At 41.9% G+C, this 576,716-nt stretch overlaps 6 protein-coding genes, 1 long non-coding RNA gene, 3 other non-coding genes and 2 pseudogenes across 47 annotated transcripts in view; 6 read left to right on the top strand and 6 right to left on the bottom strand.

The window, feature by feature from the left end:
• Positions 1 to 39,038, bottom strand: part of PLA2G4A (phospholipase A2 group IVA) — a gene marked incomplete in the record, with an annotated part of 115,264 nt that extends 76,226 nt beyond the window's left edge. Inside the window, 2 exon segments of the mRNA NM_001082072.1 lie at positions 22,653 to 22,734; positions 39,000 to 39,038. Of these exon segments, the coding sequence (NP_001075541.1) occupies positions 22,653 to 22,734; positions 39,000 to 39,032 (115 nt within the window).
• A 125,705-nt stretch (positions 39,039 to 164,743) lies between these two features.
• Positions 164,744 to 166,167, top strand: LOC100350517 (ribosome biogenesis protein NSA2 homolog; annotated as a pseudogene).
• Positions 166,168 to 190,614: 24,447 nt separating this feature from the next.
• On the top strand, positions 190,615 to 197,419 carry PTGS2 (prostaglandin-endoperoxide synthase 2). The gene is given in 10 exon segments (NM_001082388.1): positions 190,615 to 190,713; positions 191,313 to 191,429; positions 191,540 to 191,683; positions 192,281 to 192,424; positions 192,817 to 192,998; positions 193,749 to 193,832; positions 193,961 to 194,207; positions 194,491 to 194,777; positions 195,278 to 195,425; positions 195,562 to 197,419. Coding segments are annotated over 10 exon segments (1,815 nt in total). The 5' UTR covers positions 190,615 to 190,661; the 3' UTR covers positions 195,972 to 197,419.
• On the bottom strand, positions 194,676 to 427,539 carry LOC103351062 (uncharacterized). 11 transcript variants are annotated; one of them, XR_011381817.1, is made up of 7 exons: positions 427,405 to 427,539; positions 426,069 to 426,203; positions 425,236 to 425,316; positions 425,004 to 425,090; positions 383,139 to 383,199; positions 376,902 to 376,979; positions 194,676 to 194,790 (listed from the first exon to the last, which is right to left on the bottom strand). It is a non-coding gene; the product is annotated as an uncharacterized lncRNA (long non-coding RNA). The 11 variants fall into 11 exon arrangements; XR_011381816.1 differs by lacking the exon at positions 194,676 to 194,790 and adding an exon at positions 291,216 to 291,350; XR_011381819.1 differs by lacking the exon at positions 383,139 to 383,199.
• LOC127483490 (mortality factor 4-like protein 1 pseudogene) lies at positions 304,904 to 329,974 on the top strand (annotated as a pseudogene).
• LOC127483665 (U6 spliceosomal RNA) lies at positions 321,784 to 321,890 on the top strand. Its single transcript, XR_007910086.1, has one exon. It is a non-coding gene; the product is annotated as a U6 spliceosomal RNA (small nuclear RNA).
• PDC (phosducin) lies at positions 398,629 to 415,846 on the top strand. Of its 2 annotated transcripts, none has more exons than XM_017347892.3 (4): positions 398,629 to 398,767; positions 410,707 to 410,791; positions 412,088 to 412,239; positions 414,929 to 415,846. In XM_017347892.3, the coding sequence occupies exons 2-4, from the start codon at positions 410,731 to 410,733 to the stop codon at positions 415,451 to 415,453; spliced, it is 738 nt and encodes a 245-aa protein (XP_017203381.1). In that variant the 5' UTR covers positions 398,629 to 398,767; positions 410,707 to 410,730; the 3' UTR covers positions 415,454 to 415,846. The 2 variants fall into 2 exon arrangements, with proteins under 2 accessions (XP_017203381.1, XP_069912354.1); XM_070056253.1 differs by lacking the exon at positions 398,629 to 398,767 and adding an exon at positions 406,879 to 407,141.
• A 12,838-nt stretch (positions 427,540 to 440,377) lies between the features above and the next one.
• ODR4 (odr-4 GPCR localization factor homolog) lies at positions 440,378 to 486,253 on the bottom strand. 5 transcript variants are annotated; one of them, XM_051821051.2, is made up of 14 exons: positions 486,114 to 486,253; positions 483,859 to 483,979; positions 476,148 to 476,282; positions 471,888 to 471,983; positions 469,435 to 469,541; positions 468,427 to 468,463; positions 467,512 to 467,652; positions 466,759 to 466,854; positions 465,964 to 466,032; positions 456,059 to 456,187; positions 455,471 to 455,559; positions 452,755 to 452,942; positions 444,591 to 444,695; positions 440,378 to 443,233 (listed from the first exon to the last, which is right to left on the bottom strand). In XM_051821051.2, the coding sequence occupies exons 2-14, from the start codon at positions 483,955 to 483,957 to the stop codon at positions 443,166 to 443,168; spliced, it is 1,359 nt and encodes a 452-aa protein (XP_051677011.1). In that variant the 5' UTR covers positions 483,958 to 483,979; positions 486,114 to 486,253; the 3' UTR covers positions 440,378 to 443,165. The 5 variants fall into 5 exon arrangements, with proteins under 5 accessions (XP_051677011.1, XP_069912351.1, XP_069912350.1 ...); XM_070056250.1 differs by lacking the exon at positions 486,114 to 486,253 and adding an exon at positions 485,756 to 485,806; XM_070056249.1 differs by lacking the exon at positions 486,114 to 486,253 and adding an exon at positions 485,752 to 485,805.
• LOC127483631 (small nucleolar RNA SNORA26) lies at positions 473,378 to 473,496 on the bottom strand. Its single transcript, XR_007910069.1, has one exon. It is a non-coding gene; the product is annotated as a small nucleolar RNA SNORA26 (small nucleolar RNA).
• LOC127483629 (small nucleolar RNA SNORA48) lies at positions 476,606 to 476,749 on the bottom strand. The gene has a single exon (XR_007910067.1). It is a non-coding gene; the product is annotated as a small nucleolar RNA SNORA48 (small nucleolar RNA).
• Positions 486,254 to 486,335: 82 nt separating the features above from the next.
• Positions 486,336 to 552,399, top strand: TPR (translocated promoter region, nuclear basket protein). 9 transcript variants are annotated; one of them, XR_011381812.1, is made up of 53 exons: positions 486,337 to 486,487; positions 486,783 to 487,076; positions 487,831 to 487,935; positions 489,138 to 489,211; positions 493,742 to 493,838; positions 494,921 to 495,024; positions 495,988 to 496,152; positions 496,605 to 496,697; positions 497,087 to 497,167; positions 497,247 to 497,334; positions 499,025 to 499,165; positions 499,375 to 499,466; positions 499,721 to 499,918; positions 502,572 to 502,679; positions 503,497 to 503,723; positions 504,326 to 504,489; positions 504,939 to 505,072; positions 505,150 to 505,298; positions 506,201 to 506,363; positions 508,248 to 508,382; positions 509,837 to 509,977; positions 510,857 to 511,022; positions 513,432 to 513,598; positions 514,830 to 514,982; positions 515,385 to 515,501; positions 518,003 to 518,206; positions 518,309 to 518,493; positions 518,917 to 519,064; positions 520,862 to 520,999; positions 521,084 to 521,215; positions 522,298 to 522,428; positions 523,308 to 523,518; positions 525,690 to 525,833; positions 526,141 to 526,339; positions 527,818 to 528,023; positions 528,226 to 528,287; positions 529,524 to 529,732; positions 531,600 to 531,872; positions 532,492 to 532,640; positions 533,125 to 533,208; positions 535,711 to 535,911; positions 536,586 to 536,717; positions 536,943 to 537,033; positions 539,481 to 539,662; positions 541,188 to 541,256; positions 541,368 to 541,462; positions 543,205 to 543,311; positions 545,211 to 545,306; positions 545,408 to 545,564; positions 547,221 to 547,339; positions 549,026 to 549,121; positions 549,996 to 550,142; positions 552,043 to 552,399. XR_011381812.1 is itself a non-coding variant. In XM_070056234.1 (52 exons), exons 1-52 carry the CDS (start codon positions 486,418 to 486,420, stop codon positions 550,049 to 550,051), a joined length of 7,296 nt encoding a protein of 2,431 aa, XP_069912335.1. In that variant the 5' UTR covers positions 486,337 to 486,417; the 3' UTR covers positions 550,052 to 550,193. The 9 variants fall into 9 exon arrangements, 6 of the variants coding, with proteins under 6 accessions (XP_069912337.1, XP_069912335.1, XP_069912332.1 ...); XM_070056234.1 differs by lacking the exon at positions 552,043 to 552,399 and having other exon boundaries at positions 510,857 to 511,016; positions 549,996 to 550,193; XM_070056231.1 differs by lacking the exon at positions 552,043 to 552,399 and having other exon boundaries at positions 541,371 to 541,462; positions 549,996 to 550,193.
• Positions 550,146 to 565,756, bottom strand: PRG4 (proteoglycan 4). 15 transcript variants are annotated; one of them, XM_051820388.2, is made up of 13 exons: positions 565,693 to 565,756; positions 565,061 to 565,161; positions 562,622 to 562,744; positions 561,340 to 561,459; positions 559,246 to 559,395; positions 558,607 to 558,729; positions 554,378 to 557,245; positions 553,755 to 553,838; positions 552,842 to 552,978; positions 552,433 to 552,589; positions 551,599 to 551,790; positions 551,051 to 551,176; positions 550,146 to 550,344 (listed from the first exon to the last, which is right to left on the bottom strand). In XM_051820388.2, exons 2-13 carry the CDS (start codon positions 565,134 to 565,136, stop codon positions 550,247 to 550,249), a joined length of 4,254 nt encoding a protein of 1,417 aa, XP_051676348.1. In that variant the 5' UTR covers positions 565,137 to 565,161; positions 565,693 to 565,756; the 3' UTR covers positions 550,146 to 550,246. The 15 variants fall into 15 exon arrangements, with proteins under 15 accessions (XP_051676348.1, XP_069912338.1, XP_051676346.1 ...); XM_070056237.1 differs by having other exon boundaries at positions 553,755 to 553,832; XM_051820386.2 differs by lacking the exon at positions 565,693 to 565,756 and adding an exon at positions 565,477 to 565,597.
• Positions 565,757 to 576,716: the final 10,960 nt, after the last annotated feature.

Genomic DNA, 576,716 nt, shown 5'->3' with positions numbered 1-576,716 from the left:
GACAAATATCATATGTTCTCCCTGGTTGGTGACAACTAACCAAGCACCAAAAAGGAAACTTGTTGAAGTGAAAGGGACACTATGAGAAATAGTGACTTGATCAGCCCTTGTCCTGACTGTTGATGTACAATTTAATTCTTTATCCCTTTTAGTATTTTTTTGTTCTAGTTAATACTATCGATTGAACTCTTTAATTAACACACATTTATTCTTAGGTGTTGAAACTTAACTGAAAAGTGATCCCTGTTAAACATAAGAGTGGGAATAAGAGAGGGAGGAGATGTACAGTTTGGGACATGCTCAATTGGACTTGCCCCAAACGGTAGAGTTAGAAACGTGCCAGGGGATTCCAATACAATCCCATCAAGGTGGCATATACCAATGCCATCTCACTAGTCCTGGTGATCAACTTCAGTTCACAATTGATCATAATGATAGCATTAAGAGTCAAAGGGATCACACAAACAAGACTGGTGTCTGCTAATACTAACTGAGAGAATAAAAAAGAGAGAACTGATCCAACATGGGAAGCAGGATACACAGCAGACTCATAGAATGGCAGATGTCCTAAACAGCACTCGCCTCAGCATCGGCCCTTAAGGCATTCGGATATGGCTGAAGAACCCATGAGAGTATTTTAGGCATGGAAAGCCAAGACACTCATAATTTTTCAACTTCTTGATTATCATTTCATCAAAGGTAATACCTATTATCTTATGCTCATCTGTCCTGTTAAGAAATCTTCTCTCAGACTTGTGTTTTTTTCAAATGTCTTTTTTTTTTTTTTTGACAGGCAGAGTGGACAGTGAGAGAGAGACAGAGAGAAAGGTCTTCCTTTGCTGTTGGTTCACACCCCCCATGGCCACTGCGGCTGTTGCACAGTGCTGATCCAGAGCCAGGAGCCAGGTGCTTCCTCTTGGTCTCCCATGTGGGTGCAGAGCCCAAGCACTTGGGCCATCCTCCACTGCACTCCCTGGCCACAGCAGAGAGCTGGCCTGGAAGAGGAGCAACCGGGACAGAATCCGGTGCCCCAACTGGGACTAGAACCTGGTGTGCCAGTGCCACAGGCGGAGGATTAGCCTATTGAGCCATGGCGCCGGCCTCAAATGTGTCTTTTAAGATCTTTGCTTTTCCAGGGCTGCTGCCATCCCATAGCAGCTAATGCTGCCATCGAGATGCTGGCATCCCATATCGGCACTGGGCCATGTCCTGGCTCTCCAGTACATCCAATACATACAATCCAGCTCCCTGGTAAAGTGCATGGGAAAGCAGCAGAAGATGGTCCATGTACTTGGGCCCCTGCACCCATGTGGGAGACATAGAAGAAGCTCCTGGCTTCAGCCTGTCTAGTGCTGGCCATTGTGACTATCTAGGGAGTGAACCAGCAAACGGAGAGCACTCTCTCTCTCTCTGTGTAACTCTGCCTTCCAAATAAATAAATATTTTAAAAAGATTTTTCTGTTTTCATTTTCAGCAGCTTTACTATAATACACCCAATACTAGAACTTGCACTTTATCCTTGGGGCATAGCATCCACTGGCAGAGTCACATGTCACGTAACTGCTTCAGCGCACCCACACAGAAACACAAAGTGTAAAGTACTGCTTGACTACTAGTTATACCGTTAATGCACATAGTACAATACATTAAGAACAGAGATCCTACATGGGGAGTAAGTGCACAGTGACTCCTGTTGTTGACTTAACAATTTGACACTCTTGTTTATGACGTCAGTAATCACCCTAGGCTCTTGTCATGAGCTGCCAAGGCTATGGAAGCCTCTTGAGTTCACTGACTCTGATCTTATTTAGACAAGGCCATGGTCAAAGTGGAAGTTCTCTCCTCCCTTCAGAGAAAGGTATCTCCTTTGATGGCCCGTTCTTTCCACCAGGATCTTAGAGATTTTTCATTTAGGTGTTGTTGTTGTTTTTTTTGTTTGTTTGTTTGTTTCAGTTTTTTTTTTTTTTTTTTTTTTTTTTTTTTTTGCCAGAGTGTCTTGGCTTTCCATGCTGTTTAGGATATCTGCCATTCTATGAGTCTGCTGTGTATCCTGCTTCCCATGTTGGATCAGTTCTCTCTCTTTTTTATTCTATCAGTTAGTATTAGCAGACACTAGTCTTGTTTGTGTGATCCCTTTGACTCTTAATGCTATCATTATGATCAATTGTGAACTGAAGTTGATCACTTGGACTAGTGAGATGGCATTGGTACATGCCACCTTGATGAGAGTGAATTGGAATCCCCTGGCACGTTTCTAACTCTACCATTTGGGGCAAGTCAGATTGAGCATGTCCCAAACTGTACATCTCTTCCCTCACTTATTCCCACTCTTATATTTAACAGGGATCACTTTTCAGTTAAGTTTCAACACCTAAGAATAAATGTGTGTTAATTAAAGAGTTCAATCGATAGTATTAACTAGAACAAAAAAATACTAAAAGGGATAAAGAATTAAATTGTACATCAACAGTCAGGACAAGGGCTGATCAAGTCACTATTTCTCATAGTGTCCCTTTCACTTCAACAAGTTTCCTTTTTGGTGCTTGGTTAGTTGTCACCAACCAGGGAGAACATATGATATTTGTCCCTCTGGGACTGGCTCATTTCACTCAGCGTGATGTTTTCCAGATTCCTCCCTGTTGTTGCAAATGACCGGATTTCATTGTTTTTGACTGCTGTATAGTATTCTATAGAGTACATGTCCCATAATTTCTTTATCCAGTCTACTGTTGATGGGCATTTAGGTTGATTCCAAGTCTTAGCTATTGTGAATTGAGCTGCAATAAACATTAAGGTGTAGACAGCTTTTTTGTTTGCCAATTTAATTTCCTTTGGGTAAATCCCAAGGAGTGGGATGGCTGGTAGGGCTATATTCAGCTCTCTGAGGAGTCTCCAAACTGGCTTCCACAGTGGCTTTACCAGTTTGCATTCCCACCAACCAGTTACTGTATTTTTTATTTCTAAATTTGCCATTTTATTCTTTCATATACATGAAGTTACCTGGAAAAATTCTCTTTTGCCATCTATTTTCTGGAACATATTACTGTTGTTTATTTTAAAGATCATATTTAAAACTTGTAGATATATTTCTTTTTCCTGATTTTCATTTTTGGTAAGCCTGTCAGTTCTTTATTGAATTACAGACCTTTTTATGAAGAACTCTAGACAAACTAGATCTATTTTCTGACTGGTAGAAAGAGTAAGAGAAACGCCTCCTATATAATACATTAATTTAAATTCATTTAAATCAAGGAATAGCTTACTCTGCTTCTTGTTTATTCCCATTCTGAGGTTCCCAACTGAGTGCAGGGTGTTTATCAGGCTTGTTCGCACTGGGCAGTTCTGGTCTCCTTATTTTTTCTCTTATCACTGTTCTGTTTTTCAGGCATTTAATGTTTGCTTCTCAGTCAGTTGCCCTCTGCACAGATTAAAAATTTGGCTGCTGCCTCACAATGACGTGATAGGCCTACTTCACTTTCCCTCTCTCAGGGAGCTGGGTCTCCCAACTTCATCTCACTTGATCTTGAAATCCAGTTTTTATTCAGTCCTCTGGGATCGCCAAAGCTCTGCTAGGTTCTCTGCCTGTTCACTGCTTGGCTACTTCCCAATTCCCAATCAGCACCCACTTTCCCAGATGCTGGCATTGAAGGGAAGGCAACGTGGCTTGTGGAATACTCAGAGTATTTCAATGACTTCTTTTCTTTGAGGTCTTGGTTCCCTCAAGTCTCATTTTACTCCGTGGCTTTCAAACCTTTTTAGACTTTTTAAATTAATTTAACATGCATATTGAAGCTGCTCTTAGAAGAAATGAACATTCTCCATTAGTTACTTTAGCACAGACTGATAACCTTTTAGTTCTTAACTTGACAAAAAGCATACTAATTCCTCCTCTTTTTTTTTCTTTTTCAGATGGCTGCTCAAACTTTTATCACTTTTCAGATCATCTGCCCTACTCACTACTCCCCATGTGAGGGATTAAGTCAGACTTACACTTCCCCTGGAAAATAAAAGGGTACTAGGAGTTGTAATCTTTCAGTTCCCCTCCCCACAACTCGAAAAATATACTTATCATTTCAAGATGCACCTATTCATATTAATTTCTCCCTTTGTATTTAAAAAAATTTTAGCGGCCGGTGTTGTAGCATAGTGGGTAAAGTCACCGCCTACAACATTGGCATCCCACATGGACACCAGTTTAGAGTCTTGGCTGCTCCACTTCTGATCCAGCTCTCTGCTATGGCCTGGGAAAGTAGTGGAAGATGGCCCAAGTCCTTGAGTCCCTGCACCAACGTAGGAGACCCAGAGGAGGCTCCTGGCTCCTGGCTTTGGACAGCTCCAGCTATTACAGCTATTTGGGGAATGAACAAGTGGATGAAGGATCCCCTCCCCTCCACTCCCCTCCCCCCCTCTCTCTCTGACAGCTCCAGCTATTGCAGCTATTTGGGGAATAAACAAGTGGATGAAGGATTGAATCCTCCCCTCCCCTCCCCTCCCTCTCTTTCTCTCTCTCTCTCTTTCTCTCTCTCTCTCTCTCCCCCTGTGTGTGTGTGTTTCTCTTCCTCTCTTTCTCTATAAACCATGATTTTCAAATAAATAAATATATCATTTTAAAAAGTAAAATGAATAAAAAAGTTTCACAAAAAATATCCATATACTGTTTTCTGAATTCCATGCCATTCCACTCATACGTATCTCAGGTATTAACCCAGCTCTATATTTAATCTGGAAATACTGGTCTTCCCCTAGCTACCTCTTTTCAACCTATAAATCATAATCTATAATCTATAATCATCCTTTAAAACATGAACAAAATTTCACTAATTCTGTAAGTTACTCAAGACCGTTTTTTGCCTCAATAAAGTATTTTGGAAAGATAAGTGCTTTGGAAATATAAGTATTGCTTATGCATTTTACACTATTTATATTCCATATATTTTGTATTATTACTGTCTTAAATCCCTTTATTCCATACATTTCCAGACTCTGTGCTTTGTCTTCTTGCACCTCCCTAATCAGTCTGCTCTCCCTTCCATGACCTCAGTGTGGATGCTGTTCTCAATAGTTACTTTATTTAGCATAAATGCAGTGTCTCTGGTTAAAGTTTCTCCTTTGGTGCCTCACAGATCCTCACCTCGTGACTTCCTACCTCCCCTCTAAGTACTTCCTCTTTGTATCTCTCACGAGTTTTTATGTCTTCCTCAGAATCCTTCAAAAGGAAATGAGTCCTTTACAAATTCTATTGCTCATGGAGTCAGACAATTTGTAAAGGGATTTTCACAGTCCCCGGCTGCAGGGCACACCTCAATCCTGGGGCCTAGTTGATTTCAGATCCATCAATGTCAACCATCTCCAGCGTTTAAATGACAGCCTCACACATTCCTTCATTTCCTCAAGGCTGACAGGAGGAGGAAGGATAAACACGACAGATATCAGGTCCTTGATCGCATGGTCATATATAATCCAGCACTAATATGTGTTGAAAGGCTCTCATCTTTTTTAATCATTGTGGATCAGTTTTGAGTCTCTGTGAACTCTCCCTTAGCTGTGGTTTTCACGTAAATATCCTTGTCCCCCAAGATCACATCTGTGAGACCTACCTCTATTCTGAGATCTTACATTTGCCCTTAAATGCCTTGAAAATACTTCAAACTCATTATGAACAGAACAAGTTTATTTTCTTACAACCTTTCTTGCCCTAAATTCAAGACAAAACAAAACAAAGCAACATAAAATGAAAAAAAAAAACTGAAAGCAAAAACTGACTATTTTTCCTGAATTCTTGTTTATTTCATGGTAGCTTTCAGACCTAGAAACCCGAGGGCCATTCTCTTTTCCTCATGTCTACTACATCCCATGTGTCTCCAAGTCTCAGTATTTTTCAATGTTAAAATACTGACTCCTTCCCTGGGCTAGCAACATCACGCCTGGTCACTGCTTTCCACACCAATTCACTGTGCAGTCAGGCCTGTGATGGGTCGGAAGACCCCAAAACGCGCCCTTCCAAACCCCAGCTCCCCTTCTGGTCAGTGACCCTCCTCCCCAGATTGTGGAACATTCTGCGAGCCAACGTTGGAATCTACACATTTCTCAAATTCCACACAGGCACACTGCTGGCAGAAACATCTGTCCAACAGAACACTGCTGTACTTTCACACGTGCATAGCGTTACGTTTCCTCTAATGCTGATAGCAGAAAGTCGTTCCCGATGTCCTTGTCCTAAGAACATCCGAGATAAAAATCCAAAGACTGCACAACGGAGGGATAAGGGGAATGAAATGTCCTCTGCACTGTTGCTTATCTAGTCCACCCTCCCTAGTCAGTCGGCCGTTCCATTCTCCCATTGGGAAATACCAGCAACGCAGCCACGCCCCCAGGAGGCTCCATGTGTGAACCTCCGCCCAGAGGACAGATGACCACAGAAAGCTCCAACTTGCTGCTGCAGGGGGACTGCTGAGATCCCAGCACTGGGTGGATAAACAAGCTCAGAGTCAGTCAGTGAGCGGGAGGAGGTCATACAGCTGCAGGATTTCACCCACCCTTGCTGAAGAGAGCCCTTTGCTCCGTCCAATCCATACAAATGAATGACTCCATATGAATGAATGGATGGCTCCCGCCTGGTTTTGTCTCCATTAAATTGTATGCTGCAAAATGACAGGGACCATATCCCTACTATCCACTGCCACACCAGGGACACAATAGATGGTGCTAAGGGCCTGGAGGGTGGACTAATCCTGAGACACCCTGTGCAAGCGGTGACCTTGACTGCCGGCACAGACTCTCCCTTCCTATCTTCTTGCTGCTCAGTAACAGGTCTCAGTCGTCCTGCTGTTTCGTGGCCGTGCTCACTTACTTGTATTTCAACATGGTCAGTCCTTTCTTCTAAGTGCACTTGTATTTAACCTTTGTTTCCAAGTACTGAATGCAAAGAACCAAAGGAATCCTGGAAGCTCAGCTTACCTCCCCTTAAACACAATTCCAGCCGGCGCCACCGCTCACTAGGCTAATCCTCCGCCTTGCAGCGCTGGCACTCCGGGTTCTAGTCCCGGTCGGGGCGCCGGATTCTGTCCCAGTTGCCCCTCTTCCAGGCCAGCTCTCTGCTGTGGCCCGGGAGTGCAGTGGAGGATGGCCCAAGTTCTTGGGCCCTGCACCCCATAGGAGACCAGGAGAAGCACCTGGCTCCTGCCTTCGGATCAGCGCGGTGCACCGGTGGCCGTTGGAGGGTGAACCAACGGCAAAGGAAGACCTTTCTCTCTGTCTCTCTCTCTCACTGTCCACTCTGCCTGTAAAAAAAAAAAAAAACCACAATTCCAGAGACTCAGCAGAAAGTCAGGCGACGTGTTGACAAGGAACAGCCATTCACCTTCCAGAAAGGGCTCCAAACTGGAACTGCTGTGTCTGTGGCAGCTGAAAAGCCACCCTCGAGACTGCCGGAAGTGCTGCAGCTAGCAGGTCAGTGCAGCAGCCACGTGGCTCTGTAGACACAACAGGGAAAGAGCAAAGCCCAAGAGGAAATGCAACACGGTGCAGCAACTCAGGTAGGCAAGAGCCTCTTCCTCTCACTCGAAATCAACAGCAGCTTCATTGATCCTATTCTGAAATCCTTATCAAGCAGAGCCTCCAATTTGAACTTCATCTTTTATTTTCATTGTTCATATAGCCTCAAAGTGAAAACAGTGCTTTCTATTATCACGTTTCCTTCTGTAAAAGGAAGTGAAACTATCAGAAAGTACCATCAACCAAATAACCAGAAGACAGTTCAACAGCTTCCACTCTCAATTGACAGGGGACATATCGTGCTAACAACTGATACCGTCATCTTTCCTGCTGTCCATAAATCACTCCAAGGCAAAGCCCCTGCGCAGGAACACATCGGACAAGTGTCAGTTCTAGTCCCAGACACAACAGCTGGGAGAGTCTGAGTACTCACCATCTTTAACTAATGTCTTCATCTGCAAAATTAAAATAAAATCAGCACATATGCATAGCATCACTGAAATGAATAAATGAAGCATAAGTAAAATCCTAGTAACTCTGCTTGGTATTTTTGTTTACTTAAACACAATAGGCACACTTCGTCACAATATCACTTAATCTCATAAGAAAAACTAGACGGAAAATACGATTAATCCTCCATTTAACAGATGATGAAACTGAGACATATCATAGCCAAGTAACTTGCCAAAATTCACATGGTTAAATTCATAGTGGAAGAAGATTTGAATCCAATGGAGCCCATTCCAGAGTCCTCGCTGTAAGCACTAAGCCATGTGTATTAACTCATTTTCTGTTGCTATACCACACCACAGCTTCTATAGAGAAGAGATTTATCTAGCTCACAGTTTTGGAGACTGAAGGTCCAAACAGCATGATTCTGTCCCAAAGTCACATCACACCATGGGGGATGGCACCACGCATCACAGCAGGAGCTCATGCAAGTGGGAGAGGTCACATGGCAAGACAGGAAGCCAGAGCACAAGAGGGCCAGACTCACTCTTCTACAACACCCCTTCCGGGGGACCACCGGGATCCCAACAAGAACATCCGTTTCTTCCAAGGACAGCGCCTCCAGTGACCCAGGCACCTGTGCTCGGCTCTGCCTCTTATGGGTCCCCCAACTTTCTAGTCACCAGATGGGGGCCCTCGCTTCCAAACACTGACACTCCAGGGACAAACCACACCCACAGCACCATGCTTCCTCTTCAGTAGGAAACACACAGCCAACAACACTACCTACCATAGTATTATATTTATTTTTCTTCTACTTCTTCAAGACACTATGTACTAAGTGCATAGCACATGATGAATATTCAGCATTTCTTCAAGAGGTACTAATAAGAAAGGCTTGTAGGGATAGGCACAGGGAGATACACACACACACACACACACACACACACACACACACATATATATATATAATTTATTTGAAAGGCAAAAGTATAGAGACAGAGGGAGAAAGAGAGAGAGAAAGATCTTCCATGTGCTGGGTCGCTCCCCAAATGGCTGCAACGGCCAGGGCTGGGCCAGGCATGATTATCCCAGGAGTCCAGAGCTCCATCCAGGTCTTTCACAGGAGTGGGAAGAACTCAAGTACTTGGGCCACCCCCCTCTGCTTTCCCGGGCCATTAGCAGGGAGCTGGATCAGAAGTGGCAGCACGGACCCCAGGGTTATATTTCTTTAATCTCGAAGTTGTATTTCATTATGTAACTGTAGATTTGAATTATCTTTAACATTACAAAAAAGTAATCTTTTCTGGAACTTCATGTAAAATGTTTCATATAAACATGTCATTATGTAGCGGCAGATATTTGATATAGCAATTGGCAAGCTGCAAGGGATGCCTGTATCTCATACTGGAGTGCCTGGGTTCAAGTCCTGACTCCAATCCCAATCCCAGCTCGCTGCTAGTGCTCACAATGGCAGGCAGCAGGTGATGACTCAAGCAGCTAGGACCCTGTCAGTCACTCAAGTGGGAGACCTGGACTGAGCTTCTTGCTCCTTGCTTTGACGCCACCCAGCTCCAGACGTTGTAAGCATTTGGGGATAGAACTAGCAGATGGAAGCTCTCCATCTCCTTATCTAGCCAGCTAGCTAGCTGTCGCCAGGTCTCTGTATCTCTGTCCCTGTCTTTCAAATAAATGAAATGAATAAATTTTACATGAAATTAGTAGAAGATTTTATTTGGGGAGTGGTGCATTTGGCACAGTAGCTGAGACACTGCTTGGGGTACCCACATCATCATCCTCCCAGAGCAGCCCAAGTTTGAGTCCTGGCTCCATTCCTTACTTTAGCTCCCTGCCAATGCTGACCCTGGGAAGCAGCGTGATGGCTCAAGTTCCTGTCACCCTCATGGGAGTCCTGGCTCCAGTCTGTCCTCGCCTGACCACTGGCAACTGAAGGCGTATGAGGAGTGAACCACCAGATGTTAGCACTCTCATTCTCTTCCTCTCTCCCAATCTCTTTCTCCCTGTATCTCTTTCTCTCTCTTACGTAACAAAATTAGGTAATTAAGTCTTTCCTTCACATGGTAGAACACTGACATGCTAAAATGAAAAGTAGTTGAAGATGAAGAAGTTCATGTATGAAACATGTATGATAAGGAACTAGATGAGGAGGACAAATCTCTGAGAGGGCTTGGGAAAAATAACATAGAACACGGGGTTGCATACCTGTTGTTACTGGAGCACACTCTTCATTCCATGGGACCCTACTCTTGGCAAGTTTACTATACAATATAGTTCTGTTTATTCTATTGGTTATACTCGAAAATAATCAATGAAATGGGAACATCACAGAACAGTACTAATCACTACATTCATCAAGCCTAAAACATATATTTACATATGAATATACACAAATTTTAAAATCTAAGGTAATTGAAATAGAGAGGAAAAAAGATCATTTGTCAACTTTATAAACTGCACGGTGTTCTAAGTGGATGAACTGTGGGGCTTCCAACACACTGTATTTCTCCATTACACAGAAAACACAAGATAAGAGATATGGAGCAGACATGTGTTACGGAACACTTTACTCATCCTGAAATTATTTCCCATGAAAAGACCATTGGGAAATAATTTCATCAGACTTAGAATTTTTTAAATCTAGATTAGATGCTCAAAAACATTCCAAAATTATTAGTAAACTAAAATTTGTGTCCAATAAAAACCCTAAGACTGATACTAGTTTCAGTCAGAAAAAAAATACTGTAATGAAGCAAGTAGCTATAGGACAGTAACAATGTCATTTACAAAAAAAATAAGATTTGAAACTCCGTAATTAACCTAAGATTAACTGAATTAATCCAAAGGTATTACAAAGTTTTATGTACACGGAACCTTAGAGAAGTTCTGGTTAACTGTAGATAGAAATAACAGAGGCACTTGTAATCTACCAAAAAACTGAAGAATAAATTTATTTCTGAATTCTTTTCTTAGTAAGGAAATAAAGAAAGCAATATGTAAGAACAAGAAAACAGCTACACATTTCTGTATTCTACTCATTAATTCATTATTTCTTGAGCTCTCACTACAGTGCCAGGCTTGGGGCTAACCACTAGCTCTTCAGGAAATGGGTAAAAACCAGGCCCCAGTTTTACAAGTACATGATGACACTCCAAGGTGGCAGTGAATGGAAACCGGGACACCTGCCAGAGGAGCACAGAAGCAAACTGTCCTTAAGCAGTTTCAGAAATCTTACCAACGGGAGCACCATAATACCACCAGCTTCTCGCCAGCACAGAAAGAAGGACTCAACAACCTGCTCAACGCAGAAATTCAGAATGACAGTGTCTTGTCTCCAAGGTGATAAACAGAATCATTCCAGGACACAGATTACCCCAAAAAAAGTATTCCTTGAATCATACAAAGATGTTGCTTAAGAAATAAATGTTGGGGCCGGCGCTGTGGCACAGCAGTTTAGTTAAAGCCCTGGCCTGAAGCGCCGGCATCCCATATGGGCTGCCCGGCTGCTCCTCTTCTGATCCAGCTCTCTGCTATGGCCTGGGAAAGCAGTGGAAGATGGCCCAAGTGCTTGGGCCCCTGCACCCATGTGGGAGACCTGGAAGAAGCTCCTGGCTCCTGGCTTCAGATCAGCACAGCACCAGCCGTTGCAGCCATCTGGGGAGTGAACCAGTGGATGGAAGACATCTCTCTCTGTCTCTCTCTCTCTCTCTCTCTGTAACTCTGCCTTTCAAATAAATAAAATAAATCTTTTTTTAAAAAAAGAAAGAAATGTTTTTTTTCCTTGATGGGTGAAATCATGTTCCCAAGAACTGGTACTGTTGATTGAGCACTTACTATCTATCAGGTACATGAAGGAGCATCAAAAGTTCATGGAAAATTTGCATTACTGTTTACTTCCATCTATGCAGGAACTACTTAAAGCTGTCCCTTGTAAATTCATCACATGTAGCAACTCTGGATTCTGCCCAAGCACACAGAGTGCAGAGGAGGCTGCCTTTGTAGACCATGGCGTTCTGCCTCCCTGAAGCTTCTGACCACTGTGCAAGGCAAGAAGGGCTCCAGGCTGAGGGCATGTGCTGTCCCTGGTGACTTCTCTATGTCACTCAAGCACTAAACGACGCTCCTCTGCACACAGACCCAACGGCCGCCTCTCATCCCAAGGCTTACAGAGACTGGAAGCTGAAGCTCCCTTCCCCAGGGAATTATCAAGTGTTTCTGTTGAGAGCCAGGTCCTCTGAAGAAGATTAAAATGGGGAGCAATCCTGGGAGAACGCAAGCTACCTTCCCCAAACTCTTCAGAACTGGGATTTTCATGAGTTTCTACAAGTATGGGGAACCCAGTCTTCCTGTCCTTGGTACACGGCAGGGAAATACCTAAAGGATGGCTTTGGAGTATGGACTTCAAGCACTGTCACCTGAGAATGGTGACAGGATGACTGGGATGAGGTGTGTCCTCTCTCGGGAAGACCGGATTACTCTGGGAGGCATTTCAGTATCTGTCAAGGTGGAAGGCCAGGACCCACGACAACAACACTTAACAGAAGGCTGGACAGCAATGGCGGCCCTTGCCAAGACTTCAAGTGGGTCCCACTCCTAACTTGCAGGCAAATCAAAATGCCTGGAATTCCTATAGCACCTGACAAAAGGGAGGTCACCCACACTCCTCCCATCTGGTCCAGGGAGTAGGGGTGCAGAGTCAAAATTCTTTGATGTAGAAAACTCACACAAGGTGAGGTTTCACAGCCCTGAGCATAAACATGGAGAGGACCCACACCAAAATACTGTGTTGACTTTTAGAGTAAAAGCCCCATGGGGCTACAAAGACATACAAGGGTACCACAAAAAGTTCATGGAAAACACATATTAAAAAACTAGGGGCCGGTGCTGTGGCATAACGGGTAAAGCCACTGCCTGTCGTGCTGACATCCCATATGGGCACCGCGGTTCAAGTCCTGGCTGCTCCGCTTCCAATCCAGCTCTCTTTTAGGCCTAGGAAAGCAGAAGATGGCCCGAGTCCTTGGGCCCCTGCACCTGTGTGGGAGACCAGGAAGAAGCTCCTGGCTTCAGATCAGCGCAGCTCTGGCTGTTGAGGCCAATTGGAGAGTGAACCAGCAGATGGAAGACCTATCTCTTTCTCTCTCTCTCTCTCTCTCTCTCTCTCTCTCTGCCTCTCCTTCTGTGTGTAACACTTTCAAATAAATAAATCTTTAAAAACATAAACAAAAACTATGCATGGATTTCAAAACTTCTGCACCAAAATAAACTTGTCTTTTAATTCTATTTTCCATGAAATTGTGAAGTATCTACATATAAAGCTACACAGCAAAAATCAAATATTTCTTACAAACGTTAGTATTCAGCTACTATTTTTTATTTATTTATTTTTTATTTAGTAAATATAAATTTTCAAAGTACAGTTTAATGGATTACAATGGCTCCCCCCCATAGTTTCCCTCCCACTCACACCCCTCCCATCTCCTGCTCCCTCTCCCATTCCATTTACATCAAGATTCATTTTCAATTCTCTTTATATACAGAAGATCAATTCAGTATATATTAAGTAAAGATTTCATCAGTTTGCACCCACACAGAAACACAAAGTGTAAAATACTGTTTCATTATTAGTTATAGCATTACCTCACATTGGACAACATACTAAGGACAGAGATCCTGCATGAGGAGTAAGTGCACAGTGACTCCTGTTGTTGACTTAACAATTTGACACTCTTGTTTATGGTGTCAGTAATCTCCCTAGGCTCTAGTCATGAGTTGCCAAGGCTATGGAAGCCTTTTGAATTCGCCGACTTTGATCTTATTCTGACAGGGTCATAGTCAAAGTGGAAATTCTCTCCTCCCTTCAGAGAAAGGTACCTCCTTCTTTGATGGACCCGTTCTTTCCACTGGGATCTCACTCTCAGAGATCTTCCATTTAGGTCTGCTTTTTTTTTTTTCCAGAGTGTCTTGGCTTTCCATGCCTAAAATACTCTCATGGGCTCTTCAGCCAGATCCGAATGCCTTAAGGGCTGATTCTGAGGCCAGAGTGCTATTTAGGACATCTGCCACTCTATGAGTCTACTGTGTATCCCGCTTCCCATGATGGATTGTTCTCTCCCTTTTTGATTCTATCAGCTAGTATTAGCAGACACTAGACTTATTTGTGTGATCCCTTTGACTCTTAGACCTAACAGTGTGATCAATTGTGAACTGAAGTTGATCACTTGGACTAGTGAGATGGCATTGGTACATGCCACCTTGATGGGATTGTATTGGGATCCCCTGGCATGATTCTAACTCCACCATTTGGGGCAAGTCCAATTGAGCATGTCCCAAATTGTACATCTCCTCCCTCTCTTATTCCCACTCTTATATTTAACAGATAAAGGGTTGATAACCAGAATCTACAGAGAAATCAAGAAACTCCACACCATCAAAACAAACAACCCACTTAAGAGATGGGCCAAGGAACTCAATAGACATTTTTCAAAAGAGGAAATCCAAATGGCCAACAGGCACATGAAAAAATGTTCAAGATCACTAGCAATCAGGGAAATGCAAATCAAAACCACAATGAGGTTTCACCTCACCCCGGTTAGAATGGCTCACATTCAGAAATCTACCAACAACAGATGCTGGCGAGGATGTGGGGAAAAAGGGACACTAACCCACTGTTGGTGGGAATGCAAATTGGTTAAGCCACTAGGGAAGTGAGTCTGGAGATTCCTCAGAAACCTGATTATAACCCTACCGTTCAACCCAGCCATCCCACTCCTTGGAATTTACCCAAAGGAAATTAAATTGGGAAACAAAAAAGCTATTTGCACATTAATGTTTATTGCAGCTCAATTCACAATAGCTAAGACCTGGAACCAACCTAAATGCCCATCAACAGTAGACTACATAAAGAAATTATGGGACATGTACTCTATAGAATATTATACAGCAGTCAAAAACAATGAAATCCAGTCATTTGCAACAAGATGGAGGAATCTGGAAAACATCATGCTGAGTGAATTAAGCCAGTCCCAAAGGGACAAATACCATATGTTCTCCCTGATCGGCGACAACTAACTGAGCACCAAAGGGGATACCTGTTGAAGTGAAATGGACACTATGAGAAACAGTGACTTGATCAGCTCTTGTCCTGACTGTTGATGTACAATGTAATACTTTATCCATTTTAGTATTTTCTCTTTGCTTTGTTCTAGTACTATTGGTTGAACTCTGTGATTAACACACAATTATTCTTAGGTGTTCAAATTTTAACTGAAAAGTATTCAGTTACTATTTTAAATATGGACATGCAGCCAAAGCCGACTTGTAATGGAACCTGTAGTCATCTTACGTTCAACACACACCCCTCATGTCCCAAAGCCCACATCAGAGTGCACAGCTCCCTGAAACTGAAGCTACATGTGTTCCTTCTCTCCACAAGGCTCTGAGGTGGTAAAACCCCATTTCTTCAGGAACTCCCACAAGAAGGCACATGGCCTAAAATGCTGTAAAAGTGTCCGGGGAGGGGCTGTGTCACAGCAGTCAACAGACCACTTGGATTCAAGTCCTGGCTCCGCTTCTGCTTCCAGCTTCCTGCTAGGGCACACCGGGAGGCAACAGGTGATGGCTCAAGTACTTGGGTCCCTGCCACCTACTCAGGCAACTCAGACTGAGTTCTGGGTTCCTGGCTTTGGCCAGGTCTAGCTCCAGCTGTTGCAAGCATTTGGAAGTGAAGTGAGCCAGCAGATGGAAGATCTCTGTCTCTCTCTTTTTCCCTCTCTGCCTTTCAAATAAATATACTAAAAATAAAAAATAAAAATAAAAAGTGTTTCACTCCGTTTGAATCACCCTGGTTTTGTACTTACATTCTCTGCCAACATGTGAAAGGGGATGTTTTTAACAGCAATACAGAGTAACCTGAACTTCCTGCCGGCCACGTGCCTCTGTTACCTCACAGGCCCGTCACTTCTTGCAGTGAAGAATGAAATAGTATGCCACAAGTTGCAGTGATTAAAAGCAAAGTTAAGAGTTACATGGAGTCACACACTCCATGTACCAAATATCATCTAATCACAAGTTAAGCTGAGGGGAGCATTAAGCCATATTAAAATACTTACAGAAGATATCTTCATGTACATGAGGAAAACAGCTATCTGTGGAACATGTGTGTATATGGATCAGTCCATACACTTGAGCATTTGACTTTACCTAAGCACTGTGGTCTTTGAACAATAAAACATACATGTTCTTTTTCCATTGCTGGAAGTCTAGTATGATCATGGTTCTAGTATAAAAGAATTTCAGGGACCAGCATAGTTAAGCTAGTTAACAGCTGCCGTTTGCAAAACCAGCACCCCATATCAGAGCACTCTGTTCCAGCTCTCTGCTAACGTGCCTAGGAAAGCACTGGATGATGGCTCTTTGGGCCCCTGCCACCCACATGACAGACGCAGATGGAGTTCCAGGCTCCTGACTTCAGCCCGAACCAGCTCCAGCCACTGGAGACATCCGAGGAGTGAACCAGTAGCTGGAAGAAGATCTCTCCATTTCTGTATCTCTCTATCACTCTGCCTTTCAAAACAGAAAATAAATCCTTTTTTAAAAAAAGAATTTCAGAATTATAAAATGTAATTGTAGTTCAGATCTGAAATGTTTTATTTCTATCACACACCTAATGATCATGGGGTGAGTCATTAATCACATATATTTATTAGAATTTTAAAAATAGTAAGTGTTAAGGATTTTACAGTGATCTCATTTTAAAAAGTAAAATCAGAAAAACATTAAAAACCTGAAGACAGGTATTGTATTTTGAAACATTTAAAGTATCTGCTCTGCTCACAAGCCCTGTGGACCTCAGGGAAGCAAACAGAAACCCAGACATTGCCTGGACCCACATGTGCCTGAACCCAGCAGCGGTCCACAGATGAGCGAGGCCTGCAAGGCTTATAGGTTACAGATGCAGAGTGCTCCCCTACACCTACTGAGCCGAATCTGCATTTGAATATTTAAAAAAAGCCAGATCCGGGCCGGCGCCATGGCTCAATAGGCTAATCCTCTGCCTTGCGGCGCTGGCACACCGGGTTCTAGTCCTGGTCGGGGAGCCAGATTCTGTCCTGGTTGCCCCTCTTCCAGGCCAGCTCTCTGCTGTGGCCAGGGAGTGCAGTGGAGGATGGCCCAGGTGCTTGGGCCCTGCACCCCATGGGAGACCAGGAGAAGCAGCTGGCTCCCGGCTTTGGATCAGTGCGATGCGCCAGCCGCAGCAGCCATTGGAGGGTGAACCAACGGCAAAAGGAAGACCTTTCTCTCTCTCTCTCTCCCTCACACTATCCACTCTGCCTGTCAAAAAAAAAAAAAAAAAAAGAAAAACCAGATCCACCCACAATCCTACAACTACCCTCAGAAGCACTAACATGCACCATGATAATTCTACAAGGATGAAGAGTCCAGTGTCCTATGAAGGCACCAAAAAAGAAACCTCAGTACATAGCCACAGTTAGGTATGAAAGATCTCCAATGCCTGTATACATTTTTTAAAAAGATTTATTTATTTATTTGACAGGTAGAGTTTTAGATAGTGAGAGAGAGAGAGACAGAGAATAAGGTCTTCCTTCTGTTGGTTCACTCCCCAAATGGCCACAAGGGCTGGAGCTGCGCCAATCCGAAGCCAGGAGCCAGGTGCTTCTTCCTGGTCTCCCATGTAGGTGCAGGGCCCTTGGGACTTGGGTCATCCTCTACTGCTTTCCCAGGCCATAGCAGAGAGCTGGATTGGAAGAGGAGCAGCCAGGACTGGAACCAGTGGCCATATGGGATGCTGGCACTACAGGCGGAGGATTAACCTACTGCACCACAGTGCCAGCCCCAACATTTGTATACATTTTATCATTTAAAGATCTCTTTACCAACATTCTTTACCAGATTTCATCTTTGAAAATGAAGCATGCCCTGGCTTGCTGCGCCGGTATCCCATATGGGTGCCGGTTCGAGTCCTGGCTGCTCCTCTTCCGATACAGCTCTCTGCTGTGGCCTGGGAAGGCGGTAGAGGATGGTCCAAGTCTTTGGGCCCCTGCACCCACGTGGGAGACCTGGAGGAGGCTCCTGGCTCCTGGCTCCTGGCTCCGGATCAGCGCAACTCTGGCCGTTGTGGCCATCTGGGGAGTGAACCAGCGGATGGAAGACCTCTCTGTCTCTACCTCTCTCTGTAACTCTCTTTCAAATAAATAAAATAAATCATTATAAAAAATAAAATGAAGCATGGCTCTGTCAGTTCTGAATTATGATACCAGCTGCCATCATCACACACGATGGGTGTTTTACTGACACTCTATCAAAGGAGCAGAAATCCAGTGAGGCCGCCATGGCGGCGTGTGAGTTGCTTCCTTTGGTTATAAAGTGAGATTTGTGGCCATAGTTGTGGGACTCCTGACACCGAGGCATAAGGAACACTCCACCCTGACAAGTCAGTGTCATGGAGGCCATCCTCAAACACGGTTCTTGTGTTAGAAGTGGAAAGGGACAACGGAGGACACACAGTTCAACATCCATGCTTCCAATGCTTAGCACCAGACATAAAGTGGATCCATTCTCCCTCCCTCCCTCCCTCGCTCGCTCTCTCTCTCTCTCTCTGTCTCTCTCTCTCTCTCTGTCTCTCTCTCTCTCTCTGTCTCTCTCTCTCTCTCTCTGTCTCTCTCTCTCTCTGTCTCTCTCTCTCTCTCTCCACTCACTCTGCCTTTCAAGTCAATAAAGTAAAATGGGGACAGTGTTGTGATGCAGCCAATCAAACTGCCACGTGCGATGCCAGCATCCCCATCAGAGTGCCAGTTTGAGTCCCACTGCTTTGCTTCCAACCCAGCTCCCTGCTAACATGCCTGGGAAAGCAGCAGAAGACGGCCCAAGTACTTGGGTCCCTGCCACCCAAGTGGAAGACCCAGATGGAGTTCTGAGCTCCAGGTTTCACCCTGACCAACCCCTAGCCATTGGGAGGTAATAAAGCAGATGGAAGTCTCTCTGTCTCCCCCTCTCTCTGTCATTCTGCTTTCCAAATAAATATTTTTTAAAAGAAGCAACTAAAGGGGCTGGCACTGGGGTGTAGCAGGTTAAGCCGCTGTCTGCAGTGCCAGATCCCATATGGGCACTGGTTTGAGTCCTGGTTGCTCCACTTCCAATTCATCTCCCGCTAATGCACCTGGGAAAGCAGCAGCAGATGGCCCAAGTGCTCAGGCTCCTGCCATTCACACAGGAGACCCAGATGAAGCTCCTGGCTCCTGGCTTCTACCGGACCCAGCCCTGACTGTTGCAGCCGTTTGGAGATTGAGCCAGGGGATGAAAAATCCCTTTCTCCCTCTCTCTCTCTCTCTGTAACTCTATCTTTCAAATAAACAAATCTTTAAAGGAGAGAGAGAGAGAGAGAGAGAAGTTGCCACGCCACCTGTTATATGTCACATCTATGAGGACTTCCTGTAACTTTACAAGTGGGCATTCTATGAATATCATCAAATTAATGCAAGCAGCTAAAGAGTGCAGCACTGACCCTGACTCTCCTCATGTGAACCACCAGCATAAGAAAGTGCAGCAAGGTCGGCCTGGGGCCCCGAGTACAGACGACACACTGAGTGGCACCGAGCTCAGCTGCACACCTAGGAAAGACTGGCAGCCACCTCGTCTTACTGGGCCACAGCCCTCGGCGAACACCTGGTGAGACTTGGTGAATAAAACGTCAGCTCTAACCTCGAAAGACATCCACGGGGTCCCACTGATTTCAACAACACGGAAGGCCATTTCTAAATGTTACTGGCCAGGATAGGAGGATTTATCAAGGGTAAACATTAAAAGCAAGTTTAACCCTAGCACTATCTTAAAAAAAAAAAAAAAAAAAAAACCTGACCCTATCCTTTCCCAGGAATTAGCTGCTTGACTTGTGTGGCTCCTTGGGAAAGTCCCCACTGTGCTCTTGTTTACCGTTACAGACATTTGTAAATAAATGCACATACTAGCCTGCTCTTCACAGATCCTGCAACACTTTCTATAGGCTTAGTAGCTCTTTAAAGAACGGTTATAGACAAATGTCCCAAACTGGGCTTACTGGGTAACCACTGACTGTTACTAACACTAAACTGCGCAGCTCAAATTCACCAAGCAATAGCATCAAATCTCCTCTCAGGACACTGACGGCCAAAGCCTCGGTCCTTCCTCGTTAGAGCTCCCTGTAACTTCTCAGAAGCAACGTGGCTGTCACCGGCAAGTCCTCACCCAGTTAGACGAGCCTTGCCACTAATCTCTTCTCCAAAACTCCCCTTCGCTTCTTGCTGGCTGCCTGCAAGAACTCACACAGCTGATGTAACAGACTGGCAACAGCTTCCTTCACTCCAGAATGGCATGCAACGACCCAATTAAACAAGAGTAAATCACAAATTCTGCACAAACTACTTTAGCAGGAGCGGCGTTACAGGCCCGTTCCCCTGCAGCGGTCAGCAGCCAGCCCGCAGCGGCTCTTGGTTCTACGGATGCTTCGTTAGAAAGAGAGCTCAGAGGTCTAACACGCCGGTGTTGTGCCCTGTTCTGCGTGACGAATGGCTCTCTCGGGCTCGGTTTTCCAGCATCCTGCCAGTGTTGACTCAGGTTGGAGATGGTCCTTGCAGCTCGTGCTCTGCCCTGCGCTACATGTGATACATCACCTGAAGCCCCCAGCGAAAGCTGCTAGAGAATCTGATTCACCCCCATGGAAAGAGACCCTCGGAGCACCTTGCACCTGCTCTGAGGCTCATCTCCAGCGTCACACCCCTGGTCTCTGGGACAGAAAAGAGCCGCCGCTGCTTTGTCTAAGAGATAACAACCACCCTGGCAAAGGCAAATTAGGCCTGTCTTTTGCAAGCCTGATGAGCTGCTGGCACGGTGGTAGCAGAATGAACAAGGGCGCTTCTAACATGCCACTTTTCAGCAGTAGGGTCTGTGTCTTTTCTGTAAGTTCAAGGGGACACTACTCCTAATACAGGATTTCAGATGTGCCGCTCTTTCAAAGGGGCCTTCATCCAGTCAGCTCGTATGTACAATGAAGACAATGCAAGGAATCCTAAAACCGAAAATGAGAGTAACCTAGGAAAAGGATCGGCAAAGGAGGGGTCAGATCCGAGACAAAGCTCAGAATACAAAGCTTTGATCCGGACGCCCCCAAGGCAACTGCCAGTGCACCCTTCTCTCTCTCTCATGAAAGCCACTGTTCATCCAAACGCATGCCACTAGATGCCACCTCTCATTTCTCCCCTCACCTGTGCTATTCCCCACCTTCCTGGACACTGCAGTCCTGGATGGCTTGGGCAGACCTCACCTTCTCTCTTGAATGTCTCCCTGTCTGTGGGCCTTTCATTGCCATTTCAACAAGCTCAAGTCCCTCCTATTCTCTGGAAACAAAATAAAAATATTCTGTACACCCCTCCCCCTAAATATATTAAACACACTACAGCCAAAATATTTTTAAATTAAAAAAATCAGTCACACCACCTGCTGGCTAGATGCTGCCAATCGGGTCTCAGTGCTAGACCTTGTCCTACTGGGGCCTGTCACCCTGTTATGTCCCAAGCCTGCACCTGGGCTGTGTCTTCACCAGCAATACTGGGCCGGTTACTTCCTACAAGTTCTCTGCCCTTCCTCCAGCTCTGAATGGACCCTTTCCACTGCCTGGGAAGTCTTGCTCTCATTACAGCAGGGAAACCTCCCTGAGTCCCTGACCGATCAATGACAATCTTGTTCTTCCTCCAAACCTTGTTCTGAAAGTTGAATTGCCTGTTTCCATATTTTGGCCATAGTCTAAAGGTTCACCAAATTCATCACCATAATCTTTGGACTTCCACATACATGAATCCCAGCCAGCTGAATAAGATGAACAAGGAATACTTGTTTTAAAGCATGAAGAACACTGTCGACAAGTCAAGTCAACAGTATGCTCTGCCGGTGCCGTGGCTCACTTGGCTAATCCTCTGCCTACGGTGCCGGCACCACGGGTTCTAGTCCCGGTCGGGGCGCCAGATTCTGTCCTGGTTGTCCCTCTTCCAGGCCAGCTCTCTGCTGTGGCCCAGGAGTGCAGTGGAGGATGGCCCAAGTGCTTGGGCCCTGCACCCACACGGGAGACCAGGAGGAAGCACCTGGCTCCTGGCTTTGGATTGGCGCAGCGCGCCAGCCATAGCGGCCATTGTGAGGTGAATCAACGGAAGGAAGACCTTTTTCTCTGTCTCTCTCTCACTAACTCTGCCTGTCAAAAAAGAAAAAAAGGATTCTCAGGCTGGGGTTCACAGCATCTCGGCTGCCAGTCGTAGACAAGTTTCTATAGCTGTGTCCCGCATCATCTACACATTCCGAGGCATGAGAACAAGAGGAACTGCAGCTTTTTAATCCTGTATGTACCACAGCTTCCAGCTTGCTGAGGTCTGGACTCAGCACTCTTCCCAAAATAGAACTAAACAGAATCTCCTTGAACTGCAAAGATCTACACGTCACAGGAGAGTCATAAGACGTGACTGCAAGTGTGCGCAGCTCACGTACGGCCAGGGCAAACGCCGTGCTGACAGAAAGCTGCATCAGAACACTGCGCAGAGAGCCATCACTCAAAGATCTACACAAAGGCAACCACAGCTGAGGAGGGCACAGCTCCTGCTGTCCGGGAACTCAAGCCCCTGAAGCAAACGGCAAAGCAAGCAGGCACTTACGCATGTCACCGAAGGCCCCCTTTGTCACTTTGGTGGCACGTAACACCACTACCGTGAACTTGTGGGAATACTGGTGCTCCACCTGCAAACAAATGACAGTCGATTTAAAACAAGCTCTGGCTTCCTTCGGAATAACTTAAAAAGTTGTCGTTGAAAATCCGCAGCACACAGACCAGAAACATGCTTTGATCCTATGGCTGGCCCCTCTTTTGCTTTCCCTTCTCTCCCACCAGGGAGTCATGGAGAAGTCCGGATCCCACTTCAAACTGTCAGGACAGCTCGACTGTTGGCCCTTCTGTGCTGTCAGGCTTGCCCAGGGCTTGGGAACAGATGGAAAGGAGCACCACAGGCATCCCAGGAGCACAATCAGGCTTTGTGCTGGGGTGCCTGGCTCAGGGCAAGACGGCCTCATTTAGGTTTGTTTGTCTTTGTTGTTGCTGTTGAATGGAATCCATTATAAACCATGAGTAGCGATGTTACAAGTCTCTGTTGGCCCAATAGGTGCATGCCATAATAAATATTAACAGGTAGAAGGCTTTTTTAAACACCTCACCTAAGTGGAAATTAGTTATCAGACAACCTTACTCACTGAAACAGAAAGGGGAAGCCGGAACTCACAGTTCTCAGAGCAACTGGAGAGGTGGCGAAGTCCTGAAGGCGCAAGTGTTTTCTGTCTTAATCTTGGGGAAGCCTGCCTCACCGAATTTGAAGAGGCTGCTTAACTGGTTAAAAAGTTCATAACTGATTCTAAAAGTGACTAACATACTTTCAACAGTGAGAAGAAATTCAGCAAGTGTAGAAAGCAAAGACCAACTCATGAGCACCAGCGGTCGCGGGACATCAGGGCCACGCTGCACAGCTCTGAGGAGTTCACGACACACAGGGCGGTCAGTGTTCAGACACACAGCACAGCGCAGGTATGAGGAGGTGAAGCCACGCACGAGGGACGTGACCTTGTTCAAAGAGGCAGAGAAGCCTGACAATCTCTCAAGATGGTGCTTAGTCAACTCTATTTTCAAAGAGGAGTATCTTCAACGCCGAAAAGTTCTGATTAGCCCAGGTATTGCTCTACATACAGGGAAATATCAATTATAAAGAAAATAGAAATGTTCTAAAATGTGAGTCAAGAAAAAGTATCAAGAGACATTTGAAAGATCTGGAATGGAAGGAAAACGAAAATACAACTTATGAAAACGTGTAGGATGAAGTGAAAGAGGCGCTCAGTGGGAAATGCATAGCACTGAACACACTATTACAAATGAAGAAATATCTAAAAGCAATAAACTAAGCTTCTACTCCAGGAAACTAGAAACAGAAATCCAACTGAATTCAAAGTAAGCAGAATAAAAAGTGGTAAAAACTAGAGAAGAACTGAACAAAATCCAAAAATAGAGAAAATTAATGAAACCACATTTATTTGGAAAGATCAACAAAATTGATAACCCTACCCAGGCTAAGAAAAATACAGAGAGGACACAAATTAATATTAGAAATGAAAGAACAGATCTTATTACACACCTCATAGATATTAAAGGGCTAATAAAAGGAATATTATGTATGAACAACTCTATGCCTACAAATTTGATTACCAAGAAGAAATGGCCTAGTTCTTTGAAAGAGACAATTTATCAAAACTCACCAGAAGATATGGACTATCTGAATGGCCCATTACCTACTACTACTCAATAAACACTAACAAATTGAGTCCCACAGTATATAAAGGGAATGATGAACCATGACCAAGTGGGATTTGTTCCAGCTATGTTTGAAAATCAGTTACTATAATCCATCATATTTACAGACTCAAGAAGAAAAAAAAAAAAACAGCATATTACCATCTCCATAGTTGCATAAAAAGCATTTGAAAAATTAAATACACATTGATAATGAATTTTCAGCAAGCTATGAATATACAGGAAAGTTCTCAAATTGAAAAATATCACCACAAAGTCAACAGCCAATAAAACACTTAATTGAGAGACTTAGAAGACTTGGCACAAAAATCACAAAGCAAAGCTACCCCCTTTCTCCTCATTCCTTTTCAACATTGAATTAGAAGCCCTAGCTGATGCAAGAACAAAAAAAAAAAATGAATAAAGTATAATAAGAAGAAATAAAACCCTTTGTTTACAGATGACAAGATTATCTATGTATAAAAACCAATAAAATTGATTTTTAAAAATTGGAACTAATAGATAAATCATATAAAAGTCAATTGTTTTCCCATATACCAGTAATAAACAACTGGAGTTTGAAATTATAGGGCCAGCGTTGTGGCATAGTGGGTTAAGCTTCTGCCTGTGACACCAGCATTCCATATGGGTGCCGATTTGAGAACTGGCTGCTGCACTTTTGATACAGCTCCCTGCTAATGCACCTGGGAAAGCAGCATAGGACAGCCCAATTTCTTGGGTCCCTGCACCCATGGGGAAGACCTGGAAGCAGCTCTGGGTTCCTGGCTTTGGCCTGGCCTAACCCCAGCTGTTGCGACCATTTGGGGAGTAAACCAACAAATGGAAGATCTCTGTCCCCTTCTCTAACTCTAACTTTCAAATAATTTTTTTTTTTTTAAATCTTTTTTTTTTCTTTTTGACAGGCAGAGTGGACAGTGAGAGAGAGAGAGGCAGAGAGAAAGGTCTTCCTTTGCCTTTGGTTCACCCTCCAATGGCTGTTGCAGCCGGCGCACCGCGCTGATCCGAAGCCAGGAGCCAGGTGCTTCTCCTGGTCTCCCATGGGCCATTCTCCACTGCACTCCCGGGCCATAGCAGAGAGCTGGCCTGGAAGAGGGGCAACTGGGACAGAATCCGGCACCCCAACGGGGACTAGAACCCGGTGTGCTGGCGCCGCAGGCGGAGGATTAGCCTAGTGAGCCGCAGCGCCGGCCTAAAAAATCTTTTTTAAAAAAATTAAGGACACAACATCATTTACATTAGCATCTCCAGAAATGAAATACTTAGTTTGAATTTAGAGAAGTATATACAAGATCTATATAAGGAAAACTACAAAACTCAGGAAAGAACTCAAAGAACTAAATAAATTGAATGATATTCCATATTCACAGACAAGAAGATTCAATACAGTCAAGAATATCCTTTGAAGACCTTCCTCTCTGTCTCTCTCTCTCTCTCACTGTCCACTCTGCCTGTCAAAAAAAAAAAAAAAAAAAAAAGATTGATTTATTTATTTGAAAGTCAGAGTTACACAGAGAGAGGAGAGGCAGACAGAGAGAGAGGCCTTCCATCTGTTGGTTCACTCCCAGATGGCTGCAATGGCCAGAGCTGCGCCGATCCGAAGCCAGGAGAAAGGAGCTTCTTCTGGGTCTCCCATGCAGGTGCAGGGGCCCAACAACTTGGGCCATTGTCCACTGCCTTCCTGGGCCATAGTAGAGAGCTGGATGAGAAGAGGAGCAGGCAGGACTAGAACCGGCATCCATTTGGGATGCTGGCGCTTCATGCCAGGGCTTTAACCCATTGTGCCACAGCACTGTGTCACCATGTCATTTGTTCTTGACTTGATCTATTTAACACTGTACCAGTCAAAATTACAGTAACCTATTTTGTAAATATGATAAACTGATTTGAATACTTACAGGGTGAGGCCAAGAATAGTGAGTGCAATGTTGAGAGACAGTAACAAAGCTGGAGATCGGACACTATCTGATTCAAGACAATATAAACTGCAGTAACCAAGCAGTGTGATATTGCTGAAAAACAGGCAAACAGACTAATGGAAGAGAAGACAGAGTCCAGAAGTGGACATACATGGTTAACTGCTCTCTGCCAAAGAAACGAGGACAGTTTTATAACGGGAAGAAACCGTTTTCTTTAAAGGGATGCTATAGCAGTTGTACGGAACATTTAAAAAAAAATGAATCCAGAGAAATGGTAAGGATGCTTGAAATACAATGAGAAAATATCCTTGAAAACCCAATTTTAGGTTTAATTTCTTCCACTGAAGAGACTTGCTAAGTAGTAATTATTATATATAACAATGATTCCCTCCCCAATATATATAGATCTATATCCTAAAACATCTAAAAGTATATGAATTTTCAAATATTCTAGAATACTTAAAACTGCATGGATTTACAAATGCCTAAAAACTCTCCTGTAACATCAAATTGTGAGACATGCTTTTATCTATTATTTAATAGATTATTAATATTATTAATAGATTATTTAATAGATTTTTGAAATTGCTACAAATATATTCATATGTCAAGTGTTTATTAATAATAAACAGTAATAGGACTCAACAATTATGAACTCTACACTACACATACTACTAGATACCAAGTTTCATTTAATCTTTTAAACAGTGCTGTAACATTGGTATCATTATTTACATTTATAGATGATTAAAGTGAGAATCTGAGAAATTAAATTTCCAATAACTGACAGATTTTAAATAGCCAACTTTATTATAATCCAATGCCTTTACTCTTTCTACATTCTTTTACTTACATAAATAATACCAAAACCAATAACTTTAATAGTAATAAAGTTTGTTTCCACTTATTAAATATAAATGGTCATAATGTAATTTATCTGTAATATCTGTAATTGATCTAAAGACCTAGTAATTGAATTATTTCCTATAAATAAATATTTATATAATATAATATTTAATATATAAATAAATTATTTCCTATAAATCTATTTCCTATAAAGCTTTTGCTTTCATCAGCCTCAATTCTACCCTCTTAACTATATTAAATGAAGTACTCATACTGTTCACAGAAAATATGGACAAACTGATCTCTTTCTTGATTTTTATAAGATGATTTTAGAAACACTGTGAGGTTTCAGATCACCTAAAAACTATTTTCAAAACACAAGTGTCAACATGTATACCTATCTCTTTCTAAGAGCTATAAAGATTAACAAGGGATTGTCTTTAAAGTACAATGTGCCTTCCTGGACAAAGTTTTCAGTTTCAACCAATGATTATCCAGATAGTCTCTTTGAGACTCCCTTGCCATGTTTCCTAAGGCTCATAGAATTTCAAACTTGTCCAGACAGGGCTAGGTTCTGACTTGGATAGAGAGCTTTTGGCTACAGTTCAGGGATGGTGCCAGAGAAATAGTATGTGTGAATCCACAGCCAGTGTTCCCCAGGGGCAAATAATGACTCAGGACGATGACAGTCAGTGGTTGGCAGAGAGCGATGCCGTATTTCAATTGAGATGTCAATTCTAAGCTCAATCCACCGACTTAGTCACCGAGAGTAAATTTTTCCTTCAAGTCTTGGATTATCTTACTTTGAATGTCATTCTTCACCCATCATCTTCTCCATGGTGAAAATTAAGACCCTCATTTCTTTTCACATTTATAATTTCTCCATCACAAGGAAACAGCTACTGTATAAAATTCATCCTGGAGAGTTATATTTATATCTGTAACTAAGATGATTGGGTACCGTAAAAAAGCACCAGTCCATTTGTACCAAGCCAATTGGATGATTTTATCAATTTGCCTAAAAGTCTATTGTTACAAGAACCAATAAAGAATTATAAGATAAATCTTATGGAAGAGAAGGTAGAGTCTACCTGAAAATGCTATTTTTTTCATCTGCTTAACTACCATTGCCTAATTTTAACCCAAACTAAAACTAAAGACTATCAGTATAATAAAGATTACAAAATCCTATTACCGAACCCAGAGATTACGATCATCAAAATCAACAAGAGGCAACTTCAAACAATCTCAGAAATGTTTTAAAACTATAGTTCCATTGATGTCAAATATAAACAGTGATGCCTTTTGTGATTAGGTACTTATTTTCAGCTTCATTTCCTAGTGTGGAATTCCATTCTAATACAATTCAGAGCACAGACGCTGCGCTAAGAGTCACCCACATTTTTCAAAGAATAATCAACAGTATCTAGTCTTACTAGTATTTAGTTAGAGTCTACAACGCTGTCTCACTTGCATTAAGAATTCTCAGTCATGGGTTGGCTATGTACACAAATGAATGCTGGAAACACCTAATTTGGCAACAGTTTGTTGGCTCTAGCAGACCTCACTATAATCAGAAATAGGACGTGAGATTCTTCTCCTCTCTGAGCAATGATGTTGCCACTTAGAGGTATATGAGATTAAATTTGGTAATGTATCTGTAAAAATGAAAGTAAACACAGAATATATTCTCATTGCAGCAAGATTTTTAAGTCCTATTTTGATGAAGATTACAGAGACTGCTCTTGTAGGGAAAACTAGTACAAGAAAATATTTGATGTAGACAGCTTGGGTCTAAAATCTTCCTTTACTTATCTAAGACAGCTTGAGTTTACAGTGACTATTGTATCTCCAAGGTACTTAAAATGAAACTGTCACCCAAACTTGGTGCACTTAAAATGGAAATGCAACAGAGATTCCAACCCTGTGGGAATTAAACAGCTGCAACTTCACAGAAAGACATCTCAAGCCCAGCCTTTCTAAGCTGAATACTCCTGAAGACATCTTCACTCTCCCGGGGGCAGCGATGGGTGAGGGGAGGGCTGGGGAGGACAGGCACACCCTCACATTCCTGGGGGAGCCCACCAGACACATCAGGAAAACTCATCCCACACAGTCTCCAAGACACTTTGCAGGCAGTCATATTTGTTTGGCTTAGAATTCCTGGCCCAAGTGACATGCCACGTCCCTTCAGAGATATGACTGCACACTGATGATTCTCAGAGGTAAACCCTAACACTAGCAGAGCCAACTGTTAGTAAAACGGTGACATCTCAAGCCCCAGATGGCATCTTCGGCTCTGGGCCTGTTGCCATTTTGTACAATAAGCTTCGAACCTAAGCCCAGCCTGGCTTACTAGAAGTCAGGTGACCAAATGGCCCAGCCCAGCCGTAAGCGTTAGCTCCACCCCTACCCTAACAGGATTCACTGCTCCCACCTCCTTGCCTCTGCGAGGCTATAGAAGACCTGTTCTCTCAGCACAGGGAGGCAGCCTGTTGGGTTCTGCGCACCCCTCCCTCCCCTGGCAATAAACCTGCGACCTTACTCTGGTGTTTGATGTGTTTTGTGGTGGCCTTTCACCAACACATTCTTTTTTTTTTTTTTTTTTTTTTTTTATTTTGACAGGCAGAGTGGACAGTGAGAGAGAGAGACAGAGAGAAAGGTCTTCCTTTGCCGTTGGTTCACCCTCCAATGGCCGCCGCGGCCGGCGCGCTGCGGCCGGCGCAGCGCACTGATCCGATGGCAGGAGCCAGGATCCAGGTGCTTTTCCTGGTCTCCCATGGGGTGCAGGGCCCAAGCACCTGGGCCATCCTCCACTGCACTCCCTGGCCACAGCAGAGGGCTGGCCTGGAAGAGGGGCAACCGGGACAGAATCCGGCGCCCCGACCGGGACTAGAACCCGGTGTGCCGGCGCCGCTAGGCGGAGGATTAGCCTAGTGAGCCGCGGCGCCGGCCTCACCAACACATTCTAAACCATGTCTACTCTAAGCCTTAAGTCCTAGTTTCCCAGTTTTCTGCCTTGGTGTTCTCATCTGTAAGATGGTAATCATAGTATTACCAATGTCACAGGATTTTTCTACAATTAAATTACTATCTATAAAGTACTAAGATGGAGCCAGCACTGTGGTGTAGAGGGTAAAGCTGCCTCCTGCAACGCAGACAGGTGGGTGCTGCTGTGAGTCCCGCCTGTTCTACTTCTGTTCCAGCTCCCTGCTAATGCACCTGGGAAAGCAGAGGAGCATGGCCCAAGTGCTTGGGCCCCTGGAAGAAGCTCCTGGATCCTGGCTTCGGACCTGCCCACTACAGCCAATTGCAGCCATTTGGAAGATACCTCTCTCTCCCCCTCCCTGCCTCCCTCCCTCTCGCTCTCTCTCTGTACTCTTTCAAATAAATAAAATAAATCTTAAAAGCAAACTATGAAGTTTTTAGTATTTCACGATCGTAATTGTTTCTATTATTATGGTAATGTGAAGTGAAATGAGACTTTCTTACCCTCATCACTCAGCATTTGATGGGAGGAGGCCTTCTTTCACTAATTAGTGAGCAGCACAGACTCACAATCCACACGGGGAAAGAACTTGGCATTGAAACTGTCTTAAGAACCAACACTGCAGCCCTGCACAGAGGATCACGAGGACCCTCAGTATAAATCACGATTCCAAACATTAGAATTTCACATAGGGAAATCTTGACTGCCAAGTTTGGGGGACAATTTTCCCCTAAGTGAAAATCTTATAAAATGGGACAACTATCTATCTTGTTGAGATTATCTGGGGATACACTTGACTGAATGTAGAAGTAGTCAGAAATTTCACAATGTGGTAATAGCAGATAAAAAATCTGAATGACCACCTCCCACTGAAAATAGTTTTTAAAAAAACTGATAACGGTTTTAAAAAAATGAAGAAAAACATTCCTGAAAATAGCAAAGACATAACAAGACAGGAAAGCTTGAACTACCAGGACAGAGGCAAAGCTCAAGGTGCACACAGCAACCCAAGGTGGTGGGCTTGGCTTTGCCCTGGGGGTACCTGCTGACCTGGAAGTAGGAAGACTGAAGGATTGGGGCTCAGGAGGGATTCTGAGAGTTTTAGGATAAAGACTCCATTGACCGGCACTGCTGGCGCCAGTGGGAAGCTTCCCAGGCTGCACCAAGACCAAAGGAAGAGCGGTCCTTCCTGGCTCCAGAGTCCAGGCTGCCCAGAAAACCACCAACCTGAAGCCAGGCTTACATGTACGCCTCGGACCCCGCCAGAAGCAGGTGAAGCTCCCTTCAAGGACTGAGTCAGTGGAGAATTTGCCATTTTATCGTTCAATGCACAATCAAAAGCTGCTGGGAAAGTGAGGAGGCAGGAGACCAAGATTACAAACCTGCATGATCCATTAACAGGCACAAAATCCGGCCAGACCATAAAACAGCTATGCCACGTGTCCTATGCTCAAGGATGTAAAAGTCAAACTGAAACATACACAGAACCGAAAACCGTAAAAATTGGATGAGAGAGTTTTTTCTTGTAAGGAGCCAAACAGAAACTTGTGAACAGAAAGATAAAAATTTGATGATCTTCTAGACTTCTGATCAGTGTTCTGTGGTCGCGAAGCAGAAACAAACACACTGCCTTGAATCCGTGGGCTTCAGCCTCCAGAAAGGGGCTGTGGCGGGGCATGGCCGCTATGAGGGAGAAGTCAGTGCTGATCTTCCCTGGCATTGAACGGGCTGCGTGGCGCCCAGGTGAAGCGCTGTTTCTAGGTGTGCCAGTGAGCATGAGATCGGCCTGTGAGCCAGCGGCCTCACTGAGGGAGACCACCCAGCGTGCTTGGGCACCTCTAATCCGAGCAGAGCAAAAGGCTGGTGGAGGAAGGAGCTCATCCTCTTCCTCCCACCTCACCACTCGGCCTTACACTAATGCCACGGGCTCCCCTGGTTCCGAGGCCATCAGATTAGGAGTAAATTACAACACCTGATTGCTCTCCTGGGTCTCTGGGTTGAGAAGCCACTTCCTAGGACTTCTGTCTCCATAATCATGGGGGCTAATCCTGATAATTACCTAGTTAATACCTCCTATTGCTTCTGTTTCGCTAGAGGACCCAGTCACTTCCTCCTCCTCACCTACGCTAGATCTGGTAGTGTTCACCAAGACAAAATGAACTACGTGCCTCAGCACTCGCACGCTTGTGTGCAGCGCTGTGCTTCTGGAGTAGTTTCATTCTTCTGACTTCCCAGTGGCAGCATCTCACCTTCCAGCTTCCCTGGAAATTTGTTAGCTGGTTAAGTTTCAAAAGAATCCTTTGTGCACATAATAATTTACTATTTATAGGAAGCAGACACACCAGGAACTATTCATACATTTTTCCAGAAGGGGCCGCGTCCGAGTGCTCATGAGCACGTAACTGGTAAGATGAGAATCTCCGCTGGAACACTAGCTCTTTGACTGCTTACCCGGTGGGTTTTTTTCCCCCCTTATGTTACTGTAATAATCTAGAATGAAACCTTTCTACAATTTTTGGTAAAATTTCCTGCCATCCTAAAATGACATTTTCTAAATATCATCTGGACTTTGGCAGGCAGTCAGGCTAGGACACCTGTGTGGTTGACTGTCTCTGTCTCTGGGGTGTGTGTGTGTGTGTTTAGTGGGGATGGCATCTATGGCTCACAGGTGCTAAAAAGAGAGGTGAGTTTTTTTGTTCCAGGGATATTTTCAGAGTAAAAAGAGGAAATTTCTATAAATGTTTTATACCTGACCTCTCCTTGTATCCTTGTAAGCTGATGCCTCTTTGATCTTTAAAAAAAAAAAAAAAAAAAACTCAATTCCAAAGGTGCAGATATCCTTAAGGTTGCAAAGCACAACTCCTGACACAGGAAACTCAAATGCCATCATACACAGATCAGTCCTCTTCCCACCACCTTTTTAGGAGCCAGCACTGGTGGGAACAGGAGAGCTGGCCGGCTACAAACTGCTGCACCGGCCCACAGGACTCTCCAACTCGTCCGTGCATCACAGCTGTGCCGAAAAGGAGTGGAGTTCTCTGTGCCTGGAGAAAGCCAAAACCAGACTGGCCCGTCGGGCACCAACTGCTCCTCGCTGGTTAGCTGGTGCGATTCCCTTCATCTCTCCTTTGCGCCGACGCTCTGCGTGGACTGTGCTCACTCATGAATTTTGAAAAGTATATTTCTATGAAAACCAGAGCCGGAGTCTTGTCTCACATTAACAGACATCTAAGCATGCACACAGTTTTATACTGTTTATATAAATATATATATATTTATATATATATACACACAGACAACGGAAACAAAGAAGAACGGACAAAACTGCTCTTGGGATCCTCATCATTTTAAAGGGCTATGAGTCGAAAGACTAATTATTGTCTAGCTCTGATGTTGGAGAAAGTAAAGTGTGATACAGATGCGTGGGATTTTTTGCATGTTTCATCATAGGAAGATGTCACACAGGTAATTACTATAGTCCAAATATCTTGCTGTAGTTAACAAAATTTGTAAGCAAAGGTGCAAGGATACAGCTTTGAAACAGTCACATGTAGTTGGATTCTAAAATAGATTCTGATTCCTAAATATTATTTTCAATATAAAATTCTTGTTAAAAGAAGAAACTGAGTGGCCAGTTCCCAAGGTCAAGAGAGGTGTGGGGCTCCCACAGCGATCAGCAGTGAGGCCTGGTCAGGTTAGAAGAGAGGCAGCCGCCAAGAGTTCAGCGTTCCTGGGAATGTGCTATACCCTAGCCGTGCTGAACTTCTTCAGTTTCCTAAATCAACTCTCTCCCCAGACTACTTCAAGTAGGCCTTCTTTCCAACCAGAAAAGGTATTTTTCTTCCTTTTTTCCTGATTGACCCTTACCCAACCTCTAGATCTATGTTTATACGTGACTTCCTCTGGGAACCTTCCCAGAAAGATGTTATTAATTATTCCTGTTGTATACCCCAGAGTAGTCTTCACTGTCTCACCAGAGCCCCTAGTGCACACTGTGGTGACTAGAAATCAGTCGCTCACCTCTGCTGCTAGAGGTAGGCTTAGCCACCTGAAGGGCCGTATTGGATTCCCAACCGCATCTCCAGGGCCGAGCAACAGGAAGTGGCCCACAGCAGGCATCAGATCAATGGTGATAAAAACTCAATTTTTTTTTTTTTTTTGACAGGCAGAGTTAGACAGCGAGAAAGAGAGACAGAGAAAAAAGTCTTCCTTTTCCGTTGGTTCACCCCCCAAATGGCTGCTATGGCCAGCGCTGATCCAAAGCCAGGAGCCAGGTGCTTCCTCCTGGTCTCCCATGCAGGTACAGGGCCCAAGCACTTGGGCCATCCTCCACTGCACTCCTGGGCCACAGCAGAGAGCTGGCCTGGAAGAGGAGCAACCGGGACAGAACTGGTGCCCCAACCAGGACTAGAACCTGGGGTGCCAGCGCCGCAGGCGGAGGATTAGCCTAGTAAGCCGCAGCGCCGGCAGATAAAAACTCAATTAAAAGGGCTGGTGTTGTGCCATCATGAGTAAAGCCGCAGCCTGCAACGCCAGCATCCCATATGGGAACAATTCAAGTCCCAGCTGCTCCAGTTCCCACTCAGCTTACTGTTACTGCACCTGGGAAAGCAGTGGAGGCTGGCTCAAGTGCTTGGGCTCCACACCCACATGGGAGACCAGGACGAGGCTCCTGGCTCCTGGTTTGGGACTGGCCCAGATATAGCCATTGCAGCCACTTGGGGAGTGAACCAGCAAATAGAAGACCTCCCTCTCCCTCCCTCCCTCTGTCCCTCCCTCTCTCCCTCCCTCCCTCCTCCTCCTTCTTCTTCTCTCTCTCTCTCTCTCTCCCTCCCTCCCTCCCTCCCCCTCCTCCCCCTCCTCCCCCTCCCCCTCCCCCTCCTCCTTCTTCTTCTTCTTCTCTCTCTCTCTCTCTAACTCTGCCTTTCAAATAAATATTTTTTAAAAAAGAACTCAATAAAAAGTAGAGTTAGATTTACAGATAGAATTAATTGCTGGTGGTTTTTGTCTCTAGTTCAGGCTTACAGACCTTAGCTTATCTTCCTCCTTCCTTCCCAGTTTCAAATGCAAGTTCCCTAATACAGTGTGAGAACAAACATGCTGATTAAATTCTCTGAGTTAGAAAAGCTGCTTATCTCGCTGGAGGGAATAAAGTAAGAAATAAAACTTTAATCTGTACATGAGATACAGAAACTCTTCACTAATGAAGAAGTAATTTAAAAGAATCTAACTTCATTTAATTCATCCACAGAAATTAATGATTGTGAGAGGAGAGTAGGAGGCTATTTCTGAAATACGCTATTTCCAGCATTCATGGACAGAAAGCGTGGAGTAGGTGTTGGGCACAGTGGTTAGGGCAACTCTCGGGATGCCCACATTCCTTATTACAGCCCAGATCTGAATCCCGATTCCATTCCTGATCCTAGTTCCTGCTAATAATCATCTGAGAGAGAGCAAATAATGGCTCAAATAGTTGGATACCTGCCACCTAGATGGAAAACCCTGAGTTCCTAGCACCAGGCTTTGTGCTGGCCCACATCAGCCTTTTGGGCATCTGGAAAGTGAACCAGTGAGTGGCAGATCTCTATCTATCTCTGTCTCTGTCTCTCTCCCTCTCCGTCTCTCTTTCAAATAAACAATAAAAATAAAGGTTTGATTATATGCTTTTGAAAAAACTCATTCTTTTACATAAAGAAAATATAAATTGAAACTAAATGGATGTATACACTAACTAAAGAAACTGGAAGGGTTACATTAATAAAGAACCAAGTAAAATTTAAAATAAAATCATTATTAGAGATACCTATGGACCTATTCAAATGATAAAATAGCAGTTCAACGGACATTTTACAATTCAGAAGTTGTATACACCTAGTAACATATCCTCAAAATTCATAAAACTAAAATTGGATATAGAATATATTTTTACATTTTAAGCATTTAACAAAATAGACAAAATTCTAGGTTATAACCACGTATGAACGTAACACAAACAACAAAAAAATTGTATGTTCTGAACACAGTAGAATTAGATATCGATATCAATATCAAAGACAAATTAAAAATCTGTCAAGTGCTTGAATATTAAGAAACACATGACTTGGTAATCAGTGTGTCACAGAATAAATTACAATGAAAGTTAGAAAATATTTTAATTCAGTAACTATGAAAAAAGTGACATTTCCAAACTTAGGGGATATACTTTAAGTAGATGGTCTACAATCAGTAAAGCCAGAAAGAAAAATATTTAAATACTAAAAAGGAAGAAATAAAACTGGCATTATCACCACTATATTCCTAAAGCTGTACATATGAAATCTGTATTCATTAAATTTCTTTAAAAAAAAAAAACAAAACTGGCAGAAATATCTACGCTGAAAATCCAAAAGAATCTACAGAGAAACTTTTAGAATTAATATCCAGTTGGGACACTAGACTTAACAAAAATCAATAGAATTTCCACATAAATGCAACAACAAAGCAGAAAAATGAAATTGATAAATACCTTTATAGTTACGTTAAGACACTAAATGTCAAGAAATCCATCTAAAGATTTCTTACTAACAACTACCACACACTACTGAGAGAATTAAATATTAATTAAACAACATGGAGTTTTGGATTCAATTCATGGATTGTTAATAAGTTGGAAAAACCAATATTGTTATCATGTCATCTCTCCCCTAACCCACCTATAAAATCACTACAGTCCCAGTGACATTGGTCATGTAGATGTACATGTAAACTGACAAACTGATTACAAAATTCAAGTAGAAAGGCAAAGGAGTAAAAATAATTGAGATCATCTTGAAGAAAAATGTGAAGGATTTACACTACCACATAAACAGTTTAAAGCTGCAGAAGAGATCAAAATGGGGTAAACAGAGACTAACAGAACAATTAGGACAGACAGAAATCAAGTCGCACGTATACAGTTGCCTGATTTACATAAATGAGCACTGCCACTCGGCAGGGAGACGATGTCACCGTAGACCAGATAAATAACTTGTGGTGTGGTAGGGTAATGAAATCCTGCACGACAACGTTGAAGTGTGGACTTCTGCTACTCACATCAACCGAGTGAACCTCACAGACACAAGGCTGAAGGCAGGTGTTTATCTGGTCAAAATCAAGCAAAAATTAACCTACAACAGAGGTCAAGTAGTGGTGACCTTTGTGGGGAGAGGGAGGTTACTGACTGAGAAAGACAGGAATTACTGTATTTCCATCTGGATGATGGTCTCATGAGTGGAACACCTGTGTAAAAACCCAAACTTAACAATGAAGATTTCTGCATTTCACATAGGTCACCCCTCAGTTCAAAAGAGAGATGGGCTATGGTGATTAAGATTCCACTTGAGATGCCCACGTCCCAGTCTGAGGTGCCTAGTGATTCCTGGCTTCACTTCTGATTCTAGCTCCTTACTAACATGCACCATGAGAAGTAGCGGGTGATGGCTTAGGTGGTCAGGACCCTCCCACAAAGATGGAAGACCCAGACTGAGTTCCTGGTTCCTGACCTTGGCTTGGCCCAGCCTCAGCTGTTACAGGCTGTTGGAAAGTGAACCAGAGGATAGGAGCTAGTGCTCATTCTTTCTTTCTTTTCTCTTCTCTTTCTTTCTTTTCTTTTCTTTTCTTTTATTTCTTTCTTTTCTTTCTTTCTTTTTCTTTCTCCCCCTTCCCCTTCCTCTCCCCCTCCCCCCCCCAAACAGAAGAAGAAGAACCAGAGAAACATGAGAAGTGTTTTAGAGAGAGGGGAATAATCAGCAAAGCAGAAAGAGGAAACAAGACAACCAGCTGGATTTAGCAGCCAGGAAGACACAGATACATCTTTGGAAGGACTGGGTCCACTTTTCAATGATTCAAGTTGTGAATGAAAAAAAAAAGCACAAAAAAGAACTGAAGTATATTAAACCTGCCATCTTAGCAGGGCAAATCAAATGAGGTTGAACAAAACGGGATTTTACTTTAAGTTAAATGGTACTGTGGGTTATTTCTTAATATCTATTTAAGCAACTTCCAATCCATATAAACCTAATTGAGTCTCAAGCGTTGAACTGAGCAAGGAAATCTCTCCTCTGTTACTCACTTATTTTTAAGGAGCAGAGAGACAGAAAGTCACAGAGAGAGCACTCCCATCTCCTGGGTAACTCCCTACATGCCTGCTACAACCTGGGATCTCAATCCAGGTCTCCCACATCAGTGGCAGAAACCCAACTACTTGAGGCATCACCTGCCTCCCAGAGTCTGTGTTAGCAAGAAGTTTGACTCAGAAGCCAGAGCCGGGCATTTAATCCCAGTACTCCAATGTGGTGTCTTACCTCAGCATCTTAGCTGCTATGCTAAATACCCACCCCCTTCTGTTTTTTATTAGAAGAGAAATGTGTACTTCCAATGAAGTTTGGAAAATGACATAGTAACATCTGAATTACTCAACTCTTTACCAAAAACAAACCACCTGTAGAAAAATCTGTTTAAAAACTGAAAAGGAAAAATTTACAGAATTAATTACCTTTGAAATAAATGCCAAAATGTAACTCTGAATTCAGAAATTCTTTTATCTCTTCTTCTCCAAGTCATGTGAAGGGTCTAACTATGCAGGCTGAAAACTGCTAAGTGATAACTACATATTTTATTGTCCCATAAAAGTTCAGTATTGCTACAGTTGTTCTGCTATTTTTTTTCCTTTTCAAGTTGCTCTTTTCTGGAAACTTACAGTAATAAAAAGAAGAGATGAGCCAGTTTTATTTATTGTAACCTATCTAGACCACATTAAGGTCATATGAGTTTATGAACAAATCCAGGGGTTGTCACAGAGCTTTACCAGCAAAACCAACAATACCGGTCACAAAAATATGTCTGTCCCCTCCCAGAGAGAACATATAAACAGTAAATGACTTACTATAATGTGCTGATAAGGATCTATAAATGACATTTTGGTTTCAATTACAGGAAATCTTTCCACACTTCAAAGTTCTTCTCTGGCACTCGAGCTTCTTTAAAACCTACAAAATAAACAGTCATATTGTTAAGTTTCCTCTTGGATGCAGTTCCAACACTTAAGTGATGACAAGTAGGTACCTTGGGAAGCAAAAGAACACCCAAGGGACCAGATGGATTGCGTTCCCTAATTGTGTATATGAATGAATGTGCACATAAACGGGGAAAGAGAAACTCATTTTGACAGCACTGTTTAATTTCTATATTTATTCTGTGAGTAATTATTAGGAAACCAGGGTTTGCTTTTTCATATGCCAAGTATTTTATGAAAAACTCATTGAAGTTACAGAAAGTCAAAAGAATTTTTTTCATTGTTTATAATTAAAAAGCCACATGTCTTTGCTTGTTTCTTCAGTTGGTCAGCATTACACAAATTCACAATAAGAAAGGATGACTTTTTTCACCTGGACTGTTTGTTAGGAATTTTAAAAATGTATTCATGTTAAATTGAAACTTTAGTACTGCCATTTTAAAGAAATATTTGTTCATTCTAAGGTGTCAGTTTAGTCTGGAAGCAGTTAAAATATTTTAATAAAAAATATTCTGTATAGCTTTTTAGCCTCACAATTATGTTACATTATTCAAATTAAAACTAGTCAATGAACATTTGTATTATTCCATCACAGACCCTTTTTAAATTTTATAAAATCACACACATATCTCAGCATCCTGTACTCGTAACTAATTTGGAACATCTTTTCAAATATCATTATTATTTGTTTAGTTGTAAATTTTAAAAATGTTTTTAGTCCAAAATAAATCAAATTTGTTTTCATTTTTAGATAATTTTTTAAACATCACCAAAACTCATTTCCTTTATCATTTATTAATGTGAAAAATGTGAAGCAATATTATAAAAGTAAAAAATCACCCACCATCCCCTATTTAAAATTTATAGAAAATGAGAATTTGTCTTGTCTTCATTCTAGCCCATCCAATCAAAATATCACCAGGGTGGAAGAGGGACCTTGCTTTTCATGTTAAAAAATTGTTTATGTTAATCAATTACTTCTTATTTTTATCTTTATCATTTTCATCAAGCTAACACTGTGTACAGCATTTTAAATAATTTTTTATCAAGATGAGGTCAAACCATCATTCTGATTTTATCAGGATAAATTACTATAATCTCTGTTTTGAATTTGTCCATTTTAAAACTCATAGAAAATTTAATAGTAACATCAGCCAATCAGCAACTGCCTCAGTCCTACAAGTCGATTATCTGCTCCTCCAAAACCCATGCTGGAGTTCAACCGTCAGTGTCACAGTGCTAGGAGCTGCGGCCTTTCAGAGAGGGAGAAGGCCAGGAGAGCTCCACCCTCAGGCGTGGGGCTAATGACTTAACGAAAGCACTCGAGGAAGTGGGGCCTTCCCCCAGACCCTCTCACTGCCTTCTGCCGAGTGAGGATCCAGCCTTCTCTCCTCTGAAGGGCACACGGCTTGACCTCTGAGCATCTCAGCCTGAGAGCAGTAGAACTTGCTGTGGTGAAAGTCTCCAGTCAGAAAGGAAACTTGAAACCTCCTCCCCTGTACAAATGTATGTTTCGTGAGTTTCTACTCCTTTGGTGGGAAGTCTGAAATCCTTTAACGTGGTCTACAACTATGGCTTTCACATCTATTTACTGCAAACCAAAGCAGGAAGACCTTCATATTTCACAATGTAATACGAAGACACTTACACACATGTGCAGAAATAAAATATGGACGAGCATTGGATGTGAAACTCTAAGAACAATGTACCCAATTTGTGTTCTATTTCATTTGTTTAAATGGTGGTAGTAGCTCACTGAACTGACTTCACCACTCACTAACGTCCTTTAAAAACTACAAAGACTTCAAAGTTGGATCTCATCCCTTTTTCCAGCCCCACGGCTCCCATGCTACAGCCACAGTGGATTTTCTTTACTTTCTCCAAATGTGCCAGGCTCCAACAGACTCAGGGCTGTAGCCCAACTCTTCCATTCATCCATGTATTCAGCAAACATTTAAGCCCTAACTCTCACTGCCAAGCATTGTTTCAGGAACTGGAGAGGCAGAAGTGATGAATTAGCATCCCCTTCCATCCTGGAGCTTGCATTTCTAGAGGGTAGTCACAAAACAAGTAATCCAAGAACAAAGAACTAGAGAGTCACAAAATGATGGAAACAACAACAAATAACCTAAATCTGGGCTCTAGAAAGCCACAGAGGGAAAGCAGGGATATGGTTAGGGGTGCTGGAGCACCAAGTTCTGGGCAGGCAGTTTGAAGAAGTGAAAGAAGACATGTGGCTGGTGAATGATGACCAAAAGCAAGCTTATGATGAGGTCGGAAGCATAGGCAGGGGCAGGCCTTGGAGGGCCTTGGAGGCAACCACTGTTCACCTCGCTACATCAGCCTATTCGTGAATTGGCTTAAATCCAAACTGAAGTGCTCTCCATTTCAGAGTGTGTTCTGGGCACCTGTTCCAGATCTCTGCACCCTGGACTCCTGCTTCAAGCCTGTGTTCCACTTTCACAAGTCACCTTTTCTCAAAGATCCAAGGATGCATAAGGTCAGGGACCCAATTCATCTCGTCGATAGAGTTCACAGTGCACAGCACCTGCCTAAACTATCTTAAGATCGGGATAAAATTCTGTGCTGTGTGTGGGTACACGGATGGTATTCTCACGGCAAGGCCAGGTTATGCAAGAAGGGAATTCACAGCATAATCTTTTCATTCTTAACTATCCTGAAGGTCAAAGGATATTAACTATCAATCTCTACTATTAAGGAAAAAAAAAAAGCAGAACAAGTGAAGTTCCAATGGGGTGGGATTAAGTCTGAAAACACTTCAAGGAAATCAGTTGCTAGGGCCCGAAGTTTGTTGTCAGCAACTTCAGTTCTTCTGCTCACTCCTGGCCATTCCATTATAACCACCTGTTGACCACCTAAGTAACTGGACTTCACTGTAACCTAAAGCCAGACTTGGAGGGAAACCGCTCTGGTATGAAAACCCAAGGTGAGAATATGCTAAGATATTTCTGATGTGACTTTCCAGGTCTGACTCTGTGTGTGTGTGTGCGCGCACCAGGTTATTAGGTACAAGATAGCTAGATACTAAACAAACATGACTCATGGCATTTAATCTTTTAGTCATTCTTTTGTTCTTTAATGCCATGCAGCGCTAACTCTTCTCCTGCCTCGGAACTTCTCTGCTAACTCTTGGATCTCATTTAAGAAAAAAACAGACTTTGGAGCTGGACACACCAGCTGCACTTAGCATTGCAGTCTCTCTTCTCCCCAGGCTGGAGCCAGCTGCAGGCAGGGCAGGGTGAGCTCATAGACTTCCTCCCTCGTCTCTGCCCAGTCTAACCCTTCCAAGCGCGATAAATCCGGTTTTTCGCTGCTCATGGTTGGAGAACAGGAAGGGAAAGAGATTCAGGGTCCAAGAAAGTAATCACTTCCAGGCACTGCTTTAAGTTGGCTTAGTTTTCTCCAGTACATGGTAGAGTTCTTCTTGTATGGATTCTTCTGAAACAATCTACGGTTGAGATCTCTTCCTTGTGTGCCCTGACTTATGCAAACTCAACTTTGCTCTAGCTGAGGACTTGTGTTTTCTTTGACATCCCCAATGCATCTCATGGTCCACTTCCAGGATTCTTTTTCTGAGGTCCTTTCACTCCACTGTATATCTTGAGTAGGACTTAGGACTCCTTTCCAGCATTCTCCTGAGTCTATGGAGAATACTCATGTTTTCCTTCTCCCAGCAGACTCTGAGAATGCAATTCTTTCCAAAATGAAACTCTCTATCTACTACATGTGTCTCTTTACAATTCTCAAGCAAAACCAGACATCAGCGGACCCTAGCAGACACACATTGAATCCTGATGAGCTGTGGGCAGTCTCCTTAAAGGCCCTTCTTTCAAATGGGAGGTTAGCAGGTGCATTCCTCCCTACATTTCTCCCCAAGGGCAGAGGGATTGTACTCACTGTAGAGCTCTCCAGAACAAATAAACAACATTCAAAAACTCTTCCAAAGTTCTCCCTCGCTATCTGCTACCTCAGTCCTTTAATACTTGTGAAGTTGTCAAGTTTTAGATTCATATAATTTTCTAGTTCATCTGCTCGTTACAAAATATAAAGGGTAGGCTGCTTCACAGTGCATTATAGTATTTTATATATTTAGAGTGTTGGCAAAAGCTTCCATTTTAAGGTTAAATACACAGGTGGACCAACTCCCAAAATGGCAGAGCAGGGGACCTGGAAAATCTTCTCTCCAAAAAGCACTGAAGAAACCAGGAAGAATTATCACAAACAACTAACTCTGGAGACCGACCAGGGGACATACAACAAATGGAAAGCATCTATTTCTTTAAATCTATTAAATCTCAACAGCAATCGGAATCTGGGGGTTACTCCCACCCTGTTCTAATTCCACAGCTCAGAAACTCTAACACGAAGGCAGGTCAGCCTAAGAATTCGTAGCTCAGTCCCTTTGTTGGTGGTACTGGGGTGGGGGTGTGGGGCAGGGAGGACGGAACTGTATTTGGAGCAGGCATAGACAACTCCATGTCCAGAGTATTGTCCAAAACAACACAGGAGAACACTTATTCTGCAGAGTTGAAAATAAAGTGAACGGACATCTTTAACAAACAAACAAACAAACAAGACCACAGAGATCACAGCACCAAATAATCAGGGAAGTCTAACGCTGTCTGGTTGGGACCAGCAACAGAACAGGAGATCGGCCAGCAATGTAACACGGAGCTCCGAAGAGAGAGACGAGCTAAGAGAGCCTTGCTGAGACCCAACTTATCCCTAGACAGCTAGAAAGCTGTGCGTATGCAAACAAATACAAGGTCTGGGGAACACAGAAAATGAAAACAGCACGGGAAAGTCAAACTCCCTGAACTCCAAAGCATTCCCTAAGCCTCAGCCAGATCAAATGGCAGAGGAAAATGCATACTCACTCAAGATGTTTAAGCCGGTCTTCAGCCACTCAGTGACTGACAGCTAAGCTGTACTGATCTGGAGGGGACCTTAAGAAAGCAGACCTAAAAACAAAAACAAAACAAGAATTAGGGGACAAACTCTAGGCTCAGCAGTTAAGATGTTGCTCAGGACATCACATGTTGGACTGCCGGGGTTCAAGTCCGGACTCCATTTCTTTTCTTTTTTTTTTTTTTTTTTTAAGATTTATTTATTTATTTGAAAAGCAGAGTTAAAGAGGCAGAGGCAGAGAGAGCGAGAGCATGAACAAGAGGCCTTCCATCCACTTGTTCACTCCCCAAATGGTTGCAAAGGCTGGAACTGGGCCGATCTGAAGCCTGGAGCCTGGAGCTCATTCCAGTTCTCCCATGGGAATGCAGGGGCCCAAGCACTTCGGTCATCTCCACCACCTTCCCAGGCACATTGTCAGGGAGCTGGATCAGAAGTGAAACAGCCAGGACTCCAACCAGAGCCTAACTGGGATACTGGCGGAGCAGGCAGCGGCTTTATCCACTACACCACAGCGCCAGCCCCGGAACTCCATTTCTGATTCCTGCTTCCTGCTAATGTGCACCTAGGGAGGCAGCCCGTGACGGCCCAAGTACTTGAGTCTCTGACACCATGTGGGACACCCGGATGGAGTTTCTGGCTCCTGGCTTCAGCCTCGCCAAGCCTCAGCTATTGTGAGCATTTGGGGAGTGAACCAGCAAACAGAAGATCTCTGCCTGATTGTCTCTCTCTGAGCTTTTGAATAAATATTATAGCATAAATTTTTAGATAAAAATAAGAACCTTTTTTTTTTTTTTGGACAGGCAGAGTGGACAGTGAGAGAGAGAGACAGACAGACAGAAAGGTCTTCCTTTACCGTTGGTTCACCCTCCAATGGCCACTGTGGCTGGCATGCTGCAGCCGCACACCCCGCTGATCCGAAGCCAGGAGCCAGGTGCTTCTCCTGGTCTCCCATGGGGTGCAGGGCCCAAGCACCTGGGCCATCCTCCACTGCACTCCTGGGGCACAGCAGAGAGCTGGCCTGGAAGAGGGGCAACCAGGACAGAATCTGGTGCCCCGACTGGGACTAGAACCTGGTGTGCCGGCGCCACAGGCAGAGGATTAGCCTATTGAGCCACGGCGCTGGCCAGTAAGAGCCTTTTAAAAAAAGATTTATTTTATTTATTTGAAAAAGTTACAGAGAGAGGTAGACACAGAGAGAGAAAAAGAGAAAGAGGTCTTCCACCCACTGGTTCACTCCCCAGATGGCCGCAGTGGCCAGAGCTGAGCTGATCTGAAGCCAGGAGCTTCTTCTGGGTCTCTCACATGGGTGCATGGATCCAAGGACTTGGGCCATCTTCTACTGCTATCCCAGGCCATAGCAGAGAGCTGGATAGGAAGTGGAGCAGCTGGAATGTGAACCAGAGCCCATACGGGATGCCAGTGCTGCAGGCCAGGGCTTTAACCCACTGTGCCACAGTGCCGGCTCCAAAAATAAGAACTTTAAAAGAGGGAAATTGAGCAAATATATCAGAAACTGAGCACTTTAAAAGAGTCCTTAGAACAAGCTGAGGAAGTTACTAAAACAAACTGAGCAGGAATCTTTCCAGGAAAAGGATCGAAATCCAAAGCCACCACAACATAATCTACAGCATAATCTACAAGTTAAGATATCACTTAAAACTTACAATTTTTATTTTTTTAAAGAATTTTTTATTTATTTGAAAGAGTTACAGAGAGGACGGACAGAGATCTTCCATTGGCTGGTTCACTCCCCAGAAGGCTGCAATGGCCAGAACTGGGACAGGCCAAAGCCAGGAGCTTCTTCCAGGTCTCCCATGTGGGTAGCAGGGGCCCAAGCACTAGGGCCATCTTTTGCTGCTTTTAACAGACCATTAACAGGGAGCCGGATCAGAAGCAGACGAACCAAGACACAAACCAGCATCTATATGGGATGCTGGCATTGCAGGTAGAGGCCTAACCTACTACGCCAATTTACAACTTTTGAAAACAGCAGGGGCCGGTGCTGTGGCATAACGGGTAAAGCCACTACCTGCAGCACCAGCATCCCATATGGCTGCTGGTTCTATTCCTGGCTGCTACACTTCCAATCCAGCTCTCTGCTATGGCCTGGGATAGCAGTAGAAGATGGCCCAAGTCCTTGGGCCTCTGCACCCACATGGGAGACCCAGAAGAAGCTCCTGGCTCCTGGCTTCTGATCAGCGTAGCTCTGGCCATTGCGGCCATCTGGGGAGTGAACCAGTGGATGGAAGACCTCTCTCTGTGTCTCTGTCTCTGCCTCTATGTAACTGTGCCTTCAAAATAAAAAATATATATATATTTAAAAACAGCAACAATAACAGGAAAGGATGAGCCACACACAGGGAAACACAGTTAATACTGACTGTCTCTGGGGAAGTCCACATTGTGAACTGAGATGACAAATGTTTCACACCATCTGATACACACATGTCAGAAAACCTAAAGTAAACCATGCTTAGAAAGCTAAAAGAAATATAAGGAATACCAACAAACAGATACAGACATTAGGAAAGAAAGAACCAAATGGAAACTCTGGAGTTAAAAATGCAATAACTGAAATTTGAAAATTTACAAGAGGGAACCTGAGTTAAACTGACAGAATCACTGAACTTAAACATATAAAAATGGAAATTAATTAATTAATTAATTAATGGAACTCAACGAAAAAAACCAACCATTCCAAGTGGGATATACATAAAACAATCCGCACATGGACATAACATAACCAATCTTTGGATAGTCAATGAGAAAAAGAAGGGGCCAGTGTTGCGGCGCAGCAAGTAAAGCCACCACTTGCAACATTGGCATCCCATATGGGCACCTGTGTTTAAGTCCTAGCTGCTCCACTTCTGAGCCAGCTCCCTGCGAATGGCCTCGGGAAACCAGCGGAAGATGGCCCACGTGTTTGGGCCCCTGCCACCCATGTGGGAGACCTAGGTGACGCTGCTTTGGCCTGGCCCAGTGCTGGCCATTTTGGCCATCTGGGGAGTGAACCAGCAGATGGAAGATCTCTTTCTGTCTCTCCCTCTCTGTCTGAAACTCTGACTTTCAAATCAATAAAAAAAAAAATATAAAAAGAGAGAGAGGAAAATTTTGGAGCAGCAAAAGGAAAATGGCTCTTCAAATACAAAGCAATCAAAATAACTTTAACAGATGACTTCTCAACAGAACCAATGGAGACCTGAGGGCAGTGGGATGACACATTCAAAGTGTTCAGAAAACAAAAATGTAACCCAAGAACACTAGATCAGCAAAACCACCCTTCAGAACTGAAGGAGAAACACATTCCCACACCAATAAAAAACAGAGAATCTATTACTAGGACACGAGCATTACAAAAATTAGTAAACAAATTCTTCATGCTGAAAGAAGTGCCATTAGACAGTAATTCAAATCCACACAGAGACACAGGGTACCAGCAACATTAAGAATATGGACAACCGTAAAAGATAGGAAAAACATTTTTCTCAACTTCAGTTTCATATATATACACACCACACACATATATACATATATGAAATATATTGAATTTAAATATATATGAAAGTTAATATATAATATATAGAATAAGATAAAAAAGGAAAAGAGAGAACTACATTAGACCCAGGAAATGATACCAGATAGTCACTGACTGAATCCATAGAAAGAAATGAAGACTACCAGAAACAGCAAACACGTAGGTTAACCTAAAATATCCTATAGTTTTTCCTCTTCTCTTAAATTCTCTAAAAGACACAGAATCTATAAAGTAATGATATACAACACTATATGATTGGGTTTATAACGTGTATGATCTATACAGCAACAACAGTACAAAGGAATGAGGAGCGGATGCAAATCCATGCAGTTTCTCTATTTTACAGGCATCGTTATCCATACCAAGTAGATTCTAACAAATTAAAGTGCATATCTCCTTACAGAGCAGCCACTAAGAAAGCAACTCAAAAATACAGTTAAAATATCAAAAAAGGAACTTAAACAAACCACCAGAAATCACCTTCCTAATTCAAGAAACGGAAGAAAAGAAATGAGACCCATAAAACAGAGAACAAGATGGCAGATGGCAGTGCAGCCATGTCTCTAATAACATTAAATACGACAGGACGGGGTGGACATTCAGCACGGCAGTGAAGACACCGCTTGGGACACCAGCATCCCACATCAGCGCCTGGGTTTGAGTTCCAGCTCTCTTCCCACTAGGGCACAACCTGGAAGACAGTGATGGCTCAGACACTTGGTACCTGCTGTCCATGTGGGATGCCTGGATTGTCTGGGGCTTCTGGCTTCATCCTAAGTATGATCCAGCTGCTACGGGTATTTAGGGAGTAAACCAGTGGATGAAAGATTTTTTTTTTTTTTGTCTCTCCGACTCTCTCTCTGTCCCTCTTTCAAATGAATAAAAAAAGTTTTAAATGTGAGTGGATTTAACCCTCCAATGACATAGTTGTCAGCCTGGATTAAATCTCCCGCATCAAAAACTGTGGAAAAATCCAGATAAGATCTGTAGTTTACTTAGTAGCATTATACCAAGGTCAGTTTCCTGGTTTTGATAATGTACTTTGGTTATGTAAGATTTTATGTTGGAGAAAGCTAAAAGAAGCATATATGAGAACTCTGTGTAATGCTTTTCACACAATCTATTAAATTCTTTTAAAATTAAAAAGATTTTTTAGGGCCAGCATTGAGGCATAGCAGATAAAGTCACCATCTGCAACACCAGCGTCCCATATGTGCTATTGTTCATGTCCTGGCTGCTCCACTTCAGACCCAGCTCCCCGCTAACAGCCTGGAAAAGCAGCAGCAGATGGCCAAAGTGCTTGGGCCCCACACCCAAGCTCCTGGCTCCTGGCTGCAATCTGACCCAGTGCTGAAGTTGGGGGGCCATCTGGGGAACGAAGGAGGGGATGAAGATCGGTCTCTCCCTCTCCTTCCTCTTTTCTCTCTGTAACTCTTTCAAATAAATAAATACTTTTTTTTTTGAAAGGCAGAGCTAGAGATAGAGAGAGAGATCTTCCATCCACTGGTTCACTCTCCAAATGGCCACAAAGGCCAGAGCTGAGCCAGACGGAAGGCAGAAGCCAGGAGCTTCTTTGGGGTCTCCCACAGGGTGCAGGGACACAAGCACTTGGGGCATCCTCTGCTGCTTCTCCCAGGCAAATCAACAGGGAGCTGCATCAGAAGGGGTGCAGCCGGGACTTGAACCAGCACCCAAACGGGATGCCAATACCACAGGTGGCAGCTTAACCTGCTACGCCACAGTGCAGGCCCCAGAAGTGTTTTTTTATAAAAAGTTTTAAAAAAAGAATCAAATACATGTGCATAGGTCTTACTGCTCTGTACAATTTTCTCTCCAGCATTAGGGGCACACGGTCAGCATTGGGTCACCTTCCTGGGGGCAGACTGTGGTCAGACAGCGAGGGCACTGCCAGCGGCAGCGACAGTCACTCCTCCGCCCCCCAGCTGTGAGCAGCGGCGGCGGCAGCGGCTATTCTAGGTTTCTGTGGCGTAAGGCCAGGCCAACTTCCCCCCCACTAACGCCCACGCTTAACTCAGTCCTGGAAACCTTATTCAAATCAGGTTGCACAACCACTATAATGAATGTTCATGAAACAGCAGGGCCTTTGGGTTTTTTTGTCTCTTAGAACTAAGCTAAATCACCAGTCTTGGTGAGTACACATGGTCTTTTAAGTGTGAAGTAAGAGATATGAAACCTATACTTTCTTTTTTCTTCCTTTGTTTTTCTTTCCCCCGTCCTGTAAATAGAATCTTCCTGAACACAAGAGAGAGGGGGATCTGGACTCACTTCCCATCACACACTTGCTGGTGCACCACAACTGCTGGCTTCCAATGAGTGCGGGCCACGCGCGGGCTCTCCCAGCTCTGTCACGCAGGCAGGGCCAGAGGACTTCCCAGGAAACGTGAGACAGCCTTTGGCCACCTCCCTCTGTACCATGGGTCATGGCCAGAGGAGAGAACTGTTATGGAGGCCTCGAGGAAGGGGTGGGGGCGTGGACGGTGCTTTTCTGCCTCGCTCCATTCACTGTGTTGAGAGAGGAGGCTCAGCAGTGCAGCCCTGGCAGCTTCTCACCGGCAGCCAGGCCCAGCGCCAAGCCTGCCTCCTCCCTCCCCAGCTGCGGGATCCTCATCCTCACTTTCCCCACCCATAACACGGGGAAAGGGTGCCTACAGTGCACACAGACGCCGGGAGGGGAGTGGACGCCAGTCGCCAAGCATAGCACCTGGCAGGTCAGGAGTACATGGAATCAGCATGCGTCTGTGGTGCTGTTTATGAAACGTGCTATTCCCAAGCCACCTCTGCCCTGAGGCTCATTTGGCTCTGTGGAGACCTCGAAGTAAAGCAGTACTGTACACTTCTTCAAACTCCACAACGAGTTTTTAATAGAAATTAAGGAATGCTGTTCTGAACCCATTACAATGTTTAAACTTTCAAACACTGGGGATTGACCTTGTGCTAAAGCTTCTTCCATGATACTGGCTATAAAAAGACGTCTTAACAGCGAAAAGGACAGGGGCGGGCCATGGCATAGCTGGTAAAGCCACCAGCTGTGGTCAGCATCCCAATTCTCATCCAGCTCCCTGCTAACGCTCCTGGGAAAGCAGCAGAAGATGGTCCAAGTGCTTGGGCCCCTGCATCCACGTGGGAGACGTGGAAGAAGCTCCTGGCTGCAGATCAGGCCAGCTCCTGCCATTGTGGCCATTTGGAGAGTGAACCGGTGGATGGCATATCTCTCTCTTTTCTCTCTCCAACTGTTCCTTTCAAATAATAAATCTTAAAAAAAAAAAAAAGCCACAGGACAGTGTATTATTGTCTTTCCACTATCACCATTCTTATCTGATAATTACTATGGCTGAAACTTTAATTTCTTAACTGTCTTTGCCAGTGCTTTTGTTTTTTTAAACCTAGACTAAGCAAACTTTGACATCACCACAGGCACGGGGCAATGAAGAGATGACAGCAGCTGAGAGGATAAATGAGCTGTTGTGAATCTAAAATGTCTCTCCAACCTCACGCTGTTTAGTACAGAAAATTTATTAGGAGAACCTCCCTGCTCCCCAGGACAGGTGAGAACAAGTCCCAGGTACCACGGCAGGTGGTCAGTCCTTGGCTCCATCTCTTAAACCAGAACCCAACCGGCACCCAACAGGGCAGACTCCGCGGCTCCTCCCACGGTGGGGCTCCTACTGCCCCCTCTCACATCACGCTTCGCTCACTCACTGCTCTCCTTCTCCAGCTCTGAAACTGCTCCCTAAGCTCTGAAACTTGTATTATGGAAAGCCCATCATTTAAACAGACAAGTGCGCACGGCACACCTACCAGAGACTCGGTGACGGGAGAGGGTGAAGGGCTTCAAATAGGAAAGGCCTCACAGAAATGATAGCTAACTGGGCTGGCATTTGACAACACGACAGGGCTTAGATGTATGAGGGTCTTCAAGAAGTCTGTGGGAAATGCATTGTCTGAGAAAACCACGCATGGATTTCAAAAAGGATTTGCACCTTAAATAAGCTTACCTTCTAATTTCATTTCCCATGACCTTCTGAGGTATTCGAGTAGAAGGGGAAATGGAGGCACTTCCTCTGAGGACACGCACGCGCATCAGAGAGGCTCCGTCCCACCTCAGGCGCTCTCTCTTCCCCAAACCTTCTCCCAAGGACCCTGTCTGCCCATAACTCAGGACTCTGCAGCAAGCCGTGCCTCCACCTGGCTTCCAGGCTGGGAGCCTGTGTTTCTCCTCTGTACTTCCTGCCCAAGCTTATACACCAAACACCATCGCACAGGTGCACGGCTCCTGAACGGTGGGCAACGCGAGGCAAGTTCCGCCTCCCTCTCCCTGCCTTGCTCTCGGGCCAAGAGTGATCACTCAACTCCCACGGACAGAGGATGAACGAGCACACGTGGGACCTGGCACGACACGCCGGAGGAACGTGGTCAGATCACAAACAAGGTCTGTGCTGAGAAACAGAGGAAGCAGGGTCGGTTCACAGAACCCAGAGAGAAACTGGAAGACATCTTAGCAACAGCTCAGCAGGATACTTCACGCCTGTTAAAACTTCCCCGGTGAGGGAACCCAAAGATGGAAGACCTTTCTCTCTACCTCTCAAATAAATAAAAAATAAAAAAACAACTTTCCAGGGCCGGCGCTGTGGCGCAGCGAGTTAACGCCCTGGCCTGACGCGCTAGCATCCCACATGGATGCCGGTTCGAGACTTGGCTGCTCCACTTTTGATCCAGCTCTCTGCTGTGGCCTAGGAAAGCAGTAGATGGCCCAAGTCTTTGGGCCCCTGAACCCGAGTGGGAGACCCGGAAGAAGCTCCTGGCTCCTGACTTTAGATCAGCGCAGCTCCGGCCGTTGCAGCCAATTGAAGAGTGAACTATCGGATGGAAGATCGATCTCTCTCTCTCTCTCTCTCTCTCTCTGCCTCTCCTCTCTCTGTGTAACTCTGACTTTCAAATAAATAAATCTTTAAAAAAAAAAAAACTTCCCAAGTGCAGTCATTCTGTTAAGTGATTTATATATACACACATATACATATACCATCTCTTAATTTTCATAACAAGGTTATGATCATTACTGCCATTTTTGAGATTGCTTTCAAAAGCAATTTCTGATTAAGAACTCGAAGGATGGCAGCTCCACACCACGCCCTGCAGGACAGCTCTGTGTCAGGAGGGCTGAGGACATTCCCAGGCCCTCTGTGCAGAGCTGCTGGAGCTGGAATCCTGACCTGTGCCACTCACACCAATTCTCTCTCTTTGTATGTCATCCTGCCACTCTCCCAGAGAGCCCAAACACAGACGGAGGCCCTGAGCCGTTTACCCAGTCAGCAACAGAGTGATCGTAGAGCCTTCCCAGGGGGACAGGGGGACACATGCGGCACTCTGGACCTCAACAAAATGCCGCAGGATGGGCAGCTTACAAACAAGCTTGCTTTCACCCAGTTCTGGGAGTGGAAGTCCAACACCAAGTTTTGGGTTTGTTTGAGGCCTCTCTTCTCGGCTTGCAGAGGGCCACACTCTCACTGTCTCTCCACAGGTGCTTTCTCCGTGCAGGTGGGTTCCCAAAATATTTCCTCTCCTAAGGAGGAGGCCTTTCCCACCGGATGAGGGCCCAGCCAGCTGGCCTTGCTTTAATGTAGTCAGCTTGGAAAGGGTCTCATCTCCAAAGACGGCTGCTTCTGGAGGTACTGGGGGTTAGGACGCCCATGGATGAACTGGGAAGGGACAGGATTCAGTGTGTGAGTGACATAATTCCACAGCACAAATGCAGCAGGTAAACCAGGCAGCATAAAACCGCGGCTGGAGCAGGTGGCGCTTGGGGAGCAAGGGGAATGGCCCACAGGACGGGACACCCAGCTGAGCAGTGCTGTGGCGGGCACGGAGTTTCAGAGCCCTCAGGCAGACAGGCAGACAGGCAGAGACACACACACACACATACACACACACAGTCCACATGAAGAAAACCGACTACCTAACACAGCTTCTGGTTCCACTTGATATCTGGGAAGCTCAAGTCCAGGTGAGCGTGCCTACTTCAGCAGGAAACTGGCCAGTCCAGTTCCATACACCGCATTACAAACACGGCAGGAATGTCTCCCCACTCCCAGGCCAGTTTTCGGGTTTTCTTTCCTAGGCATTCCTGGTTTGCCAGCATTTTCCATTGTTTCAGCTCTCTGGAGAGGGAAGCAGGTGACCACTCTGGCTATACTTTAAGGTACTTTAAGGTCACCAAAGACTGGACTTGGAGGAAGCACAGGAGGCCTGCAAAGAGTGCATAAAAAATATGTCCTAAGAAAAAGCTACACTTGCATTTCAAAAAAAAAAATACGCTGGCCAGCAGCACAGCTCACTAGGCTAATCCTTTGCCTGCGGCGCCGTACACCGGGTTCTAGTCCCGGTCGGGGCGCCGGATTCTGTCCCGGTTGCCCCTCTTCCAGGCCAGCTCTCTGCTGTGGCCCGGGAGTGCAGCGGAGGATGGCCCAGGTGCTTGGGCCCTGCACCCCATGGGAGACCAGGAGAAGCACCTGGCTCCTGCCATCGGATCAGCGCGATGCGCCGGTCGCAGCGGCCATTGGAGGGTGAACTAACGGCAAAGGAAGACCTTTCTCTCTGTCTCTCTCTCTCACTGTCCACTCTGCCTGTCAAAAAAAAAACCAAACAAACAAACAAACAAAAAACCGCTAAAATAGACGACTTTTAACTCCACGTCTCCAGGAATGTTTGGAAGTATCCTCATATTCATTATCACCGCGTGGCAGGTACTTCACTACGCAAATGTGTAAGCTGAAGTCTGCAGACGTCAGCAAGCCTAGCGAGGTTTCCGCAGGGAATCAACTGAACACAAGCCCTCACTTTGAACCAAGTGCTCTTCCTTTACACACTGCCAGCACCTCCTCTCTCACCACTCACATGCAGGTGAAAAAAGAAACAGAATGGAAATAAAGAGGGCATATATAAACTGTAGTGTGACCAAAGCTCATGCTACCAAATTATTGTTTGATGTATTATAGGCTCAAATCGTGGATTTCCCCTTACGACTGATCAAACAGCCCTTAGAGTCACTTTCATCCTTTCTACTTTTCTCAGCTTCAGCATGGTTGTGAGTCCTTTACTTACACATCTTAGAATATCAAAAAAAAAAAAAAAAACCCTCTTCCCACACAGACCATTTTGGAATCCTTTCAGACTGACAGGTGTCAATAAAGAACACTGTTTTGCCTCCTTGCACAAGAAACTGGTCGTGGTGACGCGCTCAGTGCTAGCACGCCTCACCCGGCTCTGGCCACGTGGCACCAAACGCTCAGAAAAGTGTGCACTGAGAAGGCTTCACGTTCTGCAGCTTTCTCTCTCCAGGCCGGAAGTGTTGCAAACACACTCCCCCGGGGAGCATCAGTGTGGCTGAGGGCTCCACGCCCTCTCTAACTGCTGCCTTTTCCCCTGACTTACTCAAGAAGCCCCTGCAGGGAAAGCCCTAGTTCTCCCCAGGGTGAACAGTCATGGAAGACCTCCAGGGAGACCAGCCCGCTGGCTTCACTGCACGCGCGAGTCACTTCATCAGTGGCTCAGTCACCCAGTCTTGCTTTGCCTTTTTTTCTTTTTTAAAGGTTTTATTTATTTATTTGAGAGGTAGAGTCATAGACAGTGAGAGCAAGAGGCGGAGAAAGGTTTTCCGTCCGCTGGTTCACTCCCCAAACGGTTGCAATGGCCAGAGCTACACTGATCCGAAGCCAGGAGCTTCTTCCAGGTCTCCCATGTGGGTGCAGGGGCCAAAGCACTTGGGCCATCCATCTTCCACTGCTTCCCCAGGCCATAGCAGAGAGCTGGATTGGAAGAGGAGCAGCCGGGACTAGAACTGGCACCCATATGGGATGCCGGCACCGCAGGCGGAGGATTAACCTAGTGCGCCACAGCGGCAGCCCCTTGCCTTGCTTTTAACTATCATGGGAACTCATGCAGACAGCTGGTGAGGTTGGTCTTGCAGATAAAAATATAGATTGAGGTTGACTATCACCTTTAAGAGGAGCAAATGGACAAAAATATAGCAGGAATTGAGGAAGCGCCAAGGATCTGTGCATCTACCCGTACCAGGCATTAACTGTGAAATCAAGCCACTAAACACGAGGAGCTGTGCATCCACCCAGCCCAGGCAGTACTGTGAAATCAAGCCACTAAACACGAGGGGCTGTGCATCCACCCATCTCAGGCATTAACTGTGAAATCAAGCCACTAAACTTGAGACCTGCACTGGACAAGTCTGAGATTGCGTAAATGTGATAGGAACTCCAGCTCACCATTCTTTTCTAAGGCTGTAATAAGTCTCAGAAATGGGCTTCCAGATGCCAGGAAGGCAGACTGACCTTTGCGAGGGAATGAGAAACAAATCTTTTGCAGGATTAACAGCTCTATAGACGGCAAAGGTAAAGCATGCATTTGGGGTTCTTAAACTTCTTTGCGCCAGAGAGCCGTCTGGCAGTCTGAGGACCCAATGACACAGGGTGACATTTTAAAAATCACCACATAAGGGCCAACGCAGCAGCTCAATAGGCTAATCCTCTGCCTGCAGCGCCGGCATCCCGGGTTCTAGTCCCGGTCGGGGCGCCGGATTCTGTCCCAGTTGCCCCTTTTCCAGGCCAGCTCTCTGCTGTGGCCAGGGAGTGCAGTGGAGGATGGCCCAAGTGCTTGGGCCCTGCACCCCATGGGAGACCAGGAGAAGCACCTGGCTCCTGGCTTTGGATCAGTGCAGCAGCTGGCCATGGCATGCCGGCCGTAGTGGCCATTTTGGGGGTAAACCAACAGAAGGAAGACTTTTCTCTCTGTCTCTCTCACTGTCCACTCTGCCTGTCAAAAGAAAACAATCACCACATAAAACAGCAGATCATAAACGAAGGGAATCAAGAGGAGCTCCTGGGCCACGGCAGACCACAGACGCGAGGTCGCGTTTATGCCTGCCTGGAACCCTTGCAGCTGGTTGCCCCTGTCTGTGACATTTCCAAAGTTTGATATATAAGTTTTCTCCAGACAGAAAGACACTAGGTAGAATGATAGAAAACGGCCTTCTTTTTGCAATGCCAACCGCTGCTAGCACCGTACAGAACAAGTGGCACATCCCGTATTTCAGGTGCTGTGCGTGATCCACACGGATGGAAGAGAACCACAGCCGGTCATCTGTACACACTGGCACACACTGCCCCCACCGCCGGTCACCAAGATGGAGCCCCGCTTCCAGGACGGTTAGCACAGCCTGTGGACCTTCCAGCCGGGCATCTGCTGATGACATATAATGACTCAGGGTTTTGGGGTTTTTTTTTTTTTTGCCCTTAAATACGCAATGAACAGAAACACTGGACTCTCCCCTCCATTTTGCAGATGAGGAACTGGCCAGGAGGAAGTCAGACAACGGCAGCGAAACCACAGCCTGACACATGCCGCAGAGCCAGGAGTCCAGAGCACAGTTTCCCATCTCATGAGGTGGGGGAAGAACGGGGAGCGGGGCAGAGCCGAGGCAGCCTCGGCACGCCTGCGCAAGGGGCTCGTGCCCCTCCCCACCTCGAGGCCCAGCCTGGCCCACCGGACTCCCTGCTTCCTTCCATGGGGCAGCCTGGCTCTCCCGACAGGACTGAGAAATGGACTTCCCAGGAAATGTGAGGGTCAGTATCCCTATAAATTTAGTCCGTCAAACACAATATGGCGGCCAGGTGTTGTCGAAAGCTCTAAGGATGGAAAAGCAAGGAGAGTGCCTTTCGACACAAAGGCAGGGTTTCTCTCCAGCTGGGGAAAGCGCATCAGGGAGCAGGCGCAGCCAGGGGCTGGAACTCCCCTGCACCCTCCATACGAGGATCTGGGATCTAACAGGAGTAGGAACGCTGATTGGGTTTTGCTCTGGTTGGCGGCTGCCTGCTCCTGCTAATGTTTTAGACATCTCCACACACGGCAGCTCCAATGGCTAGAGCCCTCCGTCAGGCAGTTCTCCGTACCCCCAGGAACCCAGGGAGCTTGACGAGGCCTTGGGAGGTGGGGAGCAGAGCCCAGATTCAGTGAAGGCCTGGGGGGGGGGAGAGGCAGGCTGTGAAACCTCCCCAACTGCAGATGACAACAGCAACTACCCCACCACCCAGGGTATGAAGAAAAAACTCCCAGGACACGGCTCCAGCAACAGGGAACGGCTCCGAGACGCACCGAGCTGTAGAACCAGGCCCAGCCACCAGGGTGGGGTCGGGGGGGGGGGGGGGGTGAACCCACCAAGAGTTTGGAAAGCACACAGGCTCTATTCCTGCCCAGCAGGCCTGGAAATCACCTCCAGCAGTCACCAATCACCCTCCATACGAGGATCTGGGCTCTAACAGGAGCAGGAACGCTGATTCGGTTTTGTTTTGTTTAATTTTTGCTTGGTGCTGTGGTTCATTTTTAAGGATTTCCAGCCTTTCTTCTTCCTTGAAGAACCCAATCATCTGGCTTCCCTGCTCCTGGCTGGAGAAAAACCACATAACCTGGCACACGGTGCCACTGCAGGCTCAGGTCTTCAAACCCCAAGGGCCCCTCTCCATGGCAGGGCGGGCTTCTTTCTAGGAGTCTCCAGGGCACTGGCACTCCCACTGAAGGAAGTAACTTTGTTTCCCCTCGTCTTGCACCACCCCACCCCACACTTGGCATGACCTCTGCTTCCCCTGCTGAGAAAACAGAAAGCAGCAGAGGGGAGGTTCTCCCCACTTCCAGTCTGCAGGTGCCGGGAGTGCCTCCCATTACAGAGCTGGCCCCACACCTGGTCTCTGCGTGCACAATCCCTCTCTCCTCCTCAAGGACTTTGCTCCCACCACCCTGTCTGTCCTGCAGCATCAAACTTCACTTTCAACCCATCTCTCCATCCAGTCTGGGGTCTCTGATGCGGACACCAGATACCAGAAGGTCCTGGTCTCCCACATCTGCTGGCCTCCCTCCTTCAGCTCAGTTCCCTTGCCCCGCTTTTACTATACCTAACACACTAAAAGCAGGGAGTGCTACAGCTACCCTTGGGGTCCCTGAACACAGACTCATGAGGTCATTTATCTCCCCCTGGATGACATCTTGTGGAGTTTCTTTTCCAGGAACCCCAGGCCCCAGCAAGAAGTCACTACCACTTCACTGACTGCAGCCCAGTCATGCATCATTACAATTCCCAAAGAACACGACATCCCTGCCCAAAGGGGACCAGGAGCACTGCAGATCAACCAGACGGACACAGCTGACCATGCGCCGCCCGGCCCCAGCTTCAGAGCGTAGGATCCCTTACTGCACCCCTCCAGGAGCCCAGGAAGGAAGCGGTACCTGTCAGGCTCCTTGCTCCATGATTTGCAACAAACTCCCACCTTCTCCGCCCACCTCAGACACGGGGACTGGCTTGCCTGCATCAGGTAAGCAGATGCAATCTGGGGGTTCTATAGAGGCTCCTCCCCCCAAGATCTGGGGGCATCTAGGACAGACCCTCTACCCCTGCTAGGTCTCCATTCTTCAGTTGTGTTTCGTCGTCAGAGTTCTCTAAGGGCTCAAATGCTCACCCTGCTTCCATGTGCCGGCCACCCCAGCACCCGATTCCCTCCCACCCCACCTCCACTCCTCATGCCCGCCCTCACTCCCACGCCAGCTCCACTGCCTCCTGACATCAGACCACCCTCCGCTCAAACCGCTGCTTCCAAGATCATCAGTGACGGCCAAGTTTCCAAGAGCGGCGGTCACTTTCCCGCCTACATCGTTCTCCAGCTCCGGGCTTCCTCTGAAGCCGTCTCCCCCCTGACTCCGTGGCATCTCCCTAATCCCCAGTTCTCCATCAAATAAGTCTCACTGGCTTCTCCAAGGCTCTTCCACCACTGCTGCTCTCCACGTGCAGCCCCCTCCTCACCCCTCTGGGGGTGCACCCCATCTTCCACTTTCCCATGCTCTATCATCTAAAGCTCTCTATCATCAAAGCTCATTTGCTTCTCTTCTATCACTTGTTACCTGTTTGTTCACACAGTCTCTCTCCTCCAAGGGCAAATGAACTACACCTTTTTTATTCACCCAGGTTTGCCCTAAGTGTAGCACAGTGCCTCGCATCTTACTAAATACTAATTAAAACGTACTGGATTGCTGAAGAAATGAATGAACAAAGTCCATTTTGTTTGAGCCAGTAGGTAAAAATCCTTATGTGAAAAAGAAGAGTATCATAGGCTAATCCTCCACCTGCAGCACCAGCACCCCGGGTTCTGTCTGGTTGCTCTTCTTCCAGTCCAGCTCTCTGCTGTGGCCCGGGAAGGCAGTGGAGGATGGCCCAAGTGCTTGGGCCCTGCACCCCATGGGAGTCCAGGAGGAAGCTCCTGGCTCCTGGCGGCCATTTTGGGGGTGAACCAACAGAAGGAAGACCTTTCTCTCTGTCTCTCTCTCTCTCTCACTGTCTAACTCTGCCTGTCAAAAAAAGAAGAGCATCAAAGACTATCAAAATTGCTTCACCCAATATCTGGTCTTTTTTCTGAGTCCTCAAAAAACACAGTCTTCTACTACTTTTCAAAGCAAACCATATACATATATTTTAAAATGCCATATTGAAATTATTTTTCTCACTGAAAATTATGATTTATATAAGAGCATTATTTTTACTGTGATGATGAAAAGTGCAGAAATCTTTAAGAAATGTTTAACTTATCTTTTAGATTGACAAGTTGGCTTGGTTTGTTAATATATAATAATCTTAATTATATTATTATGATTATAATTGTTAATAGTTTATAATAATCTTAATTATCATATTAATATTGTGCTAATATGTAATTTAAAATAATTTGATATTTATTAGTACATATTACTTAAAGTATTAAGAATAGAATAATTAATTTCTAGTTAACACAAATTGCCCTATATTGGTTATCAATATGTATTAATACCAATTAACATACATTGATATACAAGGGAGTAATAGGTAAGGTTTTTTTTTTTTTTTTTTTTGACAGGCAGAGTGGACAGTGAGAGAGAGAGACAGAGAGAAAGGTCTTCCTTTTGCCGTTGGTTCATCCTCCAATGGCCACCACGGCTGGTGCACTGCGCTGATCTGATGGCAGGAGCCAGGTGCTTCTCCTGGTCTCCCATGGGGTACAGGGCCCAAGGACTTGGGTCATCCTCCACTGTACTCCCTGGTCACAGCAGAGAGCTGGCCTGGAAGAGGGGCAACCAGGACAGAATCCGGCGCTCCGACCGGGACTAGAACCCGGTGTGCCAGGGCCGCAAGGCGGAGGATTAGCCTAGTGAGCCGCGGCACCTGCTAGGTAAGGTATTAACTAACCACCAATTTATCAATCTAAACCATAGTTTAAGCAGACAGTAAAAGCCTCTGGAAGCAGCAAGTGAGTTTTAGAAAACTCACTCTTGTATTGGTTTTCATTCACAAGAGCAGCACTGCATCCAGTGATAAAGATGACAGGAAATCCCACGTAAATATCATGAGCACTTATGTATCTCAAACACGACCCTCTAGCTGTCACCAGGGACAACCACCAAGAGACAGGGTATCGCTAAGCACCTGTGCAATCAAGTGTGAAAACAGCCAAATCTGCTAACATGGGTGAGTGGAATTCTCAGATCTGCAGGGACCCTTCAAGGCTTCCCTCAAAGCACCCTTACCATAGTGCACTGGAGCACTGGCCTCAGGCTACAGAGAGGTCCCCGCTACCTGTCAGATCCAAGTTCATGACCTCAGCTAACTTTAAATTCACCTGCCTCCCCTTCATGACAGTTGAATGAAAAGGCAGTTGATACCTGCTTGAAGTCTGTAGGAGCCACAAGTGACTGACAATATTCGGAGATCACAATTATAGACACAGAAGCCCATGCAGGAGGAGCCCAAAAGGACACTCATCCTTAGCACCCTTCCCAGACTGCTTTTCTATGACTTCTTACGTAATCACTCTTAATTCCTAAATTCCTATTCTCTATATGCATAAGGTCACATCAAACACATGTCTTAAAAGTCCTCAAGGGCTGGCGCCGTGGCATAGTAGGCTAAGTCTCCACCCGCAGCACCTGCATCCCATATGGGTGCCAGTTCCTATCCCAGCTTCTCTTCTTCCAATCCAGCTCTCTGCTATGGCCTAGGAAAGCAGTGGAAGATGGCCCAAGTGCTTGGGCCCCAGCACCCACATGGAAGATCTAGAAGAAGCTCCTGGCTCCTGGCTTCGGATTGGCCCAGCTCTGGCTGTTGTGGCCATTTGGGGAGTGAACCAACAGATGGAAGATCCTTCTCTTCCTCTATCTGTAACTCTACCTCTCAAATAAACAAAATATTAAAAAAAAAAAAAGTGCTGGGTCGGCACTGTGGTGTAGCAGGTAAAGCCGCTGCCTGCAGTGCCAGCATCCCACATGGGCACTGGTTTGAGTCCTGGCTGCTCTACTTCTGATCCAGCTCTTGCTATGGCCTGGGAAAGCAGTGGAAGATGGCGCAAGTGCTTGGGCCCCAGACCCATGTGGGAGACCTAGAGGAGGCTTCTGGCTCCTGGATTCGGATCGGTGCAGCTCCAGCCATTGTGGCCAAATGGGGAGTGAAACAGCGGATGGAAGACCTCTCTCTCTCTCTCTCTCTCTCTGCCTCTCCTCTGTGTGTGTAACTCTGACTTTCAAATAAATAAATAAATCTTAAAAAAAAAAAAGTGCTCCAAAAGAATTGCTTTTTTGCTTCAATGAGTAAAACATCAGAGCCTGACCTCCACCCTACACTCCGCCGGGCAAAGACTGCCCTGTGAACCATGGGCCCAAGAACTCAGCAGGACGGCTCTTTACACCTGGGCTGGCCCTCCTGCGTTCTGACCACGCGCTGCACTAAGCTTGCTTATCACGTTGAAGCTGTGGGCACAAAACCACGAGGCAAATAGGAAACGAGACAACTTACCAACTGAAACTAGGAAGCCACTTGCTGACCTAACCTAGCAGCCAAACCTGTTCTAGTATATTCCATTGATTATAAAGGCATACACACACATACTAAGCCATCTTTAGAGCTAAAGATTTTTATTCCTCCTGAGGAGTATCTGGTTAAGCTACTGGATTGTTTGGAAAAGTAAAATAATAACTTTCTTTTTCCTACAGTAATATATCCATGGTCAAGGCAGCCACTTTTTTGCCAACTGCTGGGTTTAATAACAGTCAGAAAGCAACACAGGTACTGTTGCTTAGACTTAAGATATTCTAAGAAATGTATCTATTTTCCAAGCAAAACCTAGGATGAGAGCAGTACTTAATGTGTCCATTTTCTTTTTTTATAAAATGTCATATTTTATTTTCTTAAAACAGTACACGGCTATATAAAACAATTCCAAAGAAGCAAAATTATAAATCATACATTACTTATTCCAATTATTCTTAAGTGTTTGTGCCACTTCCTCTATTATGTCAATCAGTAACCAAGTTAAAAGGACAGACAATTGAGTTATTAGCGCACTGGGGCCATGCACTTACTAGCCCTTCACTCATAGTTTTGTTTTTGTTTTAAGATTTATTTATTTATTTGAGAGTTAGAGTTACAGAGAGAGGGGGAGAGACAGAGAGAGATCTTCCATCTAATGGTTCACTCCCCAAAGGGTGGCAACAGCCAGAACTGGACCTATCTGAAGCCAGGAGCTTCCTCCAGGTCTCCCACGTCAGTGCAGGGGCCCAAGCCCCTGGGCCATCTTCCACTGCTTTCTCAGGCCATAGCAGAGAGCTGGATTGGAAGAGGAGCAATTGGGACTAGAACTAGCATCCATATGGGATACAGGTACTGCAGGCAGAGGCTTACCTACTATGCCACAGTGCTGGCCCCAAATGTATAGTTTTTCTGATGTTCAACCCAATAGGAAATCGTTACTAACTTCTAAAACACACATCAAAACTGAGCAAATAATCAGTTTAAACATACAAAAGGCACTAAAATGAAAATTCCAAGGCTTGAACATGAAAGCAGCCATTCGACCTGCCAACACCTCGTTTTCAGCTCTGTAACATGCAGATAGTACAGGTTGGCCTTTGTGGCTCAGTGGGTTGAGCTGCCGCTTACAGTACCAGCATCCCATATAGCTGCCGGTTTGAGTCCCAGATGTTCCACTTCTAATCCAGCTCCCTGCTAATTTGCCTGGGGAAGCAGCAGAAGATGGCCCAGGTGCCTGGGCCCCTGCACTCACGTGGGAGACCCAGAAGAAGCTCCTGGCTCCTTGCTCCTGGCGCCTGGCTCAGCCCTGGCCATTGCAGCCATCTGGGGAGTGAACCAGCAGATGGAAGACCTCTTTCTCTGTCTCCCCTCTCTCTCTGCCTTTCAGATACATAAATAAAGCTTTTTAAAAAACTGTAGAGGGCCGGCACTGTGGCTCACTTGGTTAATCCTCTGCCTGTGGCGCCAGCATCCCATGTGGGCACTGGGTTCTAGTCCCGGTTGCTCCTCTTCCAGTCCAGCTCTCTGCCGCGGCCCGGGAGTGCAGTGGAGGATGGCCCAAATGCTTGGGCCCCTACACCCATGTGGGATACCAGGAAGAGGCTCCTGGCTTCGGATCAGTGCAGTGTCAGCCATAGCACCCATTTTGGGGGTGAACCAACAGAAGGAAGACCTTTCTCTCTGTCTCTCTCTCACTGTCTAACTCTGTCAAAAAATAAAAACTGTAGATAGTGACACGTTTTTGCTATCTCATATAGTTATTGTTGGAATGAATAGAATCTAAAGTGGTTTATTTATAAATCATAAAATGCTACCTACATGAGAGATCATTGGGCCCTGATGTTTTTCTAAAATAGTCAGAAAACAGTTTGTAAATCAGAGAACAGCAAAATGGAAAACCAGGCAAGTACAAGCTGCGTGCTCCAAAGGCAGGAGCTCTGCACCGTCCAGGACGTGGAGGTGCACACACCACGGGCAGCCGTCGGTTTCTAACTCAGCACACTGCTGCTGCCTAGGTTTCTCTGCAGACTCCAGAGGTCAAGCAAATGAGGAAGGCCAAGGAAAGGAAGTGGCTGACTCACAACGCAAGGCCCATGATCGCTGACCCAGAGGTGTTAAACGCTGAGATGGTCACTCGGAGCGATGGGGCCATCACAAGCCGTCCGAAGCGTTGCGTAAGTGGCTATCTTGGAGGTGCAGCTTCGGGAAACTGCTCACAAGCAGCACCCAGCTACCTATGACGTAGGGGAGCGGCACACTGTATTTGCAGAGTGTTCTAGACCAAGAACCACAGAGAATCCAAAACGGAGACTCGGAACATAGCAACTCATAACAACATAACAAGGGCAGCAAAAACATGCCACGGCCGTTTTAGTCTCAGGGAGGCGTGGATACAAGAGAGCGGAATAATATCCACGGCGTGCACTGTCAGCTCTGCGAAGAGCTCCAGAATCCGCCTTCCTGTGCCCGCCGTGTTTGTGGCCCTGATGGTCCAGAAGTAGAAGAGGAAGAGTGGCCCAGAACTTGAGCTTGTTTTCCCTGTCCTGGTTACTGCCGCACACGGACCGCACGCTTCACAGTTCTTTGTATAGACCCGAAACCTTAGTCCTCACTCAATCTCCTCTACTTTCAAAGGAGCCAGTATAGACACTCCACAACCCAATCAAAAACAAGCATTCTATCAGACGTAAGATGATTCACTAATTAACCACTTGATTTATTTTTTTTTTTTTTTGACAGGCAGAGTGGACAGTGAGAGAGAGAGAGAGAGAAAGGTCTTCCCTTTCTGTTGGTTCACCCCTCGATGGCCGCTGCAGCCGGCGTACCATGCTGATCCAAAGCCAGGAGCCAGGTGCCAGGTGCTTCCTCCTGGGCTCCCATGCGGGTGCAGTCCTTGGGCCATCCTTCACTTCACTCCCGGGCCACAGCGGAGAGCTGCACAGGAAGAGGAACAACCAGGACAGAATCTGGTGTGCCGGCGCCGCAGGCAGAGGGTTAGCCTATTGAGCCGCGGCGCCAGCCAACCACTTGATATTTTCATAAAACTTCGAGTTCTGGGGCTGGTGCTGTGGCATAGCACATAAAGCTGCTACCTGCAGTGCTGGCACCCCACATGCACGCCGGTTCGGGTTCCGGCTGCTCCACTTCCGATGGCCTGGAAAAGTTGTAGAGGATGGCCCAAGTGCTTAGGCTCCTGCACCCACAGGGGAGACCTGGAAGAAACTCCTGGCTCCTGGCTTCGGATTGGTGCAGTTCTGGCCATTGTGGCCATCTGGGGGAGTGAACCAGCGGATGGAAGACTCCTCTCTCACTCCGCTTCTGTATCTCTGTAACTCTGCCTTTCAAACAAACAAATACATCTTTAAAAAAAAAGAAAAAAGAAAACCTTTGAGTTCTAAGAAATGCCACGTGACAGGAAGCATCTTTGCGGATTTCTGAGCTTCCCAAAGGCAGTTCCAATTTGTGTGTGTTGGAAAGGCACAGGTGCAGCATGCTGCGCAGGGCTCCGGAGCTGGGACAAGGTCTGTGAGAGGGTCTCTGATCAAGACAGAGAGAGGGAGAGAGAGAGAGAGAGAGGAGAGAGAAAAGGAAGGATCGTACCCAACTAAAACCGTAAAACTGGCAAGCAAGACTGATAAGTCAAAGGCACGCTAGAAGAAAAGGAACCACTTCTAATTCTGTCTTCCTCTTTTTTTATTCCTCGAACTTTTTTTGAGTATGTAAATGATTTGGTTTGATGACTTCGCTCTTTAAGTAGCAGCACTGGAAAGATTAAGATGCATTAAAAAAAAAACAGAGTTATTTGTGTGACATGAACTGTAGTTAGTGCTAAGAAATCTAATTCATAAGTTTCCTTTTTCCTAATTAAACACAAAAACACTTTGCAAAATCAACTTATGCATTCAGCGGAAGCAGTCTCTCCTCCTGTAATAGATGCTCCCACTCCAGGCAGTGTCTGAAAAGGCTTTGAGCACAGGCAGCTTGAAAACTTCCCTGCACATTTCACAGTGATCGCCCAGGTTACAGACTGAGCTCTTCCGAGTTCAGACAAGAGCAGACCCTTGCTGCAGGAGCCACGTGACTGCACACCTCTGGGGAGTCCCTGCAAAGCTCACCAGGGTTTACCTCGCCTAGGCTGCCTGGGAACCTCGGTGGGCTGCAGCGCCTAACCCCGCCCATAGCAACCCCAGCAGCAGAACTTCGGAGCCCCCGCCCACGAAGGGCCCGCCCCCCGCCCAGGACACCTGCCTCTGCAGCCCAGATCCTGCGTGAACAGCCTGTCCCGTTCACCTGTGTGCGCCCAAAACCACAGACGCGCAGGCTGAAGGGGCCGCAAGGTGTAGCACAGTGAGCTGCGGGAAGCCCTTGGCATTTCAGGACCAAACGCCTTGGAGCTTTTTGTGTTTGTTTTTTCCTAATTCTGCAATACAATCACTGAAACAGGTTATTGACGCTCAAAACGAGACTGCAAGTGGTGGAACTTTGTTGTTTTTTTATGGCTGAAGTATCGCCCATTGTGTAATGTAACTTTAAAATCTCCAAAACCGAAAAGAAGGGAGGGAGGGGATTTAAGCCTGTTCTCAGAACTGTTAAGCACAAAGCACGTGGACTCTGTTAACTAATTAAAGGCACTTAAGATAAACTGACAGCATCCCTGGCGGACTCTCCCGGGTCCCAGTGCGCACTTGGCCTCCCGCGCGCGGACTGCCCCGGCCCCGCACCCTGCGCCCACCGACCCTCAGCGCCCGCCGCCCGCGACGACGGGCCCCCGGCCGCGTGCTGCTCGCAGGGGCGCGGCGCCCCCGGCTGTGGGAACCCCGCCCCGCCGCGCCCGACCCCCGCCTGGCGCGCTCGCGCGGGCCGCAGGCGCAGCCCGTCCCCGCCCGCCGTCTCCCGTGGAGCTTCCTCCCCGCGCGCTCCCCCGGACCTCCGCAGCGGGAGGGCGCCGGTGCGGCTGGCGGCCCCGACTTACAGCGGTCTCCGCGCTCCCGGGCCTCGGGCTCCGGCCCGGGCCCCTGGGCTCGGACTTAAGGACGGCGTCGCCCCGCCCCCGGTGGGCGGGGCCCGGGCGTGGGTGGGGCTCGGGCGTGGGCGGGGCCCGGGCGTGGGTGGGGCCCGGGCGTGGGCGGGGCTCCCGGGCTGCGGGCTCCTTAAGGTAGAACTCGCGTTTCAGACGTGCGGGTCTCTGCTGTGGAACCAGGGACAACAGAACCATGTGTCTGCGACTTCTTAAATACTCAGTTTCCTTTTGCTTTCTCCCAGTAAACTGAGAACAAAGCCGAAAAGGCAGTCAATAACCTACAGCCCTTTATAACAAACAAGTCAGAATATAAAATATGCACAGTAAAGATGAATAGACGACCACTGGGGAAAAAAAAAAAAAAAAAAACCAAGTGTGTTCAAATCTTTTTTTTCCAAACGTAAAACACCTGGGTTGACACTCGTTTTTAAATGTAAAATTAAAAGCCCGAGGAGCAGGTTTGACCTGGCTCTGCAATGACTCCCCACCCCCGGCTTGGGCCTGGTGTGTATGTCTTGGCTGCTGAGTTATATGGGATGAGAGCATTCTCTGTGTGTCTGTACCTCTCTTTCTTTTTATTTTTTTTATTTTTTTTTTTTTTTGACAGGTGGAGTGGACAGTGAGAGAGAGAGAGAGACAGAGAGAAAGGTCTTCCTTTTGCCATTGGTTCACCCTCCAATGGCCACCGCGGCCAGCGCACCGCGCTGATCCGGAGGTGGGAGCCAGGTGCTTCTCCTGGTTTCCCATGGGGTGCAGGGCCCAAGCACTTGGGCCATCCTCCACTGCACTCCCTGGCCACAGCAGAGGGCTGGCCTGGAAAAGGGGCAACCGGGACAGAATCCGGCACCCTGACTGGGACTAGAACCGGGTGTGCCGGTGCCGCAGGTGGAGGATTAGCCTATTGAGCTGCAGTGCTGGCCTTGTACCTCTCTTTCTATCTGTGCCTCTCTCTGTACCTCTGTCTGTCCTGCACCTTTCAAAAATAATTTAAAAATTAAAAGCATATCAAAGAATATATATATTAAGATTTTAGATTAGAGAGGGGAGATCAAATCAGACTTGCAATGTGAATTCAGATTGATCCAAATTCCATAAACACAGATTCATGTCTTTAAATATCGACGTGTTCGTGCAATTTATTTTTCAGACATGGCATCTCTGTTTTTTCTTTAATCAAATACTGCACACATTGTCCTGTCTTACAATACTTAGAAAGAAATCATTAAATCTTCTGCATTCTCTGCTTCTAGTAGCCTAAGATCCAACTCCTTTTGGTTTCTCCCATAAATGCAACCTTTCTCTCTTTCTTAGCAATGGCCAGGAGTAGCTAATAGATTTTTCATTTTCAAAGAAGACCCTGAGTTTTCTGAAAAGTGTGTGCTAGCTCAAGAAGCAGAGAATAAGTTGCTATGTTTCGCCTTTCCCCCCGTAAACTTGGTAAAGAACGCACGTGTGCTGCAGGGCATGCTCATCTGGAGACTCTGAAGAAAGGCCGCCTGGAAGAGCTGGTCAGCTGGGTGACACAGCGTTAGGGCTCACAATGTGATAGTCCTCAGAAGAACCTTCAGCGTTGCCCTAGTGGCTTACAGAACCTCTGCTTCAAGTTCCAGGCTCACTGAGGGGCCCTGCCTTTCAGGCAGCTATCATCTGTGGGATCAGGCAGATCAGGAGAGCCCTGGCCACTGGGCCTGTCCACCAGTGCAGGTGGCTCATCTGGGGCCCTCGCCAGGGACCTGTCCACCAGGGCAGGTGGCTCCTCTGGGACTCTCGCCACGGGGCCTGTCCACCAGGGCAGGTGGCTCATCTGGGGCCCTGGCCACGGGGCCCGTCCACCAGGGCAGGTGGCTCATCTGGCGCCCTCGCCACGGGGCCCGTCCACAGGGCAGGTGGGTCTTCAGGTGGAACACCTGATGTTCTCATGACAACCTTTCCTTCCTCTGTGTGCAGGGCTTTCTGTTCTCCTTTGTGCTACTCCACTTCACTCTCCTGTCCTCTACAGAAAAGTGATGTTTGCTCCATGAGCTTGGACATGGGGAATGAGACACTAGATGAGGATTAAATCCCTGCGTCCAATGAAAATGATTAGCCAGCGTGGGGTGGTAAGAGAGTTGGGCAGAGAAGTCTCATCCAGATTGCAGGTGGACTCAGAATGGCTACCACTCAACTAACTGGTTACAATCATGTGTCCTGTCCCACTGCTATGCTTGGGTCTTCTGGTGCAGCCATATTCACAGTCAGATTTTAAGTTGATAAACGTGCGAGTTATCCATGCCTAAGAATGCAACTGACATAAGTCATTCTTCTCTTTATATATAAGCAAAATCCATCAGGTTAGTAAGTGGCCAAAGCAACAGGAATTGAAGTAACCCTCTGATTTATCTTTGGCATCTGCTAATTGATCCCAGCCTTTCACTCAAACGAACACACAGATTCTCCTTGCACCCCTTCCTCCGTACTCCACTGAAACACTCCTATTCATCCTGCATGACCACCTTGTCTGGAAATTGCCCCTCACACTGCCCTCATTCCGTTTGAGTCAGAGCACTCACTACAGCATGGATCATATATCCCCCTTGACTATATGAAAGATGTCATGTTCCAAGAGGGAAGGAGACAAGGCCTTCTTTGCAACCGAAGTCCATAACACATCAGGAGCTCAGTGGGTCGGTGTTGTATTTATAGTCCATGATCTTGAGGTCAAAGAGATCCTAAACCTGACACCCAAGGAGCACTCTGCTTATCACTGCCACCTCTGTCATGATATTTCATGTCTCCCTACACATCAATAGATTCCTGGAAGTATGAAACTCAACCAGAGGAAAGGGTGAAATGGACCCTAAATAAGCTATTTCATCATGAATCTAAAAGTTAGATGCAATGATGAAAGAATAGCTTTTGAAAGACATTATTTATTACCAATAAAAACTATATTTTAATAGCTCAAAATTCTACTAGTAGCTACTTATACATGTGCTCCAACCTTTTGACCTGAAAAGCAGAAAAAATAATTTTCGTATTCTTGTTAATTGAACATATTGGGTATACTACTACTGCTTTATAAAACATTCTTCCTCACTTTTTACACATCAGGTTAAGCTGCTGCCTGCCGTTGCTGGCATCCCATATGAGCATGGTCCAAGTCCCAGCCGCTCCACTTCTGATCCAGCTCCCAGATAAAGTGCCTGGGAAAGCAGCAGGAGACGGCCCAAGTGCTTGGGCTCCTGCACTCATGTGGGAGACTGTGAAGAAATTCCTGGCTCCTGGCTTCAGCCTGGCCCAGCCCTGGCCATTGCAGCCATTTGGGGAGTGAACCAGCAGATAGAAAATCTCTTTATTGCTCTCTTTACTCTCTCTCTCTGTGTAACTCTGCCTTCCAAATAAATAAATAATAAAAGACAAACAGGGGTCAGTGCTGTGGCATAGCCGGTAAGGCCACTGCCTGCAGTGCTGGCATCCCATATGGGTGCTGATTCAAGTCCCAGCTGCTCCACTTCCAATCCAGCTCTTTGCTGTGTCCTGGGGAAGCAGTAGAAGATGGCCCAGGTCCTTGGGCCCCTGCACCCACATGGGAGATGCAGAAGAAACTCCTGGCCCCTGGCTTTGGATTGGCTCAGCTCCGGCTGTTGCAGCCAACTGGGGAGTGAACCAGTGGATGGAAGACCTCTCTCTCTCTCTCTCTCTCTGCCTTTCCTTCTCTCTCTGTGTAACTCTTTCAAATAAATAAACTTATAAAAGAGAGAGAGAGACAAAGCCCTGGTGATAATCACTGTTCCTCCTGCAGAGAGAGCAAAAGCTGTTTTTTCTATGGTCTCCATCACCAACATCTATGTTACATCTTTACTTGAAATCCTGACTTATGTAAGCACACGTATTAGTAATGCAGTAGTTTGCACCATCCCAGAGCCCACAATTTTTCCAGTATATCCTACTTCTTACTGTCAGTTTTGTTTGACCATCTTCTCAGTTTCTTCCCAAGTCAGCCAAATCCTTGGTTATTTGACATCAGTAGTAGAGAAGCTACTAGTAGAAAACCGCACCTTCGTCTGTTCTCATTTAGAGAACCAACAGCCATGGTCTTGTCCCTTCCTCCCCCAGTGCTCAGCTCCTGCACTCACCTTCCGGTTTCTGGCATCAAATTTTTCTACCTTCATTTTTCTTTTCATTTTACTGTCAGAATATTGGTTTGTACTCTTGCCTAACTCTCACTTTCATATACATACAACCACACGACCCTGTTCTCATTTCTTCAGGTCAACTGAGGCTACTCTGCCAGATGCATCTCCCTCCCATATGACTCACATCAGGCTGCTGCCAAGCCCACACCATCCACTTTTCTTTGTGTCCCATTGCATGTGCTGCTATACTTTAGAAATATCTTTTTCTTTTGCAGATATAGAAATAAAAATCAAATCACAATTCCTTCCGATTTTATCACAAATTACAAACTTATGTTGAACAAATGGAAAGATTCAAACTGGCAAAAGTAAATGAGACTTAATACACAGTACAAACAAAGTTTTGACAAAGTCAGTTCATCCTAATTTATTTTACCTATGCTAGCAATAATTTTGCAGGTTGTTTTCTGAGCCCCGAAATGCCTCTAAATTTGGTAAAGTGAGTGCATGTCTGGTTTAGTAATTCTGTAAGAACGGGCATGGGCTCAGTTACTCAGCTCAGAGACTGACTGGCAGGCATTTTACAGGGTTTTAAATACTTGTGCTCTTGGAATTTAAAAGTGATGACGACAGTGGGAGAGGCTGAGTCTGTGTCCTTTGCTCTGAGATAATCCTGGGTAGTAGGAATAACTGCTAAGTGAGTTTCCTGCGTTGAAGTGGCTGGACTCTGATAGATGCCAGTACAAGGATTTAAGAGAACGTTTGGTAGTCTAGGACTTAGATGTTAACAGCATTCTTATGTTTATGAAACCAATGACTAAGAATCTTCAAAACATCTTTGCTACTTGATTTTGCAAATACTTTGTCAGGCCCAAAAATTCCTCTTTGTAAAGGTTGTCTGCCTTCATTCTCTATATATGTATCATCTTTCTCTGATGGGAAATGGGACAAGAACAAGGCAAGTAGCTCTTAAACTTCACCCCAACAACAAAGCTAGTCACCTACCAGAATTTAATTTCGTTAGACTTATGCCCTGGCTTTAAATTCCATACGTTTACTTTCCAGGCTGAAGTAAAACTTGAGATAATTTACAACCACTGAATTCCTAAAGATGCTATGAAAACAAACAACTCCATTCACTATAATCCAAATCCTTCCAAATTAGCAAAATGATGCAGATGTTTCATTCATATAGCTAGAACCATTAAGGAAAATATTGATGGCACAACAAATTTAAACATTTCTTTTTTATTTCTTAATAAATACCTACTATAATGTTCAAATTCCGTCTGTCAACTCTCCTGAGCCAAGGATACCCAGAAAGCTAGGTAAAACATCATTTCTGGGTGTGTCTGTGAAGGTGTTAACCAAAGAGATTAGCATCGTAATCAACAGAGTAAGCACACAAGAGCCACTGCACCCATGTGGGTGGACCAGCATCACCCAGTTCCCTGAGGGCCTAAACAGAACAGGCATGTGGTTATGTGGCTCAGCACTGGAGACAGAGCGGGCAGGATAGGCAAGGTCCATGAGTCCATGGAACTCACATCCTAAAGGGCAGAGGATGCATGGAACAAGCTAAGTCATGACTTTTTTTTTAAAAGATTGATTTATTTATGTGAAAGGCAGAGATACAGAGAGCAAAGGCAGAGAGCAGAGGCAGAAAGAGAGAGAGAGAGAGAGAGAGAGAGAGAAGAGAGAGAGAGAGAGAGAAAGTCTTCCATCCACTGGTTCACTCCCCAGACGGCTGCCACTGCTGGAGCTGAGCTCATCCGAAGCCAGGAGCCAGGAGCCTCCTCTAGGTCTCCCACGCAGGTGCAGGGGCCCAAGCACTTGGGCCATCCTCCACTTCCTTCCCAGGCACATTTGCAGGGAGCTGGATGAGAAGTGGGAGCAGCTGGGTCTCGAACTGGTGCCCACATGGGATGCTGGCTGGGCAGGCAGAGGCTTAACCTGCTATGCCACAATGCCAGCCCCTACATAGTATTTTACATCTAAATTTTTCCTATATACAGCTTATTAAAAATATCTTTTGGTGCCACTAAGATATATTACATTACATACATACATATATATATTACAATATACCTTATAATAATATTACAAGGTATGAGTATGCTGTAGTTTTTAAAAATAACGTTTTACATGTCATAGTGTTTCCAAGTTTTCCAACATTATTAACAAACTTTGACAACATATTTTTGAAATTAAAATCGCAGTCCAAACGCACAGTTCGTCTGAGAGGAGGTTTTAATGTGAGACAATGAGAACAGAAGCCATCATGCATCCCATCGGGCAGAGTATGATCAGGCGGGCGATGGAGAGAACCCCGGATGAGCACAGGAACGCAGGTGAAAGGGAGGCTTGACTGCCCTGAGCAGACTGCAGAGGGCCAGCATGGGTGCTATCTCGTTCGACCACGCTGCAGCACGGGCTCATCCACATTCTCACCCACTGTGAGAGCCTGCATCCAATCCCAAGTCTTCCTCACTTCAAAGCTGTCAAAAAAGACAGTTTCAGGGGCCGGGTTGTGGCACAGCTGGTTAAGCCACCACCGCCTGCGTCACAGGCATCCCGTGTGGGCTCTGGTTTGTATCCTGGCTGCTCTGCTTCATTCCAGCTCCCTGCTAATACAGTTGAGAAAGCAGTGGAAGACGGCCCAAGTGTGGGGGTCCATGCACCCATGTGAGAGCCCCGGAAGAAGCTCCTAGCTCCTGGCTTCAGATAGGCTCATCTCCGGCTGTTGCAGCCATTTGGAGGTGTGAACCAGCAGATGGCAGATATCTGTGAGTCTCCTCTCTCTGTAACTCACCTTCTAATAAATAAATAAATCTTAAAAAGACAGCCGTTTGTTCAGTTTCAGCTGACTTCACCATTTTACACAAGCCACACTTAACCGAATGGCAGTAGTATTCAGTCTGCTCTAACATATGTAGCAAATGGTAACCTCTTCCTGATGTGCTGGTGCCTGCCTCACTCTGTTCCAGGTCACAGTAAACCCACACACCTCCTCAAGCCAGCTCTGTCTAGAGGTGGGTGCAACACTTGCCTGATGCCAACGTTCCAGCTTCTACCAGAAGAACCAGTTAGCAAAAGAGTTGTTAAATCACTCAACACCTGTTCTCATCACCTATTACTTCCCTTCACTCTTATCTGAAAAAACAAAATTGAAGTGTCCACTGTGTGCAACCAATGTTATCGGAGATGATCCTTTATCTTAATTTTCTAAATAGCTTCTGTTATATCTCTGAATGTCACGGCCATTCAGAGCCCAGTGTTGGTGCTTTTAAACAGGGAACTGAGGTCCCTGTCCAAATCCTTGTAAGGGCCTGAATACCACTTGGCAGTGACGGGTAAATAAAATTGGGCTCAACTCTTTGTAGCTGAGGGTTTCATCTCCAAAAGTACTTGTCTTTAAAGAAAACTACCTCCCCACCCAGAGTGGTGATAGCCTCAAAGCTCAGTCCAGTTGGTCCAGTGGGCTGGATAGGGCAGCCTGAAGGTCCAAGGACAGCCCGAATGCCACCGTTGTCGTTGTGAGGGAGGAAGTGTGTTCTGGGTTCTCTGAAAGCATAGTTGGGTACATTAAAGCACCAGGAGCGAAGGAGTGAAGGAGTTCTGAGGAATGGCCAACTTCACAGCGACGGCTCATGCCCACGATGCCCACACCGTCAGGATCTACAGTCAGCTCTCGGAGGGCAGGGGCCATCGACTTTGTATTCTGTTGCATGTCAATGCTTACATGATGTCGCATATGTTGATAAGTGGTGTTCAAACATGAATTCCCTCTATTTAGTCTTGTTAAACCTCTTTCTCTTGACTTTCTTTTTCATTCTGGCTGTTACAGTCAACAACTCATCTCAAATAACTGAAACCACAAGATGATGAATGGGTATCCAACTTCCAAGGCGCTATAGCTCTGCATTTGTATGCAATAATAATAACGTGTTTCATCGAATGTTTCTCCTTTATGCTGCCAGACGATGCTCCCTAATTCTGAATCTCTGAGCATGAGACGTGATGCCTGAAGTTTGTTCTTAATTAATATGAACTGAGATGTTGCTACGGCCACTTGACTTCAGCCACCAGGCGAAGATGAGAAAGCTATGAAGGAGAAGAAAGGAAACAGGTCGGCACAGGTAGAGGAAGAGATTTCTATAACAATTATTATTACTGTTGTTATAAGTCTATATCAGAAAACACGTTTCTTACAAGCTAACTTCCTTTTATCTTCCTTACAGCAAGTTCTTTTTTATTTTATTTTATTTTTTTTTTTTTGACAGGCAGAGTGGACAGTGAGAGAGAGAGACAGAGAGAAAGGTCTTCCTTTGCTGTTGGTTCAACCTCCAATGGCCGCCACGGCCAGCGTACCGCGCTGATCGGATGGCAGGAGCCAGGTGTTTATCCTGGTCTCCCATGGGGTGCAGGGCCCAATTACTTGGGCCATCCTCCACTGCACTCCCTGGCCACAGCAGAGAACTGGCCTGGAAGAGGAGCAACCGGGACAGACTCCGGCGCCCCGACCGGGACTAGAACTGGGTGTGCCGGCGCCACAAGGCGGAGGATTAGCCTAGTGAGCTCCTTACAGCAAGTTCTAAGCTGAATTCTAACCTTGCCCAATTTGTCTGGGACTGAATCCCCACAACTGTGCCGCTTCCCTCTGGCCTCCTCCCCTCAAAGCTGGCTCTCTCCTGTCTCCAAGAACATCGTCCCATCCCAAACCCTGCTCCCAGGCTCCTGGCCTGTCGGACTGGCTTAGCCACTGCTCCTTGCCTATTTCTTCCAGACCACTCTGGCCTCCCAGGGTTTGGAATTTGGTCTCCTGGGAACAGCTCCACCAGACTATGATGGTCCCAGCCACACATCCTTGGGTGCGTGACGTCAGGTCTCAGTTTAAAAGTCAGATCTTCAGAGAGGGCTTCCCTCCCAACCACCCTTCCCCACCCCTAATTGCAAACAGTGACTCAATGTCTTTCTCTTCCCTGCTATTCACCTTCCTTTCCTTTCCTGCAATTCTTATAAGGTGATTTTCTCATTTGCTTTCTATCTGTTCATTTCTGATTCCTCTCACTAGAATTTAAGTGCCGTAACGTTCAAGGCTTCATGTTTGGTGCTACATGGCGTCCACAGTGCCTGGAACATTTCTTGGAACATAATAACAATCAGTGAACGTTGAATGAATGAATGAGTGCGGGATTATCTCTGCCTCGTGACCATAGACCCCTGCTCCCCACACACGCATAAATACTAGGCTCCTGTGTTCACTACACTGCAAGCGATAAAATCTTGACATCTGCTCACTGGCTGCCACACAAGTCCCTGAAGCCTCTTACGCATGTATTCACGGCACCAATTATCTGCCTATCCCAACTTTAATTCTCATCTACTAGTCAGCAATCTGACTCCCCTACCTCAGTAAATAACTTCTCATTGTCATCCTTCAACCAAACTCACTTTTTAAAAAAGATTTATTAATTTTTTTGAAAGGCAGAGTTACAGAGAGGCAGAGAGAGAGAGGTCTTCCATCTGCTGGTTTACTCCCCAAATGGCCGCAATGGCTGGAGCTGTGCCGATCTGAAGCCAGGAGCCAGGAGCTTCTTCAGGGTCTCCCATGCAGGTGCAGGGGCTCAGAGACTTGAGCCATCTTCTACTGCTTTCCCAGACCATAGTAGAGAGCTGGATCAGAAGTTGAGCAGCTGGGACTCAAACTGGCCCCCATATGGGATGCTAGCACTGTAGGCAGTAGCTTTACCCACTACACCACTGTGCCAGCCCCAACCAAATTGACTTAACACAGGACATTACCTAGACTATAGGATTAGAATTTATTTCCATCATTATCTTAAGATCCTGGTTAAAATTCCACTATTCTTAAAGTCTCTAATTACCTTCAAATAAGAATCTCCTGTAATCAGGTCCTTCATAAATTTACTCAAGTTGTACCAGAATTACAAGTTTAACAGTGTTGACTTTAAGGTTTTATGATACTGGGGGCCGGCGCTGTGGTGCAGCGGGTTAACACCCTGGCCTGAAGCGTCAGCATCCCATATGGGCACCGGTTCTAGTCCCGGCTGCTCCTCTTCCAATCCAGCTCTCTGCTATGGCCTAGGAAAGCAGCAGAAGATGGCCCAAGTCCTTGGGCCCCTGCACCCGCATGGGAGACCTGGAAGAAGCTCCTGGATCCTGGCTTCGGATTGGCGCAGCTCCTGCCATTGCAGCCAATTGGGGAGTGAACCAGTGGATGGAAGACCTCTCTCTCTCCCCCCTCTCTGCCTCTCCTCTCTCTGTGTAACTCTGACTTTCAAATAAATAAATAAATAAATCTTAAAAAAAAGGTTTTATGATACTGAATGTGTGTATTTATTCTCTCCAGTTACACTACAACATTTTTTATGTTTTTTTTTTTGATTTTTTAACTTTTATTTAATGAATATAAATTTCCAAAGTACAGCTTATGGATTACAATGGCTTCCCCCCTATAACTTCCCTCCCACCCGCAACCCTTCCCTTTCCTGCTCCCTCTCCCCTTCCATTCACATCAAGATTCATTTTCAATTCTCTTTATATACAGAAGATCAGTTTAACATATATTAAGTAAAGATTTCAACAGTTTGCACCCACATAGAAACACAAAGTGAAAAATACTGTTTGAGTACTAGTTATAGCATTAAATCACAATGTACAGCACACTAAGGACAGAGATCCTACATGAGGAGTAAGTGCACAGTGACTCCTGTTGTTGACTTAACAAATTGACACTCTTGTTTATGGCATCAGTAATCACCCTAGGCTCTTCTCATGAGTTGCCAAGGCTATGGAAGCCTTTTGAGTTCACCGACTCTGATCACACTTAGACAAAGTCATAGTCAAAGTGGAAGTTCTCTCCTCTCTTCAGAGAAAGGTACCTCCTTTGATGACCTGTTCTTTCCACTGGGATCTCACTCGCGGAGATCTTTCATTTAGGTTTTGTGGATTTTTTTTTTTTTTTTTTTTTTTTTTTTTGCCATAGTGTCTTGGCTTTCCATGCCTGAAATACTCTCATGGGCCTTTCAGCCGGATCCGCATGCCTTAAGGGCTGATTCTGAGGCCAGAGTGCTGTTTAGGACATCTGCCATTCTATGGGTCTGCTGTGTATCTCACTTCCCATGTTGGATCGTTCTCTCCCTTTTTTATTCTATCAGCTAGTATTTGCAGACACTAGTCTTGTTTATGTGATCCCTTTGGCTCTTAGTCCTATCGTTATGATCAACTACAACATTTTTTAACCACAGGTGTTGCTTCTTTTATATCCTAATATTCATTTACCAACATACTTCATGAATTCTCAAGAGATAAAAAGCAAGAAATGTCAAATAAAATTGTACCTTAATTATTACTGATATTTTGGGTTTTTAAATTTTTTTTATTTTTATTTTTTTTGACATGCAGAGTAGACAGTGAGAGAGAGAGACAGAGAGAAAGGCCTTCCTTTTCCGTTGTTTCACCCCCCAATGGCCACTGCAGCCAGCGTGTTGCAGTCAGCACCCTGCGCTGATCTGAAGCCAGGAGCCAGGTGCCTCTCCTGGTCTCCCATGCGGGTGCAGGGCCCAAGCACTTAGGCCATCCTCCACTGCACACCCAGGCCACAGCAGAGAGCTGGGCTGGAAGAGGGGCAACAGGGACAGAATCCGGCACCCCTACCAGGACTAGAACCTGGGGTGCTGGCGCCGCAGGCAGAGGATTAGCCTATTGAGCCGTGGTGCCGGCCTATTACTGATATTTTGCAATTTTGCCGCTTGTAACTATTCAGCATGGATGAATTTCACCACATTCCTAACGTGTTGGTGTATCACCACAGCTCCATCTCTCCACCTTACTGGACCAAGGACTCCTGGAGGACAAACTGTTGTCTCACTCAGCTTACAAATCCCTAAAAGCTAGCGTGCAGCTTGGCACGTCACACACTTTGCTGAAGACCGACATAAATGAGCCATGTTTCCAACAGTGCTGTGGAGCATGGTGCAGGTCTTCCACTCCATCCACAGCTTGGAATGTGGAGCTAAGGGCTGCCTCTACTGCTCTGGCCCCAAGTCACTGTCGCACTTGCTCAACGGGTCAGGGGCAGAAGGCTTTGTCGGCCCTGGGCTTCATGTCAACAAATAAAGGGTCCGACATTCTTCTTAACCTGCTTTCACGGAATATCCACTCTTCCCTCAATGAGAAGAAAACTAGATTTATGATATTTTAGGTGCTTTTTCAACTTAAGCAGTTTAAAGCCATGCAATCTATTTTCTATATTTTGTAGGAAGGCAAAAAGAAGAATAGGTTATATGTTTGTGACAAAGAGGAAAAGAGAAGTGAAAAGTAACCTGCTTACTGAGCAGGACATCAGATCAGCCTGGGCGTAGGAACAAAGGAGCAGGGTTATCCAAGGAAGGACTCACTTCCATCCTAAGAAGCAGAAGACAGGAGCTAGGTGAAGCTCAAAGTCAGAGAAGGGTTAGTCATTTCCTTACTTGAGGCCCAGTCAGCAAACAAACTAGGGCTTGTGATACTTCCCCAGACCCGGTTCCAGAGCCGGAAGCAGAACCACGCACCACCGCACACAGGGGTCAGGCAGGAGCAGGTGTGCTGCCTGGAGAAGGGCAGTGGGAAGGAGCCGGGCAGGCACCATCCTCTTGGGTGCAGGCGCCTGAGAGTTCATCATACGCCTTTGAGGCCCCTGTCTGCGGGGACTGCTGCCCTCTCTCTCACATGCACACACAAGCACGGTGCTGTGGTCCTTCTCTTGCCGGTCTCTTTCAGCCCATTCCAGAACAGGCTATATGTGTTCATTGGATCATCGCTGTGTGCTGGCTCAAGTCCGCATTTCGTTACTGGGAATTTCATCGCATTTCTTATAATTCTGGTGGCACTGTAAGGGACTCATCTCACCCTTGTTTCCTTGTAGTCCCACAACATTTCATAGAAGCTACTGATCCTTCAGCTGGCTGAATCTTAGGAGCTTAGATATGTAGATGACTTCAGCTTTAATCTTTTTAAGAAGTTATTTTGTGTAAGAGGCAAGCTACCTTCCCAGAAGTTAGCTAAACTACTTTTCTATTATAGTTTCATTTTTTCATGTTGATTCATACTAAGTCTGCTCTTTTTGGATTCGCTCCTTCCCTGAAAAAATTTGACCTCCTTCTCAATTGAAAAGCTATGAATGATTTATCATGGAATGTTTTAAAAATTCCTGTGGTTCAAGGAATTTCAGTAGTAAGACTGTTTTCCTAAGTATGAGACAATCCCTCACTGAAAGTAGCATTAGTCTCCCTGTTGCTAACCTCTCCATCCTGTATCATCTTTCCTTAGCAAAACAAGTGAAAATTACTGTGGGATACCACAGCCCTCCCGGCTTTTCTTTTGTGAAAACGTATTTCCACATCCAACAAGGTTTATTCAAATCTTTATCATACACTAGTTACCCAGGGCTATTCAAAAGTAAAGAGCTACTCAATACTTCCCTTTCAATAGCTCATAAACTAATTTGAGATATAAAAATACATACACACATGAAACTATGAAACAACAATAATAAGCATTCTAATGAAGCTTGATGCTAAATTTTAAAATGCCAACTTGACCAGGCTAAGGGACAACCAGATAGATGGAAAAATTGTTTCTGGGTGTGTTTGTAAGTGAGTTTCTGGAAGAGACTAGCACCGGAATCAGTCGACTGCGTAAACAGGATCTTCTGAGCCATTGTGGTGAGCACCATCCAATCCACTGAGGGACTGGATCAAACAAAAGGTAGATGGGGATTTGCTCTCCCTCCTGTCCTGGGACACCATCTTCTCCTGTCCTGGGACATCAGAACTCATAGGTCTTAGGCTTGAGACCTTGACCTGGGACTTAAGTAACTAGCTCCTCTGCTACTCAGGCTTTGGGCCTGGAATGAATTGTTCCACTGTCTCCCCCGATTCTCCAGCTTGAAGGTAGAAATCTGTGGAACTCTTGTCCTCCATAATCACATCAGCTAGTTTCTATTTAAAAAAAAAAATCTCTTCTTACAGAAAACTCCATCAACACCTATATATCCTACAGGTCTTATTTCTCTGGAGAACTCTGAGTAGCACATGAAGCTTTCCCAATTGTAAGACATTCTCTTAGGACTACTTTATCTTGCCATGATCCTGTGAGATGCATGTTATTAGCATATATCCATTTACAAATGAGAAAACCAAATACCAAAAGATGTTAAAACTTGTCCAAATTCCCTTAATCATAAATGGACTTATGAGCTTAAAAATCAGTCCTCTAACCCACAGGCTACTGCTTCTCTAACTGCCTCTCAACAATAAGCAATGATGTGTCCATGTCACCTAGCACGAGGATTTGAGGTAAGAACACACATATGGTGTTAGAATGGTGCAGAACACAGAGAAAGCACTCCAATCATATTGCTGACGGATATTTTTATTTCTACGTGTTCTATAAAAAAAAAAGAGAACATTTCAAGGAAAAGTCAGGACACGAGCTAGGAATGAGGATGGGAAGTTGTGACTGGAAAAGAGAGATGGCATGCTGCTGTATAGGCGTCAACACATCCCATGCAGAACCGGGACAGTGTTGCAGATGAGCTGTGGGGACAAATAAGAATGCTGAGCGCCCCTGAATGCTGGGCTGGGAACTCGAAAGGGAATGAGAGCCTCGGCAGGGTTTCATTCCTGCAAGTGGCTGCACCAAACCAATGCTGTAGAGGACTTTAGCACCTGGAAGCAGAGAGGCAGCTTCAAAGCTGTTACAGAGATCTTGTCTGGATGACAGGAGGGTGGTAGGGACAGAGGAAAAGAACAAATAAGAACTGTCAAAGGAGCAAGCTGCACAATTTGGCAATAGACCAAAAAAAAAAAAAATGGAGCTCTCTAGCTCTGGACAAGACACTTATGCATAGAGAGAGAGACAGCAGTGGAGTTACTCTGGGTTGGAGAGCAGAGAAGGAGCCCACTACTGGGTTCCTAAGAAGGCTAGCAGTTGTGGACATGGTCGTAGGCACATTTTATTTGATTTTTCAAACCTGACTTGAGTGGCATTATTGGATGACTTTGCAAACCACTTTCTTGTCTAGCTGAATAGAAGATGACTGGATTTTCATATTGTTTCTGTATTCTGTCTACTGCAATATATTCTTTTGGTTAAAGTCTGTTTTTATATGTGATTCACAAATCCAACCTCACATAGATTCGTCACTGGAAAAAGAGGAGTCTTTTAATACTCTTTTTAAGAAAAGTACTGGAATTCTTTCATACCACACCAAAAATCAAGAGTGTGATTTGAAATGTGGAATCTAATATCAAATATCAATAAATATTTTGTATTTTTTAATGTTAGGATCAATTGCCTATCTTGTGAAAAAGTCCTTTATCCATCCTCAATTTTGTAGCATAATAAGTCCATCACTTAGGGAAAAAATTCTTTTAAGATTTGTTTTATTTATTTGAAAGGCAGAGTTAAAGAGTCAGAGGGGAAGAGGGAGATAAAGAGAGAGAGAGAGAGAGAGAGAGAGAGGTTTCCCATCCACTGGTTCCCTCCCCAAATGGCCACAATGGCCAGTTCTGTGCCAGGCCAAAACTAGGAGGCTGGAACTTCGTCTGGGTCTCCCATATGGGTAGCAAAGGTCCAAGCACTTGGGCCATCTTCTGATTTCTCAGGTGCATTATTAGGGAGCTGGATCAGAAGAAGAACAGCTGGGATTTGAAATAGTGCCCATAGAGGATGCTGGCATAGGAGGCTACCACTTAACCCACTGCACCACCACGCCAGCCCCTGGAAAAAAGTTGCCTCATTGAGTTGTGCAGCTCCTCTCAACACTGAAATGTCTTGTTACAGAAAATGAAACATCACATGTGTTAAGATCACACCAGTGTCATCAGAGCAGCCTTTAAGTGTTGGGAAGCTGTCAAGATCACAGTGGTAGATGCGAGTCTCCCTAAATTCTACTTCTCAGGCAAGCGTTTGGCCTCCATGACCCACACCAGAGTTGCTGGGTTTGATCCCTGGCTCCAGCTCCTGATTCCAGCTGGAGGCAGCAGTCAGTGACGGTTCCGGTGCTTGGGTTCCTGCCATCCACGCGGAATACTCAGACTGAATTCCCAACTCTGAGCTTCATCAACCAGCCATTGTGGGCATGGGTGGTGCTGGGGTCGGGGGCGGGATGTGAACCAGTGAGTAGAGCTCTCTCTGCCTCTCAAGTAAATAAGATTAAGATGATAAACTTTAAAAATTCAACTTTTCAAGTGAAATATCAAATGTTGCTGGTAACCGATATTGCTTCTGTTGTCCTTGGGGAGACAGGCTTGCAGCAACCATTTCTGAGACAAGGTCTGCCAGACTAATGTCACCGTGGTTTGTCAGGCAGTTGGACTTTCCATTAAAAATGGTATTTCACGAGAAATGAAGGTGGTTTGGTTCAAGTTCACGCAGGACACTGCTGGCCTCCAGTGGGCAGCAGGGGTGTTTTCTGACATTTTTCTCCCCTCTTTTTTCTTTTATTTTTTTTTTTATTTGACAGATAGAGTTAGACAGTGAGAGAGAGAGAGAGAGAGAGACAGAGAGAAAGGTCTTCCTTCCGTTGGTTCACTCCCCAAATGGCCGCTATGGCCGGGGCTGCGCCAATCCAAAGCCAGGAGCCAGGTGCTTCCTCCCTGTCTCCCATGTGGGTGCAGGGGCCCAAGCACCTGGGCCATCTGCCACTGCCTTCCCTGGCCACATCAGAGAGCTGGACTGGAAGAGGAGCAACTGGGACTAGAACCTGGCACCCATATGGGGATGCTGGCACCGCAGGCGGAGGATTAACCAAGTGAGCCACAGCGCCAGCCCCCTCTTTACTTATTTTATATAGAATAGTAAAATTACGTGTGTGCAGGAGCTGAGATTTAATATAAATTACTGGTGTTTTATTTTTTACCACTTTTCAATGGCAATCTCAGGTGAAAATTGTTTTGATTTCTTTAAAGTAAGATGGCATGGGGGCTGGCATTGTGACATAGTAGGCTAAGCTTCTGCCTGCGGTGCTGGCACCCACATGGGCACTGGTTCGTGTCCTGGCTGCTCCTCTTCTGATCCAGCTCTCTGCTATGGCCTGGGAAGGCAGAGGAAGATGGTTCAAGTGTTTGGGTCCTTGCACCTCAGTGGGAGACCTGAGGGAAGCTCCTGGCTCCAGATTGGCTCAGCTCAAGCTGTTGTGACCATTTGGGGAGTAAACCAGCAGATGGAAGACCTTTCTCTCTGTCTCTCCCTCTCTCTGTTAGCTCTACCTCTCAAATAAATAAATACAATCTTTAAAAAAGAAAACAGATGGCATGGTGGTAGAGAATACTAAGACTATTAATTTGAGTGCCAGTGCTCACAAGGGTGTTTCACAAAGTTGTGGGAAAACAGAATTTAAAGCTAAGCTTATTTTGATGCAAAAAATTCAAAATACCTGCATTTCATACATGCATTTTCTATGTGTACTATGACTAGCAAGGGTTACATACTCAACACTAAGTAAACAGCGCTTCAGTGTTATCAGGAAAAAAGTCTGTTTTGTGGGTCTGTTTTCTGGGGTCCCTGGATCACGTTCCAGGAGCTGTTGTTCTGGAACATTCTGACAACGACAGCCGTTCACGGGTCTTTGCTATGCACCAGCTACTGTGCCGAGCACTCTGCTGCTTTAGATCTGAGACGTGTGCATGCGCTGAGTGGGGGCAGAGAAGCTGGAGGACAGACTGCAATGGGAGAGCTCTTGTCAACGTGCCATGCGGGATGAATGCTCTCAGTCACTTGCGGTCTGAAACATACTTTTCAAAAAAACAGAGTTAAGTTTCCTCAGTTCTTAGCACAAATTTGTTGGTTTTTTTTTTAAGATTTATTTTAGAGAGGAGAGAGAGAGAGCTTCCATCCAGTGGTTCACTCCCCAAGTAACCGCAACAGCTAGGGCTAGGCCAAACTGAAGCCAGGAGCCAGGAACTTCATCCAGGTCTCCCATGTGGTTGCAGGGACCAAGCACTTGGGCCATCTTCTGCTGCTTTCCCAGGCCACAGCAGAGAGCTGGATCAGAAGTGGAGCAGCTGGGACTGGAACAGGCACACGTATGGCATGCTGGCATTTCAGTAGGTGGCTTTACCTGCTATGCCACAATGCTAGCTCCTAACACAAATTTCTCTAAATGGCCAAGGAATTAGCCAATATTTTTAGCAAACATTATGCCTACTTGGTATTATGGAAATTTTAGGAAGATGAAGTTCCTATTTCAAGAGGATTGTATGTGCTTACAATCACGTTTAGCTCCAACTTCATCATTTTCTTTAAATGTTGCCTAAGGCAAATCACTAACTTTTGGGGACTTTAAAGAACTAATGGTTCCCACAAATAGAATCATCTGGGCCTGTCTGTGACTTGGAATCTGGACCAACTCTTCCTGGACTCAGAGAGAAAGAAGTTTGATAATCCCAACCCCCCAAAAGTGCCAACTCATTTCCTGTCCAAACCCAAAATGAGCGCCTGTGTGATTATTAATTCCCTTCGGGGAAAAAACCCCACCTTCCTGTGACCCCAACCTCACAATCACTGAATAGTCAATATCAGAAGTTTTTCCAAAGTTCATGTGATTCATCCTTATCTATCATTACCTCCTGGTTCTGGGAGAATTCTTAACACATAGTGGGCAGTTGATAACATCTCCTGAATAATGGAAACAGTAAATGAAAAGAATAAAAGAACTAATGGAAGAATCTAAAAAGACAGAAAATGATCTCATGTCTGTGCCCTTTAGAAAAACCCAGAGTTGGCTCAAATTCTAAACTAAGAGTCATTCAGAAGTGAAATTAGGTTCCCCTGTGGAAATGGCGAGTGGTGCTTTGGAGTCCACCTTAAGGCGCTAGACAACAGGAAAGACTCTTGCATCCTATAGAGATGTCAGTATGTGCCAACCATCACAAACCTGGATAAACAATAAACAACCAACAAACAAATGAACAAAGAGCCAACACTAAAAAATAGCATCCCTAAATTTAGCATGTATCATCTGGACCCTCTTGTTTATTAAACTTTGTTTCTGTGTCTGTAAAAATTAGCCTAATACAATGGACCCAAATAATTTAGGGTATTCCATAATAGCAAATTCCTGGCTAGAACTGGTAAAACTACCAGACAGTTTGGGTGCTACAGAAGCTAACAGTAAAGGACTCCATGAGCCATGTTCTTGAACCAAAGGTTTCTTGCAGTTTTCAAGTTTGACTGTAGTCCAGGGCAAGGGAGCATAGCAAGTCTCAGAGGTCCTGAAACTCAGCCCTGAGATTCCACCTGCCAGTCAGTGTTGAAGGATAAGCATATGGTATTCTCTTGCAGGTCAGCAGGGGGTGTCACATCACCAGCCTTCTTCCCATCACCCTACAAGCTCCTATAGTTGCCGGAGAGCATTCACATAAAACTCACCCATGTAGTGACTCTTCTCCCTGAAATTTCGTTAAGGCTTTGTTTAGATTTTCAGGACTATATTCTCACAAGTCTGTAGAAAATTAATCTATTGCCATATAGATGCATTTAAAATCCATAGCTTGTATTTTACAAAAGGTGCTTATCTATTATCACTTTTAAAAAAAAAAATCAGCCTACTTTTATGTGTGATTGAATCATGTTTCTCAAAAAGAACAAAAAAAGAAGAATCAGCTCAGGAAAAATGGAATTTCTCACATAACAAGGAGCATTACAGAGTGTAATTACATAGGAAACAAAGAAAAAATGACTCTGTTATGAGCAATTAGGCAAGAGTTTTCTCTATGAGGTTCAAATCCTGCGTTAGGAGATACGGTTTACACCCTGTGTGCAGTTGCACCCTGGCCTGACATGTTGAGAGCAGTTAAATGTGCACATGATCACAGCACATCACACCAAGACTGTCTGGTGCTGAGACAAGGAGCAGGAAACAGTAGCCTATGGAAGAATTTTCTCTTTTAACTTTTAAAAAGAAGAAAGAAACTTCAGAAAGAATTTAAAATGATTGGCTGGAGTGTTGACATACAAGAGAACACCCTGAAGTTTGTTTGTTTGTTTTTTAAGCTTAAAAAAAGGGAGAACAATGGGGAGCAAGCCTGCGCTCTCTGCAGATCTTGCACACCAGTGAAAAGTAAGGACTGGGCTCACACATTCTGTGTCTGTCGTGGAGCCTGGGAACTGCACACTTGTGCTTACCTACCGCTAGCGTCTCCCTCAGGAGCGCAACTCAGTGGATTTTAGCAACGCGTGTGTTGAAGAGGAGATAGAAGGTAAGTGAAGTTACATAACATCTTCTGCATTACCAAGTAAACATGGCTCTGACCCAGGGACAACCTAGGTGGACGGAGGCCTGCCTGCCGCGGAGCAGTTCTCATCGGGCCGGTTACCAGTGGCTCTCAAGTGGGCTCAGGGGAGAGCAAGGCAGTTCATCAACTTTTGAGTAAACATTAACATTTCCAGCGGAAAGGAAACCATAACTATTGAACTTTCCTTTGTTTCTAAACTAACTTCGTATCCAATGATTCACCTAGGCACACACAGCCTAAATTGATGCCTTTGATCCAGCCAACATGGAAAAGCCCTGAAAGACAACAGTGCTTGATGGTGTTTCAATGACAAGTGGATTCATTAAATACCCTCTAAGACAGCTTACACAGTGAGCCTAGGCACAGGGCAATTTCAAAGCACTTCCATTACACTAAAATTCTCCACTGTTACGTGGATTCAATATGAATATGTTTTCTTTAAACTGCAGGGTGTTGAGGCATGTAAATATTCAAAGAGACAGTGGGATGGATGACCTTGGGTGCCCTTGAGAAAATAACTACGTAATAACCGTGTCTGCCTTGAAACTGCAGTTTCAATAGTATTTACAGCATAGTTCATTAGGTTTCTGAATACCCTGTTCAGCTATTTCAAAGCTTGTTGGTGGTTAAAGAGTAACGACAGGACCATTTCCCTTTTCCCCAAGGGAGTTGTTTGAATGGCAACATCCTGTTACGGGGATGGAAGACTTTGACACTGGCTGAATAGGAAAGCCTCCTCACAGGCACTGCTATGTAGCAGCTCCATTGCTCCGAAGGGGGTCTCCAATATGTTTTCCAAAATGCTCAGGTTTATAGATGATTTTGAAAAACATCTGCCTTATTAGTTTCCAGTACCCCTAATGCACCCGGATATCAGTGCATTCTGATACTTTCAGTTTAATATTGTCTTCGAGGGATCAGATCCAAACTCACATTTTTCTTCTAGAAAATTATGACAACCAGCCACAGGAGCTCAGACGCTCGTTTTCAGGATCGCAGCCTCTCCTGCATTAAGATCCCCTCTTCTCCAGCAGCAAGCACTCCTCCTCTGGTGCCCACTGGATCACACTGCCTAATACCATGACAGAAAAAGAAACAATAGGCCTGGAAGGAAGTATAGGCAGGCACTCTTCACAACAACCCTTAGCTCCTACGAACAAGCAGTTTAGAACACAGGTGGCTCCTTCTCTGAAAGCAAGAGTGGGCAATGGAAAGCAGAATGGAAAGGAGGCAGGACACAAGGCATCGGACTGCAGAGAAGGACGTGTGGGCAATGCTTTCGTCTCCTCCACCTGCCCTGCAATCCCCCTGCCTCCACAGAGTTCAGAGAGCAGGGATTCAAATCTGCCCTCAGTAAAAACACACAACACCCCTTCATCTGTGCCTCTTTGAATCATCATGCTGTCTGTGCTGCAGCACAGTGTAGAGAGCGGTTAGGAGCTAGACCAGCTGATGGAACAAGGAATAAAAGAAAATGAATCTTATCCAATAACATTAAAGAAGTAGAATCTATAGGGCTTGGCCACTGACTATGATCAATGGGCAGGAGAGAGAACTCTGGAATAATGCCTGAGTTTCCAGCTGCATTTGGTTTCTACATACCTCAGTACCTGAGTTATAGTGAGTATTAAGTACATGTTTTGATTAAATAGATGGATGAGCAGATGGATAGTGGATAAGGATCAGTTATGGTGCCTTCCCAGACATAATGAGAAAAGGAAAAAGGACCCGTTCTGGTGGGAAGTACAGCAACGGAAATTTCTAATTTACACTAAGCCTCCATTACCTTATAAAAGTCATTACTGACCTATAAAAAAAATACAACATTGACAATGAACTCGTCAGGTCAAACTCTTATGACTTCTTGAAATCACTGAGTTCAGGGATGGAAAAATAAAAGTGTGGTGTTCAGTCAGCATTCCCACTGCTTGGAAAACTCCGTTGTGGCATGCAGAATACCACGGTACCAGGAATTGTTCATCTTTTAAAAATATAGACCGTCATTTGCTCTGCCTCCTTTTGTGACTCACACTACGAGATGATACACATTCACATCATTACTCAGCAAGAAAAATCTGCACGACCCCGAGGCCTGAGCTCTCACTCTCCCCACTAAGCCACAGTCGCCATGCCTGCAGGCACTTGGTCACCACCGGTGGGTGAAGCGCAGGGTGGGCATGGCTGCCTCCTGGGGTGCTGGGGTCAGGAGTGCAGGTGCAGAGGGATTTGTCAAGCACCTCCAGCAACAGACAAGAAGCAGCCAGCACAGAGCAGCAGCCTTTAGCACCAGGCCGGCGCCTGGACAGCACTGCCTCTCTCCCCCTTGCCGTGCGGGACCCCCACAGCAGCCGCATCTTCCTGTGGGGTGCAAGGGCTGCCTTGGAAACGTCCCTCGGTGAGGACAGCTCAGCCTAATGTGGCCAGGGGCACAGGCCTCACACCCCCCAGCTCTGCCAGGAGGATCAGTCCACAGGGCTGGGAGATACCCCTGAGGGTGCGTAGGGAATCCTGTCTCCCAGGTCAAGCCTCTTGGCCATTTGCTGTATGGAAAATTCTTCTCCTAAAGAGGAGCATAAAAAATCACCATTAGCTGCTATCAGAGACAAGAGAAGCCTGATTTTCAGGATCCGGCAGGTTGTGAGGGTGAGAACAGGGCCTCCGCACAGGGAGGGCCCTGGGTATCAGCAGGGGGACACCCAGACATTTGCTTAATTTTTCTTGACTAAAACATAAAAAAGACAAAGTGAAAAATGCTTCTGTCTGATATCCTTTTCTTGGAGTACTTAACATTTTGCTATCTAAAAAAATAAACTCCTCTTGGGTTTAGTAAGAAGGGAGTCTTTCATAATCTTTGGCCAATATTCGTCTAAAAAGCAGATTTGGAATTCATCACAAGTTTAAGTGTTCTTTTGCTCTCCTGGGCCAAGGAAAGAATCAGAAAAGAATACATCATCAGTATCCTCGGAGTTTTGCAACTAAGTTCATATAGGTGATTTTTTTTTTTTTTTTGGTACAGTGAGAGACAGAGAGAAAGGTCTTCCTTTTCCATTGGTTCACCCCCCAAATGGCCGCCACTGCCGGCATGCTGCACCAATCTGAAGCCAGGAGCCAGGTGCTTCCTCCTGGTCTCCCATGCGGGTGTAAGGCCCAAGCATTTGGGCCATCCTCCACTGCACTCTCAGGCCACAGCAGAGAGCTCGACTGGAAGAGGAGCAACCGGGACAGAACCCGGCGCCCTGACCGGGACTAGAACCTGGGGTGCCAGCGCCGCAGGTGGAGGGAGGATTAGCCTAGTAAGCTGTGGCACCGGCGCAGGTAATTTTATTTTTTTATTTTTATTTTTATTTATTTTATTTTATTTTTTTGACAGGCAGAGTGGACAGTGAGAGAGAGGGACAGAGAGAAAGGTCTTCCTTTTCCATTGGTTCACCCTCCAATGGCCGCCGTGGCCAGCGCGCTGTGGCTGGCGCACCGTGCTGATCCGAAGCCAAGAGCCAGGTACTTCTCCTGGTCTCCCATGGGGTGCAGGGCCCAAGCACCTGGGCCATCCTCCACTGCCTTCCCTGGCCACAGCAGAGAGCTGGCCTGGAAGAGGGGCAACCAGGACAGAATCCGGCACCCCGACCGGGACTAGAACCCGGTGTGCTGGTGCCGCAGGCAGAGGATTAGCCTAGTGAGCCAGGGCACTGGCCTGAGGTAATTTTATTTGATGCACTTCTTGCCCATGTTTTGATGGCAATGACTTCCTCTCTATCCAGGATGTTATTATATCAGAACAGTAAAAGAAAAAAAAAATCAACTGGATTCAATTTATTGGTTACTGATCCCTGATGTGTTTGTATTTAATTTTAAACTTGGACATCTAAAGTGTTTCTTTTGTTGCACAAGCCATGTTACATAACTTTCTCATTTATTTATATTCCTTTTTATTTTATTGCTTGTTCAACATTAAGCTTATTCATACTCAAGAAGGGCATCCAAGAAGTCAGTTGCGATAAGCAACAATTTTAATGCTTTATGCCATGTCAACTTTTCTATTAAGATATAACCATTTGGCAGTTATTACTCAAAACAAATGTTCACGGTTATCTCAGTTGAAAGATGGAAATATATGTGCAGGGTCTTCAAAAATTTATGGAAAAATATGTTATCTTTTTAAAAAAAGATTTATTTATTTATTTATTTATTTATTTGAAAGAGTTACACAGAGAAAGGAGAGGTAGAGAGAGAGAGTGAGAGAGAGGTCTTTCATCCGCTGGTTCACTCTCCAATTGGCCACAATGGCCAGAGCTCTGCCGATCTGAAGCCAGGAGCCAGGAGCTTCTTCCGGGTTTCCCATACAGGTGCAGGGGCCCAGGGATCTAGTCCATCTTCTACACAGGACACAGCAGAGAGTTAGATCAGAAGTGGAGCCGCTGGAACGAGAACTGGTGCCCGTATGGGATCCGCGTTGCAGGCGGTGGCTTCACCCGCTATGCCACAGTGCCAACCCCATATGTTACCTTTTAATTCCACTTTCCATGAACTTTTTAAAGTGCTCTCACATAAATATTTTGTAGGGTTCAATACGCTTTACTTTTGTAAAGTTTAATTAATCACCTTACAACTTGTAAAAACAATATGTTTAACAAACACTGCTTAAATAAAGTAACTTGATTGTTTTCAAGGCCTGAAGTACTCCAGCCACAACTTAAGCATAAAATATCTTTGCAAATTTCTAAAACACCAAAGTCAGTCCAACAGGACTCTAAGTAGAGTCCATTCTCTGCTGTTTCTAAACTGACCTGGACAGAGATAACATCTGCTTTAAACCAGAGCTACCAGGAAAGCAGTCCTAAGAAGGAAAAGTAAGATACAGTAAGTATCTTGTCGAAATTCCACTGCAATAAATCTGTACATCTATTTATCTCCCATCAAGATAATGTCAGGTAAAATACTACCAGAAAAAAACTCCAAGTGGATAAAATCTGATGTGGCATCACCAAGAAAAGCAAGAAAGATAATTTTTAAATTGAATTCATTAAGTGTGATACAACATTTTCAAACTGAGTCAGGTTGGAGTGAGTGATAGAAATCCAGGAATGCGGACGTCATAACTTCTAAAGCCACCACGGAGCAGAAGCACAGTGTCCAGATGGGGCCGGGTACTCAGCAGCAGCATCTTTTGTGCGTGGGAGGGAGGGCGGTGCAGAGGCCTCAGAGCAATGCCTTTGTCGTGGGGGCTGTACCTGCAGAGAACATGCTTTGACAGCTGACAGATTTGAAGATACGTTGAGTAACTGAGTAACGTATGACACGGCGATACACATTATAAGCAATATGTATCATTTCATAATATTGGTAATCACAAATTCCTTGCAATTAAAAAAAACATTCCTTATGGGTGGGAGGGACGGTATGGGGGGGAAGCCATTGTAATCCATAAGTCGTACTTTGGAAATTTATATTCATTAAATAAAAGTTAAAAAAAAACATTCCTTATTAACCCCATTTTATACAATATACATATGGAATGTCCTCAAGTGTTAGAAACTAATTAGATAACACCCTTGCCACATTGTAACATGAAGACACATCAGGAAAGATAGTTCATTATGTTTTACAAAGGGAAAGCTAGGCTATGGATAAAACGTATTTCACACAGGACTTTTTCTAAGCAGGGGGTAAATCTAGGAAGAAAAATTAGCAAGAGTATCTGACTGGACAAATAATTTGGCTGTCATGATTTTAAGAGTAGAATTGGATGAGAAACGAGAAAAGAAGAGGAAAGAAGAAAGGAAAGAAGGGAAGTAGAACAACCCAGGAAAAAACTGAGGAAATTAAACAAAAAACAGGGCCATCGTTTACCAAGCTTAGGATACTATGAATACACAAACATGCATTACTTCCTCAGTGGTTAAGGGTAGACTTAGAGAGTCGAAAGGGATGAGGTGTCCCTGAACCATCCAGCTCAGTAATCACTGGCAGTATTTCCCATCAGTTTAATTATTTAACAGTATTATAATCCACAACCTCAGTTTAGTATCTCTTACTTACTTCACTCCTATTTCATCTTTGTTGTAACAGTTGAACAGGTTTCTCATGTCACGATGGCAGAGCTGAATCAACAGCCAAACTGTACAATATCTCATTAGCTTACATGAGATTTTCATCATTATCCAGTCAGGTGCGGAAGAAGAAACAATGGGTTGGATCTCAAGTTCTCCAACTGTGACTTCCCCTCATAATAAACAATCTATGCAAAAAAATGCCCCATGTTTTTTAAAATGGAAAATATATGTTGCCCCACATTGTCTACAAAGGTCATGTGTGAGAAATATTTGTGCAGAATGTATCAGTTTGTTTTGTCAGCCTGGTTCACAGTGAGACCCACCTTAAACTGAAGTCTGTCAATGACAAAACCCATGGGAAGTGTTTCTAGATGAAAACATCCCAGCCTGGTCCAGAGCGTGAGGGCCTGCCAAGTGTGTCTGAGTGCCCTGGGCCTCTCCCTCCTGCTCCTCAACCCTGGGGCTCTGTTTTTCAGCCCACTTTCCTCTTCATTTCAAGATAACTCTTTTCACCATCTTGTGGTCAAATTCCCCTGTTGGGCAGTTATCTAATCCTTGTAGTCATACTGTATATATGGGATTGGGCTTTTATCAATTAACATGCATAGAAGTATTTGCAACAAAAATATAAACGCTGGTGTAAAGAAATGAAATAATAATGGTGAAAATTTCGGTAAAGTTTAGGTAAAAGGGTTTGGGGACCATACAGAGCCCTGGGCAGAGTGGAAGTGATGGCTCGTGTGGACCGTGGCACAGAGATGATTACTCTGTATGGACATAGCTTCCAGCAGTCTCTTAGCTGCTTCAAAATAAAGTTCTGGCAATTGAGGAAGTGTGGGCAGTATACAATAAAAGAAGCCTTCCCAAACAGCGATACCGAAGTTCAGCAGAGCACTGTGCTAGTACGGTGGCCTGAATCAAAGCTTTGGCTCCTGAGACTGGCTCTGGGCTGCGTCCAGCTGCCAGGCACTGTCAGGAATTCCATTGGTAAATCCAAATGTTATCATTTAAAATGAGGTACGATTTCCTACCCAAACTCCCACGGGGGCTTTCGGCTGATAAAGAATCATTGGAAAGGGATTACTTCTTGTCTCAAGAGACTTAGAAGCTAACAAATATGAACAAGGTAAGTAAATATTTACCGATGTTTTGGAAACCAGGAAGCAAGATGAGACCATGGAGTGGGCAGCCTCAGCCTGACGCTAATAAGACTATTACAGTTTCTGACTTCCATGAGCTACTGGATTTTCTGTTTGTTTGTTTGTTTTACTTAATTTGAGGCATTTCAACTTTTTTGCTCAAGGACGTTTCCTACCTAGGAGTATATAGTCCTCATAGTAAATAACAACATTTGCTACTTTATGAAGTTTATAGAATTCTGAAAAGTCTTGTAAAACACAAATCCATAGAAATACAAGTCACTCAAGCACAAACTCTTCCATAACTAAAGCTCTGACTATGCATAAAAACGCTCCATGAGCAGAGAGAGAGGGAACTGGCAGGTGGAGAACAGAAGTCAAAGGAATCATTTAACACAGCGACTGACTGACAAAAGACAGGCATGTTTGGTGCGACTTTATGAAGGGATTGGATATCAGTTTGGGGTGCTCTTATTTTATTCTTTTTTTTTTTTTTTTTTTTTTTTTTTTTTTTTGACAGGCAGAGTTAGACAATGAGAGAGAGACAGAGAGAAAGGTCTTCCTTCCGTTGGTTCACCCCTCAAGTGGCCACTACGGCCGGCGTGCTGTGCGGATCTGAAGCCAGGAGCCAGGTGCCTCCTCCTGGTCTCCCATGGGGTGCAGGGGCTCAAGCACTTGGGCCATCCTCCACTGCACTCCCGGGCCACAGCAGAGAGCTGGCCTGGAAGAGGGGCAACCGAGACAGAATCCGGCGCCCCGACTGGGACTAGAACCTGGCGTGCCGGCGCCGCAGGCAGAGGATTAGGCTAGTGAACCATGGCACCGGCCAGGCCCTTATTTTATTCTTATACCCTCAGGGAAAATTCCAGGAAATGTATTTGTTTTGTAAATGATTATAGGTATTCTCGTGTTTAGGTTTGATAGGGAAATCTGAAATAAGAGCAGGGTTGCCCCCCCCTTATGGAAGCAAGTAGGCTAAAAACCTTTCCTTCCCACTGACCTTTCAAGTTGTTAAAAACTCCAGATTTGAGATCCAGGCACCCTCCTCCCCACCTGACATCTGCACTTCCGTCTTAAAGGTACCCCGGGTTCAATGTGACCAACAGTAATTCCTGACCTTAGACTTAGAGAGGTGTCACCTCTTTCAGTGAATGTCATATGTGCAGGGACTTCAAAAAGTTCATGGAGAAAAGGAATTAAAAGCTGAATTTTGAAACAAAAATGTTTTGAAATGCATTCATAGTGTTTCACAATATGCATGTTCCACAAATTTTTGGAGGTCCCTCATATGCATGGATTTCAAAACTTTTTGTATCAGAAAAAACTTACCTCTCAACCCCACTTTTCCACAGACTGTTTTTGCAAGGCCCTCGTGTAGTTGACTGCTGTCCTCAGCATTTTATCCCTCACCTGGGGCTTGACATCATCTCTTAACTACCGTTTAAATCTGTCCCTCTGTCTTTCTGTTCATTGTCTCTACACTAATTCTATTAACAAGGTCTTTACAGGAACCTCCTAATTTTTTTAACCTAGAAAACTTTTATTTAAAGTATACAATTTTCATGCATTTTGTATGTATGAATTTAGGAACACAGCGATACTTCCTACCCTACCCCGCCTCGCACCCATACTCCCACCTTTATTCCTCCTCCCTCTCCTAGTCTCATTCTTATTTTTTGCAAAGATCTATTATCAGTTAACTTTATACTCCTTTTTTAAAAAAATTTTTATTTATTTGACAGAGTTAGACAGTGAGAGAGAGAGAGACAGAAAGGTCTTCCTTCTGTTGGTTCACCCCACAAATGGCTGCTACGGCCGGAGCTATGCCGATCCAAAGCCAGGAGCCAGGTGCCTCCTCCTGGTCTCCCATGCGGGTGCAGGGGCCCAGGCACTTGGGCCGTCCTCCACTGCCTTCCTGGGCCACAGCAGAAAGCCGGACTTGAAGAAGAGCAACTGGGACTAGAACCCGGTGCCCATATGGGATGCCGGTGCCGCAGGTGGAGGATTAATCAAGTGAGCCACAGCACTGGCCCCAGTTAACTTTATACTCTTAAGATTAACCCTACACTAAGAATTCAACAAAAAGTATGAAGAAAAAAAAATTAACCACTGTTCCTCAACAGTCAAGACAGGGGCTGTTCAAAATCATTGCATCTCAAAGTGTCAATTTCACTTCTATAAATTATCTTTTAGGGACTCTATCAGTTACCACAGATCAGGGAGAATATATGGTATTTGTCTTTTGGGGACTGGCTTATTTCACTAAGTGTAATGGATTCCAGTTGCATCCATTTTGTTACAAACGACAGGATTTCATTTTTTTTTTACCACTGCATAATATTCCATAGTGTATATACACCATAACTTCTTTATCCAGTCTTCAGTTGCTGGACATCTGGGTTGATTCCACAGCGTAGCTATTGTGAATGCAGCTGCACAAACACGGGGTACAGACCACTCTTTCACGTGCTGACTTCATTTCCTTTGGGTAAATTCCCAGGAGTGGGAAGGCTGGGTCAGATGGCAGGTCTGTATTCCGATTTCTGAGTAGCCACCTAGTGCGATTTCCCTTTCTGTCCCTTGTTCACTACAACCAGTCCTCCCTCGCTGCAGCCTCTGTGAGCTGCCTAAAATACAAGGCTATACAAGGCTCAGACTCCTACTTCTCTTCTAAAAATCTTTCAGAGGCAGCGCATTGCTCTTCAGAGAATTGCTCTTCCCTGCCTGCTGCTTTCTTCTCTGACTCTTTCTTCAAGTTCACTGACTTGTTTAGATTTGAAACACACAAATCTAATGCTGTAGGGCATTCCCCTGACTGTTTCCTCTGCCTCAGGACACGTCTCCCATGCCCTATCACCTAGTAACTTTTGCTTTTCCTTCAAATTGTCCGAATATCTCTTCTTGGGGAAATCTTACCCTGATCTGACAAACTGGGTCAGATCCCCAGGTCTTAAACGGCACTTATCACTAGTTCCTCTCTGTGTGCTTGGGCGCTGTCTACCTCCCATGCAAAGCTTCCTGACAGTTACTGTGGAACTGTGAAAAGATGTCTAAGTGAATGGGTGGATGGATGACTGCAAGAAGGAACACTGTCTTCAGATACCACGTAACCAACTGTCACTACATGGACCATTACACCACTTGTAGAAGACATTTACCATTTAGCAAGGTAGAATAACAGGGAAGGGGTATTTTACCATTTAACATTTACCAAGGTAGAGTGGTAACAGGAGAGGAACCACATTGCCTGAGGACTAGTAAAGAGGTCTTTCCAGAAGTAGCACCATTTTGAAAGGCAGAAATGTATAAACTCAGTCGAAGACAAAGTAACAATATGCACAATCTACCTCACCTTTTTAATTGCAGCTACAGCAATTCTTTCAGGAGTCACACATATTTCACAGCTGTTATTTATAGCGTACATATGGAGAATGCCATCCAGAAAGTGATGATTCTGAGTTTAGACAACATTTGAAACACAATGTGTTTATTTTAAATCAGGTATCTTGGGGACTTGTGTCCAGAATTTAAGGGGGGTTCCAAAAATTTCACTGAAAAATGGATACATTGAAAAGCTATGCTTGTATTTCAAAATTTTTTCACAAAAATTTATGTTTTCATTCTATCTTCACAAATCTTTGAAATACTTTCATATGTGAAGAACTCTCATAATTCAATAACAAAAAGTCAAACAACCAGTCTAAAAATAAAGGATTTGAATAGACTTGTAATATAAAGAAAATATACAAAGAGCCGAGAAGCTCATAAAAAAAGGCTCAAAATCATTAGTCACTAGGGAAATGCAAATCAAAATGACAATGAGATGTTAGTTCACAATCAACAGGATGACTCTAATTAAAATGATAAACAATAGCAAACATTGGCAAAAATGTGAAGGAATGGTACACTTACATACAGTTAGTGGGAATATAAAATGGCCGGCGCCGCAGCTCACTAGGCTAATCCTCCACCTTGCGGCGCCGGCACACCGGGTTCTAGTCCCGGTCAGGGCGCTGGATTCTGTCCCGGTTGCCCCTCTTCCAGGCCAGCTCTCTGCTGTGGCCCGGGGAAGGCAGTGGAGGATGGCCCAAGTGCTTGGGCCCTGCACCCCATGGGAGACCAGGAGAAGCACCTGGCGCCTGCCATCGGATCAGTGCGGTGCGCCAGCCGCAGCGCGCCAGCCGTGGCGGTCATTGGAGGGTGAACCAACAGCAAAGGAAGACCTTTCTCTCTGTCTCTCTCTCACTGTCCACTCTGCCTGTCAAAATAAATAAATAAAATAAAATAAAATAAAATAAAATGATGCAGTCACTGTGGAGAACAGTTGGGCATTTTTTTTTAAATTATTAATCATAAGTTATTGTATGACCCTGCAATTTTACTTCTGTGTATCTACCCAAGAGAAAGAAAAATGTGTTCACAAAAAGACTTGTAGACAAGTGTTCACAGTGCATTATTCCCAGTTACAGTCAAATAGAGACAATACCAACGCCCATCAATTGACAGGTAAAGAACACATGGACCATGTCAGCAGGATGGAGAGTTACATGGCAATAAAAAGAAATGGAGTATCAGAAGATACTATATCACAGATGAATCCTGAAAATACTATGTTAAGTTAAATAAGCCAGTCATAGCCCTGGCTGTTGCAGCCATTTTGGAAGTGAACCAGCGGATGAAGACTGATTCTCTCTCTCTCTCTCTCTCTCTCTCTCTCTCTCTCCCTCTCTCTCTAACTCTTCATTTCAAATAAATAAATCTTAAAAAAATCTAGTCACAGAAGGCCATGTATTTTATAATTCCATTGATATGAAATATCTAGAATAGGTAAATCCATAGAGACTTAATTAATTAGCAGTAGCCAGAGGCAGCAGAGAGAAAAAAAAATGACTATAATGGCTGCTCGAAATGTTCTCCTGTTGGACTATAATCGTGGTTTCACATTTCTAAGAATACCTTAAAAAGCAGTGAAGTCCATTTTAAAGGGACAATTTTACGGTACATGAATTATATCTTAATAAAACTGTTATAAAAATAAATACAATGAATTAGTAAGTGCAATGCAAAAATACATACCAAATGCAGGAGTGGCTACGGACTTGGAAAAGGAGTGGAGCAGGAAGACTTCACAAGCCAGTGAATGTTAAATTGAGAATTACTCGTCTTTACCTCAACCTTATCTGTCAGCGTACTGAGTCAGTTCCATCAGGCTTTAGCTGCCCAGAAACATTAATATTTTACAAATAATCATTATATTATGATTATGAATGGAAAACGTGTTCCAGAACATATAAATCCCAAGAGATTAAGCTTCAGGCAAGTCCAGATCGACAATAAAGGTCATAAGTGCAGTTCAGCTACACTTGAGTTCATTCAAGTATGTATTTTCTCTGTTCTTCAACGACTCAGCAAGTCGAGAAGAGAAGAACTCCTCAAAAAATGCTTTTTTCTCACGGCATACTGCGTGAGGAGGTGTTAGAATCCACTTATCTAGTTGTTCAGTGTGTTACCAAAATAGTCCAGGCCTGCAAATATTTGCTAACACATTCAAAACCCAAACACTATTAAGATGGGAAGGACCTCCTGAAACTGTTGGAATTCTTAGCACTTTGCTTTCACATTCAAGCTTCTCCAGTAAGAAAAAGTAGAGCATCCTGTTCATCAGGTATGGACCCAGGAATCAGAACAAGAAACTTGAAAATCCCTTTTCTTCTCTCTATAAAATACATTTATGTAAAATGAAAACCAAAATTTTGTGCTGTAAATCTCAGAGTTCATAGACACCGGTAGCCTAGGATACAGTTCCCATGGTACTTCTGGTTACTTATTAGTGCTGTTCAGTCAATTTCATACAACGAGTAAACAGTAACACGGAAAACAGAATGCAAAACACAATAGGATCCTGGACATGGAATTTTCGTTGTAGCCTAGGAAACTAAAAGCTTGCCAATCACTTCTCCTGTCTGCCCCTGCATCAAAGAGAAAGTGACAAGAATGAATTGTTGCTTTAAAAAAAAGTATTTCACCATTGATTATACTTACGTCCATGACCTTAAACATTCTAGCAAAAGAACTACCACGTCAAAGACCACTTTGACCACAAAAGAGTAGCGATCTATGGACCGAGAAGAAATGTATCTTAGCAATAAAGACTCAGTCCCTGGGGAAATCCTGTTTGGTAATATCCTCACAGTGTGCTGCGTCACCTGTGCTAACAGACGAGCAGAGTCAGAAAGCAATGTGCACAGAGCAGTGATCTCCACATTTCCTCTGACTTGCTAACGGAGCCCGTGGGAGCAGACCACCTCCATCATTCCCTGCTGTGCTGGCTGAGAGTGGAAAACCTTAAGATCTTGAAAGGTTTAGGATGGAGGGGACAAGAAAATGCCTTTAAGACAACCTGTGCCTCTCTGGTAGAAAAAAAAAAAAACAAATATCTTGTATTGATAATATTAATTCTTCATTAAAATTTATTGTACCATTGAAGAGAATTTTATACCTGCGAATCAAAGTATGCCATTGAGGCAGAACAATGTTCTCAATACATTACATCCCCAAATGCAGTAAGTCACACCACTAAGAGGGAGGGTGTATGTGCTACAGTGAGTATGCATGTCAAAGACAACACACGCAGCTGCTCTCAGGAATTTGTCCTAGGTAGTGGACTACTGGTCATTTTTATTTGATTGTACTAATTTTCCAAAAGGAAATTCTATTTTTTATTTAAACAAGAGCATTTTAAAAATGAAAGAGAGTGGACCAGTGTCAAATGCATAAAAGTAGTCCAAGTTTTTCTGATCTGAAAAGATTCATCAACTTTGGTGGAAGTCACCTGTCTGACTCTATAGCAAGAACAGTTTCAGCAGAGGGTCTGAAGCTGTCAGCTTATAATGGGTGGCACAGAGAAACTTGTTTTAATTGGCTGTTAAGGATATGAAAAATACATGAATATGAATGATGTGCGAATGACAAGGCGGGATGGAACCTCATTTTGTTTAGATTGACAGCAATGTCAGTGTTCATAGCTGAAGGGGAAGAAAGAAGTTGAAAACAGATAGGTGGTTGATTGACGAAGGACTGGGACACAGGCAGAGGCTTGGTCTGATACGCAGCAGAGGGTGTGCAGAAGATAAGGGAGGCATTCTTGAAGGGCCTTTCACACCAGCACGTAGCAAGGCCAGTGCCCCAGATGCGCCGGGGAGGGAAAGACGAGACTAGTTCCAGCGTGCTTATCTGTTCCTTTCCTGAAAGCAGAAATAGGGTTTCCCGAAAGACATGAGTTGCTACAGAGATGAGAGCAAACTGCACGTTGCTTTCTTACCTGAGTGACTGCTCTGCTCTAGTTGCTGGTTGTAATTACCCTGGAGGTCACGAAAACTAAAATCGAAGGCTTTAAAAGATAAGCGTATCTTTAGAAGATAAAGTGGGAGTGCTTCCTTCCCCTCGCCCCACAATGGAAACGGGCATCACCTGAGGTGATCATTCTGTCTAATTCCCTTTAGGTTTTCCTTCCAAGGGCAGCCATCGAAAATGTCTTCCAAATAAGAGCTGATTTGGTGTCATTCTGCTTGAAGCTGTGACTGGAGACACGGAACCTTGTGGAGAGAAATCAGGACTTGAGAGACACTGCGTATTAGGTGCTGGACGCAGTGCAATGGCCTCTAAGGTTAGTTTCTTATTTGTGATGAAATTGGAATGGAAGAGAGAAGGTTACTTATTAAGGCTCCCGTGGCCAACACGTGTAAGCACTGGGATTTCACTCTAGGTCTCGTGCAGTCTGGCTCAGATCTGAACTTGTGGGGGACACCTGGGTTGTCAATACAGAGCTCATTCCCCTGAGCTCAGGGAGCCAGCCGAAGAATCCTTAGAGGATGGGCACGAAGAACGGCGGCCCAGTGGCCACGCGGTGGAGGGACGGGCTTCCTGCGCAGATGGTCCTGGGTCTTCAGGCTGGCACACACACTGTCTCTGTGGCCTCAGTAACTCACAAGCTTTCTGGCCCTCAGTGCCCTCACCTGAAGGATGTGGGGGGGGGGGGGGGTTAAGGGCCTGAAAGATTCCTTTCCAGCTCCAAAGTGCAGAGGCCGTTGCAGTGGGTCTGCTCTGGGGGGCTCAGCCTGTTTCCCAGTACATCGTGCGGTTCCTAAGCTTCCGTGGGGTACAGGGCTTATCCACCAAGCCCAGCAAACAAGACAGGGCAAGACGCAGTCTGTCAGGTCAGGGTTCTGGCTGCTACCAGCCTTAAATAAACAGCAAGAAATACCTAACAACCACTTCTGGCTGTCTACTCGGGCGCTAGCCTGGGCTCCCCTTTCATAGGGAGGAGTTTTCATTGCATGGTCTTTCATCGCGTCCTGTTTGTGGCAATTCTCTGATGGGGCTGTAATGTCAAGAGCGTCTTTAAATGTTAAAGTTCTAATTTATAAGCCGTAAGTTATAAGATACGTACTAAGGTAGGCCCTGCGTTTGGAAGCACAAGCTTTAAAGAAAGAAAGCATTGTGGACTTTAGACCAGCATAGACACAGACACTGAACCAGAGATCACTGTGCCTGGGAAAGCCTGCGGTGCCATTGTGCACACTCATGTGTGGCGAGGGAGGCCACGCGTGCCCGCACACCTACAGCAGCTCCTCAGGGCACTTCCAGATGATCTGCAGCACAAGAAGTCTTGTCCTAGAAACGCCACCTGGGGCAGGATTGCCGAAGAGGAGAAGCGGGAGGAAGAGACGGCATGAAAGTACGAAGTACTCATGGGGACTGCCCCTCTGCCCACTCAGCAACAGGCCTGGGCCTACAGAGGGCTTAGCAAGTTCCCCGAACACTGGGGAAGCAGAATCTGCTCCCAACACAGAGACCATTTCTCTTTGTTCTCCAAAACATGAAGTATTTCCTTTCTCTTTTTCAAATGCGCTGCCCAAATATTTCCTCCTCTCCCCAAGTAGTTTTATTGCAAATCCCCTTGCAAGCCAATAATGATTTTTTAACCTCTATATTTGTTGCTAATTCTGAATGATATAATGGAGTCCTTTCAAATAAGATTCTTTTGTGAATACATCTATAACACACGCATATCATTCAGGTTATGCCAAAAGCAGTGGTGTGTTTTGCTCCTTCTTAAACTGAGCATAGGAGCTACTGGATGCTGTGTGCGTTACAGAAGACAAGATCCTGACATGTTTGGCTGCTTATTTTTAGAAATTCACATGATAAACACTATAGAGCAGGAAGACTGTAAATCGCCTCATATATTTATTCAGATCCTGATGGCTAGCTAGCCAGCCAGAATTCCTGTCTTGAACTGTGGCCTGGTACATTTGGATATGAGCTGCAGCAGGATGTGACATCCTTTGAATGTCTGGGGACTGCCATCCTAGCCACATCCTTGAGTGAGGCAGATAGCAAGTAATGAGCCCACCTCTGTAGGGAGAAAATGACCCTGAAATAGAGAGAAGGTAGTTCAAGGGTGAGCAGTAACGAAATGGACTACAGCAGCAGCTGTGGCGAACACTGCCATTCCCACAGCCAGCAGCACGCACAGAGCTAGACATCTGTGGGGTGAGGTGCCCTGGGAGGATCAGCGAGGGAGACTGAGGCATGCTGGTCCCTTTGTCAGGTGCAGGCAGAAGGAATCAGGACTGGAAGGGAAACTGCAAAGACCACAAGAGATTCTCAGCTATGAAGTGATTTCACTACCTGGGGGTTGTTGGAATCCGGAAGTGCAATGGGGCCACAGCACAGAAAGTGCGACAGCAGAGAGGGTGAGGTGAGGAGGCCGCCTCTTCAGTCACTCCTGCCTGCTGTGGGAAGGAATTGGGGGTTTGCGTGCTTTCATTTGTGTGGAGCAGAGGCCTGGAACGCCAGACAGGGTAGAACAGAGAACACAGAATCAGAGAGCAAGTCACCAAGAGAAACGTAGCACAAGAATCACCTCTGCCCAGACTCTATCTCTAATAGTCTCTTTTTTTAAAAAACTTGTTTCACTGTTTAAACAATGTCTTAAATTGGACGGATGTTTTTTCTGGGTATCTACTTTTTTATTTTTATTTATTTTTTAAAGATTTATTTGTTTATTTGAAAGTCACAGTTACACAGAGAGAGGAGAGGCAGAGAGAGAGAGGGAGGTCTTCCATCTGATGGTTCACTCCCCAATTGGCCGCATCAGCCAGAGCTATGCAGATCCGAAGCCAGGAGCCAGGAGCCTCCTTCGGGTCTCCCACATGGGTGCAGAGGCCCAAGCAACTGGGCCATCTTCTCACTGCCCTCCCAGGCCACAGCAGAGAGCCGGACTGGAAGAGGAGCAGCCAAGACTCGAACCGGCGCCCATATGGGATATCGGCGCCTCAGGCCAGGGCTTCAACCCGCTGCACCATAGCACCAGCCCCCGAGTATCTGCTTTTATAAAGGCCAAAGTATCTAATAGATTTGAGCTCCATGTCGTCTGAAAAGAAGCAGCACTTTCTTTAGAATAATAAGAAAAGAGTGCTATGCACCTCCTCCTTTTACGCTTTGCAAGAGAAGTGCAGTGATGTCATGGCAAACTGTGGTGAGCTCAGAGGTGGACATTCAGTCAACTACAATGCTAAGGACGCTGCTGGCTCTTCACACACTTATTCCACCCACCCATGCAAAAAAACTTACTGAGTGCATACTGTGTGCCCTGCACTCTTCTAGATGTGTGGGACACAGGAGTGAGCAAAGTAATCCCTGCTCTCAGGGAGCCTTCATTTGAGTGGGGAAGTTAGAAAATAACCGTGGATATAGTAGGCATTTTTTCAATACATAGAAGATAATTAGTGCCATGGGAAAAAGTGTAAACCTGAGTGGATACGGATGATCAAGGGTGAGAGGTGGAGGGCTGGGATCCTCAGGATCTCCGGGATAATCTCAAGGATACTCATGGGCAAAGCTTTGGGGAAAGGTTAAAAGAGCTAGGGGGTTAGCTAGCCAAGCAGACTTCTAGCAGGGCAAGGCTAGTTTGCTCAAGGAACAGAGCAGAGGCCTGTGTGACTGAAGTGGTGGGGGCAGGGGGATGGGAAGAAGGAGGGAGGAAAAAGAAGTTTTAAAAGTAATCTACACAATAAAGATGTAATTTATATTGACCTAAATCTCTGGATGGATCACTCCACTAAAGTAGCAAGTTGACATAAATAGACATGCATTTTATAAGCTAATGCTCCAGATAAATGTAGCATTGGCTCAAATAGAACCCCCAAATTTATGTTTTAAGATGGAAAGCTATTTGGGAAAGGGAGAAGGAAAATACGTTTAGCTGTCATTGGTGGCTTAATTCAATTACACAGCAGAAACTAGCTGAATCACTTGAGCTCCCATTTATCCGTCACTGGTGAAGCCCTGGTTCCCAATGTGATGCACTGCAGACAGGATTTGTGGGAGGCAATCGGGTTTAGAGTAGTTCCGAGCAGGGGCCTTTAGGATGGGGTTAGTCCCCTTAAGAGAGGAAGACTCAAGAGTTTCCTTTGGGGTCAGCACTGTGGCAGAATAGGCTAAGCCTGTGGCACTGACACTTCATGTGGGCACTGGTTCGAGTCCTGGCTGCTCCACTTTTGATCCAGCTCCTTACCAAAGGCCTGGGAGAGCAGTGGAAGAGGATGGCCCAAGTGCTTGGGCCTCTGGCACCTGTGAGGGAGACTCAGAAGAAGCTCCTGGCTCCTGGCTTCAGTCACCCAAATGGACTAAGACACTGCAAATCCTGAACTTGCACCCTGCTCTATCCTCCATCCACACACTTGCTTTTGACTTTCTTTTTTTCAACTTTAATCCATTTCTCCTTTTGAAGTTTTCACTCCCTGGTCCCAAGGACAGAAGATGGCACAAAGAAAATCAGTGAGACTCAGAGAGCATTCAGCAGGTAAAATAAAATTCAATTGTCCCTCTACTTGGAGACCTAGACATCATGAGATACCTTTGTTTTGGCTCCCCCATTCAACTATCTTTCCTTTATTCTTACTACCCTTTTCTCTCTCTCTCCCTCCCCCCTCTTCTCTCTTTCTCTAATTTATTTGCCAGACAAAGTTACAAAGGGAGGTAGACACACACAGAGAGAGAGAGAGAGAGAGAGAGAGGGAGAGAGAGAGAGAGGTCTTCCATCTGCTGGTTCACTCTCTAAAGGGCGGAACAGCCGGGACTGTGTGGATCCAAAGCCAGGAACCAGGAGCTTCCTCAGGGTCTCCCACGCGGGCCCAAGGGCCCAAGGACTTGAGCCATCTTCCACCCACACCACAGCAGAGAGCTGGATCGGAAGTGGAGCAGCCGGGACTCGAACTGGTGCCCACGTGGGATACTAGCGCTGCAGGCCAGGGCCTTAACCTGCTGCATCATAGCATCACTCCCCCCCTTTTTAATTGACAAGTAAAATCATATTTTATTGTGTACAACATGACATTTTGATAGACATATGGGGCGTGAAATGGCTCAATTAAACTAACATCTTCATTATCTCATTACTTATCATTTATTTTTATGACCAGAACACTAAAATTCACTTCTCTTAAAACTTTCAAGCATACAATTAATTGTTATTAACTTCAGTCAACACGGTGCACAATGGATCTCTTGAACTTCGTCTTCCTGCCCAACTGAGATTCTCACCAACTTCCCCCCAGTTTCCCCACTTCCCAATCTCTGATGGTCACTGTTCTACTCTCTGTGTCTATGAGTCTGATTTCTTTTGACTCCACACACAGGATCACTGTAGTATTTATCTTCGTGTGCCTGGCTTATTTCACTTACATAATGCCCGCCAGTTTCATTCCTATTGTTGTAAATGACAAGACTTCTGTTTTTAAAAAGTTGAATACTATTTCACTGTGTATAGCATTGGATCAACTGACCTCAGACCAAAATATCTGAAAAAAGAATGTGCCTGTAGTAAATATGCACAAATATTTTCCTCAGACCTAAACAACATAGTATAACAACCTATTGTTATTCAAGTAAATCATCTATAAGTTATATTGAGATAATTTAAAGTATATCTGAGGGTGTGTAACTGTTGTATACAAATAGTGTACCATTTTATATAAGGGACTTGAACATTCACAGGTTTTGAGATCTGGCACCTCCAGGAACCAATCCCCTGTGGAAGCCAAGAAACAACTTTATTTAGTACATTCTCTGTATCCACTAATCCACAGATGAACACGTCAATTGTTTCCATGTCTTGGCTACTGTGAATAACGATGCATTAAAAATTGGAAAAGATGTCTCTTCTACATACTGATTTCATGTCTTTTGGATATATATACCCAGGAGTGCAAATGCTGGGTGAGAAGCAACTGGATTATCAGTGATACCCGAGGCAGAATCCATAACTAATACATTTGATCCATAACTTACTAATTCATTGATGAGGCAAAGATAACTGCTCTGTGTTCACCAGGTTGTTACATTCTACAAATACTTAGACATTAATGCAAACATTCAGGTCCAACATCCTTGATGGCCACAGTGTAGAAGCCGTGAGTTTGTTACAACCCTTTGCTTCTGGTACTCTGGATTTTAGTTTTATTTGTTCCAAGCATAGTTATTTACAAAAAACATGTGTACATGCATGTAGGTATATGTGAGTGTTATTGCATTCTGTGCCACGCTTTGCATTATTTATTTGTAATGGAGAAGGCTCCCCATTAGATCAGTTTGTCACAACATCAGAAGCAGAAGCACAGCAGGACTCTTAGCCATGTTTCCTTGAAGAGTCTATCTGACATCCAGATGGAACTATTCAATGGTTTCTGGGCTTGAAGTTTGGAAGTCGGGCCTGGGATGGATACACGGATTTGGAATAAAAATAGTGGGCTCACCTGGGTTGACCACACAAGGTAAGAAGATAAAAAATAATGGGACAGAGCCGGCGCCATGGCGCACTAGACTAATCCTCCACCTGCGGTGCCAGCATCCCATTTGGGTGCCTGGTTCTAGTCCCCATTGCCCTCTTCCAGTCCAGCTCTCTGCTGTGGCCCAGGAGGGCAGTGGAGGATGGCCCAAATGCTTGAACCTCTGTACCCAAATGGGAGACCAGGAAGAAGCACCTGGCTTCTGGCTTCGGATCAGCGCAGTGCCAGCTGTGATGGCCATTTGGGGAGTGAACCAATGGAAGGAAGACCTTTCTCTCTGTCTCTCTCTCTGTAACTCTACCTGTCAAAAAAATCAATAAAGTCTATTAAAAAATTAAAAATAATGGGACTTGGAGAAAAAACGCTAACACTTAATGAGTAGGAAAATGAGTAATAGTTAAGCAGAGTTACAAAGAACAGAGTATGCATTAATGCCGGAAGAAGAGTCTGTCATCAGTAAATATCAGTTTCAAATGTAAAGTCAAGCTCTCCAGCTTGCAACATAAGACATTTGGACATAAGGTCCTTGGCAGTGGGATTAATGTTGCCAGAGACGGTAACTCAAATACCTAATGCCTTAGATGTCATCATTGCCACGTGGTTTCCATGATGACTGGTGGCTCTCATAGTGACTTCAGAGGTGGCCAGGCCATTCTGTTGGAGGTTGACTGTACTATTCACTCTCAGTCCAACAGAATAGGGAATGACCCCACTTCCCTCATTCTTAGTTTGGGGATTTGAGAGCAATCTGAATGAGCAGACAGCTACAGCTGGTGCTGCTGTCCTAACAGATTGTCCAACAGACCTAGGTCCATTGGAGTACACTGTTGCACCTGCAATGCTGTCTCTCACCATTCTTGGATGGTCCAGACACAAACGCATTGGATCAATTTTACTATTTCAGGGCAGAGAGGGTCAAGAAGTAGCAATATTACCAGTAGTATCAGGAGTTGCTAACAGAGCAGGCAGGGCTGAGATGAACTGTCTGGTTATACTAACTGAAGGTTATTGTCGTGTTACTGAACACGGTTCCAGCCAAAAGATAAGGAGAAGACAGACTGCAACATGTGGAAGAATAAAGAAAAGTGGAGGAAATGTAAGAAACATGGAGATATTTCCGTTTAAATAAGTTTGAGAAGGGGAAAGAAGAAACCAGCTGACAGCCAGAGGAGGAAGTAAGGTCAAGGAAATGTTTTTCTCTTTCATATTTGATAAGTAAGAAACTTTAATATCTTAGCAACCATGGGTAAAAGTCAAAAAAGGGCGGGGGGGAATACAGTGGAAAGGAGGGCAAGCAGATGGGAAAGAATGCCAAGGGAAGCCAAGAATAGTAAGAGGACAACTTTGGGAGAACCTCAAAATGTCGTCTGGTCAACCCTCTCTTCTTCCAAGGAAAACAAACCAAATTTTTAGTAAGAGAAATTTCAGAGCCACTTTGCTAAACAGTCAGGTGGCTTTCATTTCTTACCAAATAGAGTTTCCTATGTTTCCCTTTGATATTATTTTTGTAACAAGTAATCCATTAATAATGTATTTTTTTGTTTTTGTTAGCAGAAAACCCACAAATTTCCTGTTTTGAAGAATTCACTTTAGAATCCTAAATACTTATAATCACTTTCTTTATATCTGATATGTTTCTCTCATGTAAAACTTTTGTTTTAAAAATAGCTCATAATTCAAAATAAGATAAATTTGTGTGTATATATATATATAAAATCAGTGTTGAAGATGAAACAGAATATTAAATGTTAAACAAACTGAGTTTATCTTTTAAAACCACTTTGGAATTAGTTGAATCATTGTATTTCCAAAAATTGAAATGTTAAAATGTCAAATGAATTCTCAATTATTCACACAGTTTGAAATAGATGTAGGTCAGGAATTCAAAAGGGTAAAGTCATTGTGCATGTAAGACCCATCTGTTTTTGAAAAGATGTAATGGAATGCACATTTGTATAAGGGAGATTCTGATGCTTGAGGGAAATTAAGAATTTCCCCCACAAAAAAAAAGAATTCACCTTCAAAGACCAATCTCCTCAGTTCGATGATTCCAGTCTCAGTAGGATGCAGAGTGCTTCCTTTTTTCAGAGAGGCAACTAGTTTGCTAGTTTATACTGATAACTAAGGCAGGCAGTTGCATTAGCTATAAAGGGAGCTGGCTTGATATCTAAGAAGTGCTTCATTTTGCCATGAAAACATTGATCTAAATAAGCATAGAAAGTAACAACATTGGTAAGAATTTTTTGGCCCCAGTAAGAGTTAATGTTATAGGCGTATTTGATCTTTACAATCTCTCTGCAGACTTTTTTACATTCTCACCGGGCCCAAGGCGTCCATCTATTATTGCGTTACCAATGCACATGCAAAGTTCCTGGGAAGCATGTTTTTATATATCCATGAAAAGAGTTTCAGGCAGATATTCTGAGCACACAGGAAAAATACCCGATCTAGACGTGGAGGGCTGTGAGGGCTTCTGGAAGAAGCGAGCTGTCAAATGGGATGGGGAGGGAGTATTGTCTTTCAAGGAGTGTTGGCCGTGGTTGTGGTGGTGCTGGGATTCTATCATTGAGAGCATCTGACGTGTGAGGATGAGACAGGGCTTGCAAGCCCAGGGCCCCTTCGCATGTTTCTGTATTGTACACAAGTTGTAATTAAATAAATCTTTCCTCTGTGGGGGGTTAGGTAGTTCTTGGGCCAACTGTCTCTAGACAACAAGCAAAAGTGTTGGTTTATTCCAGTGCACCATACATTTTTCATTGTGATGTGAAGAAAAAAGTGCTACTATGGAGTACATAAAGTAGCTGACATGGCTACAACATTGAGCCAAATTTGGTCAGTAAGTAAAAATGAAGATGTGTGCACAGGCAGCCATGGGAGGATCATGAAGGGCTCTGCCAATGACTGTAAAGACATGGTAAGCCATTTAACGGATTTTGGCAGAAAACTGACTCAGAGAGATCTTCACACTTGGAGAACTTCTATGGGAGCAGTGGACGATCGACTGGAAGGGGCCAACCACAGGGCAGGGGAGGCCAAGCCACTGTGTTACTGCAGTCATTCGGAAGAATAGTGAGAAAGTTAGTGGTAAGTGTGCACCACCCCTTGAACGTTAAGGGGATAGAACACGGAATCTGGTAACTAAAAATCCTGAAGGGGAGGGAGAACTGGGGGTCTGGAATGAATTGCAGGTATTTGTTTCTAACCAATAATAATAATTGATCTTCACCAAAGCCTGTTTTCAGAATTTCATCCATGTGTCTGGAACTCTTTTTAAGGATTATATCAATTTCCTTAATCCTAACATGTTCCTATCAGATAGCTACTGTGTTAAACCCATGTTCAGATGGAAAAAAACAGGCCAAGGGCAAACTGAATAAAAGAGAAGACCCTGGAGCTGGGCCCAAAAAGGCCCATTCTCTTCACACTACATTATAGTGTCGGCCCTTGGTATCTGCAGCCTCCCTATCCACAGATTCAAACAACAGTGAATTGAAAAAAGTGTCTGAACTGAATGTGTGCCCAGTGTTTTCTTGTTGGTGATTACCCCCTAAACAATACAACTTAACAACAATTTATATGGTGTTTTCATTGTATTTGATATGCTGAGTAATCTAGAGATGATTTAAAATGCACAGAGCATGGGCGTAACATGCCAATATTACACCATCCTACAGAAGGGACTTGAGCATCTGCAGGGGTTTTGGAACCAGTCCCTCATGGAAGCCATCTACTGAGAGGAAGAACACAGAAAATGGAGCTGGTTTTAGTATATAGCTGATGAATTCAATCTTGGACATTTCTAAGGACTGAATTATGCCCTTACCCCAAATCCACATACTTAAGTCCTAACCCTCAATGTGACTATTATCAGATAGAAGGTCTTCAAGGAGGTAAAGTTAAGTGATGTCATAGGGTGGGGCCCTAAACCCGTAGGACTATTGCCTTAGAAGAGGAGAAAGATATCTCTTGTCCTCCCTCCCACTTCCTCTCTCTCTCTCTCTCTCTCTCTGCCACATGAAGTCACAGTGAAAAGGCACGTCTGTAATCCAGGAAAGGAGCCCTCACCAGAATCTGGCCATGCTCAGACCCTGATCTCAAATTCCCAGCTTCCAGAACAATAAGAAAATAAATTTTGATTATTCGAGCCATCCAGTCTATGGTATTTTGCTATGGCAGCCTAAACAGGCAAAGACAGACATATAGCTGTGAAAAATAAACTGGAGATATATGCGTGAATCTATTACTGAACACAGTCATTGGAATAAGGACACAGATTTGAGAGCTCTTACCATATAGGTATAAAATTGAACCACGGATTTTAGTTTGAATGGGAAATCTAGATAATAAAGGGAAGCTGGCTGAAAAGAAAGCCCACTGAAACATCTAAATTTAAAAGTTTGACAAGCAACACAAACTAACAAAAATGACCAAGAGGTGAAGTAAGGAAAGGCAGAGACACAACGAAACAAAATTGTACCACCACAGACACCAAGGAAATGCGGTTTCCAGAGGAAGGATCCATGGCAAAGGTTAAATTCTACAGAGTGATAAAAAGCGTCCATTAGAATTCACCGTAAGCAGTCATTAGTGAGGAGTCTTAGTGAGAGGAATGGGTTTATAAAAGCAGAAACTGTATATAGAAAAGTAAGGAGTCTGTGGGTAGTGGGAAAGTGAGGGCAGGTAACTTCCCATCAGGGAAGTCCATGACAGTCAACTGTGGAGAATGTGGGGTCGATGGGGTTTTCATTGTTGTTCGTAAGGTTTAAGCAAGCTTACTGCAGATGGGAGGGGGCAAACACAGAAGGTGAATCTGAGGCCACAGAAGTGAAATGTCCTCAATACTGCGAGGACAAGCTGGACAGAAATGCAGAGCTCAGGTCGAGGTGGAGGAGAGAGCACCTGGCTTCATCTCAAGAGGAGAAAGACAGCAAGAGTCAGTCACTAGATCAGGAGACGGATGCTGGCAGGGCTCTTTTTGGACATGGCACATTTTCTCAATTAGTAAGGTGTTCTATGCATAAGAGGAAGTTGGGAAGACATTGGTAAGTTACCTTGTTTGTAAAAGGTCTAGGGTAGAAGCTTTGGAGAAGGAAAGAGTGTGCACAGGAAGAAATGTGAGGGAATGCTGAGCAGAACTCTGGGGTTCTGTCCTGGTTGTCAGTCACAAAAACAAACCAAATACACAAAAACATGAAAAGTGCTAACGCTCTCTCTAAGGACGCGTATCAACACTGGGCTAGTGCTGGAAATGCTGGATCCCTCGTTTCCGGGGCTTTACAAGCACTCGTGACAATAAACTGGACTCCAGATGGGTGATCGGTGAGAGCAATGACGCGAGTGGTGAGCGGGAGTCACAGCTGGAGGGCAGAGCTGCGCACGACGGAATAAACCGATAGGGAAAGATACAGGGGAAGTGTTCTGGAACTCCAAGTCCTTGTGAGGTCATAAGGCAGATGGTGAGGGTATAACTAAGAGACTGGGCCGGAGAGCAGATTGAGTTTAGGTTTCAGGTACAGTCACGCTGGATGGTGACGGTCTCCAGAGTGTGGCCACTGGAAATGGAAATGAGAGTTTTCACAAAAGAAATAAGGAAGTGAAAGAGCTTATGAATAAGCAAAAATCCTTTTAATAGGCAGTCAGAACGGATCTGGAGCTCAACTCTCAGGTCAACCTAGCCCTGTTCTATTGAAGCATGCGTAATACGGAGAGAAATAAACCATTGTCCTCTAACACAATAGGAGGTAGCCTCAGAAGGAAATTTCAAAACCAGGACACCTGGATCCACGCCCTGGAAACACCTTGGTGATGTATCTATAATTTCCACGTCCCTGCCACTTTTAACTCCTGCCAAACACAACCTTGCCTCTGCACGGCGACAATTTTTCACCTGCAGTCTGGGAGTGCTTTGACGAAGATGCACTGATAGGTCTGCAAGTCTTTGCACCTCCACTGAGTGAGAGCCCAGCCTGCTGACCAACGACACAGAATGATGAGATACTGATGCCAGGGCGGTTCTCCCTGTTCTTGAAACATCAGCTTCCAGCAGTGTTGTAACCCAGTCACAGGCAGCCATAGTTCCAAAGCTTCCTTTTATGAGTGTGGAATGTCATTCAAAGAAGCATTTTAATCATTTTAATGTCAACCAAAATAGAAAATTTAGAATCAAACTTTGGAAAATATATGGAGGAGAAACTGATTCTACATTTCAGTTGTGAATGTGGCTTCATGAACCGTTCTGCCACGATTTCCAAGGGAAAGAAAGGTCATTTGACTGGTCTTTCCCAGTCCTGAAGCCACTGTTTCCCTCTGCTCCTCCTGGAACATGCCCTTCCTGCCTGGGAGCCCTCAGCACCTCCCGTATCACGTATGAAGGCTCTCCCCTCTAGAATTTCCACAAGGATCTTCCCTTCTCCCTATGTGTGAAGTTTAGGTTTTGGGGGCTGCTTGTCATGAGCAGGTTTCCTAAATACCATCCTGTGTACTTCTTCTTCTTTTTTTTTTTTTTTTTTTTTTTTTGACAGGCAGAGTGGATAGTGAGAGAGAGAGACAGAGAGAAAGGTCTTCCTTTTGCCGTTGGTTCACCCTCCAATGGCCGCCACAGCTGGCGCGCTGTGGCTGGCGCACCGCGCTGATCTGAAGGCAGGAGCCAGGTGCTTCTCCTGGTCTCCCATGGGGTGCAGGGCCCAAGCACTTGGGCCATCCTCCACTGCTCTCCCGGGCCACAGCAGAGAGCTGGCCTGGAAGAGGGGCAACCGGGAAAGAATCCAGAGCCCCGACCGGGACTAGAACCCAGGGTGCTGGCGCTGCTAGGTGGAGGATTAGCCTATTGAGCTGTGGCGCTGGCCAATCCTGTGTACTTCTAGGACAACTGTCTTCTCTAACATTTCACGTCATCCACGTAAGTCCTCCCTTCTTCATAAAGTCTTCTGTGGCCTTTCTCACCTGCAGAGAATCCTTACCCCTGTACCCGAGGTAGCCAGAAGAGGTCACAGTCAGGCAGTGCATATACAGCCTATGTGATAAAGCATAGGAGCATCTGCCTGCTTCCAGATTCTGAGCTTTGCTAGGCTGCCTCTTCAGAGCAGAACGGACAAGGCTGAGCCCAAGAGCAAACATTCACGAGTGCTGACTGTACGCCAGGCATTGCATTAAATACTTTACACAGGCATTTGGTTTTATAATCAATCCATCAGCTAGACACTGCTATTATCCTATTTTATGAAGAAACTGAATGATGAGGCTATTTAACAACTTGCCCAGCACCCCCCATAACTCCTCTTCATTCAGAGCTCAGGGTCTGGAAAATCATCTACCAGGAAAACCTCATTTTTAAAAGACTTTTACAGGCAGAGACAGAGCACTGCCATCTGCTGGCTCACCCCCCAGTTGGCCACCTCAGCTGGAGTCAGAAAATCGATCTGGACCTCCTCCGTGGGCGGCAGTGACCCAACTGTTTGAGCCAGCACCATTGCCTCCCTGGGGACACATTAGCAGGAAGTTGGGAGTGGAGCCGGGACTCCAACCCAGCCCATCTGATACGGGATGTGGGCAACCCAATCAGCATTTTAACCACTAGGCCAAACTCCCGCCCCCAGAAAGGTTAATTCCTAACATCATTATCCTGAGATTTATCCTTAAAAGTGGCCGTCTACTGATTATTAAGAGAGATGTGGGAAGTTTAGAACAGTAATGCAGCCATACTTTAATGTTTCAAAGTCACTGAAGGTCTCTGATTAATTAAAATGCCTCTGTCTGCCCCACCAGCATCCCATATGGGTGCCCCTCTTCTGATCCAGCTCTATGCTAATGGCCTGGGAGAGCAGTGGAAGATGGCCCAAGTGCTTGGGTCCCTGCATCTGTGTGGGAAACCTGGAAGAAGCTCCTGGCTCCTGGCTTCAGATTGGCCCGCCTCCTGCAGTTGCTGCCATTTGAGGAGTGAACCAGCAGATGGAAGACCTTTCGTTCTGTCTCTCCTTCTCTCTGTCTGTAACTCTCTCAAATAAATAAATAAAATCATTTAAAAAAAACCCTCTAGATGACTTAATATCTAATATGATGCAAATTCTACATAAATAGTTGCCATACAGTATTGTTTAGGGAAACATGACAAGAAAAAATAGTCTGAATATGTCCAGGACAGACACAATTTAGTTTTTCTGAATATTGTCTCTCTGTGACTGGTAGAATCAGGGCTGTGGAATCCACAGATATGGAGGGTCACCTGCACTGAAAAACCTAGGAGGCAGGTAGAGCAAGAGGAGCTCCGGTCAGGCACCCAGACCACTGGACAGTGAGGGGCTGCTGCCACTGGGTGGTGTCCCGCCCCTTTTCACAGGATCCAGTGGTTTGGGGGACACAGTGCCAGAGGGACTTCGAGTGCCTGGCCCAGGAAGGGGGGATGTTGCTGGGGCTGGGGTCTCTGTGTGCAAGGTCCCCCTGGACACTTGCGCCAGCACCCACCAAGCTGTTGGTTGGAGAGGGAGACAGTGGCACAGACAGGTGCAGACTTGTCCCAGGCACTCTGGGGTCTTGGTTCTGCAGTTCCAGGCTCCACACAGTTCCAAGAGTGTCCAGCATTCAGGGTCTTGTTCACAGCAACTGAGCTGTGGGGAATGATTTAGGGGGAGCTTTCTACCTCTGCAAAGCTCAGGTAGTCTTTATGGGTCAGGGCATCAGCCTGGAGGCAGACAGACCCATTTTACAGATGGGAATCCAAGGAGCACAGACACCAAGGTGTTTGCAGGTCGCTCACATGAACCATTCCAAGGAGAATCTTCCAGACCTTACTGATCCCAGCGGGTGAGGATGAGGATGCCTGCGCTTTTAGCGTGCACTGTTCTATGGGCAATTACTGCAAATTCTGCGACTTCTGGGGCTGCAAGTCCCTGCAGGAGATTCGGGCAGCCATGGCTGGGGCATCTGAGGATGGATGAAGGGGCACCAAGTGTTGTGGGCCATCTCCTTGGCATGGGAGGCAGCTCCAACGGAGGCATGCGGGTTGGGAGGGGAGGATGAAGCTGACGCTCTGGGTGACTCTGGGCTGTTTCCTTTTGTTTCTCCAGTTGTGCATGGAAAGGGTGGACAGGAGGGTCAGCCCTGTGTGGGCCCCAAGGATGGCTCCAGACATGACGCTGCGGTGAGTGGAGTGGGGGTGAGACGGGGGTGAGACTGGCATGTGAACAAGTTGCAGACCTGGATGGCAAGGGCAGTGGCACAGGTCTGTGCCAGGTACCGCAGGGGCCCAGAGCCAGACCAAGCCTCTCAGTGGTGGAGGGTGTGGGAGGAGATCTGTGTTCCGAATCTCGTGACGTCCCCAACCAGGCAGACCCGGGGCTGCTCCGAGGGTGTCTGCTGAGTTTGTGTTGAGTGAAGACGCCCTCCGCTGCTCATCCTGTCTCCAGCGCTGCCCAGTGTTGCCTCAGGGACAGATGGAGAGTCTGAGCTTCTGATCGCCACAGCTCCACTTGTCCACCTCCGCTGACAGCCTTTCTGGACTTATCTCTGCCTTCAGGAGAAAGCACAGATTCCACAGCAGATAGACTGCGTGACCTGATTCTTCGGGCAAGACCAGGGTTTCCACATCTCAGCACCAAGGGCTTCCCCGCAAGGCTGTCCCAGCACACAGCCTCCCTCATGGCAACCAAAAATGCCTCCAGATCCCTCCAATGTCCCCTGCTTGAGAGCCTCGGGACCAGAGGAGGACCCACCACTCCACACCTCGGTCACTTCCAATAGTGGCCTCACTCCCTCACTCCCAGCAGCCTTTGTGTGTGTCCTCCCCTCTTCGCTAGGTCAAGCCTTTCTAGTTCTACAGATCTTAGATGTCTGCCCCACAGCCCCACTGCATTTCCTTGTCCCAGGCCTGCCCACTCCAGAACACCACTGTCTGGGGACTCTTCTGTCTGTGTCCCCAGGAGGGCACAGCCAGGACTTCCTGATCACCTCCATGTCACCAGCACTCCCTCACTCAGCCAGGCACAGAGCAGGTGCACAGGTTGTGGGACGAATGGTCTTGAACAGGCCAGGCTGTGCTGGAGTTCTCTTACGCCAGTGCTGGAATAAGCTGCCTCCCAGCCCCTTCGGAAATGTACCTGATAATTATGTGTGAGGTTGGGTGTGTGGGCCCAAGAGCAGGAACAGTGTCTTAGGACTGAGTCCGTGGCCACCAGCCCCTGCCCACAAAGCACCAGGTGGCGGGAGGAGCCAGTGCAAAGGCCCTGAGGTGGGAGATGTCTGGAGCAGGAGAGTGAAAGCAGAGAGGCAGAGAGGAGCGCAATCATGCCAAGTCCCGGGAGAAGAGGACTGTACCTTCACTCCCAGTGAAGGGGACACCATAGGAGGAGCACCCCTCCGCCCAGGGATAGCAGATAATGCCAGTTCCCCCCAGTTGTTAGAACAGAGCTCAGTGGCTTTCGGCTCGTCTGCGGAGTTGTGCAGAGCAGCCGTGACCACAGGCACATCAGGAAACACACCTGCCCCTCAGAAAGCTCCCTGGCTCCCTCCTGCAGTCACAGGCACTTTCCTCCCCCCCCCCCCCAGACCACCACTGGGGCACTGTCTGTTGCTACGGTTTCTCCCTTTCTAAACACTCCTTATAAATGGAACCACACACACACACACACATGAACCTATCCTCCAGTGGCGAATCTCAAAAACAAACAACGATGTAACTCTCAATGACAGTGGTGGTGTCTTGTAAGCTTGGTTTGTAAACTGAGGCACGGAGAGGCCAATGAGTCACTGCAGTCATCAAATGAGTCAGTCACCCTAAGCAAGAAAAAGAGAGGACGTGACATCGGGACTTCAAAACTCACTCTGCGTGGCCTCTGACAGCTTAAACTTTTCACCCTATTAAAGCTCTCTCCAATGAAAACAGCCTAAGGTAGGAAATCCCAATGTTTGTAGACTGGAAAAGAACGCCTTGTCTGTTTGTGTTTGATAACATTGTCATAGTTACTGAAGGATCAGCTCATGTTTCTGGAATTCTGCAGGGTTCCCCGTGGAAGGAAGGCTATTTGTGTGCACAACCGCCCAGCCCAGTGCTTTCCTCAAAGTCGGCTTGCTATGGAATTACGTAAGTCAGTGAGATCTTGATATCCAAGCCCGTCCTAATTCATTTTAAATGTGGTTACATGTGAATGAATAATATTGAGCAGCCATTTTCCTACCTATAAGATGTTTTACAGCAAAGGTGGGTATGGGGCTGGTGTTTTGACACAGCAGTTAAGTTGCCATTTTCAATAGCAGCATCCCTTATCAGAGGGCCACTCTGAGTCCTGACTGCTCTGCTTCCAATCCAGCTGTTTGCAAAGCTGTCTGGGAAGGAAGCAGAAGGTGGCCCAAGTGCATGGGTCCCTTGCTGCCCGAGGCAGAGACCTGAACGGAGTTCCTAGCTACTGGCTTTGGCCTGGTTAGAGCTGGCTGTTGAAGCCATCTGGGGAGTGAACCAGCAGATGGAAGATCAGTCACTCTCTGCCTCTCCCTCTCTCTGCGTCACTCTGCCTACTTACACACCACTCATTTCCTTTGTCAATATTTCTGCTTGTCTTGTAGACATGATGTCCAGAGCAGTAAGAAACGCAGTGATGGCTGATATGACTGGCTGAATGGGTAGCCCTTGTTTCCAGATACAACTATTGTATAATTCTCAACTTGAATCTGTAGCAGGGAAGAAATAAGATGGAAAATGTCAATCCTTTACTTAGCTAACTGATTCATCTGTCTTCACTCTTCCACTTGTGTTTCTTGGTTGCTACACAGTTTTACAAGGTAGTACAAGGCAAACTTTCAAAACTGGTGTGTAGGGTCTATTTTCAGACAACTCATAGAATGGTCCTGGTGAATTAATCTCACAGCCAGAGGGAGACAACACACACATTAACTGTCAAGTCCTGTAAGAATCTTGAAAAAACAGGAGAGGAATAACTATGAGCCGTAGTTAAAGAAATACTCATGGAGGACACTGCTCACCACATTTTAGCATAGTGGAGAAATGAAATTTGTTTATGCAGAAGTATCTGCTGCCAGTCCAAAGCCAAGAGCAAATGTGGCCCAGAAAGAACATGCCAGAAAAGGGTAGACAGGACATAGGATACAGTTTGTCCTTTGAGTTATATGAATTTTCATATTTGAGTAAAATGAGAATATCATGACCTGAGCATGTTTGCAAATTTTACATGTTCCACTCAAATTGCCTCTAGCATTGTGTGATCTGGAGATAAATCCTTTTCTCTTAAGATACTGAACACCAGATCAGTGATGCATCCCCAAGGGAGTGGGGTGCACAGGTCGTTTTGGAAGCATACAAAGTAAAAGTAGGATCATCTGTAGGGTGTTTGGTAAGCAAAAATGGAGACTAATGTCTAGTATTTAATTGGCAAAGTTTAAGTATCTTATTTAAAAAAAAGATTTATTTATTTCCTTGAAAGACAGAGAGAGATCTTCCAGCCACTGGTTCACTCCCCAGTGACAGCGATAGTCTGTGCCGGACCAAGCCAAAGCCAGGAGTCAGAAACTCCAACTGGATCTCACACGTGGATGACAGCACCCCAAGCACTCGGTCCATCTTCTGCTGCCTTCCCAGACCATTAGCAGAGAGCTGTATCAGAAGTGGAGCAGCCAGGATTTGAAGTGGCACCCACGCAGGGTGCCAGCATCACCAGTATGGAACGCCACTGCACCACAATGCCAGCCCCTAAGTATCTTACTAATAGCAATACAAATCACCCCAACAATGGTCATATACTACAGGTTTTCAGTTTTCTTCTTGGTTACCTGGGACACTACCAAAACCACGGAAGCTCACAACAGAGGTAAACTCATTTGTTCACACTGAAGATGTACTTTCCCACTATCCAGAGCTCCCCTTTCCAATGGCATTGTCTATTTCCCACTAGTGGCAGGACAGTGTATCCTCTGAGGCAGAGGGACTTGTCATCAGATAAAACCACGCTGAAATCCCACTCCTAAAATTGCCGGCTGAGTCTCCTATGTGCAACTCATTTTATCACTATGAGTCTCAGTTTCTTCATTAGTGAAATGGGAAACTGAGAGTTGCTAGAAAAAAATAAATTAAGCTTTTCAAAGCACAATGGTAGGGACTGGCTTTTGGTAAATATGTAACATCATGGTCCAAATATCTATTTTTTTTTTTTTTTGACAGGCAGAGTGGATAGTGAGAGAGAGAGACAGAGAGAAAGGTTTTCCTTTTGCCATTGGTTCACCCTCCAATGGCCGCCGCGGCTGGTGCACCGCGCTGATCCAAAGGCAGGAGCCAGGTGCTTCTCCAGGTCTCCCATGGGGTGCAGGGCCCAAGCACCTGGGCCATCCTCCACTGCACTCCCGGGCCACAGCAGAGAGCTGGCCTGGAAGAGGGGCAACTGGGACAGAATCCGGCGCCCCGACCAGGACTAGAACCCGGTGTGCCGGCGCCGCTAGGTGGAGGATTAGCCTAGTGAGCTGTGGCGCTGGCCCAAATATCTATATATATTTTTGACAGGCAGAGTTAGACAGTGAGAGAGAGAGACAGAGAGAAAGGTCTTCCTGTCATTGGTTTACTCCCCAAATGCCCGCTATGGCCAGCGCTGCGCCGATCCGAAGCCAGGAGCCAGGTGCCTCCTCCTGGTCTCCCATGCGGGTGCAGTCCTTGGGCCATCCTTCACTGCACTCCCGGGCCACAGCAGAGAGCTGGACTGGAAGAGGAGCAACCGGGACAGAACCAGCGCCCCAACCGGGACTAGAAATTGGGGTACTGGTGCCACAGGTGGAGGATTAGCCTAGTGAGCCACGGCACCAGCCCCAAATATCTATTAAAATTAATAATCAGAATTCTAATGAGAATAGATACAGCAAAATGGACTGAAGAATGTTCCCAGGTCAGAGCATTCTTCCTTTTTAACTATAGAAAATATGCTCTTCTAAATGACTGGAACATTTATATCCACCAGATAGTTGGCCCTTACTGTCTTACTGTCTTTTTTCAGCGGTATAGGAGCAGAAACAGTGACACAACCTTACACTTTACTGTCCTTTTTAAAGCAGTCATTAAACTACAGGATGCACCACAGTACAGTCAGGTTATCTTGTGGGACCAGCTTTGTAGGGCAGCAGGGTAAGCCACTGCTTACAATGCCATATCAAAACACAGCTTCGATGTCTTTCCAGTTAAAAGTGTCTGGGTGACTTTGTCTGGTTGTCAGATGTGGGCAGAAATTCCATGTGCTGTTTTCTTCCCATTATCCAGTGGGACACCAGCACCCAGGAAAATCTTTGAGGGCCACACTTCGAGGGAAGCAGAGTGCGACAGACCTGTGACTGGAATGACAGCGTGCAGCAGAACCCTACCCCTGCCACAGACGAGCCTCTACACCAGCAAGAAACAAAAGCCTCGTAAGTCTATGAGATTTCAGGGTTTATGTTTTATAGCCTCCACCCTCCTTCTCTGATACAGAAGTTGTATTACACATGAGGTGCTGTCGTTCAGGAGAAAATCCAGCTACGTGGTATGAGCCGGAGGTCAGGCATGCAAGCATTTGGTAAAGACATTGTCTGTGATAAAGGTCTAAGGAGGCCTTGGAACTAGGGTGGAGGTCGGATCACAGGATGTTGAAAGTGTGTTGGCCATTCATGGCCGTATACAGCTTGTTATTAAAAGGAAAATAAACTTGGGCAAGCGGTAGCTGTTTGGCCAGCAGATAGGAGGGGAATGAGCACGCCATTATGCGGGAACTCCAAGGGCTGGAAAACCGGGTGTTTCCAGAACCCAGAGAGTAGGAAATCACTGTGGAAGGTTTCTCTACTACAGAGGTAAAGTCAGACTCAGCCCTTGTTTTAAATCCAACAAGACAAAACAAAAGGATCTTGGTGTTTTCTTGAGTGCGGCTGTTAAGCTGGGGCTGTTAGCAGAGATAAGTTTATCAGTTCTGATGAGGGGCAGCTTCTGGCCAGTGGTACTGCTGGGAAGCCACAGGTTTGGAAATTCACCTTGCTAAAGACCGCATAGCAAGAGTCACATGCCCACCGTAAAAACACTTTCCCCAGCTCAACGCCTAGGACAAGCTCCAGGTATTTGTGGTTGCCCCACATAGGGGTGACTACAGATGTGTGAAGGGACTCATCTTCTGGGTAAAGGGAAAGCTGGAATGGACAGATTGAACAGGGGCGGAAAACACACACTTTATTAACGTGCAGGGAGGCAATCGCAAAGTCGTGGCCCACTGGCCCACGGCAATTCAGAGGAGGAGAGAAGGGGAGGTGTACATCCTTGTGATGGGTCATCGTCTGTGTTTCTGGGAAAATGAGCAGACCCCGAGGCAGACTTTATCTTCCACATGAGCTGGAAACAATGACCAAGGCCATCCAGATGTGGCTACATACCTCAATCTTCTTTTCTGGGATAAGGAGGCTGTGGGGGTGGGGTGGGGGGGTGGAAGGCATCAGGTTCCCTCTGTTGTCTTCTGGTGAGGGAATTGAAGAGCACCTGTCCCCTGGCCTTTGGGGGATCACTTTCTAGGCCCCAACACCTCAACAGCCCTCTCAGAGGTGGCCAAGGAGAAGGAACAAGGAACGACTTGCAGCAAGGCAGAGCCCGCGAACAATGGACAAGAGCCTGCCCCAGATGCGTAAAATTGACATCTGAACAAGGAAATCCCCGACACGCAGGGGTACGGGACTCCACCGTGCGTGCCCTGCAGGGTGTCACAGTTTTCACAGACTTCCCTTCCCTCCTTTACTGAGTGGAAACGTTTACTGCTGGTTATACTTCCCCTGATCCACCGCTGCTCGCAGGGCGGAGAGAATGGCACAGATAACTTGTTTTTTTTTCAGTCTACAGACCACCAGAACGTAAGGACAAGCACCTAGACCAGATGTGAGGGAATAAGTATTGCACAGAGGTATGGGGTTCAGATCGGCCTGAATGGCATGTCTTTTAAAAACTTGGAGACAATTGCATCAAAGTGCAATATATGTTCAATAAAATGTACCCACGTAAAGCACACAGCTGAGTGATTTCTGACAGATGTGGATCTATTTGGGAAACCACAGTCAGCACGAAGATACGGAATGTTTCCATCGTGACAAAACCTCTCGTGCCCGTTGGAAGTCAGTATGTCTGTCCACCACCAGCTCCAGCAAACGCTGATCTATTCTGTTATTTTAGACTAATTTTCAATTTTTAGAATTTAACATAAAGTGAGTGCGTATATGCACACTTTTCTGTCTGTATTCTTTCTCTGAGTACAGTTATTTTGAGGTTCAGTCACGTTGTTGAATGCATCAGTGACTCATTGATTTCCAGGACTATATCAGTGTGTGAAAATCCCATATTTCATTCATCTACTCACCTGCAGGTGATAGGGTTATCTCAAGTTCTGGAGACTGTGACTCGTGCCATGACCATTCATGTGCTAGTAACTGTGTGGACGCTATTTTCCTTTTCCTTAGGTAAACACCTAGGAACAGATTGGCAGGGTACGTCACAATGTTGAATATTGTTTTAAATTATTTTAAACAGAATGCCTTCAAAGCTATTAATTGGACTTACTATTCAAAATAAGAATTTTACAACATGTTTACATAGTTGGAGCCAAGAATAAGTATTTTAGTAACGAATAGCTGCATTTTTATATGTTAATGTAATGCATGTTGTGGTCTGTTTTAAAGTTTTGCCATCCTTGTGAAACTATAAATCTTAAATGGTTTTATTTGCTATTATATAAACAACACTACACAAAGTTAATACATTTTTTTCCTAAATGGTACAAATTTATAAACTGTCATTTTTCACTTAGTTTTTGTAAATACTACACTACAAAATCAATTCTGAGGAAACTTTATGATATTTGAATTTCTACAGTAATCTTTCAAACTAAAAACCAAACATTTGAGATACTTAGTATCTATTTGGAACAAAAGTTTTTGTAACTAATTTGTTTCTTTTTTTTTTTTTAATAACGACAACCCAAAAGCAAAAAAAAAAAAAAAATCTTCAAGAAATTGCAAGACAGTTGTTCAAAGAAGGTGTACCACTTTTCATTCGTATCAGCAGCATGTAAGAGTGTTCCAGTCGATCCACGTTTTTGCCAACATCTGGTATTCTCAGGTTTTTTATTACGTTTTCTAGAAGCTTTAATATCTTTCTTGAAGTGACAAATGGCAAGTTGTATTTCGTTATGATGCATGATGTAATCTTTTGATAGATGTATATACTGTAGAATAACTAAACCAAGTTAATTATGTATCATTATCTCACATCCTTATCATTTTTGTGATAAGAACATTTAAAATCTATTATTTAAGCAATTTTCAAATACATGAGAAGGATTTTCAAAAAGTTCATGGCAAATGCACACTATGAAAAAAGTGCATGGATTCAAAAATGTGTTTGCACCAAAATATACTTCTCTTTTAATTTCATTTTCCACAAACTTTTGGAGCCCCTTTGAACTACACGTTATTGCTAGTTGTAGTCACCATGCTGAACAACACATCTCCAGAACTTTGCCTTAGGTCTGTCTGAAACTTCGTACCCTTAACAAACATACACCCTTTGCCCCAAGCCCCTCCCTGGTAATAGCCATTCTGCTCAGCTTCTGTGAGTTTGATGTGTTTTAGATTTCACGTAGAAGTGAATTAGTATTTGTCTTTCTTTATGCATTTTATTTCACTTGGCACAGTTTCTTCCCGGCTCCCACTGTGGTGTCACCATGACAGGATTTTCTTCCTTCCCATGGCTGAGTAGTATTTCATTGTGTGTAGGTATTACCTTTTCTTTATCCATCCATCCGTTAATGAAGACTTAGGTTGACTCCCTTATCTTTTTTTTTTTTAACTTTTATTTAATGAATATAAATTTCCAAAGTACGACTTATGGATTACAATGGCTTCCCCCCCATACCGTCCCTCCCACCCACAACCCTCCCCTTTCCCACTCCCTCTCCCCTTCCATTCACATCAAGATTCATTTTCGATTATCTTAATATACAGAAGATCAGCTTAGTATACATTAAGTAAGGATTTCAACAGTTTGCTCCCACACAGAAACAAAAAGTGAAAAATAATAGATGATTTTTTTAAATGATGATGAAATCAGATCAGACCTATTGTCATGTTTAATCCCAGTGAGAGTCAAGTTGGGAATTGATAATTTCTTTTTTTTTTTTTTACAGAAGATCAGTTTAGTATGCATTAAGTGAAGATTTCAACAGTTTGCACCCCCATAGAAACACAAAGTGAAATATATTATTTGAGTACTCGTTATAGCATTAAATCACAATGTACAGCACATTAAGGACAGAGATCCTACATGAGGAGTAAGTGCACAGTGACTCCTGTTGTTGACTTTACCAATTGACACTCCTGTCTATGGCATCAGTAATCTCCCTATGCTCCAGTCATGAGTTTCCAAGGCTATGGAAGCCCTCTGAGTTCTCTGACTCTTATCTTGTTTAGACAAGGTCATAGTCAAAGTGGAGGTTCTCTCCTCCCTTCAGAGAAAGGCACCTCCTTCTTTGAAGACCTGTTCTTTCCACTGGGATCTCACTCACAGAGATCTTTTTGCCAGAGTGTCTTGGCTTTCCATGCCTGAAATACTCTCATGGGCTTTTCAGCCAGATCCGAATGCCTTTAGGGCTGATTCTGAGGCCAGAGTGCTATTTAGGACATCTGCCATTCTATGAGTCTGCTGAGTATCTCGCTTCCCATGTTGGATCACTCTCCCCTTTATTTATTCTATCGGTTAGTGTTAGCAGGTACTAGACTTGTTTATGTGCTCCCTTTGACTCTTAGTCCTTTCATTATGATCAATTGTGAACTGAAATTGATCACTTGGACTAGTGAGATGGCATTGGTACATGCCACCTTGATGGGATTGAATTGGAATCCCCTGGTATGTTTCTAACTCTACCATTTGGGGCAAGTCAGCTTGAGCATGTCCCAAATTATACATCTCTTCCCTCTCTTATTCCCACTCTTATGTTTAACAGGGATCACATTTCAGTTAATTTTCAACGCTTAAGAATAACTGTGTGATAATTACAGAATTAAACCAGTCATATTAAGTAGAACAGACAAAAAAATACTAAGAGGGATAATGTATTAAGTTGTTCATTAACAGTCAGGGCTATGCTGATCAAGTCACTGTTTCTCATAGTGTCCATTTCACTTCAGGAGGTTTCCTTTTTGGTGTTCAGTCAGTTGTCACCGATCAGGGAGAACATATGGTATTTGTCCCTTTGGGACTGGCTTACTTCACTCAGCATGATGTGTTCCAGATTCCTCCATTTTGTTGCAAATGACTGGATTTCGTTGTTTCTTACTGCGGTATAGTATTCTAAAGAGTACATATCCCATAATTTCTTTATCCAGTCTACCGTTGATGGGCATTTAGGTTGGTTCCAGGTCTTGGCTATTGTGAATTGTGCTGCAATAAACATTAGGGTGCAGACCGCTTTTTTGTTTGCCAATTTAAACTCCTTTGGGTAAATTCCAAGGAGTGGGATGGCTGGGTCGAATGGTAGGGTTATCTTCAGGTTTCTGAGGAATCTCCAGACTGATTTCCATAGTGGCTTGACCAGTTTGCATTCCCACCAACAGTGGGTTAGTGTCCCTTTTTCCCCACATCCTCGCCAGCATCTGTTGTTGGTAGATTTCTGTATGTGAGCCATTCTAACCGGGGTGAGGTGAAACCTCATTGTGGTTTTGATTTGCATTTCCCTGATTGCTAGTGACCTTGTGATTCCCTTATCTTAGCTACTATGATTAAGGCTGCAATGAACCTGGGAGTGCTAATATCTCGTCTACAAACAGATCTCATTTCTTTTGGGTAGATACCAGAAGTGGAATGGCTGGATCACATGATAGTTTTATTTTTAACTTTTTGAGGAACTTCCACACTGGTTTCCACAATGGCCATGCCATTTCCTTTCCCACCAACAGTGTGCAAGAGCTCCCTTGGTATGAAGTGGTATCTACTGTGGTTTTAATTTGCATTTCCCTAATGATTAGTGACATTGAACACCTCTGCATTTATCCACTAGCCTTTTGTATGTCTTCTTCTGAGAAGTATCTATTCAGGTCCTTTGCCCACTTTTAAATTGGATTACTAGTTTTTAGCCTTCTAAATTTCACCGAATATAAAATGGGTGTAGTAGGACCTCATTGTGATTTTAATTTGAAAATCCCATATGGTCTTTTATGTGCTTGAGGACTATTTATATTTTTGTGAGGTGTCTGTTTAACATTTTATTAATATTTTAAGGGGGGCATTTGTTTTGTTTTCAGTTGCAAATGTTCTTTAAAAACAGATTTATTGGGGCCAGCGCTGTAGCACAGTGGGTTAAAGCCGCGGCCTGCAGTACCCAACATCCATATGGGCACAGGTTCCTGTCCCAGCTGCTCCGCCTCTGATCCAGCTCTCTGCTATGGCCTGAGACAGCAGTAGAAGATGGCCCAAGTCCTTGGCCCCTGTGCCCCCGTGGGAGACCCGAAGAAGCTCCTGGCTCCTGGCTTCAGATTGGCGCAGCTCCAGCCCTTGTGGCCATTTGGGGAGTGAACCAACAGAAAGAAGACCTTATTCTCTGTCTCTCTCTCTCTCATTAATTATATTGGTTGTGGTTAACACAAAGGAAGTTCAAAAAGTTCATGGATGTCACTGGCATTGTGGCACAGTGGGTTAAGTCACCACCTGCAATGCCAGCGTGCCACCTGGGCACCAGATTGAGTTCCAGTTGCTCCACTTCTGATCCAGCTCCCTGCTGGGTCAGGGCCTAGGAAAGCAGTGGGTGACAGTCCAAGTACTTAGACCCAGAGGGAGCCCCAGGCTCCTGGCTTCAGCCTGGCCCAGCCTTGGCCATTTCAGCCACTTGGGGAGTGAACCAGCAGATAGAAGAGATCACTCGTTCTCTCTCTCAGTCTCTGTCTCCCTCTCTCTCTGTGAATCTGCCTTCCAAACATATCTTTTTTAGAAGTTCATGGTAAAAGCGTATTATGAGAAAGCTGTGCATAAATTTCTAAATTTTTGCATAAAAATAAACATCTTTTAATTCCATTTTCCACCACATTTTCATGGTACCCTTGTATTTTAGGTAAGAATATGACAAAATTGAGATCATCCCACAACAGCACCCTGGGAAATAGGACCATGTCTGTTCCACGTGCTGAGGATGCAAACTTTTCACCCAGACAAGGACTGATGATGAAAAACCAAAAGGCTGGCATGTGCTCCTGCAGGTAGCGATCTGTATCCTATTTTCCCCCAAAGCACTTGACCCCTAGAGACTGATTTGATTCAGCCCAGGGGATGCATTGCCAGAGATGGGAGAGGCATGAGAACAGCAAGCTACAGGCTAGGGGTTTCTTCCCTGCCGAGTTTCCCCGAGGTGGCTGCATTCCCTCGTGAAAGCCACTGCCTCCGTGAGCGGACTTCTGTGCATAGCTCTCCCTCTCTGTCTGACATTCTTCCAAACTTTTGCTCTCCCTTCAGGCCTAAAGATCTAAAGTCTTCTCTGAGTAGGGCATTCGCTTTTTTTTTTTTTTTTTTTTTTTTTGCTTTTTCTGAAATATCATTTACATGCTTGTAAACAGTTTTTTTATTAAGCTCCCCTTAAATTTCTCACTAGAGAGCAGGCGGATGCGTGATTTAGGGTGGTGCGACCCCAGCAGCAGCTCCTCCACGCAGGTCAGCTCACAGGTGTCGCGCTGTATGCGGTGTTTGGAACTGTGTGCCTTGCATGCTTGAGGCAGGAAGCCCTCCCATCTCCCATTTGCTGGGCCTGGAGCCAGGATTTCACTGTTTCCTTTCCTGTAAGACAGTAAAGAATTCCAAGCTAAGAGACACACGAGTGAGCTGGTCAGCGTTCTCAGCTGTGTTGAGTGGACCCAAGGAGAGAGGGCTCTTCAGAGATTCTGAGCACAGGCTGTATTCGCAGGGTGCCCACCGCCGTCAGCTCCCAGGAGGCTCCATGGGACGTGACCTCGGTCATGGAGGCCTTCCAACATGCACGATTCAGTGCATTGAGCTTTGGCTGGTTTTGTCACTGACACAAATGTTAGGAGTGTCAATAATCTTGTTAGGAGCTTATTTAACACAAATTTAATTATCTAAACAAAATCACATAATTAACCAGAAAACAAGCAAAAACAAATTCCAAAAGGTGACAGGGCTACGACTTGACGTTCTGTCACTTACCTGACACCCAAACACCAACAAGGCTGGGGTGGAGAAGCCCTGCACATCTGGAGGTGTCCGTCTACACTGCCGACGTTATCCCAGCCTCTACAACCGTACATGGCTATAATTATCATTTATCGAGCAGCTATCACATGCCAGCTGCCGAGCATCCCAGCTGGCATAGCTCATTTAAATCTCAGAACCAGAAGGTAGCATGGTTCATCATCCTTCCTGCACTACCTAAGTGGAAGAATTCAGATCTGAGCCAGGGGCCTAACCTCAGCGCCTGTGCTCCTCCCCACGGCAGCAAGCTGCCTCTGTCACGTGGGCAACGAGGCCATGGCGTCATGATCTCCAAGGCCTCCTTCAGCTCCAAGTTGCTAAGCTTTCACGTCTGTCTCGTGCCCTACACTGAGGGTGCACGCACTTCCTCATGACATTGAAAGTGCCCCCGTTTCTCGCACCACTGCCACGTGCATTGCATGAGTCCATGGGCTCCGATTCTTGCCCTCTCTCCTTGGGTCCACTCAACACACTGCACAGTCATTTTAACCACTGCTACTGGACTGTGACGCTCCTGTGATCGTGGGGTGTCTTCATTATCTGGATCTCACTTCAGAAAATGCCCTTAGACATTCACTTCCAACTCAGCCTGAAACACTGGCCACTCACAGTTAGACCTGTCGTGATAACAAATTTCCACTGGAGCCTGCAGGTCCACTGCGTCCGTGATGACACACACGCCAGTCACACTTAGTCAGTATCAAGTGTATTTCCTTCGGATCATGCAAATCTTTCCTATTTTTTCCATCTCTTCTTCTTACATCCTTCTTCCACTAATTGATCAGATCCGTTCTTCCACAATTTCCTTATCCCAACCTTCCACAGCAACCCATAAAATCCTCAGCTCAGGTTGGATAACTCCCAGCTTCTCAATCTCAGCCCAGTGACTGCATTTTTGAGGAGATAGTCTTTGACTCAAAACTATAAATACACTGTAAAAAGCAGTTGCGGGAAATCAGCATAGCTGGCATTCAGGTTAAAGCTTGGTGGACTATTTTACAATCAATGCAAGTACCCTTTAGGTCCTGGATTAAAAACAACCAGCCAGAGATGAAAGAGAACTCAAATGCTCCTCTGTCTTTAATTGAACCAGCATTTACACAACTGTCCCAGCTAAAATAGCACTCTGGACCTCCGTGCTTCCTGGAAAATACAAAAAGCAGCCAAATCTTTAGTCTGATCATAGTTGAGATAAAGAAAGCATGTTTTAAATGTGAACAGATGGACCCATTTTTTTAAAGGGTTATGAAAAAACAGTTACCATGAATTCCAGAATGATTGGTTTACATTCATTCTTCTAGTTTCTTTAGATGTGTGGCCAATGATGCTGCACACATTGTCCAGCTCTGGCAGAGTGAGTGCAGCACATGCTGCGGTTCAAAATAAAGGGCACAAGGTGATGGCTTCTTGCTGAGGCCTTTCTGTGTTTTGACCATCCACTGAAGCAGTTTAAAAAAAATTGTTCCTTCAGGGCTATCAGGAAGTGTAAGGTTTTAACTAACATTCTTCATCTATTTATGTCTTAGCTTATTTGGAGTGTAAATTGTTTGAGAAGTAATCTAACTTCATTTTACTAAAAAACAATTTTGATATCCAGAACTTGACCTCACCTACTGGATTATCCTCCAAAGAATAGTTCAAATTGTAGGTTTCAATATTTAATAACACATTGACCCACCACGCTAATGAGCAAATCACTTGGGGCACTTACTGTATGTCAGGGATTATGATAGAACCTAGGAATGCAGCAGTGAATAAACCAGGATGCTGGGGTCAGGTTGGGAGAGACCAATCCACACTTAATTAGCCACTTTGCACTGAGTGTACAGTAACAATGGATGAACAGAATGATGATGGGTGGATAAGTCACAGTTACTACTTTAGGTAGGTGACAGGACAGAGTAGAGAAAGTTACACTCGGTGTTAAAAAGTTTTGGGTAAATTTTGAAGGATAAACTTCTCCAGTTGGACACAGTGGGTAAGAGCATTCAAGACAGAGAAAACCCCATGTGTCTTGTGAAAATCAACAGCCCTTTGAAACAAGACTTCTTGATTCATTCAATTGGTTCTTTGCAGAAAATGTAACCAAGAGTGTAGGATTTGGGCAAGAGTAGGGCAGAGGAATGGGGACAGACAATCTGGAACAGTTTTCTCGTCAGAGCTTGTTTTTCAGAGGATATTCCAGGAAGACTTATCTTACAACACCGGACTCAAGAAAGGCTAGATTTTCACACATAAGGAAAGCTGCAAGAAGCCCAATGTGACTCAGATTTTTATACTATTTATTTATTTATTTTCATCGTATTTGAAAAGCAGAGAGACAAAGAGATGGACATAGAGAGATTTTCTATCTGCTTGTTCACTCCCCAAATGCTGCCAACAACTGGAGTTGGCCTGGGCTGAAGGTAGGAGCCCAGAACTCCATCCAGGGCTCCATCATGTGAGGCAGGGACCTAAGCACTTGAGTTATCTCCCTCTGCCTCCTAGGGTGAATGTCATCAGGAAACTGGCTCCGAAGCAGAGGAGCTGGGACTCTGGGCTCTCCAACACAGAATGCAAGCATCGCAAAGGGCAACTTAACTGCTGAGTCAAATGCTGGCCCTTGAGTCAGACTTTTGAACATATAATATATAAAGATATATGTTACATTTCTCTCTGTCTCTCTCTCTCACTGTCCACTCTGCCTGTCAATAAATAAATAAATAAATAAATAAAGATATATGTTGCTTGAGCAGAAATAGCCTTCCCACTTCCACTTATTGACATGCTAGACATTCCCCTAACCCTTCCTTAAAAAGCTCTGGGGATGTGCTTTCTAAGGGATGTGATTATTTGGTGACATTCCAAGCTACAGGACACCTTATGTCCATTATTACATGGAACTACACATTTTAATAATTGTTCTTGCAGTCTAGTTCTGCGGAATCAAGGTAGAAAGGATTCAAGGGAATGGGAAAGCAAATGCTCGCTTGTCTTTAAAATTACTACATTTGATAGAAATCAAAATTAGCTGGGACTAGGTTCTCCTTTAACCTAGAGCTACAACTTTTGACTTCTGTCCAACTAAGTACTTTTGCCTCTGTAGGCTGCTTCCTCCATAAAATCACACTGAAATTTGTATTTTACCATTGTATTGGTAAAGCCCAATATGCTGGTGTTTTTTATTTCTAATTTTTTCTATGATTTTAAAGAACCTGAAAACCTTTTCGTGGGCCCCTAAGCACTGTGGCTACTGTGCCTGCTGGATTAATGGCCCTTGGAAGCCCTCCCTTGTTCCAGTCTTGGTTGCTAGAGAATACTCCTACAACTTCCCCAAATCACAGAGGACTTCAGGGACACTCAGTGGTGAGCCCCAGATCCTCCCCTGGGAATTGAAGGCTTCACTGTGTCCTGTTTTGCCTGATAATCTAATCTGACTGCCAAAGGCACCTTTCACTTGGGTCAGCCCAGTGCCTCAGTTCAATGGTGTACACTGGAATAACCTAGGTAGGTTTTCTTTTTTAATTCTGATTCTAAAACCAATCACTAAGAATCTCTGAGTGTCAGATCCAAACATCAGTGCTTGGTAAAGCTGGTCAGGGGATTACAATTTGCAGCCACCTTGAGAACCAGTGCTCTAAGCAACAAAAATGGATAATAATTTTCCTATAACGTGCTGTGAAGCATAGCAGATGGACACACACACACACTTATTTATTTGAGAGCAGCAAGACAGACAGAGATAATGTCCAGTAGGGGCAGGGCCAAGCCACACCTGGGAACCTGAATGTTATCCAGGTCTCACACATGATGACAGAAACCCAATCACTTAAGCCATCATCTAATACGTCCAGGGGTTTGCATTGGCAGGAAGTTGGAATTGGGAGTTGGAAAGGGGCATCCTTGTCTGGTGTCCTAACCACTAGGTGAAACCCCCACTCTGTGTACAGTGTATCACATTGCTTCGTAATAACTTGCTTATATATGAATCGCTTTACCACATGGAAAACTTGAAGCATCATTTCTCAATCATGTTTTGTTTGACACCCTCCACCACCACCTAGTTCAATGACTAGCATCAAGTCGACCCTGAATAAATGTTTTTATTGAGTGAGTCAATGAATTGCTACGTGCTCTTAAACTTTTACTTTCCAGCTTCTCTTTATCTTCTTCATTGTCTTACTTCAGGGTTCTCACCCATGCCTGCACATTAAAATCACCTGGGGAGCTTTATAAAAAATAGTCTGGGCCCCACCCCAGACCAATTAAATCAGAATTTCTGAGGGTGGGGCCCAGGAAGTTTTTAAAAGATCCTTGGGCAATTCCAGCGCATAGTCTGGGCTGGGAGTCATTGACTAAATTTTACTCATTCTTTAAGACCCTCTTGAACGTCTGATTTTTTCCTCCCAGGAAATTTTTTCTTAGACTATCTCGTATCCATCTTTCAATTTCTTAAACTCTGGTTGTTCTTAAGAGAGAGTTATGAAATTTCCATTTCAGATATGCTCTTGTTTCATCTCTGTGTATAGCTGCAATTTGAGGAGTTTGCTTTCTTCATGTAGAAGAGAGCCAGCCTGGCCCTCCAACCCAATACTTAGTGACTGTATTTAGAGACTTACTTAGGCAGGGTTTTATACTGGAAAATTATGTTTCTAAAGCCAGGCTGGACATACTATTCAGTAGATCTTAGGCAAGTGATAAATCACTTAAAACATTTAGTATGTGGTAGTCTATCGGTTTTTTCAACTAGTCCCTAGTTTTACAAGTTTTGATTTAGACTAGAACTTGAGTTTGACACCACACATGATGACCAGCCCTGTGTAAAGGCATAATTCAACAGACTCATCAAAAAAAAGTCAACAGCTCAATTTCAGTTTATGAGAGAACAAGGCAAGTAGACTCAAAATTCACATTACATTGTTGTCCTCTACGTTTCTCGTAACCGGTATTTTCCCAGGAGAAGTAAACGTGGTGCAAGAATTTGGGAGGCTCCTGTTAGCACTCACCTTGGGCATGTGAACACCTGATTATTTTCATGGCCAGATCAGAGGATGCCATAACGCTTATTAAAAATGCTGATTTTTTATTAGTCAGCATTACTGGGCTGCTGAGTGGCATGAATTTGGTAACTTAGCAGTTAATAAACATACATTTATTGTTGACTATGACCTATTCTGGCGCAGTATTTTATACATATTTTTAGCTACATACTTTTGGGGGGACTCTAGCATTTTGAAATTTCCTCTCCCTATCTTTTTTTTTCCAAATTTGTCTATGAGAAATCTACAAAAACAAATTTCAGGAAAAAAAATCAATATAATGTGGATGTCATCACTGTAATCCATCACACAAAGCAGGATTTTATTCTGGAGAACTGATTTCTACTTCGTGGCAAGTTTTACTCTCAGCAGTAAAAACCGTAGAACAGCGCCACTTAGTTGGATCTTCAAGGCTGTCTTGCTGAGCAAGGTGCATTGCTGTCTTGTAGGAGCTCCTTCTCGCCAGTGGCTGGCACCAGGGTTCTGCATTTTGGGGTGAGTTTAGCCACCAGGTCATCAAGGATAGCCAGGAACGCGTTGTAGACCTGTATTACCTCTTTACAGTGTGCCTGCAGTGGATCCCTCCAGGCACAATTGACTAATTTAGCTCTCGGCAATGCTTTGCAACATTCCCTTTCCCCAACTTTTCGATTAATTGCTGCTCTCATCTGCATATCTTTGGTCAGCTTGCTAATGACCATCACTACCGGGCAAGGGCAAGGAATTTCCTTTCCAGACACAAAGTGACCCTTGTGCCGACAACTACTGCGCTGTTCGGCTACCTGAATTTCTCCTCTTCTTATTTTTTAATGTTGAAATAAATATCTTAACAAGTAGGTTGGATGATTCCCCAAGCCAGGAAAGATGCATGTGCCTCATCTGTATGAGACAGGCAAAATGTAGACAAAATACATACAGAGATCCGAGCAGTCTGCAAGTAACGAACAGACAGTAGTCAATGCTTGAAGGGAAAGAATTCACACATTTATAATTGCACAATGGGAATGCAAAATCTAATTAGCATCAGAAAACCTTACTTTCCTGAAAATCTTGGTATTTAAAGTCATCAAGATTGTGACTTTTATAGACCTCTGTAAAGTTCAGATGTTCTTACCAGCACTAAAGGAACTATTATTTTTCAAGAAGAACTTAGCCATTTATTTTATACCTGTTTTCCATCCATAAACATTGTTCTTAAAGTTAGCTTAATCTTGATAAGTATAAATTTGTGGAAGTAGTTGATGAACATCTGCTTGGGGGAAAAATCTGCTTTGTAACAAATATTTGTAAAACACTCAAGCCCACACAGACATACCTAGACAGGAACAAACACACTGGAAGGAGGGGTTCTGGTTTATATTCTGAGGTCCAAGTGGAAAAATGATTATGTGATAAAAAGCCTGATTTGGCACTAAGTGTGCAGAAATGATTGAATGGAAATACTAATTCAAATGCCTTGTGTTAAGTTAAATATTTAGGATCTGATATCTTTGCAAACCCACAATTTTATACACTAAGGCAAATAATAAAAACATAGAGTTTCCTACTGAGTCATTTGTTTCAATTCCTTTGAAAGAGACTAACAATGGATGGTTTTGTTCATATGGCAACAATTTAGCTATCGTTTTTGTTGGTATCTTGCAGGTTACGTGACAAAATTAGTCAAAAAGGAATAAGAAAATCCAATTCCTTCCTCAGATCTGGAAGAGGTTCCCACATGTGCTCCACATTTTTATAGCATCTTAACACACGAGGTCTCGATTTTCCTTTCAGTGACCTATGAGATATGTGTTGTTTTCCTCATTTACTAGAAGTAAGCAATACCCAGAAAGTTTTCATGACTTTGCCAGGTCTCTTCAACCTTTAAATTCGATGGCAAGCAATGCTTTGCTGTATACAGGGCTGCTTTCTAACAGAGAGATGGAGGCAACAATTAACTGCTCTGTCAGAAGAGAGAACAACCAAAGTGTGCTCACTTCACTGCAGTATCAAACGTCCCACTTCTGAAATACCCTGGATGAGTGAAGCCGTCCTCAAGCTTCCCAAGCCATCGCAGGAAATCCTGGCTGCCCCCCCGAGCAAGCAAGCAATGGCCCTGGTTTTCTCCCTGCTACTGTCTGGATGACCCCAGTAACGAGGGCTGACCCATGCAAGCTCACTGCCAGCTAGTCCCATCCCTCTTGGGAACTGGCACGAAGCTGGCAGTATCTCTTCACAAAGTGGGTTCTAGTAAGTGTTGGTTCCTAAAACATCATGGGGGTTGTAAATGTTAATACACTTCCTACAAGGGAAGTAGAAGTGGAAAGTTTTATTTGTCCAACACTTTATCACTCTACTTGGTTAGCATGGACAATTACCCCGGCTCCCTGAGGCACGTATTCCTTGAGTGTTTGGAAGTTAATGAATATAAATAATAGCAAGCCAGCAATTTTCAAAACCATAAGAAATTGTTCCTTTGAAAGTTCATGTAAATGGAAAAAATTAAAAAGGACTGACGTAGCCAAAAAAAACAGCAACAAAACTTATTAACTATGAGCACAATTGAGGATCAAAACCTTATTAACTTGTACCATCCTAGGACGCTGTAGATCTTTTCAATCAATTTAGAGATGGAGCTTTATAAAATGTTAGCATTGAGCAATTGTTTCTATTTATTCTATATAAAAGTCACTATAAAACAGAGTAAAGTTAATGCCTATTGACAGGATAAAGTTCACTGCGATCAGTAATTTTTCTGAATGATACTGCATTGAGAATTACAAGCTCGTGCAGCAAAGGGAATAACAGAAAAGTGAATAAAGAAAAGATCATCGTTTCCCTCTTCTCTCTTCACCACTGGCTTAACACTGCTCAAGGGTGATTCAAAAAGCTCAGAGAAAACAGTTACAATACGTTTTATTTAGTCAAGACCTTTTGGATTTCATGCATATGAAGGGGTCATCAAAAACTCTTGGGAAGTACATATTATGAAAAACTATGTGTGGGTTTCAAAATGTCTACCTTGCACCAACATAAATTTATTTTTCAATTCCATTTTGCCCAGGACTTTGTGAAGCACTCTCACATTAAGAATTAACATGTCAAAATAGCAGAGATATTCAAATAATATGTTAACCCAGGATCTTATGAATGCCTGAATAGCCCCTAGGGAAATGGCAGTCATTAACTAAATATAAAAAATCAAACAAGAAAGAAAGAAAGAAAGAGAGAAAAAGGGAGGAAGGAAGGGAAGGTGGGAGGAAAGGAAATATCATTATATTCTTAGAATCCTATCTATGAACTACATTCAATCTGTTGTCTTCATATGAATAACACAACAAATTAAAAAATAAATTCAAAAATCTGGAATGGTGAAAATGACTATTGTAAAATTTTTAAATTTGCTGATTATTGAAGTTCCCTTGCTGAAATATGTGGACCAGATTTTTATATTAGTTATTTGCTACCAAGAAACCAGAGTTTAAATTATGATTACTGCAAAAAACAAGATTATAAAGGAATGTAATATTCAAACAAATATCTGTGCAAAGCTGTAGAAGACATCAATACAGAATTTAGTGGCTGCAGGTATTTTTTAACAAAATCTTTTTTATTTTAGAAGAGCCTTAGATTTACTTAAAAGATACAATTTTTCTGCACTATGAATGTAATTCACAGCCCTCCCATACTCTGTTTTTTGGAACCAAGTTGCTAAGTGTAGTGCAGAAGAGTTTGAGTTCAGGAAACGTTTGCCCAGCTGTCCTGGAGTAAAGGTGGTCAACAGAAATCAAGTTATTGATGCTTGTCCCCAGTTTTGAAGTTGGGATCCACTTCTAGTCTGATGTGATGTTCCTTTATTGGAAGCCTGCTACTGGAGAGGGAAGGATGGATTCCAGAGAGGAGAAGGGAGTGGAAAGAAGGGAGAGGGGAAAAAGAACGTGGGGAACAAGGGTAAGATAATGGTCTAACGGACCTCGGTATTTTCACTAGTACAGAGCGTGTTTAAACTGGAAATGGGAATGTGTTTTCAAGTGAAGTCAGAGGCAATGTATCAGCTGATTAAAAAGAAAAAAACCTTGAGGTTACTGTGTGAATTACTACACAAATTTATTAGTCTCCAGTACTATTTTAGAAGCCACAGTAGTACTTTGAAAGAAGCAGTATCTTAGGTAGCATTTTATTTTCTTTACAACTTGAGTACTCATTTATTTCCTCACTCATTCAACTCACGTTTGCTAAAACTTAGCACACATTGGGCATTTTGCTGAGCATGCAGCATAGAGCAGAGAACAAACAAGTCACAGAAGTCGCTGTTTCAGGAAGAAATAGCTCTTGGGAAAAAGAAAAATAGGACCACAGAGGCAGGCAACACACAAGCAAATAAATGAACGGATGGCGCAGTTTTGATAGTATGTCTAAAAATCACTTTATGGAAAGTAATGACACTGTACTCATATAGTTACATCTAACCTAGCAACTGTTTTATGCCTAAGATTTGCATCTATATATATTACATTATATATATAGCTATAGTACACCTATAGACTGGAGATTTTGGTGCAATTACACAGAAATATAATATAAATCTCAGTATGTTGAAGATGCTTTACAAGCCAGTAACCAGTAATTAGCGTGGTATAAACTATTACTAATACAAAATTAACTATCATATAAAAGTTTACAGTTAGAGATCTACTCTCACCTATAGAAAGAAATTTAACTTAACTAGTCTTCTAAAAACAAAGCCCATTCAGTTAGTTTTCACATTGGTGTTTATCACTTACCCTCAAAATTAAATGACCTACTATAATGATTATTTAAACATGAAGCTATTGATAACATTATATAATTATTAATTAATTTAATTAATATTATAGCTAGTCTTACAGCTGACTTTTAGGAATATTTACACCTCAAAAAGAAACATGAAAAATATATATCTTTAGAAACAATAGGGAAACCAATTTATAATCTTTGATTTAAAAAATTTGTATTCCTTGGCCAACTTTTCAGTTAGTAGATGAGCATGCACATATGATTCCCATTGTTAGCAATTCTTCCATAAAAATTATAGGAAAATTACAAGCTACCCATTGATAAGGTTTTGTTGAGGTGGGCATAGCTGACTGATGACAATTGCTCATGAATTTGCTTAGCTGGCTTTAGGCTGTTCTGCCCTCAGGTAACCGGCACACCTATATATTCCATTAGAAGCTCATTTTGGATTGCCCTAACAAGCTACTCTGAATCGGAAGTAGACCAAATGAGGTAAAAACTTCAGTCTTTGTCATCGAAGGATGTGTCACTGATACTTGCTACACCTGGCTACTCCCTGCTATACACTTTTTTTTTAAACCTGACGGGTTAACATCTAGTACAAATGACAAGCAATTCAATTAAATTTCACTTGGTAATACTGTTCCTATACTTTTATTCTTTCTCAGATTTTTTTAAAAAGATTTTTTTATTTAATTGAAAGTCAGAGTTACACAGAGAGAGAAGCAGAAGTAGAGAGAGAGGTCTTCCATCCGCTGTTTCACTCCCCAGATGGCCACAACGGCTGGAGCTGCACCAATCCAAAGCCAGGAACTTCTTCCAGGTAGGTCTTCCATGCGGGTTCAGGGGCCCATCTTGTACTGCTTTCCCAGGCCATAGCAGAGAGCTGGATCAGAAGTGGAGCAGCTAGGACTCGAATTGGCGCCCATATGGGATGCGGGCACTGCAGGCGGCAGCTTGACCCACTATGCCACAGTGCCGGCCCCTCTTTGTCAGATATTGTGCAAAGCAAAACAGTAATCAAACTCAAGTCTTTGCATTTGAGGCATATAGAGTCTAGAGGAGACAGATAAATAAAATGGCAGTTTTAAAACATTAGGATGTAAAATGGCAGGTGTGATATAACACACAATCAGAGGTTCTCTCTTTATATTTTTATTTATTGTATTGATTTGAGAGGCAAAGAGACAGTAGTCCAATCTTCTGGTTCACCCCCACAAATGAACAAAATGGGTGGGACTGGTCCAGGCTGAAGTCAGGAACCAGGAACTCAACCCAGGTCTCCTACATGATGGCAAGGACACAACTACTTGGGCTGTCACAGAGCTATGACTCCAGCCAGGCATACTGATATGAGATGCAGGCATTCCAAACAGTGTTCTAATTGCTAGGCCAAAGCTGCCCCCACATTGAGGGGTGCTACATCCAGCTTTGTATAGTCACAAAAGACTTCTAAATGGAGATAGCATTTCAGATGAAACCAAAGTAAATAGAATTTAACTCACCCAGATAATCATTGTCATCCATGGTACTAAATCCAATAGTCAGTTATCAGTCTTCATTGTAGTTGAACAGTCTGTCAATAGCCTTGACAGAGTTGCTTGCTTCCTCCAACTTGAACTCCAGAAAATCACCCTATTCTGGCTTTCCTACCACAGATCTCACCCAATGTCCATGGCTTTATCTCCTTTACTCCTCAGATCCTCTGAGGAATGTCACAGTTCCTCTGGGCTCCATTTTTTTATTATTTCCTTTTCATTCTGCACTCAATCCCTAGTCATATATCAGTTTTATTGTCTTACATTTCATTTATATGCTGATGATTTCCAAATTTGTATTGTCTGTCCAATCTTGTCCTTGAAATCTATAAGTATCTACTAAACAGCCCACTCAAACTCTTCACTTGGATTATTAACAGACATTATTAACTTCACATTCTTAAAAATAAATTGTGGACACTCACTTCTGAAATCTGTTCTTTATGTAGACTTTCCCGGTCTTAGCCAATGATAACTCTGTTCTTCCAGTTACTCAGGACCAAAATCTTGCAGTAATCTTTGATTTTTCTCTTCTTCTTTTAGACCACATGAATCCATTAATAAATCACACAGGCTCTTCCTTAAAAATATATCCAAAATGGAATACAGCCCTCAAGCCACCTTCATGGGTCATCTGCATCATTTTAATTGCTTCTTAATTTGTCTGATTTTGTCCTGCACTGTCAGCCTGTTATCCACAAAGAAGACAGATCATGCCATCTGTTTGTTTCAGCACCACCACCCCACTTCCATGGCTTCAGTTTCATCATCAATGAAAAGCCAAAGGCTAGTAAGGTCTTTGTGATGTGGCCCTGCCTTTCTTCTCAGACCTGATCTCCTTCTAATCTCTCCACTTTGCTCACTCTGCTCCATCAATGCTACTCCTGGATTTTTTTTGACAAGACCAAAGGATTGATTTGCATGTGGATTGGTGGAGAAGAGAAATAATTAGGATTAAAACCTAAATTTGTGATTCAGTCCACTAGGGATATTTACTACACAAAAGGGAATATGGATGAGAGACCTGCTTTGGAGCTGAGATGAAATAATGAGCACACTTTGGAAAATATATTTGAGTTACCTCTGAGACACCTGTAGGAATACAATAATCATTTGATATGTAGGCTCGGAGCTCAGAAGGGGGCTCTGTGTTGTGCATTTACATTTGGGAGTCATCATGATATGGCAACTGGAGCCATGAAACTTGAGATAACTCGGGAGAGGACCTCAAGAATAACACAGGTGTGGATCCCTTATACACCAAGGAATAAACAATACAGTCAGCTTTCAGCATCTGTGGGTTCTGCATCTGTGGATTCAATCAACCATGGACGGATAATATTTTGGAATAGGGACTTGAACAGCGGATTATGGGGTTCATTTCTTAAACACTATGTATTACTACCACTCATTTGGACTAGTAAATTGGCTTCCAGAATTTTAGACATCACTTTCTTTTTAACTGAGAGAGCTTGCCAGTCACCCTCTAACAGAGCTCTCCTTATGCCTGATTAGCCAGAACTAAACATATGTCCTCTTCTAAGCCAGTCACTCCTAAAGGGGAACCAGATAATGTTTTTTGAATACAGTGTCACCTGACATTTGTAAAAATAATCTGGGTTCTGTTAAAAAAAAAAAGAGCTAGATGTTGATGAGGGCATGCTATTATGGAAGTCTAGGGAATAATGTGCTTCAAAAGAAGGGATAATACAAAATTTTAAATATTATAACTTAGGTAAGGTAAGGCTAAAAAAGTACTAACTGATCAGCACGGGAGTTTTGACCTGCTCCGTTTCTGACTTGTGCCAGTTCACCCCTCCTTAGGCAACGTGGTGGTCACCCGCTCCCGGGAGGTCACCATATTGATGCTGAACTTAGTGCGGACACCCAATCGGCATAGCGCACGATAGCCCAGAACTCCTGGACTCAAGCAATCCTCTGGCCTCAGCCTCCCAAGTAGCTGGGAGGGACTACAGGCGCACTTGCCCCAAATGGTGGAGTTAGAAATGTGCCAGGGGATTCCAATACAATCCCATCAAGGTGGCATGTACCAATGCCATCTCACTAGTCCCAGTGATCAATTTCTGTTCACAATTGATCATACTGATAGGTCTAAGAGTCAAAGGGATCACATAAACAAGACTAGTGTCTGCTAATACTAACTGATAGAATAAAAAAGCTAGAGAATGATCCAACATGGGAAGCAGGATACACAGCAGACTCATAGAATGGCAGATGTCCTAAATAGCACTCTGGCCTCAGAATCAGCCCTTAAGACATTCGGATCTGGCTGAAGAGCCCATGAGAGTATTTTAGGCATGGAAAGCCAAGACACTCTGGCAAGAAAAAAAAAAAAAGAAACCTAAATGAAAGATCTCTGCAAGTGAGATCCCAGTGGAAAGGACAGGTCATCAAAGAAGGAGGTACCTTTCTCTGAAGGGAGGCGAGAACTTCCACTTTGACTATGACCTTGTCTAAATATGATCAGAGTTGGTGAACTCAAAAGGCTTCCATAGCCTTGGCAACTCATGACAAGAGCCTAGGGTGATTACTGATGCCATAAACAAGAGTGTCAACTTGTTAAGTGAACAACAGGAGTCACTGTGTACTTACTCCTCATGTGGGATCTCTGTCCTTAATGTGTTGTCCAATGTGAATTAATGCTATAGCTAGTACTGAAACAGTATTTTACACTTTATATTCTGTGTGGGTGCAAACTGATGAAATCTTTACTTAATATATACTAAATCGATCTTCTGTATATAAAGAGAATTGAAAATGAATCTTGATGTGAATGGAATGGGAGAGGGAATGGGAGATGGGAGGGTTGCGGGTAGGAGGGAAGTTATGGGGGGGAAAAGCCATTGTAATCCATAAACTGTACTTTGGAAATTTATATTTACTAAATAAAAGTTTAAAAAAAAAAAAAAAACAAAACAAAAAATACTAACTGGGTTATGTAACAAAAGTCACTACTGATATTTTGAACAATAGTTTCTGAAGAGTTAGACCAAATTGAAGTGTTTTAAAATGATCAGGAGAGAGAGAATGAAATTACTCTTTGGAATGGAAAGTAGAAATTGTAAGAAGGCAGTAAACAAACAAGGCTACAAAGTTGAGTGGAATTTGCTTGTTTTAAGAATGAAACTGGCCAACATTCTGGCATAGCAGGTTAAGCCGATGTCCACAGGGCCGGCATCCCATGAGTGCCAGTTCGAGTCCCAGCTGCTCCACTTCTGATCCAGCTCCCTGCTCATGTGCTAGGAAAGCTGTGAGCAATGGCCCGAGTTTGGGTCCCTGCCACCCATGTGGCGGACCCAGAAGAAGCTCCTGGCTCTTGGCTTCAGCCTGACCCAAAGTTTCCAGTGAAAGAAGAGAGGCTGGAGTCTGAAGTACAAGCGGTAGAAATAATTGCCAGGTGTTACCTCTTCCATTGAAGAATGGGAAAATATATAATGTTAAGAAAGTTTGTGAATAGAAAACTAGCAATTGAGGTGGCTCCTACCTAATGACCACCTTGTGTCCAGAAAGAACTATTCCAGGTGGTAGGGCTATTCCTACACTTGTCCATAAAGTCTGTATTGTGATAGTCTACTATGGATACTCACAAAAATGCCCACAGCACTTCTAGGATTGATCCCAGCTGAATGCAATATCAGATGTTAGTGACTGCCTCACCACAAATAATTTTATAGACACATGCATTTATAACAATATAAAGATAAACATATGCTATTTTTACTTTTTTTACAGTGTGTCACCTGTTTCTGAAAGAATTTTAATCCCCTCAAAAGCAGGATTTGGGGCAGGAGTGGCCTAATGGTGAACACACGGATGGAAATACCGTGTCTAATGTTGGAGTATCTGGGCTCAGTATCTCGCTCCAGCTCGACTCCAGCTTCCTGCTGATGTAGACTCTGGAAAGCAGCGGCGATGGCTCAAGTGATTTTGTTGCTGCCATCCACAGGAGATCTAAACTGAGTTCCTGGATCCCAGCCTAAACCAGATCAGCTCCAGCTGTTGGGGCACCTGAGGAGTGGGTCAGCAGATGAGAGCTGTCTGTCTGTCTGACACTCTGCTTCTCAAAAGCAAATTAAGAAAAAGTAGAATTTCTTTTTTCATCCTCTAATATAAATAAGACATATAAATAGTGGATGCCCAATGATACCAAGGAACAGGTGACAGTGACAATGATTGTTCATCAATGATTTTCACATTTTTAAACAATTCAAGGTTTTTCACAGAAAGATGAGAATTTTATAAATTAATTTCACATGTAAAACAAGTGCCTGCTGGCCAGTAGGCATGGCATCTGAATGAGATCTGCATTCTAGACAAAACTTGCAGCATCATAATTAGAAAAGGTGTTCTGAAATGATAGGTCACCTGGGTGCAGCGCATACTTCTGAATCACCTAAGGGTGCCCATCTGAATCATCACTGACCAAAATCAAGTTATGCTCAGGTAGATACAAGAGTCTCCAAACAACTGGAATAGGTGGCAGTGGATGGTGAGTGAAGCATTAAAGAAAACTTCTCCCCATTTAAAACTAATCAGACTTCATAGACAGTCACCAGGCAATTAATGCAAGCAGGTCCTGTCACGTCTTGAATTCAATTCTCTTCTGACAACTGGAGTTGAAGCTTATTGTCTTGTTAGACTGACAGATATGTCATTTCCAAGCGTAGCGCAGGCAGGAAGCTTAACATTCATTCATTCACTTACTCACTCACTCGTGCATTGTTGATTCAGCAGACATCGAAAGCCATTTTAAAAATGTACCAGGAACCAGGAATTCAGACAAACATGGGCATGAACTTGGTCTTTAAGTACTTCACAATCCCATCTGGCAATTCACAGTCCAGTGGACATTGGCCATCTAATTAATAATTTCTACTTGACCTATTCATTCCACTGAGCATATGTAATTAACAAAATTCTCCAAACTTTGCATTTCTTAAAATCTTTATATAAATGCAGCTATAAAAAGCAAATGTAGGCTAGCGGTTTTAAAAAGGGCTTGGCTCATTTCAGTGACTCTATAATTAATTTTTAAAATGAGCATTCCTTTTTTAAAAATAAATGAATAAGCCAAAGGAAATTATACTCATAAAGTATTTCAGATATGTAGCCACTATTAAGTAATATGCCCACCATACATTAAACATAGATAGAAAAAAAAGCGTTAAATGAATGATCCTGGCAGACTCAAAGATAAGAAATTGTGCAAGGTCTCAATGCTTTGGCATATCCCTGGAAATTTTTTCTACAGTCTCTTACATATAAAGAAGGGTATTTCCATGAGTTAATTTCTCGAAAGTAATGTATTGATTTGATGCCTTGTTTCTAAGCAAATTAACTAGTTCTAGTAGTGTTTATACTTCTGAAATGCAAATAATCATTCATATTTTCTATAGTTACTAGTAACCCTAGCTAATAAGCTATGAATTAATCAATCAAGCATGGTAATGGTGTTCCTCTAGCCATTTACCTAAGAGTGCAACTGTCTTTTAGTTGTTTTTGTCTATTGTATGCATTCATTTGTTTAGACTACATTACTGAGCATTAAATATATGCAAGGCAATATACTAGTCTAATTTAAAGAGTAGTAAGAGATGAGATTATAATTTGATAGAGATGATCAGAAATGCAACCACATTGCCACAAAACTCAAACAGAATACACAAGGAGTCATGAGAGAGACTTAATGACATGGGTTGAGTAAAGGGATGATATCCGGGTAGCAGAGAAGGTGGCACTCAGCTAGTCCTGGACCTTGATATTGGCAAGGGTGGGTGAAAAGACAGCACAGGCTAAGGAAAAAGCACACCAGGAAAAGGTGAAGTGCTCCAGGTTGGAAAGAGTATCATAGGAGACAGATTTAGACAGCAAAGCTTGGGCCAAACAATTGATTATCTGAATACTAAGTAACAGAATTGTGAGTCGAAGCAATAGAAAATGAATAATAATCCTTGAAGAATAGAAAAGGCAGCCCCCCATTCGATTAAAAAAAAAAAACAGTAAGTGTGAATTAAAGAAAGACAATCTTTAAATGGCCAATTAGAAGTCACTTGCTCCCTACTGGCTTTTATTTTCCCGGACAAAACAATAGAAGACATATGGTGACTGCTAATCACTCAAGAGATGCTGCTTAAGGTGTGGTTGGGAGGGGCTGTCCGAAGTCTACTCTTGCTCTTGCCAGAAATACATTCATACTAAAATTATTCCAAATCATTGTAGTAGCTACATGACAGGACTCGTCTCAATGATTCAGTACATGAATCATGGCAAATCATGTCATGATCAGTGTGTTTTTTGTTACAAATAATTTAATATTTCTATCAATAGAAGATATTTCACACCTATCGATCTATTATTCATCTATTGGAAATAATTTTGAGCTACACAAGTTGACTTGGAGAGACTCCCACAAGGTGAACTAGGTAACAAATACTAATAACAGCCAATTACTGAGTGCCTAACATGTGCCAGTGTTTTCTATATGCTATCTTACTTTAATTCTCAACCAAGTCTCATTACAATCTCATTTTTTTTATTTTCTTTTAACATTTGTTTATTTATTTGAAAGAAGAGTTACAGAGCAGCAGAGGCAGAGAGACAGAATAGTGAACCATCTGCTGGTTCACTCCCCAAATGGCCGCAACAGCTGGAGCTAAGCCAGTCTGAAACCAGGAGCCTGGAGCTTCCTCTGGGTCTTCCACAGGGTGCAGGGCTCTAGGGATTTGGGTCATCTTCTACTGCTTTCCCAGGCCATAGCAGAGAGCTGGATTGGAAAAGGAGCAGCCGGGACTTGAACTAGAGACCACATGGCATGCCAGTACTGCAGCCAATGGCTTTACCTGCTACTCCACAGTGCCAGCCCCAATCTCATTTTTTAAATAAAGAAACTGAAGCGTTGAATGGTTAAGAAACATCGACAAGAATCACACACCTAGAAAGTGATAGAATCAGGACTTGAACTCAGGTGTCTGCCTCTACATTCTGATCTGTTAACTACGACTGGTTTTACTTCACTGTTTGGAGGTCTGGATTTGCTAAAATCTCTATGTGGCTGGTCATCACATTTTGCTTATTTAGCGCCAAATGTTATCATAACAGCATTAAAATCAGGCAGTCAAATGGCTCCTTCCAAAAGACTATGAATTGTCACTGCTATGAATATAAGATACCTGGTACAGTTCCACAACCCCATTTAGAACGCTTTAGAGAAAAGTTGTACAGTGCCATAATGTAGCTGTTGGTTTGAATACCAAATGATGCAGTGTAAGGAACTAGTACCTCATTTTTCTCTACTTGATCCATTTTTGTTTTGTTTATTTTCTCCCTTTCTGGCAGGTACTACAATTTCTCTTTTTACTCTTACAATGGAGATCATTTTTGTTGCCTAGAATAGTTTCATTTTACTAACTGACATGTCAGGAAGAGTATAATAGACAAAATGACTGTCACTAACCACTCAAGAGATGCTGATTAGGGCGTGGCTGGGAGAGGCTATCAGAAGTGTACTGCTGCTCTTATTTCTCCTTAGAACATGCGAGTGTTTGCCTTATATATTTTGAAGTTACGGTATAGGTACATCAAATTTAGAGTTGCTCTATCTTCCTAATGAACTGAATTTTACATCATTATCAACTGATCCTCTTCATCTATGGTAATTTTTGCCTTAAAGTACACTTAATTTAACAATAATATTATTTTTAAAGGGGGTGAATCTATGAATCTATTTTTTAAACATTTATCCATTTATTTCAAAGTCAGAGTTACACAGAGAGAGAAGGAAAAGCAGAGAGAGAGAGAGAGAGAGAGAGAGAGAGAGAGGTCTTCCATCTCCTGGTTCAATCCCCAATTGGCTGCAACAGCGGAGCAGTGCCAATCCAAAGAAGCCAGGAGCCAGGAGCTTCTTCCAGGTCTCTCATGCGGGTGCAGGGACGGAAGCACTTGGGCCATCTTCTGCTGCTTTCCCAGGCCATAGCAGAGAGCTGGATCAGAAGTGGAGCAGCTGGGACTTGAACTGGCATCTATATGGGACACCTGCACTGCAGGCGGTAGCTTTACCTACTATGCCACAGTGCTGACTCCAAGAATAATATATTATTAACCATTTTATTTTTATACTATATTTTATTCCATCCTTTTACCTATGCAGTATTTTAAATCTTAAATATTATAAATGTTGTTCTTATTGTAATCATTATATAGTCAGTTTTTGTAAATTTATCCAATATGACATTCTCTTTTTGGAATATTTGACTTATATGTCATGTATTTACTGATATGCTTCTGTTTATAAGTTTCCTACCTGTGCTTTCTCATTTTTTTTTACTTTTTTGTCTTTTTTGTTTTATTTTTAACTTTTATTTAATGAATAAAATTTCCAAAGTACAGCTATGGATTACAATGGCTTCCCCCCCCCCCATAACTTCCCTCGCGCCTGCAATCCTCCCATTTCCCTCTCCCTCCCCCCTTCCATTCACATCAAGATTCATTTTCAATTCTCTTTATATACAGAAGATCAGTTTAGCATGTATTAAGTAAAGATTTCAACAGTTTGCACCCACATAGAAACACAAAGTGAAAAATACTGTTTCAGTACTAGTTATAGCATTAAATCACAATGTACAGCACATTAAGGACAGAGATCCTACATGAGGAGTAAGTACACAGTGACTCCTGTTGTTGACTTAACAAATTGACACTCTTCTTTATGGCATCAGTAATCACCCTAGGCTCTTGTCATGAGTCGCCAAGGCTATGGAAGCCTTTTGAGTTCACCAACTCTGATCATATTTAGACAAGGTCATAGTCAAAGTGGAAGTTCTCACCTCCCTTCAGAGAAAGGTACCTCCTTCTTTGATGACCTGTTCTTTCCATTGGGATCTCACTCGCAGAGATATTTCATTTAGGTTTTTTTTTTTTTTTTCCAGAGTGTCTTGGCTTTCCATGCCTGAAATACTCTCATGGGCTCTTCAGCCATATCTAAATGCCTTAAGGGCTGATTCTGAGGCCACACTGCTGTTTAGGACACCTGCCATTTTATGGGTCTGCTGTGTATCTCACTTCCCATGTTGGATCATTCTCTCCCTTTTTGATTCTATCAGTTAGTATTAGCAGACACTAGTCTTGTTTATGTGCTCCATTTGACTCTTAGTCCTATCATTATGATCAATTGTGAATAGAAATTGATCACTTGGACTAGTGAGATGGCATTGGTACATGCCACTTTGATGGGATTGAATTGGAATCCCCTTGTATGTTTCTAACTCTACCTTTTTTTGTCTTTTTTAAAAATTCATTCAATTTTATTCCCAACTAGCAGTTGGGTAAATGTATACTATTTTGTTATGGATTGAATGGTAAACCTAGTTAGCTCTGCATCCTGAAATCTCTGCATCATGGATCCAAGATGGTGGAGGAGGAAGGGAGCTCACTGCTCTAGTCTAGGATAAGATAGTTTACAAAAAGTGGAGAGAGTGCAGCCTCAGGTAAGAGTTAGGGAGAAAATGCCAGAGGAAACTCCACGCAAATTAGAGGGATACTTTGGACTTACGTGGAGAGTGTAGATACACATAACTCAGGATCACAGCAGCCAAGAAACTCAGCACCACCTCCAGAGAGTGAGGTGAGATCAGACTTCATCAGCCCAAACCATTGGCAATAAAGCTGCAGAAATAGGCTGGTGGGAATCCAAGTTGGAGCAGCCCTATGGGGGACAGTGTACCTGCCAAACTAGAGGAGAAAAAAAGGGGGCATATTTCTCTCTCTGTCAACCCTGCACTGATTTCCTGTAACATGCCAAGAGAGGGAGTTTGCCATTTTGGACAAATGTAACAGCTATACCAGCTCATGTCCATGCTCACAGCAATTAGCCAAGCAGAGACACCTGAGTCTGGCTGGAAGACCTGACAGAGGGCTAGGTGTGCATGACTGTGGGAGGCTCGTGTGCCACACAGTGGTTGTGTGGGAAGGCTCAGGGTGTGGCTGGGACTTTGGGCAGTCACTGTGGGAGGCTTCACATGCTCAGGGCTCCCTGATTCCCTGGTGATGGTCACTGCTGCAGAATTTGTGCTTACACAAAGGACAGCACAGATCCTTTGTGTGGTTCTTGTGGCAGGGTGGACAAATATTGTACCCACTGGGGCTAGTGCACAGGCACTGGTCTTCTTTGAGGAGAGGAGGTTAGCATGAGACTATGCCAACAAAGCAGAACAAATCCCCCCTCTGATAAAAAGAGAGAGAGATTTATCATGTCCAACCTGATTGTCACCTTGGACACTCCTTTCATCTAGGAGCACTGAACAGAGCTCCCTGACCATACCCATCACACACCTCTAGGTATTCACTGAAAAAGTGGACACTCCACTAAGCCACAGATGTATATTCTAAAGATAAAAGCCATCACAGAAAAAAAAAAGAAACCAATGAATTTCTCCACAAATGCGAGATAATAAATGCAACAATTCAAGAAACAAGAATAAGGAAGACACATGTCGCCCCCAAAAGAAAACAACACTTCAATACTAGAATGTGAAGATGAAGAGATTGAAGAAATGCCTGAAATGGAATTCGAAAAATTGATTGTAGGATTACTTAGAAGTATTCAAAAGTAAATCCACAAACTAATGAAATCCAAATATGACGTGAAAGAAAATCTTTCCCATGAAATTGAAATCTTAAAGAGAAATCAGAATGAAATCTTGGAAATGAAGAATTCAATAGAATAAAAATGCAGTGGAAAGCCTTAACAATAGACTCAGTGAAGAAGAAAAAAGGATATCTGAGTTAGAAGACAGATCGCTGGAAATTTTTCAGCAGACAAAAAAAAAAAGAAAGAAGAAGAGGAGGAGGAGGAGGGGAGGGGGAGAAGGAGGGGGAGAGGGAGGGGAGGAAAAGAAGGGGGAGGGGAAGGAGAGAAGAAGGAGGAGGAAATGAGGAAGAGGAGAAGAAGAAATTAGAAAACTAAAAAACAGTGCTGGATATCTATGGGATACTATCAAATGATCCAACACACGGATTTTAGGAGTTCCTAAAGGCATGGAAAGAGAGATTGGATTAGAAGACTTTTAGTGAAATAATTACAGAAAACTTCCTTACTTTGGAGAAATAAAAGAGCATTTAAGTACAAGAAGCATATAGAACTCCTAATAGACATGGCCAGAAAAGATCTTCACCATGACACATTGTAGTCAAACTCTCCACAGGAAAACATAACAAAAAGATGCTAAAATGTGCATGAGATAAATGTTGGATTACTTTCAGAGGATCTCCAATTAGAATCATAGCTGACTTCTCATCAGAAACCCTACAGGCTAGGAGCGAATTCTCTCTTAAGACAATAAAACTGTCAACCCAGAATACTATACCCTAAAAAGCTCTCATTTATGAATGAAGATGAAATAAAGACCTTCCATAATGAACAGAAATTGAAAGAATTTGTCACCACTCATCCAGCCTTACAAGAGATGCTTAAGAATGTGCTACACACAGGAACACAGAATCATGGTCATTGCTATGAAAGAAGGTGAAGGCAGAAAACCTCCCAGTAAAAGTACAAAGAAAATCCAAAGTAAACAGTAGGAATATTTATGGAAAAATATCAGGGCCAAGTCATTACTTATCAAAAGTCACCTTGAATGTAAACGGCCTCAAACTATCCAGTTAAAAGACAAAGACCGGCTAAATGGATTAAAAAACAAAACCCATCTATTTGCTGCCTACAAGAAACACATCTCACCAACAAAGATTCATGCAGACTGAGTGTAAAAGGATGGAAAAAAATAGTTCATGCTAACATAAACCAAAAAAGAGCAGGTGTAGTCATATTAATATCAGACAAAATAGACTCTAACACAAAAACTGTGAAAAGAGACAAAGAAGGGCACTATGCAATGTTAAGGAGAAATTCAACAGGAAGATGTCACTTTAATAAATATACATGCACCTAATTACAGGGCACCTGGATATTTAAAAGAAATGTTAATGGATCTAAGGGAGACATGGACTCCAACACAATAGTAATGCGGATATATCAGCTGGACAGAAAATCAACAGGGGCACAACAGAGTTAATCAAGAATATAGAACAAATGGACCTAACGGATATGTAAAGAACTTTCTACGCTACAGAGGCAGAATACACCTTCTTCTTACCAGTGCATGGAACTTTCTCTAGGATTTACCACGTGCTAGGCCATAAAGCAAGTCTCAGAAAAGTTTAAAAAAAATCAAAATCAGCCGGCGCTGCGGCTCACTAGGATAATCCTCTGTCTGCAGTGCCAGCACTCTGGGTTCTAGTCCCGGTCAGGGCGCCAGATTCTGTCCTGGTTGCTCCTCTTCCAGTCCAGCTCTCTGCTGTGGCCCAGGGAGTGCAGTGGAGGATGGCCCAAGTGCTTAGGCCATGCACCCACATGGGAGACCAGGAGAAAGCACCTGGCTTCTGATTTCGGATCAGTGTGGCAGCCGGCTGCAGCACACTGGCCGTAGTGGCCATTTGGGTCGTGAACTAACAGAAGGAAGACCGTTCTCTCTGTCTCTCTCTCTGTCTCACTCTGCCTGTCAAAAAAAAAAATCAAAATCATAACATATATGGAATGAAGCTGGAAATCAACAGCTCAGGAATCTCTAGAGCATATGCAAACACATGGAGACTGAACAACATGCTCCTGAATGAACAGTGGGTCATTGAAAAAAATCAACAGAAATCAAAAAACTTCTGGAAAGAAATGAAAATGACAATATACCATATCAAAACTCATGGGACACAGCAAAAGCAGTGTTAAGAGGAAAGTTTGTAACACTTGGTTCCTACATCAAGAAATGGGAAAGGCACCAAATAAATTAGCAATCAATGCATCTATAGGAGGTAGAAAAACAACAGCAAACCAAACCCAAAACTAGTAGGTGAAAAGAAACAATTAAAATTAGAGAAGAAATCAACAAAATTGAAAACAAAACAAACAAAACAAAAAATACAAAAGCTCAACAAAACCGAAGCTTTCCCAGGTGCATTAGCAGGGAGCTAAATTGGAGCTGGAGCAGCTGGTACTTGAACCAGCACCCGTATGGGATGTGGCAGCTTAACGAACTACAACACAATGACAGCCCCTGAGAAATAACATTTTAAGATGGCTTACTCTGTGCCAGCTCCTATTCTATATATTTTATTTTATGTATTTATTTATATGTATATATTTATATATATATTTATTTAAATTTATATATATTTATTTAAATTTATTTAAATATATTTATATATATATATTTATTTCCCTTCTACTCACTACAACATTTTGAAGATATACTAATATCAGATTGAAAAGTCACATTTAATTAACATGCATTTTTACATTAAATTTGGATAAAAGAGGAATTTTTAAAAACTAATGTATTAAGAAAATGTTAAAATTAAGAAGCATGGGAAATTTAGAAACTGTGTTTAACTTAAATGGTATATATTTTGAAAGTTATTCAAATTTTTCCATAAACTGAAAGTGAATTTTCTGCCTGCAATCTGCCTGTTGCATAATGGGTAAACTACATAAAATAATATTTGTCTTTGTCTATAATCCATGATTCATGCAATCACAGTGCTCTTTTTAATTTTTCTTCTCATCTCCACTCCCATGGACTCACTAGTTTATTCCTCTTTACCACATCCTGCATTAACAAAACAAATTCCTGATTGGTGCAGGAATAGTGCCCTCTCAATTGTCCCTGGACACTGCTACAAAAATATTCACAGCACATTGTTTTCATCACATCACTCTTCAATCCAAAAATTTACCAAGGCATTCTGCTATTAATTATATTTCCTGGGAGAGATAATTAAAGCCAAATCCATTAATCCTTGATTAACAAAAATGAATGATATCATAGCTAAATCTCCAAGAAATTATAATATAATTTTTAAAAAGCCATTCTATTCTTTATTTCTAACTCGAGTACTGGTTCCAAGCCTTAGTGTAATTCTACTCTAGTGAACTGCACAGGGTAGCTCAGCCTGCCTCAGATCTCCACTCTGTCGTTCTTGGGCTACCCTCCCGTTTCTGTTCAGTTTTGCAAGGACAGAAATATGTAGGAATTTATCTGTGGTTACCTAAAAAAAGATGAAAACTCCAAGAGGCAGAAGGGCAAAAGAAAGATGTGGGGGAGATGTCCCAGCCTGGTTCTCTTTACATTCCCCTACCACCGCCACTAAAAGCTCCAGCTCCGGTAGAAACTAATGTTTCTTTGAGGTACCCCTTGAGGGTGGAGCAGTCACCTACACCAGCCATCGACCAGAACAAATTCACAATCCTAGAGCTGACGGGGTTCATCTCAACATGTAATCTCCTAACAGAAGCACCAGCAGAGTGCAGAAGAAATGAAAGGACTTCATTGAATATTTAGGGAAAGATCTGATTGGCTGTTTCATTTATTTAATAAATGTTTTGGGCTGGAGCATAAGTTTTATCTTTCTCTCTGCACAGAACTGTCTTTCCCATAGGTACAAATTATAGGGCTTGGCAGAAATAGCAGAATCTCTGGGGAAGTGTCTGCCTAGGAGAGAGTACCAAAGGAAATTCTTCAGACAACACTCAATTAACTTGTTTCATTCATTAATTCATTGTGTGTGAAGTTGCATTTGGTATGAGATTTGAACATGAACAGGACCTGTCATCTGCCCTCATGAAATTTATAATCCAATGATCTTGGACAGGTCAGGTGACAGTACGGAAGTCACAAGAACAAATGTCAGAGGAGAAATAAGAGCAGAAAGCAAAAGGACACAAGGCATTCCAGAATATGACATTTGAGTTGGATTTTTTTAGAATGAATAGGTTGGGGTTATTTGCGGGTAGAAGGGAAAGGCACTGGATAATGTCAAGTAAATGTATCATAGATGTATCATAGACCAGGAATAGACTGGAAATTTACATTCTGACTCCAGTAAGACTTTTTTTTAAGATTTATTTTTATTCATTTGAAAGACAGAGTTACAAAGAGAGGTAGAGATGCAAGAGAAAGGTCTTCCATCTGCTGGTTCACTCCCCAAATGCCTGCAACGGCCAGAGTAGAGCAGATCCGAAGCCAGGACGCAGGAGCTTTCTCCAGGTCTCCCACATGGGTGCACAGGCCCAAGGACCTGGGCCATCTTCCACTGCTTTCCCAGGCTACAGCAGAGAGCTGGACCGGAAAAGGTGCAGCCAGGACTAGAACCAGCGCCCATTTGGGATGCTGGTGCTTCAGGCCAGGGCTTTAACCCACTGCGCCACAGCACCAGCCCCCTCCAGTAAGACTGTTATTATCAGATACTTTATTTTTCAACTTCAGGGAAAAGGTTGGGGGAGACAAATCCTTCATATGCTGGCCAAGGGTCCCCAAAAAGGAGACTTAATAGTATTGAGAAAGGATGGGGTGAGTTGAAGACAAAATTACGTTAAATTATGATAAGGGACACTTTTGATTATTGTGGTGGTATCTTAAAGACCTCAAAGAATTCCAAGTAAATTCAGTTCATACCTTACATGCATAATAAACAAGATTCTTTACACCAGCCAACCTAATGTATAAGTCAGTTCCCTGCATTTTTACAGACAGGAAATGTCATAAGAATCTTACCTGTAGGGCCGGCGCCATGGCTCAATAGGCTAATCCTCCGCCTTGCAGCGCCGGCACACCGGGTTCTAGTCCCGGTCGGGGCGCTGGATTCTGTCCCGGTTGCCCCTCTTCCAGGCCAGCTCTCTACTGTGGCCCGGGAGTGCAGTGGAGGATGGCCCAAGTGCTTGGGCCCTGCACCCGCATGGGAGACCAGGAGAAGCACCTGGCTCCTGCCATCGGATCTGTGCGGTGCGGCTGCCGCAGCACGCAGGCCGCAGCACACCGGCCGTGGCAGCCATTGGAGGGTGAACCAACAGCAAAAAAAGGGAGACCTTTCTCTCTGTCTCTCTCTCTCTCTCACTGTCCACTCTGCCTGTCAAAAAAATAAAAAATAAAAAAATAAAAAAAAAAGAATCTCACCTGTGTATGCAGAAAAAAAAAAAAAAAGACCCACAGACGTTAAGTGAACAAAGTTCCAGGAATTAGTGGCAGGGGAGTAAGTGAGATACAATTCCGTGCTGCATCCTCTGTACCAGAATGAATAAGTCAAACCAGTGCACACAGAAAGATGATGTGCACTCCCCCAAAATCCATTGTTTTCTGTAACCACTGTGAACCTAAACATCCTCTCAGTGATTTATAATGGCAGAGCTCATAGAGTGCATCAGCAGCAATAAATTTTGAGTGAGTTTATTAAAAGTACACCATTTTATTAATCCACTGATTTTTAAAATCCCTTTCCTAAGATTTGGAATTTTCCACTTTCCAAGTTCTCACCATGTTCAAATAAGAATGGAAAGCTACAGATTAGCTAACAACCTCTTCACAAAGATAATGCATTCTCATTCAAAATTTGTAAAGTTGGACTTGTTTCAAATCAACTTCAAGTTAATGTTCATGAATTACACATGAGACAAAGATGTTTTGAGCGCTCAGTATTGTACCAAAGGCTAAGGATCAAGCTGAAAACAAAACAGATACATATCTTGCTCTATTGGCAAAAACAATCCAGTAAGCAGAGTTCTTACACATAGTATATTTTCAAAACTACTCATTTCAATCACAAATCTATTTTGACTTTCAGTGTTGTAGTAGCTTTTGTTGATGGTCAATTTAAGAGTTTCTCTAGTCTCAAGCAAATTCATTCTATAATCCTGCTCTCAAAATATTGACTTTTTAAAATTTTGACATCCTGGTGGATATAAAATGATAGAGCATTGAATTATAATTAGGAGATAGAGCAACTTTTCATATATTTATGGAACATTTGTATTTCTTCTTTGAAATATCTAATTATCCATATGTTCATTGAGTAGTCTATGATTGATATTCAGGAATTCTTCATATAGTACAAATCTTAATCCTTGTTATTTATATTCTTGTATGTGAGATACAATTGCTCACCTTCTGCCTGTGTTCCTGAGAGAATCCACTCACATTTATTTAGCCAAAGCTGTTTTCTCCTTTGTCTGCTCAAAACAGAAAATCCCTCAAAATCCTGTCTTGAATTGGTAGCTTTCCACAAAGAAACATTCATTCTGTTTCCAGAAAGTCCAGTAAGATTTCGAATCCATGCTTCCATTTATATATCCTAGCACTCACAGGAGTGTCTGAAACACTGTTGTTGTTTAATAGTTCAGATGATTGAAGGAATGAATGAATGACACTGTCAGAATCTTCATCTCCCAATGTTACACACTTTTATCATTCATTCATACAACAAACACATGCTTGCTACTTACTTTTAGTAAGCAAATCAAAGGTTGTAAATATAAGCGTTAACATGGATTTAAAGCCATGTGGAAGATATAACACACTAACCATCATTCCTAGAGTGATAAGAACCACAGTCGACAGAATTAGGAGTTTGCTTATCTTAAACTTCTTCCTGCAAAGGATCCAAAGTTGTCAGCACAAAAAGCCTAGAATACAGGTATAAAATGTAAGTATGAATTTAAAAATCAGAATCAAGTAAACATGAATTAAATTAACACATCAAAATCAGGAACCTAAATACGTAGATCATAAGACCACACATAGCTCTTGTTGGAGCCACAAGCTTCCAGTAACTCGCCAAGATGATGAACACAGCGGGGATGAAAAGAGGCTCAGAAACATGTGCCCCGGACCTTAAAGAAAAGATGGGGTGGATGGTAAAGCTGCTGCCTGCATCCCATATGGGCACCACTTCGAGTTCCAGCTGTTCCACTTCTGATCCAACTCTCCGCTATGGCCTGAGAAAGCAGTAAGAAGATGGCCCAGGTCGTTGGGCCCCTACACTGCTTGGGAGACCCAGAAGAAAATCCTGGCTCCTGGCTCCAGATCAGCCTGGTTCCAGTGGTTGTGGCTATTTGGGGAGTGAACCAGTGGATGGAAAACTTTCTCTCTCTCTCTCTCTCTCTCTCTCTCTCTCTGCCTCTGCCTCCCTGTAACTCTGCCTTTCAAATAAATAAACCTTTTTTTTAAAAAAAAAAAGGAAAGAAAAGATGGAGTTGTTCCTTTGGTCACATACATGAGAAGCTATAAGAAATGTGATACTGCAGACATCATGGGAGTGGGCACTGTTCAAAAAGGAGAGCCCCATAGATTATCACAGAACTGGAAGAGTCTACAGTGTTACGCATGCTGTTGGCATTGTTGTAAATGAAGGCAAGATTCTTGCCAAGAGACTTAATGAGAGTACTGCACATTTTAAGCACTCTGAGAGCAGAGGTGGCTTCTTTAAACACATGCAGGAAAATGATCATAAAAAGAAGGAAGCCAAAGAGAAGGCACCTGGGTTCAAGTGAAGCTCCAGCCTGCTCCACTGTTCCATCCAAAGAAGCCCACTATGTCAGAACCAAAAGAAAGAGGCCTGAGCTGCTGGACCCCATTCCCTAGGAATCTGTGACATCCTAAATGTAAACGTAAACAGAAAACAAAACAAAAAACTAAAAGACCTATGGACTGTAAACACACACACACAATGCTACTTCACATTTGATTTAATGTTATTGGTAGGCAAAGCAGAAAAGGATACAGCATGAATTACAAGCCTTTAATTGTCAAAACGAAGAAAACATTGAAGTATTTTAGAATTACTATCAGAATTTAGTACTAAGTGTATTTCCCAGGTGGGACATCACGTTAGAAACAGAGAACGACGTCCAAAAAGTACTCTCACACAACTATTCAGAAGGTGCAGCAGAGCTGTACGGAGTGCTCCTCTGCACAGAAAGGGGCTTGCAGGGGGTTAGGAAACATCTGCTTGCCCTGCCAACTTCCATCTTTGGGACAGGCAAGTAAAAGGAATTCAAAAAAAACAAAACAAACAAACAAAAAAAACAGAAATGCACTAGAATTGAAAAAGACAAGGTGATAGCCAAAACCAAGTCTGTCGGTGCAAGATACAGCAGGGTGCAAGCCTAAGTCTCCTAATGAGTGTCTTAGTCCATGTGGGCGGCTATAATAAAATATGGTAGACTGAGCAGCCTGTAAACAATAGAAATTGATTGCTCACAGCTCCAGGGCATAGCAGCCCAAGATCAAGGCGTCAGCAGACTCTGTGTCTGGTGAGGACTCATTTCCTGGTTCATAGAAGACATCTTCTAGCTGTGTCTTACGTAGTAGAAGGGGCAAAGGTCTCTCTTGTTGTTTTGTTTTTGTTCTTTTTCTAATAAGGGAACTTAATCTTACTCATGAGGGTTCCGCCCCCACGACATAATCACCTTGAATGCCCCAATCTCCTAACAGCATCATCCTGGGATTGAGGGGCTCAACCTGTAAATTTAGGTGACGGGGGGGGGGGGCTGGGGGTGATGGGGAGGACATTAACATTAAGACCATAGCAGTGAGGAACAAGCAACACCAGGTTTAAGTGAGGACTAGGATCAGGTTTGGATGGGAATTGGAGGTTAATGAGACGATATACGAATCATCGTAACATTTTACTAGGGCAGCAACTTTTTGCTTGATGCTCTCTTTTGCAATCACTCACACGTGGACCCACACTGGTCTTGAACATGCAGCTGCAGCACGTGGAGCCTGCCAGTTCCTCCCATTCTCTGCTCCTCAGCATCAAACCACCGTTTTGAGAAAACGATTTGAGAAAAGAGAACAGGTAGTTCAGGTCCTTGACTTCCCTGTTAGGTACTAAGCACTTTTCGTGCACCATGATATTTAATACTCTCTTACGGAAGTCCTGATTTGGACAAAAAAGGAATTATAAATTAGTATTTACGTATTTCTTAAGATGGCCACGGAGAGTCCAAAGGAGTAAAGGAAGGCTACAGCTGGTCAAGCTACTTGTCCAAGATGACCAGCTTGTGATCTGGTAGAGCCAAGGTTCAGAACCAGGTCCTGCCATGGCAAACAGTTGCCACAGATGGTTGGCTTTTGCACTAATCCATCTTTCTGGTTAGCTATCCCTGACCCTGTGCCCAGGTTTTATAAGTGAACTCAACCTTGGACCAAGGTCTGTCTTCTACAACAGCAATGCTATCCCAGGACTTCCCCCTTCTAGTCTCCTCGCTCACCACGCCCACCTCAGAGGATCACAGCCCTAGAGATTGCCCACTAAGTGAGTTGGAGCTTTACTGCTTTCTTGCTGATTTTCCAGCAGTAACAACTGCAAGGCAGACAGGGTTTTCGAATGTGGTGTCCCCTTGAGGTCCCACTCATCATCCACTCACCATTCCTACATACCTTGGCTAAGCCATTGTGCAACCCTGGTGCTGTTTTCCTGCAAAGCTGGGTTCTGATGCCCTGCATCTTAGACTCTGTATCTTGCTGAAAACTTAAGGTTTATTGTTCTGGTTTTTTTAAGATTTACTTATTCGTTTTTTGAAAGTCAGAGAGAGAAAGGGAGAAATACACACACAGAGAGAGAGAGAGAGAGAGAGAATCATTTCATGTTAAATTATATTTTTCATATGACTTTATGCTAAATTATATTTTGTATGTCAAATTAATATTTTGTTTAGAGATTTTAAAGTTCTGTTGGGACAACTAGACTTGGAGAGGGGGATGCATTCCAGCTGATATACTTCATTGTGTGCTCCCGAGAGAGCAAACTAAATCACAGGAAATTGGGTGCCTATCAGTTGAGTCAGAGTAATCTTCAAGATTACATTACAGGCTGGTGCCGCAGCTCACTAGGCTAATCCTCTGCCTTGAGGCGCCGGCACACCGGGTTCTAGTCCCAGTCGGGGCGCTGGATTCTGTCCTGGTTGCCCCTCTTCCAGCCCAGCTCTCTGCTGTGGCCAGGGAGTGCAGTGGAGGATGGCCCAAGTGCTTGGGCCCTGCACCCCATGGGAGACCAGGATAAGTACCTGGCTCCTGCCATCGGACCAGTGTGGTGTGCCGGCCGCAGCATGCCGGCTGTGGCGGCCATTGGAGGGTGAACCAACGGCAAGGGGAGGACCTTTCTCTCTGTCTCTCTCTCTCTCTCACTATCCACTCTCTGCCTGTCCAAAAAATAAAAAAATTAAAAAAAAATTACATTACAAATGTCTCCCTCACTGTGACCTATTCCAGTCAGTCCTCTAGGCTCTGTTTGTAAGCAATCTTGGAACATGCATGAAGTGTCTCCAAAGTCTCAACAGCGTGAGATCACATAACCTGCTAAATTCGTAGGGATGGCGGTAACTGGTCGGAGGAAGAGTGGCCTATAGGGCCTATAGCAAGAACGCAAACCAAACATGATTGATAAACGCTGGTCTTTAACCTATCACATTACAAGAGATGGCAATACAACCTCAATCAAGGACTCCCCTCCCTCACATCCCCCATAAACTTAGTGTTGCATGATGTTACTGGCTCATGTAAAATACATAATGTTTACATCTCCCCAAGTCACTTCCTTCTTTATTCTTTCCTTTCCTTTTTTTTTTTTTTTTTTTTTTTTTTGACATGCAGAGTGGATAGTGAGAGAGAGAGACAGAGAGAAAGGTCTTCCTTTTGCTGTTGGTTCACCCTCCAATGGCCACTGCGGCCGATGCACCGCGCTGATCTGATGGCAGGAGCCAGGTGCTTATCCTGGTCTCCCATGGGGTGCAGGGCCCAAGCACTTGGGCCATCCTCCACTGCACTCCCTGGCCACAGCAGAGAGCTGGGCTGGAAGAGGGGCAACCGGGACAGAATCCGGCACCCCGACCGGGACTAGAACCGGGTGTGCCAGCGCCGCTAGGTGGAGGATTAGCCTATTGAGCCGGGGCGTTGGCCTTCATTCTTTATTTTCAAAGATTTATTTACTTGAAAGCAAGAGTTACAGAGAGAGGGGGGAAGAAACAGAAGAGAGGTCTTCCATCTGCTAGTTCACTCCCTAAATGGCCACAACAACCAGGGCTAGGCCAGACCAAAGCCAGGAGCTTCTTCCACATATCCTGTGTGGGTGCAGGGCCCAAGCACTTGGCCAACTTCCACTGCTCTCCCAGGCACATTGTCAGGGAGCTGGATGGGAAGTGGAGCAGCCAGGACTCAAACCGGTGCCTAAATGGGGTGCCGGCATTGCAGGTGCGGGCTTTACACTGCTACGCTCAATGCCAGCCCCTCTTCCGCACTCTGTCTCAGAAGAACGTGTCCTCTGTTTATCTCAGGTGCAACTATAAGCTGCACAACAGGAAGTCTAAGTTACCATGGCAATGCAAGAATGACCCTTGCGAAAGTTGGGAACTTCTTCGCACCCAGGAGGCTGCACCTGGCGGTTCTAAGGCCGTCACCATGCCACAGAATGAATATATTGAATTACACCGTAAACGCTATGGGTACCGTTTGGATTACCATGAGAAAAAGAGAAAAAAGGAAAGTCGGAGGCTCATGAACGTTCAAAGAAAGCAAAAAAGATGATTGGTCTGAAGGCCAAGCTCTACCATAAGCAGCGCCATGCTGAGAAAATACAGATGAAAAGACTATCAAGATGCATGAGAAGAGAAACACCCAACAAAAGAATGATGAAAAGACTCCCAAGGGAGCAGTGCCTGCCTATCTGCTAGACAGAGAGGGACAGTCCCGAGCTAAAGTACTTTCCAACATGATTAAACAAAAACGAAAAGAGAAGGCGGGAAAATGGGAAGTCCCTCTGCCTAAAGTCCGTGCCCAGGGAGAAACAGAAGTATTAAAAGTTATTCGGACAGGGAAAAGAAAAAAGAAGGCATGGAAGAGGATGGTTACCAAAGTCTGCTTTGTTGGAGATGGCTTTACAAGAAAACCACCTTAATATGAAAGATTCATTAGACCAATGGGCTTACGTTTTTTTTTTTTTTTTTTTTTTTTGACAGGCAGAGTGGACAGTGAGAGAGAGAGACAGAGAGAGAAAGGTCTTCCTTTTGCCGTTGGTTCACCCTCCAATGGCCGCCGCTGCAGCCGGCGCACCGCGCTGATCCTGGCAGGAGCCAGGAGCCAGGTGCTTTTCCTGGTCTCCCATGGGGTGCAGGGCCCAAGCACCTGGGCCATCCTCCACTGCACTCCCTGGCCATAGCAGAGAGCTGGCCTGGAAGAGGGGCAACCGGGACAGAATCCGGCGCCCCGACCGGGACTAGAACCCGGTGTGCCGGCGCCGCAAGGTGGAGGATTAGCCTATTGAGCCACGGCGCCGGCTAACCAATGGGCTTACGTTTTAAGAAGGCCCATGTAACACATCCAGAACTGAAAGCCACCTTCTGTCTGCCAATACTTGGTATAAAAAAGAATCCATCATCCCCATTATACACAACTCTGGGTGTAATTACTAAAGGTACTGTCATTGAGGTGAATGTGAGCGAGCTGGGCCTTGTGACGCAAGGAAGCAAGGTTATTTGGGGGAAATGTGCCCAGGTTACCAACAATCCTGAAAATGATGGATGCATAAATGCAGTCTTACTTGTTTGATAACAGTAACTTCTAATCATTATTGAAGACTACAAACTAAGTGGGAAAACTGTCTTTACTATGATTTTTCTGAATACTGCCAAACAGCCTTCATGTCTGCAGTCAGCAAGAGAATTATTTTAAGGTGTAAAAAACATTAAAAAGATGCACTTTTACTGACTGCTCTTTATTGGAGTCTGCTTAAGGTTTACATGTTAATAAAATGTGAATAATTAAAGCAAAAAAAAAAAAAGAATGACCCTTGGACATCCTTGGATCTTAGTTTTTACTCAGCACTCTGCAAATGAACGGTAATGATGATTTGTAAAAGTGTACTTAAAAATGCTCATTTTTCTGGCTAAAAAGCCCATGAGAGTTTCTCAGGCATGGAAAGCCAAGACACTGTGGCAAAAAAAATGACCTAAATGAAAGCTTTCTGTGAGTGAGATCCCAGTGGAAAGAACGGGCCATCAAAGAAGGAGATGCCTTTCTCTGAAGGGAGGAGAGAACTTCCACTTTGAATATGGCCTTGTCTAAATAAGATCGGAGTTTGTGAGCTCAAGAGGCTTCCATAGCCTTGGCAGCTCATGATAAGAGCCTTGGGTGATCATTGACATCATAAATAAGAGTGTCAATTGTTAAATCAACAACAGGAGTCACTGTCCACCTGCACCCCATGTAGGTCCTCTGTCCTTAATGTGTTGTACTATGCGAATTAACGGTAAAACTACTATTCAAACAGTACTCTATATTTCGTGTGTCTGTGTGGGTGTAGTCTGTTGAAATCTTTACTTAGTATATACTAAATTGATCTTCTGTGTATAAAGATAATTGAAAATGAATCTTGATGAAGAATGGGATGGGAGAGGGAGTGGGAGATTGATGGTTGCAGGTGGGAGGGAGGTTATGGGGGGAAAAGCTGCTATAATCCAAAAGTTGTACTTTGGAAATTTATATTTATTAAATAAAAGTTGAAAAACAATGCTCATTTAACTGGGTCTCTTTCTAAAGACCTAGGAAATGGTTAACTGTTGAGAGAATGTAGAACTAACAGCTCATTAAAAACGCACAGATACACACCTGGTCTCTTACTGTACTAGAATAATGCCTGATTGTAAGGGGTCCTACACAGAGTTCCAACACTACAAACCAGTGTCATTTCATGCCACATCCTCTTAGTATCATCATAAATGTCATGAGAGAATTCTTACAATCTGATGTATCATCTGTGTTTTACAACTGGGGAAGCCAAGACTCAGACAAATTTAAAGATCTGCCCAAAGCCGCAAAGCCAGAGTGTCAGAAGTGTCGCTCACTCCATCTCTTCCACCCAGAATCTGGTGCTCCTCATTCCATCGAGGCAGCCTCAAGGTTCTTATCAGATATCACCTAAAAGTGACAGAGTAAAAAATCCGAACAAACTGCCAGGCATATTTTTTCATCCTTATTGGGTTGGAGAGGCTATATAGAGCGGTAAAGAAAACCAGCCTTGGGTGATGTTTGGCACAGTGGTTAAACTGCCCCTTGGGATGCCCACATTCCAACTGGAGTTTTGGCTCTGTTTGATTCCAGCTTCCTGTTCATGCATACCTGGGGGTGGGAGGCAGAGGCAGGCGACGGCTCAAATACTTGGATCTCTGCCACCCACGTGGGAGACCCAAACTGCTCCTAGCTTCTGTCTTCAACTTGGTCCAACCCTGGCTATTGTGGGCGTTTGCGGGGTGAAGCAGTAGATGGATGCCGTTCGTGTGTGTGTGTCTGCCTTTCAAAATAAATAAGTAAATGGAAATAAACTTTGGAATTTATCAACACCTGACTCATACCCAGTCTGTAAACTAACTATAGGAACTTAGACAAATTATTTAAATTTTCTGTACCACAGAAATTTTATGGAATCATTGTGAGTAATAAAAGTAAAGTATCTGTCTCATCACACTAAATGGCAGTTACAGAAAGAGTGACACACCCAAGCTGAGGCGGAAGAGGCTGGCTCATCACCAGAATCACCTGTAGAGCTTTGACAAAGGGCTGGCTTCTAAAAAGCGGGTCTCTAAGAAGTAAGTCAGGCCATTCATTGGGTAATAATTAGCAACACCATAAGACAGAAAGTATTTTTCTTAAGTTAAAGAAGACTGACACTTGAAGAACTGATAACTGATGGAACCAGAAGTAGAACCTAGACCCTTTCACTCCACACACTGTGTTTCTACATATTCAGTTTGCAACAACTATGACATATGTTGTCACTGAAGCTGTCTTAAAATTAATGTGATTACGGCAATGACGTACTTCTGAACCATAAAACTGTTGATTCTGATTAATGCCACATGAATAAAGTGGAAATACACAGCATTGTGTAAATCGCTGGACTTTTTAAAGACTGTAGTTGTTTACTTATTTCTCAAGCCTGGTCTTCCGAATATAGATCATTTGACTGAAATGCATCATCTCTTCTAATGATATTTAGTACAGAAGTCATTTTCAAACAGGAGATTCTGCAATTTAATCCCTTTCAATTAAATCATGTTTATATGCAGAGAAATTTCTCTCAGTCACGAAAATGTGTATATAACCTCAGAAATCTGAATATAGACCTATCATATGACACAGCCATCCCACTCCTGGGAATTTACCCAAACCAAAAGAAAACAGCATCTGAAAGAATTGTTTGTACCCCCCATGTTCACTGCAGCACAATTCACAATAGCTAAGATAAGGAACCAACACAGCTGTCCATCAACTGTTGACTGACTGGATACAGAAATTATGGTATATATACATTATGGAGTACTACTCAATTGTAAAAAAAAGAAAAAGAAATCCTGTCTTTTGCAACAAGATGAACACAACTGGAAACCCTTATACTTAGTGAAATAAGCCAGCCCCAAAAAGACAGATATCATATGCTTTCCCTGATCCGAGGTAACTAACAGAGTACCTAAAATGTAATGTATTGGAAGGAAATGGACATTTTGAGATTCAATGACTGTTTACAGCCCTTGTTTCTTCCATTGAGGAACAGTGTTTTTTTTTCCTTCATATTATTTGTTGAACTCTTTTACTTAGTGTAGGGTTAACTTTATGATCACTAGTAACTGAAAAGAGATCTTTGTAAAAATTGAGTGGGAATGGGAGATGGAGGAGGAAAAAGGGTTGGTTGGAGCATGGGTGAGAGGATAGCGATGGTGGGAACTATCACTGTGTTCCTAAATCTGTGTATATGAAATACAAGAAACTTGTTTAACTTAAATAAAATTTAAAAAAGAGAGAAAATATGCATATAATTCACTTTTCAGAATATTCATTATTTTGTGGAAAGTTCAACTGTTATGATGGGATATGTGTTATATGAAGCTTCAATATGATATCTAATATCCACTTGAGTAGCCTCAGTATCTTACTATTCGTTGAATTATTCGTTTGATCACTAGAGGGGTATATGTATTATAGTAACACGGTGGTGAGTAAAACCATCAGTCCTCCTTATGAAGCTTAGAGTCTAACAGGAGCGATGTCTCTCACTCAAACAATCCCATAAGGAAGTATAAAAATATCCAATGGTCCTAAGTACCATGAATAAAAACCATGTGCTGCATAGGGAGCATAGGGAGTTGTCACGGGAAGACTTCCATAATGAAGTGCCACAGTGAGGTCTGAAGGGGGATACACGCCATCAGGAAAAGAAGATAGCAAGATCGCGCCAGGTGGAGGGAGCATCTGTGCAAACGGCAAGGTGAGTGTAACGGCAGAGAGCACAGGCTGCTGGCCGGGCAAACCTTCCAGGCTCTGTTGAGGGTTTTTCTTTACTGGAAGAGCATCCGCAAACATTGGAGGGGTTTAAGTCATGGGATGACTCATCAAATTTTTATTGGAGAAAGATAATTTTGGCTGCAATGGGAAACAGACAGGAAGGAGACAGGGAAAAGGTGTGAAAGGAGATTACGGCTTGAGCCAGGGTGGTGGTGGGTGGAGGAGATGGAAAAAAATTACAGAAATGCAGAAGATTTTTAGGAAGTAAAGTCACAAATGAAGGATGGTGCTACTGGAAGGGGAGAGTGTAGGCAGGCAGCTGTGTGGAGGTGAGCAGACAGGGCAGTTCGATTCGGACGTTCCAGCTTGAGGTAGCTCTGAAATCCTCAAGTGAAGCAAGCAGACCTTTAGATATCAAAATTTGAAGCCCAGAGAAGTCAGAGTAGAGACAGGGACATCTGAGCAGAGAACCTGCACACAACTGCCCCTGGGGAGAGAGAAAAGAAAGTGAGAGAGAGAAGCTAAGACCAGGTTTTGGAAGGTGTGCAATAAGGGCAGGGGTGATGAACCTGTAACAGATGTGTGATGAAGAGTGGTCAGAGATGGAGAAAAGCCACGGGAGCTGTAGACACGTTACAGGAAAGGGCACCTTACGTTGTTATTTATCTATTTGAGAGGCACAGGGAGAGGGGCAGACAACTTTTATTCTCCAATTTGCTCCTTATATACCCACAATGGCTGGAACTGGGCCAAAGACCTCCACTGTGGGTGGCAGGAACCCAGGTATTGGAGCCATCAGCACTGCCTCCCAGGGTCTGCATTAGTAGTAACCTGGGATTAGAAGCCAGAGCCAGGGACTGTAGTCTCATGTGAGATGCAGGCTTCTTACCCAGGTCTGAACCAGACCCTAACCACTAGTCCAAATACCCACCCCAGAGCACTTCAAAAGGCAAACCAACAGCAACTTGTGCACTGAGAGATTAAGTACTGTCAAGTCTGGAGAACTGCCATTTTCCTCACCTCTTCCGTCTTATTACTTTAAATGTGCACAGACGTATGTCTAATTGCCAGGACCTTGGCCCACCAGGCATGTGAACCCTGTTTAAACAATGGAACTTTTGGACCTGGGGAGGCATCACCTGGTCACTCTTCTCCAATTAGACCAGGTGCTGTTACCAGGTACTTTAACACACACACATAATCTCTGAACCACTGCACTGTGCAAAGTCGTGTGAGATCAAAACAGAGTTCAACATTTCTCAGCGATAAGTAAATTTGTTTTCTTAAAGTCTGCACAACCATGGTTAGATCATAAAAACAAAGTCTATTTGCAATATGTAAAACACAAATAAAACAAAACAACTAAGGAAGACTAGGAGGAGCACAACAGGAAAGGATATGACAGGTAAATGCACGGAAAAAGAAAGCACCATTGTCAACCTCAATATAATCATAAATGAGTGAGAGGAAAACATTAAATGAAAATAAACAAAAATTTATTAAAGTAGACACCAAAAATGAAGATCTGTTTATTGTGTTTGCTTATGCGTGAAATAAAGTAGTAATGAAGCACAATCAAAATTAAAACAGATGGGGCCTGTGCGGTGATGCAGCAAGTTAAGCGGCCTTGTGACATTGCATCCCATATCAAGTGCCAGTTTGAGTCCCAGCTTCTCCGCTTCTGATCCAGCTTCTTGCTAATGGCCTAGAACGCAGTAGAAGATGGCTCACGTACTAAGATCCCTGCCACCCGTGTAGGAGACTCAGATGGAGTTCCTGGCTCCTGGCTTCCATTTGGGGCAATCTTGGCTACTGTGGGCATTTGGGAGTATGAACCAGCAGATAGAAGATCCTCTCTCTCTGTCTCTCTGTCTCTCTGTCTCTCTCTCTGTCTCTGTCTCCAATGCCAATAATGTCTTCTCATTTATGTCATTTTGGTTCAGTTTCTCTGGAGAATTCTGACTAATGAGGCAGCAGGAGGCAGCTAAAATAATAGCCAAATCCATGATCCAGCTTCATAAATAAGCAAATAAAAACTATTGGTCCAACCAAACACCAGCTAACAAAACCAGTCAAAGTAGAAAAGATAGAAATGCCTAAAACAACAAAAACCATAAATGAGAAGAGAAAAATAACCAGACCTATATAAGGGTACTCTGAAAAGCTCATGGAAAATAAAATTAAAATACAAGTTTATTCTGGTGCGAAAAAATTTTGAAATCCATGCAGTTTTTTCATAATACGTACTTTCTGTGAGCTTTTTGAAGATTCCTCATATACTAGAAATTGTATTAATACAAACTAAATACTCTGTTCCATGTGATCAAAAATCACTTGAATATCTGAATGAAAAATATGGTTGTTGGAAATGTAAACAATGAAACGGGAATCAAAAGAAACAGGAAATTTAAACAGGTGGATGTTATTAGAAAAAAACTGAGGACGGGGTCAAAGACTTACTTCCTAAAAAGACAGAGATCTGAATGATCTTACCAATAAATCATACATTACTCAAATAAATGATCTCAATAACACTTAACTTCTCCTTAACCCTACAGAGAGAAAAATTTCTTTCTTAACAATCTCCAAGCTTCTGGTTTTCTTGGGCAGCGCAGGCCATCTCTTGACTAAGGAGTTCTGCATTTGCCAGACTGGTCGTTTCTGCTGTAGCAGAGGAAATACCAGTCACTTACTTTCCAAGCCTCCTTTGCAGCCAAAGCTAAGCACAAAATTAAGGCTCCAGTGAGCAGACAAACCCACTCCTGACTGTGAATCAGCCAGGGATTCCAGATCCGAAGCTGGTGTAAAATAAAATCAGACAGCAAGCAGCAGAATTGACTGCCTTCATCTGTGGTGCCCGGAAGCAGCAGTGGCAGGTGACCTGCTGGTGCCAGGGGGACCCCTGTTGCTTGCACTGTCAGTGCAAGCCACCATGTGTGGAGCCTGGCCTTGCAGAAATGCTGTCCTCTTCTCCATGCTGGACAGGCCCGGTGGTGCAGCTCCCGGATGTGTAACCTCCTCGCTTGTTCCCAATATGAGATTCTCTGGGCCTCCCAGATGATTTTACAAATCCACTTTCTACAAATGTTAGTTCTGTTTCTTTCCATTGAGAATCCCGATGGACACACAATAAAACACTGATAACAAAGGCTGACAAATGTCTCTTTTAAAAATTTTTAAATTTATTGATTTGAAAGGTGGAGAGAAAGGGAGAGAGAAATTTTCCATCTGTTGGTTCGTTCCCCAAATGCCCATAACAGAGCCAGGGTTGATTCAGGACAAAGTCAGGAGCCTGGAATTCAATCTGGTCTTCCACATGGGTGGCAGGGACCCAAGTACGTAAGTCATGATCTGCTAACTCCGGAGTGTACAATATCAGGGAGCTGGGTCAGAAACAGTCACAACTTGAACCCAGGAGCTTTCATATGGGGTCACAGGTGCCCCAAGAAGTGACAACCACTATGCCAGACACTCTGTCCAAGATATCTTTTAAAAGTAGAGGCCCAGCTTACATATACTATAGCAACTTATTAAAAAAATAACTCACCATGACTTAGAGGGGTTTTCCCACAGGTTTTCAGTATTTGGAAATCTACTGCAATAATTAGTGTAATTAAAAGGTCAAAGGAAACATGCCATTTAATCATCAGTATAGATGCCAAAAAGACATATCATAAAACTAAACATCCATTAGTGATTCAAAATAAAGCTTTCATAAATCTGAAAGAATAGATTTTTTATAACATAATAAATTGTTTTGCCAACTCAAATTGCATAATGCTTAATGACAAAACTATATTCACACTCTTACATCAGGAACACAATAAGTGTGCATGCCTACTATCTTTTCTATCTTTTTTTTCTTTTTGACAGGTAGAGTTAGACAGTGAGAGAGAAAGAGAGAAAGGTCCTTTGGTTCACCCCCCAAATGGCCACTACCACTGGAGCTATGCCGATCCAAAGCTAGGAGCCAGGTTCTTCCTTCTGGTCTCCCATGCAGGTGCAGGGCCCAAGCACTTGGGCCATCCTCCACTGCCCTCCTGGGCCACAGCAGAGAGCTGGACTGGAAGAGGAGCACTGGACTAGAACCCAGTGCCCGTATGGGATGCCAGCACCGCAGGAGGAGGATTAGTCAAGTGAGCCACAGCACTGGCCCCGCATGCCTACTATCTTAATATTAAATAGCACACTTAATACTTAATTTTAATTACCACAACTTTGGGAAAATAAATTATAATTAATATAATTGAAAAAATAATTAATAAGATCAGAAAAAGGAAAAATAACAGCCATAAAAACTGAAAACAAGAGATAAAATATAATTTATTTCAGATAGTTTGAATGTATATCTATAAACCCAAAGGTATCAACTTGCATATATTGTAAGCTTAGAAAATAATTAAGCTGGGGGCCAGCACTGTGGCGTAGCAGGTAAAGCCACTGACTGCAGTACCAACATCCCATATGGGCATTGGTTTGAGTCCTGACTGCTCTACTTCCGATCCAGCTCTCTGCTATGGCCTGGGAAAGCAGTAGAAGATGGCTCAAGTCCTTGGGCCCCTGAACCCACATGGGAAACCCAGAAGAAGCTCCTGGCCCCTGGCTTCAGATCGGCGCAGCTCCAGCCATTGCGGCCATCTTGGGAGTGAACCAGCGGATGGAAGACCTCTCTCTCTCTGCCTCTCTTTCTCTCTCTGTATAATTCTGCCTTTCAAATAAATAAATAAATCTTTTAAAAAACAATTAAGCTTGTTGGCTACAAATTAATGTACAAACATTACTTGCTTTCTTACAGTGACTATCCGTGTGATCAGTTCAGAAAATGAAATGAAGAACTATTGTATGTATAATAGCAACAGCAGCAAAAACAAAAATATATAGGAATGAACTTTAATGTATGAGAACTATGTGATGAAAATACACACAAAAAGACATATTTTAAAAATTTAATAAGGATCAGTGCTTTAAAAAAGTTTCAGTGTTAGGAGAATGTGATAACCACTACACTACGGAAACCGCTTCCCTTCTCTGAAGGGAGGAGAGAACCTCCACTTTGACTATGACCTTGTCTAAACAAGATAAGAGTCGGAGAACTCAAGGGGCTTCCATAGCCTTGGAAACTCATGACTGGAGCATAGGGAGATTACTGATGCCATAGACAGGAGTGTCAATTTGTAAAGTCAACAACAGGAGTCACTGTGCACTTACTCCTCATGTAGGATCTCTGTCCTTAATGTGCTGTACATTGTGATTTAATGCTATAACGAGTACTCAAACAGTATATTTCACTTTGTGTTTCTATGGGGGTGCAAACGACTGAAATCTTTACTTAATGCATACTAAACTGATCTTCTGTAAAAAAAAAAAAAAAAGAAATTATCAATTCCCAACTTGACTCTCACTGGGATTAAACATGATAATAGGTCTGATCTGATTTCATCATCATTTAAAAAAAATCATCTATTATTTTTCACTTTATGTTTCTGTGTGGGAGCAAACTGTTGAAATACTTAGTTAATGTATACTAAGCTGATCTTCTGTATATAAAGATAATCGAAAATGAATCTTGATGTGAATGGAAGGGGAGAGGGAGTGGGAAAGGGGAGGGTTGCGGGTGGGAGGGACGGTATGGGGGGGAAGCCATTGTAATCCATAAGTCGTACTTTGGAAATTTATATTCATTAAATAAAAGTTAAAAAAATTAAAAAAAAATAAAAACAAAACAAAACAAAAAGTTTCAGTGTTGTAATTGTGTTTATTTTCCTTATTTTATAAATGCAATAAAATTCCAATAAAATATAAATACAAACTTTTAAATATTTATTTGAAAGGCACAATGACAGAGAGAAAGGGAGAGTCACAGAGAGAGAGAGAATCTTGCATCTGTTGTTCACTCCCAGAATGCTTTGCAACAGCCAGGATGGAACCAGGCTGAAGCCAGTAGCCAGGAACTCCACCCAGATCTCCCACATGGGCAGCAGGGCCAAGCACTTGGGTCAGCAGCCTTCCCAGGAGCCTTAGCAGGAAGCTGGCTCAGAAGCAGAGAAGCTAGGACTTGAGCTGGCACCGATACAGGATGCCGCTTAACAGGCTGCACCGCAGTACCGGCCCCCAGATATGTTTCAGAGGGAACAAGAAACCACCAAATTCGTGCAGGAAGATGGAGACTCCTAAGCAAACAAGAAGCAATGACGGACTTCCCTGTCAGACTCTAAGTGCCATACGTGTTTACTCACTGAAGCAAGGACGTCAGCAGCCAACAGAAAGGTCAATGGCGTGGAGTTCAGGACGGGACCTGGAGTCAGAGACGCGAGGCAGCGTTTCGTAACAGGGACAGCCTGCAATCAGCGGTGCGGGCTATCTATATGGCTGATGTGGAAAGAATGAACCTAAGCTGAGCTCTTCCATAGGCCCTCAGGCTATGGGAAATCTCCAGCGTATCACATGGGGACTGCAAATGCAATGAGAAAGTGAGAGTCCACATGAAAACCTGGGAGCTGGTCAGTGAGGAGGCCTTCCCTCACACTTGACACACAGAGGCCAAAAAGAGGCTGACAAACAGGAGTGCAGTAATGGGGCTGGCACTGTGGCGTGGCAGGTGGGGCTGCCGCCTGCAGTGCTGGCATCCCACGTGAACACCAGTTCGGATCCCGGCTGCTCCACTTCCGATCCAGCTCTCTGCTATGGCCTGGGAAAGCAGTGGAAGATGGTCCAAGTCCTTGGGCCCCTGCACCCACATGGGAGATGTGTGGGAGACCCAGAAGAGGCTCCTGGCTCCTGGCTCCTGGCTTCGGGCTGGCCCAGCTCTGGCCATTGTGGCCATCTAGGGAGTGAACCAGCGGATGGAAGATCTCTCTCTCTCTCTCTCTCTGCTCTCTATAATTCCACTTTCACATAAATGAATAAATCTTAAAAAAAAAGTAACATCAGTGTGCAACTATCAGTAACTGCCACCATAGAGGTGTGCATGCATTTTGTGTGTGCGTGTTTGTGTGTGTTTATACACATAGGCACTGACAGCAGTAGGAAAAAGACACATTAGGAAGGAGGCTGGCAGGAGCCTACCCTAAGAAAGTCTGAGCCAGTTACACAGGGCACCCTGGGCAGAGTGGAAAGGAAGTGGAGGAGCGCTCCTCTGTCAGGGAAACATGTTCACCCAGGCAGCGTGAACCATCACCCTGTCCCTGGGAGCCAGTCCTGGAAGGGCTCGGGGAGATTTGAGGCCCAGTCCAAGGCCTCAGTCTCCAGCCCTGAGTGCCCGACTCCTCGTTCAGGGTACCTGCTGCATGCAGTCAGGTGTTTAGCTCAGGTTCCTCAGGAAGCAGTCCCTGAGATGCAGACTTTCACAATGGACGTGTGTCAGAGAAGGAATGCCCCAGAGAACGCGAGTGGCAAAGAAGTAGTACTGGGTAGAAAGGAGCCATGGAACAGCAGCTGTTAGCAGCCAACCCCCCTGGAAACCACTGCGGGATCTTGAAGGGTGACGCCTGCAACACCTGCCACGGACAAGAGTGTCCAGGCCAAGCCTTGGCTCAGGGCACAGATGAACAATGTGGAAAAATTCCTTTATGTATGTATTTATCTTTAGTCATTAACGTCTCTTTAGTATTAGATCTCAGGCTTATATTTTGTTTACTGCTTTATCTCCACAGATAAATACATAGCTACACACATACAATAATCCCTCAAACTCAGCAATGGCCAATTAATAGATGTTGAACATGACAGAATTAAATTTTAATTTCCTTAAAGATTTTTAATTAGTTGGCCAATACCTATCAATATTTTAATGTACATATCATTTGGATTTTTAATTACACATCCAGGAATTTTTCTTAGTTATATTCACATGTGTGTGATAAATCCAAAAGTTATCAACATTATTTGCGATTTTACTCATAATATTAAGACTAGAAACTATATAAATCCTAAGTGTGGAACTGATGAAAAACGGATCAAGACTGATGCTGTGACACATCATGCAGACGTTCACACTTGATCCTAGCCAAAGGCCAAGAAAGGATACACGTTCACAAAAGATAGGATGTGCTAACAAATAACTGTCTCCAACACGCATATTGTAGTGATAAAAATATGATGCAGAACAGTGAATACAGCGTTCTCAAATTTGATAAAAATAAAAAGTATACATGGATAAAAATAAAAATTGAGTGAGAATATGATTTAGCAGTGAGGATCTCCTGCTAAATTTCTTCTGTTTATTCAAAGATATTTGTCATGTTTTCAACCATACCTATGAGAAGGACCTCTGGGGGCCGGCATGGAAGTGCAGAGGATCAAGGTGTAGCCTGTGATACCAGTATCGCATACCAGAATGATGGTTTGAGTCCCTGCAGCCCCGCTTCTGACCCAATTCCCTGTTAATAGGTCTGGAAAGACAGAAGATGACCCAAGTGGTTGGGCCCCTGTCACCCATGTAGGAGACCGGGCTGGAGCCCTGGGCCCTTGGCTTCAGCTTGGCCTAACCCCTGACATTTGGGGAGTGAACCAGATGATGGAAAATTCTCTCTATCTCTCTGTCTCTCTTTTTCTATCTCTATCTCTATCTCTAACTCTACCTCGACCTCTACCTCTATCTCTACCTCTATCGCTATCTCTATCTTTCAAATAAACAAGTAAATGTTTAACAAAAATAAAATAAAATAAAAGGATCTCTGACATTTCACGCTCCCAAATGCTATCAGGGTAGAGTTACATCAGTCTGTTTTAAGTACTCTTTAAACTTCACGACTCTTCTCGTTTCAACTTTACAAATAAATACATAAATGTCTCTGTATTTCACATTATATATGTAAGCTATACAGTTTTACTGATATGCATACATGTTCAAATGAATCCTTTTGTTTTTAATTGAGTCATTTGTTTCTACTAGAACATCATAGAAAAATTTAAAACCTTAGAAAGAGCTTTAGATATGAGGACACTTGGGCCCACTGAGATCAGAGCGCTGCCCAAGAGTTGTCTTGAGTGAGTCCCAGAAGCCTGTCAGGATGCCCAGTACCTGATGGAAACCAAGCAATGTCTCGGGACAGAACAATCTTTCAGTTACACTTCCTCATCAGCAGGAAATGCTTCAAATGCACTGTGATCGGTGAGAAGACAAAGGTTAATCACCTCGTGTGAATTTCTTGTCAGAGACCATGTGTGTAAAATAATCATCTGTCAGGTAGAAAGTCTGTTCCTGGGCTGACACGAGAGATTTTATTGGTGTGAATCTGCTTTAAGGAAAATTAAGAATGTTTTCTAAAATGACTCTATTAAATAAATCCTTATTCAAATGTCCCCTGATTTTTTTTTTTGTCTTAAACAAGCCTATATTTCTGTTTGAAAAAGAGGTTTGGAAATATGTACCTATAAAGCTCTTCTGAAAAGTCTTCTGGGGCCAGCACTGTGGCATAGTAGGTAAAGTTGCTGCCTGCTAGTGCCAGCATCCCATATGGGCACTGGTTCGAGTCCTGGCTGCTCTACTTTTGATCCAGCTCTCTGCTATGGTCTACGAAAGCAGTAGAAGATGGTCCAAGTCCTTGGGCCCCTTCACCCACATGGGAGACCCAGAAGAAGCTCCTGGCCCCTGTCTTTGGATCGGTGCAGCTCCAGCTGTTGTAGCCAACTGGGGAGTGAACCAATGGATGGAAGACTCTCTCTCTCTCTCTCTCTCCGCCTCTCCTTCTCTCTGTGTGTAACTCTGCCTTTCAAATAAATACATAAATTAAAAAAAAAAAAAAAACAAAGAAAAGTCTATCAGGACCCAAGGCATATTTAATAACAACAACTACAAGCCTTGTGTTTAACACAATGGTGAAGAGTATGAATTTTGGCATCAGAGTTCCCTGGTTCACACCTTGGTTCTGCCACGTAAGATATGTGTGACTTTAGGTACACTGCATGTGATCTCTGTGCCTCAGTGCCTTTATCTGTAAACTGTGTGAGAATAATGCTACTACCTCCATGAATGTTTTAGCAATTAAGTGAGTTAATGTGTGGAAATTTATATAGAACCACGTAGACAGCAGGCTTACATACAGGTTGGCTACTATGATCCTACAGTGTGGCCAAGCTCTTCAGGTTCTGTGATTAATACCAGGGACCCCCAGTGATCCAGAGTCTCCGTCTCTCCCCTCTCCTCATTAAAGGAATACTGAGCTTAGTGAACACCTGCGTGGTTCAGTATACTTATTACCTTCTATGTAATATCTACACTTAGTAAATATTTTGAGAAAATAAGGCAGCAGATGCAATCATAATGAATGAGCAATGCATTCAATGAAGAAATATGAACAGGACATAAAAGATAGCTTAATATAAGAGGATTATTTAGGACAAATTTTGGAAATGGACATTAAATGGCCTAGTAAATATTAAATGCACCCATTAAATAATTTTACCATTTTTGGTTTTGTTTTTCCAAATTACTTGTATATGAAAAAAGTTGGCAAGGAATGTGAAAGTTGGGGGCAGGCATCTTCTTTAGATTTTCTCCCCCCCCCCCCCACTGACTCTAAAATAAATTCCATGCAGCACTTGTAAGTGAAAACAGATGACTTACAGAGTAAAGTTTTGCTTAAATGTCAAATGAAGAACCGAAATTCAAAACCCTATTTGCAGCTCTTCAGACATAACCAAAACGGAATGAAGCTGAACCACAAAAAGTAGACCTGTTCCCTTGAATGTTTTGTCGGCTCAGTGATCATCTCTGTGGGAGATAAAATGTTTTCTAATAGCCAACAGCCCTAGGATTCATCTCAGAATAGTCCGAACTCTGCAGCTGCAAAGGTCAAAGTGCAGCAAGCACAGGAAGGACCGTCTGCATTTCAAGCAAGGGATTTCAGGCAGCCTGCATGTGTTAGAGTCAGACTGCTTCTCATAACTTAAAGGGCCCACATAGTTTATTTGTTTTCATAAGCAACTTAAGAGATATAACCAATGGAAGCACTTGTGCAGGGCTGTATGGCTAATGCCTCTAATTAGGCATTTCTTTCATTAACTATTTTGACAATAACATAGTCTTTGATATAGACTATGTAAATAAGTAAATGATAGGATGGAGGGAAGAAAGGAACTATATTGTATCTATGAAGAAAATTAGGTATTCTTAGTATCTCATAGAATAATCTATTTTCTCATAATCCTTTGATGGCATTTCATTTATAAATGAATTTTATTAAATTGTATTTTATAATATTAAGGTAATAGACATTCATCTATAAAATAAGAAACACAGGGGTCTGGCGCTGTGGCGTTGCAGGTAAAGCCACCGCCTCCAGTGCCAACATACCATATGGATGCCAGTTTGCATTCCAGCTGCTCCACTTCTGATCCAGCTCTCTGCTATGGCCTGGGAAAGCAGTGGAAGATGGCCCAAAGCCTTGGGCCCCTGCACCCGCGTGGGAGACCCAGAAGAAGCTCCTGGCTCCTGGCTTCGAATCGGTACAGCTCTGGCTGTTAGAGCCAACCGGGTAGTGAACCAACAGATAGAGGACCTCTCTCCCTCTCTCTCTCTCTCTCTCTCTCTCTGCCTCTCTGTGTAACTCTTTCAAATAAATAAACCTTTCTAAAAAGATAAGAAACAGGATGAAAATAAAAGTGACCATAAGCCTCAGTGCCTCAGTGAGGCCACTACAAAGCAATAAAAACAATAGTAAGCACCTATTGACTACCAGAAACACTGTCTCTCAGGCCCCATCTCCCAGCCTCCTGTCTCTTCCAGCCAGACATCCTGGCCTTGTTTCTTGAACATTTCTTTTTTTATTTTATTTCATTTTTATTTTATTTTTTGACATGCAGAGTGGACAGTGAAAGAGAGAGACACAGAGAAAGGTCTTCCTTTTTGCCGTTGGTTCACCCTCCAATGGCTGCCACCACAGCCATTGCACCTTGCTGAGAAGCCAGGAGCCAGGTGCTTCTCCTGGTCTCCCATGGGGTGTAGGGCCCAAGTACTTGGGCCATCCTCCACTGCCCTCCCTGGCCACAGCAGAGAGCTGGCCTGGAAGAGGGGCAACCGGGACAGAATCCGGCACCCCGACCGGGACTAGAACCCGGTGTGCTGGCGCCGCAAGCAGAGGATTAGCCTAGTGAGCCGCGGCGCCGGCCGTTTCTTGAACATTTCTAACAGTGACCATTTTCACTCCATTGCATGTATGTAAAGATGGAAAATAACTTACATTGGCATATAGTGGTAACTCAACATGCAGACACTATTGATAGTGCTTATTTCACATTAATTTATTAATTTGTGCTAAAAAATGATCTCTTGATTTTATTTGTATTTCTTCACTTCTTAATGCAATCTATTTTTTATGAGTACTAAGCAATTCTTTATTGATTTAGTTGATCATAGTTTTGCATAAAACATAGTTTTACATTTACCTATTGGTATGTTTAACTTTTTATAAATTCTCAAATGTTCTTTATTCAGTGAATACCATAATACTTGTCAAATGTATTCCTCTAGCATAATTCATCTTTTTAATTTTGCTGTTGTAAGTAATTTTAAAAGCACACAGGTATTTCAAGTTATTTTTTGTATTTTTATATAACCTTTATCATGATAATCATAGATTCACATTCATTATTCAGAAATATTTTTGAGCACAAACCATGAATTAAGTAAATGTACCAGGCACTATTCTAGGCGTTGGACAACCAGAAGTGAGCTGGAGAGACAAGGATTATGTACTCATGATGAATTATTTGAGAGAGGGTGAGAAACAATGAGAAAATAAATAAAAATTTTTAGATTGTAAAAAGCATGGTAATCAAAATAAGAAGATGCAGTGGAGATAGTAACCAGGGAGCATGATGATGTTTGAACTGAAAATAAGAAAACTCCAGACACAGTGGAAAACCAGCTATTTGGAGATAACAGCAAATGCAAAGGCCCTCGAGCAAGAGATAAATGCTATTAAGACACATTAAGCTCAGTGGGACTGGGTGACAGTGAGGGAGGGAGAGCTGTATGAGAAAAAGTTGGAGAGGAAGCAAAGACAATGCTGACCATGATAAAGAGTTTGGATTTATTCTAAGAGCGTTGTTGGGTAGACAAGTAGAATGTGATGGCTATCATCAATTTTTAATGGTATATATCTAAAAACTAGGAACCTGAAACTTGGCATTTGTTCAGCTCGACTGCCTATGTGTAGCTGTTGGGACTTACTACACAAGAAATGGAGAGAGCAAGCTCTAGGGGAAGTCCATCAGGACTGCGTCTCAGTAACACCCTGGGCCCAGGTTCTTTTAGACTTTCCCTTTTTGTATCGCTGATACGTTGACTGCTCTTCAGGTACAAGGTGGCCACAGAAGTTCCCAAGCATCACATGGAGGTGACTCCAGCAGTTGAAAAAGAGCTTTTAAAATGTTGATGCCTTCAATTTCAGAATTCTGTTTTTAGGGAATTGTTATATAATGACTTGAGAGTTATCTACTTTTTTAAGATTTTATTTATTTATTTGAGAGGCAGAGTTACAGACAGTGAGAGGCAGAGACAGAGAGAAAGGTCTTCCATACACTGGTTCACTCCCCAAATGGTTGGGCTGATCCAAAGCCAGGAGCCAGGAGCTTCTTTTGGGTCTCCCATGAGGGTGCAGGGGACCAAGGGCTATGGGCCATCTTCTGCTTTCCTAGGCCATAACAGAGAGCTGGATAAGAAGAGGAGAGCTGGACTAGAACCAGTGTCCACATGGGATGCTGGTACCACAGGCAGAGGATTAACCTACTGTGCCACCTCACTGGCCTCGAGTTATCTACTTTTTAAAGTTGATTTCACAGAAGATATCGGTCTATGTACTTGGAATAAAACTGTGATCAAAGCAGACAAAATCCCAGTCTTCATGCAGTTCACATATTGAATGGTAGGAAAGACAGTCAACAAAACTGTAAGCAAAATACATAGCACATTAGATTTTGATAAATACTAATAAGTAATAACTCTAGGTGGATTGTGAGCCTATTAATTCCTGTGGAGAATATTAAAATTTATTAAAATATTATTAAATTTGGGTTTTAGTTTTGTTAAACCAAAGGATTCAGGGGACTACTGGACAAGCACAGATGAGGCTCAGGTGAGAGTACCAGGAATTTACGCGATAAGAGCGCTGGAAGCAAGAACCCTGAAGTGCTGGTGGGAGCTCTTGGAAGAGGAGAGATCTCAATGACAAGAGAGGGAGAGGCATGCTTCCCCTACACACATGCCACCCTGGAGATGAGGGGAACCAGAGAAAGGACAAATTCCTCAGATGCCTGCAAGGGAATCACTGTCCTTAAGAAAGAGTGGGGTCTTGGTTAAAAAAGGAAGTAGACCGGCTAGTTCCATGATTACCCTAAGTGAGCGTCTGCAGCCATTCAACCTTGCAGATTCTTCCCGATGATTGTGACCAGTCAGCAAACAAACACGCGCAGCCTTCAGCAAAACAGCCGTGTGTCTCACCTGTGGTTGTTTTCTACATCACTCAGAATAAAGGGTAACATCTGTACAAGGCGGAACCAATAGAAAAGAGCAGCTAAAATCAAAAGCCCTCTCTGTGGACTTTTTAGACTAACAAAGTGTATTTATTTATTTATTTTAGAGAGGTGTGAGGTCACAGCAAAACTGAGGGGAAAACAAAGAGCTTCTATATATCCCTGGTCCCGACACACGTACAGCCCTCTGTACCGTCAGCTCTTCCACCAGTCTGGCACATTTGTTCAATTGATGACATCTACACTGACATTTCAGTGTCACCTGAAGGCCACAGTGATCGCGGTCCATTCTTGGCGGAGCGTCTGCAGGCTTTGACAGTGTACAATGACATGCATCTACCATCACAGTAATGTGTAGAATAAGTTCACCACCCTGAAGCTCCCCCTGTGCTCTGTCTTTTCATTCCCACCCCGAAACTCCTGGTAGCCCCGACTTCCTTTACTGTCTGCCTAGTTTTGCTCTTTCCAGACTGCCATGTTGTTGGACTCTCATAGCATGTAACCGTTTCAGACTTTCTTGCACTTGGTAATACGCACTTAAGATCCCTCCATGTCTTTCAGTGGATGATGCCTCATTATTGTTTAAGTTCTAATATTTCATAGACTGGAGGTACCACAGTTTACCTGAACACCTTCTGATGAACATCTTGGTTGTTTCCAAGCTCAAGAAATTAAGAATAAACTTGGTGTAAGCATCTGCATGCAGTTTTTGTACTGACAGAGTTTTCAATTCATTTTGGTACACGCCCGGCACAGGACTGCTGGATGATGTGGTAAGAACATGTTTACTTTTTTTAAGAAACTGCCAAACTCTCTTCCAAAGCGATCATACCATTTTGTTTCCCCATCACCAGGGGATGAGAGTTCCTGTTGTCCCACATCCTCGTCAGATGTCCTGGCTTTGGGCCATTGTAACAGGTATAGAGTAGCATCTCATTTTTAATTTGCATTTCCGTAATAGTATATATTGTGAAGAACTTCTCATATGCTTACTTGCCATCTGTGTAACTTCTTTGGTTAGATATCTGTTCAGGCCTTTGACTCTTATTGTAACTGGGCTGTTTATTGAGTTTTAAGAGTTTTTTTTGTACATTTTGATAACAGTCCATTATCTGATTTTTTTTTTTGGTAATTTTTTTTTCCAGTCTTGGACTTACCTTCTCACTCTCAACAGTGTCTTCTGCAGAGTGGAACAGAATGGAAAGTTTTAGCTTTATCGCACATAAGATTATCAATGATCTCTTTCTCAGGTGATGCCCTTGGTGATGTAGGTAAAAATTCATCCCATTCCCAAAGTCACCTAAATTTTCTCCTATGTTATCATACAGGACTTTCATAGTTTTACATTCTACATTTAGGTGTATAATCTATCTTGAGTTAATTTTTATGAGAGGTGTAAGGTATGTGTCTTTTTTTTTCATTTTATTTGAAAGGCAGAGAGAGAGACAGAGAAAGACAGAGATAGAGACAAAGGGAGACAGGGAAAGTTCTTCCATCACTGGTTTTTATTTGTGGTTCTAATTAAAAACTTTATATGACTCTAATCTCTCCTCTCTTGGCATATCCACTGTACTATTTTTTTTTTTTACCTTTTTTTAGTGGTTTCCCTAAAGGTTGCAATACACATTTAAATTCACCTAATTACACCTTCAGATAATACAAGGCTACTTAATGGGTGGTACAAGGATTTTACGACAACAAAACATACATTCCTGGTCCTTTGTGTCATTGCTGTCCTTCCTTTCACTTATACATAAGCCATGATCTTCGAACGCAGTATTGTATCATTTTAAGAACTGTTATATATTAAGAATAAGAAAAAGACAAGTTTTCCTTAACTTATTCTATCTCACATTATTCCTTTCTTTATGTGGATTCAATCTTTTCTCTCTGAACAACTTCTTCTAACATTTCTTTCAAGGCAGACTTACCAGCTACAAATTTGCTCAGTGTTAGTTTGTGTGCGAAGGTTTTTATTTTTATTTCTCTTTCACTTTGGAAGGACAACTTTCCCAGGTACAGAGTTCTAGCCTGATGCGCTCTCCACACTTTAAGTATCGCACCCACTTTTTGGTTTGCACAGTTTCTGAGGAGCAGCTGTGTATAATTCTCTCTCTTTTTTTAAAGATTTATTTATTTATTTGAAAGGCAAAGTACAGAGGGGAGAGACAGAGAAAGAAGGACCTTTCATCTGCTGGTTCACAAATGGCCACAACGACTGGGGCTGGGCCAGGCCAAAGACAGGTGCCTGGAACTTCATCTGGGTCTTTCACGTGAGGGGCAAGGGCCCGAGTCCATGGGCTGCTTTGTCAGGCATACTAGCGGAGTGCTGGAGGAGAAAGGGGGCCGTTCTGATACCGGATGCCAGCATCGCTGGAGGTGGCTCAAACCTGCTGTGCCACCAAAGGCGCTTTTCTCTTTAGTTTACTTCAGGAATTTTTTTTCTTTGTTTTAGAATAGGATACACCTATGTGTGGACTTTCTTGGCATTATTCTGCTTGGTGTTCTCTGAGCTTTCTGGTTCTGTGACTCTGTGTCCGACATTAATTTGAATAATTTGGGGGGAATTCTCAGTCACTGTTGCTTCAAATACCGCTCTGCCCCTTCTTTCTCGCCTCCTTCCAGTCTTCCGCTGGAACATGCAGGACACCTCCTGCCGGCATCCCGTATTTCAGGATGTTCATTCTGCTCTTTTCCAGTGCCTCTTCTCTTTGCTTCTTAGGTTTGGAAGTTTTTTCTTTCTTTCTTTTTTGCTTTCTTCTCTCTCTCTCTCTCTCTGTCTCTGTCTCTCTCTCTCTCTCTCCCTCTTCTCTTTTTTATTATTCTTTCCCCAGTCGCAGATTCCAATCTGCTAATGAGCCCCATAAAGACACTCCTCACTTCTGTCACTGTCTTTTTGATCTCCAGCCTTCCGTTTTTGTTCCTAGAATTGCCCTCTGTCTCTCTTGCCTGTTGTCTATTTTCCATTACTGGCCTGAGGCCTTTTCCATTAGTGGCCTCATAGTTGTTTCAGATTCATCGTCTCAGAAATCTGAAACCTCAGCCACATTTGAGTCTGATTCTGATGTTTGCTCTATCTCTTCAGACCGTATTTTTTGTCTTAAACCTTCTACGTTTTTGTTGAAAGCTGGACACAATGCACAGGGTGAAAGGAACTGCAATAAATAGCACTTCTGCCGTGTGAGGGGAGGGAGCAGGAGGAGAGGGGTCTGGCAGTGTCATGGTTGGGCCTCACCTGTTCCTGAGCCTGGGCCTCTCAGTCCCCACCTTCCCTCCTCTGAGGTGGGACAGGATGGCTGGGAGGGCGGCTGCACGGGGGCTGTACCTTTTCCTCCAAGGACAGCCAGAAACAGCTGCACTTGGGCATTTACTGTCTTCCAGTTCAGTTAGACTGTGACAAAACCCAAGTACCTTGTCTGGTACAGTCTGGTTGCCCTAGTTCCTTTTCCTGCCCCCTGCTGGAAAGCCCAGGGGGATTTTCCTGAGGGTCACTAAACAATCTGGTAGAGCTCCAGGCAGGCAGGCCCACCCAAGTGTGGGGCTTCTGGAGTTTCCAGCCCCCAGGCTTGTCCTACCTGATCCCCCAGCAATTCTCCACTGGAGCTCAGCTTGTCCTGGCCAGGTGCTGGCTCTGTGGGCTTTCTGCTGTGAGTTTCCGCTTCAGTGAGTTATTCTCCCCAGTATTTTGGGAAGTGGTTGGCCTTGTTGCCTCACTTCCCTGAAAGTTCTAGGAGTGTTGGCTTCTTAATTTATTCAGACTTTTACTTGTTGGGATGGAGCAGCCAGTTCCAAGCTCCTTCCCTGCAGAATCAGAGACAGGAAACCCCAAGCCTCTCTGTCAGGAGCGGCCGTGTTCTCACCACGCTCCCCAGTTCAGGCAGCTCACTCTCCCGCCTCCCGGGCACCCCTGTGAAATGCCGGGGACAAGGACCCATCTGAGTATCATGATAAACAATCACGGTAAGTGGAGAGAGACACACAGAGAGAAACAGAGAGGAAGGAATGTAGTTGAGAAGAAAGATCAATGTTATACGAAGCTTAAAAATTCACATTGTTTGGTGTTTCGTCATTGATTTATTTGAAACTATTTTTTAATTTTAAAATTATTTGCTTTTTTGGTTATAGCCTCAAATTTTCTATTTTGAGTAGCCAGGAATAAGCAGAATCTTCTAAAGGACTAACAAAGGGCTCTTGCACCGCCAACACTCTGCCCTTCTAGGAACAGCTGCGCTCTGTGGCACACCTTGCTCAAGTCTCTCTCCAGCACAACGGATGGGAGATGGCAAAGCTCTTTTCTGGGCAGCATGCCATGAACGAAAAAGCCCAGGCGCACTCTCCCCTAAGTGAGCCCCGAAGTCAACCAAGGGAGGAAGCAGAAAGGACTCCTTGCCTAGGGCAAGGATTTGAGCCTCCTTTCGCCTCTGAGTGACAGAACCCTGGGTCCGTCCGGTCAGGCAGCAGGAAATGTCTCTCCGAAGCGCATTAGCTCATTTGGAATTTTGGAGATAAAGAAACTATGGTTTCAAGTGCTTGTAACTTAGCTTCGGTTAATAAAGAGTTCATTCCTTTTCAGTATATTCTGGAAACTTGAATCTTACAGGAGCACGCATTTGGGAATGATTGGGAGCAGTAACATTAGACAAAATCTGCCTCGCAATCTGGCCAGAATATTAGGGAAAAAAAAGATAAAAACTCAGACAGCAGAAGGGGGCAGTAAAACTCAACAGAAGGCTCTGGAAGACTTTTCTTTTTTAATATATATTCCTCCTTATTTTCTCTTCATACAGAAGATTTCCCAACCAATTTCAGAAGTCAATAAAAGAAACTGTGTACAACAGACACATTTGCCTGAAATATGCACAGAAATGCCGAATGTATACAGAACTGAGAGCTAGAATCTTTACATAATCAAAACCTTGTTTTGATGCTACACGATACTTAGAGTACTTTTCTGGACAAAATAGGTTTGGCTACCCTGATTTGGTCTGGAGCACTTACCATCCTGTGACCGTTGTCTCAAAACATACCCGTCTGTTTTATTGCCTCAGAGTTGCCAAAGTTATTTAATATATTATATAATAATGCCCTCACCCCCCTGAAGCCCATACTTGGACTTCCTTTCAAAACTGCTCCCAGCCTTTAGGCCCCAGTTTCTGCTGGAACTCGCTCCCGACTTTGTTACGTGGAACTCTCTCCACTCCATCCTGCCACAGAAGTCACAGAGTAAACCCAGTCGCTTATCCAATGAAATGTTTTTAAAATTGGATTTCCACCATGAGAGGCAGAGGTCGATTTCTTTTAAGTTCCAAGCAGTCCAGTGTGGTAACTCTCAGTGCTCTGCTTTTTCCCAACTCTCCTCACTCATGCAGCACGACTCCACAGGGCCAGCAGCCTGCAGAGCAAGGACCCCAGCCCAGGCCAGGGAGCCCGGCGGGAGGCAGGGGCTGGCAAAGGGCAGGCGTCACTGGGCGCCCGCAGGGGGCAGGAGCCCTGGTCACTGGGGTCTCAGAGGGTCAGATCAAGTGCGCAGGAGGCCTGCAAGTGGACCCCAGGCCAGCGAGTGGGCACAGATGCCAGCGAGTGGACACCAGGCCAACAGTGGCCACACAGCGCTCCAGCCACTCTTCTGCCCTGGAAGAGTCCCGGGAACTGAGACAGCCGCTGTGGTTTCATTATGGATTTCACCTTCTCCCACGAATGCTAAGCCTGTGTGCGGCTTAAATGAGTGTTTCGTTCTCCACTCTCTGCTGTGGCCATTGTGTGTGTGTGTTCTTTAAAGTATTTCGCCCTCACTTTGCACCCTCTGGAAACAAATGTGAAACAAAAGGGAAGGAAAAGGAAATCCCAAACTGCCCAAATCAGCCTTCCGTCTATTCATCCCGCGTCGCCTGCGCGCCAGGCCAGGCCGGGACGGGCAGAGGGGCCGCAGCGGCGCGCCACGGTCCGGCCGCCAAGGGCTTCGGCTGGTGCCCGGGGACCGCGCTGCCCAGACCCCGAAGAGCCCGCGCGCCCGGGCTGCCTCGTGCGGAAGCGGCTGCGCCGCGAACCTCAGACGCGCTCCGGCGCCAGGAGGCTGCGGCTGCTCCGGGAAAGTCAATCGCGGCGGGCCAGAAGGTGGCCCGGCCGCCGGGACCCTCGGGGGGCGCAGGAAGTCCTGCAGAGGGCGGCGGGACACCCGCTTTGCACCCACCTGGGGCGGCCCAAGGCGGATTCCCGGGTTTCCGATTTTCTCATTTGCGTGGGTTAAAAAAAAAAAAAAAAAAAAAAAAGTCCTGTCCGCAAGGGGTTTACGCAACCCGGGGTGGGGGGGGGCGTGGGGGGAGGAAACAAAGTTGCAGGATTGGGGGAGGCGGAAAAGACCCGTCATGGTCACGTGGGCAAGGGAGCTCGCGCATAAAAGCAGGCTTCCCCCGTTAGCGTGCAGTTGTCAAACGACCTGGCCGAGCGTCTGCTGCACGCCCAGCTCCGCCCGCCGCCCCGGACGCCCGCGCCCGCCGAGATGCTCGCCCGCGCCCTGCTGCTCTGCGCCGCGGTGGCGCTCAGCCACGCAGGTGAGTCCCGCGCCGCCGCGCACCGCCTGCACCGCGCCGTGCGCCCCTCGGGGACCCGAAGGAGGCGCGGAGCCGCAAGCCCCGGCGCCGCGCACCGCCTGCACCGCGCCGTGCGCCCCTCGGGGACCCGAAGGAGGCGCGGAGCCGCCAGCCCCCGCGGCACGGAGCGGTCCCTGTGCGGGGCCCGTGGGTGCTGCGCCGGTCACCGCTGGGATCCGCGCTTTCGGTGCCTGCCCGAGGAAAGCCCAGACTATTTTTAAACATGGGCGAGATATTTTTAAAGCAGACGTTTGAAAAGTTTCCTCAATTTTGATGTTTTCATTTTGAAAGTGCTATTTGGAGCTTCTTAAAGATGCTGACTTCAGCGTCCAAAAAGTTACTAAGGAAAAGCTTGCTTGATGCGTTTTACCGGGTTTGACTATTCTGTTAACCCTAAGTTTTCAGTATAGAAGTTGGCATTTTCGACTGTTTTTCTTTGGCTGCCTTTACTTTTCTTGAATTTATTCTTGTAAATTGACCATCAGTTAGTGCAACCAGTGTTTGGGTCAAGATTAAGACACTGAAGAGTGACCTGTTTTCTGTCCTCTTTTTAATTGTAGCAAATCCTTGCTGTTCCAACCCATGTCAAAACCGAGGTGTGTGTATGACCATGGGATTTGACCAGTACAAGTGCGACTGCACCCGGACCGGATTCTACGGTGAAAACTGCTCCACGCGTAAGTCTGCCTGCCTGCCTCTGGGATGGGGCCTGCAGCGTTAGCAATCGCAGACTGTCTCATAGGGAGCCCTGCTGATTTCTCCCTCCTTTGTTGCCCTCTTCTTGCAGCGGAATTTCTGACCAGAATCAAACTGCTCCTGAAACCCACTCCGGACACGGTGCACTACATCCTTACGCACTTCAAGGGAGTCTGGAACATCGTCAATAGCATTCCTTTCCTGCGAAATTCAATCATGAAATACGTGCTGACATGTGAGTACAAGTCTCTTTCCAAGGTTTTCAGCTTCCTCGAAGAAAAATGTGCCTTATAGGCACCCTGTTTTACCAAGCCTAATCCTGCCTTGTCAACATGACTTTAGAGAGACATTTTTAGTTTGTCTCCTGTCTCCACCGCCCAGAACACTGACAGTCCCATGCATGCCTTCCTGAACACCTCCCCTAACCTCAACTGTTCTGGCCACTTCGCAAGGCAGGTGCGGGCCAGCTGTTTGTTGAGGGCCCATGGATCCCCCACTCAAATAAATGGCTCATTTGGACTTGGGTCCACAAGAAAAGAACTCTCTGTACTTCTCAAAGAGAGTGGCAGGGCCAGGGCCAGCCATTCCTGCCAGGGACCCCTGCAGCAGTGAGTGGGTTGTTACTTGAAGTACCAGGAGGGCTACAGGGAATGCCCCGAGAACAGGTGCATTCCAAGTGAAGGCAGACGTTAGAGTGGAGTTGTTTTAAGAGTACTTCTGATTGTTGGAGTACAAGTTTCTAGTGCCGCTTGTGCACATTTTGCAGTGATTGTGAGCATTAGATTGTTTCGCATATAGAGATAAAGTAATTTTTTTGCCTTGAAAATTTCAGCCAGATCACATATGATTGACAGTCCACCAACATATAATGTGCACTACAACTACAAGAGCTGGGAAGCCTTCTCTAACCTCTCCTACTACACAAGAGCCCTCCCCCCTGTGGCCGATGACTGCCCAACGCCCATGGGTGTGAAAGGTGAGTGAGAAGTGCTCAGAGATGCTGCTAACTAGTGGGCATGGGACAGCTACCTAGAAAGTGCCACCTTAAACCACCATGTGTCCACAAAAGTATGGGTTTTTCATTATGATTATCTGTAGAGATTTATTTTCAAGTATGAATTTATGTAAACTGTCCCATAAAAGTAAACGGGCTTCTTGGCATAATGTCTTCATATTTCTACATGCTTTTGTTAAAACTGAAGTAATGCTGGTTGAAACAATTAAGTTGTCCCAAGAGAATTTGTCCCTCCATATCTAAGGACTTGGACTCCTATTATGATCCTGTTCACAGCTGTAAGTGACAGTGGTCACTGGCTGCCTCCTTGAACTTTTAGATTTTTTTTTAATCATAGCTTTCTTATTCTTCAGGCAAGAAAGAACTTCCTGACTCTAAAGACGTGGTGGAGAAACTTCTCCTCAGAAGAAAGTTCATCCCCGACCCCCAGGGCACCAACATGATGTTTGCATTCTTTGCCCAGCACTTCACCCACCAGTTCTTCAAGACAGATCTTAAGCGGGGACCAGCCTTCACCAAAGGACTGGGACATGGGGTGAGACAGAATTAGATTAAAGTCATAGCAAAGTAGAATGAAGTACTGCCACACCAAACCATTTGGCCCCTTTTTAAAAAATGTTATACTAGGAAAATCTTCAGAGAGTTTCCATTAATTCAGTGACTTACTAAAAGTGCACCCACACGTGTGTGTATGTATATTTATAATATATATTTATAGACACACTCGAGCAGATATATGTAGATATTTTTTATTTGATAGAGTTAGACAGTGAGAGAGATATTTTTATTATTTGTAATTTGTCTCATAGTCGAAAATTTTAGCTTATAAAATGTTGTGCTGCCTAAACCTGGTTGTGCCATGATTATGCTGTTTATTGTTAGAAGGTGAGACTTTTGCAGCATTAGCTCTTAGACCTCAAAACACAGCTTCAGTTTATTAGTAAGGATGTAGTGGCAATAATATATTTGCTGATACTTTGGTTAGAAATGCTATGTGATTAGAATGAAGCATATGGTATACTCATAAGCTCCATATTGGATACTAATTCCTTGAAACACAGGAGATGGAGACATATATAATATATATATATATATATTTGCAGCCTTGATGTGTTAATCCATTAATGTAGTATTTTGTGGCTATAAAAATGTGTTTTTTTTAAAAAGTGTTTTATTGAAAAATTTTAAAGAAAGATAAAACATCAAAGTATTTCATGATAAATACACTTTATATAATAAACACCTCAACAGTAACACATTTAAACAACTTTCCATAATTTTCTAGGTGGACTTAAATCATATTTACGGTGAAACTCTGGACAGACAGCATAAACTGCGCCTCTTCAAGGATGGAAAAATGAAATATCAGGTATATTCCCTGTGAATGCTACGAATCACTTATGACTCATCCCTTACTCTCATATTTTAACATCCTCAATGATAAAAACTCGTTTCTTAACTCTTTCCCTAGTGCTTACTTATGACGTTGTGTTTTAGGTAATTGATGGAGAGGTATATCCTCCAACAGTCAAGGACACGCAGGTGGAGATGATCTACCCGCCTCACATCCCTGCGCACCTGCAGTTTGCTGTGGGCCAGGAAGTGTTTGGTCTGGTGCCTGGTTTGATGATGTACGCCACAATCTGGCTCCGGGAACATAACAGAGTGTGCGATGTGCTCAAACAGGAGCATCCAGAATGGGATGATGAGCAGCTATTCCAGACAAGCAGGCTAATTCTGATAGGTAAGCAAGCAAAGAAAGTAACTTAAAATGCAGTAAACCCTCCTCCTCAGAGAAAACCACATTGTCACCTTTGCTGTTTCCGAGGAGTGCCAAGGAAATGTATAGTGCATGAGAAAAGCACACTCTATAATTCAAGCTGTGAGCATGTCTGATAATATAACTACCTTTTATGTTGATAGTAGTAAGGAAAAATTAAATAAAAATAAGGAATAATTAACAAAATTGCATTTCAGTTGCTATCACAAAGAGTTAATGTTCCTACTTCATTATTTTGTGCAAATAGGAGAGACTATTAAGATTGTGATTGAAGACTATGTACAGCATTTGAGTGGCTATCACTTCAAACTCAAGTTTGACCCAGAGCTGCTTTTCAACCAACAATTCCAGTACCAAAACCGGATTGCTGCTGAGTTTAACACACTCTATCACTGGCATCCCCTTCTGCCTGACACCTTTCAAATTGATGACCAGCAGTACAACTATCAACAGTTTCTCTACAACAACTCTATACTACTGGAACATGGACTTACCCAGTTTGTTGAATCATTCACCAGGCAAATTGCTGGCAGGGTAAGCGTTGTTTCTGAAAAACAAAAACAAAAGGCTGGTCAGTAACTTTAGAATTTCAGCCATAGAAATTATTTTTCTTGAGCTTACTAAGATAATAGCTAGTTTGCTAGTGAAATTATTTTCATAAAACAAGGGTAATTTTTGTTAAAAAAAAAATCTAAAATTTCAGTCTCCAGTTTTCAAGCAAATAACAGGTATCCATACCTTAAAAGTAGACATTTTCAAAAACATCCTATGCTCTTACAGATCATAGAAATAAATATTTCAGACTTGAATTTCAGCTTAATTTTTATCATCTTAAAAGGCCAAAAGTTCTAGATTATTGTCTTGTTGAATTTTCAGCACAGCTGCTGTTGGGATACATGAAAGCTTCTCTCCAGGAGAGAAAAATAGCTTAGGTCTCAGCCAGGAGCATTGACCTGAGCTACTTGATACCTAGAGGACAGACATAGTAAATGTGCCTAAAAATCCCGTTTTACCATGCCATTCATTTTCCACAGGTCGCCGGTGGCAGGAACGTTCCGCCTGCGGTGCAGAAAGTAGCAAAGGCCTCCATTGACCAGAGCAGGCAGATGAAATACCAGTCTCTTAACGAGTACCGCAAACGCTTTTTGCTGAAGCCCTATGAATCGTTCGAGGAACTTACAGGTGAGAAATAGTTTCCAACCTTTCCTAAGAGAATCAAGGGCCACATGGAAGTCCTGGGGACCTGAGCGTAAACCGAGTAACACCACAGTCTGTTTCGTCACGGTTCACGTCATTGTGCTCTGTCTTTCCTTTCCAGGGGAGAAGGAGATGGCTGCCGAGCTGGAAGCGCTCTACGGCGACATTGATGCCGTGGAACTGTATCCTGCCCTGCTGGTGGAGAGACCGCGCCCGGATGCCATCTTTGGGGAGTCCATGGTAGAAATGGGAGCACCGTTCTCCTTAAAAGGACTGATGGGTAATCCTATATGTTCTCCTAACTACTGGAAGCCAAGCACGTTTGGTGGAGAAGTCGGTTTCAAAATCGTTAACACTGCCTCGATTCAGTCCCTCATCTGCAACAATGTGAAGGGCTGTCCCTTCACTTCATTCAACGTCCCAGATCCTCAGCTCACCAAAACAGTCACCATCAACGCGAGCGCCTCCCACTCCCGGCTAGAGGACATCAATCCCACAGTCCTGCTGAAAGGCCGCTCCACTGAACTGTAGACGTCTGTTGATCGTATTTATTTATTTATGAGCCAGTTCTTTTAACTTAATTATTTAATAATATTTATAGTAAACTCCTGATGTTACCTGACATCTTCTGTAACAGAAGGCAGTACTCTTCTTGCAGAGAAAGAGCTCATACTCGTGAAAACTTCCATGTCACTACTTTAAAGACATATTTTCTTCAAGTTTTCATTCTTTTTTATAAACCAATGGTAAATGGATTTTGACATCTTTTTACTTGAATTTAAATTCCTATGATGTTAGAAGAACAAAGTCAAAGATGTCTGAATGCTTAATGTCACTGCAACATGGAAAACACTGCCGGTTTCTGTACTGTCAGATCTGTGTTTCTTCCATGATGCACTAGGAGCAAAGAACATCTTTGGATTTTAAAGAACTACAGGGCATTTTTCTCTTTCATCAAGTAAAAAGAGATTCAAGTCTGTTTTTAAAGGAATGTTTAGCTCAGACATTATCAATAATTTCATGTCTGCTTTTTTAAAGCAGCATTGAAACAGTAATTTGAAATTTCTAAATTCACTGGGTAGAATCACTTTTAAAAATTTATTTTATTTTCTGTACCAAAGTTATAAACTTGTATTCATATCAACAGAGGAAACTTTCATAGATTTAAATCTCTAAAATCAGTGGAAATTATACTACAAACTGCTGGTTAAAAGGTTGCCTAAGAGACTTTGCATTTTCACTAAGAGTAAAAATCTAATGTGACTGTTACAACTTCCTTTCAAATAAAAATGCCAAATGTAGTAAGGTGGTGGAGCCACTGAGGTCCTATCTTAAAATATTTTTTGTAGAGAGATTCCACAATTTGTTTTTGTGCCTAGTAACAAAACCTATGATAGCAAGATTCTACATTTACAATCAGCAATAAAAATAGAAGAAAACCAAAACAGTATAAATTTGGGTTTAAACTCTTTAAGGAGACTTTACTTTAGCCTTGTGTGTACTACAGGCCTGGTACTCAACAGACTTCACTCTGAGGTTCATGAACTTCCAAGCTGGCCTCACTGATGGGCTGTTTTCTTAGACTTTCTGTTGTACAGTGTGACTTCGCAGTGGCCTCAGGAAATGCCTCTTCAGAATCCACTAGGCATTACTGAATCCATTCAGGCATTGCTTTCACCCAAATCTTGATCAGCCAGTTCAGTTGTGCATCGGAACCAAGTCGGGCCACACACATGCTGCTCCTCTTACTGTTTCTCTTACAGCCTTCTGTGCTAAGAGAATCTCTCGTCTAACTGATGTATTTCTTCTGGTTTGTTTTCCTGGTTTGAAGATGAGAGTTCTTCTTTCTTTGAATTCGACCAATATTTTCTTACTTGAAATTTTGCAGTTTTCAGGAAAACCTCAGCTCAGGACTACTATTTAGTTCCTCCCAAGAGGAATAAAAGAGAAAATATGGCGCTTAAAAAAAAAAAAAAAAACTGCACTTATCTTAAGTGCAAAGCAGAGGATTTTATTTATAGAGAATTTTAACTATAAACAAGGAGCCTACAGAGGTTGGTACTCAGAAGGAACTAAAGGGTTCTGGACAGGAGGGAAGTTACAGTCCTATTCAACAAGGGCCCCTTCTTGTCCAGAGATGAAACCAAACAGTTCTGTGTCGTTCTCAACAATAATGAGAACAGCACTCCACATCTCACTGTCAGCTGAACTTAATGGTACTGTATATTACTTAATTTATTAAGGGTAATTATTTATGTTTTATTGAGACATAATTGTTACAAACTGTTTAAGCTTACAATTGTTGATTTTTTTTCACTATGTCAAAATCAATGTATCTGTTTTGTGATTACCTCTCTGAATTGTTATGCAAACAATCAAAAGAAATGATTGGATTAAGATTTGTGGATGGATTTTTTTGGAACCCAACTCTGGCATACTGAGATATTTAAGTTCAGAGTTTATGTCTTTGTGATTTATCTGTACACCCACCCCTATAGGGACGCTGTCATGTTAGTCTGCATGTGACCTAAGACTGAGCATTTATCCATTTTTGAAGGAGCTGCGGGTGGTTCATTAATTCATTCAACTATAATTTAACAAGAAAATATTCTGTACAAAGTACTATAGGTTATAATGTTTTAAAATCAAGCACTGATTACAAACGTCAGTATTTGTGTAAATAACTGAAAAATGTTTCTCTTAGGAAGAAGGCAGAAATGAAGTGAACTTCATTAAACAGAAATAACTCAGGAGAATCTTTCATTAAGATTTTATGTTTGAAAAGTTTTGCATCTAAGAAACAAATAGTCAAGATTAGAAGGTCTTGTGCGAAAACTGTTGACTTCACTGATTTGAGATTAAACAGAGACCTTGATTTGTCATAGATATCAACCTGCTGACTGAACCTGGGGATTCAGGCTTTGATGTGAATGTCTCCGTGCCTCAGACAAATGTGTATTTAAATTAATTTATGTAAAACAAACCTTGAAACAAATGTCTGTTTATTTTTATACTATTTAAGGATTGAAAAATCTTTTCTGAAAATAAATTTTGACTGTTTCTGTATACCTTTGTCTTATGATCTATGATTTCCCTGAAGCGTGATCTCTAAAATAAATCATTGTCTGGGGTTCTCCTGTCTGTTCAAAACTGTGCTGGCCTTTAGAGAAAGGGTTCTGCCATCATCACACAGAGGCCCCCTAGAGTCAGTATTGATAATCTCTTCTGTGTGACACTGTGTGCTTTGTGCTCTAGGAGACAGCAACAAACTTGTTTTCATTTCCTGATGTAGAAAAACAAAACAAAACAAAAACACAAGACAAATGTTCCAAAGAGGTACAAAATAAAGTTCAAAGAGGAAGAGATTATACTCATTGGGCAAATTATGATATTGCTGTTGATCAGTCTCATCCTCTTGTCATCTGTCACCCATTTTATGTCCGCATTTCCTTCTTCTCATCGCCCATAATCATAGCTATTCCCTTGCCCCCTGTTTCCTCTCCCCGTGTTGTACTCAGGCACAATTTAATTTCGGTCATTCTCCTAATCTTTTTATTATTGGACATCTCAGAGCATTCAACACGAATGTCTACAGCTCCTTTACTGATTTTCCCCTTGACTTCACAGTCATATGCTCCTGGCCTTCTTCTACCCTCACAGAGTGCTACTTTTTGGTCTTCCTTTTTTCAAAAAAGCTCTTCCTCCTCTCCTGATCTGTAAGTCAAAGTGTCTGACCCCTTTCTTCTCTCTCTCTGCTCCTCCAAGTTAATCATATCTAAGCACATAATTTGAAACACTAATCACTCCCAAACTTATGTCTCCAGGCCCAACCACTAATTGTCAATTTGACAACCTCTCCACTGAGATTAATAAGTTTACTTGCTTATTTAATATTTCTGTCCTCTTAGTAAAATATACCTCAAATAATAATTACTCCAGGTTGAAGACACCAGTACCCTCTAGCTTTTAAGCAAAGAACTCTTTTCTTTCACACTTCTAGCAAAATCAGCAGCAATCTTGTTGACTATATGCCACAAACACCACAGTCTGTCACCTCTCCTCCAGCTCCACTACCTACTCAGTTTATCAGTCCCTTCACTGGTGTTGAATCTTCTTTCCCCAGTGCAAACCATTCTCCTTAGAGCAGTGAGAGCAATCATTAGCTGAATCATTTCTAAACTTCAATCAGATCTTGCCTCTTTCTGTTCAGCATCTTCCTGTGGCTTCTACTACATGAGGGATAAATATCAACTCCGTACCCTATCCTATGTAAAGCTCAATGATCTATGCCTGGCCTATCTGATCTCATTTATTATAATTCCCTATTTATATTAATCCATTTTCTGGTGCTACTGTAACAGATTACCTGAGACTGGGCATTTTTTTTTTCAATAAAGAAATAAGGTTGACTTTGGCTCATGGCTCCAGATGTTGGGAAATTCAAAAGCACGGCACCAGCATCCGACTGGCTTCTTTGAAGGGCCTGCACTGAGTCAACCACTGAAGGAAAGACTCAAGGGCAAATGGGCTCATGCAAAGGAGAAGGGACATTGCAACAGCTAAGCTGCATTGGGGAGTCCATTAATCCCTTCATGAGAGTGGAACCTTGTGACCCAAACACCTGTTAAAGGACCCACCAGCTCCCAATTCCATTACACTGGCAATCAGATCTCAGCACGAGTTCTGATGAGGACAAACCACGGCCTCACTTGTATTCATTGTGCTCCAGTCCCATTGACCTGCTTGTGATTTACTCCATCAGTGGAGACTCATAAGCTGTTGTGCCAATTGAGACTGTACTTCAAGTAGTAGAGGATGGCCCAAGTCCTTCGGCCCCCACACCTGCATGGGAGACCCAGAGGAAGCTCCTGGCTCCTGGCTTCGGATCGGTGCAGCTCCAGCCATTGTGGCCAACCGGGCAGTGAACCAGCAGGTGGAAGATCTCTCTTTCTCTACCTCTCTGTAACTGCCTTTCAAATAAATAAATAAATAAATAAATCTTTAAATAAATAAATAAAAATAGACTGTTCCAGGCCGGCGCCGCGGCTCACTAGGCTAATCCTCCGCCTTGTGGCACCGGCACACCCACCGGGTTCTAGTCCCGGTCGGGGAGCCGGATTCTGTCCCGGTTGCCCCTCTTCCAGGCCAGCTTTCTGCTATGGCCCAGGAGTGCAGTGGAGGATGGCCCAAGTACTTGGGCCCCGCACCCCATGGGAGACCAGGATAAGTACCTGGCTCCTGCCATTGGATCAGCGCAGTGCGCCGGCCGCGGCAGCCATTGGAGGGTGAACCAACGGCAAAGGAAGACCTTTCTCTCTGTCTCTCTCTCTCACTGTCCACTCTGCCTGTCAAAAAAAATAAATAAATAAAAAATAAAAAAATAAAAATAGACTACTCCTTCTGCAGATTTTCAGATGCTCCTTGACATTCAAATCTCAGCTCAAATTTCCCCTCCTAAGAAAGGCCTCTTCCTGCTACCCAAACTAAAGCAAATACTCAGGCTGTTGCTGCATTTTCTCTTTCTTTCTTTCTGTTTGTTTTTTTTTTTTTTACTTTTCTTTTCTTTCTTTCTTTTTTTTTTTTTTTTGACAGGCAGAGTGGAGAGTGAGAGAGAGAAAGAGAGAGAAAGGTCTTCCTTTTTTGCCATTGGTTCACCCTCCAATGGCCGCCGTGGCCAGCACACTGCGCTGATCTGATGGCAGGAGCCAGGTGCTTCTCCTGGTCTCCCATGGGGTGCAGGGCCCAAGCACTTGGGCCATCCTCCACTGCACTCCCGGGCCACAGCAGAGAGCTGGCCTGGAAGAGGGGCAACCGGGACAGAATCCGGTGCCCCGACTGGGACTAGAACCCGGTGTGCCGGCGCCACAAGGCGGAGGATTAGCCTAGTGAGCCGCGGTGCCGGCCTCACTGCTGCATTTTCTTTATACCATTTATTTCTCCCTATCTGAAATGATTCTGTTTTGTGTGTTTATCGGTTTACTAACTTTACTCTCTCCAGAATTCTGTATCTGTGAAAACAAAGACCTTGCTGCCTTGTTCATTGTTCTCAAAGCAGTTTCTGGCATCTAAAAGGCATCAAAAATACATGATTAAGTAATAATAATAAGCCTCATGAAAGTAGACTACGTGGCAACTCTTGAAGAAAGAGTAAGATTTTGGAAAAGAGAAGTATTCACTTTGGGAAAGTCTGGCAGTTTCTTCCACAGCTGAACATTCACTTAACAATATGTAATGATTTCCATTCCCACTAATAAAAAATTGCTACAAATTTATCAACTAAAATTAGGCAAATTCATTACCTAAAGTTCTGGAAGTCAAAAGAAATAAGTCATTTGAGCTAAAATCAAGGTGTGAACAGGTCTATGCTTCCAAAAGCTCCTGAAGAATCAGTCCTTGGCCTTTGCCAGCTTCTAGAGACTTCCTTTATGTCTTGGCTCACGGCCTGTTCCCCCATCCTCAAAGTTAAGAGTAGCATCCTCTGCTGTCTCAGCCCCTGGCCCTCTTGCCTCCAAAGAACCATTCTGATCACCACAGCCCCACATAGAGAATTCAATAAAATCACCCCCTTTTTTTATTTTTTAAACTTTTACTTAGTAAATATAAATTTCCAAAGTACAGCTTATGGATTACAGTGGCTTTTTCCCCCCATAACTTCCCTCCTACCCGCAACCCTCCGATCTCCCACTCCCTCTCCCATTCCATTCACATCAAGATTCATTTTCAAATTCTCTTTATTTACAGAAGATTGATTTAGTATATATTAAGTAAAGATTTCATCAGTTTGCACCCACACAGAACATAAAGTACAAAATACTGTCTCAGTACTAGTTATAGCATTAATTCACACTGGACAACACATTAAGGACAGAGATCCTACATGAGGAGTAAGTGCACAGTGACTCCTGTTGTTGACTTAACAATTTGACACTCTTGTTTATGGCGTCAGTAATCTCCCTAAGCTCTAGTCATGAGTTGCCAAGGCTATGGAAGCCTTTTAAGTTCGCCAGCTTCGATCTTACTTAGACAAGGCCATGGTCAAAGTGGAAGTTCTCTCCTCCCTTCAGAGAAAGGAACCTCCTTCTTTGATGCCCCGTTCTTTCTACTGGGATCTCACTCACAGAGATCTCTCATTTAGGTGTTTTTTTTTTTTTTTTTTTTTTTTTGTTTTTTGTTTTTTTTTGTCAGAGTGTCTTGGCTTTTCATGCCTAAAATACTCTCATGGGCTCTTCAGCCAGATCCAAATGCCTTAAGGGCTGATTCTGAGGCCAGAGAAAATCACCCCTTTTTCAAGATTCTTAATTTCTTCAAATTTACAAACACCCCCTTGCCATGTCAACATATCCAGGGGCTACAGGGACTAAGGCATGGACATCTTTGGGAGGACCCATATTACCATATCATACAGCCCAATACTGCACTCTGAGCATTCATCCCAGGAAACTAAAAACCTATGATAATGCAAAATCCTCTATGCGAATGCTCACAACAACTTTGTTCTTGACCATCAAAAACTAGAAAGAACCCATCTGTCCTTCAATAGGTGAATAGTTTAAAAAAAAAAAAAACAACTGTGGTGTATCTATGTCACGGAATACCACATAGCAAAAAAAGGAACTATTGAAACCTGAAATAGGAACTTGAAATGGAACTCATGGAAATTATATGAATTGTATGTAGTGAAAAAGTCAGACTTATAAAATTACCTACGAGGGGGAGAAGCAAGATGTGGGCTGAGTCATAAGCTCTGGCAACCATCTTCCCCCAGAGACACCAATTTGAGCAGCTATTCAGGCATCAAGTCCCCTTCACAACAGCTATGGAAGTCAGGTAAGAGACCATGGCGCCTGGTAAGAAGCATCACATTGAAGAAGGCAGGAAGGAGAGAGCTGCCCACATTACCACTCTTACAGCTGCAGGTAACACAGTATAGAGAGATGTCTCTTACTTAGAGGAGGGAGAAAGAATAAGTCCAGTCCTTAGACTTGAAGACCAGTGCGAGGCTCACTGCGATAAAACTCAGAGTTGGACAGGGCCCCACGGGCCTCTCTCCAGACCTGTATCTGCAGGCAGTATTTGGACTTTTACAACCAAGTGGCCAGGGCACCACCTCGGCCACACTTCTTCCAACTTGCAGCAGAAAGCAGAGCACGACAGCAGCTGCTTCAGAGCAGAGCGGGAGAGGGAGCTTAAAGCCTTGCCTTGGAGTTCAGAGCCAGGCCCAGCATTTTAAGACACAGCACCCAACAAAACCCAAGACCCCTCTTTCCAGGCCAGTGCTCACAAAAGGAGCATCCAGAGTTTCCCTGGCTTCTGGCAGAGATGTATGGTCAAGTGGCATGGACTTGTTCCAGCATGTATCAGCACCAGCCTCAGGTGGGCCTGGTGTGTACCCTGGACACTTCACAGGGCCTGGCAACTGTGAGACCCAAGTAGGACCCAGCTTAGGGCTTGCCTGGACAGATGAGGAACTGCCTCTGCCATCTCTCTTCCAACCTTGGGCAGACAGCAAGGAATCACAGAACTGTACTGGAACTCTGGTAAAACCTAGCATTGATCTGATCAATAGTCCTTGTCCCCAGGACTGCATCCGCAGTCTCCAGACCTGCTCCAGTGCCAAGCAGAGTTCTACGGCCCCAGGTGATCAGTCCTAGACCACAGCCAGTGTCATCACTGGCAGGCCTGAGTGGTCTCAGGCTGTGAATTCACCTCTCTAAGGTACAGAATTAGACAAGGATGCTACAGAGTCAACATGCAAAAACCAGTAGTGGATTATCTGAAAAAGAAATCAAGAAAGCAATCCCACTTCCAATAGCTACAAAAAAAAAAAAAAAAAAAACAAAACAAAACAAAAAAAAACACCCTAAAATTAAATCCTTAGGAATAAGTTTAACCAAAGAAGTGAAAGATCTATAATGAAAACTATAAATCATTGATGAATGAAACTGAAGAGGGCACAGAGGAATAGAAAGACTCCCACTATGGATTGGAGGGAACAATATTGTTAAAATGCTCTTGTTATCAAAATTTATTTACAGATTCAAGTCAATCTTTATCAAAATACCAGTAAAATTTTTCATAGAACTAGAAAAAAAAAAGTACTAAAATATGTATGGAACCACAAAAGACCTAAAATAGCTAAAGTGATTCTGAGCAAAAAGAACAAGGCAGGAAGCATACTACTTGACTTTAAAATACATAAAAAGCTATGGTAATTAAGACAGCATGATACTGGCATAAACACAGATTCATAAACTAGTGGAACTGAATAGAGACCCTGGAAGTAAACCCATATAACTACAGCCAACTAATCTTTGACAAAGGTGCTAAGAACATGCATTAGAAATAGGAGAGTCTTCACTAAGTGGTGCCGGAAAAATTGAATACCCACATGCAGAAGAATGAACCTAGACTCCTATCTCTCATCAGTCACAAAAATAAACTCAAAGTGGATTAAAGATTTAACTGTAATATTTGATATGTGAAATTTTAGAAGAAAATATAGAAGAAATATTTCTGGACATTGGAATGGACAAGTATCAAACCCCAAAAACACAACAAATGAAAACAAAAATAGACACATGGGATTTCATCAAACCATGTGAAACCTGCACAGCAAAGGAAATAATTAAACCTGCATATCAAACCTGCACAGCAAAACAAATAATTAAAAGAATGAAAGGACAACATATCTGACAAGGGGTTAATACACAGAAAAAAATGAGGAACCCAACTCAATAACAAATTAGAGTAACAATCCAATTTAAAAGTGGGAAGTAGATTTAAATACACCTTTATCCAAGGAGGACAGTCTAATGTCCAACAGGCTCATGAGAGAATATGCTCATCATTACAAATCATCAAGGAAATGCAAATGAAAACCACAGTGAGATATCACTGAGTTAGATTGGATATCATTGAAAAGAAAAAAAAATAACGAATGCTGGCAAGGATATGAAGAAAAGGGAACACTTGCACACTGTGGAAATGTAAATTAGTTCAGCCATTGTGGAAAATAGTATAGAGGTGCCTCAAAAAATTAAAAATAGAACTACCTTATAACCCGATGGTATATATCCAAGGGAAATGAACTCCATTCAAGCCATCTTTACTCCCATATTTATTACAGCACTTCTCACAATAGTCAAGAAATGGAAGCAATCCAAGTGCCCACCTACTGATGAATGGATAAAGAAAATGTGGCACATACACCCAGTGGAATATTAGTCATAATCAAGGGTGAAATCTTGTCATTCACAATGATATGGGTGAACTTGGGGGTCATTATGTTAAGGGAGCCAAACCAAACACAGGAATGATCAAGTACTACATGACCCCACTCATGAAGTCAAAATGATGGTGATCTCATAGAATTCCAAAGTATGATGGTGGTTAGCCTGGGGAGGGAAGGGGGAAGGACAGATTGGGAAAGGTTGATTAATGAATATTAATTTATAGTAAGACAGGAGTAAGAAGATCTGAGGTTCTCTCATGCAGGAGGGTGCCCATAGATAACGCTAATGTACTGTCTATTTCCCTGTTTTTAAAAAAATCCCTAGAAGATAGGATTTGAATGCTCTCAACATAAAGGAATGTAAAGTGTTGGAGGACATAGATATATTTACCCTGATTGAGATAGATACATATAAAACATCACATAATATCCCATGAATATGTATAATTTTATGTGTCTGTCAAGAAAAATTTAAAATAAATAAATAGTATAGTCTGTTAGCTCTTGCTTAGAAAAAATGATTTCCTCTCAATTGCAGAAGGTTGGGATTAATCCTAAACTAAGTTTATATATTACATTTAATTTTAGTGCACACACACATATGTAACCAAAAGTTATATATGTTTATTTATATTTATATGTAGTATTTAACAGAAACCTTTCTAGGATTTCTAGTGTCAGTTCAAAAGTTTCACATGTGGGCATCAGAAAATGAGGCACTCCTCACATCAGTATGAGAAAAGCAACTTGGCCTCTAAGGGGCAGAAGTGTATCTTCTTGTGTATCGGAGACTCTACCCCTCATCTTGTTTTGTGGCAGGGAAATGTCTCTTGGTCATGTCCAACGTAGCTTTCACAGTGTCTGATTTCTGAACCATGTTCTGGTTGCTGGGTCCTGCCACATGGGCCCTGTACTCATTTTGAACATAACTGTACTACATCACTCTTTTGCAGATTAGTATAATAAAGGAGGGATATGCCATAAGCAAAACAGACATTGAACAACAACAAAAATTACATAATATATGATTTCCTTTATATATCATTCTCAAAATTAAACTATAGCAACAGATAAAATATTAATGCCAGATCAGGGATCAGGACAATTAGAATGAAAGAACCTTGTTCTGCTTGAACAGTTCTGTACATGGTTGAGCTGGTAGCTACACAAAGCTATTTCTAAGGCATAACTGCATGGAACTGTACATACACACACTCAAATGTGTGTATAGATGGTAAAATCTGAATCAACTCCAGGACTGTACCTACGTACTGTCCTGGTTTTGGTTCTGTATTCTAATTATGTAAGATGTCAAAATTGAGGGAAGTGTCACAAAGTATGGATTGTTACTCCCTACACATTCCTTTGGAACTTCCAGGGAATGTATAGTTACTTCAAAATGAAATATTTTAGACAATAAAAAGGAAGAGATTCAAAGTTCTTCTTGTGAAGAGAATAGGTTTTGGATGATTCTGAACTATGTGATTTCTTCTGTCATTTTATCTGAAAGGCGGAGGGGTGGAGAGAGAAGAGAGGGAGAATGAGAGGGAGAGAGAAAGAGACAGAGAGATATCTTCTAACAGTTGGTTCATTCTCCAAATGCCTGCAATAGCCGGGGCTGGGCCAGGCCAAAGCCGGACGCTAGGAGCCAAATCCAGGTCTCTCACATGGGTGGCATGACCCAAATACTTTAGCCATTACCTGCTACCTTCCAGGGTGTACACTAGCAGGTAGCTGGATTGGAAGTAGAGCCAGGACTGGAACCAGGCACTCTGATATGGGATGTAGGCATCCCAAGCAGCGTCTACGCTGCTATACCAAAATGCATACCTCATATGATTTCTTTAACTGTCATCTAAGCTGCCACAGTAGATTGCAATCTGAGTGGACACGCAACCCAAGTTGGGAAAATAAAATTCTCTATCCTAGAAATTTGAAATTAGGATAGAGATTCTAGATTGGTGTAACAATTTTACAGTTGACAATGGTATTAATGCAATCTAACTGGTAAACCAGAAAGTTTTTTTAATATTATTGGAACAAATGAATTTCTATATGCAAAGAAAGAACATCAATTGTACATCACAAATTAATTCAAGGTGCTCATAGATCTATATACAAAAGCTAAAACTAAAAGGTTGCTAAAGAAAAAATAGGATAAGATTTTTATGAATTTGGGATAGGCAAAAATTTTAGAGAACCTCCAGGAAATACTAATCATAAAAGAGAAAACTAATTAAAGAGACTTCATAAAATTAAAAAAATTTTCATCAAAAGAATACATGAAGAAAATTAATTGATATACTGCAAACTCATAGAAAATAGTCACAATCGCATATCTAACAAAAGATTTGAATATAGAATATATCAGTAACTCCAACTAACTAGCAAAAATCTCAAACAATAAAATTATACAAAATATGTAAGTAGGAAATTTGCAAAGCAAAATTAAATGAATTTCCAATAAGTGCATAAAACTGTGTTCAGTATCATCAGTCATCAGGGAAGTACAAATTAAAACCATTTTGAGGTACCACTACACACCCACTAGTATCATTAAACTTTAAAAGATCAACTGTTGGTTGTTAATTTTATATGTCCACTTGACTATGTTATAGCACCTTTTTGGTCAAATGTTTTTCCAGATGTTGCTGTGAAGGTTTGTTTTAGATGTGATTAACACTCATATGAGTAGACTCTCCATAATGTGGTGGGTCTCATTCAATCAGACGAATGCCTTAAGAACAAGCAATAAGGTTCCCCAAAGGAGAAGGAAGTTTTAAGATTGCAGCATAGGAAGCTGTCTAAGTCTCCAGCCTCCTACCCTGGGTCAGCATAGTACTTGTTAGGACAGATGGTGACTTCCAAACTCCCTCCTTGTAGGAGCAGAAATTGAAAGTCCAATAATTACATTTTAACAAGTTAATTTATAATTTAACATTATAGACTTAAGACCCTCAACATTGCTTTTTTTCCCTATTGTTTTCAACAAAGCTGCAGTTTAAAATAAAAAAATGATTTAAAATCATAATGATCCCTCAATCCCATACTGAATTTGATTATTAAGGACTCAGACTTTTGCAGAACTGAGCCATAGTCTGACTATAAAAGAAACGGAGTGGCTTCAGATACTTAGTAAAAATTGGGTAAATCATTCTGGTTTTCAATCAGACAAGATAATACAATAGACATTCAAAAGTGATCAGACTGGTCTCATTACAGTAACTCATGTTAAAGCCTTTAAATTAGATACAATTTATTTCAGCACACCATGTAAATTTTCTCAAAAAATTAAATAGCCAATAAGCTTTTCCCCTGGGAAGCACTTTAGAGAGCAGATTATTGCCTGATGGAAGTAAGGACACAGGACCAGTTATCTCCATTTTACATCCCAATCAACTTCTTTCCTAGATTTGTCATCACAGAAACCAAGTGCAAGCTGAGATCTGGGCTGCTCCTGACTCTTGACCGCTCACATTTCGGCTTCCCTTGTTCCCTTGCCCTCCGGGCTTCCTGCAGGTGGACTCTGTCCAGGTGACATTCACTTGCCCTTTCACGTTCCTTATTGTTCCTAGCAGGTGATGTGGCTGCAATATAGCGTGACTCCTCCTTGGCTAATGCCCAAATCTGTTCACGACAATATTCACAAAACACAGGGTGGGGTACATTTTGCATGCTCTTGAAGGAGTGTCTTCCGTTTACAAAGCACTCTGAAAGAAGTAAGGAGAAAAGGCACCAATGGGAAAGCAACCTTACTCCTTGCACAGAAAAAAGTGGGGGATGATGCAAAGGACAAGAATGTTCCTTTCACCCACACCCTGAAACCTAGCCTTTAAAATGTAAATTTTCTGAAACACCATGGTGTATTTTATGTAGACTTGATTTATCACTATTAAGTAATATTCTAAATATTGGGCTATCTGCAATGCTGTTTGAGCTCAAAGTAGTCTGCTTTAAACAGAGAGACTGAGAGATTTTGAATGTTAGAAGCAGTATAATTGTGTTAAAACTCCAATTTGGGTGAGTTAACATCAAATCAATTGATTCAGCTCTTCCTGTTCTCAAGTTCTCTCTCCTTATTCATTTAAAAGGTGGTACACATCATAAATGTTATTAGTAAAATAAATTTACATAACAGGTTAATGTAGAACAGTCTCTAGTTTATATTTAGAAATTTAAGGTAGTGTTTGACATAGAGATATCTTTAATAATTACAAAACATTTGTGGATCTCTAGATTAATTCAGACCTGACAAGTCAAAAACATTAGTTTTCATAATTCCTGATGTGGTCTGAGTACTGCTCAACTTTCAGCAACACAATTAATAAGAGCCCCTACCCCTCACCTTTAAAAGATAAAATGAAAACACCAGTGCCTACTAAGTTCTTAGTTCAGGATTTAAGGTGGCCTCTTTTTTATTTTTATTTTTTCTATTTCAGACTGTAACTTGAGGCCAATGGTGTGTCTGTTCCTCATTTCTCAGTCATAACAAATCATTATAATGCTACCGCACGGAGAAGATAAATTTGAGACAGCAGCAGCAGCGTGAGGCTGTAGCCGCAGCTCTCTGAGACATCAGAACGAGAATCTGCGGGCTTCAGTTTATCATCAGAAGTTTTGGAGAAGGCTGAATATCCTTTTCCTCATTTTTGAGTGCTAAATGAACATCCACACGTCCTGCGGTAAGGTAATACAGTTCCTTGTTTCTCAGTCCTTTGTGCATGAGAAAGTGAGAAAGCGGCTTGACAGCTCGGGAAAGGGCTACCTTTTGTGTAGGCATTGCAAACATCACCTAGAGGGGGCCGGCGCCTTGGCACAGCGGGTTAATGCCCTGGCCTGAAGCGCCAGCATCCCATAGGGGCACGGGTTCCTGACCTGGCTGCTCCACTTCCAATCCAGCTCTCTGCTGTGGCCTGGGAGAGCAGTAGAAGATGGCCCAAGTCCTTGGGCCCCTGCACCACCGTGGCAGACCTGGAAGAAGCTCCTGGCTCCTGGCTTCGGATTGGCGCAGATCCTTGTTGCAGCCAATTGGGGAGTGAACCAGCGGATGGAAGACCTCTCTCTCTCTCCCTCTGCCTCTCTTCTCTCTGTGTAACTCTGACTTTCAAATAAATAAATAAATCTTTAAAAAAATTACCTAGAATGTTGTTTTTTTTTTTTTAACTTGGTAGTTGTGATAGAAACAATAATGCCTCCCCCTGCACACCCAAAGCTGTCCAAATCCTAATCCTTGGAACCTGTCAAATGTTACTACATAAGGTAGGTGAATAAAGGCTGCAGAATTAATGCTGCTAATCATCTGGCCTTCAGTCATACCGGATTATCTGGGCAGCTGCAGTGTAATCATTACAGCCCTTAAATGTTAAGAGAGAGGCAGAAAGTCAATGTAGCCGCAATGCAATATGAGGAAGACTTGAGCAGTCTTGCCTGGCTTTGACGATGGACAGGGGTCAGAGACCAAGGAATGTGCAAAGTCTTCTAGCAGCTAAACAGAAACAGAAAGAAAACTTACTGTCCCCTAGAGGTTCCAGGCAGAAGTGGCATTCCTAACAACATCTTGATTTTTGCCTAATGGGGTCCATTGCGTGATTGCGAAGTACATAACCAAAAGGTATTAAATTAGTATTATTTTAAATATTTTAAATAACTAAATCTCATCAGCAGTGGGAGATTAACATGCTAGATAATGAGGACAAGCAAGGAACAGGTTGAGTGAGATAGGACCCACCTCCTGTAGTGAGAAGAATCTCAATTACTCAAGATAAATATACATTTAGCAAATCATTTAGTGCGTTTTGAGCTTAGTCTTCTACTACACACTAAGGTTATGGTCCCCTTTTGGATAAGCTGTGGGCATCCCACGTGAACTGGCAGAGAGGGGACTTCTTGCCTCAAGGTCCTTATACCTACAGTTATTTGTGTTATTACTTAGTTTTCTTAGGTCTTCTTTTATGCGCTTGCTTTAAGTACAGTCTTTAAGTCCCTATAATTTATCACTGGATATTTTTGGATATTTTCCTTTTTAATTTTTTTCTCTACAAATTCTGGCTATACAGTCAATTTTTTCTTTCTTAAATGTATGAGTGCTCTCTTCTGTATCTGCTGATATAAACTCTAGCCTATATTTTGTACAGCAAGGAGGGAGATTTTAAAGAAGGAGGTGTAATGTTTTGTGAGGATTAAAATTGAAATGAATGCCTCCATTTGTCTACTTGTAAAGTAAATGCAACACCAAGCCTTCTAGTCTTCTCAGCTCAAATGAGAAGAAAGCTAGTCTTAGACATTTCATGCCCAGTATCCTACAGCTTTCATGCTGAAGATGCAGAAGGAGGAAGCAAGTTGACAATTATTAAATGTAAAAAATAAGTTTTTATAGTCAGAGAGTTAGACAGTGAGAGAGAGAGACAGAGAGAAAGGCCTTCCTTCCGTTGGTTCACCCCTCAAGTGGCCGCTACGGCCGGCGTGCTGTGCCAATCCAAAGCCGGGAGCCAGGTGCCCAAGCACTTGGGCCATCCTCCACTGCACTCCCGGGCCACAGCGGAGAGCTGGACTGGAAGAGGAGCAACCGGGACAGAATCCGGTGCCCCAACTGGGACTAGAACCCGGGGTGCTGGCGCCACAGGCAGAGGATTAGCCTAGTGAGCCGCGGCGCCGGCCCGCCAGCCCACTTCTAACTCCTTAACATTCATTCTTTCACTAGGTCCTTATAACAGAATTATGATACTCTTTTTCCTGTTATTACCATGAAGCACAGGACGGGGGACATCTGAAATACGCCTCACTGGCTTCTTAGTGGCTTTGCTCTAGCCAGCACAAAAAGGAAGCTGCCGGTTGAGGCCGTGTCACCCTGGCAGATGCAAAAGTGATTTCCCAGCCTGTCTGCCTCTGCTGTCATCGCCTACTTTGCAAGTCTGACAAAAACTCTGCACCTAATAAAGCCAGATGACACCACAGAAATTCACAAAACTTCAGATGGCTCTTTAGACCCGAAACATGGCTGAAGTGAAGCACCTCAGGCAGTAGATTTTTCCTGCAAAGAAAGGTAATTGGCAGTGACTTGGGAAAGACTTAGACAACTACACAAAAATGGAGGACAGAATTGCCACAGTAAGAGCTTTCAACTGAGAAAAGAGCAACTAAGAGATGGTTTGCCATGAATTTACTTCAGCAAGTTATTAATAAGGTTTCGGCACAAAACATGAGAAGAATGTTTAATGTAAATTATCTTTAGGTTTCTTTTAATCCCGAGTTACCCCCATTCTGTCTGGACCTGGTTCTGCTTTACAAAGTTAGGGCGTTGGTGTTACGGATTGAATGTGTCTTCCTAACGCTCCTATGTCGAAGTTCTAACAGTGACTGTATTTGGTGACGGGGCACCCGAGGAATGAGCTCAGCCTCCCTCTCCCTCCCTCCCTCCCTCCCTTCGTCCCTCTCTCTCTCTCTCTCTCTCTCTGTTCCCCGTCTCTCTCTCACCTTCCCTCCCTTTGAACATGTACAAAGGAGAGGTCATGTGAGCGCACGGTGCGAAGGCAGGCTTCTACAACCCCCAGCGGGAGCCTCAACAGAAATCAAATTTGCTGGCACCTTGATTTTGGCTTTCTCAGCCTCTGAACTGAAAGAAAGAGACTTCCTTTGTTTCCACAGCCCAGTGTGTGACACTCTGTTAGGCGTCCCTGGCTGACTGACACAGCTGGATTAGACCATCCTAGAGTTCTAGTACCACTGGTATTTCCCTGTGAATCTCTAACTGTCCTATTCGGGGTGCTATTATAAGGAACAGCTATAGATGGGCATCCTTTGTATCCTTTGTGAAATGATTCCCTGAAGTACAACACATTAGATTTTCTTTGTTTGGTAGACTTCACTACCTCTTATTTACTAACGAGGAAAACGTGCACCTAGATTGATTAAAGATGATCATCTGGGGGAGAAGCTGCATCACTTACATGCCGTTCAAGGCACGACCATAACACATTGTTCTAAGTATAGCAACGTGAATCACTGTAGCTCCCTGGCATTTGTGACCTAAACACTGAAGTGCTGGAGTGTTTTTTGTGTGGGCAGTCAGGGCTAGGTTAGGACATTTTAATGCCCTAAATTAAAACAAACACAGGTATGATATAGCCTGGGAAAAATTATTTTTAGAGAAAGCATTTCAATAAAATAAATAAATTCAACAAGCACTCTTTTTGAGTGCCTCCTTTTCTGTACCTTCCAGTGAACATCTTAAAATTCTTTTTTTCTTTTTGTATTTTTAAGATAAAACATCTAAAACCAAAATATTTTTAATTTTGAAATTACTTAAAACACATCCTTGAACCATGCTTTTGCCATAAAATGGTTTCAATAATTAATATATTTTTATCTCTTAATGATTTTAAAATTCTAGGTAATAAGGTACAAAATTGTTATCAAAAATTTCCAACCCAAGGGCCAGCCTTGTGGCACAGTGGGTTAAGACACTGCCTGCAATACCAACATCCTGTATGGGCACCGGCTCCTCTCCTGGTTGTTCCACTTCTGATCCAGCTCACTGGGAAAGCAGTGGAACACAGCCAAGTACTTGAGTCGCTGCCAGCAACTTGGGAGACCCGGATGAATCTCCTGGCCTCAGCCTGGCCAGCCCCGGCCATTGTGGCCATTTGGGGACTGAACTAGCAGATGGAAAACCTCTCTCTCTCTCTCTCCCTCTCCCTCTCCCTCTGTAACTCTGCTTTTCAAATAAATGAAGAAATATTTTTAAAAATTCTCCAAACCAGTTACAAATACTGTCCAGCTTCCTAAAAACAGAAATAAGTGTGAAAGATATCCATATTCCCTGGCATTCACTATATCCCTGAAATAAAAAACATTTTGTTTCTCATTACTATTATAGGGCAAGATATGGATAAAATTTTATAATGTCTTTTTTTTAAGATTTATTTGTTTAGTTATTTGAAAGTCAGAATTGCAGAGAGAAAAGGAGTGACAGAGAAAGAGAGTGAGCATGCAAGAGAGATCTTCCATCTTCATCTTCCCAAATGCCAACAACAGCCAGGCTGGGTCAGGCAGAAGCCAGGAACTTCATTCAGCTCTCCAACATGGGTGTAGCAGTCCAAGCACTTGGGCCATCTTCTGCTGCTTTCCAGGCACATTAGCAGGGAGCTGGATCAGAAGTGGAGCAGCGAAGACTCGAACCTGCACACATTCGGGATGCTGGCACTGCAGACAGTGGCTTAACCCACTATGCCACAGTGCTGGCCCCATAATGCTTATTTTCTTAGATGAATATAAGAAAAACTATATAATTTCCACAATAGTAATTATAAAATCAGATTCATAAAAATTATGTCAAGTGTTCCTGACTTAACAGTTAGTTGGGGACCAGTACTGTGGCACAGTGGGTTAAAGCCCCAGCCTGAAGTGCTGGCATCCCATTTCGCTGCCGGTTCAAGTCCTGGCTGCTCCACTTCCGCTCCAGCTCTCTTCTATGGCCTGGGAAGGCAGCAGAAGATGGCCCAAGTCCTTGAGCCCCTGCACCCATGTGTGAAAACCAGAAGAAGTTCCTGGCTCCTGATTCTGGATTGGCTCAGCTCTGGCCATTGCAGCCATCTGGGGAGTAAACCAGCAGATGGAAGACCTCTCTCTGTCTTTACCTCTCTCTGGAACTCTGCCTTTCAAATAAATAAAAATAAATCTTTTTTTTTTTTTTTTTTTTTTTTGACAGGCAGAGTTAGACAGTGAGAGAGACAGAGAGAAAGGTCTTCCTTCCATTGGTTCACCCCCTAAATGGCCGCTACGGCTGGTGCGCTGCATCGATCCGAGGCCAGGAGCCAGGTGCTTCTCCTGGTCTCCCACGCGGGTGCAGGGCCCAAGCACTTGGGCCATCCTCCACTGCATTCTCGGGCCACAGCAGAGAGCTGGCCTGGAAGAGGGGCAACCAGGACAGAATCTGGCGCCCCGACTGTGACTAGAACCCGGGGTGCCAGCACTGCAGGCAGAGGATTAGCAAAATAAATCTTTTTTGAAAAAAAAAAGAGTTAGTTGTTACTGTGCACAAAATAATTTTAAAAGAAAGTAAAAAGGGACAAATTAATATTTCTGTATAATGACAGAAAACACATCCTAAGCTTGTTGACAAAATTAAGAAAATGTTAACTGTGCCCACATACACAATTTTTTCAGAAATATTCATTAATATTTAATTTCTGTTAAACAAATTAGTTCAGATTTGTCTTATTCTGATATAAAGGTTCCATTACACATTGTATGATACCAAGTCTACAAGGCTATATTCAGTTCAGTTTATAATCGAAGTTAGCTGGTGTGATCCAATATTAGCTACAGAAATAAGTACGCTCACATACCACTCAGCACACTTCTGAGACACCAACTGAGGGTGCTATCATTTAATTCCACTCTGATGCTCTCTACCTGGAAACAGATCCACAGCTTGAGGTTTCAGTCACCCGGACTGCCGCCCCTCCACTGCGGATGTCAGTCACAACCCTGGGTTACAGCCTGTGCTTCCCACCCATGAGTACAAATTGGGGTTTCCATGACCTCTTCCTCACAGGACTCAGAGGAACACTTCACTGCACTTACCATCTGTTGTGTCAAGAATATCCTGAAGGCTGTAAAGGCACAGCTAGCTGAAGAGACACTTGGGGCAAGGTCTGCAAGGGCCTGGTGCCCCGCAGTTTCTGTCTCCAGACAGAAATGCCTCTTGGCATGTGGGTGTGTTCTTGTTTACCAACCTAGAAACTCCACACTGGCCTCCCGGGCTCTGTGGAGGCCTGGTTAGGGAGGCATGATTGATTGCTTCACTAGTCACTGGGGATCAACTCAGCCTTCAGTTCCCCTGCCCTCCTGCACAGGACGGGAGTTGGGCTGATCACGCCTTACAGGAGGTACAGCCCTCATCCTGAAGCTCTGTGGGAGCCCACAGCTGTCAGTCAACCATTCGCATACCAAAGGTCTCTTAAAAGCTGTGTATCAAGAACCAGGAGCAGAAATCAAACATGTATTTTTTATTATATGTCAATATCATACCCAACATGCTCCCAAAGATAATTTGATGTTGCTTACAACAATTATGATAAAAATAATAAATAAAAATATACGAGTCTAAAATAAACTAAATAAAGAAAAAAAGAAGAAAAAATGCAAAAGTTGAGCTAGCTCTATTCTTCACAGAAAATTTCCAGGATGTTTTATATTAGATGTTTTGGACAATAAAATTTGTGATGTCCTAGAGAATAGTTACATATAAGACAGAGCAATTGCCCAGAGAAGGTTGTTTCTCACAAAAGTTCTGAGTAAAAATATCCTACAATATTAAATATATTTCTGTAAAACAATTTTATTCAGTTAGAATTATATGGCCCAAGCATACAGATCTCTAAAAATAAATATGTCTAAATTGGGAGTAGTTTGATGCTGACTAACAATATTCCTTTTTCTCAAATGGGAAAGGATTCAGACAAGGAGAGGGGTCTGAATTGTGATGAAATACAGAGTTTCTGCAACATACAAACTTAAAAAAAATACCTATAATGCTTGACAAGAGATTCCAAAGGCCTTACTGCAATAAAGTAGCTAACACTTAACAATAATAATGCATAATTCAAGATTCTTTGAGTCAAATTTGTACTCTAACATCCTAAAATTTTTAAAATCAAATATTACCAAGTGTTGGTTAAAAAGATTATCTTCTGATATATAGCATATTTCATAGAATCTTATACTATTAATACACACCATTATTTTATATACAACTAAGAAAATGCAAAGATGTTAATTGTAATATGCTATTGACCATGGATACATTCAGTACTAGTTTCTCTTATGTTAGAATGAGAACATAAAATGTGCATCCAATAATTTATTAAATATTATTAAAAATTTGTACTTATTGTTTATAATTCACTATCTGCAGAAATCACTTAACAGACAAGAAAGCAAGGGCTAGAAATACCATAAAATGACTAAATGTGAAAGAAATCTATGATGCCTAATTGACGCTTCAAACTAAGGATGCTATGTTAACTGAAAGGATGTGCCCTGTTTGTAGTCTAAAAAGAGGTGACCTGGGGCTAGCATGGTGGCACACAAGGTTAACCTCCACCTAAGTGCCAGCATCCCTATGGGATGCTGGTTCAAGTCCCAGTTGCTCCACTTCTGATCCAGCCCCCTGCTAATGCACCTGGGAAAGCAGCAGAGGATGGCTCAGTGCTTGGGTCCCTGCACTCATGTGAGAGACTGGAAGAAGCTCCTGGCTCCTGGTTTAGGCCTGGCCTAACCCTGGCTGCTGCGGCCATTTGGGGAGTGAACCAGAGGATGGAAGATATCTCCCCCTGCCTCCCCCATCTCTCTGTATCTCTGCCTTTCAAATAAATAAATAAATCTTTAGAAAAAAAAAAAAAAAAGGTGACCCAACCAACAAACAAAATCGTGTCCACACATCCGAAATATTGATGACACAGTTTCAGGATAAAATAGAACTCTGACTCACCGGGGGTATATTCCCAGAGAGCCAGGTTAAAATAAGTAGACTCCCACAGGACTGTAAATCATTTAAGAAGCTTGAGCCCATATTATACCAAGGAGGAAAATACAATATCGAGGAAATACCAGTTGACTGTTAAGCCTAATTTGCAAAGGCCAAAAATTGCTCTTTTTAGATTTTATTTTAATTTTAATTAGTTTTTAACAGATTCAATGTGATTTGTAGCTACAGTTCTAAAGGCATAATCATTTTCCCTTCCTCCCTCCCTCCTTTCCCTCTATCCCCCTCTTTCTTTCTCACTGTCTGTCCCTCTCTCTCTTTTCAGTTTTTGAGATAACATATTCTAAATCTACATTACAATAAAAAGTCTTCATTAAAAGAAGGTACTATATTGGTCATATCTCCATCAGTGTAATGAAAAACCTGAAGCAGGCTATTCTATAAAGAAAAGAGATTAATTTGGCTTATGGAGGCCTGGAGGTTCTAAACACACAGCATGATGCAGGTTTGGGTGGGAGCCCTTCCTCTGTGTGTCTCTGTGTGGTTTCCCCTCCTGACAGGGCCACCACGATTCCACCATGGGCCCCCCCCCCCCCCAGTCACCTAGTCTAATGTAGTCACTTTCCAAAAGCCCCACCTCTCAACTCACATTAGGATTAAGTTTCCAATTTCTTTTTATCAGTAACGCAATATTTTGGGGATTAAACTCCTGTATGAGTTTGGGGAGACAAATCATGCCCAAACCATAGCAGGTGTAGGTGTGTGTGTGTGTGTGTGTGAGAGAGCGTGAGAGAGAGACAGGGAGAGAGATGGAATGAAAATTGGTCTGTTTCTTAATTTGGGGGATGAGAAGTCAGCAGAATTGAAAAAGTTCTGGTAGTAAATGGTCTCCCCTGTATATTTCCGTTCAATTCACTCAAAACGTATGGGTTCCTGGAACCCAGCAGGGAAAGTCTAGGATCTGCAAAATACTGAGTTAATAGTGAAGGACTTTGGAGTTGGAAGAAGAAATGAATTTCCCAACTGGAGGGAGCTGCACACAGCGGGGTTATGTTCACCACTCCCCCTGCCTGCTGGTGGAGGAAGGAACAGTCCTAGAATCTGCAGTCATGGTTGGCACTACTCACAAACACAGGACCACCCACAGAGAGCAGAACCTAGCTGGCTTTTATTATAATTGTTTTATTTATTTATTTATTTTTGGGAGGGGGAGATGGTTTAGGTAAAGGGTGGGAGTGGAAATGTTTATAAAAGAAAATAAATAAACTGAGTTCTTAAGTAACTTCCTCTGAATGAATCTGACTAATCTTGCCGGTGTTTTCTTGGCTTCCAGGCAATCTTCATCAAACCAGGAAGCGGGTCAGCCAGACCCGGGCAAACAGGACAATGGATGGTCCGTAAACAACGGGAGGGCTTCCCCGGTGAGTCTGCAGGGGATTTGTAAAACTTCTTACCTTAAAATGTTGTTTGTCGAATCTCAGAGGCTCCCCCACTTCCTTCGCTTTGAAGTCACTGCTCCAATTAGGTATGCATCCGAATTCAAAGGTGGCAATATTTAGGAGCAGTTAGTTTATGAGAAAGTGGAAATGTTCAATACTACATGAGATGTTTGTCAGATAATGTTAAAAGAGGAGAAATAGATTAAATGCATGACCTTTTAGTTAGATTAAATAGGATGATCCTTTGTTAAAATGTTATTCCTCCTAGATTGATCCTGAAAGCTGCTATTTATGACCAGCAGGTCTTAGTTACAGGTTGATATGATGGCATGTTTCTTTGAATAAAGTAGCAAATCATAGAGATGCAGCTACCGACTTCTCAGTCCATATTACATTCAGACAATTCTTTACTAGGCATTGAGGATTTTGGTTCATGGCCCCGTCTTGCTCTTCCCCACAACTCTCATTTGTCTTGTAGGAGATTTCAGGGATTTGTAGATAAATCTTTCAAAGATCTATGAGTTCCAATTCTACCCCAGTCAGTCACCATCCACCCCTTTTGAAGCAGCCCTTATAATCAATTCACACTGTACTATCTCATAAAACTTAACCCATAATTTTCCCACCAACTTTTTTTTAAGATTTATTTTATTTAATTGAAAGGTAGAGTTACAGACAGTGAGAGGGAGAGACACAGAAAAAGGTCTTCCTTCCGTTGGTTCACTCCCCAAATGGCCGCAACGGCCGGAGCTGCGCTGATCTGAAGCGAGGAGCCAGGAGCTTCTTCCAGGTCTCCCACGCAGGTGCAGGGGCCCAAGGATTTGGGCCATCTTCTACTGCTATCCCAGGCCACAGCAGAGAGCTGGATCGGAAGAAGAGCAGCCAGGACAAGAACAGGCACCCATATGGGATGCCAGCACAGCAGGCGGAGGATTAACCTACTGGGATTAACCACAGTGCTGGCCCTTCCCACCAACTTTTATACCTAAGTTTTCTTTTTGTCTTCACTGAGACCACTTACTCTCCTACCTCATGCAGGCCTAGCCCCTCATTTCTCAGTTTTATTTCAATCAGTTTTTTGTTTTTTTAAAATTTTTGTTTCTTCTCTGTCATATTTTCTCACCATTCAAAGATAACTTTTCCTTATATCTTGGTATAAAGAACATTAAAATATTATTGTAACAAAAATAAATTTTACAATTATGTATAGTTAAAACTATTCTATTTTTTCTCCAGATTTTTGGGGGTATAACTGACAAAAAATTATACATGGAAGGGTACATCAAAGTCTTCATGTGAAAAAGGAATTAAAAGATAATGGAAATTTTTCATGAACTTTTTGAAGACCCTTTATATTTATGGTGTGCAACATGATGTTTTAATATATGTATACACTGTGAAATGATTACTACCATAAATCTACAATCACCTCACATCATTATTATTTTAAGTGTCATGATAACATTTAAGATCTATTCTCCGGCTGGCACAGTGGCTCACTAGGCTAATCCTCCGCCTACAGACCAGTACTCCAATTCTAGTCCCGGTTTGGGTGCCGGTTCTGTCCCGGTTGCTCCTCTTCAAGTCCAGCTCTCTGCTGTGGCCCAGGAAGGCAATGGAGGGTGGCCCAAGTGCTTGGGCCCTGCACACTCATGGGAGACCAGGAGGAAGTACCTGGTTCCTGGCTTTGGGTTGGCGCAGCGCGCAGGCCATAGCAACCATTGTGGGGGTGAACCAACAGAAGGAAGACCTTTCTCTCTGTCTCTCTCACTGTCTAACTCTGCCTATCAAAAAAAAAAAAAAAAAAGATCTATTCTCCTAGCAATTTTCACATGTACATTATTAGCTATAGGCACCATGCTCTATAATAGACATACAGAACTTATCCTATTAAACTGAAACTTTTTTGTGTGATTTTAGATCTTGTTAAAAAGTCTATTCTACTAATATAGTTCTATGTTTCACAACTAGATCTTTAATCCATCAGGAGTCCACCTTTGCAGAAGTGGGGAAGTGAAAACCCTTCAAGGAACTGAAATCTGAGAGGCTTCCAGGAGCACAGGTGGCATGGGCTGGACAGGTGAGCTAAGACATTGGATGCCCTACCCTTTGCAGCCCTGAATTGCACTCCCAGCTGTACTCCCCAGGCAGGAGACCACAGGCGCACTTTCAGAAGTTAAGTCAGGTTGACTTGAGATTCCAGACAGTGGAGGGAAGAGTAAAAGAGCAGGTTTCCAAATAAGAAGAAAAAGCAAACAAACAGTGGGATCCTAGTGTACCCCCGTGTCCAAAACAAACCCATGTCTTCCAAACAAGAGATTGGAAACTTCTTTTCCTAAGACAGTAGATTGTGCCATGGAGAAGTTCTCCACAAGCCTGTATTTTGGTGTACAGAGCAAAAAGCCAGGGCACTGCCTGACAGTGCCACAGTGATTCACTGGCAATTTGAGAACAGCTTCCAGTAGAAAAGAAAGGGACCAAACCCACCACAAAGGCTCAGATGAAAAAAAGATAATGCTGGAAGTGTAGGAACATTCAGCAAAACGCTTACCTTAATCAATATGCTTAGATGAGAAGTTTTGACATTCCTAAAACAAAAGATTATCCTCTGAAAATGAACTAATTCATCTAATTAGCAAGTTCAGGTAACTAAACATTATCATTGTCAGTAAAGAAGTGTATGTAGACAGCTAACCTCAAGACAGTCTCCTGGAAAGTAGAATAAAAGACACGTGAAGAAAATGGAAAAGAAGAGAATTAGCAAACCCAGTTTCTAATAGAGAGGAGATTCAGAAAGAGAAACAGAAAAATATAAGAACCTTTTGTTGAAATTATAAATTGAAGAATGTCCTACAGTGATAAGAAGTTAATGAATATTAGCCTGGAAAAGGAAAAAAGACTGCGACCATAAGGACATGGAATTTCAGAATGCTAGTAACAAAGAGAACCTCAGAATTTCAGAGAAATTAGATAAGGTAAGTGACAATGCAGATCATGAAAATCAGATGGCCTTGGTCTTCTCAGGACAGCCCTTGACACCATTTGTAGGACAGTGAAACCTGCCTATATCACAGAAGGACATGCAGCAGCAGATTTTGGAGGGATGGTGACAATTTCATTTTGGACTACATTGGTAGCTTAAAGCTGGTAGACATGACACCAGAATTTAAATCTGTGGATCACACCTTTGACCTTCAGCCCCTCATAGCCAGTGGTCTGCTAGTCATATTTCTTTGGATGTCTTCTTCACCATTACCTAAAGTCTAATCTCACCAAAACTATGATTATCTCCCCTCTACATCACTCCCCTTGCATGATCTCTCTCAGTTGGTGGTATCATCATCAATCCATTCACCCCAAACTACAAGTCTGGAGTGGGGTGCTTGGAGTGTCTGAGGAACAGCAAGGAGATGGGGGCAGAGAAGAAGCCATGTGTCAGATCATCTAGGGCTTCACAGACTACTGTAATGACTGGGTTTATCCTGAAAGTTAGGGAAGGGCTTTGAACAGAGGTGGGGTAAGAACTGACTACTCTAGCCGGCGCCGTGGCTCAATAGGCTAATCCTCCACCTAGTGGCACCGGCACACCGGGTTCTAGTCCCGGTCGGGGCGCCGGATTCTGTCCTGGTTGTCCCTCTTCCAGGCCAGCTCTCTGCTATGGCCCGGGAGTGCAGTGGAGGATGGCCCAAGTCCTTGGGCCCTGCACCCCATGGGAGACCAGGAGAAGCACCTGGCTCCTGCCTTTGGATCAGTGCGGTGCGCCGGCCGCAGCATGCCGGCCACAGCGGCCATTGGAGGGTAAATCAACGGCAAAGGAAGACCTTTCTCTCTGTCTCTCTCTCTCTCACTGTCCACTCTACCTGTCAAAAAAAAAAAAAAAAAAAAAAAAGAACTGACTACTCATCATGACTCTGTCCACCTGAAGCTTTACTTATCTATTGGTTTGAAAGGGAAAGTGAGAGAAAGAGAGAGGAGAGAGATCTTCCATATCCTGGGTCACTTTCTAAGCGGCCATAATGATGTAAAGGCTGGGCCTGGGCCAGGAGCCAGGAACTCTATCTGGGACTCCCAGGTGGGAGCAGGGGTCTGAGCAGCTGGGCCACCCATCCTCTGCTGGTTTCCCAGGCACATTAGCAAGGAGCTGGAATAGAAGTGCAGAAGCTGAGACTTAAATCAACACTCAAATAGAATGTGATCATCACAGTTGGTGGACTAACCCACTGCACAACACCAGTCCCCTCTGTACACTCTTGATTCATATAAATTCTTATCAATTACAGCCTTTGTTATCTCTTCTGTCCTCCTTCTGCTGTCTTTGTAAGAAGAAGGATCCTGGAGCTGGCACTGTGAAACAGTGGGTTAACCCACTGTGTGCAGCACCCATATCTGAAGGGTGCTGATTCGAGTCCCAGTTGCTCCACTTCCAATCCCGCTTCCTGCTAATGAGCCTGGGAAAGCAGTGGAAGATGGCCCAAATGCTTGAAACGCTGCACCCACATGGGAGACCCAAATAAAGCTCCTGGCTCTTGGCTTTGGCCATTTGGGGAGTGAACCAGCAATGGAAGATCTCTCTTTCTCTCTCCCTCTCTCTAACACTGACTTTCAAATAAATAAATATTTTTAAAAAGAAAATCCAATGTTAGCTGATTTTAAAGCATGAGTTGGGAGGAAATGAAGAATAGTTGAGGTCTTCAGTCCAAGATAAGGTCTCTTTTCTCTTAATGTACAAACACACCTATCACAGGATATTGATTTTATTTAACAAACTTTACTTATGATGACAGAGAGATTCTACTCACAAATCTTTGACCTTATTTTGAGACAGCTAATATTAATATGCCTGGTATAATTTTGCAAAAATAACATGCATTTTCTCCTTCCACTCCTACTCTGAATTGTGTTGCAAAGCACTCTTTTTTCTTTTTTGTTGAAAACTTTAATAAATATAAATTTTGAAAGAAAAACTTTTGGATTATAGCAGTTTTTCCCCATAACCACTCTCCTACCTGCAAACCATCTCCTTCTCCCTCTCCTATCCCATTCTTCATTAAGATCCATTTTTAATTATCTTTATATACAGAAGGTCAACTCTACACTAAGTAAAGATTTCAACAGTTTGCACCCACACAGAAACACAAAGTATAAAGTACTATTTGAGTACTAGTTATGCCGTTAATTCACATTGTACAACACATTAAGGACAGAGGTCCTACATGGGGAGCAAGTGCACAGTGACTCCTGCTGTTGATTTAACAATTGACACTCTTTATTTATGACCTCAGTAATCAGCAAAACACTCTTGAAAAGACTAACAATGAAGAGTGTTATGTCTAAATTAGCATTTTTTGCTCATTGTAGACTGACTTCCCCATGTGGAAGGAAAGATTAATTGATGGCATATCCTGATCACATTGTCCATCTCTGAGACCACAAAAAGAATTCCTCTTCTCTAGTTTCAGTAAAAACTCCAAAAGGAAAGCTTCTGGTTGACCTGGCTGGGATCATGTTTATCCATGGCTCAATTGTTGTGGGTACAGGAGTGAATAAGCCACTCTGAAAGACCATGTCCCCAGGCTGGGTGCCTACCCCAGCCATGGGGAGAAGGTATTCTGTTGGACAAACTAGTAGGAAGGGGAAAGAAGACAAGACAGACAAAATTCATAAGCAACTCCTGTAGATGGCTTACACAGTCTCCAGACCACCTCCATCTCCAGTCTGGTCTTATGCCACTCCTTAATTCAGATTTCATGCTCCAGAAGAAAGGCAGAATGGTTCAGAGAATGAACTTTAAAGATAGCAGATCTAGGTTTGCAGTCCAAATTTGCAGTTTACTAATTATGTGACTTTGGGCAATTTTTTTTGACAGGCAGCGTGGGCAGTGAGAGAGAGACAGAGAGAAAGGTCTTCCTTTGCCATTGATTCACCCTCCAATGGCCGCCGTGGCCGGCGCGCTGCGGCCAGCGCACCGCGCTGATCCAAAGGCAGGAGCCAGGTGTAAGTGTCCCCTCCTGGTCTCCCATGGGGTGAAGGGCCCAAGAACTTGGGCCATCCTCCACTGCACTCCCGGGCCACAGCAGAGAGCTGGCCTGGAAGAGGGGCAACCGGGACAGAATCCGGTGCCCCGACCAGGACTAGAACCCGGTGTGCCGGCGACGCAAGGTGGAGGATTAGCCTATTGAGCCGCGGCGCCGGCGACTTTGGGCAATTTTTAAAAACCTCACTAAGCCTTGGTTTCTTAATTTCTTCAGGACAGTAATAGAGCCAAAGGATGTGACACAAATACTGGAGAAAGCTGGAGATGTGAGATTTTAGGGGACTGATAAGTAGCACCCCTCTTATTCTCATTCAAGATTTAGAAAGATGTGCAGGATCCAGGAGAAGGGAAACACCTTAAAACTTGTAGGATCATGTCCCACCTTTGTACCTTTGTCATTTTGGGAATGTTGTGTAAATAGAATCAGAGTACATAACCTTCTGAGATTAGCTTTATCCACTAAGCATGATAACACTGAGATCCATCCAACTTGCTTCATGGATCAATGGTTCACTTTTTTTTTTTTTTTTTAATTGCCGAGTAGTAATTCATTGTATGGATATACCAGTGTTTGTCTAACCATTCACCCAATGAAACACAATTCAGTTGTTTCCTCCCAAATTCATTTTTAAAAGTTTAACCTGCAGGTCTTTTACTTTATAAATAACTTTCAGGAGCCAGTGTTGTGGCATAGCAGGGAAAGCCTCTGCCTGTGAAGCAGGCGTTCTATATGGGTGCCAGTTTGAGTCTTGGCTTCTCTGTTTCTGATACAGTGCCCTACTAATGGCCTGGGAAAGCAGTGGAAGATGGCACAAGTCCTTGGGCTCCTGCTACCCACGTGGGAGAGCTGGATGAAGCCCCAGGCTCCTGGCTTCAGCCTGGCTCCGTTCTGGTTGTTGTAGCCATCTGGGGTGTGAACCAGAAGATGAAAGATGGATCTCTCTGTCTCACCCTCCCTCCTCCTCTCTCTGCCTTTTGAATAAATAAATCTTTCAAAATCCACCTCAGCAATGACTCAGCCATTGAGTATTGTGAGCAAGATGAATGCAGTTAGAAGGGAGAGCAGGTGGCTCATGAAACCTGCTACCATTCGTAATGAGCATTGTATGGGACATCATTCTGAATAAATGTGCTTTTCAAAGCATAGTTTTCAAACTCCCTAAACACTAATTAGCTAACAGCTTAATTATAAATTGTGTCAAGTCTCTGGAGGCTGTAGGAACAGGTAACCAGAGGGAGTGGGCGCTACACAAAGAGGCGTTGACCTAATTGGAATTTTACATAAGAGAAAGGAGGAGTGGTTAGGGAAACGGTGGCAGAGGAGCAGAGCATCATCTTTCCTGTGGTTCTGAAACAGGAAAGGTGACCACACAGGCATCAGTCACTTCCCTTTTCTCTCAAGTCGCCTGTGGCTGGACTATCACCGTCATAATTCCACGCCCCTTTAGCCCACATTTTATGCCTGGAAAGGATCAGTTCATGATTGATTTTACACAGCTATACATATATTTGAAAGGAAAATAAGAAATGACACTGTTTTGTGTAAGAATAAATTCAGAAAAAAATGTGTCCTACGTCAATTAAATTTCTACATATTTGAGGTCAGCATTAGTCCACCTTGGGAAAATAACTCACCCTATCTAAAGTGCAGTGGTTACACCTGCCAAGGACAATCACCTTATCTTCCTGAAGATAATGAAACAAGTTTCTTGTTTTTTTGTTTTTAAAAGTTTTTGAATAGCCACTCTCCTTATTTCATTAAAATACTATTCTGCCAAAATATTCAATGGGAAAGGGATTTTGTGATTCGCTAGGTACACAAATATACATATATTTTAGACACAGCCCCTGCTCTCAAGGGACTCAGAATTTTTTTTTTTTTTTTTTGACAGGCAGAGTGGACAGTGAGAGAGAGAGACAGAGAGAAAGGTCTTCCTTTGTCGTTGGTTCACCCTCCAATGGCCGCCGCGGCCGGCGTACCGCGCTGATGCGAAGCCAGGAGCCAGGTGCTTCTCCTGGTCTCCCATGGGGTACAGAGCCCAAGCACTTGGACCATCCTCCACTGGACTCCCGGGCCATAGCAGAGAGCTGGCCTGGAAGAGGGGCAACCGGGACAGAATCCGGCTCCCCGACCGGGACTAGAACCTGGTGTGCCGGTGCTGCTAGGCAGAGGATTAGCTATTGAGCCGTGGCGCCGGCCTCAGAATTTTAACTGGAGAAAACAAATGTTGAATGTGTACACATGAGTATATGCAAATAGCATTATTATAGCAACTAAAATTGAGTATCTATTGCTTCACTGACATTCTCTTCATCAGTAAGTTTTTCCTCACTTACCTTAGACCACTTTCTGTTGCTATGACAGAATACCTGGGTATTTATAAAGACAAGACATTTACTTTGAATCAGGATTTTGGAGACTGGAAAGCCTATTTGGTGGTTAAATCCGGTGAAGGCCATTTGCTCCGTTACCTTGTAGTGCAAAAAGGGAAGGGAAAGTAGTGTGGGCAGAAGAGAGCATACATGTGAGGGAGTGAAGGGCCAGGCTCTCTTCACAACAACCCAGGCTCCATCACCAGTCTCATGAGAAAGACAGGAATCCATTCATGAGGGTAGAGCCTGCAGGACCCAATTACTCTTAAAGGTTCCACTTCCCAACACCTTTAGTCTGGTAATCAAATCTCAACAAGAGTTTTGACAAGGAAAAGCACATCTGAGCCCTAACACTCGCCCCACCTTAGTTGTCCAATCTCATGGTTATCACCTAGACAGAGTCATCAAACAATTAAATCAAACATCCTGCTCTGTGGCCATACCCTCCTATCCTTGCAGGTTGCTTGTTCAAATATTCCCAGTGAGATCACTCCCGGATCTCCTCCAGTCCTCCCAACCTTTAAGCACTTCTACATTACCTGCTCTTTTCATTGCTTTTTAAAAAAATATTTATTTATTTGAAAGGCAGAGTTAAAGAGAGGAAGAGGCAGAGAGAGAGAAAGAGAGGTCTTCCATCTGCTGGTTCACTCCCCAGATGGCTGCAAAGGCCAGAGCTGTGCCGATCCAAAGCCAGGAGCCAGGAGCTTCTTCCTGGTCTTCCACGAAGGTGCAGGGGCCTAAGGACTTAGGCCATCTTCTACTGATTTCCCAGGCCATAGCATACAGCTGGATCAGAAGCGGAATAGCTGGGACTCGAACTGGAGCCCATATGGGATGCCAGCACTTATAGGTGGCATCTTTACCCACTACACCACAGCACCGGCCCTGATATCTCTCTTTTCTTTAGCTCCCTTCACTCTTCTCCCTCTTTCCAGAAGAGATGCAATCGTCCATTACCTTAGATTCCATGGCCCCCTTTTTATCCCTCTTTCGTTGTAAAGTCTCTGGAAGAAACAATTCACTTGCTCAAACATTTTCTCCACATTTTCTCCACACTCATACTTTCTCTAACTTCCTCCACACTCATGAACCAGAAATGAAAAAGCCATACAGGAGAGACAACTGTTACCCTTACAGATTCATGATTACTAAATTCAGATGTGCCTTCAGGGTTCCTAATAAACCCATGGTATTGCTTTGACAGCTCTCTTTTGCCTTTCCAAGAGGGCTTTTTCACAGCTTCTGTCTCTGCAAACCCTGGTCCCTTTCCTCCTCTTGCTCCATGATGATGACCTACTACAACTTAATAGAGAAAACAAAGGCCAGGAGATAGGCGTTCCCACAGATTCCTCCGATCATACCTAGAGAAGTTTCCTACTCTTGGCCCCACTCTAGCCACCTTCACTCCTGCTTCAGCAAATGTGCCCTTGTTCTGTTCAAAGCATGGTAACCTGGGCTCCCACTCTCTTTTGAACCTGATGCCACTCAGTGTAGCTTCTTTCTCTGGCCTCTTTACCACTTCCCCTCTAATCAGTCCTTCCCACCAGCATTTGATTGAACATGCATGCCTCTCTCAGAACAGAGCTCCTCCCTTCATCTCAGGTCTTCCTCTTCAGCTACCATCCCCACACTCCTTTCCAGCTTACCCTATGCTATGGTTTGAATATGTCTCCAAAAGCATGCACTGGAAACTTAATCCCCAATGAAACAGTGCTAGGAGGCAGGGCCTGCTTGTCATGAGAGGTCTATGCTCACAAATGAACTGTTGCCAGTTATAAAAGGACTTGAGGCTATGAGTTCACCCTCATGTTTTCTCTTGCCCTCTTTTCCCCCTTCTGGTATGGCAGAGCAAGGAAACCTTTGCCCAATTCTATCCCCATGGCCCCAGCCTCCAGAACCTTGACTCAAGCATTTTCTGTTCATTATAAATCACTCAGTCTCAGAAATTCTGTTATAGTGGCACAAAAAAATGCCATGAAAAAATATAGAACTGTTTACTATGATGACTACAATTTATCCCCATAGTTATCCCTAGTGCCACCCTCCCTACCTGACCCTCTTCTTGGAAAAGACCACAGCTCCACGGCAGACGTGAACATGTGCCCCAGGCTTGAGCAATTATGGTTATCCTTGAGCCTCACACGTCAGGACTGGCATGGCATACTGTAGAACTCAGGGTCCATGAGGCTAAACAGAAACCACGCTGGGTATTTCAAAGAGAAAAGAATCCAGGAAGCTTCTTCCATAAGTACTGGAAGGCTGAAAGAGCAAAAAGGAAACTGATAACTGCAGGAGGGAGTCACTACCCCCAGGGCAAGAGAAGGGAAAGAAGGGTGAGCTGTATAGACCTAAGAGCTCACTGGAGGGTCTCCTGTAGAGGTGGGGCTCCAAACACAGGGGGAGCTCTCCACAGTGCGGGTGGGGATAACTTTGAGGAGACACTTGGCCAGAAAGATGCAAGGACAACCCAAGGGATGAAGCCTAGTAGATGATATGAAGCAGGACAACTATAATTTCAATTGCACAAGGAAAAGGACAGTTGCTGGCTCCTCCAAGGAACACAATAGGAGAGTTCAGAAAGGAGCTGGAAGCTGGAGCCACACTTTCCTGCTGATGCATAGGGGGATAGGAACTGGGGGAAAGGGCAGTTCCTTTCTGCCCTCCTTTTTCCTTCTAATCCTCTTCTAGTACCCTCCACTGGTAGAGTCTGAGAGAAACTGGATGACAAAGGTGTCTGAGAAACATAATTAGCTGACTCCCAGCCCCAGTGTCATAGAGAACATTACAAAAGTTGAGACACAGGGCGGCACTGTGGCGTAACGGGTAAAGCCACCGCCTGCAGTGCTGGCATCCCATTTGGGCACCGGTTCGAGTCCCGGCTGCTCCACTTCTGATCCAGCTCTCTGCTATGGACTGGGAAAGCAGTGGAAGATGGCCCAAGTCCTTGGGCCCCTGCACCCATGTGGGAGACCTGGAAGAAGCTCTGGGCTCCTGGTTTGGGATCTGCAAAGCCCCAGCCATTGCGGCCAACTGGGGAGTGAACCAGCGGATGGAAGACCTCTCTCTCTATGCCTCTCCTCTCTCTGTGTAACTCTGACTTTCAAATAAATAAATAAATCTTTAAAAAAAGTTCAGACACATCAGCATTGATAAATAAAATTTGGTATATGAAGGGACTTCAACAGCTTCATGGAAATGGAATTAAAAGGTGATTATTTGGTGCAAAAAAACCTGAGATACATGGATCACTTTTTCATAATACTCACTTTCCATAACTATGTGAAGACCTCTCACCAAGCCAGACTTAGGATGGAAGTCCAGATGAGTAAGAATCATGTTCCTCTCCAGTCATAGTGCCATGAGGATTGCTCTCAGTGAGCCACTGTCCATGTCCTAGGATTGTGACAATGTCTGACCAGAGGCAGCACTAGAAGGAACCAGGCTGGACAGGAGAGTTTTCACACGGTCCCTGCCTGGCTCCTGAATCCCTGACGTTATCAGGAGAGACGGAATGGGATCTCCAACAGCATCCACCAGGGCAGGGGAGACTGTCCTGTAAACAGATTCTAGGGAACCTTTGAAAACTAAGTTATGCTTTGGTTCTGTCAGTGTATGTACTTATTCAATACAACAATGACTCCAGCGTCTCTGAAGAGGGTCCTGGAGCAGGAAAGGCCAGGGAAAGGAGTGGGAAAGCTCTTCCTAGAGAGGCAAAAAGGTCAAACAAAGTCTTCAAAGTCAGAGCTCGCCAGCTTTCAAGAGCTGGACAGTGGATTTAGTGCCATCAAAAGAATTAATATGCTGAATGACTGATTAGGATAATGATTTGTTGCTAGCAATCCCCTGCTAAACATTTGCAACCAATGATTCATTTTATAAATAATCCCACACCCAAAAAAACCCTTTCAGCAAATTCTTTCTAGATTCCCGATTCCATCTGAGGGCAAGATTCCTGGTTTATTGTTTGCAGAGTCTACTTTCTTCTTCCTTATGAAAAATGAAGTTATTAAGCTAAAAACTAGGCGACAGCCCCACGCTATTGCCCACTGAGTACACAGAAAACAAAAACATGACTTGGCTCTGTTGCCAAAGGAGCCACAGACCAGCAGGAAGACCCTTCTGATTTGAACTGAGCAGGTCTACACCTCCAGCCAGCTTCAGGAAAAAGTCATGAATCTTATTCTCTGCAACAGACATATTAGCAATTAGTCTTTTAAAAATCAGAAAAGAGTTACTGGGTCATTTTTCCATTTCATATCCTGTGTGTTAGTTTGCTAGTGCAACCATAACTTAGTGCCACAAATAGGGTGACTTAAACAACAGAGGTTTTTTACAGTTCTGAAAGCTAGAATTCCTAGATTCATGCCAGCAGGTTTGGCTTCTTCTGTGGCCTCTCTCCTTGGATACAGACGATTACATTCTAGCTACATCCTGAGACAGTCTTTCTTCTGTGCTCACACTTGTCTGTCTCTAATCCCTTCTTCTTATAAGGTCATCAAGTCTTATTGGATTAGGATCTACCCTAATGACCTCACTTCATCTTAATTGCCTTTTTAAAGGCCCTATCTCACAAAATAGGCACCTTCTGAAGTACTGGAGGGTAGGACTTCAAAATTGAATTTGGAGACCGAGAGACACAATTCAGTCCATAACCCCCTGAAAATCCATTCTACACAGTGCAGTGGTTTCAGCAGTCAAGTTCAGATGGTCCATCATAGTAGTGGGTAGGGGCCAGTGCTGTGGCGTGGTGAGCTAAACTTCTGCCTGTGGTGCCGGCTTCCCATATGGGCAACCATCCCTGTCCCAGCTGCTTTTCTTCTGATCCGGCTTTCTTCTACGACCTCAGAAAGCAGCAGAAGACAACCTAAGTGCTTGGGCCCTTGCACCCACGTGGGAGCCCTGGAAGATGCTCCTGGCTCCTGGCTTCAGATCAGCCCAGCTCCAGCTGTTGTGGTCATCTGGGGACCGAACCAGTAGAGATGAAAGACCTTTCTCTCTGTCTCTCTCTCTGTGTCTGCAACTCTACCTCTCAAATAAATAATTAATTTTAAAAAAAGAGTAGTTGATAGTCCACAAGGATGAAGGTAATTTCCTAATTCACCAAACAACTAACTTTTTTAAAGAATAGGAAAAAATCGCAGTATTTTAAGCCAAACTCTAAAAACCTGCCTAGGAGGAAACATCGTCTACCTAGTAAAATGAGCACTTATAATGGGGCTCCCTCAACTCTCCGCCCAGTTGCCTGCTGACACAAGTCTTTGGACTGGGTCAGCTCCTCTGCTTTTCACGGCAATACCTGGATGCAGTAATTGCTATTCTCTTTCCAGTCCAGGTCCTTTATTGAAAAGTCCCTGGGGGTGTGTATGGTGTTTACTTTTTTTTACAGCCCTGCATGGCAACAGGACTTGCTGTCTCCCTCGTTTTAACAGCGCCTTTCCGTGTCTGTTGCAAGGCCCTCTAGGACGGAAACATTTTCCACAGATGCTGCTTGTGTCTCTTAGTAGCTGACTATACCTGTATGTTTGTTTCCAAAATACTGCCCGTTAGGACTTGTATAACTTGGAAGCAGGCATATCTGTTCCTTATGCAAAAGTCTACATTTATATGAAAATTTGCCTCCTTTTCCTGCAGGCATCAAGTTGCAGTGCCCTGCCCTTCGGAACCATTCACAGGGCTTAGAAGGGCAGGGCAACAGCAGAACACATTCACATCCCTGCCACCTATGAAGAACCGGCTGGTCTTAACGCTCCCCAAGGGAAAGTAGGTGACTTCCATTGGAAGACAGGGAGGGAAACCCTACAGCTTTTATTCTAAGAAATTCCTTTGGAGAACTGGATGACGTAGGAACCTGAGATGAGACTCAGCCTAGAAACAGTGAACGCCAAACAAATGTATAAACAAAAATCATCCTTACTAATGTCAGATCATTATATTAATTCCCAAAGAGTGAATGAGTATGCTGATATTAACTCCAAAGTAAGACATCCATCTTTTAAATTTAAGACCTAAGAATAGCACTTCCCCCACAGGGAAACTGAGACACTTTTTTTTTTTTTTCGGTGCTGTGATATAATTAACAGATTTCTCCATCATGTCATACATGACTCAGGAGTGTACCCCAGAGGGTTTACAGGTGGGCCCAGCATTGGCCTCTCCAGCCTTCAGGCTGGCTGCAGGGCAGGCTTAATAAAGCAGGCTCTGTTTTCTCCATGTCTCTTAAAATAACTACATCATTTTGTTTGTGCTATGATATGGTAAGCGGTAAGAAGTCTTTAAACATGTAATCCTATTTCACTCCTTTTTCTTCTCTTGTATGCTGGGAAGCTCTGAGGCAAGTGTCAAGTTCAACGAAATAAACTATTATAGTTAGGGTATTTTTTATTTTATTTTCTCACTTTGCTCTGATTTTCCATTTTATTGCCCTTATATTTCATGTCTTTGTGCAGAGAAATCAAATCATTTTGGGGGAAAAAAACACAAAAATTTCAATTGGTGTTATTAGATAAATTGAAATATGAAATGTATTCATACAAACATTTCCCTGGGTGCTTAGCAAATCCTAAAAAGACAACTAGAACTTTTATGAAAATCCTAAACTGGATTTCAGCTAAGCACATGTTTTAATATTAATTCATAGATGTTTTTCCACATGGTCATTCACTACATTGTTCAAAAATGAATGTCTAATGAATGTTCATTAAATCGATGCTATCGAGTTTGTTACCGAATAAAAACACAGTTAATGTGTAGTGGCTGGAATGAAGGACGGGCAGAAAGCCCAGCATCTCGTTCAGCCTTCAGTCCTATTCTACCATGTTCTACCTTTACCATGGTTTGTCGTGCGTAGCATAATTTACCAAAGTCTTGATATCAAAGAAATCAATACCTGGAATCAGCTCCACCATGGTCCACAGCACTAAAATATTCCACAAATCCATTTTTCCTATGACTGGTACACAGTAATGCTGAGATACTACTAAAATTGGCTAAGTGTTATAAAATACATCAGAGTGAAGAGAGACTAAAAACATAACCAGCAATATAATTAATTGTTCATAGGAATGAAACAAACCTCCACTCAAAAGAAGCCCAAATATTCCTGGTTTTCAATTCATAAATGAACCACCTGTACTCACTGTGATACAATTAAAAAAAAGAATGGTTGCCAATACTTTTCCACTATAGGCTAATGTGTAATTCCTAAGATTTGTTAACAATGATGCATTTATGAGTGGGTATATTACATATCTCTAAGAAAATAGCTCAGAAATATTTGTTTTTTCTACCAACTCTTTTTCAAGTATAGAGTAGAAATGATTATGAGAATTTTACTCATTAATAAATGCTTGGAGCTAAGATTTTCAAGGCTACGCATTAAATGACTCATTAAATTTAATAGTAAAAGAGCTAGAGGTAGAACTACAACAATAACCTGTAATAATTTTAATGAGGATAAAAATCTAAATAAAAGGATCCTGCATCGCCAGATAACAGTAAATACATCAGTGAATGCATCAATAGATGTGTCTCTTAATTAATTTTTTTACTGAAAAAAATGTAATTCAGCCCCTTTTCAAATTTTACTTGTATTATGAACAAAACCATAAATCTAGAAACAAGATTTTTGTATTTATCTACTCATAATTTTCACTCTAAATGTCTAAATTAACATAATACCAAAGCTGGTGTTATTTTGGACCGTAGCGAATTACATAACTTTTCCAGCTCTTAGTTTTCTAATCTGTGGAATGGAAATGACAATATTCCCTACTTCATGGACAGTCTGAAAATATTATTTTATGAACATTATACAATGAATAGTATACTGAGTATTTGAAAATTAAAATTCCACATATAAGGCAATTACCACAGGTCTGGCACATACTAAACACTCACATTGCTGGAAAGAGAAGAGGATGAGAAGAAGGCAAGAAGGGAGGCAGGGAGGCAATATCTCAGAATTGTATCTACAAATCACATTGAACCTCTTAAAAACTAATTAACATTAAAATAAAAAAATTTTTAAAGGAATTATCCCTATGATAGTGGTCTTTAACATCACCCTGTCAACTCTCCTCCAGGGACCCTCACATTTAAAACCATCTCAGATCCCAGCTTTTTTCAGTGTTTTCTTAATTTTTCTCCTACAGTATTAGACACAGGAACTCCAGGTAATATCCTGATGATGATGATGATGATGACGACAATGATAATGATGACAATAAAAACAATATCCCAAAATAAATAGTTTGTTACAAATGGTCAGAGAGTTTGAAGAATTTACATAGAATTGCAGTCATGAAAGCCAGGAATGCTTCAATCTTTACCTAATCATTTCTCCTCCCATGATTTTCACAAACAAGAACTATGCACAAGGGTTGATGGATTATGGCAAAGAAAAAATGTCCTGTGCTTAAATTCTAGTGTGGAGATCTCTAGGCAACTGAGTTGGCAAATGCAGCCTGGCAAAAGGATTCCTGTAAGTACCCTTCTCACCAGTTCAGGTAGAAGCCCCTGTCTCAGGGTCTTATTAACTTCATGTTGGCTGCTTATATAAATGATCAGAGAGATGAGTATTTGCGGATAGCAAGGACAGAGAAAGCAGAATGGCTAGATTTACTTCTGAGGAAGACTTTTTGAGTTTCTCTGGCTCCTACTTCAAGGGACAAAAGGAAGAAGGGAAACTCACAAGCAAAGGCAGGGCCTTTTAAAGCGCTACAAGCCCATCATCCACATGTAATTGTAGCTTAAGGATGGTTAAGACTTGGCTCCAAATGGATTAGTATTCACTTGAAAGGCTAATTCCTTGGAAGGAGACCCCCTTTTACTTTTTTCTCAATCAATGGTTCAATAACTCTTTGAGCCTATAAATTAAGAGGAAATATAACTCTACAATACATCAAAGCACGAAAATTTCTCCAAAATGTTCTCATTATAAAGAAATGTGGAGGTCTTGCCTTTTAAGCACTCTAGTAAAGTACGTTTCTATGAACTAGCTAAAAAGACCCAACATGTATAAACAAGAGCATCTTTCTGGGTCCAAGAGCTCTGATCAGCATAATAGGTTGTTTATTGGTTTAACCCTCAACCATATAGTGATTAATCATCAATAAATACTTCTTTTTTAACTTTTATTTAATGAATATAAATTTCCAAAGTACGGCTTATGGATTACAATGGCTTCCCCCCAATAACATCCCTCCCACCCGCAACCCTCCCCTTTCCCACTCCCTCTCCCCTTCCATTCACATCAAGATTCATTTTCAATTATCTTTATATATAGAAGATCAGTTTAGCATACATTAAGTAAAGATTTCAACAGTTTGCTCCCACACAGAAACATAAAGTGAAAAATACTGTTTGAGTACTAGTTATAGCATTAAATCTCAATGTACAGCACACTAAGGACAAAGATCCTACATGAGGAGTAAGTGCACAGTGACTCCTGCTGTTGACTTAACAAACTGACACTCTTGTTTATGGCCTCAGTAATCACCCTAGGCTCTTGTCATGAGTCGCCAAGGCTATGGTAGCCTTTTGAGTTCACCGACTCTGATCATATTTAGACAAGGCCATGATCAAAGTGGAAGTTCTCTCCTCCCTTCAGAGAAAGGTACCTCCTTCTTTGATGACCCATTCTTTCCACTGGGATCTCACTCGCGGAGATCTTTTGCCAGAGTGTCTTGGCTTTCCATGCCTGAAATACTCTCATCGGCTCTTCAGCCAGATCCGAATGCTTTAAGGGCTGATTCTGAGGCCAGAGTGCTGTTTAGGACATCTGCCATTCTATGGGTCTGCTGTGTATCTCACTTTCCGTGTTGGATCGTTCTCTCCCTTTTTTATTCTATCAGCTAGTATTTGCAGACACTATGCTTGTTTCTGTGATCCCTTTGGTTCTTAGTCCTATCATTATGATCAATTGTGAACAGAAATTGATCACCGGGACTAGTGAGATGGCATTGGTACATGCCACCTTGATGGGATTGAATTGGAATCCCCTGGTATGTTTCTAACTCTACCGTTTGAGGTAAGTCAGCTTGAGCATGTCCCGAATTGCACATCTCTTCCCTCTCTTATTCCCACTCTTATATTTAACAGTGATCACTTTTCAGTTACGTTTCAGCACTTAAGAAGAATTGTGTATCGATTACAGTATTCAACCAAAAGTATTAAGTAGAACAAACAAAAAAATACTAAGAGGGATAACATATTAAGTTGTTCATCAATAGTCAGGGTGAGGGCTGATCAAGTCACCGTTTCTCCTAGTGTTCATTTCACTTTAACAGGTTTCCTTTTTGGTGCTCAGTTAGTTGTCACCTATCAGGGAGAACAAGTAGTATTTGTCCCTTTGGGACTGGCTTATTTCACTCAGCATAATGTTTTCCAAATTCCTAACAGAGATCACTTTTCAGTTAAAATTTAAACACCTAAGAATAATTGTGTGTTAATTACAGAGTTCAACCAATGGTACTAGAACAAAAAAAAATACTAAAATAAATACTTCTAAATACACAGATGGAAATCTTTCACAACAGCTTCAAAATGCAAAAGAAAGCAGAAAGCTCAGAGATTCTGTGTATGTGTGTGAAGTCCTCACAGAGATGTCTGACAGTACCTAAGACCAAGAATATAACAAATAAGTGGGACAATATGCTTAAAGGCACTTAGTGCTCCTGCATAGTTCCAACCAACCACCTGACTACTGTAACTGACAGTTTTACTATAATCTCATTTTGTTTAGAACATTAAATACATTTTCAAAAGTTTATAGATGCAAAGCAAAGCACCAGGAAGACTAGTCCAATGTTCCCCTTATTTGATCATAGAAATAATACAAAACAATAGAATCTAGAACCTTTCTGAGCATTTTTAAATTTTTCTTTGTTGGGGTTGAATCATACCAGGTTGTGAGCATTTCACAGATCTCGGGAATATCAGTTACACTTCCATTTTTGGTTGTCCAAAACATTTTTATAAGGGCCTTTATTTTTAAGAGCAGTTTTAGGTTCACAACAGAACTAAAAGTACTGTGACTTCCTATGTACTTTGTGTCCTGTCCCATGTACAGCCTCTCACATTATCAACATCCTCACCAGAGTGGTACATTTATTAGAAATGTATATGGAAATATTTTTATTCACACCTATGGAAGACACAACACCAAAGGTAAACCCTAATACAAACTACAGCCTCTTGCTGATAATGTGTCAAATGTAGGTTTATCTGAAACCATACTCTACAGGGTTAGTAAACAGAACTAACCAAAACCTTGAGATTTCAGAGAAGCAAGATAATTTTTGAGATTCCTAAGCAAAACCAGTGGGAAATCAGCCAGAACAACAAGACAACAAAGACTACATGTGCTATAGATTCACTGCAGGATAAACTGATGACATTTTGGGCCAAAATTTTCCCGTAGGGGCTGGTGCTGTGGCTTAGTGGGTTAAGCTGCCATCTGCAGCACCAGCATCCCATATGGGTGCTGATTCATGTCCTGGCTGATCCACTTCTGATTCAGCTCCCTGCTAATGCTCTTGGGAAAAGCAGCAGAGATGGCCCAAGTTCTTGGGCCCCTGAACCCATGTGGGAGACCCAGATGGAGTTCCAGTTTCCTGGCTTCAACTTGGCCCAGCCTGCCCATTGAGGCCATTTGGGAAATGAACCAGAAAATGAAAGATTTCTCTTTCTGTCTCTCCTCTATTTCTGATACCTACTTGACTTTCAAATAAATAAATAATTTTTTTTAAAAAATCTCCATTTCTTATTTAACCAATTAATCCCATATCCCATCCCTACCTTGCTTGCTTTCCAATAAATATCCTTTGTAGAAACTGTTTGAGGAGTCAGAGTTGAACACTGGTTGATCATCTCACAGTAAACTTTTTCTTCACAAAAGATCATGGTTTTGGTACCTGGCTTTCCAACATAAGCGGGAAGAGATTCATCTCGGTTTGGTAAAATGCTCATTATTCAGACAGTTTAAAACTAGTTTTGAAATAAAATTGGCTCAGGCCGATGCCGCGGCTCACTAGGCTAATCCTCCGCCTTGCGGCGCCGGCACACTAGGTTCTAGTCCTGGTCGGGGCGCCAGATTCTGTCCCGGTTGCCCCTCTTCCAGTCCAGCTCTCTGCTGTGGCCCGGGAGTGCAGTGGAGGATGGCCCAAGTCCTTGGGCCCTGCACTCCATGGGAGACCAGGAGGGGACATCTGACTCCTGCCTTTGGATCAGCGCGGTACGCCGGCCGCGGCGGCCATTGGAGGGTGAACCAACAGCAAAGGAAGACCTTCCTCTCTGTCTCTCTCTCTCACTGTCCACTCTGCCTGTCAAAAAAAAAAAAAAAAAAAGGCTCAGACTCCCTCACTCATTTATCTGCTGAGAGCATAATCCTCAAAAGACACAATCAAGGGGCAGGGATGTGAAAGGGAAACCAGCCTGGTGCGGATGCAGGGACACAGTATTGTGCATGTAGAGGAGAAGAAAGTCACCGCCTGCAGTGACAGGGCAGAGGTACGGAAGAATTCAGGGATAAGGTGGAAAAGCTGTCTAGAAGCATGACTAAGAGAACCAGGTGGACAAGCAGCGCACGAGGGGTGGCGGAGGTGGAGGAAAGATCACCCCAGGAGGAAGAAGCTGTAGACACACACAGATGCATGGCACAGTGTGCTGCTTGCGGGGGAGTGTGGGGTTGGGGGAGATGTTGACAATCCTTTTGGCCTAAAATTCACAAAAGAACAACAAAAAAATCCATGACTTAGAATGTTTGGAGATGAAGTAAGAAGGTAAAGTAGTAAGCCGGTTGTAAAATTAGGCACAGTGAGAAGCTTGAAAGCAAGTCTCTCCTGATTTCTGAGGGAGGAATTAGTGGCAGCTAATTTGGAGAGTGTCTTTCAAAGCAAAGAAGGGATGTGAGTAAAAAGGCAATCATTAAAATCAGTGTTTTATTGAACTTCAGCATGGAAATAACAGGAGGGATGTATTTAAGATTTAAAAAAACAGGACAGCAGGACAGATTAGATGTTGATAATGGAGAAGAAATTATCTAAGATGAATCCCTACTATGATATGAGTTAATAAATTATAAAAATACAGAAGCTCAAATTAGTGGGAGACGCCTGTAAGTTTGACTTTGCATGTATTGGATTTGAGATGCTTCAGAGACAACCAGAAGAAGCTATTACATTGCCATTTGGGTAAAGGAAAAGGAGTTTGTGACCAGGAGAGAGATGTGGGTAAGAGATAAAGATATGTAAGCCACTGACATTCAGTTGGTAGCCTCAGTAACTCAATTGCAGAAGACAGCCCAGAGAAAAAAATGTAGAAGAAAAGTGAGTCATTGCCTACTGCGTAGCAGCTGAGTCATCAGACGTGTTTCTCTGCTGTGCTAGTCTACTAATTGTACTGAAAGAAGACCTGGGCAGGGCTGAAATCCCCCAAAAGGCAAGGAGGGAGCTCTGTAAGTGCCCCACCAGTAAGGGTGGAAAAGTTAAGTTCCCTGGTCATTTTTTTTTTTCAGTTTACTTTGAATTCTTCTCACCCTTTCTATCCCTCCCTCTCTCCTGCCCCCACTTTGTGTTTCAATGCTTCTACACAGTCTCCTGGCCCTTCTCAAACCTGATCTCAACTTCCCACAAGCCTCCTCTGCAATCCATCTTACACACTGTTTTCAGGCCAGGTTTCATTGACACCACTTCACCCCTTCCAACCATCTTGCCTCCTCTCTTCCCCCCAACCCCATCCACATGCACATTTTGTAAAAATGTTCAATCAATGAATTTCAGACACTTCACAGAAAGGGCAGTGCTGCAGAGTCAAAAGAGTTGAGCTTTGGGGCTGAACCAATCTGAACTCAATTTCAGTTCCTACAGAGAATACTATGTTGAACCATATGGAACTGCTGCAAATACTCCTAACTTTGTAGGCCTGGACAAGTAAAGTTAACCTCTTCAAACTAATTCTATTCACCTCATAGTTCACTAAGCTAGTGAGCCCTGACAGTTTTACAGGTGCTTTCCCAGGTCAGCTTTCTAAACTGAAGAGCAGTGAGAGAAAAGATGACTTTAGTCAAACTTATTAGCAATTCTTTTCTCCTTGGGGAAGAGCCAGAAATATAAGTAGAAAAATCAATTTCCCTGGATGGAGACAGAACTGGCAAGAGAGGAAAGACTTGGGACCCAACAAATGGCATGTGGTAGATCCATCAGCAGAAGTCTTCCTGATTGGACTGGAGATAGAAAAGTCTGGCTTTCGTTCTTCCATAGTCTACTGTGGATCTCTCTCTCCCTTCCTCAGAAAGTGAGGGACATAGTATTTCTTCAGAAACATTAATATTAAGGAATGGACTGAGTCCATTCTTGTTTTTTTTTTTTTATATTTATTTTATTTATTTGAAAAGCACATTGACAGAGGGGAAGAAACAGAAAGAGAAAGAGATCTTTCATATGCTAGTTCATTCCCCCAAATAGCCACAATAGTCAGAACTGGGCCAGGCTGAAGCCATGAGCCAGGAACTCCATCCAGGTCTCCCATTTGGGTGGCAGAGACCCAAGTATTTGGGCCATCTTCTGCTGCCTTCCCAGGTACATAAGCAGGGAGCAGGATCAGAAGCAGAGCACCTAGGACTAGAACCAGTGCTCTGATATGGGATGCAGGTATCACAGGTGGTAGCTCAACCTTCTGCACCACAATGCCAAGCACAGGTCCATTCTTATTCAGTTCCTAAGAACTACCTCTTTCTTCACAATGATTTTATCTATTTATGATCTTATTTATTATTTTGAATTTTATAGTTTAAATTTCAGAGGTAAACCTCATTTCTAAGTTCTTGGCTCACTGTGTTCTGACAGTGGTTCCTGGAGAGAGAAGAGAGAGAAAGAGAGAGAGAGAGAGGAGGTGAACAGAACATAGAAGATTATCCTACGTAACTGATGAAAGAAGAGCTGCTCCAGTTGAAGTAGAAGCAGGATTAGAGGCACAAAAAGCCCCAAGAACTGCCTCCGTTTTGCCCTTGATGCTCCAAGTCTCCACAGAATCACCATGGGCCCCACAGTAACGGCTGAGGATCTTTCAGTGTGACTGAATTTCTGCCAAGTGTATGCATGTGTTGTATGTGTTCATGTATGTGCATATATGTCATGTATTTGTGTGTGTGTTCTATAGTTCCAATTCAGAAGCCAATACACGTAATCCAATGCTCCTTCCAATGATATCTTTTAAAAATGATGGAAAACCTTAACAGACTGAAACGCAGACAATCAGGACATTAACTTGAAAGTCTGTCCACAGATAATGTGCCGTAAGCTCTCCAAGGAAGAGCATTCTCTAGCTCACCCCGACTGAGTTCCTCCTCAGCCACCGGGTTGAGTTGTCATGCAGCTGTTCACCGACACAGAAATGCACATGTTGAGTACCCCCTCCCAGAAATGCTCAGGCCCAGAAGTGTTCTGGATTTTAGCTTCTACAGATTTATGAATATTTATCTTGAGATATCTTGGGGAGGGAACCCTAGTCTAAACATTCTGAAATTCATTGATGCTTCACATGCAGATGGCATGAAAGAACTTTTATGCAGTATTTTTAACGTGCCTGTGTTTGGATTGTGATCCATCACATGAAGAGGTTAGGTGTGGAATTTTCCACTGTGGCATCAAAAAGCACTCACAAAGACTGGAAGTTTGGAGAATTTCAGATTTTTAGATTTAGAGATTAGGGATGTTCAACCAGCAGCTTAACACGACAAAATTTATTTCTCACCCAACGTTCAATGCAGGTGTTGGTGTCTGATTTTTGTCACTCAGGGAAACAGACAAATATCTAGACAATGTTGTATCATCATTGGTAGTGGGAAAGCAAATGTGGTTATCATGTTCTGAGTTTTGGAGTTTCTGCTAGGAAATTATCATTTCTTCTCAAATCTCTTTGGTCACAGTAAAGGATCTGGCATGTTTAACTTTAAGAAAGGGGCCGAAAGGGATCCTCTTCTGTATCCCAACAGAGGACAGTGAGATTTAATGAACATTCTATTATCTTTCCCTCATGAGTTAGTTTTAGGGGTTATTCCCATTTCTGAGCTTCCATGAACATCATTACACATCTTTTTTCTCTGGAAAGAAAGACTTAAAGTTTTTCTCAGGAACAAGTGACCATATCCAGCTTCTAAACTATGATAGACTTAATAAGGATCCTCATTAACTGTTTATGAAATATGATCTATTTCTAATATTCTATTTATATGAAAGGCAGAATTACAGAGGGAGTAGGAGAGACAGAAAGATAGAGGAGATAGAGATAGAGATAGAGACAGAAAGATAGAGAGAGAGAGAGAGAGAGAGAGAGAGAGAGAGAGATCCTTCATTTGTTGTTCACTCCCCAAATGGATGAAAGGGCTGACACTGGGCCTGGCCAAAGCCAGGTGCCTGGAGCTTCTTCCAGTTCTCCCACATGGGTGCAGGGGCCCAAGCACCTGGACTATTTTCCACTGCATTCCTGGGAGCATTATCAGGGAGCTGAGTTGGAAGTGGAGCAGCCAAATCTCAAACTGGCACCAACATGGGATGACTATGTCACAGGCAGAGGCTTAACCTGCTACATCACAATGCCGGTCCCTGTTTCTAATATTCTAAATTCTTCATTTGAGCTATAAATAATTTTACTCAAACCTTCCAAACTTAAAAAAATCAATCCCTTAGCTGCAGGTAACTTCAGTATAAAAATGTGCTGTTGTAATTTTGATAAGGTGGCAAGCTCATCGTCAGTTTTTTTGGAAGAATGGAGTCAATGATGCATAGAACACGAGTGCCGTAGTTCCCATTTCCCAACACTCTTGCACTCCAGTGGCATGCAGCACAGACAAGCATTTGACTATCATCTATTGTAAAGACATATCTATTCTTCCAGGTCTTCCCATAGGACACTGTAGAATTTTTGCACCTGCTTCACTGACCCATAATTGTCTGAGTGCCTTTATGCCTCATTAAACTGCAAGTTCATTCACTCAACAAATATTTATGTTTAATCTACTTTACATTTCTGCTCAATACAGGGCCTAGCACACATGACCATTCATAAACTATAAATAAACAAATGAATAAATTAAGGAATACTATTATTGTAGTAGTATTTTTATAGTAGTACTTACTATTGAAAGAGAGCCAGGATTCCTAACTAATTTATTGAGCTCTTTTTCCATTCTGGGGTTTGTGGTAAATGTTTTAGCATATGACCTCTTAATCCTTGTAACATTCCTAGAATATTAGTACTATCCCTAACGGATGACTCCACTGCATCTCCGACACCTTAGTTATAAATAATGAGTGCTTGCTAATATTTTTAAAATTCTTCATTCATTTGAGAGGCAGAGAAACAGACAGACAGAGAGCTCCCATCCTCTGGTTCATTCTCCAAATGACTGTAACTATCTCTGAGGGGTGGAGGGAGAGTACAAAGCCAGCTAGAAATGATCCAGGTCTCTTCACAGGTGTCAGGGACTCAATTACTTGAACTTTTATCTCCAAGGTCTACATTAGGAAGAAACTGGAATCAGAAATGGAGCCAGATATCACACTCAGGCCCTCCAATGTAGGACACAGGCATCCTAATTGATATCTTAACCACTAGAACAAATGCCCATCCCTGCTGTAGATTTAACTTAATTCATTTATTGAAGTCTGAACCTCAAGGATCTCAGAATTTGACCTTATTTGGAAGCAGAGTTCAAATAAGATGGAATTAGATAAGATGAGCTCATACTAGAGCAGGCGATGACTAATTCACCATGAGTTGGCTTCCATATTGTGTCCCAAGGTGAAATGGAAAAGCAGAAGGTTGGCTACAGCCTGCTTTTAAACACATGGATAGTTTTGCACATTAATTCTGTTTGCATATGTCCACCAGAGCTGAGGTACGCAGTCACAATAAGCTAGAAAAGCTAAGAAATATCTTTAGCTCAGAAGCCATGTGCCTACTAAAAACATCTATTACTATAGAAGTGGAGAACAGATCTCAAGGGCAAACTGGCAACCTCTGTCAGTCTGGCCCTTTGGTGATCCAGAAATCTGTTTGCACTACTTCTCCACACACAGAACACATTCACCTCCTATGCAAAGAAACAATCTCCAAGTATTATCCGTTTATTACATTTAGCTCAATGTCCAGAATTGAGTCAAGAGGGTGAAGCAAAATCAGTATCTCTGGGTGCTGTTGAGTCCTTTGTATTAGGGCTGGACATTGATTTTATGATCCAGTGACTCACAGACTAAATGAAATACTGTCTCCACAAATCCCTGCCCCAATTGGTACATAAATATGGGATAAGGACAAAGTATGTACAATACAAACTCCAATTTAGAAAATGAAAAACTGGGGGATGGCACTGTGGCTTAGTGGGCTAAGCCTCCACCTGTGTCGCCGGTATCCCACATGGGCTCCGGTCCAAGTTCCAGCTGCTTTGCTTCTGAGCCAGCTCTCTGCTGTGGGAGAACAGTAGAAGGTATCCCAAGTACTTGGGCTTCTGCACCCTCGTGGGAGACCCAGAAGAGGTTCCTGGCTCCAGGCTTTGGATTGGCCCAGCTCCAGCCATTGCAGACATTTGGGGAGTGAACCAGTGGATGGAAGACCTTTCACTCTGTCTCTCCCTCTCTGCCTGTAACTCTACCTCTCAAATAAATAAGTAAATAAAATCTTAAAAAAAAAAAAAGCGAACAGCAATCCTTAAAAAAATGAAAGAACTGGAAATGCATAATAATCACAAGTCTCTAACAGTTTTCAATCCCATCATAAGGAACTGGAGAAACTCCTAACAATGAGGGAAGCTTGGCTCCTTTAACTCTCAATGTCTGGTTCAGCTCTCTAGGAAGAATTCCCCTGCCCACTGTTTTCTGTGGTTATATCTGAAGTGGGTGGTAGGGCACAATCCCTTCAGAAAACTAAACTTCTTTCACACCTGCTTCCTGATGGCTCAGCTTTGAGACTCCGGTGAGGGTCTTCCTTGCTGTGTCATCACATGGTGGAGGAGGGCATCATGTGACAAGAATGACAGCGAGGGGATGTGTCAGCTTACGTCTCTCTTCCTCATACAACGCCTAATCCCATCAAGGGCCTCACCCTCATGACATCACCTGACCATGTCTCCAGGCCCCACCTGCAAATACTATCAACATATAAATTTGGGGATGAAGCTTCCAACACATGAATTTTGGGGGGACATAGTACATTTAAACTATAGCAAGAGGTTGCTTTAAAAAGTTAAAATCACAGGATCTTGAGAGCCGGACTTGTAGATTGTTAGAAACACATTTCTCTCTAAAACTTGGTATGCTTCTGGTGTTTCCAGGCAACCATAGCAAAGCATATCAACTGGTATGGTTGAAATCTCTAATATTTTACTTCCTGTATGTGGTGCTCTATCTACACCCATACCCAACCACAAAATGAGGTTGTTCCTGCCTCCCCCAAAAACCCCTGTATAGGAAAGTAAACCCTCAATCTGACAATGAGAAACTTTGCCATGAGTAAGTTCCCACATCTACCTGGGAAAGCTTAATGGGGATGCTATTCTCTATGCCACCTCCCTAGAGGCAGACCCATCTCATATAGACAGCATGTGTTCAGGTCTGTCTTGTGACCTGTGTAAAAGAGGTAAGGAACAGGTCACTCACACTAATGTTGAGTTTTCTAATTATTTTCATGTAAATTGCAGGCTCCAGTAGCATATGCTTTGTGTTCACAAGAACAGTTCTACCACTCTAAACTAAAGATCCCCAAGTTTTCATTCTGCAATATCTGTCCTTTGTACTCCAGCCAGCCAGCCACCAAGCCAATGCTGTGCATTTTGATTTTGTTATAAAACCAGAGTTCCAGAAATCAGATTCTCTATCCATAAGGTATGAGTGCAAGAAGCAGAAAACATTTTATTATTTTAGGCAGAAATGAGCTGAAATCTAGGGAATTAGATGCTTTGCAAATTGTTGGATGGGCTGGAGAAGTAGAAATTTAGGCAGAAATTACATTTTTAGATAGGTCTTACCTCTGACAGGAGGAAATCAGGGAGAACTTAGCAGGCTGTGCCTAGAGATAACTGAGGTCAAAACACACCCCTGTGTCTGAGATCCAGAGAGCAGGAAAGCACACTCAGGATGTTACTACCATCGCTGCTGCCACGCTACTTCTCAACACTCATGGAGCTGGATGCTGGTGCAGAGACCACGCCTCTGTGGTATTTCAGAAGAAACAAAGCAACAGGAGGAGCTTCACCCATGTCTGCCTTCTAAGTCTCTTGCTAGTGCATCTCTTTGGTGGCATTTAATTCACATCTAGGACTCCAGAATCGAGGGAGTTTTAGAAATGGAGGTTGCTGGCCGGTGCCGTGGCTCACTTGGTTAATCCTCCACCTGCAATGCCAGCATCCCATATGGGCGCCGGGTTCCAGTCCCGGTTGCTCCTCTTCCACTCCAGCTCTCTGCTGTGGCCCGGGAAGGCAGTGGAGGATGGCCCAAGTGTTTGGGCTCCGGCACCCACATGGGAGACCAGGAGAAGCACCTGGCTGCTGGCTTCGGATCGGCGCAGCACCAGCTGTTGCAGCCATTTGAAGGGATGAACCAACAGAAGGAAGACCTTTCTCTCTGTCTCTCTCTCACTGTCTATAACTCTACCTGTCAAATAAAAAAAAGAAAAGAATGTTGCCACTTTTCAGCCTCTTTTGTACATAAGACATTCTGGAAGAATGTGCAAATAAAGAAAGACCACAAATTAATCAAAACAACCAAAGTGGGAGGCAGGGAGGAAGGGAGGAAAGGAAGCAGCATTATGTTCTTAGAATTGTATCTACAAATTACGCTGAATCTATTCTCTTTGTATTAATATTACATTAACATGATGAAAACTGCATTCTAGTAATTATCATGCATTTGCTGTGACCCTGAGAATCTAATGTATTAATAAATTCCTTTGAACCAAACAAAACCTCTAGATAAGATATGAGACTCATCAGCTGAAGTCAATGGGGAGGAGGTAAACAAGGGGAAGAGAACAGTGGAAGAAGAGTTTTGAGGACAGAAAAAATTACAAATTTAAGGGATTATCAATCAAATAAGCAGATCAGAGTCTCCAAGAGGAGACTGGAATTGAAAAGCTATAGAGCTGGTGCTGTGGCTCACTAGGCTAATCCTCCGCCTTGCGGCGCTGGTACACCGGGTTCTAGTCCAGGCCGGGGCGCCGGATTCTGTCCCGGTTGCCCCTCTTCCAGGCCAGCTCTCTGCTGTGGCCAGGGAGTGCAGTGGAGGATGGCCCAAGTGCTTGGGCCCTGCACCCCATGGGAGACCAGGAGGAGCACCTGGCTCCTGCCATCGGATCAGCGCGGTGCACAGGCCGCAGCGCGCTGGCCGCGGCGGCCATTGGAGGGTGAACCAACGGGAAAGGAAGACCTTTCTCTCTGTCTCTCTCTATTTTGGGGATGAACCATTGGATGGAAGATCTCTCTCTCTCTCTCTCTCTCTCTCATAACTCTACCTTTCATATAAGCAAAGTAAATATTTTTTAAAACTCATAACTGAGAAAACAGTCAAATATTTCTTAGGATAAAAAAAGTAAATAGCTGGCTTAAAAGAAAAGCTAATATGTTCATTAAAAGTCAATATGGACTCAGAGTAAAATGATACCATTTCCATGAACAACTGTAGTGAGCTTATAAATTTCAAATTAGGCTGGGAAGTCAATAATTTCTAACCAGAGCTATCTGAAATATGAAAGCAGACAAGTCTATTATTTTTTTGAAAAAATTTTCCATTTACTTATAAAGTAAAATTTCTTTATAAAGTAAAAACTGCAATCAAATGAAATTTCCTGCTGGAACCATTTACCCAACTCACTGTGTCAGTGATTGTTTTGGTGTCATGTAGATAAAGAATTTCCCAAAGGGATTGAAAAACTAATCAATAATAAGGTCCACCCTGAAGAAGTCCAGGTTTGCTTGATTATAAACCCAAGACCAGAGCGGGCAGGGCCTTGGCATCTCCCGCAGAAGCACATGAGTGGCTCTGGCTTCTGTCAGCATGAGCAGGTGGGCTGTCTAAACACCTCACTCAGCTGAAGTGGGCTTGTCCTAAAATAGCAATGGCATACCAGTTTCACTGACTGTCCCAAGAAGGAGAGACCATACTAAACGTGTCTAGTTAGGCAGGGTTTAAAACAGAGCCACATTATAATTAGAAAAGGCAACATTTTAAATCACAGATCTGCCACCCAAGCAAGGCATTTAGAAAGCAGTTCCAAAATGATTTTACGCACAGAGCAGAACACTAGTAAAAGTGAGGTCACAGAGGTCATGTTGACAACAACTGCAGCTGAGCTCTCAGACCTGGAACCACCAAGGTAGGCACGAGCATCTTTCCTTTTCCTAGACGGTTCAGACTTTACATTTGTCTTTTAATATCTCAACATCACTAAACAGGCAAGCTAAGAAAGGAAACCGCTGAACCACAGAGCCAAGCTGAGGAAGCAGATGAGAGAACCAGGGGAACTCAGCTGAAGAAAAAAGGGACAGGCTTACCCAAGAAACGTGTTCAGAATTGTATTCTCGACATGGCTTCAAGGAGAAAGAAACAAGGAGGGAACTGCGATGCAGAAGCCTCTGAGAGATCAGTGCTTTAGGTTCTTCCAGGAAGAATGACAGCTAAAGACCTTGCCAAGTCTGTGGCTCTTAACTGTTGTGATGATGAGAAAAATATCTACTGTCATTTTCTTGGACTATTCCTTGAACTGTGTTGCATGAACTTTGACTGTGTAAGGCCCACATGAGTTAGCTGCAATTAACATGATCTGTTTAGGGTTCAAGTGAACTAACTATGGGTCCAGCACTGTGGTATAGTGGGTAAAACCACTGCCTACAGTGCTGGCATCTCATAGGGTGCCAGTTCAAGTCCCAGCTGCTCCACTTCTGATCCAGTTCTCTGCTGTGGTCTTGGAAAGCAGTAGAAGATGGCCCAAGTCTTTGGGCCTCTGCACATACATGGGAGACCTGGAAGAAGCTCCTGACTCCTGGCTTCAGGCACAACTCCAGCCATTGTAGGCATCTGGAGAGTGAACCAGCGGATGCTTCTCTCTCTCTCTCTCTCTCTCTCTCTCTCTCTCTCTCTGCTTTTCTGTAACTCTGCCTTTCAAATAAATAAATAAAATATTTTAAACTGAATTAACCAATGGCTTCATTTTAACCAGTCTACTGTTGGTTGGGTTGTACCAGCCCTCACAGCTCTCCCCTCTGCTAAGCCATTAATCTCGGGCCCACTCACTGCTGGTGGAAACAAAATGGCCAAGGGCATAGTACAGAGAGCTCAGACATTTCCTTTAAACATTTATTCCAAATCACAGAGCAGCATTCCTGACCCACCAGAAATGGTAATGGGTGAGGAAAGTAGAAAGAAAGAACACATTCTGATTCAGTAAGTTTTGACTCAGTAACAAAAATTTTAGGTTGTATGTTTGTAAACCTAAAAAAGCTCAACAATTTTTTTTTGACAGGCAGAGTGGACAGTGAGAGAGAGAGAGACAGAGATAAAGGTCTTCCTTTTGCCGCTGGTTCACCCTCCAACGGCCGCCGGGGCCCACACGCTGCGGCTGACGCATCGCGCTGATCCAAAGCCAGGAGCCAGGTACTTCTCCTGGTCTCCCATGCGGGTGCAGGATCCAAGGACTTGGACCATCCTCCACTGCACTCCTGGGCCATACCAGAGAGCTGGCCTGGAAGAGGGGCAACCGGGACAGAATCCGGCTCCCTGACAGGGACTAGAACCCGGTGTGCCGGCGCCGCAGGCGGAGGATTAGCCTATTGAGCTGCGGCACCAGCCAAAAAGCTCCACAATTTAAAACAATTATTCTATAACTTTTGTCACAAACACCTTTAGATCCACCCACATCTAAACTCCAATTTTGAATCTCACCATTAAGACACAGGTTACATCTGTGAAATGAAGAGAGGCTCAAGAATGGGGCAGGGTGGGAAACAGGGAGAGGGTCAGATGGAGCTAGGGATGGGACAAGTGACTAAGTATGGCTCAGATACCGGGTAAAGCTGAGCCATGGGGACATCAGAGATGGGCTGAGAGTTGGTGAACCTGCAAGTCACTCCATGGTGAACTACGCCACAGGGTTCAGGCAGGAGCAGTGCTACATTCAAGGAGAGAATAGCCTGGTACTGACCTAAGAATAAGCATGTGGACCAATGGAATGGAATAGAGACCCCAGAAATTAATCCACACATCTACAACCAAGTAAACTTTGACAAATGAGCTAAAACCACTCCCACTCCCTGGAGAAAGACAGTCTCTTCAATAAATTGTGTCAGGAAAATTGGATCTCTGTAAGCAGAAGTATAAAACAAGACCCCTACCTTACACCCTACACAAAAATCAACTCATGGTTGATCAGGGATCTAAATCTAAGACTCAAAATCATTAAGTTACTAGAGGAAAACAAAAGGGAAACACTGAAAGACATTGACATAAGCAAAGTCTTCTTGGATAAGACCCCAAAAGCATAGTCAATAAAGCCAAGAATAGACAAATGAGATTGCATCAAGCTAAGAAGCTCCTGCACTGCAAAGGAAACATTCAACACAGTAAAGAGGTAACTGGCACAATGGGAGAAAATATCTGCAAACTACAAACCTGATAAAGCACTAACATCCAGGATACATAAGGAGCTCAAGAAACTCAACAACAAAACAGACGATCCAGTTAAGAAATGGGCTAAGGATATGAACATGAATTTTTCAAAGGATGAAATACAAATGGCCAATAGACACATGAAAAGACACTTAGGACTACTAGTCATCAGGAAAATGCAAATAAAAACCACCATGAGGTTTCACCTCACACGAGTTAGAAAGGCTATCATCCAAAAATAAAAAAATAACAAATGCTGGAGAGGATGTGGGGGAAAAGGTACCCTAATACACTATTTGTGGGAATGTAAACTAGTACAGCCATTGCGGAAAACAGTATAGAGATTCCTCAGAAATCTGAAAATAGATCTACCATATAACCCAGCCATTCCACTTCTTGGAATTTACCCAAACAAAATGAAATCAGCATATGAAAGAATTATCTGTAACCCCATGTTTATAGCAACTCAGCTCACAATAGCTAAGATGTGGAATCAATCCAGATGTCCACCAGCTGATGACTGGATAAAAAAAAATTGTCATATAATGGAATTACACTCAGTCATAAAAAGAATGAAATCCTGTGTTTTGAAACAAAATGGATGCAACTGGGAGACATTAGGCTTAGTGAAATAAGCCAGTCCCAAAAAGACAAATATCATGTTTTCCCTGATTTGCGGCAGTTAATACACAAAACATGAGAAAATGTAATGTATATGTGTGAAACTGACATTTTGTTTTTGATTATTGTTTATAGGCCTTCTCTATACTCTTGAGGAACAGTTTTCTTCTACTTACTACTTGATGAATTCTTTAGTTAGTGGAAGATTAAGCATATGATTATAAAATAAATTGAAACCATGGCATTGTAAAAATTAAAAGAAAAATAAGAAATGAAAGAGGAAGGAGGGTAGGAATGTGGGAGATGGAGGCTAGGGTGGATAGTATCATTATGCTCTTAAAACTGCATATACAAAATACATAAACTTTGTTCCCTTTATATAAATTTAAATAGTTTTTTAAAGATTTATTTATTTATCTGAAAGTCAGAGTTACACAGAGAGAGAAGGAGAGGCAGAGAGAGAGGTCTTCTATCTGCCTGTTCACTCCCCAATTTGCCGAAATGGCCAGAGCTGTGCCAATCTGAAGCCAGGAGCCAGGAGCCTCTTCCTGGTCTCCCATGTGGGTGCAGGGGCCCAAGCACTTGGACCATCTTCTGCTGCTTTCCCAGGCCATAGCAGAGAGCTGGATTGGAAGTGGAGCAGCCAGGACTTGAACCAGCGCCCATATAGGATGCTGGTACTGCAGGCTGTGGCTTTACCAACTATGCTACAGCACAGCCCTAAAATTTTTTTAAAAGGAAGTCTGACATTGATTTATGTTCATCTTAATGAGAAACCAAGCTCTGAGATCTACAGTAACTTGTATTTCAGTTTCTGTCCTTCTCAATTCTCTAATATCCTGAAAATTCAAAATACTCATCACCTCCCTACCCAGGAAGGCACTCTCAATACTGTCATTTTGTTTTCCTAATCTCCCTGATATATCTCTCCTCTCTGAGCTGGAAGTTTCCTCAGAGTTTGCTAATAATATGTCAAATGCTCTGACACCATCAAGCCTATAAAGGGATCAATGTATCTTTGCTTTTCATTCCTTTTCCTAAACTATTTTTCAAAAATAGTACACAAAATTTATCTTTTTCCATACTTCAGATTCTGCACAATGTTCTCTAGATGCTGAGTGAGGTAGAACCTTTAGGAAACATAAGAAAAGCAAAATCTAAGAACATCATATATTAGCAATTTTTGTCCACTCATTCATATACTACATGGTAATTTTAAATACATTATTTTCAAATTTATTCATTTATGAGAGAGAGAGACCATGCTCCCATTTACTGGTGAATCCCCACATGCTCACAATAGCTGAGCTAGGCCAAGCTGAGGCTTGGAGCCAGAAACTCAACTCAGACTCTCATGTGGGTGGCAGGGACCCAACTACTTCACCCATCACCACTGTCCCCAGCGTCTGCACTAATGGGAAGATGAATTGTGAACAGGGTAGGAACTTAAGCATTCTGATGTGGAATGTGGGCATCTTAACCAGTGTCTTAACCACTAAGTGCTTGCAGGACACAATAATTTTACAAGATATCTATTTAAAATTTTAGTTGAAAAACAGGTATGAAAATCAACATATCCACAATAACCTAAACAATGGTCATGGTGAAAGGCCACTACTCAAGAGAAGAGGACAGATGTAAACATCCACTAAAAATAATAGAATGAGCTTCTGTCCTGTGCTATAACAGAACAATGATGAAGAAGACCCAAACCTACCGACAGAGAGGCCATACACATGCTGAATATTGTCATAACAGTCTTATCTTGTGTCTAAAATTTGCTAATATGAACAATCTTAAGTCCAATTTGGAATGCACTGCTCCCCTTATTTAGGTAGTTGGTAGTAGCAATACCGCAAATCCATTGCCAAATTCTGAATTAAGAAGATTTGTGTAAGCAACAACTCTAAAGTCTAGAGACTTCCAACAACAAATTAAACTTTCTTCCTGTTACATATCAGTACCTGTGGCTCTGTTCCACCAGTCATACCCTCAGAGGACCCAGGGTTAAGGATCAGTCCCTATGTAGGACATGTATTCTAGTGTCAAGAAGTTGGTGGATACATATAATAGCTATTAAAGCTTCTATCTGATTGAAGGAAATATCATTATCTGTTCGTGATCTTTGATCAAAGCAAGTCAGATGGTCAAATCCAATGTATTACGCTTGTAATCCAAAGAAAGCCCCTAAGTCACGGGGTAGTGGATGGGCTGTATCATCCTCTTAGGAAAAAGGGGAATGTAAGGCTGGGATTGACAACAGAATCTACCATACATACTTAGCAGTGGGAACCCTGGGAAATTATTGAAAGATTTCCATAAAGGAGTTGCAGAGTCAGGTTTGGGTTTAAGACTGATTGGCAAAATTTGAACAGGAAAAAATGCTCCTGTGACAAAACATTCATGGTCCCTACTTCAATAATTCTAGATTTTCTTAAGAAACCACTTCAGCTCCAGTTTGCTCTTCTAGACAGCTTCCCGTCTTTATCCTCATCTTTTCTTTTCTGTTGACTTTTATATCCAGAAAATAAATCCACCCAAGGAGGACCTCATAGTCATCTCCCTGCCCTCACAGGCCAGTTCCACGAAGAGTTGTGTGCAGGAACCAGCTCTGCTCTCTAGTAACCATGTGGGTTCAATTATTCATGCCATTTTAATTCACCCAAAGTACACTTAGAAAGGGCACTCTCATCCAGTGACCCCTGAGTCCCCTTTACAATGCATCAACTTTTGACGTCTTTGATCACATTCTCTACATCTCCTTCATCCCTCAGGTTCTAGGGTAAAATTCCCTCCTGGATCCTCCCTGACCCTTCCTTCTCTTTGCCTCCCATGTTCTCTTTCCTTCCCCTTGAGAGAGCTGTGGTTCTCCTGGTCCTCTACTGTTTTCTTCCTGTTTGTGCCCAGTCTGTGAACTCTTATCCATGACTTAACTGCCTCCAGAGTTAAGGTAATTCTACAGCTGTGACTAACACAGACCTCGATCCTGCTCTTCACACTCATGAGTCCCTGTTGGGTATTTCCCCAAGCACTTCATGTTTCCTCATAGCTCCAGACCTTCATAATCCTGTTCCTCTGTCAAAGAGGCCCTCCCCCTTTTACAGCCTAACCCTTATTTGGATTTTGATATTCAACCCATGTATTCCCTCTCCAGAAGCTCTCCAGCTCCACATTGAGAGTTGGAAGCCTCTTCCATGGAGTCTTGTGAGTGACCCATCATGTAACGCGTCACACAGTATGAGTACTGTCATTAGTGCTACACTAGTTGGGATATTAGTTTGGATGTACCACCGAAGGCCCATGTGTTAAAGGCTTGTTCCCTAATGTAGTGCTAATGGGAAGTGGTAGAATTTTTAGGAAGTATGGCCTAGTGGTAGGTCATTAGGTCATTGTGGATATTGTCCTTACAAAGAAGTGCTCGGGGCTGGCACCATGGCACAGTAGGTTATTCCTCCACCTGCGGTGTCAGCATCCCATATGGGCACCCCATTCTAGTCCTGGCTGCTCCTCTTCCAATCCAGCTCTCTGCTATGGCCTGGGAAAGCAGTAGAAGACTACCCATGGCCTTGGGCCCCTGCACCCCCATGGGAGACCAGGAAGAAGCTCTTGGCTCCTATCTTCGGATCGGCGCAGCTTCATCTGTTGTGGCCATCTGGAGAGTGAACCAATGGAAGGAAGACCTTTCTCTCTGTCTCTCCCTCTCACTGTCTGTAACTCTGCCTCTCAAATAAAATAAATAAAATCTTAAAAAAAAGAAGTGCTCATGATAGGATTATTGTGGGAGTCTGGGTTTGGAACCAGAGTGTGTCTGTCTCTTTCTCTCTCTCTCCCTTTCACACACACATACACACACACACACAAACTCTCACTCTTTCTCCTTCCTGGCTCACCATGTAAGCCTTCCCCTACAAGCAGTCCACCATTGCCATCTGCCACCCTCACCAGACACCAAACAAATGGGGCCACCTAATATTTGGACCTCCCAAACTGTGAGATAAAAAACCTTTTATCTTTATTAAGTTACTTGCCTCAGGCATTCTATTGTAGTAACCAAAAAGCTGACTTGCTTTTCCTCCTTATTAGAAACTTAGCCCCCTTAGGGAAGAGATGGTGATTTGTCTTTGCCTACTCAGCAACATGTCCATGTCTAGAATATAGCAGGTACTCAACAGTGCCTTAGAATGATTAGATGAATAGGAAATGATTGAATTCTTTCAGTCAGGAGATAAGTTTGGAGAAAGAGTTGAGGAATCTACTTTTTTTCTTCAGAAAAGTTTAAGGCTATCTGTCTCCTACAAAGGAAAGTGGGAAATATGAGAATATTAATTGTTCAAGTTCTCAGAAACTTGTTAAGGATACAAACAAGAATGATAGGAATATTTTTCAAGATAACCTAGGATACCATATGAGAATTTTTTAAATATTTAAATTTCATTTTCTTTTTTTTTTAAAGATTTATTTTACTTATTTGAAAGGAAGAGTTGCTGAAAGAGGAAGAGACAGAGAGAGACAGATTCCATCCACTGGTTCATGCTTCAAATGGCCACAACACTCAAGGCTGGGCCAGGCCAAAACCAAGAGCCTGGAACCCCATCCAAATTCGCACATGGGTGGCAAAGGATCAAGTACTTTGCCCATCTTCTGCTGCTTTCCCAGGTGCATTAGCATGGAGCTAGATTAGAAGTGGAACAGTTAGGACTTGAAGCAACACTCACATGGGATGCTGGCATCGCAGGTGGTGGCTTAACTCACAGCACCACAATACCAGCCCTCAAACTTCATTTTTATCATCAACAAATAAGTTTATTTTGAATTACGTGGATGACTTCATTATAAGCATATATTTCATATGATTTTACTACTTGTATTTTCATTAGTGTTTATGACAATGTAATTATCTTGACTGTATCAGAAAGGCAGTTCAATCAAAGAATCAGGGCTATCACTACTTTATCCATCTAGGAATTTGTCCTCAAAGGACTGGGCATTGGGTAAGAATCGGACTATAAGTCTGGTGTCTTTGCATCTGACGCTAGAGTGTGAAACCTATGAGAAAGCAGCCAGGAAGGGAAGTCAGGTGTAAAGTCAGGGAGACCAAGAATAAGCAAGAACCCACAGCACAGGCTGAGACCTGCAGCGATGGACTTACACTTGTGTCAGTTCTTATTCCCTCTGCTCTTGGTGGTGGGCCCATCCAGCGTTCTTCACCAAACACACCTGTCCTGGAGCCAGAAGAGCTGTAAGAGGATGCAAATGAAGGCGGAGGAGCAGTATACCTAGCCACCGCCTTACACAAGCTGTGTGAGTCAGCATGTGAGTGACAGTGTGTGTGAACCACAAAAGAACTGCCGTTTCACCTCAGCCCCCAGATCTTACAGAAGAGTCTCTCTGGAGGCTCACTCTAACCAGAAACAAACAGAAAAGGTGATATCCAAACAAGCCAAGTTGACACACTGCAAAGCCAGGACGCTGGCTCATGAAAAGTAAACTAGGCTGTCAGTATCCACAGGGGGATTGGTTCTGGAAACCCCCTGGGATAACAAAATCCAAGGATGCTTTCTACAAAATGGCATGGTATTCACATATAATATGCAGTGCTCCCATGTACTTTAAAACATCTCTGGGGGCCAGCACTGTGGCATAGCAGATAAAGCTGCTGCCTGTAGTGCCGGCATCCCATATGGGCACTGGTTCAAGTCCTGGCTGCTTCATTTCTGATCCAGCTCTCTGCCATGGCCTGGGAAAGCAGTAGAAGACTGCCCATGGCCTTGGGCCCCTGCATCCCCATGGGTGACCAGGAAGAAGCTCCTGGCTCCTGGCTTCAGATTGGCACAGCTCCGGCCATTGCAGCCATCTAGGGAGTGATCCAGCAGATGGAAAACCACTCACTCTCTCTCTCTCTCTCTCTCTCTCTCTGCCTCTGTCTTTCTTTAACTCTGCCTTTCAAATAAATAAATAAATAAATCTTTTTTTTTAAAATCTGGATTACTTATGTAAATAGTTGTTAAGTTATATTGACTATGGAATAATGACCAGAAAAATGTGTGTACATGTTCAGTACAGATTCATATTCTTTTTTGACAGGCAGAATTAGACAGTGAGAGAGAGAGACAGAGAGAAAGGTCTTCCTTCCGTTGGTTCACCCCCTAAATGGCCGATCCGAAGCCAGGAGCCAGGTGCTTCCTCCTGGTCTCCCATGCGAGTGCAGGGCCCAAGGACCTGGGCCATCCTCCACTGCACTCCCGGGCCACAGCAGAGAGCTGGCCTGGAAGAGGGGCAACCGGGACAGAATCCGGCGCCCCGACCAGGACTAGAACCCGGGATGCCAGCGCCGCAGGTGGAGGATTAGCCAAGTAAGCCACGGCGCTGGCCCAGATCCACTTTTGCTGTGAGTAGTTTCGATCTGCATTGGTTGGATCCAAGGGTGTAGAAACTGCAGGTGTGGAGAGCAGATTCTATAAATGATGTGCTGTATGTCAAAGGACGTCGCAGCCTGGTGCATAAATAATAATAATAACAACTTACTGAAAATGTCATTATGTTCCATTCTCTGGGCATCAACTCAATGAATCACCACAACCCAGTGCTAGGGGGTGTTACTGCTCCCATTTTCCAGATATGGAGGCTGAATTCCAAAGTGGTTAGGTAACTGCTAGAGGTCACAGAGCCAGGACGTGGTAGCAGAGGCAGGACTTAGGGCACTCAGGCCGCAGCAGAGCTGGGCAGCACACTCAGGGCAGGCTCAGCACGTCATGCACACGACTTGGGCCATAGCATGCCCGGTGGTGAGCAGAACAATACAGTTTAAATCTTGCTTTAATTTTTTAAAATTTATTTTTATTTATTTTAAAGGCAGCATGACAGAGAAACCAGGTCAGGGAGAAATCTTCCAATGACGGATTCACTCCCCAGATGTCCACAACAGCTAGGTCTGCATCAGTCCCAGCCAAGAGCCTGGAACTCCATGTAGGACTCTGGACGGGCGGCAGAGACTCAAGTACTTGATCATGACCTCCTGCTTCCCAAGGAGTGCACTAGCAGGAAGCCAGATCAGAAACAGAGTAGCTGGGACTCCTACCAGCACTCCAATCTGGGATGTCCCAAGCGGCCACTTAACACACTGCCACAACACTTGCCCTTGATTTCACTTTTTATAGGTTCATTTTTATTTTTTTTTATTTTATAAAACGCTGAAAAATGTAAGGAATTTATTCACCATTTGTTCTAGAATGTATTTTTGTACTGAAAAGTTAAAATCAATATGGTTCTGAAATAGCAGCTGTACTCACTGGCAACAGCTTGGATGTCTGTGGCAGAGAAAGGAGACTTGAGAAGCCAACATCGCTCAGTGTTTTGTTTTTTTTTCTTTTTTATTGAGAGGTAACTACAGAGAGGAGAGAGAGACAGAGAGAGAACCATCCACTGGTTCACTCCCCCAGAGGGCTGCAAAGGCAGGAGCCAGGCCTATTCCCCGGTCTCCCAAACAGGAGCAGGGCCCAAGCACCTGGGCGATCTTCCACTGCTTTCCCAAGCCATCAGCAAAGAGCTGGAAGGGAAGAGAAGCAGCGGGGACATGAACCTGCGCCCATAAGGGACAACCGTGGGAAGATCAGCCTGCTACGCCACAGTAAATGAAAGGGTGAACAAGCCCCAGGAGACAAATGAATAATTATTCATTAAACCCAAGGGGGCATGCTCTTTGGGAACTCTCCGAAGAGTTGCTTTGTCACACGATAGCAGGCTCTTGAACTAACCAAGGCGCGTGCAGTTTTTCTCGCGAATCAAATTTCGCAACTGCGTGCTCTCTTCCTCTTTGTCTCTGGCTACAGGTCTTCAAAATGCCCCAAACGCGCCCTTGGAGGCTGAGGCACGGGAACCCAGGCTGCCTGGCTGGAGCCCAAGGCGTCCTTGCACAACCCTGTGTGTAAGCCGGCTCTGGGCGATGGACGCGCCGGGGGTTTCTGAGCCAGTGACTGCGTCCGTGTTGCCCAAGCGCGCGGCCTCCCGCCGCTGAGCCACTTCCTCCAGCGCGCGCAGCGCGTCTCCTGGCCCTACACCAGCCGCTCCATCCTGAAAAGCTCCCTCGTGCGCAATCCCGACACCGCCGCGCTCTAAAAGTATTTCCATTTTGCAGGCAGTGTGCTTTCCCCGAGCCTCGCCTGCAGAAGCTCCGCCCGCCTGGGAGCTGGAGCCCCGCGCCGGGCGCTGCCGGCCACACCCGCCCAGATCGCTGCTGGGAACCCGGGTCCCTTACCCGGTCCCTGGTGATTCCCCACGGAAACTTCCCCAGACCTTTCACTTCCCCCAAGTCAAATCAGCTGCTTCTCATCCTGGCCAAACCCGCCGCGCGCCCGCCGCCCTTTCTGCAGACGCGTGGGCACCTGCGTGCCTTCGATGCTGGTCCCCGGAGAAGGGTGCCCGGTTCAGAGGAGACCGGCGCCCGGCGGCGCCCCGCGCTGAACCCACTCTGCCCCCACAGCGCACTCACACCTCGCTCGCTCGCTCGCGCTCTTCTCTCTCTCTTCTCTCGCTCGCTCTCTCTTCTCTCTCTCTCTTCTCTCGTGCTCTCTCTCTCCCTGTCTCTCTCTCTCTCTCCCTCTGTCTCTCTTCGCTCGCTCTCCCCCCCCCCCTTTCTGTCTCTCTCTCTCTCTCTCTCTCTCTCTCTCTCTCTCTCTCTCTCTCTCTTCCTCCTGGTTTTTCTGACTTGACTCTAGGTACTGCCAACACTGCATTGCCTTTTGATTAAAGTTAAAAGTCCTGGGTTTCAATTCTTCTCTGATCTTGGGATATTGTTCAAGTCATCTAATCTTTTTAATTTTCGGTTTTCTTATTTGCTGTGTCTCAATAGTGATCATAGTAAAATATAACAACAAACATAAGATTTAGCTCAGGAGTGGTTGGTAGAGTCAAGCACTTTACACATGTATTAACTTTTTAACAATACAGTGATCAATTTTTAGCATATCTACGCCACATAAAAACAAATCAAACATCCCAAGTTAGAAGTCTGTGCTCTCTACAGACCACATGGAAAACGTACGTAGTTTTACTGTTAACAATGAAAAACCGTGATGCATGGAACTGTACTGATGACATTATAAGTAAAATCAAGTCTTAGCAAAAAGTCATTTACATGATAATTTACATTAAAACTATACATCAGCTATCATGATAGTCCTTTCATAATATAGATTTTCATAAACTGTTTGAGTATCTTTTGTATGCATGCATTTAAAAAATTTTGTATCAAAATAAACCTATCTTTTAGTTCCATTTCCCATAAACTTTTTGAAATACACTATTTCTCTCTTTACCATAAATCTGTGGTATACACATACACAGGTACACGCATATAAGGATCAATTTTTTCAGAGCCTGACTTTATACATCTGTATAGTTTACATTTTTCAATGAGCATTTTAAAGATAAATAGGAAAAATATGCTACAAAAAGAAAATCTGGGTTTAAGAAACATACCAGCACTGCCCATTTAAGTAAATTAGTATTGCAGTTATAAAAATAGAAACTTGTCCAGATGTTATGTTTATTCTAATAATAATAAAAGAATAATCTTGATGTAACTCCTCCAGGAACAAGCCATTCTTGCATTTTTCTGAATATCCCCAACCCCTCCAGAAGGCACAGATTCTGAGATGTGTGATTTCTTTTTTTAACCAACAGTGGTCATCTGTCATCACAGCTGATGAATAACATTGCTAATCACGTTGAGTAATGCTGATTTTAGTCAAAACTGTATCACAGACATCTCATTTTCATTCAAGGAGCTCTGATTTTTAAGGGATTTTTCAGGGACAAAAATTCACTCCCTTTACAGGACATACAACTTCAAAATTTTTCCAAAGTTTATTTCAAATTTATACACTTGATTATGCTTTGTGGGAAGAAACCTGCCCAAACAGTGTAGATAAACACCCAAGAAAACAAATCGGCATGGAATTCATTTTCATTTCGTACACACCAATAAATGACTTACCTCCAGAGCCACAAAAGAAAGCTCCCTTTTCTCACTCATTAAATATTTAAATTATTTCAATATTTTTATTATTTTATCTATTGTGTTTTGGTATATTTTAACAAGATCAAGAACTCCTTATATCTATTTAACACAAGTTGAACTTTACAAATATCTCAGAACTATTTAGTGTGGTACAGCCTTTTGCTTTTGTTATTGTTGATTTTTGTGCTTTTGCTATGTTTTAACAAAAGAACGTTTAATTATCTAATTTTCATTCAAGTTAGATGCCAATTGGAACAAATATTCAAGCATTTTAATAATTCCATCAGTACTGGAAGCTACTAGATAAATTCATTACTTTCAATCCTGGAAATTTCTGCAACCTTCTTTTAATAATACTATTCCTGTGATTACCTCATAGATAAAAGCAATTTTCTTTATTTTTTACTTTGATTTATATACATTAAAATTTTTTTGGACTCTATATTAGTTATTACAAGTCAGAGAAAACATATGATATTTGTCTTTTGGATCTGGCTTAATGCATAATAGTTTCCAGTTGCATCCATTTTATTGCAAAACAGAGGATTTCACTGTTTTTTTATGACTGAATAATATTTCATCAGGCATACATATGACATTTTCCTTTTTTTCCAAAGAAACCTTTTATTTAAGGAGTACAAATTTCATAAGTACAACTTCAGGAATATAGTGGTTCTTCCCACCCATATCTGCCTTCCCATCCCTCTTCTTCCTCCCTTTCCCATTCCCAGTCCATTTCTCCATTATGACTCATTTCAATTAACTTTCTACACAGAAGACTAACTTTATATTAAGTAAAAATTTCAACAATTTGCACACACACACAGACACACACAAAACCGAGAATAAGTTTTACAGTTAACTCTCATAATACATCTCATTGAAGATAGAGGTCCAGCATGGGAAGTTAGTACACAGTGACATCTGTTGTTAATTTAACAATTAACACTCTTATGTATGACATCATTGGCCACCCAAGCCTCTTGATACGAGCTGCCTAGGCTATGGAAACCTTTTGAATCTGCAAACTCCATCAGTATTTAGACAAGGCCAAAAGCAAGGTGGAAGTTCTCTCCTCCCTTTAGAAAAGTACATCCTTCTTTGATAGCCACTTCTTTCCACTAGGGTTTCACTCACAGAGATCCTTCACATAGAACATATTTTCCAACAGTGTCTTGGCATTCCATGCCTGAAATGCTCTCATGGCCTTTTCAACCAGACCAGGATGATTTAAGGGCTGAATCTGAGGTCAGAGTGCTACTTAAAGCGAATGTCATTCTGTGAGTCTGCTGTGTGGACTGCTTCCCCCATTGTCTCCTTTATAATTCTATCTATTATTATTACCAAACACTTGATTCTATTTTTATGATCTTTAACACTTAATCCTATCTATATGTTCACTTTAACACTTAAGGTGCCATTTTTACCATCCAACTTAATGGGATTTGGGGTCCCATGGCAAGTTTTTAAACTGTAACCTTAGAAGTAAGTCCGTAGGAATGCATGCAGAACTATACAGCTTTATAGTTACAAACTTCTTCCTCCTTCTCTTATTCTCACTCTTATTTTTTACTGAGATCTATTTTCAATTGACTTTATAGACATATGATTAACTCTATGTTAAGTAAAGAATTCAACAAATAGTATGAAGAAAAAAAACTGTTAACAGTCAAGACAAGGACTGTTCAACTCATTGCTTCTCAAAGTATCAATTTCACTTCTACAAGTTTCCTTTTAGGTGCTCTGTTAGTTATCACAGATCAAGGAGAACATATGGTATTAATTCCTTTGGGACTGGCTTATTTCACCAAGTATGATGTTTTCCACATTCATTGATTTTGTTGCAAATGACCAGATTTCATTTTTTTAATCGCTGTAGTATTTCATAGTGTTCATATCCCATAATTTCTTTATCCAGTTTTCAGTTGACAGACATTTAGGTTGATTCTATGTTTTCTCTATTGTAATTGAGCTGCAATAAACATGGGGGTGCAGATAATTCTTATTTACTGATTTCATTTCCCTTGGGTAAATTCCCAGGAGTGGGATGGTTGGGTCACATGGTAAGTCTCTATTCAGATTTTTTTATGTATCTTCATACTGTCTTCCATAGTGGCTTTACCAGTTTACATTCCCACCAATAGTGGATTAGGGTACTTTTTCCCCCCATCCTCACTAGCATTTGTTGTTTATTGACTTCTGTATGAAAGCCATTCTAACTGGGGTGAGGTAAAACCTTATTATGGTTTTGATTTGCATTTCCTTTATGGTTAGTGATCCTGAACACTTTTTCATGTGTCTATTGGCCATTTAGATTTCCTCTTTTGAAAAATGTCTGTTTAAGTCCTTGGCAAATCTCTTAATTGCATTGTTTTGTTGTTGAGTTTATTGATGTTTTTGTAGATTCTGGTTATTAATCCTTTATCAGTTGCATAGTTTGCAAAGAATCCCTCCCATTCTGTTGGTTGCCTATTTACTTTCCTGAGTGTTTCTTTTGCAGTACAGAAGCTTCTCGATTTGATGTAATCATGGCTTTGATTGCCTATGCCTCTGGGGTCTTTTACAAGAACTCTTCACTTATGCCAATGTTTTGCAGGGTTTCCCAGTGTTCTCTAATCATTTGATGGTGTCAGTTCATAGATTTAGATCTTTAATCCATGTTGAGTGGATTTTTGTGTAAGGTGTAAGGTAGAGGTCTTGCTTCATACTTTTGCATGTGGAAATCCAATTTTCCCAGCACCATTGTCTGTGTATACAAAGGGTTTTGATTTTTGCCTATTGATTTTATATCCTGTTACTTTACCAGACTCTTCTATGAGTTCCAATAGTTTCTTGGTGGAGTCTTTTGGATCCCCTATATAGAATCATGTCATCTGCAAATAGGAATAGTTTGACTTCCTCCCTCCCAATTTGTATCCCTTTGATTTCTTTTTCTTGCCTAATGGCACTGGCTAAAACTTCCAGGACTACATTGGCAAACAATGCTGAAAGTGGGCATCTTTGTCTAGTATTGGATCTCAGAGGCAATGCATCCAACTTTTCCCCATTCAATAGGATGCTGGCTGTGGGTTTGTTATAAATTGCCTTGATTGTGTTATGTTCCTTCTATACCCAATTTGCTTAGAGTTTTCATCATGAAAGGGTGTTTTATTTTATCAAATACTTTCTCTTCATCTAATTAATTAATCATATGGTCTTTGTTCTGCAGTTTGTTGATGTGATGTGTCACATTGATTGATGAGCAAATGTTGAACCATCCCTGCATACCAGGCATAAATCCCACTTGGTCTGGGCGGATGATCTTTCTAATGTGTTGTTGGATTTGCTTGGATAGAGTCTTCTTGAGGATTTTTGCATCTATGTTCATCAGAGAGATTGGTCTGAAGTTCTCTTTCTCTGTTGCACCTTTTTCAAGTTTAGGAATTATGGTGATGCTAGCTTCATAGAATTTGGGATAATTCCTTCCCTTTCAATTGTTTTGAATAAAAAAAACTTGGGATTCCAGAGAACTGGAATTAGAAACAGAGTAATTACTTGATCCTATGCACTCCAATATGATGCAGGTTTCTCAAGTAGCAGCTTAACTGCTCACCAAATGCCTTCCCTTCCGTTTATTATTTGATAACTACTTTTTGATGTGTGACATATTATTTGAAAAATATTAGGAATATTTTTGTGAACAAGACAAATTCAAGGAGTTTAGAGCCCAGAATAAAGGTTCAGATGATAAAAATAAATAAAATTCAAGATGGTAATATATACTTGAAGATAATATAAATATTTAGGAGGCTAGAGATATAAATTAGTCATGAGATAAACAAGGTCAAGAGGACTTCTCTGTAGAAGATACACTGATTAGAGACTGAATTAGAGGCAAAAGTTGGCAATTTAAAGTACAGAAATCTTTTGTGGCTACAGCACAACATAGAAGGAGTAAAATGGCAGCACGGAAGGTCAGAGGTCAGCAGATTATGCAGAGCCAAGTGGGTCATGGAAGAGTTTTGGTATTCTAAGGATTTATCAGAAGATGTGGGAACACCTTACATTGAGAAATACCAAAATTTACTTTATGTTTTTGAAAGGTCACTTTTCTGTATGAAGAATGAACTCTCTGGAGTCAAGAGTAAAGCTAGATACACAAGTTAGGAGGCCCTACGGGCATCTACAAAATATTGTTCACTTGGAGAAAGACAGCAATGGATACTATCAATAATGGGAGAGGGCAAATGTAAGACACAGCTTGAAGATGTTGCTGATGGATTGTATGTGGAGGATGAGAAGACCAAAAGACAGAAGACCAAAGACAAACCCACATCAGGGCCAAGGCAAATGGTTAAATGGTGATATTTTTCATCTGGAATGTGTCTGGCTGAGGAACGACAAGTTTAAAAGGGAGTACAATCCAGGAAATCACTTAGGACATCACAAATTTGGCTTGGCTGTTACTTGTTCTGGTGGAAACAAAAATGCAATTCAATTCTTGAGACAAGACCTCTAGAAAGAGAGTGAGATTGGAGTTGGAAAAAGGCAATGGAATTAGGTAGTATTACAAGAGAAAGTTGGTAGAGAACAGTGCTGAGAACTGAGCCCTGGAAGCAGGATCAGAAGGTTCCAGCAAAGGAGGCAGAAAAAGAAAGGTAGGAGGAAGGCCAAGAGAATATGGCTACTTGTAAGCCAGGTAACATCAGCAACTCAAACTTGTAAAATGAATATCCTGTGTCCATTTCTTTGATTTATGCCATTTTACTTTCCCTCAAAGAAGTTCCTTTGGTTCACTGGATCAAATGACTTTAAAATTTTAAAAGGCTAACCAAGGTATGAATCTCAGCAAGAATTCTGGAACCAACAGATAACCTAACTGCTAAATAGGAAACTGATGCTGAAGTCTAATTGGGCTGCAGTAATATTCGTGCACAAGTGGCCCAGTTTCGCTTTAACCAAACAGATTACTTAACAATGGCAGTATAAAGTAATCTAATATTCTACACTCCTTGGAGGCCCTGACATTGCTGGCACTCCTTGGGTTGTAAAGTGGCTCAGACACCGACCTGTGTAGTTGGTAAGAGAGACTACAAAGAAAGAGAGAGAGAGAGACAGAGACAGAGAGACAGAGAGACTACATGATTACATGAGCCAAACTTCTATGGGAAACGCAGGAGGTGATCACACTGGAAACCAGAGTCAGGACTTCTCATTTTACATCTACGGTCTACCTGCTTTACTTGGAAAGCAGTTGAGTGGAAGTTCTTATTGTTCTGATTGGTGATTTTTTAAAAAAAAGATAGCATTCACAGTGTAGTATAGTCACCACCACTATCTACACCCACATTTTTCATTATTCCCAATAAAATACCCTATACCCAGAAGCCCTGGGGGATTTTCCATATTTGAAGTCCAATAAGTTTACTAAGATATATCTTAGAGTTGACCTTATGTGAATATCCAGGAATCTTTACACCACACTTTGAGGACAACTATGCCATATAATATCACTCATCAATTTGACATATTTTGTAAAGATTTATTATTCATTTATTTGAAAGTCAGGGACAGAGGGAAAGACAAGGAGAGAGAGAGAGAGAGAGAGAGAGAGAGAGAGAGAGAGAAACTTCTCCACCCATTGTTTATTGAATCTTCCATCCGATGGTTAGACAAGAAGAGAGAGAAAGAGCACTTTAATCCATTGGTTAGATATCTTTCATCTGATGGTTAGCCATCCCCAGATGGCCACAATGGCCAGGGCTTGGCCAGGCTGAAACTAGGAGCTAGGAGTTCTTCCAGGTCTCCCACATGAATTGCAGGGGCCCAAACACTTGGATCATCTTCCACTGCTATCCCCAAGCCATTAGAAGGGAAGTGAATCAGAAATGAGGCAGCCAGGGCTCAAACTGGCATCCATTGGGTACCAGAGTCACAGGCAGAGGCTTTACCTGTTATACCACAATTCTGGCCCTGACAGATATATATTGAGTTATTACCATATGTCAGCCACTTTTCTACAACTAGAAATACAAAGGAATCTTTAACATGAACTTTTCCTTCTTTGAGCATATTGTTTTTAACATATTACCTCTGATGGGGGGGGGCGGAGCCAAGATGGCGGAATAGTGAGGGCGCGCACCGATAGTCCGGGAAAATTTAGTTTAATAAAAGGGGAGTTACGGTAGCCTCAGAAAAAAGAACCAGGAAAATATTGCAGAGGAAACCCTTCTGGATCGAGTGGCTGTGAATCAGAGGACCTACTGGGAGAACAAGGTCGCCCACCATGCGGAAGCCGAGCCACGGGACCGAGCCGCGGTAGCCGCAGGGTCTGCGCGCCAGTGCTCGAAGGGGTGTGCATGCCACACAGACAACAGCGGGGAGACTTGGGACGTCCAGGGCTCCGAGTCCACACATCGGCGCTGGAAGGGGAGGTGAGCTCAATAACCCGAGACATTGGTGGGGAAACGGGGGTCAGAATCTAGAGGGGGGCCGGAAAGTGCAGCAAACTCACTACCGGAAAGAAGGAAAAAAAAGCTTCGGGGTTTCTCTTCCCCCTAACCTTGCAAAGGTTGCAAGGCTGCAAGGCTTGAAGAATTCCCAAGAGACAAAGGGCAGGCCCCCTCTCTGGATTTACATATCAATGGGGGAGAGCTAAGGAACTGAGTCACTACAATTCAGTAGCCTAGGCAACCCAGTGGGAGTCCAGAGGAGCCTAAATGGACTCTGTGGGTAGAGAAGCCAGAGACTGGAAGCTAAATACCATCAATTCTGCAGAGCCATGCGGTGCGGTGTTACTTACCCCCTGAATAAATAAAATAAATAAATAAATAAAAAGAGAGAGATTTACCACGCATAACCTGAGGGTGTCACCTTTGCACACCCTTAACCAGGAAGAACCAAGCAGAGCTCTCAGGCCGCACCCATCTCAAGCCTCCAAGGCTCCCCCAACAGCAGGCAGTCCACTTAACACGGACATAGTATAAAATAAAAAAAAAAAAAAAAAACGCACAGTGACGCAAGAAGAATTAACTATGCCAAGTAACAAACACAGAAATCGAGGGAACAAGATCAACGATGACACTATGATGCCTCCAAATAAACAAAACACCCCAAACCAAGATTATGAAGATGATGAGATAGAAGAAATGCAAGATACGGATTTCAAAAAATTTATGATAAGAACATTTAGAAGTTTTCAAAAGCAAATCCTTGAACTACAGAAATCCTTAATGGACAAGATTGAAAATCTCTCTCGTGAAAATGAAATTTTAAGGAAGAAACTCAGAAACTAGTAGAACAGGAAAGTGTGATAGTGAAGAGAAATCAAAATGAAATGAAGAGCTCAATAGATCAAATGACAAACACATTAGAAAGCCTTAAAAACAGAATGGGTGAAGCAGAAGAGAGAATATTGGACTTAGAAGATAGAGCACAGGAAAACATACAGTCAAACCAAAGAAAAGAAGAGGAAATTAGAAATCTAAAAAATATTGTTGGGAATCTACAGGATACTATTTAAAAAACCAACATTCGAGTTCTAGGAGTTCCTGAAGGCATGGAGAGAGAGAAAGGATTAGAAGGCCTTTTTAGTGAGATACTAGCAGAGAACTTTCCAGGTTTGGAGAAGGACAGAGACATCCTAGTACAGGAAGCTCACAGAACCCCCAATAAACATGACCAAAAGAGATCCTCACCACGACACGTGGTAATTAAACTTACCACAGTGAAACATAAAGAAAAGATCCTAAAATGTGCAAGAGAGAAACGTCAGATTACTCTCAGAGGATCTCCAATCAGACTCACAGCAGACTTCTCATCAGAAACACTACAGGCTAGGAGGGAATGGCGAGACATAGCACAGGTGCTAAGAGAAAAAAATTGCCAGCCCAGAATATTATATCCTGCCAAGCTCTCATTTGTGAATGAAGGTGAAATAAAGACCTTTCATAGCAAACAGAAATTGAAAGACTTTGTGGCCACTCGTCCGGCCCTGCAAAAGATACTTAAAGATGTGCTACACTCAGAAACACAGAAACACGGCCATCAATATGAAAGAAGGGAAAGGAAGAACACCTACCAGTAAAAGAGCATGGGAAGCTCAAAGCATATACTAGAAAATATTTCCGGGAAAATGGCAGGGCAAAGTCACTACGTATCAATAGTCACATTGAACATTAATGGTCTGAATTCTTCAGTTAAAAGACACCGTTTAGCTGACTGGCTCAAAGAACACAACCCAACTATTTGTTGGCTACAAGAAACACATCTCTCTAACAAAGAGGCATGCAGACTGAAAGTGAAAGGTTGGAAAAAGATATTCCATGACAACAGAAACCAAAAAAAAGCAGGTGTAGCCATATTAATATCAGACAAAATAAACTTTAATACAAAAACTGTTAAGAGAGACAAAGAGGGACACTATATAATGATTAAGGGTTCAATTCAACAGGAAGATGTAACTATTATAAATGTATATGCACCTAATTACAGGGCACCGGTCTATTTAAAAGATATGTTAAGGGACTTAAAGGGAGATTTAGATTCCAATACAATAGTACTGGGGGACTTCAATACTCCACTCTCAGAAATAGACAGATCATCCGGACAGAAGATCAACACGGAAACAGCAGATTTAATTGACACTATTGCCCAAGTGGATCTAACAGATATCTACAGAACTTTCAACCCTACATCTACAGACTTCACATTCTTCTCAGCAGTGCATGGAACCTTCTCTAGGATTGATCACATACTAGGCCATAAAGCAAGTCTCAGCAAATTTAAAAGAATTAGAATCATACCATGCAGCTTCTCAGACCACAGTGGAATGAAGCTGGAAATTAGCAACTCAGGAAACCCCAGAAAGTATGCAAACACATGGAGACTGAACAACATGCTCCTGAATGAACACTGGGTCATTCAAGAAATCAAAAGAGAAATCAAAAACTTTCTGGAAGTAAATAAAGACAACAACACAACATATCAAAACTTATGGGATACAGCAAAAGCAGTATTGAGAGGCAAATTTATAGCAATAGGTGCCTATATCAAGAAATTGGAAAGGTACCAAATAAATGAGCTTTCAGCGCATCTCAAGGACCTAGAAAGACTGCAGCAAACCAAACCCAAATCTAGTAGGAGAAGAGAAATAATTAAAACCAGAGAAGAAATTAACAGGATTGAATCCAAAAAAAACACTACAAAAAATCAGCCAAGCGAGAAGCTGGTTTTTTGAAAAAATAAACAAAATTGACACCCCATTGGCCCAACTAACTAAAAAAAAGAAGAGAAAACACCCAAATCAATAAAATCAGAGATGAAAACGGAAACGTAACAACAGACACCACAGAAATAAAAAGAATCATCAGAAATTACTACAAGGACCTGTATGCCAGCAAACAGGAAAACCTATCAGAAATGGATAGATTCCTGGACACATGCAATCTACCAAAATTAAACCATGAAGACATAGAAAACCTAAATAGACCCATAACTGAAACAGAAATTGAAACAGTAATTAAGTCCCTCCCAACAAAGAAAAGCCCAGGACCAGATGGATTCACTGCTGAATTCTACCAGACATTTAAAGAAGAACTAACTCCAATTCTTCTCAAACTATTCAGAACAATAGAAAAAGAGGGAATCCTCCCAAATTCTTTCTATGAAGCCAGCATCACCTTAATCCCTAAGCCAGAGAAAGATGCAGCACTGAAAGAAAATTACAGACCAATATCCCTGATGAACATAGACGCAAAAATCCTCAATAAAATTCTGGCCAATAGAGTACAACAACACATCAGGAAAATCATCCACCCAGACCAAGTGGGATTCATCCCTGGTATGCAGGGATGGTTCAACATTTGCAAATCAATCAATGTGATTCACCACATTAACAGACTGCAAAAGAAAAACCATATGATTATCTCAATTGATGCAGAGAAAGCATTTGATAAAATTCAACACCCTTTCATGATGAAAACTCTAAGCAAATTGGGTATAGAAGGAACACTCCTCAATATAATCAAAGCAATTTATAAAAAACCCACAGCCAGCATCCTATTGAATGGGGAAAAGTTGGATGCATTTCCACTGAAATCTGGCACCAGGCAGGGATGCCCACTCTCACCACTGCTATTTTTTTTTTGTTTTGAGTCACTACTTTTATTCTTTATTGTCACATTTTCCAAGTTTCAGCACCCCAACTTTCACCACTGCTATTTAACATAGTTCTGGAAGTTTTAGCCAGAGCCATCAGACAAGAAAAAGAAATCAAAGGGATACAAATCGAGAAGGAAGAAGTCAAACTATCCCTCTTTGCAGACGATATGATTCTGTACTTAGAGGATCCAAAGAACTCTACTAAGAGACTATTGGAACTCATAGAAGAGTTTGGCAAAGTAGCAGAATATAAAATCAATGCACAAAAATCAACAGCCTTTGTATACACAAGCAATGCCATGACTGAGAAAGAACTGCTAAGATCAATCCCATTCACAATAGCTACAAAAACAATCAAATACCTTGGAATAAACTTAACCAAGGACGTTAAAGATCTCTATGATGAAAACTACAAAATCTTAAAGAAATAAATAGAAGAGGATACCAAAAAATGGAAAAATCTTCCATGCCCATTGATTGGAAGAATCAACATCATCAAAATGTCCATTTTCCCAAAAGCAATTTATAGATTCAATGCAATCCCAATCAAGATACCAAAGACATTCTTCGCAGATCTAGAAAAAATGATGCTGAAATTCATATGGAGGCACAAGAGACCTCGAATAGCTAAAGCAATCTTGTACAACAAAAACAAAGCCGGAGGCATCACAATACCAGATTTCAGGACATACTACATGGCAGTTGTAATCAAAACAGCATGGTACTTGTACAGAAACAGATGGATAGACCAATGGAACAGAATTGAAACACCAGAAATCAACCCAAACATCTACAGCCAACTTATATTTGACCAAGGATGTAAAACCAATTCCTGGAGCAAGGACAGTCTATTCAATAAATGGTGCTGGGAAAACTGGATTTCCACGTGCAGAAGCATGAAGCAAGACCCCTACCTTACACCTTACACAAAAATCCACTGAACGTGGATTAAAGACCTAAATCTACGTCCTGACACCATTAAGTTATTAGAGAACATTGGAGAAACCCTTCAAGATATTGGCACAGGCAAAGAATTTCTGGAAAAGACCCGGGAGGCACAGACAGTCAAAGCCAAAATCAACTATTGGGATTGCATCAAATTGAGAAGTTTCTGTACTGCAAAAGAAATAGTCAGGAGAGTGAAGAGACAACCGACAGAATGGGAAAAAATATTTGCAAACTATGCAACAGATAAAGGGTTAATAACCAGAATCTACAAAGAGATCAAGAAACTCCACAACAACAAAACAAACAACCCACTTAAGAGATGGGCCAAGGACCTCAATAGACATTTTTCAAAAGAAGAAATCCAAATGGCCAACAGGCACATGAAAAAATGTTCAAGGTCGCTAGCAATCAGGGAAATGCAAATCAAAACCACAATGAGGTTTCACATCACCCCATTTAGAATGGCTCACATACAGAAATCTACCAACAATAGATGCTGGAGACGATGTGGGGAAAAAGGGACACTAACCCACTGTTGGTAGGAATGCAAACTGGTCAAGCCACTATGGAAGTCAGTCTGGAGATTCCTCAGAAACCTGAATATAACCCTACCATTCGACCCAGCCATCCCACTCCTTGGAATTTACCCAAAGGAGTTTAAATTGACAAAAAAAAAAAGCGGTCTGCACCCTAATGTTTATTGCAGCACAATTCACAATAGCCAAGACCTGGAACCAACCTAAATGCCCATCAACGGTAGACTAGATAAAGAAATTATGGGATATGTATTCTTTAGAATACTATACCGCAGTAAGAAACAACGAAATCCAGTCATTTGCAACAAAATGGAGGAATCTGGAACACATCATGCTGAGTGAAGTAAGCCAGTCCCAAAGGGACAAATACCATATGTTCTCCCTGATCGGTGACAACTGACTGAACACCAAAAAGGAAACCTCCTGAAGTGAAATGGACACTATGAGAAATGGTGACTTGATCAGCATAGCCCTGACTGTTAATGAACAACTTAATACATTATCCCTCTTAGTATTTTTTTTTGTCTGTTCTACTTAATATGACTGGTTTACTTCTGTAATTATCACACAGTTATTCTTAAGTGTTGAAAATTAACTGAAATGTGATCCCTGTTAAACATAAGAGTGGGAATAAGAGAGGGAAGAGATGTATAATTTGGGACATGCTCAAGCTGACTTGCCCCAATTGGTAGAGTTAGAAACATACCAGGGGATTCCAATTCAATCCCATCAAGGTGGTATGTACCAATGCCATCTCACTAGTCCAAGTGATCAATTTCAGTTCACAATTGATCATAATGAAAGGACGAAGAGTCAAAGGGAGCACATAAACAAGTCTAGTACCTGCTAACACTAACCGATAGAATAAATAAAGGGGAGAGTGATCCAACACAGGAAGCGAGATACTCAGCAGACTCATAGAATGGCAGATGTCCTAAATAGCACTCTGGCCTCAGAATCAGCCCTAAAGCCATTCGGATCTGGCTGAAAAGCCCATGAGAGTATTTCAGGCATGGAAAGCCAAGACACTCTGGCAAAAAGATCTCTGTGAGTGAGATCCCAGTGGAAAGAACAGGTCTTCAAAGAAGGAGGTACCTTTCTCTGAAGGGAGGAGAGAACCTTCACTTTGACTATGACCTTGTCTAAACAATATAAGAGTCGGAGAACTCAAGGGGCTTCCATAGCCTTGGAAACTCATGACTGGAGCATAGGGAGATTACTGATGCCATAAACAGGAGTGTCAATTTGTAAAGTCAACAACAGGAGTCACGGTGCACTTACTCCTCATATAGGATCTCTGTCCTTAATGTGCTGTACATTGAGGCTTAATGCTATAACGAGTACTCAAACAGTATATTTCACTTTGTGTTTCTATGGGGGTGCAAACGGTTGAAATCTTTACTTAATGTATACTAAACTGATCTTCTGTAAAAAGAAAAAAATCATCAATTCCCAACTTGACTCTCACTGGGCTTAAACATGACAATAGGTCTGATCTGATTTCATCATCATTTAAAAAAAATCATCTATTATTTTTCACTTTATGTTTCTGTGTGGGAGCAAACTGTTGAAATCCTTACTTAATGTATACTAAGCTGATCTTCTGTATATTAAGATAATCGAAAATGAATCTTGATGTGAATGGAAGGGGAGAGGGAGTGGGAAAGGGGAGGGTTGTGGGTGGGAGGGACGGTATGGGGGGGATGCCATTGTAATCCATAAGTCATACTTTGGAAATTTATATTCATTAAATAAAAAAAAAAACATATTACCTCTGAGGACTCTTCCATAATGAGGATACTAACTTGGAGACAATTCCTCTCTCAGAGATATTTTGGAAGCCAAAATGTTTCCATCTCCAACCATACTAGGGAATACACAGTCTGCAAAGACAAATGGCACTTTTTGGGTATGTAAGTAAAGGTAGGGCAATAAAACCTGTTTATACACACACATCCTGCATTTCTTATCACTTGTACCATCATGATAAACCACCCATAGAGATTCCTCACTCTAATGCCTCCACATGTGAACGCCGGATGCCATCATCTTCTTTCAAAAAAATTCCAGAATCCCCTGTATCACCTCCAACCTTTTTCATTCCTGAGGCACAAATTCATATAAACCATTACTTCATAAAGTGACCTCATAAGTCAACTCTGTGAACCCTGTGTTCATTAATTAAGCCAGAATGATTTAAGATTGGGGAAAACCCCATATTCTTTCTGTGCTTGATGATTCCTAATCAGGCTATTTTTTTTTTAACTACAGTCAGCACTACACTATAATGTTCAATGATACAGCATGGTTTCCTAATCTGGCTGTGAAGACAGACAGCTTAATCAGAAAAATGGAAAAGTGTTTTTTAGGCTGTTTTCCTTAAAATTTAATCATGAAAATATAAGTTTAATATTAGTACTGAGAAGAGAAACTATCTGTACTATAGAGCAGGGGTTTTCTTTGTGTTCATATTTGCAATTACTACATTCTCTAATTAAAGCAATTGATATATGAATGTTTGCTAAGTTAAAAGAGAGAGAGAGTCAGTCCAAATAGGGGAAAATAGTTTCATAATTTAAATGAAAAATTCAGAAACAAAAATTTACCTGGCAAATAATTACACTACAGCTACAAAAACAACTGAGAGTTTTCATCTAAAGAATAATTTTAATAAATCATTAAAAAGCACCTAAATCTTTAATTTTAAGATGAGAGGAGGAATATTTTCCAGCTTTAGCTGCTAAAGAATTAAACAAAAAAGTAGACAAGAAGCACCCAGCATAATCCCTGGCAACTAATAGGCACAGAACCCAATGCCTTCCTCCTGTCTGAACCTCCTCTATAAGGATCCTCCTGGAACATGCTTCTTGATGAGGCACAGAACCCAATGCCTTCCTCCTACCTGAACCTCCTCTATAAGGATTCTCCTGGAACATGCTTCTTGATGAAGGCACAGAACCCAATGCCTTCCTCCTACCTGCATCTCCTCTATAAGGATTCTCCTGGAACATGCTTCTTGATGAAGGCACAGAACCCAATGGCTTCCTCCTACCTGAACCTCCTCTATAAGGATCCTCCTGGAACATGTTTCTTGATAAACAAGCACAAAATCATAAGCATCAATCACACTGGCAATGACTTGAAACTTTTATAAAATGTTTTTAAACTATAAAGAGATCAATTCAACAGGAAGATATGACTATAATAAAAGTATATGCACCCAATGCCAGGGCACATGGTTATTTAAAACAAATGTTAATGGACCTAAAGGGAGACATAGACTCCATTACAATAGTAATGGGGTACTTCAACACTCCAGTTTCATCAATGGACAGATAATCTAGACAGAAAATCAACAAATAAAAGAGCTAATCTATATTATGGACCCAATGGACTTAACTGATATCTAAAAACTTTTCTTTTTTTAATTTTTTAACTTTTATTTAATAACTATAAATTTCCAAAGGACAACTTTTGTAATATAACAGCTTTTCCCCCCCATAACCACCATCCTACCCACAACCATTCAATCTCCCACTCCCTCTCCCAACCCATTCTTCATCAAGATTCATTTTCAATTATCTTTATATACAAAACATCAATTTAGTATATACTAAGTAAAGATTTCAACAGTTTGCACCCACACAGAAACACAAAGTATAAAGTACTATTTGAGTACTAGTCATACCGTTAATTCACATTGTACAACACATTAAGGACAGAGATCCTACATGGGGAGTAAGTACACAGTGACTCCTGTTGTTGATTTAACAATTGACACTCTTATTTATGACGTCAATGATCACCCTAGGCTCTTATCATGAATTGCCAAGACTATGGAATCTTCTTGAGTTCGCCAACTCTGATATTATTTACACAAAGCCATAGTCAAAGTGGAAGTTCTCTCCTCCCTTCAGAAAAAGGTACCTCTTTCCTTGATGGCCTGTTCTTCCCACTGAGATCTCACAGAGATCTTTCATTTACGTCTTTTTTTTTTTTTTTTTTTTGGCACACTGTCTTGGCTTTCCATGCCTAAAATACTCTCATGGGCTTTTTAGCCAGATCTGAATGCCTTAAGGGCTGATTCTGAAGCCAGAGTGCTGTTTAGGACATTTGCCATTCTATGAGTCTGCTGTGTATCCTGCTTCCCATGTTAGATAGTTCTCTCCTTTTTAATTCTATCAGTTAGTATTAGCAGACACTAGTCTTGTTTATGAGATCCCTTTGGCACTTAATCATATCGTTATGATCAATTGTGAACTGAAACTCATTTTTTTTTTACAGGCAGAGTGGACAGTGAGAGAGGGAGACAGAGAGAAAGCTCTTCTTTTGCCGTTGGTTCACCCTCCAATGGCCGCCAAGGCCGGCGTGCTGCGGCCAGCGCACCGCGCTGATCCGAAGCCAGGAGCCAGGTGCTTCTCCTGGTCTCCCATGGGGTGCAGGGCCCAAGCACTTGGGCCATCCTCCACTGCACTCCCTGGCCACAGCAGAGAGCTGGCCTGGAAGAGGGGCAACTGGGACAGAATCCGGCGCCCCATCTGGGACTAGAACCTGGTGTGCCGGTGCCACAAGGTGGAGGATTAGCCTATTGAGCCATGGCGCCAGCCCTGAAACTGATCATTTTGACTAGTGAGATGGCATTGGTACATGCCACCATGATGGGATTGAGGTGGAATCCCCTGGCACGTTTCTAGCTTGACCATTAGGGGTAAGTCCGAATGAGCATGTACATCTCCTCCCTCTCTTATTCCCACTCTTATATTTAACAGGGATCACTTTTCAGTGAAGTTTAAACACCTAAGAATAATTATGTGTTAATTAAAGAGTTCAACCAATGGTATTAAGTAGAACAAAAAAATACTAAAAAGAATAAAGTGTTAAGTTGTTCCTCAACAGTCAGGACAAGGGCTGATCAAGTCACCGTTTCTCATAGTGTCCATTTCACTTCAACAGGTTTCCTTTTAGGTGCTCAGTTAGTTGTCACTGATCAGGGAGAACATATGGCATTTGTCCCTTTGGGACTGGCTTAGTTCACTCAGCATGATGTTTTCCAGATTCCTCCATTTTGTGGCAAATGACAATTCCTCCATTTTGTTGCAAATGATTATGGGTACATATCCCATAATTTCTTTATCCATTCTTCTGTCGATGGGCATTTAGGTTGATTCCAAGTCTTAGCTATTGTGAATTTAATTGCTATAAATATTGAGGGGCAGACAGCTCTTTTATTTCACAATTTAATTTCCCTTGGGTAAATTCCAAGGAGTGCAATGGCTGGGTTGTATGGTAGGGTTATATTCAGGTTTCTGAGGAATCTCCAAACTGACTTCCATAGTGGCTTTACCAGTTTGCATTCCCACCAACAGTGGGTTAGTGTCCCTTTTTCCCCACAATCTTTGCCAGCATCTGTTGTTGGCAGATTTCTGTATGAGAGCCATTCTAAGCAGGGTGAGGTAAAACCTCATTGTGGTTTTGATTTGCATTTCCTTTATGGTTCATGATCCTGAACATTTCTTCATGTGTCTATTGGCCATTTAGATTTCTTCTTTTGAAAAATGTCTATTGAGGACTTTGGCCCTTCTCTTAAGTGGGTGGGTTGTTTTGTTGTTGTGGAGTTTCTTGATCTCTTTGTAGATACTGGTTATTAATCCTTTATCGGTTGCATAGTTTGCAAATATTTTTTCCCATTCTGTTGGTTGCCTGTTCACTTTCCTGACTGTTTCTTTTGCAGTACACAAACTTCTCAATTGGATGTAATCTGAATTGTTAATTTTGGCTTTGACTGCCTTGCCTCCAGGGTCTTTTCCAAGAAGTCTTTGCCTATGACTATATCTTGCAGGGTTTCTCCAATGCTCTCTAATAATTTGATGGTATCTGGTCGTAGATTTAGATCTTTAATCCATGTTGACTGGATTTTTGTGTAAGGTGTAAGGTAAGGGTCTTGCTTCATGATTCACATGGAAATCCAATTTTCCCGGCACCATTTGTTGAATAGACTGTTCTAGCTCCAGGAATTGGTTTTAGATTTTTGATCAAATATAAGTTGGCTGTAGATGTTGGGATTGATTTCTGGTGTTTCTATTCTGTTCCATTGGTCTATCCATCTGTTTCTGTACCAGTACCATGCTGTTTTGATTACAACTGCCCTGTAGTATGTCCTGAAATCTGGTTGTGATGCCTCCAGCTTCGTTTTTGTTGAACAAACTTGCTTTAGCTACTCGAAGTCTCCTGCATTTCCATATGAATTTCAGCATCATTTTTTTCCAGATCTGGGAAGAACGTCTTTGGTATTTTGATTGGTATCTCACTGAATCTATAAATTGCTTTTGGGAGAATGGACATTTTGATGATATTGATTCTTCCAATCAATGGGCATGGAAGATTTTTCCATTTTTTGGTATCCTCTTCTATTTCTTTCTTTAAGGTTTTGTAATTCTCATCGTAGAGATCTTTAACGTCCTTGGTTAAGTTTATTCCAAGGTATTTGATTGTTTTTGTAGCTATTGTGAATGGGATTGATCTTAGCAGTTCTTTCTCAGCCATGGCATTGCCTGTGTATACAAAAGATGTCAATTTTTGTGCATTGATTTTATATCCTGCTACTTTGCCAAACTCTTCTATGAGTTTCAGTAGTCTCTTAGTAGAGTTCTTTGGGTCCCCTAAATAAAGAATCATATCATCTGCAAGAGGGATAGTTTGAGTTCTTCCTTCCCAATTTGTATCCCTTTAATTTCTTTTTCTTGCCTAATGCTTTGGCTAAAACTTCCAGTACTATATTGAATAGCAGTGGTGAGAGTGGGCATCCCTGTCTGGTACCAGATCTCAGTGGAAATGCTTCCAACTTTTCCCCATTCAATAGGATGTTGGCCATGGGTTTTCATAAATTGCGTTGATTGTATTGAGGAATGTTCCTTCTATATCCAATTTGCTTAGAGTTTGCATTTTAAAAGTGTGTTGTATTTTATCAAATGTTTTCTCTGCATCTATTGAGATAATCATATGTTTTTTCTTCTGCAGTTTGTTAATGTGGTATATCACATTGATTGATTTGCGCACATTGAACCATCCCTGCATACCAGGGATAAATCCCACTTGGCCTGGGAGGATGATCTTTCTGATGTGTTGTTGCATTCTATTGGTCAGAATTATATTGAAGATTTTTGTGTCTATGTTCATCAGGGCAATTGGTCTGTAATTCTCCTTCTCTGCTGCATCTTTTTCAGGTTTAGGAATTAAGATGATGCTAGCTTCATAGGAAGAATTTGGGAGGATTCCCTCTTTTTCAATTGTTCTGAATTGTTTGAGAAGAATTGGAGTTAGTTCTTTTTTTTTTTTTTTGGCAAGGCAGAGTTAGTGAGAGAGAGAGACAAATGAGAGTTATAGACAATGAGAGAGATACAGAGATAAAGGTCTTCCTTCCATTGGTTCACGTCCATAATGGCTGCCACAGCTGCGACTGCGCTGATCCGAAGCCAGGAGCCGGGTACTTCCTCCCAGTCTCCCATACGGGTGCAGGGACCCAAGCACTTGGGCCATCCTCCAATGCCCTCCTGGGCCACAGCAGAGAGCTGGACTGGAATAGGAGCAACCGAGACTAGTACCCGGTGCCCCAACCGGGACTAGAACCCGGGGTGCTGGTGCCACAGGCAGAGGATTAGCCAAGTGAGCCATGGAGCCGGCCAAGTTAGTTCTTCTTTAAATGTCTGATAGAATTCAACAGTGAATCTATCTGGTCCTGGGCTTTTCTTTGTTGGGAGGGACTTTATTACTGATTCAATTTCTGTCTCAGTTATGGGTCTGTTTAGGTTTTCTATGTCTTTTCATGGTTCAATTTAGGTAGGTTGTATGTGTCCAGGAATCTATCCATTTCTGATAGGTTTCCCTGTTTGCTGACATACAACTCTTTATAGTAATTTCTGATGACTCTTTTTATTTCTGTGGTATCTGTTGTTACATTCCCTTTTTCATCTCTGATTTTATTGATTTGGGTCTTTTCTTTTTTAGTTAGTTGGGCCAATGGTGTGTCAATTGTTTTAATTTTTCAAAAAAAAAAAAAGCTCTTCGTTTGGCTGATCTTTTGTAATTTTTTTGGATTCAATTCTGTTGATTTCTTCTCTAATTTTAATTATTTCTCTTCTCCTACTAGTTTTGGGTCTGGTTTGCTGCAGTTTTTCTAGATCCTTGAGATGCACTGATAGCTCATTTATTTGGTGCCTTTCCAATTTATTGACATAGACACCTGTTGCTATAAACTTTCCTCTTAACACTGCTTTTGCTGTATCCCATAAGTTTTGATATGTTGTGTTGTTATCCTCATTTACTTCTGGAAAGTTTTTGATTTCTCTTTTGATTTCTTCTGTGACCCACTGTTCATTCAGGAGCATGTTGTTCAGTCTCCATGTGTTTGCATATGCTCTGGGGATTCCTGAGTTGCTAGTTTCCAGCTTCATTCCATGTGGTCTGAGAAGATGCTTGATATGATTTCAATTATTTTGAATTTGCTGAGACTTGCTTTATGGCCTGGTATGTGGTCAATCGTAGAGCAGGTTCCATCTACTGTTGAGAAGCATGTGTATTCTTTAAGTGTAGGATGAAAAGTTCTGTAGATATCTGTTAGATCCATTTGGTTTATAGTGTCAATTAAATCTGCTGTTTCCTTATTGATCTTCTGTCTGGTTGATCTATTTCTGAGAGTGGAGTATTGAAGTTCCCCAGTACTATTGTACTGGAATCTATGTCTCCCTTTTAAGTCCCTTAACATATCTTTTAAATAAACCGGTGCCCTGTAATTAGGTGCATATATGTTTATAATAGTTACATCTTCCTGTTAAATTGACCCCTTAATCATTATATAGTGCCCCTCTTTGTCTCTCTTAACAGTTTTTGTGTTAAAGTTTATTGTGTCTGATATTAAGATGGCTACTCCCGCTCTTTTTTGGTTTCTGTTGGCACAGAATATCTTTTTCCAACCTTTCACTTGCAGTCTGCATGCATCATTGTTGGAAAGATGTGTTTCTTGTAAGGGGCAGATGGGTTTTTTTTTTAATCCATTCAGCCTGTCTGTGTCTTTTATCTGGAGAGTTGAGGCCATTTGCATTCAATGTGACTATTGATAAGTAGTAACTTTGCCCTGCCATTTTTCCAAAGATATTTCTAATATATGCTTTGAACTTTCTATGATCTTTTACTGAGAGATTTTCTTCCTTTACCTTCTTTTGTATTGATGACCATGTTTCTGTGTTTCTATGTGTTGCACATCTTTAAGCCTTCTGCAGGGCTGGATGAGTGGTGACAAATTCTTTCCATTTCTGTTTGCTATGAAAGGTCTTTATTTCACCTTCATTCACAAATGAGAACTTTGCAGGATATAATATTCTGGGATGGCAGTTTTTTTCTCTTAGTACTTGGGCTATATCTCGCCATTCCCTCCTAGCCTGTAGTGTTTCTGATGAGAAGTCTGCTGTGAGTCTAATTGGAGATCCTCTGAGAGTAATCTGATGTTTCTCTCTTGCACATTTTAGAATCTTTATTTTTCACTGTGGTGAGTTTGATTACAATGTGTCGTGGTGAGGATCTCTTTGGGTCATGTTTATTGGGGATTCTATGTGCTTCCTGTACTTGGATGTCTCTTTCCTTCTCCAAACTCGGGAAGTTTTCTGCTAGTATCTCACTAAAAAGGCCTTCTAATCCTTTCTCTCTCTCTATGCCTTCAGGAACTCCTAGAACCCAAATGTTGAGTTTTTGAATAGTATCCTGTAGATTCCCAAAAAAATATTTTTGATTTCTAATTTCCTCTTCTTTTCTTTGGTTTGACTGTATACTTTCCTGTGCTCTGTCTTCTAAGTCCAATATTTTCTCTTCTACCTCACTGATTCTGTTTTTAAGGCTCTCAAATGTGTTTTTCATTTGTTCTATTGAATTCTTCATTTCATTTTGATTTCTCTTCAATATTCAATTTCATGTTCTACTAAATTCTTCATTTCATTTTGATTCCTCCTTAAGATTTCCTTTTCACAAGAAAGATTTTCTGGCCTGTCCTGTATGGATTTCTATAGTTCATGCATTTGTTTCTGATAATTTCTGAATGCTCTTATCATAATTTTTTTGAATTCCGTATCTTGCATTTCTTCTATCTCATCTTCATAATCTTGTATTGAGTGTCATGTTCATTTGGGAGCGTCATGATGTCTTCCTTGTTCTTGTTGCCTTGGTTTCTGCATTTGTCGTTTGGCATTGTGGAGATATTCTTTGGTTTCTTCTTTTTTTGTGTTTGTTTCTCACTGTGGTGGCTTTTCTCGTTATACTATGACTCTAGATTAAGTGGACTATCTGCTTTTGGTGAATCTCTAGAGGCTTGTGGTGGGTGTGGCCAGAGTGCTCTGTTCAGTTCTTCAGGGTTAAAGGTGTGCCTTAGGTGACACACCCAGGTTTGGTGTGGTAAATCTTTCCTCTTTCTCTCTCTCTTTTTTTATTCAGAAGGGAAGTAACTCTGCTCAGCTGAGCTCTTCTCCTTAATGGCAATCAGTGCCTGAGCGCTAGCCCCAGTGGGTATAATATTCGTCTGTTCTGTCCCAAGGACCACACAAAGGATCTGTGCAGTCCTCAGTGTAAGCTCAGATTCCCCTGCAATGTCTCTCACTGTGTAGCCAAGTCTACCAAGTTTGTGGTGTCTCATACCAAGACTACTCACGTCTCAGCAACACCATGAGTTCTCCCACACACCCTCAATTTTTTTTTCTACAGTCCCAGTTCACAAGCTCCACACATTCACAAGGTCTAGCCTCCTGTTATTACTCACAGCCAGAGTCAAGTTTTTCTGTTCAGTTTAGGGCAGGCACAGCCCATAGCTAGTGCAGTTGTTACTTATGTCTAAAATAGCGCCTACTCTATTGTCTCATTTGCCTTTGTAAGGTGAGTGGAGAGTCACGTTAGTACCATCCCTTTTGTTTTTTTCTCTCTTCTAGGTAGGCTGGTGTACTTTCCCCCATGGGCTTCAAGCCTCATTCCCTCTAGGCTCTTCCTGCTGCTTTATGCCAGTGTCTCAGGCTACTGCAGTTTTTGCCTCATCTCCATTTCCAGTGCTGGTGTGGGGAGAAGACTCTCAGCAGCTGGGCTCCTGAGCCATGGGTGTCCATGTCCTCCACGTAGATCCAGCGTGTCCCTCTAATTTCAGAAGAGTTCCCTCTGCAGTTTTTTCCCTAACTCTTCCCTTGAGACTTCACTATCTCCACTTTTATTAAACTATCTTTTCCTGGACTATCAGTGAGCTCCCTCCCTATTCCACCATCTTGGAGCCACTCCTACAGAACTTTTCATTCCTCAGTTGCAGAATACACATTCCTCACATCAGTGTATGGAATTTTCTCTAGGATAGACCATATGCCAGGCCATAAAGCAAGTTAGCAAATTCAAGAAAATCAAAATCATACTATCATCCTTTTTGACCACAATGGAATGAAGCTGGAAATCAACAACTAAAGAATCTCTAGAATATATGCAACCACATGGACATAGTACAACATGCTCTTGAATGAACAGTGGGTAATATGAGTAATAAAAAATTTCTGGAAATAAATGAAGATGGCAATACATCATGAAAACTTATGAGATACAGCAAAAGCATTGTTAAGACAGAAGCTTATAGCAATTGGTGTCTACATCAAGAAATTGTAAAGGCAACAAATGAATGAGCTATCATTACATCTGAAAGATCCAGAAAAAAAAACAAATCCAAAATTAGAAGGAAAAAAGTAATTAAAATTAGAGAAGAAGTAAACAAAACTGAAACCAAAAAAATATGAAAAGATAAATGAAATGAAGGAATGATTTTTTGGAAAAAAAAAAGACCAATTGCCTAACTAACCAAAACACAGAGCACAAAGACCAAAATCAATAAAACCAGAGATGAAAAAGGAAATGTAACTACAGACATAAGATATAACTACAGAAATAAGAAAAATCATCAGGAATTACTACAAGGAACTGTATGCCAATAAGTTGGAAAACCTAGGAAAAATGGATAATGAAAAATTCCTGGACACATACAATCTACCAAGATTGAGTCATGAAGACATAGAAAATACTAATTAACACACTAATAACCAAGATCAAGATTAAATCAATATAAAGACCCCCCCCAAAAAAAAAAAAAAAACACAGGATGGTTTCACTGCTGAGTTCATTTAAAGAAGAGCCAGAATTACTCAAGATAATTTAAAAGAAAGAAATCCTCCCAAACTCCTGCTATGAAGCCAGCACCACCTTAATTCCTAAACCAGAAAAAGATACAACAGAGAAAGAGAACTATAGACCGATATCCCTGATGGACATATATGCAAAAATCCTCAACAAAATAAGAGCTAATCGAATCCAACAACACATTAGAAAGATCATTCACCCAGATCAAGTGGGATTTATGTAGGTATACAGGGAAGGTTCAACATTCACAAATCAATACCTGTGATACATCACACTAACAAACTTAAGGACAAAAACCATATGATTATTTCAATATATGCAGAGAAAGCATCTGATAAAATACAATATCCATTCATGATAAAAACCTTAAGCAAATTGGGTAGAAGGAACATTCCTCAACACAATCAAGGAAATTTATGGCAAACCCACAGCCAGCATCAAATAGAATAGGGAAATGTTGGAAATGTTCTCTCTGAGATCTGGTACCAGACAAAGATGCCCACTCTCAGGTCTCGCGCTGTGGCACAGTAGGTAAGGCTGCCGCCTGCAGTGCCGGTATCCCACATGGGAGCCACTCGAGTCCCAGCTGCTCTACTTCCAATCCAGCTCTTTGCTGTGGCCTGGAAAAGCAGTAGAAGATGGCCCAAGTCCTTGCTCCCTGCACTCACGTGGGAGATCTGAAAAAACTCCTGGCTCCTGGCTTTGGATCAGCACAACTCTGGCCATTGTGGCTGGTTGGAGAGTGAACCAGTGGATGGAAGACCTCTCTCTTTCTCTCTCTCTTTCTCTCTCTCTTTCTCTTGCTCTCTCTCTGCCTCTACTTCTCTCTGTGTGCAACTCTGACTATCAAATAAATAAATAGAGGCCAGTGCTGTTGCACAGTGGGTTAACACCCTGGCCTGAAGCGCCAGCATCCCATATGGATACCAGTTCTAGTCCCGGCTGCTCATCTTCCGACCCAGCTCTATGCTATGACCTGGGAAAGCAGTAGAAGATGGCCCAAGTCCTTGGGCCCCTGCGCCCACATGGGAGACCCTTCAGAAGAAGCTCCTGGCTCCTGGCTTTGGATCGGCGCAGCTCCATCCATTCTCATCTGGGGAGTGAACCAGCGGATGGAAGACCTCTCTCTCTGTCTCTACCTCTCCCTGTGTAACTCTTTCAAATAAATAAAATAATTCTTTAAAAATAAATAAATAAATAAATATTAAAAAACAAAGATGTCCACTCTCACCATTGCTGTTCAATATAGTCCTGGAAGTTTTAGCCAGAGCCATCAGGTAAGAAAAAGAAATCAAAGGATACAAATTGGGAAGGAGGAAGTCAAATCATCCCTATTTATAGATGACATGATCTAAATATAGGGTATCCAAAAGACTACATTAAGAGATTATTGGAACTCATAGAAGAGTTTGGTGGCTGGCTCCGCGGCTCACTAGGCTAATCCTCCGCCTTGCGGCTCCAGCATACCGGGTTCTAGTCCTGGTTGGGGCGCCGGATTCTGTCCCGGTTGCCCCTCTTCCTGGCCAGCTCTCTGCTGTGGCCAGGGAGTGCAGTGGAGGATGGCCCAAGTTCTTGGGCCCTGCACCCCATGGGAGACCAGGAGAAACACCTGGCTCCTGTCTTCGGATCGACGTGGTGCGCCGGCCGCAGCGCGCTGGCTGCGGCGGCCATTGGAGGGTGAACCAACGGCAAAAGGAAGACCTTTCTCTCTGTCTCTCTCTCTCACTGTCCACTCTGCCTGTCAAAAAATAAAAATAAATAAATAAATAAAAAGAGTTTGGTGAAGTGGCAGGATACAAAGTCAACATGCAAAAATCAATAGCCTTTTTATACACAGCCAATGCTATGGCTAAGAAAGAACATTTAAGATATATCCCATTCACAATAGCTAAAAAAAATCGAATCCTTGGAATAAATTTAACCAAGGAGATCAAAGATCTCTGTGGTGGAAATTATAAAACACTAAAGAAAAAAATAGAATACACCAAAGAATGGAAAAATCTTCCATGTTCATGGATTGTGAGAATTAATATCATCAAAATGTCCATACTACCAAAAGCAATTTACAGATTCAATGCAATCCCAATCAAAATACCAAGGACATACTTTTCGAATTGTGAAAAAATGATGCAAAAATTCAAACAGAATACAAGAGACCCTGAATAGCTCAAGAAATCTTATACAACAAAAACAAATTGGAGGCATCCCCAGAACTGGTCTGGGGAAACTCACTAAGAGGTATACATGTGTATAGACCTAGATGGTGTAATACTAAACATTTTCCCAACACAACTACAGGGCAGTTATGATCAAAACATCCTGGTGCTGGCACAAAAAGAGACATAAAAACCAACGGAACAGAATAGAAAATCCAGAAATCAACCAACTTATCTTTGAGAAAGGAGCTAAAATCAATCCCTGGAGCAAGGACAGTCTCCTCAACCAATGATTCTGGGAAAACAGGATCTCTGCATGCAGAAGTATGAAACAAGACCCCTATCTCACACCTTATATAAAATTCCAATCAAAACGGATCAAGGACCTAAATCTAGGACTTGATACTATCAAATTATTAGAGAACATTGGGGAAACTCTGAAAGGTATTCAAAGGGGAAAAATGCTAGTTCTGTAAAAGCAAATCTCTTATTAGAAGCACAAGAGACATTGGGCAACCAAAAAAATAAATATTTGCCACTTCTAGAAAATGCTAAGAATATAATAGTTTTCATTTCATTCTTATTTAGCAGGAAATCCTGTTATTAATACTATGAAATCCAGGGGCCAGTGGTGTGGTATAGTGGTCTAAGCTCCTGCCTGCAGTGGCAGCATCCCATATGGGCACCAGTTCTAGACCCAGTTGTTCCTTTTCCTATCTAGCTCTCTGCTATAGCCTGAGAAGGCAGAGTAAGATGGCTCAAGTGCTTTGGCCCCTGCACCTGCTTTAGAGACCTGAAGAAGCTCCTGGCTCCTGGCTTCAGATAGGCCCAGCTCTGGCCATTGCAGCCATTTTGGGGAGTGAACCAGTGGATGGAAGACCTTTCTCTGTCTCTCCCTCTCTGTCTGTAACTCTACCTCTCAAATAAATAAATAAAAATGTTCTAAAATATACTGTGAGATCCAATATGATTTTAAAAACAAAAAGGAAATAGAAGAGATCAAATTATCTTTTAGGATGAAATTGAGATAGTGAACCATAATTTCTTCCCCTTTTATCTATCACTTTCCTTATTTATTTTTCTCTACTTTTACTGTGACTTCTTGGATACTACTTACACAACCTGATTTTGTTATTACTAGATGTAGCTGTTTGTACAGTTCTCCTTTGATTTCCCATTTTTTCTTTCCTCCTTGGAAAGCAACAAAAGAGATTATAGTCCTCTCTCCTCATATAGAGGGATATATTACAAAACAGCAGGTGGGGCTGGCGCCGCAGCTCACTAGGCTAATCCTCCACCTTGCGGCACCAGCACACCGGGTTCTAGTCCCGGTCGGGGCGCCAGATTCTGTCCCAGTTGCCCCTCTTCCTGGCCAGCTCTCTGCTGTGGCCCGGGAGTGCAGTGGAGGATGGCCCAAGTCCTTGGGCCCTGCACCCCATGGGAAACCAGGATAAGTACCTGGCTCCTGCCATCGGATCAGCACGGTGCGCCAGCCGTGGCGGCCATTGGAGGGTGAACCAACGGCAAAGGAAGACCTTTCTCTCTGTCTCTTTCTCTCACTGTCCACTCTGCCTGTCAAAAAAAAAAAAAAAAACCAGCAGGTGGATGCCTGAAACCACAGATAGTACAGAAGCCAATATATACAATGTTTCTCATATATATATATATATATATAATGTATGAAAAGGTTTTATTTATAAATTAGGCACAGTAAGGGATTAACAACAACGACTAACTATAAAATAGAACAATTATAACAATGTGTAATAAAAGTTATGTGAATGTGATCTTTGTCTCCATCTGTCTCTAAAAATACTTCATTGTGATGTGCTCACCTTTCTTGTGAAGATGTGAGGTGACAGAACATCTATGTGATGAAATGAAGAGACACGGATGACCTGGACACCATGATGTGGCATTAGACTACTCCCAGCCTTCTGATGATGCATGGGGAGCAGGATCTTCTGCTTCAGGTGATCCTGGTCATCCGGTTGTGATGATGCTGGGCAGGTAACGTACGCAGTGTGGACATGCTGGACAAAAGGATGACTCACATCCCGGGTGGAACAAGGTAGGCTGCTGTGAGGTTGTATCACACTACTCAGAATGATGTTCAATAAAACTTATGAATTGCTCATTTTTAGAAAGTTCCATTAGTAATTTTGGACTGCAGTTAACTGTAGATAACTAAAACTTGGAAAGATAAACAATGGGTAGGGGGACACTACTGTTTTCCCAAACTGATGACAAATTTTCTCATGTCATTCTTCTGCTTCCTTGCTCAGTCTGGAATTCAGCACTTCCCCTGGTCTAACTCTGCCCCAGTTTATTAACCTTCAAGGTGTGGTGTAATACTAAACATTTTCCCAACTGACTCATATAAATAAGGACAGCTTTTACATTAACGTTTAACAGTTTGTCATCCGCTGGGCCCACCTCAAATGGATGTGATAAAATACTGTGAAGACTGCTGAATTCTACCAGACATTTAAAGAAATAATTCCAATTCTTCTCAAGTTATTCGAAACAGTTGAAAGGGAGGAAATCCTCTCAAACTCCTGAAATGAAGCCTGCATCACCTTAATTCCTAAAACAGAAAAAGATACAACAGAGAAAGAGAACTATAGACCAATATCCCTGAGGAACAAAGATGCAGAAATTCTCCACAAAATACTACCTAATTGAATCCAACAATACATCAGAAATAAATATAAGACACAAAAATGGAAAATTTTCCATGTTCATGTATTGGAAGAATCACTATCAAAATGTCCATATTACCAAAAACAATACACAGATTCAATGTGATACCAATCAAAATACCTGGGATATTCTTCTCAGATATAGAAAAAAATGATAATGAAATTCATATGGAACAGTTAAGCAATCCTACACAACAAAACCAAAGCTGTAGGCATCACAGTACCAGATTTCAAGACATACTATAGGGCAGTTACCATCAAAACAGCCTGGTAATGGTACAAAAACAGACTTGTACACCAATGGAGCAGAATATAGAGAACATTGGCAAAACCATGCAAAATACTGGCATAGGCAAAGTGTTCTTGGAAAAGACTCCAGAGGCACAGACAATCAAAGCCAAAATTGACAAATGGGATTAGATAGCTGAGAAACACTCAGCAAAGTGAAGAGGCAACTGACAGACCTGGAGAAATTATTTGCAAACTATGCAACTGATAAAGGATTTTTTTGAATGTTTAACAACGTTAGGAATATACTGATTCTTCCCACCGTACCCACCCACACTCCCAGACTTCTTCCTCCTCCCTCTCCTATTCCCATTCTTATTTTTCATTAAGATCTATTTTCAATTAACTTCCAATAAAGCATTAATAACCAAAATATATAAAGAGATCAAGAAACTCTACAACAGCAAAACAAACAACTCAGTTAAGAAATGGACAAAGAACCTGAACATTTTTTTTTTTTTTTGACAGGCAGAGTGGACAGTGAGAGAGACAGACAGAGAGAAAGGTCTTCCTTTGCCGTTGGTTCACCCTCCAATGGCTGCCGCGGCCGGCGCACTATGGCCGTTGCACCGCGCTGATCCGATGGCAGGAGCCAGGTACTTATCCTGGTCTCCCATGGGGTGCAGGGCCCAAGGACTTGGGCTGTCGCTCCCCCTCTTCATGGAGGAATGACACTAAACCCTGCGCTGTTCTTTTGTCTGCTTGGCCCTTCCCGGGTTTGCTGCTGGTCCTTCCCGGGTTGGCTGCCGATCCTTCCACCTCCGTGGAAGGGCGGCTCCCCCTGCCACTTTCCCCACTTCCGCGGGGGAGCGGCACACTGCCGGCCGGCTCTCTCGGGGGCTGCACAGGTGTTCCTTCAGATAGATGTTCCTGGTGCATGTTGTCTCTCTCCTCCTTTATAGTCCTCTTCCACCAATCCCAACTCTGCTACCCACACGCCGAGCACGCTGCTCTCCTCCAATCAGGAGCAAGATCAGCTCCTGCAGCTCATCAGTCAAATTGGCGAGAGGCAGCTGTGTAGAAGTTGTTTACTCCTCTCCCAGCGCCATATTGTGGGAGAGCAGATGCATAGAATAAGTCTTATTCCAGTAACTTAGTCTAGTCCAAGTTGCTCCCCACATTGGGCCATCCTCCACTGCACTCCCTGGCCACAGCAGAGAGCTGGCCTGGAAGAGGGGCAACCGGGACAGAATCTGGTGCCCCGACCGGGACTAGAACCCGGTGTGCCAGCGCCACAAGGTGGAGGATTAGCCTAGCGAGCCGCGGCGCCAGCCTGAACAGACATTTTTCAAGAGAGGAAATTCAAATGGTCAACAACATGTGAAAAAATAATCAGGCTCACTCAATGTCAGGGAAATGCAAATCAAAACGACATGAGGTTTCACCTCACCCCAATTAGAATGGTTCTCATAAAGAAGTCAACAAACAACAAACACTGGTGAGGAAATTGGGGGAAAGTCACCCTAATCCACTGTTGGTGGGAATGTAAACCTCTGCAGCCACAGTGAAAAACAGTGGCAATATCTCAGAAATCTCAGTATAGACCTACCATATGACCCAGCCATTCCCCTGGGAATTTTCCCAAATGAAATAAAATCAGAATATGAAAGAGTGGTCTGTACACCCATGCTTATTGCAGCTCAATCTACAATAGTTAAGATATGGAATCAACCCAGATGTACATCGACTGAAGACTGGATAAAGAAATTATGGTATATATACACTGTGGAATACTGCACTGCAAAAAAAAAAATAAAGATAAATAAATACAATCCTGTTGTTTGTAACAAAATGGATGCAATTGGAAACCATTATACCTAGCGAAATAAGCCAGTTCCAAAAAGACAAATATCTAGAGCCAGCTCTGTGGTATAGCAGGTTAAAGCCCTGGCCTGAAACCAATCCCATATGGGTGCTGGTTCTAGTCCCAGCTGCTCCTCTTCCAATCCAGCTCTTTGCTATGGCCTGGGAAAGCAGTAGAAGTGGCTAAAGTCCTTGGGCCCCTTCACTCACATGGGATACCTGGAATAAGTTCCTGGCTTCAGACCAGCACAGCTCCGGCCGTTGTGGCCATTTGGGGAGTGAACCAGTGGATGGAAGACCTCTCTCTCTGTCTCTACCTCTCTCTGTAACACTGTCTTTCAAATAAATAAAATAAATCTTAAAAAAAAAGACAAATACCATATGTTTTCTCTTACCTGTGGTAAGTAATAGAGTTAAAAAATAACCTATAACTTAAAAAATAACCTATAGGAGTGAAATTGACGTTTTGAGATGCTTGATTTTGAACAACCCTGTCTCAACTGTTGAGGAATAGTATTTTTTCTTCATAGTGTTTGTTGAACTCTTTACTTAGTGTAGAGTTAATCTTATGAGTATGAAGTTAATGAAAATAGATCTTTGTAAAAACAAGAATGTGAATAGGGAAGGGAGGAGAAATAAGAGTGGGAGTGTGAGCAGCAGGTAGAGCAGGATGGAAAGCATCACTGTTCCTGAACCTGTATATATGAATTACCTGAAATTTGTATACCTTAAGTAACATTTTTTAAATAAACATAAAATGAAAAATACTGTGAAGAGTGAAATTCTTTATTTTCACAAATAAAAATGCACTATATTATTTTAATGTATTACTCAGGTGGTGGTGGAATGATAGCCATGATTTGTATCCAAAGCATTGCAATTACTGATTATTATCTGATGTTATCTCTAAGTTGTTGAAAGCAACATGAGAAAAAAGTGACAAGATCCATAATAAATTCACATTTCAGTGTGCTTCCAGGAAAATCTCCAATAAATAATTCCCAGGAACAGGTATAATGGGATAAATTTCAACCTACACAAAACAAGGTAGATTGAAAAAGATACAGTTAGGGGCCAGCGCCATGGCTCACTTGGTTAATCCTCCACCTGCGGCACCAGCATATCATATGGGTGCCGGGTTCTAGTCCCGGCTGCTCCTCTTCCAGTTCAGCTCTCTACTGTGGCCCGGGAGGGCAGTGGAGGATGGCCCAAGTGCTTGGGTGCCTGCACCTGCATGGGAGACCAGGAAGAAGCACCTGGCTCCTGGCTTCAGATCGGTGCAGCACCAGCTGTAGCCACCATTTGGGGAGCGAACTAACAGAAGGAAGACCTTTCTGTCTCTCTCTCTCACTGTCTATAACTCTACTTGTCAAATAAATTAAAAAAAAAAAAAACAGAAAGAGATATAGTTATAGTTCAAGGGTAAGTCCTTGAATGATATGGAGAAACTGAGGCTTTCAGGGGCTGGCATCGTGGTGTAGTGCTTAAAGCTGCCACCTGCAACACCAGCATCCCATATGGGTACCAGATCGAGTCCTGGCTGCCTCGTTCTCTATCCAGCTCCCTGCTAATGGCCTAGGAACAGCAGCGGAAGATAGCCCAAGTGCTTGGGCCCTGCACCCATGAGAGATTTTGGAGTAACTCCTGGCTCCTGGCTTTGGTCTGGCCCAACCCAGCTGTTGTGGCCATCTGGGGAGTGAATCAGCAGATAAAAGAACTCTGTGTGTGTGTCTCCCTTTGTCTCTGTAATTCTGTCTTTCAAATAAATAAATGAATGTTAAAAATTTCATAGAATTTGATTCCAGTACATCAGAACACTGTAAAGAGTAAAATGTGGGGGCTGCCACTGTAGCTTAGTAGGTTAAGTATCTGCCTGCGGTGCCAGTATCTCACATGGGCACCAGCCTGAGTCCCAGCTGCTTCACTTCCAATCCAGCTCCCTGCTGTGGCCTGGGAAAGCAGGAGAAGATGGCCCAAGTCTTGGGCCCCTGCACCTGTGTGGGAGACCCAGAAGAAACTCCTGGCTCCTGGCTTTAGATTAGCCCAGTTCCAGCCATTGCAGTTGTTTGGGGGAGTGAACCAGCAGATGCAAGACTCTCTCTACTTCTTCTCTTTTTCTGTAACTCAGAATCTCAAGTAAATAAATAAATCTTTAAAAAAGAGTAAAATGTGGTAGATCTAATTTTTGATGCACTTGAGCTACTTCTAATGCCTCCCTGGCTGCTGAATAAACTTGGGCTGGTTCCTGCCCTATTCTTTGTGTGACAGTAGGTGGGATTTCACTTGCTAACCCCCATCCATCTCTAACATGAATGAAATAATACTTCATATACAGAGTTGTTGAAGGAGTTCCTCAGACTATGTGTGTAAATCTCACTAAACAGTTATGAACACACAAGACACTCTTGATCAAGGAAGCGTGTTCCCAGAGACACGCCACAGACAATGAGATTTAACACTAACGATTCTGAAGGATCCACTGAATGAGATACATTTCCAGCGATGCAACCCTGAAACAAGGGCTGCGAATAAGAAAGTCCTTTTTTTCTTTTACCCAGAGTAGAATTTCTAGGGAATATGTCAATTGTTTATTATAAATGCCTCCTGAGGGGGCCTGCACTGTGGTGTAACAGCTTAAGCCACCACTTGCAGTGTTGGTATCCCATATGGGTGCTGATTCAAGTCCTGGCTGCTCCACTTCCGATCCAGCTCCCTGCTGATGGCCTGGGAAAGCAGTAGAAGACGGCCCAAGTGCTTGGGCCCCTGCACCTGCATGGGAGACTAGGAAGAAGCTCCTGGTTCCTGACTTCAGATCGGCCCAGCTCCAGCTGTTGCAGCCATTTGGGGACTGAATCAGCGGGTGGAGGATTTCTCCCTCTCTCTCTCTCTCTCTCTGATTCTCTCCCCCCTCCTCTCTAACTCTGTCTCTAAAATAAATAAATAAATCTTTTTTTAAAAAAATCTCTCCTGAATTCAGTAGTGGTTGCACTGTGTTTTTTATTTAATTTGAGTCTATGACAGTAATATCTAGATTTTTTAAATACAGTAATTAAGACATTTCTGCAGAATAAACAAAGGTAGAAAAAGTACTATCAAAAATAATAATGAAACAGCACTTTTCTGAGCCTGTTCCTCAGCCACAGATGTAGGGACTCCAGATTCTCCCAATGTGTACCCAGAGGCACCAGGGTTTACCATTGTTCATCATTAGCTCTCTGGGACCACAAGGCTTCCTCTTCTCCTCCCTCATTACTGTTGTTGTCTCTTAGTGTGACACTCTATCCTGCTTTTCCCTTTTCAAGTTGCTCTTGTCCATAACTCAAGCTGCTCCAAAACTCAACCACAAGGAGAGAAATCTCCCTGAACGCACAGTTTGCTATACTCTGCTGCACAGGACATGTGCAACTGTTGCCTGTCCTCTCAAGTTTTTAAATCTCTTATTTTTATATCTCCTCTTTGGGGGCTCTGTCCTAAGTCTCTTTGGGCAAGGATAAAATAAAGGGACAAACTGAGGAAAACAGCCACAGCCTTACTCAGAATTATTCCTACATTAATGACACATTTTTATTCTTTTGAGTTTTTATAAAAATGTTAATCTCTTTGAAAGGCAGAGAGAGAGAGAGAGATTTTCATCTGCTGGTTTACTCCGCAAATACCTACAACAGCTAGGGCTGAGCCAGTACAAAGCCAGAAGGCTAGAACTCAATCCAGGTCTCCTGTGTGGGTGGCAGGCACCCAACTACTGGAACTATTACCATTGTCTCCCAGGGTGTTCACCAGCAAGAAGCTAGAATCAGAGCAGAGTCAGAATTTAAACCCAGACACTCTAATATGGATGCAGGTGTCCTAAGGAGCACCTTAACTGATGTGCCAAACACCTACCCTGACAATGATGTTTTAATTGGGGTTGACTCACTCTTCTCTCAGCAGAGGTCTGTTTTGGATAGCTCCCCAGCCACTTACAGAAATTGATTCCTTGGATCTTTCTAACTTAGTCCTTTTTTTCCCAAAGATTTATTTCTTTATTTGAAATGTAGAATTACAGAGTGGCAGATGCAGAGAGATAGAGAGAGGTCTTCCATGCACTGGTTCACTCCCCAAATGCTGGCAGTGGCTGGAGCTGGGCGAATCTGAAGCCAGAAGCCAGGAGCTTCCTCTGGGTCTCCCACGTGGGGTGCAGGGGCCCAAGGACTTTGGCCATCTTCTACTGCTTTCCCAGGCCATAGGAGAGAGCTGGATGAGAAGAGGAGCAGCCAGGATTTGAACCAGCACCCATATGGGATGCCGGCACTGTAGGTGGCAGCTTTACCCACTATGCCACAGCACCCCCCCACCAAGTTTTGTCTTAGAGATGACAGCATACATGTTTGAATTCCACAGGGAACCCAGATGATAGCCCCCAAACAAAGATGTTTGCTCCACAGGAAAAGGGAACTTCTCCCTGGATGTCTAGTGTGTCCTCGCACCCTTGCTCTTGCAGAACACCCTGAACAGCCCCTGTTGCCCGAGTACCGGGATATCTGTTCTCAATTCCTTGTCCTGAGAGCTGTCATTTGGCACTGTTTCAGTCAAACTTGTGGCTTTCTTTCTACTTCATTGTTTCTGAGATGAGGGTAATGATTGCGGTGTCTATTTTTCTAGTGCTTATCATTTTTACAACAGGGAAAACAATCATTATGGAATTTTCTAACCACCTATTGTATATGTAAACTTGGGTGAACTCAAAATATTTTAGCTCAACATGTCCAAAACACATTTCCCTTCCTTATTTATTCAGGTCTGTATTCCTGTCTCTATCATTGCCATCATCTATTTCCCCATCTGAGAGCCTCTTTCTCTCACACTCAATATCAGACTCTTGACGTTCAGTTATTACAACACACTGATTATACTTCCAAAGTGACTCTGAGACACAGTCCTTCTCCCTAGATCCACTGTTGTAATCTTGTTGAATCAATCATCATATATCAATTAATCAATAATTATTGTCCAATGTCTTCTCATTTGTACACATCTTTCAACATTATCCAAAGTTACTTCTAAAACCAAATAAATGGATGTCACTCAACTGGTTAAAACCTTTAATAATTTCCATGGCTCATGACCTTTTATAATTTGTTTCCAACCAATCTTTCTACCATCGTCTCTCTCAAGTTTCTTGCATTTTAGTGAAGAGTCTACTCTTCATTTTCTGTACATGCCATTCACTTTTGTACCTTTCTGCCTTTCTTCTTGCTGCTTCCTGCTTCTGAAATGCCTCCTTTTCTTTTTTTATTATACAACGTTCAGATGATACACTTAATATTTTTATAAATTCTTTTAAAAATATTAAACCCTCAAATAGCTTATCTAGGATTTTTTGTACACTGAGCCTACTAAAGTGATCTTTACTTAAACATTAAATGCTAGCTGTGAAAAATAAATCTGGCGGCCAGCATGTGACACAGCAGGTTAAGTTGCCATCTACAGTTCTAGCATTCCTTATGGGCACCAGTTCAGGTCATGGCTGTTCCACTTCTGATCCAGCCCCCGGGAATTGGCCTTGGAAAGGAGGCAGAAGATGATCCAAGTGTCTGGACACCTGCCACACATTTGGGAGACCAAGATAAAGCTTCTGCCTCCTGGCTTTGGCATAGCCCAGTCCTGGCCACTGTGGTCACTCGGGGAATAAACCAGCAAATAGAAGATCGATCTCTCTCTCGTTCACTCTGTGTGTGTGTGTGTGTGTGTGTGTGTGTGTAAAACTCTGCCTTTAAAATAAATAAAATAGGCCAGCGCTGCGGCTCACTAGGCTAATCCTCTGCCTGCGGCGCCACCACCCCGGGTTCTAGTCCCGGTCGGGGCACCAGACTCTGTCCCGGTTGCTCCTCTTCCAGTCCAGCTCTCTGCTGTGGCCCAGGAGAGCAGTGGAGGATGGCCCAAGTGCTTGAGCCCTGCACCCGCATGGGAGACCAGGGGGAAGTACCTGGCTCCTGGCTTCGGATTGGTGCAGTGCACCGACCATGGCGGCCATTTGGGGGGTGAACCAAAAGAAGGAACAACTCTCTCTCTCTCTCTTTCTCTCTCTCTCTCTCACACACACTCTCTCTCTCTAACTCTGCCCATCAAAAAGTAAATAAATAAAATATTTTAAAAATAAATAAGTAAAGGGCCGGCGCCGCGGCTCACTAGGCTAATCCTCCGCCTAGCGGCGCCGGCACACCAGGTTCTAGTCCCGGTTGGGGCGCCGGATTCTGTCCCGGTTGCCCCTCTTCCAGGCCAGCTCTCCGCTGTGGCCAGGGAGTGCAGTGGAGGATGGCCCAGGTGCTTGGGCCCTGCACCCCATGGGAGACCAGGAAAAGCACCTGGCTCCTGGCTCCTGCCATCGGATCAGTGCGGTGCGCCGGCCGCAGCGCGCTAGCCGCGGCGGCCATTGGAGGGTGAACCAACGGCAAAGGAAGACCTTTCTCTCTGTCTCTCTCTCTCACTGTCCACTCTGCCTGTCAGAAAAAATAAATAAATAAATAAGTAAAATCTGAATTTTCTATGGATAACAGGAATGGTATAAATAGTGACTAGGGTGTCACTATAATTGAATTGTCTATGCCTAGATGGTAGTAAGTATAATTATTTTGGTGAAAAGTAACTGAACTGACTCAAGTAAAACAGGCATTATTATCTGTCACGGCTGTGTCACTGTACATAAGGACAAAAGAGCTGAAACGAGGACTCAGTCAGGAGTCTCTGCAACCATCATCTGTGCTCGTCTCTCACAAACTGCTTCATTCTTCTCTCACCATTCCTCTCTCCAATCTCTTCTCTTCTCTTCTCTTGCTTCTCTTCTTTTTATTTCTCTCTCTCTTTCTCTTTCTCCCCCAACCCCAGCCTCCATCTCTCCTCTTGGCCACTACCCCTATTGTTTTGGTTCTAGAAATATGTCACACCAGAACACAGAGTTAAGGTCTAGGTGTCCACTAAGTTACTGTTCTCTCTCTTTTTACAGCTTAATATTTTATTTCTTTTGAACCAATTTAAGTCAAATGGCCACTTGCCATCTAACAACTATGGCCAGAAGGCAGGATTTCAAAATAAGAACAGCACAGTTTTCATGCTGTAGTGGGGAAGGGAGGGGCCATGTCTGGAAAAGGAGAGTGGAAAGTTGCTAGAAGATGGCAGGGAGGGGGAGTGCAGTTGCTGGTAAGCCAATCAAATAAGTGACTGATTCACAAGTTCAACCAAAAGCTACATCCACAAACTACTTGAAATTTAAATCTTCTATTCCATGACTATGATTTAGTTGAAATGACTTATTAGCATGATTAGCAATATAGAACAAATGATGATCAAAGAGTCAGGATACTCAAACACTGAGCAGTAGCTAAATAAGCAAAAAGTGACCATACACAAAATTTACTAAAATGCAGTCTTGGAAGCACTAGGACCATCAAATGTCTCAGGACAAAACTGTTCGGGGAAAAAAAAAAAGCAAACTACAGCCCTCGCCTGGAGAATCATGACATATGTTTTAAAGTTCTAAAGACCGGAGAAATAATTCTCTATAGACACCAGGAAATGTTCACATTCTAAACAGTCCTTTTTAATGACTTTGAACTACTCGACCACTTATGTCATCACATGACTACTTCCTTTGCTCCCCACGTCCTTCTATGCCATGAAGTCCCTGGATACTGCCTGAACTCTGAGCTGCTAATGGTTGTGGGCTCCCCAGTCAGTTTTCGAAGGGTCTAGAGCAAGCCTGGAGGCTTGCAAGGCCGTTCAGCACATTCACTCAGGACTGACAACTTCACCTCTAATCAACCCTTCGCCAGACTTGTTAACAAACCTTATATCAAGTTCTGAAGACTCTATTATCCTCATTTTACTTCTGAAGGAACTAGAGTTTGGGAGAAATTTTATGTAAGTTAAGAAAAGAATGTTAAGCTAGTTTCCATGCTTAAGGGCTCAATGTGCACCATAGGTGGATTTATTTGTAATAATGCTAATCACAAAGATTTTATTGTTCAAGTTTTAGAACCTTATTAAGTCTTTGTTATGTTAGGGGTTTTTCTAAGAAATCTAAAGAAATGCATGGTACAAACTATTTTTATAGTCAGAGGTAATAGAATCATCCACTACTTTCAAAATTTCTCATTAAACCCCTAATTTTGATGGGAATTTCCAACACCACATCCTCCCTGTAAAGTTTATTTTTTGAAAACTTCTAAAATAGTTAACATGGAACGTGACATCTGCTAAGTCAACCAGACGTTGTATTTCAACATATATTAAGTCATCATATTATAAAGTATGTTGACACAAAGCCTAGGGTGTCATAGGAAACTAAAAACTAGCATATTTTGCATAAAAAGGAAGAAGGAATTTTGCCAAGACAGCTATGGTTGCAAGACAATTTTATAGTTAAAGTAATGCTAGGTTGCATAGCTTCTTCTCTACAGGGATTCAGGTCTAAAATGTTACCTGTGAGTCACCAAGCATGGAGAAGGACTTCAGTGACCCCAAGGACACGCCTTGCCAGGTGTTTTCTAATGTGTCATTTCTAAAAAGGAGTCATGGGGCCATCCCATGTTGCAATTATGCAATTATGAGAAATTTAAAGGGAAATGTTTGAAAACTAAAGCATGGAAAATCCCTAATGCTTCCTTTATGATGGAAAAATCCCATGTAGTTGAACAAATAAATAAAAGATATATCCAATCAGAGGTCACAAAAAAGTTATCAGTGTAGGCATGAATCATGCCATGTAGAAACTGAGACAACTATGGGTGTGTATTTCTAAATATGAATATATTTGCAGGTGATAAAGATAAAAAGAAGACTTTTATCTGCAAATCTGTACATGTAGCTCTAAAATAAAAACATATAAAATGAATTGTAAAACAAAGTTTTAGAATAAATATTAGAACTTCTATGGAGTCCTGTGACTTCCTTACTAATAGAAGTATTTAGAAATGTATTTCAATGGTTGGATTTAATCTGCCTCCTGTATTTGTTTAATGGGAACTTTAAACCAAACTGTATTCTCTTTGAAACTGAAAATATTTTGGCTAAGCTTCAGAAATAACTTAAATTTCATTGGCATCTGAACCTACAAAATTTTTAAATTCAAGTTTTTATAATCTGGGTGTTAGAGGTGTGGGGGGAAAGGATGGACGGGATTGAAGCAACTTGCCTTTATTTACATATTCAATAAATATTTGTTGCATATCTATGTATTCTCCACCCCACAATAGTATCAGCTCTACACAAAGAGAGGTAAGGAAAAGAGTGCAGTCCTTTTTCTCTTGGTACTCACTTTCTGTTGGGGATAACAAGTAGTTAAATAAGTAAAACATGGAGCCCAGCCAGTGCTGTGGCATAGTAGCTAAAGCCACTGCCTGAATGAGTCTCCACTGCTCCACGTGCAATCCTGCTCCCTACCAGTGGACCTGGGAAAGCAGCAGAAGACAGATCAAGTACTTGGACTCCTGCCACACATATGTGAGATACAGATGAAGCTCCTGGCTCCTGGCTCCTGGCTGAGACCTGGCCCAACCCTGGCTGTTGCAGCTATCTGGGGAGTAAACCAGTGGATGGAAGATTCCCTCCCTCTCTCTCACTCTCCCTCTCTCTCTCTCCCTCTCTCTGCTTCTGCCTCTTCCTCTCTGTAACTCTTTCAAATAAATAAATAACTCTTTAAACAAATAAATAAATAAACAGAAGAAATTTAAGCAAAATAGAGTGTGCTAAGAGTTTAGAAAGTAGAATAATAGAGTACAGCGGAGCCAAGATGGCGGAATAGTGAGGGCGCGCACCGATAGTCCGGGAAAAGATAGTTTAATAAAAGTGGAGTTACTGTAGCCTCAGGAAAAGGATCAGGAAAAAATTGCAGAGGAAACTCTTCTGGATCTAGTGGATGTGACACGGAGGACCTACGGGGAGAGCAAGGTCACCCACCACGTGGAAGCCGAGCCGTGGGAGCCGCCGGAGCTGCGCCGCAGAGTCTGCGTGCCAGCGCTGGAAGGGGAGGTGAGACAAAGACCCCGGTAACCCAAGACATTGGCAGGGAAAGGCAGAAAGAGCCTACAGGGAACGAGGCCTGAAGCCCCACTGGGGAAAGTTCACCAGGATGACTGGAGGAGAGAAAAAAACGAATAAATAAGGGGAACTGGCATGGACATTAGCCTCTCTCTCCACTCACCTTACAAAGCCGAGCAAGACAAAGAGTAGGTGCCATTTTACGTATGTAAAGCGGTGCCTGCTATTAACCAAGCAGAAAAACCTGACTCTGGTGGGGAGAAATAACAGGAGGTTAAGACCTAGTGAAAGTGTGGAGCTAACAAACTGAGACTGTGAAAATCTGAGGGGGGGGGGACGAGAGAACTCACCAAGTACACAAACTCAGTAACCTGGGCAACCTGGCGAGACTGCTGAGAAATTTGAGACCACACTGAGGGCTGCATAAACTCTTTGTGTGGTCCCAGGGGTAAGCAGACGAGTACCCACAGGGGCCAGATTTCATACATCAACTACCCTCAATTCCACTCAGCTGTGTGGAATTACTTCCCAACTGAGTAAAAAAAAAAAAAAAGAGAGAGAGAGAGAGAAAGAGAGAGAGAGCAAGCGAGCAAGAGAACAATCTGGGTGAGTCATCTTTGGCACACCCTTAACCCTGAAGAACCAAACAGAGCTCTCTGGCCACACCCATCACAGCCTCTAAGGATCCATCAAAAGCAGACAGTCCATTTAATCTAGAGTCACAGTATAACGAGAAAAAACACCACACCGAAGAAACCAAAGATAATCTCCAATATGCCAAACAATAAACACAGAAACAGAGGTAACAAGAAAAAGTAAGACACTATGACGCCCCCAAATGAAATAAACACCCCAATTCAAGATTATGAAGATGATGAGATAGAAGAAACGCAAGAAGCGGATCTCAAAAGATTGATAAGAACAGTAAGAAGTTCTCAAAAACAAATTTTTGAACTACAGAAATCCTTAATGGACCAGATAGAAAATCTCTCTCATGAAAATGAAATATTAAGGAGGAATCAAAATGAAATGAAACAACTAGTAGAATATGAAACTGTGATAGTGATGAGAAATCATAATGAAATGAATAATTCAATAGATCAAATGACAAACACATTAGAGAGCCTTAAAAACAGAATGGGTGAAGCAGAAGAGAGAATATCGGACTTAGAAGACAGAGAACAGGAAAATGTACAGTCAAACGAAAGAAGAAGAGGAATTAGAAATCTAAAAAATATTGTGGGGAATCTTCAGGATACCATTAAAAAACCCAACATTCGGGTTCTAGGAGTTCCTGAAGGCATGGAGAGGGAGAAAGGATTAGAAGGCCTTTTTAGTGAGATACTAGCAGAAAATTTCCCAGGTTTGGAGAAGGACAGAGACATCCTAGTACAGGAAGCACATAGAACCCCTAGTAAACATGACCAAAAGAGATCCTCACCACGACACGTTGTAATTAAACTCACCACAGTCAAACATAAAGAAAAGATCCTAAAATGTGCAAGAGAGAAACGTCAGATTACTCTCAGAGGATCTCCAATAAGACTCACAGCTGACTTCTCATCAGAAACCCTACAAGCTAGGAGGGAATGGCGAGTTATAGCCCAGGTACTAAGAGAGAAAAACTGCCAGACCAGAATATTTTATCCTGCAAAGTTCTCATTTGTGAATGAAGGTGAAATAAAGCCATTTCACAGCAAACAGAAATTGAAAGAATTTGTCGCCACTCATCCAGCCCTGCAAAAGATGCTTAAAGATGTGTTACACACAGAAACGCAGAAACACGGTCATCAATATGAAAGAAGGTAAAGGAAGGAAATCTCACAGCAAAAGATCACAGGAAGTTCAAAACATATTAGAAAATATCTTTGGCAAATGGCAGGGCAAAGTTACTACTTATCAATAGTCACATTGAACGTTAATGGCCTGAACTGTCCAGTTAAAAGACACCGACTGGCTGATTGGCTTAAGGGACAAAACCCATCTATCTACTGCTTACAAGAAACACATCTTTCCAACAAAGATGCATGCAGACTGAAAGTTAAAGGCTGGAAAAAGATATACCATGCCAACAGAAATGAAAAAAGAGCGGGCGTAGCCATCTTAATATCGGAAAACATAAACTTTACCACAAAAACTGTTAGGAGAGACAAAGAGGGGCACTATATAATGATTAAGGGATCAATTCAACAGGAAGATATAACGATTATCAATGTATATGCACCTAATTACAGGGCACCGGTTTATTCAAAAGATTTGTTAAGGGACTTAAAGGGAGACTTAGACCCCAATGCAATAGTACTGAGGGATTTCAATACTCCACTCTCAGAAATAGACAGATCAACAGGACAGAAGATCAACAAGGAGGCAGTAGATTTAAATGACACTATAGCCCAGATGGATCTAACATATCTACAGAACTTTTCATCCTACACATAAAGCATTTATATTCTTCTCAGAAGTACATGGAACCTTCTCTAGGATTGATCACATACTAGGCCATAAAGCAAGTCTCAGCAAATTCAAAATAATTGAAATCATACGATGCAGCTTCTCAGACCATAAAGGAATGAAGTTGGAAATTAGCAACTCAGGAATCCCTAGAGCATATGCAAACACATGGAGACTGAACAACATGCTCCTGAATGAACAATGGGTCATAGAAGAAATTAAAAGAGAAATCAAAAATTTTCTGGAAGTAAATGAGGATAACAGCACAACATACCAAAACTTATGGGATACAGCAAAAGCAGTGTTAAGAGGAAAGTTTATATCAATAGGTGCCTACAACAAGAAATTGGAAAGGCACCAAATAGATGAGCTTTCAATGTATCTCAAGGATCTAGAAAATCTGCAGCAAACCAGACCCATATCTAGTAGGAGAAGAAAATAATTAAAATCAGAGAAGAAATCAACAGGATTGAATCCAAATACAAAAACATTGCAAAAAATCAGCCAAATGAGGAGCTGGCTTTTTAAAAAAATTAACAAAATTGACACACCATTGGCCCAACTAACTAAAAAAAGAAAAGACCCAAATCAATAAAATCAGAGATGAAAAAGGGAATGTAACAACAGACACCACAGAAATAAAAAGAGTCATCAGAAATTACTACAAGGACTTGTATGCCAGCAAACAGGGAAACCTATCAGAAATGGATAGATTCCTGGACACATGAAACCTGCCTAAATTGAACCAGGAAGACATAGAAAACCTAAACAGACCCATAACTGAGACAGAAATTGATACAGTAATAAACGCCCTCCAAACAAAGAAAAGCCAAGGACCAGATGGATTCACTGCTGAATTCCACCAGACATTTAAAGAAGAACTAACTCCAATTCTTCTTAAACTATTCAGAACAATCGAAAAAGAGGAAATCCTCCCAAATTCTTTCTATGAAGCCAGCATCACCTTAATTCCTAAGCCGGAAAAAGATGCAGCAGAGAAGGAGATTTACAGACCAATATCCCTGATAAACATACATGCAAAAATCCTCAATAAAATTCTGGCCAATAGAATGCAACAACACATCAGAAAGATCATCCACCCAGATCAAGTGGGATTTATCCCTGGTATGCAGCGATGGTTCAATGTGCACAAAACAATCAATGTGATACACCACATTAACAGACTGCAGAAGAAAAACCATATGATTATCTCAATAGACGCTGAGAAAGCATTTGATAAAATACAACACCCTTTCATGATGAAAACCCTAAGCAAACTGTGTATGGAAGGAACATTCCTCAATACAAACAAAGCAATTTATGAAAAACTCATGGCCAACATCCTATTGAATGGGGAAAAGTTGGAAGCATTTCCACTGAGACCTGGTACCAGACAGGGATGCCCACTCTCACCACTGCTATTCAATATAGTACTGGAAGTTTTAGCCAAAGCATTAGGCAAGAAAAAGAAATTAAAGGGATACAAATTGGGAAGGAAGAACTCAAACTATCCCTCTTTGCAGATGATATGATTCTTTATTTAGGGGACCCAAAGAACTCTACTAAGAGACTACTGGAACTCATAGAAGAGTTTGGCAAAGTAGCAGGATATAAAATCAATGCACAAAAATCAACAGCCTTTGTATACACAGGCAATGCCACGGCTGAGAAAGAACTGCTAAGATCAATCCCATTCACAATAGCTACAAAAACAATCAAATACCTTGGAATAAACTTAACCAAGGACGTTAAAGATCTCTATGATGAAAATTACAAAACCTTAAAGAAAGAAATAGAAGAGGATACCAAAAAATGGAAAAATCTTCCATGCTCATGGATTGGAAGAATCACTATCATCAAAATGTCCATTCTCCCAAAATCAGTTTATACATTCAATGCAATACCCATCAAGATACTGAAGACCTTCTTCTCAGATCTGGAAACAATGATGCTGAAATTCATATGGAGACACAGGAGACCTCGAATAGCTAAAGCAATCTTGTACAACAAAAACAAAGCCGGAGGCATCACAATACCAGATTTCAGGACATACTACAGGGCAGTTGTAATCAAAACAGCATGGTACTAGTACAGAAATAGATGGATAGACCAATGGAACAGAATTGAAACACCAGAAATAAACCCGAACATCTACAGCCAACTTATATTTGATCAAGTATCCAAAACCGGCCCCTGGAGTAAGGACAGTCTATTCAATAAATGGTGCTGGGAAAATTGGATTTCCTCGTGCAGAATCATGAAGCAAGACCCCTTCCTTTCACCTTACACAAAAATTCACTCAACATGGATTAAAGACTTAAATCTACGACCCAACACCATCAAATATTAGAGAGCACTGGAAAAACCCTGCAAGATATAGGTAATGGCAAAGACTTCTTGGAAAATACCCCCAAAGCACAGGCAGTCAAAGCCAAAATTAACATTTGGGATTGCATCAAATTGAGAAGTTTCTGTACTTCAAAAGAAAGTCAGGAAAGTGAAGAGGCAACCTACAGAATGGGAAAAAATATTTGCAAACTATGCAACTGATAAAGGGTTGATAACCAGAATCTACAAAGAGATCAAGAAACTCCACAACAACAAAACAAACAACCCACTTAAGAGATGGGCCAAGGACCTCAATAGACATTTTTCAAAAGAGGAAATCCAAATGGCCAACAGGCACATGAAAAAATGTTCAAGATCACTAGCAATCAGGGAAATGCAAATCAAAACCACAATGAGGTTTCACCTCACCCCGGTTAGAATGGCTCACATACAGAAATCTACCAACAACAGATGCTGGAGAGGATGTGGGGAAAAAGGGACACTAACCCACTGTTGGTGGGAATGCAAACTGGTTAAGCCACTATGGAAGTCAGTCTGGAGATTCCTCAGAAACCTGAATATAACCCTACCATACAACCCAGCTATCCCACTCCTTGGAAATTACCCAAAGGAAATGAAATTGGCAAACAAACAAGCTGTTTGCACATTAATGTTTATTGCAGCTCAATTCACAATAACTAAGACCTGGAATCAACCTAAATGCCCATCAACAGTAGACTGGATAAAGAATTTAGGGAACATGTACTCTATAGAATACTATACAGCAATAAAAAAAACAATGAAACCAGGTCATTTACAACAAAATGGAGGAATCTGGAAAACATCATGCTGAGTGAAATAAGCCAGTTCCAAAGGGACAAATATCATATGTTCTATCTGATCGGTGACAACTAACTGAGCACCAAAGGGGAAACCTGTCGAAGTGAAATGGACACTATGAGAAACAGTGACTTGATCAGCTCATGTCCTGACTGTTGATGTACAATGTAATACTTTATCCATTTCAGTATTTTCTCTTTGTTTTCTTCAGGTACTATTGGTTGAACTCTATGATCAACACACAATTATTCTTAGGTGTTTAAATTTTAACTGAAATGTGATCCCTGTTAGGAATTTGGAAAACATTATGCTTAGTGAAATAAGCCAGTCCCAAAGGGACAAATATCATATGTTCTCCCTGATCCATGACAACTAACCGAGCACCAAAAAGGAAACCTGTTAAAATGAAATGAACACTAGGAGAAACGGTGACTTGATCAGCCCATGCCCTGACAACTTAATACGTTATCCCTCTTAGTATTTTTTTGTTTGTTCTACTTAATACTTTTGGTTGAATACTGTAATCAATACACAGTTGTTCTTATGTGTTGAAGCTTAACTGAAAAGTGATCACTGTTAAATATAAGAGTGGGAATAAGAGAGGGAAGAGATGTGCAATTTGGGACATGCTCAAGCTGACTTGCCCCAAACAGTAGAGTTAGAAACATACCAGGGATTCCAATTCAATCCCATCAAGGTGGCATGTACCAATGCCATCTCACTAGTAGGTTAGGGTGGGAAGTATCATTATGCCCTTAAATGTGTATATAGGAAATACATGAAATTTGTTCACTTTATATAAATACTCACACTTGAATGGAGGGAATTAATATCTCCAAGTCATCAATTTCTGTTCACAATTGATCATAATGATAGGACTAAGAACCAAAGGGATCACATAAACAAGACTAGTGTCTGCAAATACTAACTGATAGAGTAAAAAAGGGAGAGAACGATCCAACATGGGAAGTGAGATACACAGCAGACCCATAGAATGGCAGATGTCCTAAACAGCACTCTGGCCTCAGAATCAGCCCTTAAGGCATGCAGATCCGGCTGAAAAGCCCATGAGAGTATTTCAGGCATGGAAAACCAAGACACTATGGCAAAAAAAAAAAAATGACCTAAATGAAAGATCTCCGCAAGTGAGATCCCAGTGGAAAGAACAGGCCATCAAAGAAGGAGGTACCTTTCTCTGAAGGGAGGAGAGAACTTCCACTCTGACTACGACCTTGTCTAAATATGATCAGAGTCGGTGAACTCAGAAGGCTTCCATAGCCTTGGCAACTCATGACAAGAGCCTAGGGTGATTACTGAGGCCATAAACAAGAGTATCAATTTCTTAAGTCAACAACAGGAGTCACTGTGTACTTACTCCTCATGTAGGATCTCTGTCCTTAATGTGCTGTACATTGTGATTTAATGCTATAACGAGTACTCAAACAGTATTTTTCACTTTGTTTTTCTATGTGGGTGCAAACTGTTGAAATCTTTACTTAATATATGCTAAACTGATCTTCTGTATATAAAGAGAATTGAAAATGAATCTTGATGTGAATGGAAGGGGAGAGGGAGCGGGAAATGGGAGGGTTGCAGGTGGGAGGGAAGTCATGGGGGGGTGGGGGAGCCATTGTAATCCATAAGCTGTACCTTGGAAATTTATATTAATTAAATAAAAGTTAAAAAAAAAGAGTTTAGAAAGTAGAAAAATACAACAAAAACAAGTAGAATAATCAACAGTATGCAATGTTTGAGAAATAATGTTTGAATTATACAAATTTCCAGCCACATAAAAAAACTAAGTTGTTCCATTTGCAGGGAATAGCCACTGCTAAGACCTCCAGAAGGAAACAAGGCAACTGGAGCATCAGTAGGGAAGAGAGGTGTGAAATGAGCTTACCAAGGAAGGAAGAGCCCACGATACTGTAAGGAGTCTGCATTTTATTGTAAATGCAGTGATCAACCATTGACCTTCCTAGATAGGCTTAGACAGTAACAACAAGATAAAATCGTAAGTATCTCAATATTTCAGCTAGAAGTTTCAAAATGTAGGCATTATTTTGAGGAAGTTTTTTCATAATAAAATCTAACATTTTTCTTATATGCTCTAGCAAATCCCTGAACAGAAGATTTTAGTTATGAGGTTAAGTTTAGCTTTATCTGGAAGAATATTATTTGGAAAATTGAGTTTACATTTGGAAATGATTAGTTTTTATAGATTATGAATATGGAAAAAATCCATGTGGATGAAGTGGTTTTGGTAAGAAGATAAGAAGGTTTAGAAGTTGACTAAGTTTTAATGCTTGAGGATTAAGGAAGGCTTTCTGAAATAGGAATTAACAATATTCATTATTCAAAAATTCATTAGACGTTACTTTTGATTTATTTCTAGGCTTTCAATTGGCACATAGTAATTGTACATATTTAAGGATACAGTGTGACATTTCAATAAATATAAACAATCTGCAATGAATCAGATTAGCATAATCAGCATATCCATCACTTCAAACATCTATTATTTCTTGGTGTTGGAAACACTCAAAATCCACTCTACTTGCCATTTCAAAATACACAGTCAATTGTTGTCAACTACACCAACCCTATTTTGCTATGGGACATCAGAAGTTATTCTTCCTATCCAACTGCACCCCGGAACCATCAACCATCCTCTCTCTATGCTCCCCACCCTCAAACCTTTCCCAGGCTCTGATGAGCCCTATTTGCCCTCTACTGTTATTAGACCAACTTTTCAGCTTTCACATTTAAGTGAGAACATGTGGTATCTGTCTTTTTGTGCCGGACTTTCTTCACTTAACATGTCCTCCAGGTTCCATCCATGTTGCCACGATGACAGAATTTCATTCTTTTGTTGGTTGAATAATATTCCATTGTGTATATATACCATGTTTTCTTTATTAATTCATCCAGCAGTTGACATGCAGGTTGATTCCATATCTTGGCTATTGTGAATGATGCTGCAATGAACATGCAATTGTAGATGTCTTTTTGACATTCTGATTTCATTTCCTTTGAATATATACCCAACAGTGGGACTGCTGGATCAGTTGGCAATTCTATTTCTAGTTTCTGAGGAGCATCCATACTGTTTTTCTAAGGGATGAACTAATTCACACTTCTAAAAACATCGTATTAGTTTCCCTTTCTCCCTATTAGATGCTAATTTTAATGAAGTTGGCAGTTACAGAAAAAATCCAAAGAAGGAAGTAATAATCACACCTAACACTACTTTCTAATCTTTTCTTATCATTATGACATATTAGGTAAAACCCCAATTTTACAGCATATGGAATTTTGCTGTTTGTCTTAACTTGATATTTTGTTTTTGGTAACTTTTCATGTCAAAGAGTATTCTCTGGGGCTGGTGCTGTGGCACAGCTGGTTAACGCCCTGGCCTGAAGTGCTAGCATCCCATATGGGCGCCGGTTCTAGTCCCGGCTGCTCTTCTTCCGACCCAGCTCTCTGCTATGGCCTGAGAAAGCAGTACAAGATGGCCCAAGTCCTTGGGCCCCTGCACCCATGTGGGAGACTTGGAAGAAGCCCCTGGCTCCTGGCATCAGATCAGTACAGCTCCAGCTATTGCAGCCATCTGGGGAGGGAACCATTGGATGGAAGACCTCTCTCTCTCTGCCTCTCCTCTCTCTGTGTAACTCTGACTTTCAAATAAATAAATAAGTCTTAAAAAAAAGAGTATTATCTGACAATATCATGTTAATATTATCATAATAATTCTCCCTGTGGCTATATTTGCAAGTGCCTTAGAAGATACATGCAGTAGTGTAAGAAAGCCTAATAGGGACTTGTCTGGGGAGTCAGGAACATCCTCCCCAAGGAAGCTCCCAAGGAAGCTGAGTTGAGATCTGAAAGAAAAATAGAGGTTAACTGGGTACATAGGAAAACTTTCTCCCCAAGGAACAAATTAGAGATGTATTGCTTGAACAACTGTTCTGAATACCAGGAAAGAAAGTTTTTTTAACTAGTTCAAAGTGCTACTTAAGCTTTCAAAGAGTCTAGTCAGTTTCTTAGTTACATGTGTACAATTTGGCAATGTCATTTACTAGGAAACTGTCTCCAACTCCAAGCAGATGTATAAGCATTAAGAGAGAATGAGAAGCACACTGTCTTCAGTGTTCTCTAATTTAAAGCATTTGACCTGGAGCCTCATTTAAAAGAATAAAGTCCTTGGGATTTTTTTTATATAGTACTGCATGTCATTAAGTATGAAACAGTAATTGTGGGGAGTTGGGGAGTACAAACACAGAATTACTTCCTGCTTTTAAGATGGATTTTAGTTATAAAGACAGGTCATGTTACTTCTGTGCCCATATGAATTTACCATATCAGCTGGAAAGAACACACCATGACAAGTCTTCACAGAGAACTGGCGTCCAGAATAGTACTGATACTCCTCAGCAGTAGCATCAATGGTCTTGTGTGCTACAACTTAATCAAAACTCTCAAAACTGCCAATAAGTAGTAGAAGTAGTCAGAGCAGTAGTAATGGCAGTCCTAATAATTTGCTGCTGTTTATTCTGAATTTACCACAGACTGACCAGACCATTGCTATTGTTTTTTCTTTAATATTTACTGTTTTGGGCCAAGACAAGGAATGTGATGCTTTAACAGATAGTAGCAATTCAGCCTGGGTCTCTCTAACTTCCAGTTCCAAAGCAAACCTGTTGGGACCCTGAGACCCTGATTCTGGTTCTGACAATACCAGTTTCTCTCAGGGTAATTCTCTGTTTTCACAGCAACCAAATAGCAATGTCCCCTTTACATCATAAGTATTTCAGGTTAAATCAAAGCAGAAAATTTGCTTTAAAATTATGTTAATTTTCTTCCCAAATGCTAGACTAGGACCTGCTCCTGACTGTATCCCCTGCCTCCCTGGCTTCTTCCTCTGTCTCCTTTGTTGATGTCCACCCTGACTCCGCTCCTAAATGATAGGCTTCTGTATGTCTTGTGCTCTCTCTGATGACTTCTTTTTCTCCTTTGCTGATCTCATCATTCCCTTGGTGTGACCACTACTCCCATATCTGTATTTCTAGTGCAGACTTCTCACCTGCAGAATGCATGTATAGTTTCTTCTCTGGCATCATAACTAGTATATTCTGTCACCATTTCAAACTTATAATGTCTAAAACATGAAATGAAGCCTGGTCCTTATCTGTACTCCAAAGCTTTTCTATCTACCCAGTTGTTCACCCCAAAATCTAGAATTTCTTCCTGAAACATACTCCCCATTTCAAATTTATCAACTGCAAATCTGGTTGATTTTTTTCTCTAAAATACATATTCACCATGCTTTCCTCTATCCATCTCCCCTCTGACAAGAAATCAACTACAAAAATCTTGTATTATAGACTCTTCCAGACACACTGTGATTTTTATAAACTCGACCTCATTAAATCTTCATGATAATAATGTGATAAGGACTAGAAAGGAATTAGACTCTTGTTAAATGTAAATGATTTAACCAAGTTCACACAATAAGCAGGGTAGATGAAATGCAAAACCAGTGTGCTCACAGGTATGTGAGGAAATGAGAACATTTTAAATCCCAATATGTGTGAAGCATTTTCCATATTTTATCATACTTAATCCATTTAATCATAAAGTATAATTATTATATTAAAACTCAAGCTTAGTGGTATTAGGGTGAGTTGACCCAAACGGCGGAGTTCTCTTTACTCCCAGTCTCAGCTTCTTCCTTTCTATTCTTCTCAATATCACTACAGATGTTTGTTAAAAACACACTCCTCTCCTTAAAATCCTTCAATAGTTCAGAAGTAGCCACAGAATAAAGTCTCTATGGTGCCACTGAGTTGCTGCATGACCTGGCCCCTGCCCACTTTTCAAACTCTCGTTTGCTTCCACTTCACATCATCCCTCCTGGATTTGCAGCCACATCAGCTCCAACAGGCTGTGCTCGCTCTCCCTTTCTATCTTTATCCCAGCTGCTGCTGCTGCCTTGAATGTTCTTCCCGTGCAGTAGACACGGTTGCCTTGCTAACATCTGTTTTTGTTTCTTCTAATAGCTACTCTCATTTTTGGTTAAATTCCATACTTCCCTTTGAGCTTGGTTCAACTCTAGCCAATCGGCATGATTCTGCACCCTGCTTACATTGCTTGGTTCAGGGCACCCAATAAGAGGCTGTGAAGCACAGGTGATGCTTATGTGGAGAAAATTTCCTATTTTCGGAAGGAGTTCTGGGATTGATACTCTCCCACCACTGATCTGCAGTTGGCACCTATCCTATGAATGTGAGGGAGAACCTGTCTTAGGCTGAAGCTCAACACCCTGGAAGGCAGAGAGGGGGAAACAGCAAGTCCTTGGTCAAGGATGGGCTCCGAAAGGCCAACTCCCCAGTGATGTGAGCTATTTTTCTGCTACCCAGTGGCCCCGGAAAGCAGCTGAATGTCACAGCACATTTGTCATCTGAGTGGTCCCTGCTGATGACAGCCCTTCTTCAGTTGCTCAGACAGTGTTAAAGGTTGTTTGCTTACAATCCTGTAACCCTGTGTACCTCCCTCAAAACCCAGGTTACATTGCTTTGAGGTTTAGTCTGCTGTCCCAAGAGACTGAACATTTTGAGGAAAGCACCTTGTGTTATCTGCTGCTCTGAGCTTGTTTAAAGACTGAATGTGCTGAATAAGTAATTTCTCAATTACTGATATTTGCGGCCAGATAATTGTGTTTTGTGGAGTGTCCTGTACAATGTATCCACAGCCTCTACTCATTGATGCCAGTCACATCACTTCCCCCACATTTTGACCATCAAAACTATCCACCAGCCGGTAAAATTATCACCAGTTGAAAACTACTGACCTAACACAATGGTCAAGAGTTTAGATTTTATTATAAACATCTTGTGCTCTTCAGCCAATGGCAATGTATAGAGGTTAATTCCTATAGGATCCTATTATATCCAACCCTGAATATACAGGGAAGGCTCAGGCTTGGTATGTCACAAAGGAGTGCTGGGGCAAACTCCACCCTCCCTGGGTGCAGGATGTGATCCCACACACCAAACCTGCTTTTCTCATAAGCCAGCTCCTCCCATCCCAAAGGGATGGCTCACTTTCACTACTGGAACAGAACGGACCAAAGAAAGGTAAAATGGCTTATACAATAGGAGTAGCATAGTGGGTGTCTGCAGAACAGCTTGGCACCAGACATCTTTTATCACCTCCTCATTTCTTAACACATACCCAATCTAATCCCCAGATCATTTCTCGCCACTTAGAGGGAGAACTTTCAAACTGTTACTAATTATAAGCGCCTTCAGAGGCCAGGTGTTTTCACTCAGAACATGCAGGTACTTGAGCCCACACAACCTCCTTGGCCTTGGGCAAGAACTTCTGCCTGAAATACCTTCTCTAATAGGTAGGATGATGAAAACGGAAGCTATGAAACTGAGTGAACTGAGCCAAAACCTTTTCTGGATGATGAAGTTTTCTCTAATATATAAAGAATTCAGAGAAATACTTCAAGATGAATGTACTTCACTATGATCTGGCATAACATAGTCCTTATCATTATGTCCAAAGCATAGTTATATTCATAATTAATCACTACTAAAATATTTGTATTTGATAATGTGAACTACTGAGGGGAAAAATACAAATTATAAACATTCGTTTTTTTTAGCTGAGATCAGCTCACTTTATTCTTTACTATTTATTTGAGAGGCAGTGAGACAGAGAGAGAGACACACACAGAGAGAGACAGAGAGCTCCAACCCACTGGTCATTCCTCAAATGCCCACAACAGCTGGAGCTCGACTGGGGTTAAAGCCAGAAACCAGGAGCTAGCAGCCAGCAATGCAATAAAGTTATTCCATGTGAATAGCAAGAACTCGACTGTTTGAGACAATACCACCACCTCTTAGGTTCTGCTTTGGCAGGAAGCTGAAGTCGGGGGCTGCAGTCAGGAATTGAAATCAGGTACTGAAATAGCGGATTTGCACATCTGAACTGTGAGACCCAAAGCCACCAAAATATTCATTTTCATTTTTATTTTTTTCTCTTAGGTTGAAGCTAGCTAACACAATATTTGCCTTTGAATCCAAAGGTAGTTTTAAATGCTAATTTTCATATATATGCTTATTAAGATATTTATAAGACCTTAACTAAAAGTCTTGATTCCAAGCATAAAGAAATGAATGAAGTTCATACTGTTGAATATAATGAAATTATATCAAGAATGACAATGATTCATGGTATATATACTGATAAATTATCCGTCCTCCACAAAAACAAACAAAAAAAAACCCTGAGGACTCTCAAGTAATACTCTTATTCTTATTTTACAGATGAGGAAACAGTTTAGAAAAGTTGATTTGTGGTGTGTGTGTGTGTGTGTGTATATATAATGAAATACCACTTAATTATAAAAAAGAATGAAATTCTGTCTTTTGAAACGAAATAGATACAACTGGAGACCATCCAATCACAAAAAGATAAATATCATGTTTTCGCTGGATAAAAAACATATAAGAATGAAACTGACATTTTAGGACCTGATTATTATTTTTAGCCCTTGTCTATTCTCCTGTGGAACAGTGGTCTTTCTACCTTTTGCCTGTTGAATATTATGGCTAGTGTGCATTAAGCCCATTATAAAGTAAGTTGAAATTATGTTATTGTAAAAATTAATTTGTGTATTTATTTCTTTGAAAGGAAGAACGACAGAGAGAGAGAGAGAGCAAGATCTTGCATTCGCTACTTCATTCCCTGGATGGTTCCAAGAGCCAGAGCTGAGCAGGTCAAAGACAGGAGCCAGGAACTCTGGTCTCTTACATGGGTGTCAGGTGCATCAACAGGAAGCTGGAACAGGAGTGGAGTATCCAGCAAGCAAACCTGCACTCTGATACAGGATGCCAGTGTTGCAGCTGGCAGCTTAACCCACTGTGTCAAAATGATGGCCCCTTCCTCTTAAAAAAAATCAGAGTAACTCTTCTTCTCTAAACTTTTGTCATTCCAATACAATTTTTCAAAGACTACCAATGGAGAGATTTAAAGTCACATCTCAAACTTTTCCAAAAACCAGGGTGTGTTGGGGCCAGGGCTATGGCATAGTGGGTAAAGCTGTCACCTGCAGTGCTGGCATCCCATATGGGCACAGGTTCCAGTCCAGGCTGCTCCACTTCTGATCCAACTCCCTGGAAATGTGTCTGGGAAAGCAGCGGATGGTGGTCCCAGTCCTTGGGCCCCTGCACCCATGTGGGAGACCCAGAAGAAGCTCCTGGCTTCAGAGTGGCCCATCCCCAGTCATTGTGGCCATCTGGGGAGTGAACCAGTGGATGGAAGAACTCTGTCTCTCTCTGTCTCTCTTTGTCTCTCTCTCTCTCTCCTCCCTCCCTCTCAAATAAATGAATGAATGAATTTTAAAAAAAAATACCAGGGTGTAGTTCCACTGGATCTGTAGCTCGAATACAGTCTGAAGTTGTTAGTTATTACTTACCAGGTTAATAAAAAGAAAAATTAAGCGCCACAACACCTTTTCATTATTTTAACTAAAATACGTGGAAGGAGCATCTTAGGCAGTAATGCGTATTTCAGTTTACAGTTTTGGAAGTTCACAGTCCAATACTGGAGTCCCTTTGGTCTAGTGTCTGATGAAGGCAGTAGAACTCATGTGGAGGGAAGATCACATGGAAAGCCAGGAATCAAAGCAGCCAGTCTGAAACTGGCTTTAACAACCAGCCTTTTCACTAGAATTACCTTCCAAAGGCAAGCCTCCTAAGACCTAACATTCTCACGGCGGACTCACTTCCTAGAAACCATAATTAGATCAATTCTCCACTCAGTCCACCAGCTATTAATTCACTAACCATAAAACACAAGACTTTGAGGATAAATGTCTCATGAAGCTGGGTAACCAAATCCTGTTCAAAGTATAACAAACATTATTGAATGATTATTTTATTTGATCCTATCTTAATCCTGCAGTAGGTATTATTATTCCCTCACATGATAAAGATGAAGAAAATGAAACATCAGATGCACTCACTTTGAATAGATCAAACAGCTTTCCTAGTCACATACCACATAAAGCACAGATTCAAACCCTGGTTCAATACCAGACCACAATTTTTTCATTATTCTTTTCTCTAAGATTAATTAATTTATTTATTTGAAATTCAGAATTACAGATAGACAGGGAGAGACAGGGAGGGAGATCACCCATCTGCTGGTTCACTCCCCAGCTGGCCCCAACTCCCAGAGCTGGGCCAGGCCAAAGCCAGGAGCCAGGAGCTTTATTCAGATCTTCCACATGAGTGGCAGGGCCCCAAACACTTGGGTAATCTTTTGCTGCCATTCCCAGTTCATTAGTAAGGAGCTGGATTGGAAGTGGAACAGCCAGGACATTAACTGCCACACATACTGGGATGCTGGTGTTGCAGGCAGCAGCTTTATCTGCTCCGTCACAATGCCAGCCCCTTTTCTAGTATTCCATACTGGCATTGATCCTCTTAGTCCCGTCTCAAATTGCAATTTTCCGTTTTCAATCACCCATTAGCTAATGTCAGCACATCAGTTTAAATGCCATTTTTTAGACGAAGAAAAAGCAAAGCACTTAGGGAATAATTCCATTTTCTTTTTGTGATGTGTTAATTTTAGTTCCCCAATTCTAAGCAGTAGAGCTCGCGCTCTCTCGCTCTCTCGCTCTCTCTCTCTCTCTCTCATGTTTTGTATTTTGAGCATCACTAGGAAGAAAGGGAAGAAGGGAGGGAGGGAGGGAAGAACTGGCAGAAGTAGCAGGAAATAGCATTTTTTATCATTTTGTAATTCTGAAGATTATGACCTTCAAGATGACATAGGCATAGTCTCCCAAGTTTCATGTTATTCACACATTTCTCAATCGATTCTTTGTTATAAAGCAGAGAAAGAGTTTCTCTTATCATTTCCACTTAAGAAATTACATTTTCAAAAGGAGGTGAACAGTTGGCCTAGTGGTTAAAATATCTGTTTGGATGCCGACACTTCATAATGGAGCACCTGGGTTTGAGTCCTGGCTCTGCTCCCTATACCACTTCTTGCTAATAAGAACTCTGGGAGGCAACAGGTGATCACTCAGGAAGGTGGATCTCTGTCACCCATGTAGAAGAATTTGGTCAATCCAGAATTTAGCCCAGCCCAGTTCTAGCCTTTCTGGGCACTAGAGGAGTGAACCAATGAATGAGAACTCTGCCTTTGTGTTTTTGTCTGTCTCTGCCTTTCAAATAAATGTTTGAATGTTTTAAAATATAAATAAATTTTCAAAAGAATTACAAATTTCATAAACCCTACTTTAATAGTGGCATTACCTTGTTAGTAGAAATCACTCATAATCATAGTATCTCATTTAGACACAATAGTGTTTGACAGTTAGAGTAGCTTAATGGAGAGAATTTGTTTCAAAGTCATATTTAAGAGGTTCAGCTTGGTAAAAAAATCCACATACAAAAAAATGGTAGCTTTTCTACACACTAATGGTGAACTCACCAAAAGAAAAGTCTTGAAAGAAATTCCATTCACAATAGCCAAAAATTAAATACTTAGGAATATATTTAACCAAAGAAGTGAGGGATCTCTACAACAAAAATTATAAAATACTGATGAAAGAAACTATCAAGGATACAAATAATAAGGAAGCTATTCCTTGCTCATGGATTGGAAGAATCAATATCATTAAAATGTCTACAATACCTAAAGCAATCTCACAGATTCAATACAATCCCTATCAAAATATCAATGATATTCTTTACAGAATTAGAAAAAAAATCATAAAATTCAGATAGAATCATAAAAGATCTAGAATAGCCAAAGCGATCCTGAGGGGAAAAAAAATCAAGCTAGAGGCATCACAATACCTGACCTCAAAGCATGCCATGAAGCTATAATAATTAAAACAATGTGTTACTGGCAAAAATCCTGACACATAGATCAATGGGACAGAATAGAAAGCCCAGAAATTAATCCATGTACATGCAACCAACTGATTTTTGACAAAAGTGCCCAGACCATACAATGGAGTAAGGATAATCTCTTCAATAAATGGCACTGGCAAAACTGGATGTATAGTGTTCGCTTTGGCAGCACATATACTAAAATTGGAACGATACAGAGAAGATTAGCATGGCCCCTGCGCAAGGATGACACGCAAATTTGTGAAGCGTTCCATATTTTTCAGAAGTGGAGAAGCTGGTACTTGAACCTGTGCCCACATGGGATATTAACACTGCAGGTGTCAATTTAAAAAAAAAAAACTGAATGTATATATGTAGAAAATGAAATTAGATCCATACTTGTCACCATACACAAAAATCAACCCAAGATATATCAAAGACCTAAATTTAAGACTTGAGAATATGAAGTTGCTGTGAGAAAATGGAGGGAAACATTTGTGTAGGGGACAACTTCATAGATAAGACCCCCGAAGCACAGGCAACAAAAGCAAAGCTAAACAATGGGATTATACCAAACTCAGAAGCTTCTGCATAGCAAAGTAAATGGTCAATAGAGTGAAGACAAAGCCAACAAAATGGGAAAACACATTTGTGAGCTATCTATCCAACAAAGGATTAACATCTAGAATATACCAGCAACTCGAAAAAGCCAACAGCAACAAAAACAAACAAACAAACAAGCAATCCAGTTTTAAAAAACTGGGCAAAGGACTGCAATAGACAATTCTCAAAAGAAGAAATACAAATGGATATATGAAAAACAAATATATGAAAAAATGCTCAACATCACTAGCCATCAGGGAAATGCAAATCAAAGCCACAAATGAGATGTCACCTCACCCCTGTCAGATGGATATTATTCAAAAGACATAGCGTAACAAGTGCTGGTGAGGATGTGGAGAAGGGGGAACTCTTTTTTAAATATTTATTTATTTGAAAGGCAGAGTTACAGAGAAAGAAGGAAAGACAAACAGATTTTCCATCTGCTGGTTCACTCCACAAATGGCCACAACAGCCAGGGCTGTGCCAGGCTGAAGCCAGGAGCCAGGAGCTTCATCCAGGCATCCCACATGGGTGCAGAGGCCCAAGCACTTGGGTCATCTTCTGCTGACCTCCTGGGCACAGCAGCAGGAAGCCAGACAGGAAGTGGAGTAGCCTGGATTCAAAATGGCGTCCATATGGGATTCTGGTGATGTAAGCAGAAGCTTAACCTACTACACCCTAGCATTGACCCCTAGAGATTTACTAAAAACCTACAAATAGACTTTCCATATAATCCAGCAATCCCACTAATGGATATATACCCAAAAGACATAAATATGTTGTATCAAAGAGATACCTGCACCACTATTTTTTTTGTTTTTCTCAGAAACTTTTTATTTAAGGAATACAAACTTCATAGATTTAATAAATAAAACTTTAGGAACATAGTGATTCTTCTCATCAAACCCCACCCACCAGCCTTCTTTTTCCTCCCTCTCCTATTCCCATTCTTATTTTTCACTAAGATCTATTTTCAATTAACTCTATACTACTTAGTGAGTTCAACAAATACTTTGAAAAAAAAAAAAACTGTTCCTCAACAGTCATGACAAGGGCTGTAGAAAGTCATTGTATCTCAGTGTCAAATTCATTTCTATGGAATACCTTCTAGGTGCTCTATTAGTTATCAAAGATTAGGGAGAATATAGGGTATTTGTACTTTTGGTACTGACTTACTTCACTGAGTATGATGTTCTCCAGTTTTATCCATGTTATTGCAACCACTGGATTTATTTCTTTTTTTACTGCTTTGTAGTATTCCATGGTGCACATATCCCCATAATCTCTTTATCCAGTCTTCATTTTATGGACATTTGTGTTGATTCCATATCTTAGCTATTGTGAATAGAGCTGCAAAAGACATGGGTGAACAGATCACTTTTTCATATGCTTATTTAATTTCATTTGGGAAAATTCCCAGGAGTGGCAAGGCTGGGTCATATGGCAGATCTATATTCAGATTTCTAAGGTATTTCTATACTGTTTTCCACAGTGGCTGGACCAGTTTACATTCCCATTGACAGTGGATTAGCATACCTTTTTCTCACATCCTTACCCACATTTATTGTTTGTTGATTTCTGTATGAAGGCCATTCTAACTGGGTTGAGGTGAAACCTCATTGTGGTTTTGGTTTGCATTTCTGACAGCTAGTGATCCTGAACATTTTTTCATGTGTATATTGGCCATTTGGATTTTCTCTATTGAAAAATACCTGCTTAAGGCCTTTGGCCATTTCTTAACCGGGTTGTTTTGGTGTTGAGTTTTTTGATCTCTTTATATATTCTGGTTCTTAATCCTTTATCAGTTGCATACATTGCAAATAATTTCTCCCATTCTGTTGGCTGACTCTTCACTTTGCATGGTGCTACTTTTGCAGTGCAGAAGCTTCTCAATTTGATGTACTCCAATTTGTCAATTTTGGCTTTGATTGCCTGTGCCTCCAGGGTCTTTTCCAAGAACTGTTTGCCTATGCCAGTGTTTTGCAGGGTTTTCCCAGTGTTCTCTAATAATTTGATGGTATTGAGTCATAGATAGAGGTCTTTAATCCACTTTGAGTGGGTTTTTGTGCAAGGTGTAAGGTAGTGGTCTTGTTTCATACTTCTGCATATGGAGATACAGTTTCCCCAGCACCATTTATAGAAGAGACCATCCTTGCTTCATGTATTGATTTTAGCTCCTTTGTCAATGATAAGTTGGTAGTAGATGTGTAGGCTGACTGCTGGCATTTCTATTCTGTTCCATCAGTCTATCCATCTGTTTTGGTACCAGTATCTGGCTGTTTTGATGATAACTTCCCTGTGGTATGTCTTGAAATCTGGTATTGTGATGCCTCTGCCTTTATTTTTGTGTATAAGATTGCTTAGCTATTTGGGTCTCCTGTGCTTCCATATGAATTTCAGCATCATTTTTTCTATACCTGAGAAGAATGTCTTTGGTATTTTGATTGGAATTCCATTGAATCTCGAAATTGCTTTTGGTACTATGGGCATTTTGATGATATTGATTCTTCCAATCCATCAACATGGAAGATTTTTTCATATTTTTGTATATTCTATTTGTTTCTTTAACGTTTTGTAATTCTCATCATAGAGATCTTTCACGTCCTTGGTTAAATTTATGCCAAGGTGTTTGAATTTTTTGTAGCTATTGTGAATGGGATTAATCTTAGAAGTTCTTTCTCAGCCATGGCATCTTCTGTGTATACAAAGGCTATTGATTTTTGTGCATTGATTTTATATCCTGTCACTTTACCAAACTCTTCTATGAGTTCCAATAGTCTGTTAATGAAGATTTTGGGTCCTCTCTATATAGAATCATGTCATATGAAAATAGGGATAGTTTGACTTGCTTCTTTCCAATTTCTATCCTATCATTTTTTTATTCCTGCCAAATGGCTCTTGGTAAGGCTTTCAGGACTAATTGAATAGCAATGGTGAGAGTGGGGATCTTTGTCTGGATCTCAGTGGGAATGCTTCCAACTTTTCCCCATTCAATAGGATGCTGGCCGTAGGTAAGTCATAAATTCCCTGACTGTGTTGAGGACTGTTCCTTCTATACCCAGTTTGTTTAAATGTCTTCATCATGAAAGGGTGTTATATTTTATCAAATGTTTTCTCTGCATCTATTGAGATAACTGTATGGTTTTTGTCCTTCAATTTGTTAATGTGATGTATCACATTGATAGATGTGCAAATGCAGTTGCACCCCTGCACACCTGGGATCAATCCAACTTGGTCCAGCTGAATGGTCTTTCTGATGGTGCTGTTCGATTCAATTGGCTAGTATTTTGTTGAGGACATTTGGTGCTATGTTTATCAGAGAAATCGGTCAGTAGTTCTCTTTCTCTGTTTCATCTCTTTCTGGCTTAGGAATTAATGTGATTCTGGCTTCATAGAAGGAGTTTGGGAGGATTCCCTCCCCTTACAGTTTTTTTTTAAATAGCTTGAGGAGAATTGGAGTTAGTTCTTCTAAAATGTTTGGTAGAATTCAGCAGTGAAGCCATACGGTCCTGAGCGTTTAATTTCTGGGAGGTTCTTTATTACTGATTCAATTTCTATTTGGTTATTAGTCTGTTTAGGTTTTCTATGTCTTCCTGGCTCAATTTAGGTATATATCCAGGAATCTATTGATTTCTTCTAGGTTTCCTGATTTGTTGGCATACAGCTCTTTGTACTAATTTATAATTATTCTTTTTATTTCTGTGGTGTCTGTTGTTACATTTCCTTTTTCATCTCTAATGTTATTAATTTAGGTCTTTCCTTTTTTTAGCCAGTTGGGCCAACGGTGTGTGCAATTTTGTATATTTTTTCAAAAAACCGGCGCTGCGCTGATCCGAAGCCAGGAGCCAGGTGCTTCCTCCTGGTCTCCCACGCGAGTGCAGGGACCCAAGCACTTGGGTCATCCTCCACTGCCTTCTCGGACCACAGCAGAGAGCTGGACTGGAAGAGGAATAACCTGGACTAGTACACGGCACCCCAACTGCGACTAGAACCCAGGGTGCTGGCACCACAGGCAAAGGATTAGCCAAGTGAGCCTTGGGGCTGGCCCGCTTGTTGTTTTTATAACATAAAACCAGGTCAATTCTATTCTTTTAATGAACTTTGTTTAGAGTTGACAGATTTTAATATTTTTAGAAATCAATGCAAATACTTTAAAACCCAACTGGGTTTGGGGGCTTTTCAGGTTCCTTGCCAGTTGACATTTCTAATTAGAATTCTTTGCAGCTTGAATTATCTCCATCTCTCCTAAGGAAACAATTCCATATTATTAAACCATTTACCACAGCACTACGTAAAATACAAAGTCGAAAACAACTTCAGTTTCTAAAAGTATTATAAATACTAGATTGGATGTAACAGTACAGTGTTTAAAACACCCTTGTTGGGGCCAGCACTGTGACACAATGGGTTAAAGCCCTGGCCTGAAACGCCGGCATCCCATATTGGCGCCAATCTAGTCCCGGCTGCTCCTCTTCCAATCCAGCTCTCTGCTATGGCCTGGGAAAGCAGTAGAAGATGGCCCAAGTCCTTAGGCCCCTGCACCCATGTGGGAGACCTGGAAGAAGTTCCTGGCTCCTGGCTTTAGATGGGCACAACTCTGGCCGTTGTGGCCATCTGGGGAGTGAACCAGCGGATGGAAAATCTCTTTCTGTAACTGTGTCTATCAAATAAATAAAATAAATCTTTAAAAAAATACCCTTGTTAATTAAATTTCTTGAAAGTAGAACACAAATTATGTGAGTATTATGGTCACAAACACATAAACAAAGATTACCTAGAGATGGGTAATTGGGATTCTTAAGGAAGAGATCCCAAAATGTCAATGATGGTTATGTTCAGTTTACAGATTTGTAGATTATTTTTCTCCTTTTACTTCCAAAACTGTAGGGTTACTTCTTCATTTTTCAATTTATTTGAGAGGTTGGAGTCATAGTACTGCCAGTTGGGATGCCGAAATCCCATATTAGAGTACCTAGTGGAGTCCAGGATACACCTCTACTGATCCAGCTTCCAGAATATTTGCCTGGGAAGGCATCAGATGATGGCTCAGATGTTTGGGTTCCTGTCACCCTCATGGGAGACCTGGGTAGAGTTACAAGCTCCTGACTTCTGCCTAGCTCAGCCCAGGCTATTGCGGGCATTGGGGAGTGAGCCAGACAATGAAAGATTACTCTGTTTTTCAGAAGAATGAATGAATGAACAAATAAAGAACTACTTTATGAAGTAATAAGTTCTCAGGCAGTGACTCTACTGATAAACTAAATTTACTTATCAGTTCAGTAACAAACCAAATTTGTCAGTTTACTACTTTTATTTACAAAAAGGCAGACCACCTCCATGCCATTCTGCTTGTTCTCACACCTAGAAATTTCAAAGAATCCAACCTACCTCTAGATTTGTCTCCCCATATACATTCATGCTAATAAAAATCATCTTTAGGTATTACTTATATGATGGCTTCAAAAAGTTTATGTAAAGCTGGAATTAAAAGATAAGATTATTTAGGTGCAACCATTTTTTAAAATCTATGCAGTTTTTCATTTTGCATATTTTTCATGAATTTTTGAAGACTCCTTCCGTGCATGGATTTCAAAATAATTTTTGCAAGAAAAACAGTTAGCTGTACTGCTAAGTAGGTACCTAACAGAGACAGAAACAGAAAGGAAAGTGAAGGAAAGTGTTTTTACTACTCTCACACACATCATACAGCACAGAACACTTCAGGAACAAGATGGGGGAGTTTTCCAGCTCAGTTCACATACTGTCTTCCTGGACTATACCATAAGACTTGCCCCCTCCCCACTTCTGATGCCAACTGCAAGCCCCCGTTTGTGAACTTTCCTTCTGACATATCAGTTATCCTTGTAAACCAGGGTTCTCACAGCCACCTCTTGGGGTCATCTAATTTGCTAGAGCATTTCACCACTCAGGGGAACATTTTACATACATGTACCCATTTATTAGAAAGGAAGCAGGCAGATGGAGAAGATGCATAGGGTATGGTATTAGGGGACCTCCACACCCTCTCTGGGTATGCTACCCTCCAGGAACCACCACATGTTTTCCCTGAAACCAGTCCTTCAGGGCTTTTTCGGAGACTTCACTATCGAGACATCACTGATTAAATCACTGACCACTAGTGATCCATTCAACTTTCAGCCCCTCTCTCTTCCCTGAAATTCAGAGGTGGTGGGGCTGAATGGTAGAACTTTAATCATAGGGTCAGTTCCCCTGGCAAACAGGCCCTCTTCATGAGGTAACCCAGGAACGCTAAGCCATCAGTCATCTCATTAGCATAATAACAACACATCATTTAGGAGCTGTGTGTCAGGAAACAGAGATGAAGACTAAATACTTATTTCACCATATTCCAGTGCCAGATGTGGTGGGCCTGATAAGCATTAGGGCAGTGGATGCACTACACAGAGGCAAAAGGAACATAACATGCTCATATTTGAGTTTTTAAAAATACTTCTCTGGGGACCAATGCCGAGTGGGGAGTGAACCAGTGGATGAAAATCAGTTCTACAGTGAGATATCATCTCATCCTAGGTAGAATGGCCATTAGCAAACAGATTTAAAAAAAAGATGACGGTAAGAATGCACAGAAAGGGAACTCTCACAAGCTGCTGGTGGGGATGAAAGTTAGTATAGCCGTCACACCAAACAGTATACATGCCACAAAAACCTGGCAACACACCTGTGCTCATTACTGGATAATTCAGCAATCCCACTACTGTGCATATCCAAGGGAAAGGAAACACTCCCATGTTTACTGCAGCACTATTCACAATAGCCCAGACAGAATGGTGGCTAAGTATCCATCAACAGAGGAGTGGATAAGGAAAATGTGCTGGAAATCAGGCCCAGGATGCAGAGCTGGTGTTGACTGATGCTGCATTTGATGTGGAGTACGGTGGGGCAGACAGTAGGGGGCAGTAGCTTTGGGCTGTGGGAAAAGGAAGAGGCAATGAATCACTTATATATGGTGCCCAAGACAGACCCTAACCCTAAATACCAGGTGAGTAAGTGAGGGCTTCTTCTTTATGAAGCAGAGTGTGTAAAGATTAGCATAAAGACAAACAAGTAAAACATTTTCTATATTACAGTGGTTGGAATAAAAATTGGAATGAATGGGTCTCAGGCAGTAGAGCACCAAATTACGTGGACACCAATCTGCAGAAATTGCAAGAACTGCCACAAGCCAATCAGGAGTGATATGCAGAGGGAAGAGGTGTGGAGCTGCTGCAGGAAAGAAGGCATCCGTCCTGCACCAGAAAAACGCTCAGGCGAAAACAAGAAAGAGCAAAGAGAAGACACCTGGAAATGGGGTTGGTGATTCCTCCCTGAGAAAGAGCAAACATTCATGAACAGAGTTGAAGTTATGGATTGCTGAGGAATACAAACCATGGCTTGTTCCTGCAGGGGACTTAATTACCAGACAAAAACAGCTAGTTTATCTTCCTGCCAAGAGAATGTGCCTTGTATTCTAGAGAATGGTGCAAATTACTAGAAGTCTCAAGGAGACACAGATAATAAGGATATGCTGTTAGTGAAGTTGTGGCGTGGAGAGAAGCGTAACACAATGCCAGGGCCTCAGCTGCTCCACAAGTGTGAGGTGGTGGTGTGCTGAAACCACCAGATCCCGTGGTGCAGCTTCATCACGCGGTACGCTGGGGGCACTGAGCTTGCTAGTATGAACTGGAGAGATACTGGCTCATACACCTTCGGTGAGAAAAGCCTTGCTTTATCACTGAGCTACCTTCACGATTTCCTAAATTCCCAGCAAAGAATTCTGCTTCTTTGTTTGGTGCCGGCGATTATGAAGTGGCTCCTGAGGACCATCAGGCAGCAGTATGACAGGTACTTTGGCCCATTGTTGTTTGGATCTCTGTAAGCTCTTGTGTACTTACTGCTGTCATACAAATGTTGCACTTGGAAGATGCTAAGGTATAATGGAATTGATATTCGCTTTCTTTCTGGTTTTAAATAGGGAAAATAAAAGTGGATGCAAGTCCTTTTCTTTCCTTTTTTTTTTTCCACTTCCTAGTTGCTACCAATGTATGCAATGGTGGACAAAAGACGAGCTGTAGAGTGCTTTATTGCCTGGTTGACCAGGCTGCTTTTGAAGGCTGGTATTCTGCTTCTTTCACACCATACATTTATAAAATATATGTTAATGCTTTGTGACAAAATGGATGGTGCTTACAGAAACTATCCATTGCAAATCATCCCTACTGTTCCTGAGACATTTTATCTTTACTCAAATTGTGAAAGAATGGTGGCTTGTTTCATGTTTTTTGTATTTGTGTTTAATGCATCTGTTAATAAGAAAGAGTTGATGTAATATGTAACTGCAGTTTTCAGGAAAAATCAATCTTTAAGAAATGATTTTTCAAATATTCAATGTTTTTCTTTAAATTAAAAAAAAAGTAAAATATGCTGTGCATGTGTATATATATATACATATACATACACATATAATATATATATATATATATATATATATATGATGGGATATTATTCATCCATAAAAAACATGTGATCCTGCCTCAGCAGCAATGTGGGTGAAATTGGAGGTGAAGTAACCAGGCACAGAAAGGTAAATGCCACATGTTCTCGCTCATATTTAGATCTAGAAGCAGATGGCAGAAACAGTGGCTACTGGAGGTTGGGCAGGTTGGGGAAGGGAGGAAGAGACAGGATGGTTAACAAGTACAGGCACAGTAACTTGGACAGGGGAGTAACTTCAAATGTTCCATACCACAACAGGGTAACCATGTTGGACAACAATATTATTGTACATTTCAAAATGGCTAGCAGAATTTTGAAAGTTTCCAACACAAAGAAATGACAACTGCCCGAGTTGACGGACATGCCAATTATCCTCTGCTCATTGTATGTGCATTGAAATACCACTGTATCCCATAAACAAGGGTAATTATTATTTTTTAAAAGTTTTCAAAAATACATTGTGACTCTAACTTTTCCTAACGATAAAAAACGTTAGTCATATTCTGAAAAACATTTACATAAATTATTGTAACACAAAGGGGAAAAACTTCCATGAAAGTAAAAAACCAGATATTAGCGCCTAAGTGATAAAACTTTCCCGTCTGTTACAGAAGAGCCTTTCCCTTGCTCCATACAGCACATCCTAGTATTATTCAAATAAACAAATTCAAGCAGACACACTGAGAAGGTTATAACTCAGAATGACCCACAGGGCCTGCTTCCTGTTAACAGTCTTACCCTGGCTCTGCTCTGTAATTCTATCGGAATATATTTCAGCAATGATTCATCTTGTCAGACTGCCAATGGCCTTCCCTACTACTGAGCAAGTGGCATGTACTTCACGTACTGCAGCAGGAACACAATCGGGAATTTTGCTCAGACTGCCCTCAACTACTTATTTTACTGCTCAAAAATGTAACACTTTTATCAGTAATATGCCTAAGACTAAATATCACATGACAGTGAATGCCAATTTAAAAAACCAAAGGAACGGTACCAGAGGATGACTTTGACCTGTGTTCTGTGACCTGGCCTCCGTCAGTAAGGCCCACTGAATGGACTCTGTGTGTGTTCTGCCTCTGGGTCCAGGGAAAGCCACCTCCCTTCATCCCAGCCCACACCAGCGGGCGCCATGATAGCAATGATCGCACCACGCCTTTCTTAGTAGTTCTTGTGCCATAATGAATTAGCAAGATTTTGACCAAGACTATGATTTCATTATCATAATCTCAACTTACTGCCTCCCTTCCTCTACCTCAAGGTCAGATCAGAAGTTCATAAATAGCTCAGCTAAAGTAATAGTGAGAGCTAATATTTACTGAGTCATCATGTGTCAGAGACAGTTTGTTTTATATGCCTTAATCCGTTTAATCCTCACAATAACCCTATCAGATAAGTAGGAATGTTATCCTTGTTCTACAGTGAGGAAACTAGACCATACAGCAGTTGAGAACTAGCCTGTAAGTGAACTCTTGCTATTCACCTCCACACTACAGCTCCAGGGACCACACTTTTAACCACTTCACTACAACATTCTATTGCACTTGGGTTTGCTTTCTTCCTGTAATATTAGGATTTTAATGCATAAACCCTTTTCTAGGAGATTCCCAGTCTGACATGTAAATAGGTGAGGATCAGCACTAACCCTGACTTAAACACAAACTGGAATCCCTCAATTCCTGGGCAGTAGTGACCCCAGTTCTTCCTTGTCCTCCCACATCTTCCTCACATCATATTGAGTGCCCATATTGTAAATAGCACTCTTTCCTCAACTGGGCATGAGTGACAGCAGATGGCAATGAAGGGGTCCTCCCTCCTCCCTAGGTCAGAACAAGTGAAAGAAACCCTCTACTGCACACAAGTATGTGACAGAGGCTGGTTGGCAGCACAGACCATGTGATCTTAAGACCCAAATTCCTACCTGCATCTCCAGATTAATTTCCGTTAAAGAGAGCTGATTGAACCAGATCTGTGGCATTATCTCTTAAACCGTCCTCCCTAACTCTACCTTTAAACTGCTGAATTCAATCATCTCTCCAACTTCATCCTCAGCAATCTTGCAAAGGCTACCATCATCTCTTACCTGAATTTTTAAAATTTATTAATTTTTAAATTAATTTTTAAAATTTATTTGAAAGATAGAGTTAGAGATGGAAAGAGAGGCCAGCGCCACGGCTCACTAGGCTAATCCTCCACTTGTGGCGCCTGCAGGACCGGTTGGGGCACCAGTCCTGTCCCGGTTGCTCCTCTTCCAGTCCAGCTCTCTCTGTGCCCTGGGAAGGCAGTGGAGGATGGCCCAAGTGCTTGGGCCCTGCACCCGCATGGGAGACCAGGAGGAAGCACCTGGCTCCTGGCTTTGGATTGGCGCAGCACGCCGGCCATGGCAGCCATTTGGGGGGTGAACCAACGGAAGGAAGACTTTTCTCTCTGTCTCTCTCTCTCTCTCGCTAACTCTGACTATCAAAAAAAGAGAGAGAAAGATGGAGAGGGAGGGAGGGAAGGAGGGAGAGAGAGAGAAAGAGAGAATTGGTTTTCTATTCATTGGTTCACTCCCCAAATGGTTGCAATGTCCAGAGCTGAGCCAATCCAAAGCCAGGAGCCAGCAGCTTCTTCTGGGTCTCTCACATTTACCTGAATTATTGAAAACACATCTAACCTGGTTTCCCAAAGCCCCACTCTTCCACATTTCCATTCTATTTTTCACTTCTAGCCAAAGAATCTATGGTTAATGCAAGTCTAGTCAAGTTGCCTCTGCGCATATGATCCTTCCATGTCCCTGCACTGCTCTTAGATAAATCAAAACATTTTATCATTGCTTTCAGTGTCCTGGCCCTGCTTTATCCTTTCCAGCTCATCTTTCATAATCCTTTCCAAAAGTAGCCCTTCACTCTCTTCCATCCCTGCACTCACAACCTCTTTGTTTTACTAAGCTCCTATGTTTCTTCTTCTGCATGTCTCTTCTTCCACACCTCTCACAGTCCCTTCTCCTTGGCAGGTTAACCCCTCCATATTTTGTGTGCTTACATATCACCCCATGCTTTCCCATTGTTTTTATAGATGGTTGCATCTTAATTATTATTGCATAGTTTGTATCTCTGGATAAACTGTAAGCTACACAGGAACAGGAACTACTTTATTTTAATTGCTATTGTATCCCCAGTACCTGTTACAGTGTCTGGCAAATAACAGGCACTTGGTAATCATTTATTAAATGAATGAGCACATTCCCTCTGCTACCTTATAAGTTAAAGTTCCCATGGATTTATTTAAAAGCTAAACTTCCAAATTAAGTTCTGGAACAGTGTGTTAATAATTTGGAATTTTGCTCCATTTTGTCTATTTGTTTATTTTAAAATGGAACATATTTTTATATAATCATCTGCTTTCATCGCTCATGGCTACTTCTAGATGTCTTACATGTGTTATTCAGTAAGGTAGACACAGAGTAAAACCACAATCTCAGGTAGAGATGTTAGAAATGGCATTATGACAAGCAGAAAGATGGAAGATGGAAAAGTTTAATGTCATTTGTAAAGTGCTGACAATTTATCTGGTATTTACGAAGAGCCTAAAAACCACAGTGCTGGCAACATAGAGTGTTTTCCTTTACTAACGAAGCAGCTTTTCAGAGCAGTTCTATCTCAATGTCCCTGACAGAGAAGAATACTGTGCAGATATTTCTCTGTCAGTAGAATCCAGCTTAAATGTTGGTTTTCAATTTTTACTTATAGCACCCCCATGGACTAAGTTTCTTATGGGCTATTCTTCCTATAGATTTCAAACCGTGAGCCTTTGAGGCACCATGAGTCTAGCGGAAGGTTTGGAAGTTACGTGTGCTTCTGAGAGGAGGAGGAGTTGTGGAGAGTGAAGTGGGGTCGGAGTTGGAAGGCAGCCCCAAGGAGTTGGGTTGCCCTAAGAACAGATGCTCACTGATGCTCACAGTAGGACTACCGCTGGGAGACTGAACATTAGGGAGCCCTGATCTATCAGTGGAACCTGAACTTTCAGCTGATCCAGGATCCTGAATGTTAGAACTCTAGTTGGTACTGTTGCCTCGTACAGACCCACTGGGATGTCACATAGTCAGATAAGGCAATTAGCACACAAAGTTGAAAAGAAACAGCAAGGTTAGCATTATTTACAGTCAGCAAGAACAATAATATATCAATAGACTTTGTGTATGCAGTTATAACAAAGAATTTGGAGCAAATATAAATGAATTGTGTAAGGATATAAAGAACTGCATCACAAAGATAACCAGTTAAAATCTGTGACCCCTTATATTTGAGAGGAAAATATGAAACAACTAAAAAAAAGATTGACTGAATAAAATCAGTCTATTGGTTAGGTAGGAAATGCATCTGAAGAGAGAATTAATGATGCTATATCTTAAAAAATGACAGGAAAACTATTCGTACTTTGGAAACGTATATTCATTAAATAAAAGTTAAAAAAAAAATGACAGGAAAATGTATCACAAAGAGAAAAGGAGACAGAGAATGTGGAAGATTCAGATGGAGAATGCGGCAGGGCAGGCCTGGCCAGCGTTCTAGTATGAGATTCTTGGAGTATAAGTCTCCGTAGATTTGGAATCATAATATATTCTAAGTAGCTAAGTTAAAAATAAAATCCAATCTCAGAAATATGAAGTTACACACAAACAAAAGACAGTCGGAATGACAGCAAAAGCAATGATGGAAGTCAGAGACAGTAAAATAAAACTCTGCACACGGCTGACAGAAAAAGTTGTCAACCTAGAATTAGGTATCCAGAAAAACTGTCTTTCAAGAATGTGCAGGTTAAAGACGGGTTTAAATAAACCACTGTTGTTAAGAAAAATACACTATAGTAATGTAAAAGAAGGAGGAAAATTAACACAGAGAATGATATGAGACTTCAGAAGAAATGAAAAGCAAATAAAGTGAAATAACCAAATAGGCTAGACAAGAAAATAGGAAAAAAGCAAGAAAAAAGAAGCAAGAAATGGGCACTCTTTTGCTAATTCATTAAGTATTTACCATGCACCTATTAAGAGTAGGCACACATTTAAGTGTGAGGCACTATTCCAAGAGTTACAGAAAAAAGCAGATCTGCAAAACCTTTAGCCTTTGGAATGTTCAATAACAAGTTTTAAAAAAACTATACTGACTATGTTTAAGAAAATAACTCATAAACTTATAACTATTTATGTCAAATGGGAAATCATGGAAAGTAAATAGCAGATGTAGGAAAGAACTAATTGGAACATCTAAGAAATAAAAATAAGTGAAATTTTGAAACATAATGGACAGAGTTAGCAAAGCTTGGATACAATGGAAGGAAGAACCAACTGCTGACTTATCCATAACACTGGAATAAAGCACAAGTGAAGAGAGATATGGACAGTGAGAAAGTCTACCTTGTGTTTGACTGGAGAACCATGAGAAGAGGAAGGCAAAAGTGTGACAAATTTAATATTTGGTGATAAAGGTTGAGAATTTTACCTATCGGAGAAGAGATAACAAACCACAAATTTTAGAAATTCAATACATCCCAGGAGATTTTTTTTTAATCTATACTTAAACATATCTTAGTGAAATATCAAAAAGCAAAAACATGAAGTGCTCAAAACAAGGAAGAGAAACACACACACACACACACACACATACAAACACCAGTTTCCTGTCAAGGGGTGTTGCTATGGATTCATTCTGAGAAGTACGGTGGAGGCAAGAGGCACGGAGTCACCACACAGACCCTGGGAGTCAGGTGAAAGCGGGCCAGAGGCGAGCAGCCTGCAGACTCATTTATTTCAGTTTGTAGAGCAGCTTATACAGCTGAGGCAGCCAATCCGGTCAAGGGGTGCTTTATGCCCTAACCAATCACAGCCTGTTGTCAGGCAGGCTCTGTTGCCAGGTGGTTTCCCAGGGGGTGTCCAAAGCCATTCCTGAGTAACTGACACTCAGCTTACTAGCTGCCATCTTGGCATGGCCTTCTCATTCCACCACAAAGGGGCAACAGTCACTCTGAAACTGACTTCTTCCAGCAGCAATGAAAGAAAGAAGACAACATCCTATCTCTAAAGTAATGAGAGGAAGAACACCAACCAAGACTGCTGTAGGAGGAAGATGAGAGGGTTGCTACTGACAGGCTTTCTCTAGAGGAAATCTCAGAGTGAAATTCAAGCAGAAAGAGTGATCCAAGATTAAAAGCTTGAGATGCAAAAAAGTAATGAAAGCCAAGATATTGATAAATTTATGAACAAATTTAAATAAACATCAACTGAAAATATTAGTGCTTTGCCATTCTTAAAAAATATTAAAATATCAAATAGCAATATATGTTTAAGTGGAAGACGCTGGATACCATTAAAGTATTAATTAAGGGGCTTAGACCATATTAACCACTCTATACTAGTAGAGAGAAAAACAAAATTAGACAAGTCAACTTTACAAAATAAAAAAGGAAAAGCAGTACAAACAGAGACAAATGGAAAATACAATATAAGAATAGTAAAATAAACTATATCAATAATTACATTCAATGTACATAGACTAAATGCCTTGGTTAAAGGTGAAGTTTGACAGACGAATTTCAAAACCCAACTAAATCTATTTTTTAAAAAACTAAAATGTAGGTTTAAAGGTAGATTGAGAGGTACAAGACTGAAAAAGACAAACTAGGCAAATTCTAAATAGAAGAAGTTTATATACTTTATAAACACAAAACAAAATTACCTTTGTTAAAAACATTATTGCACAGAACTAATAAGTCCAAATGGTAAAATGTTTAATTTAAGGCAAAATATACCAATCTACTTTTGTATACGCATAATGTCTTAAAACCATATGTGTGAATAATAACATTTTTATTTTTCCTTTCTCATCCTATGTCTGTTTTCATGTCTGTTTTTACCAACTAGAATACTTAGTAGAGTGTAATTGTGATAACAAGCATCCATGTCATAGTCTGGGTCAAAAACAGGAAGTCTTTAAAAATGTCACATCAACTGTGAGATTTACTCTATGTCTTTGTAAATACGCTTTATTAAGTTAAGGAAGTTTCCCTCTATTCTTGGTTATAATTAAGTTTTAATCATGATGAGATGTTGAATTTTAACAAATGTTTTTCATCTGTATATATCAGGAGGGTCATATAATTCTCCTTTAAACTGTTACATGGAAAATTATAGCAATTTATTTTCCAGTAATGCATTCCTAGGATCCAACCAGTTTGGTCACGGTATACCATCCTTTCCATGTGTTACTGAATTTGAGTTTGCTTAAATTTTAAACCAAAATGTTATTTCCATGCTTATGACTAGAATTAGCCTGTAATTTTCCTTCCCTTTTTCAGACTATTTCTGTCAAGTTTTAAAATCAAGTCATACCAGGTGACATTCCCCTTTGTTTGACAAAACCTTAGATGGGGTTTTCCTTTCCTGCAGGCCCCTGACCTTCCTTTTATTAAAACACTTACCTTTTTAAAAAAGTTATTGTAAATTATTTCTCTGTTATTTTGAGATGTAAATCCTCTCCAATCCAGGAATGTCTTTCTCTAGTACCTGGGGGTCACCCTTTTGAAATGGAATCATCATAAAAGATAGGATCCCTCTCTCTAAGTCTCTGTGACAGGGTAGGAACCTAATTGTTTTTTTCATTTGTATGTATCTCAAAAATACAACACTGGGAACATAGTTATTCTTCCCCCTGTACCCACCTTCCCACGCAGTCCTCCCCTTCCTCCTCCCTTGCCTATTTTGTCCGACAAAGAAAAAGAAACAGAAAGAATGAAAAGAAGAAACAATGGAATAAAAAAAAAAAAACTAAGAGAACTGAGGAATCTAATTTTATAAAGAATAATGAGCAAACCCAGATGGCCTAATTATATTGATCCATTCCTCACCCTACTCCCTCTATCCCCCCTCACAACCCTGACTGTGGACAAGTATTTTTCCATTAGTTCACCCAAGCTTTTAAAATCTTTCAGCCCTTTGTACTGAAATTGTCTTGAATAGTCTTCCGTATACTGGAATTGTCTTGAATTGTCTTCCTTGCCTGTTTAACTGATGTGGTACAATTTTTCTTCTACACTTCCTAACATGAGTTGGACTTACTTTTTCTGTTTTCTAATAGTTTTGTGTACAATTGGCACTAATTCTTCCTTGAATGTTTAGTACAAAACAAACAAACAAACAAACAAAAAAAAAAAACAACAACTGGGCCTAGAATTTTCTTTGTACCAAGAGTTGTTTTTTTTTTTTTTTTTTTGACAGGCAGAGTTAGACAGTGAGTGAGAGAGAAAGAGAAAGAGAGAGAGAGAGAGAGAGAGAGAGAGAGAGAGAGAGGGGTCTTCCTTCCATTGGTTCACCCCCCAAATGGCTGCCATGGCCAGTGTGCTGTGCAGATCTGAAGCCAGGAGCCAGGTGCTTCCTCCTGGTCTCCCATGGGGTGCAGGGCCCAAGCACCTGGGCCATCCTCCACTGCCTTCCCAGGCCACATCAGAGAGCTGGACTGGAAGAGGAGCTACTGGGACTAGAAACTGGTGCCCTTATGGGATTCCAGCGCCACAGGTGGAGGATTAACCAAGTGAGCCACGGCGCCAGCCCCAAGTGTTTTAATCAATGACACAATTTCTTTGTACTAATGACACACTCTTCATACCATTTATTATCTGTTGATTCCTGCAACATCTATGGTTACAACTTCTGTCTCATTCCTGACAATTCCATTTCTATGTTTTTACATTTTTATAAAACCAACGCTGAGAAATATTAGCCAATTTTATTAATTTTTTTCAAGGAATTAACTATTGCTTGGTTAATAATAATTCTATTGTATATATTGTATATTTGCTTTCAATTTCATTGACTTTTTTTCTGACGTTTTTCGTTTCTTTCCTTTTGCTACCTAGGAGTTTAATTTGCTATTCTGTTTCTAATTACTGTCTCAATAGCTGATGAAGACAATCTACAGCTAATTTTAAAGTTTAAAGACTAATTCTTGTGACCTCCAACAAGACAAGAGTAACTATTAACACCACTTCTACTTAACACTGTGTTGGAAGTCCTAATCAGTACAAAAGACATGAAAACAAAATGAAAGGTATAAGGACTGAAAGGGAAAAAATAAAATTGTCAATATTGATAGATGATATGGTTGTTTGTATAGAGAATATAAAATAATTTATGGGGAAATCATGAAAATTAAGAATCTAGCAAAGCCACAAAAAAGTCACAAAAGTCAAATGAGCTTTGATGGGACAGTAACCAACTATTAGAAAATCAATTTTTAATACAACTTTCAATAACATTAAAATATTTGACCATCAGAAAACTTAATTCCAGGGCCAGACATTTGGCATAGCAGTTAGTATGTCTGTGTCCCATTTCAAAATGCCTGGATTCAGGACTAGACTTTGGCTCCTGACTCCAGCTTCCTGTGGAGCCAGACCCTAGGAGACGGTGGTGATGGCTCAGGTGGTGGGATTCCTGCCACATAAGTGGGAAACCTTGACTGAGCTATCCACTCCTAGTTTGTCCCCACTAGGGGCCACTGCAGGCATGTGCGGGGTAAATCAGCAGATGGGAGATTTCAATCTCTGTCTAGTTATCTCTCTCTGACTGAGGAAGCCCAGGGCCCATCCTCTCCTCTGGGCCTCACTCAGCACACAGTACCTCCTGAAACCCTCCGAGGCACTGTGTCTTGCCGCCTCGGAGTTTCTCATGACCCATCCTCACTCTCCACTCTGTCTCCTTGAACCTAGGGAAATTTAGGGCATTCTTGAGGGTATTCAAATCTTTCCCTGGTGAGTTCTGCTTTCAGATTAAGTACTTTTGGGGTTGGTCTGTCTAAATGTTATTCAGACCTGCTCTGCTTACTACCAGAGCATTCTTCTGAACTCAACTTGGTTTCTTCCTGCCCTGCTAACATGAACCCTTCTGCAGGCTCCCAAAGCCTTTAAGTCAGGTGAAAAATCTTTGACTTGTCTTACAAGGTCCCTGTCAATCTGGGCCCTGCCTTCTAATCCAGACAGTTCCCACTGCTAATTCCGTCAAATGTGATAAGCTCACACTCATTGTACCTTCTAGTGTCCTGTCTCACACATGTTGTTTTCTCTTAAAACTCTCCTGTTGGCTCTCTTCCCTTCACCATCCTCAACCACCCCTCCCCTTCTACTCTTTACTTGCCTAACTCTAACACCCCTTTAAGTCTAACTACGTATTTCACTTCCTCCAGATGGTCCTCCCCCCTGGGATAGATCCCACTGTTACAAGGCAACCTGGCACCTGCATTTTGGAACACTAATCTAATTTTGCTTAAATTACTGTAAAGTACACTTTGTCTGTCTTCTCTCCTAAACTCTAAGTTCCAGCAGTGCACAAGTGACTGTGACTTGTTCACTACTATCTGTCTGACCACAAGGACAGTGTCTGGGATGAGAGCAGGGCACCATCAATATTTAATGAATTAATACGTGATGACTAAAGTTCCAAGCTTTATCCACCTAGGCTCCTTTCCCTATTCACAGATCCTTCAAACATGGAAGCAAAGCTAATAAAAAGTGGAAACTTACAACATGATACAGATTTGAGGGGACAAACACTTTTTTAGATTCAAAGTTCTATGCCTTACTTTCAGTATTTCATATTTATTTTTTAAGATTTTTTATTTTATTTATTTGACAGGAAGAGTTACAGACAGTGAGAGGGAGAGACAGAGAGAAAGGTCTTCCTTCTGTTGGTTCACCCCGTAAATGGCCGCCACAGCCGGTGCGCTGCACCGATCCAAAGCCAGGAGTTAGGTGCTTCCTCCTGGTCTCCCATGCAGGTGCAGGGCCCAAGCACTTGAGCCATCCTCCACTGCCTTTCCTGGCCACAGCAGAGAGCTGAACTGGAAGAGGAGCAACCGGGACTAGAACCCAGGGCCCATATGGGATTCCAGCACCACAGGCAGAGGATTAGCCAAGTGAGCCATGGCGCCGGCTCACTATTTCATATTTCATCTAGATAGAATTTTACTTTCTTTAGTTCTCAAAATCCATCCCCTTGCGTCTTCCACTGTGTCTTAACTATCACACATCAACTTCTGTTGATGACAGCTTATAATGCTGTCCACTTCACAGGGTAAATCTGGGCAACATCTAGAATAAAAATTTGGCTTTACAAATTTAAATGCTGAGTAAATCACATCACTTTTGATTCACTCCACATGTATTCACTGTCCTTTTCAAAATAGCTTTTAGAAACTCATTCTTCTGCTCACTGAATAGGAGAATTCCAAGAAGTAAAATGAGACATGAGGCGTCACAGTGAAGCATGTCCCAGATGCCCACAATCAGCAACAGTCTATTATTCCCTCGGACACACATGAGCATTGTCTCTTAAAAGCAAAGAAAAACAAAACAAAAACAAGCTCAAATTAACTTACTGGAAAACAATCTGTCTCAGAAATCCTTCCATTTGTTCTCTAGAAGTATTTCTACCAAGGAGCTTGATGAATTCCTTGTCATCATTCATTAAAAATTGGGACTAAAAATTATGATATTGAGGCAGCAAATTACTTCTGCCTTAATGGAAGGAGAACAATGCTTAATAATACAATTGGAGTGAACATTCGGTGTTCCAGCTTAGATGCCACGTGAGACACACACATCCCACATAGGAGGGCCAGGGTTTGAGTCACAGCTCTGCTTCTGATTCCAGCTTCTTGCCAATGCACACACAGGGAGGCGGCAGGTGATGACTCAAGTTTAGTCACCACAACCCTTGTGAGAGACCCGTATTGAATTCCTAGCTCCTGGCTTTAGCCTGACCCAGCCCCAGTTGTCTGCGGAGTGAACCAGTGGATGGGAGATTTTCAAATAAAATAAAGAGGAGAGCCAAGATGGTGGAAAAGGGAGGGAGCTTACTGATAGTCCGGGAGAAGAAAGATTAATAAAAGAGAAGATAGTGTAGTCTCAGGGAAGAGTTAGGGAAAAAACCACAGAAGAAACTCTTCTTAAATTAGAGGGACACGGTGGATCTATGTGGAGGGCACAGGAACCCACAGCTCGACCCCAGCTGCCGAGAGTTTCCTCCGCGCCAGTGCTGGAAAGAGAGGTGAGGCAAAACCACAGTAGTCCAAGACACTGGCGGAAAAGTGGCAGGAAGAGCCTACAGGGAACGAGGCTTGAATCTCTGTGGGGGAAAGTACACCAGCCTAACTAGAGGAGAGAAAAAAATAAAAGAGATGGTACAGACACGATTCTCTCTCTCCACACACCTTACAAAGGCAAGTGAGACAACAGAGCAGGCGCCATTTTAGACATAAGTAACAACTGCGCCAGCTAGGGGCTGTGCCCGCCCTAAACTGAACAGAAAAACTTGACTCTGGCTGGGAGTAATAACAGGAGGCTAGACCTAGTGAATGTGTGGAGCTTGTGAACTGGGACTGTGGAAAAAAAAAAAAAAACGTGAAGGTGTGTGGGAGAACTCACGGTGTAGCTGAGACATGAGTAGTCTTGGTGTGAGACACCACAAACTCGGTAACCTTGGCAACCCGGTGGGAGACACTGCGGGGGAATCTGAGCTTACACGGAGGACTGCACAGATCCTTTGTGTGGTCCTTGGGACAGAACAGGCGAATATTATACCCACTGGGGCTAGTGCTCAGGCACTGACTGCCATTGAGGAGAAGAGCTCAGCTGAGCAGAATTACTTCCCTTCTGAATAAAAAAAGAGAGAGAGATTTACCATGCCAAATAAAATAAAAACATTTAAAAATATATATATATATATATAGGGGCTGGTGCTGTGGCATAGTGGGTAAAGCCACCACCTGCAGTGCCGGTATCCTATATGGCACCAGTTCAAGTCCTGGCTGCTCCATTTCCAGTCCACCTCTCTGCTATGGCCTGGGAAAGCAGTAGAAGATGGCCCAATTCCTTGGGCCCCTGCACCTGTGAGGGAGACCAGAGGAAGCTCCTGGGTTCTGACTTCAGATCTGCCCAGCTCCAACCACTGCAGCCATTTACGGAGTGAATCAACTGATGGAAGACCTCTCTCCCTCCCTCTCTCCCTCTCTCTTTCTCTCCCTCTCTCTCCTCTCCCTCTCTATCTCTGCCTCTTTGTAACTCTGCCTTTCAAATAAATTAATCTGTTTTAAAAAGAGGTAGATGTCAAGCTGTAACAACAGCATGTCTTCATTTTCTGTGGGAAAGTTTCATAAAATTATGAGATTATGAAATCATGAGATTGCTAAGGGGCTCAATCCAGGATGTTAAGCCTGTGTGTTTAAAAGATACTTTACTTTATAGATAGACAAATGAATCCAATTCCCCATGCATTTATAGATAGACAAATGAATCCAATTCCCCATGCATCTGGGAAATTTCAGGAATAAAATCATTGATTTTATAAATCACCAAATTTATTTATAAATGTTACGAATATATGATACTTCTGTAACATTTCCAGAAAACATTACAAGCACATATAATTGCTTATACTTTCTTTTACTATTTCTAATCCACGCATTCTCTTTGTTCACTCTTAGCTGCTCCTGCCATGAGCATATGTTACGAGTAGCTCAATAGCATTTTTTTTTTTTTGACAGGCAGAGTGGACAGTGAGAGAGAGAGACAGAGAGAAAGGTCTTTCTTTGCCGTTGGTTCACCCTCCAATGGCCGCTGCAGCCAGCACACCGCACTGATCCGAAGGCAGGAGCCAGGTGCTTATCCTGGTCTTCCATGCGGATGCAGGGCCCAAGCACTTGGGCCATCCTCCACTGCACTCCCGGGCCACAGCAGAGAGCTGGCCTGGAAGAGGGGCAACCGGGACAGAATCCGGTGCCCCGACCGGGACTAGAACCTGGTGTGCCGGCGCCGCAAGGCGGAGGATTAGCCTAGTGAGCCACGGCGCCGGCCTCAATAGCATTTTATGCCTTCTTGCCTAAGGTACCTTCTCTTGCTGGGGGCCTCTATCAAAATTGGCAACCTTACAAGTCACCTGGTAAGTGGACAAAACAGGATATACCAAGTAGGTACATGTTCCTTCCAAGGTATGCCACGTGCTAGGACTCTCTCTCTCTTATTTTTTAAAGATTTATTTATTTATTTGAAAGGCAGAGTTACAGAGTGACAGAAGCAGCGACAGAGAGAGAGGTCTTCCATCTGCTGGTTCATTCCCCAAATGCTGTCAATGGCCAGAGCTGGGCCAACTTGAAGCCAGGAGCCAGGTGTCTCCTCCTGGTCTCCCATGTGGGTGCAGGGACCCAAGAACTTGGACCATCTTCCACTGCTTCCCCAGGCCATATCAGAAAGCTGGATCAGAAGTGGAGCATCCAGGACTCGAACTGGTGCCCATATGCGATGCTGGCAATGTAGGCGGCAGCTTTAACCGCTATTCCACAGTGCTGGCCCCTATGAATCTTTCTTAGTGGTACAAGGACACAGTGCAGCTAATTGTTTTTCCTTTTGGTAGAAATATCTTGACAGCCCCCAGACATACTTGGGGTGTTACAACAACATCTGGAACTAAAATTGTATGGCTTTCCTTTTGCTGAAGGGATTCTGATAGTGTGAACAATTGTTTGGGAATTGACTATGGAATCTGAGCACGACTTTCTCTTTTTTTTTCATGGCTCAATAAGATGCCTAGTTAGTGGACATAGAGCCTATGTTTTGTTTTATGTTTTGTGGTTGCTCCACTCCCAATTTTTTCCTAGGGAAGTCATTCACAATCAATTAGGCAGAGCCAGACAGTCCTTCCAGGCAGCTCAGGCTGATGATCATGCCAGTCTCAATTGCCTATTACGGTCTTGCCATGGTGCTGCTCATGTCAAATGCAGTATGTCTTATCAGCAATTTTGCAATTTCTATAATTTCTAAAATTGGACATTTCTAATCAACTTTCCTTTGTGTATGGATGCATTTTTATGGATATGCTTATGAATATGCATTAATCAAGGCAAAAAAATCTGTGAGAATCAACCCAACTTGTCTGTTTAGTAGAGTATCTCTGGTACATGAACCACATTGACAAATTCAGTGAAACTAAAATCATGTTTCAAGTGTCCATGAAATCCATTCCCACATATGTTTCCCACTTCAGGGCCAGCACACATTGCTAGGTTCCTTGTATGTAATTTTACTTTCCAAGACTGAGTTTGGACTCCAGGGCCTGCCATAGGGATAATTCTTATTAATGATCTATGGATGAAGATGTGGGATTTGTGCACGACTGCTGACTTTTTCAATGTGAACTCTCTCTGACAAACATATGCAAGTATCTCTGTGCACAAAAGGAAATAGCTTTTCAGAAGATGATTAGAATCACTTTTCTGCCAAGGAAGGCTCAGCAGAAATTTAGAGGGGTTTGCAGGTTGAAATTATTCTGATGCCTCCAATTCACTTTGTCTTAATCAATGCCCTAGTTTTTATGTAATAAATGTAGCAAAACTCTGATAGTAATCATTAGTGCTTATCATCAAGTATTCCCGGATCTCATACTAGGAAAAATTTTATGTCTTTGCCCCTTTAAAGTTTTAAAAGGTCACAGGGTTTGCTTCATCCAAAGATAAACTAGCAGAAGTGATATCTCACTTCCCTTCTGAAGTTCTAAGAGCCAGTGTCCCATTCATCACATCATCCTCCCTTCCCTTCACCACATGACAGGCAACGCTCCATACGTGGCTGCTGCAGCAACCTGGGTCCCGGAACATACGTGGTGACTCACAGCAGAGCCAACCTGCAATAGATTCTCAGATCATGGGAGATGCAAATCCTTAGTGTTTCCAACCACAGAGATCCTGGGGTTATTTTGTTATCACAGCATCATTCAGTCCACCCAACTGATTCAACTCTGAATTCAACTGGTGATTAAATGTAGAGTTTGATACTTAGCTTTATCAGTTCAAAGTATGCAAGACTTAAGAGATTCTTTCAAGTTATTCATATGAAGTCCCTGAGTTTATGTCCATTTTAAAAAACTTACTTTTTCAATCTCTTGCATCTATCGGTCTTTTGCTTTTCCGCATCCAATGCCATCAGAAAGGACCTCCTGCTATCTCTGAATTCCTCACGCCCTTTGTTCTCTCTATACCCAGTATAAAGGATATGAGGAAAGGGTGTGGGGAAAAGGAGAAACTATTCCAAGTCCCCAAACTTAATCTTTTTAAAGACTTTTTCCCCCAGATGACTGCAGGCAATCACTTTCCTTGCTGTTTCATACCTGATATATTTCTGAGAATCTATGTCCTGAGATTCCTCATCACTATATTCTAGCAGAAACTGATTCTCCTAACATAAACAAAAGGGGATTTATTGGAAAGATATTGAGGTTCCTCAGAGAAGATAAGAAGTTATGGGGAGGCCGGCGCCGCGGCTCACTAGGCTAATCCTCCGCCTTGCGGCGCCGGCACACCGGGTTCTAGTTCCGGTCGGGGCGCCGGATTCTGTCCCGGTTGCCCCTCTTCCAGGCCAGCTCTCTGCTGTGGCCAGGGAGTACAGTGGAGGATGGCCCAAGTGCTGGGGCCCTGCACCCCATGGGAGACCAGGACAAGTACCTGGCTCCTGGCTTCGGATCAGCGCGGTGCGCCTGCCGCAGCACACAGCCTGCGGCGGCCATTGGAGGGTGAACCAACGGCAAAGGAAGACCTTTCTCTCTGTCTCTCTCTCTCACCGTCCACTCTGCCTGCCAAAAAAAAAAAAAAAAAAAAAAAAAAAAAAAAAAAAAAAAAAGAAGAAGAAGTTATGGGGAAAGATCTGACCTGGAACAGAAGCCACAGAAACCCTGGAAGGCAAGGAATGAGAAAGCAGGAGGCAGTAAACACCTTAAAGCTAGAAAGCTGTTGCTGTTATGAAAGATCCCCGGCTATTCTGTACTTGCAGCACCTACCCGGACTTAACAGTCTTTGGAGGAAGTTTCCAGTTTGTACAGTTTAGATCACACATTCATTCACTAGCATTTCCAGGGAGTGGGAGAGAAAAGGTCTGATCCATCAACGTTTCATTGTTAGAGGCATAGCTCGGCTTGAAATTCTTTCCCAGCACAATTTATATCAAGTGGGAGACAGGCAAACCCTCAAAGAAAACGGGACTCCACTAGGGAGAAGAATGGGTGCTAGTCAACAACACCACCAGAGAGTTGTCAACGAAAGAAGTGAAAAAAGGAGAGAGTGATGCAGTCTCTAACAGGAGAGAGGTTTATGGCTTCAACATGTTTTTAGGTTGTTGCAGGAACTCAGGAAGTATCCACTCACTAAATGCATTTTTTTCTTATAGGGTCATGAAGCTAAAGGCACTTTAGGATGATACACACCTTAATTCAAACCAGAGTCTGTCATTCACTGGGTGCTCTGGGGCAAGTTCGCTAACCTCTTTGGATGTCTGTTACCTTAGAGATGATGTGGGAATTCTGAGTTAATATGGAGAAGGCCTGACACACATCCTGCACTAAACAAACATTAGTTTTCATCCCCTGTGTATTAGGGTTCTCCAGAGAAACAGAACCAACTGGGTGTGTATATGAGCGAGAAAGTGATGTATGTTTAAGGAATTGGCTCACATGATAATGGAGGCCACACAATCCAGAATCTGCAGAGTGAGTGTAAAGGCTGGGGGCCTAGAGATGAGCCAAGGCTGCAGCTCAGGTCCAGAGGGCATAAGGCTGAAGGCCTGGGAAGGACTAAGTGTTGCATTCAAGTGTGAAGGTGGTCTGCTTCAGAATTTTCCTACTCAGGAGAGATCACAGTTTCGCTCTACCCAGGCTCTTAAGTGATCGATGAGGCCCACCCACATTATAGAAGGCAATCTACTGGATTCAAAGCCCTTCCACTTAAATGTTAATCTCATCCAAAAATGCTCCTACAGATGTAATCAGGATAATGTGTGACACATGTAATTAACCATCTTCACCTCTGAGATGTCTCTATTCAGGGAAACAGCCCTTCTTTCTCTGAATTCAACAAACACTCTACAGGATGGTGAAACCATCTGGAGAAAGGGTGCCTGAGAACCGACCTATGGGAAGGACTGGGGTGACAGGTGTGAGCCATGAAATGGCAGGTCCCAGAGGTCAAGAACTCAAACTTTAGAAGAGGCTCACCCCCGGGGAGTCCTCTTCTATGCCAAGAAAAAAGTATGTTTAGACCACAGGGAAAAGGGTAATATCAGCAACGCCAACTCCTGTTAGCCAGTCTTGAACCTGACCGAAAATGCACTGATCATCTGCAAGTCCATGACTGCCAATTGCTGGAACAGTGCTTTAATAGGACTTTGGTCCATTGTCGGGCAGGCATGTGGACGGAGATAGCCAAAGGGCTTACTGCCAACATTCAAAGGCATACCAGTGACCTTGATGAGAAGGGTGAGAGCTTTGCAAGGACTTCTCAGAAGGGACACTGAATCCAAGAAGATAAAATCATAAGCAGCGTGGCACACACCTAGAGATAAACACATGCTCACAAACAACATTCTTGAAGAACACATTCCCCTGGCTGAAGGCCAGCAGGGCTCACAAGAGGCCCTTGGATAACCATGCTAACTAAGGTCACTGGTGCTGTGAGGAGCAGCTGCAGATGGAGAAGGAAAAACACCATTCAGACTCTGTCCAAGAAGAAAAAAAAATTAATAAATAAACCTTCTCTCTTTTTGTACCCAGTGGCCTCATCAATAATATGCTCACAAAACATAAGACTTCTCTGTGCACAAAAACAGTTGGGGAAGACAAACAGAATGTCTAAGAAATTTAACAGTATAAGTGATAAAAAGGTCACTAAGTGAAAATTAATCTTTGGGTTTCACCATATAAAATTGCTATTATTTGACCACTTTTAAAATATAACAATGGCAGTTTGCTATGGTTGTACTTAATAGAAAATAAGTGTAAGAGTAAAGGTGAAGGGGCCAGTGCTGTGCTGTAACAGGCAAAGCCACCATTTGCAGCTTGAGCGTCCCACAGAGGGTCCTGGCTGCTCCACTTCCTATCCAGCTTCCCACTAATGCACCTGGGAAAGCAGCAGCAGATGGCCCGCAGGAGACCCGGAAGAAGCTCCTGGCTCCTGGCTTCAGATCAGCACAGGTCCGGCTGTTGCAGCCATTTGAGGGATAAACTGGCAGATGGGAGACCTCTCTCTCTCTCTCTCTCTCTCTCTCTCTCTCTCTCTGTAACTCTGCCACTCAAATAAATAAACCTTTTTTAAAAAGAGTAAAGGTGAAGCAAAAAGGCATGTGTTGTCCTGTAAGTTACTATATTGTCATTCCAAGTCCAAGGAAACAGAGCTGCTGATTCTGAAAAGAAGCAGAGCTGAATTTTTTAACTGACAATTCAGCAATATAAAATCTTAGTAAAAATGGTGCTCACATAAAATGTAATGTGCCTTGTGCACGTTCATATACAGAAAGGACGTCGCTCCTTTCTCTTGCAAGCAGGAAAAGTGCTCTGCCTAAGCAAGGATGAGTTTCTCTGGGGCAAGGGATGGGGGCTGGGAAATAAAAAAAAAGTATGTGTGTGTAGATTTATGTGTGTATGAGTGTGTATAGCTATAATAGTGTGTATGTGTATAGGCATATGTGTGTACAGGTACAGATATGAGTGTGTATATGTGTCTATGCATGCAGACATGTGCATGTTTGTGGAGCAGGCGTAGGTGTGTGAGAGCGAAGATTTTTCATAAATGATGTGTGCAAGATTACTAAGAAGAGAAGGCACGTGCCTCATCATCGTATCACTGCAAACTCGAGCTCTGTACTAACTGGATGCACGTGACCCAATTTCCCCAGTTGTGATATGAGTAAGATTCCAGAGAAAAAAAGGCTTGTGCCTCAGTAAGTCATCACTCAGGTCTAAGTGTTGCCTTAAGGTCTGCTCTGGACACACAGGCAGGTTCGGAATGGAGTTTCTCCCTTATGGATGAAAAACAGACTGCATTCTGAATCCAGCCCATTTTCCTCCTCTAACCTTGACCTTGCCAATCCTTTTCTCCTTCTTCTCCAATCCCCTTTCTGAGAAGTACGGGAGTAGGCAAAGATTCACATGGGAAAAGCTGCTCCTGCTCCAGTTAACTCGTGGTTTTGGCATGTTCTCCCTTGGCCTGCCTTCTCCTTCTGGAAACTATGCTCTGGTTCCATCCAGTCCATAGAACCAGTTTAACTGCTCGGCCATGCAGCTTTCAGTTTTTCTCAGCTGCAGATATTCCTATTCAATAGAACCCTTAGTATCTGAACTGTTAAATTAATCAAGCAGAGAAAGAACAATTACTTTCACAAAACCTAAAAGCTTGAATCAAAGGAATTCTTAAAAACTACATCACATGTTTCCCCAAAGTTTTTATGATATAGGATTTTTACCTCACAAAAGTCTTTCAAGCTTGGCTAATACCATTCACAAACAAAAAAAACTCAGTTTGGGAAAGCAGGATATGGCCAAAGTTCAAGAACGTATCATCGATCTAGATAACTCTACATTGTTTTGAAAATAGGACAAAGAAAAATACATATTACTCCTCAACACCCAGATTACAACTCTATCATTTCATTTTCAAATAGTTTAAGGTACAACAAATTTAAAAAATGGAAACTTCTACTTCATTCAACAAGTATTAAGCATCTACTGTATGTCAACCACTACGGGAAAGGAGAACTGGTGTAAGAGAGTAAAGCTCAAGGAGTTCAAAATGTGTTCTGGGAAGTAGAAATTCCAATTTTGGTAGCAGCCCCACAGAGCTCTGGTTCACAGAGTTCCACCAAAGCTAGACATTCCCACACACTGACTCACAGCTTTGGAAACTGCTTTAAAACACCTTCTCCAGAAACATGAACGCACCTACAGAAGTAAAAGGGAAGCCGCCACCAAAGAAACCTTGTTGACATCAGCTTAGGTTCTGCAAATGTTGGAAAAAGCAACCACCCTAAGTTCAGGGATGACAGAAATGAGCGGGTTTTTTGTTTGTTTGTTTTTGAATGGTTTATCTTAACAAGCATACGTCCCAGGCCCTGACTAGTTCTCACAGCTCTCCCTCCTGTGGTCATCACGATGACTCTGGATCCTAAAGGTGCTCGGTCAACATTGTGTTCCAGGAAGATCAGTTCCCTGTGCACAACCAAGCTGGTGGCTTTTGAGTCGTCTGCTGCGGGTTTCCGACCGTGATGGTCATTCGGCAGATACTTCCCCTTCTGACTTCACGGGTTCCCAAGGTAGCACAGGATTCCACTCCAGTGGGCATGAATTCTTGGAAACTTGACATGGGAAGTACAGAAATAGATAACCTGCTGCTCTATCAAGAATATTACACTTTTCTCCCTAAGTAAGTAGGAGGAATGAAACTAAAACTTTTGCTTTCATCCTTGGGAGCCCTACAAATAAAAATTAAAAAATACGTATGAAACAAGTTAATGGTTATTAGAGGAACATAAAGCACAATGTTGTATTGAATTGAAAGTTCTATGGCAATGGCAGAAAAACAATAGTCAAAATGATATGAAAGGAATATGAGAAACCTTCCTGAAGGAAGGGGGATGCATTCAAAATAAAGAACATGGGATGCACAAGAAATCATGAAAAAAATTCATTATGTTTTAGACAATCTTAATTATCATATTCTTAACAGAGATATAGCAATTCTGGAATAAGATAAATTTTGGAAATGGGTACTTGATTTTACATTCTACTTTTTCTTAATAGAGAAGGAAAATAGGAATAATATAGAAGAAAGAATTTTAATTATTGGGTGCAGTTTTGATTATGAAATCTACATTTTAAATGAAATCAATGTTGGCAACAGGTAAATCTGAACTCACATAAACATCACTAAAATGCATAGCATTGACCCATCCTTAATTTTAGGAAGAATGCTTGGAATTTACATTTTGAATTAAAGGTAGCATTTCACTACCCTCTCTTCTTTCTTAATGATACCTCAAAAACCTAACAAACATTTATGCTGTGTTTTAGAAAAAAACAGACAATGTGTGGCACAAATTTCATCTTACTATATGGATGAACACTGTGATCATTAGAATCATTCAAAGTGAGGTTGGACTGGCATAGGATTGAATTAATCCCTATTACTGGGAGTGTTTAAAAACAATGAGCAAGCCAACAACTTAGAAATGTCACACAGCTTTTTTTTTTTAAAAGATGTATTTATGTATTTGGAAGGCAAAGTCACAGAGGGAGAGAAGGAGAAACAGACAGAGATCCTCCACCTGCTGGTTCACTCCCCAAATGGCTGCAATGACAGGGGCTGGGCCAGGCCGAAGTCAGGAGCCAGGAGCTTCTTCCAGGTCTCCCACATGGGTGCAGGGGCCCAGGGACTTGGGCCATTTTCCACTGCTTTTTCAGGCACATTAGCAGGGAGCTGCACTGGAAGCAGAGCAGTCAGGACTCATACTGGTGCCCATGTGGGATGCTGGCACTATAGGCTGTGGCTTAACTCCCTGTGCCACAGCACCAGCCCCTCAGATTTTTAAGGTCACTTTTTACTTTGATTTGTTGACCTCATGAGTCCTGTTGTGAGCGTTCCTTGTGAACAATCCTTTTTATTTCTACAGTCCACAGCGGAGGTTAAAGAAAAAAATCTTTCTTCCAGCAATGAACTTCATAACTGTGTGCTTTTCAAGATCATCACCAGGGTTTTATTCCCTTATTCCCTTGCCAAGCATTTCACAAAGGTTGGCTCAGGAGGCATCTATATCACAATCTCTGGAACGCTTACCAATCTTTCAAATTTCAAATTCCTGGGTTCCACCTCAGACTTACTAAAGGAGAATCTTTATGGGTGAGCCCAGAAATTTACATATTTAACAAGCTTTCCAAGTGACTAATACATACACAGGACAACTTGTGAGCCACTGCTCTCAGCCTTGACATTCCTGCTGAAAAGACGAACCAGTAAGGGCTACTTGGAGCCATGACTGCTGTTATAGACTCATCTGTTGCTTCAGGAGTGAGTTAAACTCACAGGCATTTCACGCTATTTAACCACCTGTTCACTGATGGAGAGCAAACTTTCAGCACGAAAAATCTTCCTGAATTTTCTTTACAGCAGACAACTTGTCTATTTCCATGGGCATTACAGTCACTAACATAACAGTGAGCTCTCTCTCTGTCTTGCTGAGGAACATGAGTGAAGAGGCCTCAGATATCAGCAATGTCTGGCTGAGACTTAAATCTATAAATGCTTCAGCTGCTTCCGTTTGCATCTGATATTAGAAAAGAACATGGTATTGAGACGACACCAGTAGCCAAAACCACAGAACACAAGTTAAGGTATCTAAGGGAATCATCCCCGTTATCTGCATTTTACTGTAAAAACAACAGCTGTTCATTGTGATACCAAACCATAACTACTTTGTCCTTTGTCCTATGGTTCCCAAGAACCTAAGTAAATTCAAGGAATTAAAAATCCCACTCATCATTTTATATTATAATTTTCTTTAAACATAAATGAAAAAGATTTAATCATAGCATTACCAAAAAAAACAGAATTAACAATAAATTTGGCTACATTGGACTAATTGAGGGAAAGTAGTCCAAACTGACAAAAAATGATCAATAGCTTTTTCAAAACCATTATTTTTGATGCTATATATGCTTACAAGTTTCAAATGTGAAATGCTGATAGTGAGCAGATGTAACATTTTAAGTTTTTAAAAGAAAAGAAAATAATACTATTTAGTGTTATTTAAGGTTTTGCAAATTAATCCTATAAGTGGGCCACTTTTTAATCCTGAGTTACCAAAAATTCCAAATCAAAGCATTTTGAATTTTACTACTTATGTCTTTTGGAATTTGACAGTCAAGTTATCATATAGATTATGGCTGCATTGTTTTTCCTAACAACATTTTTTATTAAAATAAGAATAAAAAATATTCCCTAGTCAGAAAACATAATTACATTCTTGAAATAATTATTTTTTAAAAAGATTTATTTATTTATTTGAAAGGCAGAGTTACAGAGAGGCAGAGAGAGAGAGAGAGAGAGAGAGAGAGAGAGAGAGAGAGAGAGAGTCTTCCATCCCCTCCTCAGATGGCCACAACAGCTGGAGCTGCTCTGATCTGAAGGCAGGAGCCAAGAGCTTCCACCAGGTCCCCCATGCGGGTGCAGGGGTCCAAGGACTTGGGCCATCTTCTACTGCCTTCCCAGGCCATAGCAGAGAGCTGGATCAGAAGTGGAGCAGCCAGGACTTGAACCAACACCCATATGTGATGCCAGCATTGCAGGCAGCAGCCCTACCCCTATGTCACAATGCTGGCCCCTTGAAATAATTCTTTTAATTCCCCTGAGGTACCAGTAAGGCATAAAGAAAGTGCTAATATCAAAAGGTTTAAAAATCTTCTCAGAGGGATACTTGAAAAGGTCACCTCAATTTTTGAGAACAGATCTTGCCATGGTTAGTAGTCTCTTTTAAAAAATCTTTCCCTTTCTTTACTTTTCTTCCTTTCAAAGGCAAACTAACAGAGAGGGAGGGAGAGAGACAAAGAGAAAGAGAAAGAGAGAAAGAAAGAGAGAGAGAGAGAGAGAGATCAAGCTTCTGTCTACTGGTTCACTTCCACAAAAGCCTGCATTAGGCCAAGGCTGGGCCATGCCTCTTCAAATGAATCAATTCTAAAATTTAATTTGGTTGAAAACTTCACTAATTCTAGAAAAAAAGTTTTGGTTTGTGAGACTAAACAAGATCAGAAGAGAAAATAATTTTTCACAGAAAATACTCATTTAGAGAGAACAGAGAAGAAAAACATTCTGAAAAGAGCACATATTTGTAAGCACCACGTTAAAATTTATCCTAACTGGCCAGCACCACGGCTCAATAGGCTAATCCTCCGCCTGCGGCGCCAGCATACCGGGTTCTAGTCCCGGTTGGGGCGCCAGATCCTGTCCCGGTTGCCCCTCTTCCAGGCCAGCTCTCTGCTGTGGCCCGGGAGTGCAGTGGAGGATGGCCCAAGTGCTTGGGCCCTGCACCCCATGGGAGACCAGGAGAAGCACCTGGCTCCTGGCTTCGGATCAGCGCAGTGCACTGGCTGTAGCACGCTGGTTGCGGCAGCCATTAGGGGGTGAACCAACAGAAAAGGAAGACCTTTCTCTCTGTCTCTCTCTCACTGTCCACTCTGCCTGTCAAAATAAAAAAAAAATTATGCTAACTAAATAACTAGTGATCCTTCAGTTATAAAACTTGATTAAATGGAGACAGTGTTGTGGCATAACAGGTTAAACTGCCACCTACAGCACCTGCTTCCCATGGGGGCGTCAGTTTGAATCCTGGCTGCTCAACTTCTGATCTAGCTCCCTGCTATTGGGCATGAGGAAGCAGTGGAGAACACACCCATGTGGGAGACGCGGAGGAAGCTCCTGGTTCCTGGCTTCAGAGGGGCCCAGCTCCAGCCGATGTGGATATTTGGAGAATGAACCAGCAGATGGAAGACCTATCTCTCCCTCTCTCTGTAACTCTGCCTTTCAAATAAACCTTAATAATTTTTTTTAATTTTTAAAACTTGATTCACATACTCATATAACTGCAGAACTGACACAGGAGCAGAGGAGGAAACGCAGCAGAGTGTGGCAGACAAAGGACACACCCTAGAGGCAGACAGCCCTTGTTTGTAGCACTACTCCAACAGTTACAGAATCTTGAACAAGTCACATGTTTGTTTTGTGGGGTTTTTAAAAAATATTTTATTTATTTATTTGAGAGGTAGAATTATAGTGAGAGGGAGAGACAGAGACAAACGTCTTCTATCTGCTGGTTCACTCCCCAGATGGCCACAATGGCCAGAGCTGAACAGATCTGAAGCCAGGAGCCAGGATCTTCTTCTGGGTCTCCCACACAGATACAGGGGCCCAAGCACTTGGGCCACCTTCTATTGCTTTCCCAGGCCATAGCAGAGAACTGGATTGGAAGTGGAGCAGCTGGGACTAGAACCAGGGATGTCTGGTTCTAGTCTGTCTGGGATGTCTGCACCACACACAGATGATATACCTACTGCGCCACAGCGCCAGCCTCAAGTCATGTTTTTTTAAGCCTCAGTTTACTTCTTTAAAAATGTAGCTTAATAATATATATTTCCTAGGGTTTTTATGGAGATAATAAAATAATAACTGTAATGCATTTATATATAAGCTATGTACATTTAACTTTCAACACATAAAATCTATTATGTATGTATGTGTATATGTTAATATGTGTGTGCATATATACAAGTGTATGTATATATATATATGTCTTCTGCATGAAAACCCCCCAAAAATATATACACACAATAAAATTTTAGTAAGTTATATAAAAGTAGATTATATGTAAATTCATGTAATAGAACTTTAAAATTATATTTTCAAAGAATAATAACATGAAGTAATGTAATGATCTAATTTCAGGTAAAAAACAATAAAGCCTGATCCATGAAAACTGCATATACAAAAAAGAACAGTGGAAGCAACTTTCTCCAATGGCACACAGATGGTATCACACAGAGCTAGTAAGTGATTTCTACCACTGCACTCATTCTCTTTCAGATAAACTCCTATTCATTCTGTCCTTTTAGAAATATGGATATTTGCAGGCTGGTGCTGTGGCGTAGTGGGCAAAGCCACCACTGGCAGCACCAGCATCCCAACTGCTTCACATCCCGGCTGCTCCACTTCAGATCCAGCTCTCTGCTATGGACTGGGAAAGCAGTAGAAGATGGCCCAAGTCCTTGGGCCCCTGCATCCGTGTGGGAGACCCAGAAGAAGCTCTTGGCTCCTGGTTGCAGATACAGCTCCGGCCGTTGCGGCCATCTAGGGAGTGAACCAGCAGATCAAAGACCTCACCCTCTCTCTCTGCCTCTCTGTAACTCTTCCTTTCAAATAAAAATATATAATCTTTTTTAAAAATGGATATTTGAAGGTCTGAAGTTAACATAGTATTCCCGATGTGCTCTAATACAATAAGGTAATCCCCTTATTGAGGCGTACCCTTTATACAGTTTGAAGATGCACGTGTGTATTGGTTTTCTCTGTGCCAAGCAGTAAGGACACAAAGACAAGACACAGATACTGCCTTAAGTAACGCAGAGTCTAATACGGAACACAGAAAAGATAAATACACTCTGCCAGAGTACACAGATATGTGCAGGCACAGATGGGGCAATTTTCTTCAAGGGTTGTGGTACACTTGCTGAACCTCAACATGTAAGTAAGAATGGCTTTGATTCCACATCTGTTAAGGGTAATACATGTAGGATATTCTCATGGAATGGGCCAGAATCAGGGAGACATGGGAGAGTAGATACAAAAGAAGAAATCTGAGATGGAGATGAGAATTCAGGAGCCACCATTGCATAGATGGTAGTTAACCATGAGGATAAAAGAAGTTGGTAAAAGTAGGCATGATGCAGAATCATTAAAGGACAAGGCCCTGCGAACAGGGACAAAGGCAAAAAGGACCCTGAGGGAGAGGTTGGGGGAAAATGGTCAGAGACATAAAACAGAAACAAAAACAGAGCTAGTTAGGAAGCCTTGGTTCAAGTTTTGAAAGAAAGCAGAACTAGCGGATGCCTAGTAAGGTGAGATGTGAACCTAATTCATTGGATTTCAAAGTTTCTTTTGGTTGACATCTGCTTGAGCAATGTGTCTACCCGAGTGTGCACGTAAGTACGTGGAAGGATGAAAAGGCAAGGCTGAGGGCATTAAATTTGAAAATGAATATGGGAAAAGGACATAAATAGATAATATGCCAAGAAGAAAAGACAAATGGAAAATAAACATATATTTAAAAATTGACCTTTCCAACAGATAAATGTAAACTAAATCTAGATACAAGTTTTGCTTACCAAATCAACAAAATATTTTAAATTATAGCATACCATGCTAGCTATTTTAAATGATAGCATACCATGCTATGTGAGGTGGCATCCTCTGCTGATAAAATGAGACACTCCACATTTCTCTTCTACTCAGCCTCTCTTTATTTTATAAGCCTACTGCAAACTGTCTATAACATTGCATTGGACTCTTTCCTGAATGACCGTCCCTCTGCTTGGCCAGAATGGTCCTGAGGCTAGGGGTCCAGAATGACTGATCTCTATTCTGCTTAGTCTCTACCTTCAACCACAGAGCCTGACTCACAGTAAGTACCCACAAGGCATCTGTTATATGGATTCATGTGGACTAGACTTCCTATTTAGAAACACGTCACTTCAACTAAAATTGTCAAAATTCATCCCAAGTCATACAGTAACTCAAAGAAGTTATGCCAGAAGAAAAGGTTTCCTTTATGAAATTTTATTAGCATCTAAAAAATCACACATAGAGGGATAGACATTAATACCCATCAATATTCAGGCTGATTTGCCTTTCCATTTTCTTATTTTAATTCTCTCAAGGTGAATATTTTCCCTTTTTCAAGTCTCCATTTATCACATCATCATTCTGTGGTATTTTCAAAACTATCCAAAACTGTCTAGTCAACCTAAGACAGTCATACCCCTTGCTGTTCAGCTGGGCATATGACTAAAGTTATGCCTAACAAGTTAATTTAAATAGATAAAAATGGAAAAAGTATACATTCACTTGGTATTTGAAGTGGGAAAGTAAAGCATGAGTAGGCTTTCAAGTGTGTTCTTAAAGTGCTTCATATTTCCGAAACTGTAATTTCAATGAATCATCAGAAATTATTGTGTCTGCACGTACTATTCAGGGAATCTCAGGAAAAGTACAGTCACACTGAGCTCTCAGGAAAACAGGTACAAGATTCATGGTACTTCTTCCATGAACACCAAAGAACCCCAGCATCCATATCATCTGGTGTTACTCTTCTGGGAGGCAGACACAGCCTGGGGCATGAATCAAGTCAGCTCTTTGAAACAACTTGGCAGTTTCCTATACAGAAATCAAAACTGCACTATCATTTTTTTGCTTGCTCAAATGAAGACAGTTTCCCTAAGTGTACTCTACTGTCTTTCATGAGCCGGGTCAGTGATACTCAACCAGGAGCAATCTGTCCCCCGGGGTTCACTAACAATGTCTGGCATTGAGATGTTGGCATCTCACTGATAAAAACAAGGGGTCTTGCCAAATATCACACAACTTATAGGACACCACCCCTCAACAAAGAATTATCAGGAGCAAAAATGGAGATAGCACCCAGGTTGAAAAACCCTGTGCTAAATGCTAGAATGCATGTGACTTTCAGAAAACCCTAGGGAGCTTTTGAGTCTCAACTAAAGCTGCCTCCCCTTTCATGAGGTTTTCTCAGATCAACCCACAGTGACATTTTACTTGTGAGACTCGATATAATTTTGGTTTGATTTTATGGAAATTCACTTCAAAGGTGTTTTGAGGAATCAAATTTTCATCTTTACTGTTGACAATTCTTTTTACTTTTTGTAATTTTTCTGTGTTCTTTGACAAAACTGTTAGCTATATACATCAAGAAATTTACTATATATGTTACTTTTTTTCTAGATTGTCTTTTCATAAAAACTTCTCCAGGATCTTATCTACTGTAACACTGGTTTCGTAGATAATAATTTTGGAAGTGGGAAAGAGTGACTATTTTTTCCACTAAAATGTTTGGATAATAGTGCTTAGTAATTCATATTGTTGATGTCCGCTGTTTGACCATTCTACTAAGAATAAAAGCAAACAAAATAAGGCTATGATTTTTGGCCTCTGATCAATCTATTTAAAGTTTAAAGATTTGTCCTGTTATTTCTGATACCAGGAATTCACATTCCCATAAGCCAGAAGCCATAGAAGCAAGAGGCATGGAAAAGAAAGCAAATTCTAAATTACAGAGTGTGTGTGTGTGTGTGTGTGTGTGTGTGTAATGCACAGTAAAATTCACTAGCAATACTCTGATGAAACAACTGGTTTTCTTGGAGGAAAATATCTTTTAAAAAGTCCCTGCCGAGTGACTGACTGACTTGATTCTTGAAGTCCCACCAACACGTTTGCCAAGCACAAACTTAGAGTATATAAGTACATATGGAAGAGTTGGTCAAGGACATTAATTGTTATCCAAAGTGTTATTGAGGCTCATCATGGCTATTTCCAAATGATCTACTCAACTAAAAAAAAAAAAAAAAAAAGCTGCAATACCAGGTTGTTCAGTTGTACATTTCCAAGAAAGGCAGGACCATATGGAATACTCTAAATCCTGTAAGGCTGAAGGGGATTGGAGATGTGGTGGGAAAGTCGCCAGCAGAGAGCAGCTGGGAGGCTTACGTTCCACACTGAAACGCGTCTTCCTGTCCCTTCTGCACTGCTCTCCGTCTAAAGCAACACAGTCCAAATCTTCCACAGAAAACCCCTTCAGATGCAGCTGCCCTATTCTCAAGTCTTCCCTTTCAACCCATTTTATTTATGTTTTTTCCAAAGAAACCTTTTATTTAATGAGGACAAATTAAATACAGCTTTAGGAATATAGTGATCCTTCCCCCATACTCGCCCTCCCACCCCTAATCCCAACCCACCTCCTCCTCCCTCTCCCATTCCCAGTCTCATTCTCCATTAAGATTCGTTTTCAGTTAACTTTATACACAGAATACCAACTCTATACTAAGTAAATATTTCAACAATTTGCAGACACACAAAATATAAAAAACTGTTTGAGAACAAGCTTTACAGTTAATTCTTATAGTACAACTCATTAAGGACAGAGGTCCTGTGTGGGGAGGAAGTACACAGTGTGATTTAACAATTAACACTCTTATGATCAGATCACCCAAGGCTCTTTTTTTTTTTTTTTTTTTTTGACAGGCAGAGTGGACAGTGAGAGAGAGACAGACAGAGAAAGGTCTTCCTTTTGACGTTGGTTCTCCCTCCAATGGCCGCCGCAGCTGGCGCACCGCACTGATCCGTAGCCAGGAGCCAGGTGCTTCTCCTGGTCTCCCATGGGGTGCAGGGCCCAAGCACTTGGGCCATCCTCCACTGCACTCCTGGGCCACAGCAGAGAGCTGGCCTGGAAGAGGGGCAACCGGTACAGAATCTGGTGCCCCGACCAGGAGTAGAACCTGGTGTGCCGGTGCCGCAAGGCAGAGGATTAGCCTATTGAGCCGCGGCGCAGGCCTCACCCAAGGCTCTTGACATGAGCTTCCAAGGCTATGGAAGCCTTTTGAACCCACAATCTCCATCAGTGTTTAGACAGGGCCATAAGCAAAATGGAAGTTCTCTCCTCCCCTCAGAGAAAAGTGCACCTTCCTTTGATGGCCCTCTCTGTCCCCTGGGTCGATCCATTTTAAAAACATGAAATACCCAGCCTAACCAAGTACGGAGAAAATACAAGAGCCAACATCTTCTGACGCCTGAGCACGACCCAAGTGTGAACAGCCTATCTTTTGAGAGCTAAACACAGTTTGACTTGGACTCCAACTCCCATACATTAGAGCACATCCCCAGCTGTCTTCAGGGTTCCTGGATGGCAGGGGAGCTGAGTGCTCACTACTCTTCTCGGTTACCCCTGGGTTTGGAGCTTTTCTGTTTTCAGTACGTATTTAGTCTTATGTGAGTCTCACCATCTGCGGCTATTCTCTTTCTCTCAAACAACAAACACAATCCATTGTCTTGGACTTTCCCAAAACCAATCACATAAGGCATTTGTATTTGTATAGAAGTTTACTGTAGTTTTGGGGCAACAAAGGATGCTTACACTGTAGGAATGCAAATGACTTAAATTACATAGTAGACGGTACTATAAAATTACATAGTAGATATCCTGGTTCATCAAAGTCCTTCAGCCATCCTGTTTGGTCCTCTGCCCTTATAAACACTTCCCCACAGACTTCACCCATCTTAGCTCTATCTCTACATAGCATTCTTAGCCTTGAACTCCAGTCTGTCTCATCACCTCTATGGGATGGGGTCTGGCTCTAGCCATCTGGATTATCATTAATAAACTGGTCAGCTTCACTCAAATCCACTTTAGCACATTCAAGCATTGCCATTTTTTGTCACCAAATAATGCCTGTCCTTATTTCAAATAATAACTTATATCTGCCCCCACTTTCTTCATTTCCATAAGCCAGACCACTTTCACCACAATCTATGGTTTTACTTCCAGTCTCTCTTTGATGGAATCCCTTACACCACTCTCAGATTCAGCTCCTAAAAAGAGAACATTCATAATTCCACCTCACTCCAAACCTCAGACCAGAGCTTCTGAGGTTGTCTCACCTTCTTCACAACAGAGTCAAATCAACTTAGCTTTTCTCAAGAAAACAACCAAACACTCCTTAATACCAAACCATTATTTTCTTACCATTCCTCTTCTCAGGAAACACATACTGCTCTTCCATACCCTTTCTCATAATTTGTTCCATTGTATTGGTTTTCTAGGATTATCATAATAAAGAACCATTAATGGGATGGTTTCTATACTAGACATTTATTTCTGAATAATTCAGGAGGCCACAAGTCTGAGACTAAGGTATAGGCAGCACCAGTTTTTTATGAGGCCCGGCTCCTTGGCTTGTAGAAAGCTAACCTCAGCCTGTGTCCTCCCTCACATGGCCTTCCCTCTGCACATGTTTGTGACCTACTCTCCTTTTCTTACATTGGCCTTGTTTTTTCTTAGTTACCTCGTTAATGGCCCTGTCTCTAAACATGTTCACATTGTAAGGTACTGTAAGTTAGAACTTTAGCACATTAAACTTGGGTTTAATTCAGCCCATAGGGGGGCCAGTGCTGTGGTGCAGTGGGTTAACACCCTGGCCTGAAGTGCCAGCATCCCATATGGGCACCGATTCGAAACCCAGATGCTCTACTTCTGATCCAGCTCTCTGCTATGGCCTGGGAAAGCAGTACAAGATGGCCCAAGTCCTTGGGCCCCTGCACCCATGTGGGAGACCCAGAAGAAGCTCCTGGCTTGCAGCTCCGGCCATTGCAGCCAATTGGGGAGTGAACCATCAGATAGAAGCTCACTTGCTCTCTCTTTCTCTCTCTCTCTCTCTGCCTCTCCTCTCTCTGTGTAACTGACTTTCAAATAAATGAATAAATCTTTAAAAAATAAAAGAAAATCCTACATCTTGAGGACAAAGCTGCCACCTGCAAATGCTGGCATCCTGTATGGGTGTTGGTTTATGTTCTGGCTGCTCTACTTCCAATCCAGCTCCCCGCTAATGGCCTGGGAAAAGCAGCGGATGATGGCCCAAGTGCTTGGACCCCTGCAATCCACATGGGAGACCAAGAAGAAGCTCCTGCCTCTGTGGCTCCAGCCATTGAGGACACATGGGGAGTGTACCAGCAGATGGAAGCTCTCTCTCTCGTTCTCTCTGTAACTCTGACTTTCAAATAAATAAACCTTAAAAAAAAAAAAAAAACCCTACATCTAGTCCTAGTCCCCAGTCAATTCTGGCTTCACTTTCTCTCCTCCTGTGAGCCTTAGCCCATTGGACTGGGGCACTCATACTTTCACCCTCCTGGCCACAGTTCTCTGTCTGGAAGGTTTAAGCTCCTCCAGGCTGTCTAGGTTCTTGCAAAGCAGCTACAGTGTATGGTTTTCAGTTTCCTCAGACTTCCAGTTTTGGTCTGTTGTGTAAGAAGCTTGAAGTCACCACTGCATTCTACCAAAAATTAAATAGCTACAGAAACTGGAAAAAGATTGAGTTTCTTCAATTTTATTTGTCTTCTTAAAAAAGATTACTATAATAGTGCTTTAATAGATAATTGATTAGTTCTTAGGTGGGACAGAGTCACTACCCTGTCACCAACTAAGGAGTAAAGGTTCAAGCCTTTGAGAATAAGAGTTTTAAATCTGTACAAGCATATAGAAGATTCCACCACTATTTCACACAAAATTTTCAATTGTCTACTCTTACTTTTTCTCTGCCCACTTAAATAACTCCTTCAAAAATTTTTTTCCAGGATTTTTGTGATCAAATACTATAAAATACAGTTTTTCAAACTCTGTCTTGTATACTTGTCTCTGATAGTTTTCAAGTTCCATGTTTTTCTAAAAAAATCTATACTTGAAAAACTTAATATTTACCTAATGAATATAAGGAAACTAATATTTATAGTATACTTATATAGAGAGTACATCCAAATTGGTGAGCTGAATTATCTGATTTAATCCTAAGCAATCCTATGAATGCATACTATCATCATTCCCATTTTATAGTTGAGGGAACTAAGTCATAGTTAAATAATAACTTAAAGAATCTGCCAAAAATATCATGGTGGAGTAAGATACAAAGAATCTGATAGATACCAGTGCTCAAACGTGGTTCCACCCACAAACAAGGAGACCTCTTTCCAAGAAAGAGCTGTCTCCCTCTCATTCAGTTTAAAACTCTAATTTTTCAGCTCATAATGGCACATTATTTTTCTAATGCAAACCATATGTCCTTTTGATAAGGACATTCAATCACAGAAAAATACTGATGATAATATTTGTTGTCTCTAATATTTCATCTTGTGTTCCAATAAGTTGAGCAGTATGTATGAAAAAGTAAGCACTATATTCACATATTCTTGGGCCTTGTGGCTTCCTTTGCAATGAGTTCTTGATTTGATGATAAACCAGACAGTGGGCCAGTGTGTGATTATGCTGCCCTCATGTGACAGACCCTGGGAACTGCAAAAAGGGTGGGCTCAGTGGGAATTGGAGGCTGGGAGAGTAGTCACACTCCAGCTGTTCACAGACCGTTTTCGAAGAAAGCTTTATCTGTGTTGTCAGAACACCACTGCAGATTTCACATATCCTTAACTGACTTTACAAAGGAAACTATTCAACTAGTACAGGTATTTACAGTATCGTGCATTGACAGATATTGCATGCATTTTCAATTTAGCAAAGGTAATATCAGAAATACTCTATTTCCTATGAACTCAGTATGCCAACAGAGAAACCTGGTAAGTAATAATATCTAAAACTAACTTGAAAACTTGAAATTTCTCCAGGGCATATATAATATATCTATTTGGTCATATAACTTGATAAGTCCTCTCATTTTTTTAAAGATTATTTATTTGAAAGGTAGAGTTACAGAGAGGCAGAGGCAAAAAGATAGGAGAGAGAGAGATCCTCCATCTGCTGGTTCACTCCCCAAATGGCCTCAACAGCCAGAGCTGGGCCAGCCTGAAGCCAGGAGCTTCTTCTGGGTCTTCCACATGGCGGGGGGGGGGGCAAGGACTTGGACCATCTTCTCAAGTTCTCCCAGGCACCTCAGCAGGGAGCTGGATTGGAAGTGGAGCAGCCTGGACTTGAACAGGCACTCATATGGGATGTTGGCACTGCAGGTGGCGGCTTTACCTGCTGTGCCACAGTGCAGGTCCCAAGTCCTCCCACTTAAAATATTTTTAATATTAATCCTGGGATCAGAATTTGTGACAGTAAATTACAGACCTCTATTCAGAATTATGAGCTTGGAAATAGCCTGTGTTCATTAGACATACTGTGCCACACAATAAAAATCAAGGCCAGTTTCCATTCTTGATAAACAACTTGCTGGCTTGCAAAGGAAATGGGAATGGTGGAAATTTCCCCCTTAGCCACACATTTTCATGATGGTCTGTGGTGGAATGAGAAGGCCATGCCAAGGTGACCACTGGCAAGCAAGCGTCAGTTACTCAGGAATGGCTTTGAAACCCACCTGGCAAAGGAGCCTGCCTGGCAACAGGCTGTGATTGGATGGCTTTGGAAACTGCCTGAAAACAGGCTGTGATTGGTTGGGGCATAGACCGCCCCTTGACCAGATTGGCTGGTCTTGGCTATATAAGATGTTGTGCCAACTGAAATAAATGAGTCTGCGGGCTGCTCCCCTCAAGCCTGCTTTCACCCGACTCCCGGGGGTCTGTGTGGTGACTCCGCACCTCTTGCCCCCACCACACTCCTCCTCTCAGAAACAAATCCACTGCAACATTGCAGAGAAATCAAGGGCAACAATGGTCTCATTGGCTACAGTGTTAAAGTTTAGAAACTGAACATCTAAACTCCATCCTAAATGATGTAGGCAGCTGCCTAGAATACAAAAATACTTCAAAAAGTTCATGGGAAATGGAATGAAAAGATGTTTATTTTGGTGCCAAAATGGAAATCTGTGTGTAATCTTTTCATATTACACATTTTGGAGACTCTTCATATGTGATCTTAGGCCACCAAGAACTCTTTGAGTGCCTTTAAATTATCTTCCAAGGTGGCCTGACAGAGTCTAGAATTCTTGCCACGAATACATTTTTTCTTCCTTACAAAATGTCATCTCTGGTAGTTTTATTTGAAATGTCAAAAGATAAAATTATCTAGAAAGTTAAGATACGATAAATCATAAATTCTTTGGTGTAGATTATCAGAATACTTGATGTCAAAAGGAAAGCAGTAAGACCTGGAGGGCAGAGATAAGTCACAGGCATTACTTTATGGATTTGGGGATGGGATGATGTACTGCCCAGAAGACAGCCAGGGGATGACTATGGAAGTGAGTGTCAGCGAAAATCAGCTCCACCGAAGCCAAATGTGGAAAGAGAAAGCAGGAAGAAGCTGCAGATAAAGCTAAACTACTTGAGAACATCATATAAGACCTCACCCATTTACCAAAACTAAAACATAGAAATTACTCACTTAGGGAGGGAAGATTTTCATAAGAATTTTCAAATTAAATAAACAGCAGAATAATCAAATTTGTTTTGTTTTGTTTTTGACAGGCAGAGTGGATAGAGAGAGAGAGAGACAGAGAGAAAGGTCTTCCTTTTGCCATTGGTTCACCCTCCAATGGCCACCACGGCTGGCGCGCTGAGGCCGGCGCACCGCGCTGATCCGATGGCAGGAGCCAGGTGCTTCTCCTGGTCTCCCATGGGGTGCAGGGCCCAAGCACTTGAGCCATCCTCCACTTCACTCCCTGGCCACATCAGAGAGCTGGCCTGGAAGAGGGGCAACCAGGACAGAATCCGGCACCCGACTGGGACTAGAACCCGGTGTGCTGGTGCCGCAAGGCGGAGGATTAGCCTATTGAGCCACGGCACCGGCCAATCAAATTTGTTTTAAAAGGCTCATAAAACTGATGACTTTATCACAAAAAAATTCATATTTTTAAATTTTCTATTTTACCATTTTTTTTTATTTGACAGGTAGAGTAATAGACCAAGAAAGAGACAGAGAGAAAGGTATTCCTTCCGTTGGTTCACCCCCCAAATGGCCACTATGGCTGGCACACTGCGCCGATCCGAAGCCAGGAGCCAGGTGCTTCTCCTGGTCTCCCATGCGGGTGCAGGGCCCAAGCACTTGGGCCATCCTCCACTGCACTCCCGGGCCACAGCAGAGAGCTGGCCTGAAAGAGGGGAACCAGGACTAGAACCCACAGCCCATATGGGATGCTGGTGCTGCAGGCGGAGGATTAACCAAGTGAGCCACAGCACAGGCCCCAGTTTTTATTTTTAAAACATGTGTACAGGGTTGGCGCCATGGCTCAATAGGCTAATCCTCCACCTGCGGGGCTGGCACACCAGGTTCTAGTCCCAGTCGGGGCACCGGATTCTTTCCCAGTTGCTCCTCTTCCAGTCCAGCTCTCTGCTGTGGCCCGGGAGTGCAGTGGTGGATGGCTGAAGTGCTTGGGCCCTGCACCTGCATGAGAGACCAGGAGAAGTGCCTGGCTCCTGGCTTCAGATCAGCGTGGTGCACCAGCTGCAGCGCGCCAGCTGCAGTGGCCATTGGGGGATGAACCAACAGAAAAAAGGAAGACCTTTCTCTCTGTCTCTCTCTCACTGTCCACTCTGTCTGTCAAAAAAAATAATAAAATAAAATAAAACATGTATACAGAAATATTTATAGATAAAGTGTCATGATGTTACTTATACCTTTTAAAATGGTACAGATATTTATATACACACAGAGATATGTATAGGGAGAATGAAAGAAAAAATGATCATTGCTGAAGGATGCAGTAGTCTGAAATTTGATTTTGAAAGATTAAAAATTAAACTTTTCAAAAACTCCATGGAAGCATAATATTAAAAACCATGTATGCATTCTAAATTTTTTGTACCAATATAAACCCATAATAGCTTGTTATAACATGCCTGAATAGGATCTAGCATAGAGTACTGAGAAGGATAAGATATTAATTTGAAAACATCCCCTATCCCAGCATCATGAATTCTGTTAAAATTGAAACAAGAAATCTGTTGTTAAGCTTGAGTAGAAGAATGGTGGAATCACTGATGCTTTGTAAGAAGTTATGGTGACAATGACCCAAATAAAATCAGTAACTTACAACTGGAAAACTCATTTTAAGAAGGGATGAGATAGCCGGCGCCGTGGCTCAATAGGCTAATCCTCCACCTTGCGGCGCCGGCACACCGGGTTCTAGTCCCGGTTGGGGCGCCGGATTCTGTCCCGGTTGCCCCTCTTCCAGGCCAGCTCTCTGCTATGGCCAGGGAGTGCAGTGGAGGATGGCCCAGGTGCTTGGGCCCTGCACCCCATGGGAGACCAGGAAAAGCACCTGGCTCCTGGCTCCTGCCAGGATCAGCGCGGTGTGCCGGCTGCAGCGGCGGCCATTGGAGGGTGAACCAGCGGCAAAAGGAAGACCTTTCTCTCTCTGTCTCTCTCTCTCACTGTCCACTCTGCCTGTAAAAAAAAAAAAAAAAAAAAAAAAAGAAGGGATGAGACTATTTTGAAGATGAAGTTCACAGTGGCTACACATCTACTTAAATTTTAGAGAAAAAAATTAGTCTGTTCTGTGCCCTAATTAAAGAGGATTGAAGATTAACAACAGAAACAAAAGCCAATACCATAAATATCTCAATTGCTTAACTTTACATAATTCTGACTGAAAATTAGGGGGATGCAAACTTTCTGCTCATTGAGTACCAAAATTATTGCACACAGAACAGCTGCAGGCAAAAGCAGAACTTTCAATGGGAACTTTAAACAAGTGGGACAAAGATTTGAAAGCTTTCTTTGAAGCATTATTAAGGGGGTGATACATGGTTTTAGTAGTATACTCCTGAAGACAAAGCACAATTGAAGCAATTGTTACCAAGTAGTAGAAATGATCCAGTCAGAGAAGAAGATCAGTCAACAGCAAATGTCATGGCAACGGTTTTTATCCAAAGAAAATCTTTTATTTAATTAGTACAAATGTCATTAAGTACAACTTTAGAAATACAATGATTCTTCCCACCATACCCACTCTCTCATCCCTACTCCCACCCCTCCTCTTCCTCCCTCTCTCATTCCCAGTACCATTCTCCACTAAGATTCGTTTTCAATTAACTTTATACACAGAAGACCAACTCTATACTAAGTAAAGATTTCAACAATTTTCCTACACACACACAAAATTTAAAATACTGTTTGAGAAGAAGCCTTACAGTTAATTCTTACAGTACAACTCACTAAGGACTAGGTCCTGCATGGGGAGGAAGTACACAGTGACTCCTATTGTTGATTTAACAATTAACACTCTTATGTATGATGTCAGTGATCACCCGAGGCTCTTGACATGAGCTTCCAAGGCTATGGAAGCCTTTTGAGTCCATAGTCTCTTTCAGTATTTAGAAAAGGCCATAAGCAAAGTGTAAGTTCTCTCCTCCCTTCAGATGAAAGTGCAACCTTCTTTGATGGCCCCTTCTTTCCACCATGGTCTCACTCACAGAGATCCTTCATGTAGGTCACTTTTTTTGCCACAGTGTCTTGGCTTCCCATGCCTGAAGTGCTTGCATGGGCTTTTCAGCCAGACTAGAATGCCTTAAGGACTGATTCTGAGGTCAGAGTGCTATTTAGAGTGATTATCATTCTTTGAGTCTACTATGTGGACTGCTTCCCATGTTGGAACACTCTCCTTTTTTTAATTCTATTTATTCTTATTGCCAGACACTTGATCTTATTTATATGATACCTTTAACACTTAATCCTATCTATATGTTCATTTAACACTTAATATGATCACTTTAACACTTAAGATGACATTATTACCACCCAGCTTAATAGGATTTTTAAATTTTCAAAAAATGGTATTAAAATGCTAATTTCCGGTTAGTGTTGAACAGATTGTTCTATCCATTGGCTGAGATGAGGAAAACCCGATACTAGCTTTGTAAAGAGCTTACTCATTTTGTATCTTGAAATATTTAGAATGATAAATAAATGGAATGAGGAAGGAAGGAAGGAAGGGAGGGAGGGAGGGAGGGAGGCAGGGAGGCAGGGAGGGAGGGAGGAGTAGGAATAGCCAGATGAGGAAAAGAGGCTGTCAGGACTCCTAAAAAAATTTTTTTTAAGATTTATTTATTTATTTATTTGAAAGTCAGAGTTACAGAGAGAGAAGGAGAGCAAAGAGAGATATTCTCTCTGCTTTTTCACTCCCCAGATGGTTTCAGCAGATCAGGTTGGGCCAGGCTGAAGCTAAAGAGCCAGGAGCTTCTCCAGGTCTCCCATGTGGGTAGCAGGGGCCCAAGAACTTGGGCCATCTTCCACTGCTTTTCCAGGCTATTAGTGGGGAGCTGGATTGGAAGCAGAGCAACCCAAGACTCAAATAAGCACTCATATGGGATGCCAGCATTTCAGGCGGTGGCTTTACCTGCTACACCACATCACCAGCCCAGGACTCCTAAAATTTAATTGCAGTTCTCCAAAACTGTAAAAGTGACCAGTTGAAAGTTAACCAAGTGGGGCCGGCGCCGTGGCTCACTAGGCTAATCCTCCGCCTTGCGGCGCCGGCACACCGGGTTCTAGTCCCGGTTGGGGCGCCGGATTCTGTCCCGGTTGCCCCTCTTCCAGTCCAGCTCTCTGCTGTGGCCAGGGAGTGCAGTGGAGGATGGCCCAAGTGCTTGGGTCTGCACCCCATGGGAGACCAGGAGAAGCACCTGGCTCGCGCCGGCCGCAGCGGCCATTGGAGGGTGAACCAACGGCAAAAAGGAAGACCTTTCTCTCTGTCTCTCTCTCTCACTGTCCACTCTGCCTGTCAAAAAATTTAAAAAAAGGAAAAAAAATAAAAAAGAAAAAAGAAAGTTAACCAAGTGATAATATAAATAGATTTTTTGTCTCTCTCTCTGAGGAAGCGCTTGTCAGCTGGTCCTTTTCTGGCATTCTCCTTTACAGGTTAATTCTTATTTCAGCATCATAGCTCTTCCTTACAAAGGACTAGATTCATCTCTTTGTGAACCACTCAGTTAGTCCAGTGATTGTGTTAACTATTAAACCTAGAAAGCAAACACTGTGAGATCCCATTCCAGATACTTTCTGCTTGAATTCTTCTTTTTTTGTAACCAGAAAGGACCCCAAGGAACACCAGGAATACAAACTCAGGGGAGAAATGATGCAGATTCCTGGAATGGTGCTAGCATCTGAACCCAGTCAAAGAGAACAGCCACAGCTGGTAGAACTGCTCCTTCCAACAGAGGCCAGTGCAGAACGTTTAGTCTCTGCTCTCCTTTGCATACAAAGGATCACAACCATAGTTTCTTTCTCTCAGGATGATATTCAAAACATCTTTATGAAAGGCAGGTATCACACTGGCCAATTGTGACAGACTCTGGATAGAAATAGCAGTGTTAGGCTGCCACATTGTTTCTTTGCCTCTTGCTCCATCTCAGTTCCACTTTCCCTTTTAATAAAATTTAGAACTTAAAATCATGCCTATGTTTTTAAAATAAAACCAAAATGTGTATTGTTTATAGTAAGTTACATCCAAAGAACTACTCATAATTAAATGTAAGCTTCACATGGTCACACAGCTAGACAAAATATTTTTTAAAAGAAAATCTGTAACACTGACATTATCAACACTATGAGCCACCACAGATCTCTTCCTAAGGTGCTGATCACTTTTGAATAGTACATTTATCATACTGAAAGATATTCAGAATTTTTAAAGACAAAAATATATATAGTCTGTATATTTGAGACTATTTAAGGCAAATACTAAGTATCAAATGTAGAAGTATTGCTAGAAAAAATAGAGATGTAAATGTACTAGGAATGAAAACCCATTTGGAGTCAAATTAATATATAAGTCTTTCTTGGTCTCAGCACTCTGAGTTCTAGGATCTTGAGCAACTTGCTTAACCTCTCTTAGGCTATCCCCTCATCTATTAATTGGCACTAATAACTCTCCTTCCAGTCAGTTTACTGTGAATATCAAAATGAAATTGTTGGGTAGGAAGTTAGACATCAGCCAATGTGTGTAAGAGAGGCCTAAGGAAAACAAGGCACTGCGGAAGGGAAAGCAACGCAGCAGCCCGCAGCAGCCTCAGAAGCACATCTTGGAAGTAGCCCACTATTTTATGCTACAAGTCCTGCCCATATTCTGGTAACTTTATAGGTGGTCCCAGCCTTCCACCAACGAAGGCATCCTAGGGGAATCCTCCTTTCCTGGAGCCAAGTGGGCTACCCAGTCTGTGGACACTGGGCAATAAACCTTGGGATAAATTTTACTTATTTCACACCCAGCAAACCCTTTGTCCAGGAGAAAGAGAGGTGAGGAGGAGAAACGGTGGGAAGAAGTAGATCCCTTTCCTTTATAAGTGCATGTCTGAATACAGACTGCGCACTCAACTCAGCTCTTTCCTTATCCTCCCACCTGGTGTCAGGAGTATTCTTTCCTTAAACTATGTATCCTTGCTTACTCCATTCTGAATGGCTAGGCACTCTCAGATTCTGTCTGGGGAGGTGCCCACCCATTCTGATGGATGCCCTCTCCCATTAAACCTTGTTAACTTGCTACCTTGCTGACCACTTCTGTCTCACATCTGAATTCTTTCTTGCATGAAGGTAAGAACCTATTCGGCTCATCTCTGCTAACAAAATCAGGACAGTGAAAATATTTTGTAAACTGTTAAAAGTGATTCAGATGTGCTTAAGCATTAAATTATATTATTAATAAGCCAGATCTTAAAACAGTTTCACATTTCTTTCAAGAAAAGTTACTTTCTTCATGAACTATTCCTTACAACGTCACAAATGTGACACGTACGTAAGAGCTTGAAAAATGCACTAGGCACTAACCCTGGATTAAGAAGGCTGGTAGGCAATCTCTTATCACCATGACTACACCTCTGCACTCCACTCTTGAAAATGAATGCTATTTATAGATAAAGCCGCCCAGTTAATTCTCACAAGAGGATTACAAGACTGCCAATCTGAACCAACGGCAAACAGAAGACCTTTCTCTCTGTCTCTCTCTCTCTCTCACTGTCCACTCTGCCTGTCAAAAATTTAAAAAAAAAGACTGCCAATCAAACAAAAGCTGGAGCTGATGTGGGCTGATAAAAACAGGTTCTAGCAAAGTGCCTGTAGAAGTGAGTTCCAAGATAGTCTCTTCAACAAACAGTGCTGGGAAAAATGGATGTCTGCATACAGAAATATGAGACAAGACCCTTATCTTACACTTTATACAAAAATCCACCCAAAATGGACCAAGGATCTAAATATACAACCTAATACCATCAAATTACTGGAGGAGAACATTGGGTAAACTCTGCAAGACATTGGCATAGGAAAAGGCCCCAGAAACACAGGCAATCAAAGCAAAAATAGACAAATGGGATTACATCGAGCTAAGAAGTTTCTGCACTGCAAAGAAAACACTCAGCAAAGTGAAGAGGCAACTGACAGAAAGGAAGGAAATATTTGCAAAATATGCAACTGATAAAGGATTAGTACCCAGAATCTATGAAGAGCTCAAGAAACTCAACAACAACACAATCTAGTTAAGAAATGGGCAAAGAACTTGAACAGGCATTTTACAAAAGATAAAATTCAAATGGCCAACAGATACGTGAAAAAATGCTCAAGATCACTAGCCATCAGAGAAATACAAATAAAAACCACAAGGAGGGGCCAGTGCTGTGGGGTAGTGGGTTAAGTCTCCACCTGCAGCTCTGGTGGAACTGGCATGCCAGTTCCAGTTCCACTCCTGGCTGCTCCTCTTCCAATCCAGCTCTCTGTTATGGCCTGGGAAAGCAGTAGAAGAGGTCCCAAGTGCTTGCACCCCTGCACCTGTGTAGGAAACCTGGAAGAAGCTTCTGGCTACTGGCTTCAGACTGGCCCATCTCCAGCCATTGCAGCCATTTGGGGAGTGAACCAGCAGATGGAAAACCTCTCTCTGTGTCTCTTCCTCTGTAACTATGCTTCTCAAGTAAATAAATAAATCTCTAAAAAACAAAACAGAACAAAAAAACCACAATGAGGTTTCATTTTACCCCAGTTAGAATGGCTATCACACAGAAATCAAAAAAACAATAAATGCTGGTGAGGATGTGGAGGAAAAGGTAGTCTAATTCACTGTTGGTGGGAATATAAACAAGTACATTTATTATGGAAAGCAGTATGCAGCTTGTTCAGAAATCTGAAAATAGATATACCCAATTGAAATGAAATCAGCTTATGAAAGAGTTATCTGTACCCTCATATTTACTACAGCTTAATTCACAACTGGTAAATATGGAATCAACCCAGAGGTCCATCAACAGATGACTAGATAAATAAAATGTTGTATATATACACTATGAAATAGCACTCAGCTGTAAAAAAGACTGAAATGCTGTTTTTCATAACAAAATGGATGCAGCTGGAAACCATTATACTTAGTGAAATAATCCAGTCCCAAAAAGACAAATATCATATGTTTTTTTCTGATCTGTGTTAACTAATAGAATACAAAAAAGGTAATGTGTATGAGCAAAACTGACATTTTGAGATCTGATTATTGTTTACAGCCCTTGTCCCTACTGTTGAAGAACAGTGTTTTTTTTTTTTCTTCTAACTACTGTTGAATTCTTTACTTAGTGGTGGGTTAAGCTTATGATTATAAAATAAACTGAAAGTATGTCACTGTAAAAATTAAAAGAAAGAATAAGAAATAAAGGGAGGTTGGGAGCATGGGTAAGAGGGGTGGGAAGTATCGCTATTCTCCCAAATCTGTATATATGAAATTTGTTCACCTTATATAAATAAGAAATTATTTAAAAATAGAAGTGAGTTCCAGAATCACTGACCCTCCCATACTCTTTGTTTATATCTCACCCCAAAAGTGAGGGGAGGATCCCCCAGGTTAGAACAAAAAATAAGAGGCTGGTATTAAACAGATGGAGTCTACCTGAAATCCTTTGCAGGTTATACAGAGAGCATGTGTGTTTCTCTAAACCTAGATTTTGGAAATTGTACTAAGAATTCAAAAGGCCACCCAGTGTTTTCAGAGATCTCAAATTATCTTTCTCAATTGTAACATCAAATACTAGGTTCTTCACTTAAGTTCCAGACCCAATTTCCATCTGTATTCACAGCATCCTTATCAGAACTACTCAAAGGTGCTTCATACTCAGTAAAACCAGAAACATCGCTGCCCCAAACTTCCCTCAAGAGTGTTTGTCTCAGTGAATAGTATCAGTATCATTCTAGCCACCTGATTAGACTTTCTATGTTCTTTCTATGACTCTTCCCTCATCTCCACTCCTACCACATTCATGAATTCATTGCCTTTGGCTTATAGCTCTGAAGTGTCTTTTGTATTAATTCCTTCCTCTATTCCATTCCTTTTTCCTCTGCCCTTGTCCAAGGACTCATCATATTTCAAATAAACTAAACTCTCACCTGTTCAAATGTACTTTCCATACTCCTCATTCAGGAGTTTTCTAAACCTTAAGATAGTATCCTTAAAACTCCTTAGCAAGGCATTGAACAAACTAGGCTACACTGGTCTTTCAGTCTTATTTACAAACTGACGTCTCCACAAATCCTATTCCCCAGACACACACCACACCATAGTAGTCACCATTCTCTGAGTACTGGACTTTGTAGTTAGGCTTTTATTTATACCATTCTCCACAAATAGGAAGCCTATAAATAGTAGCATGGTATTTATTTTTCAAGACACAGCTTGAATATCACTTTTTCCAAGATTTTTTATTTGAGCTGCATCCCAAACTTAGGATTTACCACTACTTCTTATACTTTCACAAAGTCCTGGTTTCATTTCTGAAAGCATACTTCTTCTACACACACATATTCTTTACTCAGTAAATATTAAGTCCAAATACAGTAAGCATGTCACTTTTAGCTTTGTATCCCCCATGGTCCCTGTCAGTGTGTGTATGTTTGTGTATTATTTTATTCATCAGTGACATGTTTCTTGCATGTTTACCTACAATAATGACCACTATTTAATAAGTGCTTCTTATGAACTGGACTCTAACATTTCACACTATGTTAACTAAGTCATTTAATCTCCAAAATAAATCTTTGAAGTTGGGCAGCATTAGCTCCATTTTATAAGTGAAGTAATAAACACCTTAAGAAGTGAAATAGCTTACCCAAGGCAAGGTCTTTCATAATTCACATCTTTTGCCTCAACCAACTCACAGCCATCCACATAGGTCTCTGGATACTCACTGCAAGACAAATGTGATTACTGACTTAAAAAATAAAACACTCATAGAGAAGCTTTGCTCCAGAACATTGGTGCCTAAAAGTTAATATGGTTAGAATGCACAAGTGTTAACTCTCTGCTAGAAGATTTCCTGCTTCACAAGATTATTTTGAAGATGAAATGAAATGAAGTATGTAATATGACCAGCACAGTACTTTAAATACAGTAAAAACTCAAACAAGTCTGTAATATTTTAAGAGTTGTGAATAGTGGCCGGCGCCACGGCTCACTTGGCTAATCCTCCACCTGCGGCACCAGCACCCCAGGTTCTAGAGCCTTCGGATCGGAGTGAACCAATGGAAGGAAGACCTTTCTCTCTGTCTCTCTCTCATTGTCTATAACTCTCTCTGTCTCTCTATCTCTCTCACTGTCTAATTCTGCCTGGCCAAAAAAAAATGTGAATAGTACAGAAAGACTAATCCCCTAAATCACAAAATTCTAGAGCAGGAGATAAGATGTAAATTTGGTCATCTGTCAGACAAGAGAAAGTATTGTTTTAAACTTACATTTAAGAGATTTATAAGATTTTTAAGAGATTTATAAGATGTTCCCCAGTATATTTGTTATAGACAGAAAATACACATGGATTTACAATTATTTGGAAACTATTATAAGTGGTGGCCTTATAGGCGACAAGACCAAGACACTGACTTAGCTTTTGAGGCTGATGACAAGACAAAACATCATTTACCACAACACATTCCACCCCTCTTTGCTGGAAAAAGAGTGCTGGAGTCTGTGGTACCTGGACCACAGAGTAGATCCAGCAACAATAACCATAATAACCACTATTCACTGAGCCGTTATGCACCAGACACTGGGCAATGCAGTTCACATGAATGAACATATTCACTTCTCACCAGACACCTATAAGCAAGGATGGTGCTGTCATTATGACCACTGTTGTTGTTAAAAAGGAAACCAGAGTGTGAATATGTAATATAGTTTGCCTAAAATTGCCCTACTGTAAGTGGCATGGCCAGGATTTAAGTTTGCATCTGTCTGACTCTGAAGCTTGACCTTCTACCCACTTAAGCCAATTTCACTCCACTTGTAGTTGAGTTGTCACTTCAGATTTTTCTTTTACAAAGGGAAAATGTTTTAGTGTGATTCATGATACCACAAATACTAGCTTCTTTAAAAAAAAACTCATTCAAGCAAAACACTCATTGTCTAGGCAATTCCACTTCTTTAACAAAAACAGCAGACATTACAAATTATAATTTATGTAGTCTACATTTCAACACCATGAAGCCAGAAGGCATAGTGTACATTTATATTTCCACAGTCTTTTCCTAGACTGGTCTGAAACCAGCATGACATCACTGGGGGCATTCTAACCTCCTACTGTATGACTCTGCTGATGTGTTCTTACATTGTTATCTTGCTTTTTGAAAAGGTCATTAGGGTAGTACATCAAGTAAGATATTTTTAAAACTTCAGCTCTCCCCAAGTCAACCATATTGCCCAGTCTTTATATCTACATATTGCATTGCTGTTTCCTAGGTGATTCTCTTTTTCTAGTTTGATACCATTGTCTCCTCTTCTAAAAAAGTTCCCTGCGAAGAATGGTTCACTTGAAAATTCCAACCCCTGTAGGAGAATTTGTGTTTTGAATGGTTATGGCAGACCCAAACACTGAAACAAAAGCCTGTCCAAGGCAGACAAGCATTGGGGCTTGACCCTAACTGGTTCTGAAGTCCCTCCTCTCCTCCACATAGAGAAGCACAAATACGAACACGGAATTCAGAGGGTTTCCTCTAACATGATGGTGGTTTGGGGGCCCCAGAATCTGATGACACTGATTATAGACTCTTTCTGCCAAATTTAGCATTCTGAAGCTGTGACAAAGCTTTTTTTATTTAACCTACCTTGCAATTATTGATAGTTTGAAGTTATTTTCACTGTTCTGTCACACATTTCACATTTAACATTTCACATAGTTTCTCAGTGATTACAGCATCTTAAAACTCCAAAGATAGCCACTTAAAAAATTCTTTTCTCCTTACAGGCTTTGAAGAGTTAATTTCCGTGCCACAACTCTTACATCTTTTTCATTCTTTGGCCACATCTAAGATCATTACAGTCAAGAGCTCTTCCAAAGGGAATTAAGATTCTAGGCAAGTCATTCCACATACTCTTTTCAGCTACTCTTCCCTAAAATATTTTATTTAGATGAAGCATTTATGTTAACACTTATTTAAACTGGAAAGTTGCAAAATGACATACCATTCAGAAAGGGATATGTGGAGGACAGGATGGGTAATGCCTTTCTGAACATGGACAAGCTTAATTCTGGTTATCTATGTGGGGACTCTCCCACCAATTTCTTTTTTTTTTTTTAACCAACTAAAGAAATACAGAACCCCAAACAAACATCTACCAAAATGTGTGCATATCAATTTACTCCGTTGTTGCTGTGAGAATCAAGGTTCTGATTTAATTTGAACAACCCTTTGGCTGGAGGCGGCGCTGTGACATAGTGGGCTAAGCCTCCGCCTGTAGCACCAGCATCCAATATGGGTGCTGGTTCTAGTCTCAGCTGCTCCTCTTCTGAGCCAGCTCTCTGCAATGGCCTGGGAGAGCAGGGGAAGATGGCCCAAGTCCTTGGGCCCCTGCACCCACATGGGAGACCCAAAGAAGTCCTGGCTTCGGATTGGCCCAGTTCCAGCTGTTGTGGCCCTTTAGGGGGTGAACTGCAGGTGGCAGCTTTACCTGCTACAGTGACTTTTACACTTAGATTTACACAGCTCCAGTCCCTGCAGATATAATTAAATCAAAGGACTTGGGGACAGAGAGCTTTTACCTGGATAATCCAGGGGGCCTGAATCCTAAATATGAGGGAAAGGCTATACCATTGCTGAAGCAGACCCTGGGGAACTATAGCTAGTAAAAGAGGAATGCTGGCCACCTCCCAGAACTTTGAGAAGCAAGGAACACACACTCCCGCGGGGCTGCAGTGGGAACCGTCCCTACTGACAACTTAATTCTAGCTCCCTAAGACTCATTTCAGACTTCCTGCCTTCATATATGTAAAAGGAATCATTTCTGTTCTTCTGGAACAGTGGGTATGGGATAACTCACTATAGCAGCAAGAAAAAACTAAGACAGCCTTTTACTTGCAGGGCTATGATGGGTAAGCAGGAGAATTATTAACAAATACATTCAAGTCAATTTACTTATCATTCAAAAGCAGCACCCTCAAAGGTAAGACATGAAGTCGGGGACATCTCTCCGCTTCAAGCCTCCAACAGCCACCAATTTACCCTCAATTCCGTGAGATCAGCCTTTTAGATTCCACGTGCGAGGGAGCATGTGGCAGCTCACAGTTAGACAGGAAGATGTTTTAAAGTGCCTGGAATCAGCAAACAGCGAGAAACAGAAAGCAGGTAAATGATAACCTGATGCCAGGGAATAGGGAAAGGAGGAAAGGAAATGAGGGATGGGTACCATAGCTAGGAGTATCTTGAGGGGAGCATAAAATGTTCTAGAGTTGACTGTCATGATGGCTGCACAAATCTATGAGCATAATAAAAACCACTGAATCAGGCACTTTAAATAGGTGGATTGTAGGGTATGCAAAATACATCTCAAAGCTGTACAGACAAAAAGAGAAATGAAGTGAAGGAAGTTGCAGTGTGTTATGGAAGTCACCACTGTGTCCTATACAAAGCAAAGTGGACAACTGACAACTCCTCTTAGATCTGTTATAGAAAGGAGGTCACAGGCAATGACCATATATAAATTTGTTGACATGGATTAACTTACTGCAATGGATTAATGCAACTGTCAAGACACAGAAATGCTTAGCAACTTGCTAGACCACACAAAAAGTCAAGCCAGGCAACCTGGAATTGATCATATAGATAGGATTAAATGTCAAAGGGATCACATAAATAAGACCAAGTGTCTGCTAATAACATGAGATAGAATTATAAAGGAGAGAAAGTTCCAACATGGGAAGCAGTCCACACAGCAGACTCACAGAATGGCAAACACCTTAAAAGCACTCTGATCTCAGAACCAGCCCCTGAGGCATTTGGATCTGGCTGAAAAGCCCATGAGAGCATTTCAGGCATGGAAAGTCAAGACATAGTGGCAAAAAAAGTTCTGCATGAAGGATCTCTGTGAGTAAGAGCCCAGTGGAAAGAAGGAGCCATCAAAGAAGGATGTACTTTTCTCTGAAGGAAAGAGAGAACTTCCACTTTGCATATGACCCTGCCTAAATACCGACGGAGTTTGTGGATTCAAAAGGCTTCCATAGCCTTGGCAGCTCATGACAATTGTCTCAGGTGGTCACTGGTATCAAAAATAAGTGTTACTCCTGCCTCAGAATCAACCCTTGGGACATTCGGATCTGACTAAAAGGTCCATGAGAATCTCACAGGCATGGAAAGCCATGACACGGTGGCAAAAAACAATATAAATGAAAGATCCTGATGAACAAGACCGCAGCAGAAGTATCAGGCCATCAAGGAGAGAGGCGCCTTTCTCTGAAGGGAGGAAGGAACCTCCACTGTGATACGGCCTTGACTAAACAAATTCAGAGTTGGTGAACTCAAGGGGCTTCCATAGCCTAGACAGCTCATAGAAAGAGTCTTGGGTGACTGCTGACATCATAAACAAGAGTGCCAATTGTTAAATCAACAACAGGAGTCACGTAGGATCTCTGTTCTTAATGTGTTTAACTATGAAACTCAAAAACAACACTACTAGTCAAACAATACCCTATACCTGGTTCGGTTGTGTGAGTGCAGCCTGTTGAAATCCCTGCTTAGTATATACTAAGTTGATCTTCAGTATATGAAGGTAATTGAAAATGAAACGTGATGAAGGGCGGGATGGGAGAGGGAGTGCGAGAGGGGAGGGCCACTGGAGGGAGGGAGGTTGGGGGGGGAAGCCACAACAATACAAAAGTTGCATTTTATATTCTACTTAAACTATTGGTTGAACTCTGTAATTAATACACAATTACTCTTACGTGTTTAATTAATGCTATAACTAGTACTCAAATAGTATTTTTTTTTTTGACAGGCAGAGTGGACAGTGAGAGAGAGAGAGAGAGAGAAAGGTCTTCCTTTGCCATTGGTTCACCCTCCAATGGCCACCACGGCTGGCGCGCTGTAGCCGGCGCAGCGCGCTGATCCAAAGCCAGGAGCCAGGTGCTTCTCCTGGTCTCCCATGGGGTGCAGGGCCCAAGCACTTGGGCCATCCTCCACTGCACTACCGGGCCACAGCAGAGAGCTGGCCTGGAAGAGGGGCAACCGGGGCAGAATCCGGCGCCCCGACCGGGACTAGAACCCGGTGTGCTGGCGCCGCAAGGCGGAGGATTAGCCTAGTAAGCTGCGGTGCCGGCCTCAAATAGTATTTTACACTTTGTGTTTCTGTGTGGGAGCAAAATGTGGAAATGTTTACTTAATATACGCTAAATTGATCTTTTGTATATAAAAATAATTGAAAATTAATCTTGATGTGAAGGGAAGGGGAGAGGGAGTGGGAGAGGGGAGCGTTGTGGGTGGGAGGGAAGTTACGGGGGGGAGGAAGCTATTGTAATTCATAAGCTGTACTTTGGAAATTTATGCTCATTGAATAAAAAAATCAAAAAAAAGTGTTAATTATTAAAACAACAATAGGAGTCACTGTGCACTTATTCCCCATGTAGGATCTCTGTCCTTAATGAGTTGTACTATGAGAATTAACAGTAAAACTTGTCTTCAAACTGTACTTTATACTTTGTGTGTCTGTGTGGGTGCAAACTGTTGAAATCTTTACTTAGTATAGAGTTGGTCTTCTGTATGTAAACATAATTAAAAACAAACCTTAATAAAGAATGGGATGAGAGATGGAGTAGGAGTTGGGATGGGAGAGGGGGTGAGAGGGCGGGAATGAGGGGAGAAACCACTACATTCCTAAAAGCTGCATATATGAAATTTGTATCCATTAAATAAAAGCCTTTTTTAAAAAAAAAGTTAATTGAATATAGATCTTAGTGAAAAAAATAAAGAATGGGAATAGGAGAGGGAGGAGGAGGAAGGAGGGGAGTGCAGGTGGGAGGGCAGGTGGGGTTGAAGAATTACTATGTTCCTAAAGTTGTACTTATGAATGCATGAAGTCTGTATACCTTAAATAGAAAGCTTCTGGCAGGGGACGGACTTGGAGCACACACTGAGCAAAATGGAAATCTGTAAGTATGAAAACAACTCCTTAAACAGTTAACCCAGATTTTACTTAAACATAGCTCAGTGTTGAATGCATTACATTCCTAAGGTTCATAAAATTATGATTAACATGTAATAATTGTACATTTCATGGGAGACACTGTAATATTTCAACACATGCAAACAGCATAAAGTGATCAAAGCAAGGAACGAGCCTTTCTGTTTCTTTTTATATTTGGAATCTACCACCTCTTCCTCCCCAGTCAATTTTACAGTTTATAAGACAGTGTCGCCACATTTTACGGGTCCACCAAGATTAATGTTTTCGTATTAGTGCATTTTATTAAGTTCTGTAAACATCTGCTCATTCTCTCAACACTTCTGTAGATAGAATCATTCACCCAGCAAACTTCTACAGGAAAGGCACTGTGCCACAGTGAATACTAGTGACTTAAAGATCACTTTTTCTGGCTTTCATGGCCTCACAGTCTAGTAAGGGAAATGGAGATGCTCAAAAAAGAGACTGGTATATAAATATAACTGATAAAATGTTCTTAACAACTACCTTCGCCTCCTACACAGGAAGCAAAAAGAAATAGAAAGAAGTTGAAAGAATTTACTTGTTTAATATTCTCTGAATTTTTATTTTGAAATAATTTCAAAGCTAGAAGTTCCAAGAAAATTAGAGAAAATGATTAAACCAATCCAATAAAATAGTAACAATTGGGACAGTCTTAGAGTAGGGTATACTTGTACAATACTGATGAAACTTTTAGGTATGTTTGAAATTATTTCAAATTTAAAAGTCACAAAATTTTTTAGTATTTACACATACACTTTGCCCTAATCCAAATCATTATACAGATGTGATACCCTGTTAATTCTAAATACTTCCATGTACATTTTCTTTTATAAAATTATTTATTTATTTGAAGGGCAGAGTGACATAAAGAAGTGAGAGACAGAGAGATCTTCCATTAACTGGTTCACTTCCCAAAGGGCTGAAACAGCCAGGGCTGGGCCAAGCTGAAACCAACAACCAGGAACTCCACTTGGAACTCCCACACGAGTAGTAGGGATCCAAGCAATTGGGCCATCATCCTCTGCTTTCCCAAGTACATTAGCAAGATGCTGGATTAAATGTGGACTAGTTGGGACTCAAACCAGCATTCCAATATAGGATGCATGCAGTGCCTGCAGCAGCTTAACACTCTGTACCACACCAATTTCCCAGTGTTTATTTTCTAAGAACAAGAACATTCTTTTTCATAATTATACTATAGTTATCAAAATCAGGGAACTAATACTGTGTAATATTATCAAAACTGAAGACTTTAAACAAATTGCAATAATTATCTTTATAATAACCATAAGAGATAAAAATATGTAATCCTAAGGCCCATAATCTAACATTATATATTGCATTAGCAGCCATATCTCTCCTTTAATCTGTTTTTCATTGTCTTTCACAACTTTCTCATGATGGTTACTTTAATTTCCTTTTGGCCTGATATTTCTTCATGATTACATATAGATGGTGCATTTTTGGTCAAAATACCACAGAAGTGACGCTGCGTCTTCCTCAGCATTAGAAGACACATGACATCAGTTTGTCTCATTGCTAGGGGTTTCAACTAACCACTTCACTGCGTGGTTTCTATCAGGTTTGTCTACTGTAAATCTGTTTTTTCCCTTTGTAATTGACATGTAATTTGTGGGATGTACTGCGAGACTTTGTAAACATCCTGCTTCTCATCAGACTGCCCCACAATAGTTTGTCTCCATTAATAAGATGAGGCCATACCAAAAGACACAATCCAGAACGCCATAATCCTGAATATTGAAATCCCAAACATCAAACTCTCTTATATCCTATATCCCTAAAGTCAAAAATCCAAAATGACCAAAATCCCAAAAATATAATTCTGAAAAAATTAGCTTGCAAAAACATTTAAAAGACATTTATTTACATTTTAAAGGGAGATTTCATTTGAGAAGTACATAAAAACACAACAGAACACTTTATACAATGTAACAGCTAATAATATACATATTTTTGCAAGCATAATCATTCAAGTACACTAACAACAGATCTGTAGGCATAATGGCTATAAGCAGATGAACCATACTTATAAAAACAGAGGTCAAGTGAAATGTACATACACATATGACTATGACTAATAATGTGTGCATCAAGCTTTGCAACTGGTAATCTAAAAACAAGATGGACAACGTAAGTCTTTTGACATGATCAGTCAAAATGCACAGAGTTACCACTACAGTCCATCTAATGATCAAATATACATGTGTAGGGAATTCCTGAAGGAATGGAGAACCAGAATATGTTAGAAAACTAACTCAGTGAAGTAACAGCAGAAAATTTCCCCAATTTGGAGGAAGATGTAGACATCTAAGTAGAGGAAGTACCCAGAACCCCAAATAGGCATGATCAGAAAAGATCTTCAGACACATTACAGTCAAACTTTCAAAAGTAAAATATTAAAAAAAAACTAAAATGCACAAGAAATATCAGAGTACCCTTAAAGGATTGCCAATCAGACTGACAGCAGATTTCTCATTAGAAATCCTGCAGCCTGGATAGAATGGAAAGATATATAGTCTAAGACCTAAACAAACAAAAAATCAATCCAGAATACTATACTCAGTGAAGGTATTTTTTTTAAAGATTTATTTATTTACTTGAAAGTCAGAGTTACACAGAGAAAGGAGAAGAGGCACACACACACAGAGAGAGAAAGAGAGGTCTTCCATCTGATGGTTTACTCCCCAGTTGGCCGCAACAGCCAGAGCTGCACCGATCTGAAGCCAGGAGCCGGGGCTTCTTCCAGGTCTCCCACATGGGTACAGGGGCCCAAGGACTTGGGCCATCCTCTGCCGCTTTCCCAGGACATAGCAGAGAGCCAGATCGAAAATGGAGCAGCCGGGACTCGAACCAGCGCCCATATGGGATGCTGGCACTGCAAATGACAGCTTTATCCGCTACACCACAGTGCTGGCCTGAAGGTATCGTTTATAAGTGAAGGTTAAATAAAAACCTTCAAGACAAACAAAATTGGAAAGAATTTGTCACCACAAATGATATTACCGATGTACTACTCACAGAAAGACAGAAAGATAATCAGCATCATGAAAGAATGTGGGATACAAATTGGAAGGAAGAAGTCAAACTATCCCTCTTTGCAGATGATATGATTCTTTATTTAGGGGATCCAAAGAACTCTACTAAGAGACTACTGGAACTCATAGAAGAGTTTGGCAAAGTAGCAGGATATAAAATCAATGCACAAAAATCAACAGCCTTTGTATACACAGGCAATTCCTCAGCTGAGAAAGAACTTCTAAGATCAATCCCATTCACAATAGCTACAAAAACAATCAAATACCTTGGAATAAACTTAACCAAGGACGTTAAAGATCTCTATGATGAAAATTACAAAATCTTAAAGAAATAAATAGAAGAGGATACCAAAAACTGGAAAAATCTTCCATGCTCATGGATTGGAAGAATCACTACCATCAAAATGTCCATTCACCCAAAAGCAATTTATAGATTCAATAAGATACCAATCAAAATACCAAAGACCTTCTTCTCAGATCTGGAAAAAATGATGCTGAAATTCATATGGAGACACAGGAAACCCTGAATAGCTAAAGCAATCTTGTACAACAAAAACAAAGCTGGAGGCATCACAATACCCGATTTCAGGACATACTACAGGGCAGATGTAATCAAAACAGCATGGTACTGGTATAAAAACAGAAGGATAGACCAATGGAACAGAACAGAAACACCAGAAATCAATCTAAACATATACAGCCAACTTATATTTGATCAAGGATCCACAACCAATCCCTGGAGTAAGCATAGTCTATTCAATAAATGGTGCTGGGAAAATTGGATTTCCACATGCAGAAGCATGAAGCAAGCCCCCTACCTTCCACCTTACACAAAAATTCACTCAACATGGATTAAAGACTTAAATCTACGACCTGACACCCTCAAATTATTAGAGAACTTTGGAGTAACCCTGCAAGATATTGGCACCAAAAAGACTTCTTGGAAAAGACCTCGAAGGCACAGGCAGTCAAAGCCAAAATTAACAATTGGGATTGCATTAAATTGAGAAGTTTATGTACTACAAAAGAAACAGTCAGGAAAGTAAAGAGGCAACCAATTGAATGGGAAAAAATATTTGCAAACTATGCAACTGATAAAGGGTTGATAACCAGAATCTACAAAGAGATCAAGAAACTCCACAACAACAAAACAAACAACCTACTTAAGAGATGGGCCAAGGACATGTCAATAGACATTATTCAAAAGAGGAAATCCAAATGGCCAACAGACACATGAAAAAATGTTCGGGATCACTAACCATAAAGGAAATGCAAATCAAAACCACAATGAGTTTTCACCTTATCCCGGTGAGAATGGCTCACATTCAGAAATCTACCAACAACAGATGCTGGCGAGGATGTTGGGGGGAAAGGGACACTAACCCACTGTTGGTGGGAATACAAACTGGTTAAACCACTATGGAAGCCAGTTTGGAGATTCTTCAGAAACCTGAATATAACCCTACCATACAACCCAGCCATCCCACTCCTTGGAATTTATCCAAAGGAAATTAAATTGGCAAACAAAAAAGCAATCTGCACCTTAATGTTTCTTGCAGCTCAATTCACAATAGCTAAGACCTGGAATCAACCCAAATACTCATCAACAGTAGACTGGATAAAGAAGTAATGGGACATGTACTCTATAGAATACTATACAGCAGTAAAAAACAATGAAATCCGGTCATTTGCAACAAAATGGAGGAATCTGGAAAACATCATGCTGAGTGAAATAAGCCAGTTCCAAAGGGACAAATATCATATGTTCTACCTGATCGGTGACAACTAACCAAGCACCAAAAAGGAGACCTGTTGAAGTGAAAGGGATACTATGAGAAACAGTGACTTGATCAGCTCTTGTCCTGACTGTTGATGTACAATTTAATACTTTATCCCTTTTAGTATTTTTTTTGTTCTAGTTAATACTATTGATTGAACTCTATAATTAACACACAATTATTCTTACATGTTTAAATTTAACTGAAAAGTGATCCCTGTTAAATATAAGAGTGGGAATAAGAGAGGGAAGAGATGTACAATTTGGGACATGCTCTATCGGATTTGCCCCAAATGGTGGAATTAGAAATGTGCCAGGGGATTCCAATTCAATCCCATCAAGGTGGCATGTACCAATGCCATCTTACTAGTCAAAGTGATCAATTTCTGTTCACAATTGATCATACTGATAGGTCTAAGAGTCAAAGGGATCACACAAACAAGACTAGTGTCTGCTAATACTAACTGATAGAGTAAAAAAGGGAGAGAACGATCCACCATGGGAAGCGGGATACACAGCTTACTCATAGAATGGCAGATGTCCTAAACAGCACTCTGGCCCCAGAATTAGCCCTTAAGGCATTTGGATCTGGCTCAAGAATCCATGAGAGTATTTTAGGCATGGAAAGCCAAGACACTCTGGCAAAAAAAAAAAAAAAAAAAAAAAAAACTAAATGAAAGATCTCTGTGAGTGAGATCCCAGCAGAAATAACAGGACATCCGGGCCAGCGCCCCAGCTCAATAGGCTAATCCTCCGCCTGCAGCACTGGCATACCAGGTTCTAGTCTCAGTCGGGACACCGGATTCTGTCCCAGTTGCCCCTCTTCCAGGCCAGCTTTCTGCTGTGGCCAGAAAGTGCAGTGGAGGATGACCCAAGTGCTTGGGCCCTGCACCCCATGGGAGACCAGGAGAAGCACCTGACTCCTGCCTTCAGATCAGCGCAGTGCGCCAGCCACGGCGGCCATTGGAGGGTAAAACAACAGCAAAGGAAGACCTTTCTCTCTCTCTCTCTCTCACTGTCCACTCTGCCTGTCAAAAAAAATAAATAAATAAGAAAGAAAGAACAGGCCATCAAAGAAGGAGGTACCTTTCTCGAAGGGAGGAGAGAACTTCCACTTTGACTATGACCTTGTCGAAATAAGATCGAAGTCGGCAAATTCAAAAGGCTTCCATAGCCTTGGCAACTCATGACTAGAGCCTAGGGAGATTACTGACGCCATAAACAAGAGTGTCAAATTGTTAAGTCAACAACAGGAGTCACTGTGCACTTACTCCTCATGTAGGATCTCTGTCCTTATTGTGTTGTCCAATGTGAATTAATGCTATAACTAGTACTGAAACAGTATTTTACACTTTATGCTCTGTGTGATTGCAAACTGATGAAATCTTTACTTAATATATACTAAATCGATCTTCTGTATATAAAGAGAATTGAAAATGAATCTTGATGTGAATGGAAGGGGAAAGGGAGTGGGAGATGGGAGGGGTGCTGGTGGGAGGGAAGTTATGGGGGGAAAAAGCCATTGTAATCCATAAACTGTACTTTGGATATTTATATTTACTAAATAAAAGTTTAAAAAAAAAAGAATGTGAAGGCAGGAACCCTCCTGGTAAAAAAAAAAACAAAGGAGACACAAAACAAAAACTAGGAATATGGAAAAATGGTAGGACCAAGTCATTACTTACCAGTAATAACCTTGAATGTAAATGGACTAAACTCTCCAATTAAAAGACAAACTGGCTAAAACAAAATCTATCTATATGTTGTCTACAAGAAACACACCTAATTGGCCAGCGCTGCAGCTCACTTGGCTAATCCTCCGCCTGCGGCACCAGCACCCTGGGTTCTAGTCCCAGTTGGGGCGCCAGATTCTGTTCCGGTTGCTCCTCTTCCAGGCCAGCTCTCTGCTGTGGCCCGGGAAGGCAGTGGAAGATGGCCCAAGTGCTTGGGCCCCTGCACCCACATGGGACACCAGGATGAAGCACCTGGCTCCTGGCTTCAGATCGGTGCAGTGCGCTTGCCGCATTGCGCCATCTGTAGCGGTCATTTGGGGGGGTGAACCAACGGAAAAGGAAGACCTTTCTGTCTCTCTCTCTCTCTCTCACTGTCTAACTCTGCCTGTCAACAACAACAATAAAAATACACCTAGGCAACAAAGATACACACAGAATGAAAGTGAAAGGATGGAAAAAGATATTCCGTCCAAATGGAAATCAAAAATCAGCAGGATTAGCTATCTTCATCTAAGACAAAATAGACTTTAAGGGAAAAATTGGTTAAAGAGAAAAAGAATGTCAGTATATAATGATTAAGGGATCAATTCAATAGGAAGAAGTGACTATACTAAATATATATGCACCCAAAGCTAGGGCTTCTAGCTATTTAAAACAAATGTTAATGAACCTGAAGGGAGACATACATTCCAATATAATAATGGGGGACTTCAACAGACTTCAACACTCCATTTTCATCAATGGATAGATCAACCAGACAAAAACATGAACAGCCCATAACCAAAACTGAGTTGAACCAGTATAAAGACCATCCAAACAAAGAAAAGCCCAGGACCTGATGGATTCACTGTTGAATTCTACCTGACTTATAAAGAAGAACTAATTCAAATTATTCTCAAATGATTAAAAATTTGAAAGGGGGAGTGGAATCCTCCCAAACTCCTTCTACGAGGCCACCATCATCTCAATGCCAAAACCAGAAAAAGATACAATGAAAGAGAACTATAAACCAATATCCCTGATGAACATAGATGCAGAAATCCTCAACAAAATACTACCTATAAGATCCAACAACATATCAGGAAGACCAGTCACTTAAACCAAGTGAGATTTATCCCTGGTATGCAAAGGTAGATCAACATTCTCAAATAAATAAATGTAATACATCTCATTAACAAACTGAAGAAAAAATCATATGATTATCTCAATAGATGCAGAGAAAGCATTTGATAAAATACAACATCCTTTCATTATAAAAACTTTAAAAGATTGGGTATAGAATAAACATAGCTCAACACAATCAAGGCAATATATGACAAACCCACAACCAGCATCATATTGAATGGGAAAAAGCCGGAAGCATTTTCCCTAAGATACAGAACCAGAAAAGGATACCCACTCTCACCATTAGTGTTCAATATAGTTCTGTAAGTGTTAGCCAGAGCCACTAGGCAAGCAAAAGAAATCACAGGGATACAAATTGGAAAGGAGGAAGTCAAATATCCCTCTTTGCAGATGACATATCTCATATATAGAGAAGAACCAAAAAACTCCAATAAGAGACTATTGGAACTCGAATTTGGCAAAGTTTCAGGATATAAAATTAACACAGAAAAATTGATAGCATTCACATATACTAAATGCCAATGCCATGGCTGAAAAATAACTTGTATGTCAGTCCCATTCACAATAGGCACAACAAAATTTAAATACTTTGGGATAACTTTAACCAAAGACATGAAAGATCTCTACAATGAGTATTATAAAACATTAAGGAAAGATATAGAAGATATAAAAAATGGAAAAATCTTCCATGTTCATGGATTGGAAGAATTAATATCACCAAAAATGTCTAGGGACCAGCACTGTGGCACAGTGGGTTAAAGCCCCAGCCTGCAGTGCCTGCATCCCATAGGAGCACCAATTCAAGTCCTGGCTGCTCCACTTCCAATCCAGCTCCCTGCTAATGGCCTGGGAAAGCAGTGGAGGATGGACCAAGTCCTTGGGCCCCTGCACCAAAGTGGGAGACCCAGAAAAAACTCCTGACTTCAGATCAGTTCAGCTCCAGCCATTGTAGCCATTTGGGAAGTGAACCAATGGATAGAAGACCTTTCTCTCTGTCTCTCCCTCTCTCTAATTCCACCTCTCAAACAAATAAATAAAATCTTTTAAAGAATGTCTATACTAGCCAAAGCAATTTATGGATTCAATGTGATTTCAATCAAAATATCACATAACTAGAAAAAAATCATAAAATTCATATGGAAATACAAAAGAACTGAAATAACCAAAGCAATATTAAAAAATAAAAGCAAAATGAAGGCATTGCAATACCAGATGGCAAGATGTACTACAGGTGGCTGACACTGTAGCATAGTGGGTAAAGCTATCATCTGCAACACCGGCATCCAATATGGGTGCCGGTTCAAGTCCTGCCTGATCCACTTCTGATCCAGCTCCCTGCTAATGTGCCTGGAAAAGCAGCAGAACACTGGCCAAGTACTTGAGCACCTGTACCCATGTGGGAGACAAGGATGAAGCTCCTGGTTCCTGGCTTCAGCCTGGCTCAGCTTCCACCATTGTGGCCATTTGGGGAGTAAAACAGTGAATGGAAGATTCTCTCTCTCTCTCTCTCTCTCTCTTTCTCTTTCTCTTTCTCCTTCTCTTTCTCTCCCTCCCTCTTCCTCTCCCTCTCCCTCTCCATCTCTATAACTCTGCCTTTCAAATAAATTTATTAATTAAAAAAGACATACTATAGTGCAGTTATAATCAAAGCAGCCAGATACTGGCACAGAAATAGACATGTAGACCAAAGGAACAGAACAGAAACCCCAGATACAAACCCATGCATCTATAATCAACTAATCTTTGACACAGGAGCTAAAATCAATCCCTGAAAGAAGGACAGTCTTTTCAACAAATGGTGTTGGGAAAATTGAATCTCTGGATGCAAAAGTATGAAACAAGACCCCTACCTAATACCCTACACAAAAGTCAACTCACAATGGATCAAGGATCTGAACCTAAGACTTGAAAGTATCATATTACTAGAGGAAAACATGGGGGAAATGCCGCATTGGCCTACACAAAGACTTCTTGGATAAGACCCGAGAAACACAGGTAATAAAAGCAAAAACAGAGAAATGGAATTATATCAAATGAAGAAGTTTATGCACATCAAAGGAAACAAGTAACAAAGAGAGGACCAACAGAATTCAAGAAAATATTTGCAAGCTATGCACCAGAAAAAGAATTGATATGCAGAGTATGCAAAGAGCTGAAGAAACTCAACAATAACAAGACAAATAATCCAGTTAAGAAATGAGCAAAAGATATGGACAGGCATTTTTCAAAGGATTAAATACAAATGGCCAACAGACACATAAAAAATTATTAGGATTACTAACCATCAGGAAATGCAATATCACAATGAGGTACATCTACATGTATCTTCACAGTTAGTATCTGTCCTCCAAAACCACAAAATAACAATGTTTGCAAGGATGTGGAGGAAAAGTAACATAATACACTGTTGGCTGGAATGGTACAACCATTATGGAAGACCTATGGAGAACTAAAATTAGAACTACAAAGTGATAGAGTTATCCCACCCCTGGTAATATACTCAAAGGAAATGAAATCAGCATATAAAAGAATTACATGCACTCTCATGTTCCTATCAGCTCAATTCACAATAGCTAAGATACGCAATAAATGTAGATGTCCATCAAGTGATACCTGGATAAAGAAAATGTAGTATATATATACACAATGGAATAATACTCAGCCATAAAAAATGAAATTCTATCCGCAACAAAATGGATGCAACTGGACATTATGATGATAAATGAAATAAGCCAGACCAAAAAGAAAAATATCATTTTTTTCTTATTTGTGGGAGTTAACAAATAGAAGATTAAAACTGTATGGAGAGGGGCCAGTGCTGTGGTGCAGTAGGTTAATCCTCCACCGGCGGTGCTGGCATCCCATATGGGCGCTGGTTCGAGTCCCAGCTGCTCCTCTTCCAATCCAGCTCTCTGCTATGGCCTGGGAAAGCAGTAGAAGATGGCCCAAGTCCTTGGGTCCCTGCACCCACATGGGAGACAAGAAGCTCTTGGCTCCAATCGGTGCAGCTCCGGCCATTGCGGCCATTTGGGGAGTGAACCAGTAGATGGAAGACCTATATACATATATATATAGACCTATCTATCTCCTCTATCCCTCATTGTCTTTAACTCTACCTCTCAAATAAATAAATAAAATCTTTTAAAAAGTGCATTTCAATCCACAGTGAGTACCAAAACAAAAACTATTAGGTACTTTGCTGGCTCCTGGCATCAGATCAGTGCAGCGCCAGCCATTGCGGCCATTTGGGGAATGAACCAGTGGATGGAAGATCTTTCTCTCTGTCTCTTCTCGCTGTCTGTAATTCTGACTCTCAAATAAATAAATAAATAAAATCTTTTAAAAAAAACTGTATAGATGTCAGGTCATTTAGTATATAGCTATAAATATCAATGAATCATACTATATAATTTACTACATATTCTTATTTCACATACTATCTAAAAAAAAAAAAAAAATGGGGCCGGCACTGTGGCATAGCAGGTAAAGCCACCACCTGCAGTGCCGGCATCCCATATGGGCACTGGTTCAGTCCTGGCTGCTCCATTTCAAATCTCTCTCCTCCAAGCTCTTCCCAGGACCAGAGGGCATAGTTGTCCTCAAGTGCCCAAAAAACTCACGCTTCTCCTTACATCAAAACTTCTCAGACTTGAAAAAGTAGAGGAGGTAGATATTTATGACAGATATGGAACCAGAAAATCTACGTGGGAGAATGTTTATAATTTAAAGAAAATCTGATGATTTTATCCTTGTAAAGCGTGTTTAATCTGCCTCATGCAGGAGAGTTCACTGGTTAATAGTGTCGGCAATGGAATTAAGTCATGCTTGCATTTCAACTCTGGCTTCTTCATAGACATACTGTCAACATATTGACCATGAGAGTTTTGCTTTCTTGCTGCTGAATTCCTTGTCCACAGAAAAGTGTTTGTTCCATTGTAGGCCTTCCACAAATGTTGGAGAATAAATGCATGAAACTGCACAAATTACAAAATCTATCTAAGCCTGCCTCCTCCTTTATAAAATTATGCTTGACCTCCCTCAGAGGACAGTCACAATGATTGAGGTAAAACACTAATTATTAATATTGCTACACCTGTTCTATAAGACGTTTTCAGTTCATCTATAATGTATTTGTTTTGTAAATTGCCATATTCAAATATTCTTAATATTAGATGTAAAGTCTCAATATTTACTTGTAAGACTTTTAAATAATTTCACATCAGGAACCAAAGGTGTGAAATAAAGGACATTTTGAGCTTTGATTCTTTTTAGAACATATTTTTATGATCTACAGAAATCACTCAATTCATTATTGAAGCAATTGACTCAAACATGTTGTCAAACTGGAGACAAGTATGTGATGTCCATTCGTAATGTCTCCAAAACCCCACCAGAGACAGCACACAGTAAACAGCAAATTATAAAAGTATGTGCTGGACACTCATAGAATGGCAAATGCCCTAAACAGATCTCTGGCCTCAGAATCAGCCCTTAAGGCATTCGGATCTGGCTAAAAAGAATTTCTTGGGCATGGAAAGCCAAGGCACTGTGGCAAAAAATTACCTAAATAAAAGATCTCTGTGAGTGAGATCCCAGTGGAAAGAACGGGCCATCAAAGAAGGAGGTACCTTTCTCTGAAGGGAGGAGAGAACTTCCAATTCGATTATGGCCTTGTCTAAATAAGGTCAGAGTTGTGAACTCAAAAGGCTTCCATAGCCTTGGCAGCTCATGACAAGAGCCTCGGGTGATTACTTATGTCATAAATAAGAGTGTCAGTTGTTAAATCAACAACAGGAGTCACTGTGCACTTACTCCCCATGTAGGATCTCTGTCCTCAATGTGTTGTACTATGAGAATTAATAGTAAAAATAGTCTTCAAACAGTACTTTATACTTTGTGTGTCTGTGTGGGTGCAAACTGTTGAAATCTTTACTTAGTATATACTAAGTTGATTTTCTGCCTTCCAAATAAATAAATAAATCTTTTTAAAAAAGAAAGAAAGGAAAACAACTCTCATAACAGCTGGATGTCAGTCGGTCTGAGAAACCTTGTTGAAATTCAACTTGTTCCTGAGATTGTTAATAAAAGTGCAAGTAGTGACCTCTACAGGTTGCAGCTATGAACTACACAATCAACAAACTGCTGAAATGTGAAATATTTACCTCTGCTAGCAAAGAAAGTAAATTTCAAATTAATTTTGAATAACAGGACATAAATATTAGAATGTGTTTAGACATTATCACTGTTTAAATTCACAAAGACCCATTGAAAGTTTCTGAATGAAGATACATTTGATTAAACTTTACAAATATAGATGCTTTCATTTTAATTACCATTAATAAAGCTTTTTTCTCCTTGCTGATTAAAAACTTCTGGCTTTATGCTTAGAGAAAATTAAAACTTCTATTTTGAGAAGTTAGATGAGACTTTTGCCCATGATGATTGAAGATATAAGGAAAAGATTGCAGATTCAACACAGCCATCTATTTTCTCTATTACAAAAAATATTGGGAAAAGGATATTAAGTGATCAAAAAAAAACCAGAAACAATAAGGAGAAATGGAAAAAAAAACACTAAGAAAATTCTAAAATCTAGAAAAAAAATAGACCATAAATGACAGCCAACTTGAAAGTTTTATTAAAATCCTATAATAAGAGAAATGAAAGCCAACTCTATTTACATCAAAGAATCTCTTATGTATTCCCACTTAAAGGAATCATGCTTTTTCATTGTGATTATCTTTTGTTTTTTTCCCCCACTGGACTCTGAACCCCCAACATAAGAATAGGGCATATTTTGCTTTGCTTCCCCAGTGCCTAACCACTGCTCACTTAACACAAATTAGGTTTCAATATATGTTTATGTGACTAATTTTATTGTAATAATCTTTTTAAAAATTACATATATTAATATATATTATATAGTACATATATAATTATATATACACAAAATATATACAATATATGTGTGTATAAATACACATATTATACATATATGTATATGTATATACATATGTAATTATATAATATTGCATTTATTATATAATATAATAAATATATATTAAATATATTTATTTGAAAGGCAGAGCCACAGAGAAGTAGAGGCTGAGACAGAGAGAGAGGTCTTCCATCCACTGGTTCACTCCCCAAATGGCAGCAACAGCCATAGCTGGGCCGATCCGAAGCCAGGAGCCAGGAGCTGCTTCTAGGTCTCCTATGTGGGCGCAGGGGCCCAAAGGCTTGGGTCATCTTCTGATTTCCCAGGCCATAGCAGAGAGCTGGATCGGAAGTACAGCAGCCAGGACTCCAACCGGCGCCCATATGGGATTCCAGAACTGCAGGCAGCGGCTTTGCCCGCTATGCCACAGTGCAGGCCCTGTAATAATCTTTATGTAATTGCTTTCTATCACCCATTCAACCTTTCCCGTGAACTATAAACCACTCTTAGATCATAAAATATACAACCTATTGGGCAGCCTTGAACCAATGGCCTCATTGATAAGGTCTAATTTCTCTTGTATTAACAATATCTTTTAAAAGTTATTATTTACTTGAAAGGCAGACAGACCGAAAGACAAGCAGGCAGGTTACAGTTGGGGCGAGGTGAGGCTGAAGTCAGAGAAACAACCTGGGTCTCAGATGTGGTGGCAGGGACCCGACGACTGAGTTACCACCTGCTGCCTCCCACGGTGCACATTGCAGCAAGCTGGAATCAAGAACAGAACCCACGCACTCCAAGAAAGGATGTGGGTGTTCCATGTGGTATGGTGACCCCTATGCCAAAGGCTACCCCAAAAGACTAATTTCTGCTAAACTTTACCTTAGGATAAAGAACAGTGATTTCAGGGTTTACACATCATTGAATACTCTAAAAATATGTAAAATATTTCTGAAGACCACAGCTGCATTTTTGGTAAGCACTCCCCAGCAAAGAAAGGCAAGGCAGTTGGTAAAATGCTACTGAATGGAAGCTCATTGTTTAGAATGGCACAAGGAAGAAAAGTGAATAAAACAAGACAGAACACAGCAAAGTGTATTTTTATGTTTATTGAACTCTTATTAACAGAGTTAATCATATGTGTATAAAGTTAACTGAAAATAGATCTTAGTTTAAAAAAAAAAAGAGTGGGTATAGGAGAAGGAGGAGGAAGTGGAGTAGAAGAGTGGGTGGGAGGGTAAGTACAGTGTGAAAAATCACATGTTCCTAAAATTGTAATTATGAAATGTATGAAGTTTGTATTCCTAAAAAAAAGGTTTCTGGGTGGAAAAACAGAAGAATCACTCAATTAAAAAAAAAGACCACAGAGCAGAGATCATTAACATTACTAAACATTTCATTCATAAAGGGGAAGAAGTAGCCAGCTGGTGAATCTAAAAGGGCAAAATAGACCAGGACACATCATGCTGAGGAGGACACTTAATATTGAACAAGAAAGATTTTATGGTCAGAAAAATTTTAACTTTTTCTTTTAGATAACAGCAAATAAATTTCTAAGAATAACTGAAGTCCATGCTAGAAAGAGAAATTTTTTTCCTGAAATAACAAAAATAGGTGGACAAAGATTATAATAACCACAGGATCTAAAGTTCTTTGTATGCTAGTTTGCTAGTTTGTTTTTGCCCTAGTATTAATGAATAGGCTTTGTTAATTCTCTTATGTCAATCCTATTATGTTTTCAGAGCTATTTCTGCAAGGGTCATCAATACCCAGGGATCCTAAGTCTGAGCTTAAACCTTTCCAAGTTCAAAAGGAGTTTAGTAGACAGAGATTCTCACCAACTGAACATAAGCAAGGACACCAGGCACAGAGATACAAACTGTGAGTCTGCAAGTAGTTTTCTTGATAATATAATTCGTTAAATTTTACTTTATAAGAATGGTGATTTTATATGGTATTATTATCTACTTTTAAAATATTTCAATGTTGTATATAGACTTCCTGCTCTTCAAATACTATGTATTTTTCCCTCATAAAATGATATGTACTAGTCATTCAGAGCGAGCACACAATTTTGAGTGATATTCTAGTTAAAATAAGATTACACGTGAGTGGGAAACTAATTTTTAAACATTTAATTCTTCAGGGCTCCCTTTTACTGAAAGGAGAACTGAAGGGAAGAATTAGGTTCTTTATATTTCCTGTGTGAGGCTTTGGCTCCATGTTCTGAAAGGGAAGATTGCATTCAGGCTAATACATTCTCAGATCTCTGGGGCCTTCTACTTATACTGTTGTTGGTATTGTCATTATCATCTTTAGAGTGAGGATAATATCTGTTTTGAAAGGCTAGTTTAAAACTTAATGAGTTAGAAGTAATGTTTTTAAAAGAAAAAAGTATTGAGAGTTTATTATTAGTGAAGTTTGGGAACTTTTTTCTCAAATTGGTTTTATTTTTCTTCTATTTTTCCCCAATAGAAGTGGTTGTTATCACTAATAAACTTTACAGCTTATATCATGAAAATGAGTGTAACAGGTTTCCCCATTGTTTTGCAATGCACTGTTTTTATTAACTGCAAAAACAGCTTTTAATTATAACATTCATTTTAAATACTTTTTCGGTCCATTATATATGCTACTTACAGTCACATAATCTTAGAGCCAGAAAAAACTTTAAATATCATCTAATTTATCATGGGAAAATTTTGTCAAAAAACTATGTTTACAAATTGAATATAATATAGTATCAAGTACTATAGAATCATATATATGGACGATTAATGGTAATATCTGTAATGGAATTCGAACAATACATACTGGAATAAGTATATTTATAAATAAAGATACTCGAAAAAGATAGCTGTCCTAAGTCTCATGCAAGATCTTTTACTTCTGTTTTCTCCAGAAGAACTAAGAGAGTATCTGTAACTGCACACAACCTGAATAGGTTGATGTCTCTTCATTAGGAGTTAAGAATTACAATTTTAAAAACTCATGTTTCCCAGAACAAATATTTCTTACTGATGCCTCAGGATGATAGAGAAGAAAGTGCAATTTACTATGGATTTCTGACACACAAATTTTTCAAAAGGTTCTCTTCATCTTCCATCTGCCAGTCTCTTTTATTAAAAAAGAAAAATGATTTGTGTAGGTTGATGCTAAGGAAACTCATCTGCTTGGCAGTGTCTCCTATCAAAGTTGCTGTGAACTTTACCTACACACATGGAGGAGAGTAGGAGAGTAGGTAATACATAAAGGAATGTTTTCAATAGCATCACGGTGTGTGTTTTGGATGTAAAGAAAAATAAACTAATACATGCTGAGTGCAGACCATTTACTTGGCAATTTCTTACTTGATACAACCATCCTGAAGATTGTGTATTCTGTATTCTATGTATCCTTCCGGGGATTTATTTTTAAAGAAAACTCACTTTACGACACCACAAAAATGTAAAAAGTTGACCTATCCCAAAATTAACAACTAGAATAACAGACGTTGGCAAAAAAAAAAAAAAAAAAAAAAAAAAACCTGAATGTTGTTATTGTCTCTGCAAGTCCTACCCCACCAGGAAACTGAAATTCAAAAAGACACAGAAGGTCCAATACATAAATGCAAAATCTAATGGAAAAATCATTTCTGGTTTGCAAAATCATGAACAGTTGGGCAGGTGCCACAGCTCACTAGGCTAATCCTCCGCGTGCGGTGCCGGCACCCTGGGTTCTAGTCCCGGTCGGGGCACTGGATTCTGTCCCGGTTGCTCCTCTTCCAGTCCAGCTCTCTGCTATGGCCAAGCAAGGCAGTGGAGGATGGCCCAAGTGCTTGGGCCCCTGCACCCACATGGGAGACCAGGAGAAAGCACCTGGCTCCTGGCTTCGGATCAGTGCAGCGCACTGGCCACAACACGCCAACCATAGCGGCCACTTGGGGGTGAACCAACGGAAAAAGGAAGCTCTCTCTCTCTCTCTCTCTCTCTCTGTTTAACTCTGCCTGTCAAAAAAAAAAAAAAATCATGAACAGTCAATTCACTGAAACCAAGTATGTTATATTCAAATTAAATCATTCCTCCCACTTCTCACTTAGACACATATCTTCAGAAAGTCTTTGTATTGTTTTTGAGCAACTCCATGCATGTTTTATTAGTCCTGTATTTCTGATTCCAAAAAAAAGTCCTTTGGGGCCAGCGCTATGGCGCAGCGGGTTAAAGCCCTGGCCTGAAGTGCCAGCATCCCATATGGGCACTGGTTCTAGTCTTGGCTGCTCCTCTTCCTATCCAGCTCTCTGCTGTGGCCTGGGAGAGCAGTGGAGGATGGCCCAGGTCCTTGAGCCCTTACACCCGTGTGGGAGACCTGGAGGAGGCTCCTGGCTCCTAGCATCGGATTGGCGCAGCTCCAGCCACTGCAGCCATCTGTCTCTACCTCTTTGTCTGTCTCAACCTCTCTCTGTAACTCTGTCCTTCAAATAAATAAATCTTTTTTAAAAAATCCCTATTTTATATGTTCTGAAAACCCTTGTGGCAAATAGATCTTACTAGAAGTAAACCATATTATGATAAAGATTTATTTAAAAAATAAAGTATCTATGAAATTATCTTATAAAAATAAGATAATGGGTAGGACAGAAAAAGAGGAAAGTAAGACTTGGATAAAATAATTAGAACCATCTCTAGGATCTGAGTGGCAGTGGAGGTCTCCACAGGTACAGTAATACTTCAGTGATCTGATTCAGCGCCCTCAGAACTACCTTATATGAAATTCCTAAACTTGTCTTACAGGAAAGAAAAGAATTGCTGGCCACAGTTCAGTATGACATTGGGAAGATATCATGGCAGTGGCTGAAACATCCCACATTAATACGTGTGTACTAGTATTGGTGAGCCCATTAGCTTGGCTTAGTTGGTGAGATTAGCTCACAGTCACCTTGAAAAACACAGGAAACAATGACCTAAGATGTGTGGTTAGAGGTAGGAAAAGAGAGAACAGGCAGCCCTGCAGGGTGAGGAGTACAAAGTGACTCCCCAGGAATGCAGAAGCAGACAGAGCCTGGCATGAAGCGCAGAGCAGAGTCCAGTGTGAAGTTCACGTCCAGGCAGAGCTCACATGGAGCACAAATCCAGAGCCTGGTGTGGCGCTGAGATGCAGACAGAGCCCAACCGGCGCTGCACAGCCAGAGCCCGGTGGGTGTGGAGATGGGATCCAGACAGAGCCTAGCCGGCGCTGCACAGCCAGAGCCCGGTGGGTGTGGAGATGGGATCCAGACAGAGCCCAACCGGCGCTGCACAGCCAGAGCCCGGTGTGGAGATGGGATCCAGACAGAGCCCAACCGGCGCTGCACAGCCAGAGCCCGGTGTGGAGATGGGATCCAGACAGAGCCTAGCCGGTGCTGCACAGCCAGAGCCCAGTGGGTGTGGAGATGGGATCCAGACAGAGCCTAGCCGGCGCTGCACAGCCAGAGCCCGGTGTGGAGATGGGATCCAGACAGAGCCTAGCCGGCGCTGCACAGCCAGAGCCCGGTGGGTGTGGAGATGTGACCCAGACAGAGCCTAGCCGGCGCTGCACAGCCAGAGCCTGGTGTGGAGATGGGATCCAGACAGAGCCTAGCCGGTGCTGCACAGCCAGAGCCCAGTGGGTGTGGAGATGGGATCCAGACAGAGCCTAGCCGGTGCTGCACAGCCAGAGCCCAGTGGGTGTGGAGATGGGATCCAGACAGAGCCTAGCCGGCGCTGCACAGCCAGAGCCCAGTGGGTGTGGAGATGGGATCCAGACAGAGCCTAGCCGGCGCTGCACAGCCAGAGCCCGGTGGGTGTGGAGATGGGATCCAGACAGAGCCTAGCCGGCGCTGCACAGCCAGAGCCCGGTGGGTGTGGAGATGGGATCCAGACAGAGCCTAGCCGGCGCTGCACAGCCAGAGCCCGGTGGGTGTGGAGATGGGATCCAGACAGAGCCTAGCTGGCGCTGCACAGCCAGAGCCCGGTGGGTGTGGAGATGGGATCCAGACAGAGCCTAGCTGGCTCATTAACTGAGGTTAATGAGATTTAATACAAGATAGAAATACACCATTCACATAAATACTGTCTTAAAAAAATTTAGGAAGGGGCCAGCATTGTGGCATTAAGAGGTTAAGCTGTCACCTACAACACTGGCATTCCATATGGTGCTAGTTTAAATCCTGGCTGTTCCATTTCCAATTCAGCTTCCTGCACATGGCCTGGGAAAAGCAGCAAAAGATGGCACAAGTCCTTGGGCCCCAGCACCCACATGGGAGACCCAGAAGAAGCTCCTGGCTGCTGGCTTCAGCCTGGCTGACACAGCCATTTGGGGATTGAACCAGCAGACAGATGAGCTCTCTCTGTGTGTGTGTGTGTGTCTCTCTCTCTGCCTTTCAAATAAATAAAATAAATCTTGAAGAAAAAATTTAGGAACATGGTGACTTACTGATTTATTATCTTGCATATTCTAATTTTTTAATGCACACACAACATATTTGGTTAGCCTGTGTGTTTAATATATTCATTAATTAAGATTTTTATCAATAAGCAGAAATAATAAATAGTAGAAAAAAATAAGCATTTAGGAGATTGAAGAGTCAGAGACTTGAAATATGGCTCTATCTACTCCATCCTACCTCTCTGAGTTTTGGCAAGTCACTGGCTCTCTCAGAGTCTGATAATCAGCATATGAAAAATAAGAGTATTTATTTTGTGAGAATTAAAGATAGTCTGTATGAACTACCTAGCATACAATGTATGAAACAAGTATAAGAAAACAATCACAAGTGCAAAACAATTCCAAAGAACTTGCAGTGTTGGAGAAAACTGGTGAAAGTAGATGCTGTCAGCTGTTGTGAATGATAACAAGTCAGCTGAGGGTACAGTGATGAAATGATCCCACTATTTGAAAACCTACCAATAAACTACCAAGAGACTTAAAGCAAAACTCTTCTGAAAGAACTCTAGGATACTCCCAGCTGTACTGTATGCTCTGGTTAAATTAGATCAACACATTTGAAATTCTTAACAATTGCCATTATCACAGTGTGTATAAAGAAGGATAATTAAAATTAAATGGTTAGAGGTGGATTTGAGTATTTAAAGAGTCTTGTAAAACTAATGTTTAAGAATATTACTCACTTGCTTTCTATTCTAGACCACCTGAAACAGAAACAACAAACAAAACTAACTAGATTCATCTATTTTATTTCTTGGCATCACTAAACCATGATTAGGAAGTGTTAGAGTTTTGAAGGTAAAGTTTTTAAAATGTTATTCCACAAAATCCATGCTTTTAAAATCATTAAAATCTCAAATTAAGAGAAAAATAAAACCTTAATTTGGTAAATTTATGCTTTAAAATCTTGAGGGGTCTGGTAATGCCCTTTTAAGTGAATGACAGTCTATCAAAGTCCATCCAAATAAAATTTTTACGTAACACAGATATGAGTAATTAAAACATTATTAGACTCACCTAAATTAAAAAAAAAAAAAAGGAACATCGCATTTTATAACTATATAAGATGAGCAACCGGCGCCCAGCTCACTAGGCTAATCCTCCGCCTGCAGCGCCGGCGCCACGGGTTCTGATCCAGGTTGGGGCGCTGGATTCTGTCCCAGTTGCTCCTCTTCCAGTCCAGCTCTCTGCTGTGGCCCGGGAGTGCAGTGGAGGATGGCCTAGATCCTTGGGTCCTGCACCCGCATGGGAGACCGGGAGCAAGTACCCAGTTCCTGGCTTCGTATAGGCACAGCACCGGCTGTAGCAGCCATTAGGGGAGTGAACCAACGGAAGGAAGACCTTTCTCTCTGCCTCTCTCTCTAACTCTGCCTGGCAAAAATAAATAAATAAATAAATTATATATATATGTGTGTGTGTGTGTATATATATACATATACATATATATATATATATATATATATATATATATATATGATGAGAAATACAGAGCTTCTTCCAGGTCTACCACACAGGTCCAGGGCCTAAGGACTTTGGCAATCTTCCACAGCTTTCCCAGGCTATAGCAGAGAGCTGGATCAGGAGCAGAGCAACCAGGACTCGAACTGGTGCCCATATGAGATGCTGGCACTGAAGGCAGCAGCTTTACCTGCTTCAGCCACAGTGCCAGCCCCAATAGTAACTCTTCTGGACCACTGTGAAGCAGCAGTTTTTTCTGTCATCTTGCCTTATTTTATCACCAATTTCCAGTCACACAAAAGGCATGCTTACTATCACTCAAAGTCTTAGAATAGTCCTATTGTTGTTTTAAAGCCTTTGACCTAAAGCAGACATGGAATTTTTATTTTTGTTTGTTTGTTGACAGGCAGAGCTAGACAGTGAGAGAGAGAGAGAAACAGAGAGAAAGGTCTTCCATTGGTTCACCCCCCAGATAGCCACTACAGCTGGAGCGCTGCGCCGATCCGAAACCAGGAGCCAGGTGCTTCCTCCTGGTCTCCCATGCGGGTGCAGGGCCCAAGCACTTGGGCCATCCTCCACTGCCCTCCCGGGCCACAGCAGAAAGCTGGACTGGAAGAGGAGCAACTGGGACAGAACCGGCACCCCAACTGGGACTAGAAACCAGGGTGCCGGCACCGCAGGCGGAGGACCAGCCCAGTGAGCCACGGCACTGGCCAACATGGAATTTTTAAACCACTAATAATTTCAACCAGTATTAACTTTTAGCCACTTGAAAATCAAATGTTGATATTTTTAAATACACATTACATACACTTATATAAAAGATAAATTATTTTTTCTCACACAAACACATGAGAGTACTTGCTATACACTAGGTTCTAAACACTGTACAAATATCAATTCATTATTTTAATGATACTAATGTAAATTTTGGAGAAGATAAATTATTTGGGATAATTAGAAAATTCCAGAAGAAGTTGGTGGCAAAGGAAATTAACAGAAATGTAGCGGGGCCAGCGCTGTGACAGAGCGGACAAGGCCTCGCCTGTGGTGCTGGCATCTCATATGGGCGCCTGGTTCAGGCCAGCTACTCCACTTCCGGTCCTGCTCCCTGATAATGTACCCGGGAAAGCAGTGAAAGACGGCCTAAGTGTTTGGCCCCAGTGCCCATGTGGAAGACCCAGGTGAAGCTCCTGGCTCCTGGGTTTGGGCCGGCCCAGCCCCAGTTCTTGAGGCCCTTTGCGGAGTGAACAAGCAAATGAACGATATTCTCCCTCTCATTCTCTATCTCTGGCTCTCTCTCTTCCCCCACCCCTCCCTTGCCCTCTCTTTTACTCTGCCTTTCATATAATTAAAAAATATTTAAAAATTAGAAATGTAGCAATCTATCAATAGCTAATGATTCTCTACTCGTGTCCTCTACAGAAGCTTCAAGCAGAGCAAGCAAGCACACTCATATTGTAATATTTTTCTTTCAGTTTGTTCACTTTTTACCCTGGCAGTAAACAGTAGGAAATTTTCCTAATCCTTGTGTTACGGACTCTAATTTTTTCTTAAGCAACCCAATCAAATTAAGCCTTGGTATTAATCAGAACCACACTGCAAGAGTTTTACTCTTCATTTACTGTAGTGGCCAACATACACTAATCCAATCAACAAACCACGTTTGTCCTAAATAATCAGATTATCTTTTCAGTAAGTTTCTAGAAATTGGTAAAAGAAAGACTTTTCTGAAAAGTGAGGTTTTTTTCTCAGATTGTCAACTACATTAGCAATAAGAAAAAATATACGCTTCTGTCTCTTCAACATTTAAATAAAATCATATTCCTATCTTCTAAAACCTTATATATGTTCATTGACAATAATAAATAACCCACGGTAACAATGTAGTCTAGAAAAATAAAATGGACTTGAGTCTACTGTTCTAGGAATTAAGCAGCTATTAAAGTTATCAAGTAAGTTTCCATTTCTTTGTTCTATAATTTGCTTTTGAAGCAAAATTTTTCATATTTTCTTAGATGCAAAATTTTTTATAAATAACTGTAGTAAATAATTAAATGACTTTTTTTTTTTTTTTTTTTGGACAGGAGAGTTAGACAGTGAGAGAGAGAAACAGCGAGAAAGGTCTTCCTTTCATCCCCCAAATGGCCGCTATGGCCGCGCACTGCACCCATCCGAAGCCAGGAGCCAGGTGCTTCCTTCTGGTCTCCCATGTGGGTGCAGGGGCCCAAGCACTTGGGCCATCCTCCACTGCCTTCCTTGGCCACAGCAAAGAGCTGGACTGGAAGAGGAGCAACTGGGACTAGAACCTGGAGCCCATATGGGATGCCGGTGCCGCAGGCAGAGGATTAACCAAGTGAGCCATGGGTCCAGCCCCTTAAATGACTTGTTTTGTTCAACCTTATTTACTTATTTCCATGTTTCATCAATCTTTTTTGTTGTAAATTCATTCAAATTTTATACTTCTTATCACATTTACCATTAAATAAATCTTGTGAAATGGATTGATTTTTCCTTGACAGCCTTTCTTGTTCATGCAGGAAAAATCAAATAAGCAAAATGTTTGCAGTCCACTGATTCTGGATAGGGACTGTGGTAAGGAAAATAAAATTAGAGAACTAGTCCAAGTGTTAGGAACACAAGTCATGAAGAAAAGGAAATCAAGAATTAAGACAAACAGTTCTAGTTTACCATCCTGTGTCTTGGGAAAGCATCAAATAGACTGCATCAGGGACTTAAAGATAAACGTTTATCAAAAATTTTAAAATAAGCATTTTTTAAATATAAGCTCTCATATGTTCAAAACACTTTTGTACGGGATGATAGCAACCATTTACTCCATCACTAAACAATTAAGGGTCCTGGGAATTTAGTCATGTCAAAGTGGTCATTTTTACTACATTTTTTTTTTGACAGGCAGAGTTAGAGAGAGAGAGACAGAGAGAGACAGAGAGAAAGGTCTTCCCTCCATTGGTTCACCCCCAAAATGGTCACTACAGCCGGCGTGCTGCGCCGATCTGAAGCCAGAAGCCAGGCGCTTCCTCCTGGTCTCCCATGCGGGTGCAGGGACCCAAGCACGGACCATCCTCCACTGCCTTCCCGGTCCACAGCTGGACTGGAAGAGGAACAACCGGAACAGAATCCGGTGCCCCAACCGGGACTAGAACCCGGGGTGCCAGCGCTGCAAGCGGAGGATTAGCCTAGTAAGCCGCGGTGCCAGCCCATTTTTACATTATTAACCACAGGGGAAAAGGTAACATTTACAGGTTTTGTAAGATTGGGAAACAAAAAGAAGTCTGGAGTCAAATCAGGGCTGTTAGGAGGACGGTTAATGATTTCTCACTGGAACTCTCATTAAATTTCCCTTATTTTGGCCGGCACCATGGCTCAATAGGCTAATCCTCCACCTAGCAGCGCCAGCACACCAGGTTCTAGTCCCGGTCAGGGCGCCGGATTCTGTCCAGGTTGCCCCTCTTCCAGGCCAGCTCTCTACTATGGCCAGGGAGTGCAGTGGAGGATGGCCCAAGTGCTTGGGCCCTGCACCCCATGGGAGACCAGGAGAAGCACCTGACTCCTGCCTTCGGATCAGCGCGGTGCGCCGGCCGCAGCGCACCAGCCATGGCGGCCATTGGAGGGTGAACCAACGGCAAAAAGGAAGACCTTTCTCTCTGTCTCTCTCACTGTCCACTCTGCCTGTCAAAACAAAAAAAAAAAAATTTCCTTATTTGATGAGAAAAGAATGAGGAGAAGCAATGTCATGTTGGAGAAGGGCTCTGTACTGAAACTTTGTTGGGCATTTTTCTGCTAAGGCTTTAGCTAATTCTCTCTAAACTCTCATAATTAACAATTTTTATCATTTTTGTTCTCCTATAAAAGTCAAGAAAAATGCCTTGAGCATGGCAAAAAAACAAACAAACAAACAAACAAAAAAAAAAAAAAACACACAACCTGTAACCACGATCTTTGCTCTTGACAGGGCTACTTGTATCTCTTAATAGTTATTGCTTTGATTGTGTTTTGTCTTCAGGATTATACTGGTAAAGCCATGCTTCATCTCCAATAATAATTATTTGAAGGAATTCTTTGGGATCTTAATCACACTTGTTTAAAGTTTCCATGAAAAACTCTGCTCTTGTCTAACACTGACAGAGGCACAACAGATTTGGTACCTATCAAAAAAAAAGTCTGCTCAATTTCAATTCTTCAGTTGGAATTGTGTAAGCTGAAACCAGTTGAGATGTCTGTGGTGCTGACTACTGTTTCTGCTGTTAATTGTCAGTCCTCCTCAGTTGAAGCTTAAACAAGATCAATATTTTCTTCACAAATTTATATGGATGGTCTGCCACTCAAGGTTTAATCTTCAACACCATCTCATCCGTTCTTAAAATAAGTCATTAATTTGTAAACTGCTAAATTCTGTGGGGCACACTATCACCATAAGCTTTTAGTAAACATCAGTGATTCCACCATTCTTCCACACAAGCTTTTTTAGTTTCATATTTGTTCTTGCTTCAATTTTGGGAGAATTCATGTTGCTCCAACAGGACCTCTTTTCAAACTGATGTCTTATCTTTCTTTGTACCTCAAACCAGATCCTTTTCAGACATGTCATAACAAGTTAGTGTACACGCTGATTGTGAAACAAAAATTTTTTTCAATGCATGCGGTTTTTTTCATATGTATTTTCCATTAACTTTGTGACGAGTCCTCATACAAGTTACAAAAAAAAAAAAGAAGAAATTAAAAGCACAAGCTGAATGACATTAATGCTTAAAGTTGACTTAGAAAGAAAGACACAAAGGGAAACAAGTAAAAGAAGACAGTATAAAAAGATACTATACTCACGGTTAGACTATCTCCCTGACTTGAACATTTCAGAATAATCCTAACCATGTGTATACCTTAGAGAACATATCCATGCATATAACAATTTAGTTTTTCAGATAACTAAATTGTTATCTGAAATTTAAGTAAGCAATTAAGTTGGGATGTGAACTAAGAATAAACAGGGTCTTCAAGAGGTCATTAAGAAGTTCCCTTCAAATAAAAGTCCAATGCTTTTAATAGGTTTTAGTTTCTCAAAGGTACTACAATTCTACTTACTTGATGGGTAACATTTTAATTTGCTTGATGAGTAACACTGCCATCAAAACTTGCTTTATGGTATGAAGAGAAGTTATGGTGTTAGGTATTGAATTGCAGTGTTCCTTAGACCATTATTCTTCAATGCCAACTCAGAGATTGGATTTACCAAGTCACACTGGGAAAAATGACTGTGATATAGTATGTTAACTTCCATAGTAGTTTAACAGTTAAGAGTGGGTTCCAAAGGTATACAATCGAAGTTCAAATCCATTATAGCATTCTCTGTGTGATCATAGATGAGTAAATTTCTCCTACTTCAGCTTCTTAAAGTTGTAAAATAACATTAACAGTTGTCCCTACCACACACAGCTGTGTGAGAACTAAATAATTCTGACAACTAAAATTATTAAAACAATGCCAGGCACCTACTAAGTATTCATAGTAAGTATATACTCATTAGATTAAAATTTCTTGTTATGTAAGATATTGGGCTAGAATTTTATGAAATATAGTAATACACAATAATAAAATCAGTAATAAATAATGTTCATTATGTTCATGGACTTAAAATCAAAGCATAAATAAAAAATGAATTATGTCAAATTATTAGGTCTAGACACCATTAATGACAAAAGGGTTAAATTAATGTCCCATTACAATGCATTCTAAACACTTTATCACTTAGAGGTAAGTCTTCACCTGCCACGGAACCTGTCAGCAGAAGACTATGTACATTTGTGAATATGCATATATAGTAAATGCAAATATAAGTGTATATGCAAGTATGTATATACTGAAATTTATCTGTCCTTATTACTTCTTTGGTTATCCTATAGATTATATCAAATCCAGTCCCTAAAATGGAAGAAGCCAAAAGCCATAGTTTAGAGGAAGATTTCGAAGGACAAGCCACACACACAGGTCAGTGAAGTTAGAAAAAAATGTAATTATTAAGCCAAAACTAAGTGTGGAAATATGTAGTATTCTTTTTTGATACTATTTATCATGGAATTTCAGTAATATTTTCATATAGTCTGATAGAACAATCTAAAAATATTTCAATAAATTAATTTGAAACAGACTCTTAAAGTGGTTTTATCTGATGTCAAACAGCAAGAAAAACACCAACTATTATTTCTTGCTGCCCAAATATCATTAGACCTCTCTGTCTGCGCTATAATTAAACCACTTTCCTCTTTACTTATCCACTCCACCCTCCCAATGAGCTTCCTTTGGTATTTTATAAACAACAGCAGACCAGAGGTAAATAAATGGCCCTTAGTGTTAATTTTTTTGAATCTGAACAAAATAAAGAGAATGATAAAAACATTCTTGAATCAGATGGGTTTCTAAATTCCTTGAAAACACCGAAGACTTCAATTCATTTTCTCCAGAGCCTGTTTTCCTAATCTGTTAAATTTTCTCTGGATAACTCTGTGACATTTCTGAGAGCTCTAAGCTTAAAATCTATGACTTAAATTTTAAAATTCAAATTTCTTTAAGTCTGTTGAATCTTATTTGTCTAGTGGTCCCCTCTCTCTTTTAATAGGGACTAGAGCCTTTATATTTAGCCAGAAGTTTGAATGAATTCATCTAAGTACTAGAAAAGAATGCATAGGTATTCATTTTATAATGAACCATCTGGGGAATATCTTTCTAAATGTAACAAAATCAATGACTATTAAAGACTGATAAATGCAGCTATTTGTTTCTATTTCAGAGAACACTCAGAAGAGATTAGATGGTTTACAAAGATTTTTTCAAAGCCATTTCAGCTTTGCTAACTGAAGAGCAGGCTTCCTTCTCATTGGTTGCCCTGGGTACTATTGTCCTTGTTTCTCCAACCATCCTCGCTTCCTTGATTAACAGTGTAGTGCCAATCTTAGTTTACTATTTCTTCTGCAATAAAAGTGCTCTTTCCTAAAATCTGAGTTGCTTCACTATATTCTAGTTTTTTAATAATTTAAAGTGCATAATTTATATTTTCATTAATGCAGATGTTTCTGAAAGATTCATTACCAAACCTCATTTAGCAAAATTAATGTGGAACAACAATTTTTTATGAGCAGAGCAGTTGGAAATTTCTAGCCAAAACAAGATGTTGGCTTCAGATGCAGAGATGACAAATCTATTCCCATGGCAACATGTATACACATTTCGGTTGTGCAAATAGTTCTTTTAAAATTAAGAAATAATTTTTTAAACTTTTTATTCCAGGACCCAAAGGAGTAATAAATGATTGGAGAAAGTTTAAATTAGAGAGTGAAGACAGTGATTCAGTCCCACCTAGCAAGAAGGAGATTCTCAGGCAAATGTCTTCTCCTCAGAGCAAAGATGACAAGGACGCGAAAGACAGACTGGGGAGGAAGGTGAGATAATGCAAAGTTGATCACAAGCCATTGAGAATACATTGTCTAGTCTGAGTCACACCAAAGAATATACTCAGAATATTACAAAATACAGTGCAGTACTGTTTACACTGGCAAAAACAGAAAATGAACCAAATCCCCATAGAAAACCATTCCATATTAGCATGCAGTTACTAAAGGAATGGATTATAAAAACGAGTTAATTTTAGAGGTCATTTCACAACATGAGAAAGCAAATCACAGAGAATTTTAAATTATATATCTGATGCTATAGAGCAATAAAATGACCTCAGAATATGCATATACAAATATATGGCAGGTGTGTGTATGGAGAGAAACACACAAGGACACTCATCAACTTGACAATATTGGTAATTTGAAAGGATGATATTGGTTGGGAAGTAGAAGGCAGGCAGGATGACCCACAACTCCTTTTTTATAAAAGGTATTAATATTTTTGTACTTTTAAAAACTATCTCAATTACGTTACGTAATATATATTTCTATGTATACTAAGGGATGCCTTAAAACAGGATCTCTAAAGTGTTAGTGAACATTTTCTGAGTATTAGAGTGGCCACATTTCAGTATTTGCTACTTCCTGCTTCAAGCTTTTAGGCCATTTCTGAACCTTTATAATTAGAGTGTATGGTTTATATAATGATGATGACGACAATGACAAAAGAAACCATAGTGATTTTCATTGTGGGGAAAATCAGCTGAGTGGATTGCTTATTTCCCTATCAGCAGGTATGACCTGTGTATTGATTTTTAACAGACTAGATCAGAAGCACGCCTTAGTCCCACGCTTCTGACCATTGGAAAGATCTTCAAGTCACAGATTTTTGGGGAGGCAGTGGCAGAGGTTTGGTTTCTTCACCAACACACTATGTGATGTGGAGAGACAAATTTTCCCATGTGAGGAACTGTAACAACACCTCCCCACTTTGTTTTAAAGAGATATGATGAGAAAATAAATCTGAAAGTGTCTTGAATATGTCAAACACCCATACTATACAAATGTGTGATGTGATGATTACTAAAAGTTTTAAACTAAAATTGAGTTTGGAAATGTATCTGAATGCCTAAGTATTTGTATGCCTGAATATATGAATGAAACAGGTTCATATATGAATGCTCAAATGCATCTCTAAATCAGTATTTGTGTGGTTTGGTATGTGAAATGTCCAGAAGTAGGATAGCAACTTAAAAATTATATAAAACATTTTAACAACATTTAGAGTTAAAACAAGTTAAATTTGGGCTATGATGATAAAATATAAAGAATAAAATAAATAAATAAATAACACATAAGAAGAAGAATGAGGACACTAGGAAGATAAACGTAGGAAGCAGAAACAAGAGAAGGACGCTGAAAGCTTCAGATGCTGTGCTTAATGTAAATCTCAGCATCTTCTGTAAAACGGCTCCTCCCTCAGAGGTTATGGGCTAATATGTAAAATAGTCTATGCAAAGTGCCTAAAACACGGCAGTTCCCCACAAACACTAGTTTCTGGGCTTCTCAATTCTCTACATTACAAACTGACAACACTCGCTGTTTTGAGAGATTACATGATAAGGCAGCCACAGATGACTCAGCTTGGGGCCTCTCCAGCTTCCACGGTTCCAAGTTGTTCCACATTTATTAATCACATTACATCCCATTGCGCCTTTATGTCCTTTTTATTTTTGGTTGGTTGAAGAAGTGCTTAATATTCAGTTGAACACATCAGGAGTGGAGGTAGTGCTATAGTTCAGCTGCAACGAAAACTGTCCCAGAAGATGGGATTCCGCATTTTCTCACTTTTGCCTAAACTAGTGGATAAGAATTACTTGAAGGGCCTGTTAAAACATGGGTTACTAGGCCTCACCCCTACAGGTCCTGATTCAGTTGATCTGGGGCACTGTCCAAACCATCTGCATTCCCAAGTTCCCAAGTGATGCAAATGCAGCTGGGCCTCTTGACTAAATCGAGGAGCATCAGAGCAGGAAAAGCTGTCTTGTACTCAACTTCCATCCTATGCGTTCCAGGAAGTCTGTAACTTACATGATAGAACCCTTTTAACAGCTTTTGTTGAGAGGACACTGATGTCCAGAGGCATTTTCTGGGGCACATTTAAATGTATGTGAATATGTGTACGCGTGTGCTTCTTTTTGTTGAAAGTTACTCCAGAGCAGATCTTGCTGGCTTTTTTCCATGCAAAGTAGTAGTAATTAAGTGGCATATTTCTGACAGACATTGTAAACATCTTGTGGATCAACCACATTCAGCAAGCGTTACATATTCACCAAATCATGAAATGGTCACTGAACTCCAATTATGTACCAGACACCAGGGCAGACAGTAAAGATAAATGAGACCAATAAAACCCCTGCTTCCATGGAGTACAGTTAAAAAGCTATCAGTAAACAAGCAAACACAGGGCCAGCAACGTCGATTGCTCTGAAGGAAGATAAATCTGTATAAAGAATAGAGAGAACGCCGAGGAGAGACTCTCAGGTAGAGTAATCAAGGAGAGTGACATTTGAGTACGAGCTTGAAGGAGACAGAGGAGGACATGTCAGGACTTGAAGAAGGGGTCCAGGTTGAGAGGACGGTAAAGGCCTTGACTTGAGAATGGATTTAGTGTGTGGAAGGAGTACACATTTCTGACTGGACTGTTTCTATTGTTTTTCGCATCTGTTCTCAGATGAGCATTCAAGAATATGAACTGATCCATCAAGACAAAGAGGACGAAAACTGCCTTCGTAGATACCGTAGACAGTGTATGCAGGACATGCACCAGAAGCTGAGTTTTGGGCCTAGATATGGCTTTGTGTATGAGCTGGAAACGGGGGAGCAATTCCTGGAAACCATTGAAAAGGAACAAAAGATAACCACGATCGTCGTTCACATTTACGAAGATGGCATAAAGGGCTGCGACGCTCTCAACAGCAGCTTAACTTGCCTTGCAGCAGAGTACCCGATGGTCAAATTCTGTAAAATAAAAGCTTCCAACACAGGCGCTGGGGACCGCTTTTCCTCAGATGTTCTCCCTACACTGCTCGTCTACAAAGGGGGAGAACTGATAAGCAATTTCATTAGTGTTGCTGAGCAGTTTGCAGAAGAATTTTTTGCAGGGGATGTGGAGTCTTTCCTCAATGAATATGGGTTACTACCTGAGAGAGAGATGCAAGCCCTAGAGCAGACAAATACGGACGAGGACATGGAGTAAGGATTCACTATGTCAATATCTCATATTTACCCTGCACACACTGAATGCTGATTTCAGTAGTATCCATATTCCTTTAGAGAACACCAAGTATGGCCATGCCTGCTCTAATTCAGAAAATAACACTAGTGACACTAAAATTGTGTTATTAGCATTTCTTAGCATTAGTTTATTAAACTAATACAATGTTTTACTACAAAAATATTTTAGTCTTCAGTGATTATTGTCTTTGTTAGCAGACATGGATAATATTGTGACATTCTTAAAAAACTCCTTCAAATTATGTGTTGGCTTTTTTATTCTTTTTTTCTTCAAGATTATTATTATATGTACATTTTAAATTACATTATTAATTTTGCTTGCATAGTAACAATAAAATCTCATGAGGAAATAAAATTTCTTTTTAGTCTCTTGTTTTTCAAGTATTCACAGAAATATAAAGGCCAAAACTCTAAAGTCATCACTAAGTAAAATACTTTATATTTCAAGCAAATCAATGCATAAGAAAACAGAAATATTAGGCTGCATTAAAGTCATAAAAATTTGTATTTGTTAAGGGAGAATGGAGGCAATAATTTTTTTTTTTTGACAGGCAGAGTGGACAGTGAGAGAGAGACAGAGAGAAAGGTCTTCCTTTGCCGTTGGTTCACCCTCCAATGGCCACCGCGGCCGGCGCACCGTGCTAATCCAAAGGCAGGAGCCAGGTACTTCTCCTGGTCTCCCATGGGGTGCAGGGCTCAAGCACTTGGGCCATCCTCCACTGCACTCCCTGGCCACAGCAGAGAGCTGGCCTGAAAGAGGGGCAACCGGGACAGAATCCGGCACCCTGACCTGGACTAGAACCTGGTGTGCCAATGCCACAAGGCGGAGGATTAACCTAGTGAGCCGCGGCGCCAGCCAAGAATTTTTTAATTATAGTAATTGAAATAATATTTAGCAGTAGCAATTATTACAATGACCACTTATTGATTACCTATTATGGACCAGATGTTATGCCCAACTTCTCTAATTAGTGACTGTAAGTCTACATGTAGATAGTATTATTCCTGTCTTATATACAATGAAACAGACTTAGAGAATGAAATGGATGTTCTACTCCCATTTTCCTTGAGAACATCTGCAAGTCTTTCTTCCTACACAAACACATAGATGTGCAAAATAAAATGTGATTTTAAGCTGTTTTTAAACTAACTGAAGAGCAGGCAGGATAAAAGAATTTCCAAGTGTCTGAATCAGAGTGGAAACAAAATTGATGTGTGAGACCTGGCCTACTGTTGAAGACAACATGCTTCAAAAGCACCAGAAGTGGAGTCCCTGAAAGATACCCACTTAAAGCAGGTTTGCACATTTCCCAATTGGTAGCCCAGGTTTGTCACAAGTTCTAGTCTCTACTCTCCTAAAGGATTATTTTATAGCTTCTCTTCTTTCCTTAAAATTTCTATACCCCTTGATCCCCTCTTAACATTTCAACATTTCACCTTGTTCATATTTCACTGAGAAAACAGAAGTTATCAGTCTTCCCACCACCACATCTGAAACGTGCACCTGTGTGTGAACACTGCACTGCATCATGATAGAGAAAGTGTCCATGCCCCTGTGCTGCGGGGGGTCCTGTCCTTATCCACACAGCAATTTCCTCCCTCCCCAACACTGCAGCATCTCTCCCTCCCTTTCTCCATATTGCATTACTCATACTGACTTATACATGGACTTTTATTGTTCTAAGCTGTGTGTGTGTCTGTGTGCAAATTGTTGAAATCTGTACTTAGTATAGAGTTGGTCTTCTTGTATAAAGTTAATTGAAAATGAATATTAATGGGGAATGGGACTGGGAATGGGAGAGGAGAGGTGGGATGGGAGTGGGGGTGGGAGGGTGGGTATGGTGGGAAGAATCACTATATTCCTAAAATTCTACTTATGAAATTTGTACTCCTTAAATAAAAGATTTCTTTGGGGGGAAAATGAATTTTTAAATAGCCAACTATTTAGAATATTTCAGCCCATGATTTAAAATTGCCAGCCATTATTCCCTTCCCTGCTCTCCCTTAAAATTCCATTTTTCAAAAGAAGTATCTAAGTTCCATCTTTATTCCAACTTCCAATTTTTTTCCTCCCACTCCAATCTGGGCTTTGTGGTGATTTTTTGGTGATTTTTTTTCTCTTTTTCTTTCAATTTTATTTAATAAATATAAATTTCCAAAGTACAGCTTATGGATTACAGTGGCTTCCCCCTTCCCATAACTTCCCTCCCACCCGCTACCCTCCCATCTCCTGCTCACTCTCACATTCCATTCACATCAAGATTCATTTTCAATTCTCTTTATATACAGGAGATTGACTTAGTATATATTAAGTAAAGATTTCAAGTTTGCACCCACACAGAAACATAAAGTGTAAAATACTGTTTCAGTACTAGTTATAGCATTAATTCACATTGAACAACACAATAAGGACAGAGATCCTACATGAGGAGTAAGTGCACAGTGACTCCTGTTGTTGACTTAACAAATTGACACTTTTGTTTATGGCAGCAGTAATCACCTGATAATCTTGTCATGAGTTGCCAAGGCTGTGGAAGCCTTCTGAGTTCGCCAACTTCAATCTTATTTTGACAAGGTCACAGTCAAAGTGGAAGTTCTCTCCTCCCTTCAGAGAAAGGTACCTCCTTCTTTGATGGCCCGTTCTTTCCACTGGGATCTCACTCACAGAGATCTTTCATTTAGTTTTTTTTTTTTTTTTTTTTTTTTTTTTGCCAGAGTGTCTTGGCTTTCCATGCCTAAAATACTCTCATGGATTCTTGAGCCAGATCCAAATGCCTTAAGGGCTAATTCTGGGGCCAGAGTGCTGTTTAGGACATCTGCCATTCTATGAGTAAGCTGTGTATCCCGCTTCCCATGGTGGATCGTTCTCTCCCTTTTTTACTCTATCAGTTAGTATTAGCAGACACTAGTCTTGTTTGTGTGATCCCTTTGACTCTTAGACCTATCAGTATGATCAATTGTGAACAGAAATTGATCACTTTGACTAGTAAGATGGCATTGGTACATGCCACCTTGATGGGATTGAATTGGAATCCCCTGGCACGTTTCTAACTCTACCATTTGGGGCAAGTCAGCTTGAGCTTGTCCCAAATTGTACATCTTCTCCCTCTCTTATTCCCACTCTTATATTTAACAGAGATCACTTTTCAGTTAAATTTAAACATGTAAGAATAATTGTGTGTTAATTATAGAGTTCAATCAATAGTATTAAGTAGAACAAAAAAATACTAAAAGGGATAAAGTATTAAGTTGTATATCAACAGTCATGACAAGGGCTGATCAAGTCACTGTTTCTCATAGTATCCCTTTCACTTCAACAGGTCTCCTTTTTGGTGCTTGGTTAGTTGTCACCGATCAGGGAGAACATATATTTGTCCCTTTGGAACTGGCTTATTTCACTCAGCATGATGTTTTCCAGATTCCTCCATTTTGTTACAAATGACCGGATTTCATTGTTTTTTTAGTGCTGTATTCTCTAGAGTACATGTCCCATAACTTCTTCATCCAGTCTACTGTTGATGGGCATTTAGGTTGATTCCAGGTCCTAGCTATTGTGAATTGAGCTGCAATAAACATTAAGGTGCAGACAGCTTTTTTGTTTGCCAATTTAATTTCCCTTGGGTAAATTCCAAGGAGTGGGATGGCTGGGTTGTATGGTAGGGTTATATGCAGGTTTCTGAGGAATCTCCAGACTGACTTCCATAGTGGCTTGACCAGTTTGCATTCCCACCAACAGTGGGTTAGTGTCCCTTTTTCCCCACATCCTCGCCAGCATCTGTTGTTGGTAGATTTCTGAATGTGAGCCATTCTAACCGGGGTGAGGTGAAACCTCATTGTGGTTTTGATTTGCATTTCCCTGATTGCTAGTGATCTTGAACATTTTTTCATGTGCCTGTTGGCCATTTGGATTTCCTCTTTTGACAAATGTCTATTGACAGCTAATCCTCTGCCTGGCGGCGCTAGCACACCAGGTTCTAGTCCCGGTCGGGGCGCCGGATTCTGTCCCAGTTGCCCCTCTTCCAGGCCAGCTCTCTGCTGTGGCCTGGGAGTGCAGTGGAGGATGGCCCAAGTGCTTGGGCCCTGCACCCCATGGGAGACCAGGAGAAGCACCTGGCTCCTGCCTTTGGATAGGCGCGGTGCGCCGGCCACGGCAGCCATTGGAGGGTGAACCAACGGCAAAAGGAAGACCTTTCTTTCTGTCTCTCTCTCACTGTCCACTCTGCCTGTCAAAAAATAAATAAATAAAACTTTAAAAAAGAAAAATGTCTATTGACATGACCTTGGGCCATCTCTTAAGTAGGTTGTTTGTTTTGTTGTTGTGGAGTTTCTTGATCTCTTTGTAGATCCTGGTTATTAATCCTTTATCTGTAGCATAGTTTGCAAATATTTTTTCCCATTATGTCAGTTGCCTCTTCACTCACCTGTTTCTTTTGCTGTTCAGAAACTTCTCAATTTGATGCAATCCCAATTGTTAATTTTGGTTTGACTGCCTGTGCTTCTGGAGTCTTTTCCAAGAAGTCTTTGCCGGTGAGTTCTCTCCCGCACCTTCAGTTTTTCACAGTCTCAGTTTATTAGCTCCACACATTCACTAGGTCCTAACATAATGGGGGTTGTTGGAGGAGAAGTGGGTGGAGACAGTGTGCAGAGGGTTAAGCCATCACCTGTGAAGCCAGGATCCCATATGGTTGCTTGGTCAAGTCCAGGCTGCTCCACTTCCAATACAGCTCCCTGCTAATGTGCCCTGCACCTGTGTGGGAAACCTGGAAGAAGCTCCTGGCTCCTGGCTTCGGTCTAGCCCAGCCCCGCTGTTGCGGCCATTGAGGAGTCAACCAGCAGATGGAAGACTGTCATTGTCATTCTTGTGTGTGTGTGTGTGTGTGTGTGTGTGACTCTGCCTTTCAAATAAATAATAGTTTAAAAAACATGACGACAATTATTGTTCCTTATTTTATTCCCTCTTCTACTAGCATGTAACAGAGTTGACTATTTCATTGTCATTGTTGTTGTTGTTTTTGTTTCTTGGCAACACAAAGCTTGTCTGACTTCTATTCTACTGATTGTTCCTTCTAAGTTCCCTGTGCTGACTTTGCTAAAGCCTTACTCTACGTAGATTTCTCTATTCCATAGTCTGAAATATCATTTTGATTCAGACTACTCTCAAATTCATATGTCCAGCTCTACCTCTTTCTCCAAAATCCTATGTCTGAAGTGGAAGAAGGGAAGAAAAAAGGACAAAAAGAAATGGAAAGAAGAATTTATGCAATTGTACTAGATATTAGTGATACAAAATGGATAAGACAAAATCCTTAATTATGACTAGCTTACATTGACCATTCTCCAACATATGGTCACTGGGTAGTTTTGTTCATGAATCTAAAGCCCCATCCTCTTTTCCTCTTTATAAATTTGGAAAGGCATTTTAAATATACTTTGGCCTATTTGAAAGTTAATGAGAAACAGGTGTATCACATAGAGGAAAACTGCTAGGAGGGGGATAGGCAAGGAATGTTTAAAAATAATCCAATATGTTTTCTCCTACCAAATAACTGCCAACAAGAGTATTAATCCTTTATAGAGTTTTTGCTAATGACTGGACTTTAAAACTATAACATAAAACGGTGTCTCTGTATGAGATAGTTATAATTCAAAAACACAGTAGAACATCTTAAATTGATAATTAATTGTGTGGACTGGAAGTAAACACTTAAAAGGGTAGTGGCAAGGCTGTAAGGTAGGATAATCATAGATCTCAAAAGAGAACAATACTTTAAGAATTTGAAGAATTCAGAATACAATTTTATTGAAAGCTGCAGAGTAGTAAAAACAAATTAGACAGTGAAAGAAAACTCTTATATAAGGAAAAGAAGAATAAAAATGAGTGCTTTGAAAGATTCCTGCTAGAAGAAAGCTTTACTTTTATAAGATATTTCCACCATGCCTTAATTTAGAATAGAGCTAGCAAGATTAAGCAAGATTAAGCCCAGGAATGTATTTAACCCATAATTGTCAAAACAAAAGTAACTAGGTGGCTCCTGTATGGAGAGTAAGTGATGATAGCAACCATCCTCAAAATAAGCACTTGGTGACTAAGGGATGCCAGAGTGAAGCTTTGATCGTAACACTCACCCGTAAGAGTTACACAAAAGGCAGGACTTGACTAGAACATCTGAAGCCACTGCTGCAGAAATCTTGGATGTAAACACTTAATCCACTATTTTATTTGGTAGGAGGAAAGGAATAGTTCATTTTTGTTCAGCAGAAGAATGAAGTTTTAAATGTAAAGGTTTACAATGTTATAACATGTCTCAGAACAAACCACCCAAATAACAACTGGAATAGGCTTGAAAGAAAAGCCAAGAGTGTTGGTTGTAAAATAACAGGAAAATTAGTAAGGAATAGCAAATTTATTTTGTAAGTTGAGAAGCTCATTCATTCATTTGTTCACAGAATATGTACTGATAAGCTGTAATGTACCATGAGTGTCCCTGACCTCTGGGAGCTCACGATGAAGAAAACTGACATTTAAACAAGCAACAGATGATGCATGCATCCGTATTTGTGTGTCTACATATCTGCCGTACAGAGACAGTCAGTATCTCGAGCACTGTTGGCAGACATCTTAGGTTGGAATCCACTTCCTAACTTGGGACCTTGGGTAAAAAAATTAGTTAACCTCTCTGTATCTCTGTTTCCTTGTCTATAAAGGATAATAATGGCAGACTGAGTTGCTGTGGCGGAAAAAAGTAAATCATGCCAACTATTGGGAACAGTACCTGACACTAATTACTCAAATGTTAGTTATTGTGATTTTTAATAGATGTGCATGGGGTCCGGCACAGTGGCGCAGCAGGTTAACACCCTGGACTAAAACGCCGGCATCCCATATTGATGCCGGTTCGAGACCCAGCTGCTCCACTTCCGATTCAGCTCTCTACTGTGGCCTGGGAAAGCAGTAGAAGATGGCCCAAGTCCTTGGGCCCCTGTACCCATGTGAGAGACCCAGAAGTAGCTCCTGGCTCCGGATTGGTGCAGTTCCAGCTGTTGCAGCCAATTGGGGAGTGAACCATCGGATGGAAGACCTCTCTCTCTGCCTCTCCTCTCTCTGTGTAACTCTTTCAAATAAATAAATAAATCTTTAAAAAATAGATATGCATGGAGTTAGATACTACAAATGGATTACAGATGACAGAGTAATGATCATATACTTATCTATTTGAATACATCTAGCAAATTCTTATAATGAAAATTTTATTTTTTTCTCTTTTTCAAATATTCTACAAATGTTTGAGTATCTAACACATATAAGGAATGAGGTTAGATAATGGATAGGGTAATAAAGGTGTATGAGACATAATCATCTTTCTTATGGGAAATTAAATTTCTGAAATTAAAATTAAATTCTGAAATTAATTAAATTTCTGAAATTAAAAAATATAGGGGATATTCTGCTTGCTAATGTTTGAGATCTTACATAGTAGTTCAGTGAAGAAGCTGATACCTGCTCAGGCCCTTCTGATTGGCCAATATACACTCAAAGATCTATCCCATTTTTCTCTTACTGTCACTATCAATGCCCTTTTTGAAATCTTCAGTTTCAGCATACTCTCCTCTGATGACAGCCATTTGCTCTCCCAGTTCTCTGTCCTTTATTCGCAAGACACATGCTCATTAAGGCTACAAATTGTTCAGCTCTGCTTTGTGATGCTGCCTTTTCTCCACTTTCACGGTTTCTGTCCTTACTACGCAGCCTGGATTAACAGGTGACATCAATGACTATCTACAGGCACCTGCCATATTCTCATCCCTTTATTCTTCCTAAGTCCTAATTTTTTTAATCTCCAAACTTCTGATCATTTCAGTTTTCTGTTCCCAAACCACTTTCTGGTAAGTCCTACTCATGAAATAGTAGTTTTCTGCCTGTGATCTTCAGTGGGGTATGTGGCTCATTCAGTAAACAGCTCCCTCTTCCATTTCCCACAGTAGCGTCTCCGAACTGTCACTATTCTCCTTGGTCTCCTCCAAACCTTTTTGTTCTCAATAAATGAAAACACTTTCAATGTCACAGAAGAAACTGAACCCACAGGACATGAATATTCCTAATTCCTTACTCTACATACAGTAACTCATCTATTTTCATTGTGGGAGGTTGATCCTACCATGTGTGCTTTTAACAATATTGTCACATTCAAATCTCACAGCTTTTGTGCTCATATTATATAATTTTAGCATCTCCCTCTATACAGTCATCCCTCTGTGTACATGGTGGATTGCTTCCAGGACCCTCCACAGACACCAAAGTCTGCAGATTCTCAATCTCTTCTATTAAATGGTGTAGTTCCTGAACATAACCTATGCACACCCTACATCTAGATTATTTATAATGCCTACTACAATGTAAATGCTATGTAATCAGTTGTACACAGTATTATTTAGGGAATAATGGCAAAGACAAAAAAGTTAGTACTTGTTTAGTATAGATGCAATATTTTTTTTTGACAGGCAGAGTTAGACAGTGAGGGAGACAGAGAGAAAGGTCTTCCTTCCGTTGTTGGTTCACCCCCCCAAAATGGCCACTACAGTCGGTGTGCTGTGCAGATCTGAAGCCAGGAGCCAGATGCAATATTTTTTAAAAAAATTCTGACCTCGGGTTGGTTGAACCCACATATGTGCAGCTCATTCTTATAGAAAGCCAAGAGTATAAGCATCTTATCCACATCCTAAAAACAAGTTTACATCCTCAATTAAAAACTGTCTCTAGGCCAGCACCGCAGCTCAATAGGCTAATCCTCTGCCTGCGGCGCCGGCACACGGGGTTCAAGTCCTGGTCGGGGCGCTGGATTCTGTCCCAGTTGCCCCTCTTCCAGGCCAGCTCTTTGCTATGGCCCGAGAAGGCAGTGGAGGATGGCCCAAGTGCTTGGGCCCTGCACCCCATGGGAGACCAGGAGAAGCACCTGGCTCCTGGCTTCGGATCAGCGAGGTGCGCCGGCTGCGGCAGCCATTGTGGGGTGAACCAACGGCAAAGGAAGACCTTTCTCTCTGTCTCTTTCACTGTCCACTCTGTCAAAAAAAAAAAAAAAAGAACCGTCTCTGGTTCTTCAAAATTCTCACTAGGTCATCCTCTTTAGCATGTTCCTTCGTTTAATTGACAAACTGCAGGGAAAAAAAAAAGTGTATGTCCTTAATTTTCTCCCCTTTTTGCTGTTTACTTCTCTTCCTGTCAGCCTCAGCTACTCCACTAAAAATGGCGCTGACAAAGATCAGCAACATCTCTATGTCAGGCAGGTCCCTGGCAGGAGACAGACAGCAGACAGCAAAGCTATGACTGAAGGGAGGTAAATGAAGAGTCTAACAAGGGAAGGTTTAGGACAAACAGCAGGACAGAGTGACTACAAACCACAGGCCCTGAGAGGCCCAAGGAAGCTTTAGCTTTTAAGAGAGAAACATTGGCCCTGCCCATCCGTGGCCCGGAAGATAGAGAGCTGGTGTAGTAAATAAGCTGGGCTCCCTCTTACCCTGCTTGCCTATTTTTCCTCAGTCTCTCATTGTCCAAACCAAATGGATGTCAGAGGGCAAGGCATCTCTCCTGATGATCAGCATTGCTTGGACACAAAGCAAGATGGAAAAGTCAGAAAGTGGATCTCGAGAGGCAAACACAGGACACCCACACAATCACCTCACCACAGCACACATCAGACCGACAGTCCACATCTTACATGACCACTCCCAAACTCAGTCTTTCCTCACCTGGCTTTCAGGATACCAGTCCAGATTCTTCTCTGCTTCTGTGACCATTCTTTCTTAGTTATTATCTTCTGACCTTTCTTTCTTGGCCAAGAAAGAAAAAGTGTATTATGAAAAGAACTATCCAGAGATTTTTTTTTAATTTTGCATCAAAATAAACTTATTTTAATTCCATTTTCCATGAACTTTTTGAAGTCCCCTTCTGAAACTCACCACTATTGACATTTTGGGCCAGTTAACTCTTTGTTGTGGGGAGTTGTACTATACATTGTAGGGTCTTAGCAGTATCCCTGGCCTCTGCCCACTAGGTAGCTGCCAGTGGCACTCCTCCCCCAATTATGACAATTAAAACTGTTTTCAGACATGGTCAAGCCAGACATGGTCTTCCGGGAGGTAAAATCACCCCTAATCAAGAATCATTTACCGCTATATACAAATATGTATCATCTGCTTCCTGAGTTACATGTGAATGGGATTTAATTGCCATCAGCAGAGGCAGGCATTGTGGTGCAGCAAATTAAGCTCACATCCCACATCAGAATGCTGGGATCAAGCCCCACCTCTGCTTCCAATCTAGCTTTCAGCTAATGCACTGGGGAGGCAACAGTTGATGGCCCAAGTATTTGGGTTCCTTTCACCCGCAGGGGAAGTCCAAATGGAGTTTCTGGCTCCTAGCTTTAGCCTGGCCCAGCCTGCACTGTAGCAGGCATTTGGAGAGTGAACCAGAAGATGGAAGACCTCTCTCTCTCCACCCTTTTCTCCTCTCTCTGTGTCTCTCCTTCCATTCTTGTCACTCTGCCTTTCAAATAAATAAATAAATCATCAAAAATAATTACCATCATCAGTCACTAGGACTATTGCAAGCATTTCCTGGCTTCACAAGAACACCAGACTGATCTATAACAGATTGTCCAGTGGGTGAGGGAATCCCAAGGCTATCAGCCGCAGAGCTGAAAGTCTTCTTGGAATATCTATAAGACAAATGAAGAGAAGTGGAACTGTACGAATGTTCTGCCTACCTTCCAAAATAGTTGGGGATAAAGACACCCTTCTGATGACCTATGACTTATGGGTGTGAATTAACTATTTACAGAAATACTGGGTCTCCCATTGTAAAGATATTCTTTCAAAAGAACATAAATGCAACAGCAACATTTCTTTAGTCAATATTCAAGACTTTGATCTGTAATTAAAAGTTTTAAACCTTAAAGAGACATAAAGACTACAACAGTATTGACAAATTAAAGATATGCAGCTTTTATTTAAAAAGTTATTATTTTCTAAAACAATTGGACTTCAAAATTTTTAATATAGAATAATTATTTTCCCTTTCTTTTTCAAGATAGGCAATTTTTCAACAACCCTTGTGCCTTAATATGAAAATTTTGAAAATTTATTTAAGAACAAGTACATTTGTATCAGGTAGTTGTTTATATGCCTTGTTATGAAAATAAAATACTTCATGAGTAAGATAAATATTAAATATAAAATTCCTGAAAAAGCATAAAAAGCCAAATACTACATAAGTTTTGTATTATTAAAGAATTTGTGTGAAGGCCATCAGTACTGTGGAACACCAGCTTCGGAGGTCCCAAACACCATCAAGACATTTTTTATAGTGTGTACACAAGCAAATATTCCTTGACGTATGGTGGGGTTACATCCCAAAAACACTTCACAGGCTGAAAACCATAGCTGAAGCGCATCAAGTACATTTAACCTACCAAACACCACAGCTTAGCAACACGGTGCCCTGCAGAATGTCTGTCAGCGTTCCCCTCACCCCGACATGGCTCTCGAGCAGCTGTGCTGCACAGCATCACACTGCAAATCACCAGTCCAGGGAAGATCAAAAGCATGGTTTCTACTGAACACCTATCACTTTCACACCATTATAAATAAAAAACTGTTAAGTTTAATCATCATTAAGTTGGGGACCATCTTATAACAATTTCATAAGTTTCCTCACTTGGAAGAACTGTGGGGACACAAGTGTCCTATCAGGTAAGCAGGGCAGTGTTTTTAATATGTTCTAGTCAAAGATGGAGAAATTGAAGTGTGTGTGGTTAGCTGACTTGTCCAGATTTACGCAAATAAAAAGATGTGGATTCCAACCTAACCTTGGGCCTCCCAGTCCTACTAGCTATGCTTTCTACATTACATCATACTTACCTAGCAGTTACCAACACAAAGAATTCATTAAGAAACGAAGCTGGAATTCTCTATATCTGAATTAATAAACTTCAGATCTGTATGTAAATTCTGCAGGAAAAACAAAACAAAACAAAGTTGCTGGCATCAGTAAATCCAACAACCAGTACAATGGGCTGTTGAAGACAGCAAAACCAGGTTTAGTAATTTCAGTTTTCAATTATGGATTTTTATTATTTGGGCATAACAACTGAAAAAAGCATTAAATTTGATCTTTACTGAAACTCTCAGCCATACCATAACAATTTCAAAAGTCTGTTTATCTTTCAGGGATTTTTTTGCCAATATACAAGAAAATATTCATAAAAATTCATTTTTCATAAAACCAAGTATTTCATCCCAGTCTGTTTTCTCAAAGTGTTCATTCCCTTCTCTCAATCCTATAGCCAATACTAGCTTGATTTAATTATCTCAAAAAACAATTGCTTATTTTTAAATGTTTCCATCTATTCATTGCTGACAATACATAATTATCTCCCCTACAGGAATCCTATTCTGACAAATTGGATGCCCTTTCAACAAACAATGATACGGGCTGGCGCAGTGCATAGAGTGTAAAGCTGCAGCCTGCAGTGCCAGCATCCCACATGGGCACCAGTTTGAGTCCTGGCTGCTCCACTTACGATTCAGCTCTCTGCTATGGCCTGGGGAAGCAGTAGAAGATGTGTGTCCTAAAATATGTACAGTAAAAATTGATAGAACACAGAAACTGCCCATCTACCACCAGAAATTTCAGGACAGTTCTTTCCATCTATGTGATAACAAGTAACAAAAACTAGTGTCTATGTGAGTATTGACCATATAAAAGCTTGAAGTAAATGAATGGCATATATAAAACGCTATAACCAATAATTAGTGAAATAACCACTTTTTTCCCCTCTAAAACACAAGGAATATTTTCAGAAGTTAATAATAAAGGAGGACACTATAACACATCACATTTTAGCGCCATAATGCAATTAAGTACAAATAATATGCATATTTGTTATTAATAACAAATAAATACATACCCCTCAATAATTTGTTAAAACTGAAAATTTTAAAAAACATTTATAAAAACTTCTGTGACACAGCAAAAAGAAAAACATTATTTAAAACACAAATTAAGAAATGGGTATTTGGCTTAGCAGTTAAGATGCCAGTTGAGATGTCTGTGAAATAAATTGTAGAGCCTGAGTTCCAATATTGACTGTGGCTCCTAACTCTAGCTGACTCATGCTAACGCAGACAGATTCTAAGGAGGATTCTAAGGAGTAGCAGAAACTTGATGGCTCAAGTCATTGAGTTCTTGCCTCCCATGAGAGACTGGCATTTGAGTTCCCAGATCTCAGCTTCAGCTGGCCAAGCTCAAGCTATTTATGGGCATTCAGAAGAGTAAACTGGAGTTCTCTGTATCTCTATCTATCTCTATCTCCATCATCTCTATCTCTATCTTTATTTCTATCTGTATCTCAAAATTCAGGGTGCTCAAATAAGTAAATAAAAATTTTTTAAATGTCTAAAAAACATAAATTACAAAAGAAGACTTAAAATAAGTGTCCTGGGTGTCTAACTTCCAAAGTTAGGAAAATAAGATAAACCAACAAAATTTTAAAAATGAAGAAATAAATATAAGCATAAATCAATGATATATAACTTGATAGGCAGATTCCACAATGCCAAAGGTGGGTCTTTAAAAGACTAAAAGAGTAGAGAAATACCTGCTAGATTGATGGGGCATAGTGAAGGTAGGAGTGGGAGAGGAGAGATGTAAATAAACATAAGGAATGGCCAGCGCCACGGCTTACTAGGCTAATCATCCGCCTTGCGGCGCCAGCACATCGGGTTCTAGTCCCAGTCGGGGTGCCGGATTCTGTCCCAGTTGCCCCTCTTCCAGGCCAGCTCTCTGCTATGGCCAGGGAGTGCAGTGGAGGATGGCCCAAGTGCTTGGGCCCTGAACCCCATGGGAGACCAGGAGAAGCACCCGGTTCCTGCCTTCGGATCGGCGCAGTGCCCCGACCACGGCGGCCATTGGAGGGTGAACCAACAGCAAAAAGGAAGACCTTTCTCTCTGTCTCTCTCTCTCACTGTCCACTCTGCGTGTCAAAATAAATAAATAAATAAACAAACAAACATAAGGAATTTAAAAAATATATGCACAGATGAAGGTGAGACTAAAAAATGAAGATACATTATAAGCAACTTAACACCAACAAACTTGAAAATAGACAATGTGGGATATTTTCTAGAAAAATACAACCATACTAATTTAAGAAAAAAAGAAATTCTGAGACTAGAAAAGAAACCAGAACAGAACATTTTAAAATACTACTTCCCAAAAAATACATCTAGATGTATTCAAAAGTTAATTCTATCAAGCTGATAAGAAATAAATCATTTTGTAAAGTGTTGTTCAGAGAACAAAAACAATAATCACAGCTCATTACTAAACTTGCATAACTGTGGGGCCAGTGCTGTAGGGCAGAGGATTAGGCTGACATCTGCAGCACTGGCATCCTACATGGGCACCAGTTCAAGTCCCAGCTGCTCCACTTCCGATTCAACTCCCTGCTAATGGCCTGGAAAAGCAGATGGCCCCATTGCTTCAGTGCTTGCACCCATGTGGGAGACCTAGAAGAACCTCCTGGTTCCTAGCTTGGGCCTGGGCCAGCCTTGGCTATTGTGGTCATTTGGGGAGTGAACCAGCAGGTAAGATCTCTCTCTTCTCCTCCCCTCCCCTCCCCTCCCCTCTCTTCCTGTCCTGTCCTCTCCTCTCTTCTCCTCCCCTCCCCTCCCCTCTCCTCTCTTCTCTTCTCTTCTCTTCTCTCTCTTTCAAACAAGTAAGTAAATCTTTGAACTAGTATAATCTTGATACCAAAACTGGGAAATGACAGACTAATGTCACTTCTGATACAGATGCCAAGATTCTAAATAAAATATTAGCAAATAAAATGCAACACTTTATGTAAAAGATGAAACCTGACCAAGTTGGATTTATTGCAGGAATACAAGGCCACAGCTACAGTTTGTGTTCCTCCTCTAGTAGTGATGTCTTTTGCTGCTGGCAGCACTGCCTAGGCCCCCTCCAAGAGCAGCTACCCAAAGCTTTCACAAATGCAGTAACTACTCTCTCAGACTACATGAGCCAAATCGTCTGTCCATCATGCGCAGAAACCAACCATCTCAACTACAATGAGACTAAAGCAGCCCTGATTCTTAACCTTGCACTTCTTTATCACAGCATCCAACATGCAAGCTTTCCTGCCACCCCTTCTCTGCCCCTTCCCACACCCTGCTCCTTGCCCATTCCCAGTTAGCCCTTTGCCATAAAACTCTGCTGAGCCCTAATCCCCATCACAATCTGCAATGCCAAGCTCTCTGAAATCAGCACATTTCCCGTAATTTTTACCGTTTTCTCTGAGGATTCCTTCCATAGTTCTACCATAACTAAAACCCGGCTCTTCAAAGAAAGTACATTTTTTTCCCTTTAATAGCTTTCAAATGGTGACTGTGTATTATTTCACTCTGAACACTCTCCCTTGCCATGGATCATTATTCCCACGGACTCTATAAAGATCTTTTGTATATTTAAGGCTCATGCTATTTGTGTGTAGCACTTTCTTCTCACCTTATGTCAACTCTTGGCCAATAGCTCCCTTGCTTTAGAGTCCAATTTCCCATCTCTGAGGAATCTTACACTCATATGTTCTTAGTTCTGTACAGTCATCCTCTCTTACTTCTACATGATTGTTTCATCCTTATCATTCGCTTTAATATGTATATGCCAACAGCCAGTAGGTATAGCAAGTCCCTTTCCTGAACTTCAGCTTCTCAATTGTTAAAGGTCTGATAAAAGTGAAATTACTTTGTAAATTATAAAGCAACATTTAATAAGATTTAACATTGTTAGAATTCATTCCAAGCTAAAGATCAAGAGAATTAACTGACTTCCCAAGGGTTTATTATATCTTATTTGGCAGACCTAGGGATATAACTCAAATATCCATAATTAATAATTAAAAACTTGAAATATTTTCAGTAATGCTACCTTGAAAGCACAGAAAATTTTTACTAAAACGTTTAACTATTTTTGTTCAGAGAAATACTGCAATCTATCATCTCAGCTTATTGACATTCAGAATTTTAATCACAGGGTTAGGCATCTGGTGTATCTAAACGAAATTGGATTTGACTAAAATAGAACATAAGACCTGATTAAACTACCTTCATCCCTATCATTAAGATCTCCTTCACAATTATGTAAACGAAATATCTCCTCAACACACTGAACAAACCAAGTGAAGGAGATTTTTTTCCTAAAATGTCACATTTTTTAACTAAGAAGTTTTCTACAGGGCTCTTTTGAAATCAGAATTTCAGAAGTTCCATGGTATAGTAAAAAAAATAGCTTTATTTGATGGCTCTAAGTATATTTTTAAGATGTTTTTCAAACATGAAAAAATAAGGAGTAATATATTCTGATTATTGAGACAAAAATAATTACTGGTTCATATATCTACCGTTCTTAACTATATGTGCTTCTGGATAATACTTAATGAGTATTTCAATCCTATCCATCAAATTTGAATCTACTTAATAAAACTTTGCTCTGCTTACAATGTATTATATAAATGCAATGGGATAATGAACATGAAGACACTTCTAAAATGGCAAAAGCAGAAACAAATTATCACTTTTACTCACCTTTTATCCTTTGTCCTTCATAATTACTAAGTGAAAACCGATTAACATTAGTTTACTTTTGTGTAAAGATTATAAACTTTGTAAGAACTCAGTGCATATTTATTAGCATACTTGATTTTCCCAGTGTATCAGCATAAAGATAAAATGAAGGACAATTTGTACAAATTTATTGTGTATTACTTTAGACAAACTTAATGAAGTTCCTTTTAATGGAATTCAACCATGATGTTCATATTGTGAGAAATGCATGCACATGTTGTACAGTCATGTGAGGGGGAATCAGATAAACTGTTAAACTTGTGGACAAGCAGAAGTCTCAGTCAACATGTGGCACAGAAGTATCTCCCAGCTAAGTCAGCAGATTTCCATCTATCCACAGAATCATGCAATTTAATGATTATGGAAAGCCACTACATTTTGAGGTTGTTCTAGAGTACAATTAGCCAAAATAGAAAATGGTACCAAGAAGTAGGATTCTCCAGGCACAAACTCAGAATATGTAGCCTTAACTTTGGAAGTGAGTAGGATATGGGAAGCTTTAGGGCTTTCTGGAAACAGTGGTAGCCAGAAGAATGGGGAGGAAATTAAAAGGCAACCCTTGTTATGAAAGGCAACACTTCAGATCTGCTAGAATGTAAAAGGCAAAGCCAATTAGTTTGTGGAAATTGCTTAAGAGATAAACTAATAAGTTTGCTTATCCAGTTAATCCTGAAAATGTCAATTGACTTTCTATGATCAAACAAGAGAAGAGAAAAATGAACTAAAGAAATCGTTTCATGTTGGAGCAAAATTTATAAGAGCTATAAATGTCCAGAACATCTTTTCCCTGAAAAAAGACAAACCTGAGGGCAAAGACTAAACCCAGGGAGTTCCTAATCATAGAATATAAGGATGCAACTGTAATACTCTCTTAAGACCTCAGAAATATGTAAGTTAGTAGCTTACGGATCTCATAGGTAAAGACTTTTAAGAATCTTATAGACACAGTTTGCAAATCACTCAGCTAGACAATGAATAGATACGTTTCTTAGGAGTATTGTTCCTCAACTACTGACTCCTAGATCAAAGCAGACTTTTGAAGATCCATAGGTTTGGCTACACTGGAATGTATTACAATTCAATTCAAAGGAAACAAGAGATGTCTTAAAAGGAATTACGTCATCTTAACTAAAGGGATAGACTCAGTTTAAAAATGAAGACACTCTGACCCCTGACCTTCATAAAATACAAAGCAGTTTGGGGGCCGGTGCTGGGTTGTAGTGGGTAAAGCTGCTGCCAGCAGTGCCGGCATCCCATATGGGCACTGGTTCAAAACCCTGCTGCTCCTCTTCCGATCCAGCTCTCTGCTATGGCCAGGGAAAGCAGTGGAAAATGGCCCAAGGCCTTGGGCCCTTGAACCCTTGTGGGAGACCCGGAAGAAACTCCTTTCCTGGTTTCAGATCAGTGCAGCTCTGGCCCTTGTGGCCAACTGGGGAGTGAACCAACGGATGGAAGACACCCCTCTCTGTCTGTCTCTCTCTGCCTCTCCTTCTGTATGACTTTCAAATAAATCAATCTTAAAAAAAAAGAGAAAGCAGTTTGACAAAAACTAATTTTTCAAGGAAAAAAATTTGACAAAAAGTCAAAATCCTTCTATACCCAATTTGCTTAAGGTTTTCATCATGAAAGGATGTTGTGTTTTATAAAATGCTTTTTATGCATCTATTGAGATAATCATATAGTTTTGTTCTTCAGTTTGTTAATGGGATGTATCACATTAATTGATTTGCAAATGTTAAATCATTCCTGCATGCCAGGGATAAATCCAACTTGGTCTAGGTGAATGATCTTTCTGATATGCTGTTGGATCTGATTAGCTAGTATTTTGTTGAGGATTTTTGCACCTATGTCCATCAGGGATACTGGTCTACAGTTCTCTCTATTCTATCTTTGGTTTCACAGAATGTGGAAGGACTCCCTCCCTTTCAATTGTTTTGAATTGTTTGAGAAGAATTGGAATTAGTTCTTCTTTGAATGTTGGATAGAATTCAGCAGTGAAGCCATTCGGTCCTGGATTTTTCTTTGTTGAGTCTTTATTACTAATTCAAAGTCGGTCTTCATTATTAGTCTATTTAGGTTTTCTATGTCTTCATGACTCAATTTTAGTAGACTGAATGTGTCCAGGAATCTATTTCTTCTATTTATTTATTTAATTAGTTAGTTTTGGTTAGTTGGGCCAATGGTCAATCAATTTTATTTTTCAAAAATGAAATTCTTCATCTTACTGATTTTTGTTTCAATTTTATGACTTCTCTAATTTTAATTATTTCTTTTCTCCTACTAATTTTGGGTTTGGCTTGTTGTTGCTTTTCTAGGTCCTTGAGATGCATTCATTCAGTGCTTTTCCAATTTCTTGATGTAAGCAACAAACTCTATAAACTTCCCTCTTAACACTGCTTTTGCTGTATTTCAATAACTTTTGATATGTTAACTTCATTTGTTTCAAGAAATTTTTTGATTTCTCTTTTGATTTCTTCTATGATCCACTGCTCACTCAGGTGCATGTTGTTCAGTGTCCAATGTGTGTGCATATGATCTAGAGATTGAGTTGACATTCCAGCTACATTCCACAGTGGTCAGAAAAGATGCATGGTGTGAATTCAATTATTTTGAATTTGCTGAGACTTGCTTTATGGCCTAGCATATGGTCTATCCTAGACAAAGTCCCATGCACTGATGCAAAGAATGTGTATTCTGCAACTGAAGGGTGAAAAGTTTTGTAGATATGTTAAGTCCTTTAAGTCCATAGTGTAGATTAGCTCTTTTATTTCTTTGTTGATTTTCTGTCCAGATCATTTGTCCATTGTTAAAAGTGAGGTCCCCCATTACTAATGTATTGGCATTTGTCTCCCTTTAGATCCATTAACATCTGTTTTAAATAGCCATATGCCCTGGCATTGGGTGCCTATACATTTACTATAGTCACATCTTCCTGTTGAATTGATTCCTTAATCATTACATAGTGCCCTTGTCTCTTTAAACAATTTTTGAGTTAAAGTCTATTTTGTCTGATATTGGATGACTGTTCTTCTTCATTTTTTGCTTTCCATTAGTATGAATGGGGAAAAGTTAGAAGCATTCCCACTAAGATCCAGAACCAGAGAAGGATACCCATACTCACCACTGGTATTTAATATAGTCCTGGGAAGTTCTAGTGAGAGCCATTTGAGGCATGGAAAAGAAATCAAAGGTATACAAATTGGAAATGAAGAAGTCAAAATACCTCTATTTGCAGATGGCATGTTCTATATATATAGGGTAACCATAAGACTCCACTATGAGACTACTGGAACTCATAAAAGAATTGGTAAAGTGGCAGGATATAAAATTACACACAAAAATTAACAGCCTCAGTAAACATAGCCAATGCCATGGTAGAGATGAGAAATAACTTCTAAGATCAATCCCATTCAAAATAGCTATAAAAATTAAATATCTTGGAATAAATTTAATATAGGATGTCAAAGATCTCTACAACGAAAATTACAAAACAGTGGAGAAAGAAATAGAAGACACAAAAAAGTTGACTTATCTTCCATGTTCACGAATTGGAAGAATATCAAAACGTCCCTAATACTGAAAGTAATTTTTTTTTTGACAGGCAGAGTTAGACAGTGAGAGAGAGAGAGAGAGACAGAGAGAAAGGTCTTCCTTTGCTGTTGGTTCACCCCCCAAGTGGCCGCTACGACCAGCGTGTTGCAGCCAGCGTGCTGCGCCGATCCGAAGCCAGGAGCCAGGTGCTTCATCCTGGTCTCCCATGCGGGTGCAGGGCCCAAGGACTTGGGCCATCCTCCACTGCACTCCCGGCCCACAGCAGAGAGCTGGACTGGAAGAGGAGCAACTGGGACAGAATCCAGCACCCCGACCAGGACTAGAAACCGGGGTGCCAGCGCCGCAGGTGGAGGATTAGCCTAGTGAGCCGTGGCACCAGCCATAAAAGTAAATGTTCAGAATCTTTGTTATCCCAAACAAAATACCAATGATATTCTATTCAGAACCAGAAAAAACAATACTAAAATTTATCTGGAAACACAGGAAAATTTGAATAGCTAAAGCAATCTTATACAACAAATAAAAAGCTGGAGGTATCACAATATGAGATTTCAAGACATACTACAGGGCAGTTATAATCAAAACAGCCTAGTATTGGCAAAAAAAAAAAAATAGACATTAGATCAATGGAACAGAATAGAAACTCCAATCTACACATCTACAACCAATTGAACTTTGATAAAGGAGCTAAAATCAATTCCTGGAGCAACGACATTCTCTTCAACAAATGGTGCTGGGAAAACTGGAGCTCAGTGTGTAGAAATATGAAACAAGACTCCTACCTTACACCTTACACAAAAATCCACTCAAAAGAGATCAAGGACCTAAATCTATGACTCAATACCATCAAATTACTACAGAACATTGGGGAAACTTCAAGATATTAGCATAGGCAAAAACTTCATGAAAGACACCAGAAGCAAGGTAATTGAAGCCAAAATTGACAAATGGTATTACATCAAATTGAAAAGCTTCTGCCCTGCAAAAGAAACACTCCACAAAGTGAAGACACAACTAACAGAATGGGAGAAAATATTTGCAAACAAAACAGCTGATAAAATATTAATATCCAGAATCTGTGAAGATCTCAAGAAACTCAACAACAAAACAAACAATCCAGTTAAGAAATGGGTAAAGAACATGAACAGCATTTTTCAAGAGAGGAAATTCAAATAGTCAACAAACACATGAAAAAATGCTTAGGATCATTAGCCAGCCATCAGAGAAATGCAATCAAAACCACAATGAGGTTTCACCTCATCCCATTTAGAATGGGTCTCATACAGAAATCAACAAATGCTGGCAAGGACATGGGGAAAAAGTAACCCTAATCCACTGTTGGTGGGAATGTAAGCTGGTGGAGCCATCATGGAAGACAGTACAGAGATACCGTAGAAATCTGAATGCAGACCTACCATAAGACCCAGCCATCCATTCCTGGGAATTTACCCAAATGAAATGAAATCGAAATATGAAAGTAATCTGTACCCCCTGCTCACTGCAGCTCAATTAACAATAGCCAAGATATGGAATCAGCTCAGATATCAACATCAGCTGATGACTAGATTAAGAAATTAAGATATATGATGTGTATACACACACACACACACACACACACACACACAATGGACTACTCAGTGGTGAAAGAAAAAGAGAAAGAGAGAAGGAAGGAAGGAGGGAGGGAGGAAGGAAGGAATTTTGTTGCAACAAAATGGATACAATTGGAAAGCATTATATTTAGTGAAAGAAACCGCTCCCAAAAGACAAATACCATATGTTATCCCTGATCTGTGGTAACTAACAGAGTACCTACAAGGTAACGTATAGGAGTGAAATTAATGTTTGGGATTCAATGATTGTTTATAGCCCTTGTCTCAACTGTTGAGGCAGAGTGATTTTTTTTTTCTTCACACTATTTGTCAAACTCTTACTGTAGGGTTAATCTTATGAATATAAAATAAATTGAAAATAGATCTTTGTAAAAATTAAGAGTGAGAACAGGAGAGGGAGGAAGAATGGGAGCATGGGTGGGAGGGAAGAAGGGTAGGGAAGTATAACTATGTTCCTTAAGCTGTCTATTGAAATACATGAAATTTGTATACCTTAAAAATTTTAAGAAAAATCTTTCGGGAAGAACCAGCAGATAAGAGCCACTCTTAGGAAGAAATTAGGCCTCAATCTGCATAATTTCTCTATTGCCAGAATCACATGGAATATGTGCCCAGTTGGGAGTTCAAAATTGCTATGGAACATTCACCACTCTGCTCCTCTTATGTACTCCCCTTTTTTAAAAAAATATTTATTTGAAAAGCAGATTTACAGAGAGGTGAGGCAGAGAGAGAGAGAGAAACGTCTTTCATCTGCTGGTTCACTCCCAATATGGCTGCAATGGCTGGAGTTGCGTCCATCCAAAGCCAGGAGCCAGGAGCTTCTTCTGGATCTCCTATGTGAGTGCAGGGGCCCAAGCACTTGGGCCATCTTCAACTGCTTTCCCAGGCCATAGCAGAGAGCTGGATTGGAAGTGGAGCAGCCAGGACTAGAACTGGAGCCCAGATGGGATGTCAGCACTTAAACAGTGGCTTTACCCGCTACACCACAATGTTGGCCCTCTTATGTTACCTTTTTATTTTAAATAGTACTGTCTGTTGACTGCTTTGTACCCTGGGTAAATATAGGGAAGAAAATTTTCATTTATCTTCAGATTGACAGGCATCTCGGATGTATCCATAACAGATTTAGATAATGAGATTCTGGGCCTTGAGCTTGAGCTTGGTGCCAAACTGAGATGAGACTTTAAGGTTTCTTGAGGGGTGGTGAGGAGCACGAATTGCTATGGTCAGTGCATTACAGCTAATCCAAGATGGCTACCATCAATCCCTTCCCTTTTCATTAGAAGGTAAAGATTTTTTTTTTTCTTTTGTTTTTCTTACGTTTCCTTTTGTCAAGGCTGACCCTGTGGATTACTTTGTCCAATACAATGTAGTGGAAATGTTCTGAGACATCCAAATCAGGGCCCCAAGAGGACCCAGCTTGTCTTCCAATTCCTGGTATACTCACATTTAGGATGCTACTTCTTGCATCCCAGCCATTATGACAGAAAGTACAACCACCATGATGAAAGAACTCTAAGCCACATACTGAGAGAATATATAGCTCAGCTATTGGCTATGATCAACTGCCAACCAACCACATAAGTTGTCTTTGATGTTTCAAATTCAATCAAATCTCTAGAAAACTAGCTCCAGACCCTACAGAAACAGTTCAAAACTGAAGAGACATCTGGACCTTTGTTCACTTGGAGTAATACTTTTCCTTGAGAAATGGCTTGTTTAAAGCTGAGTACCTTTTTCAAACATCTTCCTGATTTTTGGAGGTGCAGAACTACCAAGCTAGTATCTATCAACTCAGAATTATAAGAAAAATGAAATGGCTGGGTTGTCAGCTAAGTTTGGTATTAACAGACAACTAAATCAATATACATTATTAAGTAAATAAAACATCAAGAAACCCATTACTCAAGAACAAAACCATCACAGTACTGTCTCCATTCTCTTAAAATACCTGGTTTCTGTCTTCTGCTCATTTTTCTACAGAATAATAACAGAAGTCTTCCTGATATTTAATGTATAAATTTAGTCTTAATGCATCACCCTATGTGCTGAATTCCATTTACTAAGTGCTTTTGACTTCTACATGTTAGTGCTGCTAACCTAGAGTGATTTCTGCTAGTGGATGTATTCTCTTTTTAGTAAGGTGTACCAGCCCCAAACAATACAAAGGAAAATAGTCCCTCTTTATCTGTTCTTTAAAAATGTTTGCATACAATGTCAGAATACTATGATTCTATTCCGGTAGGGGTAAAACATACCTGAAAAGGGGTAAAACATACCTGGGCTAGGTGTTGCAAAAAAACTTTAAGTGTTCCATTGCTCAAATTAACTTTTCAAATCTTCATGTTATGCAGTTAGTCTTTTTCCTTAATTTAAGCATTTAAAGCCATTTCCCTTAAAGTGGCAAGTCTGCTGCATCACCTAATTCTAAAGTATTTGATTTCTTCTTTCAGCTACAAAGATTTTTAAACTTGTTCAACACATTATTCTAAACATTCATTTAACCTACACAAGTACTCTTGGTGTTTGTGGGATGCATCTTTATCATACTTTTCACTTTCAACTTCCTCATGTCTTATATTTTCAGTGTCTTAAACAGTCTTTACAAGCAGTTACAGAAACTTGACAATCTGGGTAATTCAGCCTATTCATATTAACTTTTAATATTAGATATAACTATTATTTTCTAATCCTCCCACCCTTCCCTACATATTTTCTTTCCTTATCTGCAATGAGTTATTGCCTTCTCACTCCGCATTTTAAACTTCTTTTCCTCTGGAATGATTCATCCTCTATTCTTTAGTAGTTAACCTTGAATGTGACTAGATATAGTTAACAATCAATTTTAAAGTTAAGCAGTTCTTCAAGAGTTTCTCAGAACTATTTAAATCTATTCCTCCTCCTACCATCTGAAAAGCTGTTTGGTTTTAAAATTACAATCTCATTTTAAAATTCCTAAATATTAATGTTACATGTTTGTTTAGTTTTACTTTTTTCATAACTTTATAAAGTTTTATGATTGTTCTATACAAACAACACTTGAAATTCATATATATATACCACTTTATTTGTTCATTAATTTTATTAAAAACATTTTATTTATTTGAAAGAGAGATAAGTAACAGAGACAGGTTATCTTCCATCTGCTTTTTCATTCCCCCAATGCCCATAACAGCCAGGAATAGACCAGGAGCTTGGAACTCAATCTGGGTCTCCCACATGGGTGGCAGGAAACTTTGTATTTGGGCCATCAACCTGCAGCCTCCAAGGGTGCACATTAACAGGAAGCTGGAATTGGAAGTGCAGCCATGACAGGAACCCAGGCACTCTGAAATGGGATGTGGGCATTGCAAGTGGTTCCTTAACTGCTGCACCAAACTTCCACGCCAGCTCATTAACTCTTCAATTTCATATAATCCTCTTGGAGATGTTTTTCTAAACCTTTTTATTTTTCCTTTTGAAAGGCAGCAACAGAGAGAGAGAACATCTCTCATCCACTGGTTCACTCCCTAGATGTCCACAACAGCCAGGGCTGGGTCATGCCAAACCTGAGAACCAAAAACAATCCAGGTCTCCCTCTTGGGTGGAAGACATCCAAATACTTGAGTCACCACCTACTGCCTTCAGTATGCATTAGCAGGAACTTGGAATTGCGAGTGGAGCCAGGGCTCCTACCAAGGCACTCTGATGTGGCCTCTGATCTTCCCAAGCAGCATCTTAACCATCCTCCAAACACCTCCATTCTTCTTCTTGAACATCACTCTTTTGTAGTTTCCAGTGGTCTCTCCACAGTTAAACCTGTTTTTCACCTGAACATGTTCATTTCAGTTTTACGTGGTGCAAATTCTCAAGCTAATTAGTTTATCTCAGAATTCTGAGGATAAATTCTATTACCTTTTGAGTACACTGCTGCTACTAAGAAGCCTATTTCAGTATCCTGCCTTCAAGAGTCTTTTTTTTTTTCTCTCTCTCTTTGGTTGCTCTGTAAAAGCTTGTTACTGCAATGTACTACATCTGGTCTCAGCATGGATTTTACTTAAATGTTTGGGATATACTATGCTTTCTGAATTTATGAATTCATGATTTTCAAATAAAGCAAAACTTCTGTCATCTCTTCACATATTGCCTCTCCTCCACTCTCTGCACCAAGCCCTCCTCAGCTTTTATAGTTCTTCCACCTTTCTGAACTTTCTAGTATTTTCTAGTTCCTTGCATCTCCTTGCTGCTCAATGGAAAATTTCTTTAGATACAGCTTCCATGTCACAGTCTCTTCAGCTGAGTCTAATATTTTAGTCAACATGTTTGATAGTTTCCTTTTTCTGATTTCAATAAAGATATTCTGAACAGCTAGGAGTTTCAGCTGGTTCCTTTTCAGATCTGCCCAATGCAGTTCCATCTCTCGCTTTACATTGGTGGTGAGACCTTAGAAAACTGAATCCAGTGTTTTGTTGTTTTTTTTTTAAACGGGTTCTTTCAACTTGCGCCTGGTAGTTTTCAGTCATGACATAATACTGCTGGATCACAACATGAGAATCTTGGGTCTAGGTCAGGAATGCTTCCCGTTTCTTTCCACCAGCAGTGATAGAGAACTACACACTGAAGTTATTTAACTTCAATTGTCCCAGCCAGAACAGCATCTCAGATTTAGTTCTCTCTCCTTGTTTTGGCTTGAGGTGCAGTGCATTTTATTTTTTTAAAGATTTATTAATCTATTTATTTGAAAGGCAGAACAACAGAGAGCAGTGGAGAGAGAAAGACCTGTCTTCATCCACTGGGTTCACTCCCTAAATGGCCACAACAGCCAGGTCTGAGTCAAGTCAAAGCCAAGAGCCAGGGAATCCATCCTGGTCTCCCACTTGGGTGGTAGGACCCAAGTTCTTGGGACATCCTCCATTGCCTTCTCAGGCACATTAGCAGGAAGCTGGTTCAGAATCACTGTACTTGGAACTCAAACTAGCACTTTGATATGGGATGCAACATGGCAAACAGGGCTTAATCTGCTTCACCACATCAGTCCCAAAGTATAGTGCATACAGGGCACTGCCATTGGTATTAGCCATCTGAGAAACTTGGATGCTTGATACAATATTCAATGATTCTCAACTTGAAATAGGTTCACTTTTCTAGGGGGAGAAGATGGTGGTGTAGGATTGAAGATTTCTCCTACTTCCTTAGCGCCTATTCAAAAGTAGACTTTACCCAGGATTTAGTTCTTTTACAGTGTCTGGTCTAACACACAGCTGGAAGCAAAAGTCTTAGGTAGCAGATTAAAATAGCTATGACACACTAACCTGAGAAGCATATGATTTTGGCATTTTTTATGGATTCAAACCTCTCTAGAAAGGTTTCTTACTCCTCAGTCAGAATAAAATACACAGTATACTGGACTAGTATAAATTAGAAAGATCTTAGAGGATGAACTTACCCATAAGTTGGTAGAAATTTCTCCTGATGTCCTGTTACTAAGATATTGTAATCAACCCTCACTGCTCAAATTTTTAACATCTTGATCAATGTATGATCCAGATCAACAGGATTAAAATCTACAATAATATTGTATTATTTTGAATCCTTTTAAAAAGAGGTAATAATGATTTGTTACATGGAATCTCCATCTGGATGCATAACTTTATTTTTATGGAAACCTGGGCCACCTATAATATAAGCAGAGCTAAAAAGGGCAATTGGTGACTTAATTTTAGTCTGAAACACACCTAACAGGCATTATGGCAGATCAGACTGTTTTGTATTAAATGCAGATGAGCTGTTTATATCTTTATTATTCATTACTGTTGGTCAGTGTTCTCTGGATGGTCAGGAAGCTCTTTGTGCCTCACCCTAATCACTGAAGTAATGAAAGGAGATACCAGCAGCAAGAACTGCAACTGCAAATGCGGCGATCACACCTAAAAGTAAAACAAACACAAAACAAAAGCAAATGTAGTAAGCAGGAGAAAAGTTTAACTGATCCTAGATTCTGAAATGTGGGTAATCAATAGGCACCAACATAATAAGCATGCATATATGTACATGTATACACACATACACACACATATATATGGTGTACACACACACACACACACACACACAAAAAGCCAGTAAAGTTTTAGAGGAAAATGTAGCAAAGTTGAAAATTTAGACTGCAAATGTTGGACTAATGTTGGACAAAGTGTTTCTCTTAGATGTGTATTCAGATATAACTAAGGGAAAAACTAACAAACATTTGTAAAGCTTTCTATAATTACTTACATTGGCATAGGAGCGGTTACATGCTATTTAGCTTAAACCCAAAAGACAGCTCCAATAGGAAGTGGCTATCTACCATTATAAATGGAAAGTCACTGTGTAGCTATTGAAACCTGCAGAAGTCCAGGTTCTACTGTTATAAAATCTAAGAATTAGTTAAAACTGGGTTGCTAACTTTCATTTTTTTCTCTGATGATAGCAATTTAACAAGAGAAACTAACCATAGTAGTCCAGGAAAGCACACATTCATGCTGACCCAAAGACACACACACACAGAATTTAGGAAACGAACTTACGCTTAATAATGAGCAACAGGAGCTACAACTATATCTTCCATCTTCTCTCAGTCAAGTCTTAATACTTACTGTTTCTCAAATTTTTACTCCACTAAACAACAGCCTACATGTTCATTCTTCAGAAAGTCAGAAAAATATCACTGCGACATTTCTTAGAAACTCTGAAAGCATTTTATGTTTCCAGACTTGAGTCTGACTTTATTTCATAGAATGCATACAAGGCTACTTCCAAAAAGTTCATGGAAAACGGAATCAAAAGACAAGTTTATTTCGGTGCAAAAAAAATTTGAAATCCATGCAGTTTTTACAGAATCATGCATTTTCCACGAACTTTCTACAAAACAATTACAAAATTTTCTTATGGCCAAATAATCTTTTAATTTCATTTTCCATAAACTTCTTGAAGTATACTCATATAAAAATCTCCCACAACAGTAATTACAGGAATATGAGCTTGGAAACGATCCCCTTACTACTATAATAATCTCTAAAACTGCACGTTTATCCTCTAAAAACAACAAAAATATTAATAAGGATGAGTCATCATGGTGGGTACCTGAACAATGACAATGCACTGCTATAAATGTTTCTCTATCTCTGTGGCTTGGCACTTTCCCAAACAGTCAATATTTGCTTAATCTAGTGCTTTTAAGAAAGCAAAATGAAATGAAAACTCAGATCCAAAATGTTATCTTTTCAATGTTGTGAAAGAAGTAAATACCTATGTTTTGCTGAATTTTCAATATTGTACTTTTAATTGGCTGTTTTGGCTGCTCTTCATCCGTGTTGTCCATTAAGGCTTCATTATTCACAGAACTCACACAAGCTATAAGGGAACGTAATAAATCTTATATAAAATGAGGATTACCATTTTAAACTCAGTTTCAAAAAATACTATAATGAAAATATACAATCAATGCCATTTCTCTTATACCTGTCTTTTTATAATCAACAAATTTGCTCATTATCAAATGTAGGTGAATTTCATGGAATATATGTCAAATTGATAGTTTTCAAAATACTTACTGTAGTCTTATCTCTGACCCAAACCAGAGAGCCACAGGGTCAGTTCTGATAGACTCCTAAAAACTATAAATTTGTTTACCATGGAATAGTAAAGACAAATACTAAAAAATCAACCAGACAGTAGCAAGATAAATTTCACTCACTTGAGATCAACTTGTGTTATTCTTACTGGTGGCTTTGGTAATTAATAATTTGAAATAATTAGTTATTAATCATAAAACAGGGATCAGCCAATTGCAGTCCAAGGATCAAACCTGGTTGATGGCTTGCCTTTGTACAAGCACTTGCATTAATAATGCATTTTAAAAAAGATATATAAAAGAGAACTTATATGGCCTAAGAAAACTAAAATATTTACTATTTGGTTCCATACAAAAAGTCTGCTTACTTCTGAGTGTACCTGAAATTTGTAATACGTAAGTAAAATATGATCCAAACTTTTGACGTTAAAATAACTCTAAATATTAAACAAAGAAAATACATCAGCCCAATTTAAACACAGAAAACAGGGGCTGTCACCGTGATTGTAGGTTAAGCCTCTGCCTGTGATGCCTGCATCCCATATGGGCACTGGATCAAGAGCCGGTTGCTCCACTTCCAGTCCACCTCCCTGCTAATGCACCTTGGAAAGCAGAAAATGGCCCAACTCCTTGGGTCCCTGTACCCATGTGGGAGATCCAGAAAAACCTCTGAGCTACTAGCTTTGGCCTGGCCCAGTCCCAGCTGTTGTGGTCATTTGCAAAGTGAACTAGCAGGCAGAAGATCTCTCTCTGTATAACTCTGCCTTTCAAATAAATAAAAAATAAATCTAAAAAAAAAAAAAAAGAAAATGAAACCTGGGAGGATAAGTGCATATTTGCGGGTCATGGGCAGTTGACTGAGGACTCAAACAGTAATCTTTCTACACAATTATGATGATAGCAATTTATGTAGGTTGGCTTATCTGAATTTACTTAACGATGCTTACAAGTGAGCTGAGAACATCCTTAGAAATCACACAGACCACCAGTTTTCAATTTTTTTTCTAGTGCTAAAGAATCCTATGAAGATAAATAAAATCTGACAGAAAATGTCAGTAGGTGAACAGAAAAAAGTGGTACTAAACAAGGAGGAGCAGGAATGGAGAGCTCCTGGAGCCAGAACAGCTAGCTCCTCCTCACCCCAACCCTCACTACGCTGGAGGAGGTAGTGGAGAGCTGCTCTGTAAAGCCTATGGATTGAGGTTGGAAAACTACTTCAGACAGATCCCTTTTCTTCCAAAAGAGAGAGAAACAAGATTGACTGATGGTATATCCTACAGTTTAAATTCACAGTCTTTTGTACGAATTTAAAGTGCCTTGACCGACTTTATTGCATCCCACTATATCCAAACACAGGCTTACAAGGATGACAAATAAACCTGTTGAAATACGTGCTTATGGAACCAAACTGGATAAAAGAAAAAAAAAAAATACCTACTTCTGATTAGTTTACTATAATTCTCAGAAATACTTCATTAGATCAAGGGAGACACTGTTCTTTTTTCTCCTTCTTCAAGTGTATAATGAAAGTCATTTAAAAACAAACAAGCAGCCGGTGCCACGGCTCACTAGGCTAATCCTCCACCTGCGGCGCCGGCACTCCAGGTTCTAGTCCCGGTTGCTCCTCTTCCAGTCCAGCTCTCTGCTGTGGCCCAGGAAGGCAGTGGAGGATGGCCCAAGTGCTTGGGCCCTGCACCTGCATGGGAGACCAGGAGGAAGCAACTGGCTCCTGGCTTTGGATCGGAGCAGTGCGCCAGCCATGGCGGCCATTTTGGGGGTAAACCAACGGAAAAAGGAAGACCTTTGTTTCTGTCTCTCTCTGTCAATGGCCGTAGCAGCCATTGGGGGATGAACCAACAGAAAAAGGAAGATCTTTCTCTCTCTCTCTCTCTCACTGTCTAATTCTGCCTGTCAACAACAACACACACACACACACACACACACAAAACTGCTCAGTCATAATGGTCAAAAAATTTCTATGAACGGTCTAGAACTATCTGGTCTTTGGTATTTCAAGTTATAGTTATATGAAGGGATATCAACACTGTAGTTTTAGATTATGTTAGTTTATGGGCTTTGAATTTCATTCACTTCGCTCTATAAATCTGAAAATGAATACAATTTTTTTTTTGACAGGCAGAGTTAGACAGTGAGAGAGAGAAAGAGACAGAGAGAAAGGTCTTCCTTTTTCCTTTGGTTCGCCCCCCAATGGCCGCTGCGGCCAGCGCACCACGCTGATCCGAAGCCAGGAGCCAGGTGCTTCTCCTGGTCTCCCATGCAGGTGCAGGGCCCAAGGACCTGGGCCATCCTCCACTGCACTCCCAGGCCACAGCAGAGAGCTGGACTGGAAGAGGAGCAACCGGGACAGAATCCGGCATCCCGACCGGGACTAGAACCCGGGGTGCCGGTGCTGCAGGCGGAGGATTAGCCTATTTAGCCGCAGCGTTGGCCATATAATTTTATATTAAAAAAAAAATTCGGGTGGACATCTGGTGCATCAGTTAAGATGCCAGACACCTGCATTCCATCAAAGTTCCTGGATTCAAGTCCTGGCTGTACTTTTGATTCCACCTTCCTCCTAATGTAGACCCTGGAAAGCAGAAGGAATTTGTTCAAGTACTTGAGTCCTTGCCACCCACATGAGAAACCTAATTGAGTTCCAGGCTCCTGGCTTGGGCCTGGCCCAGCCGTTGTTACTGTGGACATTTGGAGAATGAACCAACAAACCAATAGTCAGATGATCTCTCTGCCTTTCAAAAATAAAATGAAAATAAAATTTTTAAAAATAATTCTTTAATATAAATCAAACAAGAAACACTGACTCTTCTATTAGCAAATATCTAATAGTTTTTTTTTTTTCATCTTCAGGTCAATAGAATTCTATTATCACCAACAAAAATAGAGGATGAACTATCAAACCTATTTGTTGTAGGAAAGTTTTTTCTTGTCTACAAAGAGTACAAAACTTTATATTTGCCTTGATATGTTACTTATACATTTAACATATTATAAATAAAGATTATACTCATGAAGGTCAAGTCTTCTACACAAGGAATTTATTCTATAAGAGATATTCTACTACCCTTCTATTTCTGGTTTTAAATCTGCCATACAAAATCACGTGATCTGACACAAATTCAAGATAATTTTCAGAAGAAAAATATTTTTCAAGGATGAATAAGGCTTTGCTACAAAATTTATTTGTCTATTTTGGGTTGGGGCTTATAGTGTTTTAAGCCTCAGAAGCTGTGTCATTTCACCAATATTTCACTATGTTAACTTAAATACAAAAAACATGATGATTCAATAGGAAATTAGATCTTAACCATCACTTAAAACCAAGTAATTTTAAATTCAACAAATTCAAAATTAATCATGTAAGAAAGTCATGTTCTTTAGCAATTGTTAGTATGAGAAAAACAAGGGCCATGGAGAGTGAGAGCAACATTGTAGCCTTGCTTGGGATTCATCCCAGGCTGCTGAAAGGTAGATGGGACTATTTAGAAGCTTAGAAAGAAATGTTAGGACTTGAACTCCTTAGCTGGTTGTCCTCCCTATCCCTGAGACCTAAATTAATGATACATCATGACAGTCAGCAATTTAGCCCTAAAATCACATCTTCAGAAACACCTGTTTTTCTTTATAATTAAATTATCAATATTCAAACAAAAATTAACATCAGCTCCGATATCAAGACACAATTAGCAAAGATAAATTTCACCAGATTTTAAAGGTGTGTCTCCAAATGTTTTAGTTGATACTGTGGATAAAGTACATTTGAATTATTAAGTTAATGTCTACTAGGAGATGACTAATACATCTAAGAAATGTTAAAGCCATCGTTATCCCTCACCTTTAGTGAGTCATTTTGACAAACACATTTTTCTTCATCTCTTAAGTCACATAAAAGTATGTTATTTTAAGATACTTACTAGGCAAAATATGTATTTTAAACATAGCAACTATTTGGCAACTATATTTTAAAACAGAAATAATTAAATAATATTCCAGCAAATAATGTCAAATATTGAAAAAATAAAGTCAGACATGTGTAATGAGTTCCCAAATATGTAAGTGATTTCAAGTTTTGAATTTGAACATGTGAACATACTTTTTATGGTTGGTTTATCGTACCTGGAAATCCTAATTTCAGATATGTAGGAAAACCTACATGTAACTACTTTTATACCTTCATGCTTTTTCATTGTAATTCAGAGGGTTCATAATTTAAAAGTCTAATAAAAATGTTAACATCACCCTCAACTTACGTATCTCTTTCTGTTTACAAGGTATATTCCCTGGAGTGGGTGGTTAGCCTAGTAAAGACATCTGGGTCCCACATCAGATCACCCAGGTTTAATTTGTGGCTCTGGGCCGGCGCCGCAGCTCAACAGGCTAATCCTCTGCCTGTGGCACCAGCACACCGGGTTCTAGTCCTGGTTGGGGCACCAGATTCTGTCCCGATTGCCCCTCTTCCAGGCCAGCTCTCTGGAGGTTGCACAGAGGATGCCCAAGTGCTTGGGCCCTGCACCTGCATGGGAGACCAGGAGAAGCAGGAGAAGACGAGAAGACCAGGAGACCAGGGGAAGACCTGGCTTCGGATCAGCGCGATGCATCGGCTGCAGCGCGCCGGCCGCAGCGGCCATTGGAGGGTGAACCAACAGCAAAAAGGAAGACCTTTCTCTCTGTCTCTCTCTCTGTCTACTCTGTCAAAAATAAATAAATAAATAAATAAAAAATAAAAAAAATAATTTGTGGCTCTGGTTCAAGACTCCAGCTCCCTACTAATGCAGACCACACGAGGCAACACTGGGGGTTCCAACAACTGGATTCCTATCACACATGTGGGAAGGAAGCTTGTACTGCATTCCTGACTTCATCCCTGGCCCAGCCCTAGCTGTTATAGACACTTGAGAAGTGATCCGATGGACAGGAGCTCTCTATATATTTGTCTCTCTCTCTCTCTCTAATACGTGTATGTGTGTGTGTGTGTGTGTGTGTGTGTGTGTGTGTGTTTTAAATGTAGATTATCTAACAGTTTAACCAAATTCTATCTTCAACTCCAAGACAAGGTGGGATTTGGAGTGAACCTGTCTAAGGTTATGTATCTGTAAATGGCAAACCTGGACTCAAGCTAAAACATGCATTTTCCAGAAACTTTTTAAACATCCTCTCTTCATCGATTTCAAAAATGTTTTACTTCCAAACTTATCCTTTTAATACCCTCACATTTTAACTTGGAATCCTAATTCCTAACACATAGCCAGCGCCGCGGCTCACTAGGCTAATCCTCCGCCTTGCGGCGCCGGCACACCGGGTTCTAGTCCCGGTCGGGGCGCCGGATTCTGTCCCGGTTGCCCCTCTTCCAGTCCAGCTCTCTGCTGTGGCCAGGGAGTGCAGTGGAGGATGGCCCAAGTCCTTGGGCCCTGCACCCCATGGGAGACCAGGATAAGCACCTGGCTCCTGCCATCGGATCAGCGCGGTGCGCTGGCCGCAGCACGCCGGCCACGGCGGCCATTGGAGGGTGAACCAACGGCAAAGGAAGACCTTTCTCTCTCTCTCTCACTGTCCACTCTGCCTGTCAAAAATAAATAAATAAATAAAATAAAAATAATTCCTAACACATAATAGAAAATAAAGAGTAATCAATCACACACGAGAGTCATGTGAGTTTCAAAAACAGCACGGAGTTCAGAAAGGATCATCCATATGGTACTGACGCATGTATCTTCAGTACATTTTATTCTATTAGAGAAATATTTAATGTAATACCATCCAGAAACCACAAAGCTGATACAGCTTGCATAAGCATACACCCCTCAGCTTTCCAAATCTTGTTTCCTTTGTTCTTACAAAGGAACTCTCCCTACTAGTTAATTATCTCTGTATTAGACTGTCAGCTTAAAATAAAGAAATAGAGGCAATAAATATAGTGTAAAACATACACCTAAATTAGTATTAAAAGCACATGAAAATAAACAGACATGGATTAATATTTATATATTAAGATTTTTTTTTAAACTTCCTATTTACTGGTTCATGCTAATATTTAACACAGTTCTAAAAATGGCAATGATAAAGCTTACTGAAGGAAAACCAAGAAACAAGATTAAAAAGTACTTGATGTACATGTAAATAATAAGTCATTAGAAAATAGCATTTAAATGAAATGTTAATGGATAACTAGTATATTGTTGAAACTAAAAAGTTATTGATTTGCAAACTGACCATCATTCAAAACTACAAGCTTTTTAACATAATTGGGACTATTCCCTGGATTTATATTTATTTAATTTATTTGACAAGCAGAAAGACACACACACACACACACACACACACACAGGGGCGGGGAGAGAGGGAGGGAGGGAGGGAAGGGTAGGGAGAGAGAGAGAGAGAAAATGAGAATAAGAATGAATATATATATATATATATATATATATATATATATATATATATATATATATCTCCCATCTACTGGTTTATTTCCCAAATGCTTACAACAGCCAGGGTTGGGTCAGGCCCACCAGGAACTCAAACTTGGTGTCCAATGTGGGTGACAAGGGCCACTACCTGCTTCTTCCCAAGGTGCACAAAGGCAGGAAACTAAAATAGGGAATGAATCTGAGACTCAAACTCTGGCCCTCCATTATGGGATGTGGCTGTCCCAAGTGGTATCTCAACCCCAAAGTTAAACACCTGCTCCATGTGCTGCAAACAACAGTGTATCCATTTATAAAACAGGTATGGAACACTAAGGAAAAATAATCAATAAATGTTTGGTGACAAAGAAAAATGACTGAGAAATTAGAAACGGGACCTAAAATTGCTATATTCTGATTTTACAAACACACATATTCAAAAGTAACCTGAAGATTGCTAAGAGACTAAATTTCAAGAATGATAAATACCCATTTACCATTTACAGATATTTACGAAGAATTGCTTTTAATTTACTTGAGAGAGAAGATAGAACTGGTATTCAATGGTTCACTCCCCAAATGCCCAAAACTTGTGCCAAGCTGAAACCAAGAATCTGAAACTCAATCCAGGTCTGCCATATCTGTAGCAGGAATCCAAGTAACTAAGCTAATACTGTTAACTCCGAGGGTCTGCACTGGCAGGAAAGTGGAGTCAAGAGCCAGAGCAAGGAATCACACCCAAGCACTCCGCTGTGAAACACAGGGTCTCTCAACCACTAGTCTACATGCTTGCTCCCAAATTATTTTATCACATATTTTTAAATGTTTCAAATTATCACTACTTACATATTTATTTATAGATATGTTTCCATATCTTGCACTCAGAAAAATAAAAACAAAGCAAAGTCAAACAACAAATAAACACAGCTCTCCAAATAAACTGATGGCCAGGGGAAGAGAATATGTTATTCAGTTGGATGGTGTACAAATCTACACTCTGCAAAAATAATCTTGATCTAATTTTTAGAACTACCCATTTTTAGCTTGGTGTCCCAATTATACGACAGAGACATGAAAAAAAGGCAAATAATATGGAGACAATGTTTAGTAAATAATGCTTAAAAACTTTATGACCTGAAACTTAACCAAATAATTAAGATAATTTTTATATTAAAAGAACCATCTTAAAGACATGAGTATATTTCCATCTATTTAAGGGTAACCCTGTTTTATGAAGATCTTTCAAGACTGGAAAAACACCTGCAGTAACTTATATTTAAAAATTTTTAAATGCGTCAATTACATTTTGAAATGTCAAGCAGAATTAAAGGAAATCTAAAGTTATGATCTTGAGACCAGACTTCTCATTGGTAATCTCAGCTGTTGTCAAACCAGGCTTTAAATAACATCATGTAATTACCTGTGTTTATATCCTCTGCAATTTCCAGATCTTCTATTTTAATCATATGATCTAACATCTCTATAAAATGATCTCTGATTTCCTCAGCTGATTCATCACCAAATTTATAATCACATAACATGACAGCAGACCCAGGAATGGGGACAAAAACTCGATGAGGGAGGATGTGGAATTCTTTTTCAGAATCTAAAAAGAGAAGGAATGTAATCAATATTTAGACAGGTCCGTCACTGGTATCTGTACGTATTTTAGAAGTGTATGACAAATCTTACAGAAATTAAGCTAAAAAGTCAATGCTTTTTCATTGCTGACTGGCCACCCACAATGTTGCTCTTACTGAATTCTACCTGAACTCAACAGCCCTGGCCTCTGCAAGGGACCCAAATGAAACTCCTATGAAACTTACAAACATATCACTGCCTTCAAATAAGGACCCATTTTGTTCTATCATAGAACACTTGGCGTTGTTCTAGATATTATTGTCCTACTTGTTTAACTTTCTGAGAACATTGAATTTTATAACCAAGTTTTCCCTTCTTCATACAAGTGTGGAGAAAAATTAGTGGCTTGCCTACCTCAAAGGTACAGGACAGGAAAGCAAACATTTTTGGACAACTGTCACTGCTGACTTCATCCTACTAACTGTAGCCCCCTCCCAATATCGAGCGTGTTTCGGACACCTTCTGGGTAGCAACCTCATCTTGCTTTGCTTTTCATCTTCCCTTTGCCTCTTTGTTTTGTTTACTTTTCTCTTACACACTTGTAGTATCTCTTCATAAACTGCCTTTAAGTCATTTTTAGCAAAAAGAATCTGAATCTAAATAATGAAAAGTGTATTTCATGATCCTCTTTAAATATTTATAAACTAGAATATATTCCCCCAATTTCTGTCACTAGTTCACATGAACACATAATATTATTTAGTTCAAAACTATGATTCCAATGGAACTATAAGATAAAGATATGTGTATAGAATGGCCTCTGTCAGCAACTTGTAAGATTTAAAAGCTACAAATACAAAGATTAAGTAAAAAATAAGAGTTCATCTTAATCTGTCAAGAATCTAGTGGTAATGTCATGGTTACAAACAGAGGAAGATGTACAATGCTTAAAGCGTCCTAAGAAATGCCATGACTTATACTTAGTTTTCCTTCCAGTCTGTACATTATCTTGTTTGCATATGAGGAATGGAGATTAATGTTACTCTTTGACCAGACTGCCTCCCAGCTGTGGAATTAAGTACTACAACTTGTACTACAGCACATAAGTTGTCTATAGACTGAAATTACAATATTTTATTTTGAGCCAGTCACTTGAAACAGAAATAGTGCTATGATGTGCATGTGTGATTGGCAGGAAAAACTTCAAACCATTTCAAACACTATCAACTCTACATTTTCCTATAAAAGAGTAACATGCTATGAAATCAAACACTGAAGAATTGGTGACAATATACTTCAACTACTCATTGAAAAAGAAGCAGTACTTTTTACTTTCAAATTAAAAAGTTAAGTTAGCAACTCAGTACCTAAATAAAACCAAATTTTCTAGTTGGTTTGAAGTTGAAAGTGGAAGGAGGGATCATTTGGAAAAACACATCTCAAAATCAAAATAGTATTCCAAAGAATATTCTTTTAGGGAATTCCCCATAGAGGAGTACCTCAATTGAACATCACTTCAGGAAGTTCAAAACAGAGAAAGGAATTTTCAGCCTAAGTCAGTGTGGTAAGAACTGGGTTTCTGCTGGCTAGAAAGAGAATTCTGGCTCACACTGCAGTATTACAGAAACTTTATAGACTAGGCAACACCTGAGCTGAATCTCAAAAGCACCTGCACACAGCAGTGGTGCCCAGAGCAAAACCACAGGCACAGGCAAGGAGGATTACAAACGTTCTCAGAGGACAAGTGGCGGGAACGGATTTTGATGCAGGGACGCAGGAGATAAGATATTCCACAATTAGTGACGTCAATTTTCACAATGAGTAGGTCATTGCTGACAGTAAGCTGGGCAGGACTGAACGGCTTACAGTGCATAATTAAGGTCTGTAACACGAGCTTAGGGAAATCATGTGGTTAGTAAATGGAATCGCAGCATTCTTTCTGAATTATGAGGGTATAGCTTCAAAAAATAGTCATTATTATAATTCTCTTTTCAAGTAAAAAATATTTTCAATACAAATTGTTGATATGGTATAAATTGATAATATTTCCCAAAAAATCGAATAGTTATTAAAGGGTAAAACATTATGACTCAGCCTTTTTTAAGCCAAATAAAGTCTGTTTAGAGTAATAGCTGAGAAGTATATAAAATATTATGGTCTACAGAGAATCTGCTATAAAATGTTCAACACTAATAAACTAATAAATATTTTGATTATGCCTAAATTCTTGAAAAAACTCATTTAAAAAAAATTTGCTTTAAACCGCCACCATAGTTTACTCATTCTAGCAGGGGCAGTTCACTCAGAATTAATGCTTTAAAAATTCTCCCTGGAAATGTTAAATTTTGGCAGATTTGCTATTATCAAGTGCTCAAAAAATTTTTGGAGGGCAGAAGCAAATGAAAAGTTTTCATTTAATAACAAAGACAAAAGATGACACCGTTTTAAATGATAGGTATACAGCTATAAAATATGATATATCCAGTATATCTTCACATCCAATACTACATCAATTGAACACATGCAAAAAAAGTACTTATGTTATACTCATAACTTTTTTTTCTGGCATTTCATTCAAAAGCAGATCTTCAAATAGTATTTCACAACGATCGGCAACTGTGTTCAATATGTCTCTCTTCACTGCCTAAGGAAAACACAAAAACAAGCATAAACACAGGAATAAATAAAATACTTCAGATTTATGGTACTTAATTTCCAAAAAACACACAACTTGTTTCCCAGTACAATCATATCCACTAAATAACTGATACATATCATTTTTATTATCATTTATTTAGTATGATTAATACAATTTAATGACAAATCTGCCCAGACATCTCAACAGTAAAAGAAAACCAAGTGAATGAAGCTTCATTTAACTTTTGTTTTCATTTAAACAAATGATGCTACTGCTCTAAATTAAGAAATATATTACTATGATAGAAATGCCAGTAATTTTTTAAACTTATGAATTATATAGTTTATAGAATACTACCCTAATAAACTAGTTCCTATTAATACTTTCATTTTTATTTAAAAAGTTCAATTTCTCACAAAAGAAATAACATGTGCTAGTACATAACAATTAAGGAGCACGTACTACAAGCTCTCATTTGTCTTATTCCAGTTATTCCCTTTTGTACCTGCACAGCATCTTTAACCTTGGGCTTACTGCTGTGAAGGTAAGCTCTGCACTTAACCGCACCCTTCAGGTTTACAGAACCACTGCAGATCTGGACTGCGGCCGTCGATCTGTGGTCTGAACTCAGCAGCTGAAAGACAAAATCTGTTTAAGTCCTAACAAACATCAATTACTGACTATAGGAAACATTTAAACATTATATAAGCCTCTTCTGGATAGGACTGTAACTACTCCAAGTATTTGAAAATATTCTCCATAAATTATTCAAAGGCCTTCATAACATTCTTTATGAATTATTTTACTGTACACTAAAAAAATTACATGACTACATATAAATTTTTTACTAATATAACCATCTAAAATACCAGTGTTCATTCAAGATATTCATTAAAATGCATTTTCTGAAGATTACTCAGATAAGTACTGTGAAGATAAATAAACTAGAGTACTTCAAAAATTTGTAGGAAGTGAAATTAAAAGAAGTTTATTTTGGTACAAAAACATTTTGAAATCCATGAATGATTTTTTCACATTATACATGTTCCATAAATTTTTTGAAGATCCCTTGTATACATGGATTTCAAAAAAATTTTTTTAAAGATTTATTTATTTTATTTGAAAGATCTACAGAGAAACAGAGAGAGCCAGAGAGATCTTCCATCCACTGGTTCACTCCCCAAACGGCCACAACAGCGGGAGCTGGGCCACACCAAACCCAGGAGCCAGGAGCTTCTTCCAGGTCTCCCACATGGGTGCAGGCGCTCAAGCACTTCTGCCATCTTCCGCTGCTTTCCCAGGTGCATTAGCAGGGAGCTGGACCAGAAGTGGAGCAGCCGGGAATCGAACTAGCGCCCATATGGGATGACATCACTGCTGGTGGTGGCTTAAACTACTACACCACAGCACAGGTCCCCAAAAATTTTTACACCAAGATAAACTTATCTTTTAATTCTATTTTCTATGAGCTTTTTGAAGTCTCCTGGTATAATCAATGTAGTAAGAGACACCAGGTGTCCAAAAGAAGAAATATATGCCCCAAAATAACCAGAATACAAGGTAATATGTAATAAATATGGTAAAATCACAAAACATGCACTTGCATTTATTTATACATGTCCAACTCATAATTTTCATATACTCATCTCAGAGCAAAGACAAAGCAAACCAACAAAGGCACCATAAAAATGTTATCAGTAAGTATAAGCAGCCACTTTTTTTTAAAGATTTTATTTCTTTATCTGAAAGGCAGAGTTAGGGAGAAGGAGAGATACAAGAGAGAGATCTTCCATCGACTGGTTCACTCTCCAAATGGCTGCAATAGCAAGGGCTGAGCCAGGCTGAGCTCAGCAGGCAGAGGCTTCATCCAGGTCTCCCATGTGGCACAGGCGCCCAACCACTTGGGCCATCTTGTGCTGCTTTCCCAGGTGCATTAGCAGGGAGCTGTATCAGAAGTGGAGCAGCTGGGACTTGAACCAGGGCCCATATGGGATGCTAGCATCGCAGGCAGCAGCTTTACCTGCTATACCACAGTGCCAGCCCCAAGCAGTCACTTTTCACCTCACAAACCCATCTCTTGTGGTCTGAGAAGTGTTAGTGCCTGCTTGGTTTTCTGGTATTACATAGATATTTTTAACCTGATCATCCTAGTAAGTGCCTAAGCAGAGAGCACTGGAACTTTATAGGTACTACTAGAGAGGCCAGTACTGTGGTGCAGCAGGTTAAGCTGTTGCCTGTGACACTGGCATCCCATATGAATGCTGGTTCGAGTCCTGGATGCTGTACTTCTAATCTAGCTCCTTGCTAATGTGTATGGGAAAGCAGTGGAAAATGATCCAAGTGCTTGGGCCCCTGCCACCCATGTGGCAGACTCAGATGGAGTTACAGGCTCCTGGCTTCAGCCTAGCTAGCCCTGGCTTTTATGCCCATTTGGAGAGTGAACCAGCAGATGAAAGATCTTTCTCCCTCTCTCCTTGTCTTTCAAATAAATCTTTAAAAATAAATAAAAGTACTACTAGATGCTGATAATCACAATGGAAACAAAAACTATAAAATTTTAATTATAACTATAATTATAAAAAACTAAAAAAACAAAAACTATAAAATTTTAATTATAATTTTGATTCAAAAAAAACAAAACAGAATATAAGAAAGTAATTTAAGTATACTTGGAAATCATTCTACAATATGGTCAATCCTGAAGAACAAAAAGAAACTCCTACAACTAGTCAAGATAAAATAAGAAAAAATAGTGAAGGTTGCAATAGGAAGCATCTGAATACTAATCACAGCACCAATAGTCAACGTCTAAGGTAATTCAGACAAAGGCTAGTTTTTTAAAATATCAAGGTCTTGTTGGCAAAAATGTGTCACAGATCAAATAGGTCCCAGATCCATTACAAAAATGTCTATCATCAAACCAAGCAGCAAGGTGGCAATGCTGACCCTGTATCTGGAATAAGCATCCTATGACGCTGCAGAGTTCACCAATAATGAATAAGGTTGGGGTGATAGAGGGGTATGGGCTTCCCTTACACACCCTACCAATATTTTCTGGAAACAAAGATCTATTTTGATAAGTAATATCCCCTTTTAACTACCCAATATACAATTTACAATATATAAGATTCATAATACTTATGAGAACCCAAAAGTCAATGAGAAAATGGAATTATCCTAAATATGGGGGGGCAGGCATTTGGTACAGCAGTTATAACAGACACTAGTGCCTGGGGTACAGTTCCAGCTCTACTTTCAATTCCAGTCAGCTAATGGGTAGCCTGGGAAACAGCAATGAAGGCTCAAATAGTTGGGTGCTACCACCCACATGGGAGACCTGGACTAGGTTCAAGGCTCTTGGCTCTGGTCTAGCCAAGCCCCATGTGTTGCAGGCAGTTGAGGAGTAAACTAGCAGATAAAAGATCTTTTTTTCTGCCCCTCTCTCTCTCTCTCTCTCTCTCGGTTTCTTGTCTTTCAAATAAAAATGAAAGCATACACACACACACACACACACACACACGCCTATAGGCAGGTGTTTGGCCTAAAGATAAAGCTACCGCTGAGGGACACTCCACATCGGAGTTCCTAGGTTTCAGTCCTGGCTCTGCTCTGGATTCTAACTTTCTGCAAATGCACACCCTGGAAGGGAGCAGTGGTAACTCAGCAACTGGGTCCCTGCCACTCACATGGGAGACCTGGATTGAGTTCCGAGTTCCCAGATCCAGCCTGGCCCAGACCTAGCTATTGGGAACACCTGGAACTCAAGAGTGAACTGGGAGATGTCTGTTGTCTCTCTGCCTCTCAAATTAATCAACCACAAATAAATATAAACTTCATTTCACAACATAAACTACGAAAGTTCAAGACACTTTCAAGACAATAATATCATGTAGTCTATCCCTAAAGAACTACATGTCCTGGAAATTAAACCATGTCAATCAAGTTGTAAGATTTTTTAAAATTAGAAAACCAGGGGCCAGCGTAGTGGCATAACAGGTTAAGCTGCCACCTGCAATGCCAGCATCCCACATCAGCGCTAGTTTGACTACCAGCTGTTCCACTTACAATCCATCTCTCTACTAATGTGGCTGGGAAAGCCCAAGCATTTGGGCCCTTGTCACCCACATGGGAGACCCGGAAGAAGCTCCTGGCTTCTGCCTGGCTCAGCCCCAGCTGTTCTGACAATTTGGAGAGCAAACCAGCGGAAGGAAGATCTCTCTCTGTGTGTCTCCTCTCTCTAACTCTGCCTTTCAAATAAAAAGAAATCTTAAAAACAAAACAATTTTTAAAAAAGATTAGGAAATAAAAGAAATCAGAAGGAGTCAAATCAGGACTAAGGTGGACACCTGCTGATTTCCCATAGAACCTCTCACAAACATTGCCCTTGTTCACCAAGAACATTGTTGTGGTGGAGACAGACTCTGAGTGACACTTTCCTGGTAGCGTCTCTGCCAGAATCTTGGCTAATTCTCTCCAAACACTCTCATAAGAAGCAGATGCTACTGTTCTTTGACCTCCAGGAAGTCAACAAGCAAAATGCCTTGAGTATTCCCAAAAACTGGTGCCATGATCTTTGTTCTTGACAGCTGTTTTTGCTTTGACTAGACCAATTCCACCCTCGGTAGCCACTGATTTATGTTTTGTCTTCTGGATCACAGTGGTAAAGCCAAGGTTCATCTCTGGTTACAACGATTTGAAGAAACTCTTCAGGATCTTGATCTCACGTGTTTAAAACTGTAACTGAAAGCTCTGCACTTTTCTGCAGCTGATCTGTGTGCAGCAGTTTTGGTAGCCACAAAGCAGAAGTTTGCACCACTTTCTCAGTAAGAGTTGGATAAGCTGAACCACCTGAGATGTCTATGGTGCTGGCTATTCTGCTTAAATCACCAGTCCTCTTCAACTGGGCCATGAACAAGATTAAGCTTTTCCTCACAAACTGATGTGTATGGTCTGCCACTGTGGGCTTTGTCTTCAACATCACTTCAAACCTTCTTAAAACAGGTTATTTGTTTGTAAGCTGCACCTTTCTTTGGGGCACTGTCCCAATAAACATTTAGTAAATTTCAATGACTTCACCATTCTTCCGATCGATGTTTGTTCTTGCTTCAGTTTTAACAGAAGACAAGTTGCCTGTGGGGAGCAACTGAGACTAGACTAAGTTACTGGAATTAAGACTTATTCTGTGCATCTGCTCTCCCACAATATGGCGCTGGGAGGAGCAAACAACTACACAGCTGCCTCATCAGTTTGACTGATAAGCTGCAGGAGCTGATCCTGCTCCTGATTGGAGGAGAGCAGCGTGCTCGGCGTGTGGGTAGCAGAGTTGGGATTGGTGGAAGAGGACTATAAAGGAGGAGAGAGACAACATGCACCAAGAACATCTGAAGGAACATCCGGATAACATCTGAGCAGCCCCCGAGAGAGCCGGCCGGCGGTGTGTCACTCCTCCGCGGAAGCGGGGAAAGCGGCGGGGGGGTGCCGCCCCTCCACGGAGGTGGAGGGGCTGACAGCCAACCCGGGAAGGACCAGCAGCAAACCCGGGAAGGGCCAAGCAGACAAAAGAACAGCGCAGGGTCCTGTGTCGTTCCTCCGCGAATGGGGGAGCGACAGTCGCTCAATAAGGGGTTATATTCAAACTGAAGTCCTATCTTAGTGCCTCAAATTACATCCTTTTCAGACATGTTATAACAAGCTAATATACACTTATTTGGGTGCAAAAAACTTTTGAAATCCATGAAATTTCTTTTCTTAATAGACATTTTCCATAAACATTTTTTAAAAGATTTATTTTATTTATCTGAAAGAGTTACAGAGTGAGGTAGAGACAGAGAGGTCTTCCATCCGCTGGTTCACTCCCAAGAACTGCACTGATCTGAAGCCAGGAGCCAGGAGCTTCTCCAGGTCTTCCACGTGGATGCAGGGGCTCAAGGACTTGGGCCATCTACTACTGCTTTCCCAGGCCACAGCAGAGAGCTAGATCGGAAGTGGAACAGCCGGGACTAGAACCGGCATCCATATGGGATGCCGACACTTCAGGCCAGGGCGTTAAGCCGCTGTCCAACAGCACTGGCCCACCATAAACTTTTTAAGATCCCTCATATATAATAACATTATGTATTGATTGGGCACTGATTTCCAAAATAGACTAAAATAAGACTACGAACATGTCTCATACTCACACACACACACACGCAAACACCAAGTAAAAGAGTTTTAAAGAACATAGGACTTGGGGCCAATGCTGTGGCACAGCAAGTTAACGCCCTGGCCTGCAGTGCCAGCATCCCATATGGGTGCTGGTTCAAGACCTGGCTGCTCCACTTCCGATCCAGCTCTCTGCTGTGGCCTGTGAAAGCAGTGGAGGATGGCCCAAGGCCTTGGGCCCCTGTACCCATGTAGGAGACCCCGAGGAAGCTCCTGGCTTCAGATTGGTGCAGCTCCAGCCATTGTAGCCAGTTGGAGAGTGAACCATCGGATGGAAGACCTCTCTCTCTCTCTGCCTCTCCTCTCTGTGTAACTCTTTCAGATAAATAAATAAATCTTAAAAAAAAAAAAAAATTGGACTCATTCTTTTTTTCTGTTGAAAAAGTAGTTGGATTATATAAATGCAAACTCCTCCTGGTTACTTGGACATGGGAACAATTGTCTTAGAAATGAAAATTCTATGAGACTGATAAGGTATTCTGTAAAAGTAAAGATTCCTGTGGCTATGGTGAACAAATGGAATAGCAAAAGTGGTGGCAATTGAGCTAGATCTTAATGTACGGTAGATTTTAACTATCTTGGCATTAGAATCACAATGGCAAGACTCTTGGTTCAAGAAAAAGTGTAAACAGAAAATGAACAGTAAGAGAAAATAAGAATGAAAAGCTATTCTGAGACTCTAAAGAGCCTAACTAGTCAATATAGAGCAATTAAGGAAATCTGAGCAAGAATAACACCATCTGTGCATGACCCTTATATATACTCAATCGTTTATGAAAAAAATTAATGAATAAATGAATGGTAATTGATTTTGAAAAAACTTGAGGTTATATACAGGATAAAGCATAAACGTGAAGAAATTCCAAGAAATGTAACAATTAACAACATAAAGGTTTTCAGAGAAAATAATCATTTTGGGCAAGAATGTATACATGGAGCAAGCCCAGGTAAGAGTCAATCGTGGGAGCAGCATTGTGGCACAGTGGGGTAAGCCACCACCTGTGCTGCCAACACCCTGTATCAGAGCACCAGTTCGAGTCTGGTCTGCTCCACTTCCAATTCAGCTCCCTGCTAACTGCAAGGCAGAAGAAGATGGCCCGAGTACTTGGGCCTTTGCCACCCACGTGGGCAACCCAGATGGAGTTCCTGCTTTCTGGATTTGGCCTTGCCCAGTTCTGGCTGTTGTAGCCATTTGAGAAGTGAACAAGCAAATCAAAATTTCTCTCTTTCCCTTCTGTTCTGTCACTCTGCCTTTCAAATAAATAAAAGAAAATTTTAAAAAGTAGTAAACTGAGGACCCGAGCCGTGGCATAGTGGGTAAAGCCACCACCTGCAGTGGGCATCCCATATGGGTACCGGTTCAAGATCCGGCTACCACACTTCTGATCCAGCACTCTGCTGTGGCCTGAGAAATCAGCAGAAGATGGCCCACATGCTTGGGTCCCTGCACCCCTGTGGGAGACCTGCAAGAAGCTCCAGGCTCCTGGTTTTGGATTGGCCCAGCTCTGGCCATTGCGACCATTTCAAGGAGTGAACCAGCAGTTAGAAGAGCTCTCTCTCTGTTTCTGCCTCTCTATAACTTTGCCTTCCAAATAAATAAATTAAAAAAATGTAGAAAACTGCAATTAAAAGACATATATTTTTAAAAAGAGTTACTTGTGTTAGTCTAGGTAAAATAATACTGTTGTAAGGCTAGTAACAGAAGGAATGTAAGGGAAATAAAAGATATGTGTAACACTGAAAGAATCAGTAAGACTATAGTAGAAGGAAAGTGGCACCAAGTATTTAGGATACTACTATGACTTGGATTGGGTGTGGTTCCCAAGGATCCATGAATTAAATGGAGATGTAGTCCTCACTGTGGCTTTGGCAGTATTGAGGTAGGACCTTTCAATAAGAGATGAGGACAGGTGGGAGGCTCTTAAGGCAATGGGGAATGTGCCCTCCATCCTATTGTCTGGTTTCCTGTTTTAAGATGTGATCCTCCCACCAATGCCATCCACCAGAGTCTGATGCACGCCAAGAGGGCTTCTCAAGTACTGAGCCAATGCCAGCACCCTGTCCTCCAATCTTCAGAGCTGAGAGCTATATAAACCTCTTTCCTTCATAAAGTTAGACTGCCTCAGGCATTTCATACGGCAACAAAAAAACTTCAAAATTTCCATCTAGGTGACCAATGGAATCAGACGAAAAATATATTACACTATATCATATTAAACTTTACTACAACAATTTCTCTCTCACACTACTGACTTGTATTCTTCTCTCTATATTCTCATATTCTGTATGTTCCCCAATAGTAATTTTATCACTAAAATAATTACAACCAAACTTTAATAAACCAAAAGGTAAGCCTGAAAAATAAAGAGCATGTAAGCAGAGGAATAGGCAGCCCTAAAACAAAACACATTTCTAAAATCAAAACAAAGGTATATCATAAGCCAAACTGCTTTTAACTCTAAAAACATACAAGTCTTGGTAGTATTTCTCTGCTTCAAAGTTCAGTATAATACTGACTTTAAAAGCTTCTTACAGGCCGGCGCCATGGCTCAATAGGCTAATCCTCCGCCTAGCGGCGCCGGCACACCGGGTTCTAGTCCCGGTCGGGGCGCCAGATTCTCTCCCGGTTGCCCCTCTTCCAGGCCAGCTCTCTGCTGTGGCCCGGGAAGGCAGTGGAGGATGGCCCAAGTGCTTGGGCCCTGCACCCCATGGGAGACCAGGAGAAGCACCTGGCTCCTGCCTTCGGATCGGCGCAGTGCGCCGGCCGCAGCACACCAGCCGTGGCGGCCATTGGAGGGTGAACCAACGGCAAAAGGAAGACCTTTCTCTCTGTCTCTCTCTCTCACTGTCCACTCTGCCTGTCAAAAAAAAAAAAAAAAAAAGCTTCTTACAGACACAGTTCTGTTATTTCAACTCTGGTTTGTTCCCTATGATAATTTTGGGTAGGATTAAACACAAAGGCATGCATACTGTTAGGAATAATTAGTTTTTGTTTTTGTTTTTGTTTTTTATAATTTGAAAGGCAGAGGGAGAAGGGTGAAGAGAGAGAAAGAGAAAGAGACAGAGAGAGAGCACACGACAGAGAGCGCTCTATCCAATGGTTCACTCCCAAATGCCTCCAATAGCTAGGGTTGGGCCAAGTTACAGCCAGGAGCTCAGAACTCCACCAAGGTCTGCCACATAGATGGCAGGAACCCAAGCACTTGAACCATCATATGCTGCCTCCTTGGTGTGCACTAACAGGAAGCTGGATCTGAAATGGAGTAGCCAGAACTCAAAACAGCACTCTGATATGGGATGCAGGCACCCCAAGCGGCAACTTAACCTGCTGTGCCAAATACTTGCCCCTAATTAATGCTCCTAAGTTCTTATTCTTCAAATTACTGAGCTTTAAATTTCCAAAGAAATTTATAATATAAAACAATAGTAGGAAACATAAAACTTGTTAATTAGTACTTTGTGATTTTTATCCAAAGACAGTATAAATCTATTTCAAATTAAGGATATAACTCTTGACATACCTGTGTACATATTTTATTTTTAAGTTTTTAAGAATTGCAACTGTACTTATAAAACCCACAACTCAGGGGCAGCTGTTGTGGCACAACACCTGCATTCCACATCACAGTGCCAATCCAGGTGCTGGCTACCCCATTTCTGATTCAGCTTCCTGCTAATACATCCTAGGAGGCAACAGAGGATGGCTCAGGTACTTGGGCACCTGTCACCAACATGGGAGATCTGGATGGAGTCCCAGGCTCCTGGCTTTGGCCTGACCCAGCCCTGGATATTGCTGGCATTTGAGGAAGGAACTAGTAGATAGAAGGTCTTTCTCTAGTGGATAGGTCTTTCTCTTTCTGTCTGTCTCTCTCTCTCTCTCTTTCAGGTAAATGAATAAAAAAAAACTTTTAAAAAATCCCAGAATTAAAAATATTTACATACAAGTACGTGCACATATACATATGTGTGTATATATATTTAGAATTGCTATTTACTTGATATTAAAGTATTAATAGACTTGAGGCAAAAGATCCAAAAAGGCTTCATTAAAATTACTTGGGGATATTTTTCCACTAACTGGAGACTATACATTCTCTTACGTCTCTAAAATTGTTTTATTCTCTAATTACAACCATTAAAACAGAATCAAATTCTTTAGTTATTCTAAGAAATGTATTTTAAAAAGTGCAATTTTAAAATATTTACCAGCTGTGTTAGCACTCTGACATCAAAAGAATGACCAGATGCTTGGGTATTTCCTCTAGATGACTTTTTCTGAAGAAACACAAAAACAAGACTGTTGAGATTTTAAGCAGAACATGAAAGACAATTTAGGAACCACCCTATATGTACACTAAATAACAGAGTAAAAATAAGCCATAATTTATTTTGTTTAGTTTCTTATACGGGTATGTTACTTTACAATATATTCCATATTAATCAATATGTACTCTGTGGGCCAAATCCACATTGCCAGCTGTCTTTGTAAATAAATTTTTACTGAACACAAACATGATCATGCATTCACACATCATCTCTGCCAGTTTTTGTGCTACAAGAGGAAAGATATAGACCACACAGCCTCCAAAGTCTAAAATACTCGCCGCTTCACTCTAGGGAGCTTTCTAGCCCCTGCACTAAAGGGAGAGATCACCAAAGCCTGTTCCTGCAAGTCAAAGCCGTTTCAGAAGCCCTCAGATGCCACGCTATCAAACGGCTGCAGTCACCCTCCAAAACACTATCAGGGAAGCACAATACGCAGGCTTTAGTTTTAAGTTAGCAATTCACAATATGGAGGTAAGGTGGCATTTAGATGACATTCTGATGTAACATCCTAGTTATATCAGAAATCCCACCAATTTCTGGGAAAAACATTTGTCCTTTAAAAAGACTTCAGAAATGAAAAGTAGATGAAATCTATTCTCATGCAGGCGAGAATTAAAAAGGAGTCTTTTTCTTTAAGTATAAATAATTGTATAAAATTATTTTCTCTTAATTCACCTGTCCTTCTAATAGGTCACAATCTTCATCTTTCACTTGTCCATTTATCAAATATACTCCATTTTCTATTTGCTTGGCCCAGCGTGTGAGTCCATTCTTAAAAGAAACACAACATGGAAAGCTTTCAGGTATGATACCATCTCAATCAAACTCCTCAGATTCTACTTTTTTCCATCTAATACATTAAATATTAAACAGCCCTTAGTATCACTAATGCAGTACTTAAAACCAGTCTCATAAATTAAAAAAGAGTAGCTCCAATACTTTGCACTTTTTCCATATTTATTAATAGTTTTTCTGATCTTTATCCCAAACCAACATTTACTCCAGACTCAGGACATTGATTAACTATATGATTTCAATAAAATAAAATTCAATATGCCCCAGTATCTTTTTTTAAACAAAAGGTGAGAATAGGAATCTCTAACAAGTTTATAAAGTAGCATACATGATTACAGAAGAAAAATAAGGAACCAACAGAAAGCCAGATGACTGAAAAATATAGCTCCATACATAACTATATTTTACATAGGCTAATAAACACTTACTGAGCGGTTATTATGCTAAATATATTAGTATTATGACATCTCTAAAAATTCATAATTAGGGTATGATAGTAAGCTACTCACTCATATAACACCATAATAAAGAGAATGTAATTTTGGAGGAGTATAAAATGAATGGCACTGACAACCAGAGTAAGAGCAGATCTCCCACTCAGCAATCATTGAAGCAATCATTTTACTCTGATACCTTCATATTTTTTTCCAGAGTGTAGCTGATAGAAGTGGTAGAAAGTGGGATGTGAATATTAATGTGAACAGTACCCTCCAAGGAAAGCCAGGAGGCTGACAGTCCATTTTGATACTTCCAATCTGCAGGCCTTGCTGAACTCTAGCAATAAAGGGAAAAAACAAAATATGATGTGGTTTAGATAAAATATATGGATTAATAAAACATTATTAAGTATACAAACTAACAATTCATTCAAGCTGATATTCAACATATTTGGCCTGGCCAAATTCCTTGATCCCAGGGCTGCAGATTAGAACTGAATAAAAAGTAAAGGGTACATTAAGCTCAGTCCTCCTCAGTAAAACCTAAGCAACCCTCCTCCTGCCCCTACCACAAGCAGTAGGCAGAAAAAGAAGAGGTTTCATGGCTAGGATTCTGACGTGTCCTCTGGGCCTCTAGCTGAAGCGGAAGCTTCAGCAGTGTCACTTCTGAAGGTTCTGATGTGAAGCAAATGGTCACGGTGCCACTACCCACGGCCAGAGGGTCAGTTTTATCTCATCCTTGCCGGAAGTACTTCATAGACACTTTTTCCCTGTCTTCAGACACCTTAACAAAATGCTAATCTAGGTTCTGTGGCATCCCTATAGCGCATTTTTACCAGTCAGTGCAGCTCTCAAATGTCCTCAGTCACTTTCAACTATTAGTCTCCCACATATAAAGCCAAACACAAAAGCAAGGCAAAAAGAGCTTAACACAAATATTTTAACAACTGAAGAAAAAAGTTCATTATCTGTAATCAAATTAATCAGATTTCAAATAAAAACTACAGGTGGCTGAGGATACCAACAGCAAATGATGGCACTGGAAATTACTAAAACAAATTTGAATTTGAATTTAAAAGTAGAAACCTCTATAAGGAGTCATTTTTCTTACCTTTGGATCGTGGACATCGTAAGTTCGACAAACTATTCTTTATTAATTAAGGACAGAAATGACCTTAATTTTTGGTAATCAACAGAGTATAACCCATCAAAACATAAATGCTTGTGTCCAAGAGTTCCTACAAAATCATAACTTTATTAACTTCAAGACATATAAACATGTGTATACATGTGTACAATTATATATGTGCATTCACACATACATAAATCGTTCTGACTATACTGCTTGAAAGCAATTACCTGCTGTTTATCAACCCTGTTAATCATAATGATAGAATGGAAGCACTTGTGAAACTTTCTTCAAATATGCACCCTCCAAAACAAAACAGGGTGCTATCTTAGACAGCATCAACTTCACGAATGCTGACTGGGTCGAAAGGCTTGCAAACCAAACATTCCACTTAGTACCAAAGAAGCTAACAAGCCATTTTCTGCAGGCATGACTGCTTTCTGAATTTTGTCTCCTGACACTCTAGGTACTGAGCACTTGGACTGCGTCACTCTCTTGGTGAGGCTGTGCTGGCCAAGTGCAGAACCAGAGAGGCCCTGAAAATGATTTCAGTGGTACAGCAACAGAGACAAAAGCCTAAGAACTCCTTGGATGTCCTACACCTTAAAGCACAGCACACCCGTGCTTTGAACTGCATATTCTATCTATAAGTGAAGGTGAGGACTTCAATATAAAACATGATTTTGCCAAAACTATCATCTGGGATTTTCTCTTTTTGTGCCTAGAACATACAGGAGTAGAAACCTAGGAAAGGATCCAGAAGCCTAAATCCTCTGCTTTCTCTCAAACTCTTTATAACACTGGAACTCAACTTAATAGCCAATATTATTACTTTTTATTACTGGCAGCATTAATTATATGTTATGGAAACCTATGCCTATTTTAAAAACAAAGATGATTTAAATAATATGTATGGAGGAGAAAAACCCTTGAGGACACACTGTTTTGTTACCATACACTCTTAACCATAAGCACCTAAACAAAAGATACTTTTTTGTAGAAGAGCAAATGTGCAGGGCTACTCTTTCTGAGACCTCCTCCTCTGTGAAATTCCACAGTCTCTTTCTACACACGGACTTTTCCACAGCAAATATGAGCTGAAAGAGAGAAAAACACACATCAACTGAATGCAGAAATGAAAAAAAAAAAATCAAAGATGAGTGTGGAAAAAGGTAACTGCAATGTCCCTAAGCTCCCATCTAGCTATAAAACATAAAACTTGGGTTTTAAATAGAGAAACATAATTCAGTGTCGTTAATGACTAACTGAACATGAAAAATCAATGGCAGGCAACTAGCATTTACATGAAATGTAGACATTTTATTTTATTTAGAAGGAGAAAATGTTATCTACCCAAAACTTCTGGTGAGTTCAATCAAGAAATTCACCAAAAGGAAATGTCACGAAGTTATTTATTTGTAGCAAATAAGACCATGGGGAATGGTTTCCAGCCCTGTGGCTCCCCAAGCCAAAGGAAACAGGTATCTTTTATTCTAGGGGAAAATGAATACATAAGAGGGAAAGCTTTTGTCATTGCATTTAGGGGTGGTTACGAGTTCAAGCACGCCCAGCTGAGAAACATACCTTGACAGGGATCACGTGTTACGCTAGTATGGTTTAAGCTCAATTGGAATGAAGCTCTTACTACTAAAATGAAGCAAACAGCCACCCTTCAATGTTTTTCTACCCATCTGTGCAGGCCTTGCCCATACAGTAGGGATCCCTCCCTGAACGCTAACGGAAAATCCGACAAACAACTTCGGGGAACATCAGGTGCTTTAGAAGCTTTAGGGTCTGGAAGCAGAAATGAGTCATGACAAGAACATTAGCAGGTGATAAAATGACAACTGATTTTAAGTACAATAACAGAGCCTGTCACCACCCAGCATTTCAGATTTAAATGTCACAAAAAACTAAGGCAATAGGTGAAGACACACAAAATATATTAATCACATAAATGAAAAGTAAAAAAGTCCTAACAATTATAAATTTGTCAGAAATAAGAATTATAAAATACATATTTGATACAGGGGAGCACATAAACTTGGTTCTAATCTATTACCTAATTCACATGGTCAAAAAAAAAAAAAAACTTTTCAGAAGAGATACAATTTTCTTGTTAATATCAAAAGAAATTTCTCATGCTAGCCTAACGGTGGGTGCCAGTTCATGCCACAGTTTCAATCTCGCTCCCTGCTAATTGCCTGGGAAAGCAGCAAAAGATGGCCCAAGTGTTTGCACCGTTGCCACCTACGTGGGAGACCTGGATGAAGCTCCTGGCTTTGGCCTGGCCCAGCTCCAGCTGTTGTGGCCATCTGGGGAGTGAACAAGCAGATGCAAGAGCTCTCCCTCCCTCTCTCTCTGTCTCTCTGTAACTATGACTTTCAATAAATCAATCGTAAGAAGAAAAGAAATTTCTCCTCAAAAGAAAATAACTACTAAGGGGGAGAAAAGTCATTCAGAATTAAAATCTGAAAATAAACAGGTTGTAGAACTTAAAAAAGGGAGAGAACATAAACACAATATTATATAATACAAAAAAACCAAGTTCTTAATCATAAACCTTTTAGGCTAAACTGGTAAGCACTACCAGTTATTACGGTCATTTCTTATAGCGTCTGTTAATGCCAGGGCAATGTTTCCTCTTTCTTCCTTCCCTCCCATTGCTGCAAATATCAAGGGCTTTAGGGTAGGATAGAAGTTACAAAACTAGAAGAATCAAGCATGTGGGTTCTACACTGCACACTTTGTATCTGCAAAAGTTATTGGGCAACTTTATGAGGTTTTGTACTTCTCAAGATGATCCGGCCCCCTCTCTAGGGGTGTGACATTCTTTGGAAGGCTCACTGGGGTCCTGAGGGATAAGAAGTGAAAGCTGACTACACACAGTTGGTACTAGATTCGAGTTTCAGGAAAAACAGCTTCTGGGCCTTTGCATTTACTTTTAGACTAAGCTATTCAATTTTCTGGTACAATAATAAAACAAGACATGAAACAGTTACTCTGTCCAAGAGTAAGTATTCAATTGTTGTTTATGTTTTACTCTCAGAGTCTTGAGAGAATTTAACAGAAGGTGAAGAATATCAGCAACTATTAATGTCTCTCACATTACAACAATCACTTGGTACTAAATGGAAGATATAGCAGAAAACTATCACAGGAGAAAAACTGTTAAACTACCATAACTCGTTTCATACTGCTAAGGAATGACCTTTAAAATAAAGACAACTTTAAAATATGTAGTTTTGAAAATAAATATTTACATTTATGACATTCGAGATATTCAAGCACCTGGATGGGAAAAGCTGTTTTAACAAAATCACAGCATGAAAAACACATAATGGAGCACTAACCTGACAAGGCTAAGATCACTACAAAGTCACATAATCAATTAAAAACAGCAACTCTGATCGTATTAAGAATTTTTAGTGTAGTAAACTTACTCTGCGCAGGGCATTTTGAAAATCATTTGCCAGTTCTAAAGTTGTAATAATAAAAACTCCAAGAACTAAAAGTCCCCCTGGTAGCATTCTGGACACCTAAAAACAGAAGCGAGCATTAGCTAAGATAAGCATTCTATATGAAACTTTCTGTTTGAGAAACTAAGTATCAAATCAGCAAACACCTACTGAGCACAAACTACATGCAGAGCAGGAGGCTGGGGCTTTCATAAGGACTTAGGTTAAAATACTAATAGGGGCCGGCACTGTGGTGCAGCAGGGAAAGCCACTGCCTACAGTGCCAGCATCCCAGATGGGCACCGGTTCAAGTCTCGGCAGCTCCAAGTCTGATCCAGCTCTCTGCTATGGCATGGGAAAGCAGTGGAAGATGGCCCAAGTCTTTGGGTCCCTGCACCCACGTGGGAGATCTAGAAAAAGCTCTGGGCTCCAGGCTTCGGACTGGCCCAACTCTGGCCACTGCGGCCGCCTGGGGAGTAAACCAGAGAATAGAAGACCTCTCTCTCACTCTGCCTCTGCCTGTGTAACTCCGCCTTTCATTTGAAATAAATAAATCTTTCAAAAAATACCAAGTAACAGATGATAATGAATAAAGAATGAGCAATCTTCCCAGACTCTTTAACTTTTTACCTTAAAACTACTTTATCTTCTAAAATGTTTCAACAGCTATCCATTATCAGCTAATAGAATAAAGGTTTTACCTTAGACTGATGTTTCAGATTTTCTAAAACCTTGGCCATTCTGATGTTAAGAGGTTCATTAGACATTACTTTTCCTGAGATATTTAAGTATCAGTCAAAAAATACTGCTTTCCACACATTTCCTGACTTTTCTCTCTTCTTTTATTTATTTATTTGAAAGGCAGAGTTCCAGAGAGTGAGACACAGAGAGAGAGAGAGATCTGAGATCTTCCATCTACTGGTTCACTCCCCAAATGACCGCAACAGCCAGAGCTGGGCTGATCAGAAGCCAGGAGCTTCCTCTGGGTCTCCTACAAGAATGCAGGGGCCCGAGCACTTGGGCCATCCTCGGCTGCTTTACCAGGCTCACTAACAGGGAGCTGCATCAGAAGTGGAACAGCCAGGTCTCAAACTGGTGCCCACAGGGGATGCCAGCAGCTTCAACTGCTATGCCAAAGGGCCAGCCCCAATCTGACGTTTCATAACTCTGTGCCTTTATTCTCCTGTTTTTTTCTCTTCTACTCATCTGAACTCCATTGGAAACCTCAAACTCAGCTTCAGGAAGCTGCTCCCATAACCTGTTGATCTCTGAGCTCCCACTGGACTTTGGTAGTTTTTCCCATGCACCTAACCACATAACCTTGTGTTATAGTTCTTTGTGACTTTACTAACTGGTCAAGGAGCTCCTTGAGGGAAGAAGTAATTCTTACTCACCTTTGTAGCCTTAATGGAGGAACTCTGACTTGAAAATTGTTTTCTATTGTTGAGGTTTACCTCAAAAAAATTCTTTTGTTCAGCTGTGACTCGACAGGAACCAAAGAAGAGGTGACAATCTCTTCTCTGCATTTTATGGAGACTTACTTTCCCCACCTGTGTTAGCCTCTTAAAGCACTCCATCAGTTCTAAAAGGTCACAGGAAATGGTGACCTCAAAAATTTTAAACTATATACAGAAATTGGGCATTTATGCTGTATTCAGTCTTTCTTCACATTAAAGTAAGACTGAGGTGGGCATCATGGCACAGCAAACCACCAATTGGGATGCCTGCATATTAGATGCCTGGGCTCGGCCGGCACTGCGGCTCACTAGGCTAATCCTCCGCCTTGCGGCGCCGGCACACCGGGTTCTAGTCCCGGTCGGGGCGCCGGATTCTGTCCCGGTTGCCCCTCTTCCAGTCCAGCTCTCTGCTGTGGCCAGGGAGTGCAGTGGAGGATGGCCCAAGTGCTTGGGCCCTGCACCCCATGGGAGACCAGGAGAAGCACCTGGCTCCTGCCATCGGATCAGCGCAGTGTGCCGGCTGCGGCAGCCATTGGAGGGAGAACCAACAGCAAAGGAAGACCTTTCTGTCTCTCTCTCTCACTGTCCACTCTGCCTGTCAAAAAAAATAAAAATAAAAAAATAAAAAATAAATAGATGCCTGGGCTCAAGACCTGCCTCTGCTTCTGACCCAGCTTCCTGCTCATGTACACCCTGGGGGTAGGGATCAGATGATGGTTCAAGTACTTGGGGTCCCTGCCACACACAAGGGAGACCTGACAGAGTTCCTGGTTCTTGGCTTCAGTCTTGCCCAGTCCCAGCTGTTGCAGGAATTAGGGGAGTGAACCAGGAAGAGAAAGATGCTGCTCTTTCTCTCTCTCTCTGTTACTCTTTCAAATGAATGAATGTTAAAAATAAATAAGACTAGCCGGCGCTGCGGCTGACTAGGCTAATCCTCCACCTAGCAGCGCCGGCACACCGGGTTCTAGTCCCAGTCGGGGCGCCGGATTCTTTCCCGGTTGCCCCTCTTCCAGGCCAGCTCTCTGCTGTGGCCAGGGAGTGCAGTGGAGGATGGCTCAAGTCCTTGGGCCCTGCACTCGCATGGGAGACCAGAAGCACATGGCTCCTGGCTTCGGATCAGTGTGGTGCGCAGGCCGCAGCGCGCCGACTGCAGTGGCCACTGGAGGGTGAACTAATGGTAAAGGAAGATCTTTCTCTCTGTCTCTCTCTCTCACTGTCCACTCTGCCTGTCAAAAAAAAATAAAAAAAAAAAAGGATTGTGATTTATCTATTGTCAAGATTGTAATTGATATTAGTTTCCCTTAGGTCTCAGGTCAGCTTGACCCTAGTAACCACATATTCCCCCTTCCCACAACCCTTGTGGTTTTTGCATTTATAAACCCTGTTGCTTTGAGCTTCAGGGTCAAGAGTTCTTTAGAGTACGAGCCATCTCTCTACTGCCGACAATAAAGGACCATCAAATTTTATCAATGTGTGGTGCTCCTCTGTTTGCACTTGCTAAGATACACCATACGTATATAAATTCATAGTGGATCAAAAGCAAATTAGAGTAAAAATGATTTATAAACTTATAAGAATTCAACTTAAAATATTCAAGACTGAAAAGGTGAAGAACACAATCTCAGGAAGAGTTAGGGAGAAAACTGCAGAGGAAACTCCACACAAATTAGAGGGACACTGTGGATCTATGTGGAGGGTGTAGATGTGCACAACTCAGTACCCTAGCAGCCAAGAGCCTTAGCACCAGCCTGGAGGGTAAGTGAGACCAGACTGCACCAGCACAAGCTACCAGTGATACAGATGTATAAAGAGACTGTCAGAGTCTGGCTTGTAGCCCTGTAGGGGACAGTATACCTACCAATTTATAGAGAGAATAAAAAGGGGCACATTTCTCTCTCCCCAACCACCCAGCACCAGCATCTTCTAATTAGCCGAGAGTGTACTGGTGCCATTTTGGACATACGTAACAGCTGTGTCAGCTTGTATCTGTGTGCCCAGCAACCAGCTGAGAGGAGATGCTGAGTCTGGCTGGGAGAACTGACGGGGGCTGGGTGTTCATGACTCTGGGAGCCTTGTGTGCTGGGACTGTGAAAACAGTGTGGCTGCATGGAAGGGCACAGGGTGTAGCTGGGTCAAAGCCACCACTTGCAAAGCTGGTATCCGATATGGATGCCAGTTCAAGTCTGGCTGTTCCACTTTTGATCCAGCTCGCTGATAATGTGCCTGGGAAAGCAACAGAGGATGGCCTGAGTCCTTGGGCCCCTGCTGCCTATGTGGGAGATCCAGAAGAAACTCCTGGCTTCTGGCTTTGGCATGGCCCAGTTTGGGCCATTACAATCATCTGGGGAGTGAACCAGCAGATGGAAGATCTCTCTTTATGTATCTCTCCCTCTCTCTTTCTGTAACTCTTTCAAATAAACAAATGCTTTAAAAATATGCTTTTTAAAAATAGTAACAGGGGCCGGCACTGTGGCACAGCAGGTTAAAGTCCCAGCCTGAAGTGCTGGCATCCCATATGCGTGCCGGTTCTGGTCCCAGCTGCTCCTCTTCTGTTCTAGCACTCTGCTATGGCCTGGGAAAGCAGTAGAAGATGGCCCAAGTCCTTGGACCCCCACACCCATATGGGAGACCCTGAAGAAGCTCCTGGCTCCTGATTTCGGATCAGCTCAGTTCTGGCCATTGTGGCCATTTGGGAAGTGAATCAGTGGATGGAAGAAGAATTCTATGTCTCTACCTCTCTGTAACTCTGTCTCTCAAATAAATAAAAATAAATCTTAAAAAAGATAACCTGGTTGGCATGTTCTGTGGCCCATTCTTCATCCACGTTATCCAACTGAGCTTTGGGATGTTTGGGATTCTCATTCTGTTCTTCTTTGGGTGGCGTTCTTGAGGCAAGAATCACATAATCCTTTTGGGAAGAACACTTTGAAACAAATTATGAACGCTTGTTAGAGCAGTATCTTGTTGAGGAGTTTGGCATCTTAGCTCTTACACAAAAACACAGCAATATTTGTAGCAGGCTAAATTGTTGAAACCCATATTATAACAGAATCTGAAGCAAAACTAATTTGCAGAGAGCTTATCCTATTCCCCTCACGTGTTGTTTATCTTGTAAGGCATTTAACATCAGCTTCTTATGTATTTGGGCATCCTACATGTAAACCACACAGTGGTCCTTAAAAATGGTTTACTAGATGAGTGAGCAAACTACATGAATTAAAATATAATATGCTTAGTGAATTTTTCTTTTGTGCCCTAGGCATGAAACAGCTCTGGCCACCAACAAGCCATCAAGCTAGGATGAACAAAGGACTGTGCATCTGCCCTGGCCCTGACTGATATAAGAGCAATACCACAAATGAGATGTCTCTTTGCCCATTGCCAGGGTAAAGTAAATTTACCAAATAATTTAAACACATTGGATGTTTACTGACTGTAAAATCTCAATAAAATAAAGCAACAAATGACCTTGGGTTTCTTACTGTAATTGAAATGAGAATAGTAGAGAGCTTGCACATATGCATCTAGTAAAAAACACAGGGCATGTGAGACATACAATCCCAAGTCTTAAGTTTACTTTTATTTTAATTAGAGAGAGAGAGAGAGAGAGAGGGAGGGAGGGAGGGAGGACTGAGCTGAGAGAGAGAAGGAATCCCATGCCCAGTTCCCTTGGTTCTCTCGAAATGCCTTTAACAGCCAGGACCAGAGCCAGGAACACAATCCACATTTCCCACCTGGATAGCAAAGACCCAGCCACTTGCACCATCACCAGCTGCCTTCCAGAGTGCACATTAACAGGTAACTGAAATTAGGAGCTGGGGCCAGGTAACACACCCAGGAGCTAAGATATGGAACGTGGCATGTTAACCACATGCCTGCTTGTACATTCTCCAGTTTATAGTAGTTATATGGTAACCAAAGGTGGGAGATCTAAAGATAAATGTGGGGAAACATTTGACAGCCCTGTTTTAGCACAGTGAATGTGTCTTTGAAGAGCAAAAATAATGCTGATGATGCTAGCTAGCACGGTGTCAACCTCAAACATGACTCAGAGCTCACATCATTACTGCCATTTCATGCACAAACCACAAAGGTATATAATTTCTCCAAAAGTAAATGCCAGTAATCTATGTTCAGAGGAACACAAGAAAGCAGATCCTGATTAAGAAGACTCCTCCTATATCCTAAAAGAGAACTCTGACAGAAAAATTGACAAAAGTGATGAACCACTAAAAAACAAGAAAAGCACAATGATGCTGAAGGGATAAAAAAAGGCAGGATGAAGATACTGGGAGGAAGGCTGACTCATGAGGCAATGGCTGTGCCTCCACCTGGTCAGCAGGTGTGGAAGAGGGTCCGCCTCACTGACCTCTACTCTACTCATCATACATTTCTCTAAGGCTGGTTCCTACAAACTTTTTAAATAAAGGAAGGGGGGAAAAACTGAAAAATAAAAATTCCTTAAAAAAAAAAAAGAGCTCCACATTGGAATCCTAAAAAAGTCTGATTCACTGTTAAAAAAGTGGTCTGGTTGCTTAATGCGAGGCAGCACAGGATGGTACTTCTGGTGAACCATGGAGACCTTCCCCAGTCTTTCAAATTAAGAAATCTGACTTGGGCCAGCGCCGCGGCTCACTTGGCTAACCCTCCACCTGCGGCGCCGGCATCTCAGGTTCTAGTCCCGGTTGGGGCGCCAGATCCTGTCCTGGCTGCTCCTCTTCCAATCCAGCTCTCTGCTGTGGCCCGGGAAGGCAGTGCAGGGCCCTGCACCCTCTTGGGAGACCAGGAGGAAGCACCTGGCTCCTGGCTTCGGATCGGCATAGCACCGGCCGTAGCAGCCATCTGGGGAGTGAACCAATGGAAAGGAAGACCTTTCTCTCTCTCTCTCTCTCATTGTCTAACTCTGCCTGTCAAAAAAAAAAAAAAAAAATCTGACTTGTGAAATCTCTAAAAAGTAAATTTGTCTTTTAGTGCTGGACTGTCATTAACTAAGCTCACCCAGAATGATGCAGAAAACAAGAATGCATGGAGGGGTCTAAAAATGTGAGACCTCTGGGCCATGTGTTCTTAGCAAGCAGGAAATGTCAGACATCACATTATAATGGAAAGTGGCTTGGGAACATGAATGGAGTCAGAACAAAGTTAATTATGCAATTTGAAGTTCATAAGGCATCAGAATATGACACCCAGAAAGAAAATTTATGACAACAATTTGCCACAAGGTCTTAAAATCAAGTCCTTGGGTCACAGTGCACTCTCCCCTCAGTGTCCAGATGGATGCAGCCAGTTGGCCTACATGAGGTTCCTATTTTTCTGCATATACTGCTGACCAGCCCTTCCTGCTGAATAACACACTGACACAACATGTAACAAAATATGACCATGTTGGCTACAAGTTTAAGATCCTACAAGACAAACTAGAATGGGAATAAATTTGTAAAAAGTTTCTTTTATTAAGAACTGGAAAACCAGGAATTAATGGGAGTACTTCAAAAAGTCTGTGGAAGAAATGGAATGAAAAGATAAGAATTTTGGTACAAATTTTTTTGAAATCCATGCACTTTTTTTTTAATAATATACATTTCCCATGAACTTTCTGAAGGCCCTTGGTAAAGATCAGAAAGGAATACAAAGCACTCTGTAAAGATGACAAGGGTAAATAACCTGGTAAGTAAAAATGTTAATTATGAATTCCTTCATGATAAATAACACTGTCAAAAAAGAATGTCAAACGAGATTTCAAGATGGTGGAATATGGAGGGAGCTTACTGCTCTAGTCTAGGGGAAGACAATTTAAAAAAAAGAGGAGAGAGTGCAATCTAAGGGAAAAGTTAGGGATAAAACTACAAGTAAGAGGGACACTGTGGATCTCCACGGATGGTGTGGATGTGCAGCACCAACATGGGCACAACACAAGACTCCAGCGACCAAGAGCGCAGCACCAGCTTTACAGAGTGAGGGGAGACCAGACTGCAGCAGCCCAAGCCACTGGCAATCCAACTGTGGCAAGAACCTGGATTGAGTTCACTTTGGAGCCCTTTGGAGGAAGAGTTTACCTCTCCCCAACCACCCAGCACCAGCACCCTGTAACTAGCTGAGAGAGGGCAGGTGCCATTTTGGACATACATTAACAGCTGTACCAGCTTGTGTCCACACACAGCAACCACCCAAGAGGAGACACATGAATCTGGTTGAGAGAACTGACAGGGGGCTGGGCTCCTGTGACTTTGAGAATCTTGTGTGCCAGGACTGTTAAAACACTGTGGCTTCACGTGAGGGCACAGGATGTGGCTGGGTCTTTGGGCAGGGACTGTGGGCAGCTCCACATGCTCGGGGCACCCTGATTCCTTGGTGAGGGTCACTGCTATGGGTTCTGTGCTCACAGTGAAGACTGCAAGAATCTTTTGTGTGGTTCCTGTGGCAGCGTGGATGAATACTGCACCCACAGGGGATAGCTCCCGGGCATTGGTCACCCTGGAGGAGAGGAGGTGAGCATGAGACTACACCAACAGAGCTGATCAAACCTACCCTCTGATTAAAAAGAAAAAACAGCAGATTTACCATGCACAACTTGGGTGTCACCTTGGACACTCCTTACACCCTGCAGCACTGAACAGAGCTCCCTGGCCACACCCACTATATGAAAGAGCAGACATCCCACTAAGCCACAGAGGCATAATCCAAATAAAGCCATCACAGGGAAACAAAAAACAAAAAACCAACAAGTATCTCCACAAATGCCTAAAACTAAATGCAGCAATACAAGAAATACAAATAAGGAAGACAAAATGACACTCCAAAAGGAACATATAACACTTCAATACTAGAATGTAAAAATGATGAGACTGAAGAAGTGCCAGAAATGGAATTCAAAAAATTAATGACAGTATTACTTAGAAGCAATCAGAAGCAAATCCATGAATTAAAGAAATCCATACATGACATGGAGATTTTAAAGAAAAATCAAGATGAAATATTGGACATGAAGAATTCAACAGATCAAATAAAAGTGCAGTGGAAGGCCTTAACAACAGACTCAGTGAGGCAGAAGAATATTCAAGTTAGAATACAAATCTCTGGAAATTTTATAGTCAGACCAAAATAAAGAAGAAATTAGAAAACTAAAAAACAGTGTTGGAGACTGTTAATGCTACCAAATGACCCAGCATTCAGGTCTTACGAGTTCCTAAAGGCGTGAGAAGACAATGGATTAGAATGCCTTTTTAATGAAATGACTACAGAAATCTTGCCTAATTTGGAGAAACAATAGAGACCTCCAAGTACAGGAAGCACACCAGAAAAGATCTTCACCAGGATACATTGTAGTGAAACTCTCCACAGGAAAACATTTAAAAAAAAGATTCTAAGAAAGTGCAGGAGAGAAATTATTAGATTACTTTCAGAGGATCTCTAATTAGACTCACAGAAGACTTCTCATCAGAACTAGGAGAAAATGGTGAGATATATTCCAACTCTTAAGAGAAAAAAACTGTCAACCCAGAATACTGTAACCTGCAAAGCTTTCATTTATGAATGAAGGTGAAATAAGACCTTCCATAATGAACAGAAATTGAAAAAATTTGTCACCATTCATCCAGCCTTCCAAGAGATGCTTAACGATGTTCTACACACAGAAACACAGAAACATAGTCATCACTATGCTAGAAGGTGAAGGAAGAAAATCTCCCAGTAAAAGTACAAAGGAAATCCAAAGCAAACAATAGGAATATTAACGGAAAAATAGCAGGGCCAAGTCATTACTTATCAACAGTCACCTTCAATATAAATGGCCTCAACTCTCCAATTAAAAGGTATAGACTTCCTGAATGGATTAAAAAACAAGACCTATCAATTTGCTGCCAACAAGAAACACATCTCACCAATACAGACACATGCAGATCAAAAGTGAAAAGATGGAAAAACATTCCTTGCTAACAGACACCAAAAAAAGCTGGGATAGCCATCCTAATATCAGACAAAATAGACTTTAACACAAAACTGTAAAAAGAGAGAAAGGGAATTATGCAATGATTAAGGGATCAATTCATTAGGAAGATGTGACTATAATAAACGTACCTAATTACAGGACACCTGGCTATTTAAAAGAAATGTTAATGGATCTAAGGGATACATAGACTCCAATACAATAGTAATGGGGGACTTCAATATCCCACTTTCAGCAATGGACAAATCAACCAGACAGAAACAGTTAATCAAAATTATAGAACAAATGAACCTAACATACTATATCTACAGAACTTTTCTTTCTACAGTTGCAAAAAAACACGTTCTTCTCAACAATGCATGGAACTTTCTCTAGGATAGACCACATATTAGCCCATAAAGCAAGTCTCAGCAAATTCAAAAAAATCAAAATCACACAACACATCTTCTCAGACCATAATGAAATGTAGCTAAAATTAACAACTCAAGAATCTGTAGAACATATACAAATAGACAGGGACTGAACAACATGCTCCTGAATTAACTGTGGGTCAGAGAAAAAAATCAAAAGAGAAATAAAAAATTTTCTGGAAACAAATGAAGATGACAATACAACATATCAAAACTCATGACATGTAGCAAAAGTAGTGTTAAGAAAGTTTATAGCAATTGGTGCATATATCAACAATTTGGAAAGGCATCAAATTAAGGAGCTATCAATGCATCTCAAGGATCCAGGAAAACAATAGCAAATCAAACCCAAAATTAGCAGAAGAAAAGAAATAATTAAAAATAGGGAAGGGCCAGCGCTGCGGCTCACTTGGCTAATCCTCCACCTGCAGCGTAGGCACTCCAGGTTCTAGTCCCGGTTGCTCCTCTTCCAGTCCAGCTCTCTGCTATGGCCCAGAAAGCCAGTGGAGGATGGCCCAAGTGCTTGGGCCCTGCACCTGCATGGGAGACCAGGAGGAAGCACCTGGCTCCTGTCTTTGGATCGGCGCAGCGCGCCAGCTGTGGTGGCCATTTGGGGGGTGAACCAAAGAAAGACCTTTCTCTCTGTCTCTAACTCTGCCTGTCAAAAAAAAAAAAAAAAAATAGGGAAGGAATAAACAAACATGAAACCAAAAAAACAATACAAGAGTTCAGCGAAACAAAAAGCTGGTTTTTTTAATAAATAAATTTGATGCACCACTGGCCTAACAAAAACAATTAATTAATTAAAAAAAGCCCCTACCTTACACCTTACACAAAAATGCACTGAAAATAGATCAAAGACCGAAATCTACAAACCAATATTCTCAAATTAGAGAACATAGGGGAAACCTTGCAAGACACTGGCACAGGCAAAGACTTCTTGGAAAAGCCTCCAGAGGCACAGGCATTCAAAGCCAAAAATCAACAAATGGGATTACATCAAATTGAGAAGCTTCTGAACTGCAAAAGAAACACTCAGCAAAGAAATTATTTGCAAACTACTCAACTTTTAAAGGACTGATAACCAGAATACATAAAGAGCTCAAGAAACTCAACAACACCAAAACAACTCAGTTAAGAAATGGACAAATTACTCAAACAGGCATTTTTCAAAAGTGGAAATCCAAATGACCAACAGACATATTAAAAAATGCTCAGGATCACTAGACACCAGAGAAATGCAAATCAGAACCACAGTGAGGTTCCATGTCATCCCTGTTAGAACGGCTCTCATACAGAATTCAACAAACAACAAATGCTGGTGAGGATGTGTAGAAAATGGTACTCTAATCCACTTTTGGTGGGATTAGCATATGAGAGTTATCTGCAACCCCAAGTATACTGGTGCTTAATTCACAATGGCTAAGGTATGGAATCAACCCAAATGTTCGTCAACTGAAGACTGGATAAAGAAATTATGGGATATGTACACCTTGGAATACTACACAGCATTTACAAAAATGAAATCCTTTTGTTTGCAACAAAATGGATGAAACTGGAAAACATTACACTTAGTGAATATCATATGTTCTCTCTGATGTGTGGTAAGAATAGAGTACCTAAAAGGTAGTCTGCAGAAGTGAAACTGACACTTTGAGATGCAAAGACTTTGAACAGTCCTTGTCTCGACTGCTGAGACACAGTATTGTTTTCATACTGTTTGTTGAATTCTTTACTTAGTGTAAGGTATCTTATGTGTATAAAGTTAACTGAAAATAGATCTTAGTAAAATAAATACAAATGGGAATAGGAGAGGGAAAAGGAAGAAGGGAGGGAAGTAGGTAGGGTGGAAGAACCATTATGTTCCCAATTTTGTATTTATGAAATTCATGAAGTTTGTATACATTAAATAAAAGGTTAAAAGGTAAAATAAATAAAGTAAAATAATTTTTTCTGACTTAAGCAGACTGGATCTAGATTTGTCTTACTTCTCCACATTTCCTCAAAGATCCACTTTAAATTTACTTGTTCTGCATCCCATTTGTCTGTCCTTCAATCTTGAGTTTATTACTAAGGAGCATCTTTTAACCTTAAATAAACAGGCCGACTGCTTTATTAAATAATGTAGGGTAAAGGATACATACCTGTCCTATTAAAAGCCCAGAGACAAAAGCCTTTCCTTGGAGACTGATGTTTGAAAGATACTGGCCAACAGTCTCTTCTACAATGTAGGTTCTTCCCATTATTGAGATTTAATGCAGCCTCCTAAATTATAAGAAAAACATATATAGCATTTTTAGGTAAATATACAATTGTGATATTTTCAACATGCGTAGTATAGCAAGTGAAGTGGAATCATCCTATGTTTATAGTGACTGCTTATTCAAAGGAATTTTTCCTTGCAAAGTTCAAATGTGGCTTCAGAATCCTTTTCCACAAAGTGCCACAGAAAATAGCTACCAGAGTTCATGAGATGTCAAACCTATCTCACGCTTAGGATAAGGGAGAGGACACTGAACTCAGAGTCAGCACACCTGATTTGTTATTTAGATGTGCACCTTTAGATCATGTTTGATCAACTGCTGAGCTGCCGTGTCATGAATTTCTGAATAGTTCATTCGAAGTAGAGAGAATCAATCCATTTACTCAATAAGCATATACTGAAGAATTATTATTTGCTGAAAACTGCACCAGATGGGATGACACGTTTTATCTCTGCCCTTGAGTACTTCAGAAGTGGTATATAGGCAAATAACAGTAATAGCAATGTTTATACATCTTGTCTTGTACAGGTACTTCATATATGTATAACATTTAACAGATGCACAGACTCCATGAAGTAGGTACTACCATGATCCTAATTTTATAGATTAAGAAACTGAAGTAAAAAATGTTGGTTAAGTAACTCTCCTGTATGACAAGGCTGGTAAGTGGACAAGGCGGGACTTACATTCAGGCAGTCTGCCTCTAAAATCCAAGGTCTTCAATATTGCTCTCACCTGAGAAATTGCACAGAGTCCCTCAATTAACTCATTACTAACAGTAGTTCTTATTCTGCACTATCCCTCAGTCTGCAGATGGAAGTCAGTATGTTCCTCTCACTGGCCAGTTTAGAAGTAAGAGCCGTGGCCGGCGCCGCGGCTCACTAGGCTAATCCTCCGCCTAGCGGCGCCGGCACACCGGGTTCTAGTCCCGGTCGGGGCGCCGGATTCTGTCCCGGTTGCCCCTCTTCCAGGCCAGCTCTCTGCTGTGGCCAGGGAGTGCAGTGGAGGATGGCCCAGGTCCTTGGGCCCTGCACCCCATGGGAGACCAGGAGAAGCACCTGGCTCCTGCCATCGGATCAGCGCGGTGCGCCGGCCGCGGCGGCCATTGGAGGGTGAACCAATGGCAAAGGAAGACCTTTCTCTCTGTCTCTCTCTCTCACTGTCCACTCTGCCTGTCAAAAAAAAAAAAAAAAAAAAAAAGGTAAGCGTTACAGAGAGTCACTCCCCAGATGGCTACAACAGTCAGGGCTGGGCCTGGCAAAAGCCAGGAGCCAGGAGCTTCTTCCAGGTCTCCCATATGGGTGCAGAGGCCCAAGCACTTGGGCCATCTTCTACTGCTCCTCCAGGAGCCGGATCAGAAGTGGAGCAGCCGGGACTCCAACCGGTGTCCATATGGGATGCGCGCGTCGCAGGCCCGCGGCCCAACGCTCTCTGTCCGCCCCATGGATGATGGGTTGGGGGCCTCAGTGCCGGGATCCGAGACGAGTTAGCCTCCTGGACTCCGGTATCCTAATCCAGGAATCAAAGGGCCCGGACCCTGGTGTCCGCCGCGGGCGGCTCTCAGCACAGCGCCCAGGTCGGATCCTGAAGCCCCTTACTCACCTACCTCGACCCCCACAGGCCGTCTTCAGAGCACCCAGTGTGGGGGCGGGGTGGGGGGATACACGTCTCTGGTGAGCGCTCACTCAGCCAGGCGGGGGCCCGGACCCTGGTGTCCGCCGCGGGCGGCTCTCAGCACAGCGCCCAGGTCGGATCCGGAAGCCCCTTACTCACCTACCTCGACCCCCACAGGCCGTCTTCTGAGCACCCGGGGGTGGGGGCGGGGTGGGGGGCACACGTCTCCGGTGAGCGAGCACTCAGCCAGGCGGGGGCCCGGACCGCGGCGACGCCGGGAGCACCTGAGGAACGCCCGGGCTCAAGAAAGACAACCCGACAAATTCTGCCAGAAGAGCAACCAGCCCGAAGCGGTTCCTACTCCCGCTGCCCGAGCCCCAGCGCGCCCGCCCGCCAGCCCGCCCCGGCCGTCGGGTCCGCGGTTGCCCGCAAGGCGCCTCCCTCGGCAGCGGACCCGAGCGAGCACCGGCGGGAGTCCGCCCGCTCCCTACGCCTCTCCGGACACCCTCAGGCTGACTGACCTCCCGCAGAACGTGCACGCGTGGCGCTCGAGCCCGACCGACTTGGCTCCGCCGCGGCCGTGCGCTCGCGTGCCGGGACCGGCTTCTAGCGGCCAGACTCCTTCCAGGTGCCAACTCCACGGCCCCTGAGTTCATCAGCAAGCGACTCACGCCTATCCCCGGGGGGTCTCGGTCAGGCGGCGCAGATTGATGACGCGCGCCTCCGCCGGAGCGACAGCGGTCGCCACCCCGCCCCCTTGCGGACGCCATTGAGAGCGTGGCGGTAGCCCGGCGCCGGCCCGCCGACTCGGCCCGGGACCGACCGATGCCCTCTAGTGGCTCAGTGTCTCGAAGCCGCCCTAGAGGACGACCCATGGCCAGCCGCGGCTGGGACGGTAAGGACTCCCCGCGTTGCGGGGAGGGAGGTGGGTTGACGAGTCCGAGTGTGGCGCCACCGCGCGGACAGTGGGCTCCGCAGCTGAGAGAAGAGCCCGGGGCGAGGAGGAAGGAAGAAGCGGAACGGGCGGTACGGGACGGCGTTTGCGGCAGGAAGGGAAAGAGCGAGACACCACTTCCCCGGGGGCTGCGAGGCCGGAAGCGGCCCGGATCCGGAAACCGGCGCGCTGCCGCAGTCGGGCCGCGGGCGCTGGGGGCGTTTCGGGCCGCGGCTCACGGGACTCGCCTTCCCAGGTTGCCGCCGCGGGACCCTCCGGCGGGCGGGCGCTCGAGAGCCGCCGAGCGAGACGGCGGAGGCGGCCCAGGCGCCCGGGCCGTGCGGGTCGTCGCCCTTCTCCTCGGACGCCGCCGCCGCCGCGGCCCCCGGCGCGGTCGACATGGCGGCCGTGCTGCAGCAAGTCCTGGAGCGCGCGGAGCTCAACAAGCTGCCCAAGGCCGTGCAGAGCAAACTGGAGAAGTTTCTCGCCGACCAGCAGTCGGAGATCGACGGCCTGAAGGGGCGGCACGAGAAGTTCAAGGTGGAGAGCGGTGAGTCCTCGGGCCCCGGGTTTGCGGACGGCGCGGCCGTTCGTGCCGGGAGGGGTGGTCGCGGGACCCCGGCCGGCCTCCGAGGAGTGGGGTTCGTGGACGGCGGCGCGGCGGGGCTCGGGTGCGCTCGCTGGGCGCCGCGGCGGTCCGCGGCGGTCCGCGGGGGCGGGCAGCGGCCGGGGCGCCGCCGCCGCGAGCGGAGACCGGGACGGGCAGTGCCTGCCGCCGCCGCGCGCTGCGAGGGGTCGGCTCCGGCTTTTGTGCTCGCTGCCCGGGAGCTCTGAGTGAGTGGCGCCCCCGGGGTCGGCTCGCGCCCACGGCTGGTCTCGCGACCCCGCGCGTTCCGGCCGCGGCTGCGTGCCCGGCGCGCCGCCGGCCCCTCGCCTTGGGACTCCGGCCATTTCACTTCCACCTCCGTGTGGTCACTTGATGTGTTTGGCGGGCGTTGCGTGGACTGTCTTACCGCAGGTTTTTCTAAGCAAAGCAGTTTCAGTCTGAACGGTTCTTCCCTGCACTGGGTTTTCTCTCCGGTCGGCTGCGTGCTGGGCACTCTGGACGCGCGGGGAGCCCGCCTCGGGGTCCTTCCTTCTTGGAGGCCTTCGTCTCTGTCGTGTGAGATAGGGTAGAGAAGTGCTCTGTCAGTTCTCAGTCCATATTTATTCAGTTTCTGCTAGCCTGCGCTTTAAAGTCAAGGCTGTTAGACGTATGTACTGGCTGCACGGACCGGTGTTTGAAGCCGTCTCTTCTTCTGCAGAACAACAGTACTTTGAGATAGAGAAGAGGCTGTCCCACAGTCAGGAGAGACTTGTGCATGAGACCCGAGAGTGCCAGAGCCTAAGGACGGAGCTGGAGAAGCTGAGTAAGTATTGGGTGGCATCTTTCTACGTGTTGTTAGAGCTTTGGCGTCTTCAGACTTGCTTTATTTGCTTTGGGAACGTTTACTTACTGTTTGTGAAAATGCTGCTTAGGCATCACTGGTTTTGTTTAGAGCAGCATTTTGATTTTTCACTTCAGCAGTAAGGACTTGGTATGCATGTATAGTCGGGAGACCTGGGGTCTAATTTTGACTTTGCTATTAAATAGAGCAGTTTCGCTGGGGCTGGCGTTGCATCGCATTGAGTTAGGCTGCCACTAGTGACGGCAGCATCCTGTGGCAGACACCAGGTCAGGTCCCAGCTGCTCTCCCTCCAATCCGGCTTCCTACTGATGTGCCTGAGAAAGCAGCGGAAGATGGCCCACACACTTGGGTCCCTGCCACGCATGTGGGAGACCTGCAGAGCGTTCTGGGCTTCCAGCTTTGACCTGGCCCAACTCTGGAGCCCCTGACATTTGGGTAGTGAATGGGTGGATGGGAGATCTCGTCTTACCCTCTCTGTCACTCTGCTTTTCAAATAAATAAATTTAAAATTTAAGGGCAGTTTTTCGATATGTAGATCATAGGTATGTGATTGGAGTTTATAAGGTAGCCTGACCCACAGGCCCATCTAATACAGCTTTGCATATCAAATAAGATGATATATTTTCTTCAGAGATTTATTTATTTGAAAGGCAGTGTTACAGAGAGGCAGAGGCAGTGAGAGAGATCTTCCATCTGCTGGTTCACTCCCCAAATGGCCTCAATGGCCAGGGCTGGGCCAGTTCAAAGCATGGAGCCAGGAGCTTCAGCCAATCTCACACGTGGGTAGAGGGCTCCAAGCACTTGGGCCATCTTCTGATGCTTTCCCAGGCACATTAGCAGGGAACTGGATCGGAAGTGGAGCAGCCAGGACTAGAACCAGTGCCCATATGAGATACCAGCAGTGTGGGCAGTGGCTTTACCCATTATGTCACAGTGCCAGCCCCCATAAGATGATATTTTTGAAAGCATTTTGGGAAAGTGTAAGTGTTATGCTATTGAAGAACATTCTGGAGACAGGGCAGCGTATTTTAAATGTTGCTGTATAATACAGTAGATGAGGAATGCATTCATGAAGTTCAGTGTTTTGGGTAGCTGTTGAGTAAAAACATCCATTGTAAGTTTTAAGCTAATGTGTGCATGTTTATAAAACTCCATTTATCTAGACAATCAACTGAAGGTACTGACTGAGAAAAACAAAGAGTTGGAAAGTGCTCAAGACCGCACTACTGCCATTCAGGTGAGTTATTTCTATGAATTTAAATTAATTGTAACTGTGGTACTTAAGATTTTATATTCAAATTGTCTTATCAATTAGTAGTAGGAAGATGCATGAAGTGTTCTATTAGAAGAAGCTACCAATGAAAACATGTCTATACAAGTTCCTTAATTAGGTCCTTTAAGTTTTATCAATAGATTGGACATTGCTTTTATTCAGTAGAAATTATCTATGAATAGTTACTATAGTCCAGGCATTGTTCCAAGTGTTTTGATATCGTTAATATTGAGTGCATCCACATTGGCCACCATTTCCTTAGAGCAGCAGTGAGGGTAACAGGTTGAATATAATCACCAGGATTGCTGACTAACTGATTTAGTGAGTGGTTATGACCAGTGATTTGTTAACCAGATAGAACGTTAGGTTCTACTATATTCATAGATACGGATATAGATATATGTTTTAATTTGTATTTGATTTAAGGTGTAGAGGTAGCAATTTCTTCAGATTTCTAAAATAAAGAGAAAAAATTTCTCCTTCCAGAATCTTGCAACATGAAAGCCCTATAATATACCTAGAAATAACTTTGCAAGAGAGGTAAATTGCTTACAGAAAGAAAACCTTTCAAGACACTCCTCAATTTTACTAAAAACATTAACAGTACGAGTATGCATTTATAGATGGAGGTGTATAGCATGCTCCTAGATGGAGACATTGTCAAGATTAGTATGTTTTTGATATCAAACGTTTGACTCCTCTCTCTTTTTTTTTTTTTTTTTTTTTTTTTTTTTTAAGATTTATAGATTTATTTGAATAGTTACAAAGAAAGAACTTGCATCTACTGGTTCACTCCCCAAGGTGGTCATGATGGCCAGAGCTGGGGCATTCTGAAGCCAGGAGCCAGATCCAAGTCTCCCACATGGGTGGCAGGGGCCCAAGCACTTGGGCCATCTTACATTGCTTTCCTAGACCATTAGTAGGGAGTCGGATCAGAAGTAGAGCAGCTGGACCACGAACTAGCATCCAAATGGAATGCCAGTATGGCAGGCAGCAGCCTCACCTGCTATACCACAGCACCAGACCGCACTCATTTGACTCCTAAACCAAGTGAGAGAGATTAGGACTTGGTAACATAGCTTTAAAGGTGTTGGGAAAATAACCAAAATAACTAGATAATTTTGAAAAAGAGTATCATTTTAAAAGTGCTTACTGTCCATGCATTAAAATATTTTAAAGTTGTGTTTGGTAAAACATGGATGTAAGAATCCGTGTAGAGAACAATAGAACAGATAGGCCAGAAGTAAAACCCAGAGTTTTAACCTCTTGTGTAAGATTACTGTCATAAATTCTTTGTAAATCTGATAACAGCTGTGAGTCGGCAGCACAGGAAAATAAGCATCCAAATACCCAAATAAAATTTTGGGGGGAAAAAGGCAAGAAAGAAACTGTGAAGCTACTAGAAAGTAATAAAACACATCTAAATCAGAAAAAGGAAAAAGTGACCTATATTTACAAATAATGTGAACCCGTTTAGTAAACTCCAGAGATTCCATAAAAAGACCATTAGAACGAGAAGATGAATTCCATACAGTTGCAGGGTACATAACGAAAAGCAGTAGCCTTTCTACTCACAAATGATGACATAGCTGAAAAGAAACCAGGAAATAATCCCTTTTATGATAAAACCCAAAAACAAATTTAGAAATAAATTTACTAAACAGGTGAAAGATTTGTTCACTGAAAATTGTAAAACATTGATGGAAAAAGTTGAAGACAGTACTGTGTGCATGGGCCAGAGAAATTACTGTTAAAATGTAAAATGTCCATACAACCCAAAGCAGTGTATAGCTTCCACACAAAATTACAATGACAGTCTTTGTAGTAATAGAAAAACAAATCCCCAAATTCATGACGTAACTGCAGAAATCTCTGAAAATAAAGCACAACTGAAGGGGGATAAAATGGGAGCATCACATTTCCTGATGTAAACGATGACGAAGATAACAGCAATCAAAGCAGTGTGGTGTTGGCATGAAAACAGAAACATACCGATGGGAATGGACCAGAGAGCCCCGAAATCCAAATCTTTGCGATCAAGTAACTTTTGGCCAGGGACCATGAGGACTCTGAGAGGAGGAAAAGCTCTTTAACAAATAGTGTTAGGGAAACTAGATTTCTACATGCAAAAAAATGAAGGCAGACCCTTGTCATTTATCGGAGCACGAAACTTAGACCAAAGTGGGTAAGAGACCTGAATGTAAGTCCTGAAATCATAAAACTCCTTGAGGGAAATGTAGAGGAAAAGCTCATTGACATCAGCTGTAACTGGTTTTTTTGGATATTACACTAACAGTTAAGCTGCAAAAGTCAGTAAAAGAGACTACAGTCTAGTAAAAGAGCTGCCGCACAGCAGTCAAGAAGTCAGCAAAGTGAAAAGGCAGCCGTGGTCTTAGGAAAAAATAGTTGCAAGCCATGTATCTGAAAAGGAGTCAGCATCCAAAATTCATAAAGAATTCTTATATCTTAATGGCGGAAAAATGACCTGACTTGAAGATGGCAAAGAACTTGAATAGACACTCAGATAACCACTGTGAGATACTTTGTATACCCATTTAGGAAGGCTGTTATCAAAAAGACAGGAGTTCATAAGTGCTGGCAAAAATAGGGGAAAGGGGGAAACCAAATGACAGTGGGAATCTAGATTGGTACAGCCATGGTGGAGAAAGTGTGGAGGTTCTCAAACCAGCTAGGAACATATGACCCAGCAGTCCTAGAAGAGAGAAAGTTCACACCTTGTTGGTCTACCACATTCATTGAAGCATAACTTACAGTAAGTCAAGATATAAAATGTGTCAACAAATGGCTAAAGAAAATGTATATAAGTATTCAGTGGAATAGCAGTCAGACTCAAGGAAATCCTACCATATACTGCAGCATGAATGGTACTACTAGAAAACGTGAGGTAAGCCAGGCCCAGAAAGAAAACTGCTACATGATCTCACGTGAGAGTTATCTTTTAAAATATATTCAGAGAGAAAATAAAATGCTGGGGAGACACAGGTCAAAGCTTACAAAGTAGCAGATTTGTAGAATAAGTGGTAGGGATCTAATCTAATCTATAGCATGAAAATTATACTTAGTAAAATGAGGGTGTGTGTTTTGTTTTGTTTTGTTTTGGGCTGTTGTGAATGAGATTGATCTTGGAAGCTCTTTCTCAGCCATGGCATTGTCTATGTATACAAAGGCTATTGATTTTGTGTGTTGATTTTTTTGTTTGTTTGTTAGGTAGAGTTATAGACAGTGAGAGAGGGAGAGAGAGAAAGGTCTTCCTTCCGTTGGTTCACTCCCCAAATGGCCGCCATGGCCAGCACTGTGCCGATCCAAAGCCAGGAGAGCCATGAGCCAGGTGCTTCCTCCTGGTCTCCCGTGAGGGTGCAGGAGCCCAAACACTTGAGTCATCCTCCACTGCCCTCTCGTGCCACAGCAGAGAGCTAGACTGGAAAGGAGCAGCCAGGACTAGAACCCGGCGCCCATATGGGATGCTGGCGCCACAGGCAGAGGATTAACCAAGTGAGCCATGGCACCGGCCCCAGGGATTTTTATTAAATAGATAATATTTGCTAGTGTAAAAACAATTGTGAAATAAGTTAATTTCACTGTTGTGAGCATTCTCTGCATATGTATTATGTAAACCTCATACGCAATAAAATTTATCTTAAAAATAATTCTAAGCCTAAAAACAGTGCAAGACTTATAATGGGAAAGAATGGTAGACTCAGTCCAAGAAAAATTCAAAATTTTATACATAAAAATGGCGAAAAGGAAGTTACTATTAAATATTCAGTAAAAATATGTAGTGTTCATATGCTTGATATATAACTACTTAAAAAAAGAAAATCATCAAAGAAGTAAACAAAGGACATTTTAAGTCAGAGAGAAGTCTGTATAAATGGCCAATGGCAGCGTGAAACATTTTTGTACTTTGCTTGTAATCAGACAAATGTAGACTACATAAACTGGTAAAGTAATCATTGTTTACCTCCCCATGTTAGAATTGATTTTGTTCTCTCTTGCCGCACCCCAATGCATTCTGGGATGAATGGCTTTAGGTTGGTACTTAAAACTCAAAGACAAGCTCTGAAAGTCCATTGTCCTGTTGCAAAGCAAATTTGCTGAATACATTAAGAGTTTCAAGTAATTCCATCTCTAGGGATCTTTTTTAAGATGTAATTTGAACTAAGGTATAAATGCAGTGATTTTTATGAGGGAAAATTCTTAAAAGTACATCAAGTGTCCTATAACAACTTGTTTCAATAATAACATTTTCCCATAGTGTGACAGAAAACTTTTGTGAGCATATAGAAAGTATTTTAAAGATTCAAAATATGAATGGAAGTGTCCAGAGTGTGAGTAATCTTTAAACTTTTTGATACATAAAAGGAAATCAACCATGTTTAAACTATAACATTAACTGTTAAGTGACAGCTGCATGTTCATGTATTGATAGCACAACTTGATTTTCTCGTCTAAAGTTATTACTTTGTATGACAGAACCAACTTACAAGAACAAAGGAAGAATTAGAAGCTGAGAAAAGAGACTTGATTAGAACCAATGAAAGACTATCTCAAGAACTTGAATATTTATCAGGTATGAACAAGTGCTTTAGCCTTTAAGTCCGTTGTTTCCCTTCTGTTCTGATTGTGCCAGGAATATACCCCAGTCTGTTCCTCCTTTGATGTTTTTTTGTTTCCACTTACCGTAGAGTTCAGTGTGGTGTCTCAAAGGTTTAAAGAAGTAAAAGGGCACAAATGAAAAACATCTCAAAAAAGCAGTAATTTGGACCAAAGTTTATATACAAGGATTTTTACTATGGTTATAATAAATTGGAAGCAGTTTAAATACTCAATCGTAAAGGCTGAACTCCCATTCTTCAGTTTACACAGACATCCTTGCTGTCCATAACATTTAATATAAAAACCTAAAAATGGAGCCCATATTTAAAAACAGACTGAATGGAGTTTAGGAGATAGGAATGTAAACTGTGTAAGACCAGAGTAAACTCTAGTGTGTACTGTAGCTGATATTCTTAAGTGAATGTGATTCCCGAGGTGTTAATGCTATTCTTTGTTTGCTGCTATTTCATTTTTGAAGGTTTTTGGAAATTTTTATTAATGTAAAATAAAGGAGAATTTTCAAATGTTTGTATTAACATACAATAATGTTCAGCTAACTATACTTTTTCAGGGTCATTTTGCAGTACTGGCTGATAAAAATTAAAGGACTTATTTTCATAAAAATCTAGATGTTAAGGAATATTTGAAAAGACATGTATATTCTAAGTGAAGATTTTTATCTTAACAAGTGGTTATTTGTTAAAATTTAATAGCTCTTTGGCTATGTATCAGGCAAATTAAGGTTAAATGCGGAATGTTTAGCTTAAGATACTGTATTTAAAACAAAGTAACGCATATAATTCACATGTTTGGTTAGATACACAAATTTCAGTTATTTATACTCTGGTTTCTCTTTAGATTACATAAGTCTTTCACCTTTTATTTATCTATCATCTGTTGGTTAAAATTTGTAACTGAATGTAACAGGAACAGATTAAAATAAGGGACTTGAGAATGACTTCTTTGTATTTAAAAGATTTATATTTCTGGAGATGGGTTTTTCATGTTTGGTTCCTCTGAGTGTTGTCATTTCAAATTCTCTTTTGATCTTTCTAGAGGACATTAAACGTGTAAATGAAAAACTGAAAGAAAGCAATACTACAAAGGGTGAACTTCAGTTAAAATTGGATGAGCTTCAAGCTTCTGATGTTTCTGTTAAGGCAAGTAACAGATGATTCCTAATGAATAAAGTATAATTTTTGCTTAAAACTCACCTAAATTAAATTTTAAATATAGGCAAATTGCCTGTAAAGTAATTAAAAGTTGTGGTTTTGTTTTTAATCTTACGGAGTTGAGCATTAGGACAGTGTGGTTTTTTTTTTTTTTTTTTTTTTTTTTGACAGGCAGAGTGGACAGTGAGAGAGAGAGACAGAGAGAAAGGTCTTCCTTTGCCGTTGGTTCACCCTCCAATGGCCGCCGCGGCCGGCGCGTTGCGGCCAGCGCACCGCGCTGATCCGATGGCAGGAGCCAGGAGCCAGGTGCTTTTCCTGGTCTCCCATGGGGTGCAGGGCCCAAGCACCTGGGCCATCCTCCACTGCACTCCCTGGCCACAGCAGAGAGCTGGCCTGGAAGAGGGGCAACCGGGACAGAATCCGGCGCCCCGACCGGGACTAGAACCCGGTGTGCCGGCGCCGCTAGGTGGAGGATTAGCCTAGTGAGCCGCGGCGCCGGCCTAGGACAGTTTTAATTTAACTTTTTTTTTTTTTTTTTAATTCAAGTCTGTTGTAGTTCTTTATGATACATATTTCTGTTTTAAAATTAAAAATATGCTTCTGTCCCTTACCTACAATCTTAAAAAACATACTCATTTTTATTTGCAAGAAGCAAGCTTCCATCTCTCTGCTGCTTCATTTTCCAAATGCCACAGTAGCCAATGCTAGGCACTGCCAAAACCGTAAATGTAGTCCAGGTCTTCCACATGTATGGCAGGTACCAATTTCTTGAGCCATCACTACAGCCTCCCATGTCTGCATTAGTAGGAAGCTGGCAACAGAGACCAGAGTCAGACTCACACTCTGATGGGAAATACACACATCTTAACTGCTAGGCTAAATGCCCACCCCTCCAGACAATTTTTGAATAACTGTATGCTATCTTCATAACACTTTCTTGGATTTCTTTAGTATCGGGAAAAGCGCTTGGAGCAAGAAAAGGAATTGCTACATAATCAGAATACATGGCTAAATACAGAGTTGAAAACCAAAACTGATGAACTTCTGGCTCTTGGAAGAGAAAAAGGAAATGAGATTCTAGAGCTTAAGTGTAATCTTGAAAATAAAAAAGAGGAGGTAAATTTAATAAAATAGAGTCTGTCTTAATGTTGAATATAACTTGGGTTTGTTTTTTAGTTTTGTGTTCAGTGGTGTTTTTTAGATGTGTATTCAGTGGTGGTAAAATCAGTGGTTGAAATGGAAGATAGAACTGATTAAATTTGTTGTAAGGGAGCTACATTGCTTTATATAAAGAATTCTAAGGTCATCTTTTGATGACTCCTGACACAGTCTACTATAGTGTATCTATCCTAAGTTAGCATCTCTAAGAAATACTGAGTGTTTAAAAGCTAAATCTAAACACGATGTTCCATGAGCTATTTTCATTTTCTTAAATATGTAGATTTTTTGTAAATTACTTTTTGGGGTAGGAAGATTATTTTGTGTTTTCTTAACAGTGTAAACTTTGTATCAGATTAATGTCAGTCGATATGATAACCACTCCACCTCCACCCCCTTTTTGTTTCTAGGTTTCCAGGCTGGAAGAACAGATGAATGGCTTGAAAACATCAAATGAGCATCTCCAAAAGCATGTGGAAGATCTGTTGACCAAATCGAAAGAGGTACAGATGAGTGTTTTGTGATTTATTCATGTTACTGAAGTGTTAATGCACTTAGGACACTATTAGTTCACAAAATCATGCTGTGTTATAATCTAGCCCTAGAACTACATAGCTACCAGAAGTCTTCTATATGTTGTAGTTTGGCTAAAATCATATATATGTGTATGTGTGTGTGTATAATTAACTGCTAAACTTTAAGATAAAAATATCAGTAACATTTTATAGTAATTCATTTTCATCATGAAAACTGATTTTTATTTTAGTCATTCTCTTCACAAAAAATGAATTTTTTGAATCTTGACATTAGGTAACAATGCAAAATTCAGTTCAAACTAGACTACTAAATTGGGTTTCTTTCTGTTTTGTTTTTTGGTGGTGGTTTTTTCCAGGCCAAGGAACAACAGGCCAGCATGGAAGAGAAATTCCACAATGAATTAAATGCTCACATAAAACTCTCTAACCTATACAAGGTAAATATCTTACCACATATGTTGGAATCCTAATGTTACATTAATGGCTGTCAGCTAACTTTTTCACATTAATGTTTAGAGTGCTGCTGATGACTCAGAAGCAAAGAGCAATGAACTAACCCGTGCGGTAGATGAACTGCACAAACTTTTGAAAGAAGCGGGAGAAGGTGAGTGTTTTTTTTACAGGAAGACTGTTTTGGTTGTAAATAGAGGTTAATATCTTCTTGGGGCCGGTGCTGTGGTGCAGCAAGTTAAACCTCTGCCTGCAAAGACAGCATCTCATATGAGTGCCTGTTAGAGTCTTAGCTGCTGCACTTCCAGTCTCGTTCCCTGCTAATGGCCTAGGAAAGCAGCAGCAGATGACACAAAAGCTTGGGCCTCTGCCACCCACGTGGCAGACCTGGATCTGGCTCCTGACTCTTAGCTATGGCCTGGTCCAGCCCCAGTCATTGCAGTCATATGGGAAGTGAAAAAGTGGATGGAAGATCTCGCACTCCTTTTCTAACTCTACCATTCAAATAAATACACGAACCTTAAGGGGAAAAAATATAATTTTTGATTCCCTTTGGACAGATTGTTGGATTTAGAAGTTTAATTTTATGAGGGACAAAATTTGGAATAAAGATCCCTTGGATTAAGGAACTGAGAATTGTACTTTAATCAGACATCATATTTTAAGATATAAGTAACAGTTTTCCTACTTATTTCACCCAATAGCTATAATTTCCTGATTTCTAATGATAAAAATTCCATTTTTAATACATTTATTTTGCAGAGTACATGCAAATTTATAATTGTGTACTGTCAGCTCCATAAATAAGCCACCCTTTCTAAGTTGTCACTAGAATATTGTGAAGTCTTTTTCTGAAATCTTCCTCTGCTTTAGTGTAGTAGATTTACAGTTGTCCCATGATGCCCACAGGGAATTCATTGGTTCCAGGGACCCTGAAGGATATTGAAACTTGAGGATACTCAAATCCCTTATGTAAATTGGCATAGTGTTTACATATAAGTTATACACATTGTCCCATATACTGTAAATCATCTCTATAGATTAATTTAACACAGTGTAAATGCTATGTAAGTAGTTGTTGAACTGTTTGGTTTAGGAAATGATAACAAAGTCTGTGCATGTTCTGTACAAACCCAACTTTTTTGTCTGAATATTTTCTGTCCAGTTGATTGAATACACAAATGCAGAACCCATGGATGTGGACAGCCAATAGTATTTTTTTGTTTTAAAGATTTATTTATTTATTTGAGAGGCAAAGAGAAAGAGAAATCTTCCATCCGCTGGTTCACTCACCAGACGGCCACAATGACCAGACGTGTGCCGATCCTAAGCCAGGAGCTGGGAGCTTCTGGGTCTCCCACACAATGGGTGCAGGGGCCCAAGGACTTTGCCATCCTCTACTGCCATCCCAGGCCACAGCAGAGAGCTGGATCGGAAGTGGAGCAGCTGGGACTTGAACCAGTGGCATATGGGATGCCAGCACTGCAGGCAGCAGCTTTACCCACTATGCCTCGGTGCCGACCCCACCAGTATTTTTAGTCTTATACAGACTAAATCAAGGTTGAAATCAAAGGTGTGCTTAGAGCCACTTTTTTACCATTTGAGTTTCCTTATTTATATGGTAGATAAGAGATACCAAAAAGAAAAACTCAACAGAAAATACTCACCAGGCCAGCACATTTCAAAAATTACTAGTGAAGGAAGAGCTCTCAGTAGAAAACAACTCTCAGGTGCAGCATCTCTGGAAATCAGTTTTGTCTGTGAGCAAGAGAAAAAGGCCATTCTGCTAGGATTTATAAACTGCAGTGTAGTAACTGGATATTCTGTCTTTAATAATATTTTAGCCAACAAAGCAATACAAGATCATCTTCTAGAGGTGGAGGAATCTAAAGATCAAATGGAAAAAGAACTGCTTGAGAAAATAGGGAAATTGGAGAAGGAACTGGAAAATGCAAATGACCTCCTGTCTGCCACAAAACGTAAAGGTATGACTGACAGTTGATTTTTAATATCTTGAAATACTAGAAATTCCTTGTATTTTAGACATTTTGTTTCACAATATTTATCATGCTGTGATAGGAAACTCCATTAAGTTATAGCATACGAATTTATTCTTACAGAAGCTTCAGCTATAAATACCTTTAGCATGGAGTTTAGAAAACTGTAATAGTTTTATTTGTATGTATTCACACAGGAGCTATACTGTCTGAAGAAGAGCTTGCAGCCATGTCTCCTACTGCAGCAGCCGTAGCTAAGATAGTGAAACCTGGCATGAAATTAACTGAGGTAAAAATCATATTAGAGCTTATTAGAAAAGTACTCAAATCTCTCTGAAACATAATTTCTCCCCCAAAATGACATTTAAAATAATCTGGTGATGGATTGATTATTCTGGGAAGGGCTTTTGTTCATTCCTAATTCTGTATAACATGTAGCAAGCATTTCCCCTCCTGTGTAAATGCTAAAGAATATTAAGAAATTCAGTAAACTACAGACTTCTGTTAGGTTTCAGATTGAAATGACCCCTCTTCTACTTTCAGCTGTATAATGCTTACGTGGAAGCTCAAGATCAGTTGCTTTTGGAGAAACTAGAAAACAAAAGAATTAATAAGTATCTAGATGAAATAGTGAAGGAAGTTGAAGCTAAAGCACCAATTTTGAAACGCCAGCGTGAGGAGTATGAACGTGCACAGAAGGCTGTGGCAAGTTTATCTGTTAAGCTTGAACAAGCTATGAAGGTTGGTTCCATTCCTTGATTTCAGCTATGAGGAAGACACAAATAAAAGATCATTCATTGGGTAGTTCTTAAGGTGTTTGAGTCAGATAAGGCTAAATCGCTCTCAGTGATTATTAATTACTAATTAGTAATTACAGTTTGATACTTCCCATTACATTCAACATTTAATCACAGAATGTTCTGCCTTTGTTCAGCTAAGATTGTGACAGCCTTTTGCATTTCCTTAAGCGCTTGGTATGTTTTCTTCAGGAACCTGTGGTAGAGGATAATAGCCAAATCTTCTCTTCAAATCTCAGTAATAGAACTCTCCTCGCTTTATTTAGTATTCTTGGACAGACAGTTGTGATTATCTGTCTAAAATGATGTTTTCTGACACAGGTAAAGAGTTGGTTTTTTAAACCATTTTACAATTTCGCATATCCAATAGACATTATTTTGTTACTGCTCCTTTATGTATTGAAGGTATCAGGGAAATTTGGGAATATTGTTTTTCTTTGAAAATTGTTTTTTAATAGTGATTAAATAGTGTTTATACCTAAATATTTTGCTTTTAGGGTACAACTATTAATATATTTAGAAAACCTTTCGCCTGCACCGCGGCTCACTAGGCTAATCCTCCACCTGCGGCGCTGGCACACCAGGTTCTAGTCCCAGTTGGAGCGCCAGATTCTGTCCCAGTCGCTCCTCTTCCAGTCCAGCTCTCTGCTATGGCCTGGGAGTGCAGTGGAGGATGGCCCAAGTGCTTGGGCCCTGCACCCGCATGGGAGACCAGGAGAAGCGCCTGGCTCCTAGCTTCGGATCAGCGTGGTGTGCCAGCCGCAGTGCGCTGCCCGCAGCGGCCATTGTGGGGTGAACCAATGGAAAAGGAAGACCTTTCTCTCTACCTCCCTTTCTCACTGTCCACTCTGCCTGTCAAAAAAAAAAAAAAAAAAAAAGAATAGAAAACCTTTCAAAGTTTATCAAACAAATTTTCTTGAAGAAATTTAACTATGAATTGGTATCCACTATTCTTTTTTTTTTTTTTTTTTTTTTTTTTTGGACAGGCAGAGTGGATAGTGAGAGAGACAGACATAGAGAAAGGTCTTCCTTTTGCCGTTGGTTCACCCTCCAATGGCCGCCATGGCTGGTGCGCTGCAGCCGGCGCAACGCGCTGATCCAAAGGCAGGAGCCAGGTGCTTCTCCTGGTCTCCATGGGGTGCAGGGCCCAAGCACTTGGGCCATCCTCCACTGCCTTCCCGGGCCATAGCAGAGGGCTGGCCTGGAAGATGGGCAACCAGGACAGAATCCGGCGCCCCGACCAGGACTAGAACCCGGTGTGCCGGTGCCGCTAGGTGGAGGATTAGCCTATTGAGCCGCGGCGCTGGCCGATATCCACTATTCTAAAATGATAAGTTTCTTTGTCTTTTGGGATAAGAATCTAAATAAATTATGTCCGAAATTCAAAATTAAATCTCTGCTGATAGTGCAATTTAATTGAAATACACAGATACTGTAGCTAATGACTTCCTCCCCTGAATCAGCCTGCAGCCCAGATGGTTTGCTGAGCTGTCCAATCTTCAGAGTCTCACTATATAGAGAGAGAGTGAGTTTGTCCTGGAGTTTGGGTTTTCTGAAGCAGAATAGTGAGTTGGGTGCCTCAAGTTAGGTAACGGCAACCATTCTTTAGTGTACAGTAACAGTAATAAAAATTCTAACTACTAAAGAATTCAGACATAATTCTGCATCTTAGAGCTGAATTTTCTGCCCATTACACTTCATGCTGTCTTCCAGTCTAGATTCTATAATGTTAATTTGTAAAGTTCTAACAGTTTTATAACCAGATTGCTTTGTCATCGGAATCTTGTTTTAACCCCAGCAGAGTTGTATCATTGCCATCTTTCATGAATGGTTACCTACTTGATTTCTGTCACATATCTGTTCTTACTAAAATCAGTTTATGCATACCTGTAGAGTGTTCATTGTGCTCAGAGGTACTTGAAACACCAGCAGCAATACTTTGAATAATATTTAAAACATTATCATTGAAAATACATTAAGAAATAAAATTGGATGAATTTGATACAAAGATGTAAGATTTCAAAGTTTTAATTCTTTGTGTATGTAGCAGGCTCTGTAAAACTGTACACCTGTAGTGTGGTGTAGCACAACTTTGCAAAACACTGCATAGCCTCTGTCACCATTTAGCAGCCTTGTACATTGACTGTTACTTCTTTAGCATTAATTACTGATGCATTTTTAAGTAAGTCTTTTTTGAATCTTAAAATATTTTACTTTTGATGTTTATTTCCATGTTGTCATTGTAATAATAGTTATCTCAATGTAGTCCTTTGATTTTGTCTTATAACAGCTTTTAAGAGAATTTGTATGACATTGTTTGGTAATACACTGGATTCGGTGTGGCTTCTAAGATTGTAGTTGACAGTGAATCTGATGGAGGATTGCAACCTCCCCGTTATCATGTAGTGATAAATTTATAATGATCAGTATTCACAATAATAAATAATATGTTCATATTTGTAAAGAATTTTTACTTTAGATACCACAGTGTTTTTAGTTTATAACTTGATTACTGTAGTTTTGAGTGTGACGTATCTGTTATCTATGTAAGTCCTAGAAGAAAGTACAGAATTGACACTTGACATTACGTTTTATAGGAGATTCAACGATTGCAGGAGGATACTGATAAGGCCAATAAACATTCATCTGTACTTGAAAGAGACAATCAAAGAATGGAAATACAAGTAAAAGATCTTTCACAGCAGGTTAGACATTTTTGTTTCTTTTCCTGTTTTTTTTTTTTTTATTTGGTTGCCCAGTAACATTTCAGTCCCTTTTAAGGTAGCCAAAACAGAACTACAACCACATAAGAAATTCTAATCAATTAGAAATACTACTCTGGTAGAGTTATAGCCTAGTCATTGATTTGGTTTGATTTTGTTTCGTTTTCTAGCAGTTTTTTTGAAGTATTTGATGAATTTTCAAATTTTAGGTATACATTGGGATAAGAGAACAAGCAGTTCAATGATAAATAAAAGTTGTGTTAAGTTCCTTCTCTCTAGCCCCCAAATCTTAGAGGGTAACCAGTATTAAGAGACTTGTATATTCTTTCTCTTCCTCTTTACATCTACAAACACATGTGACATATGTAAACATATGTTGATTTTTTTTTCCAGAAATAACAATCATGTGATGTAAACTACCCTGCCACTTGTTTTATTTTCAGATGAGCACATCAGTAAATAGATCTCATCCTCAGGTTTTACTCAGTTTTTTGTGTATGTGTATATTCAGTACACATACATAAAAATGTCCCACGAGTGGCATTATGTGCACGCTTTTGTTTGCAGCTATATCCTCCTGGTCTCCCTTTGCCATTCATTATAGTACACACATAAATTGCACTGTGTATCTGTGAAGCTTACTTAATCATTGTTTTACAGATGGGGAACTGTGTTTCTTTTGTTGTAATTTGGGTGCGTTTTAATAGATAACTGCCTTCAATATGTACGTAAAAATAACCTAAGTATTTCCAGAATCAAACCCTGATATTATTAGTAACATATTATACTTTGTTTTTAGATTAGAGTGCTTCTGATGGAACTTGAAGAAGCAAGGGGCAACCATGTGATCCGTGATGAGGAAGTGAGTTCTGCTGACATAAGCAGTTCATCAGAAGTGATATCACAGCACCTGGTGTCCTACAGAAACATTGAAGAGCTCCAGCAGCAAAACCAGCGGCTCTTAGTGGCTCTTAGGGAACTTGGGGAAACCAGAGAAAGAGAAGAACAAGAAACTACGTCATCCAAGTGAGCCACTGTCTACTTCAGTTTCCTAACAGACTTCTATTGAAGCTTCTTATGTGCCCCCAGAAGTACCTTCAGCAATAACAGTGATTTGGGAGGGAAGGGGGAGATTGAGCAGCAATACAAAAATGATAATTTTGTTCATAGGACCCTCAATTTATGAGATATAAAAGATAGGGGTAATAGGCAATAAAATGGATGCATAAGTAGATAATTTTTTCTGTGGGAACATTGAGGTAGAGGACACAACCTAAATTTCAAAGAACAGACCAGGTATCTTGGAGAGAATAGGTAGCAATTAAGCAGAATGAAGAGTTTTTCGAAAAATTTGTATGATGCTAGAGTTGGAGAAATACTGTGAAAGCAAGAAAGAGCTCAGTGGAATTGGTACAATTTTTGCAAACACATTTTTGAGATTACAGCGATGAATCTGTGAGTTTTGGGAATTACAGAGTGCTTAAAATATTAGCAGTAGGAGACAAAAGGAGGCGTGAATTGACAGAAATAGTGTGCTGGGGGGTAGACGTTGCTGAGGTAATTCATGGTAGAAATCACGCATCCTCTCAGTGCAGTCTTGCAGCTGAACGATGGCTGCTTTCCCACAGGATCACTGAGCTTCAGCTCAGACTTGAGAGCTCCCTCACGGAGCTGGAGCAGCTCCGCGAGTCGCGACAGCATCAGATGCAGCTGGTCGATTCCATAGTTCGTCAGCGAGACATGTACCGTATTTTATTGTCGCAGACAACAGGAGTTGTCATTCCTTTACAAGGTGGGTTTTCTATGTTGTTTTAAGGGGGCATTTCAGAAACATATTTTAGGGAATGGGTTTTGCAATATAAGCAATAAGTAAGCACACTGATGCTGGAAGCTTCAGATTTCACTGCCTCCCATTATTCATTCGAACATGTCTCCAGTTCTGAGCACCATTATTTTGTATATTACTAAGGAAGAACAAAAGCTGACTTTAGAAAAATGTACATCTTGGAATTAATGAGTTCCAGTGTTTGATTACATTTAAACATTTAATCTGTTATTTCTAATCATAAATCAAAAACAATATATTGCTTAATAGGCTTTGCTTCAAAACTTCTCTAACCTTACGATTTCTTTTAGTAGAGCCTGTTAACTTGGTAATAGTGTGTTTACAAGGGAATATCAGATTACTGCTGACTCAGGAGTGCCTGCAAGCATTTGATGAGTCTTTTTACTTTCCCAAAGCTTCCAGTTTGGAAGATATTTCTCTCATGTCCACTCCGAAACGGTCAAGCACCTCACAGACTGTTTCTACTCCTGCTCCTGGGCCTGTTATTGAATCAACAGAGGCTATAGAAGCCAAGGCTGCTCTCAAACAGGTAAGATCATATCTGTTAGGGATCACAGATTGGATTGAGTTTTTAGAGAAAAGTGTCCTCTAATCTCTAATATTTAGTTGCAGGAAATTTTTGAGAACTACAAAAAAGAAAAAGCAGATAATGAGAAAGTACAAAATGAACAACTTGAGAAACTTCAAGAACAAGTTACAGATTTGCGATCACAAAACACCAAAATTTCTACCCAGCTAGATTTTGCTTCTAAACGGTAAATTTCCTTTTGTTGAAAAATTAGTAAGGCCCAAGTGTTACATATATCTGTATATATCAGCATTCAAATCAGTCAAATCCAAGGATTAACATTCAGTGGTGTGATTTCGAGGGTTGTGTTCCAGGCTGAGTTTCAGTGTTGTTTAATGATTCTCCTACGCAGTGCTGAGGTGCTTTTTAGTGGGTTGAAGTCCATGTGAGAGATGTTCCTGGCTTTCCTTCTTGAGACATAGAGACTTGTTACAGTTGGACTTCATTCTTTGGTGCCCCAGAGGATGAGAGAGAAGTAGCAACATCTTTTATCCATTCTTTGTTCTAGGTGAGAGAGATGCCAAGTGCCAGTAATTATAGGAAAATTTAGTTTCTCAGTCATTTTACTATGGTTTACTGTGGTTGTCTGCTACAAGATTCATTGTTAATTTAGCATTTATTTTTTTATGGAACATGATAAATTTGTTTTTTGTAAGGAAATAGCAGTTACCCCTGTCTAATAGTTGAACACTTGAATTGGAGCATCCAAGAAAACAAGATAAAGGATTAAGGAGGGGAAGAGGTTTAGCAATCTCAAACTATACATGAGTATCTTAAATTATAACCTGCATTATGTGTGTGTTCGAGGAGGCGTGCTGTGATGTGATCTCTCAATATTGTATTGGTACTTCTTTAAATATGATTAAAAAATGAATAAGATTAAAAATTATTGTGAACTACATGTTTCTTTAGAACTTGAATTTAACTGCTAAATTTGGGGGGGAGGGGTGAAGGATTTAGGTTATGATAGAGGCCAGTTTTTCATATTATTAAATAATGTAAAATTAAGCTGTTACAAAATTCTTTAGTAACCTGGACACTATATATAGTATTTCAGTTGTTTATTGAATTCTCTTTCTTTTATGTAAGTTATGAAATGCTACAAGATAATGTTGAAGGATATCGTCGAGAAATAACATCCCTCCATGAGAGAAATCAAAAACTCACTGCAACAACTCAAAAGCAGGAGCAGATCATCAATACGATGACTCAAGACTTGAGAGGAGCAAATGAAAAGCTCGCTGTTGCAGAAGTGAGATCAGTATTCCTCCTGCATTATAAATTGCAGTTTACATTTTAATTATTACTTTGAGATTACTGATTGATATGACTTAGATATTTGAGAGCTTTGTCTTTGATTACATAGTTTGCATATAGCTAGCTAGCTATTCATTAATGGGTGGGTCTTCAATTCTCTTAAGATTGAAGAGTGGTAGCAGTGTTGTGGTGCAACAGGTTAAGCAACACCATAATCCCGTATCAGAGCACACATTGGAGTCTGAGCTGCTCTGCTTCCAGTCCAGCTCTGCTGGGCTTCCTGGGAAGACAGCAGAAGGTGGCCCAAGTACTTGGGCCCCTGTAACCACAGGAGTTTGAGGCTCCTGGCTTTGGCCTGTCATACCCTTGACTGCGTGACCGTTTGTTTGACAGTGATTTAGCAGATGGCAAATCTCTATCTCCCCCTCTCTGACGTTCTACCTTTCAAATAAATAAATAAATTTCATGGGAAAATGGAATTGAAATATAAGCTTAAATTTGAACACAATTTTAAAAAAACAATTGAAGAGGGAAAAAATAATAAGATTTCTTTACAAGGCTTCCATTTCAGAATTAAACTGAAACCATTGGGCTGTAATATCAACTGGTACTTATCCATTTTTGCCCATGTCCAATAAGAGAATATTCACATTAGCTTAAATTAGATTTCTGAATTTTAATTTGAATGTAAATGTCTATCTGAAATTAACAATGCTTTGAATTAAATACTAAATTCAGTGATGATAAACTTTTTATATAGTGTTTTACTTTTTTAAAAAGTTCCCCTCTCATTTTTTTTTACTGCTTTTGAGCTCAGTGTGATTGTTCCACATTTAATGTGTGAGAAATCGACTTAAATTAATAAGTAATCTGCCCATTTTCAATCACTCAAAAGAGATGAATAGGTTGGTTCTTGAACCCAAGTTTTGTTTTGTTTTGTTTTGTTTTGTTTTGTTTTTTTACCAAACAGAGGTAGACAGTGAGAGAGAGAGTTACAGACAGTGAGAGAGAAACAGAGAGAAAGGTCTTCCTTCCATTGGTTCACTCCCCGCAAATGGCCACCACAGCCGGCACTGTGCCGATCACGAAGCCAGGAGCCAGGTGCTTCCTCCTGGTCTCCCATGGGGTGCAGGGCCCAAGCACTTGGGCCATCCTCCACTGCACTCCCAGGCCACAGCAGAGAGCTGGACTGGAAGAGGAGCAACCGGGACAGAATCCAGCACACCGACCGGGACTAGAACCTGGGGTGCCGACGCCATAGGTGGAGGATTAGCCTAGTGAGCCGCGGTGCTAGATTTGAACCCGAGTTTTCTAACTCTACCTGCTCTGTTTTACCATTAGATCTTGTTCCCACTCATCATAAGCCATAAATATCAAGCATGAGTGTTCTGGTTAGTAATTGATGTGATACATCAACTGTAAATTTGAATCCTTTGTTGAATTACACCCTCCATTGGGAAGTTGAAGGAGGGAGGCACTTTAAAAAAATCAGTCACCATTTTTAGTCAGGTACTTAGAAACCAATTTGGACACAAACTTGAATTGTTTAATAGTGTGCATGTGTGGCTGTAGGTGTGGCTGTAGCATAGGTTTGCAATTTTGGTTTTTTACTGTCATTGTAGTGGGGTTTTTGTTTTGTTTTGTTTTTTGCTGTTCTTGTTAACGTGGAACATGAGTAATTGTGGTGGTTGAAATAATTTTCCTTCATATTTCAGCACACAAAACTAACAGCTATATTTACTTACAACAAAGAAATAGTCTCCAAGTAGCATTAAGGAAAAATGTAGTAATAATGGTATCATTTTAATTTGTAACTATATTACTAAACTTGGCACCATGTCATCCAGCATTCTTTTCTTTCACTTGTATATGCCTCAAGGTAAGAGCAGAAAATTTGAAGAAGGAAAAGGAAATGCTTAAATTATCAGAAGTTCGTCTTTCCCAGCAAAGAGAGTCTCTGTTAGCTGAACAAAGAGGGCAAAACCTGCTGCTAACTAATCTGCAGACAATTCAGGTAACCAAATAAAAATCGTGTGGGGGAAAAAATTGATAAAAGTTGAATTTGGGTAGTTTGTTCCTTTTGTTTTCTCAGTTTTTTTACTTTGAAAAGTGTTTTTGTCACTTTTATCATCCATTATGATCAGTGAGTTTGGGAGCTTTTTAAGACATTTTAATGGTTTTTTTAAAAAACCTGTTAAGTGGGGCCGGCAAGTGGGGCCGGCACTGTGGTGTAGCAGATAAAGCTGCCACCTGCATTACCGACATCCCATATGGGCGTTCACTCGAGTCTTGGCTGCTCCACTTCCATCCAGCTCTCTGCTATGGCCTGGGAAAGCAGCAGAAGATGCCCAAGTCCTTGGACCCTGCACCCACATGGGAGACCCAGAAGCAGCTCCTGGCTCCTCTCCCTCTCCCCCTCCCTGCCTCCTTCTCCTTCTCCTTCTCTCTCTGTGTAACTCTGACTTTCAAATAAATCTTTTTACAAAAAAAAAAAAAACCTGTAAGTGAATGGATTGAGAGACCAGCCCTGTGGTCTAGAGGGTAGAGCTACTACCTGTGACGTTGGTATCCCATGTTAGCACTGGTCCACTTTCCACCCAGCTCCCTGTTAATGGCCTGAGAAAAGCAATGTAAGATAGTCCAAATGCTAGGGTTCCTGTCACAAATGTGGGAGACCTAGAAAAAGTTCCTGGCTCCAGGCTTTGGCCTGGTCCTGGCCCTGACCATTGCAGCCTTCTGGAGAATGAACCAGTGGAATGAAGATGTCTCTATGTTTGACTTTAAAATAAATAACTGTTAAAAAAAGAGAGAGAGAGAGAATGGATTGAAATCATGGAATTGGCAAGTTTGATATTCAGATCTATAATTACAAGATCCTATGCAGCTTAACTTTTTCCAGATTAATATTTTGGGTTTTGTTTTTCATTAAAACTTGAAAATCTGAATGAGTATTAAAACTTGTTTTTTTTCCCTGTTATATAAATATTTTCTTGATTAATACTTTATACTGTTCATGTAGAAAAATGGATTATGGGCCAGTGCCATGGCTTACTTGGTTAATCCTCCGCCTGTGGCACCAGCATCCCATAGGGGCGCCGGGTTCTAGTCCCGGTTCCTCCTCTTCCAGTCCAGCTCTCTGCTATGGCCTGGGAGGACAGTGGAGGATGGCCCAAGGTTTGGGCCCTGCACTTACATGGGAGACCAGAAAGAAGCAGCTGGCTGCTCCTGACTTCGGATCAGCACAGCGCTGGCCGTAGTAGCCATTTGGGGGTTGAACCAACAGAAGGAAGACCTTTCTCTCTGTCTCTCTCTCTCACTGTCTAACACTATCTGTCAAATAAATTAAAAAAAAAAAAAAGGAAAGAAAAATGGATTATTATCCCCTAAATCCCTACAGCTTATAATTATCTTTGTATTGCTTCTTTTACTTTGTTGGTAAACTTAACTAAACTCTCTCTTTTACCGTAGGGAATACTAGAGCGATCTGAAACAGAAACCAAACAAAGACTTAGTAACCAGATTGAAAAACTCGAACATGAGATCTCTCATCTAAAGAAGAAGTTAGAAAATGAGGTGGAACAAAGGCATACACTCACTAGGAATCTAGATGTGAGTCCATAACCATCGTGAGTTTCTGTAGCTTCTTCATGTTTCATAATAAACCTGGAGTGTGGACATATATGCAAGTTGAAGCATGGTTTTGAAAAAAATTACTTAAAAACTCTGTTACCCTTTATTCTTTGTTTGCAGCTAAATTTTGTTTGGGTGCCATATATTGTGAGTTTTGCCCCGTTAGGTGCTGGGTAATTTTGTATTCCTTTGAATCTGCTTAAGCTGTGTTCTAGGATTTTAATAAAGTTAATTAGACATAGTTTGAGTCCTACTTTTGGTGATGTATTAGGCAGGCCCAGAGCAGTGCTTAGCCTAGGACGTGTTTCCCACTGCTGAGGCAAGACCTTCATGAGGACTGGGCCCAGTGTCCAGTGGATTGTGATTTCTTCCAGGCGGGCTGCTGAAACAGAAGTTATTCTGAGTGCCAGCACCCTTCACTCTAGTCACTCTGGGTGATTCTTTCCCCTGCCTGGAGTCATTTTCTCACGTGTGTGCACAGATCACTCCTAATGTTCAAGGGGCACAGTGCAGAGTGTTCTGTCTTTGCCAAGTCTTCTATGAACTCGAGCTGCTGTAGTCCCTGTGTTACTGATGCAAGGAGTTGGCAGGCCTGTGCCTCATTTCCCTTTCCTTGTGTCATAACGTGGGAATTTGTAAGTCCGTACATCTGGAGCAATCCCAGAGATCACCTCTTTTGTTTCCCTTCTCTGGAATTGGAGTTGTTTAATGTCTGTTCTGCTTTCTTGGTTGCTTTGGGAGAGGAGCAGAAGTCCATTCACTTGACTCTGAGCGAGTTCTGGGGGTCTGTAAAAAAACCTCTGGTTTCTTACGAACCTGAAAAAGGTTTTATAGGGATAATGTATTTTTTTCTTACAGGTTCAACTTTTAGATACAAAGAGACAGTTGGATACTGAGATAAATCTTCACCTGAACACAAAAGAGCTATTAAAAAATGCTCAGAAGGAAATTGCTACATTGAAACAGCACCTCAGTAACGTGGAAGTCCAGCTTGCTTCTCAGTCCTCACAGAGAACTGGTAAAGGTAGAAATGAGTGGAGCTTGAAATACTAAGTAAACGAAACATTGCTTCAATTCTGTAATGTATGCTGTAAATAAATAACCTTATTCGTTGTGGATGCCAGTAACAGAGTTTTTACTGTTTATATATCAAAGATTAATTTTGTTTTAAATGAACAGATTTGTAGTCTTCTAACATCCAAAATAGTTCTCATGATACCAAAGAAGGGATGTTCTGAGTTTTTCATTTCTTGAACCATTTATGAGGCTTTCAAAATTGTTCACTTTACATAAAGCTAAGGGGTTTGGGGTTTTCACCCTTTCCTTTTAGAGAGAAAATTTTTTAAATCTATAATGATAGTGTTCACTTAAGGAAATAATTGTTTGGTGTTTTTTGTTTGTTTGTTTGTTTGACAGGCAGAGTGGATAGTGAGAGAGACAAAGGTCTTACTTTGCCATTGGTTTACCCTCCAATGGCCACTGCGGCCTGCGCACTGCGCTGATCCGATGGCAGGAGCCAGGTACTTATCCTGGTCTCCCATGGGGTGTAGGGCCCAAGCACTTGGGCCGTCCTCCACTGCATTCCCATGCCATGGCAGAGAGCTGGCCTGGAAGGGGGGCAACCGGGACAGAATCTGGCGCCCCGACCGGGACTAAACCCGGTGTGCCGGTGCCGCAAGGTAGAGGATTAGCCTAGTGAGCCGCAGCGCGGGCCAATAATTTAGTTTTATGTAAAGCAGTATTCGTAATCTGTACTTGTTGATAACCTTAGGTAAAATATTTGTTGCATCAGATTTTCTCTCCTTTTTATTATACTATTTCAAATTCAGAATGTATCCAGATAATCTTTCATACAAGGTTTTATTTCTTAATGGAATGGAAAAAAAGTTTGGATTTAAGTGTGTGTATAGCTGTAGATTTCTAATACATGTAATAGATATGTAATTACTCAATAGTCCTTTCTTATTAACTTATGATATAAAAACTTTTCAACCTCAACTTTCTTCCTTTTCTATACATTTTTAATAACAAAATTTAGGTTGAATTTTTTAGACTTTGTATTTTAGAGTGATGTTTAAACAGTAAATCAAGAATCTAGTTAGTTCTTCAAATAACAACCTCAATTTAGGAGAAATGCTTGATATTCTCTAAATATACTTTTCAAATAGTTGAAATTTTTTGTAATAGTAACATAATAGCAAAGTACCTAATAGTTTTTGTTTTGGTATTCAGTATGGATTGAAATGTACTTTTTTAAAGATTTTATTCATTTATTTGAGAGGTAGAGTTAAAGACAGTGAGGGGTAGAGGAGATAGAGAGGTCTTCCATCTGCTGGGTTCACTCCCCAAATGGCCACAATGGCCAGAGCTGCGCTGATCCAAACAAAGCCGGGAGCCAGGAGCTTCTGCGGGGTCTCCCACACAGGTGCAGGGGCCCAAGCACTTGAGCCATCCTCCACTGCTTTCCCAGGCCACAACAGAGAGCTGGGTTGAAAGAAGACAGCTGTGGCCAGTGCCACAGCTCACTAGGATTAGTCCTTCGCCTGCAGCACTGGCACCACGGGTTCTAGTCCCGGTCAGGGCACTGGATTCTGTCCTGGTTGCTCCTCTTCCATTCCAGCTCTCTGCTGTGGCCCAGGAAGGCAGTGGAGGATGGCCCAAGTCTTTGGGCCCCTGCACCCGCATGGGAGACAAGGAGGAAGCACCTGGCTCCTAGCTTCATGATCGGCGTAGCGCACCAGCAGTAGTGGCCATTTGGAGGGTGAACCAATGGAAGGAAGACCTTTCTCTCTCTCTCTCTCTCTCTCACTGTCTAACTTTGCTTGTTAAAAAAACAAAAGCAGGGCCGGCGCCGTGGCTCAATAGGCTAATCCTCCACCTTGCGGCGCCGGCACACCGGGTTCTAGTCCCGGTCGGGGCGCCGGATTCTGTCCCGGTTGCCCCTCTTCCAGGCCAGCTCTCTGCTATGGCCAGGGAGTGCAGTGGAGGATGGCCCAGGTGCTTGGGCCCTGCACCCCATGGGAGACCAGGAAAAGCACCTGGCTCCTGGCTCCTGCCATCGGATCAGCGCGGTGCGCCGGCTGCAGCAGCGGCCATTGGAGGGTGAACCAACGGCAAAGGAAGACCTTTCTCTCTCTGTCTCTCTCTCTCACTGTCCACTCTGCCTATCAAAAAAATAAATAAATAAATAAATAAATAAATAAATAAATAAAAAATATATTTAAAAAAAAAAAAAACAAAAGCAGCAGTGACTCGAACCAGCGCCCATATGGGATGCCAGTGCCACACGCGGAGGATTAACCTACTGTGCCATAGCGCCCACCCAGAAATGTACTTTATAGATAATTCAGTACTTCTGTATTTGAGCTTTAATTCTAATTGCACAAGTGTTTGGAGAACAGTTACCTGTAATACTATTTATTGTATCTTCTAGGTCAGTCTAGTGACAAAGAAGATGTAGACGATCTTCTAAGTCAGCTTAGGCAGGCAGAAGAGCAATTGAATGACTTGAAGGAGAGACTCAAAACAAGTGCAAGTAATGTGGAACAGTATCGAGCAATGGTTACAAGTTTAGAAGAATCCCTGAACAAGGAAAAGCAGGTATGAACTATTCCAAGTTAAATGTGAATATGTATACTAACTTTTATGTGTATGAAGTACTGTGGTATGAACTGTACTGATATCATTACACTGACAGTAATTTGAATCTAATATGCCAGGTAAAACAAAAGCACACAAAGTCTATACAGAAGGGGAAGTTGTAATTGAAAGATAAAGATAAATGCTAAAAATTAGAAGCTTTTAGAAAAGGTTATTTGTCTCCTGGATGTACATGGCTTTTTAGGAGAGACAGGATTTGTGCAGTGACTTGAATGAAAGTCAGATAGTAGAAAGAGGTAGTTGACCCCCAGCCAATGTAGAATGGCTTCAGATATTGATAGTGTGGCTGTTGTACTGAATTTGCAATCAGTCCCTGAGGAGTGCAATTACAAAAGTAATCCTGAACCAAATGTGAAAGGTTTTCAATATCATGTTAAAGTACACTCCATATCCTTATTTAGAACCAATCTGGTTTTTAACATATGACCAGAATTTGTTACTCATTTGAAAAAGATTAATGTAGATTGGACAACACAAGTTTATTTTTGGAAGCTGTAGCAGTAGGGGCCGCAGTTTTAAAAGATCCTTTTGTGGTTAGTATCAGTGGAAATCAAAATATATATGGAAAATAACTTCAGTTAGGTAGATGTAAGAGTTGAAGGTGAGGTGACAGATTGGAATTCTGAAGCCAGAGTTGTGGTGCCGCGAGTTAAGCCACTGTTTGGGACATTGACATCCCATATCATAAAGCCGGTTCAAGACCTGGCTACTCTGCTTCCAGTCCAGCTCCCTGTGTTTGATCCTGGAAAGCAGCAAGTAACAGGTCGAGTACTTAGGACCCAACCACCCACATGAGAGACTTGGATGGAGTTCCAGGCTTCTGGCTTCCACGTGGCTCAGCCCCAGCCATTGTAGCCATTTGAGGAGTGAACCAACAGTTGGAAGATTGATTCTCTCTCTCTGTCACTCTGCCTTTCAGTAAATAGTCTTTTTTTAAAAAATTCAAATTCCACTTCAAAGGAGAAAAATGGCCAGTAGGCATGTTGAGAGCAAACAACCCTGTAGTTTTGTGTGTGGTGTCCTTACTTGTTTTGCATCTTTTAATCAGCATTAATGGATGCTTTTTCTGATATAATGCAAATATTAATTTTAATGCCTCTTTTGAGAAACTAATCATCTACTTTGAAGTGTATATAATTTTTGTGTCTTACTGTTTTCTAATACGGTGAAGGTGACAGAAGAAGTACGTAAGAACATTGAAGTTCGTTTAAAAGAATCAGCTGAGTTTCAGACACAGTTGGAAAAGAAGTTGATGGAAGTAGAAAAGGAAAAACAAGAACTTCAGGATGACAAGAGAAAAGCTATAGAAAGCATGGAACAACAGGTAAGTTACTAGCATTGTTCATCTTTTTTTTTTTTTTCCTTTGTATAAAGACTTGGATTCTTTTAATGAGCTCTTTAGTTCACATTCAGTTCATCGTGACAAATTGATGAACACAGAGGAAACAAAACAGTTTTCGTTTTCTTTTACCCTGTGCTGTATATGTGGCTGTTGCCTCTGGTGTCCTTGTTTCTTTGATGAAGTCTCTGCCTAAGGTGTGACTTTTGCTAACAGCAGAGAGTACATCCAGATTTGCAAAGCTTGCATAGTAGATTATACCGAGTTATAACAGTTTTTAAGTTTAGCAGCAGTCCTTTGGGTTAGTTAGGCTGTTAAAATTTTGTCTTCAGTATTTTCCAAATAAGTTAACAGTTAACTGATGTTAATCTTATTCTCACTGTCTAGTTATCTGAGTTGAAGAAAACACTTTCTAGTGTGCAGAATGAAGTGCAGGAAGCTCTTCAGAGAGCCAGCACAGCTTTAAGTAATGAACAGCAGGCCAGACGTGACTGCCAGGAGCAGGTAAGTGCTGCTGTCCCTGCTGCTTTGAGACAGGAGCCTCAGTCCCGAGGCTGCTTCTTGGAGTAGGTGCACGGGAAGAATATTTCCAAGGTTACAGAACTTGGATTAAGATACATTGCAAAGCGTAGGTAAAGGCTAAAAGTAAATTCTGCAATGTCTCTAACAAAGGAATCTGGGAAATGGAAAAAAGGATAGAAACAGGATTAGCAGATCAACTGTGCACTTGTTCTCATTCATAAGCATTTTCTTGCTGTTGCTGTTCTTTTCTGGTGTGATTGTGAACCTGTGTTGTAGACAGCATAGTCACAGAAACCTTCCCTCAACTCAGCAAGCTTTTTTTTTTTTTTTTTTTTTTTGTGGGACGTACAGCAACTTCATTGCTGTTCAGTACCTGAAAACACAGTTCGGGGATGGGTGACAGTGGGCAGGGGACGGGGTGTGGGCAGCAACAGAAACGGCCACAACGGCGAGGGTTTCTTTGACACTGGCCACAGGACGTTTATTGGCGCCACTCTTGAACACGGGGGGTTCTCGCAGGTCAGTCCCCGAACGGTCCCGTGTGGGTTACAGGGCGAGAGTCACATATGTACCCGGAAGGCAGCCGGCCAGGACGATCATGCTCGGTCCGCGTCGCCTGTCTTGTGCCACTGACTCACCAGCATTGAGAGTAGAATACACAAGAAAGTCTTAAGTTAGATAAAAATGAATTATCCTTGGCCATAATGTATAGGTAGAAATATATCTAGAGACCAGTGTTGTAGTGTAGTGAGTAAAGCCACCACCTGCGATGCCAGCCTCCCATATGGGTGCTGGCTTATGGCCCAGCTGCTCCACTTCTGATGCAGCTCCCTGATAATGGCCTGGGGAAAGCAGCTGAAGGTGCCCCCAGTGCTTGGGCCCCTGCACCCACGTGGGAGACCTGGAAGAAGCTCCTGGCTTTAGCCTAGTTCAGCCCTAACTGTTGCAGCCACTTAGGGAGTGACCTAATGGGTGGAAAATATCTCTCTTTTTCTCTTTCTGTCTCTGTCTCTGATTCTCTAACTCTGCCTTTCAAATAAATAAATTTTTAAAGTTATTTATTTAGGCCGGCGCCGCGGCTCACTAGGCTAATCCTCCGCCTAGCGGCGCCGGCACACCGGGTTCTAGTCCCGGTCGGGGCGCCGGATTCTGTCCCGGTTGCCCCTCTTCCAGGCCAGCCCTCTGCTGTGGCCCGGGAGTGCAGTGGAGGATGGCCCAGGTGCTTGGGCCCTGCACCCCATGGGAGACCAGGAAAAGCACCTGGCTCCTGGCTCCTGCCATCGGATCAGCGCGGTGCGCCGGCCACATCGCGCTGGCCGCGGCGGCCATTGGAGGGTGAACCAACGGCAAAGGAAGACCTTTCTCTCTGTCTCTCTCTCTCACTGTCCACTCTGCCTGTCAAAAATAAAAAAAATAAAATAAATAAAATAAAAAATAAAATAAAGTTATTTATTTATTTATCTGAAAGGCAGAGTTACAGAGAGCAGAGAAAGAGATCTTCCATTTGCTGGTTCACTCCCCTAGATGACCACAACGACTGGTGCTATGCTGATCCAAAGCCAAGAGGAGCCAGGAGCTTCTTCTGGGTCTCCCACACGGGTACAGGGCCCAAGGACTTGGGCTATCTTCCACTGCTTTCCCAGGCCACAGCGGAGAGCTGAATCGAAAGTGGAGCAGCTGAGACTCGAACCAGTGCCCATATGGGATGCCAACACTGCAAGTGGAGGCTTTACCCACTGTGCCACAGTGCCAGCCCCAATACATAAATCTTTAAAAAAAAAAATCTATCTGGGGCCAGCACCATGGCACAGTAAGTTAATTCTCCGCGTATGGTGTCGGCATCCCATATGTGCGCCGGTGCTGTTCCCAGCTGCCCTTCTTCCAGGAGGCTTTGGATGGGCGCAGCCTCAGCTGTTGCAGCCACCTGGGGAGTAAACCAACAGAAGGAAGACCTTTCTCTCTGTCTCTCCCTCTCAATATCTGTAACTCTACTTCTCAAATAAATAAAATCTTTATAAAATATATCTAATCTGAATTTCAGAATGCTGCTACACCCTGTTGTTTCTTGTGCAGTTTTAGATTAAGGGACATTATGGATTTTCAGCTTAGAGATGGTCAGCCCATAAAATCTGTGCATATAGTCCAAGACCCAAGAAATCCGAACTGTGAAATACTTCCCAGGCATTTCAGATAAGGGATGTTCAATCTGTATCTAATTCGCCATCAAGTCTCGTTTCCTTTGTTCTCTTTAAGTATGTATATATGGCTATATTCTACATAGCTGAGTCACATTTGGTTTTTTATTCCAAATTGCTATATAGTATTGTTTTAACAGTTTTTAAATATTTTCTTAAGTGGATACAGTATAGCATTTAGATAGTCTTCACTTGTTTTAAAAAGCACAGTATGTGTATTTTCTGAAAGCACTGCCCAGCTTTGAGGATTGTCAGTCTCGTGTGTCCCTGGGCAATGACGTCTTGCAGGCCAAGATGGCTGTGGAGGCCCAGAACAAGTACGAGAGAGAGCTCATGCTGCATGCCGCGGATGTGGAGGCTCTGCAGGCTGCCAAGGAGCAAGTTTCAAAAATGGCCTCAGCCCGTCAGCATCTGGAAGAAACAACCCAGAAAGCGGAATCACAGTTGCTGGAGTGTAAAGCATCTTGGGAGGAGAGAGAGAGAATGTTAAAGGTATTTTAACGGAGCATAATAGAATGGTGTGGAGAATTGGGAGAGCTGGGGTCTTTATCATGCATTGGAAACCTGCTGTTGTGATACCCTCCTGGATTACAGGATGAAGTTTCTAAGTGCATGTCTCGCTGTGAGGATCTGGAGAAACAAAATAGATTACTTCATGATCAGATTGAAAATTTAAGTGACAAGGTTGTTGCCTCGATGAAGGAGGGTGCACAGGGTCCATTGAATGTCTCTCTCAGTGAAGAAGGAAAATCACAAGAGCAGATTCTAGAAATGCTCAGGTAAGTCAGGTGTCAATACTAATGTCTCTAGTGCAGTTATGAAATGAAAATATAAATGTATAAATTGGGAATTTTATCTGTAGGTTACATATGGATATTACAGTTTTCTCTCTTAGTGACCAACAAATGCACTACTATCCAATTAGTGGTCACTGTTAGCATATTAAATGCCTTGACAGTCAAATCTGATAGTAAGAACTTACGTGAATTCTTCCTGAAGCACTAAATGCCTCCAGGCCACTTTAAGTATATCAATTTCTAAAGATACTGTCTAATAAAAAACAAAAATGTTGTCTCCCATTGTTTATAATTAGTCAAAACAGTCATTCATTTGATTTTTGTATTTTAAAAATTACCCATGTTTTGAAGTGTTGTGTTGGCCTTATTTCTTAATTCAAATAAAATCTTAACATATTCTTGTAGATTTATACGAAGAGAAAAAGAAATTGCTGAAACTAGATTTGAAGTGGCTCAGGTGGAAAGTCTACGTTATCGACAAAGGGTTGAACTGTTAGAAAGAGAGCTGCAGGAACTGCAAGACAGTCTAAATGCTGAGAGGGAGAAAGTCCAGGTATGTGTACTAAGCTTTCAGAATGTGATTGTTGAAAGAAAAGAGCTCATTTATATAAAATTTAATTTGTACAACATTCTTTTTTTGACAGGCAGAGTGGACAGTGAGAGAGAGACAGAGGGAAAGGTCTTCCTTTTGCCGTTGGTTCACCCTCCAATGGCCGCCACGGCTGGCGCGCTGCGACCGGTGCACTGCACTGATCCGATGGCAGGAGCCAGGTACTTCTCCTGGTCTCCCATGGGGTGCAGGGCCCAAGCACTTGGGCCATCCTCCACTGCACTCCCTGGCCACAGCAGAGAGCTGGCCTGGAAGAGGGGCAACCGGGACAGAATCCGGCGCCCCGACCGGGACTAGAACCCGGTATGCCGGCGCCGCAAGGTGGAGGATTAGCCTAGTGAGCCGTGGCGCCGGCCCAATTTGTACAACATTCTTACTGAACCAAAATGCTTGGTTTCAGATTTAGCTTCATACCATTACCTATATGCGCTTGGGTATATTGTTTAACTTGCTTGCCCTTGGTTTCATCTATAAAATTTGAATAATAGTAGTAAAGATTTAGTTAGTGCACATGGAACGTTTGGAACCATTGCTAATGGGTAGTATGTGCTTAATAAATTCCAGCCATCTTAATTATTTATAGTTGCCAGACACATCTGGAAGTCATTCTAGAATGGAATGATGTATTGCAACGGTTACAGAATTTCACACAAAGGGACAGTATATTGTCAGAAAACAAAAGGTACTGCAGTGGGACTATAAGGTGAAACCAAATAGGGCCTCCAGTTCATGGCACTAACTTGGAACAAAAAGAGTGGAATCAGAATTTCTGAGAAAGATTATATGTTATCTGAGTCTGTCTTGTTTCCTTTGCTGTTCCTTTGGGAAAAGCAAGTACTAGAAAATGTCCAGCCCACAAGCAAGTTCAGAGGAGAAAACCAACTTTTAGATACAGGAGAAAGAAGGTCAGCTAATCCATGTCACATCAGAAATAATATGACATCTGACCAAGAATGAACTATGTAGCATGGCACCATGAAAACTATTGTACTTTTAAAACTGGTGTGGGGAACAGTGGCATCACGTGCAAAAGATGGATAATTTTACCCACAATAAAAGAGTTCAGAGTTCAATAGATACTCAGTAAAATTCCTTGAAACCAACTGATCAAACAACAGAAACAAATAATGAGGGATATCTGAACCACAGGGTAAAAAGTGAGCATCAAGATGATAGCAGTTTATCACAGCGGTTAAGTTGCTGGTTTAGATGCCTACATCCCGTATCAGATTGCCTGGTTCAGGTCCAAACTCCTCTGCTTCCTGTCCTGCTTTCTGTTTATGTGCACCCTTGAAGGGGGCAGGTGATATCTCAAATATCTGAGTCCCTGTTACCCACATGAGAGACTCATGGAATTCTGGACTCTTGGCTTTGGCCTGGAACATCTCTCCACCTTTCAAATGCTTTTTTTTGTTTTTTGTTTTTTTAAAGTAGCATCACTTTAGAAACATTAATAAAAGCATCGTAGCAAGATAAAAAATAAACAGTGTTTTGATATAGTGTTAGTACTGCTTATTTTTGGGATGATTTGTAGTGTCTTTCTTTGTAATTTCTTGTATTTTTTTAAACTTTCAGTAACATCACAGAAAAAACAAACTATAAATTTTTAAAAGTGCTAATTTTGAAAGTTGACTTAACTAAAAGTTGAAAATGAAACCCTTTATACTGTCAGGAGAGGTAGAACTAGTAAAAAGCAGCTTTTTTTCAGCTATTAGATGTGTATGTGTTTACAACCTTCAGGTGACTGCAAAAACGATGGCTCAGCATGAAGAACTGATGAAGAAAACTGAAACGATGAATGTAGTTATGGAGACCAATAAGATGCTACGAGAAGAAAAGGAGAGGCTAGAACAGGATCTGCAGCAAATGCAAGCAAAGGTTTGTAGTCAGAGTGCAAGCATTTACTGATTTTAGGGTTGTTATAAATTAATGTTTACAAGAAAATACTGGCTCTGTTTTCAGGTGAGGAAACTTGAGCTAGATATTTTACCCTTACAAGAAGCAAATGCCGAGCTCAGTGAGAAGAGTGGTATGTTGCAGGCAGAGAAGAAGTTGTTGGAAGAGGACGTCAAACGTTGGAAAGCACGTAACCAGGTAAATGAAGGTAGCACCCATCCCAAAACATGGAAACACTGATTTTAAATAATGGAGTAAGTTACAGGAGATAAATAGTTGTGGAACTAGTGTTTATCAATGAATATGTCATGCATATATCTGTGATAGATAGTAAACTCAATTTTGAAAAAAAAAATTTTGGTTACATTCTCTATTTTTTTTAAAAAATAGGTATTTATTTCCCTCAAATTCCAAAGTTTTAGCTAGTACGCTATTTCCACAGTGTTTTTTATGAAACATTATATAAGAACTTGAAGCTTACTGAAGCACTGTAGGAAGACCTGTCCTTTGGAGAAATGAAACCATCTAGCATGGTATAGCTGGAAACTGTGGTTCCTGTAATTTGACAGAAGGCTGGAAATCTGCCTGACCCATACCAGTTTGGTGACTTGTGAGAGTTCTTCACATTTCTGAGCTTCAGTTTTCCTTATTTATAAAATGATAGAATATCTCTCTTCATGTGACAAAAGTAGACAAATGTAGAGCAGTTTACCTAGTACCTGGCACCTAGAAAATGCTCTAGAATGGTGACCATTATTGCTACCTGCATAGAATTGTAGAGTTACAGAGTCTAAGTTATTTCTGTTTTTATTACACAAACTATAAAAATCAAGAAGTGAGGATAATCTGTCCTTATCCTGATACATTTGTGTTACATTGTTCTGCCTTTCCTGGTTAGTGGAATCAGGAATCATGTGTTAAATTGTAATGCATTATACATTTTTCATTATAAAGTTATTTGTATGAAATTAGATATTTAAAATTAAAAGCTTTTAGATTCTTTGGATCCTTTTATTTGGCTTCATTGAACTAACCTAAAACGTTTGTTCATAACTCTGAAAAAATAATCAACAGTTAATGACATTTGATTTTTTATCCCTCTTCCTTTTTTCCTAGACTTCTTAGCTTAAAAAAAAAAATGTTTTATCTTAACATCTCAGAATTTGGTACTTGCTCATTTTATATGCAGAGCACCTGATGTAAATAAGCATAATTATTCTGTTAAAGCACATTTATTTCATAAAATCTAAAAAGCCAAAATATAAATTTTTGCCATCCAGCATCTAGTAAGTCAACAGAAAGATCCAGATACAGAAGAATATCGGAAGCTCCTTTCTGAAAAGGAAGTTCATACTAAGCGTATTCAACAGTTGACTGAAGAAGTTGGGAGACTGAAAGCTGAAATTGCAAGGTATGTGGAAATAAGCTTTAAATCGTATATGAAATCCTTGAAAAGTTGATTTCTGCTCTTTATACGATTCCCCAGATGCTTCATGACTTTCAAGTTTTAGAAAACATGAAATTCCTCATATGTGGCTCTCACTCTATTTCCATGGTATTTGTGAAGCCATGATTTAATACTATGCCTAGCCACATAGTATAAATCTAAAAGTAAATTTATTTTCTAAACACTCAATAACTTTTATGACTAGGTTTTCTTATTTTCCTTTTGGTAATTAGCTTGTATTCATCAGTCTTTAAGGCAAGTTTTCAGTTCAAAATTTTCTGATAGGCATACAGTTAAGTATTACTCTTTAAAATATAAGAATTAAATATTAAGATTAATGTTTCTGTTTTTACCTTTTTAAGTTTAGTGTTACTTGTCCACATCATGGCTCATGAGTTGTTTTTATACAACCTGTAGGCAAAGAATAATTTCTACATTTTTAAACCTTTGTTTAAAAAAAATACAGCGAAGATTAGTATTTATTGCATCTGACCCTTTACAGAAAAAGTTTAACAACACCCAGTGTAGCAGAAAGAGTGCAGCTTTTGCTCTCAAGCCTATCAGAATTTAAATTTGGGTGCTGTTATTTGATTGACTGTAAAGTTTCAAATGTTAGTTGACCACTTACAGCGCAGTTATTCTCGCCTCTAAAATGGACATGTAAACTTAATGTAATGTGATCTTCCTGAAGGAAGTGTCTGTAGATTGAGTTTTGGTGTTTTTTTAAGAATTTTTTATTAATAAAAACTTACTTAAGCAAAGCAATTTAAGCATAAATTGAGGTATTTTAAATTTTGAAGCAAAGTCTCATTTAGTCTTTTTCCTTTACTCCATTTGTTAAAGATCGAATGCATCCTTAACTAACAACCAGAATTTAATCCAGAGTCTGAAGGAGGATTTAAATAAAATAAGAACTGAAAAGGAAACTATTCAGAAGGATTTAGATGCCAAAATAATTGATATCCAAGAAAAAGTTAAAACTATTACTCAAGTGAAGAAAATTGGACGCAGATATAAGACTCAGTACGAAGAACTGAAAGCACAGCAGGATAAGGTATTTTGGAGGGTTTGTTTAAAAAATGAGTTAATGTTACAAAAATCCTTTTTCTTATAGAATTTTGAATATTACTGTTTTTTAGAGTCTAAACTCATTTTTGAGCTTACATGATAATCTTTATTTGGTTTCACATTAGTTCTATAATATATCGAAAAGTACATTATAAGCACAAACAAATTTTGGTAAATGCTAGGTGCTTTAGTTCAATTTCCAAATTTTTATACTGTCCCTTTTCAGAATTACATTCTCATAAACTCATTGCTAATTTAAATTTTATACCTCAAAAAGTGGTACATTTTGGTGTGTTTTTTTTTTATTTGAGAAAATTACAAAGAGTGGGGGACAGGCAAGAAGAAATCTCTCGTACACCGATTCTCTCCTCAGAGGGCTTGCAAGGTCCAGGGCTTGGCCAGGCTGAACCAGGAGCCAGGAGCTATGAGCTATGAGCTACATTTCGGTCTTCTATGTGGGTGGCAGGGACTCAAACACATGGACCATCTTCTGCTTTTCACAGACCATTAGCAGGGAGCTGGATTGGAAGTGGGGCAGTTGGAACATGAACTGGTGCCCATATGTGATGCTGATGTCACGGGGAGCTACTCTACCTGCCATGCCACATTGGCACCAAAAAGTGGTAGCTTTTTATAATTAATCAAGCTCTGTGAAGTTTTGTTTATGTTTAGGGCCTATCAAAAAGAGCTTTAAAGTCTTTGTTACATTTTGATTCTTACATCTTGTTTTCAATTCCTAAAAGTAAGGAACCTGGGCATTTTTCATACATTAGATTAGAAAATAAAGAAAAAAATGCAAAATGTTTACCTTGTAGTGCTAACAAGTTAGCACTTTTATGCTTTTCTTTACATGTATTTGTTGTTTTTCTAGAGAAAACATGTTTGCATGTATTTTTTAAGAGGTTTTTATTTTATTTATTTGAAAGGCAAAGTTACAGAGAGGGAGAGACAGATCTTCCGTCTGCTGGTTCACCCACCAAATGACTGCAGTAGCCAGGGCTCAGCCATGCAGAAGTCAGGAGCTTTATCCAGGTCTCCCACGTGGGTACAGGGGCCCGGGGACCTGGGCCTTCGGCTGCTGCTTTCCCAGGCACATCAGCAGGGAGCTGGATCACAAGTGGAGCAGCCAGGATTTGAACTGGCCCATATGGGATGCTGGCATTGCAGGATGTGGCTTAACTTGCTACACAATTCTAGCCCTTGCATGTGTTCTTTTATACTCTAAATTTTCACTTGATTCATTATTATGAAAATATAATCCTATCACAAATTGTAGTGCATCATCAGTTTGATTAACTAATAACTTAAGTGGGAGACCATTTTGGGACAATAAAGTTCCATGGAAAATTCATTTTGTGGGTAGAGTGAACATTCAGCCTAACAGTTAACCTGTATTCCATATTGGGGAACTTAATTTGAATACCTGCTCTGGCTCATGACTCTAGCTTCCTGCCAATGCTGACACTAAGAGGCACCAGGTGATTTCTCAAGTAATTGAGTTCCTGCCACACAGTTGGTCGACCTGAACTATGTTATTTCCTCCCAGCTGTATCTTGGCCTAGCTGGAAGACCTTTGGGGAATGAACCAATGATTCTCTTTCTCTTTTCTCTCCCCTCCTCCCCACCTCTTTTTTTTTTTTTTTTTCAGGCAGAGTGGACAGTGAGAGAGAGAGACGGAGACAAAGGTCTTCCTTTTGCCGTTGGTTCACCCTCCAGTGGCTGCCGCAGCTGGCGCACTGCGCTGATCCAAAGGCAGGAGCCAGGTACTTATCCTGGTCTCCCATGGGGTGCAGGGCCCAAGCACTTGGGCCATCCTCCATTGCACTCCCTGGCCACAGCAGAGAGTTGGCCTGGAAGAGGGGCAACCGGGACAGAATCCGGCGCCCCAACCAGGACTAGAACCCGGTGTGCCAGCGCCGCAAGGCGGAGGATTAGCCTAGTGAGCCACAGCGCCGGCCGTCCCTTTCTCTTTCATTCAACCAGAGGACTGGAGTTCTTTCCCTCTCTCTCCCTTTCAGAATAATTAAGTAATTTTTAAATAGAAAATTCCTTTTTTAGTACCCTCAAAGCAAATATCTACTTAATAGTGATTATTTTCTTAGATAAGCATGCAGAAATAAAATTTTGTAGGTACATAATTACTGTTCGTCATCTTAGGTCATGGAGACTTCAGCTCAGTCTTCTGGAGACCATCAGGAACAGCATGTCTCAATGCAGGAAATGCAGGAGCTCAAGGAAACCCTCAACCAAGCTGAAACAAAGTCAAAATCACTTGAGAATCAAGTAGAGAATCTGCAGAAGGTATGGGTGTGAGAGCAATGAAAAGCATCAGTCCCTAATCTTTCCATCTTACATACCTAAAGAAATGTGGGTTGAACACTGGCACTTTACCTTATCATATGGGAATGGAAATCTTTCAACCGTCTTAACTTTGAATGGCTCACACTTATAAACAGTGTTCAGTCATCTTCAGGTATCCACTTTTTGATTTGAACCATTTTTATGGAAGTATTTATTATATTTCAATGTAATTTAAGATTAGTGATAAATTTTAAATCTATAGGACACAGTTACATTCCATGGTTAATGCTTTCTTTTCCTTTAAAAGACATTATCAGAAAAAGAGACAGAGGCAAGAAATCTTCAGGAGCAGACTGTTCAGCTTCAGTCTGAACTGTCCCGACTCCGTCAGGATCTTCAGGACAGAACCACACAGGAAGAGCAGCTCCGACAGCAGATAACTGAAAAGGAAGAAAAAACAAGAAAGGCTATTGTAGCAGCAAAATCAAAAATTGCACACTTAGCTGGTAAATTTCTATTTACTTCAAGTATTGAAATTGATAGTAAAAATTGGATCATGTGACACAGGCTAAAGATTAAACTGGCATTGTGGCATAGCAGGTTAAGCCTCTGGCTGCTCCACTTGCAGTACAGCTCCCTGCTAATGAAACTGGGAAAAGCAGCAGAAGATGGCCCATGTGCTGGGCCCTTGCACCCACATGGGAGTCCTGGAAGAAGTAAAGATCCAGGCTCCTGGCTCAGCCAAGGCCCGCCCTAGCCCTTGCAACAGCCATTTGGGGAGTAAACCAGCAAAAGATCTCTGTGTCTGTTCTCCTCTCTCTCTAACTGCACTTCAAATAAAAAAATCTTTTTTAAAAATGTTTTTATAAATAGGAAAGAAAAAAGTAAATGCTGTAAATGGTTTTTGTGTGTGTATGGTTTAAATGTTAGGTTTATTAGCAGTCTTCAGATGATGAATATTCCTTGGTATTTTTTTTTTATTTGACAGATAGAGTTAGAGAGAGAGAGACAGAGAGAAAGGTCTTCTTCCTTCCATTGGTTCAACCCCCAAATGGCCTCTATGGCTGGAGCTACGCCAATCCGAAGCCAGGAGCTAGATGCTTCCTCCTGGTCTCCCATGTGGGTGCAGGGGCCCAGGCACTTGGACCATCCTCCACTGCCTTCCCAGGCCACAGCAGAGAGCTGGACTGGAAGAGGAGCAACCGGGACTAGAACCCGGCACACAGATGGGATGCTGGCGCCTCAGGCAGAGGATTAATCAAGTGAGCCATGGCGCCAGCCCCTCCTTGGTATATTTTATTGTGAACTGTTTTTATTTATTTGAAAGGCAGAGTGGCAGAGAAAAAGATCCTCCATTTACCAGTTCACTCTCCAAATGGCCACAACAGCCAAGGCTAGGCCAGGAACCAGGCAGGAACTCCAATGGGTCTCCCATGTGTGTAGCAGGGACCCAAGTACTTGGGCCTTCATCTACTATTCCCCAGCACATTGGCAGGAAGCTGGATTGGAAGCAGAGGAGCTAGAACTGGAACCAGCCCTTGGATGTGGGTTGCAGGTGTCCCAGGCCGCTTAACCTGCACCATTGCACTTGCCCCATGATCTCCAGGATAGTGTCCCAACTGCTTATTTCAAGAAATAGTTATTGAACATTTAATAAATCCTATTATATGAAATGAAAAATTAATAACCCGTTATAATAATAGAGATATTAAAGTCCAAATAAAAACTACTGCCAATTAAGATTCTTCAGCTTTTTGAAATTTTAATTAGGAAAAGTAATTAGAATTACTTTGTGTTGGAATAAGTATACTTTAGATAGAAGTAATCAACATGGTTGTGTTTAGAACTTTGTTCATTGAGATGCCTAATATATGAACTAGTACAGATGGTGAGGTCTAGTTGTAGAAGGTTTGTGTGCCAAGTAAACATGTAAATGTTTCCAGTGTTTGGTTATAGTATTAATATAATCATATTGTTGCTTTAGGTGTGAAAGATCAGTTAACTAAAGAAAATGAGGAACTTAAACAAAGGAATGGAGCCTTAGATCAGCAGAAAGATGAATTGGACGTTCGCATGACTGCCCTTAAGTCCCAGTATGAAGGTCGAATTAGTCGCCTGGAAAGAGAACTCAGGGAGCATCAGGAGAGACACCTTGAGCAGCGGGATGAGCCTCAGGAACCCACTAATAAGGTGAGTATGGCATTCTGCTGAAAGGGCAGGTCTTTGTACATTTTAACTAAAAGTGCTGGTGACTTGGGCGGCTTTGTCGCAGTGAATTTTGCCTGAAGTTCAAAGTATACAGGGAGAATTGGCAATTATAAAAGATCTTGATGGCATTATTTAGTGACTTTTTCTGGAATAGACACAAAAATCAGTATTTTTCCCCTTATAGGTCCCAGAACAACAGAGGCAGATCACATTGAAAACGACTCCAGCTTCTGGCGAAAGAGGAATGTGAGTTTTAGTTCTTTTCACTGTTTCTGAAGTTCAAGGAAGACCTGTGATCATTAGGGAGAAAATAGAGAAGGATGTATTATAAAACTAGATCCTGAAGAACTGTTTATCCAAAAGCTATGTCAGTTAGTTGCTGCTCTTGTGTTCAGCCTACCGTGTGCCCTATGGGGTAGACCTTTGTCACAGAGAAAATCTCATCTTGGAGTTTGTGATTGGTTTCTGAGATAGGTTACTACCAATTGCCCTGTGATATTGCATGATGACAATTATGAAAAACAGGCTGATGAGGTTGAGGTTCAGGCTTTTAACAGTCAGATACATTCTACTTTGTAAGGATACACACCAGAACATTCTCTGCACAGGTTTTTTTTTTTTTTTTTTTTTTTTTTTTTTTTTTTTTTTTTTTTTTATGTTTGTTTATTTCAAAGAAATACGTTTTCCGTCTGCTGGTTCATTCCCAGATTCTTGTAACATAGGGCTGGACCAGGCGGAAGTCAGGGACCAGCAGCTCCATCTAGGTTTCCCACATGATTGTCATCATGTGCTGCCTTCCAAGGTGCGTGGATCTGAAACAGGCTGGACTCACATACAAACACTTGATTGTGGAATGTGGGCATCTCAAACCCCAGCTTACACCACTGCACTACAACACCCTCCCTCAACCCATTTTTAATGCTTAAATTCAAACGTTTTGAAACAGTTTGCTTTTTTTGGTAAAGATTGATTTATTTATGTTGAAAGCAGTCAGAGTAGCAGAGAAATCTTTTATCCTCCTGTTCACTCCCCAAGTGGCCTGGACAGCCAGGGCTTAGCCAGGCAGAAGCCAAGAGCTTCATCCAGGTCTCCATGTGGATGGAAGGGAGCCAAACATGGGCCATCTTCTGCTGCTTTTCCCAGGCTATTAGCAGGGAGCTGGGTTGGAAGTGGAGCAGCCAGGATATGAACCAGCACCCATATAGGATGCTGGGGTTGCAAGCAGTAGCTTTACCTGTTAAACCACAACGCCAGCCCCTTTCACTAAATTTGTCAGGTACTCACTTTAAATCTGCCAGAAATCTGCCCAAAACAATGTTTAGAAAAATTTCATAAGGTCTGAACTCTGTTAAACCTTAACCTGGCCATAAACCTACTTTAGGAAAATATTAATGTTTTGTTTTTGGTAGAGTGTGTGTATTTTATAAGCAATATTTTAGTAGTTTTTATGAGTCACTACTCTTCCATTTTCTCCTCTGTAAGTGCCAGCACGTCAGACCCACCAACAGCCAATATTAAGCCAACTCCTGTTGTGTCTACTCCAAGTAAAGTGACAGCTGCAGCTATGGCTGGGAATAAGTCAACACCCAGGGCTAGCATCCGTCCAATGGTCACACCTGCGACCGTCACAAACCCTACTACCACCCCAACAGCTACAGTGATGCCCACCACACAGGTGGAATCACAAGAAGGTTAGTACAGATGATTGACCAACTGTTTTAGATTTCAGAGAAAAGATGACAGTAACCTCGGGGGTACATGAAGCATCCACTGAAGCTTAAGTCAGGCACTGTAAAAATGAGTTGGTGATATTTTGAAGTACATGATTCCTGAGATACTTGTTAATGCATCAGATTATGTCCTTCACTACCTTTCTTGCTATGTTTGTTTTTAAACAGAAAAGGAAAAATACACTCTGATTTTTTTTTTTAATTAGTAATTATTTATTTGAAAGACTTAGGGAGAGAGAGATCTCTTCCATCCGCTGGTTCACTCCCAAAATGGCAACAACAAATAGGGCTGGGCCAAGCCAATGTCAGGAACCAGGAACTTCTTCCTAGTCTTCCACATGGGTGGCAGGAGTGTAAACACTTGTGCCATCTTCCATTGCTTTTCTCAGGCCATTAGCAGGCAACTGGATCAGAAGTGGGGCAGCTGGGACTCAAACCAGCACCCTTGTGGGATGCCAGAGTCATAGGAGGTGGTTTTACCTGCTATATCTCAATGCCAACTCCCACCCCTATAAGTTTATAGCATGCTCTTCTAGGAACAGTATTTTTTTCGCTTCTAATAAAGATGATATGAAATCCACTTTGAAAAACCATATTAAATCATTGGTTCAACCCAAGTGTCATTTTTCACTGAATCTGACCGTTTTGTTGGTTGCTTTCTCTGGCTTGTTCCCATGGCATTTTGTTATTCATCATAGACATTGAAAGAGAAATAAAGATCACCCATCTGTTGGCTCACTCCCCTAAATGCCTAAAGTAGCCGAGGATGTGCCAGGCCCGAGCACAGAACCTGGAACTCATCCAAGTCTCCCATGTGCGTGGCAGGGACCCAAGTAATGGAGCCATCACCACCTCCCAAGGTGCACATTAGCAGGAAGCTAGATTGGGAACAGAGGAGCCAGGACTCAAACTCTGATACAGGATGCAGGCACCTGAAGTCCGCAGCCTGCTGCACCGCATGCCCATCCAAGTGTCAGAGTCCAGTACATTTTTCATGTGTAAGATACGTGTGTGTGCTGTGAAAGTACAGCAGGTGCATTCATTAAAATAATTATCAGTCAAAAATGTCATGGAACAATGAGTTACGTGAAAAAACAGGTATTATAAGTTTTTTGCCAAAATAAGAAAAACTTTTAATTCCATTTTTCCAGAAACTTTTTCAAGGACCTGTGTATTCCAGTTTAAGCTTAATGTTTGTTTTATGTCAATTAAAAATAAAATGTTGCTTAATAAAAACTTCAGGTTTGACTTTGGGTTTTTCAATTTGATTAGTTTTATTTGGTCATGCTTTAAGTGGGATAATGCATGCAAAAAATAGTTCCGGATACTTACTTAGTTAATGTAGTCAGCAATTTACTACATGATACTGGGGCAGGCATTTGGCCTAATGGGTAAGACACCAGCATCCCATATTGTAGTGCCTGGGTTCAAGCTTATTTCCGGTTCCTGACTCTTATAACTTGTGTGGTGACCCAGTTAATTGGATTCTGCCATCCCATGTAAAACCTTTGGCTTCAGTTCCCAGCTCTCAACTTGGGCTTTAGGTCGGCCACAGCTGTCAGAGGCATTTAGAAGTGAGCAAACAGATGGAACCCCTCTCTTGCTCACATGCGCATGCACTGTCTTTCTCTTTTCTCCTATTTTTGTGTCTCTGCCTCAAAAAAATAAAAAATAAATAGTTTTAAAAATGACTAATACATTACCTTTACCCATAGTATTTTTGTCTGATAAGTGGTGAGAAATGTAAACAAATAGCTACAAAATATAAGAGGATAGGGAAAAATAATCTGTGGTAAAAGTAGGTGACATACTAAATATTGTTTTTCAGCTATGCAGTCAGAGGGGCCTGTTGAACATGTTCCAGTATTTGGCAGCACAAGTGGATCTGTTCGTTCCACAAGCCCTAATGTCCAGCCTTCCATCTCTCAGCCCATTTTAACTGTTCAGCAACAGACACAGGCTACAGCCTTCGTACAACCCACTCAACAGAGTCATCCTCAAATTGAACCTGCAAATCAGGAGCTGTCTCCCAACATAGTAGAGGTTGTTCAGAGTTCACCAGTTGAGCGGCCTTCTACTTCCACAGCAGTGTTTGGCACTGGTAAGATTAATTTTAAAATGAATTTAAGGGTAGGCATTTGGTACAGTGGTTAAGACACCACTTAGGACACCGACATCCCATATCGTGTGTGTGGGTTTGAGTGTGCCTGGGTTTGAGTCCTAGATCTGCTCTGAATTCCAGCATTTCTTCTATTGCACACTGTGGGAGGCAGCTAAGTGATGAATTCAGCAACCCAAAATATACTGGTAACTTAATGCAGGTCCTGGGTCTGAGAGACACCCATGTAACAATTTATAGTGTGACTTATTCATTCAAGTAGCCCTAGGTTTTATGTATTGAAACTTGTGAATAGCAGTTACCAGTACAATCATAGTGAATCAGATTTTTACTGTAAAAGTGGTTTTATTAACCACAGTTTAGGTTTTATAAAACCACTGACTCAGAATATAAGCTGCCCTTTGTTTACACATTATTAGCAAGAACAGATTATGATAATGGACATTGATCCAGGATCTCAATAACCAGTAACCTGGTTACTATGTCCTCTTTTAGTTAAATGACCACCTTTGCTAATTTTAAAAATGTTTTTGAAATTCTTTGTGTAAAATGCAGTTGTTATCATGCTCTAATTCAAGATTTCAATTATGTAACTTCAAAGTTTCGGCCACTCCAAGTTCTTCTTTGCCAAAGCGCACACGTGAAGAAGAAGAGGATAATGCCATAGAAGCACCAGACCAAGTCTCTGATGATACAGTAGAAATGCCTCTTCCGAAGAAGCTGAAAAGCGTGACACCTGTGGGAACTGAGGTATGCTGACTTTCTGCTGACTCATGCTTTCAGTGATAATTCAGTGCAAAAAACACTCTGGGGTAAAAATGCCTTGTCTGGAAAACTCTCACTGTCTTGAACTTATTGCAGTTTCCACTGACATCCCCATTCCCATTTCAGTAAAAAACTTAGAAAAATATAAGTTGAATCCCATTTCAAAGTTACTTCTTAATTCAAAGCAAGTTCATGCATGCACATTTTAGACTATTATCTACCATCTTTTTCTAAGATTATCCAGAATTACATTCTTTTACTTTGTTTGTTAAACGTAAATTATAATTAGGTTTTCAAATCAAATATTTAGGACTTAAGATATGAAATTTTATGTGTGTTATTTTAATATTTCTGATACATAGCTTCATAAAATTATCAGTTTGAGTTTTGTTTTATTGAGAATTCTCACAGAATGGGTAACTGTCCACTGCATTGGTACTGTTAATCATACTTATGTATTGTGATTCAGGAAGAAGCTATGGCAGAAGAAAGTACTGATGGGGAGGTAGAGCCACAAGTGTATAACCAGGATTCTCAAGATTCCATTGGAGAAGTAAGAACAAACATTGACAATAACAAATTTTTGATTAATGAAATTAGCTTTAACAAATTGAAACCTTTTAACTTGTTTTAGATCAGTGAAATATTTAAAATGAACCGGTACACTTTCTGCTTTATTTTACTCCTATAGGTATACTGCCTTTAAAGGAATGATTTTGCTCCTACAAAGCACAGATTTCCAAGTGCAGAGTTGTAGTTATTCGGAAGGCCCAGAGTGCTGATTGAACACTGAGTTAATCCATGATGCCCCACTGGCTGTCCAGTATTGTGTTCCTTACAAAATGAACCCGTGGAAGCAGATGCATTTGTACACTTCTTCAGCTTTTGAACTCTCCTTTCAGGCTCCTCCAAAGGCTAAGAGCGTAGACTCTGAAGCTGCAAAACACTGGGTTCTTAGTTCTACCACTTGAAGCTGTGTGGCTATATCTCACTCATTCTCAGTTGTTCTACTTGTTGCAAAAATGTAACTTAAATTTTAGTATTATAATGTACCTGAAGAAGTTATCAGCGATAAATTAGACTTTTGAAATGTTGCTCCTTTTTTTTCTCATCATCTGCCTTGCAAGATGAGAGAATTCATACATAATACTAATTATTAACTTTTAATACTTACCACAGAACTCATAAATACCAGTTTTGTTCTAAGACATTTGTATTTAATAGCTAATATAGACCCAAGTTCACACAGCATCTGAGCTCAGGCTGTTTAGTTTCTAGCTCTACTCTTAAGCTTAAATGAATAGTTTCTGAATAACTTGAGGATAATTTTATTCTGATCTTGTGTAAAATTAAACAATTATCTGAAGCTACTCATTTCTTAAGTTATTTTTCTTGACTAAAAACACAAAAGAAAATTCTTGATGACATCATACATGATGACATCTGTCTTATACATCTGAGGAACATAAAAACAATTTGAGATCATATGTGAATTTCTATTGTATTTCCAGACTTTACTAAATTATTCTAAAATCTTACAGGAAAAGCATTTTCTTGAGATTGGCAGTAGTCTGTGACTTGTGCCACTTGGCTTCCCACTCCACCATGCTCACACTACTGAATGAGTTGCAGCTATGTCTTCTGTTTTCTGATGATGAAGCATATGTTCTTCATAAATGTTGCTTTTCATGAAATAAGCATGTCAGTTTGAGGCACATTTTTTATTAGGATATGACTTACTCATCTCTTCCATTATGATATACATAATTTTCTGGAATGTCTTAGTTCAAAAGACACTGTTGCTGGCTTATGTAAAAATTTGATTTGTATGGAGTACTTAGCCAAAAAGAAGATACAGTATAAAGCTTTATAGTAACTATCAGGAAAAAAGTAAAAATAATAGTGTATAAAATGGATAGAACTGGAGGTCATTATCATATCATAAGTGGAAACAGAGACAGACAATTAACTGCATATTCTGTCTCTTACGGAATATTCTTTAAAGTCCAGCTGAACTTAGAGTAGAAATTTATGGATACCGGGAAGGGGTTGGGAGACAAGGAAGTTAGATAATGGGTACCAAAACACAATTACATCAAAGACTTTCTAGTGTTCAGCAGCACGGTGGGTTGACTACTGTTCATGATCATGTACTCTATGAAGAACTAGAAGAGAAGGAAATCAAAGTGCCAATTCCCTGATTTAAAAGTTTATGCTGCCTGGGTGTTGAAATACTACACTATACCCTATAAAAATATACAGGTATAAATGTTAGTTGAAATTTTTAATGCATAAGGGGCCGGTGCTGTGACACAGCGGGTTAACACCCTGGCCTGAAGCTTCAGCATCCCTTATGGGCGCTGGTTCAAGACCCGGCTGCTCCACTTCCGATCCATCTCTCTGCTATGGCCTGGGAAAGCAGCAGAAGGTGGCCCAAGTCCTTGGGCCCCTGCACCTGAGTGGGAGACCTGGAAGAAGCTCCTGGCTCCTGGCTTTGGATTGGCGCAGCTCTGACCATTGCAGCCAGTTGGGGAATGAACCATCGGATGGAAGACCCCTCCCTTCCTCCCTCACTCGCTCGCTCTCGCGCGCGCGCTCTCTCTCTCTCTCTCTCTCTCTCTCTCTCTCTCTCTCTGCCTCTCCTCTCTCTGTGTAACTCTGACTTTCAAATAAATAAATCTTTAAAGAAAAAAAATTTTTAAGACATAAAAATAGAAACAATGGTTTATTTTAGTAGCTAACAAGATAGAATTATGGGAATAGATTGAGCAAGAATTACTTTAATAGTAAATATAGGTATATGTACATAATGTTTTCTCATTGGAGTGTTATCCAGTAAGATTTAGAAAATACTCTTTTGTAGGAAGACAATGAAGAAATCAAAAAGCTTATCTGCATTAGTGTATATTTCAAATTCTATTTTTGCAGTTGTATATATAAAATGCTACCAATCCATTCTTTAGTCTTTACTTTGACCTATAATATCTCACCAAAACTTTTAAGTATATTTGATTTCTTCCTATCTAATTTTCAAATTTTTGGTGTATTTACAAAGGGAGTCACCCAGGGAGATTATACACCCATGGAAGACAGCGAAGAAACCTCTCAATCTCTCCAAATAGATCTGGGCCCACTTCAGACAGATCAGCAGACAACTACTTCATCCCAGGATGGTCAAGGCAAAGGAGATGATGTCATTGTAATTGATAGTGATGATGAAGAGGAGGAGGAGGATGAAAATGATGGAGAACATGAGGTAATATAAATTTAGTTTAAAATTATCCAGTGTTTTTAAACTGTTTGATGAAAGTGCCCAAATCCTGGCGTTCATACATTGACTACTAAATCCTGAGTCTGTTTCAATACATCATTTTTTTTTCTATGTCCTGATAAATCAACACAATCTCATTTTTAAGTGAAATTGAAAGCACTATAGTTTTTGGAGATAAAGAAGAAAAAACTGGATGTTTTAGGTTTTTTGTTTGTTTGTTTTTCCTTAAAACCCCATAGTCCACTTCAGAAGTAATTTGTAGCATACGTAGCTTAATGAAGTATATTTTTGTTAAAATTTTGTATCTTATTTTAGAATTCAGTCTTATGTTGACAGCTTCTATTTGAGATTTTCATTAATAAAGCAACCTTTTAAAAAACTGTAAAATATAATTGTGCCATTTTTCCCTCAACTCTTTAAATTTGGAATTAAAAATGGACTCCTTGATACTTTGATCTCATGCAAATAATTAGCATTCAGAAGTGATTGTTGTTGTGCTAATTCTGGTGGGTGTACAAGTTGAGGTATTTGGTGCCACTGACCTGATCACACACAACTCTCGGGACAACTCTGTCCTGACGGAAGTGTGTTGTCACGATGTGCAGGACGTATGGGCCACATCCTACATCTTTATTTATACTTGGGGATTTTTCTACCAGGACTATGAAGAGGATGAGGAAGATGATGATGATGATGAAGATGACACAGGGATGGGAGACGAGGGTGAAGATAGTAATGAAGGAACTGGTAGTGCAGACGGTAATGACGGCTATGAAGCTGATGATGCCGAGGTAACAGGCTAGAATTCTGACCATTTTCTTCAAGAGCTTGCCTAGAAAACTTGTTATTTTCCAGAGATATAGAAAGGCCTTTATTTTCAGGACACTAAAATTTTTTATAGTTTTGAAGTTTGTTTTATTGGTTTTTGCTGTGGTTTGGTTTTGTTTGTTATTGCGTCTTTTCTTAAAAGATACTCGTGATGTATTTAAGCTTAAGTCATCACATTTTGTTCTTAGGGTGGTGAGGGGACTGATCCGGGTACAGAAACAGAAGAAAGTATGGGTGGAGGTGAGAGTAATCAGAGAGCTGCTGATTCTCAAAACAGCGGTGAGATATTTGCATTTTGTATAATTCAACATTTTTGGTAATGTTTTCTAAACTAGAATTGCATTGTTACTATTTAGGTAATAAAACACAGTGGGTAGGTGTTCGCCCTGGTGACTAAGATGCTCTTGGGATGCCCACATGCCATACTACAGTGTCTGGGTTTGAGTCTCGCTCTGCTGCTGCTTCCGGCTTCGCTGGGAGGCAGCAGTGATGGCTCCAGTACTCGCTTCCCTGCCACCCACATAGGAGACCCATGCTGGGTTCCTGGCTCCTGGCTTTGGCCTAGTGCAGCGCCAGCTGTTGCAGGCATTGGGGAAGTGTGAAACAGCAGATGGGAGCTGACTCTTTGTATCTCTTTCACACTTTGTCTCTCTGCCTCTCAAATAAACAAACAATTTTTGTTAGAGAGAGAGAGGGGGAGGGAGGGAGGGAGGGAGGGAGGAGGGAGGAAGGGAGGGAGGGAGGTCTTCCATCCGATGATTCACTCCCCAATTGGCCGCAATGGCCAGAGCTGCGCCAATCTGAAACCAGGAGCCAGGAGCTTCTTCTGGGTCTCCCACGCAGGTGCAGGAGCTCAAGGATTTGAGCCACCTTCTGCTGCTTTCCCAGGCCATAGCAGAAAGCTGGATCAGAAGTGGAGCAATCGGGATTCAAACCAGCACCCATATGAGATGCTGGCGCTGCAGACAGTGGCTTTACACACTAGCCACAGTGCTGGCCCCAATAAGCAATTTTTTTAAAAATTTAAAAACCATATTTAATAAAAATTGGCAAACAGGATTGATTCTTAACTCACTTTTATTGCCATTCTGCTCATAGAAGTCTATATTTATGGCTGTTAGGTATCATTATATTAACTCATTGAATGGCTGTAAAATTCAAACATTTTGAGATCTCTAAATTATTTTAAGTGCCATATGTTACTGTTGCTATTAGTGAGTGGGAAAATTAAATCAAGGGCTTCTAACAGGAATAACAGCTTACAACCAGAAGAGGTCAGTCTCATCAAGCTGCATGTTTCAAAATTTGTGAATATTGAAGCTTTCCAATATTGCCTGGTTTTCTAGTAGGGGAAAAACAATTTTATTATCAGTGTAGTATGAATGTTGTTAAATCTTTGAAAAAATAGGTCCTACAGGTTCACTGAAAATTAGTAGGTATTGGGGGGTTATGAAAATTAGGGAAAATTATTTTATTTTCTATTATTTTAAAATATGTTTTATATGTTTAAGAATATATTTATTTATTTGGAAGGCAGAGTTAGAGGGAGAGACTGACAGACCTTCCACCCTCTGGTTCTCTCTGTAAATAGCTACAACAGCTGGGACTGGTCCAGAACTCCATTCAGGTCTCCCAGGGAGACCGAGTGCTTGCCCCCTTCCAGTGCTTTCCCATGCACCTTAGTAGGGAGCTTAATCAGAAGTGGAGTGACCAGAACTCGAACCAGTGCTCATAGGATGCCAATCTAAAGCATTTGCTTACCCCCACTGTAGCCAAGCACTGACCCTTCAAATGTGTTTTAAAGAATTACTGATCATCTGGTACAGCATTGTTGGTTTCATGGGTAATAGTACTGAGTCAGCATCAGTAGTGATTCAATAGTAAAACTATATAGATAGACTAATGGGAAGACATTGAGTTTTTTGGGTTTTTTCCAGATACAGGATAGGAGCTTACTGCATACTTGGAGGAGACTTTGTCTTCCTCTCTCCCTGCTCTCCCTTCTTTCGTTTTTTTCTTCTTTTTTAGGGGGAGTCAGTGTATCAAACAATAGATGTAGTAGTTTAGTTAGTGGATGGATTTGGCACATTGCTAAAGGTTACTTGAATGCTTTTATGAGCAACTTGTAATGTGTTACAACCCTAAACCTAGGTTTAGGTATCAGTGAAGAATCTAAATCACATTATAGTGGCTTCACCAAGGTCATTCATATTATACCAAGGATCTGATTCTGTGATACCCTGTTCAACTTTTCATCATGGAAGACAGCTTCTGTTGTTTCTGCAGTGTGCATAGAAGCTGTTAACATTTGAAGAGCCATTGAAATTTGAATTCAGGAAAACTAGAATATAAAGTTTCCTCGGAAAGCATTTGCCCAATCTCCTCCTCCCTGTTTGTTAATTAAGGCCTCGTTGGCCCGACTTCTGGGTAATTTGCCCACTCTATAAAGGAGGATAGAAGCCACCATTATTAAATGCTGGTCACTTGTTGAGGTAAGTGCTTTATGTCCAGCATTTGAAATCTTCAGGTACTTGCCTGAGGCCCCACAGCTGATCGTGGGAGACTCCACTGTCTGTGAGTCTGGAGCCTGTGTTCTTTCCCCCCACACCTTGTAGTCGTGAAAATAGTTGTGAGGTGAACATTCCTAACGGTGAGATTCACACTTGCAGGGTTTCTCTTAAGCTATTTTGTGGTCAGTGTAAAAGTGAGCATCTCTTCTCCCGTAGGTGATGGGAATACAGGTCCGGCAGAGTCCTTTTCCCAGGAGATTTCTAGAGAACAGCAGCCGTCATCCGCATCTGAAAGACAAGCCCCTCGAGCACCCCAGTCCCCACGACGCCCACCACACCCCCTCCCCCCTCGACTGACCATTCATGCTCCCCCACAGGAGCTGGGACCACCAGTCCAGGTAGTGGAAGTACTGGGTGCTGGTCATCCAAGAGAATGAGCTCTTTAAAAATCTTGATTTGTCCCTTTCCGAGACACTCCTGTTTCTTTTTTTTTTTTTTTCTTGGTTTTTTTTTTTTTTTTCCAGAATGAAATAAACTTTTTTTTTTTTTTTTTTTAAGATTCATTTATTTATTTGAGAGGTAGGGTTACAGAGAAAGAGAGAGAGAGGTCTTCCATCTTCTGGTTCACTCCCCATATGGCCACAACAGCTGGGACTGGGCCAATCTGAAGCCAGAAGCTTTTTCTGGGTCTCCCACATGGGTGCAGGGGACCAAGAACTTGGACCATCTTCCACTGCTTTCCCAGGCCATACGCAGAGAGCTGGATCAGAAGAGGAGCAGCTGGGACTTCAACCAGCATCCATATGGGATGCTGGTGCTGCAGGCAGTGGCTTAACCCACTACACCACGGCGCTGGCCCCTGAATGAACTTTTTAATGTTTGACATGGCTTTATAAAATGTGTTGAACTGAAACTAATCTGATATCCTTGAAACTTATTTCATACATTGAGTGCACTGTAAAGGCAAAGTTATTAAACGTTAAATACAAATTAAAATGAATAGGTCACAGCAAATAAAATTATGGTTAGTATTTCTACAGGTGACGTGCTCGCAGCTCACTACTTGTTTTGACAACTTGTTTCTCCAAGAAGCACATATAAAAGCACATACAAAAAAAATAAGGACATTTCTGTTCTACTTAAGGAACTCATTTGATCACAGATTATTTCCATTTTTTAAATTAATGAATGAGGTCAGGCATTTGGCACAGCAGTTAAGATGTATGCTCTTTGAGATGCCTGCCTTCCATATTGAAGTGCCTGGGTTTGAGTCCTGGCTCCACTTCTAATTCCAGCTTCCTGCTAATGCACACCCTCAGAGGCGGCAGCTGGTGCTGGCTCAAGTGCTTGGGTCCCCTGGGAGACCTGGATCAGTTCCTAGCGGCTGGCATCTGCTGACAACGCCTTGGTGTTTTGGACATTTGTGAAGTGAGCCAGCTAGCCGATGGAAGATAATCACTTTGTCCTTCTTTCTTTCTGTAACAAATAAAAAGTATTTACGAAATTAATGAGTTGTATATAATTGGATAAATTTAGAAATAACCAGGAAACAATTTATGAGAAGTCAAACACTGCCATTTGAATGTCGAAGTTTAATCACCCCTTAAGATCCACAAGCATCTGTCCACATTTTCAGTGAGATAGGAAATGAATCCCTTCACATCCATAGATTGTTTTTCATTTAAATATCAGTTAATGTTTTATCTGTTGGTTAGTAAAATGTTTTCTGTTAATATTGTAGTCTGTGTGATTAAAAATTTCTCACTGATTTTGTGGCAGTTATTCTTGAGAAAATAACCTGATGATCACGTATCTGCTCAGATTTCCAGTTACTTTTATTGCCAACATAGTAAGCTGTATCTTTTGATACTGTTTCATTGCCTAATTCCTTAAAACAAATGTGATTCCTTTCTTGGCATACAGAGAATTCAGATGACACGGAGGCAGTCTGTAGGGCGTGGGCTTCAGTTGACTCCAGGAATAGGTGGCATGGTAAGTGCCTACCCGCCTTGTGGAAGTAATTCATTTGTTCAGCATGTGTTTGCGTGGCTCACAGCATGCTCTGGAATGCACCTGGAACTCCTGCCCTGTCTCTCTGTTTAGCAGCAGCATTTTTTTGACGACGAAGACAGAACTGTTCCAAGTACTCCAACTCTTGTGGTGCCACATCGCACTGATGGATTTGCTGAAGCGATTCAGTAAGTTAGTGAAAGAAAAACATATAATCTTCCTACTTCCATGTTCATTTTATTGATTTCATTATTTGTTCTGCCAAACACTAATATCCCCTTGGGGTAGGAGGGCTGAGGGTGTCACGTTAGGGAAAATTATTCAGAAATGAATGAAACATTTGTATCACAAAAATAGGTACTAGAGATGACTTTGAATGTTCCCAACACAAATGATAAATGTTTTGAAGTGACAGATAACACCAGTTACCCTGATCTGATCATTTAAAATTGTTTACAAGTGTTAAAATGTCACATTGCACATTTAAAATTTTTTAAATTTTAAAATTCTCTGGACATGTCCATAGACCAATGGATAAAAAGTCATAAAAGATTAATTTTTATTTTTAAAAAAATTATATTTAGGGGCCAGCACTGTGGCATAGCGGGTTGAGCCACCGCCTGCAGTGTTGGCATCCCATATGGGCACCAGTCCAAGACCTGGCTGCTCTACATCCAATCCAGCTCTCTGCTGTGGCCTGGGATAGCAGCAGAAGGTGGCCCAAGTGCTTGGGCCCCTACACCTACGTGGAAGACCTGGAAGAAGCTTCTGGCTTCGGATAGGCACAGCTCCAGCCATTGTGGCTAATTGGGGAGTGAACTAGCAGGTGGAAGACCTACCCACCTCCCTCCCTCCCTCTCTTTCTTTCTCTCTTTCTCTACCTCTCTTTCTCCCTCTCCGTAACTCTTTCAAATAAAGAATCTTTAAAAAAAAAATTTTAGATTTAAAAGCAATATAACAGTTGTTAAGAGCAGGTTCTTTAGAGTCAAAATGCTTTGTAGACCCTGGGTTCTGCCATTTACCAGTGTACCAAGCTCCTTAGGTTCTCTGTTCCTGGGTACCCTCATTTTTTTTTTTTTTTTTAAGATTTATTTTTATTTATTTGAAAGCTTACAGAAAGAGGTAGAGTCAGGTCGATCTTCCATCTGCTGGTTCACTCCTCAGATGGCGCAATGGCTGGAGCTGATCCGATCCGAAGTCAGGAGCCAGGAGCTTCTGGGTCTCCCACATGTGTTCAGAGGCCCAAGGAGCCAGGAGCCAGGAGCCAGGAGCTTCTTCCAGGTCTCCCATGCAGGTGCAATGGCCCAAAGACTGTGTTCCCAGGCCATAGCAGAGAACTGGATTGGAAGTGGAGCAGGCAGTGGCTTTACCTGCCTGCTATGCCACAGCGCCAGCCCTGGTACCCTCATTTTTAAAACGGAAGTAACAGTGCCATAATTCCTGCCCCATAAATTGTGAGAATCAAAGAGCTTAATTTGTATTAACACATTTAGAGTATAGATGTTGGTAGTTTTATTGATCACCATTTATGGTGTTATTATGAAAGCCAACTTGAAAGCAGCTAACTACAACCTAAACACCTGGAAGTCATGCTGGAGACATAAACAGTGGACTTGTTAATTCAAATGAAGAACTAATTTATTCCTAACAGTTACAGAAGTGGAATCAGAATCAGGTAATATCTCAAGTACATTAGCATAAATTAATTAATTTCACTAATTTGTCTCATGATGTTACTCCTATCTCTATTCTACCTACTTCATATTAAGTTTGTGTTGCTTCCAGCAAATTCAAGAAATGAGGCATAGTTTAGGAGAACTGAAAGTTATTTTTATAAAAATCACAGGTTTGCTTCCTATATTATTTACATCACTGAGATTTAAACAGAGTTAAGTTTAAATTTATCTTAAATTAATTTTTATCCATTTAGTTCCCCACAGGTTGCTGGTGTTCCTAGATTCCGGTTTGGGCCACCTGAAGATATGCCACAAACAAGTTCTAGTCACTCCGATCTTGGCCAGCTCGCTTCTCAAGGAGGTGAATACCATAAATAAGCTCTTAGAGTTCCTGGATTTGTATGTTTGCTAATAAGCTGTTGTGATGAGATTTTAAAGGAGGTAGGAACAATTAAAAAAATTTTTTAGAGGTGATATGAAAATAATCCCTATGCTAAATTATGGAGAATTTTGTTTTATGCTTACTACTACTAAGTGTTATATCTTAGATAGGATTCTTATCTTCCCAACAGTTGTAACTTCTGTGAGCATAAGGACTGGCTTTTACATTTGTATCCCTGCTCCTGGTGTGATGTCACATGTAGCATGTGTTCAGGAGTATATGTTGCACCCATCAGTATACATAGGCACTGCCAGCTGTTTTAAAGGTGAGAGATGCAGCCTATAGTTTGGTACTTAGAACATTTCTAGTTCAACATGTAAGACTGGTAGGATTTTCTTCCCTTAATATTATTCATTTTATTTTATTTATTTAAGGTTTATTTGTTTTATTTGAAAGGCAGAGAGATAGAGATACATCTTCCATCAGCTGGTTCATTCCCCAAATGCCACAAAAGCCGGAGCTGGGCTAGACTGAAGCCAAGAACCTCTTCCTGGTCTCCGACATGAGTACAAGGGCCCAAAGACTTGGGCAATTTTCTACTTCCTTCCCAGGCACATTAGCAGGGAGCTGGATCAGAAGTGGAACAGCTGGGAAGTGAACCGGCACCCATAGGGGGTGCTGGCACTGCAGGTGGTGGTTGAACCCACTACTCCACAGCACCAGCCCCAGCATTATTCCATTTAAAAATATGTGGAATAAAAGGATCCCTGAATTAAGAAAGAGGAGTTGATTATTTGCATATGAATGATGCTGGTTGTGGAATTGGTTACCTTTTAATCCTCAGCTGGGGTTGATATAACCCTCTGTATTTCTGTGATGCTAACGTTCTGTGCGTTGATTATGCATGAGATTTATATATAAAATGCATATGTTTTACATTATCTCAAAATGAAAGATTAATCTGCATCCCTCAATAAATACATGTGATGTAAACTACTCCCAATCATTTGGGATGCTAATTCTAACATAGCAAGCCTCTGTTAGTGTGAAATTGGGAGTTAACTTTATATAAAATTAAAATGTTACATGACTTTGTATGTTAGGATGATTTCTTGGACTTGAGATATGGGCTTAAATTGGAGTATTACCATTGATTTTTTGTGACTTTAAGGAAAGTTAACTTTCTTAAGTTTCAGTTTTATTACCAAAAGGGGGAAATAATAATATATTGCAGTTTGAGTAAGAGGTAGATTCTCACATCATACCTAGTTCGTAGTTACTCAATAAAGTTAGCATGTACGAAACTGCTGAGAGCATCTTTAATAATTGCTTTTTGAAGAATACGTGCTGGGGCCAGCGCCGTGGCGTAGCAGGTAAAGCTGCCACCCGCAGTGCCGGCATTCCATATGAGCACCGGTTCAAGTCCCGGCTGCTCCACTTCCAATCCAGCTCTCTGCTATGGCCTGGGAAAGCAGTGGAAGATGACCCAAGTCCTTGGGCCACTGCACCTACATTGGAGACCTGGAAGAAGCTCCTGGCTTCGGATCGGATCGGTTCAGCACCAGCATTTGTGGCCATCTGGGGAGTGAACCAGCTGATGGAGGATCTCTCTCTCTCTCTCTTTCTTTCTCTCTCTCTCTCTGCCTCTGCCTCTCTGTAACTCTCTTTCAAATTAAAAAAAAATCTAAAAAAAAAAAAAAAAGAATAGCCTGCTTTAAATAGTGTTAGGGCGTTTAAAGAATGGATGTAAATCCTGTTTGAAATTTTGAGAGGTAGACTTGTTTTACAGAATAAATTGTGGGTTTCAACAAACTTTACATCTCTAATTTTTTTTCTTTCTGATAGCTGGCATTCATTAACATTCAGAATTATCTTTAGGTTTAGGAATGTATGAAACACCCCTCTTCCTGGCTCACGAAGAAGAGTCAGGGGGCCGAAGTGTTCCCACGACTCCTCTGCAAGTAGCAGCCCCAGGTGGGTCTTGAAGGCACATCAGTAGATCTCGCGTTTCATGAAATACCTTCTGGGTAAAAATTCAATGAACCACGAAGTTAAAGCTTCTTTCCTTTCTAAAGTGACTGTGTTTACTGAGAGTACCACCTCTGATGCCTCGGAACATGCTTCCCAGTCTGTCCCAATGGTGACAACATCCACTGGTGCTTTATCCACCACAAATGAAACTGCTGCAGCTGATGATGGAGATGAAGTATTTGTGGAGGCAGAATCGGAAGGGTAAAAGTTCATTTGTACTCTTTTCTTTCTTTGGATGTATCTAACTGTTTTCCTTGAGCCAGGGAGCAGTCTGTTATGCTTAATTCTCAGTAGCATTCTCCTGAGAAGTTAAACCATACATTAGAAAACTACTTTGAATATAGTAACACAGTTTAGAACTTTGAGATCTTAATTGAGGATAGTTCTTAGAACTGTTATATCCCTGAAAAACACATGAATATATGCTAAAACAAGGTATTTCACTAAAAATACTGGTACCCTTCCATTGATACAGCTGCTTGAACTTTTCCCCTCAAGGAAAGAGTCTTTCTATAAAAATCAGGAATGTTAAGAAATGACTTACTTTCTACTTAGTGGGCTCACAAGTAATTCTCACCCTTATTTATGTATATGAAGACTTTGATGCCTGAAATACTGACTTTGTACAAATTAGATATTTTTCTGGTATTTTTCAGGATAACTTAATAAAACAGAGACATTGGTCTGCTCCATGGTCAGAGGCAGGCTAGAAGTAGGACCCAAACTTCCTAGGTAGAGGTCCAGGATTTACTTGCTTAGTAACATCTTAGAAAAATTGTAGGTCAACTCTAGCATATAAGGGGAAATGCAGGTCTGTTAGTGCCTGATGTTTGGTAGGTTACAAACCTTGGGGAGAATGCTGTCTGCTATTAATTCTATACCGTGTGTGGAGGACATTTTACATATATTATTACTAAGCCACACAGTATTCCTGCAACAGATTCTCCCATAAATTATACGAACGGTAACAGTTGGACTCAGAGCTTAGACTGTGCTACTGATAACCAGCTCAACCTGGATTTGAAACTCTGGCATCCGTCCCACACTCTTTACACTCTCCTGTACTCAACTGCAGCCCACAATTCTGAGATGCCCTCTGCTGATTGTTACCAGTAACTGTTAGCGTTTATGTATGCTTGAAAAAACTGAGCAGATTCCAGCTCTTCATACCCATAGCCTGTTAATCTAACTCTGTGGCAAGGGTCTGGTGACCTGTTAATAATTGTGACTATATGAATTACTTTAGTACTCTGCTCCCCTAAAAGTTGTTCTGGGATTTATGAAAATCTAGATAACGTGTTTCCTGTGAGTAGCAAGAATGTGAACATCCTTGTTAACAGGAAGAAAGTAACCAATAAAAGTAAAATAAAAACTAAATTGAAACGTCTACAATTGAGATAAGAGTTACCAGTATCAGAGCGTGTAATTTTTAGTTAGAAGGGAGTTGGAGTAATTTTTTTATTGCTTTCTATTTGGAAGACACATATTACCCATCTACTGTTCACTCCCCAAAATGCCCTTTATGTCTGGGGCTGGGCCAAGCCAAAGCTGGGGACCTCATATGGGTCTCCCACACGAGTGGAAGGGACGCACCTATTTGAGCCATCACTTGCTGCTTCCCAGGGTGTGCATCAGTAGGAAGCTGGAATCAGAAGCAGAGCCAGGACTCAAATCCAAATCCAGACATTTTAGTATGTGATGCGGGCATCCAAGCTTCTTAACCAGTGTGCCAAACAGCCCTGGCTGCTATGGGTCATATAAGTAATAAGCCATACCGAAAAGAGTTTGAGAACAATTTAAGATGCATTCTAAAGCCAGTTTTATATTTTCTTATCAAATTTTGTTCTCCTTTCTTAGTATTAGCTCAGAAGCCGGCCTAGAAATCGATAGCCAGCAAGAAGAGGAACCCGTTCAGGCATCTGATGAGTCAGATCTCCCGTCCACCAGCCAGGACCCTCCTTCCAGTTCTTCCGTAGGTAAGGCTGCAGTGCTGCTTTTAGAAATCAAAGTTGTGTGAGAAGACAGTTTTATTGGTAACAAATCAATGATTTTTTTTCCTCTGAGTTTTAAGATACATTACATAAAGGAGAAGTTTTGTTATTAAAGGAAACTTGCTTTATATTTACATCGTTTCATATTGACACTGGCAGTCAGAAATGCAGACACCACACCTCCACCTGTTTGATTCAGACAGCGGATTGTTAGTATGTCTCCCGTAGAGCTGCCGGGCCTTCAGAGGTACTACAGGAATAGTGGGGGTGGGTGCTCCAGAAGGAGGATAAAGAGCCATACTGCTGTCTCTGTTGGAACCAGAGTAGCTTCTATTTTTATGTGTTCTACAGGTCAGGGTCGCGCATGAGATTCGATTTGGAAGGTTGAAAGGTGGGGCACCATTGCTTCATAAAAATGTTGAACTTTACTGATATAAACCGTTTCAGAGTTTGGCGTTTCAAATTTTTGAGCCAACTTTGAACAGGGTTATCATGTATCTTTCTATACCCTTTACATACATTGATTCATTGGGTTGTCACCAGCAGTTTCTTGTGGTAGATACGCATCCCCATTGTGTAGATTTGCAGACAGAGGCACAGAAAGGTTCTCCAAGGTGACATAGCTAATAAGTAATAATAAAATGACTGCTGTTCTGTGCCCCTAATTATAGTCTGACATCCTATGAGAATTATCTTTCCTCAGAAGGAGAATTGGTACCAATTTTATCTTACTAAAGCCTGCATGAGAAATGGTATTGTCTGTTGAAATTATAATGCCTTTAAATTTATTTGAAAATATTAAACACTCTACCTTCCCATATGAGCAATAGGCTAGCTAATATTTGAGTATCTATACTAGCCATGCAGTTTCATCAAAAGCGTCACCAAGAAGATAACATTAGAGGCCAGCATTGTGGCGCATTTGGGATACAGCACCACCTGCAATGCCTGCATCCCGTGTGACCACCAGATAGAGTTCCAGCTGCTCCACTTCTGATCCAGCTCCCGGCTAACGTGCTTAGGAAAACAGTAAAAGATGACCCAAGTGCTTGGGCTTGTCGCCCTTATGGGGAAACCCTGATGGAGTTTCTGGCTTCAGCCCAGCCTTTGCTGTCATAGAGAAAGACTGAAATAAGCAATGCACAGAAAAAAGAAAATTTGGAGGCCATTGCAGTGCTTTGCACTAAGAGATGACAGTGGTTTAGACAAGATGGTAGAGTTAAGGTTATAAGAAATGGTCAGATCTGGGATACAGATTTAAAGTTGCGCTAGCAGGCTTTGCTAATGATTGGATATGGGGTGTCCAAAGAAAGAGCAGACTCAGATACCGCCAGTGTGGTGTGCTCACAAGTACCCGCTGTGAGGCCTGCCAAGTTCCCCTCACTTAGCACCATGTCTGATGCACGTGTAATCACCAAGTAAATATTCATTAAATTAGTGGAATGAATAAGTGAAAGCAGCAAGCATTTTTATTTCCTTAAATAAGAGTTTGGGGTTTTTTTTTTAACCTTTTACCCTTTTTTTGTTAAATGACCTTCATTTAAGGGGGAAAAAAAGCTTAAATACTGAAAGCAAATGGGCATATCTCATTTTACCCATGCAGATTTTTTGGCCTTGTAACTGCTTTTCTGTTTTTTGATTGTTTTTCTTGTATCTTAATGTTTTTCTTAGATACCAGCAGTAGTCAACCAAAGCCTTTCAGACGAGTCAGACTTCAGACAACGTTGAGACAAGGTGTCCGTGGTCGTCAGTTTAACAGACAGAGAGGTAAATTTCTGACATAGTGAGTACCTGATAGAGTGTGGGATAATAATAAATGAAATAAATTTTCTAATCCTTAGGCTTACCACTTTTTTTTTTAATGTTCCAGGGATTGATTAATAATATATTGAGTATATACCCACTAGTCAGTAAGCCTCTTGTAAAGATACAGTTGTACACCATTGGTACATAATGAATGTATGCTTATGCTTTGTATTTACTGGTTCTTCCTTAAGTCTAGAGTAAGAATTAGAAGATCTGAAGTGTTCCAGTGCTGCATGTTCATTTATTACACTCTACCTGTTGATACTATTTTGTTAAATATTTTTATGCAACAGAAAGAAGCTTTGTGACTTTTTGTTAGTAAGAAAATATAAATTATAATATTTTCATTTTCTCCTGTAACGGTTAGGTTTCATTCTTACCATAAAATATTAATCTAACTTATAGTGATTTCCATCAAGGATGTGGAATATTTTAATGGTTTTATATCCGTGTTGCTGAGATACTTCACATTGAAAATAAAAGATACATTCAGGGCTGGTGTTGTGGCATAGCGGATAAAGCAACCTGTGATGCCAGCATACTTATGGGTGCTGGTTCATGGCCCAGCTGCTCCTGAATAGTGGCCTGGGAAGGGCAGCAGAAGATGCCCCAAGTATTTAGGCCCTTGCTACTCATGTGGGAGACCCAGATAAAGCTCCTTGCTCTTGCCTTCATCCTGGCCATTGTGACCATCTGGGAAGTGAAACAGCAGATGGAAAATCTCTCTGTCTCACTCTTTCTCTCCACTTAACTCTGACTTTCAAATAAATAATAAATCTTTTTAAAAAAGAAAGATACACTCAATTTATTTCGTTTGTTTTTTGTTTTCTCATAGGTGTGAGCCATGCAATGGGAGGAAGAGGAGGAATAAATAGAGGAAATATTAATTAAATGATCTGTAAACTATAAGTGTGAATAAGATCATCAAATCTCTTTTAGTGTAATGACTGTCAAGTTTAAAAACATTTTTATATTTAAATTGGTATGCTTGTCTCAACATGCTTTATTAATAAAATGTATTTGAATGTCAAAATGTATCATTCTTTTCTTCATTTTCATTAGTTGACTGTTCCTTTGCCCATCAGTCTAAGGACAGTTGTACCAGATCTTGGATAGGGTCTGCCCAGAACGAGTGGTAATTGCTCTTGCAGTTCTGGTAGGCACATCAATGTTGTAGTATTGATCTAAATGAAAGAGAAATTGTTTTTTAATTAGAAAAACACATGAATTCAAAATAACTGGTACTGCATTCATTGTTTATCATTTTAATATCAGATATATTTTTATTACTAGATTTCAACTTTCTGACGAAAACAGTTACCTTGACAAAGTGATCTTTCAGTAAAAGTCATGTTTGAATCTTTTTATAGTAAGCATTTAAGAATAACCAAGTTGGTCTAAAAAATTTCACTTGGATTTTATCCATTTTTAAAAAGTACATTCTGATGTCATTTATATTATAGACTCATAAGCAAAATAATAATTTCTAAGCTTTCCAGAGAAATATCCTGAATAATAAATTCAATTAAAATTTCTCAGAGCATCTTTTATCTTAAGAACTCTGTAATGCAGCAAGTCAGTGTAACTGTGGCAAACAAGGCAACCGTTGGATGCCATGGTTGAGACAAGTAAAGGACCGCCTTCAGCAGCAGTTTTGCTCGAGTAATTGGATGCTTTATTATAATCCCATGAAGATGAGAGCAGAATGGGCTACAGTATCATCTGGTTTAATTGAAATGAAAGCAGAAATCTAAACTGGCTTCACAGCAACTATGTAACTCCCCACTCAATCACCATTGCACATTTCATGTTTGCGCTTTCCTTAACATTCATGTTTTCAAAAGTGAGATTCCCTTGGGATGCTGTTAAAATGTTAACTTGAGAACTTACCCTTAGAAAAAGCATAGTAATCGTAGCCATCAGGTTTTCTGATGTTGGGCAGTGATATAGCTGAGGTGACCACACTTGGAAGCCCTCTCCATATTGTACTCACTTTAACTTCATTATGGAGGAAACCTACAAATGACATTTTTAATAAAAGGCAGATTTAAGAGTATCTTGTCATTCATCTTACAAAGAACCAGGTAAACCTGCATATTGATCTCACTGTGTTCACTTATCACTGTTACATAGTGAGTTGATTTCTGTGCTACAGTTTTTGCCCTCTGATGTAGCACTAATCCCCGAGTATTGAAATATTGAGAAATAATTTTGAAAGTGACAGATTTGTATTCAGTGCTGTTGGTAAGAGGTACTTGATAAGTAGTATTTTTTATAGTGAACAAACTTAAGAAAACTGCTTTTACCCACCCAAAAATAAAAGATTGATCTTTGTTTACTCACTCAAATTGATGTGTTTTACATTAGAAAGCTTAAAAATATTACAGCAATTTGATGAATAGTCATGTGTAAGAATCTATAAATCAGTTAAATGTTACCTTTGTCTTGGTAAGCAACTCTGACTGGTGAGTAGTGGATTCTGATGGTATGTGTCTGTGGTCCCAGGGCCCGCTCGAAGCGCCGCCTCCTAATCTGGGCCGTTTCTCCATACACGGAATAATTTATAGGCGTCCGTCTCGTACACTTTCTGACAGGTTCCTGCTTGTAAGTGTACTGCTGGATGCTGCCACCTATTACGTATTAGGAAATAGAATGCGAAAATGAATTTTAATCCTCTAAGAAAAGATAGTTTTACAATGTGAAGTAAATGGTCAGTATTTTTTCTAATTTTGCATAAAAATATTTCCAGATATTAATAATGGGTATTGAACAAGTGTGTTACTCAGTACTAAGCCCTGAAATACAGGTTGAGTAAATTCAGCAAATTGCAAAATCATGTATTTAAACTTTATTGAAAGTAAATGATGATATTCTTTTATTAGTGACCTAAAAACTCAGAAGAATTGATATGCATGTCAAGAAATGAAGTCACTACTCCGAAGGCAACAACTCTTGCACCCAAAGTAACCACGTCAACCAAAAAGACAACTACCACTGAAGAGTCCGCGAATAAATCTGAAGTAGTAACACCTGCACCGAAAGACACAGCTACTGGTGCTAAAGCAACTCCTAGCCCCCCCAAACCAACCAAACCATCCAAAAAGCCCACTTCTACTAAAAAGCCAACCAAAGCCCTTCATTTTTATTTTCATTGGAAATATTTGATTCCAGCTCTTAAAGATACCCTTTGATAGTAAACCCAAGTAATAAAATATTAAATAAAAATCAATTTGTAAAAAGCTTTGTAATTGTTTCAATTATATAACACATACCTCTCTTGAAAAAATACACAGATTCAGGCCTGTTCTTGTATTTAGCTATTGAAAGAGCTGCCACTATTTTTCCAGTTAGTCCTCCAAATCCTTTCACAATTTGTTTGGGATACCCTGCATCTTTTATATCATTGGTGAATCGCCAGTATTGAGAATCCTGATATTTTAAAAGAAAAAATTATGTTAACAGTTTTTTGGGGAAAAAGAGATCCTTAGATCTAAGTGTAGGGGGAAAGCATTAACTTAGATGTTTGAATTAGTTAATCATTAATGTTACCAAATTAAGTGTTAACTAAGCTTTGAACAGTTTGTTAAAATAGGATACTTCTAAATTGTAGATTAGAGTGATTTATGCTGGCATAATAAACTGCAGTTACTGTTTGCTACCACCCCTCAGTATTTTTGTTACCTTAAAGAAGAAAGTTTTTCCTTCACAGTTGCATCTGGTAAAAACAGTATCAATGGGGGAAGGTATGCCCCAGACATCGGTAATTCTGCGAGGTGGAGATGGTGGACTGAATGGGTTCAGCATCCAGAAATAATGACCTGAGAGAAAGATACGTCAGCCTACAAGCTGAATATTAAAACTTCTCTCCCAAGGAAGCCAAAACAAGAACATTTTTAATGGTTATCATAGAGAAATACAGGCTTAATGTGTTCATGAGCATCATATTTCTAGAAGCATAGGCAGACACAGAAGGTAGTATTGGAGCATTTCTGAGAACAGGTATTAAGTCAAATTTAGCATAACCTTTGAAAGAAAAACCTTTAGCCTGTAATTTACAGAAAGTCATTCACTAAACCTCAGTTTCTTTTTTAAATTAGGCAGATATAAAAGCCTCCAGCCACTACTGTGTAAGTATGATTTGTTTCTGTACAGGTTTAACCCAAATGTTTCAGGACTGGACCAGCAGAATACAGGAAAGAATTAACATGAAATGACTGCTGTTTGTTTCTCTCCCACAGCATGATGCTTCCCAATAGCGATGTTATTTTCAAACAGCAAGGAACACAAACCCTGAAGTCCTATTTTTTTTCTTTTTTGTAAGAAATTAAAGCTTGAACTAACTGCCTTTTAAATCCTAATAGTAGGAAAAACCTCAAGAATTCGTTCAAGGTCTTTATTTTTTTGGTGTTTTATTTAATGTGTCTCATTTTGCTAACCTGTTATTTTAGTTACTCTCAGGTTCTCATGGTTAAATCAAGGTCATCTGTCAATTGCCCTGCAGAAAGTTCGCCCTGACTAGCACCCTCTCACTGCTTGGTTTTTACAAACACTTGGGCAGAATGACAGCAGGAACGCAAGGGTGCACCCAGCTCACCTCGAAATGCAACCAGTGTCCCGTTGCGCAGCGTAGTCAGCCCGTCTACTGGCTTACCATTGCACAAATTGGTCTCATCTAAAACTGATAAAAAAAATTCATGCAGAACAGAATTATCTTTTTGAATCCTCCACAGAGTTCCACTTCTTGTTCATCTTTTCCTAAGTTCTTTAAGGGCACAGTTTGAAGTTTTTGAATTCCAGAGGTTGAAAGAGAAGAGATGGTACTACTCAAAGGTATTAGATGAAAGTAAGTTATGAATTGGAGTGGGCCAGGTTACCTTGGTCATGTAAATTAGATTTTCATGTCAGAATGTGAACACGTGTTCAGTCTGAGTCCCTTTGGAATGGTTTGGAAAAGGAAGTAATAGGAATTTTTGATTTGCATTGTACTTTGAGGATAGACTCCCAGCTAAATTTGACTGACACTCTGTGTCATCTCTGCACCTTACAGGCACAAATGGACTGAATTCCTACCCCAATTATTACTCCACTTCCTGAAGACTGAGTAAGCTTACATGACTAGTCTTTGGCTCGCTTACAAGGCCAGGGTTCTAGGTAATGTATCTGGTGAGTGGTAGTAAGACATTATCAATTTTAAAAATATAAGTAGCTGGTGATTACCTGAGAGCATGGGGTTGGTGATGATGCCGTCACTGGGTCCTCTCACTATGTACTCAGTGCCTGGGACAAGTATAGGGATGAAGCCAGGGGGCCTGGGGATCACATAAGGCTTCTCTTGCTCCTCTGCACCTTCGTTCTTTGGGTGTGCTTCGACGGTTTCTGTGTCTCGAGTTGGGGTGGGGCTTCTGGTGGCTTGGAGCATGGCTTCTGCCACAGAGGCAGGGTTCAGTTCAGACAGGGTTGGTGTAGTTGTCTTTGGCAGGGGTGGGGTAGTCTTTGGTTTCTTCACTTTTGGTGTGTTTGGCTTCTTGGTAGAAGTGGGCTTTTTGGGCACTTTGGTTGGCTTTTTAGTAGAAGTGGGCTTTTTGGATGGTTTGGTTGGTTTGGGGGGGCTAGGAGTTGCTTTAGCACCAGTAGCTGTGTCTTTCGGTGCAGGTGTTACTACTTCAGATTTATTCGCGGACTCTTCAGTGGTAGTTGTCTTTTTGGTTGACGTGGTTACTTTGGGTGCAAGAGTTGTTGCCTTCGGAGTAGTGACTTTGAATGACGTGGTGTCTTGAGTTGTGGCAGATGTCACTTGCCTGATTGTGCTTGTGATTTTGGCTTCGGGAGTCTTGTCTTCTGTTTTAGTTGCAGCTGTTGTCATTTCAGGTGTAGTGTGTATGTCTTTTTCTGTGTTCTTGTCTTTAGCTGTTGTGATCATTTCAGATTGGATCACTCCAGGAGTCTTAGTTGTAGGTACAGCAGGCTGCTTGGGGCTGTTTTCAAGAACCTTTGGTGTGGGTCCTGTGGAAGACTCAGGAGTTGATTCAGCAGGAGTCTTGGTAGTGGGAGCCCCCATGGTGGTAGTAGGAGCAGGTGTCAGAGGCGTAGTTGGAACAGGCTCCTTGGGGGTGGTGGGGGCAGGTTTCTTGGGGTTTGTGGGTGCTGCTACCTTGGGGGTGGTTGGAACAGGTTCCTTGGGGTTGATGGGAGCAGGCTCCTTGGAGGTAGTGGGTGCCAGTTCCTTGGGGTTTGCGGGTGCTGGTTCGTTGGGTGTGGTTGGAGCAGGTTCCTTGGGGTTGGTGGGGGCTGGTTCCTTAGCACTGGTGGGTACTGGTTCATTTGGTGTGGTTGGAGCAGGTTGCTTGGGGTTGGTGGGTGCTGGTTCCTTGGGTGTGGTTGGAGCAGGTTCCTTGGGGGTGGTAGGTTCTTGTTCTTTGGGGGTTTTAGGTGCTGGTTCTTTGGGAGTAGTGGGTGCTGCTGGCTCTTTGGAAGTAGTGGGTGCTGGTTCCTTGGTGGTGGTGGGAGTAGGCTCCTTGGGGATGGTGGGTGCTGGTTCTTTGGGGATGGTGGGTACTGGCTCCTTGGAGGTGGTGGGTGCTGGCTCCCTGGGCGTGGTGGGTGCTGGCTCCCTGGGCATGGTGGGTGCTGGCTCCTTGGGGGTGGTAGGTTCTGGCTCTTTGGGAGTGGTGGGTGCTGGTTCCTTGGGCGTGGTGGGTGCTGGTTCCTTGGGCATAGTGGGTGCTGGCTCCTTGGGGGTAGTGGGTGCTGGCTCCTTGGGGGTGGTGGGTGCTGATTCCTTGGGCGTAGTGGGTTCTGGCTCTTTGGGAGTGGTAGGTGCTGGTTCCTTGGGCATAGTGGGTGCTGGCTCCTTGGGGGTGGTGGGTGCTGATTCCTTGGGCGTAGTGGGTTCTGGCTCTTTGGGAGTGGTAGGTGCTGGTTCCTTGGGCATAGTGGGTGCTGGCTCCTTGGGGGTGGTGGGTGCTGATTCCTTGGGCGTAGTGGGTTCTGGCTCTTTGGGAGTGGTAGGTGCTGGTTCCTTGGGCATGGTGGGTGCTGGTTCCTTGGGAGTGGTGGGTGCTGGCTCCTTGGGGGTGGTGGGTGCTGGTTCCTTGGGGGTGGTGGGTGCTGGTTCCTTTGGCGTGGTGGGTGCTGGTTCCTTGGAAGTGGTGGGTGCTGGTTCCTTTGGCATGGTGGGTGCTGGTTCCTTGGGAGTGGTGGGTGCTGGCTCCTTGGGGGTTGTGGGTGCTGGTTCCTTTGGCGTAGTGGGTGCTGGCTCCTTGGGGGTGGTGGGTGCTGGTTCCTTGGGCATGGTGGGTGCTGGTTCTTTGGGGGTAGTAGGTGCTGGTTCCTTGGGCGTGGTGGGTGCTGGTTCTTTGGGGGTAGTGGGTGCTGGTTCTTTGGAAGTGGTGGGTGCTGATTCCTTGGGGGTGGTAGGTGCTAGTTCCTTGGATGTAGTAGGTATTGGCACTTTGGAAGTGGTAGGTGCTGGTTCCTTGGTGGTGGTGGGAGCAGGCTCCTTGGGGGTGGTGGGTGCTGGTTCCTTGGGAGTGGTGGGTGTAGGCTTCTTGGTGGTGGTGGGTACTGGTTCCTTGGTGGTGGTGGAAGCAGGCTCCTTGGGGGTAGTAGATGCTGGTTTTTTGGGGGTGGTGGGTGCTGGTTTCTTGGTGGTGGTGGTGGGAACAGGCTTCTTGGGGGTCGTGAGAGCAGGGGCTTTGGTTGTAGTTTCTGTTTTGGGTGTAGGTTTAGCAGGAACTTCCGGTGTGGGTGCAGAATCTTTCTCGGCAGTCCGTGTCTCTTTAACTGAGGCTGTCTTTTCTTTTGCGCTAGTAGACGTCTGTTTGTTTGTTTCAGTAGTCTCTTTAGTTTTAACTGTTGTCTCTTTATTTGATGTTGAAGGTTTCTCTTTGGGTTTAGGTGGAAGACTGGGTTTAGGATTTGTTGGTTTTACTGTTGTAGTCTTGGGAGATGTGGTGACTTTACTGCGGGGGGTGGTAGGAATGTCAGGAGCTGGGGCACTGTCCAGGCCACTTCCAGCTTCATCTGTGGCTGGTGGCTTTGGAGCAGGTTCCTTCTTAGGAGTTCTTTTCTTCTTGTTGTCTTTTACTAGAGAAAATAATACACATCTTGTTAGTTTGGAAAAACTTTTTTTTTCTTGAATGGTGACACAAAGATCCCATCCTTATCATTGACCAACGTGTTTCTAGGCAAATTGCTAACCTCTAATAGGTCCATTAATTTACTGTTAAGATGGTAAATACTCAACCTATCTTATTGGGCTGTTTTAGGGAATGAATGAGGTAAGGGATGGAAAACCCAAGTGGAACTCGATACAGTTAACAGATGGAAGCCAGTGGCAACTGTGAAATTACCAACATGACCAGGAACAATAATCCATCTCTTTGTTTACCCTTTCTCCCCTCCCCTAATTCCCCTCATTCCTCTTTGCCTGGTGCTGCCCCTTCCTTGTAGAATTCTAATTCCAATTTATGGTTTCACTGCACCAATGACCCCAGAGCCCTCTAGCAGCCACTGAAGGGTCTGCCATGTCACCCCAAGTCCTGGCAAACCCTGTTCCCATACACAGGGCAGTTAGCTGCTGTCTGTCTTTCTCTGCCAGTCCCAGGGACATGAGGTGATTAGGATGTCATGGCAACAAGACAGTGTAATGGAATTTCCTATTGTAGCAATGCCATTGGTGAACTACAGAGCCCAGCGGCACTGCACTGAGATGGATTCCGTTGGGCAAACATGTGTTGCACTCATTGTGTTGCAGGATCCTCTGGACAACCCAAAAGCTAATGATCTGACTCTTAGGCTAGAGAGAATACTTCAGAGGGAGTCACAAACCTAGCATGTCCTGGAGCAAGAGAACATATATTAGAATTTCAGGGGATATTAAAGAGCAAAACAAAGAGGATATTTTCCAGAAAGTTAAAAGCCTGCTCTGTAGTACATTCTCCACTAGAAGGAAATCAGCCAATCATCAAAGAAAATAATAAAGAGGCTCTGTGAGATGGATAATGATAATGCCTTTCCACTGAGGTTTATGAGAAGTACATAGAGTGATAGTTATGAAACAGTTGAAATCATGTATGTGTTAAACGAAGCTGCAGGAGGGAAAATGAGGACAAGGAAGGTGCAGGGAGGGGAAGGAGGCGCCATGGTGTCAGGAGACAGGAACTGCAGTAGAACAATGTAGTAACCGTCTCTGCAGCCTCCCAGGGGGCTCCATGGTCACCACGCAGCCTCTGAAGCTTGCTTCCATGAGTGGTTTCTTGGCAGCTTGGCGCTGATGTCCTGCCCACCTCTAACCTGATGCTTTCTAAAATGACTTCTGGAGTTACACACCCCCTCCCCCCAGATATCAGGATACCCTCAGGTCATTCTGCCAGCACACACTATTTTTCAATAATTGGTGTTAATACGGCATTGATATAGTCTTTGATCTTTATCAATGCTCAAACCTTTGGGTTTCTTCTGTAATTCTCTATTAGCAGCTGAGTTTTTGGAAGACTTGATTTTCCGAATAGTTGAAGAGGAAGAGGAAGAGGAGGAGGAGGACTCTTGATTTTCAGAAACAGAGTGTTCTATAAATCAAATAAAAAGGTTGATCATAACAATTGTGATTTAAAACAAAAAAGAACCGCCAGTCTAAACACAGTTAGAAATGCTGTTTACTTTCTGATCTGCAAATGTCTGAGTTCTGCTTTTAGTTTATCAATCATACGATCAGCTGCCTTTTTAATTACTCAGTAAAAGCCAAGGCACCTGAGCTCATCATAAATACCAGCAAAATAATTTTTTCTTAACTTTCCTACATCTCCAGAATTTCTCACAGAATCTGATTATTTTGCAAAGAAAATCATGGGTTTTTATGTTACTTTTTTTATAGTAAAATGTATCCTTCTGATTATTAACCCGAAGTCATACTGGGTTAGTAAATCAGGAAAGTATATAGGTACTTGCAGGTTCATCCTTTGACTTCAGCTTTGACTTACAGTGAGCAAACAAAAAGTACAGTGAGCCTTTCAGGACTCATGAGAGAGCAGTCTGATCTAAGTAGTCCGCCTACAGGCCTTTTGTCACATCTGTCATCTTCCTACCTTCCGTTATTTCCTCTGATTCTATAACTTTCTTAGTCTTCTTCTTGTTTGGTGATTTGGGTGAGCGTTTAGTTGTTGATTTGATGGTTTGAGATGCTCCTGGAGGCGGAGGTGCAGGCTTGGAAGATGGTGGTGATGTGGGATTATGCACTGAGGCCAAGCAAGACAGGTGGGTTAACATTAGATTCATCAGCAACCGTAACTGTGAAAAGCATGAGTGTATCTGGCTTCAAAGAGGAGATGCTGGTGAAATGCAGTGCGGGCCGAATCTAGCCAAAAAGTAATCACACTAAACCAGCCAGTTCTGAGGACGCACTGAGGAAGTAAAGCATCAGCCCTCAGATGACCAAGTTAGGACATGGCAAAGGCTCAGCAATCAGAAGACCTGGGTTCCGTTCTAGACCTGGGTGACCTCGGGCAAATAGGCTGAATTTCATGTTCTTGTCTGCAACTAGATGTTCATGCAAGATGATTTCTGAAGGTGTTTGCCCACCTTGAAAACACTTGATCCTGAACTTCATCTGCCACGCCACCCTCATGTGATCATAAAGACAGTCATGCATGTCGATGACAGTCAAGTCTGCACATTCAAGTCATCAGCGATGGCTCTTGCTGTCTGCCTTCCCCTACCCCTTTTCATGTCAAGAAGACAAGACACAGAGCACCTGTGGAGGGTTTGGAAATGGGAAGCACAAGAGGAGAGGGGCTCCTGGGCAGCAGGGACTCTGGAGAGAGGCCATGAGCCTCCCGCTGCCCACGCTGCATGTGCTCAGCTCTGCATTGCTATGACTCTGAGCTGACCACTGGAGCTGTCCCTCTGCCCCCTCTCCCCCCAGAACTGTCCAGAGCCCAGTGTGAGGAGCAGCTCTGCCTGAGCCAGCCGTCCTGGAGTGGACCAGCTGCCCTGTGGGCTCAGTTCTTTAGCCACACTCAGACTGCTACGCTTCCCGCGTTCTGGAGAGGTTATGATCTTTATAGAGATACCCACGTCACTAAGCGGGATCTGCAGCAACCCTGAAACAGGTTTGCTTGTTACTGAGTGAAATAAAGTGCAGATGCTGTGTGTGGCTCAGTTATTTTCAGCTGAAGCCCTGTGAATCCTGTAAATGAAGCTCCACCTGAACCTCAGGTAACCTGACCCACCACTTCGTAGCATTAAGTATTGTCCTCTCACTCACCTTCCTCCCTGCCCACCCCTCCTCTGCCCCAAATGCACGCTTTGTTTTTTGTCTCACAGCCAAGACAATTATCAGGGCAGTGCCACTCATCATGGGGCTCTGGGGAAGCTTGCAGGAGTGCTGAGCCCTGAGTTTTCTGATTACGAGGGTGTTGTCTCCGCTGTTTTTGGAATGCTTTCCAATGGAAACATTGGACAGTTATCAAAACTCTGCTGATGGACAACCTTCCACCCATTCTGTGTGTGTTCTAAAGAAGCAGGTGGTGCAGGCTTGTTTAAATAAAACGATAAGGTTATGCAAGCAATGCTTATTCTCACTTTCACCTCCACATGTCTCCTCCTTTTAACCAAGCAGGAGTTAGGAACAAGCTTTTACTCAAGGAAAGCAATTCGTAATCCAAGTATGCTTTTCAAATATTTTTTTGGCAGAATATGGAGAGTTGTGTCAGATACCAAGAACCCCTCCAGGGCTAAAACCAGAGAAGAGGACTCTCAGGTAGGACTCTCCTTTTCCAATGATCTGTCAGACCCGGGCATTGGAATAGGGGCCCCTGTGAGGACTGCAGACATGGGAAGGGACGTGTAATTGACTCTCAAGAATTTCTTAGTACATTTGCCTGTTCACTTAACCTGAATCTGAGCCACCTCTGAAAAAAGTAGTATTACACTCCATCCCTTGCCTGTCACCCAGCAGCCACCTCCTGTGCCCCTGGGGCCTGGCTGAGCCAGGGGCTGGCGCTGCTAGAGGACACTTCTCTTCTTCAATTCGTCTTCATGAAACAAAAGTGTTATTAGCAGCTCACATGTGAGTAAAATCAAGGGTGCAGACAGACTGCTGCTTAGGCGTGACGGTGAGGATGACAGGGGAGTGTGCACCTGGCAGTGCTGGGAAGCACGGACTGTCAGGAACCGCTTACCTTCTTCGCAGAATTTCTCGTAGTCGGAGCAGCACTTGCCATACTTCTTGCACTGGGCATCACAGTCACATTCCCTGCCTCGTGCAAAGGACTCGAAGCAGCGGCCCTTACAGGAGAGCTCTACCCAGAGCAGAACAGAACGTTAAGGATTAGTGATTATGAACCTGGTCCCCTGTATACGTAGCCCTTTCCTGCTTTGGCTGACCAGAATTCTAAGGAGCATTTCTAAGTCTTTTATTTGGAGTTTGGACTACATCATCCAGCAGCCAATGGATGATGTTCCAAATGGAGGCAGCCCAGGTCAAGAAAGAAATATGGCGACTGGGAAACTCTGCTTGCCTGTGCAGGCTCCAAGAGACACCCCAGTGCGTGGGAGTCGTTTCTGTGCTTGGCCAACAGGAAACTCCTCCTCACGCCCAGCTGTGGAGTGCATTTGTAGCACCTAGACGTTGTAGAGGCCCCACAGCAATGTATTTCAAAACTGGCTTAGCACGAGTGGGTCATCTCCAGTGCAGAGACCTTTACTGGGACGAAGTGGACGAGGTATTGAGGTGAGAGGTTCCCACCTAACCCTGTGGTGTGGACCACGTAAGAGAGCCCTGCTCACCACCCAGGAAGCCCTGGCTCGAGGTGCAGTGACTTGCCAAGGCCTGCTTGACATAACGACCTCACCCAACACGGAAACTGTACAATGTGTTTACCAACGTCACAGGCAAATTCTAAAGCAGATATAACTTGGAAATTTTAATTATCACTTTCATAAATGAAATATGAAATACTTCTGTGTTAATAACAGTGACCTTAAATATGTTATAGTAAGACACCAATCATAATTTGAAGTTCAGATTCTTTGCATTTTAGCTGGAACTCATCATTACAAACCCTGGTGCTTCACCTCTGAAGTGCCTTGTTCAGGCAGTTTTCAAACATCTTACGTTCAAAGAACACAATAGAGTCTGGCTCCTCACTACGCCATTCCATCTCTGATGGTTGGTCAAACAATCTCTCAGTACCAGTTACCTAATGATTCCTGAGTCACATAATAAGTTTCCATTTTAAAGAAGACGTTTTACTTGAGTGAGACAGGGACTTGCTGCAAGTGGCTTCCCATCCCCCAGCAGTGCGCACACGTCCTCAGGTGCAGTGCACAGCAACATTTAGGCGAGTGAAGGGAGCAGCACTCAAGCAAAGGAAGTGGAACAGGTGGGAAAAGAGCTCTGCCGGGGTGCAGCGGGTCACAGACAGTGCTGCACGACAGGAGGCGCCAGCACTCAGCACTTACCCACCGTGCAGACTTTCTTGAAGTCAGGGCAGCACTCCATGTAGTGTTGACAGTTATAATCACAGTTGCAGGTGGCATCTCTAGAATACCCTTCCCCACATCTCCCTGCACAGCTTGGTAAATCTAAAATGATACAACACTGGGATGAACATGGCCCGAGCCCAGGGAAGGCAGGGACAAGGACAGCCATATGGTGAGGTGCAGCTTTATCCACTGTAGCCTGCCGGGGATCATGGTTAGCAACAGTCCAGGTGCTACTCGGGCCTGATTTCTTGTGAGACCTTGATAATGCCAATTTATTCTTCACTTGACCAGATAATGGCACTTTTGAAAACCAGGCCAAATACAATGTCTTTGCACAAAGAGGGTGAGATTTTGGGGCCGGCAGCAGCGTCAGCTTCGAGGGCTCCTGCTGCTGATTACCCGCAGCCAATACCAAGCACGTCAGGGCCAGTTACGGAGTCATGCAGGGTCCGTGAGAGCCACAGAAGCCCCTGTTTTGAGGTAAGGAGGCTGGAACACAGAAATTGTACTAACTTGCACAATGGCACATAGCTAGTATTAGTTCCTGTATACATGTGTTGTAAGTCAACTGTTATCTGTTAATTATTGGTGCTGACCTCTTTCATGCTTATAAGTGCTATGATTTGGATAATAACTTACATGGTCTTCCTAAGAAAATAGCCCACCCAGACTTTGAACTCAGATCTGATCCAAAAGCCCAGGTTTTCTGCTCAGTTGGCTTGGCTTCCCACACCTGAGGAGGAGCAGCTGAAATCTGGCTGTACTATAAATCTGACTATACTAGGAGTTCAGCTCCTCTGTTGGTGTGGATGATAGAGAACACTTAAGGCAGCATCTAGATATTAATATAAAGTCATGATCAGAGTTCTTCTAGGCCAAAACCAGATGTAATCATGATTACCCTCAAATATTTTTTAATTCACTTGAAAAACAGCACCCTAAAAATCTAGTAGAGATAACCACAGGAATGTAACAACGGAATCCATCTCTGGAATAGAAATTGGCAGGTGCAATGTCCTAAATCCATAGAGGGACGTTGGCACACACTGAAAAATCTCAAAAGAGTCCAGGAAAGTTAAAATTAAATGACAAATACAGGGACAACTTTCAGAACTTTTTGCATACATATATATGAGCACAATACATACAAAAATGCATATATAGTGTATGTATATAAATACATATATTATATATAAAGAAAAGAAGAATGAGAAGAGGTCCAGAAAGCAAGAGAAGCAGACAAGACAACATCAAGAGATTTTTCTCTTACAGTTGGTAGAATTCTGAACTAAGAAACCAGTTCTTTACAGGAAAAGCTTATTTTCAGAGAGCAGAACTCGGTCTTACTTTTTACTGCTATTAGTTTTAACAATTAATTTTATTTAAAGGAAAGTAGAACAAACAAAAGTCCTGCAGTGGAAAAGGTGGATTGGGAAATGTAGCCAGCAGTGTGAGCCTTGAATGCTCTTATGCGCTTCCAGGGGGGTCAGCATTCCTCATTCAGTATTTACGCTTGCTTCATGTGCTTTCCCACCTTTGCTTGTCTAAGCAGTTCTGTGGCTACACCAGTGTAGGCTGTTATCTCTCACGCTCAGATCTGGTGAGAATGTTAGCTGTTTAAGGGAAATGTCTAGTTTAGAAATGTAAGTTCACTCTTCGTGAATCTCGGTTTTTCTTCTCTTGGATTTTGCTTATCAAAAGAAAACGAAGGGAAGGAGAGGAGGGAGAATCCCCTGACTGGCGTGTTTACGCTAGTGCTCCTGGATCGCGTGCTGCAGGCTTGGGTTACTGTGGTTGCGCGGATGTGCCTCCACTGTGCTGCCCGTCCAGGACTGACTGCTTCGTGAGGACTGTGACTAGCTCAATATCGTAATACACGACGGCACGCACATCAGTACACATCTGTACGCGGATGAACAGGCCTTGCGAAAAATGCCGAAGAGAATAAAATGCCATTCGAAGCACTGTCAGTGCTCAAAGTAACCTAGGGTCTGTGCTTACATGATGCCAATGTAAGTCATTTATTGATTTATTAGATGTAAAATATTCATTTGTCAATATATATTAAAAATTATATGCTATTTAAATACTGTTCTTCTCAGTCTTTTGATGATACTGTATATCTCAAGCATGAATGTCATGTAAGTATCTTTACTATTTAAACTTGGGGAGAGAGCCACAGAAATAATGTGTGCCAAAACTATTTGGTTTGAGAGTTCAAAACTTCTTGAAAGTATCATAACACAGGAGGAAAAAGTGAGAATACTGAAAGACTTAAAATATGCTGCATGTTTTGCATAATTTTAAGGTTATACTATGTATTAAATATACATTTTTAGAAATCTTTTGTACTATCAATCAAAACTAAATGATTAGCAATAGTTGTAAGTCCAAGTGTTTAGATGACTGAGGTACCTTGAGACGAAACTTGATCAACCAGGACAACAGAAAGCAGCAGCAACAGGTACACAGGAAGCACTTTCCACTCCATGGCTCGTTCAGACGCTGCTCCCTCCCTGAAATAAAGAAAGGAAAGTATCAGAAAAGCTGTTCCTTAATCTCCCCACTAACGTATGCTTCTCTCACACAATATTTCAGTAACTTTTAAAACGCAATTTAATTGTTTAAAAAAAATCCCACTCCTGAAACAAGTCTTTTAAAAGCAGTCAGCTTTAATGCTATAAAAAATACTTAACATCAGATTTTATCTTAGCAGGAGAATCATCACGTCACCCTTAATCATGTCCTTGATCATTTTAACACTTTAGAAATCTCCAAAATGGAAAACACACTTTTCTTAAAACTCTATTCAAAGTATAGCGTGTACTTACAGTGCAATGCTATCCTGGGTGGAAATAACTGGCTTCAATAAAACCTAATCTAACTTCCCCCTAGCTCTCAGAAGAAAGTGACAGGCTTCCCACAGGTGTATCGCACCAATATGATTCCTTTCAAAACTCTCTAAGTGCTGTCCTTAAAAATATTTGTCAAACACCTTTCATAAAAATACATTTAATTCCATGAAGCAAGTTAGCTTTGACACTCACCCGTGAAAGGATAGATGAGTTTCTCCAATGTCCTGGATGTCTTATATATCAGTGCAAATCTATTGGGATGAACCAATTCGTCCAAAGGTTAGGCAAAGTCAACAGTGACAACCTATGAAATCAAACTTTCCTCATTTATTGGAAGCAGGCCCAGACGACTAGACTTAGGCAACATCTGGAAAACACTTCCATTAAGAAAAATGACTACTACAAAATAAATTTAGATTTATTAGCCAAAACACATCTCTAATTTCTAAATGAAGTGAACAAATTGTTCTGAGCTGGAAGATGGCTCTGGCAGACCTTACCTAAGTCAGATCAAAGCGGCAGCATGAAAACATTTGGAAGCTGGTATCATTTCCTCTTTTCACTTAGGTCTAGCAAAGGTGGTTTTGAAATTTATCTAGAGTTAGCTGATGGCATAAATGTTCCAAACTGATGCCATTCGGTTGAACGCACCTGTCTTGTTTTGAGTGTTTTCTTTTGGCTGAGTACAGATACCATTCAGTCAAATGTACTGTCTCTTCTTGACTATTTATTTCCAGTGAGTACAGAGAACATGCATCCTGTGGATCCCACTTTCAGATTTCATTTCTCACTGAAGATATTTCTTCAGTGTTCACTTGGATCTCATTTAATTGGGATACAAATTATCCGAGGGTTGGTTTTTGACGTGGACGAGATGGGGTGGGAAGAGGGCTGGAGAGGACCTGCTATGTCTCATCCTGTCCTTGTCTTTGATGGAGACTTTCACTTGCTTCACCCTCATGGACATTTGACCCTGTACTTGGCAGCAACACAGTGATGCCTTCAGAGAGCTTTCGAGTGTGTTCAAGGGTATTCCCCTGCATTAGATTACCCAAGACTGTTGTGCCCTTCTATCTGGTGTGTTCTACCTCCATGTCTGCTGCTACTGCCACCCTGCCCTGTAGCCAGGGTGTCTGCACCTGGTGGCTTCCCCCCACCTTTCCACGCCTTTGTTGTGTCTCACGTCCTTCCAACAGCAACCCCAGAAAAACAAGCAGCCAGGAGAAAACCACAGATGCCAGCCTGCTCTTTCCTGCTCTGGTTTCACTCTCAGTGCTTCGTTCGTGGACTCACAAGTGGAACAGTTTCCTCCTTGAACCAGAGACCAGGACTCTGGAGTGCCTCTGTCCTCTCTTTCCAGGTATTTGCAAGGTAGCTCTTTTTCTAGATGTTTGGTCAAGAGTCTCTTGGAGGATGTAGTGGGTGGATAATTGGGGCCAGTCTTCTCTTTCTCCAGCTGCCCTGCTGGGTAGAGTGCATTTCCCAGCTTCCCTTTTAGGGGAGTAGGACCATATACATGCCTGTGTTTTGCCTGACAAAACAGGAAGGGAGGTGATGTGCTCAGCACCCAGCTTCAGCTTGCAGATGAGAAGGGAAACACCAGAGAGCAGCCTCGCTCCTGCAGACCAAGCGGCCTCGGAAGTCAGTTCCCAAGGAACACACTCACCTCCCACTCCTGCACCAGTCAGTTCCATGAAAGAAAATGCACTTCCATTTTATATGAACAACTCAGGTTTGAGGTCTTTATTAGCCAGTATCATAACATAGAAATCATCAGAAGTTCTCAAATATTTAAAGGAATTGTATTCCAAAAATGGACTGGTATACTATACAGCAGTATAATAAAAAGAAATACTGGTGATGAACTATTGATATTGGAAAGAGAGAGGTAAACTTTCTTTTATTTGCAGATGATGTGATTGTAGAAAATCCTAAAGAGGGGCCGGTGCTGTGGCGTAGGGGGTAAAGCCATGGCCTTCAGTGCCGGCGTCCCATATGGGTGCCAGTTCAAGTCCCGGCTGCTCTATTTCCGATCCAGCTCTCTGCTATGGCCTGGGAAAGCGGTAGAAGATGGCTCAAGTCCTTGGGTCCCTGCACGTGGGGGACCTGGAGGAAGCTCCTGGCTCCTGGCTTTGGATCGGCCCTGCTCTGGCCGTTACAGCCATCTGGGGAGTGAACCAGCGGATGGAAGAACTCTCTTCCTCCCTCTCTCTCTCTCTCTCTCTTTCTCCCTCCCTCCCTCTCTCTCTCTTTCTCTCTCCCTCCCTCCCTCCCTCTTTCTCTCTCTCTCTCCCTCTCTCTCTCTCTGCCTCTGCCTCTCTGTAACTCTGCCTTTCAAATAAATAAATAAATCTTTACAAGAAATAAAATCCTAAAAATCCTGCAAAAAGCTGTAAAAGCTAATTAGTGAAGTTAGTAAGACCACGGGATCTTTAAATTTTCAAATTTATTTTACTTGAAATGTAGAGAAACACATGGAAAGACAAATCTTCCATTCACTGGTTCACTGCTAAAATGTTTGCAATGATCAGGGCTGGTCCAGGCTGAAGCCAGGAGCAAGAAACTCCATCTGGACCTCCCATGTTGGTGGCAAGGACCCAAGTACTTGAGCCATCACCTGCTGTCTCCAGGATTTGCATTAGCAGGAAGCTGGAATCAGGAGTAGAGCCTGGACTTGAACTCAGGCACTCTGATATGGCATGCCCACATCCCAAGGTGTCTCAACTGCTATGCCAAGCACCCTCCCTAAGATCATAGGATTTAATACCAGCAATAAGGTCCATGTTGATGCCATTTCAGTGCGTGAACTTTCTTGTGCATGAATAAAGAACTTCTAGGATTTTCTAAAAATAAGATTCATTCATCCCATTTGTTCATTCAACCCCTTTGACGAACAGTTATCAAATAGCATCCAGTGTATGCCAGCCTAGTGTCAGTTGTTAGAGACATATACATTCATATGTACAAAAATGAGTCCCTGGGCTCTAGAACTTCTGGGACCAGTGAGACAGCCAGAGATTTAAACAGAGAGTTCAAGTATCATGTGGAAGGAAGAGGCAGTGTGGTTAACAGCTAGAGCTGGGTTTTGGCATCGGTCGAACCATTGTTCAAATCCAGGCCTCTGACTCTTCTCCCTGGTGGCTCACATAATCCCTGTGCACCAAAGAGACGGCCATATTGAACCATCCGTGGCATGTGCTCAGTAAGCTGTAGTCTCACACTTGTTACGGTTTCGTCTCCAGAGCTGTACACCAGCTGCTATGGCGACCCGGTGGGGGAGGTGCCAGCTCCACCAGAGGCATTCTGCACACCTGAAGGACAGGTGGCCTCTAGTCTGAAGGTTCCCACCCCAACAGGTCACAATAACAGAAAAACCAGGAAAGCACCTCTGCTTTCGTCCTAATTGTTCTGTGGTTCCTGATAATCTGGCTTTTCTTCCTCCATGAAACAGAACTTTGGAAGATTAAAAACGATTTTATAGTCGTCCTAATATAGGCTTTTTCTTTTTTAAAAGTGATTATTATTTATTACTATTATTGCTATCATTAGTGTTTTAAAGGCAAAGATCAGAGACAGAGAGATCTTCCATCCTTGGGATCACTCCCCAAATGCCTGCAATAGCCTGGCTGGGCCCGGTTGAAGCCAGGCACCAGGAGCTCCATCCTGGTCTCCCACATGGGTGGCAGGGATCCAAGTACTTGAGCCATTGCTGCTGCCTCCAAGGAAGTGCATTAGCAGGAAGCTGGAGTCAGAATCAGAGGAGCCAGGACTCTAACCAGGCTCTCTATACAACAGGTGCACATATCCCAGCAGTATCATATGCTCCATCAACGCCTGTCCCATGCCTTTTTCTAATGGACCATTTTAGTACTATAATAATAGGAAACTTGTGTTGAGCACTTGTTTTATTATGTGGAACACATCCATGACTTAAGTGAGGTTCACAGTGAGCCTATGACCTAAGTATAATCATTAGACCCATATTACATTTGAGATTAGCTGAGGCACAGATGAGTCACTTGTTCAAGATCACAAAGCCCAAAAGCCAGTTAATATTTTACTCCAAGCTTGTCTGACACCAAAGATCTTGACCTTAACTAATTCTGTGACCCACATGCCACATCCAAGGCCAGACCCATCTTCTTGGTGCTGCTACACAACGGTGTGAGCTCACTGTTATCACGTCCACCTTTCCCACTGTGTTGTAGCTTCTATAGGCCTGAATAAAGAATGATTACCTCTTGTTCATCTCGTACGTTTTCTATGGATTATGTGATTTCTTCTTAAACATGATAGGTACCACCAAACTGTTTTACTAAACTTAGGGTTTCTGTCTTTCTTCCAACAGCCCCTTTGCCCGCATATCTGTTTTCTAACCCGTAACACTATAGCCTTGTGATCAAGCCCAAGTCCCTTAGATTCATAGCAGGGGTGTATGCTATGTGACACCCAGACAAAAACATTGCAAACTTATTTTTCAGTCACCAACAACATGAGTAATTTCCACATAGCCATTTGAGTGAGTGAGGATGAACTGGGGTGCTATAATAACCCAGTGTGACAAATTCTTGGGAATTGGGAAATTCAGAGAGTCGGGGCAAAGTCTGGGTGTGGTTCCAGGACCACAGATAGGTGGGACAGGGGGAAAGTCTCCCAAGAGAGGCTGTGTGGAGGACGTCTCGGTGAGTCACTTGCAGCCTGAACACCAGACTCTCTAAAGATACTGAGTAGAATGCAGTTTGGCCGATTGTCAGCATTGCATAATGATCTTTTTAAAATCCCTTTCCCTGTGGTGGTAGCTAATTCCTATGAAAAGGATTAAAAAGCAGGACAGTTGCAATGAATTGCCTCTAAGAAATGTTTAATATTTTAAGATTTATTTATTTTCAGAGAGAGAGCTTCTATCCACTGCTTTACTCCCCAGATGGCTGCAATGGCCAGTGCTGGGTCAGGCCAAAGCCAGGAGTGTCGCTCCCCCATTCGCGGAGGAACGACACAGGACCCTGCGCTGTTCTTTTGTCTGCTCGGCCCTTCCCGGGTTTGCTGCTGGTTCTTCCCGGGTTGGCTGCCAATCCTTCCACCTCCGTGGAAGGGCGGCTCCCCCTGCCACTTTCCTCACTTCCGCGGCTACTCAGATGTTATCCGGATGTTCCCCTTAGATGTTCCTGGTGCATGTTGTCTCTCTCCTCCTTTATAGTCCTCTTCCACCAATCCCAACTCTGCTACCTACACGCCGGGTATGCTGCTCTCCTCCAATCAGGAGCAGGATCAGCTCCTGCAGGTTATTGGTCGAACTGGAGGCAGCTGTGTAGAAGTTGTTTACTCCTCTCCCAGCACCATATTGTGGGAGAGCAGATGCATAGAATAAGTCTTAATTCCAGTAACTTAGTCTAGTCCGAGTTGCTCCCCACACAGGAGCTTCATCCAGGTCTCCCATATGGGTGGCAGGGGCCCCATCAGTTGGGCCATCTCCCACTGCCTTTCCCAGGCTGTTATCAGAAAGCTGGATCGGAAGTGGACACTAACTGGTGCCTATGTTGGTTGCTGGCATTGCAGGTGGTGGCTTTACCTGCTATGCCACAACCCCAGCCCCAAGAAATGCTTAGTAATACAGATACAGAAAACCCAACATTTTCTCCCTCTTGGCCCTTTTTGCTGATCCCTTAAGAACCTGGACTCCAGTGGCTCTTTACATCTCTGATGGTTCTGTAGATGTTGGTTGAATGAATTAATGGATCAGCACTGTGGCTAATGTTGGCACTTGGCTCTGCCTCTCCCTTGGCCTGGGTCAGAAGCCCTTGCTACTGGCTAGTCCATGGGTTCCTTGTACATGGCAGTCAGGCCTCACGATTGAAGGGCTGGAGAGTGGAGAGGGGATAGGTACCCTGTGCTTTTCTGCCAAGCAAGCATTTATGCAGGGTGTGCATGGAGGCCAGCTCCTCTGTGCCACTAAGTCCTTCCTGAAGCACCACAGTGATGGAGACAAACTCAAGGGTGCACCTGTGCCTTGAAATCTCTTCTAGGCTCTCGACAACACTCTCACCATCGCCACCACCTACTGAGTGCTTAGTATCTACCAAGCATTTGTTCTGATTAAGGCAAAACAAACAAGAACAGAACCAAAATAAGACAAAACAACAAGGAAGGTGGGAGGGCTGGCATTGTGGCACAGTGAGTTAAGCTGCCGCTTGCAGTGCTGAGATCCCATATCAAGTACTGGTTGGAGCCCTGGCTACTCCGTTTCTGATCCAGCTCCCTGCTAAGTCGCCTGGGAAAGCAGAAAATGGCCCAAGTACTTGGGTCCCAGCCACCCACATGGGAGACCCAGATTAGAGTTCCTAGCTCCTGGCTTCAGCCGGACCCGGAACCAGCAGTTAGGGTTAGGGTGCCTACATCCCACATTGGAGTGTCTGGGTTCAAGTCTTGGCTTCAGCTGCTGATCCCAGCTTCCTGTTAAAGCAAACCCCTGGAGATGGCAGGGATGGTTCAAGAAATTGGAATCTTGCCACTCAAATGGGAAACCTGGATTGGTGGGTTCCCGCAGAATTTTGGGAATTTGGGGAGTGAACCAGTGGATGGGAGCACTGTCTCTGTCTCTCTGCCTTTTCAGTAAATAAATAAGTAAACAAACTTTAAATAAAAACTGTTACAGCCCATCCTCCATCCTGGAGACAGGAACTACGCTCTGTGCTGTGGTTCTTTCTGTCATTTTCTTACCTTAAAGCATGCATATTAGCAGATGAATGTAGAAGGTCAAAGTTGAGGCAAGCGGCCAAAAGCTAATTTATCCCTTATCTCTCCCATGCTTTCTGTAGCAAAGGAATGCGAGGGCATTAAGGAGAAAATAAATGAAAGGCCAAAAAGATAAGTCCTGCTCTAATAGATGGCACAGGCTTGCCCAGAACCGCCCGTCTCCTAACTGGTGGAAGGCAGGCGGGAATGCCAGAGGGCAGACGTACAGTAATTCGGGTGAACACCAAGAAGATTAATTTGATATTGTCGAAGTTTCTTGGAAACCCACTGAACCATTTTGTGGCTCTATTTTTTTTTTAACCTAAAAAATAGGTCAACATAGGTCAGTAAGGAAACCACGTTTCATGTAATACACAATCTGGAGAAATCATTATTTTTTAACTGAAACCCACTTTGCCTCCCATCTTGCCTTCCAGACAAAGACTGATTTTATTGATGTAAGGTTGTTAACAGGCCCTCAGCTGCCCAGCACCAAGGTGCTCAGCCTAACAGCAGCAGGAGATGAGGCAGCAGCGATGGGTTGGAGGGGAAGGGGAGCAGATGGGGTTGCGTGTGGAAGCAGCTTAGTGGGAGTTCAGATAAACAGCAGCTGACACAAGGGACATAGCAGGCCTGTGCTGTGCAGCGTGCACAATAGCTCCTCCCCACTCCTTACACAATCTGCAATGGACCCCAAAATGTTCACAAATGCTTTTGATAATTTTATGGTGATTCTGAAAATTAAAAAGTAGATTCTCTCTGGTTCATACGTGTTAGGTCACCATCGGCACTGGGCTAACCAGAAGCTACATCTGGGAGACTGCTGCTCAGACTCCACAGGTGCTGAGTGATGGGCGTGCATCTGACACGTGGCGTCCCAGGAGCTTGCGGAGGGAGGTGTGGTAGCTTAACAGTCCCAGTAAAGCAAGGAGCAGTTAGAGGTCCCTGCCATCCGTCCCAGGGGCTGTCAGGTGCAGAGTCCTGGTGGGGGCTGACCCCTGGCATGCCCCACGAGGCCGTTCTCATGTCCTGGGTTGAGATATCTGAGGACTGGGAAGATAGCAGTCTGGATTTGTGTTTATGTTTTGTTTTATTACTGAATAACACAATATTAGGTTCCATATTAAAAAACAACAACAACAATGCAAGGAGTGGGCATTTGGCCTAGTGGTTGTGCCACGGGTTGGGATGGCCAAGTCCCAGATCGGCAGTTACGTGGGTTTCATGTCCTCTGCTGGCTCCTGACTGCAGGTCCTGCTAATGCAGACCCTGAGCAGAAGTGATGCCGGCTCAAGGTCTCACATGGGAGATGTGAATTCAGTTCCCAGCTTCAGCCACACCCGCATACAGGCATTTAGGGAGTGAACCTGCGGGTGGGAGATCTTACTCTCCATAGATATAGATATAGATATAGATATAGATATAGATAGATGCATGTGTGTATATATGTATATATCACTCTATCTTTTTACCAAATGAATTTTTAAAATTTGTTAAGAAAGCCAATTCCAACAGCAAGTGAAAGTATCAAGATATAGGACAACTGTTCTAAAGGGGAAGAAAAGGTGAGGGTGGCTGTTGTTCCTGGATTTTGGCCAGTTCCTTCCTTGTTGGTGATTCTTATAAATGATGCGTTGTTATGAACTGGAACTATGTCTGACGGCCAGGGTGAGTCACGGGAGGGATGCTGGGAAGCTGGTCAGCAATCTACACAGACTCTGGGGGACTTGGTCACTTTATATCTGCTGGCATGAGCTTCACTCCCTCACCCTTTGCTCCTCGAATTTCACCTGGACATCCCTGTGCTGCTTTATTGCATCCAGGAAAGCTGGACTTGATTCTAACTGGTTACAGCCTCTTACAGGAAGCAGACCTATGAATCAAAGGCTCGCAGGGTGACCTAATTGCTAGCCTAGGCTTCCTGCCACTGGCAGCCCACCAAAGCATTCACTCCCTCAGAAGATTTCTTTATAGAAGTTGCAAGTGCTAATTATTTGCAGCTGTTGCTGAACGCCTCCAACAACGCAACAGGCTCACGCTGGCAGCCTGGCACACGGACCCGCATATAGGAGCTCTTGACCAAATGCTATGGAAACCAGAGATTGGGAGAAGAGGATGGAGATTTGGCAGGGGGGAAATCCTAAAGCAAATGTCAGTAGGCGTGGAGATTTGGCCTAAAAGCCGCCAATTCCAGAACTGCTTGCTTTAGAGAAAAAGTACTAGCAGGGGTGTGAGGAAAGGAAGCATGAGCCAGCACTGGACTGAGCCCAGGATCCAGGATAGAACGGCGGCTGTTCTCGGGGAGGCAGGTCAGGAGTGGGGCCCAGCCCGCTCTCTGACAGCCGGGGAGCAACCGTAGTTAGAGCTGACTGTGACCTCAGCGTAGGAACGGCCCAGGACCACCAAGGGGGGACGTGAGCACCTACTGCGGCCATCCCAGTGGAGTGCCATCTACAGGACATTCTCTGCCTGGGAGTGTGCACAGGACTCCTGCTGAGCAGACAGAAGGGCTGTGCTGGGAGGAAGAGGTCAGGAGAGCTGATTTTTATGTATTTCTTTGTTACTTTTTTGAGGCGAGGGTTTTTGATTGGTGCCTCAATCTTTATGACATGAATTTTGTTGTATTTTTGAAAATGTATGTATATATTATGTGTAATATATGTATATCATGTATAAATGTACATATATATTTTCAAAAATGTAAGTTTCATACTTCAAGTCAAGATAGACTATTCCCATTATTCAGAGAGCAAATGTTCGAGGTAAGTTAGTGAGCTTAATGAGTATAGTCCACAGGGAATCAGCAAACAACACCCTAAAATAAATGATGTGTAGGGAAATTTACATTTGTTTTTCAAAAGTTAAGTTACATTACATAAGTAAACTCTCATAAAGCGAGGAGGCCACACACCAGGTCAGCCCTGGCTCTGTGGCTTTACGGTCACAGAGCTGCAGACGGCCCCAGCTGTGTTCTGGCTTCTCGCTGCTCTCTCAAGTGCTTTGTTCTCCTCTCTCAGGCATCAGCCAGCTGAGGTGCTAAACCCTCATCAAAGCCATCCTATTGAAAGCTGGTCTTTTACACGGAGTCAACTCAAAACTGCAAAAATTGAAAACACTCAATTGCTACGGCATCAGGCATTCAGTCTAGGTTAAGACCTCTGTGTCCCATATCAGAGTGCCTGGCTTTGATTCCCAGTTTCAGCTCCCTACTCCAGCCTCCTGCCGACACAGACCCTGGGGGCAACAGTGATGGCTCAAGTCATTGGTATAATAACTCAAAGTCATTATAAGACGTCGGCCGGCACGGTGGCTCACTAGGCTAATCCTCCGCCTGTGGCACCAGCACCCTGGGTTCTAGTCCCAGTTGGGGCGCCAGATTCTGTCCCAGTTGCTCCTCTTCCAGTCCAGCTCTCTGCTGTGGCCTGGGAGTGCAGCGGAGGATGGCCCAAGTCCTTGGGCCCTGCACCCCATGGGAGACCAGGAGAAGCACCTGGCTCCTGGCTTCGGATCAGCGCGATGCGCCGGCCGCAGCGCGCCGGCTGTGGCGGCCATTGGAGGGTGAACCAACAGCAAAGGAAGACCTTTCTCTCTCACTGTCCACTCTGCCTGTAAAAAAAAAAAAAAAAAAAAAGACCCTTCTTAGATTGGATAAGAAAACGTAGTTTAAAATCATTAGCCCCTGACTTGCCCCAATTGGTAGAGTTGGAAACATACCAGGGGATTCCAATTCAATCCCATCAAGGTGGCATGTGCCAATGCCATCTCGCTATTCCAGGTGATCAATTTCAGTTCACAATTGATCATAATGAAAGGACTGAGAGTCAAGGGGAGCACATGGGCAAGTCTAGTATCTGCTGACACCAACCGATAGAATGGATAAAGGGGAGAGTGGTCCAGCATGGGAAGTGAGATGCTCAGCAGACTCATAGAATGGCGGATGTCCTAAATAGCACTCCGGCCTCAGAATCAGCCCTGAAGGCACTCGGATCTGGCTGAAAAGCCCATGAGAGTATTTCAGGCATGGAAAGCCAAGACACTCTGGCAAAAAGATCTCTGTGAGTGAGATCCCAGTGGAAAGAACAGGTCTTCAAAGAGGGAGGTGCCTTTCTCTGAAGGGAGGAGAGAACCTCCACTTTGACTATGACCGTGTCTAAACAAGATAAGAGTTGGAGAACTCAGGGGGCTTCCATAGCCTTGGAAACTCATGACTGGAGCATAGGGAGATTACTGATGCCATAAACAGGAGTGTCAATTTGTGAAGTCAACGGCAGGAGTCACTGTGCACTTACTCCTCATGTAGGATCTCTGTCCTTAACGTGCTGTACACTGAGGCTTAATGCTATAACGAGTACTCAAACAGTATATTTCACTTTGTGTTTCTATGGGGGTGCAAACGATTGAAATCTTTACTTAATGTACACTAAACTGATCTTCTGTAAAAAAAAAAAAATTAATTATCAATTCCCAACTTGACTCTCACTGGG

The sequence above is a fragment of the Oryctolagus cuniculus genome, chromosome 13 (assembly GCF_964237555.1).
Source record: "Oryctolagus cuniculus chromosome 13, mOryCun1.1, whole genome shotgun sequence".
Classification (NCBI taxonomy): Eukaryota; Metazoa; Chordata; class Mammalia; order Lagomorpha; family Leporidae; genus Oryctolagus; species Oryctolagus cuniculus.
Note: the sequence above shows the minus strand (reverse complement) of the source record. Positions and strands in the feature narration are given on the sequence as shown.

Excerpts from the sequence above, each read along its gene's own strand:
- PDC (XM_070056253.1), top strand. The coding sequence starts at position 407,106 with ATGGGATGCCGGTGCCGCAGGCAGAGGATTAACCAA. Across the intron at positions 410,792-412,087 it reads AGGACAAGCCACACACACAG|GACCCAAAGGAGTAATAAAT; the intron begins GTCAGTGAAGTT and ends TTTTTATTCCAG. Across the intron at positions 412,240-414,928 it reads AAGACAGACTGGGGAGGAAG|ATGAGCATTCAAGAATATGA; the intron begins GTGAGATAATGC and ends ATCTGTTCTCAG.
- ODR4 (XM_051821051.2), bottom strand. The coding sequence starts at position 483,957 with ATGGGAAGAACCTACATTGTAGAAGAGACTGTTGGCCAGTATCTTTCA. Across the intron at positions 476,283-483,858 it reads CTGGGCTTTTAATAGGACAG|TGTTCTTCCCAAAAGGATTA; the intron begins GTATGTATCCTT and ends TTTGTTTCAAAG. Across the intron at positions 471,984-476,147 it reads CCACAGAACATGCCAACCAG|GTGTCCAGAATGCTACCAGG; the intron begins GTTATCTTTTTT and ends TTCTGTTTTTAG.
- TPR (XM_070056230.1), top strand. The coding sequence starts at position 486,418 with ATGCCCTCTAGTGGCTCAGTGTCTCGAAGCCGCCCTAGAGGACGACCC. Across the intron at positions 495,025-495,987 it reads CTTCTGATGTTTCTGTTAAG|TATCGGGAAAAGCGCTTGGA; the intron begins GCAAGTAACAGA and ends GGATTTCTTTAG. Across the intron at positions 541,257-541,367 it reads CTCCAGGAATAGGTGGCATG|CAGCAGCATTTTTTTGACGA; the intron begins GTAAGTGCCTAC and ends CTCTCTGTTTAG.
- PRG4 (XM_051820388.2), bottom strand. The coding sequence starts at position 565,136 with ATGGAGTGGAAAGTGCTTCCTGTGTACCTGTTGCTGCTGCTTTCTGTT. Across the intron at positions 562,745-565,060 it reads TGATCAAGTTTCGTCTCAAG|ATTTACCAAGCTGTGCAGGG; the intron begins GTACCTCAGTCA and ends GTATCATTTTAG. Across the intron at positions 553,839-554,377 it reads CACCAACCCCATGCTCTCAG|TTTTAGATGAGACCAATTTG; the intron begins GTAATCACCAGC and ends TTTTTTTATCAG.